This window comes from Netta rufina (assembly GCF_964035555.1).
Source record: "Netta rufina genome assembly, chromosome: 4".
In the NCBI taxonomy this organism is placed as follows: Eukaryota; Metazoa; Chordata; class Aves; order Anseriformes; family Anatidae; genus Netta; species Netta rufina.
The window spans coordinates 59,352,657-59,852,363 of NC_140127.1; the positions used below are offsets into that span (position 1 = coordinate 59,352,657).

The 499,707-nt window shown below is 36.2% G+C and overlaps 2 protein-coding genes across 9 annotated transcripts; one reads left to right on the plus strand and one right to left on the minus strand.

The window, feature by feature from the left end:
* Nucleotides 1–21,833: 21,833 nt before the first annotated feature.
* On the plus strand, nt 21,834–460,956 carry KCNIP4 (potassium voltage-gated channel interacting protein 4; the record flags this gene model as incomplete). 8 transcript variants are annotated; one of them, XM_084285598.1, is made up of 9 exons in its annotated part: nt 21,834–21,894; nt 407,559–407,664; nt 413,588–413,708; nt 441,665–441,734; nt 447,490–447,560; nt 454,329–454,436; nt 455,508–455,612; nt 455,956–456,018; nt 460,909–460,956. In XM_084285598.1, the coding sequence occupies 9 exons, from the start codon at nt 21,834–21,836 to the stop codon at nt 460,954–460,956; spliced, it is 753 nt and encodes a 250-aa protein (XP_084141724.1). The 8 variants fall into 8 exon arrangements, with proteins under 8 accessions (XP_084141724.1, XP_084141723.1, XP_084141728.1 ...); XM_084285597.1 differs by having other exon boundaries at nt 407,559–407,660; nt 413,584–413,708; XM_084285596.1 differs by lacking the exon at nt 21,834–21,894 and adding an exon at nt 248,166–248,265 and having other exon boundaries at nt 407,559–407,660; nt 413,584–413,708.
* Nucleotides 460,957–462,577: 1,621 nt separating this feature from the next.
* On the minus strand, nt 462,578–475,073 carry PACRGL (parkin coregulated like). Its single transcript, XM_084285535.1, has 8 exons — nt 474,861–475,073; nt 473,369–473,526; nt 472,402–472,469; nt 471,921–472,011; nt 468,394–468,528; nt 466,577–466,684; nt 465,489–465,569; nt 462,578–463,452 (listed from the first exon to the last, which is right to left on the minus strand). The coding sequence occupies exons 2-8, from the start codon at nt 473,507–473,509 to the stop codon at nt 463,396–463,398; spliced, it is 681 nt and encodes a 226-aa protein (XP_084141661.1). The 5' UTR covers nt 473,510–473,526; nt 474,861–475,073; the 3' UTR covers nt 462,578–463,395.
* Nucleotides 475,074–499,707: the final 24,634 nt, after the last annotated feature.

Sequence of the window (499,707 nt, forward strand, 5' to 3'; positions counted from 1 at the left end):
TCCTAAGCTATGTATGAAGAAAATAGTAACTTTTGACACTTCAGTAACTTTACATTGATTTCATTAGTGGTATCCAAATTCAGAAAAGGAATGAGTGATTCAGTCTATTCTCTCAGTTATATACAAACTCAAATAATTACAAGTTGAAACAAACATTACATATTTTCAGTCAACATTACATATCGTAATGGAGCTGTGTGAAGATGGGCTAGAAAGTTGGCAGATAATAACAATTTGCCCCCTTTTGCGTGAGAAGAGTACTGCATTTGCCAAGACAGAATCACTTTCTGTCTCTTGCATGGATAAAAATTAAGTCCTGCTGGCTTAGGAGATGCTCATCTTTGCAGGGTGATTGAAATACTTTGGTAGCAGCTGGTGCAAGCTGTGCTTTCATGCTGCTAAGCCCAGGGATTTTTTTTTTTTCTTGAAGATTTCTTTTGGTACCACCCTGAGGCTCTTAAGGTTTTATTCTTTTCCACTTAACATTTGTAAATGAATGAAAAATATTTTTATTCAGCATTATTTAGTTTCTATTGAATTGATGAATTTGTCTCTTCTCATTTCTTTCATTTAGTCAAATGATTTTTTTCTTATTAAATGAACTATCTTGGCTGCTCTGTACTTACATTTCCTGACAGCAATACTTTGTCAGCTACTCTAATTCAGTTATTTCTTACATTGGTTTTTGGGTTCTTTCCATGCTGTAGTTTTGCTTTTTGTTGTCTTTGATTCTCAGTATGTAGGTCATGCTCTTATCTCATCCCCTAACTTGAATTTAGAAAGGACTGAAACTTATAATCTTACTGTTCAGCACTTAGTTAACTGGTTCTCGATAAACATAATTTAATTCAAAGTAATTTGAATAATGGGATCACTTGAAGAAACAGTAAAAACTAACTTTGGTAGTCATGTTGAATACATTTAGCCAAAGATTTTATTTCTAAACAGAGACACAGGAAATTATTTTCCATAATTCCATCATGATCAGAATGAATGCTTAAGTCTCAAACTTTGTGGCAATGAGAGACCTTTTGAAAGCAGTATTAAAAATGAATTGTTTTTTCTCTATTCTGATATCAAAAAGTCATAAATGTCTGTTCAGCAAATATATATTATTTGTTGGCAGATGATTCCATCCATTTATAGACCAAAGTTAAATAGAAAGAGCTGAAGGACAATTATCCTTTTGATTAAATTATGGGGAGAGAGGGAAGCTCTAGTCAGACACCAGAGTGTAATACATAGGAAATATTTCCAGTATGATTTTCAGGTTCTGCTATGTGTTTTGGAATGCCTTTGAGGCTGTACTTCGAGTATTGTGTTCAGTTTTGGGCCCCTCGCTACAAGGAGGACATAGAGGTGCTCAAGAGAGTCCAGAGAAGGTTGATGAAGCTGGTGAGGGGTCTGGAGAACAAGTCCTATGAGGAGCGGCTGAGGGAGCTGGGTTTGTTCAGCCTGGAGAAAAGGAGGCTCAGGGGCGACCTTATCGCTCTTTATAAGTACATTAAAGGAGGCTGTAGTGAGGTGGGGGTTGGTCTATTCTCCCACATGCCTGGTGACAAGACGAGGGGGAACAGGCTAAAGTTGTGCCAGGGGTGTTTTAGATTGGATATTAGGAAGAACTTCTTTACTGAGAGGGTTGTGAGGCATTGGAATGGGCTGCCCAGGGAAGTGGTAGAGTCACCATCCCTGGAGGTCTTTAAAAGACGTTTAGATATAGAGCTTAGCGATATGGTTTAGTGGAGGACTTGTTAGTGTTAGGTTAGAGGTTGGACTCGATGATCTTGAGGTCTCTTCCAACCTAGACGATTCTGTGATTCTGTGGAACCAGTCTGAAGTAGCAGACATTGTAGGCTGTCTTAAAAATTAAGATGAAGCAGATGGTCTTTGCTATAATTTCTATAATTTTTCATTAACTATTTGATCCAGTCAATTTTTATGTTGCTTAACAAAAGACAGTAGCAAAACTGTACTTCTGCACTCAGCTGCTGATTGTTAGATCACTAACTAATTTTTATTTTATGATCAGTTTTCTTCTGTGCGTATTAAAACCATTATGTAGGATTACATAATAGCACAACAACTTAAGCATTTATTTGAGTTTATTTCCTTATTTATCCATTTTATCATATTAGATTTTTTGCAATTATCATTAACTTCATGGTTGCATTTTTCAGCATCAAGAGATCAAATTCTTTCCACTTGGTTACACTGCTAATATTTCTAAAATGTTTCTATCTGCAGATTGTCTTACTGATATTTCATTATTTTACTCCATATATTCTCCGTATATTTACTCCAGATATTATATGTTACCCAACAGAAGATGATAGGGATAGTGAGCTATCTTAAGAATTCTTTCTGTCAGTGATGTCTGAAATAATAGTATTTTCCCATAACATTATTATTTTACCTTCAAGGGAAAAAAGCTTTCATATTTAATACAGCAAAGATCATACTGTATGTGAAGCACACACATGAAGAAAAAATATCCAGACTCTAGGCTATGTGAGGAAGAGAGAAAAGATATTTTAAGCATATGGTGTTGCTACGTACTTATGATAAAGAGACAGAAGATTTTAGTAACACTTTCTAGAAAGACTGTTGGTACTTTAGTTCTATTAATAACAAATATTAGAGGTGAAGCATTGTCTCATAATTCTTCATCTAGGTTTCAAGAAAAAACACCAAAGCAACTTGTCTTTGACATCTGTCCTAAAATAGTACTGAAAGAGAATGTTGCTGAAGTGATTTTATACTATATGCCTTCATCTTTTGCATTTGTACCCTAGAAAGTCATGTTGGCTCTTAGAAGACATCATGATATGAAAGAAATTGTTAGTATTGGCCAAAAAGTCTTTCTCTCAACTCTGATCCACTGAAAATCTATGAACTGTAACTTAGTTGTAAGTTGTTACAGCAATGACAACTAGAACAATATGGAACTTAAAGTATGTTCTGAACTAAAAGTTCATAACTTTTTAAGGAAATAAATCAGAACAGAAGTGGTATTAAAATATATGCATGAAATAAACCCTTATCCAGTCTTCTTTTTTTTTTCTATTTTGAACCTCTTACAGTTGATGGAGACAGGCACTGACACCATTAAATTAACTGAAACTTAAAACACTGGGGATGAAAAAATATTTGCCACCTTCAATTGTGGGATCCTTGATTGTGTTCTGGTGTCACAATTCTCATTGTTAAAAAAAAAAAAAAAAACAACAACACAATAATATTTCTGATATTTATAGTCAAGGACTAGGTGTTTTGACTGTAAAGCCCTTGTTATTTAAATATAATAAACCCCAATACTTTTAAACTGCTTACAGTAAGGTTATAATACAATTCTTCTGGGGTCACCATTATCAAACTTATAAGCAAGATGGAATGGAACTTTAAACATAATATTATGCCTTGATTTTTCGCTGTGTTAGTGGCTTTTGTTTGTTTATTGCCACACTTTAACTATTTAGACAGCTGCTGATCCCTCTTCCACAATGGTTCCCCCTTCACTGTTGGAGAAGAGCTCTGCTGCTTTAGAATGTCCCTGCTGACAACATCCCATTAAAAACCTCAGCTTTTTCAGTTTTTCTCCTTGTGAAGCACACCTGTGGGCTCCATCCTTGCAGCTGCTGACGCAGTCATCCAAACATGTCTCCCCATCTCTTCCAGCCTGCCAGCTAAGGCAGTGTATTCATGCTGGGCTTTTCAGCTGAATGGCAGAGCAGCCTAACCCTTTTGTGACTCAGCCAAAGGTGAAGTACATGTACTTCATATCAGGTTTGTTTTTCTTTCTTAAATACATAGCACAGAAATGTTTCTCTTCTTTTGTCTGGCTTTCAGCAAGAACACAGAACATTGGCTGCTAGAAGACTGACAAGAAGATTATAACTTTGAGCTGTCGAACAGGTATCTCCATTACACTCCCATGCAGTTTTTGTTAATTCTGCTACATTGGCTATTAGATTTAAGCTGTATGTTCTGCAGACAGCACCAAGACAAGTGAGACAGAATGGGAATGAGGATTGAAGGGACTGAACACTTGGAACACCTTTTTTTCTGTTCTTAGGAGGTTCTAGACATAAAACCTGTTTTTCAAATGTGAATGACTGAAGTATGTAACCTAAAAATAGTTGACATCAAAAAAAAGGAAGCACTTTCATAACAAGTACATCAGTCCACGCATAGGAAAGTTTGCACTAGAATGAAACACTAAGTTGTCTTGCTGAAAATAAAAAAAAATGTATATAATTTCTTCCTATATTTTGTCCTTCTAGTTAATAAACAATCTTTCTTAACAAAATAACAGGCTTCTTGAGCCATGTAAACATACTGTAGTTACTGTAGAGCTTCCAAACAAAAACTGTTATTTTCAAAAATAATTCTGCTTTCACATTAAATAACTATTTCTCACATACAGAATATACTAGTATGGATTGTTTCCCACCTATGCAGTAAGTGGACTGCTGTATTTTTATTGGAGCAACATGTTAGAAATGGGTGAAAGTAATTTTACAACAGAAAGGTCAGTTTATTATTGTTTTCTTAAGTGTAGGATAGCTCTGAAACTAAGTCCTTAAGTAGTTCTTGGGAATATTTGAGGGATTCCAATGGAATTATACGTCTGCTTTCGAAGCCTATGTAGTATTTACATAAAAACCTAACTGACATTTTCAGAAGCTGAGAGGAATCTGATTTAGGAATATATGCTGAACACTTTTGATAGAATCCTGAGATACAGATTTTTGAAAAGGTATTTAGGTGCTTCATAGTGTTTTCAGAAGCAGCCAGACAACACAAGGGAGACTTTGTTTAGGAAACTGTCACTAGCTATTCATTGTGTCAAAATAGTTTCCCACACCTGGCACACTTTTTTTTTTTTTTTTTTTTTCTGATTCCTGGGAATCTCAACATCAGTGCACTTATTTGGAAACATCAGTTGCTGCACAGGTTGTTCCTTGAGACTGCAGTTGAGGATGAACTGAATTTAGATATTTCCAGATTCAAAGAGTGGATTAGAAAAGGAGAAAAGCAATTTTTCTATTCCTCTAAAAAAAAGGCATTAAACCTATTCCATGAGCAGAGCTGCAAATGAAACTGGTGTATCTGCTCTTTAACTGCCAAGATGTATGCAATTTTCAGACACAAGTTATACCTGAAGTAGAGAATCCTAGCTCATTCATGGAGAAGTCTCTTGGCTTTTGACACCTTGTGTGTGAAGAAGTCTTTGCTTTTATTCTATTTTTCATTGAACAGTACTCTGTGCCACGACAGTCATCAGTCTATGTTGTTTAACTATGATCTCACTTGAGACATGTGCCTGTATTGACATGCATAAATACAGTGAATCCTACCACAATAATTCAGAATTTCCACTCCTTGTCCTTGTTATAAAGTTCCTTGCAGGCAGAAGCAAATGATTTTTGTTTGTACCTTAGCATCTCTCTGGGAAATTATTTTTCTCCCCTTCTATGCAAAATAGAGCAAAGATACAGAGAAATAGCAGAGGTATAGCAAAAATTTAGTATCTTTCTTCAAACACAGAATAAATCAGTACATAGTTATGATTTTTTTATGTAATCTTCTGGTTTGCCTGAAACATATTTGAGTTCATAAAAAAGATCCTGAAACCTTTCTGTATGGTGATAAAGGAGCTGAATCGTGTTTTCCATTGAAGATGTGGTTTCAGTATGACAAGTTGCTTTCATTCATTTTTTTCCATTTGGCCTGAGCAAGAGTACAAAGAGTAAAAATGATGGCTTCATTTTGGTTTAATTTTTTCCCAATACTGAGTCAAAACTTATAGACTTTATGGAAGCCCATACATCTACTCAAATCAAGAGGACTTCTGCTTTCCTAAGAAATCAACAATTGGCTCTTTATTGCATGATCTGAATAACAAAACAGTGCCAAAAGACACTTTTTTTTTTTTTTTTTGGAATTGATATAGCTGGCTTTGTCTTCTGGTATTTTGTTACAGCATCCTCTGTGCTGTACTTAGAAGCCTAACAACTTTTTTGTCTTATTTACTCTTTACATATTCAAAAATATTCGATTGGTTTGTTTCCAGAAACAGTGTAGAGGTCTTTTCCTGCTTTCGCTCAAACTAGCTTCATTTTACAGATAAGGAAACAGAGGAGGTAAGATTTGTCAAGGTTCTCTAAGGGATTGGTAAATGAGTCCAGGTTCAAGCTATAGCCCTTTAAGATGATCCCCTGAGTAAGTCAGACTTAATAAGTAAGTATGGGAATAATCAGTAAGGTATCTATTTGCTTCTGATATATTAAAAAATCCTTTGATAGTGAGTAATCCAGGTGAAAAGTAATATTCAGAGGGAGAAAAGGCAGTAATTTTAGGGATTTGGATATTACTGTTCCAGAGATGTAATTTCCTAAGGCATTTAGATCTGAAAATTATTTGTCATTCCAATACCTATTACTGGTTCATCTGACATAAAGGGAGATTTTACTACATCCTCTGTTATGTTTTGCTTTATATGTGACTCTGTAGATTGTTAAACTTTTACACCTATTCTGGAATTCAATTTCTTCAAAAATGCATGATAATGCACAATTATAACGATGTTCTCACTTTGAATCAGCATGTTGCAGGCAGTTACGGCAACACATTGTCTGTCACTGAAGCTGAGTTGAGATTAATATTTCTGCTGCTTTTATTTATATGCCTAAAACAGCATTTGAGCACTGAAAACAGTGTGTATTTCTTAGCTCCCTTTCCAAAGACAGTTCTATGCTAGTTGAGATCAAAAAATCTGCATGTGTATCTTAAAAAACAAAACCACCACCACCGCCAACACCAACAACAAAAACACAAACAAAACAAACAAAAAAAGTTATAGTTACTCTTTGGACCTGTTAAATCAGTAAGTACAAAGATAACTTTCATCGAATGTCTTTTATGCTATAAAAAGAATAATGACATTATTTTTATTAGCTGTATTAACTGTTAATGAATTTATTCCCAGAGCAAGAAGCTGTTTCAAAGGAAATTAATTTTATATTGATTTTACAGCTTATTTTGCTTCTACCTGTTCATTTATTTATTTATAACTCACAGATGTGATGAGTTTTTTTTCTTGCTGGATGGTGAATTAATGTTCATGGAGTTAGCTTATGCTATATGTTTCTATGGCACAGAGGTGTACCTTAAAGAAACAAATGGTAAATCTTATTTTAGTATTAAATGGTTTTTCAAATAATTTATATTGTCTTCTCTGAACTGACTAGGAAGTGCAGTGTAGGCCTCTAGATTAGTAGTTGATGGATGCTATTAGGTCTTCCCTTCAGGAGGCTACATTGCTACTTCCCCCTGAAGCAGTATTCTGACACCTGTGCTTTTATGTCTGACAGTCTTGTTAAACAACAAATAACATATTTCATGCTATACCTTAAGATCTGTTGTCTGTCACTGCTAATTTTGATGGGTTTTTGAAATGTTGGCAGTCTTTTGGAGATGGAATTGCTTTGAGCTAGAGTTCCTTCTGATTTGTTTTTAACTATTTCTCAAGGTTATGAATCCAGCTACCTATGTTGGACAGGTTGCTCCAGAAGGTTATTTTTGTCTAGTTACTAAAGTATTATCAATTCTGTTCAAGAAATATGTTACCATTACATTTCTTAGTGAACAGTGAAATTTATCTGTCATCTGCTGCCTTTAGCCGTGTTTGGCTAAAGCTGGACATGGGAAGAAGACTAATGGGTAGGTAAATGTCATCAACTGGTAGGAAGCACCAGGATCAGGAAGTTTCCTGAGCAGGAAAATGTGGGTGTTATTTGCTACTCAGCAAATGATACTTTCCTGCTGTTTGATGTTCAAGGAATGACGTTAGCAAATACACTTCAACCATTTTATTTTTGGAATTGTGTAGTCTAGACTATTTTTCCTGTGATTTTCAGGATTTTGAAACTTTAATTCTGGTACTGGTACTGTGGCAGATGACGCTCTGTATTATGTATGTTCTTATTATCATGACATGAAAGTCTACTAATAGGTGTTCCTGAACATGATTAAAACCAAACAACCAAAGAAACAAACAAACAAACAAACAAACAAACAAAAACATAACCAAACAAAAACAAATTTCCAGCATGTTTTGTCATTCTTTTCTGTTACTAGCAGAGTTTCATAGCTATCAGTCAGCTATCATACCAGTAATACAGTCAGTTATTCATACCCCAGAAATACCAAAGGTGTTACTTCCAGGTGAAGGCTGCATGTAGTTAATTATAAGAACTTTAGAATCACAGAATGGTTTTGGTTGGAAGGGATCTTAAAGATCATCCAGTTCCAACCCTCTGCTATGGGCAGGGACACCACCCACTAGACCTGGTTGCTCAAAGCCCCATCCAGTCTGGCCTTCAAGGCCAGGGACAGAGCATCCACAGCTTCTCTGGGTAACCTGTTACAGTGTCTCACCACCCTTATAGGAAAGAATTTCTTCCATGTATCTAATTTAAATCTATGCTCTTTTTGTTTAAAGCCACTATCCATTGTTCTATCATTACACTCCCTGACAAAGAGTCCTTCTCCAGCTTTACTTTTGGTACTGGAAGGACTCCATAACATCTCTTTCCAGAGAAGAGAACCTTCTCTTCTCTTCTCCGGGCTGAACAACCCTAGCTCTCTCAGCCTGTCCTCACAGGAGAAGGGCTCCAGCTCTCTGATCATCTTCATGGCCCTCCTCTGGACTTGTTCAAAAAGGTCCATGTCCTTCTTGTACTGGGGGCCCCAGAGCTGAACACAGGGCTCCAGGTTGGGTCTCATGAGATCAGAGTAGAGGAGAAACAGCTCCCTCAACCTGCTGACCACGCTGCTTTTGATGCAGCCCAGGGTACAGTTGGCGTTCTGGGCTGCAAACACACATTGCCGGCTCATGTGGAGCATCTCTTCAACCAACACCCCCAGGTCCTTCTCCTCAGGGCTGCTTTCAGTCCAACACAGAATACTGTAATAAACAAGAAAGGTTATATGATAAAACTTCAAGAACTCATAGAAATACTGATTTATAAAATAGTGCTTATAAAATAGTCCATTGGATAGCATGTACAAAGTCCATATAGTCTCACAATTATTTCTAGTATAAAGTGGGTGTTTTGAATTATAAAAACCAGCAGAAGAATTAACAAATAAAATGGCTGTATTTCACTTGTTAGGTGTCTAATGTAGGCTTTTCCTCATATCCATGAGATTTCCTCATGTCCATATATTCTGATTTTCCTCTGAGCATTATAATACTTGCTTTCTAATGGTTTAGCAACTTGAACACAAGAAACAGTGGTCTGAGCTCTGTATGATAGGATACCGTGCAAAAAGGCTTGCAATAGCCATATCGCTAGCTGAGGTATCAGTGGCATGTAGACACCATAACAGAGTCTAACAGTTATTCTTTGAAGTATTTTAATTTGGAAGGGTGTGGTGCTAGATAGTCAACACAAGCTTTTTCTGATTTATCATCTTTGTCAATACACTGCTATCCACATGGCCAAGCAGTTTTGTTTATTTTGTTTTTGTTTTTAAGCTTTGCCAGCCAGTCACAACCTTTGCCACAGGAGAATGATGACTTGATAGCATTACCAGCTGCAGCTGGGTTTATGAGTCTGATTGCTGGTTTACCAAAACTTGACAGATTTTCAAGGCTATTGCACAAATTACTTTTGATTGTTAAACTTGTTTCCTAGATAAATTTATGTGCCACTTGCTCAATTCTGTTGTCTGGTGCTTGTCTTGATCTCCCCATCTAATCTTTGCTTTCCTAGTTCTTGATTTTGGCACAGTTCCTGGCAACGCTTGCTGCATAGACCTTTGACTTTGTGGAATCAATTTCTTCCCCATTTCCTGACCTTACTTGCCCTGGTCATGGTAGCAACTTTCTATCTCCATTTTTGATTCCATTTTGTCTGACACTTCGTGTCCTAATAGTATTAAATGTGCATATATGCCATTTAAAAAGTAATTTATTCTGTAAATCGTCCTTCTCTTTCTCCTATTAAAATAGGATTGGGAAGATGAAATGATCTAACAGATTTTAAAGTATACAAACCAATAATTCCATTACTGCTTCAACAATGCAGTCACAACCTCTCTCCATCTAGAAAAAAGTCATATGCAGGAGGTGATTTAGGTCAGGTCATCCCTAATGAGTGAGTGGCAATCTTTTCTTTACATAGTTGTCACTCATAAAACAGGCTTTGTCAGGTGGTATTCAGAAGGAGCCCCGAAGTGTACCTTATGGAGAAATAATTGCTTTTGCTAGAGACTGGTTGTTAGTTTTGTGACAGAACTAAAGCACCTGATGTGACAAGGCAATGTGGTGACTAATCGCGTGCCTTCAGGCTCATATGAAAAAGGAATAACATGGAAGTTAGCAATGTTATCTTTTATGACAGTAAGCCAGTTAATTTTTTCACTATACCCTGCAGTAGCTCTAGCTGTGTTGATCAAGTCCTGCTGAGGACCACTTGGTATAAGCTGGGATAAAGTTATGCATACTCCCTCTTGACCATTACTTTCGTGTTTATTTGCCAGATACCCTGAGGCCAAAGAATGTAAAATCCCTGAAATGTTCTCCAAAGTTTAACCTTAGTGGGAGAGAAGTACAACAGAAGCAGACAGTCCTTGTAGTCTGCTGCTGTTGCAGACATTTCTCAGAGCCAGACTGAAGCTGAAAGTAGGGATTCCCCTTCCACATTAGCTTCCCTTTAAAGTTGGAAAAAGTATGGTGTAGAAATGTTGGGAAATTGGCATTCACTATGGCTGTCTGCATTTGTGCCACCCATTCAAAATGGTAAAGAATTAATTCTTCTTTAATTGGTTAATTGTTCACATAACCTATCTGTTCTTTTAAACATGCTTTCAGGAATTGGAAATTCGCCATAGTTCCTTCCAAGCTCTGATTTCCCAAGTTTTCCTAGAGTTTTCTGACTTCCTGCTCCTTGCTCCTGCCAGAACCTGTGTCATATCTGGGCATTATTATCATGGATCCTTCACATTTCTTAAGTTAATATCTTGCTGGAGCTAGTTGAGGCTGATAGTACTTGGTCACTCAAATCACAGAATCAATGACTCAAAGAATCCTTTACTATACAACTCTGCCTCTATAATAATTAAACAAGAATTGTATTAAAGAAAGGAGAGGAAAACAGAAGACATAAGCAGATGGGCAAATAAAATGCACAAAAACAAACTTTGTTGTGCAAACTCTCCCTCAATCCCAATAGTCTCATGTAGAAAAATGAGGAAATAGTGACTTTGTAAGATTACTGTAAAGCCAGGCCTCATGTGAGATGGCATGAATCTCAGAAAGCTCAGGACCTGGTGTTTCCTAGAGCAAAGGAGACCTAAGAGTAAAAATTGTCAATTTACAATCAAGTTGGATTCTTATGAGAAAGGAATGGTGAATCTGGAGTGGCGAAAGCAGATCTAAATCATCTAATTGGTTGAGAAAGGTGTCAATGAATCTTCTGTCTAGTGACCCCAAAAATGAGAAGCACATAGGGAAGTCTGACTTTAATGGATCTTCTAGGCTAATTCTCAGTATAAATCCATTTTCTTCAGCACTGCCTTTATCTGTGCCTTGTACATGCGGTTCAGTAAGCTCAGCATTGTATGAGAGTAAACTAGGATGCCCTTGCATATTAATCTACTCTGTGACCTGGTAATTCCTTCTCTTTTCCATCTCTTGTGGAAATATAAACATTCATAGCTGCTAACAAACCACATCTCTCAAATCTCAAAAACAACAAGCAGTACCACATTTCATATTGACATTTCTCATAAGGTGTATCATACAAGTCATGGTACTCTTTCTTCTTACAGACACAGCTTTGAGATTCAGGTCAATTTAAGTTATTTTGAAAAGTTTTTAGCTGGTACACTGAGAATGTGCAACTAGAAACAAAAATGAGTTTCAGGCTTACAGTATTTCAAACAGTGTCATGCTTTGTTGATGGGAGGAAAGAATTAACCTCATGTTTTTGGATGGTCAGAGTAGCAATACTTATTATTAAGCTCTTAAGAGATAATACCGGTCATTTGACATTCCGCATTAGTGTATAGATAAGTACATTGGGGCAGGAATGACATGTTTTAGAATTTACCTTTTTATTCTTAAGATCACAGTACTCTTCTGGAAGATGTAAAAATAAAATGTGTATATAATCTTTCAAAGCTAGAAAGTCATTTGAATAAGAATTTGATGCGAAAGGGTAGGCAAACTGATAGTAATCTGCAATATATATATATATATATATATACAATGGAGAACTGAAGTGTTTAAAACTGGAAGACTAAGACAGACAGCTTTTAAGTATAAGAATTTATACTTATTCACTCCAGCATACTGTCACCACAATAATAAATTAGGGAACACAGAGACCCACAATTTTAAGTTACATTATATACTGTGTTTTTTGTTTTTATAATTATAGAAAAAAATAATTACCATTGAACTGACTTGATCTGCAGCACTTAGAATACTACTGTAAAGGAATGAAGTAATTAAGAGAGAGAATCCTGGCTTTTAGCCTAGTCTAGTGGATCAAACTGGAAGGATGGGAAAGCTGATGACAGCAGCTAAGAGACAGAAGCCTGCCTTATAGATTTAATAATAAATAAAAGTGTGATCAGTGACACTGCTTTATGCTCTACTTTAGTCATTAATTAATCAAGCTATATGCACATATGGGAGGCTGTTGAAAAAAAAAAAGTGAGTTCTGCTTCAGCATGCAGATGATACAGCTTTATATCTGCATTTCCAACTCCTGATGAAGGAAGATTACATTGGTCTCTTTCTGGGGGAACTGCAGCACAAATGCAATTTGGCTGAACATCAAGATGGCATTGGGTCAGCTAGCCAGTGAAACAACTGGAGAGTAAGGCAGATACATTCTGGCATTTTTCATTGAGGACGTATCTGGTCATTGGCTGGAAGGTTGGCCTTGGCAGCTTCTTGATCATTAAGTTGCAAGTGCACCTTTTGTCATATGCTCAGAGACTAAAATTATTTCATTCTGATGTAGAACTTTCATTGACCATAAAATGAGCTCTGCGTGGACCAAATTCTAAAATCCCTCCAGGTAGTTAGTGACCAAAGCTTGTTATTTTGGTGGACTGCTTCAAACTTTTTTTTTTTTTTTCCCAAAGCATATTATGCATATGTTTCTGCTGTGAAAGACGCTATTTGTTTCCAGATTTCTTGTAATAGCCAATGGTGTAATGCCATTTTTACTCATGAAAGCCTGACCTTACTAAATCCCTTCAGTATTTACATCTGTGATCACTGAAAAATCTGAACCTATCTGGGCTGCAATTGGTGAAAAGTAAGAGATGTACAGGTTGGCATTTATAGGGAAGAAAAGCTGATATGATTATTTATTTATTTATTTATTTGCGTTAATCAAGTATTTCAGCTTTCAGGACAGATTGTGAGACTACAGTCTTCAACCAATATAAGAAGATGGGCATAGGTAAGATATTTGTACTGTGGCTACTCAAACAATTCTACCTGAATTTTATTACAGCTATATCCCTTCTATCATTTCATAATTACTGTGACTTCTTGCTTGTTTGCTGAGCTGCCAAACCCTTATCAACATGGTTGCTCTTTTACTGAAAGAATTAAAAATATCAATTCATTTTAGTCAGCAAATGGCATTGTATTAGACTTAATACACTTGTCTAAAGTGAAACTTCTATTCTTATGGCCAAACAGTGTGAGGTTTTGGCCTGAGAGATGGTAAGACTGTCATTTAGGTGTAACAAGTTGATATACGGGAAACTTGGAAGTAAGAATAAAAATTAGTTGATGATGCAGAAAATTTGAAACAGAATTGAAGCAAGAGAACTGGTCTTCAAGGACTTCAGGGAAGAGATTTCCATGACAACAGAATACTTAGGTATGCAAATTAAGAAACAAAGCATCTTTAAAAAAAAAATCAGGAAATACACCTCTATTTTTATAGAATAAAATCCAAACAATCTAGGGGCACCTGGATTGTTTTCTCCTTTTCTATAGGAGAAATAGGGATGGTGAGCTGACAAGGTAGGGCCACTGCTGGCTAAATTCCCTTCTCAGTTCAATCAGGTACTATTCTTTTAACTGGAGAATCATAGAGGTATATATAGACAGAAATCCGTCAAGGTCTGTCATAATGCTAGGCTGTGACACAATCAAAAGCTCTAGATTTTCTTCAGCAGGTCATCTCCATGGCAGCTAAAACAAGCTCTTTAATGATGGAAATTCCACCAACCTCTTCAGAAAATTGATCTAATATTTGACTTAATCTTAGAAGTTAGAAAATTTCCCCTAAATTTTAACTACTTTTTTTGTTGCAAACTAAGTCCCTTTCTCCTATGACTCTCTGCCTCTGACCACAGAGAACAATTGATTGCTGTCTTCCTTGTCACAGCCATTTAAGTATGAAAGCCTGTTATGTTATCATGTCCTGCAAGTTTTCAGAATATTACATAACGGAATTAATGTTTATTGTAGAGGCTCCTGGTATTATAGATTGTTATGCAATCTCTGCAATAAGCATTGTAGCCTTTCTCCCATGCTGTATTATGAATTTGGCATTATGTTCAAGAGCTTTTCTTGTTAAGGAAAGGAAAACATGTATGATTTATGATCATACAGCTCTCTGTTTCATAGACATCATATCATATAATTCACAGACTTATCAAGCTCTGCCTTGAAACATTTATTTTGCTTTTCCTCCCATTCATTTTGGAAGGCTGTTCCAGTTTGTGAATGCTTTAATGCTTACCAACTTTTGTTTCATACACAACTTAAATGTATAAATACTAAATTGTACCATTTGTTCTGGTGTCAACAATGACCTTTAGCTGAAATAGTTTTGTGTTTTTTTTTTTTTTTTTTTTTTTCCTCACTGGTTTTTACCTGCCTGATGTATTTATACAACAACTATATCCCCTCTTGGACTTCCCAGAAGGAACTATTTTAAGAATCAAAATGCTTTAAAACAGTCTGAAATTTGCTAAGTTCATATTGTTAATGATTGTTTGATATTCCATAAAATGGCTTTTGAATTAGCTAGGACTCCGTATACTTTTGTTCTTAAAACCCTGTAGTCTGGCAACTCTGTGGATCTGGATTTAAAAATGGAAAATATGAAGCACTGCATTCAGTTACATTCTGTAGCTGGCTGTACAGAACACTACTGCTCTCTGATCTCCACTAGCTGAACATAAAAGCCATTATCCTTTCAGCTGTTACTCGTTTTTTTTTGGTAAGAAATGATGTGTGAGGTAAATAGGAAAGGGAAAGGAAATGGAGGGAAGGGACAGGGAGGAACAGAGTGGGAGAAGGGTTTACTGGAACAGAGTGCAGAATTACCTGCTGAGAATGAAGTACAAAGAGCAATGTGAAGCCAACATACAGCTGAATGTAAAACTGCCAGAAAAAGTGTTGAGAAATCATGCTGCCATAAACTGGCTCAGTCTGGGCACTGTCCTACGCCAGGTCAGCTCTGGGGTTTTTATTGCTGTTTTTTGTTTAGGCATTTCTTTTTTCTGTCTCTTCTGAGCACAGTGCAGATTACTGTGAGCAGGTATTTCACATGAGATCTTAAAGCCCATGGTCTATTTTATATATATATATATATATATATATATATATAAAAGTATAGAATTCCCTCCCCCCACCCCCAAGAACACAGGTTTGCTACAGTATAATTAGCCAATATTTTTCTTCAGCCTACACCTGTCTAATGCACTGTTTTTCAGCTGCCTGTCCTCTGAAGTTGGCTACATTTCAGCAGCAGGTGAAGCTGCTCCCGGTATGCTTTTATTTATAAAATGTTTTGTAATCTGCCAGGCTAAGAATGAGGTGCTTAAAAACCGCAGTGCTGTTATTTTACATGAACTTTATGTAAATATGAAACATTATATTGACTCAGGTTTACTAATGAAATAACTTCAGTGACAGTCTAATAATGACAACAAACAATTCAATAGCAATTTAGATTAAGTGATACAGATTATGCCAAGGAAGTCTATGAGCAGCACATCAAAGCTGTGTTGAATATTACATTAGTTCTTAAAAATATAACCTTGCATTAGTTTGTAATGACTCTCTTCTAAAATATCTGCAGTGTGGCCATCACAAACCATGAATCACAGTTAAAACATAGATATAAAAACAGAAGACTCTCACAAATCAAAGGTAAAGTACCTAAATGCCACCACTCAACAACCGAGCAGCTCCAGTCACCTGCAGCAAACTGCAGTGAAGCCAACACACAGATATAACAGCAGAAAAAAATGCCACAGCTTAGCATTCCAGAGTTCTTTTTTTTTTTTTTTTTTTTTTTCCCATTGACAATGACTGAAGGGTGGGCCTCAAGTTCCCTGAGTTTTGTTTTAAAAGCCCCAGCAAATAAGTCAAAGCACATCTTTGCAGACTCACACCTGGAGACAAAGTTTAAATTGGAGGGCTGTTAAATAATTGTTTTCTCTTCTCTTTTTGGTTACCACATACTAATTCTGACTTGTTTAATCATTTCTGGCAAATTGAATTGCTTCTGACCCCTAGAGAACTTATTACAAAATGCTAATACAAAAAAATAAGGTTTCAAGGAAAAATAAGAATTTAAAGGAAAGTAGGTTCTCACCCTTTCCTCTCACCTTTTCAGTAACCAGGTAGAATAATAACAGCTATTTTTTTGTCAAGTTCCAGGACAGGACTTCATTGTTCCTCAATGTTTCCTGTGCAAGGGTAGAGATACACACTGCACTTATGAAGTGTCATGGTTGAGGTTTAATAAGCACAAAAATCAAAATATGCAAGATTAAAGATTGCTTTTTCTGAAAGCACCGATGCTTCCTGAAAGAGTGGATGCTAACAAGAAATATAAATATAATTTTTTTAAATATATAAATATAAAATAAATATATAAATATAAATATATAAATATAAAATTTTTAAATATAAAAGCTTCCCTGTTTCAGGGACGTGTAACTTGTTTATAGTGATACCTTTTCTATTCCTACAATCTCATTTTGCACTTTGGACAAGTATATCCCCCCTGTGCTGGGTTGGCCCCAGCTGGCAGCTAAGCCCCCAAACACCTGCTTGCTCACCCCTCTTCCCTACCTCCACAGGGGAGAAAATGGCAAGAACAAGAGGATGAAAACTTGTGGGTTGAAGTAAAGACAGGAAAATCATTCAGCAGTTACTGTAATGGGCAAAACAGACTCAGGGAGATACCTTAATTTATTGACAATAAACAAAAATATTTAATTACTTGATTTGGGTATTCAGAAACAAACAAATAACAACAAAAACTCTGTTTAAATAGTAGAGGAAAGCACATTTTGTCTCCCCTTTCTAGGGTCAAATTCACCCCAGACACTTTTTTTCCCTTGATTTTACTACAGGTTACTTTCCACTGAATGGATAATGGGCAGGGCAATACTGGGGTCTGAGTATAGTGGTTTCTCTCTGCTGCTCTATGTTTCTCACATTTTTTCTATAATTTCTTCATTGTTATGGATTTCCTCTGCTGGAGGATTTTCTCCTTGGGCTGCATTTCCATTTCCATGGATTTTCTCCTTGGGCTGCAGTACTTCAGGGGGCTACTTGCTCTGGTGTGTGTCCTCCATGAGCCTCAGTCCCTTCAGCAGTGTAGTGAACTGGCAGCCCCTGAATTTCCCCTGAGACCAGCCCTGCAACTCCCTATCAAAACCTTGCCAGCAACACACAGCGCACATCCTAAGTCAGGGTGCCAGATGACTCTCAAAGGTGTAGGCAACATCTTAGATAGATTATTTATATCATAGACACTTGTAATTGAGTACGGCCAAATTACAGGTAGTGTTTTCTGATTTAGAACGCATGTGTGTGTGTGTATATATATATATATATATTTATTTTTTTTTTCCCCTAGGATGCATTCTTATGCAATATAAGCTAAAAATAAATAAAAACTTCTCAGAGCAAAAATATTCTTAGTACTCTATTGTAGCATAAAGAGCAGTCTTTCTCATGTCTGAATAAAAACTAGCAAAATGGAATTTTATTACTTTTTGGAGGAGGAAGAGTATTTATCCTAGAAGTAAGTGGCAAACTGATTTAGTTGTTTTTGTTTTTTATTTTTGTATTTTTAATCTTTTTGAGAAATATCATAAGTGACATGCACTATAAGCTGAACGACAAATTGACAACTGAGAGTCAAGAAAGGGCCCCACCTGGAGGGCCATTCTCCAGCAGAGGAAGCACTACAAAAATAAATGGCTTCTCAGGAGGCCATCAGCGCGTGGATGCACTGAATCATTTGGGGTTATATTGGTTCTATTCAACTGCTTAATTATAAATTATTCAGATCCTTAGTGCAAATACAATTTGGGTTGCTGAACTAACTGTGTTAGCCCTTTGCAGATGTCCCAAGACCAGTGGGGGAGTAGAAGAGGCTGAAAGGACTGAATCTTTGGATATTCCAATACACTTTCAGAGCCTAAGCCTTTTCTCATCTACACAAATAAGTAGGAAAAAATCAGGTCCTGTCTAATAGGAACGTATTACCACTGGAAATAACGATGAATAATCTTGATTCATCTAAGATTATTTGATTAATTTTCTCTTTTGGATGAAAATGACTCCTTGATCCTTAGTCTAGCTTCATGATTTAATGATTAATTCTACATATTATATATTTTAAACAGCTGTGGAAATCTGAGCTTGATTTGGACATTGGAATCATAGTCTTGTTAAGTCTTTCCAATTAGTTTACATTTGAGGCTAACAAAAAGATGCTGATTCAGCTTCTAATTAAAAAAATCAAGTGGAAATTGCATCAAAGATTTCAAAAAGAAGAAATTAAAATTTTATCATAGGTGACTGGAAGAAATCTTAATATATATGTGTACACTTAAATATATGAGCAAAGTATTACTGGCATTTAGCTCTGAAATAAGTATTTGAAATAAATTGGGAAGAAAGGAAGAAATTATACATTTTGAAAAGCAGAAACTAGAACTAGAATGAAACTCTATATTCATAGAAATGTAATTATATGTTGAAATGTAATTATATAGCAAGGATGAAATCACAGTTGATGTCAATTTTTACAGAATGTTATACAGAGCAGATATATGGTCTTGACATGCTAATTGGAGAAAACTGAATCAGGTTTGGTAAATGATAAAGAATTTGCCCCTTAAAGAAAATTTGGAAAAGACAAAAACAAACACATTGAGGTATATATATATATACATACATATAGTATCAAAATTACACATATTTAATCTTTATATTTTGGAATTGTTGCCAACCTTTGTCATAATTCAGATTTAGTTAAAATTAAACCAGATGCTCAGTGGTTGAAAATCTGCATGGTTCTATTATTGTTATAGCTTATGAAGTCAGAAAAATATATTCATTTATATTAACTGAGGTTTTGCCCTGTTATATTTAACTAGACTTTCATTTTTAGTACTGTACCCCTACTTTGTAAGTAAGTAGTAAATATGCTGCTGTTTGGATTTCAATGGCAGTAGTGGTGAAACAAGAAAACTGGTATTTAGAAGGTGAAAGAACAGCCAAGAACTGGAAAAGTTCAAAAGGAAGTTTGGGAAAATCTATGGCTTCTTCCAACAAAAGTCTTTATATCATGAGAGAACAAAAAGGAAAAAAATAGGCAAAGGAAAATGATCAAATTTTAAGCAAGGCTTATCAAGAAGAACAGAAGATGAAGAGCAGGTGGGTGGAAACAGAGAGCAAGTAAAAAAATAAAGGAGATGAGCTTGGGAGAAGCATGTAGATTGATGGAGACCATTGAGTTTATTTGGGTCACTTTCTTTTTTCTTTGCCTTCAGACACAATTGATCATAAAGGTTACACACACTGCCTTCTCTGTACAAACTCGGTAGATGCTGTAGTACTCACATTGTGTGCTGTGCTGCATACCTGTAATTCTTTCTAAGACACAAGACAAATATCTATCTTACCTGGCAACTGCAAGGGTGTTTTTGATGTATTACTTCCATTCTTTCCCTAGCTCACTCTGTTATGACCAGCTGCTCCTGTATATTTATATTGTTTTCATAACTCACAGAGTTTTGATACAATGTTGGGGTACAGCAACATGAGCAAAAGGAGGTGACAGCCATAAATCAGAATTGCTTCACTCTGCATGTATGTATGACACCAAGGGTTCTTGCAAAGTTGTGATGAATTAGAGTTATTGGTAGGTTACTTTCTCAATAGTGAGCCAGCTCAAATCTTGATAATGAAACCAAATCCTGGTCTCTCTTCTCACTCCTTTGAATTTCTCTCATGAAGGGGAGCCATATCCTGGCTACCTGAGGATTCTCCTTATAGAATGAAAATCTTTTGATGGTGTTTAGCAAATACAGTACTCTGAATCCTGACTCTTCACAGTCTTTCCTAAACCTGCAGCAATGTGTGTATTTTTATCAGAAAAGATCACTTGGCAGAAGCTACTCAACACTGAGTTGTTCTTGGCTAATGTTACATATAGCTCTCTGTCTGCCCAGTCATTCCACCATTTTGGAGTGAAAACAGACATAAGTTTGTCCTATGGAATAGAAGAAGGTAGGAGTCTTTTCATAAATCATTTCTTGGCAGCATGGTGTAGCAAATACATCTTTATCCTTCAGCTGATAAGAATCTGATTAGTAGAGTTCTGGTTCAAGAAACAATATGAAATCAGACAGCAAAATAATATTTAAGGTTTTAGGTAGCAAGTCTGTAAACTTTATTTGCCTTGAAAAAATCATTATGATGGTTGAGGAATGTACACACAAAACGAATAGCTGGGATTTCCAAAACAAAGCATTATTCATGTAAGAATAAAAGTAGTAGTAAAGAAGATTAAAATGTTAACCGTATAGAAATGAACTGGAAGAGCTGCCATAGTTGGAAGCATTTTCTAATGATCATGGAAGGTCGTTATAAATTAGAGGCACTATTAAATGCCATTTCCCTTTTACTTTAAGTGCAATGGCCAAATCTTTCCAGGGAAAGATTTGGGACCTTAATTTAGTGGAATTGCCTGAATTTCTCCTAGAGCTGTTCAAAGTGCCAAACGAGCCACTTCTGTCAGGTGTTACTTCTATGCTCCATACGCTGCCTCCTACATTTCATATACTATGGCACAACCGATCGTAATTTGGCCAAATACAGCATTTAGTAAACAAGGAAAGGATTTGACGCGCTACGGGTTTGTTCTTTCAGCTCTGAGCTAGTGGCCCCCAGGGAGCTTTTCCACCAAGCACCCGTGGGCAGCAGCAACGCTGTGAGCCCCCCAGACCCTGCTAACCCCTCAGAGGCAGGTGCTCATGGAGCGCAACTTGGATGAGCTCCATTATTTGAGGGCTCGGTGCCGCCAGTGCCCGCCGGGGCACCGAGGCGGGGCGGGACAGGTGCTGCAGGAACCACCTGTGTGAAGCCGCATGGCGGCGGGCACGGCCCTGCCCGGCCCTCGCGGGCTCTCCCTCGGGGCTTTCCCCGCTGCCAGGCCCGCCCTGCTCGGGCTGCGGGCGCCGCCTCCCACCCCGCGGAGCCCGGGCAGGGCAGGGAGACACGCTCCGGCTCCCCTGCCCGGCGGGCACCGCACCGGGACAGGTCCCCCCCGGGGCCGCTCCACAGCCCCACGCCGTGGCCCGCCCCGTGCCGCGCCGCCGCGGGTGGCGGGGGAGGCGCCGCTACCGCCGAGGCGGGGCCCCGCTCCCGATCCCGCTCCCTATCCTGATCCCGATCCCGCTCCGCTCCGCCGCCCCCTGGCCCCGCTCCGCCCCGCTCCGGCTCCCGCGGCCCCGCCGCGGCTCCCAGCATGAACGTGAGGAGGGTGGAGAGCATCTCGGCGCAGCTGGAGGAGGCCAGCTCCACAGGCGGTAGGGCGGGAGCAGCATGGGGGCGCGAGGATTTTTTTTTTTTTTAATTTTTATTTTTTATTTTTCCCCTCGTAGTTATTTTGGGGTTTCTTCCCCAGCCCTCACAGCTTTCAGCAGCAAGTCTCGCAACTTGGCGTGGGGCTGGGAGGGGGGAGCTGCCTGCTTGCATGGGGGTGTCTTGGAAAAATGTGTGTGTGCCTGCGGGGACGGTGAGCAAATGCTTCGTGCCTGGGATCTGGGGCTGGGAAACGGTCAGCGCTTCGCAAAGCCCGCCGTAAGGTGCCTGCTGTGACCCAACTGGTACTTTTGCCTTCGCTGAAATGATCTGGGGCTGGGTACGAACCTCTCCTCTCTGGTGCTAACTCCCAGGAGGTAATTTTGGTCAGTCCCACTCACACCTCCCTGCTTTGGTCTCCTTGCATAACTACCTGATGGAGACCAGCTCGTTCTAAGCCAAAGGATACCTGCTGCCTCTTCCTTCTCTGTACTGCAATTTGAGGTCTGCACTCACTTGAGGGCGGTTACAAAATAACTTGTGCCTTAGGAAGGAGAACAGCATGCTTTGTGGTCCATCACTGCCAGGGTGCTGGAGTTTTCTCCCAGCATGTGTAGGAAACAGGTTTATTTAGAAATGAAGCTGTGTGGGTGTGATGTGTGTAACATGCTGTTGCTGAGGAAGGTGTGCTGTTCAAGGTAAGGTGGTAAAGCAGAGGAAGGTTGGAGAGTTAGCTGAAAAACTTTGCAAAATAGCCAGTCAAAAATAGGGGAAAGTTGCTCTCTAAAAAGAAAAGATGGGAAAATGTTTCATATTTGCTTCTGTGTTGCTGGATTTCTCATAAACTGTGCAATGCCAGTGTAGATCAACAGTCTTGTCGTGAAGTTTTTTGAAAGGTGCAGTGGAGTCCCACTCTTTGCTGTTTTCTGATGTTTCAAAGTAGTCTTTCTGCTTGCCAGTGGAGGCTCAGAGCCACGTGCCCTCTGTTGGATTACACTCGGTTTTCTCTCTTCTTAGTGTCCCAGCTTTTCTCGTTTGTTAGGGATTGTAGCCTTTTATGCAGGATACTAGATCACTTTCTTTGGGGATAGGGAACTTCTGCAAGTGTGTATGCAGTTAATTTTAGGTTATTGGCTCAACTGTTAGAATGGCTTTGCATTTCTTTAAAGGTTCAGAAAAATACATTATGGTTATTCCAGCAAGGGGCTCAGCTATCGAAGTGATGTTGTGATACTTCTCCCTGCTTTTCAGATCTCAGCCCCAGAGTTACAATTCAGATGTTTTCCTCTACATACCACTGTCAGCCTTACAGCTATTTTCTGTTAGATAGCAGAAAGTCAGTCTGTTTTCCCTTAACACATACAACATCACTGTCAAACACCAGGCAGGCTCTTAGCTACACCTGTACAACCACCCAGCAGGACTGTTCAGGGAAAACACAGCTCAGGTGCATTCAGATGCAGTGGATTTGCACAGGCATAATTTGGTATATGGGCTGTTACTGTAGGTGTTAAAGAATAAAGAAAGTTTGCAACTTAATGTTTCATCTTACAGGTATGGTTAGCAGTAATGGGAAAGAAAACATAATGTAAATTAGGAAATTATTATCTGAAACCATGCTATACAAATGATGTGATATATCAAGGTGCTGTTTTTATAGAAAATGTTTTCTGTTGAGCTGTATAGTATGCACGTGTTTCATTTTGGTTCTCTTGATATGTATGTCTTGTCATTTTTAGAAATTAAGGAAGGATTTAATTCATATTAAGCTTGTAATGGTCAAAGCTAAGATACGCTTTTGCACTGTTTTAAAGTAAGAAAACAAAATCTAACTGAAACATGAGTTACTGTAGGAAAAGCATCTCTCAGAAATAAGTTATCTTTATTTTTTCCACTTCTGGCATAATAAAAATGACAGAGCTAAAAGCAAATACCCCCTTTTCTTAGAGTGACATACCTGAGGTCACCCCTCAACTTATATCTCATCACTAGCTTGATTTTTGTTAAAGTCAGTGTCCAGCTTCACTGCTCTGGGCTTCCTCTTTATATGACAGAGCACACACATGTTCATAGTCTCAAAATTTTGTTCCTTTTTGATCTGAACTTCTTTTTTCACCCTTTTCTTGTCTATTTTTTTCCCTTCCAGGGCCATCAGCATTTTGGAATGCATTTGTTGGTTATTTAATAAGGAGTATTCGGTAGATTTATTATCACTATTTCTCTTCAAATACAAGCAATATTTAAAATGTTACTTATTTTTTAAATGGTAATGTCTGCAGTAGAATTATTGTAGGGGTTTGATGGTAGGGCATGAGGCTTAGTAAATGAAACCACCAGAAAGAAGTGCAGTTGTTCTATCATTTCATTTTTTGAAATAAAGCCCAAGCAATATACAAGCAGCTGAAGTTATAAAAATTATTAGCAACAAAGGAACCACTTTGTACCTTTAAATGAGTAATGATGCCCTTTGGCCACTCTTCCCCTTACATTTACTGTATTGCAACTTGGAGGACATCTTTTACATTCAAGCTAGAGTCGGCTGCAGCACCACTGGGAGTTGTTGAGTAGCAAAATGCTTCCTCTCTGAAATACTCAGCCTTTGTAAAGATGAACTGTTTCATCCCTCTGCCCCATGAAACAGTCTTTATCAATGTCTTATCTGTGGGGAAGTTGTGTTTGTACTACGGATAGCCAAAACTTGTATGCTACTGGGTAAAGGCAATGAAGGGTCTTGGGAAAACCAGAAGAGCAAAGGGAGATTATTAGAAAAAGTTTACATGGCTACCTGCATGAGTAAGTTTAACCAAAAGGTGTCCTGCGGGTTGAATGTCTAGGTGTGGGGTAGACTAATATGAATGAGGCACTTTGTATGCACTGCTTGCTTTACAGTATCATAAATTCAAAATGGGAATTGTGCTGACCAGTATGCCCTTCCTCGTTCAAACAATAGAAATCTTGACAAAAGCTGTGAAGTAAATTTATGACAAGTTTTGAAGCTTTCTCTGTGGCTAGACAGGGCAATATCAAATTCTGTATGCCAGAAAAGAGGCTGTCATTTCTACACTATGTGCAGAAGACAGAACAACTAGTACTATTGAAAGGTGTTTATCCAACTTGAAGTTTTCTTAGTTTGGTATTCGCTGCCATACCTCTGAGAGATCCTTGCACGATAGCGTTCACTTTTGATTTTAATGAATGGTTTGCTCTCGTTGCTTGAGGCATTCTTAGAAGACAAAGGAAGCCGTAACAGAAGGACAAGAAACTACACAAGGGAAAAGTTAAATATAACAATTTAGGAGAAGCAATGGCAAGAAAAATGACGAAAGTGAGGAAAAAATGCACTGTAAGACAATGACAAGAAAAAAGGTGGGAGGGAGGGAATAAAAAGCAGTTTCTTATACCACTTCAGGTACAACCGATATTAAAGAAAAGTGTACCCTATTGAGTGGCATGGGAATAATGAGGTGTATACTGGACCAAGTCCTTCATAGCCAAGTTGGGATTCACCCAACATGATTAAAAGCAGATGGTGACTTTCCAGGCGACTTCCACTAATAAATGTATCAGAGCTTTGGGTTGTCTAGGAGTTCCATCCACAGGGAGTGCTGTCAGTCAGGAGTCAAGTGTCACTTTGGCCACTAATGATCAGCTGTCCCTTAACACTCTTTGTGTCATCTTCGATACAATAGATCTTCTGTCTGTTTTACCTGGTGCACTTGTATCCAGTGGATCTTGTCTGTGCCTGAGCCCTCTGTAACACAGATATGTTCTCTTTATAGGAGCTACAGTCAGAAATGCTGCTTCCAAGTTCCACGTGGTTCTGTGAAATTGGCAAATATGCAAGGGAAGGAATAAATTAAATGGACTCCTGATCTAATACAGGAGGTATCTTTACAAATATAGTATAAAAATGTGTATATAAAATATAAAAATGTATTCTGCTCCTTCAGGATGGAGGAAATAACTGAAATTTTGAGAGACCTAAATGCGGTGTAAGCCTCTGTACAAAATTTGGTCTTTGCCTCCATCTCCAGTTCCTGCATTCAGTGAGCACATGAAGCAGTGATTATATGCAAAATTCTCGTATTGAGAGCCATAACTGATATGAATGCCAAAAATGCTTTGGCCTTCCACCAGTACCAATTTTATAGGTTTTGCAGAAAATATACTTTCCATTATTCTGTGTGTTTCAAAGTTACTAACCACGATAGGAGAGTTGATACAAATAACCAAATGTCTGGACAAGTTTCAGGTATATAGAGTTTAGAGAACTGACTCCAGGTGTTTTTAGACTTTATGAAATATATAGAGGCAGATGCAGGGTCTAGCAGTTAATGTAGCCGTTAGAGAAGTAGATGGCTTGTGTCATGGAAAGCTTTCACTGTGTATCAGATATGCACTTAGGACTCATGCTTTGGGTTGGAGCTGAATATTTGATCTGCGCACTGTTCAGCTGTAATCTATCCCATCTCAGCCATCCTGTTTGCCATTGTGATTTATTCAGAATCTTTGGCACTTGAAAAAGAAAGTATCTAAAAATACCACAATGTCTGATTGCTTCACTGTTTCATAGATATCTGCATTCTTGCCAGCCAGCCCTACTATCCTTCTCCCCCAAATTCTGCTTGTCCTTTCTTGCAAGTGTACAGAGCACTGAAATAGTCTGTATGGGAAACCTTGCTTGCCAAATGAATCCTGGTCATTTATTGTCTGCTATTAGCAGAGGCCATTACTCCTATTTGAGATGAGAGAGAAAATATTGGCATGAGGTTGTGCACCGGGCCAGGAGCCAAATCCTTTTTTTTTTTTCCCCAGTAGTTGTAGTCAATACAGTCTGAATCAAGTGGTGTGTGCTAATAAATAAAATCCTTTAATTAATAGGTTTGGGCCTATTCTGGGAAGTAAGGGTCACAGGTATAAAGACCTTCTTTCTTGTGAGTGTGTCATGGCAGCACAGCTGGAGATAGTACTGATGAAGTTAATGGGCTTGTTTGGATATTGTATCTCTGGTTTGGCTTGGACTATAATGTGTTGTTGTCTCAAAACTGAAGGGACAAAAGGTTGACATAAGTGTTAAAATTTTGATAGTAGTTGTCTATTCAGAATCCTGTTTTCCATGATCTTTGCTTGCTATTGCTTGGCTGGCTAGGCAGCATTTGGCCCAGGTTTCTCACTGGTTACACCAGGCACAATGTGGAAGAGAAGTGAAAGCATACGTAATGTGTGTGTGTATATGTATATATTTGTCTGTTGAACTATGGAAGGCAGAGAGTCAAATTATTTTGTGATGTTCTTAATTATTATTTTGTAATTGTATTGCAGGAGACTTGTGTCATGGGCTCATATAGCTGATTTTTTTCCCCATTCTCACTCTCTCCGGGGCAGATGAGTTTGGTGTTACTGCCTTCATGCATGTGGCAGAGGAGGTAGGGCTCCAGCCTTGCTGCTATGATGCTGAAAGGTCCGTAAAAAAATAAATTGGCAGCAGTTTAAAATATGTGGTTGGATTGAAAAATATAGCAAATCCATTCACCTCTAAGAATAAACCCAAACACAGAATAAAAGCTGTATATCTGAACACATACTGTGTTTTATTTCTGGCAGACTAGCAGAGACTTAATATGGTATTAAAAGGAGCTAGCTTTCTGTCAGAAGTCTGAAATAAATATAGCGTTACTTTTCTTTTGTATTCTTTCTCACCTATAAAACAACTTAAAAACATACAACAGGGAATCACAGCTATAAACTGTACCTCTAAAGGAATTTATGCTGCAGTGACACAGACAGTGGAATGAAAGTCGTAGATGCTTGTGTGTCCACTGGAGAAATGAACTACAGGTGCAGGGCATGATAATAGGGAATTTTTAACTATAAATGTCTTGACCTGTTAAGAACAATGCTTCACAATTCAATGTTTGGATTTTATTACAGGAGAAAATATTTCTATTTGTAGGCCAGGTATTTTCACCAAAGAAAATGTAAACGCAGAAGCTTCCCTGAGCACCACGAAGGGTCTAGCACTCTCTAGCCCGCTACATCAGCATGCCACAAAATGACTAAGTGGTGACAGCATAGAAATGGTTAGACAAAATTAAAGGCTCTAAACGTCCTAAGACATAGACTGCAAGGTGGTTGCTTTATTTCATCCTGTCAGTAGGAAAGTGTTTGCTATTTTAATGATAGGAAAAAAGGGCCATTTTACTGATACATTGTCTTGTTCTTTCAATTTTCAGTTGTCTTTCCGGCAGAGATTTTTTATGAATGTTACTTTAGTCATGAGGTCTTAGTGCAACAAATCTTTTTCTTATTTTTGAATTAGTTTGCTTTTGCTTATAATCCAGAAGAAACATTTAGGATTTATTAGAATTTTAAGCAATAGCCATAAAACATTATGATGGCTCTGATTTGTCACAGTATGGTGTGCTGTTTTTGTTCTTTTAAAGTCATTTATTCTTGCCCGAAGTGAAAACAACCAGAAGAGCATGTCAGCACAGTAACTCATTTGCGTCTCCTTACTATACCTATATATCCTTTGATACCAGTGGGAATAATTGCAGTGAATAAGGATTTGGGCCCTAATGTTTGTGCAAATCAGGAGAACACTAAACCTGGAACTGAAACACAGATCAAGATTACATGATTGCACGTAAAGGAAGGAAACAGCTGTGCTGGAAATACTTAGTGGTAATTAAAAGCTTTATAGCTCTAGTATATCCTGAAATAAAGTCAAATGACCAAAACCTCTTACTGAATCACTTGTCTACGTGCTTAACAGTAAACTGAACAGCATGTCTAAGCACCCTTTCGTTAGCTCTCTAGTCTCTTAATGACACAATAGCTGGGGGGCTTCCCTAATTTGTACTACCTGGCTAATGCTGCCAAAAGGTGCATTCGCTGTCTGGGCATCACAGTAATATGTTGCATTCAGGCTACTTTTCCCTGCTGTATAAAAGGACTACAGTAGGAAACATTGAAGCTAATGATGCTCATGCTGTGCTAGTTGAGGACAGCTTGGGTCAGATCCCTAAATTGTTTCTTGCAATAAATTTGACTTTCTGTATGTTCTCACAGAAATGGTTCTGGTAATCTGTACCAATTGATTTCCAAATCCTTGAATGGTTTTATTAAATAGAGCAGAAGCAATATGATTCAGATGAAATCATTGAGTCACTGCAGACGTGGATGCTACAATATTGACAAATATCCCTGGGTATAGATTTTATTTTTTTATTTTGTTGTTTGTGCACCAAAACATAGTCTTTAATTACTTTCTTAGAATTTTTAACAATATTACAACATATGTTACAATAAAAACATATTGGAAGGTGACATTGTGCCAAACAAGAGCTAAACGTAATACAACAAAAAGAACTGCACTAAATGGAGAACATCCTAAATGCATGCAGGAAGTTAGAATGGAGGAAAGATGCAGGTGTTTTCTTTTTTTTTTTGAATGTGACATTTGCCTCATGCAATTAAAATTATGACCTTCTGAAAGTTGCACTGTCAAATACAAGTGTCGCTGCAACTGAACAAGAAGATTTTGAATATTATAGTATGTAGAAGAGTCTGTAAATAGGCTAAGTAGCATAATTTAACAAAGTATGATCACAGTTTCCAAATAACTGAACTAGTTCTTTTGTAATACTTTGGTGTGAGCACTACTGCTCATGGTCTCAAAGAGCATCCTAGAAAGGACTGACTTTTTTTTGAGGTGGTTTGTTTCAGAGCATGTCAAGGTATGTTATACCAACCCTTTTGGGCTGGAAGCATCAGGATGGGTCGGGTTGAGCCCCTGCATGTAGAGCCTGAGTACCACAGACGGATGCGCTGTGCATGTGCTGCACATGTGGGCACAAGGGATAGTGACAGGCTGGGCTGTGGGGCTCCAGTCCTGAGCAGGTAAAAGAAAGGAGAGAAAAAAGATCCAGAAATACCTTCTTACGTGTGTGGCTTTGGTGGTATCTGAGCAAGCTGATTGTGGAATCTGTTGTTTTGTTCTCTTTCACTGGAGATAAGCGATAAGAGTTTATCTAAAATAGATGGGGAAAAATCCTTAAAGAATACTCTTTTGAAACAATATAGGAGATGCATATCAAGTAGATCCCGTGATAGAATCATATTTTGCATTACTGAATGCTGGTAACAATACAGCATTAAGGTGTTTTCTCGGATCTCCATAGGTCTTGAGTTTTAACAGTATTCCTGTCAGATGATCCCCAGATGTCCTTTATAATTCTGACTAGTGATGTATATTCCACTGTTCAGTAAGGGAATGGTACCCTATATGTCTAATTCTTTATATTCTTTCTATATTTCCTTTTCCATGTTGATATGTGGGCATCTGAGGTTGCCAGATTTTGTTCTGAGATGCAGTGTTATAAAAAGTATCACATGTAGTAATGCTGTCTATTGCGGATAAATCTAGACTGTTTCTCCGGAGTATTGTGTGCTGGCAGCATCTACCTGCTGGGAAGCGAAACAAGTATATAATGAAGTTCATTGTTATTTTTGAAAAGATGCTGTAATTGAATACATGCATGCACTGGCTCTTAGGTGCACAGCCAGCATATGCTGTCTACCAGCATCTAAGATGCCTAAAGAAGGAAACGAGGAAAAAAAAAAATAAACTTTCTCTCACAACTTACAGGTGTGATTAAGATACAGAGGTCTTCATGCTACTGGATTGGTAACATACAGTATTTATTAGCTATGTTCTTTGATCTTTGTGTTGATGGTAATGATTGTGGGGGGGTTTTTTGTTTGTTTTTGTTTTTGACCTCTGTTGCTTTTTTGAATACGTCATATTGTGCAATTGTCTTCCCAGGCTATTGTCCAGAGTTGGGTAAATGAGTGAACTGTGGCTAGGACCTATGAACCCACTTGATTGTTTTTCTTCAAAGCCATTGCTTTCAGTCCATTTCTGTAGGACTGCACACTTCTTTCGCTACCCGGGCATTGGGGAAAGAGGAGGTCAAATATCTGTAGGGATTTTGTAAACAGTCATGGGTTTTGTCCTTTCATTATGTGGTGGTGAATATCCCCTTTGCAGGAGAAGACAGAACCTCCGAGTAGTTCAAGCAATGTCTCTCTGCTCTGCCTCTGTTTTGTTGCCACTTGGAAGGGGCACATGAACCCCTCAGCCAAAAGAGCTCTTGTGTAATCTTATACCTGTCTGATGATGTTTAGATGTTACATGGTTCTTTCAGATTTGTTTGATTGTCAGTCAAGGGAGAGGAGAATATGTGATGTCTTCAGTGAACTGGTAGGTTTCTACTCAAGTTTTATAAAGCCGAATTCCAGTAGTCAGGAGGAAAAATATGATGAGGTTAAGGGGAGGAAGGAACACATGCAACTGAGGGTATATGGTGACATGGCTCTTTACATGGCACACCTGCTATCAAACTTTCCACCTAGTACTTTAAACCTTTTTTAAACGCATAAGCTAGTGAGACTTAAAATCATACAGATGCATGTTAAAATACCTTGCTTAATTAGCTTGCAAGGTTGTAGAACATTTAGGCATTATGTAGACCTGTAACAATATTTGCCTCCGCTGCACTTCTTCTTTTTTTTTTTTTTTTTTTTTTGCATTCAGCTAATTTTCTGTTACTAAAATAGAATAAAACAGTTCTATATTTCAGACTTAGAAACAAGAAGCAATCTTTATAAAGTCTTTGAGTCATCACAGACTTCTTAAAAATCAGTGACTTTTTTCCTTCATGAAGATATGGGTGTTATTCAGATAAGAGCTCATGATGTTTAAAAAAAAAAAAGGAATTAAAAATAATTTAACTGTATGTTTTAATTTACCAGGTTTCAAAAGCTACTCCATATATTTATAAATACAAAAGCAAAAACATTTTGACCTGTTCAGAATGGAAAGTAAAGCTATCTGAAAGGTGTCAGTATATTTCTAACATCTTATTAAGAAGTGTTTTATCAACAGCACTTTAAATTACTACTAGAATGACAACCTGTTAAGACATTTTTAATTAAAGAATTCAGAAGAAGGGAAAACACACAAAAAAGCCTTTCAAGAACCCATAACACAAATGATGTGTTTTCCAACATGCTGCATCATGAAGAATATGTGCAGAAACAGCTGTCAGTTAAGAGGCTAATTCCTCATTGAAAACAACAGCAAAAAGTTGATGGCATTATCAAACTCTTATTTGGTGAGTGGCAACTTAACAATGCTGCTTGTATAGATGGTAGATTGTCCGTTTTGCAGATATAGTCTTAGAAGGAATGTGTATTCAATAGTAAACATACAGTTAATTACATAAACTAATGCCAACTTCTTGTTGGAACAACACTAAAACAACACATTGTGTTCCAAGAGTGGGCATATTGATTAAATGCACCTTGCACTGAGGCAATTAATATGGATCTTCTCAATCCCTCAGTGCCTGTTGCATTGTGATTAGAAGGGCTGATTTATGACAGCTGCAATACAGTGTAGTGGTTACAACTGAGAATTATCCTATTGTACTTAAGGAATATGCTTTGTCATAAGCCTTTGAACTTAATTGATAAATAAAACATTTTATTCATCAACATTTTATATAAATAAAATGTTTGAACTAGACTTCATTCCTTCAGGTTTTGAAACGTGTTACAGAGAAGGAAAGAAATAAAGCTTTTATTTCTTCCTGTGTGGTCTGTAAGTTATTAAACCAGAAAAAGATAGATGGTAGCTTTATGGGATACCCAGCTACACTGACAATGCACCTTATAATGCTAATGTAATGCAAAAGTATATGTGAAACAAAATGAGCTAGGTAGAGTCAGTTTCCCTGTTGAGGCCCCTAAAATTGTAACTTAGTCTTTTTAGGAGTCAGCTGCTTACTTACTATATAGGAAACAAAATTTCTTCAAGGAATGCTGGTATATTTGGGTAATTGCATTGTTTGAGAAACTTGTATTTTAAGGGGGGGGGGGGGAAATAAACACCACCACCACCAAGGACGTTGTTGATTTTCTGTCTCGTAATGAAATAAATAGACATAGTCAAGTTTCTAGGTTTATGTTCTCTGAATGCTGATTACATTCAGCTGTACAGCAGTCTACTATGAGCTGATGCAAAATGCAGCTCAATTTTTTTATTACAACAGATTTATTTGTAATTTTCAGATAAAAGCAATAGAATAAGAGAGTTACAGAAAAATAGTTTCAAAGAGAGAAGTTGAGAAGTCTCATTATCTATCCTGATGGCCAAAGGCAGAAACAAATGTTTATATGTTAGTACAGATAGCATTTTCTAATGCATACTTAAAATCCACCACTGTTTGCTTCATAACATTGTTATATAATCTATTCCAGAATTTATCTTTACTGGTACAAAGTTTTTCTTAGTTCTGAAGTAAATCTTCTTCCTTGTAAAGCTTGGTGCACATAATCGATGAAATACCTACCCTAGATTTTACAGTTCTGAATAGAACAAAACCATTATTTCATAAATATTGCAGAATGTTGTCTTGTTTATATCTTCAAGTAAGAATGGCTGCGTCTTTTGCAAAACACTCAATGCTTCATGTGTTCAGCAGTGTCAGACCTCCCAGATACATAAATGTTACAGAGTAAAGAAAAACTGTTTTGGTTTCTATAGGATAGATTATTTCCGTGGAACTCTACCTCATGTTTTCTAATTTACAAACAAATCTTATTTATTTATTTATTTATTTATTTATTTATTATCTTCTAACTTCAAAACCTGTTCACTAACCACAGTGTTTGAAATCAGAAAAATAAAAGTAGGGTGCAGTTTTCAACTTAGCTCTGGGAGCGGTTGCATTGTACGTAGCAGAGATTTCATCTTGCCCCTGTTGATGCCAATTCTTCTAATCCTATGAGTGCTCAGTAGGAGTTATGTCTTCAACAGAGGTGAAATCCTCATCTCCCAGCTCCTGTTATATGTGAGGAGCAGTCACTGTAAAGTAAGCATCTTTGCAGTGCAGCAAATCTTTTGCTTTTGTACAAAGCTTCTCTCAAAACTTTGGAATGGGGTAGGAGCCATTGTCTTACAAGAAATAACAACCATCAATTTTTCCTTTTTTTCTGTGGGAAGCTTGATGAAAGACTGTAGGGATCCTCATGGGCCTCCAGTTTTTGTATCTTTTGTGATCTGAATGGGTATTGGGGGAAGGGCAACTTGAACTTGCACAGCTTTCCAGGTGTTAGATTTGGACCTTCTCTTCAGAAAGGAGTTAGGTGAGAGGGAAACTTTGACAGCGACCTGTTTTATGAACTGCATGTTTTCTTAGGGTTTCTTTTAGCTCTTGAACATTTTATATGTAGCATGAACATCTTTGCTTTCTCTTTCACGAATCAAAACGGAAGACAGTTACTTTAAACAAATTTTTAACATGAAAAGTCAATGTCACAGGCAATAGTGAAGCTTTTGAAGTTTCAAACACTTGTTATTCAGATTATTTTTATCAGTGGTGTACCATCTCACACTTGAAAAGATGTGCCTCTGCTTTATACGAGTGTCTTACTGAATGTTATTATGATAAAATAGTGTGTGCTTATTCCTCTCGTTTTTCAAGACTTTAATCAAGAAAGATGTCATGTATTTTAACTTTTATGTCAGCTTAAGCTTTTCTAGTTGTAATTTTTGCTGTATATACTCCAAAAGTATTTCACTTTTTGCCCAGTGCCTGATTAAAATCACTGTTAGAATGGTACTTGCATGCAAATGACCACAGCGGATTTATTATCTATCCTTTCAAAATTCATTTTTATAGTTTGATAGTTTAGGGGTATGGTTCTTTAGGCTTGTGGTTCCAGGAGAGTTCCATGATAGCTCGTCTGTGGGTGTTAATAAATTAAACTGTGTGTTTGAATTCAGTTGTGAGGTGTGATAAAGCTGTGTTAACTAGCCCAGACAGAGCCTTTTATCAGGCAGTCCTCTAGAGACATCGAGCTGCCGCTCTAACTTTACACCGTTCAACATTTCTTGCCTTTTCCTTGCTAGGAAAATGTTACACTGTTGATTTTTATACTTATGTATATATATAACATCATTTCTTTTGTGTATACTTAGGCAGCTTCACTGGGTTATCGTTCATCACAACTAATGCATTTTATACATTGTGTAGCTTTGCCTTCAAGGTATTTATTCTCCCTTTGAATTTAATTTAAATGTTCAATAAATACATCAACCTTGCATTGCCTTTTTACTTCAGAAGAACTTTGTCAGACACTTGACCTTAGCTGGAAATAAAGCAGGCAATGTATTGTATTTGCTGTGCCTGCTCTTTTATAACTTTTTATCAGACTAGTCATTAGCCTTTTATTAAGCTATTAAGACAGCAATTATTTAACTTTTGATAGTGCTGTAAGGAGAACTGCATTGTTCATTGGATGATAGGTTCACAATGCTTTTAATTAAAATTCTTGCCATCTTAAAATAAGGTTGCTGGACAATTTCTGAAGTTTTGAAGAAAAATAATTGGTAAGAGACAAAGAAATTAAATGGAGATGGCTTAGTAGGAAGATCATGACTTTCTCAGTCTAGGCATTCGGGCTATGCCTAAATTTGGGAAATAGGATTTGCAGAATGAAATGGTATTCAGTAATGATGAATAAAAACTTTACAAGGTTTTACCTCAGACTGGCTCTGGGCTAGTTCAATGGACTGAATACCTGCTAATGGTTGGAGTGCATTAAGTGATCTTCTGGAGCACATCTTCCTACTTAGTTTCATCTAAAAGAATCCAATTTGTGCATTCCAAATCCGTTCTGTGACGTGAACCAAGATGTGGTATCTAAGGAATATTAGGTGACTTATTCTGAAAGCACACCCCCAATCTGAATGGAAATGCTAAATATGTCCACATCAGACAGCACTGTGGGAGCCTTCCATTTCTCTAGAGGCCCAGAAATTGGGTGTTTGTTGAATTACAGCTTCATCTGCTTTGCAGAATTCAAATCTGATTCTTTCTAGCTCAGGGAATTTATGGAGACACTCTTGGGGACCATGCTAATATTTTAAGGATGTTTGTTGAAGTTTGGGCCTATATATATTAAAGTTTGCTAAAATACAGTAAAATATTCGGAATAGATACTGATTTCGATGAAATTGCATCTTGTAAAATATTAAAGTCAAATTCTCTGTCAGAGATGTTCCTAGGATTTAATCACCATCACCAAGCATTAGTATAATTGAGAAGAAACTGTGAATAGCACTGCAAAGAGTATAAATCAGTATGGAGATTGGGTAACATTTTATATTACATTATAGAATCATAGGATGGTTTGAGTAGGAAGGGACCTTAAAGATCTAGTCCCAATGCCCCTGTTGTGGGCAGAGATGCCTTCCACTAGACCACTAAATCATGTTGCCCAGATCCCCATCCAGCCTGACCTTGGATGCTTACAGGATTTTCCTTGCACACCATGACGGGGGTCTAATATTATTCTCACTCACTATAGAAATGAACACAAAGCCAAAGGAATTTCATTTTGTCTTTGCCATACTTTTCAAGCTCAGAAACTACACCTTGCAATGCCTTTCTATCTTAAGGAATCAAGTGTATTGTTCAGAGTGATTATACTTCTTTTAAACATTGCTAAATTGCTTCCAAATCCAATTATCTCAGAGATGACGCAGCTACCAGATTTATTCTTAGCTCATGTAAGTACCATCTCAGCCTACTATGAAAAGTGCTTTAAAATCTTGAGTAGATAAAGACTTTGTTCCTTGTCTCCCATATTCACTTAACTTGAGAAACACCATACAGGTTTGTTTTTTGCAGAGTTGTGTGAGAGGAATGCTATTCTATGATGGAAGCTAAGAATGGAAATTATTAATGGTAAATTCGTGAAGGCTGAGAGTCACTGAAAGTTTCTACTCAGTGCTGATGAGGCCATACCTGGAATACTGTGCCCAGTTCTGGGCTCCTCAAGGAGAGATATGGACATAATGGAGAGAGTTGAGCAAACAGCCATGCAGATCATAAAGGGATTGGAGCACCTCTCCTATGGGGAGAGGCTGAGAGAGCTGGGAGTCTTCAGCCTGGGAAAGAGACTTGGTTTCTCATTAGCGTCTATAAGTACCTAAGGGGAGGGTGCAGAGAGAATGGAGCCAGGCTGTTTTCATTGGTGCCCAGTGACAGGAGAAGAGGCAGTGGGCAAAATCTGAAAGACAGGAGGTTCTGTCTGAGCATCAATACACACTTCTTTACTGTGTGGGTGACTGAGCACAGGTTGCCCATAGAGGTAGTGGATTCTTCCTCCTTGCCTGGACATCGTCCTGAGCAAACATCTCAATGTGGCCCTGCTCATGCAGGGGGATGAACCAAGTGATCTCCAGAGGTCCCTTCCAGCCTCAGCCATTCAGTGATTATGACTGAAACTGGTGACTTTTTTTTATGCCATTATACACTATAGTTACGTTAATTGCAATTAATTTTTTAGGGATACTTGTGATTTTGTGGCCCACAAAATGGCCATATATGGCATTTTCATCTTTATATAGATTTCTGTGCATAGTTTTGTATTTAAAAGTTACACCAGGGATGATCCTCACTGAGGGGAATAGAAAACTGGAATTAACATTTTTAAGCAAATGGCAGGGAAGGCTGTAGTTATATACGGAATCTTAAGAGTAGTTCTATAGTTAAGATACACTGTTTAACTAATAGTTTATGGATTGGAAAGGAGTGGTTTTAAGTGTTTGGTGCTAACTAATTCAGCTCTCAATTAGTGAAATGCTTAAACATCAAAAAAAAAAAGTGATTAGGTTTTAACAGTTTCCTTTAATATCTACTCAAAGATGTAAGTCCTGAAGAATTACCACATTTGAAAATATACTTCTCTCTAAAAAGCTAGAACTTTATTTCCATGATCTATCTGACAATAATTTGGGGAATAAAATCTTGTGTTAATTTCATTTCCTTACCTGTTAGGACTCTTAGTTCTGTACACATAACCCCTGTGGAATGGGATTTGTTCTTCTTGCAGTTTCTTTAGAGCTCTTCATTTGCCTTTTCAACCTTGTTGGTCTTCTATTTTTGTGAATAGCTATTGGCTGCCTATGTGAGCATCAACAGTTGAAGATTTGAGCCAAATTGTTGAAATGCTGCTTTTGTGTGCATATGCATATAGAGCATGTAAGATTTATTTTATTTTCTGTTTCATTGTCCATGTATGTTGACTTTGATGTACATCCATGGTGTTCATAAATGAAATTAATTGGTTAGTTGGATAAAATAGATGAATCTGTTCATACTGGTTTTTACAGAGGTTTTCATAACTTAACTCTGGGATGTGTAAAAAGCTATCCCAGTGAAAATTAATCCTGGTTAGGGGTCTGGAGTTTGTTCATGCTTTTCACTTTGATTAAATGGTGTTGAAAGTTTCTTCATGTGTTGTAGCCCATGGCAGTATCATCTAGATATTACATAATGGCCCATTTAAGTAATGCAGTCAGAACAGATACTATAAAGATCATATATTTACTTGCATAGAGAAGATGCCTCCAGTCAAGTGAAGAATTTTGTAGTTACTAGTTGAATGCAAGGAGCTGCACAGCTGAACTCATGTCTATTAGCCTATTTTTAAAGAAAAATATTTGGTGATTGTATCATAATACAACCTGGAGCTTTTGCTTTAGAACTGTAGTATTACATTTTTCTCTTCATCTTTATTTGAAACACAGGAGAGTTTTACCTGCCTGAAATTCTCTCTCTCTTAGAACCTTATTTTATACTAGGTTGGATACTGATATTACTATTGTGGTTTTGCTCTGTATTTTTATGATAGAAAAGTGAACCTTTAATTCATAAACTTTCTTACTAAAAACTATAGTGTTAATAAAAATCACTTTAAAATGTTTAAGGGAAGAACATGAGCTGAAATATTTGTGCTTGTCAGAAATCTCTCTTCTTGTAAATAAAAAGGTAATTGCAAAGACTTCTTCATTCTTACAATGAAGCATCAATGTAATTTTGTTTGCAAGCATTTGTTGCATGTCTAAAAGTTAGAAAAGAATAATAATGAAAACGCATCTGAAACCTTTCCAAAGAGTATAAGTCTTAAATTTTGATTGAGGTTATATCTTGTGTCAAAAGCATACGTAAGAAAAATGCCCATTCATGAGTTTTTATAAACTCATGAATTTTTAAAAACAGGTTGATGCTTTGAGGTGGTCCTAGTGGGTGTACTAGCTTTCTATGACTTTTGAAGGCAAGATGGATTTTAATCTGTATCTCAGACCTTTAGAGCATATGTTAAAGACTTAAGTGGGACAGTTGTTCAAAGTATCTTTCCATGCTGAAACAATGTTCTGTTAGAACTTGTCAAGACCATACTGGTTATTTTAGTAGAGAGGAGATATACCCATTCAGTTGCTTCAGTTTATTTATTAGTGGTTTGCTTATTTGGAAACTTCTAACCTATTTGGAAACTTCCTTAGAACAAGATGCTTAAATTTCAAAAATGACAACTAGGATTTCCATATATATAGAACATGGTTACAACTGTACTTCAAATGTACCACCATATATTGAAAGAATTAAAACCACTAAAAGATGATTCAGGATATACTGCAGCTACCTGTAGGCTGATTGTTTTAGTACATACCACTTACCTGTACTAGATTGGCTAACTGGATAATCTGCTCAGAAAGGTAAACTAAATTGACCATCATAAGTATCTCATAGTTGTGTTCAGAATGCTTTAATCTTTTCACTGTTTCCTTATTTTGATGGTGCAAGCTTTATAACTACGTTATGGATGTTGATACCTTTCCCCACTAGTAAAGGAAATGGGTGTTTACTGGGCCAATCTCTTATGGACAATTGACTATCAGAAGGAAAACAAACAAACAAACAAAAACAAAACAAACAAAACAAACAGCTTCTCCTCAAATTGGCATGCTCCAGCTTGCTAGACCATTCTGTATTTTGCAATAGAGGGGCCACTGGTGTGGTGAAATCCCAAGTGTATGGCCAGATATGGAGGAATTTCTATGGAGGAAATTCTATTGTGAGTTTTGGAGGAATAATACAAATGCCTGGAATGGGTATCATGTTCAAATTACAGTCATAACCACTCAGAAGAGTGTACATGCAGATACAGAGACCCAAGTTGAGCATAATTATTAATTTCTGGGGGTAAAAAAATAATAGGGTAAAAAATACCCTAATGACTGACACTTCTCAAAATAGAGATGTGCACCTGTGGAACTCCTTTTCTGTTAACGTCTTTATTTGAAGATGTAGAGTCATCCACAGAAGAGGTAAGTCACAAAATTTGGCTGAATTTGTGCTTGAAAATAGTCAGGGATTTAAAGTGTTTTGATGAAAAGAGAGCCTGCAGTCATGCTCTACTCCCTCAAGCTCTAAGATGTAGTCATCAGGACTGAAAATGGAAACCCTTTCTCCAGATTGCAAGAAACAGAATACTCTATAAAGTATGGTTATATTAGTTTGCTATACCTTTTGCCAAATTAATGTAGAGCCTGTTTAAGACTATGGTTTCTGCATTCATTAAATCAAATGACTTTGTTAATACTAGCTTGAGGCAATCTGGGGATACATTAAACCTTAATTAAAGCTAGTGTTAAGTGTTGTATGTGGGCATCACCTTTTGGAACTGAAACCACTTCAGTGCAGTTATAAAGCTGTTGAAGTAGTGAACTGACATTGATTTTCAGAAGAGAGCTCTTGAAGTCATTTATTCTGTTTATATGGCTCCTTCTATCTTGTAGTGAAGTTTAGCTTTTCAGATTGGGACATAATTTGTACAGAAACCTGATAGCCTACTTAAAAAAAAAAAAAAAAGTCTTATTAATATTGAATTTCTTTGCTAATCAGCCAGCAATTAATTTAATGTGGATGGTAGCAGGTTTAGAGGTACTGTTCTGTGATTAATTTGCAGTTCAGCTAGGAAAGGATTATGGTAACTAGTTATAGTAGAAGCACTTACATTTTAAACTGTTTTTACTGAAGGACCACTTCTTGTATTATGTGATTATTTCATAATAGCCCTTCTATCTTTTGATATAGATACCTAGAGAATGCTGAAATGAGTGCTATACACGCCTGTTTAAAGCACATTTGATATTAAAAGCTTTTGATACGAGTACTATTTTTCATGTCTTTGCTTTCCCTTTTGGTACATCTAAATAAATATGTTTGATATTAAGATTTTCTGCATCAGGCCTTAACAGAACTGTATGCGAAAGGGAAAATAGAGAGGAAAAAAAAAAGTTAGAGAATAGAGAAGAAAAAAGGCTATGAACCTGTCTAGCTTCTGGTCTTGCTACATTTTGGTCTTAAATACTTTCTTACATGGTGAAGATGACTAGATATCTGTATGACTTAATCTTTAAAATGTTCATCCAGTGGTTTATTTGTGCTACACACATAACTCCCTTTAACAGAAAAGGAGAAACTAAGCAGAAAGAAGATGGGTTTGATATCACATTGTCTATATGTAATGGGGTATTTAAATCAATCTGGCTCCCTTGGTTCATCATTCTGCTCAATTACCTTAAGATCTTTCTTTTTATAGATTACTTACACGGCACCCTAAACTTTGCTAAAGAACACTGCTGTGCAACATAATGTTAGAAGGAATAATCCAGACACATTGCTGTATAATTCAAATTCTCCAAAAAAAAAAAAAAAAAAAAAAAACACCAAAAAGAAACAAAACCAACAAAAAACCCACAATCAAATATTGATGGTATGTCCTCCCCTTGCAAATTCTCTATTCATAGAGCTCTTACTGATTCATATAACAGTTCTGCACCCTTGAGGGCTTGTAAAGTTAGACTCTTAAGCTGTATGCAATCCAGCAGCAATGGGATAACTTAGGTAAGGTTAACTGCCTTTCATTGGCATTATGGCACTTCTCTTGATGATTAATTTCGTTCCACTTCCAGAGAAGTTTTTCTTCCTATTCTTAACATCAACAATTTATCCAAACAGCAGAAAGAAAAAAAAAAAAAAATCTGTAGGCATTGGTAGGGAGAGTAGTATTTTGAATGCTTTGTTTCTCCCTGTGGAAATCTTCAAGTATAATGACTCTTTTTCGCTGACATCAGGTTTCAAGGGTTTTGCAGAGAGTAGCAGCGTGTTCTAAAATAAAATTTTACTTTTCAATGTGCACTACAGGGTCCTAAAGTCTCCAGTAAGTTTTCTCTCTGGAAAAAAAAAAAACTCTCAATTCTCTCAAGTCTATTTTATTTAATTCTGAGGTTTTTAATTATTTTGTAAGATGAATTTCAAAGAAAACATACATCATCGAGGCAAAAGCAACAGAAGAATTTGTGTGTTTTGTTTTAAAATGGAGACATTCAGCATTGCCTCATATAAATATATAGGATTTTGGCAAATGTGACAGAGAAATGTCTGTTCCTTGCCATGAATATTAAAGGTTTTCTGACTGAATGAATGCTTAATGCACAGAAGAAATCAATTACCAATTTTTTAGTGGTCAAATCATTACTTTTTGACAAGTTTACTTAAAAATAGCCAAACGGGACTGAGGGTAAGTGAATGAAAAATCTTTTCCTTTCTTGTTTTGCCTCGTAGGAAACTCCTCTGTCCATTTGAAACCCGTTCATTTACAGCATGTTGTACTTACCTGTATTGGGCCCAATATTATTTTTATGGACATAGCAAGTTCAGCCTTCTGTGTAAAGGAACTGGGGTTTGCTTTGACTTTTTTTAGAGGTAGACAATTGCAAGTAATGTCAGTCTCTGTCTCCTTAACAACTGTCACTGCATGGCCTGATTCTTCTGAAGACTCAGGATGAATATTAACTATATGTACTTTACAGTGAGAAAGGACTACACTGAAATTTCACAGAAGTAAGAAAATACCTTAATTTGCATCATTTTATATTTAAAATGCAATATGTAGGTTTGGTTCAAATACTGAAATACGATGCTTTTCCTCTGCATTGTATGTTTTATGGACACAAGATAAAAATACTGTGCTCACTTCATCCAGTTCAAGTGGAAAACACCAGAATTTAAGAGAACTGTAAATGTGTTATCTGAGCCCTGACAACTTTTTGGAAATGATGCTAAATATACTAAGAAGAAATTTCCCCTTTCACAGCAGAACTAGCCTGAACATTTTACTTTATATTTGGTCAAGCAATTTCTTTAAAGTTCACACAAAATCTGGGTCTGTGAGCCTGTGGGGAGAAGCTAAAAGTTGCAACCCAGGGGACTGACAGTATTAGTGGGTATCCAGCCATACCCACTGCTTTTTAATTCCAGCTGCTGTGAGCTCCAGAAGGGCCCTGGTGGTTTGCACCGAGATGCCCTTCCACACAACCATGCTGCTACCTGCAGCTGCCTGCTGCCTTTGCTCCTCTCCCATTCCCCAGGCTCACGACAAGGTTTGGGAGGGGATTATTGCAAAGCAGTGGTACCACAGCGTAGATCCTCCTCAGATGACCAGGAAAATTTTACAGTGTTCTGTTTCATATCATTGAGAACACTGGTAATGATCCTAATCTTCCAATTTTAAAAAAAGGTGATTACATTGTTATAATTAGTGCCTGCCTGTTCTGGCTTCCATCAGGTTGATGATTCAAGGAAGCAAAAATAGTGAATTCAGAAGTTTCTTCCACAGCATTTTTTCCAGCCCAGTGATAACTGGGTAGTACTGGAAACGTGAAATAACCCCTTTTTGAAAATTATTTTTAAGTAATTGATTTGGCTTTGGAAAGGATCTGGCAATTTCAGAGGTGTGTCTTTTATTTAGAGAGGTTTGATAATGCTGATGCTGTATTTTAGTACAAACTAATACACAGAATGATTTTGGAAGAGCATTGGCATTTACTGACTTCTTTTCAGTGGATCAGGAGGTCTTTTTGAATACCTTATCTGAAATCTATTAATGTAGATTTTATTGGATTATTGGGTCTTGAAGGTTTAGTTAATATTATTGAATATTTTTTCCTGTTTATTATTTAAAATATTTAGTGAGTTTATGAATGAAGTTCAGGATTGGTTAAAATTGATAATATATAGTATACACGCAAAAAAACTCTAGTGTTGAATGTTTTTTAGCTATTAGATTTGGCAGAACTGCTGACATGAGCAAATGTAATGATGCATTTGTGTCTTTGTTTCCAATTACGTATTTGTTTGCTTAACTAAAAAATTGGAACGGATGTACAAAAATTTTGGTAATTTTTCTATCAAAATATTAAAGAAAAAACTTCAAAATGTTCCAATATTCAGATGAATTAACAGGGTACAGAGAAAATATTTACTGCACAAACATTGCTTTTTCTTCTAAGAAGTGTTGATCAAAAAAAGGGTAACAAAGTAGGTTTTAAGCATTAATCTTTTCAAATATATCAAGTACTTGTAATCAGAATTGTATTGGGATTATTTTTATATAATAGCTAAAATAAGGTAATAAAAATAGACAAAGCAAATATAAAGTACCATTGGTAAAACTTCATTGAATTCAATATCTAAATCAGTACCAGGGATAAGGAAATGTTTTTTTTAACCTAAGTAAAATCAGACTCTGTGGAATTCACTACCACAGAAATGGTTGTTTCATTCTGCAACATATGTAGAATAAATTATTCCCATTCTTTTATATGCAAATATGGACAAAAATGAAAAAATGTGGTCTAGTTGAAGAATTAAAGGGATATATTTTTCTAGGAAAAGCAGAAAGATGTCTAGTGTTACACCATACAAACAAAATGAAAGAAAAAAATCTTTTAAACTGAAGGGAAATACGTTTAGTTTTTAGAGCTCTCTAAGATCCAAAGATTTGATTCTCAATATTATTTAAAGACAGTGGAAGAACTATTACAGATGGCTTCCAAGAAACCAGAAAAGCCACATCAGATTGTAAATGAAGAGACTTGTGTGACTAGGTTTGCTCGTTGGTTCTTAGCTTTCCAATTCCCATCGGGCCATATCAATGTACTGGATTGTTTTAAAGCAACAGATTGCTATCTATCTGCTGAATTCTTATTTTGAGGCTCACTGCTGTGGTAATTTGAGTGCAAATTAAGCAAGAGAATTCAGTAGCCATCTAGTGCACGGTGTATGAGTAGCTTTCAATAATGTACATGGCAGGAGCTTATACAATGATTTTTCTTTGAACTTTGCTTTCTTTTTTTTTTTTTTTTTTTTTTTTATATATATATATCTATTCTAATGCTGTGCAGTGTTAAACCCACCTCTCTCCATTTATCAGTCACTTAAAAGGAGAGATTTTTCCGTGCCAACATCAGGTGGCTGGCACAAAGTTAACTGAGTGCTAATTACATTTCAAAAATTTTCTGTGCTCAGAACTGATTAGTTACAAAGCCAGAAAGTGTTCTTGTGCTTGGTTCCCATATTTATAGATTTTCTAGGTCATAGGGTGCCTTAAGACCATGGTTCCTCAAGCCTTTAAGATATCCGTAAATTAACCTGTTTTCAAAATATTCTGTGTATTAATATGTGTTGAAGAGTTATGAGCTTGTTTTACTTCACCTAGGGTTGCAATTAGAAAAGTGCTTTTGTTAGATTGTCTTCCATGGACGTGAAGTAATTGTAGTATCTTGGAATCAAGGGTGCTTTCTACATACAGATATTTTATTGAATTAAAGCCGTTAACTTCAGAACGGTGAAGGTGTGGAAGATTTTCCGTAAAACTTTGAAAGAGAGGAATCTTTCAGTAAGATCCAGATGATGGAAAGGATTCATTTAGATCTGCTATCAGGATGATATTATACTTACCAGAAAGGGATTAAACGTCTTTACTTACAGTTGTAAAAAGTGCAGATTCTGTGACATCTCAAAAGTCATTGAGATTTAAGTAGCTGCTTCAAACTGATTTTCTTTTTTTCTTTTTTCTCCTGAATTGGTAAGTTAAATAAACATTAAAAATGAGATGTCTTAACAGCACCATAACACTTGAATTCTGAATAGTATGAATGGTACAAGAGAATTTGTACTAATAGTTATGTCTTTCTAATATAATTATTATGAACCTTAAGCATTGTCAGAATTGATAACAGGAAAAAATACAGATGTTTTTCCATTAATTGAAGTAATAATTCTTTATATTTTCTTCTTAGTCCAAAATGTGATTAGTTAGTTTCCTTAATGTAGTTTGATTTGTTTAGTAGCCAGTAGTTTAAATTTCCTTGTGACCTTACGCATGCAGCAGAATAAACAGTTATTTTTTCTCATGCGTTAAATAAGGTTGTGGTTGGCCAGATTACAAAACAGAATGTGTTTTCACAGAGATACTTTCAGAATATTAATGTGCTTTTCACGTTGTACCTAACGAAGATTTCAACTTCAGTACTAGTTGGTATAAATATATTTAAATGGCTCAGATGTTCAAACTACCTTGTAATATAATTAACTCAGACCCATGCAATTATTTCAGTATAATTACTTTAATCTAAAACTTTGCCATTATGTTCTCTATTTTCAAATTCCAGTAACCAACTCGATTCACTGCTGCAGATGATGAACTGTAATGCTTATCTTCAGATGTTTTGTTTAGAACTTTCTTGCATTGTGACTCTGTTAGGATGAAACTTGACAGGTCTTTATGAAGGGAAGAAACATTCAACCTTCCTCATGAAGCATGGTTAGGGAAAGAGTTTTTCTTATTAGTAAAAAGAAAACTTTGCAATGTGATAAGACAGAAACTTGAGACTTGTCTAGAAAAAAAAAAAGTCCCTAAGGTTTAGAATACTAGAGCTTCACAGTGAGAACAGGACTAGGTTTGGTTGAACTATGCTTTTTACGTATGTAAGAAAGGTTTGATTCTGTCTGGTATCCTTGATACCAATGTAGGCTCTCAGTGGATTTATGGAGCCCCATGCTTTTAGCTGAGAACCAGCTAGTGTTCTGCCTAAAACCTGCCAGTGATAAGCACAAGAACTATGAAGAATGAATCAAGAATTTTTGTTGGTGGTAGGCTGGGCAGATCAATTATTTCCCCCCCAGACTACTATTGTAGACTCCCATGCAAGCCTAAGCTGAACTGAAACAGGTTTGGTTGCCTAATTTTGAGTACTAAAGTACACCAGGGAAAAATAAAATCATCTTTGTAAGCAAGGCAAAAATATATTGTCATCTCCTAAATAACTATCTTTGCTGTTATACGTTGATTTCCAATCGTACTAGTGAATGATAGTTCCTTACCTCTTCCCTGGAAGGTTGTATGGTTCTTAATGCATTCATTATTAGGAGAAAAAAGCCCAAGCAACCAGTGAATACCATTCTGATGGCAATTATTTTCCTATTTTTGAGCTGCCTAAACAGTAGGTACTTTTATTCATGGACAATTATTCTCTGCACATTTTCCTAAAGTTTTAATAAATATCACTTGGAACTAGTTTGTGTCAGCATTTCTCTTCATGCAGTCTCTTTCCACTGCCGTATCCATATTCCGTTGCATAAACTAGCCACAAAATTAAGTTTTTCTAAGACATGTTTGAGTGACAGAGCTACAGCTTTGTTATTGACATTTTATTTTTATTTATTTGTTTGTTTATTTTTGCCACGAGGTTTCTTTTGGCTGCAATAAAATTAGAAGGTAGAATATTGTTCTCTTTCCTCATATTTTTGGGGATTCATTATCAATTTTTTCCTTTCACATTTCTTATTTCCAGTATAAATTTGCTCCTACTTTGTAGTATATGTGCAGAACCTACATTTATTATATTCTTTTCAAAGGGTCTTGATTCCTTTTTCAGTGGTAATGATTTGTCTTTCTGTATACTGAGTGGAGCAGATAATTAACTTGCAGTAAACAGGATCAAATTTTGAGGACTTGCTTATGGAAATCAATAGACACCTAGGCGATTGTGTAACCTCTCTATTTTTGTAGCCTCATTTGCCCTGTTTCTTTCATCATTACTTTTTTTTTCAGATGAGGATATCATTTTGCAGTTATCCCAGGAGTAAGACTTCAGAGTGTACTGCACATTTCCCATGGCTCAGAGAAACAATATTCTTCTTAAATCAAAAACCAGCTATTCCTATTGTTAATATCTCCTAACTTCTAGTCAACAATTGCTTGTAAATTTTTACATGGTGTTAAAGCACTGAAGTAGTCTATGTTTATTTAGGGAGTTTTCTTTCCCCTGCTCTCCCAATTATACTGATGTCTGTCAACTGAACATTTGGCTCACTGATTTTTATTTTTATTTTTTTAATCTCTGTCTACCAAACAAAACCCAGAGATATGTAATTCATTACATTGCATAGGTTAAGATTTAGGAAAGTAATGATTCCTTGAACTCTTTGAAATTCATCTGTTACTGTTTATGTATGGGACTTTTGCCTTGCAACAAATGGTAAAGAAATGTCTTGTACTGTCTGCAGCTATCTTATCTATCTGTACTTTTGTTTTATCCATATTTACAGTTGTTTTCATTTCTTACACTTCAGTATATAGATGTATGAAACATTAAACCTAATCACTCAGTGTTATGATACAAAACTGAATCTCTAGTCCATTTGCAGAGTTGCACAGATGTGCATATTTTGAACTACTTTCAGGAACATTTCTCATAGTTCACGTTTATTTTCTCTTCAAGTCTTTAATATTTGATTGATGAAAAATCACATTAGTGGTTTAACTGAAATACAGTTTCATGTGCTCTCAAAGGACTTCCTTCCAAAGCTTGAATCAAATTACAGGAGATGGTTTGAAGAACATAGTAGCTGAGAGAAGAAACTAAAATCAATACAGCTTAAAATTTATTGTCTGTTTTTTCAAAGTTACTGACTCCTGTATATCATTTTAAGACTGTGCTCCTAAACTTGGGACAAAGTAGTGTTCATTTACTTGCTAGATTATGGCAAAACATGCATAAGGAAGCAGATATTAATGAGAGAAGGCATTGGTCTGGAACTCAAGCTGTCTAGGTCAAATTCCTGGCTCTGCTACACACTGCCTTGGGCAAATCACTTCGTCTCTCTGGGCTCCCATTCCCCATCTGTCAATTGGAGACAATGGATGTATTCTGTGCAGCCTTTGCCTTGCCTAGTAGTACTGTGATGCAGAGGAAAAAATAAACATTTCTTACAATATGTTTGTATACTTCCTAATATACTGCAGCCATTAGGTATTTCCATAATACAGTAACGGATGACAGCCCCAAGGCAGGAGCATTTTTAATGTGTATTCTGTGAAATACGTTTGCAGTCCGCTTCAGACCAGTCCTGAAAGAGTGTAGAACTTTCTCACAGCCTTTTTGGCAGATTATAATTTTTTTTTTTTTTTTTTGGTTTTGGTTACCATATTGTGGTTGCCATAAAGATTTAACACTGACACCACATCCCACCCTGAGGATATTCTTTGAGTCCCCCCCATTCTGCCTACCCTCTCCACTCACAAATACCCTCATAATGGGTATTATTACCCTCATAATGGACATTATTAGTAACTAGCATACATCAACTGTTGATAAATGATGGGTTTTTAATGTCTTCCATGACACTGCTAGTAATATTAACTTTTACGTCTCTTTTGCATTTCTTGATCCCATAGTCCCTATGGGTACTAGGACTTGATAGAAATTGAAAGGATGTAGTATGCAGCCACAAGAGGGCAGGTCAGGGCAGAACATGGGGGAATTTAGCATCACCCTCTGCTGGTGCTTCTTTCTGAGAGGCTATAGGTTGAATTGAAGGAATTTACACACTCAATTTAACAGGGGAAGCTAGGCACCGAAAATCAGATGGCTTCTCTGTCTTTTACTCCCTTCTAACATAGCAGTTTGTGAATTTCCAGTCTTGTTCAGGTTATTTCCTACACAAAATCTTCAATCTCTACCACTGTGGAAAAAATGTGCAATTTATAAATGCCTTATGATGAGTTAGAGAATGTAGAGGTGTTTTCAATTTCATGGATTTTATGTGGAAACACCCTCTGAAAATCTAGTGACCTGATCCTTTAACACAGAGTTGGTTTATATATATTTTTTTGGTCTGAAATTAATATCTGGAAAAAGTTAACTTGTCATTGTGTAAAGATCTGTGCATGTTCATATTTTAATATCACTTAAAGTGAAAATCAGAACATGTAGTATTTTGACAGGCAACTTTGACAAGGGTGGAAATTATTCCATAGTGTGTTTCTTCTTTTTAGATAAATTTGGCCATTTTGAATTAGAGAGGAGTATGGTATTAGTATAATATGGTATAAATTAATATACTGTATCATGAAGACAAACTGAGTCACCTCATTCTTCATCATTGTACTGAAGGTTCATACATTGTGGAATTTTGCTTTCTGGCATTGTTATATAGATATTAAATAATCAGCTATCCCTGCAAATATGTGAGACTTATGTGAAGGGAACTTCTTACAGTGCTACATGTAGTTTCCATTAATTGACAAAGAAATGTAAGAAAGCAAGATACCGTTGCCTAAATTAGAACCGTGATGTTAACTCCACAACTTATCAGAACTCCACAAGTTCCTTAGCTACACTAACATGGTAGAGAATTAGGTCTGGAGAAGTATCTGGGTGCTAAATCACCTTCTCATCTTTCTGCAAAGTGTTAGTTTCTCAAAACATGAGCTGAACTCATGGTATTTGTCTTAGATGAACAGCAATAACAGGACAAGAGCTTGGGAAGCAGTAGGAGAAGTGTCATGTAAATTACATGGTGTTTCTTCTTATGAATATTGTAATATGAGGAAAATAAAACAAATCTGATAATGTCACACATGCTGAATTTTTATCTCTATGCCTTATTAGTGTTTATTTTGCATCACAAATTGAATTTTCCAACTCAAAGTGAAAGGTGTAATAAAGAGAGCCCTAGTTGCAGCAACATTTCTTCTCCTTTACCCCTCGTATCTCCCTTTTTAGCCTAGGGATATGGTTTAGTGGGGACTGCTAGCGTTAGGTCAGAGGTTGGACTCAATGATCTTGAGGTCTCTTCCAACCTAGAAATTCTGTGATTCTGTGATTTTTGTATACAATTGCAGTTGGAAGTTTTTGTCTGTTGAAGCTTTTTTTGTGTTACTACTTAATATATTCAGTTGTTGATATATCACTTCATTGTAGTGCAATATTTAGTCGTAACAACAGTTACTAGTATGAGTGGACTGGATCATCATGCTGCTGACACCTGTCATGGACATACATAATAAGCACTGCTGTGGTGCTCCATAGGAGGAGCACAGGTCCTATCTTATGGTACCTTCATATATCTTAAGTTTTATTTATTTATTTATTAGCAATGCACGTAATATTTTCTTTGTTGATGTCCCTCCAGTCTGTTAATATTTCTAAGCCTGTCACTTTATTTATTCTTTTTTGCAGTTTCCCCATCTGTAATATGGGATAATAATGGTGCTTAACCAAATATATTCATCTGGCTGAAATCTGCTATTAAAATTTGCTCAGTTATCACTACAGATGATATAAAATAATTGTTTTGCTTGGTCATTGTGCATTATGTGACAGAAACTGGCTATGCTGAAGTGTGAGAATCAGGATGTTTCAGTTGGTGGACTCAAGTTACCGAGAACTAGGAACGAGAATAGAACTAGGAAAGGAATGAAAAATGAATAGGAGTTACAATGAAGATGAAAAGGAAAAAAAAATAAGAATATCAAAAGCAAAGCATTAAAAGAGTCAAAGAAATATGAGTACTTATTTCTCATAAATTGGTCTTGACTTTTACCATTGAAAATGCCGGGTACTAGAGAATAAGCTTACTGATGTTGTAACCACTTCATTATAGATATAATATCTGTAATACCTATAATATATAATATAGTTATACATTATTTGTCAGCATTTGATATATAGTCTTATTTTATATAAAGTATTTAACTGATAAATTACAACTGTATATCTTTTACAAGAACTAGAAATATGTATATTTTTGAAAAAGAATGTTCATTGCTTCATACACTCTGGTCCCTGATTTTGCTCTTCTGTTTTAGTCTCCTTTAGAGTTAACACATCCAATTACAAGATGAGGACAATGACAAAGCTGAAAGCTTCTGAATTTAACAGCAAAATGTGTGCCCGTGTCAGGCACACATCAATTTACGTGACATGGGAAGGTCGAAAATGTCATTATTATTTGCAAAACTTATGGCTGCCTTCCTAACCAGTGGTTTGAAAAACTGTAGGTGCTGGAAAGCCATCTGATCCATGGGGTGGTTTAATAATTCCAACTCCTTGATATTGCCTAAACCTATGAAAACAGGGATACACTAAAGAACGTTATTGTAATTATTCTATTAGGAATCCCTTCAATTATTCACATGTTTTAATCACCAGAACATTTAACATAGTGCTAAATGAGGATCATATGACAAAATACAAATTTGTATGGAGCTTTGACACCCTCTTTGCTGAAGGACAATGTAGACAAATGGCCCAATTGAAATCAATTTCAATTGAATCAATTGAAAATTGATTAGAATTCATTTATTAGTATTTAGATTTTGTTAGAAGTTTTATTAAAATTTCTGGAATTTACCAGAAAATCTGACAAAACTGTTAAAGAAATGTTATATATTCATACTTTTAAAGCTACGTTTCCAGCATTTAATGACTGTGATGACCGTGTAAGCAACCTGTGAAACGAGGGGAGAACACAGTGTTCTTTTCTTCTATCTGCAAATGATAGTGATTCTTTTAGTCCAGACAGTGATCACAGTAGTCTTCTAAACTGACTGTTAGGCAGAGGTCTTTTTTTGACAGACCAGATGATAATTTGTGTTTCAAATATGTTTCGTTGTTTCTTACCAAACCAAGCAAGAAAGAGATCATCACACTAATATTTAACTACTCTGACTAGAATTTCATCTTATTTTTTCAGATTTGCCTAGCTTCAATTTTCAGCTGTTGTATCATACTTGGTCCATATCCATCAGTCTTGAAAATTTTATATAATCAGATTTTTTTTGTTTGTTTGTTTAGGAGTATCTTCAGAAAGAGATGTAGCCATCTCTTAATTTCCTTGTAGTCCCTAGGAATCATTACTCTGTTTTCTTATATCTTTATAAGTGTGGACTCTAAACAAGAATGATATTCTAATTTTTTTAACTAAGTTTTTGAACAAAGCTAGATCTATTCTTTGTTCCTAGAAGTGTTGTTTTGCATTCTGCTGATCTGAGAAACATTACTGAATTTATCCTGTAACAGTAACATGTCCTCTTGATTATTGTCTCCCTCTGTTTTTACATTCCTCCATATAAGGAATTTATAGCATCCTTTAAATAGCTGATAAAATTATTTACAAGTTGTACAAAGAGCTGGTCCCTTCTTCATTCATAGATGTGTGCTCATTCATGGGTGATCTCTTCCATTCATAATTAGTAGGTTGTTAACTACAAAACAATAAAACCTAATGAACAGAGACATAGCTGAGGACATTGACATGAAAGCTGATAACGTAGCATTTGGCTAAGCTGCAGTGTCAACCTCTTTATATTATGTGATAGAGAAGGGACATAGAAATATCCAGAATTAAGACAGGTAACACCATCTCAATCTGCTGATATGTTTTCAGGCTCCTTGGTTCATAATTATTTCTCTGTTCAGCTGTTAAAATGTGGTTTCTAAACATAAAGTTTTTTTATGATGCATCAGGTGAACAGTCTGCACCTATGCTGCCTCCCTAACCAATGTGGAAGTATATATAATTTTATCTCATTTTCCATCCTTTATTAGAACAGTCTAACTCCTGTCTCTTTTTTTTTTTTCTTTTTTTTGAAAGAAAAAAAATTAGTGTGTGTATGCCCAAAGAGGAAAATGAAAAATGGTTATTCATTAGCACTGAGAAATAACTGAACTGTCTCTCATTTAGTAAGGATGGATAAAGATAAGACTTGTGTTTGTCTCTCAAGTACATCTTCCAAATGATATAAAAATCTGCAACATTATGACAGGCTGGGTTTCAAAAGTGTGTGAGCTACTAAATTACAACTTTGCTGTTTCTTTCCAGGTTCTATAACACCTGCAATGCTATTGAGTAGGAACAGCACAACATGGAGGTTTTAAAGAGCATACTAGTTCACTGGAAAGTGACAACTTTGATTTTCTGGAAGGCAGCAGTGGAATTGCTATAAGCTTGCATTGTTTTCCATCATTGTAAAGTGAATAGGGCATGCTGTTGATGGAATTTCTTTTCCTAGTTTCCAGGTTTCCTGTATCACTGGTAAAGTACCCTACACCACTGGTTCATTTAGAATTTTACTGTAAATACCCTGGCATCACTGTACAAGGACAGGTATTTAACCTTTCGAAAGTACATAGTCAAATGTAAAAATACACCTTAAGATTGAACATTCACAAATTACAAAGCTGTTTTTGGAGTTTATTTTTAAGTAGTTCTAGCTTCCTAAACCATTGGTTTGTTTGTTTGTTTTGCAAGTAATACTATATCTGACTTTTCCCTGAAGTAGTCTCATGTAAATATATCAAAACATCCGGGTCCACGATGATAAAGCTGTTTCTGTAGTAAGAAATTCTGTTTTAATATATTAAAATTATTTTAGGAAAAGGTCCCCAGGTGTTCTAGTTATGGGAATTGTGGAATGTCTTGGAAATGGTAGTTAGTCTCCACTGTACGCACTGATTACACTGTGCTTGCTCTAGAGGGAATTTTAGGTGGACAGAAGCCTTATGCAAGACAGTGTTTTAATACTTCTGTAAGAATTATTCTTACATGGACGTGAATTTGAGATAGGGATAAATTGATGAGAAGCTGTTCACTTCTATAGCATTATTTTATCCACACTGTACTGCATGAGGGTCATAAGGCTATTATCGAAAATCAATAGATAGAACATGACTATTAAAGGGTTTTTCTTTAGTTGATTGTATTTTTTGTGCTAACTACTGAGGAAAACTGTCTTTTTAAATTGTAAACCTGTAGTTCGTAAATTGTCTGGTAACCATTTTGTGTGATTTTGGTTCATTTTTTGTGAAAACTGTGGCCACAAAAATCACCATTGTTATCAGTTTTGCTAACTAACTGACCTATTAGTCTGTCCAAATAGGCCAAGAATTTACTAGAAGGAAGGAAAACATTGTCATTGCTTGTAGCTGTTTCAACAGAAGATTAAAGGTGTTCCTCTCTCATAGTGCTGGAGCTTTCTCTGTTCTTTGACAAAACAGAAGAATCTTATTTCCGTTGCTGTCAGGCACATTCCCAATAAACAATAAATCTTTGTAAAATAAGTATTTCAAAACTGTACGCGTGGCCCAAGTGTTAAGTTTTTGGGACATTCAGCCTATCAGATGCTGACTCATCTTGAGCCTAAATTGCAAGTATTGATCATCTTGGCCTCTGGATATTTATAAACAATTTGAACTCATGTTTTAATAGCCATGGCACAACTAGATTTTGACTGCTGTGCATGTTACCTAATTTAGTAAAGACTAAACATTCCCTGACAGTCCTAGACATAGAGAAAGCTACCGTGTAAGAAATGGTAAATATTTCTAAATCTACTAAATCTACAATTTTAACTTGCTATCTGTTAATAGATCCAGTAGTACTGGTAAATTTATTTATATGAAGAGGCAAAGAATGCATCACTTATTAATGGAACTTACCAATTAGTAATGTGGTTAAAAACCACCTTTAAAGTGCACCTCCAAAGCTACACAAAAAAGGCTCCTCCTGTTACCTTATTAAATAATAAATGCCCTTTTTTTGTTTGCCAGCATTGTTTCTGCCTCCTTAGTTCCTCTCAGCTTACCATAATGTGAATTTCCACTTGCTATAGTTTTCAGTTTCACTTTAGGACCATCAAGGAAGAAATAATACATGGGGGGGGAGGGGGGGGGGAATGTTAATTTGTCAGTGTATAATAATCACCTGAGCCTGATCTGAGCACTACATCCTTCTGTTATCTCCAATGAGTGTTGTAAGCACTCAGCACATCACAGAATCAAGTCTTGATGCTTATGTGACTGCAGTCTAGTGCAGTTGATTATTTTCTACTTTTATATTCTCTGTTTAATCTTTGAGGCTGTTCATATACAGGGAAGAAAATAAATTATTTGAGATCAGTTTCACAAGAGTAAAATTTTATGACACCATGTGAAAGCCTGTATTAAAATTCAGAAATATCTGCTACTTTTTATTTAATTTACTTCAGAACATTGTTCACTTTGCATGTATATCCAAATAAACACAGAACATTAAAGTCTGTCTGAGAATATCTTTATTGTTTTTATCTCCTATTCTATTGTCCTTGAGACTGTTTATCATTATTTTGCAGAGCATTAGGCAACAGGCATGATATGTAATGATGGTAATTTTCAAGATGATTTTATTTGGTGCAACATCATGTGGCACCCAAAAAAATGTAAGTTTGCATGCAATATATATGGTTCTCTCCAAAATCTGGAAGATTGTTTAAGAGTTCTTCAGCTGATACTTCATCAAGCACTGACAAATGTGTTCATAGTGATTCATGTGTAATCTCTCCAGGCAATGTGTATATCCCTTGTAAATGAGACTTATGTGTCTTTTTGAGGAAATTCATGAGTTATGTTCTGCTGAAATATGAAATCATCAAACTTCTCATCTAATGGTTCACAGTCAATTTTGTTTGAAACTGAAATGAAATCTCCTTCTTCAGTGACCATAATGCAGATAAAATTTCTCATGGCTAAACCAAATTTTAAAAGCTTCTGATTTCAAGGTGTGTCCCCTTTTTCCTTTCCTTTTTTTTTTTCTTTTTTTTTTTTTTTAATATATGTATTTTTCTTTTTTTAACCATTTAAAGGACTGTATCAACACTTATGACATTATAGCATATGATATCTTTTGGATTTGTTCTTGCTCTTCAGTGAGTAAAAGACAGCAATAAGAATCTCTTTATGGGAGTTAGGAACTCATTTTGTAGAGGATCACAGAATCACAGGATTTGTTATAGCATTTTCTTATTCTAAGCTGTTTTACTTCTGACAATACTCTGGATGAAGAAGACCGTACCTTGACCATTTCGGATGCTTGGAATAAATCATTTATAAAAACGAGCAAGTAATAAAAAAAAAAAAAAAAAGGGGGGGGGGTAGGTTTGTTGTCATTCGATTAGCTTCATTTGTTAGTGTAGATCCATCTACAGCAGTTTGATAAGCAGTTTGTTTTGCATGTGAGCTGGAAGGTTCTGCCCTTTGTTGTTACCACCGCTATGCTACCACTCAGTGCTATTCAAACACTGCCAAGAGATGGCTGAAAGATATAACATCCAGTGGATAGGAAAGGAACTATCAATTGTGCCAAAAAGTTAATTTCTCTTCTATTTAATCTTTCTGTGAAAGCCTTGCAAACTAGTTTAATATGCATTAATTAAACGTTCATAAATAAATCATTGTCTCTATGAGTTTTACTGACTGCATTCTTAATTCAGTTTCATTCTAAAAAATTAGTTCTTAAATGGATCTGTGAACACCTTTTCCCTATTGCATATTGAGTGATCTACAAGGATGGAGGGAAAAAAACAAGTTTAAATGTCCTGGCCAAATTTAATTTTGTTGCATTTTGGAAATTCCAGGCCATGGAATAAGGACAAACAATTTGTTTCATAGTTCTGTAGATATAAATTACATGTAAATGATAAAGATCCACAAAGAACAAAAACCCTAGGGAACTTCTAGGGGTATTTTGACAAATATTAGGCTAATTGGGAGCCTGAGCAAAAGCAATAGAAGGATTTATCTCAAAATGTAGCACTTTCCAAAGTGGGATTGCCACGATTGCCACCTTTCATAGAGCTCTGATAGCTATGAGTTAAACAACAGAAAATTCTCAGTTATGTTGATGCTTTTGAGCACAACAGATGTAGGGCCCATTAGAGGTGTCAAAGTCAATGTCAGGGAGGGATTATTTCCTATTTCTACACGGAACTCAAATCCAGTTTAAAAATGAATACCTCTCACTGAAAGCAAAATACAAGCAAACACTAGTATTATACAGAACAATGTTTACAGTTTTCTGGTTACTGTAAAATACAGACTGTGATAAATACTCTTATAGATGAGTAAGATTACTTGTAAAAATAACTTGACTTAGACCAAGAGAAGGTAATTTTCAACAGCAAAGTGTAATTGGATTTTTCTCTTTAGAGGTTGTTGCTTAGTCCATATGCTTAAAGAATTTTAAAATAATGCACTTATGTTCATTTCCTCTACTTCTACTTCTCTACGTTTTATTCATCTTCCCCAATACCATACATTCATGGCACCACTTTTGATACAGATAGATAGCATGATTCCACACTGTTTAAGCCAGGTTGTATATTCTAATAGTTCTGAATTAGCAAGTTGATCTATCAATATTTCTAACTAATTACACTCAAAGCAGTACCACAATTAGTCTCATCAGTATTCATTCTTATCTGTTGTACTTCTTAAATAGGACCTTTTCTTGTAAAAGCATGGTGATAGACCAACGTACAAAACAGTATCTGTTTGTGATAGACATGTAAGACTTCTGTATATTCATCTTCTGACTATGATGTATACAATTTTGGTTTAGAAAGTTAATCCTTCACGAGCTCCATCCGTGTTGATGATACTTCCAGGTATGTTTCTACCCTTTTGTAGTATCTGAGGATACCGTTCTTACAAATAAAATGGCTGAGCTCAGTGCAGTCTTGGTGTATTTGCCTAATTCAACGCATTCCTCTGACATCCTTCTGCCAGTGTCCATCTCAGTGAGAGGATTGACCTCTTCACTTCTGAAAAAATACCCAGTTGAGGTAATCTTCTAAGCTATCTACTACTAATGAATAAGTTATTTTAAAATACATTTTCTATGCATTTTGTTTACTTGATGCCTTTCACAGCAGTGGCATGTGATTGTTCAATTTTACTAATGTAAAATTACCTGTAAAAAGAAACCTTCTGGAAACAACTAAAAAGTTCTTCGGGGTTGTGTATCTTTTGCATTTTTTTTTTTCTGTTTCCTCTAATTAGTTCAATTTTCTCCAGTGATTTTAGAAAATTAAAGGTTATTCTGCACCTGTAATAAATTCTGTAAGAATTAAGCACTTAAAATATTGACAAGAAAGCTTGGCAATCGCATTTTTTTTTTCACCTGCAGATAGACTATATATCTCTTTGCTGAGAAGTATTTATTACCACTAAACATCTAAAAATCACTGTCATTTTAACCAATTGGAGTAGAACATGTATATCCCAGACAAATGTTATGAGCAAGCAGGAAGGTTTTAATTAACATTAACATTTAATTAACATAAAAATCCATTCTGCCCATATCAGAGTTACAGTTATTTCTGTCATCACTATAAGCTGACAGGAGGTAAACCCTTTTTCTCGGAGCGGTTCAGCTACTGAATCATGCAGTGAGAGCTCATCCCAAAATATCTATAGCCCCAAGAGGGCTCATTATGATGTGAAATTCCTCTGGCACAGCGAAGCAGCTCTCTGAAATGCCCACCCACAAGTACTTGCTCTCGCTTATGTTGTTCATTGTTCTTGCTGCAGTCAAATAATTGTTGAAGGTGTCAAAATGTGTTCCTGTCACCTGCACTGCCCACAAGTACTGTGACATAATGTGCGTGGATTCAGATGTTCTCTTTCTAATCCAGGCAACCAGAATATAACTGAAACCAGTTATTACCCTATACTACCCCACCAAAGGGTCCAGAGCTGAATAAATCAGAAGAATCTCAGGGCAGTGCTGCCCCACAGCACATTCCTATTTTTTCCTTCCTCCTTTACCTTTAGAGATTCACCATGCATGAAAAGGCATAAGCTGCAGATATTTCATACATCAAGGAGGATGACCTTTCTGGAGAAGACAGCAGTTTTCCCTATATTTATAGGAAACGTTCAGATATATCCCACAGACCTTCCAGAATGGCCAGTACTGCTCAACTCTTACTGGATTTAAGCTAAATTAAGATTTGCCTGTTTATTTTCCCTACCTCTTGGCAGAAGCAGAATCCCAAATTTTAATTGATAAAAAGAACATAGGAAGCTTTTGATTCCAAATGCCATTTTTTTCCTTTAAATAAAAATGTTGAAAACATCTTCGTAAAAAGATGTTAATGGAGATCAAGTTAATGCAAAAGCAAATTCTTAGAGAGCAGTATATAGGGGGACAAATAAAGAGCTGATAAATATTCATGTGTGTGCCATCTTTCATATTACAGAAATAAGTTTTCCTTTCCATTAACAAAACCTTTATTTGATCATCCAAAATTTGATATAATAAAATATTATTATAAAATGCTTCTGCTGAGAAAAACAAAGCAGACCATCTGCTTTTTCTCTGAAGCATCTCATTGTAATATTCCTTAATACGCCAGCAGTCTCCTGCATACTCATCCAGGACTGCATTCTGCAACCTTCCCTTTTTTTCAGTGTTCATTTCTTAATGTACAGCTGTAATCTCTAGTGGCCTAAACATCAGTGGTTTAACCTAGCTTCAACATTGATGCTAAAAATTTCTTTCATCAAGACTCTTACAAGACCAGAGTTTTCACAGTCTGTGGTTATCAGGGATGATTCTTGAAGCAGTTGTAGTAGAGTAATCAACTAATTCAACTAACAGTTCTCTAAAGTTCCCCTATAAAAACATATAGATGCCAGGTCAGTTTTAACATTTTCTTCTAAAGTCTTAGCCATTTCTCACTCTATAATGATGCCTCTGGTCTTTCCAATTGCTTTTTTGTTGTTGTTGTTATTGAGCAAAGAATTATATAGTTTTCATAAGTCTACCCAAAATTCAGTTCCATATTCCCAAACTTCAATTCACATCAGGTAGTGGTAAGAGACAACTTGCATACGTGCTATTATAGCAGTCATGTTCATGTGCACCCAGGTAAAAGACATTCTCTCTGAGCTCAAATAAATATTCCTCAAAATGTCTGCAACTGCGTGGTATCACATAGCACTAACATGAATCATTGCCTTGTGACTCTGGAGTTTTTAACCAACATGACTGAGATCACTCGTAAAAGCAGTTATTTAACAATCAATAGGAAATTAATGACTTTTGTACAGAAACCTAGCTTTATTTTTGGAGGTGACTGATTACAGATGAAATTTGATAATAGAAAATAGTGAATAACCTACTTTCTTTCTGCGCTCCCCATTTCCGTGCTGCTGCATGTAAAAAAATTGCCTTTTCTGACTTGAGGCACAGGGTCAGGATGAGTGCAAGTTCCTAGTTACTTGTACAGTAACATCTAAACAAAGGCTCAAACCAGAGGTATTCCAGGGTTTTTGCAGATCATTTATCCACATTTGTCTTGGTTTCAATACTCTCACTAGTACATAGTTCTGTTTCTTTTCTTTCCTACATATTTTGCTATCTGCTGGGAGATCTCCTCATCCCCAGATGCTGAGATTGCTCAGTCTCAGTAAATTCTAGGTACCAGTTCCCAGTAGATGCTAGCCGAACCAGGTGCATTGATTTCAGAAACTGGCTGCTCATTTGAACTTGCTGAACAATTCAGCCTTCCACCTCAGTGTGCTCCTTGGTTCCCTTCGATTATTTTGCCTAAATTATGCAATGATTCCAGAAGGAAACATTCTGATATGAGTCTCTGAACATCTGAACTGTTTTTAGGAAAAATGCTTCCTTCTAGGAGTAAAATCTCAAGCGAGGCTCTTCACATTGTAGCAAATAGGATACATTTTGCAGCTGCACATAAGCAAACGCTGAAGATTTCAGCGAAGGTTCTACTTCTCCACATCCTTTTGAGTAGTCTCCAATTTGTGCTTTCATATATCCCATCTCTGGCAAAGCTGCTTTGTATTCTTGCTGCTCCTGAAGACCTTATTCAACTAATACAGGACTAATAGGAGGTCATATCATGCATCCCTCTCCCATTGTATTGGAACAGTTTCTCTGTGTCTAGGCAATATTCACTCCTGTTTACATCATGGTATAATTTTCCCAGATGCCCATCTCAGCTTCCATGGCTGCTTCCCTGCTCACCCTGCCTTTGGATTCATGAATCTCTGAGATGAGGCAGCTCTGAAGTGTCCTAAGGAGGACAGAATAGTTCATGAAAGGTAGTGTTTGAGTTTCTGGATTAAGAATTTTGCATGTACCTTTAGATGGGCAGGCAGTTTCTTTGCAGATTTATATAAGGAAAACTTTAAGTTATTTTAATAACAACGTCTAGTTTTAGCTGTTTGGAGCTATCCTATATGATGCTTTATACTATATGATACCACTTACATTTATATTTTCTTCTTCCAACTCTAAATTCTGTTTGAGGAGTCACCTGGAAATCCAGACTTTTTTTTTTTTTTTTTTTTTTTTTTATGAAAATGTATTTCTTTTATTAGCACCCTAAAATACCAATTTAGTATTCATTCTCAGAATTACACATTTCAAAGTTATTAGAGGGAAGTTGTGAAATATGCTTGAACTGGAAGAAGGTTCTCTATTGCATATGTAGAAGTTCCAGAAACTCTTATCAGATTGAAATTCAGCTCACCTTGATAGTGGCTGGGGATGGGAATACAGCCATGGCTGGAGTGCTGTGTCATGCAGTAGGACTCAGAGAACCTAATACCAAGTGCTGTTCAAACAATGCAAATTCAAGCCTTCTTTGGTTCTAGATAATGATGGGCCTGAAATACATCCCTAGATAAAAATCTGAATGGAAGTGATGCCCTATGCTCTAGCTGTCTAAAAATCTCTTGTTGAGGCTCTCACTGTTATGAACAGAATTGACTGCTGATAGACCGTTTCTAGAGGTGAAATTAGTACTTAAAAAAGTCCGTCCTAGCCTGTACTGATAAATTTGGGGTGCCTGCAATTGTTATAGGTAGGTGCGTGGTTCTGTGCATAACATTTTATATAAAACAAAATAGCTAAGTCATTGTTCAAAGGTATGCAGGAAATTTCACATTGTGTATTACATGGCCCAAAATTGCAAATTTATGTAATCAGCATGAAGATTAATTGAGATAGAAGGAAAGCTGAGTGATAAAAAAACAAACCAAAACAAACATGAAAAAAAACCTTGGAATTCTAGTATCTGTTAAAAAGTAAATTTCAGGAGATGGAAACATCTTCCTTGATTCTTTTGGATGACCAATAGAAGCTCCTGCTGCAAGTGCACAGAGTTAGGTCATGAGTTATATCATATGCTCTTTTTTTTAGGAAGAAATAAGTTTATAATTGAAAAGTCAGCTTGATTTCTGAAACTCATGTTTATACAGTGAACAATGCCAACTTGTTTTTTTCTTGTACTCTCTCTTGTTTTTTGTCTTTAGAACTTAAATTACATTTCCTGTCGTTAGATTCAGGTTGTGGGGGAGAATGCAGTGTGAGGGAACAGGAGGGGAGTGAATTGGTGGCTGCTTTGGCGTCCTGATTCTGGCTCAGTATAGTTATTGTGTATAGCTGAGTAGCTCCCGCGGTGCAGTGTGGAGCCAGCTGTCACCCGGCTGCAGCAGCGGGCACTTTGGTTCCCTCCTCAACAGCAGCGAACTCCTTGGCATCAAGCACTGGAGCAAGAAGGAATGCTGCTTAGGACTCTTGTGTGACCTTGGAGTAGAATGAAAGTGCAGGAGCCCTGGGCAGGCGCATTTTCTTGTGTTTTTTTTGGCCCCTTAGTAGGGCTTTGGTTAGGTCCTAGTCAGAGCTGGCTGCTGCTAACGGCCCCCGGCTCCTTCAAAGTGGCAGTCTATCAAGCAAAATACTGTCATATTGGAATTTATTGGTCTGTCTGTGTGAATCAGAAGGTAGTGTAGAGGAATGGTCCCCAAGCGTACAACTGGCTTTAAGTGGCTCAGCTGCTTTTCTGCATTTGAGTGACAGTGGCATTAAGGCAGCTCAGAAACCCAACTATTCATCTTTTCTGGGTAGAGCAGCTGTCTTTCAATAGCAGCTAGAGGAATGCAGCTCTCCTTTATGACACTGATGTAAGGCAAGCTAAGACAGGAAGGATAATAGGTTCATGCATAGAGGATTACATTATTTCCTTTACCTAGACAACTGACTAAGGTAAGAGGTAAATATTTATTCACCATCTATAGATGTTATATAATTTATAGATTTTAAGTAAAATCAAAGTTTTTTTTTAATAGCACATAAAATCTGGTTTGTTTTCTCAATATATATGTAAAATATATATTAATATTCCAGATAAATAATTCATAACAAACCAATATGAATACAATAATTCCATTTAAGTTAATTAATACTCTGATTGTATCAGCTGAGAATAATGGTCAATGAGATCCTAAAGCTTTTCCCTCTATCTCCCCTCCATCTCCTCCATTCTACCCCCACCCATCTCCCCTACCTCCAGTCTATGGATTTAAGTTGTGTATATATAACTTTCAGGAAAAGTAAAGGTTAAGTTTTTGTTTAGGATGGACGTGTTAGTACCAGAGAAGAAAACACATGAAGAGAAAGAAGATTTGCAACAGAATCATCAGAAACCTGCAAACTGCAAGAAATTGCTTAGGAATTGCTGCTTGGTAAAACGATTTTTTGCCTGGAAAAGTTTGAGCTCTAAAGGTACCTTTCCTATTGAAATTTTTAAGTGTAGGAGCAATTGCCGTCTTTCCAAGAATTCTGAATTTTTGATAGAGGTACTACTGAATTTAGCATCAGTCAAGTTACAGGTACAAAAAGTCTCTACTGTCTTGGGTCTATTGTGCAAAGAGATTAGAAATGGTACAGCTTTGATTGAAGGTGCTTTATCATAATGTGATATAAATAATTGCATAAGCATTCATTTTGTAGCACATCAAAATACATGGTCTGCAGAAAAGGTCTGCAGAAAAAAAAATCCTTCAATCACAAGCTAAATGAATACATGTAAAATCCCGGTAATTAAATCTATCAGTTTATCAGGGCTCAACCCCAAAATCTGTTTTGATGAGTATAAACTCCTTTGATCACTGTCAGAGTATATTTAGATGGAAATTACATGATCAATTCCTTTGTCTTAGAGAAAATGGAGAAAGGTAACATCCTGTAACTTTTTTACATAATGATGCTGTGTACTGTATTTATTAATAAATATTGAAAGAAATGCTTCTTTTTAAATTGGAACTTGGCTGTGAAATATCTCACCCATTGAAAGTCTAACTCTTTTATGAATAATAAATTAAACAGCAACCCCAGTGAGGTGATAGTTAATCTGTTTTATTTTCTGGAACCTACACACATTTAAAGATTTTATTCAGCACCGATTCATCTTTTTACCATCATATTTGTACTTTGCACCATTATGTAAAAATAAAACAAAAAAATTGTCCCAAACAACCCTTTTGTGATTTGGCAGCATTTTTCATCTCCTTGCACATTGTTTATGACAATAAAAAAAACAGGCCCTCTGTATATTGAATTTGTGTCAAACAGAATGAAAAAATGGATGACATTATTTAGTCATGACAAATTAAGTCACCATACCCTGAGTGATATACTTTTTTATTTATACATTCATTTTAAAATATATGCTCCAGTACCTTAGTTTCAACATCTAGGAAAAAATGAGCTGGTTAAATGCAACCTACCTCTGATCTTAAACTGCCCTTATCCCTCTGTTATCCAAGTAGACATGTGTTTGATGTGCCTTTTAACCTCAGCACAATCATTTATCTATTCTTGGCCACTCGGTTTTAAAGCTTTAGGATAATACAATGAATGGTTGCTTTAATCAGTATATATATTATGGTTTGCTAAATACATCCTTGATTGTGTATCAGTTTGTACCTATAATTCTCGTCACTTTCATTTATATTATATATTGTTACTGGAGCTAATGAAGCAAAAATGATTTTGCTGTAACCCTTTCAAAACTCATTCTTTTGTTCATAAAAAACTTTTTTTATTTATTTATTTATTTATTTATTTATTTCCCTAAATGGGTCATTTCATAGTATGGCATGAGTTAACATGAGTTATTTATCAACAGTCTGTGTGGGCCTAGGGAATCAGCTCATAGTGTGTGAATAACAAGCAACTTGCACTGAAGTTAATATGTTTGATTCTTAGTAACTTTAAACTGGCTAATCATTTTCACCTCTGGAAAGGGTCTACAAACTGTTGACAGGAAATGATAGAATTGAGGATTTATTTTGTCTTGGTAAAGTGAATCAGAAGATAGATGAATCAAGATGAAACAAGTTACTCTGCGTTACTCCAACAGAAACAAAATGGGAGTTTAACACATTGTTAACTCAAAAGTAAGCCATTAATTTTACTATATCAAACAAATGATAGAAAACACATTCTCACCAGAATACCTCTACAAGAACCTTTGTATATTTATCAAGATCACCAAAACTGACCTCCTGAGGTACTTTCTTCAACACTGTTTTTCCAAGGTGACAATTTTTCCATTGGCCAAATAGGTTTTCTTGGACTTGAGTACTATTGTCTTCTGACACCTGTAACATGTTATATATGGCATACCCCACTGAGTTCCTGATCCACAACTAGGTAAGATTTCATACACATAAACAAATGGGGCATTTCTGTAAACACCCAGGCTTGACCATGCAGATACATGCCCAGCCATTCTCTGGAATTAGTTAAGTCAGAGAGAAGTCTTCTGTAAATAACCTTTCTCCATTACACTGCTATGGCAGCTACAGAGCATGTGGCTACTGAAATACTCACTCAATACCTAATATTTTCTGTTGGCAGGATGAAGATGGGTTTGCAATTGATACTGTGGTGGCTCATTCCCACTTAGTCATTCCTTTACGCAAATCAGATTCCTCATTGGTTGTCTTAAAATACCTCACACTTGTGAAGTTGTATAACAGTTGTCATTAGGCATTTAAGATTAAATACTTAAAAAGCAATCAAAATGTGTTTGCTCATATTTTTAAAAAATAATGAAAACTGTAAATAATCAGTTATTTGGCTATTCACTGCTGTTATAACGGTTTGTAGCAGGAAATACTGTATGTGCAGTTGATCTTTTCTTTAAAGTAGAATTTATTTATTTTCAACAATTTGTTTTTCGTATTGTAGGTCATTTGCATGATCTTGAAACTGAGTTTGTCAACATGTTCTTTTAACTTTATAGGATTAATTATACTTTCAGAGACAATTTCCATTTATGAATTGGAAGCATGCAGATAAATTCTTGACTTACTCTTATGTTCAGATGATTTAACATAATTTTCAGAATGAATAATCTTAACTCCTATGGTAAAACCTTAGAATGTCACTGCACTGGGGTTGTCTTCCTATCTTCCTGCTTCAACATCTGTCATATGAGTAAGAGAAGAATGTTGTAATATAAATACTGCAAAGATGGTTACACTCAACCCTTTTCTGTGAAGTATTAACATAGCATGATTTTCATGCAGCAGTGATTGCTCCGAAGGAAGAGCAAGAGAATAAAAACTGGTGTATTGGATTTCAAAGAAAAGTAAATGACAGTTGTCAATGGGAAACAATTCAATACTAAAGTCAGTATTTTAGTCAATGTTCAAAGCTCAGTAATTGGAGTAATTCCTTGCACAGCCATATCAGAGAGTAAGTATCTTGTAACTAAGGCTCGAGAAACAGTTTCAGACTATTGCCAGGTATACATCAGTTAGAGCTTGATATTTCAGTGAGCTCTAGGCCCAAGTGTATTTGAAAAACTGAGCAGCCCTCAAGTATCTCCTTACTAAATTGGTAACCTACTCAGTTAACCTAGGCCAGTTAGGAGTCTTCCCTGATTATTCCATGCCATGAATAATCCTGCTACAGATTTTTTAAAATGCAAATGAGAGACACCAAGAGGACAACAGGTTGTCTTTCTCAAAGATAAATCTGGAGGAATTATATGGCTGACTGCATTAAATACTGCTAAAATGTTACAGATTATCAACTGTTTGTTATTTAGAATTTTTTATATTGTTTGTGTTTTCTCAAACCACTTATTTATGAGTTAAGATATGAATAATTTAGGAATAATTCCAAGCTGTCAACTACTGAGTGTATCTTTCTCTGTCAGCACATTTGACAGAATATTTAATGAAAAAAAAAAAAAAAAAAAAAAGTTTTTTTGAGAACCAGTTAAATGTTCTGCGCTCCCTAGAATACTTCATATACTCTCAGACCTTAGATATCTTAAAAAATTCCTTCTGGACTTTGTCAGTAATGCTTTCTTAAAAAAAGGACTTCCTGTGAATGGGATGATAGTCTGTCCCCTATTGTACGTTTGCCTTTTCTTCTACACAAATATGTTGAGCAGTACTTTTGAATCCAGTCACATCTTAGACCATGAAAAGAAAGTTCCCTGCCAGTTGTTCAAAATTAACAAGAATCTTTGTTAATGTTGAACACGGGTCCTTTGGACTGTAACTTTCTTCCAATGGGTCTCTCAGCTCTAATTCTTGTGTGTCTGTTTCAACTACAATTCTGCTGAGCTGTGAAGTAATGGTGCAAAGACAACCTGAAAGGTAGATGGCAGGATTACATACAGAGTTTAAAGTAGATGTCTTTTCCATTATCAAAGCTCACGAAGCTACTAAACAGGAGGCAAGAGTTGTTTCCTAAATTCATTACCAAAGCAAAAGCCTTTTCTTTTCCCTAAAGAGTTTGCTCATGCATAGAATGATAGTTACTGAATTCTGCCTTATTTCAGGTTTACTAAGTCATGCTTTTCTACACAAAGATAATAAACAAAGATAAATGAAGATAAAAATGACAGAAAACAACAACACTAAGTAATATATGTCCAGAGCCAAGGACAGCATATCCTCCTGAGTTCATTCCCTTTCCCCAGTAGCTGCTCTTCACAAACATCCCTCTCTCAAAGTATTGCTGATATACAGTTCAGATATTAACTTGTCCAGTAATTGAATTTGTATTCAGTTGTCAGATGCATCATTTTTCAATTCATGCCATGTCAGTTCAATCTTTTTCCCAGTTTTTTTCCCCCTAGCTTTCTCCCAGATGCTTTGAACAATATCATGTCATCATGAGAAGAATTCAGAAAACTCCGTATGACCACAAATATAAATTTGTCCTATGTGCCTGTAGAACTGAAGTTCATATGACTTTGATGAGTCTGAAAGCCTCTAAGAGAAGAAAAAAGGAGAGTTGGAGAGAGGACCATGTCTCTTATCCTTTCCATTTTAAATGGTTAGCATCTGTAAATAAGTAGACTGAAATCTTTTCCTGCTAAATCTGTCCAGAATGCTCAATAAGGAGTATGTATATTACTACGCATGTTAACCACTGAAGAGATTAATGCCCCTGAGATTTTATACTCTGTAAACAGACAGAAATGTATTTAAAAATTGAACCTTTTGTAGTTTTAGCCAGTACATAAGTCTTTGTCTATTTTGTAAAGACTCCAAGAAGAGAAACTTAACTGGGAATTCAAAATGAATGATGTTTAGCTCACTTGTCTATTTGAAATATTTATGAAAATGTTTTACGTTTTGATGATGATGCAATTGGTGTACACATTGGTCTTAAGTAAGCTAGCTAAGCCCAGGCAAAGTTACACAGTTAAAACTTTATTCACTTTGTGTCTTTTAATAACTACTTTCAAAGAGAATGAGCATACTTAGTGTTGTGTTAGTATTTCTTTTATCACAGTTTACTATGAATTAGCATTGTTTTCTTATTCAACTATAATAAAGCAAAAGTTTTTGTGGTGCCTTATATGTTCTGTCACACTGTGCAAACATTGCATGTTATGCTAAAAAAAAATCACCTTTGGAATAAATACAGCATGCGTTATATGTACTCGTATTTTCAAGTGACTGAAGTGGATGGAAAATGTGGATGTTTTCTGTTTATTTGTTAAAATTTTGCAAGTAATAAGCTTCTTTCAGATTTTTCCCCTGACACTAATTTAGGACTATTCTTAGCTAAAAAAGAATCAGTATTAAAATAGAGATGTACTTGTTCATATTTATGTGTAGGAAAAGGTCGTTCTACAAGTTTTGATAAAACATGGTGGAAAGAAAAAAGGTAAGAGAAAATAAACTATTTCTGTTGTTCTTGTTTTCCACCAGAGCTTGTTCTTCCCTTAGGATCTCAGACAAAGGAGTTTGTATGATGAGACTCGGCAAAAAGGGGTGCCTCGTAGTGTGTTCCCTTTTTGCCAAATGCTAACTCTGAAAGACAAATCATGGCAATAAAATTAGGAGCTCTCCCTGGTGAATGTCATTTTCTTTTAAATGCACAGCACCGAATGATCTAATCTCAATAAGACCTCTAATACTCTCTTCAGGGTAGCAGTAATAGTTAATGGCACAAATTAACAGGAAAGTATGTTATTTAGGAATGTTTGTTATCTTTCAGGTCATTAAGACGGAAATTGGAAAAACATTGATTCTCACAACTTAGAATCATTCCAAAGCGATTACTCCAGTGATTAATGATTTGAAAGGAGCTTTTTACTGTGTATTTGTGTACAGACTTGCTAAATAGAGCAATGCGTATAGCTAATGAAAGTATGAGGCTCTGGCAATTATATATAAAATTAAAGTAATATAACTTTTGGGTCAAGGAAGTTGAGAAATCATTTTCTGAAATTTGTTGTAGAAAAAAACATGAATGTTTACCTTCTGAAGGTTTTATTATCTCTTAAGGTTTTAAAAAATAACACTCAGAGGCCCCAGCCATGACAAAAGCTCTTGCTGCTTTACTTATTTTCATATAGATGAAAGTTTTGATAACATTTCCAAATTTAAAAATCAAATTGCACAAATTTTGCAATAACCACTGGTTTACAGGTTGGGGAGAATTTGTTCATGCCTCTTCAGAGTCCTTGAAACAGTTATTTGTGATGATAAACATAACTATTACCCATATGTATATATATATATATATATTTTAGATGCTTAATGCAAAGATAGCAATTTGCAAAGTGCAGATTATGAAGTCAGTTCTCCTGAGGGTGAATGTGCTTGTAAGAAGGATATTTCATGGGAATTAGATTTCGTCATCATTTGAGATTCAAAGGATTGAATGTGCTCCATAGTTAACCCTCCAGAAACATAGCTCTGAAAAACGTGAATACATCACTCTGTGGAACTTCTGCTTTATGTTTCCCTGGCTATTTAGGTGTTACAGAACATAGAATGCTTCTCCTTTTCTCTTGGAGGTTTGTTTCCTTTATGTTAGAATGGATTTTTATGGTCTTCTGAAATTGCTACCTTGTCTTCCCAGCATTTCTTTGAAGCAAGTTACAGTTACTGGGAGGTATGTGATACTAGACAGTGAAGTGTAAACTCATGGCAGATTTACACAAGGGCATGTTGAACTTCAAAGCTTTTTGTCCTTTGCTTCCCTTTCTTTTCCTACAAAGCAGTGTTGACACTAAGTAATACGTGTAAGCTTTCTAAGAAACAATGAACGGTTTTAAACTAGCTCTAATTAAGAACCTCAAAAGGACCTTTTTATTAATTTTTTTTTTTTTGGGGGGGGTGAAAAAATAAAGAAAGCGTGTTTTCCTTTCATATAAAAAGCATGAGGAACCACTGAGCTGAATGGAACCTTCTCAGAGATGTCATAATGAACTTTTATTTTTCCATTGAGATCCTTAATCCTACTTACTGATGATCACCTTATTATTCAATATGTTTAACCTATTAGAAAAAACTTTAACATCTTCTTGAGTTTGGCCTAAGAACAAAAAGAATATTTGATTAATTGCTCTTTAATGAGCTAGTTATATCAGAAATATATTTTTTTCTAATTGTAATTGTTTTTTTTTTTTTTTTCATAGAATTGGACTTGTTGCTTCAATGTCATGCAGATATTTAAAGATGATTCATTGCAATATTGATATAAAAATTATATATTCTGAACACCTAAGCAAACTGTGAAGTTCTTACCCCTCCATTTGTAAATCTGATGTCTAATTTTGTCTCCCTATATTTCCCTTCTTTGTTATTACAAAGGTCAGTATGCCATTTAAAAAAAAATAATAAAAAACCATAGTTGTTAAAGTTTTGAAAATCTTTTACTTAAAACTCAAGTTCTAAGGATTGAAGGTTTGGAATATAATAAATGTAGAGGATCACCCCATTTGGGAAACTAAATTGTTTCCTTTATGAAACCAATATATACTTCTAGTTAGTCTCGGTATTCACAGTATCTTTGATTTCTGCTGTGTCTGCCAACAGCTGCTTTTTTATTTCAAGACATTCTATCAATCAAAAACTAATAGGCTGAAAAAGTGTATTAGATTAAGTGGAAGGACTTTTATATTCATGGCATACTTAGAAAATGGAATCAATCTTTAAATATCTTGCCACTTTCCATCTGGGCATTATTCCAGCAATTTAAGTGGCTAAATATATTGAGAGTATTCCAGATTAAATGGTAGTTCTGAATGTCTTTGTATAAATGGTATGGCCCATAAAGAACTGGATTTGTTGTGTTGGTTAATGATATCTGAATTTTGTTTACCGAAGTGTACCAAATATTAGTGCAGTATAACACAATTGTGTTTGTGAGCGTCTGTCCCTGAAAAAAAATGCTGAGACTAGGAGGTGCAGTTCTGCTTCAGACCTAATAAGCTGCCAGAAGCAGCTTCTTTAAAGTATGCAATGCCAACTTTTTTTTTTTTTTTTTTTTTTTTTTTGTGGTGACGCATTATGACTGGATAACTTTTCACTAAAGGTCAAATTAAAAGGAAAAACAACATATCTTAGAAGTGGAAAGTTAGGGCAGAAGAAGGGAGGGAAAAATAGTAAGAAACAAATTGATTGGAATGACTAAAACAAGAAAATTACATGTTGCCTTGTTGCTTTCCCCATTCTCCCCTCCCCTATTTAGTTTATTGCTGCTGTTGCCTTTCTTGAATGCTTGTCTCCATTGGAGTCTGCAGCGTGGTCCTGACAGTCCTGCTGGGAGACAATGATGGGATAGATTTGCCCTGCTTTCAGCCCAAAAGGGGTAAGTGGGAGGACCTGATGCTCTTCATTGCTGCAATAATGCTATCCTGCTGAGACCTCCCTGCTGTTCCTTCCAGTAGCATTATCTTCTTGGCAAGGAGATGTGTTCTCAGTTGTTCTTTAATTTTCTTATTCATCCTTTCTTTTCAAAAAGACTGGAATTCTTCACTGAGCCATCCAAATGTTTTGTGGGCACAGGACTGTATTAGTCATATGTGGCAACATTGCAAGCGAATTTTGCAGATCACCTCAGCCAAATGCCAATAAACCTGTACTGTGCAGCAAAGCAGAAGGCATACTTGATTTCACATATGTCACAGAAAATGGTGCTGGAAATATTTAGCTACCTAAGCACTTTTTGTACTTTTCTTTTGCAAAAGCAAGATACTTGGGGGGTATCTCATTGTGATGATTATCATTCCCAACAGTAGATGAAACCTATATCTGACCATACAGGATCCAAAGGTCTAGGGCAACAGAAATGTGAAGCTGGCTTCATTACCTACTACTGGCTAAAGCAGAGGAATGGATTAAGTCTGTTGTGAATGTAATAGCAAGAGGTGTCTAATGGTAAGAATATGTTGTAGTTAGACCTCTGTCTATTCAACTCACCCAGTTCCTCAGAATTTAACTAGCATCAGTCTATGTGACTTTTGTGTTGTACCTCATGTATATGTGTATTTAAGGCCATGAAAATACAACAGCTTTGGAATGTGGTATCCATCAGCTGAGCTTATAAACATCTCTCTATTTATCTTTGCTGGTTAATGTTCAGAGGTAAATGTTTTAGCTTAGCTTTCAGTTGACAAGAGCTACCTTCCCAAGCTAAGTTTGGCTGCTTTTAACAATGACCCTTTTCTGACACTTGATTCATACCACTTCTGATGTGACTGAGATGAAAATGATTGGTGAGAAAGATCAAGCTTAGATGGAGGTGGGGAAAAATCACAATATATCCCTACAGCAAATTAAAATTGAACCTTTTTCCTTTTTTTTTTTTTTTTTTTTTTTCAATCTCAATAGTATCTGCTGTGAGTAAATGTCTCTAAGCCCAGAAATTATGTATTTCCCTCTAGTTTTGAACTATATGGGGGCACAATATGCTACTGCAGCTATCAGTTAAAAAAAAACTACTTTTAGCAACCAGTGAAATTCTCAGATGATGAACTGATTCACTGAAATGCTTGTAAAGAAGACTGCAATTTCTTAGCTGTTTATAAGGAAGTAGAGAAAAAAAATGCAGGAAAGAAAGGACACTCACATGGTTAATTTAGTCTGGAGAATGAAATTTCTTCTGACAGAGTGTTCGTATGTGATGTTAGAAGAGTCAGTTAAGACAAATTTTGGGATGGGCACTGTGTATTTCTTGTTTTCTGAGAAAATCCTTGCAGTTTGATTTGCAGACTACTGAGCACTTGCAGCATTACCACCTTGGCTTTGAACATATACGAAAGGCTGAGTGAACAATATGAGAATGAGCTTCCATGAATTTCCTACCAAGTGCCCAAATTAGTCAATACCTTTGATCTTAATCTCACTGTGCCTCTGTTCTGCATTAAGTAGGTATCATACCCTCTCATCTCATGGGGATGTTGTGAACGTAGCAAAATTTGTGGAGCACCCAGACACTGTCGTGATGAATATTGTAGAAAACTGTATTTTGAATTCAGATTCCCAGTAATTTGCAGGTAAATTACTGGGGAACAAGATGTGGAGAGTGAGGTTCTGAATTTGATGAATAAGTACTATGCATTAATTAAACTCCTTAATTAAGCTTAATTAATCTCCTTTTCAAAATATAGCCAATGGTCAAACCATTAAAAGATTGCACCATAACACATAAGTGGAAAGGGGCTGAAGTAATACTCTTAGTATTTATGAACACAGTGCAGTTCTTTTCCTGTATACTTCCTACGTAAGTAATACATACAAAAGAATTCCTTAGTTTGAAGGATTTATAGCATAAAACTTAGAACTTGTCTTATCAGACCTTGTCAGACTTGTCAGAACTTGTCAGACTACAAGTAGGAGTAAACCAAAGTGATTGATCAAAGGATCAGACCCTAAGATACGAAGTGTGAAAAGTGTGGTGAGTATGGAAGGATGTACATCTTCCAGTTACTTGTGTAACATTATATTTTGTCTTGCTAAAATCAATGAAAACCTTGCCATAAATTTCATCATAGTAGGAATCACCCAAATTGCTTTATAAAAATGCCTCTGTACTAAGATAAGTCTTCATATCGAATAACACTCTTCTACTGGCTTTATAACATTAAGTTTTAATGTAGTAGCTCCTTTGCTGATTTTTGCTAGAAATGCTTTTTGAATAAGGTCCCAATATGTGTCTTATTGGACCAATATTCTCACTTCACTCCTTATTTACTTCATTTTATTTGAAGTAAATTATGAAATCTCCAAATCTTAGAAAGTTTTTGAATTTTCAGTACCAAAATCAAATCACAGAAATTAAAAAAAAAAAATACAGATTTATTTTTATAATTCATTTAAGCTACAATTGATTCTATACTAAAAACTAATCAGTATACCATAATTGAAGAGATATTTTTGGACCAATGTACCAGCTGGTATCACAGATGGTACAGATGGCATAAGGCTCTTTAATGGGATAAAGATAATGTGTTGGCACAAAGAGAGCTGAGTATGTGAACGTGATTTTTCTTTCCCATTATGCACTATCTAATCAGCATAATTTTAATTGATACACAATTGATATATTTGTATTCCACACATCTGGATAAATGCTAAGATCAATATCTTGTAGTCAGTGACATTAGTATAACCATACTTTGTTCTGGAAAAAATCACACACCATATTAGGCAACAAGTCATTAAACCTTGTGGTTTAAAAGAGCGAATTGAAAGGTAAGTTTGATATTAAAATTTTAAAGGAAGTTGATATGAAATTTCTGGATGCAAATAAGTCCCTCAGAAAGACTTAATTCTGGTTAGCTTTGGTATTGGTGCTGGTATGGCAAAAAGTATGACAGTGGTATTGGTAATGAGCGATCTTGCTGATAAATGATGAGGAAATCATTCTAATTATTTCCTCTGAAGATCCAATGGGGCTGGATACTTCTTGACAGTAGTAGAGGGGTCTCACTGGGTAGTATGGGTTTTACCAGACTTAATTTCTTTTTTTTTTTTTTTACATATGATGTCCTATAAAGTAGTGTTGAGTTCAAAAGATTTTTTCTTGCACTCCATTCAGATTTTTTTTTTCCCTGCTTTGTGTATGTTGCACAAGACAGAATAAACATCTACAGTATATTCTGTAGATACACTGTGTATCTACTGTGGTGCTTTCAGTCATGAAGACAGCAAAACATTGCTAGATAAGTTTGTGGTGTTTCTTTTTCCTGACGTCTGACATAATCCTATCTGCCTCTGACAAAAGTTGCCAGTGGGGATTTTGCTGAATATGTAACCATTTGCATCCAGTTTCCATTTTCTTTGGTATGTAAAAGGGCTGTGTTCATCATAAATGGGTTGTTGTGTTTTTTCAGGTTAGATAAAGCCTTCTGCAAAATTATTTAAGCTTTTGTTTGATGCACCAAGATTGTTGAAGTATATTTCACAGAATATTATATCCAAAGACTCATTACTCCCATATTTACAGCCATTTCCAGATCATACAGAAATGTGGGTGAAGGTGTTAGTTGTTTATTTATGGACATTTTCATTTCAAGTTAATTTCACACAGATCCTGAGCCTGCTGATTGTTAGGACCTGTTGAAAGAAAACCAGTGAAAAATACTTAGGATAACAAGTTGATGCATTCAGCCACCAATCTGGAATTAGAATTATATAGCTTAATGTCCCAAATAAAAATTTCTGAAGGGAGAAAACCTCTCAGTAAAATGCAAACCCTGCTGAAGTTTCCTGATCAGCATTCTTCTGAATAACTGTGACTGGAGAGATATCCAAAAACTGCCCTTCTAACAAGTTCATAAAAATTGCAACAGAAAAAGAGAGTTTTCCCACATTTTTTCTTTTTTTTCCTTTCCTAAAGCAATGTATTTTATTCTCTTTGTGTGTCTCTCCTACCCCGATTTTGAAGTCTCTCTTCTGTAAGGCAACAATAGTCATATGGTCTTCATATACACCAAGGAGAGACACACTCTTTTTGCACTGTTTAGTGCCATTGTGCTTTTCTTATTAGACATAAATGTGCATAAAGACTATCTAAATTCTGTCCTGCATCCTGGCATCTTTGAGTTTATGCACTGAAGTATACTTTTGACCATTAGACAGACAGTTTTTTAGCTATAAATTGACAGAATCTAATAAATGAGCTAGTAAATCACAAAAAAATAAATGGCTTAGGAGAAATAAGTGAGTATGACCTACAGAAGGCAGTACAACTGACCTCCAGATTTCTCATGTGCTTAGGAAATGTAAGTAGGAGGTATGAAAATTTTGGATATCATGTCTCTCTTTTAAATACTGATCTAGTCATGTGTAGCTAACATGTCTGCTCCATTTCCCCTCATTTTGAGAAATACTTTTTTTTCTGTATTTGAACACATTATAAAATGAAATATATCAAAATCTTAAGCTACCAGAACAGTTCTTCTGCTGCAATTATTGTTCTGTGTATGGGGAGAGGGATGAAGCCCTACTTTTATTTGTATTTCAGAAATGTGTTTATACCTGTTGGAAATAACCTGTTAGCAAGTTATCTTTGAATATTGTATTGTGAAACAAATCCTGGTTTTGCTGCTGCATCTTCTTTTTCCATGATTGGTTGTGAGGACCTTGGCAATGGCAGGGTTTATTGGGAGTTACCCATTTCTGTAGTGGGTCCTATTGGATACATCCACACGCGACAAGTTTCTATAACATCAATATTTCTCATTTTTTTAAGAGCAGTATGACTTTTGCTTGTATAGAGACTGAGGAGCTTATATCCAACTGAGGGCTGCAACTATACTGGCACTTGTTTCAGAAAGAACTCTTTGTTATACTTTGAAATTCTTGCCTTTTTAGGAATTAAAATTGGATTCTCAAGGTTTTTGTATTATTAAAAATAGGCTTATGCTTAATATATTAGGAAATAAGCCAACACTTAATCATTTGCAAAAACAGGGAAGGAAGAATTTTGGGTACGAGTAAAGACAGCATTATTATTCTGCCATTTGTTTTTTCACTTTCACTAGGATGCTAAACATTGAAAGCTGATAAAATTTCTATATTTCATTCATAGAAAATGAAAGATTAGCCTGAATGTGTTACCTGTCTTCTTGTCTGTTTACTACTTCATTTTTTTTTAAGCCTATTTTCTTCCTCTGCTCAGAAACTAAAGGTTGTGATCTCATCTATGAAAAGAGTTCAGAAGAGCCTTCCTTCAGTACCATAAAGCCTGCTGAGCTTTCAAATGCCAGCTATTTTATATTCCTGTCCTATATGTTTTTATTAGAGCTGGTGTTATAAATAATTTCAACTTTTATGAGCATCCTTCACAAATATGAGAGATACTACAGTTTAGTGAGATGTTGATTTTTAAACAGCAATTAAATCCTTGGCTTTGGTTTTATCCCCCCCCAAACAAACAAACAAATAAACAAAAAAACAAACAAAAAAAACAATAACCAACCAAACAACAACAACAACAAAAAAACCACACCAACATGTCTCGCTTCTTCTCTGCACTATCTATACCAGAAGTATAGATGGTGTATTTAGATGGTCCTGCAGTTTTACTTATCCTGTCCACCAGATTTTGACTGCATTATATAAATTACGCTGGGTTTGGAGATTCTGAAGATTTCGAAGCTGCAGATAAAATTGAAGCAATGCTTTGTCCTCTGAGTCAGTGACCCACAGAAGAGACTCGCATCCAGTTGCAGAAAAGAGTCACCTGCATGAGATCTCTGCATGAGACAAATTCTAAGTTATCTCTTTGTTTATAGTAACTAATAGGTTACTGAAGTCCTGTTTCAAAGTGCAAGATATATATGGGGTTTTTTAGAACAATGTCCAGACTAAATTCCAAATTTCCTATTACATACTCTCTACACATAATATTCGTGATCTTCCTGAACTGGAACTGAACTAGAAATAAAATTGAAAACTTCCTGAATTTTAACTTAACAAGTCCATATAATAAATATATCAGTGTGTTTCAGTGACTGATAAAATAATTTGAAGTTAACTACAGAATGCAGCATCTGTGATCAGACCAAAAGATCTGATTGTTAGCTGCCTTTCACTTCATTGTGCTCTAGGAGAGGTGTACAGGAAATGATTTCTTCTTTTTGCTCAATGTCAGTAATAGAAACATCCTTAACCTTTGCTGGAGGAATGCAGAAACCTTTGTTCTTGCCTGTCATTGTTGCAGAGCAGAGCCTGAGCTCAGTTTTCTGTTGCCTTTCACTTTCTGTAGTAAAATGCACTTCTACAAATCGAGTAACAAATCTAATAAATAACAAGTAATACTTAAAACTCTATTTATGCCAGAAATAAATGACTTAATTAAGGATAAGACTGTGGAGAAATGGGCTGTCCCCAGTTCATAAGCACTGAATTCATTGGCTTCTTTAAACACCTAGCAATGTTCTTTGAGGTCCTCCGGGTGAATATTTTTTATGATATTTAATTTATCATAATTTTCTCCTCACTGTTCACAAGTTTCAGGTGAAAAGCCAGCTGTCTTTATATTATTTCATTAATTAATAAAAATGCTGTCATATTAGGCAAGTTTTAGTCCTATTTTCAAGTTAAAAAAAAAAAAGCTATATCAGAATACTCCACAAATTCCTTTATTAATAATCATTCTGTATAAAGTAGCCATTGCTAAAGACTATGAAAAAAGCCTACTTTTTATTATTATTTTATTTAAATATTACTAGGCAATGTTTTAGGATCGTTATCACTATTTTAGTAAATGAAGTGCCAAAAGCACATAAAAACACAGTCATATTTTAATTAATTTCCTAAATTAAAGGTATCAGATTATAATATATTTGAAAGGTTCAATAATTCCACTTCATTTTTTTCTATCATAAGTATTCTTTTTAATATTCTATATTCTTTCTACTGTGAGGAGTGGTTCGCAATACACTAGTTGGTTTTAAACTTTGAAAGTACGGTGAAAAGTAACAATTTAAGTTTCTGAAGACATAATATTTTGTAGTTGTTTTTATGTACAAGTATACATTCTGATTTATGTAAAATAAATTTTAACTGAACTTGTTACCCTGAGGTGTAACCTAAGGACAGATCTCTTATTTCCCTCTATCAACTTAGGAGAAGTGTGGGTCAAATCAAAGAGACGTATGTATATCTATTGCTTGTTTATCTGCCTGATCATCACCATACAGAGGTACCAGGAATCCAGCTGTTTTTCCAGACAATGATGTACTATGCAGAGATAGAACAGCTGAGCTAACTCTGCAGTGGGAAATAAGATGAAAGTGCTAGTGCAAGACCTTCACTAGGCTAATTAGCCGACTAAGCAGTGCTAACTATAGTAGGCATTATGCCATGCAAGCAGAGCTATGCTACTTCTGAGACACAGCTACTGTCTATACACAATGCTATTTTTGGTGTTGTGAACTCCTCACAACTTATTCAGAGCTAGCTGCATGCATCTAGCATCCCCCTGGAGCAGGGAGGGAGAAAGGATGCTTCAGGCAACAGAGAAAGAGGAAAAGAGGAAAATGGTGCTGAGTTTCACTTCTGGGCTGGGACTTCTGCAGGTGTACAGCTGCAGTCTCACCACTGCTTTCTTCTGAGCTACACACAGGGTCAATAAGCCATGTCCACACATCAGGCTGCATGCCTGACTTCGCCACTAGCTCACTGAGCGTGAGTGAGCCATTTTGTTTCCCATCAGCTCTCTTGCTCAGCTTGCAAAACCAGGAAAACATTTTAGCTCCCTGCAGCTTTGGAAGGGAGATGCTGCAATGACTGTCTCTGTTTCTTAATCTCCATTTCTTCAAGTAATTAGCATTACTGAGATATTAGTAGCAACTTTGCTAGTGCCTGTGAGTAGAGATCTGCAAACAGCCAGCTATTAGTTTTGATGGTTGCTCCGAAACTACTCGAAAAGTGGTGTTTGAGATTGAGAAAACTGCTTAATGCACCCCAGAGATAAATGGATTTTTTTTTCAGGTTGAACTTCTAGAAAAATTAACGTTTGGTACAAAATTTGAGTTAAAAAGAAAAGTTGTTAAGAGTATCTTCAGTTTGTTTCTTTATAATTTAAAAGCTTGACTGACCTCAGCATAGATCCCCCCCCCCCCCCTTTTTTTTTTCAACTGAACCAAATCATATTTTTTTGTGTGAAAAATGTTCTGGGTAAAAAATATTTTCCAGCTTCATGGATCAATTCCACTAACAGAGAGAAAAGTTCTTAGAAGTTGTTGTGGAGCATTTGTAATGGGTATGTGGTGAAAGTACCAAAACTGCTTCTATTTGTGGTAAGCCATGCTAAGAAGATATAGCTAAAAATATTTCTCCTTCTTTCGGAAGTCTATGATGATGTTAATGCCTCCCTTAATGATTTAGACACTCATTACTTTTTCCATATTTTTGCTAACCAAATTGTAGTTCATTTATCAACTTCAGAAAAGCCCTGCATGATTTTCAGCTGGTCGAAGACTTTGGGAGAAAATTAATGGTGTAAATTATGATTAATATCTTATTTACCCTGCCTTTTTTTACAGCAGCACCACCACAGCACATTCATTCAAAGTGCTGTGATATCAGCAAGTAGTGATATATATAGTATATAGACAAAGAAGGTCATTCACATGGGGAAAAATCATTCTGCAAACTAAAAAATGAAGCAAGAAACATTCTGCTAGTACCTTTTGGCCTACATCAGCTCTCAAGTCATGGCAGGAAGTCCTGCCATCTCCATGTCATTTGGGCCAGGTTCCCTGTCTGGCTGATGTCAGTAATTCTCCCTGGCTCCAGTGTCATCTCCTATGGAAAACCATCTGTTGTTCTCTTACCAACAGCTGTAGGATGATAAATGGAGATTTTTATGGAAAACTTTTGCATGCTACTTCTGAGCAAAGGAGAATCTTTTCAACTCTGAAAGCGTGATAAGAATCAGCCCCTCTGAAATATTCCCATCATGAATATCAACCTTTTCCCTATTTGAAACTGAGTCAGAAGCAATAAACTATAAATCCCATAACTCATGCATTTTCTGGATGAAGAATGAGTACATAGACTTTTTAGGAAACAGTCTTGTTTAACCATTCTTTGTTATGGGCAATAAATTCCAACTTGCAGTGGTCGTAAAGTGACTGTAAGAATGAATCAGATGTTCCACCAGGCCATGCCCTTTCAGGGCACTTCATGGACTAAATCTCACTCCGGGACATCAGATTCCTTTTTATGAACATCACATATATCTTGGCATTGTTTTAGTGAGAATCTTCTGCTAGATGATTTTCAAAAAGGATAAAGACAAAAGTATGCATAGACAATGAGTGAAAGGACCCACAATATTCTGTCATACAAAAGGAAACACCATTTATGCTATCAAAAGGAAAGGTAGTCTATATATCCCATATAATTCTAGTTTTATCACACAAAAGAGGAAAAGTAAAAGAAATTTTTTACTTCAAGGTTATAGCAGGGTTTTTACTTCCATTGGCGGATAAGGAAAGAACAACTGATGTCATCTACCTGGACTTGTGCAAAGCATTTGATACTGTCCCACATGATGTCCTTGTCTCTAAAATGAAGAGACATCCAATTGATGGATGGATGTTCCGGGTAGAAAAAGGAATGAGGAATGATATGCACTTCACTCGGAAGAAAGAAGCAGCAATATGATTTATTGATAACAAAGCATATACAGCTCAACGAAGATTCGATGATGGCAAGATACACCTGATTATAATTGGAAGATACACCAAATTGCACACTACATAAAAGGCGCTGTATACAACTCAAAGACACTAGATGAAAGACATTATATACTACATAGAGACTACATAATCTGGGTTAGGTGACATTACATCAAGGAAACTGCTTTACTGAGTCACAAGTTTCAGAGTGGACCCCCTTGCTTTCTAAACTCTTGAACCAAAGAGGTAAGGAGCCTACATGTGGCTGAACCCACTTCTAGTTCCAGACTTGGCAAATAGTTTATGTCTAAAGTATTATATGCATTACATGAATCCTTTATGCTACTTAGCTAAGATTATAAAGTGATCGCAAAGCACCATTATGGTGTGTTACCATGCTATTCCTTTCCCGGGACACTTACTATCTGTAGTGATAAGGATCCTCTCAATCTGCAGAAATAAATTTGGGAGGGGTCTGTGCTGAAATTTGCTGATGACACCAAGCTGTGTGGTTTTGTCAACATGCTGGAGGGAAGGGATGCCATCCAGAGGGACCTGGACAAGTTGGAGAGGTGAGCCTTTGTGAACCTCCTGACTTTCAACATGGCCAGTTGCAAGGTTTTGCATCAGGGCTGGGTGTGGTGGTTTTACCATGCTGGGCAGCTAAACACCACAACTGCTCTCTCACTCCCCCTTCTTAGATGAGAAGGGGAAGAAGTAAAGCAAAGTAAAGCAAGTAAAGCAAAGAACGACTCATGGGTTGAGATAAGCATAATTTAATTAAAGCAATAATAATAATTAAAGAAAGATTATTATGAATTTATGAACTAAACAATTTTGAGTTATTATGAAGTTATTATGAACTAAGTTATTATGAACTAAACAATTTAACTAAAGGGAAAAAAAGGGGGAAAGGGGAAAAGGGAGGGGGAAAGGAAAAAAAAAAGGAGGAAGACAAACAAATAAAACAAATGAAGGCTATGTGGAAGTGCAGAGGAAATAAATTACTCTCTACTTCCCACAAATGAGTGATGCTTGACCACATCCTTGAAGCAGGGCCTCAACGCACGTAGCCGGTGTTCGGGAGGAGGACCGACATTTTCCCACCCCTCCCCGCTTCTTCTTGTTTCCACCTTTTATTGCTGAGTGTGACATCATATGGTATGGAATATCCCTTTGGTTGGTTTAGGTCAGCTGCCCTGGTGATGTTTCTCTTCTCACTTTTTGCCCACCCCCTAGGAGGGTTAGAGAGAGTCCTGATGCTGTGCCAGCACTGCTCAGCAGTAGATACAACACTGGTGTGATAACACTGCTGTTCCAGCTACAAGTGCAGAGCACAGCACTATGGGCTGCTGCAGAGAAAGTTAGTATTCCAGCAAGACCCAGTACACTGGGGCATTTCCAAGCATAAATACAGGCTGGGCAGAGAATGGATTGAGAGCAGCCTTGAGGAGAAGGACCTGGGGATGTTGGTGGACAAAAACCTTGGCATGAGCTGGGAATGTGTGCTTGCTGCGCAGAAAGCCAACTGTATCCTGGGCTGCATCAAAAGCAGTGTGGCCAGCAGGATGAGGGAGATCATTCTCCTTAAATATTTAAATATATCTGTTATGTTATAGTCTTGGCTTTTTGCATGAATTACTGTGGAAATATGGTCTATGGAAAATGTATACTGAGGAACTTTTCTACTTCAAATCTAAATTACAAAAATGCTATCTTTAGGTTGATACAATGGGAAGGGTCAAGAAATGTTTGAAGGTTTGGTATTCTTCAGTTTATCAACAATACATACCAAACATTCTGTCCCTCAGAATCAGGAGCTTTATTTCAATTCCTTTTATCTAGCCAGAGAAAGGTTAAAGGAAAAGATTAAGCTATTAAGATTTGTAAGAATTATGAGATTCTCTAAAGCAATGCCAAAGAAGCTTTATTTTTGGCTCAGTTGCATGATAGCACAAAACAACTTTTGTTCTGCTTTCAGCTGAGCTATTTATACTTTGTAGTTCACTGAGGACAGTGCCCTAGGATATCATTATTTTCCCTTATTATTTTTTTTTAATGATAACAGCATTTGAGAATAGTATTCAAACATTTATTTTACTTTGTGCTCAGAATGTTTAAAAATGCCCTCATTATTTTCTCATTTACACTAAATGACAGTTCTGTGAGTTTAATTCCATGGAAGAAAATCCACGTCATACCAACCCAGAAAAGCAGGTGATATTTCATGCAGCCTGAAGGAGTGAGACTCAGCCCCTATTTCTCTTCTGGAAATGAAGGAGGGGAAGACGGAAGGTGGTAACAAAAATGATAGCAACACAACCTTCTGCACTGAAACCTGACCCTATAAAAATGCAGCAGAACCATGGTCAGTCAAAATGGTTAATTGTGTGGACATGTTGAGTGTTTATCTTTTATTTATTTATTTATTTATTTATTTATTTATTTATTTATTTATTTATTTATTTATTTATTTATTTTTATTAATGCAAACTATAATAAGTTCATGAAATTTCTTGCTCCTGGACAGAATTGTGGCTGAGGTCTTGGGCTGCTGCTAGGTTAGAGCCCACATTCATTCCACTTTTGAAGCCAGGTGGAAAGTCTTGAGTGTCTGTAGGTGTTGTGACACCCCAGTGTTGTATAATTCGTGCTCTGTATCTCGGGTCATGGAAGAAGCACCCAGCTTGGACTCTGGAAGAGACAGGGAAATGTTAAGGACTTTATGGTTTACTTGAGAAAGAGCAGACCAAGGAAACAGTAAGGAGATTAAGTTATTTAATCAAGGATTTGGGTTTGTTTTCTCTTTATTCATAAGTTTATCATTCTTATACGCTCTCTGTAGGGTGACAGTCTGATGCAGACTTCAGAACAGCATGGGATCTTTCACAGTCTAGTGAGAAAGCCTATCACTCTTGGAGAATGGTCCATGTATTTTACTGCTTTGTAGCTCTGTTTTCCTATTGATTTTGTTCTTGTTGGATTACTTGTGGTTTAAGTAGAAATTTCTCAGCTTCAGCTTAAAACCTATTTAAGCCATGCTGTTAGCTAATATACCTGATATATTCTTCTTTCCCATTTTCCTGACATAAATTACACTCAGTTTGTTTATTCCAAGCTGTGTTCATGCACACTGAGCTATAAACTACGGGACAGAAAATAGAGACAAGTTAAAGAGAGACATGTTTTATGGAAAACATGTTATGTTTATATGTAACTTAAATGCATACATGCAAGCAGAGCTTGGTGTAACATAACAGAAATACAAACTCCCTCAGTCCTTTTTCTTTGTTTTCCCTATAATGTTAATCTGACATCTTGTGGCCCTGTAGCCTAGTTATCTTCAGTAATCTGTTTTGTCTTCACCTTTGACATGCAGCTCCTCCAGCTAATAAATTTCTGTATGAAATCCTAGCAAACAGTCTTATTACTGCCCTTTCACAGTCATAAGGCTTTGAATGTCCTCACTGGTGCAGTAAAGTATGATTATGCTGGAGGTATTGATTTGTATTTTTTAAGGTTTTTTTATGGGCATTGCTCATTTTTCTTTAAAGTTTTATGGTATTATGTTTGTGAATGTAATTAAAACTAACTGATTTCAGCTATTTAAACTTGGAAAGAAACAAATGAATTTAACTTGTATACAGTCATTGGAAAAGCATAATTATATTTCAAAGGTGTCATATAATGGATGCTATTGTAAGCAATATGAGAATAGAAGAGACATGCATTTTTTCCATATTTTCAACTTTCTGTGGTTTCGATAGCTGGGATGCACCCAGATGGAGCTCTAAAATGCCTAGAGCTGAGCACATGTGGCTCTGACTTGTTCAGGTGCCAGTATTGAAGAAAACAATCCATGTTAGGGGCTATGTGCTGGAAGGTGGGGATGCAGCCTCACCACACAGAGTCTGTTGTAGAGATAGGTACAACCATCACTGGCAATGGAACAGACAGTAGCATTAATAGCAAAAACAGTGTTTTGCAAATGCAAAATCATTATTACAGAAAATACATAAAAGGTGGTTTTCTAAACTGGATAGAAAAGTTCTGGTGGTTGATTAGTCTCTGCAGTAAAAGTTAGATAGTATGTGCCACACACAGAGCAAGCAGTGCAATCTAACAGGATACAGGTGTGCCCAATGTACCTGCTGGAGGGCAAGCCTTTAAAGAGAATTGACTTCAGCTGAACTTTGTTCAGCTACTTGGGAGTGGTAGTGGGACAAGGGATTAATTAGGTTTTGTGGCTGATTTATCTGAGTGAGGAAAGCTGTGATGTACAGGTTTATTCTGATAATTCAGGCAGTGGTTGTGGGTATTCTTTAAATATGCTGTATTTGAAGCACTTGAGGGGGACTATTTAAAGGAATGTAGAGGAGGTTTTGGGGGGCAAAAATAGTGGTATTACTTTTTTGGAGTTTATAAAAGGACTTGTGGAAGTATCCTTGGAAATATGGTCTTGTGAGTAGTGCTATAGGAAGAGAATTTAAATGTGGAACTACTATGATATTTGGAAGCATTTGTTAAGACATTACTATGGAGCATTACAATGACTATACGCCTCAGCTAGACGCAAAGTAGAAGGCTTTTTTGGTGAATGATCCAGGAAAAAAAGGGATTTATTTTTTCAAGCTATCAGTGTTTTAATGAAGGATGGCGTTAGTGGGAGGATGCAACCACAGCTGGTAAGTCTATGCTACGGCAATTTATACAACAAAAATGGTGAATTGTTCCTTTTTTTTTTTTTTTTTTTTTTTTTTTCCCAGCTTGTAGAAAGCACCTTTGAATTTAATGTTAAACTATGCTGTCCAGTTGCAGTTTATGCTTATTTTAGCAGACTAGAAGCTGATCTGTGTTGAGCTATCACCATCTAGTGGTTAAATAAAAATTATAAAAATTACAAAAACCAAGAGACTTTTTCAAGTATTTCTTGTTAGCTGTCATGCTTTAGCAGCTTTGTGGAAAAGGTAGTAGCAATAGGACTATTTAACTTTTTGTTAGAAGTGAAAATTAATGTATGCTATAGTGTAGTAATACGTTACTAATTTCATCTTTTAATGGTTCTTCTTTCTGTGTTGTATGATACTTACTAAATTTCTCTCATTAGTGCTTGCAGAAGTAATTAGCTAGTGGACCAGTTTTCTGTTCTTGCCTGCATGTGATTTATTTTAAGCATAGCTTTAGTATTCAAGAGGATGAGGGATTTTTTTCTTTGTCATTTTTATTTTTCATTACATAATGCAAGTCTTAAATGCAGCTAACTGCATCTTATATTTATGATGTACTGATTTGCTTGAGTACTCTAGTTCTACTTTTATGTTAGATGTTGTATGAAAAAATGGATTCACCTGTTCTGATGACTTTCACTTTATTAGTACAAAAGTGACAATGTGACCTTCTCTAGACCAGAAGGCATTATTTTAAATATTGTAACATTAAATTGATAATGAAATTAAGTTAGCTAACTATATCTCAGTAACTAGCTTTTATGATATCTTTGCTTATTGGTAGCTATAGGATATGAAATGCTGACGTCAAATGTTTTAATAAGAACACTTTCACCGTTGGCATTGGTAGCAAGGGGAGTAGGCTTGCTGGTGGAGGTAGATTGATAGTGTAGTATTAGAATTTTACACCTCTTTGAATATGTGTGTTTTGTCTGTATACTTAAATTTTGACTGCTATACCTGCTTGAGCAATTGATTTACATTCATTCTACCTCTGTAGGTGGCTGGGATGGGAACAGTGGCTCACACCTCTATTAGTAAGCCAACTCTTGGGGTTCTTCTCAGTCCTTTAATGTGAATACTTATCCTCATCAATGCTATTGAAAACTGTCCTTTTCATTGCACCTTACTTGAGATAAGTGCAAGGGGGAAGAGAAGAAAAAGTACATACATGTTTAAAATAAATGGTCTTTTTTAGGCAAAAGATGCTGGGCTATGGGAAAGTGATGATGCATGCTGCCTTTAAATAGCTTATAATGGTGATGTGGAGACAGAAAAAAATGTCTGAGGAGTAAAGTTACACAAGAATAAGTAAGAAAAAATTAGCCATCAGTAAGTCCAGGCTTCTGTCTGTTAAAGAGACTTTAAAGTGTCTGAAGCAGGCACCTAACTAGTGACAGGATGGGTGACTACGTCAGAACTGAAGGTTGGTACATGTGAGGAAGAACTAAGATGTGATTTTATTTTTTTCTGCAGTAGTAAGTAGGTGCTAGACTTGGTGATCTTGGGAATGCTCCTCTGAACATATGTCCTGAAACATAGGCACAATATGGTTTTGAGAAACTTTTGAACATAGGCTCGTTATTTTCTGTATCCCTCCTCCACAGAGTTGTATATCACAGGTAGCTTTCCTGTCTTGTTTTCCTCTAACCTACATAGAGACAGGTTACATTTAACTGCTTCAGAGCTGCACTGTTGTGTCACTGAGCTCCAAGATGCTATATCTATGTGGTATTAAACTGCTCTGATACTGAGCTGTAGGGTAGGTCTCTGAAGGTACTGAGCTAAGCCAAACCAACATGCCTACAGCACTTTCACTTCACAGTCCAGCAGTGACCTTTTCTAGTGCCATCTTGAGGAACTGGTACAACCAAAAGTGTAACACTGAGTGCCAGTTTTTCTCCACTTCTATCTGTGCTGTTTGTCTTCTAGTGCAATGCACTGCATCTATTATCTTCACTGTATTGCTCATCTTCAACTTTTATAAGCCGTCACTCTTTCTGAAAAAAGAGTTCTCTTCTTTTACTGTCTTAATTGCTCATATAGTTGGTACAAGCAAAAAAGGAATGTGATCTCTGATCTTGTTTTATAGGTTCTTTTAGAACTGTAACAGTGCTAAAAATCATTGGTGGTTTAAATTTGTTTTTTTGTTCTTACACTATAAATATATATATTACATATATAATATGTAACTGCTTTACAGAACTTCATATCTTTTGGCTTTGTTTGGATTTGTTATGTAAATATAAAATTGCATATAAGAAAAGTGAGAAGAACAGATTCTCCCCTAATGCACAGATGGAAGACATGAAGATTGTGTTTTACCTCAGATTAAATGGCAACTTCATTTCCTGAGGTAAAAATAGTACATTACCTTTTTTGACAACTTGAACTTAATTTATTTTGTGTTCCACTCATAGAAGCAGTTTTTTTGACCACAAATGGCCATGTGTTAGGTGTCTTGCTGCCTTGTTAGACTGAACACTTTGTAGCCATGTTTTCCAGGAAGGTTCCCTCTGGTATTTGCCCATTTCTGATGGTTTTGTTCTGAACTTTGTTCTGAACTTCATAGTTTTCATGAGTCTAAATTAATCTGTATATGCTTCCTTGGACACCTGTTAAAACTTTAAGTATGAAATGCTTAAGATCTCTTAAGTCTATTTTTATAATGAGGAGGTCAAATATCAAAACAATTTTTTTAAATTGTAAAAAAAACCCACATTTTTTAGGTGATAACTTCATAAAATCTAGTAGTGTTTTGGAAGAGTGTATTTTTAACTACAAAAAGATAAAAGCTGTACTGTTAGAAATTCCTTCTGCTGAATATCTAATTGGATTTTTTTCTTCAACCAAGATCAAATTGTGTATGCACCAAGCTTAAGCAAAAATGTCTGGTCTAGCTTTATCTCTGCCCTTCTTATTCTTGTTCATTATTTTTTTCTTGTACTGATTACTAGTATTGTGTCTGGAGAGATCTTACTGTTCTAAATGATGCATTGTTCTTCAATGTGTTACTATATTTAATTATGATACTCTCCTTCTAAGAGTTTTATCTGCTGTCACATTACAAAGTGGGAAACTCAAGAACTAGCAAAACATTATTCAGTACTTTACCCCATGTATGGGCTTATGTGCCTTGTCCTGTTAGATGCCTCATGTGATATTAGTTCATTATGCTGCTGTCCCTCTTTGAACAAGATTGCATTGATGTACAGTGTCAGTGGGTGACAGAAAAAGCCAGGAGAAGCTGGTTTCTACTGGAAGCACCAGTAGACATAGCCTGGTGTGATACCAAAGGCAGAAACATAGGACTTGTGTTTTTTTTCCATGTCTGTGTTTCTGGAAGAGCTTTGGCTATCGCATGCGTCCAGGTAATAACTCTGCATTGCAGCTGAACTTCATGATGCTCCAGGTTGGTCTTCCAGCTGTCCTCCATCAGCACTGTTCTGTACCAACTATATGTGTGAGTTTGTCTGTCATCCTTTCATTCAGATACATCATTTTCCTATTTATATGTATAGTAAAACATCCTTTGATATTTTGTTGATATCTTTATTTTCCTTTTTCTGATTATTTCTTTAATCAAAGAAGAAAGCTAACAGCTGTCTGCCATCATGTTCACTGAAATCCTGTCCCTTCTCCTCTGGCCCCCCTTCACCCTATATTCTTGTGTGTTTGTAAATCTTCCCCAGTAAATTCCAACAGTGAGCAAAGCAGGGTAGCTTTATTAATATCTCCTGGGCCTCATTTGCTTGATGGCGCTGATGATGATGAGATGGTACCAGATGGAATGATAAAGGCCTCTCACCATCACATTAAGGTAATTAATTTGTCCTTCACAAATGGCAATCTGTAAGAATTTAAGGAGGCCACCTGTAATAATGTCCAGTAAGACTATAAATTATACTGACAGTTTCCCAAGTTCTTGGCTGAAGTTGTGCCTACTTGCATACTATCAAACAGATGAGTCAGAGGTCTGGCTGGTAGAAGTTATGGATCCTAGGGGAGAGAACGTTACTTGTGGTTTAGGAGAAATACAATTATTTTTGGTGAAGAGTGTGTTTTTTAAAGGATTAGAATGAGTAACTAAAATGGCATCCCATGACTTACTAATAAAAAAAAAAAAAAAAGTCGGAGATACTTCTACAGGCATGTTTCTTAAAACAGATGTGACCAACAAAACATTCTTTGCTCTGAAAGGAAAGCATAAATTTAGGTCAGTCTAGGATAAATGTAAGCCCTTCAGGTGGCAGCCCCTAACACTGTGCCATCTCATAAGTTCCACTTGTATTTGAAGTTGCCATAACTTCATATGATGTCTTGAGTGAAAACATGTCTGTAAGGGTAACTCTCTTTTTTATTGTGTATTTAATGACAGAAGGTATTTTTATAAACAATCAAAATTGTAAATGAAGAAGCATCTTGTTTTTGTTGTTGTTAGCCTATCTGAGTGCCTACCCAGGCCAAAATGTTCTGCATTGCTGATTATGCAGAAGGTTCATCTTGGAGCTCTTGATGCTGGATAAAAACTCCTATCTGGAGTTTTTTTTGCTCCTCAAGAGGTAATTGTTTTTACCAGTCTGTTTTTCAAGTGCCCCATTTTCTTGAAAAGAAAGCTGAGATTTCTTTAGTTTGTGATTTTAATAAAGGCATTAGTGGGGTGTCTTGGGCTTGTGTATGTTTAATGACACCTTTCTCTGAAAGACAAAGCCCTGTTGCGTAAAGGTCTGAACAGGAATGTAAACAGTCCACCCCTTCTTAGGCTATGACTAGGCTCCATCTGGACCTAGGTAACTTGAACACTGAAGATCTAGCAGTGTGTGCCCTTATATGTACAGAGTTCCACACCCTTCATATATTTAATGAACAAACAAAAGTCCTCTGATAACACCCACAAAATACAGTAGTATGCAGGAAGAGGCTACAAATATGGCATGTGTGAAAGTATTGAATTAACTGCATTGATTAAAAGCCTGTTTTTCACTTTCTGATTTGCAAAAAGCAGTAATAGTACTTTTGGCAATGCACAGTGAAAATGTACTGATCTGCTGAGACTTCTGGAGAACAATTTATAACAAAACGTCAAACTCCATCGTGGTCTTTCAGACCACACAGAATTTGACAGATTTGTAGTTTTCACTTTAGGTAATAGTGAAAAAGATAAAATCAAAGATTAAATACATTAGCCTAAGTTTTCAATCAAAATAACTTTTAATTTATAGAAAGGCATACCTTTTCCTTCTGGATCTTAGTATTATTAAATAAAGGGAGGTTGACAATTGACATTTCTTGTTCTGCAAAGCTTTGTTATGAAGTGCAAAAACTGAGGCTCTTTGCTGTTTCAGGATTATAGCAGCCAATCCTTTTAGGAGACCTAAATACAAAGAAAGTGGAAACAACAACTGATCTAACCCAGCATTTTTTTTCTTTTCATTTTATTGTGATCTAGGGATCTTTGTCTTCTGTTTTGTTTTTATTACTGTTTTGTCTAGGTGAGAGTTTCAGAGACAACTTAAGCAATTTTCTACTGAAAATATGAAAGTTTACTTGGATTTCTTTGGCTGTTCAAGGAAACTAATAGTTCAAAGACATTCTAGGAAACCTAACCATCAAAAGTATAACTGACTGGGAAAATAGGAACCGTGAAATAGGATTTAATTATAGTAAAAAAAAAAAAAAAAAATGCATCTAGATATTTATGTGAAACAGAGTTTTATGTCTATCATACACCACTGCAGCTGAAAATGTGCCAAAACTTTGCACTGAAAAAATGTTTGGGATTTCTTTCCCAGAAGAAAGCAATGAGTGAAATAAGTATGTTCTTTTACTTGAAACCAAAGGAAGACTGTGTAGTTTTGTAATTGTATTTTAATTTACTGCAAGATAATATTATAATTGCAAACTTTAGGGATACAATTTCTATCCCACTGTATTTGCTTCTGGATGGACATACATTATCTTAAGCATTGCCACAGCAAGATAATGAAAATATGTCCAGTGGGATAGTTTTCCCACCTAGTCTGTTGCATTTTCTTAAAGAAATAGCAATACATCCTCAGTAGGTATGGAAAAATTGGAGTAGATGAAAGATGCTACAAGGTATTTTAATTATTTGCAGCTTTTTGCATTCCACTGGCCACTGACATTTTTGCTCTCTGGATTTTTTATAAAGAAGATAACATTATTCTTTATACAGCACATGCAATGTGAAGACTGAATTTTTGTCATTCTTCCTGCCTTTGAATGGATTAAAAAAAAAAAAAAATCAAAATCTCTATTCAGAGCACAGATTGCTCTTAAAGTAATGATGACATAAGAGCATAAGATAAGTTCACAAATTAACCCCTAAGCAGTTATGAAGGGCTGCAATAAATTGCAATAGCTTCTTGAGTCCTGGATTATACTGAATTAATTTTTTATTAATTGCTTTTTGTCAGATTGTCCAATAAAGTTGGTTTCATTATCCAATACTGAATTTATTCTTTGCTAGCTGAGCTTTCAGGTGCTGTTTTCGTTGCTGGCCTTATGCTGCAAATCACTAACATGAGTGGATCAGTGTCAGACTCAGGTGCTTCATTTAAAAAAAAAAAAAAAGCTTTATTTTCATGGTATTTCTCACTCACTTGCTAGTGACAGTGAGGTACTAACCAAGTAAGACTGTCTTTTGCTATAAATTGCTTAAACTGATGTGTCTAAACTATGCACAGAAGTGGTTATTTCTGGCTAATAGCCTCAAGACTGGAGATTATGTGCTTCATCAGCTGTTTGGCTTTAAGTTATTTCTGTTGAACAGTTGTAGGATGATTTGACAGCTGTTATTCTGGGGTGTGTTCTTTTCTTATTTACATGTATTTTCTACTGTGGACGTTCCCTACCCTCTGGTAATGCTTCCATTGTTCCCATCCCCTTCCAAAAACAAAAGCTAATTTATAATACCTTTTATGACACCAAAGCTCAGTTCTTTGACATAGAGGTATTTTATGGCACAGAGCAATCCATACAATAGAGTAAGTAAGTGGTAGTTTCCAAAGAGGCATTCAAATATGAACTAAGCATTCTATGCCTTGAGAATTTTCATGTGTTTGATTAAGCAGCCGTCATTTTCCATAATGGACAAATCCATCACTTGGAAGTGATGGCAAAAACCTTCCTACTTCATATTTTTGTTATAATACTTCTGAGGGTTTGTCGTGGTTTAACCCGGCTGGCAGCTAAACACCACGCAGCCGTTCGCTCACCCTCCCCCCTCCCTCTCTGGGACGGGGGAGAGAAATGGAAAGTGAAGCCCGTGAGTTGAGATAAAGACAGTTTAATAAGACAGGAAAATAATAATAATAATAATAATAATACAATGATGATAATAGTACTACTAACAATAATATGTACAAACAAGTGATGCACAATGCAATTGCTCACCACCCGCTGACCGATGCCCAGCTTAACCCCGAGCAGTCCGGCCCCCTCCCCCCGGCTAGCCACCCCTATATATTGTTCAGCATGACGTCAGATGGTATGGAATACCCCTTTGGCTAGTTTGGGTCACCTGTCCTGGGTCTGTCCCCTCCCAGCTCTTACTGCACCCCCAGCCTGCCTGTTGGCAGGACAGAGCAAAAGTCTGAGGTGTCCTTGGCTTGGTATAAACACTGCTCTGCAACAATTAAAACATCGGGGTGTTATCAGCACTCTTCACATCCTAAGCCAAAACACAGCATTCCACCAGCTACTAGGAAGAAAATTAATTCTGTTCTAACTGAAACCAGGACAGTGTTCTTGATTCAATCTCACGCCTCTTTCTGCAGACTAAGTTGTCTTTATTGCCTGTTCTAAATCTTCAGTCAGTGAATAAAATGAAGCTAGCATACTCTTAATTTTGGAGCAATCTCGGGTACAAACACAGGCTGGATGGGGAATGGATTGAAAGTAGCCCTGAGGAGAAGGATTTGATGGTGCTGGCTGATAAGAAGCTCCACATGAGCAAACAATGTATGCTTGCAGCCCAGAAGGCCACCTGTATCCTGGGCTGCATCAAAAGCAGTGTGGCCAGTAGGTCAAAGGGAGTGATTGTTCACCCTCGGCTCTGGTCTCATGAGACCTCACCTGAAATGTTGCGTTCAGCTCTGGGCCCACCCCCTCACCAGCATAAGAAGGATGTGAACCTCTTAGAATGAGCCCAGAGGATCATCCACAAGGATGATCAAGGAGCACCTCCAATGAAAACAGGCTGAGGGAGTTGGGGTTCTTCAGCCTGGAGAAGAGAAGGCTCTGGGGAGACCTTAGTGGCCTTCCAGTACCTAAAGAGGGCTACAGGAAAGCTGGGGAGGGACTCTTTGTCAGGGGGTGTAGTGACAGGACAAGGGATACTCTCTTTAAGCTAAGAAAGGGTAGATTTCATTAGATATTCAGAATAAATTCTTTATTCAGAGGGTGGTGAGGCACTGGAATAGGCTGCCCAGAGAAGCTGTGGATCCCCCATCCCTGGAAGTATTCAAGACCAAGCTGGATGGGGCTTTGAGCAGCCTGGTCTAGCAGAAGGTGTTTCTACCCATGTCAGGGGGTTGGAACTGATGATCTTTAAGGTCCTTTCCAACCCAAACCATTCCATGATTCTAATTTACTGCATGTATGCTTTTGATTTAAAAAAAAAAAAAAAAAATAGTAACAAAAAATTACATAGTCTTGTGCTTTACAGTTGATCAAAGTAAGACCCAAAAGGCCTTATAGTTAGGGCACAGCCTGTTTGAACAGAAGGGTCTCTTCCCTTCTCTTTAACCTACCGCAAATTGTTTTTCCCCTCTGCAGCTGCACCCTGCTCCAGAATATCACTCATACAAAAAGCAGCGAGTCCCCAGATTTTCTTTCTCCTTGGCTCTCTCCTGTAGCACTGACTGACACTGGGCACTCACTTTCCCCAAAATCAGCTTATTTTCTTGCTTCTGGGGAGAGCTGCAAATGTTCTGGGCTGTTAGACACTAACAGGATGTGATTTGGGAATTACATAGCTGATTAGATGGAGGCATGTGAGAAATGGGTATGTGGTCATGAATGATAATAACTTGTGTGCTCACTCACTGTTTTTGAACCATGAGATTCGTAACATTGAGCCCCGACTTCTCTGGTCTCCATATTGCTATCTGTCATTTAGTCCCCACCAGAACAGGGCTCTTGAGCATTAATATGTACTGAGAGCATTTCCAGAATGTTTTGCTTGCTGCTACCTTCACTTTACAGCAGTGTAATAGTTTACTACTGGACTGGTACTTTGAGTTTTTTTTACTAAAATTACCTACTCGTGTAGTCAAGAATCTGAGTAATATGTCTGAAGATATCAGATAACCCTGTTAATGCATGCATCATTCCATGTTTCTTCAGTAGAAATCATGTTGGGAATAGTTTCAAAGGAGTCACAAATGTCTTAATGTGTTAATGATCCATGTATAATGTAGTCCCTCTACAGTCAATGACAGGCATCATAAAGGCCTTATGGAAAAATGGATGCATCTTCTCTGTGACTCCTATCCTGAAGTCACATCTCCTCCTTACGTACAATTGCCCGGTAAGATTAAAAATATAACATGAAACCTGAAGTCACAGGTATGCAATAATACATGTAGACATAGTGCATAGGTGTTTGGGTAGAAAACAAAAAAGCTTCTGAAATACTGTAATGTAATACTAACTGCAGTGTGTTTGTGGAAAACTTGAGGAGTTCAATTCATTTTATTCTTATTTTTGTTGTAGGGTTTGCTTTGAAAGGGTGCACATGAATCAAAGCAGGGTAATTCAGTTTCCTTTTTTTCCCTAAGAAAAATAGGACATATTGAACTTACATAATCAATTTTCTTATTTCTGTATTTAAAATATTTAAATGTATGAAACATTAAAAAAAAAAATCTGGATGTTCTTGAGCAGTATTTCTAAAGGAATTACCAGCAGCTTTCACTCTTTGTACACAGGATATTGGAGACCTGTTTATTATATTAGGGACCAATAATCCATTAACTCTGAGATCAATACTGATCTTTCTTGTGCTTGGTCCCAACCTAATATTTAACTGTGGAAAAATAGAATTGTTTGGCTGGGAAAGGATGAATGATTTTCCCAAACAGCCTAATAGGTTTATGTCTAGAGCCTTTGCTTGTAAGGAAGAAATGTAGAATGAAATAAACTGTTAAAACTAGGCAGAGGAGTGAACTTATTTTTTTTTTTAAGGCTACTTTCTCTATAGTGATTTGTATACTTACCTGTTACAGAAGAGCTTCTTGATGTTCCCACAAACCTTTAATTTTTCCAGTGCATTTCTGTACCAGAATTAAATATTGTTAGATTTAGAACAAGCTGGTAAAATGAACAGCAGCAAACTGCTGAAGTCATGCAATGACTTCTTAATTTCAAGTGTGAATTTGCCAAACTGCTCACTGTGGTGCATAACTTCTCACTTAAATCAAGTCCATTTCCAGAGGGATGGGAGACAGTAAAAATGCTCTTTAATAACATTTCAGAAAGTACAATCTAATAAATCTGATTTATAGAACAAAAAAAAAAGTTGAAGTGATTGAACTAGTAGAAATGCCTTGTAAAGAGGAAAAATAAATCTTACCTCTAAGAGGAAAAAATTGAATGCTGGCATCAATCAGGATAGAATTTTGGGTAGGCTTTTGCATAAAATTGTCATAATTGATTGAAGTATGATAAGAATTTGAAGGACTTTTTTTTTTTTTCCCCCCTAAGAGTTTTATCACCGAATAGCTTTAATAGGATAACAAGGAAAACTCTCTCCTAGCCTATTAAGACAGTAAACTTAAGAGCCAAAGGCGTAAGAATTAATGGAAAGATATTTAGTTTTTTTACACATTAGTCAGTTACCTGGGAAAGAAGGTGAATGGTAAAATGACAGATTTGGTGGATATTCCCCAAGTTAATCGGAGTATTTAAATATAAAATTTAGTAGCAGTAGTGGCAGAAGATTATTGGTCAGTTGGGGTGGTGTTCGTGTCAATAATAAATGAAATTATTCAGAAGGAGAATATGTGTAACCAGAATTAGAAATTCTTAGTTCTGGAAGCAGACGTGTCATTGGGAATGTGGAGGGAAAGGAAATGTCTAACAAAATATCACTATTGCTCCTCATACATTCTACGTGCACTCACTTCAGAAAGGACATGGTAAAATCAGAAAAGGTAAGAGAAAGGGCACATTGATTTTTCTTTGCTTTTGGAATGGGAGTGTGTCCATATGAGAAGTTATTTAATTTAGAATGCTTCTGCTTGGAAAACAAATATGAAGATAATGGGTACTAGAATATAAATGGACTGAGACAAGCAAATAGAGAAGGTTGTCCAGTCTGCCTCACAGTATGTGAGGCGGGGAGCAACTAATGAAAGTATTTGGCGGCAGATTTGGTTTAAATAAGTTTTACATACAATGACTAATTAAATCAGGGAGTTCACCTCTGCTAACTGCTAATAATTTTTTGAAGCCATTGGTCAAGTTCAAATAGAAATGCTAACTGATTTTCAGTACACTGGCTTATATAAAGTCTGTTTGGCAACTCCTAGGCTGCAGGTAACCAGTGATGCAAAGGCATACAAGGAGAAATAATGGTATGTGTCTGCCCCAGTTTCCTCTTTCAGTATCTCATATGGAAATCTTTGATCAAGTCCAAGTTTTATTATTCTTAATATACGTTGTCCATAGATGTGCTTGCTCTTTCTTGAGCATGAGCTTTTGGTTATTGGCTCATCCAAGTGTAGGGGATTGGGTCCCAGTTTCAAGGTCTTGAGAAACACTTGAATAACGTCCAGTTTCTTGGATGTGTGGTTCATCTACCTTCATGGGGAAGGGCTTATGGGAAGAGTTAAACCATAGAGGATGAGCCACTGTGATGTAAAGGGACTGTATCTTCTAGGTGGACCTGTTTCCCAAATATCCTGATGGTAGAAACTTGTCTGTGCAGCTGTCTGCTGAATTACATGGGAGTAAAGCCTATTTGCCCACACCTGGCCTGACAGTCTTGCACTAGGTATGCTTGGAAATGTGCTCTTGGCTAAACATCACACCTCTAGAACGTCGTTACAACATTTAGCTGCATTGTTTAATGTTCTGATCTTACAACCATCTCTGAAGATGGATGCCCATATTCATCAAGTCCTCAAAATTGTGTCATGTAGCTGGAAACAATGTGGCTTCAAATTGTATTTTTTAAATATCTGCTGACATTGGCCAAATCTGGTACATGCTGCTGTACTGGTGGCAATATATGGGAACGAGCATCTCTGAACTTAAACATCTTCCACTCCCTGTCTTGATCTCCTTCACAGCTTTGAGTTTTTTGCTTCCTTCAGTCCATGATCATTAACGGTGAAACAATTCCCTTTGTCTACTGTACGAAGGCTTCATTCTGATCATTTTCTAGAGCACTGAGCTAAAGATGGTACAATGTATCTTCCTAGAAAGGACCGGAGTTGCAATAGCTGGCTTTGCAGTAGTTCTGTGACCCAGGTTGGTGGCCAGCAGGTGGCAGCGCCACGAGGCACAGCTCAGCGCAGGGAGCTCCGAGTTTCTTCTCCGGTAACTTTTTTTTAGGGTCTTAAAAAGTTTAAAAAGTTAAAAGGTACTAGAAAAACTGGAATTTTTAAAGAAAGTTTTTAAACCAGTCAGCTATTCATCAAGTGACTGTACTGAGCCTCAAGCAATGGTGCTTTTTGAGTAACAAGGCATTAAAATGCCATGCTTGTTTAAAGAATGTATGGGAGCAGCTGGCAGATATTAAGATAAATTTGCTGCTTTCCAAAGGTTATGCTGTTTAAGTTCGATTTAGTCAGCTTGTGTATTTAGGTGACTCTGCATCACCCTGCAGAGGCCACAAGATGCTCCTTCTTAACTTTCTCAAGAGTACTTGCATCTGGCTTTGAAGGGAGCTACTCTCGTCTTATGTGGTTTTGTTCTTGTTTTTTTCCCTCCTCACATCTTCTGAAATGTATTCAGTTTAATCCCCAAATCTTGCCTGGCAGTACTGAGCAGAACCAGAGGGGTGAGAGATTCTGACATTGGCATGACAGTGTTGTCATGGCTGCTCCTGCTTTTCTTGCTTCCCTTCCTTCCAGTAAGGGGATAATTGAAGGCTGTCCTCCAATTTATAATCTTCATGGGAACATGTATTAGGTTGAAATTCTTTATGCTTCTCACAACAAATACATGAAAGTTTGCTGTCATTGCTTGCCAATTCAATGTAACATAGGTCAGTCACCTGTTTCCTAGTAGGGTGGGGAAACAGACAGGAACCACATCCATGGAAAAGATATTCATTGTTTGAGGTGCTTTGACACTTAAAAGGTATGAAAAAGAAGGAAAGTTCACTTCGGATTTGTGTGTATCACTGATGTAATTGGAATATGGCATTAAACATTCCGAATGCATTCATGACAAAACAGCTCTGAAAACAATGCAGTTCACGAATTGGAAAAATAAAACTAAATGCTACTTGAAGGTGACATAGTACAATCAGACTACCCAGGTTGTTCACTTTATATTAAATCAAATGGAGCTGGAAAAGGTATATCAGGGGAAAATTGGTATAAATCCCTCTCTCTACCCATTCCTTGAGAAACACAGTACACAAGAGAACCTGTCAGACTTTATTGATTTCCATGGGCTTTTGTATGGTTTAGTATTCAAACCACTTGGAACTCTAATTATCTGTTAAATGTTCTCTAACTGCTGCCTGTCATAATATTGAAAATAGGAAGTAAATGCTTGAAAGAAAACAGGAGGGGCACAAGACTTTTCCACATCACCTAAATTTGCTTTTAGCCCTTGTGTAGATTTTTAACTTAGACCTTTATAAACTTGAAGCTTGGTAAACTGGGCCTTGTCTCAAGTTCTGCTGATTGACCTGAATTAACTAAAACAAAAGATCCTAATAATGTAAATGCAGAATTCATTGGTTCATTTTAAAGCTGATAAATTCTGGGTTGTCTTTTTTCATTTGCATGCTTTTCTAGATTAAAAATAAGTTATGAATTCTTAAGGATTCAAGTATTCAGAGGCATATAGAAACGATTCACCTCTTAATTTTAGTATGTGGTGCCAGCAATGTTGGAATTTTACCCAGTAAGCAGACATTGAAAATTAGAACTGTTGTCTAGGGAGGTTGCTTTGTTCATCCTCTCATCTTCCATCTTAAATTTCATTATGGAAGCTTCCCTTTTACTTAATGTTCTTCCCACACTGTTTTAGTAAGGACAATGGAAGTAGAAAGAGACTAAATTCTACATAGGAACAATAGGAATGAGAGGAAGAGTCAAACTAGACCTCCGTGTATGTGCGAGATCTTGGAGAAAGGAATAACAGTTTCTTTTGCTTGTTTATACCTTATGTAATTTAACCAAAATCTCATTCTTTTATTAGTAGGTAGATTGACATAATTAAATTCAGGTTTTGCTTCCATACGCTGTACTTCTTATTTGGACTGTTTCCTCAGCTGTGCTAGTGTAGCTGTTTATAGATCTGTGCTATAATGAAAATTGTTGAAACTATTTTGCAGTATAGTGTACTTTATTCCTTCCTACTTATGCATTCAAGGGCTAACTTTAGTTTTTTAGATGTTGCATTACAGTGCAAATGTGCTCAACTGGGTATAAATGATGCACTTTAAGTTCTTGCATAGAAAATTACCCTAGTATAGGTCATGCAGAGCAGATTCATGTGTCATAATGGCATCATGACTTTGCTACTGTGCGTAGTGCCTCAATGTCAAATGCTAGAGTTGGGGGAAGGGAAAAAGTACAATTATTATTCAGGTGCTGGAATAACGCTCTCCTTCCTGGTCTGTCAGCTTCTGAAGTATAAACAACAGCTGTTGCTCAACACTGTGGGTAAGTGTCTGGGGCACAAGCAGGTTTTTACCCAGGCTTTTTTGTCCAGAGCCCTGGAGGTGTTGAGGAGAGTACAACTGGTGAGACCCTTTCTGCAGCGGGGCATAAGAGAAATGCTGGCACAGAGATATCTGTATCTGTTCTCCAGGGATGCATCACAGTGGCACCCCAAGCCCATAACCTACCTGGGCAGTGATACCAGCTTCTAAACAGTTTTTTTTCCTCTTCTCCAAAGGGAGAAGTGCCTGTGCACAGAGCTGAATTTCAGAAGCATTTACATTTGCATGTTCTCCAAGAGAAAGTGGCATTGCCCATTGCATTTTTTCAGTTAAATAAACATCATTCAATTAAGCAGTCTTTTGCTTGGTGTTCGGAATGCATTGCCAGCTTTTGCTGACCAGATCCAGAAGTTGATCTATCTCGTTGTAAAGGCGTTGGCTGTTTTCCCAGTCATCATTCAGAAATGCTGATAAAATCTAGTTAATTTTTAAGTGGCTGCAGTGGCAGACTGGCACAGTGTACTGGAAATTGCTTCACACATAGCCAATAATTAGGGCATGCTTTCAGTGGATCCTATAAATATATTTTTTTTAAAAGTTATGTCATTCCACATTAGTATTGTAATGGCTTATATCAGCCAACATTTAAATGCTTCCTTAAAAGCCACTCACACATCAAAAATGTACGAAAGTATTTTTGAAAGTTGCATACTATCTTTGTTAAAACCTTTCCTTTACTGTTTCTAAGGTGAAACAAAGCATAGTCTGGGGGTGATAAATCATACTTCATTTAGTTTGGAAATAATTAACACTTCAACTTAGTAATGAAGTGCCCAAGGCTTATAATAATAAATCGTAGAAACAATCATAGAACATGACTATCCTCTGAGACTCAGTTCCATTGTCTCAACAAGCTATGCATAAGTCTCAGATAGCATCTTATTACTCTAGTTTTTGTTTCTGAAGCTGTTAAATATTTGCTTGCAGCTTCAAGTAACAGTCTAAAAATCCTGGAAATTCATTCTAGTTTAACAAGAATGAATTAACAAGAAAGGCTCATTGCTATCTTATAAATGGGTTGTAAAGTTAATACCTAAAATGGTGATGGTAGTATTTAAAGCTCTACTAAAACTTACACAAAATTTGGTTTTGTTTATGTTTGGAATATCACTAAAATGCTTTTATACTTTGACATCTGCACTTTTCTTACCTAAGTGTCCTGAAATGTGTTCCTACTAATTAAGGATTTGAAATGCATATGACATAGAGACAAAAGTTAAAATAAAACATTCTGTAATATTAAGAATAGGAAAATATAATCGTATACACAAAATACATATACATCCTGTCAGATGTATCAATGGAGATGAATTAGAACAGTTTCTCCAACATTTTTCTAGTATGTTATATATAGTATTATACGTGTTTAATGTCTGTTTGTGAATTTAAATGTATATTCCTAATGACATACCTCATAAAGCTACAGTATCACAGTTACAAAGTCTGTGCCAAATGTTAAATACATTTATGGTGGTGCAGTTGTGAGACCTGTTTTATGGTTCCACACAGAGGAAGGGCTGTCCTTTCTCTGTACTCTGTGGAAGCCTTTTTACTGCATCTCTGATTAGCGGGATGTATCTGAGGAAAAACTGTTCATGTGGATTTGGAAACTGCAGCTCATTTGGATTCCTACCCATGTACATAGCAGCAAACTACAAGTCCCTTCAGTATATGATATGCCCTTTTCATACAGATATTTCATACACATACAAAGCTTGTGGTGGGCCACCTTTTCCAGATGCTGTAGTTACTTGGGGTAAAGTTGTCCAGAAAAATGTATTGGGAAGCAGATCTGTATAAGCTACAGTAGCTGCAGAATAGATTTCAAAGGGGAAGAATGCAGAAGGGTTGTATGCATCTGGGTTGTGTGTATAAGGGTTGAATAGATGGTTAAAACTTGCAGCATCCTGGTGAGGTGAGGAAACCACGTATCTATCTGCTGCAGGAAAATTATTCAGCAAAGTCCTTAAGTCTCATCCTCCATGAGCTGACTCCTGGAGTGTGATGCTGGTGTCCTGCCCTCACATTGGGTGGCTGTCAGTGAAATGTAATGGGCTGTTGACTTATTTCCCAAAGGAAGTGATAGAAGCCAGGTTATTTGCAAGGCTTAAAATTAGAAGTGACAACACTCTTGGCAAGGTATGGACAAATAATGGTGCATCTGAAGAGAGATGAAGGTATGCCAACTTGAGTTTCCCAGTGCTTTTCCCTCTGCAAACCCAGATTTACAGGAGACCAAAGCAGACGTGGTAACAGTGAATCCAGTTGTATTTTTAACTCTTTTAGAAGGCTGTATTAGACTACTGGCAGCATCCAGAACTGAAGTGAGAGCTGTGAGGTAATTCATACTTCTACTGCTTCATGTGTCTGCTTTGCTCACCAGTTTTGCACTTTGGCAGCTTTGGGTGGCTGGGGTCAGTGAGAACTGCATTGAATTCTGGCATCCCACCAGTCCTGGTGCTTAGCGGCTTATGGGAAGCCTCACTTGGAAACAGCCCTGAAAAGGCACAATTTTGTAGTGCCAGCTTGTCAAGAGCTGGTGGGACAGACAGGGTTTTCCCTGATCTAGTAGAACCTTACTTTAACTGAATCCTTTGGAACCTGAATAAGCCTGGAAGATAGTTTTTTTTTTTTTTTTTTTTTTTTTAAGAAGCATGTAAAAAAAGTTTCATTTTTAATGGATATCTTAGATAATCAGAAGGCTTTCACCTTGTATGAATTCTATCCAAGAAGTCTTGCATACCAAAGGATTTCTTTAACTAGGGGGTAAAGAAAACTAATGAGCATCAGTTGGAATATTAAACCTATTTGAAAGTGTTCAGTGTTACCAAAATAATCCATCGGATTCTGGACAGGCAACTGAGATAGGCTTCCAGAATCTGATTTGCAAGTGTGGTCTGTGGACTGAGATTTTGTAATACTTGGGTTTTGTATTTACTCTTTCTTTGTTGCTCTCCTTCATCTAAAAGAGATTATGGATAGGATAATGGCCAGTTTATTGGTCAGGCTGCTTGTTAGTTTTCAGTGTTTGCTTTCTGAAATGTGCTTGTCTATTTGCATATGAATTGAGCACAGAATTGTTCTATACATAGGTAACTTCAGAGAAAGTTGTCATTGGTAAAGAACAACCTCTGAAGTTCTAAAGGAAATAATGCCGTTAGTTACCTTACCAAATATATACTTTTACTTTTTGTTTTGTTAGCTTTTGATCAAAAGCTGCCAAAACTGCTTGTATTTCTCCATGTCCCAGTGGTATTGAAATAACATTAGATGAATCTAGCACAAATTCAGTGCAAAAATAATCTTCACTACTCTTGAGTAAAAATTAGATACACTCTGAATCAAGGCTGATGTTTGAAAATGCAACTTGGTTTTAGCTATTAAAGTAATAGGAAGAAAAACAAAACAGAAGGAACATCAGCTCTGTTCCAATAGTATATATAGCGGACTAATTTAACCTAACTGTCTAATTGAATATGCACTAGAATTAAAATTAAAAAAAAAAAAGTAAATCGATATCACTCTGAATATCTTTGAGATTGTTTCAATTCCTTTTCTCAGTCTTCTCCTTTTATCAATGAATGAACATGGCAAACATGGATATGTAAAGGACAATATTCTGATTCCATTCCCTTTAAATACATTAGGAAGTCATTGTTCTTAGGATGTTATTATCTCTTTGGTCTGGTTTGTATGGGCAATATACTGCTAACGTATCCTTGGTTTAGCAGCAAAATACATCCCACTCTTACAGAACTTGTGTCTTGGCAGACAGTTTCTTTGTGTGTAAGACACCTGCTGCCATCTATATTGGTTTGTTGTCCTGTTGGTTTTCAGTGTCATGGGCTCTTAAGCGGACTTTAATAGTCCTTGTTTGGTTATCTTTTACTTCTGATGTATTTAGTCCTTCCCAGATCTGTTAATTGGTTTTGCTTACTTCTCTGCCTGCTCCATGAGAAGCTGTCACTTAAGAGGAGAGGCCACATGCATTTGTCTGCCTTCTGTTGTCCAGTTTGATTATTTTTTTGTACTGTGCTCTGTGAATTTACCCATGCATTTCTCATCTGCCTCTCGGGCAGATGATACTATTGTCTGCAGGATGGGGAGGCTTGTTGCTGATACATGCTGAATTTCTCTGGAGCCATAGTAAAATCCATAAGGGATGCTTATGTGTTATCTGTGGGATTTGGGCTCAACTTGAAATGAGGTTTAAAAAGATGAAAAACAGGAGTAAGAAGGAACAGTAAGATTAAAGCATTAAATCACAGAATCACAGAATTTCTAGGTTGGAAGAGACCTCAAGATCATCAAGTCCAACCTCTGACCTAACGCTAGCAGTCCCCACTAAACCATATCCCTAAGCTCTACATCTAAACGTCTTTTGAAGACTTCCAGGGATGGTGACTCCACCACTTCCCTGGGCAGCCTGTTCCAATGCCTCACAACCCTCTCAGTAAAGAAGTTCTTCCTAACATCTAACCTAAAACTCCCCTGGCTCAACTTAAGCCCATTTCCCCTCGTCCTGTCACCAGGCACGTGGGAGAACAGACCAACCCCCACCTCGCTACAGCCTCCCTTGAGGTACCTATAGAGAGCGATAAGGTCGCCCCTGAGCCTCCTCTTCTCCAGGCTGAGCAAGCCCAGCTCCCTCAGCCGCTCCTCGTAGGACTTGTTCTCCAGGCCCCTCACCAGCTTTGTCGCCCTTCTCTGCACCCGCTCAAGCACCTCGATGTCCTTCTTGTAGCGAGGGGCCCAAAACTGAACACAGTACTTGAGGTGCGGCCTCACCAGAGCTGAGTACAGGGGGACGATCACCTCCCTAGCCCTGCTGGCCACACTGTTCCTGATACAAGCCAGGATGCCATTGGCCTTCTTGGCCACCTGAGCACACTGCTGGCTCATATTCAGCTGACTATCCACCATCACTCCCAGGTCCTTCTCTGCCTGGCAGCTCTCCAACCACTCATCTCCCAGCTTGGGGTTATTGTGCCCCAGGTGCAGGACCCAGCACTTGGCCTTGTTGAACTTCATGCAGTTGACCTCAGCCCATCGGTGCAGCCTATCCAGATCCTCCTGCAGAGCTTTCCTACCCTCAAGCAGATCGACACACACACCTAACTTGGTGTCATCTGCGAACTTACTGAGGGTGCACTCGATGCCCTCATCCAGATCATCGATGAAGATATTAAAGAGGACCGGCCCCAACACCGAGCCCTGGGGGACGCCACTAGTGACTGGCCTCCAACTGGACTTGGCTCCATTCACCACGACTCTTTGGGCCCGGCTATCCAGCCAGTTTCTAACCCAACGAAGCGTGTGCCAGTCCAAGCCTAGGGCAGCCAGTTTCTTGAGGAGAATGCTGTGGGAGACGGTGTCAAAAGCCTTGCTGAAGTCAAGGTAGACCATATCCACAGCCTTTCCCTCGTCCACCCAGCGCGTCACTTTGTCGTAGAAGGAGATCAGGTTCGTCAAGCAGGACCTGCCTTTCATAAACCCACGCTGACTGGGCCTGATCGCCTGCTTGCCCTGCAAGTGCTGCGTGATGACTCTCAGGAGGATCTGCTCCATGAGCTTTCCTGGCACTGAGGTCAAACTGACAGGCCTGTAGTTTCCCGGGTCAGTCCTCCGGCCCTTCTTGTAGATGGGCGTCACATTTGCTAGCCGCCAGTCAACTAGGACCTCCCCCGATAGCCAGGACTGCTGATAAATGATGGACAGTGGCTTGGCCAGCTCCTCTGCCAGTTCTCTCAGTACCCTTGGGTGGATCCCATCCGGCCCCATCGACTTGTGCACATCCAAGTGCCGTACCAGGTCACCAAACAGTTCTTCATGGATAGTGAGGGCCACATCCTGCTCCCCATCCCCTTCCACCAGCTCAGGGTACTGAGTATCCAGAGAACAACAGGTATTGCCGCTAAAGACTGAGGCAAAGAAGGCATTGAGCACCTCCGCCTTTTCCTCATCTCTTGTAACTAAGTTTCCCCCCGCATCCAGTAAAGGATGGAGATTCTCCTTAGTCCTCCTTTTTGTGTTGATGTATTTATAGAAATGTTTTTTGTTATCTTTAACAGCAGTAGCCAGATTGAGCTCCAGATGAGCTTTGGCCTTCATAATTTTGTCCCTGCACAGCCTCGCTACATCCTTAAAGTCCTCCCTAGTGGCCTGCCCACTTTTCCAAAGATTATAAACCCTCTTTTTTCTCCTAAGATCAAGCCACAATTCTCTGTTGAGCCAGGCTGGTCTTCTTCCCCGCCAGCTCGTCTTTGGGCACATGGGGACAGACCGTTCCTGCGCCATTAAGATTTCCCTCTTGAAGAGCGCCCAGCCTTCCTGGACCCCTCTGCCCTTCAGAACCGCCTCCCAAGGGACTCCACCAACTAGTGTCCTGAGCAGCTCAAAGTCAGCCCTCCGAAAGTCCAAAACAGCGGTTTTACTGGTCCCCTTCCTGGCCTCGCCAAGAATAGTGAACTCCACCATTGCGTGGTCACTCTGCCCAAGACATCTCCCGACAATCACATCCTCCACCAGTCCTTCTCTGTTTGTGAAGAGGTCTAGCGGGGCACCACCCCTGGTAGGTTCACTAACCAGCTGCGTCAGGAAGCTATCTTCCACGCTCAAATATAACAAATCAATGTGTAAGCCAATGTTATGTTGTCTTTAGAAAATAAGTATCAAGTGATGTAGCGTATTTAGAAAAGGAAAAAAAAAAAATCCTCCTGCCACATGCCACATTTATCTTTAGAATACTATGAAGTTCAACTACTAAAGATATTTTCTAGCAGAACAAATTCTCTGTGCATTTTGTTGCTAAAGCAGATATTGAAAGTTTAGACTTAGTAAAGTTCATACAAATTTTATGCATGGTGATCTTTTTCCAACTTAAAATTGGAAAATAAGTTCTTAAGTGAATAGTTTGTGATAATAAGAGGATTAATTCTTGGTACATTGAAATGGAGAATGATATTTTCTTCTAAAAAAAAGAATGATTTCCGTATTACAGATGGGGTGGTTTAAATAGACTTTGCTTACTGCTTTTCTTCATTTTACTGATGTATCAGATTACTAGTCTCCTGTAAATGTTAAAGCTAGAGGCTCTTTTGGAAGGACCCAAGACATAATGATTAATTTTTGTAATGTCCCAAGATGAGACTGAATTAATGCCTATGTCAGATAAATTTTAGCACTGGATCCCATCATAAGGAAGTGGCTGTGCAGATGCCATGCTTTTTCCCTCTCAACACTCACAGACAAAACATGAAAAACTAACTCTGAGACTTTTTAGGCCATTGTTTTTGCAAATGTCTATAATACACAACTCGTCATTTCTTCCTAATCTCCTGTGTTTTCATTGGCTGAACCAATTCACCCTTTCAACCCAAGTGTGCAGATAACTCCTCTAAACTGAAACCTGTGTCTCCTTCATCTTAGAAGATACATTGCAAGGAGTGTTTTCAGGTTCAAAAACCACTTACGGTGATAATTCAGATAAATTTTTGGGATAAATTGTGGCAATTCAGTGCAGGTACTTGGCAGTTTGTGGGGCTGGATTCAATTTTGCTAACGCTTGTCTTCCCTATTATTTGTGTTAAAGACTCAGTTCCTTGACCCAGTTTGGATTGCTGACTGCAAGAGCAGCAAAGAAATTATCTGGGGAGCTTGTAGGAGACTTAATTTTTTTTAAAAGCTGATGTGTTTTTTTTTTTTTTTTTTTTTTTAAATTAGACTAATTTCACTGTTCTAAAGATACCTATGCAGTTCTTCACACAGGTATGCCTTTTTGATAAAACTGAAAATAATTTTTGATCAAGAATTCCCAGATTTTCTTCTGATTTTAGCTGAAACCTATATCTTTAGGTATGAATATGACTAAAATATGCAAAAATACTCAGCACTGCAAACTTCTGAATAAATTCCTACTTCTGAAAGCATCCTTTTGTCTAATGCATTGCCAATACCTTTTTGACATTACCATATTTCACCTCACAGAAGCTATTTATTTCTAAATTAGAATCCTAACAGTGACATAGAAACAAATTCAGATACTTCATAACTCACTACATTCTCTCTTCAGAATTTACTATTAGATGTAGTTCTCTTTAAGACTGATTATGTTTGTGCTACGGTTTTTGTGATTCTTGGGGTCTACTGATAATTTCTTGTGTTCTAAGATGGAGACATACCAGAAAAACGTTACATGAATAAACATCCTACTTGTGAGTAAAGATTAGGCTTTGTTAAAATCACTTGGATTTTAGTTTTTCTTCTCTCCCGTATTTTCTTCTGAAAAGAAATGACATGCCAAAAGCACCTTGAGTTTACATAATTGAGTTAAAGCCTTTGCTTTAAATTTCTCTCTCTTTGCTTTAATATGTTCTTGCAAAAGAATAAAAGTATTTTATATTTTAACATGAAAATAGTTTTCAAGAATTAAAACACTTTCAAGGTATTCAGCGAATTTTATTTTCAGTAGTAAACTGTTAGCAAATCATGTCTTCCTTGTGAATATAGTCAGTTCTTCAGCTTTAGGTCAAGTTCCCCCCCTTAAGAATATGTATGACTGTCAACATAAAAGGTTTCTGCATGAAGATAAAGGTCACAGAAAACTGATTTTTTTGCTTTTTTTTTTTTTTTGAGAGTTTGACAAAACAAACTTGTAAAAATAAATAATCAGTGATATTCTGTGCAGTGCTTACCTTTTCCAGGTACTGCCTCAGCAATTAACTTATGATGTCTTCATCTTATGCATGTCTCCATCCAACCTGGTCTTAAACATCTCCAGGGATGGGGCATCCACAACCTCTTTGGGCAACCTGTTCCAGTGCCTCACCACCCTCTGAGTGAAGAATTTCCTCCTAACATCTAATCTAGGTCTATCTTTCAATTTAAAACCATTCTGCCTTGTCCTGTCATTATCCAATTGAACAAAGAGTTGCTCTCCATCTTTTTTATGAGTATGCTTTAAGTACTGAAAGGTCACAATGAGGTTTCCCTGGAGCTTTCTCTTCTGTAGGCTGAACACCCCCTGTTCTTTGTGTTTCTTCACAGCAGAGGTGCTCCAGCTGCTTGATTATCTTTGTGGTTCTATGGATCAGCCAGCACATGATTCAGACTGGAGAAGATGTTTGGTCATCTGCTCTAATTCCCTGCTGAAAGCTTCTGCTAGGTCTTCTCCATTCCCTTTCTGATATGGGATGGTGGTTGAGCTCAGCATGCACAACCACTGGGATGATCCCTGTGACAAAAGAGTTGAGGTGGATTTTTTTGTCCTCATAGCTTCCTTTTTGAAAAGGAGTCAGTAGCAAAGAGGAGAGGTTTGGAGGAAAGTAAGACTTCTGTGATGCCCTTGACTTATGATTATTTCCCAGCTGGGATTTCAGTCCTACATAGGTATCTGTATAACAAACATGCTTCATGTCTTATTTTGTTAATCTGTCACAAGAAATTAGGTGAAGGACAGAGGATCTTGAGAATTCAAAGATGAATTTAAACCACTTCTGTGTCTGTGCAGTATCCACATTTCCTGCGGGCAGATGCGCAATACCTCAGTAATGAAGCACAGTTATTAAGAAGTTATTTGTTATATGAGTAAATATGTATGCATATGTATAGATAGGTCTGTTGCTATATACTCAGTGAAAAAATTACTCCAAGTATGAGGGAACACACAATACATAGCATTAATGCAAAGTACAGTAGTCACTCTTAAGCGTGTGTGTCAGTATTTACAGCAGGGAACATTCTGGCAGGTAGCATAAGATCAGTTAAAGTGTCTCTGCTTTTTCACCAGCTACTGTGGTGGTTAGCGTGCATTTAATGGAATTACTTTTTTTCAAGGGCAATGAAAGCTTACCTTTAAAAGTAGAATCCAAGTGACAAATTGCAGACAACTTCAAGTATTAGATCATTAGGATCTCTTATCTAAATCATTTGCATGTCAGTTTTCCTTTGTAGCACTGAATAATTTGGATAAATGATTCTTCAATTGGTAATTGCATTTCCTTAACAACAGTTGGGTGATGGTACATAAAAAATAATAAAAGCCTTCATGCAGTGCCCTTTTCTGGAGCTTGTCACTGTCTCTACCTCTGATAGTGTTTGACACTTATTGCTCAAGTCATATTTCCTTAAAAGCTTTAGCTTTACTGAAGTTATCTAAAATTATACTGCTTTCTTTATTTTACCACTGTACAATTCACATAAAACTGAAATTTGCTTCTTTTCTTGTTAATACTAGAATACATTTTGTGGAAATGTGTTTTTTAACTTCAGTTTACGTTTTTAACTTAAGTGCCTGTAATTTTTTTTCAAAACCTAAGGTTGCCATTAGAAATTTAGTTTCCTAGTATTTATACTATGCTGAAAGATCAATCATGTCTGAGCTGTGTCCATGTTATGAATTATATAAGTGAATTTAATTCTGAATTATTTGTATCAGAATTACACAACTTCTTTAGCTGTGCATACGTTGCCTGAAGCTCACATGGGACTAAACTCACCTTTAGCCATACTGTTTGTTTTTTGCTGGCCGTCCAGTTCCAATTGCTCATGAGTTACCTACAGCAAGATTAAGTGAGGTCAAATGTCATCCACCAGTTTATTAATTTTGTATAAAAAGTATCAAAAGAGAAGCCAGAGAAAGGAGTGAGAGAAAAGGTGTCAAAATGTAAGCAAAGAGGTTTTATAGATTGCAACAGATAGTCACTACCATGGATCCAGTAGTGTCCTGTTGGTCCGTTGTCTTCAAAGATATGGTGGGGAGGGTCCCTTGTCTTGAAAAGTCACTGTCTTTCCATAGTGTCCCCTCATTGTCTTTTTACCTTGTTTCCAGTGTAACAGTATGTACTGGTTCATTGCTATGCATGTTCTTAAATTTCTGATTGGTTGGGACTGCTGTCCCTGGGCAGGAAGAGCCCCAACACCATATGCCTAGTATGTGTTGCACTGGCAGTTTTCTCCTGCCCATGTATTCTGGCCTGTCCAGGCACAATCCAGAAGAGATATCTAGCTGTGGGGAGATGTAGGTTGGCATTGGTAGGCAGAAAACCCTTCAGACGACGTTTGAGACAGCATAAATGTCATCTTCCACGCTGACCTTAAAAATTTGAGATTTAGCCTATAAAATACAAGTATTACATAATATAGAAACATACAGATAGACAGTAAGTGGTAATGATAAATAATCATGAGAGTTTTTTGTTCTTGTTTTAAATGAAGTTGTTTTCCCCAGTTATTTGGTATAGCTAGATGAATTATGAAAATTTCCCCCCAAAAAACAAAAAACATTTAAGGAATAGATTTGACCCAGGGAAGACAACTTCCAATATCTCACTCATATTGTTCAAACTTCTTTTGACTTCTACAATAGAAAAGATCACTACAATTTGAGTAAAATCTTTCATACATAAAATTTCATGCCTCTGAAAAATTTTAATTTGCTGAAACATTCCCCAAAATACTTTTCATATTAACTCCTACCTTCTTTTTGTAAGCTGAGACAGAAGTGATACCCTGAGATCTGCTTGTTACTTGTATTCCTCATCAGTCGTCCATGAATAACTTTTTAATTTGATTTTATCTGTAGAGTCCCTCTTCCTAGCATATAAGTAGATATTTGGTGTTACTGAATGTTTTGTACCCTGGCTTTCTATAAAAACATGTAGTGCTTGTTAAAAATGATTCATAAGTCAAATACCTAATTATTGGTACAGGTAATGGCATGATAGCTGTCTAGGAATATTGGCTATTTGATTGTCTGGAATAGAAGAGCTCTTATGCCTCTGCAATATCCATACATATAACTTTTTTATCACACACCAATGTAAATTCACTTGGTGGTTTTACTAAGAGAAAGCAAACAAGCATATAAACCCTCTGTATCTGTTCTGACTCTCCCATAATATAGACTCTTCAGACTTGTGAATTATCCTGTTTTTGTTTGAAAAATTGGTATTGTGATAGGATAACTCTAGAAACCCTAATCTAAAATGTAATAAGTGTTCAAAGCTGCCAAAAGTTTTTCAAGACTTTGCCTTATGTAATCTGAAATGCACAGTTTAATCTCCCCCAGTAATAAACCAGTTTTAAAACCTCATTTTAACTGGCACTATCTGGAGTTTGACTGTATTGGAAAATTGAGACATGAGTAAGCTGCTTCATCTTGAATGAAAATACAATCAATGTATTAGATATATTCATTTTCTCATTCATCTTTGTCTCCTGTGCCTGAGTTCTGTATCTTTTTCCATTTTGGTGAGACTTACTAGGCAATGACTTAGTAGTCTTCTGATTGCTACAAAGAATATAAATGTGTTAGAAAAGAGGAATCAAAGCCTTCCTGTTGTGTGAAAGTGTCCAAAAGACTTGCAAATTTGCTTGCAAAATTCTGAAAATCCTTAGCAAAATAAAAGCACAATGCATTTTTATAAAACTAATGACACACCAATTTTCCTAGTTAAGATCTTATTGAATCAAATATCTAAATAAAATAGAGTTGATATTCTTTCTTTGGAGGCTGTGTAATTTTGATATTTTTGCCAAATATTTTCCTTTAATTAGATGACTTCTGATATTTAATGTGCTATTTTAATTATATGATGTCAAAATCTAGGTTGAATCTGCCTTCTAAGCAGATGTGAATAATTATTCACTAGATGTTTTTTGACAAGGCTTTGATGTATACATTTTTCAATGTTGAGTTATTGTTAATAAAGGAATTATGTATTTAGGGAACAACTAGTTGTACCTGCCTATTAATGTGTGAAATTGTAACTGTCTCTAGAAATGTAATTCCTGGAAACAATAATTGTCATTACAATCTCAGAGCTCCAACTGTTCAGAAAGCTGGAGAGTTTCGAAATACAAATACTGCTATCTTCCAAGTCAACTAAATTTAAAAAAAAAAAAAAAAAAAAAAGCTTTTTGAGCTTTTTGTCCTCATTGGCTTTTAAACTTCACCAGGATAGATGAATATGACTCCCATTTTAGTAATTCATATACTCATTTTGTTGTCTTTAAAATCATAGAATTCCTTGGTTTGGAAGGGATCTTAAAGATCATCTAGTTCTAGCCCCACAAGGACTTTTGACACCCACTTGACCAGGTTGCCCAGGGCCTCATCCAACCTGGCCTAGAACCCTTTGAGGGATGGGGCATCCACAGCTTCTCAGTGCAACCTGTTCCAGTGCCATACCACCCTCTGAGGTGAAGAATTTCATCCTAACATCTAATCTACATCTCCCCTCTTTTGGTTTAAAACCATTCCTCTTGTCCTATCAACCTGACCGTGTAAAAAGTTACTCACCATCTTTTCTTCATAAGCCCCCTTTAGGTACTGAAAGACCACGATGAGGTCTCCCCAGAGCCTTCTCTAGGCTTTCAGCCTAGAGAAGCTCTCAGCCTTTCTTCATAGGAGAGGCACTTCAGCCCCTTGATCATCTTGGTGGCCCTCTGGACTTGCTCTAACAGCCCCTCTTGTGCTGGGAGTCCCAGACCTGTCTGCAGCACTCCAAGTGGGGCCCCTCAAGGGCAGAATAGAGGGGGACAATCACCTCCCTTGACCTGCTGGCCATGCCTCTGTCAGTTGATTGATGTTTTTTCTTGACTTCCCCTCCCTTTCAAAAAATAAATAACAAAAATGAGCATTTGAAAATAATATGAACTTTCAAAGGAATTATGTGCATATATGCAGATTGAATTTAGAAACCAAGCTCCTAATAACACTAACTTCTGAGTGCAGTCTTGCATGGAAACCTGCTTTGTGTTTCCGCAGTTCTTTTTTTTTGAACGAAGTGCAGTATAATACTGTTAATAATGGCAAAATTGTTTTAAAAATGTCACTTCTGCCTTTAAACATAATCTGTCCCCTTAGCACTTAATATTGACTTGCATAGGATAGAAATGTGTTGTGGACACCTCATAGCTATGCTGCCAGTCTACTAATAGTGCAAGAATATCACACTGTTGTAACGCCAATCAGAGTAAAGGAAGTAGGAGTTTTTGGACACTATTGTCAGATGATCCATTTGGTTTCTGAAGCTGAGGAGTCTTTATCCAACTGAACAATCCTCTCTAAATCAGTTTCATGTGCTGCTCTGGCTGCAAGAGTGTGAATGCTTTATTGAATTTACCATTTTAAAGGGCAGTTTTACTATGGAGGTATATGGCTAGTGATACATATGAATGGCACCATTTATAAAGCCTTTCAATCAGTTCTAAGGCTTTTGTGAAATTACATAATATCCCTGCTTCACAAAATTATTAGTCACAGACTTAAGAGAGCACTGAATTTAAGCAGAGCAAAACCAAGATTTTCATTCTTTTTAATGTTTAACTCCTTTTAGTTGCCTTCATTTTAATTGATTTGTGAACTAACTTGCACTTAAATTGTAGCAATATCTTAAGCTTTTTGTCTTCTCTAGGTGCACCCTGATATTAAACTCTGAAACAACTGAAGAGAGAAGAGAATATAATTCATGCATTGACACCTTTCTTAACCCAGCTTTAGAACGAATTTCAGATGTTGCTTTTTATATTGCTAGGAGTTAATCTATAAATAGTTGCAAATGCAAATCTCTCTGTTTTTGCTTGACTTCTCATTCCAGTGGTTTTCTTTGAAGCAGTACTCATAAATATTCTTTAATAGATGAAAATATCCTTGAAGAGCAAATGCATTCCTAAAGTGTTGCAAATGTCAAAGGAAGGATAGAGGTAAAAATTATCTCTGAATTTCGTGTTTCTACCAGAAATTACTAGAATAAAACTCCTGGGGTGGGGGGGAAGCTTGCAAAGAACACTGATAATGCAAAGATACCCATGCTGTTTCAAGGTATGATCTTTAAGATCAGAGGCATGTTCTGACTTGTGGAAAGCTATATCTGATTTAAGTTGCTTACTTTCTTCTTGTACTAATGAATTCCTCTGCGGCTACAAAGGAATTCAAATTCCATATCACACAACTTCCATTTCCAACCTTGGCTTGAGTCAAAGTTCAGTTTTCCACAAACATGTTTTTTGATTATTGTCTATCCCAATGAAGTTTATAGACATACCATTCTTCTTTCCTGTGCTTATCAGATCTACAAAGATGTTGTAGATAGGCATACACGAGGACAGTAATTGGTTAACTGCACCCATGATCTTAGATGGAGGGCATTACACAAGCTGCTCCAAAATTTGTTTTTTCTTACTTAGTGTTGTTTACAAACTTACTAAATTTCACATTCAAGCTGCCAATGTATTTTTGGTCACTACTGGAAAAAAATAAAATGAAATATGGAAACTGGAAATGCTTTTTGTATCAGAATGTCAAATGTTGGTTAGGTGTTTCTCAAGAACCTGTTGACACTGTTTTTACTTATGGTGACCACAAAAAGAAAATGTCGATAGCTTATCATTATAAAGTTTTTTTGCATCTTGTAGCAGCTCCAGGAAACAGTAAAACTAAGGGCAGGTGGAAATGTATCTGAGGCCTTACCAAACAGGGACATTCTTCAGCTGTTAAATGTTTCACTTCAGTTTGGAGTTAACTGTGTTTAATACTCAGAATCTCTTGAGACATAATTTTGTTTTCTGGATTCATATACTTCCCCTAAAACATGGGAATATTTGCACTATGAGACACAAACATAAAAGAACAAGGCTGAATATGGAAGGCATCTGTTGTTGTTGTTTTTCCTCAGTAGGAATAAGATCCTGAGGGAATAGGGTGATCTAATTGAACTAATATAAATTGTGAACTATGACAGATTCATTTAGAAGAGACCTGAAATGGGATTTCAGCTTAAATTGTTCTGGAAAAATGTCTTGGACCTGTAATATAAAACTGATTATTTCATGTATATTCATCTTTTTGTTGCTCTACATCATCTGTTTCTTGTAACATTGTGTTCGGAAACTTGGCTTAGGAGATTGTGGACAATGTGTAGTAACTTGTCATCTTCTATTTACTTGTTGGTTTGCTCCCATGTATTAGTCACAGGCTGGAATGAAGCTTTACAAATTCACGTGTCAATGTTGTTAGTTTTAAGACTGTTCAGTTTAGGAAATACATATAAGATTTGCTAAATTACAACACAAACTTACATTCATTGAAGTTCAGAAAAATGAAAGTTTTTTAAAAAAAAAAAAAAAGAATACTTTGAATAACATATACTGGTTGTTCCATATTCATAGGCTATACTGAATAATTAGAAATCAGAGTCATTCAGTTGGAAGAGACCTGCAAAGATCACCAAGCCCAATTGCCTGACTAAAAGTTAAAGGCTATTATTAAGGGCATTATCCAAATGAACACTGACAGCCATGGGGCATCAACCACCTCTAAGAAGTGTTTGACCATACTTCAGGAGATTTTTTTTTTTTTTTTTCCCCCTAATACCCAGACTGAAACTGCCATCCATGGTGTAGCTTTGGTCTATTCCTATGCATCCTGTCATCAGTTCCCATGGAGCTGAGACCAGCACTTCCCTCTCCTCTTTGTTGTATAGATAAGCTGTCAACAAGTGATGCTGTTGGTAGTGGCTGATGTAGTGGCAACAACCACTAGTAATTTCCAGCCACTGGTGCATCATGATGGCAATGAGAACCTTTACCAGAGAAAACAGACACTTCTGAAGCTCTATTGAAGGGTTGTTCTAGTGATGCTTTTCTGGCTGGTTGAAATAATCTTTTATGCAGTTCTGTTTTCAGTATCATCCTGAAGTTCTGCCACTTTGCACTCAAATTTTAGAAACTCATCATGTCGTGTTTCCTGGTAAGTAGAAAGTCAGTTCCAGCCTAATATTGCTGCATGTACTCCTACAGGCAAAGGACAAAAATTTGTTGAGAGCTTTTCGCTCTATCATTCACTTTTATATGCAGCTGTATAGGTCCAGAGTAAAACTACTTATTTGTTTATTTTGGATTATTCCCTTTGTGTACCATTCTAACTCTTTGCTTATGGAGTCTCTTTTCTTACTGAGTTACTGGGGGGGGGGGGGGGGAGGGAGGAAGAGAAAGATGGTTTCTTCTTTAAAGGGGTAGAGGAAGCCAGTTAATTGAAGCATCTATATTGGCAATGTTTATATTATATCTTTTTTGAGGTTGTTATTCTAAAAGAAGTGTAGCTGCTTCAAACCCCAGAATGGAAAGAAAATACAGAAGCATACATCTCAGTATCATGGACCCTTTCAAATAGCAGGAGTGACAGTAAAAGACTTATTTTGCAAAGGAGTCTGAGCCAAGGAATTTTTGTAGAGCACAAACTTTGTAGAGCAATTTTGGTGATTTTTGTTTTATCTCTGAGATTCAGCAAAAAGTTGTCTTTAGCAAAGAAGATCAGTTCTAGTTCTACTGAATTTTTAATGCATTATCCTGATATGCACTTTCTGATTAGCTTAGACCACTGTGCATCTATTTTTTAAGTAAAGTATTTCAATTTTTTTCAGAGAAGTATCCTTTACCAGTCACATGTGTATATATGTTACCTGCCACTTTGAAAATAACATTTCATTCCAGGTGGATTATTAATGTAATTCTGGGGTTCGTAGAGTGTTTTGTAATAGAATTGAAGCTCACAGACTCCACACATGTTTACAAAAACTAATAATAAAACTAATAATTATGGCTAGGGTTTGACAGTCCTCTCAGCTGTATGCAGATCAGAGCAATCTTTTTGTGTATATGACTACCTCAAAAACAAAAGCTTATAGGGAGGAAAAAAAATATAGAAAAACACTGAGGATTCAGCAAGCAGAATATCTTTATTGTGAAGTTGTTAACAAAAATCTTTCAGGGTATTTGATACTTGGCAGATCTGCAATAGCTAATTGTTTGTAAGTTGAATTTTTTTATAGGTCTCTGATAGGAAAAAAGTTATAGGCTTGAAAATGAAGCTTTTTTTTTTTCCATCTTCATTCTGAATTCAGATTTGTAAAGGGTTCTTTAACTTTGGAATAATGCCTTGGCCTTAAGTATTTGATTGCTTAAACTTTTGAGTACTGTAGCATTTTTGTTACAACTTTTGTCATCTCTTTAGAGCAGATGTGCATTTTAACCACCAAAAGCTTTGTGCCATTTAGAATGGATAAATTCGCTGATATCATTCAAACCCAGGGGAAGTGACGGGGGTAATTTTTGCAGTTGGTTTAAGATAACAAAAGAGTATCATTAAAATTTGATCACTTTCTGCTTAAAGCACTGCTGGGAAAGGGATAGCTGTTGCTCTGGGCAAACCAGATTTTTTAGTTTAAATGCCAGATGTTTATAGCCATGGAATAGATTATCTAGTAATGGACCAGATAAAGGGGAGTTATAAAAGAAAGCATCTTTATAGAAGTAAATAAAGTCTGGACAAGGAGTGGAAATGGTTTTGAAAATCCATTTCTAGAAGGGAAACCAGGATAGGAGCCTCTGGAGAGACAGTACAAGAAAGAACCCAGCCCCTGAGAAAAGTCTAATTTACTGTGAAAGATCTAAGTGATGTAGAAACTCTGTTATTACCCAATTCAGATACCTTAGCTACTTTTTCAGGTGCAGGAATGTCTTTAATGATATAAAGTAAAAATTGGTTTGCTTCTTGCTGTCTGTGTGCTATGGTGATCAGTCTGAACCCCACATTTAGAGTGGGCACAAGGTCAATGCGAGGAAATTATGTTCTTCTACTGCTAAGGAAGTTCAGAAATAGCACTGCCTTTAACGAATGAAAGTGGTTAGACCATGAGGATGTGTTGCTGTGAAAGTTGACTGGAAGGAATGCATGTTCTTATGGTAGGAGAAGGCGTTACGAAATCTTGCTGTGGGCAAAAGAAGGAGCACACCAGATACGACACATTGTCTGTATCTGGTCTATACATCTACAGAGTCAAGAGTTAATGTTTAGATAAGCAACTATAAAATAATTCATAATCGAAATATATATATATAGAAAGAAAAGTTATTAGTCCAATTGCAATCACATTAGCAGTTCATACTGATCTGAGATCTTGTAGTGCAATGAGATCCACGACCAGAGACCTTCAGGAATAATTTCACTTTGATATCATCCTTCTTCCTTCCCTAGATAGTATCATAATCTTCCCTCAGGCTGTAAAATGTTTTGAAATAAGACTTCCTCTTGTTGGTACTATTCTAATTTTTATTAGTTATTTTCCAAGACAGAGTCACAAAAAGCACACTTGTTGTGCCAGTCTCCCCCCACCCCCACCCCCCCACAGCCAAAGCAAAACGTTTTTATTTAGAAACAATATTAAAAAGTGAGAAAATTCTATACATGTTTTCAAATAAACATTTTACCTTCAGAGAAAATCAACTAGATAAAACATCTGTTCCCCAATTTTCTTTTTTTTTTCCCCCTCAGTCATCATGTGGAAAACAAAGTTAAGCTAGTAAAATGTGACCAACTTGAATTCTCTGAAATCAATCCCCCAGTCAATATGGGGGAGTCTGGCTAATGATGATATAAAACGTAGGATGAAATGTGATTACTAATTGAAAGCATCTTTAATTTAAGGAGTGTGAAATTATCCACTTTAACCAAGAGGTGAGAACTGAAGCTGTACATAATGCCATAAAAGGGCATCTTTGCAATTAAGATGCTTATACCTGACAAGTTACCTGTGTATTGGAAATTTCAGAGATTTTTTTTCTCAATCTAGTTCCTTGGACTTGAGATAACTCTAATAGAATTTATTTTTTGACTGAACAGCTTATCTCTTCCATTTTTAATATAGTTTCTGCAGTAGAAGTAGCTGTCCTATTCCGATGGGGGAAAGTTAGAAGTCATAATTTCTGTAACATAAAATGTGATTCTACTTGGTGACTGAAATTCTATATTCAGGCACACGGAGCAGCTATGAACTAAGAACTTTCTGCAGGGCTTAAGAATGCTCACTTGTCCCTGTACTGTACAAGACCTCAGAAGTTTACCATCATTTTTCTGGTAACTGGTGGTATTTTCCTGTATCCTTCATCAACACCAATGCTCAGAAGAGTGTGTGCGATAGAAGAATTATTGTGCTGCTGTATAGAAATGAGAGAAATGCTCTGTTGCCATTACCAGCCTTGCAGTTAACTTCCTGTTCTAGGCTTCTAAGTTGGAAATTTATTTACAGCCAACTAATGAAGTTTTCTTTTGCTTGCCTAGACCATATATAGATTATTGTGGTTATCACTGACTTGTAACCTCATAATAGCTGAGTTCATAATAAAAACTACTTCACTTCCTTAGGCTAGGGAGTTGGAAAATGACTTAAATTTATGCTGAAGGCCCTCATGTGATTAAATCTTTTTAGACTGTTATTGCTAAGAGACTGCAGTGATGTCATGCTGAATTTCTATGGTTTCCTGAGCTCTGAAGCACAACAGCCCAAATACCACCTGTGCTATGAGATGCTCTGAGCTAGGAATCAAAGATTTAGCCTTTCATTAATGCCTGTGGGTCACACACAAGATTAAATTCCTTCTTTGCTCCATTGTACAGCTTTTTTTAATCTCTAAGATTAACTTTTATTCTTCCTCCTCCTGTCTCTGGTCCTTGAGGACTGATTTAAAGAAGCATTACATGGACAGATGAGGGAAGCTTGCCTGAAGCTGCAGGTAGTCGTGGCCATACTTCTTGGAGAAGTGGCAGTATATACGGCCACAAAAGAATGTGTGTTAGGAGGCAGGGAGAAAAATGATACTGCATGGATGTTGTATAAGGTCATCAAAATCTGCAGCTGTGTGTAGTGTGTGACTTCAAGATCATAATGCAAACTCAGAGATTTTACTTTACAGGGCCAGCAAAGATAAATGAGAGCATCACATCCATTTAAATCCTTGATCATTGCATCCTATTTGCACTACGTAATGTGTAGCTTCTTCAGGCTTATCCATAATGTGAAGCCAAGATGGATTTCAAACTTACTGGAGTTGATAAATAAAATAAATAAAACTTTTGGAATGTGTTTTTCATTTCTCTGTGATGCAAATAATTGTGCAGTGTAGAAAAACTTAGTTTTGAGTGGTACAATTCTGAGCATATATGAACCTTTCTTATGGATGAACAGGGTTCAAGTCAGGTCTATCAGACTAACCAGATCAATTCTAAGTCAATTTGAACAAATAGGAAAATAATAATTTTAATTATTATATATATATTGGGAGAGCTAATCACCCGTATTATGTGGAAAAATCTATGGGCCAGTATTGCAATTGCAACAGTTCTGGTAAACTGGGGAGTAGATGAGTAACTGCTTATAACTAAAAGGTAGTGCAGCATTGCAGAAAGGCTGTCCTCGGTATCTGCAGGACCCTGCTAGCATGGGAAAGACAGACACTGCGGGCCTAGCATTGGGATAGTTTAACTTTGTACTTCATATATGCTTATATGTGAATACTTAACAGGATCAATTTTGGGGTTCAGGACAGCTGTTTCAAAATTACTATAACCAAGGGTGATATACAATGTAGGCTCTGAACAGCTGCTTGGGAGGTTGCTTCTGCCTTTTGTTTCTCCTCTCTGAGGTAGTAGCTGCAGTATATTGACCCAAATGCTTCACAATTCATGTGAGGATGTTGAAGACTTTAGGAGTTGCACCTCTAAATTTAAATTTTGCACATTTAGTTTGACTCACTGATTAAACTGCAAATTTACAGCATTCACAATTGTTTTGGGATAGCAAAAATGATGGAGAGGTGGTGGTGATCATGGGGGAATGATCCCTGAAAACTCTAGGTTAGCACTTGACTGAGAAGATGAGATGGAAGATTTTTCTCTCTTCCATTAAATAGAGATCTAAATGTGTGTAGAGTCTAGTAGAACTAAAATGAGTATAACTCCAGATATCTTTTTCCATGGGGAAGAGAAATTAGGAATTAATTCTTTCATCTTGGGGGCAAAACTTAAACTTCTTATGGACGGCATATGTGAATTTATGACACTTATGAACTCAGAGCCACAAAACAAAGAGAGAACCCATATACTTGTTGATAGTGTACATTTTTTTTTTCCATTTGAGAACACTCAGAATTGGTTTAAGTTGGAAGATAAGGCTGCACGTGCAAAATGGGGTCTGTATAATAAGGGTGAATAGATTTTAGTGTTCTGCAGAAAGATTATTCGTAACACTGCTCATGCAGGTTTTTATAGTTAGCTTTGCATACAGAGATTCAAGTTATATTGAACATTAAAGGCAGTACTCTACGTTCTGCAGTAAGAATTTTACAGCATATGCACAAAACTTAATGTGCAACATGAAAACTGCATTATGCTATTTTATGTTTCAGCAGGTAAGTCCCAGTCTTGTTTATTCTTCAGCACAAACCTCTGGCTGGCTGTGGAAGGTCAGGCTGGGAAGTTGCTCATGTTTGACACCACAGCATTCGGGAGTGATGAATATTTAATTAGGCAAGAGAGGACTGTGTGGGAGGTTGAGGCAGCTGTAGCTCCTCGTTGACCGTCTGCAGTATCATCTTAGAGTGTTGTGTGTAAATGAATCTCTGGGGTAAGCTTCAAGGACACAGAGTAGGTTTAAAAAAAAAAAAAAGGCATTCTGATTGAGTAGCTAGTTACAGGGAAGTCAGAAATAATAGAGACAAATGACAAGTGTTTTAAGAAGTGTTTTTGTTATGCTGGTCAAAGGTTTTATGCTCTTGCTGGCTAAGCCACCAGGTTTTACTGAGCTCCATAAATGTAAAAAAATTAAGTTTGAAACTATAGGGTCTAGAAATGTAACAGCAATGGAAGTAATTTCTTGTATACAAGTATTAGCTATTAGAATGGAGCATGTGTATGACTCGCTGATATGCGAACAGTATGAGATAGTCATTTTTCTGTAGTACTATTCTCAGCACAGCACTAGTTGTTTGATTTTTGAGGATATTATTCTTAGCAAGCTTTCAGGAGAAGCTAAAAACTAGGGACAGAAACAGGAAGATTGCATTAATTTTCTGTGGTATAGGCAGTGGTAAAGGTCTCTTGTTCTTTGTGTTGCACATTAAGAAACATCATGGACAGAATGTATAAGTGAAGTTGGGATGCTATGAAGTTTTTTTTTGTTGTTGTTGTTTTGTTTGTTTTTGCTATGAAGCCTTTGTTTGTTTTTGCTATATAAAAAGTAAGTTGTTGCCTTAACTAAGTACATTGGCAATCCCCCTGCTAACTGTCCTGGGCTCTGTGGCAATTACTATTCCCACCCACGACAGAACAAGGCTGTGTCCACATCTGATATGAACATCCATTTTAATATGGAGTAGATAAAGTAGAAAGATTTTTGTGTTGCCTGTTATTGCTGTAACATTCAGGACAGAAAGCAATGAGCAATAACAGTTCTAAACCAAGTAAATTTAGCCTCATCCCCTAGTTGGTATGGAACAGTGAGGAAGGGAATATCTATTTGCCTCTCTACTTTCCCAGCTCACATTCTAGCATGTAACAATTGCTGGTTTGTGTTATTATTTAAGACTTAAACTTGGGCAAAATAATCAATTTTGGGGAGAAATTTGTATTGCTGCTTACTGTTTGTGGCTAAAGCCATGGCTGGTATAGTTATAGAAATGATTAATATGGTGGAATTCTGCAGTTTCTGGTGCTTTATGTGAAAAAGGGCTCTAATCCTGCTACCATCTATTTTAGATGGTAATCAGCTTTGGACACCCTGCTACAAGATACTGTTGAGTCAAGAAAAAAAAAGCTATTAAAATAAATACACTGGGGACTTCGATTTAGAAAGACTCTCACATTTATGACAGGCAAGGAGCAACTGAGAGGAGATATGATGATGGTCATCTACGCATGGCAGCTGTTTATTGTGCTGATCATAAACATCTCACTGTTACCTTGTGTTCACCCATCTGCTTGTTTCTGCCCATCTGTTATTTCTTGCCATGTGCTTAGGTTGTAAATATCTGTTCTTTGAAATAAGGTGGCTAGAAACACTGTGATAAAATGTTCAGTTGTGGAATTCAGCATTTGCATTATGAACAAAGACTCTGGCAAGGCTCTTCAGTCAACAGTGAGGAAACTGTATACAGGTTCTCAGTGCTCCTGGTTGACCCTTTCTGAGGTTGAGGCTGCTTACTGAATTTGTCGTTTTTAGAAGATTCAAATTTGTTCTTCTTAAGGAATAGCACAGGCTACTTCAGGAGGAAATTGCACTCTTTGAAGTTGGAAGAATGCTTTAAATAATGTATGTGAATGAAACATACAATGCAAATAGTCTCCAAGAACCTGATCAGCTTGTGTACTCTGCATATGTCACTTCAACTCATGTTGTTTTGTGGTTTTGTTTTGTTTTTTGTATTTATTTTTTTTATTGCCAGTCTAGTGGACTTGCATTTAACAGGCAATGTCATCCTTATTGCAGGGATTTTTTATTATCTTTTTTTCTTAAAAAAAAAAAAATAATAAAAAAATAAAAAAATGCAGCGCTTTTTTTGCAAGTTGAGTCCTTGCCGTTGTTAGCTATGACATCCAAGTCATAGCTAACATCTAAGACATCTAAGTCATCCAAGTTTTTCTGATGGAGTATTTTTAACATGTGATTTTGCTTTATTTTGTTATTAAATGCAATCTGCATTTAGTTCTTTTTTTCTCAAAAAGAAACTATAGTGCTAGCTAATTCAACATTTCCCATTTTATGCTAAGTCATCACAATGGATTATTCTTTTTAAGGAAGATTTTTCCCGTAGCTGTGTTTAAAAATCTTCATAGAAAATCTTCATAGAAAATATTTGATTACTAAGAGCTGTAGAGTACACTTCGTACATTCATAGGAACTTTTCTATTTTGTATTTAAAGTACTGCTGTGGTTAGTCTCTTTTAAAACAAATAAAAACACATTTCCTGCCCTTTTATTTCATGCATTCCAAGAACTTCAAAATAAAATAAGTTGCTTTGTGTTGTTTTGGGGTGCCTGTCACTTGGGCTGGGTAAACTAATTTGAAAATCCAAGAGCTTACAAATAATAATTACATTCTCTTTGCATTTGCTTTTTTTTAAACTCTGGGAAAAGAATTGTTTTGCATACTTTATTCTAATATTATTCTATATTATTATAATATACATTGTACTTCAGTAGTGGTTTTTAAACCCTGATTTCTAAGTACCTGATTCCCAAGTCAGAATTTCCAGGAACTGATCATGTCCTTCTGATATTAATAGAAATCTTAATAAAAATAAAAATAATAAAAATATTTTAGTTCAGACCTATATATATTATGAATTAGTAGGGACAATCATTCTTATAATAAAAAGTATTTTTATATTCCAGTGCAGAGACTGTTTCTGGAGACTTTAATGTGTCCCATCTTAAAAAAAAAAAAAAAAAAAAAAAAAAAAAAAAAAGTATATATTGCCCATACATAGGAGTTGGAATTCTCCAACATTATTTCACTATAATGTATTTATTGACAAAACCATGGTGTTTTTTTTTTTTTTTTAACTATTCTTCATTATGATTTTCCTTTTCATTCTTCCCTGATCTGCATGTTGTTTTTTTTGTTTGTTTGATTGTTTTTTGATTTGGTGTATATGGCTTCTCTTCAAAGATTAGACAGCCATTTGTTTTGAGCAGGAAAACAATGGGAGCTAGATTTGAATCCAGTTTTATCAGAATATTACGCTCTTTGTTAAAAGCCTCTTATTCAAACTGGTCAGAAACATTACATGAACTTTTTCTTAGACAGTAATTACTGTTATTGCTGTATTGAAATGTAAAAGGTTTAGGAAAATGCGTCAGAACTGATGCTACATTGTTTTAGGGGAGGGGAAAAAATTATCACGGTGACAATGCTTATTTAAAGCTTTAGAAAAACAGTATTTCATTTCTTCATTTTGAAGTACTACTGCAAGTGAAATTTATATAAAGCAATTAAAAATGTTGAAGGATTAAGCAGGTCAAGGACTCTGGCTGAGAACCATTTGCATTGGCCTCTTCTGTCCTCAGCCAAAGACGAGATGCTCGTCTGTGTTTTCAGTATCCATCTTCACTTCTACCAGCTGTTTAGGGAATTTCCCTTTCAGAGGTAGAAGAAGGTGGCATTGGTGTTAAACTCTCTGTGGCAAGGTTTTGTTTTCTTGTTGGTGGTGGATTTAATTATTTTTTAATGCTGTTTCTAAATTGAAGAGTGGCTGTAGGAAGAAGCAGTGCAAATACAAAATGCTGAAACTTGCCTAGTTCCTTCCAGGGCTAAACCCTGCAATGGGCTAAAACGGGGATTTCTTGGGGGTATTTCATTTTTGCTCTTTCTGATAGCTTCATGGCCTCATAGCAAGCATAAGAGAGAAGGCTTGTGTTTTAGTTAGCATAGACAGAAAACATGTCATCAAACTGCAAGTTTGCTAATGCTTTGATGTGTTGCATCTATAATGTATTTATCTCTGCTCAGTGCACAGTACAAAAATAGTTTGAAGATGTGCATTTGTGTTTATTACAGTTTTTTAAAGGCATTCACCAAAATGTTTGTGTGGTCGATGCTGTCATTAAAATTAGATCAGACAGTGATTTTCTTCTGTTAAGCTTTTCCTTAATGGGTTCTTTGTCTTCTTTTAACTGTATTAGGCATTACATATTGCATCACCATCTAATGCAATACTCCGAGTTGTTCTGTGTTTCTGTAGTCCAGGGAAGTAGTCCGAGGGAAATGAAAACGTATTCTTCAGCTTCTCTGCTCATGGGGAAAGACTTCAGCAGATCACTTTTATTAATAGGAAACGCTTCTCTCACGCAAGGCAGCAAAGCATGAATTTATGCGGGAGCAGCAAAGACTGCGTGCAGCTTCCCCCCCCCCCCCCCCCCCCCCCCCCCCCCCAAAAAAAAAAAAAGCCTTTCTTGGAGCCACCCTAGCTGAGGTCTGTTGGCTGCTGCCTGCCCCAGCCTTGGGGACCCCGTGGGGCCCTGCATCTTTCGGGGGGCCAGCCAGGAGCCACCCAGTTCCCCTGCCTTCTGCAGGTGAGCTGGAGGGGAGGCAGACCTCTGCTCTGACCTTGAGCAGCACGCTGAGATATCCGCCGCTGGGATGTTTTCTGTTAAATCCACCTTTTGATGTTGTGCTGTGATTTATTTATTTTTTTTCCATCCTCCCAGCAAAACGGAGCGATGCCGTGCCCTCTTCTCCCTTGCTGATTCCCTGAGGGGCAAAGCGGAGCCTGTGTGATGCGTGTGGTGGTGTGTCGTGTCTGTGTGTGATGTCTGTGGGGTGTGTGTGATGTGAGGGGTGCGTGGCCCCGCCCCGGGGCTGCGGTGCCCGCCGAGCCGGCCGCGGGCTGTGCGCGGGCAGCGCCTGCGGCGGGAGCGGCTCCGGCCCCCCCGGCGCCCCCCGGTGCCCTCCGGTGCCCCGGGGCTGTGCTCGGCAGGCAGCGGAGGGAAGGAGCCGGGGGAGTTTGGGTTCGGCTGCTGGGAGAAGGCGAGTTGCGAGGCTGCCAACTGCCTCAGAAGTTTGCTGCCAGGAACGGTTCCCTCTATCGGCAAAAGTGCCCGGCTCTTCTCAGAGGAATACCTTGTTGCTTAAGATGAGTGGCTGTAGGAAGCGGTGTAAGCGTGAAATCATGAAATTTGCCCAGTACCTTCTCAGGCTAATCACAGGTTCTCTTCACACAGGTAACGACTGTTTTTCTTTGTGGTCTAACCGTGCGGCGTGGTAGCAGGACGATTGCCTGCGTTTAATGTAGTGATGGCATTGCTTTATGTTTATAATTCTCATCTTGTAAGTAATAAAAAGAAACCTACGGACTAATTTGTGGCTGGGGATAATAAAAACAGAGCATGTAGGCTTCTGAACGTTGCGGTGTTCAGACAGTGTGAGGGGTTCCCTTGAGCACTGGCATACCTGCACCCTGATGGGGCTGCGTGTGTACGTGCCTTCACCTGCTCACGTGTGTGCCCTAACAGGGAGCACAGCACCCACGGGATGCATGGCCATAGAGGGGGAAGGTCCAGCTTTTTATTTTCTCTCTTCCCTACAGATTTATCTCCACAGTAAGGCTACGTTCTTTTTCGCAGACACTTGTTTTTGCTTATTTCCACATGTAAACCAACTGTGATGAGGTGCTGTAGCAGCTCGCTGCAAACTTTAAATAATGCTTGCGCTTTTTGCCCCTAAAAAAAATTGGAACTTAAGTGGCTGTCAACTTAATCTATTTTGGGTAACCTTGGATCAATTGTAGAGTGCCAGAAGGGATTTGTAAGCTGGATTGATAAAACTGTATAGTTTTCTTCTTAGCACTTGGGAAAACACACTTTTCTTGCAAATCAGCATTTTCTTTGGTTATTCCCAGTGACTGTCACATACGACAGCTTATGCGATGTGTCATTCTGTACTGATAATACAACTTTGCTTCTTTCTAGACGTCAGATATATTTTTCCTTGCAAAAATCATCAAGCAGAGGTGCTAGTCCAGCCTTAGCAGATAACAACCAATTATACTAACAGGGTTATTGAGAATTAAATGCCGTTCACTTTGCCTTTTGAAAGTTTCTGCTGATATATTTATTTTTTTTTTTGATTTATTAACCACTGTTTGAAAGATTTGAAAGCAGAGTTGACTCTTCACTCATACTTTATTGATAAATTGCATTTATCACTATTTTGGGTTATACTGCTGTAGAAATCACTGGCAAACAGTACTTTATAAGGTACTTGTAACTTACGTAAATCTAGTATAAACTAGCGTAGCTTTTCAGTAACCCCGAGTGTTTCATAAAGTAGAATTTCCCTGTCTTTTTCTGTCTTATTCTTATTCTGTCATTGTTTCTTTTTTGTGTATTGTATCAATTCAGATTTCTTTGAAATGCTGACTTCTTGCTCCTGTGGGTTGCTATGGAAATTAAGTAATAGACGATGCAAGAAGAAAGCTGTATTAGAGATGAAGGCCAATACTCCTATTTCACAAAGTCATTCAAGCTTTTCCTTTCCTGTCTACCAAATGATGTGCTCTATTTTTCAGACTGATGTTTGCATTGCAAGCTTTCTAAGCTTACAATTCAAAACCATTTGCCATAGTTGTTGTGGATACTGGTTATAATGTTACCACTAAAAAAAGTTGTTTCACTTATAATTAAGAAGCACATTTTGGAGGCTAAATTACTGGAAAGCCACTGGAGTCTACAAAACACGTTACTTTAAAGGGAACAAGCCTTAATCAAGTCTTTTGCATTAGGGATTCAAGGCACTTTCACAGAACTCTTAGGAACTGAGAAAGTTCCCAGGATTTTCATTTACTTCTGTTACAGGTAACGGTAGTATCTTACTACTTTTACTATGATAATAGACCCTGCTGTGTTCAAATGATGTAACAAGTAAGATCAAAATGTAATGTGACAGTAATTGAATCGTGAAGAGGTAGAGCTACACTGTTCAGATCTTGCATAGGTGCATCTACCACATCTGGTAGTTTGCATCAACCACAACTGTTGCAATACTAGTTAACTCTTCCATCTTCAAAATCTAATGCATAATTCATTATGCTGATAATTAGATGATAATTAACAAAGATGAATGAGGAAGTATAGTTGAAAGTGTTAGAAAACTATAGTTAATTTGTTGTATTGAACCTATTGCTTTTTCTATAATGAGTGTTTGTTCTGAAATGTAGAATCACTGTCAGAAACTAAAATATGTGCTTATTGAGATTTTCGCATGCAGGCACTCTGCTCTGCTTACATGACTCAAGTCACCAATTTATTTTCACACTATAGGTATCTAGTAAGGAGTACAGACAGTGGGGAACCCAATTAAACTTCCCTGTTGATAAGATTTGGCCCATGTTTTATCTTTCAGGTGTTCCTTTAAATTTATACTTAACACTAAGTGGGAACTACACATTGTTGAAAGTTTGTGCGCTAAATCTAATCCATACCTTTTTTCTGTATGGATAAGCATAATGAATAGATAGGTAGCTCATCTTCATTAATATAAACCTGTGCAAGCACTGGTGGTGTGATCCTGTTATCTTCTAATACGCGTGAAGAGAGTTAGGACAAAGGCTCAGTTTGTCTATAGGCCCAACTAAGTAGTCACTGTTGTTGACTGTTTTTACTGCTCGCATTTTGTAATCTGCTAAATGGACCTGTTTTATGGTGAAACTTGATTTATATTTCTGTATTAAATATTATCTAATATGTCTGTCTGGGATGCTTTGTAAACATGGACTTGTGCTTAATATTCAACTATTCAACCAGTGCTAAGGAAACTACCCCCCTTACTTAAGGGCAAATGCTACATACATTTGTACAATGGGCTTTAAACGATAATCTCTGCCTAAGTCCAGATCTCTTCCTTTTTTTTTTTTTTATTATTTGACAGCTTGTTACCATGGTTGAAAGCAAAATGCAGTGAGAAGAAAGTCTTTTAAACAAAGTTTTTCACTTTCTGTAGTTTCTGCTATATATTAAGTTGATGTGATTCCACAACTGAAATAGACTCCCTCAAATACTTGAAGACAGCATTCCTCAAATGTCACACCAAGCCCTACTCTATTGCCTGCTGCCTCTTGAGGCATGTTGGAAGTGCCTGTTCTTTGAAACATTGTCATAAAGAATTTTGTGTTGCAGTTGAAAATGTTTCAGTTTTCAAATGCATCGTGAATTTGTGTAATACAAATACTGGGATTAACCACTGAGAGAGAAATGGACCATAAATTAGTCTGAAGTGGAAAAAACAATTTCAGAGCGATGGCCAGGAAGTTTTTCTCAACCATTTAAACTGATAAAATATGGGAATTAAAGATATATTAGAAGTGTCCTTGATTTCAGTGGTAGATTTCTAAGAATGTATCCTTTTTGGGTATGGTCATATTAAGTACCTGCCACAATGTAATCTAGGATTTTGAGGAAGGATTCATATTCTTGGCTACACGCTTTTACAAAGAAAGAAAGAACAATTCTGGCTGTGATGTGCTCTCTCTCACCAGCAACCTGAGATAATATTCTTCTAGAGTTATGCAGATAAAGCTATGGACTGATTGTTTTTTTTTTTTTTTTTTTTTTTTTTTTTTTTTTTTTAATCTATAGCCTGATGCCATTTGTGTAAAGTAATATTGATCATAGTCTTGAGATATTTTAGTTAAATCTGTTTGTGAATGTGATATATACTTTCTGATAACACTTTCCCCAAGTAACTGATGTTTTACCAAAAGATCATCTTTGGCCTTCTATGTGCGCAAACAAGTAAATTAATGTTTTCTAGCTTACTATAAGTAAGCTAGAAATGACAAGTCCTGCTGTGTCTGTTGCAACTTACCTGCCTATCAGTGCCTAAAGTCCACCTCAGTTTGAGATGGTATTTTTAATCCTTCCCAAGGCTGCTAACTTTGCATAGATTCATTAGATATCTCCCTCCTTCCTGCACTCAGGAAATAAGGGGTGTGTAGCTGACAGCCTTCCCTGAAGAGAAATGAGATGTTTCCCCATGTTCAAGGAGAATGCCCCTACTTCCAAAATCCAGTATTAGAGATAAGTCCTCTCCACTTCTTTATCCATCTTACAGCTGAGCATGTGAACATCACAAAACCAGAAACAGACAGTGACAAGGAACCGAAGTCTTTGCTGATGATTAGGGAATTAATCTGAGAGAGAGTAGAACTGGGCTGTAAACTGCACTTCATGAAGTCATTCAATTAAGAGATCTGTAACCATTCCAAGAGCAAGTACCATCACCACATCACTTTTTGACATTCATCTTTGACAAAGACCATGTAAGAATAGGTACCAGCCACATGGAGATCCTGAATGTTTACCAGCTCTGAGTTATGGATAGATTGAATTATGCTAATGGAGATGCCTTACTTCATGACCCATTTTAGAGAGAGGGAAATGCCAAGGCTGAATGCCCCACTGGGCAAACTTCCTGCCTTGTTCCCTTTCCTACCCTATTCTACCACAACAACAAATCCATGAGGCAGTCTTTGTTTCATCATCAGTGCTGGTGTGGTGTGGATTCCATGGTTGTTATAGTATCCAGTTTCAGCTCAGCCTTAATTTTTAGGTATGCATGTTGTGGCTGTGTTGATTGATTCATTCTGAAAAATCAGGGTAATGCTTTGGGATTTTTAGTCACAGGGTAAAATCTAGCAGACGATGGGACTTGATTTCAGGGGGTCTGAATGTAAAACTCACACAATATATATCAGCTTTTTAAATTAAGCTATGAAAAGTTCAAAATGAATGCTTATAAAAATCTGAAGATTAATTAAAATATTTTATAGGAATGTAATAGACTAGTTAGTGACAGTTGCTAAGTGTTCCAGAATACCTTTTTTTTCGTTTACAGTAAAAGGTTATGTAAAAAGAGAATGAGGTGACTGACTAGCTCTTTTATTTAATTATACTGTCTTTTTCCTCTTTTCAAGTTTTGTGCTTTGTGCTAAGGAAAAAACACTTTACATTTGGTCTATGAACAATTATCTTAAATATGGCAAGTGAGGATATTCCAACAATTAGTTAATTTTCTAAATCTCAGTAAAAGTTAGAGATGAAAAAGTATCGTACTTCTAATGCAAAAAGATAGTTTCTCCTTTAATAAAGAACTGATCCCCAAATGAATTTAGTGTACCTTTATCTGTGTAGTCAATTCTCCTGCATAGCTTTATGAATGGGTGATGCTGAAAATTCAGAAGACTCAGTTTAAATAGATGTAGGCATCTGATTGCCTCTGAGATGGTCTGTTTGGATCTTAAAGTAGAATAACATTGAAGAAAGTATTCCTAAATTATTCAATTTAGTTAATTTTGCTATAATTTTCTAGTAGTTCTTTTCATCCATGTTGTTTTAATTGTTTATTTTTTATTGTTTAAATTTTGGTTTTGTTAAGTTGCAAAAAAGTACTCAGTTTAGCCAAAAATCTGGAATTACTGTTTACTGATTAGTCAATATGAACACTCATAAGACATATTCTTTTAACAGGAAGATAGAATAATCTCACAAATTAGTAAAAAGAAATCTGTATAAGGTGGATTTTCTTTATACGTGTGTGTGTGTATATGTATATAGCTGGCAATGGCTATGTAACAGCATCCCAAACAGCAGAGCGTGTAGTCTCTATACATGCTGTCAGTTCTTATACATGCTGCTTAATTAGGTAAATTCAGAGGGACTTAAAGATTCAGACAGCAAAGGAGGATAAAAATCAGAGGGCTGAAGCAGTTGCAGTCCCTGGGCATCTGCCTGTCTCTGATGAAAGCTGCTGCTAAGGACTGAGCTGCTCATTTGTCAAATCCTGCCCAGCTTCAGGTTCCAGCCAGGCATATGCAGGTATGCAGCTGCTGCTTCTGCATTACTTTCTTATGCTGTGCTGAAGTTCAGGCCATGATTAATGAACTGATCAGACACCTTTTGGGCCAGCGATGTCTGGCAGTTAGGTTGGCTGAGGCTGGGGAAGTTTAAAAGAAAAAGAAAAAAAAAAAGGCAACTGAATTTCTGAGCATGAAAATGAGAAGATACTTCATGTCTTGAGCTGTGTTTTTGCTGCAATGCTTGGTGTGATACAATGTGGAAAAACAGACCCATGTGGCCCTGTAGAATTTATCCCCAAAACAATTTCCTTTAAGAGCTGCAGTTCTAAAGAGGATTTTTTTTCTATTGCTCACTGATACACTTTTACTGAAAGTGATATGGTGAACTGAAATGAATTATCAAATGAAACTAGCTTAATGTGCACCTCATCTCAGATAAGATTTCTAGCAAGAGAACATTTTTCATCATGGTGGCTTCAGGTAAACTGTGAAAGACTGAGAACTGAATAAAAATAACAGGGTAGGAAAGTAAAGAAGGGAATATGTGAAACATCTAGTGAATAGATTTTGTAATGAGGTAAAGAAAAAATGACAAGTTATTAAAATTCTGGTTTGGCTTTAATTTCATGCTTAACCATATTGATCATATAACCTTCTGAAAGACCTGCACTGACTTTTGCATTTGCTTAGATTTATTAGCTTAGTACACAGCAAAATAAATGAATGAGAAACTACACTCACTTGCTAAGGCCACCTCTGAGTCACAGGAATAATCCTCTGAAAGTGAAGATTAAAGGAAACTATGTAAGAAATGCAACTATTCATGAGAAAGCATAAAAGGGAACACAATTCCCAGTAGTCCTTACAAAAGCAACAGAAGCAGAAAAACTACATTGCTGTATTGTGTGGGATCATACGAAGTGAAGAAGTGGAAGTAAGCCATCATTTTTACACAAGCAAACAAGAAACGTGGTCTTTTTAAAGCAAGTTGTGCAGTTGGATCTCATTCAAAGTCAAGGAGTCTGTGCTGAAATAACTTGATTGAAGCAAGGCCTGCAGTGGTAGTAGATCTCTGGTCTATTAACCTACAGAGAGACAATACAATTAGGCAATAATAAAGAACAAGCTTTTCATCTCTTTAATAAAATCTATGCCTTTCTGATACATCTTTTGCCTTCTGAGGTACTAGCACTGAATTCTGTACTGGGTCTGGCTGGAATGTTAACTTTCCTGGCAGCAGCCCATGCAGTGCTGTACTCTGCACTTGTAGCTTGAACAGCAGTGTTATCACACCAGTGTTGTGTCTGCTGCTGAGCAGCCGTGGCACAGCATCGGGACTCTCTCTAACCCTCCTAGGTGGTGGGCAAAAAGTGAGGAGAGAAACATCACCAGGGCAGCTGACCTAAACCAACCAAAGGGATATTCCATACCATGTGGTGTCACACTCAGCAATAAAAGGTGGAAACAGGAAGAAGAGGGGAGGGGTGGGCTCTCGTTGGGAAAACATCAGTCCTCCTCCAGAAGTCCGGCTACGTGCATTGAGGCCCTCATCGCTCATTTGTGGGAAGTAGAGAGTAATTTCTTTCCTCTGGACTTCCATATAGCCTTCATTTGTTTTATTTGTTTGTTTTCCTCCCTTCTTTTTATTTTTTCCCTTTCCCCCTCTCTTTTCCTCTTTCCCTTTTTATTTCCCTTTAGTTAAATTGTTTATTTCATAATAATCTTTATTTAATTATTATTATTTCTCTTTAATTAAATTATCCTTATCTCAACCCGTGAGTTGTTCTTTGATTTACTTCTCCCCCTCCTCATCTAAAAGAGGGGGAGTGAGAGAGCGGTTGTGGGGTTTCGCTGCCCAGCATGGTAAAACCACCACAAATTCTTACAAACCAGAAGTGCCAGAAACTGTTGGTTAGATGGTGCCCATGCAAGTGAACTTCACCTTTCCCGGCACTGTTCCATGGATGTCCGTGCACCAACTCTGATATTCCTAAAGTTATCAAAGAGGTGCTTTTTTTTCAGGATTCTTAAATTTCTATCTCCCAAGCAAAGGAGATGGCAAATCAACAAATATTGAGAAACTAGAATAACGCAGTAGACAATGCAGCTATTCTCAGTTTGTGTCTGGATGTTAGTTCTGCCTCTAACATGTGGCTTAGATGCATTTAAGGGTTATCTGTTTCTTGGATATCTTTGGATAGTTTTATGTTTTTTTAAATTCAAAATCGTAATTATACAGTACAATACTAAATGTACCATAGTGACCTCACCCTGTGTGAAAACTGAGTAGAGGAACATCCCTCTAGGCATTGCACAGGAAGAGCCATGCACTTTTATACTTGGACCTCTGCATGCATCCCTTTCTTTTCCATACCTTGCAGTGAAGATGGATGCACAGGTGCAGTGACTAATGACTCTAGTGCAAGACTGGCCAGCAAAAGGCCATCCTGCTTTTTGGCAGAGCACTGAGAGCTGCAGGTGTGCTCTATCAGCCCTTCCCAAACTTCTTCCCATAGTGGCCTTTGCCATTTCTTCTGTCCTTTCCCAGGCAGGAGACAGACTATGCTCGTCCCTTTTCCATTCTCATATGATATCAGGAGGTGATTTTAGTGCTGTGACTGCAAAGGTGTCTCTGCTCTGGGCTGAATTTGATTAAGTAGGCAAATGAGGCCTATCACACCGGGGGTGTTAATTGAGCTCTTGTATTGCTCTTGCAGTGGAGTGGTCACCAGCCTGTTCCCTGCAGGGACACGTAGCTGTGAGTGTAGAGCACACAGTGGCACATCAGAAGTATTTTGTTGAAGAATGACTTTAGCACTCAGGAGTAGGCTACTGAATGAATAACCCTGAGACAACCTTATTCTCTCCCTGTATTTATAAAATCTTGCTAAAAAGCAGCAGTGCACAGAAAAGACAGCAGTAGAATTTTCTATGGATTATTTTTTCCATAGCACTTCAAACTGTTTTGAATCAAACCTTTCCTTTGTTCTATTTGAGAGGAATATATGTCACTCAAGGCTATATTATATGACCCCCCTAAAAAGTATTTCTGTATTTCTTTTCATTGCTTGTGTTCACAGAAAATGTAAGTGATTCTTTCATACTGAAAAGACTTTCAAATAGTGATGCACCGATGTATGTCCAGTGTAATAAATTTTCATTTCTCAGATATTTTATTGTAGCTCAATGAGAGGGTTGTTTTTTAATAAATAATACAAGGTAGACTCCAAAGTGAATTTACAGCATTGTTTACTATGCATAAATCCATTTTTAAAAAGTACTGCTTAATTATTTTACAGTATGTAGTAAAGAAGACAGTGAAGACACTTTAATGAGTTCTCAGCACCATTTCCCTACTGACATTTTAAAATTTTCTTCATCAGTTTCAATGTAACTACAGAATTTCTGCCGTCTTTTTTTTTTTTTTTTTTTTTTTTTTTTTCTCTTATTTCATGGGATGAAATTTTGGAAGTACAGTGCCAAACTATAATGAAAGGATTTTACTCAGCATTAAAATTCAGAATTGAGAAATGGATCAATGAACCCAGCCAGAGATGAAGTAGTGGGTACAGGCAACTGTTGGAAAAAATCTATAACAAGAGGACGAACAATGGTTTGCAAGCATTATTTGAGGCTGCTTTGTTGTTAGGGGGCTAATAGGGAACTTTAACAACCAGGTAAGGTGAATTACCATTTTGAATGCAGGTTAATAACATTTCTTTAACATCTGTTGAAAACATGCATAAAATAAAATGAGAGGTAGAATAAGTTAAAAGAAAGCGTTAATCCAAAATACCAAAATCATAAGCAGCATGAAAAAAGAGCAGAAAGATGAAAAAGATGTTCCATTTTTTATGTAAATGGGGTCTAAAATAAAGTTATTTTAAAATGAGATTGTAGCTTGTAGGTGTCACAAAAAAGCCAAACTATGAGCATTCATGGGGAAATAATAGGTTTCACTTGTTTCCAAATGCTTTTTTTTTTTGTTATTTTGTGTTGCTGAAAATTCCTGTTCTGATACAAATGTACTGTTCCTCAATCTGATAAGGATTTTTTTCCTGAAAAAATGATTCGAGTGCATCTCTGCCTTCTGCCTTTGATATAGTCTGAACCTCCGTACTCTATTTATATATATATATATATAATATAATGTGGAACACTATGTATATCACGCTATATGTAGTCACCTAGAAAGTTCCAGTTTGCAAGGGTGAAATCTTTGGCATCTCATACTCAAGGACAAATGCCTTTTCAAAGAAACCAATCAAAATTTCATCTGAAGTTTGCCACTGTAACTTTATACTTCCTCAATTTCCTGATTATCTTTGATAACTTTTGCCAGTGTAGGCTTGTCATTAGTCTTCCTCATAGAGAAATCACTTTTGTAGAAGGATGTGATAGATGCAGTAATGTTACAAGGTTGGCATTTAATTAGGTTTCATACTTTTCATTGACTGAGATGCCTAAATGTAAACTACAAGACTGCGAAAACATTAGGGGAAAAAAATAAAACAAAACAAAAACACACAACCTTTTTCTTAAAGTCCTTTTGATAAATATATTAGCCAAATTTTGCATGAGTCCTCATTATAATGTTGCTAGATTTTTGTTTTATAGTATGGTTGAGTACCTGAATTTTGTAAACATCTTTTTAATGTGATCCTAAAGAAATAAGGCCTCCTACAAGCTTTTTGTTTAGAAGTAGACTGTATTGTAAGAAGTGCTCTGAGACAAAAGACCAAGATGTATCAAACTTATCAGCAGTTAGCTTAAAAAAAGTCCTGCAAAATGCTAAGAAAGCCATAACTCATGATCTTGTGGTACATTGTGCTTTAGGCTGGAGCATATTATAAATATTTCTTTTATTCACCAAAAAAACAGTCTAGCTGTGTACTTCACATATGCTGCAGCAACAGATGAACTTCAAGCATTTCTGTAGGAGATCACTCATATTTGAAGTAATGCAATTAATTAGAAAATATTTAATAATAAACCACTGCTAATCGTTCCTTTTGATAATTGTAAACTTTCCTTATTCAGAAAAAATTCTATATTGACTGCCTCCGCTTCCCTCAACATGCATACCTCTATCTTCTTTTAAGCAGCATCTGCAAAACTCAGTGTTGTTCAAAGCATTTCAACTTCAAATTTTATAATACTGAATATGGCAGATGGATTGGACATCACAGAATAATGAAGCAGTACTGAAAAATTTGTGTGGGTAGGAGAATATCTTGAAGTACAGGATCTAAAGGCAACACCCTAATCTTTAAACATATTCCTCTGAAAGCGTTTTGCTCAAATGTCCCATATTTTTAGCACATTAACTCCATCATATAATAAATTTCAAAAAGCTTTTTCCCCACATATCCTACCAAAAAGTCTTGTTGGAAGTCTTAAGATTTTTTTGTAGTGTGTTAACAGGAAGAGGACAGACAAAATTGAAGTTACCATGCTGTATGTCATTTCTATTAAATAGGTGTTTCAGTTTATATTCTTTCATTCCAAATTTGAATCTTAATTATAATGAAGGATACAGTTCAGTTTCTCTGAAATGCTTTGGATGCTTTGAAAGCATCCAATAGCCATCCTTAGTGATCTCTCTTTGGAAGTCCTGTGTTCTCTAACATCCTTGGAAGAATCCAAATTACTGGTGCAATTTTTTTAAGATAACATTAAAACTTTGGCTATATGTAGGATGCACTTGACATTACAAGTACTCTTAGAAGAACTCTCAGCAAGTTTCCAAATTATGCACAAAAGATGTTAGGAAATGGACCATCAAGATTTCCTTAGATGTGTGCGATATGATGCGTTTCTTAATTGTGTGTGTACTTCAAACCATTGTAACTAAGAATACAGAAGCAATAAGGGGTAGAGTATACTAAGAGTAGGAAAAAAAAAATCAGGAACTTTTGATGCTTGCTGTAATAAATACTACCTTTGAGTACACTAGCTGTTTTTGTTTTGTTTTGGTTTTTTTTGAGTTTTTGTATATTTTCCAGGGACTCTCAGACTGTCTCTCCAATACAGTAAAATGGCAGATAAAATTCAATGTAGATTAACACGAATGGGTGCATTCTGGGCAGAGTGAGCTGTACATCTAAAAAGGTAGGGGGTGAGATGACCATTATGTGCCAGGAATGAAACCCTGGGGCTAATAAATCTGTGAAATTCTTTACTAAAGGGTGTTGTAAGTGCAAAAAAGTCTGCTTGAGTTCAAAGCGACAGGCTGGGAAAGCACTTAGCTATTCCCAAAGGATTTCTCTTCTAACTAGTAGCTGGGAAAGTACTGGGGGGAATACGCTATATACTTTTCCTGCATCTGTTCTCTGGGCAACTTAGTTCAGCAGTTATTGCTGAACACAAGATATTGTTCTAGATGGAGACTTAGTCTGAACGAGTGCAGCTATATTCTTATATCACTACGTCAAAACCATAAAAACAACCTTCTCTCCAATGAATAATGTCACTGCTTCAAAGGATGGTAGGGCAGTTTAACAGTCACAACCCATACTGCTTCCATGAAATGTGTTCTTGACCGACCATCTCTCTTGAGTCCCTTTTTCCAGTCCTCACAAGTTTCATACAGGTAATTTGCATGGAATTGAAAACCAAATATGAAGTCAGCTGAAACGTCCAGAAAGTGTTGTTATAAGTGCCATTGTATGTGCTTTTAAAATATCTTTGGTTTGTTAAGCTTTGCATGAGGAATAGCCTTAAAATAAGCCCTAGGATGCAATACCCTTCTCTTTCTGTATTACTTTTGATTACTTATGTGTTTGGGGAAGACTTTTTTATTTCTTTGCTTTTTCTTTTTTTTTTTAATCATGCTTTGAAACTGAAAGGATTTCAAGGGAAACTAGTGGCTTTTTCCAAAAGACAAACATTACTTCCCATTGTTAATTATGATTTTGAGACAACACATTGCTCTTTTGGGCTACACAAATAAGAAAATCTTTGGTAATGTAGCAATGACCTGTTAAGCTGTGTTATATGTGTAAGGTATTTAGAAAAGTAAACTGCACTGCCTGCAATTACTGTTAAATTTACACTTAAATACCACTTCTTTAACCAAAGTGCCACCTGGGTTTAACACACATTTTTCCCTGAAGTGAAAATAATGCTTTTGCTTTGTAGTCATAATGTTGTCTGCAAATGAAAATATGAATAGTTATGTTTGAAGCCCTAACAGAAAAACCCAGGACTAGCCTAAATATTTCCCAACTCCCTCAGGAAATTGTACTCTTTAGCATCCTGAAAATGAATTGGAAATTTATTAATGGAAGAAAAGATGAGTAGGTAACAGCTAAAGGTGTTGCATCGGCAATGTCAATAAATTATCATCCATATGAAGTTAATCAGTTGTAACAAAAAATAAAAGTCACTGTATTTTTGGATCTGACTCACAGTTTTATTTGTGGCTATTATATGAAAGATGCAAGTTAGGAAGAAAAATGAAAATCTCTGATAATCTCATTGACCCAAATATGATGATATGTTTTTAGATGACTGTAATAAGCATACTCAATTTAACTTTTAGTTGAATGAATGGCAGTATATTCAAAATGAGGATAACCACACATTCATACTTAAGAGTCTGCAAGGGCTATTTTGAATGTGAACCTGTGTTCACAAAACACGTTTTCCTCATTTAATAGTTAATTATAGTTTTTCCACTCTGTAAGAAGTTAAGTGATGGTCAGTTCAATATGTAAAATAGCAATCTGGAAAATAGCAGTAGTAGGTTGACTTGGATCTGTGTGGGCACTCAAGTCTTGAACTGGTTATTCTGTGTGATTGGCACAGATGCAGTCAAGTAGAAACAGCAGAACTGATGAAAATTAATGCTGCTTTGTGTCCATGGAGAAAGCCAGCCTTATGCTATATTACAGTGGCAGTCACCTGTTCATGTGCAGTAACATCACACAGCTCATCGTATACCACTGTTGTTTCTCTGTATGGTGTCTTGGTCTTTATGTGCTCTCAGGTATTTTCAGAGTGTATATATATATATTAACATTTATTGTTTCTGTGTGTAGCCCCATTCTACTGTCAGATTGTTATACACCTCTCAATTTGTTTAGATATTGATTAAATACAATGAGACACTTTGTGTGACGCTAAGCTCTAAATTTCTCTTGTCTCTTCATGATGACAGCCTGTTGGGAAAGACAACACAGTTCATTTTCTCTCTTTCAATTTCAAAATTAAAATGCTTATTTTGAAGTAATTTAAAAATAAAAGAATAAACAAACAGCAACAACAGAAAAAAAAAACTACCTGGAATTGTGTCCCTGAACTTTCCGCTGGAAAAAGTGTTTGAATTACATCATTTGATTCTCTAAGCAGTAAGATACTTTTTTTTTAGATTCTGGTTCTTGACTACCACTTTAGATTTTTTTATTTATTTATTTATTTTTATTGAATTCTGTAATGCTCTGCAGATGTGTACGCTTTTACCTTTATATAGGAACTCTTCCACCAAATACTGGTAAGAAACTAAAGATCTTATTTTCCAAAACATATTCTTAAAGCTACAGCCGCTATTCTTAGAGACGCTATTTTCCTGTTACTGCCCATCAGTATTTAACTCTGACATGTCAGTAATAATGTATTTGAAGTTCTATTCCAAATACTATTGATACCCTAATTATAGAAATTAAGTTTTGTCATTACTGTGTCTTCAGAATACATTATCTGAAAAAAAAAAAAAAGAAAAAAGATATACAGTATTACTGGGGGGGGGGGGGGGGGGGGGAGTAAGGTGTCAAATAGGCTCTATAGCTTTTAAAAGTAGAATAATATGATTTTTCCTCTTGAACTCTTCATAGAGTGCCCGTCTAGGATAGGGAAAAAAAGTCTGTTTTCATCAGCAACCATACTTCATTAATTTAGGAAATTGAATAAAGCTGAGATGAGGCAATAAATTTTGTCTCCATTAGTCTGCTTTTTATTGGCAGATTTGTTATTCTTTAAATCACTTTTATGAGGCATGTGATCAAAATGAAAATGCATTTAGCATTTGTGATGTGCAGACCCTTTTGCATACAACCATTGTAACCTTCAGTTAATTTCAGGAAAAATAAATGGCAGTGGATATTTGATTTTTGGTAATATTTGTAAAGGTCATCAGAACATAGATTCCTTAGTCAACTCTGAAAATTGGAACTGGGCTTTTAAGCTATTTACTCCTCAAAAGTTTGTCCGTATGTTCTTTAGTCTAGTGGCTACATTTTGCTATGTTAGTCGGAGACTTCCTTAAAACTTTCTTAAAAGTCCCAGGTCAGGTTTTCCCCTTACCTGAGTGCACTGGGATGAGGACTTAATGTGTGTCACATGGCACTGGTCTGTTCTTATAGGTGCGTCCAGCTTGGTTGAGCCTCCTGGCCCTTCCCTGGCCATGAATTGGCCCTACCAATGCAAATAAATTGGAGGTGAGTAAAAAATCGAGTGCTTTACTGATCAAGTACAGCAAGTACTAATGATGGTGTAGATTGTCTCGGCTTATGGAAAAGTTAGGACTTTTGCTTATATTAAAAACCTATATATTTATATTCAAAATATATAAATATATCATTTTTTTTAAACAAGCTTTCTTCATGCTCACTTACAATTTTTAAATCTGCTCATATTCAAGCATCATTTGTGATGTGCTTTAGCACGTTTGTGCTTTGTACAGTGTTCTAGCCAGCTAATTCACTAGCCAGGATGTATCTGGAAACCACAATGGTAGAAACTGGAACTTTCAGTTGAGAATACTTACGAAATTAGTCAATTACTATAAATTTGAGTCTAATTATTACATTCATTTAGTCAAATACCCCCAAATATCATGTGTTTGTGTCCAGACTAAAAAAAGGTCAACACCAGTGATAAACTGCTCTTGAACTGCTGTACTGCAACATAACACAACTTTTGTAAACTTCTTCCAGGATCTGTTCAGGAAAGGAACAGTAACATAAGATAAATCTAATCATGTGGAGACTTCATTCCAATTAAGTAAAGCTGCTACATTTCAGAAGAATCAGAACAGTAGTGACCTCGCTTTAATTTAGCATAATTCATTTTTCAATGAAATTAAACCAAACAAAGTCTATTTTAATTCTGAATGAGAAGGTCTCAACGGAGATTGAATTAATTTTAAATATTCCACCTTACTGATTAATTAATATTTAACTTTCCTGAACAGTCTGTGTGCAAAGCTCCTCAGGAACCCTGAAAAGTCAGTGCATCTTAGTGAGGACAAGAAATTTTTGATTTTGTAACAGTTAGTACCTTTTAAATGCAAATGCTTTTTAAAATGCAAGCAATACAAATACAAAATATAACCTTAAGACAAACCTATCTAAAGTAAAACGGTTGCACTCACCCCCAGTGGGTTGAGGAGAGGAGATGCAGGGGGAAGAAGTGGCAGTACAATTGACGCTAGTATGTAAAAGTGTACGTATGTGCACAGGCACTGATACAGCTACTTTATTGTGTACCAGGCTCATCATTGGCAAATCCATCCAGCAGCAAATCCATCCCAGTTTAGAGTTTAAAGCAAGAGTAGTTAGGACATAGCACGGCATCATGTCTGCAGTCTTAGAGCTTTGTGAGAGTTGAGACAAAATGATGAGCCTGATAATTTTCTAAAATATAGTGTAGAAATATTTATTGCTTCAAAAACAGGCAGGTTTTTGAGTTCATGGAGTGACAGCTGTAACAACAGTCTAGGTCAGGGAAGACTGAAATGCTGACAGTTGTGTTTGGCACATCTGTTATCCTGGCTTCTGGTTTTGGAAATCTCATCATAGACAGTTAAGGCCCTCTCCTTCTCACTGCACACAGTGAGTGCCATGTGAGTGCCATCACATACCCACTGTCCATGTTCACGGTGCTCTGAATCTTTAATGCTGAGTGACAGATGTGAATGGAAACAGCAGGGCATTCCTGCCCCTGTGAAGAACTACCAGATGAAGTGCTTCAAGCTCCTTGAATAACCACTGTAGTCTATTGTGAGAAACTAATTGAATTGTATGTATTGCTTACAGGAAGTTCTGGGCTGATCTATTAAATTACTTACCTGTTGTCTGTACAGGATCATACTGTGTCAGTAATTGAAATGTCATCTGTTTGAGACAATGTAGGAATAAGGCCAGTTCTTCCGTGACTAGTCTGCTGAAATGTTTTTATTACAGTAGTCATGCCATATTGCAACAGATGTTCATCTTCACAAAGTAGAAAACTGGCCTCCAAAACGGGATGGAATTCTCCTAAATATTCTTGACACTGTGGTTAGGCAGTTTGATATGTGACTTTTTTCTTCTTTTCGAAGAGTATGAATAATTTATTTCCTGTTGTTCCAAGTAGCATTCATCAGTGAGAAGGAAATTACCATGTAATAACAGAAAATAGAGTTTCTAGAATTTTCAGTGCTTGTATGTTACCTGTATACTTGAATGTGAGGAGGATACCTATTTAAAGCCTGACAGGGCAAAGGATAAGCAGCAGAAATGACATTACCACAGTGAATCAGCAGCATGAAATATAGACCATGGAGCACCTGTGGATCTGGGAGCTCTGAGATGTGCAATGCTGAGGCTTTTGCAAGGTCTAAAGCTAGGCCACAGAAAAGCTGGGTTTGAAGGGAAAAGCCTTCGGACATGTATAGTTGTATATAGAGGGCATGGAAAAGGTGGTGACTTCATCATTAATATATCCTGGAATATATCAATAATATATCATTATTATATATCATTAATATGTCATTAACATATCTGGCTTTGTGTTTCTCTCTGTGTTATGTGTTGAAGCAATGTGCAGGATGTGCTGCACTTGCAGCCCCTTGCAGATTGGGCATGGTATAGGAGGCACTGCTAAAGGCCTAAGTTCAGAAGCTAATTATTGTTCAGCTTAGACTTGGCAAATTAGATATTTTACCTGTATCGATTTAAACTTATTTTGGCACCTTCCAGTGGTATAGGTTTGAGCTGGAAAAACTGATATTGTATATTAAGATTTAAAATTATTTCTCTTGATGTTCACACTTTTTTCAGGTAGTACAGATGCTTGTTTGCATGCAGTTAAGTGCTTTGTCTTGTGCTGCTACTAAGTCCTTTTTACTCTAGAGACAACAGAATGTCTTGTACTTAAAATGTACATACTCTCTGTGTTTTAACAGTTTGGGATGCTTGTTCTTTAATTCTTTAACACTTTTGCAATCATTCTTAATGTTTTGCTGTGTGTTGTTTAAGTGCTGCTGAGCTAGTATTTTCCTAGAGGTATGTATTACAAGACTAAGTTTCCATTTTTCAGTGGTTATACTTCAGCTCAGCAGTGATCTCAGCACTCTGTGATGTAAGTTAAAGTTGTTTTTCTTACCTGCCTAATGCTAAATTTGTTTACATTGGTTCATCTGACTGCTGTCTTTCAGCTTTTCATCACCCAGTCACTCAACTGGATGTCATATGTCAGCAGTTCTTGCACTCAGTCTTCACTTCAGTGTAAGACTGAATATCATGTACACATTTAGCTAGCTTCATTGTTCATATTCTTTTTCTGAATGCTTATGAATGTGCTGAACATTGGGAGCTTCAGTACTGACCCTATAGAGACTCCTCTCGTAACTTTCCTTTGCTATGATATCTGACCAGTTACTCCTACTCCATTTTATTTGTCCTTTTTTTTTTTTTTTTTTTTTTTTTTTAACTTATTTGTGATTCTGCTTGATAAGCCATATTTTTGTTCAGCTGCTACCTTATCAAGAGCTCCAGCTATGAGAGAGCAGTGAACCTAATACATAAGAGCGTAGCTGTCTCTGCAAAATGGTGATCCCAAATCAAGGGGTTGTACACATCCTGAAGGGAACTGAAGCCGTGAGAGCTGCCTCAAGAAACCAGAATTCTTATCTGCAGTCTGAGTTGTGCCACTCGTTTGCTTAAATTACTTTATGGTTCTTCATAATGGTTATTGCCTTCTCTCTCTCTTTTTTTTTTTTCTTAAGAATTGCTCTCTCCTGGAATAACAGTGTTATAATTGTTATAGAAATATGTTATATTAAAAAAAAATAAACAGCAATTAAGACATTAGTAAGGCAGAAAATGTCTATGAAAGATACTGTGAATTTCTTCCAAACACAGTGTGATCGACAACTAAATCCTAAAAATGCAATAATGTATTGCAAAGATAATTCAGTAGATGCTACTGTCAATTATGAAGATTTGTCATTAGAAAATGAGGAATAGCTCAGAGCTACTAGTGAAATTTTTGTTTCTCCACCAGTTTCTGGACTAGGACAAGTTATTTCAGCTTATGGGTAAAGAAACTGGGGCTTTGGTGCCTATACTCTGGTGAAGTCCAAGAAAACATTGATAAAACTGCTGCCTGTCTGTGCTTCAGTATTCTGCAGTCCTGAAGCAGAATTCATTCTGGTAGAAGTAAGTAGCTTGGTATCTGTCTTATGATGTAGGATTAAAAATCTGCATCGGGCTCCCAAAAAGTCCGGTCAAGAAGATGTCAAAGGCATACAGATGCATTAGTGCAGTAGCACATGCCTCAATACAAAGCAAAGTTACCAGGACAACTCTTGCTCAGTAGGGAGTGATAAGCTACTTTTAATGTAATTCTGTAGCAGTTACAGCATTTGCTTATCCCAGCCAGGGGCTGGGATACCTCTTCTCTGAAGGTCACCTTCCACGGAGTCTTGTTTTTGCTTTCCAGTTTGTTAACCGTCTGTTCTCTTAGGCAGCCAGTTGCACAGTATCCTGTCTCCTAGTGACACAGAAAACATATTGAGGCTACTAAAAATTCATCATGTGTAATTTGTCGTAGTGTTTTGTTTTTTTTTTCTCTCTCCTTACTTCCTCCCTAGGCTGAGAGCAGTAGCTGTTGGAAATTGAGTGCTTAAATTACATGGCAAACTATGATAAATTTCCAGGCACAGAACTATACCAACTGCTGAAGTAAACTACTCATTTTCAGTCTGTTGTAAAAATGCAATCAAACATCCTGAATCACAGATGGATGTTTATTACGTTTAATTTGTTTCACTCTGTACTATGTATTATACAAACCAAAAACTGCTTAAAACACACACACACCTACACAGTTAGAAAGCACGTCCTAAAAGTGAATTTTCTTTTTAAAATTGTTTGTATAAGATGTTTTCAATGGGTTTCTTTTAAAATCCTATTTTAAACAATCCCACTTTATGGCATCATAATTTGAAAAATGAATTGCAAGAAAAGGAAGAAAGTGTGAAGAATTCTGCCCTTCCTGAAACTTTAACTGATCACCTATGAAACTGATGAAACTAATGGTTATTTCTTAATTTATTTCTATTTCTCTAATTTTATTTTAGAGATAAGGGTTATCTACCTCTCATACTAATGCCTGTGAATGCTCCTTTGGTTTTCACTCTGTCACAAATGTCCTTCATGTTGCAGTAAATTTTGTAATGCAGATTGGAGTTCCAGACATGAAAGATTATTTGGTGTGATGGGTACAGGGGAAAAGATTAGGTGGTATATGGGCCCTAGCTCAGGACCAGCATTTTGACATGTTCCTTCCTATAAATTATCAGTATAAAGCTCCTGTAGGGAAAAGCAATTCCATCTGGAAATTTTTACCAGCAAAAGCCTTATATTCCTTTTTTGTTGTTGTTTTTCTCTGCATCCTTGTGAACATATGATTATGACCTGGGTTTCTGTTGTTGTATTCTTTTTCCCCACATCAAGCCATGGAGTGGCATCAAGATGACAGGTTGCTTTTGCTCTCAAATATCTAATTAGTAAGCACCAAAAAAGAGAAATATTTCTAAAAAAAAAAAAAACAAATAGGCTCCCAAATGGATGTCAATTACTGATACACAAGACATGTAAGCTGTCAAAACTGGTGATCATTCTTCTGTGTGATTTCTCCTATGATGCACAAGGGTTTGCTCCTAGAAACTTGACTTCTTTATGGAATAGAAAAAAGTAGCTCAGTGGTAGAAAATGGTCAAACCTGTTTTTTTCTTTTTCTCCTCTTGGTCCCCTCCCCCTCCAGTTACAGCTAATTTTTCTATAATTTTTCTAATTTTTCTGTCACTGTTAGGTATATCTCTTTTAGGGAAAAAACAAACAAACAAAAAAAACACAACAACAACAACAAAAACAAACACTAGACTAGGAAAAAAATAGAAAAAATGTATTTTAAGACATACTTAGAATATTGCATTAGAAATTTTCTTCAGCACTTTTTAGGGCATGCAATTTGTATATTTACTGATGGGATACCTCAGGCCTGGGACTTCCTTAATTATCTTTATAATTTCTCAAACTCTTTATTAAGGTTGTATTCTAGTACATATTGGATTACCTTGTGTAGTAGTGCTCTGAGTCAACAGGAGGAGAAAAATTAGCTGCAAATTCCTCTCTCTTCAGATGTATTTGCTCTCAAATTCAAAGCACATTCCAAGGATTTTGGATAAGGCTCTTTGGATTTCTTTTTTATTTTTATTTATTTGAGATATATTTCTATTTCAGATATTTATTAAATATATGTCATTCCTGCAGGCCTTGTGCAGTGCCATCTGTAACTTCAAAAGCTGTTTTCCTCACTCTAGTCCTTCAGCCCCTGGTTACTAGTCAGTTAAGAAACAGAACTGAACTAAAAATTAAAACCAATAAAACTTAAAAGAAGTTTCTGAATATATCAAAGAAACCTGTTTTCTTAATGGACTAGATGGAGTCCACTGAGGTGTTGAGTATAGTAAAAAGATACAAATCTTTCACTCTCCAAATACCTTTTTGTATAGGTACCTGTGTTGGGTCTGTCTGAGCTGGAGTCACCTTTTCCCTGCTGCAGCCCGCACAGTGCTGTGCTCTGCAGTCATAGCTGGAACAGCACTGATATCACTCCAGTGTTGTGTCTATTGCTGCATAGTGCTGGCACAGCATCAGGACTCCTTCCAAGCCCCCAAGAGCCAGTAGGCTGGGGGTGGGCTAGTGATGGGGAGGGGACATTGCCAGGGCAGCTGACCTAAACCAACCAAAGGGATATTCCGTAACACCTGATGTCACACTCAGCAATAAAAAGCTACGAGTGCAGAGCACAGCACTGTGTGGGCTGCTGCAGGGAAAAGGTGACTCCAGCTCAGACAGACCCAACATAGTACCGCTCAGTTTCCACCTAGTTTCTTTGCTTTTGTTTTGAGGTTTAAGTAGAAATGAAGGATGCAGTCCTTGACCCTTCTGCCCGTTGCTTCTGGGTGGTTTAGCTTCAGCAATTCTCTGCCACGCTCACTTGGGAGCATTCTGTTACCTGAACTGCTCTTCATATTTCTTATGCTTTTGGTCCCTTTCCCCTGCACAGTGCAAGCAGTTACTTGATTGAATAGAAGGTTTGCTTTGATTCTTAACAGATTAACAGCAATTTTGTGTGGATGTCAATTTGTTGTCATACCCAGTTTATAAGTCATAGCTTAAGTTCAGCTATTCCATAGCTAGCCCCGGAAATCCACAAGTTTCATCTGACTCTTTTCTGCTTTTAACTTGCCTCATGCTCCTACGGGCTTGCAGAGCTCTGCCCACATCAGGTAATTATACTGGTTGCTTTCAAGTTGGGTGTTGTTTTATTGATTTCTGGAATTGATGGTAAGCTCGTGTTTCTGCTTCAGGACCCGTTTTCCTCATTTTCATATTCAGTACAGGGAACATTTCATTCTTAGAGCTTCATCTTGAACTAAGGGACTCTTTTTCCTTGATGAAAGTTTATTTAAGGTCTTCTACTAGTCTTTGTTTTGTTGTAAATCTCAGTGAAATCTGTCATCCAGAATTTAACTCCTCAAATATGTCAAATTAACTTTGTGGACTTAGAAGAGGCATAAAAACAAGTTAGCTGTTTTTAATTCTTATGCCTATATATCAGTGTGCTTTTCTGTAATAAAATCGTGTAGCCCTCTCATACTGAGCTAACTTAAAACTACAGGAGCTGTCTAGTTTTGGGACCTAATGATGTTGTTATGTTTCTTTGTTCTCACCTTGTGTTTTTCAGAAAATAAACGGGTTTTGAGCACTTTGCAGCTCTTTTCACTGTCTCTGGAGAAATTGCGCATTCATTTATGAGAAGTTTTTTTATTGTTTGCTGCATAGGTTTAATTCTTAAACCTATGTGGAAATTTGCTCGGATGCAAGCAGCCTGACAACAGTCTCCTGCATCCTGTGTTTGGAGTGATTGGTGCTGGGTAATTGGAAGCTCTGTAGAAGATGCTTCCAGCTGGTTATGTCAGGATTTCTCAAAGATCGGTTGTTCTGCTTTTTCTTATACCTTAATTTACAAGCCATCCTCGTTTACCTTTCTCAAAAACCTCATGTAAACAACTGGCCTTTTCGTGAATACTTGGAAAGTCAACAGATTTGGGCTTTTTGCCAGTTTTTAATTGGGGCCAATTACTCCTGTGGGTATTGGGTGAGGGAACTTTCTCCTCTGGTGATAAAAAGCAAGATAGGGAGAATGCATTAGTGCTTCTAGCAGCTTTCAAAGCAGAAAGGTCGATAAAAGTGCTTTGGCAGTGACTGTTTTGTCACGCAAAGTGTGGATGGAGATCTACATGAAAGGCGTGAAAGCAAAACAGAATAAAAAAGAATACTGGATGGGAAACAGCTTTGAAGAATTTAAGTACTTAGAAAATCGAATATAGAGTCTCACTCCTACTGCCACCCAAACCAAGAGTTTTTTTTAGTATTGTATTTCTGTTTGTTTGAAAATTTCATGGAATAAATGCCACCTCCCCTTTGTTCTAGGAAAGAAGTGCACTTCTGGCTACATAATACACTGGGTTTTTCGACAGACTCCTGGGAATAAAGAAACCCTACTAAATTTAGCAGCTTCTTAGGGAAGTTGTCAGATTGTCTTTTGAATGTGATAAAATATAAGAAGAGATTTAAGCCTGTCCATGTCAAGAAGTTGTCTGTTGCTCCATTCAGCACCAAAAACTTATCCAGTTCTGCTGCCTCTAAGACTGTTGGTGTCCTTTTGTTGAGATCCCCAATATTAATACAATGATTTTATCAGGAAAATAGATCTTTTTTTTTTTTTTTTTTTTTTCTTTTTCCCCCCAAAATGGCTAACCCAACGCAATCACATTGTGTCTAGGCAATGATTGTCATATAGAATTAAATATGAGACTCAGCAGTAGTAGCTTTACAATTATGTAAACTCTAATATTTAGGGGGAAAATAAAAATTGGAAAAAAATATATCCAAGTAAATTTCTAAAATAAAGCAGGGTAACGTACCACCACATAAGTTTCTGTAACCTGCTTATGGGTATTGTTGTCTAATGGTGCTATTGAATTAATTGCCATAGTATTTAACTCACATGTTATTACTCGGATTCTAATTTTTCAATGGACTTTAGCTGCTCTGAAATCCAAACGAATTAAAAGTCTGCTAGGTAAAATGAAAAGTCTGCTATAAAATACAAAATTACTACTGGCCTGGTGCTTAAATAGAGCTTCCTGGATGAGGGAAAACCCTGAGAAAATGACACATATTTCTCAGTTCTCAATTTATTTCACAGTATATGCTGCAAAGTTTCACAGTCTCTGCTAAACTAGAACTTTAGTGGTTCTTTTTTTTTTTTTTTTTTTTTTTTTTTTTTTTTTCTTTTCTGAAAACAGACACATTAATTTGTCAAAGTATTGTCTACTTTTTACATGATGTCCACAGAAAATGTTATGGTTAATGAGGGCACCATTTGAGGCATTCGATTAATTGAGGTAATGTCTGTGGTCATTTCTACATAGTGAGCTGTACAGCTGTTCCCCAAATGTTAGCAATCCATCATTATAAGAATAACCTAAATTAACATAACCTCCCTCTTGGAGGTTACTGTTGATTTTTTTAAAAAAACTTTTGGTTCACCTGCACACTTTTCCTCTTGTAAATCTTTAATTTCCCTTAGGACCTATGCCATTTGTCTTCTTAAACTTCCTAATATCTATATTAATCAACTGTGCTGCATGGCAACTTAATTGCATCTGGAAGTGATGTTATTTTTCTAGTTATACAATATAGTTTGCAAATAACTCAGACTTTAACCATCGCTCCTATAAGGCTTGCACTTGATACCACCATACAGCACACAGGATTCATTTGCTGTGTGTGAGCCATCAGAACACAATTGTGTAGAAACATGTGTAGGATAAAGACTCGAAGCACTTGATACTCAATTCACGTGTAAATTCATGCGATAGCCAATGTAGAAAAAATATAGTTCTCCTATGTTATTGTATTTCCTTGTGCTTTGACAGTCATTCTTCCTAATTGCTCGGGAATGTTAGACTATTTGGCAAGGGACATTATGATGTCTGTGTAAGGAGCTCAAAGAGTTAAGATTATTCTTGACAGTAACAGTAAGGATTTTTGACCTGTCTATTCCTGTAACTTTTTTTTTTCCTGACAAGATCCCTCCAGTGATACTACTTTACTCCTCACCTGAGACCTAGAGAAAGAGAGAGTAGGGGGTGTAAGAAAGTGTCTAGAATCATTTCATTGCTAATAAAAAATTACAATTTCTTGTATTTAACACACCTGCAAAAAGACTTTCTTGGAGAAGCAGACTTTTTGGAGTATTCTAAACAATCTTTTTCATTTTGAGCATATACATCTTAATGCATCAGAACGTACCTCAACTACCTGCAAATACAAGACTAATAAAAGGAAGTTATAATGTCATAATCCCGAATTTGTTTATGATAAAGACGATGCATGTAACATCATAAAAAAGTTTGAAAGAAAAAAAAAAAAAAAAGAGGGTCTTGGTGCTCAAGATTTGTAACTGAATAGTATCTCTTTTAAAGTGAAAGAATGGGAATCATATGCCAAGGAGAACAGATGGCCCTTCATGTTGACCTGAAAAATGTCAGGGAACCGTGAAAGAAGAATCTGTGTCTTCTTTTGGAGAGAGAGAAAAGGGCAACAGATTTCTGGAAGCATGGGAAACAATAAGGCTAATAAGGTTTGATAGAAAAAGGCAGACGGAAGTAGATGATTAAGTATAATCCTTGGGAGAATCTCGAAATATAATGTGCTTGTTGCTCTTCTTTTTAAGCAGAAAATTCAAAGGTAGAAATTGTCCTAGTTATGAATGAACAGAAGTCCTATGAATTTTCATTAAACTGTACTGAAGGAACATCCAAGTGGAGAAGGATTTATTAAAAATAAGGAAAACAGAAAACTGTGTACCGGTCCTGAAGTTATGTAAGTGGATCTTATCTGAAGAATGGTGCCATTCGAGAACGTAGTCAGAAAGTATGAGAGAAAGCTTGATGAGTCGAATGGGGAAGCAAGAACTAAATTCTTATAAATCTGTGAAGCCAAGTATAACCCTGTGACTGATTATTATTATTATTATTTTTTTTTTTTCAGGACAAAATAGAATATTGAGTAGGGTTTGAGACTAAAGGATGCCCAACTTATGCATTGCATTTTTTAAAATTTTATTTTTTAAATTGTCTTGTTCAGTCATAGCTGATGATTTTTAGTGATCCCTATCACTTCATGAACTGATCTCTGAGAATGTAAGAACCACATAGGAACAGACTCTTGGGCATGTTGGTTTGTTATTGCTATTTTTGCTTCTGTGTTTTCATATTTTTTGCCCAGATTTTGGCTGCTCTCTGGAAATTGTATATATTATTAATTAATTAAGTAAAATAAATTGCCTCCTGAGTTGAACTATTAACTTGCCTTTCCATGAATTTTCATAAGCAAAAAATTTCTCTCTGTATCTCCCATAATAAATCTTGTGTATTAATAATAGATAAACTTTCCTGATAAATTAAGCTTCCTAACACATTGTAGTTGAGTTTGATGCTATGACTGTGCAAACAGGAAAACTTCAGGAAAGATTAGGGGAAATTTCATAGCCAGATTTCCTGTGGTGGGTGTCAGGTCTGTAATTGGTAAAAGATTATTTTATCTTCATGTCATAATTGCAGACCAGTTGAAGAGTAAAGCTTTATTTCAAAGTCAAGAATTGCTTAAAATCCACTTCTTTTCTAGCGTTCATAATCTTTGAATACTCTAGGGCACTCTCCAAATAGTGTGGTTTTTGTTGTTTTTTTTTTTTGCTCTTCAGCAGAGAGGGTACAGTTGTGATGGATGTGTACCTATGCAATGACTTTCCAGAGAGGATTTTGTGCAACTGATGCTTGGCTTTGGCCAGCAGCATGGGTACTTCTGCTGGAGGCTGCAGATAGGAGCAGGTTCAGGGCGACCCAGTCTCCATGGAGGTGCTTACTGCTTTAAGCAGCTGATGTCTTGAGTGAAAAACCATGTTCTGTAAGTTCTTTTAGGGGAAGATCATTACTTTGCTTCCACAATTTTAATTCCCCAAATCACTACCCATGGCTTCTTTAATGAGGGACACAGAAGATGCTTCACTATTTCTAGCTGGAGCTATATAAATATAGTCTTTGATTTTCAGGTTCATCAATTTTTTTTTTTTCTTTTAATTAATCTTTAATGGAAAATTAAGTTTACTTCTTATGTGCCTGCACTCTTCTCTGCAGAGTCTTTATTTTAAAATATATACCATAAAGCACAGTGAACAAGTGGCTCAGTAATGCTGTTTTTGGTTATTTAAATTTTCTTCTATAGTCTCTTTTGTACTGTGCAAAATAGGGCAGGAAGACTATATATCATGAAGATAAACCTGTCAGAGCAATTGAAAGATATCCTTTTAGGAAAAAATACTGCTATTAAAGTAATGGATATGCAAAGCCCTGTAAAGTAGTTTTACAGAAACTGCTATAATTCAGTCAGGCTTCGTTAATCTGTATTTAGCCTATCTGTATATAGCTATAGCTTGTATGTAGGCTATTTTTTAAATTGTTTGACTTTTTTTTTCTTTTCCCCCTTTAAAGATTCCTGTTTTACTCTTTCAGTTGGTGAAATAAAATGATGTCAGAAAGTAGTAGCTGGTCTTTCCATTTTCTTAGACCTTGTATGAAATATGACATTGCATATGACACAGTACAGTCAAATAAATTTCTTAATTTGTTCATCCTTAAAGAAGTTAAATAATAGGGTGTAAATATCAGACTGTATGCATGTTTGTATTATCCCATGAGTTTGGGGGGCTTTAATTACTTTAAGTATTGTTTTGCTCTTGCACTCAACTAGCTGTTTCTAACTTCAGTGCATTTGATATAGCAGTGTAATACCATCTGTCCATTCTGGCCTTTTGGGTTTTCCTCTTCCTAGTATGTACAGCAGCCACTTGGTTTGAGAAAGCTAGAAACAGCTTTCCATTTTGATATGGAATTGTTCTGTGAGTGACTGTACTTTTCTGTGATTTAGAAGTCAGGAGACCAATTTGCAGCATGGCAAATTCATAGTCTGTGGCCAGTTCGTGTTTTTGTGGCAGGAATTACTGCTGTGTTTCACAACTGTTGTTCTAGCAAATTTGGCAGTTTTTTTGCTCTCATTGCGTATAAGACCAAAATACACATACATGTGAGTATGCACACTAACATAATTTTCAAAACAATATATTAGCATTTTGTATTTAAAAAAGGCAAACTACAATTTTTGCATATTCTTCCAGAAAAAGCCAAAAGATTTTCAGAATATTTTTCCTGAGATCTGATTGAAAAAGTATTGAAAAATGCTGCCATGTGCTTTAATTTGTCTTTTTTTTTTTTTTTCTTGCATTGTTTATGGCTTGAACTGCTAACTGCTGAAAGTATAATTTTTATGAATGCACGCTATTCCTTCTTTGTTCTGTTGAGATTGGAGGGAGAGTTCCAGAAGAGCACCCCTCATGACATCAAAAGTAATTTCCATCAGCGTAAGAAACATCTAGGTAGGTTTTTTGTTTTGTTTTTCAAGGCATTGTAGCACTTTGTCCTTTCTAGACTTTTACCAAGAAAACATGAGAAACTACCCTTCTCATTTTCTTCCTTAGAACATTTGGCTTAATTTATAAGGAAAAGGAAACCTGATGATCAGCTGAGGCAGTATTTTGGCCTTTCTGTTGATTAGCAGACGTGACCTACAGAATTCATCTCCTCCTCGGAGCTTTTCAGGAAAGATTACTGTGTTCCTTGCAGCAGAAAGTCTCACTTAGTAAATATTCTATGAGCTGCAAATGTTTTCAGTATCAGTGACTTTTAACATGACTTTTTCTGAGTCTTGTTTTGGCAGCCACTTTGTCTACAGTATTTCTATGGTAAATCTTCTCATGAAGATCAGGTCTTTTACTCTGCATACCATTTTCAAATGGCACATTATTCGTGTCTGACTTAACTAAAATCTTCTATCTTATTTATTCTTTAGTAGTAGTATTTCTGAATCTCAGTCACGCCGCACTAAGGAATGTCTGTGTGTGTCTCTGTAGCCATACAGACAGATTTAACATATCATACGTTGAACATTTTACATCTGTAAAAATTGCTGGTAAGATAATCAAGCACAGATGCATAGTAGAAAATATTCTGTGAAATGAGTTCTTGAATTCTTTTCTCACATTTAACAGCTGGTTTGGCAGCAATGATGGTTTCTCCTTGCTAAAACTCCCAGAAAAATGTGTTAAGAGGAACAGAAATAGTGTGCAATGCCCAAGTTAGGATAAGAATTGCTTCACAAGAGTTAAAATGACAGCATCTGCTAGATGAATGCCTGCAAAAGGAGAAAACTGTAGAACCCCCTTGAGCCAATTTTGATTGGGAAATGTAGATTAGCTTTGCATGAATGGGCTTATTTTTCAAAGTAGAAGGGTATTTTTTGTTTATGGAAGTTGCAAGTGTCACTGAGGATTATCCAAGTCTAGCAAGACTGAAATAATAGCATTAATGATTGCATTTTTAAATCCTCTGATAATTTCAGTCACTTCTCAGAACTTCTCAGAGCATTTAACATTTCATAGACCTTGCAATGCATGCCTATGAATAATACTGAAGGTTACATCTACAAGAATGTGGCAATTGCATTGTTTTCACTTTGACCAGGTTTTCAACGAAGATGAGAGACTTGATTTCCAGAAATAGGTCCCTTGGCATCTGTTTTTTCATTAGGTGAATAGGATTTCCTTCAAGATTTCAGAACTGTTTCATCTTTAATCACTCTACTCATCTCATAAGGACTTACACAATGGGCAGAATTTACACCTGCTACCTGAGAAGCTGAAGATACTTAAATTTGTGATAAATGTGTATGCCCTGTTACCACTTGAAAATATTCAGCAAAATAAGCTGGTTAATTGCTTTAGGCAGTTTCTTTCCAATTATTAATTTGGGTGCTCTTTGTATAGGACATTTTGATGCTATCTCAGATACAACCAAGTATTCAAGACCTAGAGATCTCTGTTGAGCCATTCAGAAGAAAGACTTCAGCCTTCTGGGAGGGAAACTAGCACTTGTTTGCAGTCCTGACACCTTTCTGCAATGAGAAGGATCCGATGATCTCCCATTGCTTCTCTGAGAAGAGTGTGTTGTTGCTGTCCTGTCCTGGGGTTAAAACTGTGGTGGATTCTGTCGTCTCTACACTTGACTTCAAGTGATGTGGTCTTCCTTTTTTCTTTACATAGCTGAAACAGCAGATGTGTGCCTTCTTAACGTGAAGAGATTTTTTCTTCCTTGTCCTTCCTAGTGATTAGCATGGTCTCAAATGTCAAGTGTCCTTTTTGATGCAGTGAGTCATTCCTGCATGGAATTCTTATGGCATTTACTGTGCCCTAGCAAGTTCTGCTAGGGATCAGGATGACCTCTGAGGAGTACTGAGAAAAGATACTGCAGTTCTTCAGCTTCCTTCTGTTGCTGACATATCCTAAGGTTCTTTAGAATACTGTCCCATCTTCACAGCTAGTCCATGCACACTTCCCAGTGTCAGAATTGTATGTTGTAGATGTTGTAGTTGTAACTAAGATGGTTTTCTGGTTATGGAGGAAGAGGTTGAGAGGGACAGACAGCAAGAGCAGAAATGAGTGGAGAGCCTTCAAAGAGTAAAGAAGCTAGGGGTGAAAAAAGAGAGAGCAAATAAGAGCAGCAAGAGAAAATGGCAGTAAATGCTGAAACGACTAATGACAAAATTATACAAGAAAGAAAAAAAATCTGAAAAGAAAAGTGGAAGAAACAAACAATGTAGAAAAGGGGATCCAGTCTGATTTTTTTAGGTAGCTGTAAAATCTCAAACTAGCACTTTTTAGCTGTTTATGTGCTGTGCTGAGAAATCTGTCCTTTTAGAGATTTGGCCCTTCATACTCAAGAACACCATTTTATATTTGAATTGTTGTGTCTATTTTAATAAGTAGTGCAGCTGAACAGTTTGTTTATTAGTTGATCATTCACCTGGGCTTGTGAATTGGAGTTTTCTCATTTTTTCTCTTATGTAAGGTCTTATCATAGCAAAAGTTCCTAGAGAGCTACAACAGCCAGTGGTTTCCTCTATCTGGTACTACAGGGTGTGCTTTCTGTGCCCTCACTAATAACTTTCTGCACATGCTGGAGTTAAGAGGCAAAAGAATATTTGAAGTAAAAAGCAATGCTGAAATCAGAAAAACTTGGAACAACTTTTATCTTCAAACCCCTGTTGCAATATGGCCCTTTACTTTTAGGAGGATAATAATGTGTCTCCTTGGGTTTTCAAGCTAATCATAAGACCAATGTGTGTTATATAAGCTGTCTTGAGAGACCTAATAATCCATGGGAGACAACTGCCTGTTGAGATTAATCTTTTTTTTTTTTTTTTTTTTTTCCTCCTTCCACATAAAAATAAGAGTCTTTTTCCTTTTAAGCCGTAGATTTAGATGTAAGACGCATTATAACAGCTCTTGCATTTTTCACTCCTGTGAAGGGAAAAGACATTTGCTATTACGGTAATGTGCTCTAGATGGGCTTTTTTTTTTTTTTTTTTTTTTTTTTTTCTTCAAGAGTTGAAATACTAGATTACATATACTGATTTTATACCTGCTTGATTAGAGATAAAAATAATTTCTCCTACTGATAAACTGTTTCATCACACCACGGTGTCTGCTGGTACACATTTTCAAGCTATTATAGATTCAGAAATCCCTGAAGCTCACTTCAGGACCATTTCTTTCCTGACATGTATCTTGTGAATTTTGATAAATTGAAAACAGTATGTCTAGATCCACTTGCATACAAATGCTTCTTGTTCATTTTTCTCTTCATGGAAAATATTTGGTCGCATTCAGAATGTTAGCAAAATCATCTGCAACCATGATTTAGAAACAATTCGTCTGACACTTTCCTATTAAATTTTTGTGTAATTGTTCCAGGCTTTCAGCTTGAATGCATTTAGTTCAGTCATTTTCATTGTGGTAGAACAAGCTTTTCTTATAGAAGAGATGTCAGTGTCTGTATCGCCCTACTTTCAAACTAGTGATGCTTTCTGCCTATAGGAATCATGTAGGAGGCATTGCATCTCTTATATGTGACGGAAAAAAATCCTTGTCAGTGTCTGAGGTGCATCTAAGACAGGATGGTGACAGCCCTTGAGGATATGTTTTCAAAATACTGGGCATAACTGCTTAGAAGTTGATACCTTCAGTGTGTCATCCCAAAATAAATCTACAGATTGTCAAAGTAATTTTAGTTTACATTTGGTCAGATAATATTTCTAATAAAATGATCAATTGGTTGATGGTTTTCTGTTACTAAAACACAAAGTATAGATCTTGATTTTGGATATTTCACAATTGTATCTTATGGAAAAGTGATGGAAACAGAACATTTTATTGTGTACTTCTGATTTTAATTTATTTTATTATTAATATTATTTTCATTCAGTTGGGATTTGTACTAGTAGAGAAATTTACATGTCTATGAAGTGTTGGAGTTCATCAAAATTCTTTCTTTGTAGAAACATTGGATTATTTTTCCTTGTGGGATTTAGCTCTTGGACAGCACAATACAATCAAATCTTAGTTATGCAGGGGAAAGTTAGGTGTTTATCTGGAACTTTCTAAGTATAATTGAACTCAGTGCACCATTGTTAACCTGAGACTGTGTATGTTAGCAGAACAGCTTAAATGATCTTCTGACTGTAGAAAATACTGAAACCACTGAGCTATGGCTTCACCATGACTCTTAACCTAGAGGATGGTTTTGAGGAAATGGTAAAATTTGGCATTTTAAAATGAGATTGATAGCTAGTTTTCAAGGCCAATGATACTAAATAGAAACTACCCTTGTGACATTAAATTGTTTATAATGAGGTCTAAGTGTGAAAGTGAATCTGACAGTGTTCTGGAATTAACCTATTGCTGTTATAACAAGGCAGATTTGGGTGCCTTAGTGGAATTCGCTGAATTTCCTCAAAGGGAAGGTAGGATTGAAATGAGGAGAGGTTCTAAATAGCTTTTTGAGAGGTTAGACTCATGGGTTGCTCATGAGAGGTTAGAGATTAAGAGGGCTCCAGTATTTAGTCCCAAAGTGATAGTGTTCTAGTTGCTCAAACACCACAATCTCAGTGATGTTATCTATATACTGTCTACCCTAGTGGTGTAACTTTGGTTCCCTTGGGGTGCGTTTCACAGGACCCAGCAGTTTTATTCATAATAGTGGTGGTATTTTACAGTCCTGGCTTAACACTATTAGTATGAGTGGGGAGTTAAGAGATTATATGCGTGTAAGTGTTGGATTTTAGCTGCCACTAGAGTAATTTCATGTTGTGTGTGTTTTTTTCCTCCCCAAGACTCCTTTCTGTGCAAACCTTCTCAATCCTTCTTCTCCCTCCCTCCCCCCCTTTTTTTGTTGTTTCTAAATCCAGACTAGTATCTTAACTGTTTTAAATTATCATGCAGAGAAAAAAAAATATTCCATGGAGTGGTCATAATTTTATTTAAGGCAAAGGAAAAAAGAGCTAAGCATATTGAAGTTATTCAACTTCTGCTGTGTGTTGTAAAAAAAAATATGAATTACAAAAAATGTGATATAATCTTGCAATCAGACCTGATTTTGGCTTCTTTTTGGAGGATACTATGTGTTTCAGAACATATTTCCTCATGCCACAGCAGTCTTTATCAGCTTTTCCAAGGTAGCTGCTATCATAATAGCAAACCACCTCAAACATAGATGCAAGTGAGTGTAGTGGTTCCCCCAGGGGCATGCTCATTCTGACAAAAGAGACAGCAGTAAACCAGAGGGTAGTGTCCTTCAGGGACATCAAACATCATGCATTCAGAGAAAGGCCATCCTCTGAAGAGCAAAATCCAGCATAATGAATATAATCCTACTTTGTTTGTATTTGCCCACAAGCCAGCTCCTCAGTTTTCAAATGTTTCAATTTTCATTATATTTATTTTCCAATGTGCCAAATGTTCTGTGATTCATACTGACATTTTCAGCTTACAAAATCAATTCAGACAAACTGATTACAGCATTTATTGGAGAGAAGGAATAAAATTTAATTAAAGTCTGAAATTCAAATCAATGGTAAAGACAGGAACCCACCTACAAAACCCGCCATGGGCTTAGATCTGACCTTGTATATACATTTCTACAGACAGAAAAATGTGTGGGTGTAAATATTGGGTAGCGGGGGAGGAAAGCAGTAGTTATCAAGATGCAATCGTCCCTCATTTCTTTCTCCTATGGGAGCTCCACCACTTTTATTGAAGTATATGTATAGAAAGGAAATAATAAAACCCCTATATGTAATTAATTTTCACTAATGCTGTACACTGTACCTCTTTCCCTGATGCATTTTCAGATCTGAAAGAACTTGGTGGTGTTTTATGTTTTTGTTTGTTTGTTTGTTTCCTTGCAGGTCTTTCAGATTGGTGTAGTAATTGTGTATAACACATATAATTGGTGTTGTATGTGCATAACATAACAGCTAGTGTCATGCCCTGCATGTTCAGAAGGCCACTGCGCAAATTCCCCTGTCAAACTTTATACTATCTTCTCAGTTTTGCTTAATGAAATCATTTAAAATTCTTGATCAATCTTTTTTCACCTCAGAAAGTGCTTTGGCTTATTTCTTAAGCAAACTCAGTTTCTCAAACATCCTTTAAGAAGTTTTAAGGGAAGCTTGCAAAGAAGCAGATGGAAATCACCGAATTGAGGCAAATTTTTTGCAAAAAAATTTATTGCAAAAAACTACTGTGCATTCCCCCCACTACACAGTGACCTCCAGCACTTTTCTCTTTTTAGAAAAAAACTGAGTGGTTTTAAGATAATGCTGTTTTATTTGCCCTTTGAAATATATTAGACTGAACCAGATTTGTTGCAAGACACAAGTTAATGTTGGATCTCATCTACAATGCAAAAAAGAAACAGGTGTTAGCAACTGCAGCATGACTGTGTGCTTGCACCATTTCCTGGCAAGTGGGTGTTTATAGTCTAGACGTGTCCTTGTTTTTTGCACGCAAGATAATATTTTATGCAGCTACACCGGATAGAGTGAAATTAGGTCAGGCCTAAAAACTTCGTATGAAAGTGTAGCCATTTGGTAGTGCTTGATAGCCTAGGATGACCAGAACAGCATTGCAGGCTGTGAAAGGGGTGAGAGAGGCAGAATAGTTTCATTTATGTGAATGCAATAAAATGTTTTAGAGCTTCTTGGCTATACCAACCTCAGAGTTGCTCTAAATTGCACCTGAAGGTCTTGTTTAACTGACACTTTACCCACTGTGGTGGTTTTAGCCAGCTGGATAGCTGAGCATCCCCACAACCACTGTTGGAGCCGGCTGAAGCTGGCCCTTATCTAACATGAAGCAGCTGCTGGGCTGTGCTCTCAGAGGCCACCCCTGCAGTGCCCAGCTACTAAAACTTTGCCACATAAACCCAATACACCCACTAGTACTGAAGGTGGGTAACAGAAATAACCATAATCCCCACAAAACTGGCATTTACATTTTGAAGCAGAGATGGGAAGTTCCCTGAAAAAAAAAAAAAGTCCATATACAAAAGGCAGGTACAAAGCCATGATCTGCCACAGCTTTGAGGTCATGCAGTTGAAAATGACAATGAACAATGGCATTATTTCAATCACATGTATACTAAGAGACTGGATTAATCATACCACATGTTTTTAATTCTTGGTTGACTGACGGGTACAGTACCAAAGGGAGGAGAATGGTGTTAATTTCTGTTCAGTGGGAATTGGACTGATACCACCAGACAGAATTAAGATAGTCTGTCAGCTATGTAAATTCACAACACTTCTATGTTACTATTAAATTGAGCTGGTTTTGAGCTAGTAATGATTACCGAAAATTATACTATATTCATTGGAGTTATTTTATACATAAGTAGAAGGGTTGTTCAAGGAAAATGTGTGAATTCAGTCAGAAGAGGTCATGTCTACCTAAGCTTCTCTAACACTTTGAAGGTATCGCTGATAGGACAGAGAAGATAAATTCAGTGGATGGCAATTGCTTAGATTTTCTAAAGATCTCTGAGAAACTTTTCTTTCAGATTAAAAGCTGAAATAAAGAGGTTTGACTACCAAAAAGGATGCTGTGAAGAATAACATCAAAACAGTGAAACATGTCCTTTTATGCTAAAGTGCTATGTAACTTGCCAGGCTTGTGAATGGGTTACCACAAAGATTGTTTGCATAACCTGTTGCTTAAACTAAACTAATCCCTTTGAATTTGGCATTAGTAGGATACCAGTAAAAATGTCACATTGCTTCTTTTTGTGCATCTTTCTGCAATGAATTGCAGCTGTTAAGTATCTATCCCCACTGGGCCTATTACTTTTAGTAGTGAGTCTCCTGTGTCTGTTTGAAATAAATTCACCCTTCTTTCACGTGTTCTTCTCACACTTTCCCTGGTCGGGATTTTTTTTTATTTTTTTTTTGGTTGATTTGTTGTTTCCTTTTTTTTTTTTTTTTTTCCCCCAATAGATTTATAAATATTAATGTACTCAGAAATAGAAGCATTCACTTGCTCCACCACTGTAGGCAATAAACAGTGGTATGTACGACCTCAGGCACTGTTTCCAGCAAACTTTAAGCATTAGTCAGTGGCAATAGCTTCTGATATTTGTGTGGCTTTTTTTGTTTCAAGGTGGTTATATTTTAAAAGGCTTTCATCACATCTTTCACAGCTTTGTAGTGTTGTCACTTAAAGGATTATCATGTGGCTCCCAGCATTTAGACATTTTGGTGAAGGACAGTCATTTCCCAGAGGCTGTGGTTTTGTGCACGGACATAGACCATGCAGTGTGCGTAGGCACAATGAGATTAAAAGACTGCCTTAAAAACCTCTATTACTACCCTGCTGCTGTATTAGTATGTTGAACGTTACCAGGAACGTCCCAAGCACTGGGATGTAATCATCTGTACAGGTATCATGGTCCATGGAAAGCTTCTGGAATGTGCTAACTCATTGTCTCCCCAGCAATTCCTGGACATCATTCAGGAGTTAAAACTTTTCAGAAGTTATTCCCGAAGAGAATAACTGTACATGCAGCTGTGCAATCTTGGAGGATAAGAGAGCTAATAGAGCCATGAACCATGCCATCATATCAGCACTCAGGGACATTTCCAGGCACACTAAATTTATTAACCTAAATGTACTTTTTATGACTCCTATGGCATGGTAGGGTGGGAAAATAAACTCGCAGGAAATACTTAATATATTTCATCAATGAGGTTGTCACTGTATATGATTATGAATATAGAGTGACCCCACACTATATTTCCAACTAAGTGAATGAACATCATGTTGTAATATACAGAGGGTGTTGTGCTCACGTGTGTGCTATCTATCTGGTGCATTGTGTGATGTGACTAACATCTGTCAACTGTTGTTGGTTATTCCATCCTCTCCAGATGAGAGGAGAAAGTGCAGTGAAGTGTAACGTATATTGAGAAAAACCTGCTGAAACAAGTCTATATGCATATACGCACCAGAAAAGGCCTACATTTTTGTTTAGGCTAGCAGAGTTCCAATTACTTTAAGGTTAATAGTACAAGACTAAACTTTGTACAATTAAAAATCTGCCACAACAGCTCTTCTGATTTGACATGTGACTTCCTGTTTAGCATATTTATATTTGCAAATGTTGAAATACGGATGAAATACCACAAAGAAAGGCCCTTTTCTCTCTCACTGGGGCTTTTTTGAAGGGCAGCAATGTTAAGTGTTTATATAGTATTTCAAAATGTGTAGCACTATGTGGAGAACTGTTATTAAGGAATAAAGAGGATCTCTTTTGAATAGTCTCAGTAATAAATGAGACAGGATAAATCAGTGAATGCATATAACATTTTATTAAACCCAATTCACTAACCACTAATATATTTCTTTAACTTTTGAATGGCAATTTTCACTTTATATTACAACCAAAGAAACTGCTATCACTGTGTTGTGCAAATGAGTCATGATTACTAATTATGCATTAGTTAAATGAGACAGCTTGAACTATACTTAGCCTGAATCTTCGTTTGCAATTCAGTATGTCAAGGAAAAATATCCTAACAGCTTAGAATAATGCAGAAGTAGCCAACCTGCAGTGTTTTAGCTATCTTTTACATTCAGATCATGTAAACGTTTACCTGGTATTGCATCTCAGTTGTTAAGCAGGTCCTTTATTAGTACTCACAGCATAATGCTTTGAGAGAAATTTTCATAATAACTAAATATCTTTTATTCTCAACAAGCAGTGCTGGCACTTTCTTCATGATTTGGTGTTCGTATGCATACCTGGAAATTCTGCAACACAACGGTACCCCCCAAAAGTATCTTGATGCTCCTACCTACTCTACCCCTACTGTACTGAGTTTCTGCCTGGCCTGCAGCTCACACCATATCCCTTGGATACCATCAGCCACCGCCAGCATGTACTGAGGGTTAAGTATTTGTACAGGTGCCACAGAATCCCACTTATGGGGTTTGTCACTGTAAGCTCTTTCAGCCCTATGGGCAGGTAACACAGTTACAAATGAGTTCATTAAAACAACTATGCTTGACCTACTAGCACCACAGTTGCAATAAATGAAGTAGTTGTTGCCCATGTTCATAACTTACTGTTTCTCTCAAGATATGGTATAATTCTATTTGTTCAACTATATCCACCTTGTATGAATTTTCATTCAGCTGCTATGGAAGTACTTTCCCCTTTGTAGCTGGTTGTTTTGACCGTTAAGTCTCGATAATTTTTTTTTACCCTAAAATCCCTCTACCTGCTCTATAATGGAAGACACTCTTCTTTGTTAGAAGATGTTCACTTTTAGAGGAATGTAAAAGTCACTTTGCTTCTCTAGGAGTCATTTCCTGTGCTTTCCTCTGCAGGGTTTATCCAGGGAAATGTGAGAGCCAAAAGTATTATTTCTGACAAGACACACAAAATTAGCTAATGCTGTGGATACTTTCTACTCTAAGCACTTGCTACTCATAAAACAGTAAACACATAGCATGATTCAGAGCAAGATTGCTTCTGAATATGAAGTAAGTTCTGAAATGGCAGAAATAGATTTTCCTGCTGGCTTGGTCAGTCCGGGCAAAGTTTTGAAATGGGTGTATGAAGGTTTGAGGAAAGTTCCCTGGGTAACTACGGAATTCTGGAGCCCAGCTGAGGACAAGAGAAAATGAATACCCCATTAGGGTACCCTATAAATACCACATTTCGTGCCATGCTTCTGCACCATGCTTTCCAGCAGGGTAGCTATTGAGGTCTCTCCACCCAAGCCTGGCAAACCTTCTTCATCATTCAGAGGATACTAATGAGCTTGGTTCAGGAACTCCTGGATGTTACACTCCCTGCTATTTGACAGGTGATGTCTCTGTTCCCTATGTGTGCAGAGAGGATTGTACTGGAAAATGTCAGTGCTTTTGTACCTCAAGGCACTAGACCGTTGCACAAGTGGTTCCACAGGAAGGAATTAGATATTCTGGGCAGATTGCTGCAGATTCCTGAAGGAGAGTGACTTAGGTTCTGTCAGCAGCTCATCAGTATTTCAGACAGTTTTGTTGCTAAAATCACTTCTGTTATTCAGTTCTGTAGCATTCTGACATTTACTTTGCCTCTAGTTAAAGGCACGTTTCACTAGTTACTGAATTTGCCAGGGAAAATAAGTAGCGGCAGGAGGAAGATAGCACAGGTATTTATCAGTCCTTAGGTTCAGTCATGATATTGCGAGGACAACAGCCATAGTTGTGTTCATTTCTTGTGAATCTTGAGAGTCTACAAGTCTGATAGAACAGTTGTTACTTCACTGCAAAGTAATATCCTGAGAACACGTGTAGTCATACAATCTGAAAATCTGAGGGACTAGGTTGGTTTAGGAAATAAATTCCAATGTAAGGTTTCTGCAAAAATAAACATTTCCAAGTTTTCACTTAAAATTCTGGCTTGGAAAAAGATATTTATAAAACTTGATTCTCTCCATAGGTTTATATGATATGTCTGCAAGTATGGTGACAGAGTGTAATGTATTAGATGAAAAATAAATTGAAAATGTATTGTAAACATAGTACATAAATTCAACAGGAGAAAATGTCAGTGTTAGCTGTTAAACTAATTACCTTGTTCAGTGAATTGAGTCATTCTCTAAGATGACTGGCACCCTTTTAAAAGGTGGTTTATCAGTTTCAGTTTTTATAAAATGTGAAAATTGAGACATGGATCTGTTGCAGTTCTCAACAGCAAAAAAGGACGAGTCTGGTGTGGAATGAATAAGTAAAGTTATGTTCACTGACACTTTTCTATTGAAGCAATGAGGGTCTGGTGTCAATATGTATCAAACAGCTGCTGAAGGATTTAAGGATAACTACAGGCACTCCAGAAATAGTGGTTATTTCCTAGTTGTCCGTCTACCTGGTTCTATTTCAACTGATCTTACACTATAAAGATGATCATATTCTTTTCTCTTTCCCTTTGAAGCAAGTAATGGTCCATTAAATACTGAGGAAAGGCAAAAGAGAATTATTTTCAGACTCCTTGAATTCTTTTCATTGTGAAAAAAAAAAATCAAACTAAAGAAAGACAAACTTTTTCACTCTACCTGTTTTCTGAAAGGTATTGATCAAGTGATTTTAAGAAAATCTCATCTGCATACACAGAGACATTCTTGCAATCACCTCATGGTACAGGAACTTAGTAGCTCAGAATCCAAATAGATGTTTAAACCCTAACATAAATGTAACTTTCTCAGCATCTTGTGACATAACGCTAGGATTTTTTTTCATTAGCTCTCATGATAGAGGTACTTTCAAAGAGAAAAGTAAAGGAGGTGTTGCTTCAAAAAGCCAAATAGTCTGTATCCATCAAGTGCTTGCTCTATACTTCAACAAGCTTGTGTTTAAATAGTCCTTTTAATGATTATTTTTGTGGTTTTGTTATAGGGTGCAATGAAACAAAATTGCCGATATAAAATATATCTGCCTATATTTTGACTATTTAACATCATTGTATGTGGATTTTTAGCCTCTTGGATCTGCAACTTGTTTTCATGGCTTTTGGACATGTTTTTTTTTTTTTTATTATTATTATTTTTTAATACATTCTGCTATTTTAAGGAGCTTTTTAATCAGGAAACTTGAAAAAACTTTTTCTAGTTTAAATTCTGTCTTCTATTGCTTTCTGAAAAGTTTATCTATAAAGACATGAATATGTTAATTTCTCTTTCTGAGACTCTTTTTTATCCTATTTTTGTTCCACAATAGTTAGATGTATAATTCTAAGTAGACACAATGTTAGTGTAAAATAGAGAAACGGCTTTATTATAAAAATAAGTTAGCAGTGAAATGGAAATCATTAAATGATAATATTACAATAATCATATTTCTAAAGTTTGCAGTGTTAATCCAAGCATCTCATTCTTGTGTGAAATGGTACTTCTTAAGAAAGAACAAATTTTAAACAGTTAACCTTTGAATGGAAGATAGCTGTCACTTAAATTTTGTGGATCAATGATTTTCAAGCAAAGATGAGTTTGTAAGAGAAAAGTTAAGTAGAATAGGGTTTCAGGAGCACTTGTATGTTTGTCAGAGATACTTACATTTTAAAGCAGTAAGAAAATCTGTTTAGTCAAGAAGAGAATATACTAAGGCCATCAGCCAAATTTACAAAATAAATAACATGATGTAAGAGTGAAGATGGTATAAAAACTAATTAAAGTTATAATGGTGACAAAATAATGAAATGAGAACATAGCAACAGTTGTAATGTGTCAGACTATTCCAAAAAAAATGCACAACTTTGATCAATCACGGAAAGTATAGGAGAAATTGAGTATAAATTTAACTTGATACTTTCTTGATAGTGCTTTTTATATTCTAGATAAACATAATGTTTTTAAAGTTCTTGTTACGTGGAAACCACTTTGTCTTTTGTCTTGTGTACACAGAAACCATCCTTTCTTTCCTTGCCTCTGAAAGATGCCCTTTGTATTCTTGTTCTTTCCTAACAATTCCGAATGCTGTATTTGCATTTTTTTTTTTTTTTTTACCACTGTCAGTCACTGTGATGGTATTTTCTGGTATCTGACCCCTGAATCTCTTCAGAATGTAAGTAAATCATTGCAAATGACCAGTTCTTTTTGGGCTTTGGGCTTTGTACTTGAGTGCTTTAATCTTGTTAATTTGTTGTTTTAGCCTGTATAGTCATGTGTGAACTGCTGGACAAAAAAGAAGTGATCCAAGAATTATGGGATTCTTGGCCTCAAATTTTGATTCCTCAAATATTTTCTTGCAATATTATTTCATCACTTTTCAATTTAGACTCTTAATTGTACAAGTGGCTTGGCGGTGGTGACTCTCCATATCTCACAGTAGATTTACAAGAGGCTTGGTCTGCTTCAATATAACTGTTGAAAGACTTGGTCTGCTTCTCACTGGGGAGGGAAAATTCACAAAATCTTATTCATTTAATTAATTGAAAGGTTCAACTATGATCAGGTAGAGGGTGCACATACTATAGGTGACAACATAAAAGGAAAAAATAATAGCTTATAACACACAATCTTGGCCTTTGCTAATGATTAGTTAAGATTGATACCATAATGTAATAATTTGAAAATTATTTCAGTGGGATTTCCTAAGCAATTTGTAATAATAACATTGGGAGATTATGATATAAATTGTCTTTTTATGTTTAGTGAGGTTGTCCTAAAACATCCAGAACACATTGGCAAATGCTTTTTTGAGAATAAGCTCTCTAAGCAGTGAGGAATAAAAAAAACAAAAAAAAAAAAACAAAAACAAAAACAACAAAAAAAAAAACCTACCTCGTGCTGTGTTGGCACAGTCAGAACTGTTAGACAAAAACATTCTTTACTAACAATAGATAAAGAAATAAGGCTGATAATCACACCACAGTTTTTATTTAATACTGAGTAACGCATAAACTGTGTTAACAAGCAAATGCAATCCAATAATAAATTATTCAAGACATTTTCATTATCTAATGAAGTGGGATTGTAATCCACAGTCTTTCAACCTCTAATCTTAATGCAAGATCTTCTATCTGTATTTTAGGTGTTTTTTTTTCTTTTTATTTACATTCTTTCTTTGAAAATGAGGTGACCTATTTATCTTGTAGGCTGTGTTAAATTTATTTATTTGTTGGGCCTCACAGTCTACACAGTGATTTACTAGTCAAACATTTTGTTTCAGCAGCTCTGAGAAGGTGAGAAGATTCTTTATTTCTCATGTCTGCTTGATAATAGAAAATGCCTCCAGATAAAGTAAAGTCCTCTCACCCATTCTTTTTTTTGTTTCATGTCAACATATTAACAGAGATATCAATATTGTGCATAACAATGTGAACTGTTTATAATGCACAATATATTATGTATTATATAGATAATGTAATTGTAAGTTTTAGCATATGTGTGTACAGTCTTCTGTGCTATTGACATGGTACAAATAACAAAATATAATAAATATACATAACATTACTCTAAAGTAGGTTGTAGTTCATTCTGAACTTTTCCTGTCAAGTATTATTAATTTTGTTAGCCTGTTTTATCTGCAATGAGAATTATTATACTCTTTTTGAAGAGTTCATGAGGGTTTATGGGCATATAAATAAAACTCCAGTTTGACATATAAATGACAATACAGAATATAAAAATCTCTTGTAGGTCAGACTGAAGTTCATTAGCTCTATGTCTTAGCTTGGTCAAGGGCCAAGATACTTAGAGAAGGTAAAAAGAAAAGCATATATCGAGATGCCCTAGGATTGCTTTGCTATTCACAGGAATTTACAGTTCAAGGACTTCCCAAAGAAATTATGTTGTATTTAATAGTTCTTGACATACTTTTCATCCATTAATTTTTTAAACTTTTTTCTTTTTTTGATGTTGTTGCATCTCTTTACTTAGCATCTGTAACGTTCTGAGAAACAGGACTTTGTATCTTAACTGAGTAGTGTGTGAAGGTATTTCTTTCTCCACCTGCTAGTTCCATTGATTGTCCACCTGTTTTTTCAGCTATAAAATCTACTGAGCAACTGTTCTTTGTCACTGTATTTTATTATGTTTCATACAAAAGTCCACTCCTCTCTTTTTTCCATTTCAGAATATTTGAATATTAAAACAAATTTTCAAAAATGACCTTGTAGCTACTTTTACATTTCTCCAACTCATTTCACTTGTAAAGAGCAATGATTAGTTGCTTAAACTTTGAAAATCTCTCTCTATAATTTTAAGATATTCCTATTTTCTAGGAATGTATCTTTTGTGTGAAAAAGTTGGGCTGAAGAGCAGGTATCTTCCTCTTTGTTCAGTCATTATTAATTGTAAAGAATAAATCCTTTTGTGACTTTATCTGTTTTACAATGAGTAGTTGACTCTTCAATTATGTTATTGAGTGCTTTATCCCTAGAGAGTGTTTAAACCATGATTTATTTATTAGTTTTGAATGAGTTTAGGCTATTTTACCTTTTCAGTTCAGAGGTATGTTGAGAGATGGCAGATGTATACATTTGCATTCCATGTGAGAGTTCTCTGACACAAACAAATTGAGATTTATGGGCTTTGTGGGCTAAAATTTGTGTAATGTTTTATTTAGCTTTTGTCTGCACTTGAGATTATTTACATTTTTCTCAGGGTATGACAACAGATATAACATGAAAATCTTTTAGATATATATTTTAATCACAGTTTTATTAAACTGAAATGGTATTTGTTGATTTTTACCTTCTTTATTCCTGTCCTTATCTAAAGTCTAAATACTTCTGAATGAAAACTATAATTATTGAGTATTTAGAATAATCTAGAATAAGGAAGGAAGTAGGAGAGGAATGGCAGAAAATCAGGTATGATCATCCTTCGAAAGAGTCCAGTGAGGACAAAATATGTGCTAAAAGCAATGCATGATTGGAAGAGCAGTCAAAGAAAATGCCATAATGTAGTTCAATATAGAAAAAAAATACGGGTGTGAACTTTACCTTTGTAAAATTACACATAACTGAAAGAAAGCTCAGAGAGGTAGCTGCTGGAAAAGGTGCTACAATCACTTGGAAGGAAGCCCTTTGCCCTTAATGGAAAGGAGTTTGGAGCGTGCTGTTTTCATAGGCTCATACCTTTAGATGTAGACACTTTCTGACATATTTCATCTTGATTTTTTTTTTTAATTTTTTTTTTAAGTGTTTTTAAAACTGCTGGATGAAGGGAAAAAAGTCTATAGGTAGAAATCCAGTTTTTGTGTGTTGTGCTATGAAATCTTACCCAGAATTCATAACTGTAATTTTGAACAACTTTGGTGTAACAAAGGGACTAAAGTCACCTGGAAGGCTCTGTGTTGGGTAAAACCTAGAATCATTGAATCATCCCAAGTTGGAAGGGACCCACAAGGATCATCAAGTCCAATTCCTGGCTCCACACAGGACCATCCAAAAACCAAGCCATATGTCTGAAAGTGTTGTACAAATACTTCTTGAACTCTGCCAGGCTCGGTGCCATGATCCACTGCCCTAGGGAGCCTGTCCCAGTGTCTGACCACCTTCTGGGTGCAGTACCTTTTCCTAACACTCAGCCTGACCCTCCCCTGTCCCAGCTCCATGCTGTTCCCTCGGGTCCTGTTACTGGTCACCAGGGAGAAGAACCACCTGGTACCTGGTTACAGAAAACGTGGACATTCTATTTGTGATCTTTTTTTTTTTTTTTTAAATCTGGTGCTGAATTGTTTGTGTAAACTTAGGGAGTTTGCTTAATTTCTAAAGAAGCTACAGTGTCTATAAGCCATGTATGTTCCCTGGCTATACAGTTACTGTATACAACTGCATCTATGGATTTTTGGAGTTTAACGAAGCTCTGTGCTATGTTCTTTTGAGGTGTCAGACGTAGACATACTAGATAGGCAGATTTACTAAGTTACTAAACATTAAATTCTTTCATTTAGATTAAGTAATTTTCAAGTAGTAATGTAATTTGTCAATCAAACTTACCCTTTCTGAGTGTATTAAAAGTGTCAAATAGGAATCAGGTTCTGGGATAATCTTTTTTACAGACACTTTCCTGATGCAGTGGCTCTCAATGTGTTGTAAATTCTATGAAAATAAACTCAGATAAAATTATGGCTGTAGCCCTAATGAAGAATAAAGAACTCAAAGAATTCTTCCATGTCCCTTGAAAAACTGTAGTTTTGTCCTGTAGGTGTCTTTTTTATAGTGAAGTATCAGACTCTCAAATAATGTTCTACGTAGACCACTACAGCACATCAGTTGAAGACTATGTCTTTCAAACCAGGTGTTTTTATAGAATTTCCCTTGTAAGTCATTATGACCACTCCTAGTGGTACTAGCTGTTTGTGGATGTAGGCTGCTTAGTGCTTTGGTCTTTCTATTATTTTTTTTCTTTAATCATGACTTAATGAATGGGAATATGAAAATCAAGCTTCAAGACTAGTACACAATTTGAAGTATAATGGCGGCTGAAAAAGGTAGGAACAGAATGAGATAAAGGAAGGAAAAATAGAAGGAGTAAAAACATAGAACTCTACCATGCAAGCTGTAAGAGATTTTTTTGAACTTAATGGAAGCAGTATTGCCACTCTTTCATTGTGCCTTTTTTTCCACTTCCACCTGCTTTTAAGGGATACATTTCACATTGCAGAACAATTTTAAATGTAATTCAGGGTCAATTTGTTATTCTTGGTATTCAGACATAGATGTGAGAATTTAGGATCTAAAGTTAAGAGAGGTATTTAGTGAAGTGTGCCATAGAACAATACCACTTAAAAAAAAAAAAGAAAGTATACTGGAAATAGTCCATTATCCCTTTGAAGATAGGTTAAATGTGATTCCAAATGTAAAATTTTAAAACCTGGAAGTGACTGTCCCATGTAATAGCTACTCAGGGAACCACAAGAAAAGAAGAAATGTTTATTTCAAATAGTATAGGACCCAGTTCAGAACCTTATTGTCAAAGAACTACTCTCCAACTCTTTAGGTCGTTATAATGCAATTAGATTCAATATCCTGACAGGAACAGCAGAATCCATTATACTGCTGCTTAACTTAAAAATAAGGTCGATGTAAAATTGAAGAGTTCATTGAAAGGAAATTGAAAGGACCATTCAAAAGGGTTAAGAGTGTTCAGATATAATGGGGATGTTTTTAAAATATCATATTAGAGGCTCAGTAGAAGTCCACACCAATAATCAAAATAGATTTTAGAGGGGGGAAAAAGTGTCATCAAATAGAAGAGTCAAAGAAATGAGTAAGTAGGGAATCAATATTCAGAAGGTCCAAGAAATGAAATAACAAAAATCTATACACTGTGCTTAAATATAAAAATATAAAGGCATAAAAAGTATTTTTAAAATTGTTCTCAATGCATAAGTAGCAGAAAGCCTTACAAAGGAAAGGCTAAATGATTCCATGTTTCCATGATCCACATGCAGTATGAAGGAAGAGTTTAAGGGTATTTCCCCATGTGAGGGAAACTCAGTACAGTCACACTGCATGTGAGAAGATTTATTTCAGATTACAGGGCAAGTAGAAGAACAAATCAATCGAATGAAGCACGATGGTTTCTCAAGTGTTAGACTGTTAGGTCTGTAGCTATATGGCTAATTGAAATTTACAAAGCTTTCCTAAGGGGAAATCATGCCTCAGAAATCTATTTGACTTTTCTGAAGTAAAAAAGGTGGATGCTGTTAGTGACAGACCTGAAACAATTGTTTGTGGCCTCAACACACTTCTAAAACAGTGAAATTATATAACTGGGGAATTAAGTAGTACAAAAGTTTGCATCAGTATTTCTTGGGTGAGTGGTCCCCTTAAACCTAAGCAGTATCCTCTAGCATGGGAACAAACATGTAGAAGGTGAAGAGGAGACCTGGAGGGTAGTCTTCTCCAGAGGAACAATCAAACCACTTTAATGCCTCCTGTGAACTGAAAATATGTTTGATTCTTTCCATTGCTTCAGTGTTCAAAGAACTGAAATGGCAACTCTTGGCAAAGGTGCTGGAGTTAACTAAATGGGGGAGGTTATGAAAGCAAATGGCAGGTCAAAACATGACTAGCAGGAGAGATTGGTGGAGGAGAGAGAAGTGCAAAGGCACGGCTCACAGGAGTAGCTGTCAGAGGGACAAGCTAGCACAAAGTTAAACTAATGGCTCAGTGATCTTTAAAGGGCTTTGCTACCCAGTATGACTTAATCTTAAATATTGATTAGAGCATTCTACAAGAGTAGAAAACAGATAGAAATTGACTCTCCAAAGGAATAGACTGTGAAACACTATTGCCAAAGTTTTACTTAAGGATTATCTCTGTTACCCCACTTCTCCACTTTTTCAGTTATTTCTTTTTGCCTTTATTAAAAAATACTGTTTTTAATCATTCAGTTCATAACTGCAAATGTTGAAAAACAGCTTATGTTATCAGAAAAGCTAAGGTAATTTTCATGCTTCATTGGTAAGGATGACTACTGTTTTTTTTTTTTGTTTGTTTTGTTTTGTTTTGTTTTGTTTTGTTTTTTACAGTGACCTCCTTAAATCTATGTCTTATCCTTATTGCTGCTATCACAATCCTGGAAAAAGGGGACAGCAGGGGAGGGAGAAGTTGCTCTTAGGGATTGGCAAAAGGTCAGCACTGAAGAATGGCAGAAGAATGTTGAATGAATGGGTGATAACCTGTCAGTACTCGTAAATGTAAAGTTATATACATGTTAAAAGCAGTCCTTCAGTGACATCCACAGTGGTGTGCCATGTTTGTGGTTTTATTGCTCAAGAATGACATCTTTGAATTATAATAGGTTGTGCTCTGAAAATGTCACCTCAGTGCTGAGTAGCTATCAAGAAAGCAAATATGACATTAAAAATTATTAGGAACGGGGTAGAGAACGAAAGCAAACGTCATTATACCACTGTATGAAATTCTTGCCTTCATCTTGAATCCTGTATGCTGTTCTGGTGTCTCAAAAAGGACAAAATAAAGCTAGAAATGATACAGAGAAAGGCAGCATGGATGATCAAAGGTATAGAAGGGTTTTAGAACAAGGACATGTCTAAGTACATCAGGGATCCTCAGCCTTAGAAAAAATGACTAATGAGGAGGAAAGTGGGAGAGGAGGTTTTAAAACTGAATGGTGTGAAAGAAGGTTCATTATTTCTCATGATTAAAGTATGAGGAGTGAGATTATCATACGGCAGATTCAGAATGTACTGGGAATGTACCTATTTCACTGCATAAAGTCAAATTATAGAGCTCTTTGCTAACAGATACCGATTTTGGCCAATGCTTAGAAGGATTTAAAAAAAAAAAAAAAAAAAAAAAAGTGGCAATTTTATAGATTCATGGAAAAGAAATCCAAAAAGGCAACATCAAGGATATCAGGAAGGAAGTATCACAAGTATCACTATGTTGTTGGTCTTCCTTTGTAGTCTTTCCCAGTCTTCTACCTCTGGTCACTACTGGAGACAGGACTTATATCGGAGGTGCATTTTCCCTGCCTCTGTACAAAAATTGAGTATGGAGTTGGCCTTTGCTGGCTCTGAAGCCATGCAAGTTTCTGGACATAATCCAGAATACGATTTGCGTAGTCTGTGCTAGGAGGTGAACGCAGAGAATTTAATTATTTTTCTCTTCCACAGTAAAATACCACTGCGATGAATGCTCTAGCTTGAAACTGTCTTAGAGAAAAGCGAAAGCTGACCGCTATCCTTGATCATGCCTTTGATTGTTTTTTTTTTGTTTTGTGTTTTTTTTGTTTGTTTGTTTGTTTGTTTGTTTGTTTGTTTGTTTTTTCAAACAAGGCAGGTTCAATATCTTTACAGTTTTTCTAGAACAATTCTTGGCTTTTACAAAGGGACTGCAAATAGCTTGTCTCTAACGTTTCTGTAGTATTGAGTGACATGGATAGTGACGTATGAACACATATGAATGGCTAACGTACGATTTTTTTCTGCCATGGCTTGTTTTCCTGCTAAATATCATGCATTTTAGAGCCAGAAGAATTTAAAATATAGTTGGAAGAATGTAGACCAAGCCTCTGAGACAGTCTAAAAATAGAGCTTAGGTGGTTTTCCTTTAATCGCACACTGTGGGCTTTAAAATTTCAATCATATATCTACAAAGGTTACTGTGAATTCAGTCCTTTAGCAACTGAAGGCTCATTGCCTCTGAGCAGACCTACTGGGGGAGAAGCTTAGCAACTGGAACTCATCTTACTTGACTTCTTTGTGCTGACCTGGGAATTTGCAAGATGTTTTCTGCGCTGTTTTGTCTGAGGGTTGTTTGAGGCAGTACAAAGAGATAAGCTATTTTTATTTTGTGTTTGCTGCTGTTTTGGTGTTTTTTTTTTGTTTGTTTGTTTGTTTGTTTTGTTTTGTTTTGTTTTGTTTTCTTTTGTAATTCTTTTTTTCTGAACCTGAAAAAGGAAAAAAATAGAATTAGCAATTTATCAGACATGGCTTCTTCTGTACTAGTCTGTACTTATGTATAGGAGAAACATAGGAAGAGAAAAGGTGATTAAAGTCATACTGATTTCCTTCACCGGGTAAAAACCCTTGGATAAATTGGAGAACATTTGTGATGTTGGTCCTTTAGCTATCATTTCCCTCAGCTAACTCGGGAAATTTTAGCAGGAGTGAAAGCACCATTTCCCACCTTGTAGCCTATCTGTGAATACTGGGTAGGAATCAAGAAAGTCCATCTCTAGAGCAGATGCAGGCAGATTTAATAAGATAGAAGAAAGATTTTTCTTTTTCTGATTTGTGTTCTTTGTCCTGTAGCAGTGCTCTGTCAGAGCAGAGGATGAGTGCCCTAGACAATTGTGTCCAACTTTGGGTTTTGCAGTACCAGAGAAAGTTTGTCAAACTGGACCAAATACAGCTGAAGCCATCAAGATGTTTAAGGGGATGGATTATAAGGCACTGAGCAGTGTCTGAGAGAGATGGCCTTTTTCAGCCTGAACAAGAGAAAGCTAAAGATGAACACGCATAACTTAAGGGCAGATTGTAGTTGGATGGAGCCACTCTTGGGCTTATGCACAAAGTGCAGCAAAGGAATCTCTGCACAGACATAAGAAAAATTTCTCAGCTCTGATGGTGATCATGCTCTGGTTGCCCAGAGAGAATGAAATCTCCATCCTGAGAAGTTTTTGGAGCTTGGCTGGCCAAGTCCTGAACAACCTGATTTTTAAATTAGGTCTCACTTTGAAGTTAGCCCTACTCTTAGCAGCAGGTTGGACCAGATCGTTTCAAAAGGTTTCTTTCCGACCTTTGTGTGAGCTTATGTAGTGTAGAGAATGTGTAACTACCATGTTTCTGTTGGACTTGGAATAAATTTGCAAATCTTTTTCTATTATTGGGAAGAAAAAAAAAAAGTCCATTATTCTCTAAATACTGCATCTCTTTGGCAGTTCATGTAATTCTTCTGGGTCAGTTTTAAAGTGACTTTGCCTAAATTTGTACTATATTCCTGAAGATGTATTATCTGTTGAAGAATATTGATAATCTTGGCACATGAATGCCAGGAATACCCATTTTACTTCTATATTTTGGGATCTGCAATATCTTCTGTCCTACCCTATAAAAAGTAATAATTTTTCACTGGTTTGACAAACAAAACTTTGTCAGGTTTTGTTTTGTGTGTCTTTTTTTTTTTTTTCCTAGTGTTTTTGTTTGTTTGTTTGTTTTTGTTTTTCAGTAAAAGAATTCTGTTCAGAAAATTATGTGGACACTGGCATAGCACTAATTTATTCTGGGATCTTTCCAGGAATAAAATTCCAAGCGATTGGTCTGTCATTCCCTCAGTCTTCAGTCTTTCCTTTTCTCTTCCCAAAGAGACAGGTGCTATATTTGTCCCTGTACAGTCCTCTGTTGTCCTCTGTCCTCCAGAAGCTTGTAGAGATAATTGTTAATGACTCAGAAATTGTTCTATTTTCTATAAGATGAATCCAATCAATCCCAGCCGATTTTAACACATCTGTCTTATCTAAGTATTCTTCAATGTGTAATTAACATATTGTTAACTTTGCGATCCTATTTTTTTGACCTTGAATGTCTTGTCAAGATTCACAATTTTGGGAGGGCTAGAGTAAAAGAAATATTACATAATTCAGTTTTACTTTTCCTTACATTTCTTTCTCTACTTTTATATCACCACTGACTTTTTTGTTTATTTTTTTTTTAATCAGGTATTTTAAAATTCCTCGCTTTGTTTATTTTGCCCTTTGCAATTTGAAACTCATTTTATTCTTTAGCTTTTTTTTTTTTTTCCTGTTGTATATGCTTTTCTTCTATATTATTCCACTTTATGTGACATTATTTTACTCTTTTGTTTGATTACTTTTTCACAGCCAGTTGTTGGGGATTTCCAAATGCAGGTATGCTACAATGCCTGTTTCCTGTCTTTGGGACAATTCATGTATTTAATTTAATCTTCAATAACTGCTAGCATACCTGCACACATTTATATTCAAGTCATCTTATAAAAAGATACCTAAAAAGTTTCTGGAATTTGCTGAGGTCTCTTGTTTTTGTTGGTGATAGTGCCATTGGTGAGTGTTTTATTTCTGCAACTGTTGTGTCTCATTTTTCCTACATCAGTTTGTGATTGCTTTCCCCTGAAGACCTCCTTCATATTGTTTAATCCATTCTTTGCTGTTAGACAGCACCAAACCTAAAATAACCGCTCCCATGGTAGCATCTTCACTCTGAAATGAAAATTTGTCTCCAGTGCAATGTGCTGACAAGCTAACTGTCTTAATTTTGTCACGTGGTACCTAAGTATGGAAAATCTCTGTCACATCTCCTTTAGATACTTTTAGAGTTTTTCATTAACAAAATCCTAAACCCCTCTCCCACCACACACACACACACACACACATGAAGAAAGTCTTCCTCACTTTCTGGCTGTAAGAGCTTCTATATAATCTGCTCTTTTACTTTCTTATCTTTGCCCCCGCTTCCCAATATTAAAAAAAAATAATAATAATTTTATGTCTGTTTCTCTGTATTATAGCATGTATGTGTGTTCTTGAAACAAAGCACTTTTTCACTTTTATTCCTTTGTGAGAGGTTGCTTAATAAGTGATTTGTTTCATGCCAATACTCCAGTCCTGTGATTTATCTCACAAAGCTCAGTGAAGCCAGTTATATCTTCACTTGTTAGTTAATGTCTCATTATTTTGCTTTCTTTCAGCTGTGGTCATAGCATGTATAGGTCCCTTTCATGTTCATCAAGTTGCACTGCCATTCTCTCTGTGTGCCCAAGGAAACTTAGTCATTGTGGTTTTGAACTATGACCTGTTCAAGTTAAATACTTTCAGAGTCTTTGATAAGCTTTGCAGCTATCAGGACATCTCTGTGTTGCTATCAGGTTATTGATGTAGGCATCTAATTAAGTTAAGTTAGGATCTTTGTTCTGCCTGTCCTGTTGGTGACAGTTCCAGCTTAGCTGTTACTTGGGAAATTAACTTTTTGCAGTGTAGCTTTTTCTGTTGCACACAGTATAATTTTTATGTGCCTTTAGCTCTAGCCTATGAACTATCTAAGAACTATGGCTTGCTCCTGATCACAGCCCCCAGTTGTGCTTTTCAACTTTTCTTTCCTGATCAAAAAGTCATATTTGTATATTTTTGTAACCTTTCATCGATCAAAAACTTGAAGTTTCCTGTAAATGTGAAAGTTTGAAGACTGCACAGAACTTAAATAGTAATCTGAACAAACCCTCTACCAAAGGGAATGTCAAATGTATACAGACTTGTTCTGGAAGCTGCCAGAACTCTCTGAATGGATCTACAGCTCTTTCGGCGTCTTGCCAACACGGTTTCCCTGTGTAGAGAAAGAAATTTATTTCTCACGTGCTTGCTCAAGTCTTTTGGGTCTGTGACCAAACAGTCAGCTGTCTGGTTGTTTTTTTCCTTTTTCTGTTCTTTCCTTTTACTTCTTGCACAAGTAAGACCTGTGCAAGAATTGCACAGAATTATTGACCGCAGAATTATTTTGGTGTTCTCTTAAGGTGGAAGCAGTGTTTCTAGGAGTAGTAATTTTGAAATTATTGGTGTCTTCACTTCCACTGTATAGTATTTATAGACTCCATCCAAAGCTTTAAGACATCTACAAATGTTTCCTCAGCTGTTTTGTCCTTTTGTATGCTTAACATGCTCCCTGCTGCTATGCCATAGTCATGCCTGCACAATCACTTTTGAATATGTTAGTGGAACTTTAGTGGAATTTAGCAAGGTTAGTGGAATTATCCACTGCAAAAACACATTCTACTCCAAAAACACAACTTTGTTTCTCACACTCAGTACATATCTTTTGATGAGAGCAAGAAGCTAGCATGGTACTAATCCCATGAACTTCTGTCACAAATAGGTAAAAATGTATCCAATACTCAATGTAGATAAAACCTGGACAGTAATCTCTGCATTTCAAACATGCTTTTTTCTTGCCAATGCTTTTGTTCAATGATGCTATCACTGATTTTTATAGTATACTGACTTGTGTTTTCATGCACAATTTAATTCACGCTAGTGTCCCTACGTTTCTGGGCTGCTGATCTGCTCATCATCCACCTTAACATTGTCTTTGCCTCTCTTGACGAATGCCTTTTGATAAATAAGACTGTTTGCTCTGTTAAGACTAGCTACATGCACAATATATATATTTCAGTTAAATAAAAAATTTCTACCTGGCAAGTGAAAAGTGAAGTGAAAAGGAGCAGTTGCAATCCAGCACAGGGGCAGGGAGTCAGAAGCTCATGGCAGAAAAGAAATCCTGAAGGGACCAGAATACTGAGGCTAGAGCCCTCTGCAAGAGAGCCTCTTCTGCTGTAGGTTGCAAGTTTAAATAGTAAGTGGGTCTTACTTATTATTATACTGCAAAATCAATGACAGACCTAAATGTTTGGAGATTGCTGTCAAGGACACACACATCGTGAAAGTTTCTGGAAACCATTAAACAGAATTTTATTTAAAAAAAAAAAAAAGTGTATTTGATGACAAGACTCAATTCAAAATTCCAGGTTTCATATCACAATGTTTTGAGCACTTCATGGCTATACTGGCAAATCTATCTACAATGTATAAAGTACATTTACAATACTTCAACTAAAATATATTACTGATATTTTTAGAAGAACAGTAATTTTCTCAATAAAATTGTCATAAAATTCCTCTATGAAATTAGATGTCAAAACATTTTTAAAGTTGTTGAAATTATTAAATTAAGGCTCTTTATTCACATGCTATTTCTTTATGTAATTTTTGAAATAATATATAGTAATTAATGTAGATTAGGCTTGAAATTCATAATCCAGAGAGAAAGGCAGTTTTGAGCTTAGATTTTAGAGGTTGATAGTTCTTGCAGAATAATTAAAAGTCCATGTGAAAAAAATGGGAACATTAACAAATATGATTAATTTTTGGTAGATTTTATCCTTCTGCTTGGTAGAAAGACCAATTCATTTTTTACGAAGCTGCCAAGGATCTTTGGTCTTTTAGTTAATGCAACATAGTCCTGAGATTCATCAGACTGTCAGATCCGTGAACCCTAGCCACATTCAAAGGGTGTTTAATAATTCAAAAAGGAAGTTTCCTTGTATCTTCACAGTAAAAGATGGAGTTACTGGTTAGTCTCTACTATTAAAGAAGTATTCAATGTGTGAAAGATTGATTTTGAGATATTTAATATTTAAAGAGTCATTGCAGGAAAAAAAATAATATTTTTGTTTTAATATATTCTACCACTTATTATATAGAATTATATTTCTAACTGTATCCTTTATTTGATAAATGTTTTACATTGGGAAACTCTTAGATCTTCTCTTTCTCTAAGCAGAGAATTAGAACCAATTTCTGAAACTTTGGAGGAAAGTCCAATGTATGTTATAGATCGTTTTTTTTGTTCCATATTAAAAAAAAAAAAAATCTATAAAATTTGTTCCAAATGATAGGATTTTAGACAATTTTATATATGTATCAGATAATCTTGCTGGTACATTAAGCAGCACATTTCAGCCTCAGCTGCTTTCTGACAACAGAAATTGATAGTTGTTAGCACCTTCCTGTCTTCTGCTATCAATTATGCAGACATGTTTTCCCATAACAAAGCCAGTCACTTTTATGGAACATAATTGTGAGATACAAATAATTTCAGTCAGACTCAGCAGTATGCTATAAATAAAGCACTTTAGTGACAGCACTGTGATCAGTGCTAGACAACAATGCTGTAAAACAGTTGAGTGATCTGCACTGCTTGCCTCAAAAGGATGCAGCATGACTGGTGCAGCACTTTCAGGAGTGCTTGTCAAATTGTCTTCTACTCTAAAGCGTAAGTAGAAGTTGAGAAGAAAGAAAGTAAATGTGGGTTAGCTATGAATTTCTGCAGCAAAACATGGTTTTCTGAGAGGGAAATTTTATTCCTCACTTGCTGAATCAGTTATTTTCACAAATATGCTCTAGAATTCATAAAGGCATATAAGTATCCAGGAAGTAACCCTCTTAAACTATAATAAAAATGGAATAAATGACTTTTTGTGAAACATTTCTACTATTAGAGCCACGAGTACTTTACAAAGGTACTTCTCCTTTAAAATTCTTTCTTATACAGAATAAAAGCTGCTTGCCTATTACATTTGGTAGAAGACAGATGGGTTGTCTTTGACAGATTTACTTAGCACTGGGAGAAGACGGCAACGAGGGACAGGGCTGGATGAATCACTCCAGTAACCTGTAAACCACTCACAACTGATGTTTTCTCTAAGTGGGTTCCTATACTGATTTCTTCACATGGCTGGCAGCACATCTGCAATGGAATCAAACAGGCACTTTCATCACAGAATCACAGAGCGGTTGAGGTTGGAAGGGACCTCTGGTTGTCATTTGATCCAAGCTCTACTTGAGTAAGTTGCCCAGGACCATGTCTAGACAGCTTTTGGATATCAGAAAGATATTCAAAAGATAGGATGGAGACTCCATGACCTTTCTGGGCAACCACAATGAAAAAAATAATTCCTAGTGTTTAGAGGGAACCTCCTGTGTTTCTGTTTGTTCCCATAGTCCCTTGTCCTGGCACTGGGCACTACTAAAAAAAGCCTGGCTCCATCTTCATTGCATCTTTCCTTCAGGTATTTATATAGGTGAATGGGATCCCCCTAGGCTTTATCTTCTCCAGGCTGAACAGTTCCAGCTCTCTCAGCCTCTCCTCATGTGAGCTGCTCCAGTCCCTTCATCACCTGCATGTCCCTATGTTGGACTCTTTCAGTATATCCAGGTCTATTTAGTACTGAGGAGCTAGGAACTCCATTACTCCAGGTGTCACCTCAGCAATGCTGAGTAAGGTGTAAGGATCACCGCCCTTGACCTGCTGGCGATACTTTGTCTAATGTAGCTACAAATGCTGTTAAGACTTCTTAGCAGCACATTGCTGACTCGTGTTCAACTTGATGTCCACCAGGATTCCCAGGTCCTTTCCTGCAGGGCTGCTTTCCAGCTTAGTGGCCCCCAGCATGTCCTGATGCCTGGAATTGTTCCCCCCCCAGGTGCAGGACTCTGCAATTCTCCTTGTCAAACTTTTTCAATTTCCCATCAACTCCAGCCTGTTGAGGTCCCTCTGGATGTCAGTATGGCCCTCTGGTGAATGAGGTGGGTGGGCTCCAGGGGAGATGGTGATGGCCTTCTGGGTGTTTGTGTGTCTCAGGCCACGTTGGGATGGATAATAAAAACCCTGTGTTGGGATTTTATAATAAAAACCTGGAAGTCTGAAATTGTCCTACAACATGATACAGAAAATTTGTAGTGTCTGCCCGGTGAGGTTCATCTTGGCCACATGGCTTCCCAGCCAAAGGATAGGCATTAATTCTTGACTTCAGAGAACCTATTATAGCCAATATTGTCTTCTGCCAAAATAGCATTTCCAAATATCATTGGTGCTGGGAATCCTTTAAAAGCTGTGGCATAGCTATAGCATGCTGCTTAATTTCTTGTACGCTTTCTTTGCCATTAAAGTGTAAAGGTACTAATGCTTGGCATACTTTTGTTTTCCAGTATACAATATATTTTACATTCCAAATCTGCAAAAAACATGCATACTCCTGGCTTCTATTAACTCTAATTATTTTGTTAAGGATGAACATATGCCTTTATCTTCTGAACTGTTTACTGTTCATTTGCTGTGAAAAAAGCAAGGCCAAGACTCATTAAGAATTACTAAAAGGTAGGATACTGTAAAATTAGTAAAAGTAGTAATTTCCTATTTGTGTGCTCTTATCCCCTTGATACATGTGTGAGTGAAGTACATGAGAAAGCAGAATGTTTTTTAACCATGCAGTCAAAAAAGCTACCATGAATAAACTGATGCATTCAAAGGTAATTTTCTAGTTTCCTACACAGTGGCATCTCTGTAACTACAGATGTATATGAATATTTGTTATTCCACAGTAATAGGATTAATTTTTCTGGATAAGTCAAAGTATGCTTTTGGCCCTATATTTCTAAAGTTACCCCCTAATTTTGAATAACTTCTTTCTGGATAATTACTTAGAGCTTTTTAATTTTTCCATGAATAAAATATGATAAAAATACAAGAAAATGGTATACTTTCATGTCTTGTAACACTCAGATTGGCCCTGTCAGACCTACTTTTCTAAAGTGGCAGGTAGCATAAGCACCCAGAGCAGTGAGCTGGAGCTAAAAATGTTGAATCTGACCAATGCCTCTGACAGCTCAGTCTTGACTACTTTTTTTTTTTTTTTTTTTTTTTTTTTTTTTTAATTTTTATTTCAGGACTGTATATTCCCTTTGAATTTAACGTGTGCTTCTTCAGAACAACTCTTTCATTATAACTATAGCTGGAAAAGGGGAAAGTAAGGCTCCAGAAATCTTTGTGCCTGTACATCCCTTTAGATGCTGAGAGTTTTTCATATTTTTGCTGCAGTCCATTTGAAATCATTGCATGTAAAATATATTAAAAGAGCACTGATTGAAGAGAACAACTCAACAGTGAACAAATGGAAGAGATCAGGAATAAATCTCAAGTAATGTTTTGCAAGATCTTGTAAAATGCCTGTTCCTTCCTTCAGTTATGGAGAAATGGAAAATAAAATCTTTATCTTTTTTTTTTTTTTTTGAAGTTCCACTACTCACTACCTTACTTTATTGCTAAAGTAAGTATTGGTTAAGTATTGCTAAACCTTTGATTCATACACAGTTAGTTCTTTGATATAACGTAGAGATCCTGATGCCTAATTTATTTACTGTTATTTTTATTTTTTATTTTTTTTTAAACCCTCATACATTATATTAACAGGGCAAGGCACCATTCCCTCCCTATAAATGTATAAAGCTGCACATTCAGCTGTGTCTGTGCTTGAGCATGGTGGTGCTCTTTAAAAAGACCACATGATGATGCATCCATTGTATACCTTGAGAGGGTATAGAAAATAAGGCAGGGACAAGTTGTTAAAGAGGGTTAAAATAGCAGTGTCATTCCTTCTGTGAGGATGATCTAACTATGCACTGAGAGACCATAAGTAGAGACAGTACCTAAGAGAACAAAACGTGGTGACACAGTATTTTCTAAACCCGTATAACAAAAATTATTGCAATGTTAAACTATACAGAGCACATGTATTTGTGCATAATAATGTAAATTCCTAGACTAATAATGCAATATTACTGAATGAATTCTACCTTTGTTTAGAAATGTTTGTAATACACTCTCTCAAAACCTTTTGACTTGCTTTTTATCTCTATGTCATTCTCTAGTTTCTTTTGGATGTTGTGAAACTAGTTAGGCAATTATAAGAACTCAATAAACCATAGCTCTGTAGTTTCATTGCATATTTGTTTGTGGAGGCAGCATCAGCCCATAAAAGCAAATTGCATTCTGTGTTTGTGTGCAAACAAACACACACACAAATATATATATAAAATTTAAAAAACTTTTTTTTTTTCCCACTTCATTAAATCATCACATCCCATTTGTGGAATATTTGTTCCTCTCTAGAGGAATCATGGTCTTTCCAAAGATTCTGAGAGAGACATTAATTCTTTCTCATCCAAGCTAAACCTATTTTTCGTGAAGAGACCTTAATTTATAACTTTCAAACTGAAATATTTTTTTTCCTCCAATGACCTTCCTAATCTTGAAACTATGCAATCGCTAAACTTTGAGAAGATAGGAAGGAAAATAGAAACTTAGGTCTTTGCTACAACTCAAAAGCTGATTCTTGTATTTGTGTATGTATTTTTATATCGATTGTTAGTGATTTTGAAGTGAAGATAATCTTTTAAGTACCAGGGAGAATTCTGTGGTGATATTCCCCAACATAAAAAGAAAGCACTCACCAGAGAATGTATTGGGTTGCGGTAGACTGGTTCACTGAAACTCATGTGAAGCACAGTAGGGACAACTTAATTGAAGACAGTGCAGGGATATTTTATGAATGTTTGTCCTGATGACTGCAGTATTGTTCAGAAAGAGCTAATTCAACTTTAAACAAACTAATTGCAGCGTGGAGTTCAATGAGGTAAATGAGCTGACTTTCTTGTTGTGCCTGCATTGCTTTGTGTACCTACAATTTTGGGTTTATTTGAATATGAGCTCAAGTTTCCCTTGCTGGAGGGTGGACATTAAAAGCAATGGCAAGAACTACCGTTACGTGGTTTTAAGACAGACTGACATCTAATTTTGACTTAAGTCTACTCTAAGTATGCTTATTTTAAGTGCTCAATAAATGCAAGGAAATCCAATCAGGTTTCCCCACAGAGGTTGCTAAGTTACTGGCCATCATATTTGAGAAGTCATGGCAGTCTGATGAAGAAGTCTTCATCAAGGGGGAAACATAAGACCCATTTTTAAAAATGGAAAACAGGAAGACCTGGGGAACTACAGGCCAGTAATTCTCACCTTGTGCCTGGCAAGATCATGGAGCAGATCCTCCTGGAAACTATACTAAGGCGCATGAAAAACACAGTGGTTGGTGACACCCCATATGGCTTCACTAATGGCAGATCATGCCTCACAAATCCGGTGGCCTTCTATGGCAGGGTTACAGCATTGGTGGATAGTGGAAGAACAACTGATGTCATCTACCTGGACTTGTGGAAAGCATTTGATGTTATGACCTGTGATATCCTTGTCTCTAAACTGGAAAGACATGGATTTGATGGATGTACTACTCAGTGGGTAATGAATTGGCTGGGTAATTGTACTCAAAGAGTTGTGGTCAATGCTTCAATGCCAGTAATGATCAGTAAGTAGTGGTGTTCCTCAGGGGTTGGTATTGGGACCAGCACTGTTTAACATTTTTGTCAGTGACATGGATAGTCAGATTGAGTGCATCCTCAGCAAGTTTGCTGATGACACCAAGCTGTGTGGTGCAGTTGACATGCTGGAGGGAAGGTATGCCTTCCAGAGGGACCTGAGATGTGAGCCTGTGCAAATCTCATGAAGTTCAACAAGGCGAAGGTCCTGCATCTGGGCCAGAGCAAGTACAGTCTGGGCAGAGAATGGATTGAGAGCCCTGAGGAGAAGGACCTGGGCATGTTGGTTGATGAGAAGCTCAATGTGAGACAGCAATGTGCGCCTGTAGCACAGAAAGCCAACCAAATCCTGGGCTGCATCAAAAGAAGCATGGTCAGCAGGTTGAGGGAGGTGATTCTCCACCTCTACTCCTACCCATGAGACCCCACCTGGAGTATTCAGCTCTGGGGTCCCCAGCACAAGAAAGACCCAGAGGGTGGTATAGCACCGGGAAAAGGTTGCCCAGAAATGTTGTAGATGCCCCATCCCTGGAGGTGTTAAAGGTCAGGTTGGATGGGGCTTTGAACAACCTGGTCTAGTGGGTGGCATCTCTGCCCATGTCAGGGGGGTTGGAATTAGATGGTGTTTAAGGTCCCTTCCAACCCAAACAATTCTATGATTCTAATTTACCTTCAGGAATTCATACATTACTGCAATACTCTTTAATTCAGCAAAATGCTTACCTGAAGCAGAATTTAGGAGACCAGGATATAGTCAGATGATCTTGAATCTGTTTTTAAAATACATGTAACTATCTAACAGGTAAGTTTGTGTTTGTGTGCATGGATGTTGGGCAGCCTACATGTGAGATTCCACAACTATGCTGTTACAATTCACTTCAATAAGCAGTAGGAACTATCACTGGTATCGTTTTAAAATGTCTATATATACTCTTCATCATTCCTTTTAAATTCTTCAATTTCTTAGAGTATTTAACATACAGTAATCCTAAATGTGTTAGCTAAAAATGCCCATTTTAAATTATGCCAAAATATTCTGAACTTCTGATATTTAATAATCGGTCTTTGAATATAGGAAATACCTTGGTCTAAGATCAATAGGTCATTATCATAGCTGTGGGCAACACATAAGCAGCACACATGCTCTGTTCCTTTAACTGCTTTCATTAAACTTTTCTGAAATTAATTTGAAATGTTTTATAATATATTGAAGTTAAGAACTGATTATGGATGACCTTGTAGTAGTAGTTTTGTAGTAAATGGACTTGAAGTCATCCATAACATGGATAAATCTGACTTATACCATTAAAATAGCCCTGTTCCATTATTGAAGATAAAGGAGGGTGACAAGACAGAAAGTCAGTATTGATTTACCACAATATGACAGTAACAATAGAATTATTTCTAGAAGATTTATATTGTGGGTCATGCAGTGTTGACATGCAATGCCAACACTGATATTGAAAGTTTAAGGAAATTGCTTTTTTTTTTTTTTTTAAATTTAAATCCTCACTATTTTTTCAAGACTGGATTGAGTGTAGACAAATATTTATTTCCTCCCACAGTTTTAAATATTAGAGTTTAATAGTTTCTTCTGTTTGATACACACCATTAGATGCTTTCCCAGAAGTAATTTATCACTGTGTGTTTAAATCATGAGTCAGCAAGTCCCAGATGAGAAATGAACTTCTTTGATATAACACATTGTATCCATTGTAGTTTGTCTGAATTTCTGTAAATCCAAATTTCACGTAATAAGGTTTAGATTTATATTTAGACCAAATGAAGTATCTTCAAGTAGATACATGTGTGTTCATATTGAGCACATGTATCTTATGAGAGATCTCTGAGTAGTTTCAAGATTAAGGCTCAGTGTTCAGTGTACTTCATCATCCATCCAGAAAGAAGAATTCATTATTCTTACACTGTAGATATAGGTCCAGCCAGATGCCTAAAATTCCATACTGTAGATGTCAAATAAGATGATCTACATCTAAAATACTGATTTAATTAACTGATTTTAATTCAGACACTGTGTTTTTTACTTATTTTCACATTAGACATTATTCCCTAAAATTTAATCTTTTTTTTTGTCTATTTCAGAAAACAAATCAACCATACTGTTTAGTTTCCTTATTTCATACATCCATAATTAAATATTTTATTATTTTCATGATTATACAAAGTATTTTATTATATGAATTGCTTTGAAACATACTGAATGAATAAGCAATTTTCCTGGAAAAAATGATTTTTACCTTTTCCAGACTAACAACAATTTTATCTTAAGCCTTCAAGAAAGTGAAAACCTCATATATAAGAAAGAATTTTGCCCTTTGGCTTCAAATGTGAAAGAATAAGTAGTGTTCTTGAGAAGGTCAAAAGTAAACTAATGATCAAAATAGACATGCTCAGATTCAGGCAGCTTCAACCTGTTCACTTAGTAAGTGTACTGTACCTAGAAGTTGTAACTAGTAAATGTGGGTGAAAATTAGAAGGAATGAAAAGCACTCTGTTTCTTCATTTATTTTAACTGAGATGGAAAACAGGAGTCAGACCACATGCTGGAACATTGCTGCAGTCAGGAAGGTTTTAGCCATTGATCACAGAAAAGCTATTATAATTTTTGCTTTTTATAAGTAGTGATCCTGAGTCTGGGGCTTTAAATGTTTTTGTCTAATGTAATTCTTCAGGAATTAGATTTCATTACTTTTGTCTTCTCTCTTGCAATTAGCAGAGGATTAGAATAAAATAAAACAAAATGTTGGGCATCGGGAATGAAAAATAGAACCTAGTTTGACCTGCAGTGCTCTGCATCATTCCTGTGTCTGATTCACAACACTTACAGAACTGCAGGACACTAACTACTTGCCTGAGTGTTCCAATGTTCTTCCTATGTAATGTTACAGAAGAAGGTTTCTTTGACGTTTTTGCCTGTGGGTAGCATAGTGGTATAGCACAGCAAAACATCATTATAAATGTTTGTGAACTATTTCAATATCGTTATTATGGAAAAAAGAACCATTAGAAAATAATTGTGGTAAAGCAAGAAGATGACCCTGCAGCAATTTACAATTCTATAGTAGAGAGTAAGTCTTCCAAACAGAATCCAGTTTGCTGGCATCGAGAAATCTATGGACTCTGACTTCAGCAATCGATACCTTTCAACTGACTTAGCAAAAAGTTCTTGATATGATACAGTTCTTTGTCTGAAAAGGCTTTGCTGCCACACTGTGGAAAAAATATTTATTTCATGTAGAACATTGTTAGAAATAACACACACCCTCAGTTTTCTAATCCCCAGCATACACCCCATGAATTTGACAGAGGACCAATAGAAATCAGTCAGAGGATTCATCCTAATCACAGATGGCAGGTAAAGAAAAAACATTTAATAGAAGACATTCAAAGCCAATGTAAATGCAGATATTAAAAGTAAACAGGGAATAAGTAAAACTGCAAACAAACAAACAAAAATACAAAGAAAACACCATCAAAAGAAGTTTTTTGGGTATGTCACCTTTGAATTCATATTTCCGTTTTCTTTCTAGCAGATTGATTTCTGATTTCAATAGCCAAGGCACTGATGTCTGTATAAGCAATATAAGTCATGTCCAAAAGGCAGGAATTTACTGTTTTGTTTTTTGGTTTTTGTTTGTTTGTTTTTTCTTTTGTTTTTGTCATTTTTATTTTGTTTCATTTCATGTTCTGCATTTTTGAAAACACTAGTTCAATGCCTAGAATGCTATCCTGTCTTTAAGGCACCAGCGCTACTGTTTGCTATGTATTTCAGCACATCACTCAGACTCCATAAAGTATTGATAAAAATATCATGTATTGGCAATTTTACCACTAGAAGTGGAGAAAGCACAATGTAGATAGTCTTACCTGCCTTCAGAAGCTGAGAACAACCAGCATCAGATGAACCAACATCATACTGCCCAGATCCCACCCTTGAGCACTTACAGGATTTTCCTAGAAGTGAGCAATTTTATTCATCATTTCTGTGGTCAAGCAGCTACTCAATGAGAACATGCTGCTTCACATCAAGATACCCCACCCATGAGATGCTACTGGGCATGCTGCATTCAGCTGTGCAGCCCCCGGGCGGGGACACAAGTATTTGAGACAGTCCAGAGGAGGTCCATGAAGATGATCTGATCAGAGGACTGAAGCACCTCTCTTATGAAGACAGGCTGAGGGAGTTGGGGTTGTTCATTCTGGAGAAGAGAAAGCTTTGGGAAGACCTTAGAGTGGCCTTCCAGTACCTTAAAGGGGGCTACAGGAAAGCTGGGGAGGGACTCTTTGTCAGGGAATTGAGTGATAGGACAGAGTCCTATCTTTTAGTTAAAAGTCCTAGGCTTTTAGTTAAAAGAGGATAGACTTACGTTAGGTATTAGAAAGAAATTGTTTACTCAGAGGTAGTGAGGCACTGGGAAAATAGTGCCCAGAAAAGCTGTGGATGCTCCATCACTGGAAGTGTTTAAGGACAGGTTGGATGTGGCTTTGAGCAACCTGGTCTGGTGGAAGGTGTCCGTGCCCATGTCAGGGGGTTGGAGTTAGATGATCTTTAAGGTGCTTTCCAACACAATCCATCCTATGATTCTGTGATTCTATAAAGACATGCAAATATTTTAAATGCATGGGAGCTGTCCAGGGTGTGGATATGGAGTTTGCCCTATTAGTGTCTTACTTGGGATGGTGATGAAGGAAAGTATATTACAGGGCTCAGGTGGTGCAGCACCTCCTTCCTGAAAAAGTACTTAATAATAAAGATCGCTGGCACTCGTTGCCCTTAATCATATCTTCCATTTCACACAATGTTATTTCTTTAGTTTCCACAAGTATTATTTTATTTTCTCTCCTCTTAGTTTATTTTATAGTGGTTGTTTAAATTGAACTTTCTGGCTAAGCAAAAGAGCAGAGCAAGAGGATGCTCCAGGCTATATGATGTTCATCAGTGTGTGGCATGAAAGTGGAAATTAATGAAGAGTAGCTTTCAAGCTTCAAGCAAGGATTGGCTCCATTAATCATAGGCTAACCCACAATAAACAGGTGAAAGTGAAGCTGAAGATGACAGCTGAATTGTATTAACTTGTAATACTTTCTGGACATTGGTATCTACACTATCTTAAGAATTCTTAGTAGTGGAATTGAACAAATGAAACGCAGAAGAAAACAAACAAAACAAAACAAAAATAATAATTTGTTTTTGGATTATAAAATATTAAATTAATATCTAGATTCCCCAATCTGGTAAGTCTAGGCACAATGTGAAACACCTCAGTATGCCAATAGCTAAGCATACGATTAAAACTGGTATTCCGTAGAATTAAATAATAATTTATTTCTAAAATTAGAAATATTAGAACCAACTTTAACCACTAAAAAACGATCTCAGAGCTAACGAAAATAGTGCCTGCAGCCAAAATATCCACCTTATCTTATTTCTCTGTCTTTTTTATTTTACCCTGAGCTTTCACAAAGTTACTAGGTGTCTATGTCTAAAAATAGAATCTGTTTAACTATACAGGAATAGAATATGTTTACAGGAACAAATATATATACATAAAACTTATACTGAAAAATTATTTACTGTGTCACTAAACATAAAATCTACTATCTAGTATATTCTAACGATAAAGAAAAACTTCATGAGAAAACCTTTAAAATGCAAATTTTTGAAGAGAAAACAGAGACAAAAACTAAGGGAAGCATTTGAAATGGTAATTTAGGTATCTCAGTATGTCAGCTCATTAAAAATCAAAAAAAGACCAAAATTAAAGTTTTATTAATTTACCTACCAGAGGGATTCAGCTCACTTCTCAGTAGTTAAAAATATAAAAATAGCAATCATTGAGGTTTATTGTGAGCATGTGTAAGACAATAGAATGCAAGTGCACTTTCCATGTACTTCCCTCAAGGTTATATTTTTTAGATAGAGGATTTGATAGTTGTCAGTTAATCATCTGGTGTTTTGATGAAATTTTTTGGTTCTTTATCTCATGGCTAGTTCCTAGGGTAATTATAGAAATGTAAGGTATAGAAGAATGGATTCTCCTGCCTGCAAATACATGGGTAATATTACTCCTGTAATGGAGACATATTTTACGTGGATAAAATACATCTGGTCAATTATTACCCACCATTATTGCAGTAAAATCATAAAACCCACAAGTGTATGGTTGGAGAAATGGCAACCTTGTTGTTAGAACATGATGTATTTATTTGTTGTCTTAATTCTTTAGAAACTTATTCCAGAAAGTTATATAAATGGCATAAGAGGTACAAGATGATTTACAAACCCTTATGAAACATTTAGGTAACTTCTCTGTAATTAATCTCCAAGTTGAGAACAATGACTGTGTTGTCCTTCACCAATGTTCTCCAGTGTATCCTTCCTGTAATGAAGAATGGTGAAATGTCTCAGAACTGTGGAAAGGAATGATAGCAGTACCGAGTCTACAATTTTTTCTCTTAGTCAAACAAATGAATAAACAGCTTGGTTAAGGCTGAATTTTTGAGTCTTTTCAAATTTTAGAAGTGGTCTCTCTCAATGGGAGCCCTGCACAGCAGCCTGTCTACTAGTCACCACCACTTGGTGAAAAATCTTGCTAAGGTCTTGGTGAATGACATCAACTAAGCCAGTCATTTCATCACAGAAGGCAATCTAGTTGGTCAATGATGGTTGGTAAATATTGGTACATCTGTGCTGGATTTTCCTAATGAATGTCTTTAATAATTGGCCAGGACTAAAAGAGCTTCCCCACTGAGGAAATAAAATGCTCTTAAGCATTTACACATATCTTCACACAACTTTCTGATGAGGTCTTGGTATAGGGTAAACAAATGTGCTCCCCAGCTCATGAAAAAGGGATGGTCTTCTGTAAATAAACTGTGCTGCTGGAGGAATGAACTTCCCAGGACTGAGATAATAGCGGTTTCCATGCTTGTGTGAGATCATGTTCTTCTACTTTTTTCTAGCAAGTTCTTTGTTCTAGCTTTGTTCTTTGTTCACTCAGTTCCTTTCCATTGGTTTCCTTGCTTATGGACTTGTTCAATTTGCTGCATGTAATTTATCTTTTTTTTTTTTTTTTTTTTTTTTTTTTTCCCTCTGGGGCTTAATCTTAGCTTCAGAGTTCAGGTGCTTTGGGATCTGGGATTGCATCCTTTTACTGAAGAGAACACCAAGAAAATGTGTAGAAACACCTCCTTGAACATTTTCTTTTGCTGTCCTTGAAACACTCCAGTTATTCATGTTCCACTCTTGTTTTGTTACCTCTTTTAAATTGTCAAGAATACATGTCTATGTCTAATTTGTATTCATTTTTTCATTTAGAATTGAATCATGTGCTTTATGTATAATATACAAATAGTGTCAGTGTCATTTAGAATCAACTATTTTAATGTTTGTCTAGTTTTAGAAGAAATAGAGAGATTACCTAGCCTCTTAAGAGCATTTCCACTGAAAAGCCTCATTAACAGATTATACAAAATGCAGAAACTCCCTGAAACCCTCTAATTAACGTTGAAAAAATAGGTAATAAAGGAAGCACAGGACAAACTTGTCCTTCAGTCCAAACACGTTGATAAAATTTGTCTGAAAATTATGTAGAAAGCAGCATTAGTTTTCCTTTCCTAAAGTCCTCAATGCCTAGAACAGCCAATGTAATGGCAATATTTAATGCAGACTTTCCAGGAGTGTTTGTATAGTTGCAGTGGTTTGCCCATTCTGCCTGTATGTTTTACTTATTTCAGCATTATTTTAAGCTCTTGACTGATTATTCCTCTTCCTCCCAGAATGAGTTGCCAAAATATCAGTTGTGTTCTAATCAGGGTTTGCTTGAATACCTGCAAACTCGCTTTCTAGGCATTTAGCAGGTAAGGAGTAGAATACTTGAGGGATCTGGGGGTTATCTTTCCCAAAGAGGCTTCCATTTATCTCTAATATGGAACAATTCTATTGGGCCATACTCTGTGCATTCATTCTTATCTGACATCACCGTATTGCCTGTTTTTGTCCTGAAAACTGTATTGCAACCTATTACTTTCTTTGGAAGGAGAATTAAAGCACAAGAGAAAATGTCTAGGGAGAATTTAAAAGTGATCAACAAGATGCATGGGCAGAAGAGCTTAAATTTGCATCAGAAGTACTTTTGGACTGATTTTGAGAGTGGCAAGAAAGGTATTAGTCACCATCTCTATTAACATAATCAAAGCTCTTCAGTTTCTCATTCCGCTTTCTTGAAAGTAAGCTGTGCTCAGAACATTAAACAAATTGACATTAAAAAAGTGATTTAAAAAATCATATGTATTCTATAGCAAAAATGCCATGGACAACTAACAAGTTTGCTGTACAGAAATGGAACATTGGTGCAGTTTCTGGGCAGTAACAGGGGGCTGTGAAAAGGACAGGAGGGTAATACCCAGACAACGGAGCTCGGTGCTGCCACAGTGACATGAAAAAATTGACAGTGTTACCATGACTTCAGTGGTGAATAATAATAATAATAATAATAATAACAAAATCAAGAAATTTTAAATAAACAATGTCATCCTAAAATTTTATCAGAAAAAAATATAAACCACAGTAGGTGGTTTAGTAATAGAAATTAACTTTCCCACTTAGGCAATATTGTGATGAATTTTATGACATGTATTTGCATGTTTTGAAGAATATATGTTCCCTCCTCCTGCTTTCCCCATCAGTATTACAGCTTCTTTTCTTTGGTTCATATGCATTTGTAGTACGTAGAGTGATAAGCAAATTTGTGAACCCCGAGATGAGGCTAATAGCAACTGGAAATGATGAAGATGAGCCTGCGAAAGAGCCTCTGTTGCTGTGAAAGAGAGTTACCATAATAGCAGCTCACATCCAGAACAGCCTGTTTGGTACCCCATGGCTCCATTTTCTTTGGGAAAGGCACAACAGAAATATGCCAGATAAGTTTTTTGTTTGTTTGTTTGTTTGTTTTTTTCCCCTAACCAATCACAACGGGAAAGCATAAGTATTATTATGAGAAAAATCTTGCAAAATTTACAGTCATCTGCTTTATTTAAACCTCCCAACGTGGACTTTAGTATATTGCTCTTTGTTCTTCTGGGAACTTTTGCGTTTGTTTAGGCAAATGATAAATTGTGGCAATATGTATTAACTTGCTGTTTTGCACAGCATTTTCCATGAATCTAGAGTGCTCATTTGGTTTAAATAAACTGTAAGGTGCGTGTGTTTTCCCAAGAATAACTTCTGGAGAGTAGATAAGTCCACTGCCACAGAGCTGGTTTGTCAGGTCTTGGTCAGATTTTTTGAAAGAGTAGGGAAACACCTGTTATTAAATGAGGTGTAAATTATTTCAGTCAAGAAAAGCACAAGCTATCAAGCAATAAAAGCATGATTCAACGTGAAATTCTTGAGTAATATGCTAGCGATCAGCAAAAGGGGACATTTTTGTTCCACTCCCCATCATAGTGTGTTATTTTTATCATTTTTCTTTGCACTAGTTGTAATGTTGTTTTTAGTCCTCCTTGCATGCAGATGTTCTTTTGCTTTGCAGTAATTATCAGTGTGTCAGTGGTTGTTGATGCATTTATTGCTTCCTCCAGCACAAATTTCCCTGAAGAATTTACTATATTGGGAAAACAGCTGTTTCTCCATGTCTCTGTTTGCATTTCATATGATTGCAATGCATGGCCAGCCTCACACTGAAGTTTCTTTAGCAGAAGGGACGGTGATATGAAGTCTAGTTGTACATCAGCTCTGTGCAGGAAGCATATTAAACACACTCTTTATCTTTAAATCAAGAGCTTTAACATCACTGTGAGCAAGGTAAAGGTGCAGCTTCAAAGTTGTGGGGTGTAATTTATTTTGTTTTAAAAATAGCTGTTGTGTAATGATGCTCCAAAGCAGTTAGAAGTCATCAGGTATTTAGTTCCTCTGCTCTGTCTTGAAGGTGGAAATATTTTTCTGCAGAACAGTTGTAACCATTATGTATATTGCAGAGCAGTACTATCAAAGGTTAAAGTCAGAAATGTTTATAAATTCCCCTTTACTACTGCATTTGAAAAACTTTCCTGAGGAGGAGAATGTTCTGGTATTTTTTTCTTAATTCTTCTGTTGTCAGTATCACACTTTTCTGAATAAAAACTTGCTCTATCAAAGATAGCTACAGCAAATCCAACCAGTTGGAGACAAAGTGTTTCTGATATAGTCATGTAGCCTGTGGACTTTATCTCTGCTGACACCTTTTATGAAACATTTGATCAAATTTTGCTATTTCTAATGGGTTTACTTCCTAAAAATGATTGAGCTTGGTTAGTTTTTGTGTGGAGTTGTGAGCACTTGGTCCCACGGAGGACCGAGGACTGAGTCAAAGGAATGTAGCAGTTACTGTATTTTCATTTTAAGAAGTATTAAAGGACAAAGTGTTTAATGCTGGGCTGGATGGGGCTTTGAGCAACCTGGTCTAGTGGGAGGTGTCCCTGCCCACGGCAAGGTGTTGGAAGTGGGTGATCTTTAATGTCCCTTCCAACCCAACCCATTCTAGTATTCTGTAATTCAAGATAGAAAAAGTATATATCTTGTTTACATATATATAAAGATATGTATTTCAAGACAGAAGATCTGGAGAGATTTAGTACTTAGATTATAAAGAGATACATGCTTAAGAGAAGGCAGGTGGTAACAACATAAATGCTTTCTGTGTTTTTGGAGTCACAGTCCCGGTTTGTTTTTCAGACATTGTGCAGTAGAGCATCCCTAATATAGCAAATCAATATCAAGACACTAAGATGTGGAACAGAAGGTGAAGTCATCATTACAATTACAAGTTTTTTCCTGTTTATGTAACAGGGAAGATGTAGTAGAGGAAAGGGTATTGATTTGTTTCCATTTCATAGAGGTAAGCATGTATGCATTGTATGCAATTTTGCAGATTCTTTTAGTATATATGCATATGTATGCATACGTGATTTCTATATTGAGTTAGACTTTGAAATTGTATGTGGCATAAACTGAAGTAAATTAAACATTTGTAATGAAAATACTGTTTTGAAGTAGACATATTTTATTATTTTTAGGATAGGACAAACTATCTACAGAGGAAATTGAAATGCCAGCTTTTTAGACTAAAGAGCAAAAAATACCAATGGCACATGTAAATTATTCGCATTATTTTTTCTCCAATCAGTCAAGTTCAGGCATAGTGACAGTTGACATTGTGATGCTGTTTTGTTTACAACTGTAGTTTTAAGAAGCTGTGACTATTGTCTAGGATTTCTTAATGGACAAAAAGATTTCTTCAGTTTTGACTTCACCATTTATAAAGTCATAGCTAATAGGAAAGAAAGGCAAAACTACCTTCAGCAAGGACGCTCTAGCAGGGGTCACAGGCATAGTCGTGGCTGCCAGAGCTTGGATTGCGGGCAATCAGATGCCCTTGTCACATTCTGCGCTTGATGACCAGCAGTTTGGGTTGGATTATTTATCACACCAACAGCACTAAATGTTGCTCTGTATTACAGAAAAATGGCACAAAGTAAAACAAAGAAGAAAGAAAAGCCTTAAAATGAAGTAATTCATGTGAGATTTTTACAGACAAAACACACTGATTATTTTCCAAGTGTAAATCATAGATATGTATATATTTGCAAATGTGTATGTATATTTGCATACATGTGTGCAGCCAAAGAGAGGACATTTTAAGAACAAGTGCTCGAGTGTGAGGAGAGCATGTAGGACATTTGTTATTTTCCTGTAGAACGTTGGCTATTTTTCACATAGCTCAGCAGCTTCCACAGAATTACTGGGTGTCACAGAAAAAGATTGTTTATCTTTAGGATTTCCCTGCCAAACACATGGCTTTCCCCAAAATATTTATTTTTTAAAGAGTAAATAATCTATAAAATATGAGTTTTCTAAAGCTGCACAACTATAACTGCATTAAGGACATATGTGGTGGTGTCCTCTCTATTGAAGAGGGTGATCAGATGCCTGTAGTGCCATCAGTGGTAGTTGAGAGCAGGTACTGTGTTTTCACAGCCCTCAGAGTCTTCTTAAAAATAGGAAGGCTATAAATATTTATGTCCTTTTAGCACTTCTATTACAGTATTATTTCTTGCCGCAGTTACTCACATTTTAAATTTTTGCTACTGTACAGCTGAATGGATCAGAAACTACAAAAACACTTGAAGAATTTCTTAAGAAATGAAAAGGATGTGATGTGATGAATTAGATTCTCACTATCTCTCACTACTGGAAAATACAGGTTAAATGAAAGTCAAACTCTCAGAATATTCTCTTTCCTGGTCTAAACAACATTGCTGCCATTTAGGCCTTGGTATTTCAGAAATAATCACTAATGCCTTGTTAGCAGAAAGCCATCACAATAACATAAGTCACATCAAAATGTGAATGTGAATCCAAATTAGGTTTCTTAATAATAATTATGTATAGACACCTTTGCTTGAATAATTGAAGTACAGGAAACCATTTTCATTATATAGTCTATGTGCACTGAAGGAATGAATCCTAAAATAGCTGACATTTAATTCTCTGTAAATTCCACACCCTGTAAATGCATGCCTGAAAGCAAAAGGAAAAAGGGAAAGGGTATGAAAGGAGCACTTGCCAGCTTTGTAATGTATAATAATATAAACTTTACATGAAAAGCTAAACTTTGCATGTGAACATTAAATACAACTTCCAAAGTATTTTGGATGTTATACTTTTAAGTCTCTGTCTTCTAAGCTCAGCTGCTGATAGGCATGGTTCTGTGTTTACAGCATAAGCCCTTGTGTTACTCAGCAGTACCAGGTTATCTTGAGCAGGCTTGGGTTCATTGTCACATTGTGTCACTTTAGCCAGAGGGACAGTCTGGGTTCAGCCTGGTACTGTTTTGTTGGTCATCGTTCTGCTACTTGTAGGAAGACGGGTACTCGCAGTTGTGGTAAAACTCTGGAGTGTTGAGGATCCAGCATCGCAAATGTTAATGTAAACTCTACCTGACAGCATTTTTTTCCCTCTCAAAAATGGATTGTCGAGAAAGACAGTCTTGACAATTGTCAACATTGTCAACGCTATCCCATGTTTTGCATCACCCTTGTTGTCATAAAATACTTAAGTCAACGGAAACTTATCGAAACAACTATGAGCAAAGAAAGTAGAATACTGAGGAAAATGTTTAGCATAAGGTTCTTTTTTTTCTCAGAAAAAAAAAAAGAAAATAACAAAGATTAAGGGGATAACACTGCTTCTGCTCAACACGTTATCTTCAAAGTAACTTACAGTGCTTCAGAACTATTCAAAAATATCCCTGACCTCTTCCAATTTAACAGATCTTGTACAGTGTTCACAATCTTGTAGTCAAAACTTTCTGCTTTTTTTCCAAACAAGCCCTTTCACCAGGTCTTCAGTCTCTTTCTTGCATGTGCCAATTCTTCCTCCTCTCACATGCAATTTAAAACTTTGATTCATGTGCAGGCGTTCCTTTCCAGCTAAGTGGTGTGGATCTGGCCTTCAGCAGGGACACTGATGCACTGCTCATTTGTCACTATTATTATTTCTAGCAACCAGATGGCTGAATCAAAATTTATACACCTGAACAGACCTACAGAAATGAATGGGGCTACATGTGTGGAAAGGCATTATTTTGTGACAGTCAGTAAAAGTTTTGCCATTTACTTTAATGAGGTTCTATTCTAGCCCTCACCAGCCAGAACGGTCTGAGCAGTGGAGGACCATTGTTGAACTCATTGTGGAGGACCTTTAAAACTCAGTGCCTGAATGAAGAGAGAAAATTTCTCATTTTTTAAACTGGAAACAGTAAACTTACCAACAATTCTTGTACTGAGAAGAAATCTAAGCCTTACGTATTGTTATACTACTGATGGCTGATTCACAGTAGATTTAAACATGCCTCTTAACTATCTTTATTATTAATTAAAAAAAATAAAAAGTTGCTTACTTTTATCCTGGATTTAACTGTTCAGTAAGGACAGTCTGAATAAAATGGTCTTCAATGATGACATGATGTGACTTTCATCAGAATCTCTGTATCTTGTAAGCTGTCTGTCAGCATAGAGTGCGCATTTCAAATCAGAATAGTTATTTTTAATGTCATCATACATTAACATAATCCATCTTTTCCTAGCAACTATTAAAAATCTATGGTCTTTGGTTAGATAACTGTCATCTAAATATTTAATCTATTGATACATTAAATAGATTTTTATTCCTATAACTTTGCCATGTTTTCATTTCAAGCCACTGAGTATCTCAGACTAGTCAAAGTATACCTAGGCCATTTTAGCTTCTATTTCTCATTCTAATTTTAACCCTACTGAAACTGTTTCCATCAGTGACCATGACTGCTGGAGTTTAAAAAAAAAAATAAAATAGTTGACATCATTCAGTAAGGATGTAGTAAATGCTCTACATATGTGTAGGTGTGAAGTAAGGCAAAATCTGAAAAATAGCAAGAGCCATTAATATCTCAGTCTGAGGTCTAAAAGTAATGGTTGGTTTTAGACTAGCCAAAAGAAAACTATGACAAAAAATAAAATGTCTTTAATTTAGAGTTTGGAAGCCTGAAATTGTAGCCAGTATTAAATTATTATAACAATATGATGGATTCATATAAATAGGAAAAGAGTTGGCAAAACAGCTAGGAGCTTCATCAGGATGAAAGGTAGCTAAGCTGTCTGTGAAGGACTCTACTCAATGAAGTTAGGGAGCAGTGACATTCAATAGCTTAAAATAGCCAGTGGGATTAGCTTTGAATTGATGAACTTTGAACTGGTGCAAGTAACAGAACACTGGCTAATGGGTACAGCACCTTTAATGAGAAAGTCTCTGCCATAAATCTGTGAGTGGGTGTCCAGGAGTAAATGAGATGTTCTTCATTCCACCAGTTCTATAGAGAGAAATGAGCCATACTGGGACAGTGCGGATAGGACACTGAGCTGACTGGGAAAATCCACCCAGATGTGTGGGGTCCTTTCTGCCTGCATATTCTTGAAGGAAATATTTAGGTAAATGTTTTCATGATAAGAACAGGAGACTCGCATAATAGCAGATTATCTTGTATTGGAAGGGGCTCATGGGGATCATAGAGTCCAACTCCTGATTCCACATAAGCCAACGAAAGAGTTAAACCATTTATCTAAGAGATTTGTCCAAATGCTTCTTGAACACCTTATCAATCCCGATGATAATGGACTGGAGTAAACATAAGCAGCCCATCAGAAGTTTATGGCTTTCAACTATATCTTGAATTATCCAGATTTTTGTATGTGCAGGCTACTGATAGCTCCAGGTGTACTGTATGGAGCAGGCAGTTCCTGGGGAAGAAGGAGCAAGCTCTGAGGTTTTGGTGGGGGCAGACGAGCCAAGGTGCTGGGGAGGTGCAAGGGCAGGCTGAGGCTCCTTCCAGCTTGTTTCACAACAGCTCTTAGCAGCAGAGTGGCTTTGGGCACAGAGCTGAGTTTCCAGGAGTAGTGAGAGGGCAAGAGTGCCCTGACATGTAAGAGAGGAGATGACCATTCAGGGTCAGAGGTAAGAAGGGTATTAGAAAACAAGCACTTTCACCCCATTTTTCCTTGTATTACCTGCATAGAGCATTAACATAAACTCTTGCTGAATATCAGAATCCACCTTACTCACCAGGGATCCATCTGGATGTGTCCAAAGCACAGGGACTGGAAACTGAAGTGACAAAGGGAGGTGCATGGTACATCTTCCATATTGGGTATATAATAGCTACTCTACCATCTATGAGAAACCTTACAGGAAGCCTATACAGTTCATTTCATTGTAAAGTAGAATGGGAGGCATTCATGAAAAAACATTCTCACACCAAAACATTATCCAAGATTTGTTATTTGATTCAGTACTTGAGAGGTGTGTATGGAGAGTAGGTGGGAAAGGCAGAAGTTGATGCAAACATCAAAAAAACTGGATTTTGAAGTCTTGAAAAGGGTATGAAGCATAAAAGTTACAACTTAAACTTAGACCTTAGGATAAGGTGTAGATGAGTCATGATCTTTGTATTTTATGTGTAGTAGTCCCTGAGCTTTTTTCAGACTGGAATCATGGAAATAGTAAATTCACAGCCTGACATAAGGTGGAGGTAAAGTGGGAAAGGAGGATTCACTTTCCTCTTAAATCATCCAGAGCATGGCATGCCTAAGTGGAGGTAATGAAAAAGCAAATAAATAAATATTTTCATTTACCTTTTCTTTTATTTATTTATTTATTTAATGAGAACTGCATTTTGTCTTTTAATAGTTGTTAAAATAGCTTCACACAGACTTCTGACAGCAGCTCAAACATCATAGCCACAGCAGTGAGTCAGATGAGATTAAAATTAAACAGTGAATGAGAATGAGAAACAGTAGTGCAGCAGTTTAACCTGACACAAGGGCAACATTTGAAGAAATAACAGGCTTGAGTGGTCCAGCAAATAAGGTTATCTGCTGGCAGTCAGCTGTACTGTTCGATGTAGTTTGTGCTTTTGGTAATGAGTTTCCTTGGTGATTCATTGGCAGGTAATCCATGGAGGGAAATGTGAAAGAATAGCATAGAGCATCCTGAAGCCAGGTGGCGTACTCCAGTGATAAACACTGCTTCAGGACTGTAATAATGTAGAAAACTGGCAGACATAAAAGCTCTTCTCAGCTCTAAAGGCATTGAAATATGCCAATTTTAGGAACAAAATTTCTTATGAGCCTTCAAGCCATATGGAGCATCAACATGTTTTCCATCATCTGCCTGTCAGTTTAAAGAGAAGTAGTAAATTTGTAAGACAAAGTAATTCAGCAAATTTTGCAGGAGCTGTGTGAGGGCAAAAAGAGACACCCTGTAATCCTTAGCATATTTACAAAGGGCAATTTTAACAGGCTTCATGCTTTAAACTGACAATAAAATAAGAGCTAAATAATTTTGAAATTTGCAATTGTCATGTTCTGAAGCCTGATTACACCTCATGTGATAACTCTTACTAGCTCTGGTCAAGTGTTTAAGTGGAATCCAATTAACTTTCTTTCCTATGGAAATGATATGGTATTATTACACTGTGTGTGTTTAATTGGATGCATGCTTGCATTGTGTGGAGCCTGTCTGTGACTTGATAAGGTTTGAAAAAATCTAATTTCTTTCAGGTTTAAATGAAGGTAGATTCCTGCTGTATTACATTCCCACCTGCATCATAAAGATATGTGACTGTGGGGAGGAAAGAAGCTTGTTAGTAGCCATGCAGAGGGAAAAGCCAGGATCAATAAATCTGAACCTGGGAGTGTTCAGACAGCTGTGAATTGCAACTTTTGCAAGCAGCGTCTATTTTTAATTTTTTTGCTAAGTGCAGCTGCATTTGCCTTGATTAGTGCATCTTTATTTACATTCCAGATGAATGTAAATCCCTTAACTGAGAATGAGTTGGGAGGTGACATTAGGACCACATCTGTGGAAGAGCAATCACATCACCCAACCTGTCCTCATGGATACAGAGAAAGGGACAGGTGTATTCATATCTAACTACCCTGCAAGGTGCCTGTTTAGAGAATAAAATAAAGGGAAAGGTAACTAGTGGCAAAGTGCCAGTCACTGTAAGCATCTCAGCACTTTCTCAGCTCAGGAGTGCAGTCTGAGCAGCATGAATGTGGCTTTTGGCACTGTGGTAGCTGTGGGTAGCAATGGGTGCTGATCAGTCTGAACATCTGCACAGAAATACGCATGTGTTTGGTTTGCAGCACTCTTATTCATTCATAACTGTAACTATCTTAGAATCTGCTGAAAGCAGGTGGATCCCAAGTCCATTGCTTTGTCCCCTTGGTGAGCTCTCACATTGCCAAGCAGTAGTTTTCTGCTTCTGTCATTAATTTATAAGTATAAATCAAATGGCAAATCAGCTGCATTGCATTATACCAGTTGCTAGATGACAGAACATAAGAAAGACTTTTGGTGAAAAATCATGCAAAGAGCAGTCAGTGTTCTAAGCTAAGGACTTAATAGCTCTCTGATGATGATGAAAGTTATTATTCAGAGAAGGAAGTGTTTCAAAGTGAAGTATGTGGAAATTAAAACACTAGGTGGTACTGCCATCTGATTTAATTTATAATCTCTTCATCGCAGTGAACGAGTGAATATTATATTTCCAATTCTGTAGGAGCAATCTAATGTGCTGTGAGATTGGCTAATGATTTCTCAGATATTCCATATTCTCCAAAGCTTTTGTCTTTACATCTGCTCTATATATGAATTTACATTTTAATTAAAGGGTATAAATGAGTGATATTAAAGACTAGAACAGCAAACATAATTTTCATATCCTCTCAAGTGTGATTTTAAACATTGGATTAAATCTACTGAATAGCTTTAAAGATAAAATCAATTTATTATTTTTCAGCTTATTCAGCAGTTGTTCTATATTAATTAAGAACTTAAAATTATTTGTTATAAGAGAATACAGTTTAAGCTACGTTATTGTAACATAGCTACTACACTAAAATGTATGCATGACTTTCTGAATCTGTAAGAATTTGTGATCTTACAGTGTCACCAAAGATATTAAAGCTAAAACTTTGATTATGTATAAGGGTCAAAAAGTACACTGAGTTTCACAAAAACTACTGCATGATAACTTTAATACATTTTTATTCTATCTCTTTCATAAATTTCTGACTGAACAGCAAAAGCATAAAATCATAACATTGATTAGATAGTAGAATAGCAGAGAAAGTCAACTATTGTTTAGAATTAATACACAACTAATATATGTTTTCAGGGTTTCTGAATGGACCCAGTGGAGTACTTTTAAGACCCCCACTTTAATTTTCTCTCATCCAAGGAAGCTCTGACCAGGATCTCCAGAAATTTTGGTAGAGGTCCCTCAAGTTGGCCGCATCATATTCACTCTTTTGTTCCCATCTTAAAAACTTTTATTCTACACAACTTCTCCTTAAAGGCCTTTTCTTTATTTTCCTGTCAGTTTAAAAGAGATCTCTTATGTTCCAGTGATGGATTCTGTCTACAAAAATAGGGGATAAAAATCCCCTATTAATCATTCAAATAATGAAGGAAACTAGTAGCATCTAAGGCAACTCACCTGTGACATTCTTTGTTTGTATTCCTTCTAAGAAATAGACTTTCCTCCACAGCTGATGCTTCTAGGATGCATGGTTTAGTTCCTCTTCCCAGAGCAGATCATTAGTGTTTCTTTACCTTGATCCAGATTAGAGTCTGTTTACCCCTATGATAATAGAATTTACTGACATGTGTCAATAAGGCCTCTCTTTTCCCATCTCTTTAATACAAATCTCTTTAATACAAACAGTTCCTTCCTCTGTTTCTCTAACCTTCTGGTATATCAATGTTTAATTTTTATCATGCAAAGTGGATCTTGACTGATGCACAATTTTTACTTCATTCAAAGTCATTCAAACAAAACAAGAGAACATCAAAATTATCCGACAGACTCATAGCATGTTTACCCATCATTTTATACTACCTGTGCCACCCATGTCTCTTGTTTAATTGATTAAATTTATTTTTTCATGAGTGTGCTGGCTACTCTTTACATGTGAAACCGGATTAAGAAAGCTGAATTCATTTTTCATTGGAATACATCTGCTTCAAGTTTTTGGGAAATATGGATCAGACCTTCACTGTATTGTGTGTCCCATGAATTGGCCAGAAAAAGTTCAAAAAGTTGTGGAATCCATGCTTTTGCATCAAATGCTGCTGTCTCAATCAAATCTTCAAAATGAGGTTTTATTAATATAGAAAGCAATGGATATGAATCAATTAGTGAAACTTTTCACTTTGAGGTTAAAAACAGCTTTTACAGTTAGTATTTACAGCGTTCTTTCGCTCTGTGTCATTAACAAGTATGGGTTTTCATGGGATTAAAAAAAGGCAAATCAGTGAATCAGTGATTTTTGCCTTTCCTGAGAAAGGTTAGAAATGTTATTTGAATCTGTTTTACTGCAGAAAGACATATTAAGAAATAAATGAATGAGGAAATAGAAACAGATTAAAAATGAACCGATATCGTGATTATATATGCATATATATTGCAAAAATAACTTACTTGCATTTGTTTCTTTTGTCTCTTTTTTTATCTTATGTAGTTCTTTTTCTAACTCTGCCTTCCTCTAACTTGTAGTAGGTAATTTTAGAAAGGTTACGCTTATCATATAGTTTGAAAAGCTAAGAAACTTCTGATTGGGAATTCATTTTATATAATCAGAAAAATATTTATGTGAAAAAGAAAATAATGTCAAACCATAAAATGTTTCAAACATCTTTTTGCTGAATATAATAAACTTATTTTTACTCAGCTCTGCTGTTCTAGCAAAGTGCATAAGAGGGCAGCAAAGAAGCTCCTAGAAGTAAAAATGCTTTTATTAAGGAAGAAATATAAACTAATATCCATTTTCACTGGAAAGATTTAAATTATAAAGTGACTGAGAAATAATGATTGTGAAGCTAGTAGAGGGAACATTCCTGGAAATTTGTTTTTCTACATCCAGAGTCATCTTCCTGCTACATATTTACATCAGTGCTAATAGGATTATTGGAATACAGTCAAATAATACTTTTTGCATTATAGTCATACCCAGTGAAAAATAATGCGGCTTGGATAGTCACTGAAGACTTGTTGAATAAAACACATAAATAATGCTGTGAAGAGAAATCCAACCCCCAAGTCCTCTCTCCCTGGGAAGTCTGCCAGGTTCTTTTTGACATTGTGCTCTCTGCTCTTTGACACAGTGGCTCTTGCTGTCCTAAATCAGGGTATGTGTCAACATCTGGCAGCTGGAAAGCATCTTCAGTTTCTTCCCTTCCTGAATCACTGCTTGATCCACTCTGTCATGACGCAAAACCAAGCTGCCTCCTTTTCTTATCCCTTCATCCTGCTTTTGGAACATCAAGTGAAAGTGGGGTGAAAGTCCTTTGATGGGTGCTGACGTGGGCTGCAAGTGGGTCAGGGCTTCCCTGCACATCTCTGCACCGTGGCTGCACCCACCTGGGTCCTGTGCAGTCCAAAATGAGAGATCCACTGGGTTAAAGTACCTCCTGGTTCAGGCAATCCAATTGATTTTTGGAAACATCTCATAAAATGCTGCACTACAAGAGAGTAACTTGTTAGCAGTGTGCACCCTCTGCTTCTGATCTCTTTCTGTGCTGACCTTACCAATACACCCTTGTTTCAGCTTCCTACTTGAGTAGCTCAAAATATCATGTTGTATCTTTCCTAAATCTTTGAATATATTCTTAAACTCACCAGGTAGATTGAATATACCATCATGGATTAGTCTAAAAGGCAGCTGTGGAGAATTAGCACTTTACAGATTGATTCATTTGTTTTATACATCCTGTGTTTGCAACTTTAGGCAACACTTTAATGTATGTGATTAAATTAATCTCTGCTTTCCCTTCTGATGCTGGTCTATACCACCAGTTTTGAACTATCTGATGCTATATATTTAGAAGGACTGTGCAGTAAAAATGACCTTGCTTTGCTTTTCACTGCAGCTACTGGAAACTTTTGTTCATATTAAATAACAGTGAGAAAGAAAAAGAAAAAAAAAAAAAAGGGAAGAAATTATAGAGGAAGAGATACTAACCAAAAGTAGTTGTTGGAAATCTTGTTTCATTAGTCTCTCTTTTACAACCATAATCTGGGAATTTCTTGCAAAAAGTAAAAACAAACAAACAAAAAACAAACAACAGAAATTTGAACTCACAGGTGGAGAACCAAAAATATTTGTTGAGAAGTATGAAAGAATCACTTTTCCTGGCCTATATTTTGTATCACTTCAAAAAGTATAAATACTATGAATGAAATCTTGAATATGAGAGGTATCACACATCTGTTACACAAGTGCACCCTGTGGTAAATAATTGCTTCTAGTCCTATTGGCTTTAAAAGTTCTCTTTGTTGGTTGTTGGTTTGGGTCTTTTTTTTTTTTTTTTTTTTTTTTTTTCCAGCTGTGAGTTGCTGCCTTTTTTTTTTTTTTCATGAAAAAAATCAAAAGAAAAGTTACCTTACATCAAAGTTAAGAGAAAAACGATAAATGAGCCCATATGGATTACATTAAAATTCAGGAATAAAATGATTATATGCTCTTTCAGTTAAATTCACCAAGCAAAAGAAATTGTATGACAATATAATTTGAGTCCTTTTCTGTGTATGTGTTCCTGTAGAACTGTTTTTCATTTGAAAATGTGCTGTAAGTAAGTAATACAACAGGGGAGCAGTGTTTGTGTTCAATAAATGATTAAATGTCATTCTATTCCCTGTATTTTTCCAGCTGCAGCATATCTGCTGACTAAGGAAGATAAGGTTGTTCCTTAATTTTGGGCTAGACTATGACAAGATGCTGAAGGAACACACAGGAGAGGTGATCAGGTTGAAACAGAGATAGGCAGCTCAAGGTGGAATATATGCTCTTGCCTAAACCTATGTGAGAATAGTATTTGTACTTGTAGTACCTAAATCTTCTTGAAGATGTTTACATACCCACCACCTACTTCACATGCCTGCAAGAAGGCAGCCTGGCAGCTTTACAGACAATTCCCCTTTTGTCCTACATGGAGGCAGGTTGCTGAAGGTATTGCTATGAAGGGGTGCTATTTTTCATCAGTGTTAGAATTAGAAACAAAATTAGTTTGATGAGCAGCATAAATCGCATCCCATAATATTTAGTTATCTAGATTACCTTTATTTAGGTAATACCTGTTGTTTAATACAGCAAAACTACTCTAGGTAGTATTTACTATCCATATATATATACATTTAATAATAATAGCCTTACAAAATCACTGGAGTCTAATATATATACTATAAAATATTGCTTATCTAGTACTGATTCTGTTATTATTGTTCTTCTACATGTTCAGCCAGTTGGATTAGGTTTTTCTCTAAGACTGAATATAATCAAAATTATTTTATTGTGACTGTGGTTAAACTTTTTTTTTCTATAAAAAATCAAAGCATAGTCTTGTCCACATAACCAATCTTGTTTGCTCACTATGGTTTGAAAGATATAGATATGCTACAGTTATGAACCTATAAAGGTATTTGTCAAATAAATAAAAATAAGCTATTTTTCAGATACCAGGTATGTTAATAAAAAGTAATTATGTTGACTGAAAATAAGTAAAAGCTCTATCCAGCAGACACATACATTTTTTTTTCCATCATTCTCAGTAACAAATGCCTTTTAATACAGTGGAAAATTACTAGACAGGTCTGAAATAACTAAGCAATTACTGCAGGCTTTGTTTAAAATTCCTCAAGAGAATGTCACAAAGAAAATGATTACCATTATTTCAACAATGGCTACAGTATGACAGTTTCACATGAAAAATAAGCTCACATTTAACTATCAATTAGCAGCTTTTGATACTCTGAAATTGTTTCAGCATTAAGGTGAGATTCATGTATCTGTCTAAATATACCTGCAGAAAAATGTGAAGAAACACAAGGTCTTAAATACTACATTTTAAATGAGAATATTGCTATAGAACTTGATTCTTGTTTAATAATCAATGTACCAGCCTCATTTTTTATATAGCCTAAAAATGTGGCTTATTAGCAGGTTCTTTTTCTCCCAGAAATATTGTCATTCAAAGCAATAATTTAGGAATTGAAAAAAATCAGTGATACACTAGGTGTCTCATTTTTTTGGTTGCAAGTCAGATTTTTGAGTTCAAAATTAGCATTTTAAAAGGGACAAGGAAGCTTTATTTTGGCCTTTTGTACCAAATATGCTTGGTACCAAATACATTGAGGCACCACTGAAAGTCTGTGCTCCATGCTGAAGGGGTCTTACAGTATGCATCACTGGAATGCCAAAACCAGAACATTTAAATTTAGGGAGTTAAACCTCAGATCCTTCCTTCATCTTCTGTAGCACGTGATTCAGTGTTGGGACATAACAGGAAGGATTAAAGGCTCCTGCACAGGATGCACATGCCCAGCTTACCAAAGAGTTTCAACCTTAGAGTATTTCAGTTGTTAAATAGAGGTAACTGGGAACAGGTGTGGGTTTCGTGCCACTTAGCGCATCTCTAAATATACGGAGCTAACATGCACTGGGGTGGTGGGCACTAGCATTGACAGCAATACCACTCCACTGTGCAGTATAAGGTTAAATGTTTCTCCTTTCTTCTGGGTGAATTTTCCTGGCGTATTTCCTCAGCAAGCATCCTACAATTTTAGTTTTCAGGAGAAAGACTGCCAAACTCCCAGCCTAAATAAAAAAACAACCTTTGCTTCTTTGATTAAATCATCCCCTCTGCTCACTAAGGTGGGAATTGTGCATTGTTGTGATAGTTCCTCTCAAAATAATGCACATTGCACCGAAACTTTAAAAGATATGATTCCCACTTTCATCTACCACTTGTATATCCAATTTCTTGAACACCCTGCTGTGCCCTGAATGCTCCCAGCTATTCAAAAGCTGCTGTAGTTGTTAAAAACAGTAACTATGAAAGCCAGTGGAGCAAGTGGGAGAATAACAAACTTATAAATTACAGAGTTTATATGTAGTGGTGACACACTGTCAACAGCAACTCACAACATGTTCCCATTGAAGATTTGACTTGCCCTGTGATTTTTATCTCAAGTGAACAATTCCTTAGGTCTGAAAATAAAAGTAATTCTGACTTGTCAACTGCTAACACCTAAAATCACCACAGTTTTTACTGTGACAGAGAAATGTTCTCCTGATGCTTGTGTCAGAAAGTTAACTAACATTAAGACCTAGATCCATAAAAGCACTGCCATGCAAGAAGTGTTTAAGACCAGGCTGGATGGGGCTTTGAGTAACCTGGTGTAGCGCAAGGTGAAATTAGATGATCTTTACAGTTCCTTCCAACCCAAGCTGTCCTATGATTCTAAGAAAATCTGTGTCTAAAAATGTACATGGGACAATTATCAGGAAAGCATTCTAAATATTTTTTGAAGCTTTTGTATATGATTTGGTAGGTAGAAACAAGTCAGAGAGTTAGGCCCCTATGGTCTACCATCAGTGCCACAAATCACACACTATATATAGTAAATTCTAATTTAGACTTTCTAACCAAACAAGTGAGGCTTTGGATCCCTTCACAAAACAGATGATCCAAACAGAAGAGCAACTGAAAGGATGTGATTACAGGTCTATTGTGCTTTTCAAATTTTTCCCATCATCACCTCAAATAAGCATTTCCATACTCAGCCTTCTCCTCTCTGAGAAAAGAGAAAATAGGTTTTCAATTAATCTAATCAGTTCTATAATACTAATACCATGAAGTAGCATGTATGTATACTGCCATACTTTCAAAGTATGCCTATATATTTTGAAGTTGTATTGTTTGTAAGGGTGCTCTAACTCTGACAGGATAGGTATGAACAAGAGGTTTCTGGCCAAATGTTTAGGTTTTATATCTGGAAACAGATGTACATTCCTTTATTTTTTCATATGCCATTTTCATCATTTGTCAAGTGTATTAATAAAAAACACTTTGCAATCTCCTAAAAACGTGTAATATATGGGAAGCAACTGTCTATCCCAAGGACTTCTGCCCATAGGTTGTCTCATATACATTTTACTGGGTATCTATCTGCCATCAAAGGGGTTGCTAACAAGGAGAAAAGAGATTTCTGTGCTTTGTATGTGGAAATTTTATTTAAACCATTATTTTGTTTATTCTCTGTTCTGTTGCTGTATGAAGGAACTGTGAACTCATATCAGTATTAAACAACTGTGCTTTAAAAAAAGAAAACACTCTGTAAGTCATGTACAACAAGCTGTTTTCATTCTCTTTATTGCTCTTTTGATATTGATGTGCTCTAGTTTGGCAAGGTCTTTTAGTACCTCTTTCTTTGGTTCTTCATTGAAAAACCATTCCAGAGATTTAGAAAAAAAAATCTTTTCTGAAAAATTTGTTTGCAAGTTATTATAGATTAAACAGGGTTAGTTTTCCTGATCCTATTCTTTCAATTTGCTTTTTTTTTTTTTTTTTTTTTTTTTTTTCAAACTCATACAGGTCTCTTTACTCCCTTTTCAAGGTTTAAATGATGGTTAACTATGAAGGAGACAAAAATAGACAAAGTAATTGCCACTGGTTCCTTTGTCTCATTGTGCCATGCTGTGCTATAAATGTATTTAATCTGGACAGAACCAAAGGGGTAAAACCTAATCTAATAGCTATCAATCAAAGGCAGGAAGCCTGCAAGACTGCAGCTCAGATTCAAATCTAGTGAAGAGGAAAAAAAAAAAAAAAAAAAAGGCGGTATGACTAAGATCATGAGTTTTTAGGAACACAAGACTAGAAGAAACTGTTAGGGTCATCAAGTCTCTTTGTAGGTGCCAAAGCACAGAGATCCTTTCGTAGATACACCTAGATTTTCCTTAAAAACAATTATGTCTTTTTGTTCTTACAACTCCAACTGAAATCTTATTATGACTTCCAGTCAAAATTTATTCATGGGCAGTTTAATCACTGACGCTTTCATCTTAAGCAGCTTGTATGTTCTCTTTGTATTTATACTTTTTCATTCAACGATATCCATGAATATTATCATTACCTATCATTTTGCTGTAACAAGTAATCAAACTTTTCCCTTTTCCTAACCTCTCACAAAGGTCTATAACATTCTTGGAAGACAGCAGGATTTTAAAGAATAGTGAAAATGATTTAATGCTTTTCTGACCTATTCTGACTCAGTTTAAGTGTTTTTCAGTTCAAGTGTCTTTTTTTGTTTGTTTGTTTGTTGTGTTGTTTTGTTTTGTTTTCCCTTCTTGGAGCTGGATAGAATGGACAGAAATGCGTGCTGTTTTTCATATGATAATTTGTTAACTTCTCATTCCATTATTACTTTCTTCTTGCCTGGGAGTCGTTGTTCTTGCATATTCTGCAACCATGTATTTCTAATGCTTATTCTTTCACTATTATTTATTTCAGAAGTGTTACTTTTACACATTTTCTCTGATAGGAAGTAAACTGTCATAGCTTCTGAACCTTTAATCCTCAGAAATATCAGTTTAGAATTTTCAGAGAAACTTTCTACAGTATTAATTAACTGATCATAGCTAAAAAGTTGAGAAGGCCGTGTAGCTCTGACAACTTTACTATCCTCAGCTAAGAACCTTGCAGATAAAATAAAATTAAAAAAATCATGCAATTCATACTTTTCTTACAGTGGAACATAACATCATTTTACTATGTATATTTTGATTATAGCAATTAATTTAAAATGCCAATTTTTTACTGTTTCTGAGTATATGCTTAACCTTGCATATGCTATAGATCACCTAGATTGGGAATATCTCCACTAGATTTAATCTTGTATGGGTGTGAACATTAAAATTCAACTCTGAAGCAAAAAATATCTGAAAGAATCTCACTGTCTTGCTTATTCATTAATAAACTTTCTGGACTTCAGTCAAAATTTAAATAAGGGATGCTAAAAGCTTATGAGATAATCAGAAATAATAAATCTACACAAAGTTTGTAAAATCTAAAGCAGCTTCTGACTTTAATTCATTTGAACAAGTCAGAACACAAAGTTGACAGGTCTGCAAAAGTGTGGCAGTGTCTGAACTGCCTCAAGTGTTACGTGGACACATTTCCTATACTCTATTTCTCTATAGTGTATAGAGAAAGTGTCTCTTGCAGAATGAGGGCCTAAGGGACTGTTCATAAATTTATGAAATACAGCAAACTTGGTAAGTTTACTTCTACTATTGCATGTAAATTGGGAAGAGTATTGTGTTAGAATTTTTACCATTCTAATTTTCCATAGGTCCTTGATGCACAATTGCAAGGCACAATGTTCTCAGTCTGAATCTCCTGGTTTAAAACAGCTCCTGCCATTGTAGAGGGAAAGTGAAATAGCTTTTGACTGAGAAGAGCACTTTAGAGAAAAGAAAATCATGGCTGAAATTCTGACAGATTCTGAAAGAAAAAGAATGACTATCAATGTTTTATGGATGAAGTTAGCTGAAAGACGTGGCAGAGAGAAGAGGTTGAAAGTAGTGTTATAACTCTTTGATTATCAATAGCATTTTTGCTCTTTGTTCTATTTAGTGTTGCTTAGTTTAACAGTAAAAAAATAAAAATTACCTCTCTAGCTAAGAGGAGTCCAAACTTAAGTACCAGATCAGTATTTATGGAATAAATAAAAAATAAAAATTATAAAATGCACTTATCCATCTTGTCACAACACAATTGCTTAGATCAGTGTTTGTCAATTAATGTTTATTAAACCAATAGACCTTTTAGCTTCCGAGAGCTTCCTTGACATTTGATGTGGCCTGGAGAGAGGGAAGCAAAGATTGCCATTAACTGAAGAAAGAATAAAGATGAAACAGAGGCAGTACCAACTGAGGACTGAAGAAAAGAACTAATTTGAAGAAGAAATTGATTCATTATCACCAGTTGTTTTCAAAGAGTTTTCCTTCCTACTCTCAGAACAGCTGGCACAGATATTTTTTTTCTTGTTTAAACTGATTCAGTGTTAGGGAAGAGAGCTAAGGCTCCACTCTTTTGGACTTAATGCATTCTGTGTGAAAAAGGGAGTTTTATAATTACATTTTTGAGAAGGTAGACCATATTTGGAGCAGGACACTTTGTCTCTACTGTGTTTGTTTCGATAGAACTTGATAAATAAATAATGGAAGAAAGCAGCGTATCAGTCTTTCTCTACCCAGCAGAGCACAAGTCACATAGATGTGAAGAAACAGGATTCTGAACTGTAGAGCTCACTCCTTCCTTCAATTCAGACAGTAATTGAGAGACAGCAGGAGATACAGCCTGACATAATTTTTTAAGTCAGAGCCAATGGTAACTACATCTGTGGAGAAAGTGGGGAGGAAACGGGGCATTCAGATTTCATCCAACAATTTGATCTAAGAGTGAGGAAGCTTTTCACTCAGATCCCCATATTTCTAAACGTGTGGTGCTAACAAACCTGCAAAGAGCCCCGAAATTGCCTGCAGCATGAATAATTGTATACTCTTGTGCTGAAGTGCTGAGAGGGAGCAGAAATACTCAAGGGAGAGATGATTTCTTTGACGTCGGGTTATGATAATCCTTTGTATGAATTCTGGTATTTCAGCTGATCCAGAGATGACTCAGTTTCCCAAGTCTATCAGCTAGTAAAAAAATCCTTTGATTTAAAGTCAGATTGGTTGTTGCTTTCAAGCATAGTCAGTAAAAGCTGGTATAACTTGGAACTGCTGCAATTGTGCCAGATGCCACTACTAGTCACTGTTGTCACATGGAGCTCTCATACCAGAATGAGTGTAAGGCAACAGTAATGATGTATTCACTTAAACTCCTGTTGCCAGTTCTTTGCTCAACAGTTTAACAACTGTGTGATATCCAGCTTTCAGAAGCAAGATAGTATTTCTGGGTCTTCTACATAGGAGTTTCCTATGCTTTATCTGTGTTCTGTTTGTTGTGTTTTGTTTTGTAGGCTTGTTTTTTGCATGCCTCTGGATAGGTAAAATAAGAAATGAAATGGTAGCAATTTTTATTTCTAGACTTTCCAGAGAGGAGTTGCAGTGTGGATCTCTGCTGCCATCAAGGCTGTAAGCCTACAGCATCATTCTGGGAGTGTTTGAGCATCATTCTGGGAGTGTTTGTCATTGAGCCCCCACAAAACACAGCTATTTCACTGGTCTCCAAGAAAAAAAAGAAAAAAAAAAAAAGATTAATTGTACCGTATTGTCCTCCAAGGGCTTCTCATTAAAAGCACAGATAATTGTACAGATAATTCAATAATTGTTTCCTCTGTTACTGTTATTTATATACCTTATTAAATACATGTATGTAGTGCAGGTCAAATTTGCTTAATAGAAAAAATTTTGAAGAGGTAGGAGTGGTGTTAAGTTTTCATATTGAGTTTGTCCATTATACACGAACAGTGTCCTTGAAGGCTCCTTCTCATTGTCACATTACCAGTGCATGTGTTTTGCCCTGGTTTATAAGTAGAATTTACTTTAAGAGCCTTTTTTTTTTTTCTTCACTTCCATATAAATTAAAAAGAAGAAACAGTGTGCAAATATTTCCATGTTGCTGCAAAAAATGCCATCATGTTCTCTCTGCAACAAGGAAAATTGGAGTACTGTCAGCAGACAGGTCAAGGAGTCTGGTCAAAGTGCAATCCAAAAAGCCTGAGAAAGTGATGTCACTTACTTCTGTCCTACAAAGGGAACATCAGCTATTAACATCTGCACATTTGTTTGTTTTTACTGGGTGAAGGCCAGAACCAAAGCCACAGTAATCTCCAGTGGCTAGCTGAATTTGTAGTACAAGGGGATGTCATGATACCTGTGTGGTAAGAGGAAGTGTACAGAGAAAATGCCAAGATACTTGGAAAGGTATGCTGAACTGGGCAGTGAAAAACTAAGAAATCCAGAAAAGACATTTCTGAATGCTAAGCCCACTAGTTTTTCATTGTTTTGTTTTAATTTGGTTGATTGGTTTCCTCTTTTTTCCCCATTTATGTATAGGAGATATAACGTGAAAACTTCTATCTTATTGGGAGATGAAATGAGTTAGTCTTTGAAATACTACAAGAACAGTGCTCAGGATTATATTACATAGATCATTATTAAAGAGCAGTAGCTATCATTACTCATTGATGGACTTAATTTGTGCATGGGAAATGTGGTAACAGTGCTGTTCAGTAACTTCACAGGTAAGCTATGAGGAAGTCCATCTCTTCACAGGTCTCATCTCCTGCAGAAAACCTGTTAATAATTTCTCAGTATACAAGGATGCAGAGTCTTATGTTTGAGAAGTCATTGGAAAGTGGGACCACTGCTTTTCAGAGGCTCATCCAAAGAAAAATTATCAGAATACTTACATACCACCTGTGCCTCTCTGCTAGTTTTCAGAAATTAACATGCTGCATGTCCCAAAGCATGTAACTCAAAATAGTTGCAACACTTTAATTAGCACTGAGCAGCACTAACTGGAGTTAAATGACATTTTATTACCTCTTTGTGACTAATTTTTCAGCCTTTGGCTAATTCGAAATAATCTTGCGAATATTCAAAGAAGATTTTTGGCAAAAATTCTAGAAAACAGACTTTCCTAATGATCTGCCATTCACTTCTAACAATATGCCTTAGACTGAAGTCTGCATAATGATTAGCTAGTTTTAGGAAGTGGCTACTAATAATTCAGTTGCAAGGAGATCCTTCAGTTAGCATATTTTATTATTACAACAAATTTTATTCATTTTCATACACACACATATTTCAGCAACAGACCTAATTTAAAAATCAGAGTTTATGTAAGAAATGAACAGCAAACAAAAGTACCTTGCTGTGACTGATTGCATTAGTTATAGTATTGCTTCAGATGTAATCAGGACTATTTGTCTTTCTGACATTACCACAATGATATGAGATACAGTATGCTAATATGCCTATCTTGGTTTACAAACTATTATTAGTCCTTTCTTTCTTTGAGTCTCTTAATTATTGACCATTGTTTAAAGTCATCCATCTTTGGTCACATTTATGCAAATATTCCAAATTATTAATGATAGCGTCAATAGGCTCATGTTTATCCATTTATATCAAGAAAATATTTTTCTAAAAGGCTCATATTACCACTCTTGTTCACATGAAAACTTTTTCTGTTAATAAATCTAGCTTTTTGGAGGAGCAAAGAACTACTTCCACATGTGAGTTGCAGGTAGATATGTTAGGGAATTTAAATTATACATATGTACTTTATCAATAATACATAAATGAACTCTTCCATCAATTGCACATCAGTATTTTCAGAGAATAATATGGAGTGACACACAAAATACACAGTGTTGGCAGAATAGCCAGCATGCAGCTGAATGGTTATATTTTATTTTTATTTTCTAATTACAAATGATGCAGAGAGGATGGAGCAAGGCTCTTTTGTATGGTCCCCAATGCCAGGGCAAGAGGCAGTGGGCACAAACTGGAACCCAGGAGGTGTCATCTAAACAGCAGGAAGCACTTCCTTACTGAACAGGTGACTGAGCACTGGCACAGCTTCCCCAGAGAGGCTGTGGAGTCTCCTCCTTGGAGATTTTCAAAGGCTGCCTGTATACGGTCCTGGGCAGCCTGCTTTGGATGGCCATGTGTGAGCAACGGTTGGACCAGATGGCCTTCGGAGGGCCCTGCCCACCTCAACTGTTCTGTGATTCTGTGAGGGACCTTACTGGAGAGCAGGAGGGATCAGAGAGGTGAACAGGTCAAGATGACTATTCTCTCTTCCGTTGTGAGTAGCAGAACAGTTCTCTGTTCTCCTCTTTCCTCCTTTCATTCACTTTCTTCTCTTTATAGCTTTGACAGTGACAGTGAGAACAGCTAACCAAAATTTTGAGATGTTGTGCAATCAAAACATCTGCTCAATGTAGTTTGACATACTCTAACAAAGGATTGCAGGGGTACTAATTTATATTTGATTTTCTCCTTCATGAAATGGTGTTTCCTAGGAAACAGCCCTGTACGCCTGCCTGGATTGGTGTGGAGGTGACTCTGATGTGTAAACTGGGTGCCTTATAACTATGGTGAAAGTGCTTCTGTCCTTGTTGATCGTGTTGATGAACAGGAAACTTATGCTGCTATGCCCTTATGTCACCTTAATAATCAGGGCCTGTGTGAGTTTGCAAGACTGAAAAAAATGTAAACTTTTTAATGTGCTTTAAAAATTAATGCATGCTGGTGCCAAAGCAATATGTGGAATGACTGAGAGAAGAGTAATGCGACATAGTTCTATTCATTTATATACTAAAGGAATGTTGTATTTGAAGGGGTGAATACACTTATGATTAACTTATAATTATCATTTAGCTAGATTCTTGTAGTGTATTCTATTATTTGTTTTGTGGAATTGTTTTGTTGTTGTTGTTTAATGCCTAACCAGAAGTTTATGGATTACTTTAATTAGTAAGTATATGCAACATCTCTCAGTTAAGTCAGCTGCAAATGAACCACTCTTGTGCAATGTCATTAGCATAATTCTAATACCAGTGCTCCACAGTAGCATGGAAGCAGAAATATTTTCTTAAATGCCCAAACGAACCTTGTGTGTAGCTGAGTAATACTTCTTTTGTAAAAGAATTGGTGAGTGACTTTGATGGCATTTTCCTTGGTACTTCAGACATAATCAGTTCTGCATTTTCATCTATCCTTAAAAAAAAAAAAAAAAAAGTAATATAAAAGCCAAATAATACCTCAATCATCAATATATATATATATATTAATTTCTTTCTGAGAAGTTATATAGGGAAAAGATAAAGAGACTATATATATTAAAAATTAGCTTTATTCTGCTGTAAGTCAAGAATAATACATTAAAAGAGTAATTTACTGGTTGGAAGAAAAAGCTCTCTGCTGTCAAATAAATGGGCAGATTAGCAAACGAAATAGAGGAATTATAATAATAATATAGCTTTGATTTTTCAGAATATGTTGTGCCAGCCAGGAAAACCATCTGAGAACTGCAGTTTCCTATCCTAGCTGTAATAAGTATATTGGTATATATGCACAAAAACATTAGAACACTAAAAGAAAATTGACTTCATTTAGAAAACAACAACAACAACGATAAATGCTTTCAAGTAAGAATAAGGTTCCAATAGTTTGGGGACTGATTACATCTTTAATTATCTACAGTCCCTTCTCCAAAGACCTTATTCTCCTTATTTTAAATCCTAAAAGTTAATAGGAATAAACAGTAGTTCAAAAGTAGTTGCTGATAAGTTTCATTAACCTTTAAAATATTAAATGATTTTCTGTGTTTAGAAATAATGAAACTACGTGTCTTCAGGAAATATGAAATAATTCAGCATGCCAGATTTGTATATAAAAGTAGGTGTGGAAGTCTATGAGATATTTTGGAACTATGTCTAGAAGTCTAGCAAGTGATGCTGGAGCCAGGCAAACTAAACGCAGACCATTCAGAATGTGGATTAAAAATGAACAGAAAAAGAAATAAAAATGAAAAGAACATCTAACGAAAAGAGAGAAGCAGAATTATGAAGATTGCTGACACTGAGGTATTCCTATACTTCTCTGAGGCGTTATCATCAGTAGGTACTGAAAGAATTTTAAGTTGCATTTTAAGTTGAATGTTTTATGTTAAGTTCCCCTGTCATAGTATGACATAGTATGATGCTCCATTTGTCTATATATATTTTGCCCTTTTTTTTTTTTTTTTTTTGGAACGCAGACACAGCAATGAATGTTACATTATAAGCAATTTCTGTTCATTGTCTGAGTATTGGGCATCCTGTATGAACAGAGCTGTCTCCCAGAAAAACGCATTATTAAAGATTATGTGTTTGCAGTGGTCTTGTTTAAATACCAGCATGTATTTCTATTTAAAGCACAAAAAAGAAAGTACTTCAGTGTAGATGAGGCACTATATAAATGCTTCTCACTTGAGAGTGAGTCTGCAGAGGTACTGGCCCTTTGGAACAATTCCTGTAATAGCTACAGATGTATTTGGTAATATTTGGCATAGATTTTGTTTGCTTTTGCTTAGGAACAGGTTGCTGCTAAGAAAAGCAAAGGGCAGTTTGACCGAAACCTCCAGTCTGTCTTTACTGAAGGTCAGTACCTTTGTCATGGTGATTTACTCCAAAGCTCCAGCTTACATTTCAGATGGAAACAGCCCTTTCTGTGACCAGCAATAGCCCTCTGTGAGTATGTATCATTTATCATTTTATTGGTAGCAGCTGAGGATGCTCTAAAAATAGATGTGTGAAATGATGGACAGTTCATGATTTGTTGGCATGGAATCAAGATGTGACAGAAGGCACGGAGTGAGCCAATTGCATCCTCACTGCCAAGGTTACCATGGAAGCTTTAACTCTTCATACTCCCTTCACCTCTCTTGGTCACGTAACTTGTGCAGTACACTTTAATTGTTATGGATGAAGTGTATTTCATAGTGTAAAATCTACCTGCCCATATTAACTGAAGCTGTCAGACATAATTTAGGTAGCTGTGTATATTCCATAAATTCTAATAGGAGAATGCAGGTACATTTGCCAAGGCAAAAAAGCAGTAGATATGCAAACTTGAAATGTAAATAAGTGCTCATTTGTCTAAATTTTAATATTGTACTTACAGTGAGAAATTAAGGGAAGGGTCCCCAGTGAGTAAAGAAAAAAAGAAAAAGGAAGGAAAAATTCAAGGCAGAGAAAATGAGGGGATGTGAAATCTCTTATTCAATTTCTTCAGCTGTTTTCTTTGTGGTCTATAAGCACTCCATTTCTCACACACCCTTCAGTTCAGCCAGTCCCTGTAGTATCCTTTTATCTCTAAACCTTTTCTCCTTTTCTGTCATTTCAGTATGATTTTCTCCCTCAGCTATATGCATAGAGAATTCAATTTAAATACCTTCTGGCTTAATGCAACCATCCCACAGCATCTTCCACAAACTGCTCCTCACTTTTTTCCACAACTGAACATTGCATTCTATTTTTTCCTCTTCACGGATAGCAAGGGAGAGGGACAGAGGGCTTTTAAGGCTCCCTTTCATTTTGTCACCTGTTGACACACAGAGTGGATGTAGTGCTAGGAATCTTTCTCCTTTTTATCTTCCCATTTTCATAACCAAGTAACAGTTTGACAAGGGCTATAGTCTCACTGCTCTCAGTGAGACTGTCTTCTTTCCAGTTCTTTTACTGCATAAGACTTAGATTAAGGACAAAAACACTATGTAAGTAAATAGCAATATTCAAAGTGTCTAATTTCTGGAGCAAATAATTTCTCTTCTTTTCTCAGTACTCAAGTCTCAATGGAGTGTTCCTTTTCTCTTCACTTTTGTTGACTGTAAACAAAATAGCAGAGGCGAAATTTTCAGTCAGATTCCCTTAGATCTCTCTGATCGTATGCAGAGAAATCCATCACATTCTGTCTCTCTGCCTTGGAATTTCTTCTGCCATATTTCAGTCTCTTGCTCTCTAACACAATCACTAAAGATTTTCAAATAAATGCCTGGGGAAAGGGTGGGGAAGCAAATCTACTTAATTTTTCAATAGTTTCAGTCTCAGAAATGTCTTTTCCTTTTTAATTTGGGCCTATGGAAAATTCACTTTCCATCTCAATGTTTTAATTTGGCATAGTTATTACTGCTCATCACTGTACCATAATTTTAACTGATGTATGACTACCAGATCCAGCTAGAATGGTCTTTTACTTCTCTAAATCAAATGGACTGTTGGAAGATGTGTTTCTTCCATGAATTAAGAAGTATGCCTTTGCCTGAAAACAGATTCATAAATTTGTAATTTGTTTGGAACTCTTACAGAATGACACAGGTAATCTGGAAGTTTTAGTGATGATGAAAAAAGAAGATACAGCTTTTTTTTTTTTAAAGCTTCTAAACACAGGGTAGCCCATTTAAAGATGTAGCTCCAGTCAAGATAGCATCTGGATAAATGGCCACCAAACATGCTCAGGTCAGTTTTTTGGCAGCAAGTCCTCACTGTGTGATTGTGCTGTGGGTAGTTCAGTGCAAAAGCCCAAAGGGTTCCTTGTCATGGAAATTACTGCACCTGTATAGATCAAGTGCAGCATAGGCATGTGGTGATAGGACAAGTCCCAGCTCAGTGGATTCACTGTATATGTAGCAATGGGTCTGTTTTAGAATACAGCAAAATCCTTTTTTTTTTTTTTTTTTTTTTAATTAGTTATAAAAATTGTAGGGGATTGTACTATGCATTTGCCAGAAGGTGTTTCAACAGCTTGTACATTTCAAATCAAAACTCATCATACCTGTAGATTGTGTGCATGAATTTAAAAGCTTATCAGCCTGTTATTTCTAAGTGCTCCCAAGCTTTCTCACAGTCAATATCATTAGAGAACTAAACACTTAAATTTGAGTTTATCCTTCCCAAAATGTAGCAATCTGAAGTTTGTCGATTCCAATGCTTTATCTAGCCCAATAAATGCAGTGCAAAATGAGGAAAAAGGTAAGTAATAACAAACAATAAGTGGAATCATGTCCTTCCAGTTGTTCCTCATAGTGCTTGGATAACATTGGGAAGAGGTTGGAACTAAGGCAGTGCTGACTTGAATTCTTGCATTCTTGATTACTTTTAACTGTCGAAGTCTCTCTTTCATGCCAAATCCCATGCCAGTTCAGCCAGAACATTTCCTTTAAGAGAGAAATGTTCTTCAATAAGAACTGGGAACTTAATAACCTGTTATTCTTTATCCTCTGTTTGACATGAAAGAGTTCAAGTGAAGGTGCAGATCTCATTTTCAGAGTAAAAAGAATTAATGGAAGATTTTTTTAAAAACAAAGTGTTAAATTATTTATATAATTAATGTTATGTCACAGAACTCAGCAGGTAGAAATAAATGCACAATCATCAGTCTATGTAGTCAGTTTTTTAACACATTCAATTTTAAGGAGTTTGTGAGCTTCAACAGTTGATTAAGCCATTACGATTTGGACTGCTTATGAATAAACTTTTAGCTTTGCAGTGACAAATTTCAAAAAGTTATGGAGTCTCTCTAATCCTAATTCCATAGTTATTATATAAAGTTAGAGTCTGCTTCTGCCTTTTCCAGATTACATTTTTTTCCACAGCAAGAGCTGTACTCTACCTTCTCTGTTTCAACCTTTCACAGTAGATTAACACACTCAAAACAATTACAGACATTGCAGCAACAAAATTAGAGTGTTGTTACAGATAATTTAAGTTGTAGTATAGCAGACAGGCTGGATACCAGAAAGACAAAAGGATATACAGGTCATACTTTTGGTTCTATAGCTGTGTTTTGAGAGGCAGCTCATTACCTTCTAGTTTGTTTGCCTTTCTAAAGGTGAACGAATATTCCTGCAAAACACTTATGAAAAATACTCTGAGATTTTGGGGTAGGTGTCAAGGCCTATCTATTATTGGTTACAATATGTGAAGTGTGTAGAGAAATGAACCAATTTTGAGAATACACCAAGAATGAGTTGGTGAAGTGAATTCATACCAGAAATTGATTTTTTTTTCTTTACATAGCTCATAGACAGAGATGTTTACCCAGAAAAGTGTTACTTGCCAATATTCCTCTCAAGATAAAATATCTGATCTCATTAGCTGATTCAAAAAATTAATTTGCAATGAGATCTATTACTTTTCACTGTGTAATTGTTGCTTTTATTCTGATCACATGAAGTGAGATTAACTATGTTCACAGAACTTTGATAAGGATAAAATAAAATGTACAAATATTGTCTTGTCCTAAATTAAACAGAAGGGAACAAAGAAAAGAAACATGATTGGAGAACTGTGACTCATCTCACTTAAAAAATGGAGGTGCATATCTATTCATCTATCTTCTATTTTAAAATATGTAAAGGCACTCTAAGGCACTCCATCAGCCTGTGCTAAAGCAAGCAGCAATATAGAATTGAATTCTGTTTGTGAGTATCCTTCATTTGGTATTATCTGTCCCATTAAAATAGCCCAGTGTAAGCAGAGCACTGGCTTTCAGTCAAAGTTGTTTTTTTCTTTTCTTTTTTTTTATTTCTTTCTCTCTCTCTCCTCTCTCTCTTTTTTTTTTTTTTTTTTTTGTTTGTTTGTTTATTTTAAGAATTGAATCATAATTGAAAAGAGTCTTTCTGACTACATTTATCCAAAATACTAGGTGCCTGTTTTCAGAGTGAATAATGGCCTACATGTAGGTTCCTTGCTTATCTGTTTATGTAGAAAAAGAATTTATGTCATGCAGATACTGACAGCTAGGAATGGTATTCTTTCCCCACTCATTACAAAAGCTGGGCCCAAGTCTACTAATGAGAGATGACATATGTGCCAATAGGAGCAGAGAGTTCTGTCAGACAGCAGCATTTTATTTGCATTTGATACAAGTGTGAAAGATTAAATTGGTTACAAGACAATGCAACTCCGGTAATTCTGGATAAGGGACTGGCATGACCCTCCACTATGTTAGTCAGCAGTACTGCTCACAGGAAGACGGGAATACCTCCATGCAGGACATAGTTCTGTCCCCTGTGTGAGTTACTAACTAGTTGCATGATGAGGAATGTGTAGTAATTGTAACACAACCAAACAGTCCACCTTAAAGCTCCAGCAATGCAAGAGTGCTTCACAGAGAAAACTCTTGTGACCACAGGCTCCCCAAAAGCAGAGCCAGCATGCCACAAGGCCAGAGTGCATCTGGAGAGAAAAAGCATGGAGTACCTTATTCTGTCCTTTCACTTTAATTTTTGGTTAAATCTGAGGTTAAAGCTGTTTCCACCACCTTCAAATAATTTACCATCTGTTTCAAAAAGAGAGAAGTCTTTCTCTTCAGCCTTCTGCTGACTCCGATCACCATCCTTCTCTTAGTGGCATGCTGGTATTTATTCTAGTGCTGAATAAATAATTTATCATTTCAAACTGCTAAAATTTTGCACCCATTTTGTACTTTTGGAAATGACTGTGTATTACAAACCAATACTAAATTAGGTCCAGCACCTTTTGGTCCAGCAGTTTATAATAACAGGTCTTGTTGCTTATGGATTTTGTTACAGATTATATAGGGTTTTAATTTGTTTTTGCTTGTTTGTTTTTAGCTGAGCTTCTTCCACTGGGAAAAGAAGGAGAGACATTATCTCACACATATTATTCCCCTGACCTCTATGAAATCTCAAGTTATGCTTTCTCAGCACTGAAAATGGGATTGGGTCTATGGTAAAGCAGAGGCAGAAGTGTTTCTTGATGGTTCTTAGCCCACTTAAAAGGGGCATCTCTTTACCTATCTAATATGACAAGGTCCAACCTCAGCGAAACTGTTTTATTTCCTGAAAACACACGCAGTGGAAATGCATCTGTCTTTTTGGATGCTGTAATAGATGCTATTTTGCTTTCCAGTACCTCTGTGAATTCTGCTCTTGGATGACCCATATTTCATTTGTTCTTGATTTTCATTTAATTTATCTTGAACCTTGTAATAAAATTCTCTAGTGTTCTCTAAATTATGTGAAATTGAAATTCAGCCACATAAACTGTTAATGTGCAATGAGATGTTTTTTTAGGGCTCGTTCTGCCCAGAAATAACACATTCAAGAGAGGAATGTTTTATATATATGTTGAGTATCTCGCAGCAGCTCCCTCAACACAGAGCAGTTTCTCTGTTGGGGTACTGAATTCCTACAGAAGAGTTCATGAGGTCAGAAATACATATTTCTGATCAAAATTCCCTGAATTTTGGTGTCCTGGTTTAGACATGTGTTACAGATTAAGGGGACTCTTTACCCAAAACTGCCATATCAATACTAAATTGACTTCATAAAACAGACATTACATTTTCCTGAATAAATAATGTATACAAGATATGTAATTGTTTTAGCAAGTCAGGAAATCTATGACTACCCCTAACATCATTTATCTTTCAACTAATACAGAGGTCAAAATGCAAAATCACTGTACATTCTCTGTATCTGCAGGATTTCTAGTAGGACTTTCTTTTCCAGTGCAATGGGCAAACACAATAAGAGTTTCCAAGTGCTAGTTTGTTTGTTCTTTGTTTTTTTTTTTTTTTGTTTGTTTGTTTGTTTGTTTTTCTAGTGAACTTGGCCACAGTACAGACTTTTAAGTGTCATGCTGACCTCTGCTAAACACTGCATACCTAAAATAAATTTGCTGTTTGCAGCTGATCTCAATTTTAGGTCACAGGTCCATATAAGCCTATATAAACAGTGGCTTTCAGTGACTTCCAAATGAAATAGAAAGCATGTCTCCATTAGACTTTCAGTTAGTCATGTTCCACTTAAAAAGAAAGCTCGGATTCCTTGTTTCATTTTATTGTCATGTATTATTTAGATTGAGATACATCTGGGATGATTTTCTGAATGTATACAACACAGTCAATGCCTAGGAAAACTTTCTATCTAAATGGGGAAAAATAGAGGAAAGATGACATGGTAAAAGTGAAGTAGCCAGTAATTCTGTTTTAATATTGGTTATGATTTCCACAGGCTATGAAATAATTTAGAATTTATTCTGAATGATTTAGAAATTTCTATACTTATAGGAAAAATGTGTTTTGCATTCTTATTTTCCCTTTTTTGAAAAACTTATTAAAAATAGCTTGAATATTTCAGATATTAAATTTTATGATTAAAAAATACACCAAAGGTTCATAAGTAATATGTATTTGTGAGAAGGAAATATGAAAATTATGTTACTGCTTCATAGAATTTCAGTTGCTTCAGTTCACTTTTGTAGACCAGACCTGCTTCTGTTGAGAGACAGATTTACAGAGCTGCATGACTAAGAAGAGAAGAAATGGGTTCCGATAGCAGCAAAAGAGACTGGGGAATTTTGGGTAAATATGGGGTGAGGAACTGGATTCATTTTTCCTATAGAGTGAAAAAAAACTTAAGTACTTTGGCAGGGGCTCTAATTGTTTTAATATTTCTTTTTAAATGTCTGTTAGGAGTGATATAAGCATAATGCAAGAGACTAGACTAGGTGGCTTCATGAATTCCCTTAAAATCACACTTTATCATTCTGAGTCTGCAGGATTATTTAAAAAAATAATAATATATTTATTAGGTGCTTCTCTCATAGCTGTTTTTTACAAGCTATATTTTAAGTCTTCTTGCATAGACTGGGGGTTCATTCAACTTCAGGGATCCCATTTGAAACTTGAAATGTAAGGTCTGTATACATTTAGCTATCAGCAGAGGTAGGTGCATCATTTCTGGTGATCACTAAAATATTGCTCTAGTTTCAGATAATTATTATATTAAATTTTTACCTTGACACTTTTACTACTTTTGTAACAATATGAAGTAGTGAATTGGGAATAGGACAGATTTCAAAGCTTCATGCACAGAACAAGTTTCACCAATGTAAGTCATCAGAATGAGGAATGACTCTCTGTAAATTGTGCAGTTTTTCAAAATGTCTTCTGAATTTATTCTGGATCACTGAAAATTGTCCCCATGTGAGAGGAAAAAAAAGAAAGAAAAAAAGAGAGAAAGCCACAGTCTGCTAACCTTCCCTGCTTCTAGCATTTTTTGATTACAGGAGTATCTCAGAAGCTTTCACAGTTACTTAAGTATCATGTAATATGCCATGTTTGTTTCTTTTACTAAACTCATTTATTAACATCTTATTGAGAAGATGGATCAGCTTTATTCTGACCTCACTAACTTAATACTGTTACAGCTGGCATGTTAATATTCAGTTTAGGAGCATACCATCATACTCCTCGGCTCCATAGGCTTTGGTACCTTCAATTCATAGGTTACCTGTTATAGGGACTATAACATGCTTGTAAAAAGCATTGTGGATACCCCATCAAATAGATTTTGTTCTTTTCCCTGCATTTATCAGAATAAGGCATTCCATTATTTTTAGAGAGACTAGTAATTTCTAGTAGTTTGGTTAAATCTGCTAGTAAGCATGTAAACTACATTTCAGGTTTTCTTTTCTGGCTTTTTATTCTGTGCTTGCTAGATTATTAGTTAACTAATGTGCTATTTAAGGATAATTAAGCAAGGATACAATGTAAATGGATATGTGAAAAAAACGTGATGGATGTGATGGAAGCACGTGCTGATCCCTGTAGTCTAAACTAGCATATTATATCCATATGTATGGTGTTTTTTGTTTGTTTGTTTGTTTGTTTTTATTTGTTTTTAATAGGAAGAAACTCCCTGTGTTGAAATGACAAAACTATCCAAAACATTATGGTGAAAAGGCACTGCACGGTGTTTCTTAGGGTATCATTGGCAATATACTGAAGATGGTATATGCAGCTTTAATTGAGTGCAGACAGTAGAATAGAATGCTAACATTGAATGGGTAAAGCATCACATGCAGTTCATCCTAATATGTTATTTACAGAGGGAGGATTGCATATATGGTTCTGTATTTTGATAAATACAAAGAGGATGCTTTGTTCTGAAGTACCAATGTCTGATGCATCTATTGCTTGGCACTTTGATGGTGAGACACTGGATAGAAAGAGATGGTTAATGTGTACATGGATAAAGAATTGGTCTGAGATCAGTATAATTTGGCACACAACTCAGTTTTCAAAATGTTGCTCAGCTGCAACAGGAACAGATTTGAACTCACAATTTTAAAACAATTCCTCGCCATTTTACAGGGCACTGTGGGTTTCCCTGGGCAGTTATGAAGCTATAGAAATTTGGCCACTGACTTTTTAACAGTGAGCTGTTCTAATTAAGAAAGTTAAATAATCCAGAACAGTGATTTTTGACCCAAGACCTGAACGTGGGAGTGACTAGACCATGTCTTTCACAAGAGGTAATGGAATTAAAGCATTAAATAAACTGTTCCAACAATTGAATTGTTCAACTGTTCAAAGCATTAGCCTCATTTGTATATGAAATGGGCCAGCTTTCATTTCTACATGTAAAATCTAAACTGTTATTATAGCTGTATAAAGTAGAAAAGTTTAAAAAAAATAAAATAAAGAAAAAAAGTCTAAGTTATGCAAAGCATCATCAAAGATGCAAAGAGAAGAATCTGGTTGCAGAAAGATTTATAGCTAATCTGAATAATTTAACAGAAAAATTATGATTCTGAATTATGAGATAATACTCAAAGGTAGTCTCTATTGCAATAACAGTTTAGAATAGAATCTGGAAAAACTTTGCAGGCAAACTTTCACCTTTTAATTTCATATTCATATTTCAAGTGATTAGTGCATAGGACAAATGATTAAAATAAGAATTTTGTCCAAAAGTGGAAGCTACAGGCTGACTCCTGCTGTTAGTGATCAAGTAAGCAGGACATTCTACAAAGACACAAAAGAGCCAGAAAACTAGAAGAAAAATGATACAGAAATGAAAAGTGCTGCAACCAATTAAATGAAAATATTACTTCAGAATTAAAGTTACAGAAAAGTCAGCAAGAATAGAAATAGCCAAGCCCACAGGCCATGCCAGGCAGAGAGCAAAACCACAGCCATCAAAAAGTCACTGCTTTATGGTTTGTAGGGTTTCTAGAAGTACAGTTATGGGAAATTTCCTGAGCCTGCTTCTGTTTCTAGGATGTGGAAGATAAGCAGTAGGACTGCACTGTGGAAGGTGCTGAGTCTGGATGGATGTGTACCACAGCTCAGTTCCTCAGGATTCTTTCACTGAAGAAGCAGTAGATCCAGTGTGGATCACTGGAAGAAGCAGTGTGGAGAAGGTGCATATTGGGAAGGAGAAGCTACTAGCAAACTCATGTTTCTGTCTTCCTATGGGATATCTTCCTCATATGCAAAGACCGACAGGAAGGTATAGAATTGCTCCAGCCATCAGTTAGTTCTTCTGTATTGCATTTCTGTGGGAAAGCTGGTGACCATCTCCACTCCCATGGGCTCCCTCTGCCACAGCCTGCCATTATCTTCAAATACAGAGTTTCCTCTTCTGATGCAAAACCCTGCAACTCCTTCAGAGGGATATTCCTCAGGGAAAAAGTAAATAAATAAATAAATAATGGCTGAAGTTATGAATGAAGAATTTTACATTTGAAGCATATTGATAATGCTGAAGAATAATGTAAGATGTGAATTGCTGTTACCACCAGCCACTCCCGTGTTGTGTACATAGGTATGTATTTAATTTCACAGTTCTCTTGTACTCTGACTAGGCTATATTCATGGCTGAGTCTAAATTACGTTCTAAAATTAATTTTGAGAATAGCATGTCTCAGGATGCCATTTGAACCCTCTGTTCCTAGCTTGGGGAAAAAAAAAGTCTTTCAAAATCTCTTTTCTTTCCTCAATACTGCTCTTTATTTAGCTCTGTTCAATTTTAGACTTTATTGTTTTCATGTGAGCTCTGAAAATACTGATCTGAAGGTCTTTAAATGACTTCTTTTTAACTTATCTAGCCCGATTTCAGTGTTAGTAATTCAAACAGGCACAGTCCACTTGCTTCAAATATATTTTGATGTCCTCCCATGTGCAGGAAGCATTCAATCTTTTTCATTTGTTCTTCTCTGCAGAATATTTCAACCACCTGACAGTGTAAATTCTTTCTCTGTCTTGTAAACTGATAGGCAGCCAGGTGAAAGGGTTTTACTAGGCCACCATGCACAGCATGCATCTTTTGATGCCTATCCTTACAGTGCTCAACTTTCCTACTTGAGTAGGATCTTTTTATATTTTCAATGAATGACAAAATATGGGCTCTGTTACTCACTGGTATCTGTAATGATAGCTGTGCTATTAATGGTAGCAAAAAGTTTCATGGAAAAATGCTTGATCTCTCTTTGTTTCACGCTAGTTCATACTTTAAATGTGGCAGAGCAGTGCTATTCAGAGCCCCATAGTGACCATACCATAAATATCCATGTCTGCTCTCTGCTTTTATATCTGTCTCCCTTTCAGTTACTGGATATTTTGTTGTCGCTATTGGTAGTTTTTTGTTTGTTTGTTGGTTGGTTTGTTGTTGTTTGGTTTGTTTGTTTGTTGTTTTTTAATTCCTGATGAACAGACAACTTCTCACAATCTTCTCACACCTTATCTCTTCTCTCATATGTACGTTGCACAAAATAGATCTATGGTTGCCTATTGGTCTAGCTTATCCACAATGAAATAAAGAATTTGCATGGATGGTGTCATTTTCATGATGGAAGAGAATATGGGGATTGAACATCAATCAAAAAAACTCATCAGATATTCAGAGAAAGCAATAGAAATCACAAAATAAAATAATAAAAAATAATACCTAACACCAGCAAAGCTTTTCAGGCATCACATTGTTTTTTGTTTATTTTGACAAGTGAGGAGCATTAAATGTCATATTTCTTATTGTTTCACATTTCTGAGTTCCCTGGAACATTCTGAGCTCTCTTCATCATCCTATATTGCCAGTGAATATAAAAACAAAGCAAATATTATCTGGCCTCTCTTCAAACTTCCTATAAGATATTAAAATGAAACAGCAACGCTCTTTTGACACTTTTAAAAGACTAATATGTAAATGAGTCTCAGTGTCCTTTGTGTTCTGTGGGTATACACTGGATCTCTCTTTGCTCCTGAAATTTCCACACCCTTTTGGAAGTTTACCAGCTCACACAGAAACATGTTTGTATTCCAGAAACAAATGGAGAAGATATAAATCAAGACACGGTCTTTCCAGTGCAGGAAATCTGAATTTAAATAAAAGCAGCCTTCAAAAAGCATAAAGTGATGAGGACTAAAGAACCATGTGGAACTAATAATGTGTTAGAAAATGGAGTCATATTTCTGGTGTGTAAATGATTTTTATGAAGAAAAATATATCCACTGATAACAAAGAATGTAAGAAGGAGGTGGTAATGTAGACCATTATATTGCACAGAGATGGGAGGGAGAGAGAAAATTTAGATAACAAGAAGAATTTTCTGCCTGTTAGTTTAAGAGTAGCTCTGCTGAATTTAGCACTATTGAAAGTCTCTAAGTCTCAGTGCTTTGTGCACAGAAGTCTCCTTTGCATTGAAGTAGTAAACGTTAGTATTTTGTCTCTCTGTACTGTTGCAAACACATTCTTCAAACCTATGCTATAAAGACCACGTATGCAATTTGACGAAGTAGGACTAGTTGTTCACATAGAATGGACAATTATCCTTGTCATCTGGTTTAAAACAACCTTGCTTCTTAGTGATGATTGGGTATCAATGAGATAAACCTTATTATTGAATATATTGTTGATGTAAGTTATGTGTAAGTTGTTTTTTTTTTCACTGTGAGAAAATTGGCACAATACTTGATTCTTTAGAAAACGTAACCCACCCTTCAGTGAATTTCTCTAATAAGATGACTTAGCATCACCCACCTACCAACACAAAACTCCTGAGAGCTTTGGGCTCTTCCATGGTAGAGGTGTGTAGGAACAAAAATAAATAAAAAAAGAAAGAAAAAAAAAAAAGAGAGAGACTGTCAAAATGTTCAGAAAGTCTTTGGGGATTCTTCATCTAAGTAGATTATTAATTGGGCGGACTTGAAAACAATGTCAGCTTTCGTACTTACTTAATGACATTATGTATGTTGGTTAGCTTTATATAACCAGCCTAGAAAAAAAAGAAAAAAGAAAACAAACAAACAACAACAACAACAACAAAAAAAAAACAACATTCAACTTGTCTCTGTTTTGTTCTGTCATTTGTCTTAATAATAACTTCTGGAAAAAGTAGAAGCTCACATTTGGACTAGAAGTACACTCTAGCAGCACAATAGTGCTTAAGTCAGACTGTAAGGATCAGCAGACATTGGCTTTCTGATTTCCCTGGCTTTTTGGTTCTGTTTTGTTTTATGCTTTTTATTTTTTATTTTATTTTATTTTAAGCATAACTTTGAAAAATGGTGCCTTGTTGCAGTCTCTCAAGCTGTTTTCTATAGGCATGCAAGCTAGGCTTCCCTGTGACTTTTTACTGTTGATTGGCATAAAAGTCCCTTGTCGTCTACAGTGAGCTACTAATGAACCAACAAGGGATTAGGAGGAAAAGCCTGGCAAACATCCACATGCTCCATCAGCTGAACTGAAGGAACCCTTCTGTCAGTCTTTTATTTTGAGACTGCAGATAAGTTTCCTAAACATATTTATGGTAAAGTTCACTTAACACAGCTAAAGCCCACAGGAAGCTTGACAGTTTTCCAATAATACACAGCAAAAGATATAGCAAAAAGGAGTGTTATCCTAATTATTAATGATACCTCTAATTATTAATGATGTATCTTCTACCTTTGTTATTTACATAAAAATGTTACCGTATTGTGTGATTCAATTCTCACCTTCTATCCGTAACTATACATTTAAAAATTTAGGTATCTACATGCTACATCCCACAAAACTGAATATCTGCCTGGTTTGCCAGAAAGAAAGCATGGAAAGTGATCAAACAGACTTACATAATACTTGTTTTTCATTGTAATCTCTTAATCTAGTTTCTTGATGGGATTACAATTGTGGACAAAGGTTTGAATAGCTGTGTTTGGCATAGTTGTGATTTTAGAAAGCCCTAACATAGTTTTATTAAGATTTGTTAGCAAAACCAAGATATCTAGTTAGTTTATTGTGCATGGTTTTGCAAACGTAGAGCTTAGGGATATGGTTTAGTGGAGGGCTGTTAGCGTTAGGTTGGAGGTTGGACTCGATGACCTTGAGGTCTCTTCCAACCTGGAAATAGAAATTCTGTGATTCTGTGAAATTCTGAAACGCAACAACTGAACATGCTGTATGAATGCTTTCCTATTACACAGTGATGCTCTTTATCTTGCAGCGCTACATAGTTCCAGAGAAAATATGGGTTGGTAATAGTTTCTAAGTTTGTGCGATTTCTCTGTTGATCATTGTGAAGGTCCTTTCCAGAATCATTGCACCTCTCAGAGGAACAAATGAAAACAAAAGTCCAGAGTTATGTGTAGAATGCTGTTCTGGAAGACAGAAAATAGTCATCTACAGCTCAGCTGGATCCAGATATGTTGAGGAAATGTTTTTGTGCATTTTGTGCAGTTTTCATTCAAGTCTGTTATTCCTAAATCTGCTGTTCCTAAAATGTCTTTGTCCTATGACAAAAGTAACTTTAATTTTTGAAACAAAAAACAACAACAACAAACAGAGAAAAGATCATATTTAAGAGTAATGAGACAATTCTAATTAGAAACAAAGAGGAATGTTGAAATTTCATCATACAAGTTTGGAAGATAGCTCTAAAATGTTCCACCTCCCATACTTCCTATATGCAACTATCAAAGATAAGTATTAGCTTGTTTATTTTTGGGGAGAGGGGGAAAATCAATAGTTACATTAGCAAAAAGCCCATGAGAGAAGACCTACGACTTTGAAAATTGCCAAGCTATTTGTCATTCTTTTGGGTTTTGAAACTACTTTTAGTTTACTAGAGCTTTATTTAACAAACATTTCCAGTTGTAAAAATATGTTCTGGACAGCTTTTACAAACTCTTTATTCTGTTTAAAAGGTATTTTTCTTCCATTAGCGTTGTTGTCATCAAGCTGTCATGACCATGTAAAAAGAGTGTATGCTAAAACTGCAGAGGTAATTGAGTTCTTGAGGAATTGAGTAACAGTGTTCTGACAATCATGAAAGCTACTGCCCACATCCTTGCACTTCTGTGTGTTTTCTCACTTGCCAGAGATCTTTTGATAAATGTTTCAAAATTATCTCACTCAACGATAGGCCTCTTCAATTTTATTTTTCTGCAGTGTTTACTAAACTTGCTCACCGTTGATCTGTTGATGTCTCAATAAGTTAATCCTGTTTTGAAGCACTGGTAGTCTTTCTAACATAGCAGTCTTTTGCAAGAGGTATGGCGTTCTAGGTCTGCTTAGACTGCTCTACCTTACACCCAGTACTGTCACAAATGCCCTGATACAAGGTGATTGACATGTTCAGAGAATTTGAACTTGGGAAAATTTAGGGAATCCCTCTAGCAAAATTTCAACAGAACTGTGGCCATTTAAAATACTTGCTAGCTAGTATTTTTAATTATTATTTATTTATTGTGAATTCATGTAAGTTTGTCTCAATTCTTAGATTTCCATGTTTTGTAACTTTTCAAGGTAACCCTGGCTACCCTTTTGAACCTATGTGCTCAAAATCGGAGCAGGTTTTCTGGAAGTCGAAGATATTCTCTTTTTAATGTCAGCTCTCAAAGTATTACACTGAATCACGTAAAATGCAGCTGATAAGTTTAGACTGTGTCTAGACTAGTTAATTAAACACTTCCAGGAAACATTCTTGCACATTGAGACACTGTCATCAACTCTATTAAAGTATTAGAAGAGTGCCTGTAATACTCTTGGCCTGTGCTAGCTAGCACTCTGCTAAATAACCCCTATACATGGTTTAGTAGCTATCATAGACCAGAAACTAATCCTAGCATTTTTATTTCAACTTTATTTTCTATAGCCATACTGTTTTAGAGGAAAAGAGATGTGTATAGTATGGATGCAGGCTGTTTTATGGTAGTCAATAAAAGTAGCAGAGAATTATATACTTAATTTAATAATTTAGACAGCTTTATTTTCTAGAGGTAGGTATTTTCAAAAAGACACAAGGGGGTCAGAAGCAGATATTCTACTGAGGTCTTTGGAGCTTTTATCATCTCTGCTTATGTTCACTTAGCCTTGTTCTGCAAAAGCAAATGTCTTTCAGACACATGTAACAAACAGTAAGTATGCAGATAGTTCCTTGCAGATGTTTCTCCTACATATGAGTTTCACAGAAAGTGGCTTACTAAAATGATTCTCCTAGTATGAGACAAAAAATTTACTGTGATAACTGACTTGGGAGCACAGTTAAGAATAGCAATGGATCAGTTTTTGTATTCCACATACAGGTTAAAATACCGTGTTTTTTTTTTTAACAAATCTCTGACCATATTCCTATACCATCTAGATGCTGTTGGACTTGTGTAAGCAAAGTACTATGGTGTTTTGTAAAGTTAACAAAAATTGCTCCAAGACATCTAATATTTAAGAATAAAATAAGAGCTCAGGTAGAGTGACAGGGATGGGAAAGCAAACAATTATGAATAGAAATTTTTATGGTGGAAACAACACTGTAACTTCTGAGGTTTTGTCAGGACATTGTGGACTTCCTATTACCCCAGTTTAAGGAGAAACTTGAGGGAGAACAGATGCATTAATATTTCAGAATGTATTAAAGGGCTGTATTAGAGCCAGCAACATTTCTTATGAATAAAGTTTAATTTATGAATGAGTAAGGCTATCATTATTGATTGAGGGAGTTGACAGCTCAATATTCTTTGAAAGTCAGAAGTGTCCAAGTATGGCAGTAATATGTTAAGACTGGCCTTGAAGGTGATAGCAAATATATTTGTGTATGTTGAAATGGATCCATTAGGGAAATGTAAAGGGCTGAGAAAGTTGGAGTGACAACCCAGAACGATGATATTAGCAGCAGTATCCTCAGTGGATAAAAAGAAAAGAAAGATAGCACTTGCTAAGGACAGCAAAGAGAAAATCATGATAGTTGAGAAGCAAAAACAGGAAAGTCTAAATTAAGAATTTAATTCTTTGACAGGAAAAACACTGAATCTTAGAGCAGTTGCACTGGTGGTATTACGTATACCCCTGATTCAAGAACACAAAGGGAGAAATAAATAAGAGATACCCAGGTTGAAGGGCTACAGGACTGACATGGCTAGAAAAATTTCAGCGAAATTACTTGTCTTACAAACATTAGCTCAGACACACAGAATCCTTTCTAATAAGTAAGTAGCACAAACAAATCATGAGGAGAGTTGAGCTTCATCTTTGGAATTGCAACAGCCAAGAATTTTTCAGCTTCAGTTTCTACAGAGCATTTGAAAATGTAGTTGTCTGACATTTTTGACATTGAACTTTTTTGATGATTTTTGCTTTTTAATGTGGTTTAAGAATTTCCAGTAAAGATGGAGTTATCTGAATGGCATTTTTCAACATGCTGAGAAAATGTCTATCTTCAAATAACATATAATTCATGGCCACCGTTAGTACAGTATCTGCATCAACTTCCAGAAAAATATACTAACAGATTCAGGGAGCCACATTTCCACAGTATGGATGGGGATAAACTTGAAATATAATTCAATTTTAAGGATGAGAGAATATCCAAAGACTGTTCAAATGACTACTTAGAATAACTGGCAAAATGACTGTATGCTGCTTCTGACTTTTTATAGCAGACTAGAACTCTCAAGAGCAGTGTTATGATATGAGAGCTTCAGGTATACTTTTCAACTGGGACTTCAAATCAGTTGGCTGGTGAGGATGTTTTACATCAAGAAGTCTTCAAAAAGCCTGTTTACCAATATTGTAGTATATAATATTTTCTATTTTAGTCACTTCTGTAAAAGCACAAGATGTAATGTATTGCTATTTAAATACAATGCTGAGTGTGAAGAGCCAGAACTTCAGCTTCATGACTACACCTTGCCCCTGTCCAAGACTGAAGATTCTTTGGGTGAGTTACACGTGCATGCTAGCCCATAAAATTATTGTTGCCTTCTGATATAGAGCTGGAATGCATGTTTAGGGCATCACCATGCATATCAGTAATCTGACTTTTTGGATGGGACTAGGAAATTGTCTTCTGACATCATGTAAGCATCATCATGTCCAAACTGTGGTAACTCCTTGAGTAGTGACAAGTGAAAAAAAGTTGGGCACAGTTTGGGATGTGAACATAGGTAAAAGTTGTAAAGAGGTAGAAATAATGTACTGTGATGTCATATTGTTGTAATTTTTATTTTTTTTTCCCCCAGTACTTAATCTGGGAAAGATCCTATGGAAGTCAAGCCATACTGACTTACTGCCTAGAGGAAAGTTGCAAGGTGTGGTCCATTATAAGACTTAATATAATGGCTGATAACATCATTGCATTTTGTATCTTTTGATTCATTAAATATTTACTGAGAAAGAGAATTACATTCAAAGGACTAAAGCTAAAAGAATAGTTTGTATCCCTTTGCTGCGTACGCTCAGAGATTTGATGAACTAGAAGATTTGCTGTGTGTATATATATATATATATAAATTCTTAGAATTCTAAAAATCCTGATTGGAGTCATGACAAAATCCTGAGAGAGGCTTAATGGCAGCCTGGTGAATGTGAGTGCATAAGAAGTGTAAGGAAGAATATAAGCATTCCTGGGATTCCATCTGTAGACCCACTTATCACTTCTCAGTCCAAATTGACTGGGTCTTTTTTTTAACATTAACATTTTGTGATATACAACATTAAGCAGTAGCAATATGATTCATAGTACCCAGGATCATAGTCATAATAATGTAAACTTATTCACTGTATTGTGGTTTAGACCTCCATCACAATATGAGAAGTGAACATTTAGATATGTCTTTAGCTTGAAATATGACCAGTGATGTCAATTTAATATATTTACTCGCGTGATAAAAAGTAAGAATGTACTAAATGCTTTTTTGAATAGGTTACAGAATCTATAACACTTTCTAGGCTGAAACTTTTTATCTGTAGTTACAAAATAAGAAAAAGACAGCTACATGCAGTTCTTTATAAAACATCTATATGTAATAATAGTTTATACATTAATGTCTTTTCCTCACATTCCTATTTCCTCCATTCCTAACTATCTTATAGACCTTTTTGAAGTTTAATTCCACAATATATTAAGTCTTGGGTGGTTAGATGAGAGAGGAAATAGGGTTTCAATATTTGCAGATGTGTTAGCTACATTCTTCCTCCTGTATTCTGACAAAACTGCATGGGTAAATGAGGATGACTTTTTTTTTTTCTCCCTTAAATGTAAGGAAAAGAAGAAATCAACAGTCTCTTCATTATTTTTGGAAAGCTATTTGGAGAGAGAAATAATTATTCCATGCAGTTTGTAACATTAGTTGTCAACAGAGTCAACTCCATTTCTAAGCAGGTAGAAAAGTAGAGACTTCTGGGGGTATTTTGCCTTCCTACAAGAGAAATATATTTTTTGTAAAGTTTTGCTAACAAGCAATGACCTAATGAGGAAAAGAATCTTTAACTGTGATGAATACAAGAACAAAATATAGAGGAGATTGTCATGGCTGATTCACAGAAAGAGAATCACAGAACTGTTGAGCTTGGAAGGAACCTCTAGAAGACATCTGATCTAATCCCCCTGCTCAAGCAGGGCCACCCACAGCAGGATGACCAGGACCATGTTCAGGTGGCTTTTGAAGATCTCTGAGGAGGGAGACTCCACAGCCTCTCTGGGCAGCCTGTGCCGTGCTCAGTCACCCACACAGTATGTGTGGCAAGGAAGCATCAGAAGTGCTTCTTGATGTGCTCAGTTGGAATCTCTTGTGTTCTAGATTGTCCCAATTTCTCGTCCTGTCACTGGACATTGCTGCAAAGAGCCTGGCTCCATTGTCTTTTGTATATAAATACCCTTCAGGTATTTATAGACATGGATGAGATCCCCACTGTGTCTCCTCCAGGATATGCTGAACAGACCCAGTTCTCACAGTGTTTCCTCACAGCAGAGATGCTCCAGTCCCTTCATCATCTTTGTGGCCTTTTGTTGGACTTTCTCCAGTGCATCCATGTCTTTCTTGTACTCAGGAGCCCAGACCTGGATCCAGCACTCCAGGTGTGGCTTCAGCAGCGATGAGTAGAGGTGAAGGATCTCCTCCCTTGAGTTAGTGGCAATACTTTGCTTAATGCAGCTGAGGACACCATCGACCTTCTTTTGGCAAGGGCACACAGCTGGCTCTTGTTTAGTTTAGTGTCCACCAAGACCCAACTCTTGCCAAGCTGCATTCCAGCTGGATGGTCCTCAGCATGTCCTGGTGCCTGGGGTTGTTCCTCCCCAAATGTAGAACTTTGCACTTCTCTTCTTGTTGAACTTCATGACGTTCCTGTCAGACTACTTTTTCAGCCTGTTGAGGTCCCTCCAGGGCACAACCCTCTGGAGCATCATCCATGTCTCCAATTTTTGCGCCATCTGCAAACTTGTTCCCATCATCCAGATCATTAATGAAGATGCTAAAAAGAACTGGACTCAATACTGATCCCTGAGGTATGCTGCTTCACTAGCCTCCAAATTGACTTTGTCACTGCTTATCACCTCTCTTCGGGAGTGACCACTCAGCCAATTTTACTGAGTTTGGTTACAGCTTTCTTGCCAAGTCCTAGCCTGGAGATTATTATTCTTACAGCATTTTGGCATCCATCTGTAAAACTGGAGCAATAGTGCTTCCTTCTTTTCTTCTGTACATTCTATGCTATGTCTTGGAAAAATACTCAGCATTAGACATAGGTGCAGTGGACCTACACCTCTGGAAAAAAACTCTTTACTTTGCCCTACTCATAGTTGGTAAGGCAGACCGCAGACAGCAGATCCCCCACTGTGTACTACTTATTTACTCACTGTCAGCAATGGGAATCCAGGTTTGGGGAGCAATCACAGCTGCCTTCTTTGCAGAACCTCGACCACAACCTCTGCTTGCCATTTTTCTGTTCTTGACTCTGGCTTGAGCTCGGCCACTGTCAGCCTCAGGAGCAGTCCTAAACCCATTCTCTCCTATGGAGGTAGATGCTGCTGCTAGGATAGACAGAGAAGAGCTTCCTAATTCCTCTATCTCCTAGAATTTTTCTCCAGATCTCCAGACTTCTTTGTGCTTTTACCTTCTATGTCCCAAGGCGGTTGTCTCACCACCTGCAGAAAGCTGCAGCTACATCCTTCCATTCCCTTCTCACACAGCACTTCACTGGATGAGGCTGGTGTGGCTTCCTTGACTGTAACAGCAACCGCTGTTGTCACAGAAGTAGTTAATATTGGGTCTTTTTAAAAAGCATTTACTTTTCTGTTCATGTCAACATTTGCAGCAGACAAGTATTAAGGAAAGCTATTAATGCAATGGAATATGTCAGTTCAGGTGGCAATGTTACATGTACTGAGACACAGCTTGTATCAATCATTTGGTTAACATGCACACAGGTTGCAGAGGTTATGTTGCTGATAATGGTAAATTATACCATTTTAGTCCCACGTTACAGAAAGCTGGACCCATTGTCCTTGAAGTTATTGATAAGTTAGCTTAGAGGGGAGGGTATTTGACCTTGTTTGAAACAGATTAAATAAGAGACAGAAGAATAGAAGAAGAAAGTTTGAAGTAAATAAAGGCATGGTTACCTAAGGAAAAATGGCCTACAGAAATGAAATGAAAACAAACTTTGAGATTTGCAGTATGTCCTGAGCACAGGCAGAGAAAGCCCATGTTTAAGATGGAGCATTAAACTTTAGGTTTTCTGACAGAAGAAGCTTAAGTAGTTTCAGAGATTTCAACCCTGAGCAAACAAAGCATAGAATAGTGACATGCAAAGCACTAAGCTGTATGGATTTGCCTATTCACAGTAGAAAAAAAATTTTTTTTTTCTTCTTTTCTATTTATTTTATCAGTCCTCATATTCCCACTTCTTTCAATTGTTTTCAGTAATGGTAACACCCATCATAATGTGAGTATACCTGGGGGATTTAGAAGTTGCTGCCAGTTCTTACATGACACAAAGACTGTTTTTTTTTGAATCTTATCCAAAGAAATAAATGGATGGTAATGGATTTCAACCATGTGGATGACAATACTCTACCAGAGAAGATTAAATTTCTTGCAATTGTTCCCGTGCCCATTTTTGCTGTAATAAAGGCGCTGTTTTTCTGCTGTAAATTCCTTCTTAGATGCTAAATTATTAAGGGATTTAAATAGTAATGCCTTAACTGTGAATAGCATTTTGTGCAGTGTGTGACAGAACTGCAAACCTCTGCAGGTAGGCCAGCAGCCCATACTGGTGGAAGACACCATTTCAGACCTATGGTTAGTACTTGTGTTATTTTGCTGCTAATGTTTCACTGGGAGAATACTTTGGTCAACACATCCTACTGAAGTGAGAGACCATCAAAAACAATGAGGTTGCTTTTCCTTTTCCTTCTCAACCCATTCTTTTAAAATTTTCTTTTCCAAATCAGCCTAAACACTAAATAAACCTCAGTGAGCGTGAGACAGTAGAATCGAAGAAGTTTGTGACAGTTGAAGATGAGAGATGATTCTTGACGCGCAAAACTCGGTGTTACTAGCTCTACAAAACAGTTTTGTAGGCTGTTTTTTGTAACCCGGGGTAATTAGGCAAGGAGCTGCCCGGACGCACCGGCCAAATCCCCGCGCGCTGCCCAGGCCGGCGGAGGGCCGATCCCTCCCGGCGCCGCGGTTCCCCCCCTCGGCTCCGTGCTTCGCCCTCAGGCCCTTCACGTCCCTCGGTGCCCGGGCGCCGGGCCCGCTCCCCGCGTTTCCATGGCAGCGCGCTGCCCGCAACGACGCCGCCGCCTCCAGCTTTCGCCGGCCGCAGGCGTTTCGGCGTCGTTTTTCCCGCGGACGTCTCCCGAGTGACCCGACCCGGGGTGGGGTGGGAGGACCCCTCAGCCCCCAGCTCCACGGCGGGCCGCCCGACAGAGGGAGTGCGCTCGGGGACCGGCTGCGGTGCCCGGCAGGCCGGAGTGGAGCCGCCCGCCGCTGCTGGCCCCAGCTCGAGTGGATGGGATGCCGCCCCCCCCGCTTCCTCCCTTCCCGCTCTCCCCCTTCCCTCGTAGGAGCCTTCTGCGCGTAGTTTAATGGCTTTGCAAAGAAAGCCGGGCAGGAGAGCACTTTCCTCAGTGGCTGTGGTCAGACCATGACCTAACTCATCATGAACTTGGAAGGGCTCGAAATGATAGCAGTTTTGATCGTGATTGTGCTTTTTGTTAAAGTGTTGGAACAGTTTGGGCTGATTGAAGCGGGTTTAGAAGGTAAGGGAGTGTTTTTTGGTGGCTCGTCCTTCTTTATGTTCCGGCTCTGCTCCTGCAGCGAGGCCAGGGGCACCTGTAGGGTGGGCGTGCGGCGCTGCCTGGGTCACCTCCAGCCCTGGGGGCTGCGAGCGGGCGGTCTTAGGGCTGCGGCGCTTTTCTTCCGCAAGAAAAATACACCGGTGTCCTGAATACCGCAAGTAGAAACTTAAGCGTTGAGCAGAGGTAACGTGAATAGAACGTGAATATCTTGTTCCTGTTATAAATCTGCAGTTCTAAAACAGTAGGTGTCACAGGAGCTTTTGGGATGCTAACGTGCAAATACTGCTATATTGCCTTAAAATTTTCATCTAACCTATTCATGCAAGTATCGTCTAGATGGGAATTGTTGTAAATTCAAGATATGTTTTTTTGTAGCATTAAAAAAACCTGTTGAATACTTAATGTACTGTTAAAACTTAAAATTGTCCTTGAGGAAGAACTGCAATGCTCAGATTCAAAATAAGCAACTTTAGCATTCACTTAGGGCAATTAAGTGCAAGTTTTTTTGCTTGATGCTTTATCTCAGATCACCTTCTCCCTTCTTATCAATATGGTTTGTGTATAAAGCAGTAAAAATGAGAAATAAGAAACTTATGTTATTTTCAATGTGCTTCTTATTTGCAAAAGCTAGTGGAATATTGATTTTTTTTTTCTTAAGGCACTGTTACTCTTACCATATGAGGAGTTAATCAAAAAAAAAAAAAAAAAGAAGAAAGAAAAAAAAAAACAATGCAGCATAGTTGATAACGTAGTGATACTCATTGCATCAGGTTTCAGACTTAAATGTTCTGTCTCAAATATTGAAAAAATGTGAAGAAATATGTATGTTCAAATCTTTCTGTAAGATAGCATTTGAGTACAGTGTATATACTTATGCCTGTGAAAAGGGGAACTTTGTTGACTGAGAGATTGTGGTTTCATGTGTTAACGAGTGAGAATATAAGCAAAATTTGCTCTTATGAAAAGGTCTGAAAATGCTGTTTGTGTAACCCTTTCATGAAATGCAGTCATTTCTTCAAGTGATTTGAAACAGGGAAGTTCACTCAAAGGTTTCTCTGTGTTGCTGTGTCAGATGGACTTGCTAGTGTTAATTACAGAATCTGAAAACCCGGCAGGCACTCACAAAAAATGTGTTATCAAGTGCATTTTTACAAAGAATGTATATACGCATTGGAGTGTGTTACGCTGAGTTGAAACGACAAGAGAAATTCCCTTTGAATGCATTAACTTCTGCTTTTCTTTTTGTTTTGTGTTCAGTTGTAAATAGAAGTGTCAATCAACTTGAGAAATGTAATAAGTTACCTGCAGCATTAGAGGTTGTGGAGATTCTGCCCCCCAAAAAAAGGTATTTACTTCCTAGGTTGGTTGGCAGGTCTCTGTGTTCTTTTGAGCTTCACATACAGTCCAGTTCCTTGGTAAAATTTAGCATTTGACTGTTGTCTGTGCTTGTTTTTATGGCTGGGGAAGGTGATAATGGGAAGGCAATTAGAAATATAGTGGAGCTGCCTGTAAGTGATTGTAAGAGTTCTGTAAGAAATAAGTTTATCATGCAGCTGCCTATTTTGTCTGCCTCAGTATAATAATAATAATAAACCACAAAAGTGTGGTTTCATATACATGTATATGAAACATATACATATGTATATGAAATCTTAAAGTTTCTTTCTTCCTAGTGCAGTACAGTTTTCCAGCATGTCAGCCAAAGGAAATCACAGGAAGGTGTATATTCTTCTGTGATATTCAAATGGTATAAATGAGATAAAAGACGTGTGAAAATCCAGTAATAGATATAAACGATAATGTATGAAAGTAGGCATTAGATACCTAGCACAAACTTATGGGTTCATTTGCTCATAGTTCAGGAACAGTGCAGGTTTATTCCCCAGGTATTTCTTAACCTTGTGAATTAAAGATCTGAACTATTCACAATAAAAATAAATAAATAAATAAAATAGATTTATGCATTTTTCCTGGGGAAAAAAAATTGTTTTAAGAATTCCATCCATAATGAAAAGTGCATGAATCATAAAATTGTTCAAATGTTATGCTTTTAAGTAAAATGTTAAGAAAAAAAATGAATTTTACAAGTGTGCTCAGAATATCTATATGCTTTTTTTTCTTCTCTCAAAGGTTAGTGTGTTCCAATTAAATGTTTTTGCATGTTTCATACAAATACATACTTGTTTTACATACTTGTGGCATATGAAACATATGCTACATCTATCTAAAAATCATCTGTAGATTCAGTAATGATCTATAATTCACTGCACCCAAAACAGTATGCTGAACTCTCTAAAGTATACTGAAGCATATGTAAAGATCTGAGTTTCAGAATTGTCCCTATCTAAATCCTTACCAAAAGCTTGAAGCTAGCCTTTTTTTCTTTCCACATTGGTTTGTTGTGATTCTGAATGTTGTGAACCACCTCCACATTTAATTTGAAAAACTCAAGTGCAATTTATGTAAATCAACAGCAAAACCACATTTTCCTCATTGTAGTCTTTTAATAACTACTATGTATAATATTCTGCTTTCTTCATAGTGTTTAATGTAAACTATATGTATAATAATAGTATGCAAAGACAATGATGAAAATAATATCTTCAGAATAAATATTATATACATTTGCTAATATTTATTTCCTAATGCACTGTGCTCACTTAGGTAACAGTATGTTTTCTGTGGTTTTGCCCAGTTGTCTTCAAGCACCAAGTGATTCTGTAATTGTAGTAAAAGTATTTTGAAATAGATGCTTTTAATATTGTATGACAGCTGCTAAAGCGATAAGTAGCAGAATAGATTTATACACTTCTGTAAGTTGTGGGTTGCAGGGACTTTATCTGTAGATTAAGTATTATTTTATGATGTATTGCAATCACTTAGGTAACTGTGCTTTCTGTGTTTTTTCTCAGTTGCCTTTAGCTGCTGAGTGGTTCTGCTGTTATTATAAAAGTGTTTTCAAATAGATGTTTTTAATATTGTATGACAGCTTTTAAAGTGATAAGTAGCAGAAAAGATTTATTCACTCTCTTTGGTTGTGGATTGTGCAGACTTTCTCTTTAACTCTTAGCAAATTGTTATGTCTTCCTTAATAAAGTTTGTATTGTTTTAAATGTAAACTTATTAAATGTAATGAGGAAACTTATCAATAAGAGTTTGTAGATGGAAATTTAAAATCAATTACATTTCTTCTTGTATGAAAAGTTTTTCCAAAAATCATTCAAAATTAAAATTAGATTTTTCTTGTGCTGGGGGTCCCAAACCTGGCTGCAGTACTCCAAGTGGAAGCTCACAAGGGCAGATCAAAGGGGGCCAATCCTCTCCCTTGACCTGCTGCTCACTCTTCTGTTGACGTGGCTGGCTTTCTGGGCTGCAAACATCCACTGTTCGCTCATGTCATCCACCAGAGACTCCAAGTTCTTCTCTGCAGTACTGTTCTCAATGAGATCTCCCAGTCTGTGCTCATGTCTAGGATTGCACTGAGCCAAGCCCCTTGCACTTGGCCTTGTTGAACCTCATTAGGTTCATATGGGCCTACTTTTCTAGCTTGTCCAGATCTTGTTGGATGGCATGCTTTCCTTCTGGAGTATTGACTGCACCACTCAGCTTGGAGTCATTTGCAAACTTGCTGAGGGTGCACTCAATCCTATTGTCTATGTCACTGATACAGATATTAAACAGCACTGTTCCCAAGACAGATCCCTGAGGGACAGCACTCATTACTGGCCACCACCTGGACATTGAGCTATTGTCTGCAACCCTCTGGGTGTGGCCACACAGCCAATTCTTTATTCACCGAATAGTCCGCATTTCAAATTGATCTTTTTGCGATCTGAAGATCATGTGGGACTGTGTGACCTTGCAAAAGGCCAAATAGACTGACTGATGTCATCTACCAAGCTACTCTTCCTCAGTGTAAGCATTGAAACCAGTACCACTGGGGATAAGGTTCAGAGAAGAAATGTAAAGAATATAAGTGATTCAGAATATTTATATAAAAATATTGTTTGTTAAGAAATACTTTCATAGCAAGTAGTACCTCTAACAGGAAAAAAAAAGTTATAGTAGTAGTCATACATGTTTCTGTGAAATGTGTGTTCTGAGTGTCTGTTTTTCATATCTAATATGATAATATCAAGATTAGTGTCTAAAAAAGCTTTCTTAGGAGCCCCAAGAGTGGCATTAGTAGAACTTTTCAGATAAAATTGCTATAATTTAGTTAAATTACTGAAAAACTTGATTCCTCCAAAATGTCAAAGCAGCTTCTAATTCCATTTTTATTGTGATGGCTACTGACAACTTCCAGTTTAGCATCTGGGAAGCAGACAAAAGCCACAGAGACACGAGGAGTTGCTTGTGATATTTACAACTGTTTTTGACAGACAGTGAGTGGAAATGACACTAAAGTTACTTGTGATTGTTCTGAAACTAGCACCCAGTTAAGTTGTTTTTGATCTAGTTTATGATCTGCTAGGAATTTCTGTGCTTCCACGGTGATGTCACCCTCCACAGTGATATCTGTGGATGGAAATGGAGGAATATTAATTTCAGAGCATTCATTATCACTAGCTTCATATCAGAAACAGTTTGTAGTAAGTGTATGGGGTCAGGCAAAGATCTATGTGTGACTCTTTCTTCTTGATGTCAAAGAAAGCTATGTACAGAATTATGAAATTTGAAACCGACCATGGACCAATATGTGAAAAGTTTAGACAGAGCTGACAGTGTGCAAAAGAACAAAGATGATAGAAACTTTAATATTAGGAATTTCATCCATTCCTTAGAAGTAATCTGTTCAATTAAGAGTCCATATATATAAAAAGATAAATTGAATCAAGACAGCTGTTAAAACAACTACTCAGATGTGGATGGGTGAACAGTAGATAGAAATCTTCAACATAGAACTCCAGTGAAGTTTTCCTTGATTAAATATTTCTGCTCAAACAGCACTACTATGTCATTTGTAGATGGTGGCAAGCTGTCTTCCATACTAGAAGCCTCAAGTTCTGGTTGCAGCATCAAAAAACAGAAATGTGCAAGCAAGCTTGCTAACCAAAGCAGTTTTAATAGGTGCCTTCTTTAAAGCAGTGTCTGCTTTAAAGCAGTCCAATATCTCTGAATCATCTTCTGAAGGCTGATCCATTCTTGCTGAAAAGTGTTCTAAGTGTTCCCAGGTCAGTATCTGCTGAAGAGATGCTTTTCTTGGGACTAATTTTCACTCATGGGCTTGTTTAGTGCTTTACATCCACGGAGGTCAACAGTAAGCAAATACTGTAACTGCAAGTGAAAGACAGATGTCAAAGGAATAAGTGAATAAAGAACGCTATGCTCCACGTTACAATACAACACCCTTTACAAACTTGTGAGTTTATAAATAACCTTTTTTAAAAATAATAATAATAAAAGATCAGAATACTAGACCCAAGCAAAGAGTTAGTCAGAGGACTCTCAGCTTTCCTGTGATGAGTAGTTGTGATGCATTTTATGAACACAAGGGTCTCACTTCTGTTTCAGTTTTGTTATTATTTATATCATATAGAATGGGATTTTGCAAAAGTGTAAGTTGCCTCATTTGCTATAGAATGGAAGACTACTAAAACCTTATTGCTCATTTTTACTCTTTTGCAATTTTAGAGAATAACCTCACAGAATTTATGGGATTAACGTGGGTATGAGAAAGTCCTGTGATTTTGGTCTGCTTTATCTCCCCCAGGGAGACAACTTCTGATATTTACTTTCCCTATTTCATACTGGCTACTCAATATAAAATTTGTATTATGAAAGTATCTGTTTTATTTATTTAATTTAAATAGGTAAATTTGACATTCCTACTGTCAAAGAGCCACCATAAGCAAAATAAAAGCATATACAGCACAGTGTTTGCCTATCAGTATAAATGCCTTGATTTTTACTTATTCTCTACAATGTTCAATTCCCTTTTCATTAAAATGTATAGATGCCCTCTAGAAACAGTTGTTGACTCTCTCTCTCTCCTTTTTTTTTTTTTTTTTTTTCTGGCCTGTATATTAGCTAAGAGTGGGTAGTACAAATTGAAAAGTGCACAATTTATACCATATACATTCATCTGGGTCAATGATATTCTCAAATTAAGAGAGTTACAAGGTTTTTCTAAGACTAGGTGGAGTGAATCCAGAACCTAGATGTGCTATGAGGATGACAAAAGACAACAGATCATTTTGTTTCACAACTTCCCTTTTTTGACATTGTTAAAAAAGTGTCCAATGCCAGTTTTCTCCCTATCTTCACCTACTGATTTATACATATATATTTTTCTCTGAATCACTCCCAGATTTACACTCCATTTTAAGTAAGTAAGTTTTCTAGCCATTAGCTCTGTGTCAGTCCAACTAAAAGACCTAAACTAAAACTAAAAACCAACTAAAAATCAACTTAAAAACTAAAGACCAACTAAACCTACTATGCCAACTAAACTTTTTCTTCATTAAGTTACAAGCAATTGTATATCTTCTTAAGAGTACAAGGAAGATTTTGTGGTCATAGTGTTGTTTTTAATAGGAGAGCTTTTTCCTCTAGTTATCTGACCTATTTCTCTGGTAGCTGTCAATGAATTTTTCAGCATCTGGTAGGAAATTCTGTCCAGCCAGACTAAATGCTGCCTGAATCTAATGAAGCAGATGATTTAATCAGATAAAACACCTCTGGTTTTTGCCTTAATCGTGTCTTAAAATCATTGGTGGTGATGACCAAATATAAGGATAAGCATTTCTGTGCATGCATATGGTGCGAGGGGAGATGAAATATTCTGGAGCAAGTCCTAAAGATCCAGAACCCAAATCTGTAGGATATTCTTTTAAAGAAGAAGAAAAAGAAGAGTTATTTGCAGTATGTAAGGAGTGTCACACCTCACAGTTAGTAGGACACTTGTAAAAAGAGATGCCTTTTGGACCACTAACAATATCCATACCACTGTCTCCCTGGTTTAGCACAAATGAATAATTGGTAATAAACTTATTCTTGTAGAAATTATTCCTTCAAGAGTGCATTTTTGTCTGCTTAAACTATCCAATTTACATATGTTCTTGTAAACAGTACCTACACTTCTGAATACTTCATCTCACAGGTTCAGGTTGTGCCTATATTACAGTATTGTCAAAACCTTGTCATTACTGAGATTAGCATTTTCTTGAAAAACAGTCTGATTCCACTAATGCATTATAAGAACACTTTATATTAAAACTTTCTTATTACCTAGTTTACAAATATTTCAAAGCTAATGTAATACATTTCAAGGTTAATTGCTACTATTATCTCCATTTAGAAAACCTTCTGCTCTCTCTTGTATAGCAGATTAATTATTATACAAGTATTTATTTAAATCTGCTTTATGTATTAGGAATGTTGCAACATTTTTTTCCAAAACTTTCTTTAGGATCTTGACTGGTAAGGGAGGACAGCATGTCACTGCGGTGTGGCCCAAAAGTGAACTCTTCTCTTCTCTCAACCTTCTTTTCAAAAAGTCTTTTCAGAAGATCAGTCATTCATCCTTCAGCTCATGTTGCTTACCAGGCCCATTTTCTTAGGGAATTTGTTAGGATTCCAAATGCAGAGAACAAGTCATCTACAGACTGGTATGTTCTTTTAGCATCAGAAGCTCCTACTCAATCAGCAGTATTTATGACTTTGCCCTTATCGATTGATGGAGTGCCTGTAGGTCATCAGGAAAGACAACTGCTGCTAGTAGAAGAAATCACCTACATGCAGGCACTTCTTGCCCGTGTCTCAGAAGCTGTCAGGACTAACAGAACCAAGAAACAGCCTGCCTAAATTTCTCTGGTGGTGGAACTTAACGGCTATGCTTAAAAAGCAGGAAGAGATCAATCCTGTACTATGTGTACAATGAGCCTGATATTTCTGGAAAGTCCAATTTGTGAAGATAAACCATAATGTCCATGTGTAATTCTATTCATTTGGAGGATAAGACCAAATTCTGCCACTTCAAGAGGGTGTGTAGTGTGCCCACCTAGAAAAAAAATCTATAATCTGAATTAGGTCCTTGAGTATTTTCTTGTTAAAAGGAACTTTTTTCTCACTCTGTGTCAAATTTTATTTAGCTGTAGGTTATGCATGTTAAATATTTAAAATGTATTAATGTGCCATCTGAGTTACCTCCTTTGAAGTCTGAGATTTAAACTTATGTTCACAAGACCATAAAAAAAAAAGTACATAGGCTCTCAGAAAAATGTCTGCCACTGACCACCTAGCAAGATCTTTTGCTAGGGATATAACAGCTGTATTGGAGGTCTGGCTTGCTTCATTTGTGACTTACAGCTGGTGGTAAAAGGCATTTTATACAGCTTGAATTTTCTATATTCTTAATATGTTTGAATGAACAAAAGTAATATGTTCATTATGTATATTTCATGCAATAGCAATCTAGATTGTCTAATTAATTTTGAGTTTAAGAATTCTAAACCTTCTTTTACAAATAAAAGTTCTACTGTTACCCAAATGTGGCAAAGAAAATGCCATGCCTATGATTTGGGATTTGAAGACAAGTTAGAACTCTTTCCCTCTTATTTATCATGACAAAGTTCAGAGTTCACATTCAGGTCAATTTTAAAGCCAGATAAGAGTTTTGAGTTGAATCAAGTTACCAGTATATTATAGTCTTCAACAGTAAAGAAATAAACAGTAAAGAAGGCAGAATGTTGTTTTGAAATTGTTGTTTAGCAAGTTGAGATATAATCAAATGTAGTAAATTTCCCTACAATCAAAATTGTTCTAATAGCTCAATAATAATAAAAATGTCATTAAAACAGGAAGGAATTCTTAATCTGCTCAGGTGTTGATATCATCTTTAAATTATCATTCCCCCCCAAAAATGCAATATTCTGCTTAAATTCATACATTAAATGCTACTTATTTTTCTCTTTGCATGCTTACTGAATTCTATCAGGACAAATTATGTGCTATTCCATTCATGAATGTTAGAATTCTTTTGATTGAGCTAATAATTAATAGACCTAAAACATTTGAAAAGTAATCTCTCTACAAAAACATCAGTTAGATTGTTGGTTTTTTTTTTGTTTTTTTTTTTTTTTTTTTGGTGGTGGTGTTTTTTTTTTTTTTTAATGCCATTAGGTCATTAAGACTTTTTTTTTTTTTTTTTTTTTTTTTTTTTTTTTTTTTGACAAGCTGGTCCAGTGTTTAATTACTTCAAATGCTGGAAATGATATATCTGCTTTTGGCTTCTGTTGCTGTTCAGCTCAAGGTCTAGGTATGTAATATCTTTGCCTACTCTTTGCTAGATAGTATGTAGCATCAGATATCTTAATCTGTTTCTTTTAGAGACTAAGTAAGTAACTCTTTTAGCTCTTTAACTCTTTGGTTTCCAGATTCAAAATATTTTCTGTGGTTCTTATCTGAATATATTTCAGTTCTTATACATTTCTTGGAGTTTATAAAAAACTGAAGAACATTGTTATAAAGAACAATCTTTGGATACAGGATTGACACATCTACTCTTGTCCTCCTTGCTCCTAAGCTCTCAAGAATCAAACTCTTATCAAATTTATTTATTTATTTATTTTCCCTGAAACTTCTGTGACATCTGGAAGCACCCTTAGTGACTCTGTATCCACTTAGAATTTTCATTTGAATTTCAGAACAAGAAAGGCATTTGCAGTTGTACTCAAGGGTCACGTCCTCTGAACTTCACTTCTGCTATCTCTGTACAGATACTGGTGTCAAGAGCTGTATACAAAAGGATGTGTAAATACTATACAGTAAACAAACTTAACTCTTCTTTCTTTGGGTCTTTCTCTTCTATTTTATTTTTTCCTGTTAAAGCTCAATGTCCTTTGGATATTGAAAGTATCCCCAAAATAGATCTGTCACAGTCAAAACAGTCTCAGCTTGTGGAAGATTAATTTAATTTATTGCCAGATGATAACAGAGTATGATACTGAGAATGGGGGAGGGGAACAAACAAACACAAAGTCCTCCAGGTCTTCTTGTGTGTAACAAGTGATACACTTTGGAAAATTTCCCTTTTTATGTTTTTACCTCCTTAGAACCCTTTAGCTAATTATACAGTTTCTTTTAACATACTCAAAGGCATGGCTTTGCATTAAGCAAATGAATACATGTAGAGCACATCTGGAGATCCTAGGAAGAATGTCTGTGGAGTAGGGTGGTCTTAGGAACTGTCGATATCCAGAAACCCTATAGTTTACTACCACCAGTAAAATATAATAATAATGATGATGATAATAATAACACCAGGACTTCCCTTAAAATTTCATACCTTCTAAGCGGACTTTCTGAGAAACAGATCTCCACTGATGATCTGTTGCTGACAGGTCTATTTCAGAAAGAAAGAATGTGTACTGAAAATGTGAAAAGACTACCAAAAAAAAAAAAAAAAATTAGCAATAACTAATTATACCAGTAATACTGGTATACCAGTATGCTAGTAACTGTGGAGTTACTAGTTTTACTCCAAAATCCAGCATTTTAACAAAATCTCAGGGCATGCAATTGTCTTATAAAGCTCATGCAATTTGCATAATATTTCATCATAAAGTTTGTTGTTTGTTTGTTTGTTTTTAATAAGAACTTCTAAGGGCTCCATTGTGTACAGCAGTAATTTATTTCCAGTATATCTATTTAGAAGTAATTGCCTAGTGTTTACAAGAAAAAAGATATTTTTTTTATTTTTAATTTTTTTTCCTGGTGTGCCTGGTGTGCAAGTGATGTATAATGCATGATAAAAGTACTGCTTTATAAAGGAGTGTCCTTCACATTAGAGCCTAACACATAATTATCCATTACAGTAATTGAAATGCAATTGCTGGACTTCATCTTACAGTCTTCCTCTGTTACATAACAATCACATTTGGTTTTTAATTGCAATTTTCTTCTGTCTTCTTTCAGCACAATCATTGTATCTCTTGTTCCCATCACCTCATTTTGGGCTGTTTTTTTACCCTAAAGCACATATGTTTTTTTTTTTTTTTTTTTTTTTTTTTTTTCTCCAGCTTACTCTAACTGATAATTAGCTTCCCCCCACCAAGATTCAGAAAGCTTGCAGAATAAACCAGGTTGTAATCTGTCTCTTATTTTCATAGTCATTATAATTGTGAAAATACATCTCTGTCTTTCTAGCAAGTTTCTTCAGCTGCATTTGTCATGCAGAAAGGATCCTCCCATGGAGGTTTTCTGAAATGCAGCACAATTTTGGTTCTAAACAATACATGAGTATCTTCAGGAAAATAAAATTTAAAAAAATGACTTAATTACATGTGGTTAAAACAAGTATAACATATTTTCTTCTTAAGCATTTCAGTTCTAGGCTGCAGAAAAAGTCACTCTGTTCTCTGTAGCAGTAATAGCAGCATTTTAAAACTGTAAATTATTTTAGTATTAGTTATTGTCAACCTGGAGTTTGTGTATTTGAAGATGACTGGATGGAGAGGGGAAAGTAACAACCAAAAAAACAGACATTTTAGCATCTTGAATTTTCAGTGGATAAATGCATATTTTCTGTAGTAAAAAGCAGTTTGGCTAAATCCTTTAGCAAATTTAGTCTGATATTCAGTACATCCTGTGATTATTTCCTTGCTGTGCTTTATTGATGACTCTAAGTTTGAAACAAAGAGCTTTATATTCATCTCAAGTTTTAATGTGAAAGGAAAAAAAAGATGGCATGAAATATTGGAGTGGTAAAATGCATACCAAAGTCATACTTTGATAAGCTCAAGTGTTTGTACCTGCGTTGTCAGAACAGAACTCTGGAAAGTAGAGACTCATTCATATAAAGATTTGTGTGTATATGTATACACACAGATATAAAGATATATATGCACACATATAAAGATGTGTGTATGCATATATACACACACAAAAAAATTCCCACATTTTGAATTCATTCATGTTAACTCTTTGTATAGTTTGTTACTTTTATGAGGATAGCAAAATTTCTAGATATTATAGATATTTTCTTCTGATTCTTGATCTTTTGCATTCAGTGGTGAACTATAGAATAACACATTTCTATGTGGGAGAGGGGGAGAATTCAATATGACCCTAAAGGATTTCTTCTGTTAAAGCTTTATAGATAAAGGTTTTCAATATTTGCATGAGGAAAAAAATGGTATTTCAAACATTACAGGCATTTAAGTTATTTGGTAGGAGGTACATAATGTTAAAAATGTTGAACAAAGTACTTGTCAAATTGAGATCTTCATACATCATTGTCTAATAATATGTTTAAAATGTATATTTACTATGCCAGTATTTGCTAAATGAAATATATTTATTTAAAAGACAGAGTAAAAAAATATTATAGTTCGTGTCAGTTTGACATTTTGTGATTTGTTAACATAGAAACTATGCAAGTTGCTATTTTGGAGCTATAGTCTGAGGCTGAAACTGCTGTACTGAGTCTAGAAAAAAATAAGTCTCAGGGGCTTCTGAGTCATATATCAAGAAAAATAAAAACCTTGTATCATTAATTGTTGTGATGCAGTTCTCCATGGGCTTTTTATGTGGGGTATTGAATGTAAAATGTATTCTGGAAATCAATCAGAAAGTGCAGCTTAAATCTTAACCCAGTGTATCTTTCATATGGGTTTAGGAAAAGGCTGTAGGAAATTGTTGCTACAGATTGGGAACATCCAAATAAATAAATAAAAGGGAAGGATCATCTTTCATTTAAAGAAATTTGTTGCTTTGGAAAGGAAGCATCAATACCCTCATAAGGAGGGAAAAGGAGGAAAGGGAAAGGTGATTACAGAAACATGATGCTCATAGTGCCCTTTCAGAATAGAATAGAATAGTTCACCTAGGAGGGACCTTCAAAGATCATCTAGATCATTCCCAGCTACCAAGCATATACAAAAGTTAAAGCATATTAATGAGGTCTTTATCCAAATGCCTCTTGAACACTGACAGACATCAGCCACCTCCCTAGGAAGTCTGAGGTTTGACCACCCTGATGTTAAAGAAATTTCTCCTAATGTCTAGTCTGAACCTCCCCTGGCACAGTTTTGTGCCATTCCCTGGCATTTTCAATTAAAAAGTTACAAATTTAGAAATAAGTGAATAAGAGTTAAAAATGTCTTGCTGACAGGCTATCTGCTTTGCTATTAAGAATAGGAGAGAGCAGGGTAGTTCAGCAGGAAGTTCTCAATGAATATGTACATAGATGGTCCCAACAAATGCAACCTTGTTACCGTTGAAGGTGGGATGCCTTATTGTGTTTTCATAATTGGTATCTAATTTAGGGTAGTTTTTGCGGAAAAGAGAGATAAGAGCCAGCAGACCAAAAATCAATAGATGGATCTTTTTTTATTATTACCATTTATTTGTTTATATTTTTATAAATAAAATCTGTGTCCAGTTAGCCAAGTATGGGATCTATAGTAAAGTGCAGCAGCAGAATGCATAATTATTTGTTAATAGCTTTTGGTCCTTTTCTTACAGAATTTCTGGTGGTGAGTAAATTTTATGTAATTTTGTGCAGTGGGGGGTAATATAAAAGAGAGAAAAAGCAGTGAAGTATTAAAAGAAGAACCTATAGAGTTTAGTTTCCTATATATGTTCACAGTGAAGTCTTTTAAATAGCATCCTAGCAATAAATGGCTTAGAATTCAGTTTATTCAAAAATATATTTTATCTTTGTTTTATCTTTTTTTTTTTTTTTCCCCCCGTCTTTATTGAAAAGCATGTGACATTGTGCCCGCATGAGGGTAGGAAACAAATTCTTGAAAGAACTGGGAAAGAATCAGTTTTTATTCTCCCTGTGAGGCTAGCCATAGAATGGGAACATACCAAATGAGTGAATTACATTTGTTTTGGTATGGTTTTCCTACAGTGTACCAATTTCTGAGGCACAGTTTTCCATTAAAGGTCTTTACACTAGTACCACTCATTTGAATGGTGAACTCACTTTACAGAAACAGCATCAGATGCATATGTATGCATTATTTATCAACTACAGAATTTGGTTTGTAACATCTAGAATCTAATGATATGAGTGAACATTCAGCTCTCCACATCCAGCTTTGGATGTGAGTTTTAATCAAGCATTTGTGCTGAAGGTTGATTATTTGTAAATCAGCGCCAATAAACCTGAGCCTGACACATGAAAATGGCTATTTTTAGAATCAGAGACTGTCAATGTTAAGGTAGAATTAGAATTCCCGAGCTCAACTGCTAGACAGTTGAACTGCAAAGACATTTCTACCTGTACAGGATTGATTTTGCTGTTTATACAGAGGATCATTTTGCAGTCAGGAACAGCAAGTTTTTAATTTTTAATTTCTTTTACCTTTACTCATTACAGAAATCATGAAGTGCCTAGTGAAAGATGGAGTACCCGAGAAAATATAGTCAAATATGCCATAGTATGATGGACTGAGATTATGTTATAAATCTGACACAAATTGAATGGGTGAATAGGATTTCCTTTTGCTCTTTTGTAAACTGAAGCTGGATCTCCCCCAGTTTCTCTCAAAACTGACAGGCTGTTATACTTTTTTCTCACTTTTGGGATAACTGTGAAAGTGATAATTATCACTGCACTGTACAATGGTTTTCATTTGAAATTCAAACTATATAACTAAAAGCCATATTTTATAGGTCTAAAAAAAAAAAAAAAAAAAAAAAAAGTGAGTCTAGTTCTTTACTCCTTATAAGAAAATTAGTATTTTGTAGGGGCAATGATACCTCTCCATTAGTGACATACAATAGTGAAAGCCTATAAAAACATAAAAGCTGCATATCTGAAATGTGGGCTAAACATTTATAGGATGAACAGGAAATTAAAAGCTATGCAAAAGAAAAATAAAGATTCTTTAGAAGATTAGACTGGAATAATGTTTCCTGCTGCTCTTTAACATCAACAACTAAATTAAAAAAGTCATCAAAAAAAAAAAAGAAAAATCTCTATTTTTAGAAATCAATGTCTTACCACACTGGTAGCCCCCTCCTCAAATCCACCTGCTTACCTTTGATAGTGAAACTTCCTCATAGTGTATTTTTTCTAAAGGAAAACTGAGATTACAACATTTCTTGTAAATCATGGAATAATAGCATGCTTTGGATTAGAAGGGACTTTAAAGACCATCTAATTCCAACCCCACTGCCCTGAGCAGAGACATCTTCCAGTAGACTAGGCTGCTCAAAGCTCCATCCAACCTGGTCTTGAACACCTCCAGTGATGGGCAACCTGTTCCAGTGCCTCACCACCCTCATAGGAAAGAATGTCATCTGAATATTTAGTATAAATCTACCCTTTTTTAGTTTAAAGCCCCCATCTCTTGTCTATCACTACCCTCTCTGACAAAGAGTCCCTCCCCAGCTTCCCTGTAGCCCCCTTTAAGTACTGGAAGGCCATTTTAAGGTCTCCCTTAAACCTTCTCTTCTCCAGGCTGAACAACCCCACAACCCCCAGCCTGTCTTCACAGGAGATGTGTTCCAGCCCCTTGATCATCCTTGTGGCCCTCCTCTGGACTCCTTCTAACAGGCCCACATCCTTCTTGTGCTGGGGGCCCCAGAACTGAATGCAGCACTCCAGATGGGATCTCATGAGAGCAGAGCAGAGGGGCAGAATCACCTCCCTTGTCCTGTTTGTCATGCATTTGATGGATGAGTACTTTTGACAATATAATGATTTTGCATTGGGTTATGCTGCTATTTTACTTGTGCTTTTGTTTGTTCTTCATCAAGAATTTTGTTTAGTTTCCAAGTGAAAAGTAATGACAAAGCAAACCAAAACAAATAAAAAATCCAGAGCCGTGAACAGTGTCGGCACTGGTCCAGGTAATATTGCCAAATTGGCAGTACTTAAGCAGTGTGTTATCTGTCAAGCTATTGCATTTGTTGACCAGCAATTCATTGCTAACCATCTGTTTAAAGGTTTTTCACATCCTGTGGTTATACTTGTTTCGTAGATAATTTTTAAATATGTTAGCAATATGTTACTGACCTGACATGCATTAGAATAAATGAATAGATGAAGCCATATGGTTCTAGCCTAGAAAGTCTTTACAACTATGTCCCTCACCCATAGCATTTTTGGTGGTAGCTAATTAGGCAGAACTATTAGCCAGAGTCTCTTTAAAGAAAATCAATGGAGCTGAAGTGATTGTAGTGTATTTTCAGTGTATTTGGGCAAAATTCTCAAGAAATGCATAGGCTATATCTTCCTCACTGTCAACAACTTATTTCCATGCACAATATCTTCTAAAGCATCATCTCAGTTAGCTTTCATCTGAACCAAACTTTCTCAAAACTCAAAAGAATTCGCTTCTGTTGGGACTGTCTACCTAGTTAGTGTAATGAGGATGTTCAGAGATTTGATCTGCTTTTGGAGATATGTTTATATTTCTAAGCTTCAATTTTAAACAAGCATATCTTCTTGTAGGCAAGTTTAATTATAAAACAAAATTAATTTTGGAGAATATATTAATAAGTAATATTGACTCCTCAGAGCTTCATCTGATCTGCACTATGACTAGTGGTCAGCTTTGCAGCATGTGTTTCCAGGGGCAACGGCTGAAGAAGCTCATATGAATAAAAGAAGACAACAAGCAAAATACAAAATCCTTTATGAAAATCAGACCGCTGCCTTAAAACATATATTTGAAGTGTGCTTATTGACTATCAGAAAGATGAGGAAAAATGCTCATATTCATGACTTGCATTTCACCTTTGATTTTAAAATAAAAGCTTTTGGGGTCTTGGTTTCAATACAGTATTATACCAATTTTATTATCTTGTTGTTTTTTATTTTTATATTTTATTTCAAAGATATACAAAATATTAATAAATTCATTTTATTAATTTTATTATTAATATAACATACTATACCTACACTTCTAGAATATGTCCCTTACAGTATACAGGAAATAAAACTGTGGAGTCAAATACCAAAATGTGTGATAAATTGATGTCACATTTAAAAGCTAATTACCTTAATTCCAAGTAATCTGGAGGTCCTATTACTAAAGCACATTCACAGTTTATGGATGTGAAACAAAAACATAAAAATTTACAGATAATCTTGAGGTCACAGCAGTTATCTCAAATTGAATAAACAACTAATTGCATTGATTTATTTACTACAAGAATAGATTACAAATTGAGTATTTCACCATCTGGGGGGGGATGACAGACATTATACAAGGATAAGACCCATAACTTTTAGTTCATGTTTAATATTTTGCTGCATATAGCCTATTTTAGCATTATTTATTCCTTAATTATTATTTTTTCTGTCTCATTTTTTTCTGTCTTATTTTTTTTCTATGTCTCAACTGCAAGCCAGACAGGGGTATATCGTGGCAACCTTAGTTTTGCATTTTGAAGACAGCTACTGCAGCCCAAAAACCCTCTAGGAATAGGGCACTGCTCTCCCATACTGCAGTCTCATATTTTTAACTGTAGTGTGTATGCTTCTTCCATTAATATAGTTTGTGAGAGGAAAATAATGCTATTAAAAGCCCATAGTATTATCTCAGTTTTTCTTTAAAGAAAATGTGCTTTTTTTTTTTTTTTTTTTTTTTTTTTTTTTTTTTAATCAGTGTTAGCATTAAACTGAATTGAAGATAAGGATTAATTGTAAATAGTAAATCTTCCCAAAGCATTTGACTTAAGAATATAATTTTGTTCCTTGACCCGTCCCTTGTCCTTACTTATTTGTTGAATACTCTGCATTTCATTGGTCTGGATAAGGAATGTAGGGCTGAGTAGTTTTGTCACCAGTGATTTTTCTTCTATAAGTAATTGCAGGCACACTAATCATTAAATTTGAGAAGCAGATACACCAGTGTGTATGGAATACATGTCTGCCTCCTCCAGAGCTGGTGGGAAGTCACACACCTGACATGTGACTCACCCTTCTGATGAGTCAGTCAGAAGAAAGAAAATCACACAGTGAGATAGCAGTTGATTATATTTATATAAATGAAGAAGACAGATACAGGTCTTGGCAGGTCTGATTAGCTGAGTGCAGCCAGGTTTTGTCCTATTGTTTAAATGCCACATCCTCTCATGTGTGTGCTCTGAAGCAAGAAATCACACATCGAAACTTTGAGTTTCTCCTGCTTCATCTGAGTTATTTCTGTTGGTTGCTTCCCCAAATGTACTGGTATGGGAATCCACCCTTTAATCTGTCTGTATTTTGGGACACAGCTGGAAACAGAATGTGTTTCATTTCAGTCTCAGTTCATTCTTGTAATTTTACACGGGACATCTCTATGGATAACTGCCTTTTTTTAAAGAAGTGTAATTGGTATACTTTTTATCAGGTATTTTCCTGTTCTGTAACATCTGCTCGTATTGCAGCTATCTGCTTTGCTCATCTCATGTCTTCCTATATTCATTCTATTCTGTATTGCTCTTACTCCTTACAATTTTTGTTTCATGCTCCAAACTTTAAAATTGTCCGTGTGTTTGCAACAGTGAGTGTTTTCACTCCAAGCATTCTCTTTAATTTAAAGAGAATGTTAAAACTTTTAAATCCTTCCTGTTATATATACCTATTATCACAAGGCTCATCTTTATTATATTTACTTTATGGTATATCCAGCAGAAGAATGACTGGTCTCAGTGGAGGGAGGTTTTTCATTCCATGCAGTTCCTCCACCCAGATCCTCCACCTTTATCACTTTGGCTTTCAACTGTCCAGATCGCCTTATAATTTACATACATAAACATTTGCTTAAAGCATGTTAGATGTTGTAGAGACTTTATCTCAGTGGCAAAAATAGTTTAAAAAAATTAGCTAGCTAGGTGGCTGACCTACATTAGTGGAAGAATTGTTGATCAATCGAAACAGGTTGTGACTGAGGGTCTTTTCAATAAAGAGTCTAAATCAAGTATATTACTACATTTGTTCAGACATTGACCTGTGTTTTGTCTTTTTTTTTTTCCTGGACTTTAATTACAGGTTAACATTCATTTCTCCTTCATATTGCTCAAGTATTCACTTTATTCTTGTGAAGTTTAGTTAAAATGCCCCCATTTACTTACAAGGAAAAAACACATATGATCTGTATGAAGTGCATGTAGGCGTCAGCAAATATCTGAGTACTTTGAGATCCCTCCACTCTTCTATATCTATACTGACTTCACAGTATTAAAATGTGGCACCATAGTAATATGGCAGTTTCACACTGATGGCTGGCTAGATTCCACCATGCTCTCTCATTCCACCTCCTCAAAAGAGCAGGGGGAGAAAACATGATGGGGAAAAAAAAGGCTCACAGGATGAGATAAGGACAGAGAGATCACTCACTAATTACTGTCATGGGCAGAATGGACTCAGAATAGGGAGATTAATGTACTTTATTACCAACTGCTAGTAACAGACTAGCACAGCTAAAGCATCCACCATCCGCTACCTCCTCCCCCCAAAGAGGTTCAGGGGAGTGGGGGTTGTGGTCAGTCCATAATTCATTGTCTCTGATACTCCTTAAATTTATATGGAATGTTATGGTATTCTGGCACTCCTATTTTTGGCAGTTCAAACCCTGGGAGGGTAGTTTTGAGCACTGATTAATTTACTTTTCACACATGATTGTTAGTGCTTTAAAAGCAAAAAGGGAAGCGCTCTTGTAGTAGTATGCCCATTTATATATTTGATTTGTGACATGTTTGTGCAACATCAATAGGCCTGACATTAGATTTTAATATTGTTACCAAAATTATTCATAATAACTGATGGCACAGAACTCCTGTTGTACTAAATTTTGGTGCAGTTTTTGCACCAAAAACGTATTTGACCAAAGAGATCTAGACTTAATTTTGTAAACATCTTCCTGGATTGATTCACCTTTCCCTTCAGACTCTTTGCAATCATTTTATTACTACTTACTAGTTCTTTAATTTCGATCATATTTTCCATGCTCTCCAGAGATGATGATATATTGATTGGTCAGTTCCAATTATGTTTTCACCCCTCTTGGCAGAGCTGATATAGTATCCCAAAAAGGAATGTGTAGAAAAACGTTAGTTAAGTGAAAGAACAAGGTCTACATTTCTTTCCAGAAATAACTTCACGTGCACGTTCTCTTTCATCCACATTATTATAAAAAACAAAAATAAAATATAAAGCACTGAACCGTTACAAGTTCTCTGCTGAGCTGACACAAGTCAATGCAGTGTGCAGGACTGTAATGTATCCAACAGACAAGTCAGGGACATTTTTTCTGCTCCAGCTAGCTTACTAGACTTTCGAAAACATAGGAAATATTGTACCTAGAATTTCTGGTGAGAACAAAACCATAATATCCCGAGAAAACCAGCCACGCAAATATCCACCGACCCTTTCTGCAGAAAGAATCTTGTCAGCAGAAATTCAGAGAATCACAGAATCACAGAATTTCTAGGTTGGAAGAGACCTCAAGATCATCGAGTCCAACCTCTGACCTAACGCTAGCAGTCCCCACTAAACCATATCCGTAAGCTCTACATCTAAACGTCTTTTGAAGACTTCCAGGGATGGTGACTCCACCACTTCCCTGGGCAGCCTGTTCCAATGCCTCACAACCCTTTCAGTAAAGAAGTTCTTCCTAACATCTAACCTAAAACTCCCCTGGCGCAACTTAAGCCCATTCCCCCTCGTCCTGTCACCAGGCACGTGGGAGAACAGACCAACACCCACCTCGCTACAGCCTCCCTTGAGGTACCTATAGAGAGCGATAAGGTCGCCCCTGAGCCTCCTCTTCTCCAGGCTGAACAAGCCCAGCTCCCTCAGCCGCTCCTCGTAGGACTTGTTCTCCAGGCCCCTCACCAGCTTCGTCGCCCTTCTCTGCACCCGCTCAAGCACCTCAATGTCCTTCTTGTAGCGAGGGGCCCAAAACTGAACACAGTACTCGAGATGCGGCCTCACCAGAGCTGAGTACAGGGGGACGATCACCTCCCTAGACCTGCTGGTCACACTGTTCCTGATACAAGCCAGGATGCCATTGGCCTTCTTGGCCACCTGAGCACACTGCTGGCTCATATTCAGCCGGCTATCCACCATCACTCCCAGGTCCTTCTCTGCCTGGCAGCTCTCCAACCATTCCTCTCCCAGTCTGTAGCTCTGCTTGGGGTTATTGCGCCCCAGGTGCAGGACCCGGCACTTGGCCTTGTTGAGCTTCATGCAGTTGACCTCAGCCCATCGGTGCAGCCTATCCAGATCCTCCTGCAGAGCTTTCCTACCCTCAAGCAGATTGACACATGCACCTAACTTGGTGTCATCTGAAAACTTACTGAGGGTGCACTTGATGCCCTCGTCCGGATCATCGATGAAGATATTAAAGAGGACCGGCCCCAACACCGAGCCCTGGGGGACGCCACTAGTGACTGGCCTCCAACTGGACTTGACTCCATTCACCATGACTCTTTGGGCCCGGCTATCCAGCCAGTTTCTAACCCAGCGAAGCGTGCGCCAGTCCAAGCCAAGAGCAGCCAGTTTCTTGAGGAGAATGCTGTGGGAGACGGTGTCAAAAGCCTTGCTGAAGTCAAGGTAGACCACATCCACAGCCTTTCCCTCATCCACCCAGCGCGTCACTTTGTCATAGAAGGAGATCAGGTTCGTCAAGCAGGATCTGCCTTTCATAAACCCATGCTGACTGGGCCTGATCGCCTGCTTGCCCTGCAAGTGCTGCGTGATGACTCTCAGGAGGATCTGCTCCATGAGCTTCCCTGGCACTGAGGTCAAACTGACAGGCCTGTAATTTCCCGGGTCTGCCCTCCGGCACTTCTTGTAGATGGGCGTCACATTTGCTAGCCGCCAGTCAACTGGGACCTCCCCCGATCGCCAGGACTGCTGATAAATGATGGACAGTGGCTTGGCCAGCTCCTCTGCCAGTTCTCTCAGTACCCTTGGGTGGATCCCATCCGGCCCCATCGACTTGTGCACATCCAAAAAAAAAAAAAAAAATCTTATCAAATAGAACAGGTTCAAGAGATTCTACATTCCAGGGGCATGTGAAAAACATTCCAAAACATCTTCCATCAGGAATCTGTAAAGGCAGCTTTTTGATCCTGGAGTGGTTACTGCTCACTAAAGGCTCTTATTTTTATCCTTCAGCTTGGCAAACTGTTTCTGACGTTGGGATATAGCCCAGGCCCATGTGCCTTTTTTTACAGCATTATCCATAGCCTTTTAGTCTGAATTAATACAGGTTTCAGATAAAATAGGTGCGGGACTGTCTTATACTGAAGAACCAAGATACTAAACTGCTGTGGTCACTTCAATAGAAGGTAAAAATGAGTAGCTGAGATCTTTTCTGTAGTATCAGATTACAACATTATTTCAACCCTCCAAGACGATGACATCCATCATCCATTTACACTGCTGCACATTCTCTTGGTCCTTAAGATGTCAGGGTCCACTTCATCTGGCAACTGAACTATCCAATGTCTTTAACTAGATATGCTATGCAGTTACCAGATGTTATTTTCCTCTTCCCATTATTCCCATGAGTGCATTGTGACAGCTGATTCTTTCAGATTTATTTTTTAAAAATTATTATTATTATTTATTAACTGCTTCTTGTTTTCATCTGGTCTTTTGCTTGCCCCTACCAGACTTTGGCTTCTTCTATTTATTTATATATGTACATTCTGTGTGAAGAAAGTGTGAATAATAAAAACAAGCTTTGAAAATGATCGCATTCTTTTGAATATCGAAATGGTTGACCACATGTGCAGTGCTTCAGGAGCAGAACTCTCTGACCTACAGTTTTAAAATAGAGGCTTTCTCCCAGATGAATTAAAAACTTCACAAACTGAACTTTTGCATATGAATTTTTACACAGAAGGCACAACTGTGATTCAACTGAAGACAATATATCATGAAAAAAAAAAAAAAAAAAAAAAGACTTTTTATATAACCTTTTGTCCTAGAAAAATGGGTCTGTAGCTAGGCTGGCATTTCATAAAATCAGAGAATCATAGGATAACTTTGATTGTAAGAAGCCTCTGGAGATCACCTAGTCCAACTAGTCCAATCCGCTACTCTAAAATGAGCCAACTTTCTAAGCAGTTCAGTCAAGGTCTGAGGGGTCTTCTGTCTCAGGGGTCTGACCAGCTGACATTTTTGACATTCTTTTCCTTAAATGTGAACATAATTTTCCCCTTCATTCTTTAGTGAGAAAAAGCTGAGCACTCTGGCTCAGCTTTAGAAATAATCCCACCCAGTTCCATGGACTGGAATGCAAGTGCACCTTGGCCATGGTGGCCAAGCTCATCCTCTGCCATGAGCTGTGCTTCCCTTTTGCACTGGCACTAGGGACCAGAGAGCCTACTGAGCAGACATGGCTGGGAAAGGACAGGACCAGGAAGGTGAGAGGACCTCAGACTTTCCAAGTTCTTTGACACTACGTTCTCCACCTCCTTTCATTCCCTCTGCTATAAAATAGCAGGTTTTCAATTTGAGAACTGTTGTTTTAGTGGTAGTATGCATGAAGATCAAGAATCTGGAGTAGGTGATGGGTATTACTGGTGATCCTGACCTCCTGTTGATTGGAAAGGAGGTGGTTTCACCTCTTACAACACTGAAAGAGAAGATTAAAAAGACAATTAGTGTTATTCTTTGGTCTCTCAAAGAAGCAAGGCACCATGATTTGCTGTTTTTTCTATGTGTGACAGACATTGCAGCCTTATGGAAGCTCAGAATGGATACAAGAACAAATACCCATGTATGTAAGGTCCTAAACAATGGAGTTTGGCCTAGAAAAAGGTTGTGGTTTTGTTTTGTTTTATAACAGCAAATTTCATGGGAGAATACTTACATATTTATATAAATCCCTTAAGAGTGAAGAAACACAGGGTAAGCTTCTGTTGCTATGAAAAACAAAAAAAATTAACAACAACAAAAAGCTGTAGAAAATTGAGAAACTGAAAAAAGGAGTCTGATTTGAAAAAGGAGAGGGACAGAACAGTAAGACAGACCGTTGTTGTGAAAAGTGAAAATGATAGGGAGTAAAAAAAATATATATATATAAATATATATAAAAAATATATATAGTCAGGTAACTAGTTGGGACTTTTGTTTGTTTTCTGAACACAAAAAGCTTAAAGGTCTAGGACTGCCCCCATGCTTGTATGTGTTTCAGGAGACTGATTGAGAGCATCTGAAGTCATTGCCTTCCAAGCTGCCAGTAACTTTGAGGTAGGTAATGCTACTCCCCTCTCCTTGCTGTATCTAAATTATCCATGAAAAAGAAAGGCTTACAGGTTTTCAGTCATGTGGATCATCTCAGAAGATTTCAGGATTACCATAAAGATCAATTTTATGCTTAAAATCAGTAATGATGTTGTCAATTTATTTTATGGACATTAATTATGTGTTACAACACTTGTGAAGTGTATGTACAAATATTAATTTAGATCAGTACATAGAAAACACAGTGAAGTAAAATAATACAAATCAAGTTGCCAAGAGAAGATAATATTTAGAAAGCCATCCTTCTTTCTAAACAGTCTTGTTCATTAATACATTCCCATGTAGTTTAATGGAGGAAGAATCAGCGCTTCAATCAATTTCTCATGTATAGATTTATGAATCCTGACACAAGTAAAAATTTTAATGTCATACAGTGGTTTCAGAAATTCATGAAAAATGACATAGAACATTTTGTGTGTATTCACACACAGTTGTTGGTCATTTAGGCCTGCACTGCCAAAAGAGGGAAGGTCACACAAATAAAAGAATGTTGCATTTTTTTTTAAATTTTTTTTAAAGCCAGTAATGATAGGATGAACCTGCACTGAGTAATCAGTTCCCAGTTACAACATTGGCCTGAAATTTCACATTTCCAACACACTTTTATTTGTGGCAACTCTTTATGTCAGAAGGTCCTGAATTAGTTGTTCCATCACAGCTTTTGTAAAGCACAGCTGCACTGATTTGTGCCATCTGAGTATTTGACTATCATAACACTTAAGAGGATTTTTTTTTTATTTCAAAAGGATTGCTTTAGCAACTAATGTTCTTTGACAAAATTATGTTAATCTCTTGCACTCAATTCTTTCTAGAGATATTATATATAATTCTACTGAATTATAACACTGAAGCTGCAGCAGGTATTGTCACTGTGGATGCTTGAATAGTTTTCTGGTACGAAATAATGATTAAATCCTCTAGCATTTGATCCCCACTCTGCCATTATATGACGTGTGTTGTCTTTGTGGTTTTGGGATGTTTTTCATGTATATCAACTACTGGCCTCAGGGATGCAGTTGCTGAGAACTGGCATTTTCAGCACTGGTGCTTTGCCTAAAGGCATCTGCTCACCGGGACAAACTGAAAGTAGTCACAAGTTGGTAGGATTCCAGAAAATTCAGTGTGCAGCATTATGGGCCTCTCTTAAATCTTCTAGATTCCTGTTATTTAAGAATATGTTGTTTAAACAAAATAATCAGAAAAATAAGAAACATTCTGAATAGAGGTGATTTTGACAGTTAAAAATACTTACAATTGTCTTTGTGCTTAATTAAATATACTTCCCAGAACACAGTTCATTTTCCAACCACTTTAAAATAATTTAATACTTGCATTATATAAAACTTCTAATTTGTCTGTATACTGTAGGAAAAAAAAGGTTGCCTGACAGATTTTCAGGAGTGATTTTACTGTGTGTTTATAAAGCTGTATCTGCTCTGTGAAATCACACAGCTTATTACAGCTTATTATTACAGCTTCTTAAGCTGTACAGCACACATTCAAATGTATATTCATCTTGAGCTACACAGGCATGAAACATCTACTTTAAGGGTAAATGCTAACACAAAATGGCACGAGAGAAAAGGATATTTCCAAAATCTGTTCATTCCTTGAAATACAATTGTATGTTGCTAGAGATTGTTCCAGGGGCACTTGTTAAAAACTGTGATATGGATGTTCTAAAGAATCCCCAGGACTTGTCCTGTTTCTTGACTATTTTCTTGGTTTGCCTTGCTGCTTTCAGACCAAACGGTAATTTTCAAACCTAACAACCACTGAAAAACTTTCTTGACAAATTCTATTTCAGTCCCACTCTCAGTGTCAAAATCTTCTAGTAATAAATTTGTAGTCTCACAGTTAACCTGTGAATCTGAAAGCATCTCTGTCCCCTGCCTTCCTCACTTTTACCTGTCCTTCTTACTGCCTCATTGCCATCTATTGCTGCCTGTGTTGCTACATTAATTATTACTAGAGTAAGCTATTCCTTACACTCCACTCTTTAAACAGTTTTCTGTTAATTAGTCCAGCTAGACGTTATTCAACAGCACACACTGAACTACAGTAATGTGCTTTGGACCAGTTAAATATTAGTTGATGTTAACAAAAACCTCTAGTAAATCCAAAGCTCAGGTTGAACTGCTCCTTAATGAGCTGCCTACTAAAATTTGTATGATTCTTTACACTGACTGAAGCTGTTATATATGCAATTATGTGGGTGAAATCATGCAAAAAAATGGACATCTTAGAAAGTTATCTTGTGTTACCAGCCAAATTATTAGCAGCTATTACATGTTAAACTGTTCTTCTCTTCTTGTCATATCCACTATGAAAACTAACCTGATGAAGTACTGTTTAGTATCATAAGTCTTTTCATGGTGTTGAACATACCCAGTGTAGTTTTGAACAAGCAGATATCTGCAATGCACAGGACAGTGTTGTACAGGGATATTTAGTTGTGGAAAAATGGTGCAGTGGTAATTGTCATAGCCCAAAAAGAAAGCAACCAACAGTGAATGGTTGCACCTGTCAAAATATAATCACCTACAAGAGTCATGATGGCTTCTCTTACTTCTTTAGTAGTCTTTGCCAAGCTGCACATTAAATACTACTTAGAGAAAATGCCATTCAAAGCCTACCACTGACAAAGTCATTAGATATTTAATGTAATGTTGTTTTGGAATTTCAGGACAACCTTTATTGGCTTTTGAATCCAGCTGTATTACACCCAAAAAGAGGGGGAGGGAGGGGGAAAGGTTATTAAAACTATCTAAATTATCTAACAGCAAGCAATTAACAAATGGATTTATAAAGCAATTGGATTGCACTAGTATCAATATAAAAATTGAAAACATTTTTTTGTTGATGAACAGGAAATAATAATTTCTTTTCCTCCTTATATACATATACATATACATATACATATACATATACATATACATATACATATACATATACATATACATATACATATACATATACACATACCTGAAATAGATCTGTATTACTTTCTGGTGACTGGATTTGTTTGGCACAGATGAAACTTCCGCGTGTTATGGTAGCAGACATTTTACTACTATTTTTATGCATATCTTCTATAGTACAAAATAGCATTTTATAAGGTTCTGGATTACAGCACACTGTGACAATAGAGTAACTAGTATATATAAAGAATTCAGTAAACAGCGTGAACCATGACCATCACTATGAAATGTGGCTCCTTATTTTGTTTTGTTGTCTATAGTGTCTACAATCCAATCATAAGGTTTTTGTTTTGTTTTGTTTTTTCTTCAGTAGTTATGCTGTAGCGTATACTAATGTTATCAACCTCATACAGTGAACAAGCTGCAATGCCTAGCTGAATTATGGTAAATTCTGTGTTATGTATGAATATACATAATGAGGGGGTTCTTCACAGAGAGGGTGGTTGCACACTGGAACAGGCTCCCCAGGGAAGTGGTCACTGCACCGAGCCTGTCTGAATTTAAGAAGAGATTGGACTGTGCACTTAGTCACATGGTCTGAACTTTTGGGTAGACCTGTGCGGTGTCAAGAGTTGGACTTGATGATCCTTAAGGGTCCCTTCCAACTCAGGATATTCTATGATTCTATGATTCTATGAATTCATGTATATTCTCACTCATTTTAGATAGGACCATATTTTAGTACTTTCATCCCTGCTGAGGTGGAGAAACATGCCTAGTCATGTAACATTCCAGGGGAAAAAAAAAAAATATATATATATATATATGATTATGCTTTTGTTAATTTGAACCTCCTTGATGGTGACAACCATATAAGTTGTTTGTTTTTTTTTCTTTTAATCAAATATGGGCATAAAAGTTTTACACCAGCACCCTTCTTTTGCAGACTTCTGTTGACAATTAGGTATCATTTTTGAAAATTTGACTGCATATATATTTATCTGCAAAATACCAGAATTTCCGTAGTATCTGGAAAGTAGCCCTACTTGTATTTGTACTAATATTTATTATTATGTAACAGAACAAGTTACGTTATCTATTGAAAATAACGGGAAAGGTGAGAATAAAGGGAATGGCAGGGAAGTATATGTAATATTTATTTTAGGTTTAGAGGCTGTTAGGAAAATTTGAAAGTGTTTGTGATTTAATAGAAAAGCAGACTGAAGAGAAACACAGTAAGAATTTCAAGCAAGTGAAATATTGCTGAAAAGTAGAAAAAGAGAAACTGTTCTAAGTGCCACCAGGGAAGGCTAGAGTAGAAAATGTGATAAAAAGAGATTTATTAGGTATTAGAAGAAAATTCCTAGCAAAAGTACAAAGTCTTAGAAAAACAGAACTGGAGGGAACTTCAAGAGTTTAGTCCATCTTGTTTTCCATAAAAGAGCCTGCTACTCCTTTTTTTTTTTTTTTTTCCTAAGAAATATTTGGGTAGAAATTTGACAGTTCTAGTGAGTCACTATATTTGACTTTAAAAAGATTTTCTTTGCATGAAAACTGAGTATGTACACTTCCAGCTTTAGTTCAAGTATTTCCTGTCCTAGGTGCTATGGATCTAAGAGTGCTTCTGGTTCATACAGCATATTTTTGTCATGAAAATTGTTATCGTACCCAGCTTTCAGTCTCTTCAGGCTTTATCTATTTTAAATAACCCCGGTTCTTTCAATCTTTTCTTTAGGTCAAGCTTTCTAGTCCTCAGATCAGTTTTATATCTTCTTGCTGTCTTCCAATCTTCCTCCAAGTTTTCTGCAACTGTCTTAGAATTAATACTTCAGTTAAAGACTTATTAATGCTTATTAGAAAGACTGCTTCATGCATCTTGCACGTAAACAATGTGTTCCATTGCTTAATGTGGACTTTAAACAAAAAACAAAATAGACAAATATTTGTCAGCAATTACCAAAGTGTAAGTTGATTTATTTTTTTCATTAAGGGGAAAAGCTCTCTGACCCATCAAATTATTTTACAGCTATATTTTCTATGATTCTGTGAACCTATTTTGTTCCTTCATTAGCCAGTATTATCACAGTATCACAATAACTGTAGCATTTATTTTCTCTAATTAGTAAATATATTAAAAATTCTTATTCAAGTTAGTGAATATACGTCCCTACACATATTGTGTAGAGACGTTAAATAAAAGATCAGTGGAGCTGAAATAAAGAAATAATTTGCTTTCTTGGTCTATTAAACTGTTTTCTTCTCTGAGAATTGTAGTAAAAATGAAGTGGTAGCTGAGTACTGTCTACGCCCTTCCATGTTCCCCAAGCACCAGACCCACATTGACTGTACCTATTTCCAGTCTTTTCTTTCTATTGAGTGTTTCTTGTGAAACACAAGAAGGCTGTGACAATTAGATGAAATCTTTTCAATATGAAGATCTGTCTTTCTGATGTTCTCTGCTTCTGTGCTTGAAATCAAATGCCAAATTTGCATCAGTGTGAAAATGCATCTGTGACCTTCATTGTATGAAATCTGGCAATAAAAATAGGATATTTAACATGGAAACAAACCCTCGTGGACCATGAATCCGACTTCACTGTTTTACACAGATGTAAAATGCTTCAGTTGTCCTAAGCACCTATGCTTATCCATGTCCATCTTCAATAGGAACCACTTTTCCTGTATCATATTTCTCTGTGATCCCTGCTGAAGTGGAGGAATGGAGGAGATTTAGTGAGGAGTGAATATAAAGTTTTCAGTTTGGAACATTTTAAATAAATTTCCAATTTTAAGCAATCAGTTGTTCTTTTGCCTTACAAAACCAGGCAGAGTTCAAGTCACAGTAACATAAACTAAAATTAAGGTCATCAACAAATAACTTGTCAATGTTCATACTCCCATATCAGTACACTATCATATATTTCTCTGTATATTATATCTTTCTGGTTGTTTTATAATGTTCCCTGTAGAGCAGTTTTGCATCTGAGTATACTAAATGACAAAGAGATGTGTGCAGGGATGACTTACACTGGCAATCTTTGAAGATTGAATGACTGCATATTTTGTTATATTCATAAACCATGATTCTCATTTATGACAATATCTAATCTTCTTTCTGTCTAGGGAAGGATTTCTGGTGACAAAACCCCAACACTGCTTGTCTGAATATTTATTTTTTTCACTCACAGATCTTATATAAAACATTTCAAACAAAGCTGAATTTAGTAGAAAAAAACACTGTATAATTACATTTTTAATTTGCATGGAATTAGTGTGGGTGGAAAAGAATATAAATAAGTGTCTCCCTTGCTAAAAGCCATTGAGCTTCTTATTTTCAAAAGCACATAGAAAAAAAAAATCTACTTCCTGTGTTTTATTTTTCAGATTCCACTGTGTGGACCTGTCTAATCTTAAAAAAAAAAAAAAAAAAAAGAGAGAGAGAGAGAGAAAATCTTTGAATAATAAAAAATTATCTTAGTTATACACCAAATTCATATTTAATAAAGCCCGACTACTGAGCAGCAGAATAATAAATGTATTAAGTATCTATACAGATCATGTGAATGAGGCATCATGTTTGTAACAGTTATAAGAAAGAGTTCATGGTAAGAAAACAATACGCAATATTCCTGATCACAAGAGAGTGATATGATTCGATTAAAGCTGAACTTAAAGTCAATAGCCTTAAATAAATGTGTATTTCTCATAGCAATTAAAAGTCTTTCAGAGTAATTTCTCTGGAACATGACTCTTCATATTCTTTTAAACCTTCTAGTGATTACGTAGCTTAGCTATTCTGTAGTGTATTTCTTTCCTGAGATAGACTTGAATTTAAAAACATTGAATGATAATAAACTTTTCACAAAACTTCACAAAACCTCAGTGTTTTGATGGAGAGTGAAATATTACTGAAATTTCTGGGTTTGTGGGTAAGATTGATTTTATGAGACTATGACTGACAGGGTATATTTTTGACTGTGACCTCAAGGTATATTTTTAAAATAATCTTGCTCATTTCTATGTAATTAGAGTAGTGTTTAGTTCTTTAGATTACAAATTAATCCATATCACTCTTCATTAGGGACAAGACTTTGTAACCATGGCAATTTTATCACATATCTTTAATACTTTTTCTTCAGGAAAAATAAAATAAAATCATTTTATCTAGTTAGTATCGGACCTATTATCTCCATATAGTCTTGTGTTCAGTCTGATGTTTTAGGATTTTCTGAGATTTTTCTTTCTATTAATTAGAAGGAAACCTTCATGGTCTGGCAGAATGTGATTTTAATATAGAATCATTAATTTATGGCACTGCAAGTGCTGTAATATAGAAAACATTTATAGATAGTATAGAAACAAGCATATAAACTGTAAGTATGCTTTTTATTGGTCTTGGCAGAGCTGTCCCTTGGAGCTTTACAAAATAAATGAGTTACTGTTTGCCATCTTGCAGAGAGGAAGCTGAAATAAAAGAAAATATTCCTAATGCCCTAAGCTAAACATATGGAGCAAAGGAGTGATATATCACATAGTATGTTGTTTGGTTGATGCTCTTTTAAAAAGATTGTATAGTTTGTTATGATAGCACACCTTTCCTACCGACTTTCACACTTAGTTTAGGAACAATTACAAGTGCCATTGAAATTTGAATGAACTTGAGCCCTTTACCTAGCTTGAAGGAAAAAAAAAAAACAACAATGCTCTCTGTATTCTTTATTTTATTTATTTATTTATATATATATATTTTATAGTGGAGTACATAGATCTGCAATATAGATCCTGCCCTTCTTCCCTCAGGTGAATGCAAAGCAAGGGATTTGCACCAGTTTTTCCATTCCATTTAAAGTGTTTAAATAAAAACACATGAAATGTCATATGAAAATAGTTGGCATTATCAGTCCAACCTTAAATGGGTATCTGTCCCTAAATGGAAATCTTGTCATCTTCAGCAGAGTACCCAATAACTGAATGGAAATGAAAATCAAATACTTTAATTGTTCCAACTGATGAAGTAGCTTAAGATTAGTCCATTCTGTGAAATATACTCAGGATTCTGTTTCTAACATACTAATTTTTAGAATTTCTCCTGAATCATATTTGTTTCATGTGTCCATTTTTACATCTGTTATGTTCAGGAAAACGCTTAAAGTCATTGCATTAAAAATTAGAATAAAAAGAGAGAAAATATAATTGGTGCTGAAAATATTAGTACCTTACATTCATAACTAACAGTTTAAAAATTCAATATAAATTACTTCAGAAGTCTCAGAAGACCAGACAAAGGGCCTGGTCTTTGAAGTCAGAAGTCTAAACAACTTCTGTTCATATTCATGAACCTAAAGACGACTGTAGAAGCCTAACCTAGAAAAAAGTCCTGAGATTCCAAGAAATTCTATGTAGAGTTCTTTTGACTCAAAGCAATGGAATGAGTTGTGGGATCAATGACATCTTCAGAACTGATTTTGAAGAAACATGGTGAGTTGTCAATGATTTTTTTAAGAAATATACATATTCAGTGATATGATTTCTATTTTAAAAATAATAATAATACCATATTCAAAAGTATTTTCATTGGAAATTTAATCTTCTCAAACTAAACACAAATCTCCCTATACAATCAGCTTATTTTTTGAGTCTGATGATGTATTAAAGTGTATTTTATACCACTGTGCTCCCAGGATCTTCATGGATCCCCATGATGGAGGTTGTCTTCTCAGCGGGTACAAATGACAAACTTTCTCAATTTGTAGGATTGTGCTGAATTGAAGGATTCAGATCTGGTTTATTTAGAGTCTTTCATGTGAACAATAATACCACAATGCGACACACCTTTAGACTTAGGAGGCAGTACAAAACTGCTCTTAACTCCCTATGCACAGTTGTAGCAGATTTAAAAGACAAGATATTAATACCTGGTAAGTTATGGCCTGTAGTGGAAAGCCTGATGGATCTCCAATTAAAGCATTTTTACTGTGACTCTAATGAAACTTGACAGTGGTAGTTGTAAACATTTCATTATAGGCCTAGTCATGATCTTTTGTTTCCTAATGAGTTTAGCATCTAGATTACAGGAGTGCTAGCTGATGGATAACGTCTTCCAGTTGGAACAATGTGTAAGAAAATAGGAAAACCTTTTCCACAGTGCAGGGACAGGACATCTCTTCTATTCATGCATAAGCATGGGTCAAGTGGCCCTTTGCACTTCCCTGAACATGCCCTTCAGTTAGGGTTGGTCCATTTCTCTTTTTTCAAGGGTACAGTCCCACTGCATCACTCTCCTGTACTGGCTGTGTGCTTGGCAGACCCCTATTTTCCTAAGCAGTAGGGGGTGTTGGGGATCCCACACCTTTTTAGTGCTTTTGCACTTCTTTTACTGGGAGGGGAGAAGGAAGGGGAAAGCTCTATATGACATAAGACTCTCAAGAGCATATCCTCAAACCAAAATAATAATCACACAAAGTTATGTAAAAACAGGCCTCTTTATAGATGGGCGTGACCTCAGATTTTCTTATAATTACAAATCATGTGGAACAATGGAGAATGGTGTGGAAATGATTATCCATGTTTTAATACACTTTTATTTTTTAAGGTGAATATTAAGAACCTGATGTATGGCAGAAGTTGGTACTCTTTAAAACACAGCTTGCTCAGTTTACAAGCACATGCTCTAACATGAATGCAAAGGAAGTAAATGACTGGAATAGATGTGTTTTAAGTTTTGTGTTGCTATACAATCAGATAAAAAGGGTTAAAAAAATGCTCTTGGGAAAGGCTTTCTCATTGTTTACGCCTTACAAAGTTGAAGACTTGGCAAACCTGCTGTGTAACTGTGCCTGTTGCCTGGAAAATAGCTTTTTCCTTTTTATTAGTCTAACTCAGGCACTGATTTATTGAGCAAGAGAAGGATAAGGCAGCTTTAGCTCTTCCATTAACACCAGCTGGGGCCTGCATCACATAATGTTGTGTGAACGCACAGCTTCATCCATTACTTCGAAGCTGCAACAACCCCCAACCTTTGCCAGTAGTACCGTAACTTTCTGGAAGTTATTTATGCCAGATGTCTCCTTAATCCTTTGTGTTATTGTTTGTTTCTCTACTCAGTGCCATTTTTGCTTTAATGTTACACCATAAAAGAGGTGAAATCAAGGAAACTGAAATTGTAGAAACAATACAAATAACCTCCTCATTATCTGTGATATGCTAAGAAGTTTCAAAGAAAAAAAATAATGGAAAAGTGCTTCATTTGCTTCACTGAATCTTACAAAACCCACTATGAAAAACATCAGTGACAAATAATTGAAAAAATAGTCTTATGGCAAATTTGGTTAATTATCCATTTGTATGTTGGAATGAATACATGTAATTCAAGACTACTCTAGATACTTAACTTATTATAATCTACATTGATTTTTACACTAACAATATTTGTTAGCTTTTCAGATGATTATACACACAGCTGTTTAAAATATTCTCATTGACCTCACCTTCTAAGTACTGGCTCCAACACTACTTTTGCTGGTGAAAGTGAGACCACCTCCCGTGAGGTTTTAACACACCAATGTAACCCACCATCTGTCATACACCAACAGCTCTTAAATTTTCTCAGTCATCTCTGGGGCATTTTCTGTTAAAAGGAAAACAGTTTTCTGTCCCCTTCTATGAAGCAGATACTCACTTTCCTCCTCTTTCATCTTCAGGGCTTCTTTGGTGGTTCATTCATCACCAGCAGAATAAAGAAGAGATGTTACAGTCTGCTGTCAAAGTCTTTTTTTCTTAATGAAAGAGATGATGTGTAATTTGCGTTCTTGGTCTATATAATGCAGTGGGACAAAAAAAAACACCATTTCCAAATTATTATTATTATTTTTTTACTTAACTGCAATGATAGAAGTCCATGTTTATCAGGATATTAAGCAAAGAAACCTGTCTTCAAAGAGAAACTAGAGAAAATCTCCCACTGTTAGCTCAAGGTGTTCCAAAGTTAAAATTTTTGAACATGTTGAGTTCAGCTAGCATTGAAAGATAGGAGATGTCTGAGAAAACTTAATGTCTGCACCGTAGTGAGGGCAGAAGTGGAGACCAAACTTGCAGCATGTAATTTCTTTGCTCTGGGTAAGACTCATTAAAGAAAATTTGATGTAAAGTTACAGGGTGTTAGAGTACTTCCAGGTTTTCAACCCAGGCCTGAAGGAGCTACATAGTTCTGTTTATTATGTTGCAAAGAAGCCAGAAACAAACGCAGACAAGAATAAAATGGCATTTTATTTGTGTTCATTTGATTGTTTATAGTGCCAGAGCATGAGGTAAAGCAACCACTTTGGGAACTTATCTTGAGCCATATGATGTTTTGTTTTCTGCCAGGTTTATATGGCTCACATTATGTACTGTGAGCTATTCCGCTTTCTGCACTTTGGTTTCTTTAAGCAGAACACTTGACATTTAATTTATTGAATTGTTTATAGTTGTTAAGTTAGGCAAGGTAGGAAGTCCTGCTAATAATAACAGGATATGATAAAACAGTTCAGCAGTTTCATGCTATCTTTAGAGAGTCTTAATGGGCTCAGCAGAGAGGTTAAGTGATATGGTATGGCTTGTGTTCATATTTTTACAGCTTGTAAGAGACTATTTGCATTCACGTCTTTTATAGTCACAGGATTACTATTTATAATAGCCATTTGATTATTTTTTTGCAATTTACCTGCTTTTCTTCAGGGAATCTGTCTTCCTGTCTAAGGATCATAAGGACTGGTGACATCAGTAGACTTGTAAGCATAGTGGACCTTGCTTCTTATGTTCATGCTTGGTCAGGAGGCAATCAAAACCCACACAGAGCCCTTGGTGGTTCCTGGCTGTGGGTTCTTTCATGACAGGTATTGAGTATAACAAGTTCACAGACTCACTGTGGTCTACTGAGGCCTTCAAAACTTGTGCTTCAAAACTTACCTCAGCAGTGGCGCTGGGAGATTCCAGCTGCCTTTACCCAGCATTACAGTGTGTGTTTTACCCTGGCCAATTCCTTGGCTCCTAGAAATGTCTGAGGGAAGACCATCCTCAGTCAGTGTCAATTAGTCTTAGGTGTGGAGGAACAGGCAGGATCTTGAAGGTGTCCAGGAACCCTTAGAACCCTTCCTCAAGTTTTAAGTTTTTTATGTTTGTAGGAATTGGATTTCCACTGTGAAGTCTGTGCTGTTATCACAAAGACATCATGAGCACATATGATAAATAACACTTAGCAGTATGACATTAAGTTTTCCCTCTTTTTTCATTTTCCTTTAGTTATATTTTTCTGGTTTGAGTGTACTCTCATTCTCTCCAGACAGAAGTTTGAAACAGTTACCATATCTCTTAATAAGATGGAGCTAATCAGTCATGACAGAAGTCATTATAGAAAATGATAATGGGAAAAGCACTCATTTGAGTTTTTTTCATTATGTTTCCTGGGGTATTCATTTAAAACCACTGAGTCTAACCCAGAGCACGGTGCAATTTGTGCCTCCTCCCCTTTCATGCTGAGCTCAGACATCAGTGACACAAAATGGTTTATCAAGATGAGGCAAAAGGCAGAATGTTAAATGTCACGAGGAGTAATGATTGGTAAGGTAATATTATCATGTTTAATAGTTGGATGTTAAGTTAAAATTATGTGTTGGTCGATGATGAGAGAGCGAGCTGAATTAACCTGTCCCAGCTCAGTTTCAGCAGTGAGGTTATAGAGATGGACACCGTCTCTCTGGATATAGGTCCCAGATTACTTATATCTTTAGAGACATCCTTAGAATGTCTTGTTTGTTTGTTTGTTTGTTTCAGTATCCTCCGGTGAAGAGTTAATAAGTATATTTAAAGATATGTACTATACCTTTTCAGTATACCATAATATACTAGTTCTGCCATGTCTACATGCTTGCTCTTTTGCTATTGCCATGAACAAACATATTGTGGTAAAGACATCAACAGTCAAAAAAAACCTGTGGAGTGGATATGAAATCTCTTTGATCATGGTGGTGAAGAGGTGGTGAAACAGAAAGAAGGCAGATTTTCTGCCTTCTTTGGAAAGGCATTTGGAAAGAATGCATTAGAAGAAAGAAAATCTCTGAATTTCATATAACAGCCTAAATTAGTTGCTAAGAATTTCTCCTAGGCTGAACCTGAGTTCTACATCTAAATGCATTCTTTAGTCAGAGAGTGGGAGAGAGGTGAAGTAAGTGAATGTGAGTCACAGTATCTCCATTAATTATCCATCACAAAACCATCCGCAGAAGGTGAATCAAGGTTTAAGTAACTGATGCCCTAATCATATGATCTAACAAAACTCTACTTCTAGTGAGACAGAAGTGTCCAGCTGAACCTCATTTTCCAAATTTGAGCCCCATTTTCTCAATTGTAGCTAGAAAATGGCCAGATTCAACACAATGCTGCTTGTCATGCTTAGAATTATGTCCAAATTATTTCAAAATATCACTAAACATTACTGAGCAGTTTTGAAAATTCTGACCACATTTTCTTCTTTCATTTCTTTATTTTGCATGTGGACATCAGGATATTGATTATTGGGAATTCTTTGAAAGTACAGATTTCTTTGTGTTATACATTTTGCTATTCTTACTTGTCATTTGTTTTCAGCAGACTAGAATACAGAAAATGCCTTATAAAAAGCTATGTTCAGAGAAGAAAGGTGAAAAGCTTGAGTGACAAATAAGCTTTACAAGTCAGCTTGGTTTAGAATTAGCTTCTTTTCACATAGCTGGCATAGAAACATTCCTTGGTTACACTACATGAGCCAAGAGAAAATTATCTGAAATTTTACAGAACCAGATGAAAAAGCATTCAATCCAGATGGATACCTGGCTATAAACCTTTGCATTTTTGATAAAGCTATGAATGATCTAAAGCTTTTTGTGTTTGAAAGAAAGAAATTAAATTGGCCGCAAAGTTTATACGAGTATGAGTCTTAGATTTTTAAACCACAGATTTGTCATTAAAGAATACTGGTATGTGGATATTTTATTAAATTTTACTATTAAAAATTTAAAAAGAAACAATTTCAAATAAATGTCTTAATAACTTGCAGTGACAATAGAAAAGTGAAAATGAAAGAAAAAATGAAGTAAAATATAATCTTTTATTTGTTCTAGTTATCTATGTTTTAATCCATTAGTAATGTTTGTAAAATAAATGTTTATTTATTATGCAGTGATATTTATATTAAAAAATCCCAGAACATTCTTTTGATAGCAATGTATTGGATTGTTGCTTCACTATGGTTTTTAAGCTACTTAATCCAAAGTAGAGGTTTAGAAAACGGTCACAGAAATCACAAAATATTTTTATGCATCTAATTTATGTTGCCATAAAAAGAAGTACATTGACCTCAAGTAAAGCTCTTAGAGCCATTTGGGAATACATTCTTCAACTGACAATTTCTTTTAATGTTCCATATTCAAAGTCAATTCATGTATCCAGACTAGGGCTAAATGTATCTACATGCAAGTGCTGAGATATTTCTTTGAGGAAAATATGAATTTGGAATAAAAATAAATTATTCATATTGCTGTACTTATCTAAATAAATTGTTTGACTAACCAAAAAAAAAAAAAAAAAAAAAGCCACACAAAAAATCTGAGTTGTGTTTTCTGCTACATGCCAATAATACATTATTTAAAATGATTTGTGGAGTTTTACATTCGATATACTGATTGGATGTAATTTCCATCTTACAGTATAGTGAATTTTAAAATTAGCTTAATCTGCCATGAAATACTTTTTGAAAAGAGAAAATGATTTTTACATGATGGTAATTTGATGTTTATTTTGGAGGTGATTTTACTGAGCAATACTTACCCAGTGGGGCCACTTAATTAAGGGCTACCCAGCTCGGAGCTCTAAAAATGAGACTTCTATTCATATCAGAATTCAAATAGAAATTAAGGAGTCCAGTAAGATCTTAAAGATTTGTGAAACTAGAAACTGTAGGAAACATGTTTATTCTATATGATAGAATGTAGCTAAGGCAATGGTTCAAAGCTGGTTTTGACAATATAAGGTTGATCAAACACCTGCTCGTTTGTTAGGTACATGATGGATAATATATTTTATTAAATGGGCATGAACTTCTAGAGTAATGAGTAAAGGCAGGTTGGGGAAAGTGGATATTCACACAGCAGCCATCCTGTTAGCTCAAAGGGTACTTCTTGCCAGGTAATTCATACTTACGAAAGTCTGAATGTTAACACTGGGAACATATAAATGAGATCTATTGAAATTTGTACTGCTCATGGTGGTACTAATATACAGCTTCAAGTATATCCTTTGAGGTGCTGTTAGAAAACCTTAATGGAACCAAAATCTGCATATTGGATATTATCTAAAACTACCTTCATCAACCCTCTTGCTTTGCCTTACATCAAGTCCAAATTTCTTATATCTCAGTTGTGCAGAAGCACTACGTACCTCATTTTTCTCACCTCATTCTAACTTTACTCTTTCTGTGCCGTATGGTTTATCTATCATGAATAAATTGGAATGTTTTTCACACTCCTGCAAAACTGTGACTTACAACTTTAAATTCCAAATTTCTGGACTTTTACATTTCTGAATTTAGAACTGGAACAAGGATTCTCAGTCCCAGCTTGTCCCTGTTTGGGAACTGACAGGCATGACCCAAGGCAAATCAAGAAATGCACTGCTGTGTGTTTCACTGTGCAGTTCCATACTGAACAGTTGGTTAGTTATTGGTTGGTTATTTCTTTTATTATTATTTTATAAATGCATGTTTGAAAATATAATAAATTTACATTGCAGAATGAAAAGAAAGTTTGACAGTGTGACTTGGCCACCTGGAAAAAAAAAATGACACTGTGAAATGCAAGTTAATCATACTATAACTACTGACAACAGAAAACACATCCACTGCAAAAATAATCATAGTAACTGTTGTTTTATATAATACAAAAAAAAAAAAGAAGTAAAAGCTTTTACCACGGTAATTTCTGACAGCAACCTTTGCTAATTTATTACAGCTAAAAAAAAAAAAAAAAAAAGGTCTGTATTATTTTAATACATACAAACATGTTATTTTCACACTTCTCACTTTGATGGATACTGTGAACTGCAGATGGAAGTTATTTTCTTTAATCTGTGAAATGATTTTAGTGATAGTATTGCACCATCCCATTATGCCTGACATAGTGTCACATTTTCATAGTTAATTAGTGAGAAACTTTAGGATCTTCCTTGTTCTTTCAAAATTTGAGTATTACAAACAAAAGTGACTTTAATTGTGTACACCTATAAATTGGAATGTCATGGCCTGTGAAGGTGAAATTTCACCTTTTGATTTCACCTCTAATATTTATTATTAATTTTGGTGCTCTGAGGAGTACAGAATTTCTACAGAAAATCTTTGTGGTGACTGAGATGGTGATTTAAAAGAACTATCTATTCAACTGATATTTAATATGCTTCTCACAATTTTTTCTGAGTATTTTCTGCAAGGTTTAAAATAAAGTAATAATCTCTTTGACCAGCAGAGAGCAGCAAAGAAATACTTTATAAAGACCTAACTGTGCAAATCACAGTGTAAAAACTATTGTAGTTTTACACTGGCATGAGAGTCGGGTAACACTGTGTATGATTATCTTCAACATGTATTTATGGGGAAAAAAATGTGTTAAAATTAAAACAAAAGCAGGCAAAATATGCTCCTTTTTAATTGTATTCATTTATAGGACCTTTAAAATACTTTCTGTTTGACTTCTTTTGTCTGTGTAAAATGTAGAAATTATTTATTTATATTTAGCCTGAAGAATTTCTAAGTTGTACTTATCCTTAGTTAATGGTTGTGTTCACATTAACATTAAAACTTGCTGTGGGGTGACTGTTTTTATTGGACAGCATCTGTATTTCAGTTGATACAGTAAAATTTCAGTCAATAATTTTTCTCCTGACTTACATAGAGCTGGGATTTCACCATTCTTATGTTGTTTATATTAAGAGTTCATTATAAGGAGACTGATAATTTGGGTGCCCTATATAGGACTCTGTTTTCAGGTAACTTCATCATTTTAACCATTTGAGCTTAAGTGTCACATGGTGAATGTCTGTCTTTGCATTTTGGTCAGGGCCAGGGGAGGGAGGAGGAAGACAATGTTGTTCTTTTGTTTTGAAGTTTAAACCCAAATGACCAAGTCATTTATGGTAGCCACAAAAACAAAACAAAACAAAACAAAAAAATCTTACACATTAAAAAAATAATAATTCTAGCAGTGCTTAATTTGTGTTTCTGCTCTTCAATCACAAGGATATTTGTGCAACGTTATAGGCTCTGCACAGGAAGGATAAATCACCTTGGTTTTGCCCCTTCTAGAGTATCCTAACTGATATGAATCTGTATTCCCTGTTCTTATCCTTTCTGACTCTGTGGCTTTTGCATGCTTGGTTGTGCAGTGGTCCTTTAGAATTGCTGAAAATCATTGTTTGTTCTCAGGCCTGTTGGTTAAACATGAAAACTTAAAAAAATTTACATCCCACTTCCTAGTGGGACTTGTTTGCACCATAGGAAACAAATGTTAACAATGTCACTGTGTTGCCACTTTTGGAAAGAGTGAGATTATGGTACATTGACCTATATTTTGTCATATGAGCATTATACGTTAAATCAGGACAGTGGTTCTGGGGTGAAACTTCTTTTCCTGATAGACCATTACAGCAGTCTCTGAATCTGCAAACTGAATTATTTTCAGATGATATATAACCAATGCCAGACACTAATGCATATTTGGCCTAGGACTTCACACAGTACAAAGTAAAAACCCTGAGAAATACATGAATATTTTTGTATGCATGAACAGCTTGTCCTTGAAACCACGTATTCTGCCATTGAGATCTGCCCTTATTGCACCACACTCAGGCCGCTCTGTGTAAAGGAGTCAGGCTGCCTCATTCAAATTTCAAAAAGCTTGGGTGGAAACTAGAATCTATCTCCTTACGCTGACACCCTTCTGTGTGAATGCCTGAACTGTGTAGGAAATGTCTGAGTGTGTAGGAAACTGAGGTCCAAACTAGAATTGTTGTTTGATTTTAGGTTACACTAGGCTTGAGCAATGCTGGAGTCTTATGAATTTCTTATATTCTAAATCCAACATGAATTGCACAAGCTCTCCTCTTTTTTTTTTTTTTTTTTTTTTTTTTTCAGTGTTGACATAACAACTTGCATTTAGTTTGCTTTGTTTCAGTGTTTCTACTGTAAAATAAGAGCAATAGGAGATTTTACAGAACTAAACTTGCACATGTTTGTGAAGCACTGACATCCTCATGATGACCTCTGTAAAAAAACTAATGAGGAAAATATTACTCTCTTCCTTCAGTGCAGGTCTTGAATAGCACACAACAAATTAGCCATGAGACCACAAACTGGATAAACAGGAGGAATATTTTTTTTAAATACCTCTTCATTAAATCAGTGCTATCCTTTTTGCAAGTGTAATGAAAAAAGGTCTTGAAGGAAAATAATGAGATCATGTAATTAAAGATTGTATCAGTATTCATATGTCCATAACCACCTGGCTTAGAGTTCTGTTAGACATTTTGTTCCTGCATTTCATCACATGAATGATTGATACTGCAGCCTCACTAATATTCTTTTAACAAATTGCTTTACTGCAGTGCACTCAAATTAGGAAAGGAACAGATTTAATTTTGATTAAATAATAATTCTCACCCTTTAATTATTTAATTTGCTTCAATTATTTGGATGGTTATTAAAAAAACTACAAGATCCATTTCATGAATCAGTCATTCATTGATCTTAACTTATCATTTTATTCAGTATAAAGGTATTCTTGACTGTCGCTTTCATTATTGTCACAGTAGTATTTGTACTGAAACAATATTAAATTCTTACTTTGCTAGGCATAATAGATTGATAGAATGAGATACAGTCGCTAACTGGTAGAGGTTTTTGCCTTTACAAGTAGCAAAGAAAAACAGCAGAAATTGAGACATTCAGTATGGAGTCTAAATGAAAACATGAGGTGCATGCAAATGTCATTTTAATTTTGACAGTGGTTTTCATCTTATTGAAGTATTTATATTTCTCATTGGAGCTTTGTGCAGATAGGCTTAGCTGTATAGAATTTAAAGAAGAAAAAAATTGTACAAAGATGTGAAAATTAAATGTCGGGTACAGGGAGAAGAGTATGGTGGAACACCAGACAGAGAATGAATGAGGGAATGGGAGCAGATCGCTCCAAACCCAAAGAGAATTAGCGTTACAGGGGAAAGGTTTTTCTTCAGCATTTTATATAAATTTTCTATATAATCTTTGCATTACTTTCTTGATCCTTCAAGCTTTGATTGATGTTTGATTTCAAATTCATTAATAAAGAGTGTAAAAACAAAGTCCACTTAAAAAGAAAGATGAAATTAATATGCACACATTTGTTACAGTCATCTTCTCATTCAAGATTCTGCCTGTAAATGTGCACACACAAGGAGATGAGGGAATGATTAAAAATGAAAGCCCATATTTTCACCTTATTTCTCAATTTTCCTGTTTCTTGGGCATTGTTTAAACACAGAGGGCTTTTGCCTGCTTCATTTCAGTTTCTGCTTTACTGGTCTGTCCAAGCAGTAATGCTGGGTGCTCCTACTGTGCCTTTGACTGGTTCCATAGACAGACACTCTGCTACCCTGTACACCCTGCAATGACAGTTGTCTCATGGAGACCTCCCTGGTGTTTTTTTCATACTAATTTTAAAATCCACCACCCCACACCTTTAAGTCAGAGAAATTTTGAGGGTTATTTGTTATTTGATTGTTATTTTGATAGAATGAGCATGGTGAGGAGATGAAAGGAAGAGTGGTGGGCACAAGCAGAGTGCAGCACTTCATGTGGTGGCTTGTGGGTTAATCAGGATGGTTGAAATAAGAAATTGTACATGACCTAAAATAAACCTTCTCCATTCCCCATGTCAAGGCCCTGACTGCACCCAACACTCCCATCTTTTACTTGTTTGTTTGCTTTTTCATCCAGATGGACACTTCTTGGTCCAGCCAGAGATGGAAATGTCAAGCTACCATGAGAGGGTGTGTGTAATCCCTGCTTGCAGATACTCTGAAGCAATTGAAACATATCACGGAGTTCTCTAACGAGATTTTCATACAATTTTTCTTTTTTCTTTCCTGACCTGAGATGTCTTTGTGGTCCAAATACATACATGATCTTGGTTTTAAAAAATATTCCTTGTCCAAATCTAGGTTCTGATAAATGAAGTTTGTGAATAAAGAGTCAGAAATCCTGTTATTTTTGGTCAAGAATCAATATGCAAATCTAGATTTGGATTTTTCATGTAAAGACTTTGTGTGTGTGTGTGTGTGTGTGTGTGTGTGTGTGTGTGTGTCTTTTATTTAACATGAAAAAGCACCAGTATCTCCATTATCCACACAGTGACACTGCATTACAGGAAAGGTCTCTGTAATGTTAATGAATAACTTTTTCAAAGACATTATGCACATATGGTACCTTTTATTATATTGAATATATTGTATATAATTTTTAGATATAATTATTGATAGATTATATGCTTCTTATTATATATTATTAAAAACAGATATAATATTGTAAGTAAACTGCTTGGAATTTGTGTGCTCTCCACAGGATAGCCCCAATAACACCATTCTTCTTAGATTACATTTCATATATAACTGATGAGCAGTATATAAAAATAAATTTAAAAAAAATAATAAAATACTGTAATTTTCTTTTTAAATAGCTTCTAACCTACTCTTTTTTTTTTTATGCTTATGCTTTTCCTTAATCTGACTTCTGTTTTAAGTTCATGTTTTATTTCCTCCCTTCAGCTCTTCCTAACAAAAAGAATGAGAAAACCACAGTGATTTACTTTAATCTTTAGCCTATTAAATTTCTGAGTTGAAGGTCAAATTTAAGCAGAGGCAAATCTATGCTTCTTTAATAAACATTAATTCTACAAATAAAATGTGATTGAAAATAAATTGTAACAGAATTTCATTTTAGAATTTCTTTCTTCTTCATCTGGTAAATATTGGTTGAAGGGAGGATAATGAGAATCTGAAGTTACTTGTTCCCCAGAGTACAGGCATCATTTTCATATGGCTTTGTTAGAATGTTACAAGAAGATACCTGGTAAAAATAGTAAAACTATGATCTTATAGCAGGAAAAGAAAAAGTCGGCAAACAGTAACAGAAAGTATTAGCAATATGGCAATACAAAAACAATAAGCTTTCAGTTTAAACGAGAGAAGGAACCCTTGTTTGCACTAATTAAATATCAAAAAAGGTAACAATGCCAGACTTAACTTTATAAATCAATATTTTATTCCTTTCTAGAAGAGTTAAATGGGAATTTTGAGTTTTATAAAAAATGGTTGGATGCAATTATGCAGCCTTGTTAAAACAGACCACACAATTCTAATCTATAGTTCTAAAAATAAAGATGTTAAAGCAATAATACTTTAAAACAAAACAAAACAAAACAAAAAACTCCAAACCTCCATCTTGCAGATAGCATAGAGGAAAAAGGACTACAGAAAAGTTCAGAGGATTTGAAAAGCTTTTACACATTGCCCATATGATTATGTAGGAATGCATTTCCCAAGAAAGAGAAAGGAAGCTGAAACAAAGTTTGTGAAGTTGCAACCTGTATGAACTAAGACGAAAAATGTTCTTGGCCTAACAATTCAATTCTTTAAGTTAAAGACACAAGTGAGAATCTATTAAACCAATGTTGAATACATATGGGAAAAGGTGCTGAAAACTAGAAATAACAATGCTACAAGAAATGGAACTAAAGAAGGAAAGATTTGTGCCTTTTTTTTTTTTTCCTCTATTCAGCTATTTTTTGCTCTTTTAATCTAATAATTCTTGTCTTATGAATGAATTTCTGGAAAAAAAAACAATACAGCTGTTGCTTAAAAAATATTTTCTCTAGACTTTCTGAAACAAAAAACCTAGAGAATCAACTGGTATATTAATGGGCAGATCATAGGCACCTGCTTCCTAATTACTTAAGATTTCTTCTCAGCTGCACCTGGGCTGTGTTGTAGCTTGCATGGTTTTGTTCTTATGTCTTCAGAGAGCCTGGATCTTTCTGTAGGGGAAATGTGGCATCAGTAGTGCAGTGTTGTGTCTTGAAGCAGAAAATTGGAAAATATTGTCAAAATGGAAGGGAAAGAATCCATTGTGGTTAGAGGTAAGTTTACCAGTCTGTAGCTGGTGAGTAGATTGGATAGAGGGGTTATTGATGGATACAGGTAGTGATGAGTTGACTGGAGGTGAAAGAAGCTTGAATTTTTACTACCTAAGGAAGGGACAAGACTAAGTTTCTCAAATCTAGTTGCTGAGTTAACGTGCATTAGGTGGGTGTGGGAAAGACTAGATTCCTGTGGGAAAGAAAATAAGTGTCACCTGCCAAAGAAAAGGTGTGTTGCATATGGTTCAGCCATTTAGGCTGCAGTACTTAGTATGGGATCCCTCTAGCGCCATGAGCTCTGAAGAAGGACAGGATTGGCAATATTTTTCTCTTCAGTGCTAGGTTTTGGACTCCTGAAGTAAATTCAGATTCAGCTTAGCATACCTAACATTTAAATGATTATTGTGATGCTTTTATTTTGTGTGAAGTTCAGAGGTGTCCTGGTGGATGCAATGACAACTGAGTTTGTCTCAGAAACCTTCCCTGGTGTCAAAGTAAAGTGGATGCTGAAGGGAAATGTAAGCCTCAGGACATCAGGCTTGGAAAGAAATATTCTCACAAATTTAATCCAGGGAAGTAAGTTAGGCATGTTGTGGCATAGAGAATGTTTGGGGAGAAGAAAGCAAAACTAGCAAATAAGAAGAAAGGCTGCACAGTGTATTGATGGTGGAGCTGCAAGAGGGGGAGGAGGAATAACTTAAGGTATTGCAGGAGGGAGGAGGGAGAGAAGCACTAGAAACATTCTGAGAATGTCTGTCTTGACCTGACTCTTACAGGGAAGCTTTTTTATTATTTACCAGCTCTGGAGGGGAAAATTTAGTCTATTTAATGATATTTACAAATCTATATATGATGTTTCATATGTGGTAAAATGTCAGATATTATGTATAATCTTAGGCTACTCTAAATTTAAATCTGCTTAAAAGTGATTTAACTGGAGTGAAGCAAGCCTTCTGCAATATTTGAATATCTGTTTAAAATAGCTGTGTTCTACATAATCTGTTTATAGTTTAAGTAGAAATTTGTGTTTTGAAGTTGCTATTTCAGTGGAGACATTATCTGGAATTCTGTATTCTCTTGTTGTAACTGGCAAGCAAAATCTAGATGAACTGAAGATGATGCTTCGGAAGTGTTTTAAATGCCTTTCCCGTCCTTGCAAACACCGTGGGTGTTACATGTGACTGGTCAGTTAGGAAAGTCGCTATATAGTGGACTTGAACAATTTCTTGTCTGTTAGTGTTCAAATACGTTATGGTAAAATTGCTTCAATCCTCTATACAAAACTGGATGTAGCCAAGGAACAAATTCTTAGAGATCTTATATCTTGTCTAATGAAGAAGTAAAACTCCTTAAACTCCTTTTGCCAGTACTATCAGATCAAAGGACTAATACTCCTCCTGCCTACCTTTCATTTCCTCAGCAAAAAAAATGTACAAAGTTGACTGTCAAGAGTATACCAAATTGTTGGCAGTGGATCTGAGATGGAGACCATCTGACTGAAAGAAACAGTCACACTATTCCCAACTTCGAATTTTTAACTATATATGAAAGTCTTTGCTAGTGGAAAAAGTATACTTTGTGAAGAACAAAAAGGCTTTTTTTTTATTATTATTTATATACGGAAGGGGAAAAGAAAAAAAAAAAAAAAAGAAGAAACATCCCCAACATTGTCATCAGTCTATTATGTCATATGCTATTTATTTTATACGGAGTCTTAAAACCCTTCAAAAAGGTCTTGCTATAGTGGTAAGGTGCATCTAGCTGTCTGAAAATCTGCAGAGATGTTGCATGTTCATGGCAAAAAGTAAAAATAATTGCAGCGTGTTATGGACTATGCTGAATTCTATAGCATTTAACAGCTCAGGCTTGATTGTTAATTCACAGTAGGTTGTTGATTTTGAGTAAGTTTCGCTCCTCTTTCACAAAATAACAAATTAAAAAAAAAAAAAAAAGAAGCATGTCTAATCTTAAAGTAATTTTCAAGTAAAATGGAAAATAAGCACTTTTTAGGCTTTTAAAGACTTCTTTGATATTCTAGATATGCAGAGAATAAAAGAAAAAAAAAAAAGTATTCCAAACTAATAATCTCTCAGAATTTCAAAATTCACATCGTGTGCTATCAATAAAGGGTGTTGTAGTTCTGTAATTCTGTGCTCAGGTGTGCAACTCTTCTCTCATTCTCCTTCACAGTTGATGATTTCTGTGTAATTATTTTGTGTAATTATTTTGTTTGACTAAAATCCCCAAATTATCAGTGAGGAAAATAATGTGCAGCATCAGAACTTAATGTTAGTTTTGGAGCTACATAGTGTCCTTAGGAAAAATTGAACAGTTACCCTGTTACATAATACTTGGAAAAATACAGATATTCTGTCAGAAATTGGAAGGATGAATATCCACTGGTAGACTTGTACATGAAGGTAATGACGCATGTAGATGGGGAGGAAAAATGGTGTGCTTTTTTCTGATCTCCCTCTCTTCCCATGGCTAAGCTGGTATCAGAGATACAGCTGTGTCTCGCTTCTGAATAAACCCATTTAATCTTCCTGGATGTCCACAGAGGGCTAAGAATAATCTTGCACTTTAGATATGACTTTTTTTTTTTTTTGTCAAATATTCACAGTCCATCAAATACGCACAAATCCATCAGTCATTAAAAATTAACATCTACAGAAGCAGTATTTTAAACTTTAAGAATGTAGAAATAATTGAAGGAATAGTTGAAATAAGTAGTTACAGTTGCAGAGATCTTAAAACTTACTGATATTTATTTTAGCATTTAATGCATAGTTATAGACCGGATTAGGGTGAACAAAAAAAAAAAAGTCCTACAAAGATTTTGAGGTCTATACAAATCATTCAGAATCTATAATGTGATGATGATTCTTTTTCTCTGAAAAAATGACTTTTTTTTTTTTTTTTTTTTTTTTAAGAATAATTATTACACAAAATTTCTTCTGGTGACATATATTGCCTTATGGCTGAGGCCCTCCTATTGAGTCACAAGATTCAGAAAAGACCTCTTTGTTTTCTAAACGCCTCCTCGAAAAGGAGCCTAGGTGTAGCTGGAACCAGTCCCAGTCCACAGTTTATTTCTAAAGGATTATGTCTATTGCCACTTACCAAATCTTGGCAGGGATCTCAAACATGCAAACAATGTTCACTGAGACAGTTTTGCAAAGATGTGTAATTTATTAAGGCAACAGATATAACAGATTTGGAATTGCCATTGGTAAATCTACTTATTGCAATGACTCACCTGGAGTTAACAGTTCAGTGTTTTAGTTGTGTTTTTTTTTTGGGTGACATCCGACAGATTCGAAGGCAAGAGTCTTACCAACAGATGTTCCTGCTTGAGAAGGAGAGAAGTCCAGACCCATTGACCCATCTGATAACTGGGGTTCTTGTTCTCAAAATAGAGGTTTCTGAACACCATTTTTATACTTCTGACAGGACTTGGTCATTTATTTTGCACTGATAGGCCGTGTTGAGAGCCAAACACATTGTTTGGTCAAAAAGAAAAGGGGAGTAGGGGATGACAGGGGAGACAGGTTGCTTTCCTGGCTTTACTTGAAACAACATAGGGCTGTGAGGCTTATGCCTCACCCCAGATATCCACCATTTTCTGTGGTGGACAGGCCTATTGTCCAACCCCCCTAACATCTGTTCCATACTTTGACCAGATGAGCAAGATGTGCATGTTAATCAATTCACATTGCTGCTCAAGCTCTTCTCAGCAGTTCTCTAATTCTCTAATGGTCACTCAGTATTTTGACACCAACAAGCCTGGCAATATTCCACAAGGTGTGGGTTGTTTTCCAAACTTTGATAATATATTCTGTGTAAAGAGTAACCTCTCTGTATACTTTCACAGTTTTACCTTTGTCTGTATTTGCTTACTCTTTGGCTCCTACAGCAACATAAATTTCCAGGCTTCCTTGAAAATTGGCATGCTTTAGTCATTTGGAAACAAAATGTAACTTAATGAAACCTTATATTTCCTCCAAGCTGTGATTAAAAAAGGAAGAGTGTGAGAAGAAAGTTTTCGTATGAAACTTTTTTTTTGAAGAATCTGCTGCAAACTTCAGTTACATAGAGTCCATAATACCTCCTTCATTTAATTTTGTCCTATGACTTTTGTCATATATATTTATCATTCCCAATTATAAAGCCTGATGGAAGAATTGACTTATTTTCTGACTCTTTATCTTCTCCCAGAGTGACAAGTTTTTGTAGTTCTGTAGACAATAAGAAGACAGCTATTTTCCATCACTACAACTCTTGCTCTGTTTAAAGAGTGGAGTTCTAGAGGTCGTTGCTGAACTTACTTACTCTTAGCATGACCATAGAATATATACTATTATTGTGGGCAAGTATATGTGAAGTTACAGAGATGTTTTTGTTTGTTCTTTCCGCAATCAAGGAAGTCTGCTTTGCTACTGAATTTGAAAAGGAGAGAATAGCAAACTGGTGAACAGCATGATAAAGAATAATAATAATAAAGAGGTTGTATTTTGTTGATTCTCTTTTTGAGAGAGCAAAGACATCATAGTTTTTGTACTATATTTTCAAAATATATTTCTCTCCATGCAGTATATAGACTACCTAGATTCTCACATAAGACCAGGAGAATCCATACTTTTTTTGTTACTACCTAAGAATGCAATTTCTTTAATGTAGAGAACAACATATATTTTTATTCTACTTTCCTCTTCATAATGTACATTTTTCTGTATGAAACAGGTGGGATTTTTTTTTTTTAATTTCTTCCAGCTTTCTTGCAACTCTAATTATTGCAGCTATAACTATACTTTGGTCTTCTTTAGAACATCAGAAATGTATGTTTGGAGACAGTGTCAAGAAAACCATATAGGACTCTTTTTTTTCATTTCAGTGCTGATGGACAGTGCTCATACAGATAACAATTGTTCTTCAGAACCTTCCATGCTCACAGTTGTTTATTATTATACACATCAGTATGTGTTTTCCCTATGCTAGATTAACCAAATAGTTTACACTATGGGTTCTTAGTGCCTAAGTCTCCATTATTAAAATATTAGCCAATTACTTCTTATACTGCCTTTGACATGGAAACCTCATAATTTTTTATTCTTTTATATTTCACATATTTTAATACAGTTCCCACATATCTTTCCCCTGTTATTCTCCTTAAGTACAGCCCTTTCTCACAGATCTTAGTTTCTAAGTTTATTAGTTTTCTAAGCAGTGCTGCTGGTTAGGTATTTATTTCTTTTTTTTTTCCTTTTTTTTTTTTTTTTTTTTTTTTCCCTGCCCTTAAATGCGTGATCTGCTTTTGCAGGATTTCTGTTGACACTGCATTCAAAGTGTTAAGTATAAGTTCTTTTATAAAAGATCTGTAGGTGAAACACTAAAGATTGGAAGTAACAGATTTTAATAACAACTTTTCCTTAAAAAAAAAAAAAAAGGCAATATTAAACATTTTATTCATATGTATAAAAATAAAAACATGTTAGACTAAGATTCAATATCCCATTATCAAAGCTAAAAAATCTGAGGAAAAAGTCATCCCAAATAATAGCAATATGCTCACCAAGTTAATAAGGAAATGGTTAGCTTTTAATTTATTTTAATAATTATTCTCTCATAGGTATTTGCAAAAAAAAAAAAAAAAAAGGTAAGAATATTGTTCAATATATCATAAAGGCATATACTTACAAGTTTCATTACATTTGTTTCCAGGAAAATATTTAGTTACTGATTATCCCAGTGACTGTACGCTTTTCTTACTGTATATACCTAAGCTCCTCTGTCACTCATATATAAGCCCTCCTTTCTGAACCCAAGCAAAGCTACAGAACCTACTCTCTCTGCAGAATGTAATGCTCAAAATTCTGTAAAATGTGATCTACAGTGGATTCATCTTCAAAATATAGTTTAAGAAAGTTTTATAATAACTTTAGCTGCTTTTTATGTATGTCATTTAAGATAATTTATATCCGAGGAGATCTTATATCTGTTGCCTATATTATGCTGTATGATCTAAAACGCGTAGAGTAAACATGTTCTGACTACCAGAATCAGTGACAAACTTGAGCTTCTCAGTAACTTTTTTTTTTTTTCTGTCAGCTGAAGAGCTAGGGAGAGACTGCTGTGGATAAGAGTCCTATCTGTCCTCTGTTTCTGTGTTTTTTATGTGCTAGTTTTATTCCTTCTCTGACCATATGCTAAACAAATTCTGTTCAGTAACCTGTAGAAAACTACCTTGGCATATAAAATGATTTTTTCCCCCTTTATGTTGGTAGTTAAATAAGTTTACCGTGCAATCAGGCAAGTAACAGGCCTAATAAAAGGGAACATGCAGGGTCACAAGGTGAGAAGAGGAGGAGGATTGGAATTACCCTTTCTGCAGCAGTGAACACTTAATCAGCTCTCTTTGCAATGTAAATATACTCCAATTAGAGTATTGAATTTGGATGTCAAATTTGTCATGACAACTAAACTAGGCAGGCTTATAGCTACATGTATATAATGTATTCAATCTTATTTTTGACATGGCATATCTATTGCTGTCTATAAGGACGTAAAGAAGGAGTCTTTTGTATTTCAAAAATTGCTTAAGCCCTATATATATATACACGTATATATATATATATGGAATTCAGAATATAGATAGATAGATAGATATACATATATATACATATATATATATATATATATATATATTCATAATTCCAAGGGAGAAGATCAGAGTAGAAAGATAAACCAAAGTGGGAACTGGCTATCTACTCACTTTTCTCTTTCATAAGGAGTTTGAAGCTGGTAGAGGAGACCACCAATATGTATATTTGGTGGCAACATAAAATTAAGAAGCACAAGTTAGCAATTAAAAACAAAGAGGGTAGACTGAGATTACACAGTCTGATGCTGATTACTGAGTCTGATATTACCAGACTGCAAGCGTTATCTGTCTTTTTCCGTAAGTGCATACTGGTTTTCACAGGAAACTAATTTGTCTTTTCTGCTTTTTCAAATTATTTTTGTAAGAATCTCAGAAATCACTTCTTGAACTTTTCTGTACTAGCAACATGACAGAAAAAAGCTAGTAGGGATTTCAAATAACTGTTTTTTTTACTGCTTTCTTATGTTTTTTTATATAAGAATAGAATTAATAAAATCATAAAATGTTGATTCCATTACATGATACATAATGGAATGTTATAAATATGCTCACATTATAAAGAGTTCCCACACAGTGGTAAATGAGATTTTTTGCTTCACTTCAATAGATTTAGCACAGGTAATAAATTTGCAGAGAGGGAAAATTGCAAAGAAAAGAATTTACAACAGATAAACCTAAAAATATAACCAAAGTTGCATGTCAGCAATTCAGGGCTTACCTAGGTTATGCAGGTTATTTCTTCTGCTTCCTTATATCAAGTTATGCCAAATGTAGACTGCTCAAGTATAGCTCTTTGCTTTGGATGTGCATTATTATTATATTTAACAGTAGGATGAGTGTATCAAATATGTGTCAATAGTTCTTAAATTTCCAGTTGACTACAACCTCTCAATTTTATGCTCATTTCTTTCTCAGGGTAATCAATTGCAAGATTAGTAAAGGAAATTTCAGTGTTTTTTTTATTTGTTTCTTTGTTTTCCTCCAAGTTTCTCACCCACCCTATTGTGCACACATAACTAATACAAATGGTTGTTGAATAGAAAGCAGTCCTGGTTTTGGTTTTAACTTTGCTTTGATTAAAGAGTATGGGGGGGGTATTGTAGGTATTAACATCAACAGTTCATCTCACTTCCAAACAAATCTCTGTGAGTGGCCTTTATAATGGTAAAAGCAGTTGTGAAAGAACATAAAGATTATGTTACTGATGCTTCCCCAGTGTTCTAGTTCCAAACGCTGTGTATCTTGGGGACCTCAACAGTCATTTCTCTGCTTTTTAACTTTTCTGGAGGGATTTTTTTCCTTTTGTTCTTTGTCTTGCAGATTTTTTTTTTTTAATCTGAAAAATTGTCATTTAGCAAGGATCTCCACATCATAACCATCTAATTAATGCACAAAGAAATAGAATTTTGTTTTAAATTTTTTACTACCGACTTAAGACAGAAATCTTCATAACCAGTTTCAAAGGCTTCATTAGTCAACAAACACACGGAATGCTTAATTTTAGAAGTGTGTGAAAACAAATTAAAATTTGAGATGTTTTACTTGACAAAGCTCCACATGAAACTGGTGGCTCTGTAGCTTTCCATGTTTTGTCACTTTTTCCATTTCTTAAAAAAATCAAAAAAAAAATAAATAAGCACAACTTATTGCTGATGATGTGTCTTTGATTCCCAAACAAACGTGTTTCCAATGGGAAGGATGTTCATTTGAAAAAAATATCTAGAAGAAGCAATTGCTCTATGAACTTGTTACAAAGTACTTATTTGCACAAAGCCCACCCTATATAACTGCCAGGAGTGTAAGTCCACCATCAATTTCTGACAAGTATTGTAATCACTATAATGAAATGTAAGTTTTAGGTATATACTATTCCTTAGAATGATGTATGTACGGTCTCTTACCAGTATTGGAAACTAAGCTTGTTCACTAGGGGGTTACAAACTGCCAAGATATTATTTCTTTAAAACTGTGCTTAGAAGTCTTTGTTCTGACAGTTCTTTATTTTTAATGAGCACAGAAGATTCTAGGGAAAAGCCAACAGTTTCAAACACTGCCTTTCGAGTCTCCAAGTGCTCTCCACAGTCTAGGTCATAAAGAAATAACGTATTTCATATTCAGAGAAAATGTCTAGAACGTTGGTTTTTTTGTTTGTTTGTTTGTTTTTTGTTTTGTTTTGTTTTTCCCTTAGAAGTCATAGGCATTGCAGACAGTGCAAACACACAATAGCTAACATGACTATTTATAATGCAACTTTTCTTGAAAAATGAAGTAATGTCTATGAAAATAATTTTGTATGTATTCCCCACTTTACTGGATATTTTAATTCCTGCTTTGAAGATGCCCTACACAATGTTTTCAAAGCTACCCTTTAGGAAGACACATCTTTTGCATAATGCTTGGGTAGCAAGTCTTATGTGACCTCTGCTATGGTCTGCTTTTGTAATCATTTCTGTTTTTGTCTGCTTTCTACAATGCTTTTTTTCTACATACATATCTCACCATGACTAAGCTTTACAGGTGTATGTCTGGTAAAGTTAGAAGTAGCTGACATTGACCTCCAGAGCTGTGCTGCTAAAATTTTTTACTGTGGACTCTGTTATGCTGGGGGCAGGAGGGAGGAAAGGGGAAAAAAAAGAAAAAGTGTTGTTTCACCTAGGAAGTAATCTGTGGCTGGGATTGCCTGCTCTGGCAAAACTGAAGCTTTGGAGCTGGCTGCTGCTAACCAAGCCACAGACACTTTGTCAGCACTGCTGCATGAGCAAAACTGATCAAGTCAAGCATCTAATTGTAAGTTCTGGACTGTAAATCATATCTATGTTGTTCATTCCCTCTGCTTGCCTAAACATAGATTCGTTATTATTATTTTCCCTCAGTTGTCCCTGTAAAATTTACCTCTCACTGCCATTAATGTTCCAGAGATCAAACACTGAGAATGTGAACTAGATGAAATGTCATCTTTTAATACACTCTCCTATTTAAACTACTACTTTTACTGGTGATGAATGGCAGAAGTCAAGACTCCAGTGAAAATGGGATCCTTCCGCAGAGTAAACATATTCAACATTTCCGCAAAGTTAAATTTTGATGATGTCCTGTGGCTAGTTGTTTTTTTTCTGACAGTACAAAAATGAGGCAGCCTTTGAGGAAACTATTGAGAAGTAAATGGTGCTTGCTATGTGGTTAACCTTAGGCTTATTCAGAACTACTGTAACTCGTGTGTGTCAGGGCAGGGGGCCACCAAGCCTGCCATGTGGATCATTTGGTGTTTTCTTATGGGTGAAAAGTCTCCCCTGATACAGCAAAATCTGGAAATACAGGAAAATAATTTATGTTGCACCTTGAATACCTCTCTGAAACCTCACTGGCAGACATCTGAAAGTCATTAATTGTCATGAAGGTTAAAGGAGGGTTATTGGATTCTGATGTATAGAACTGCAAGAGTAGTTCGTTTGTCGCTCCAGGCAAGGTCCTTGTACATATTTTGTGTTACTGTGTACAAGGGGAAGCAAGAAGAAAATAATCACTCCTGAGCAGAAATTTGACGAGGAAGTGCTGTAGTACTGAGCTGGAATAGTTATTTTTGGTGCTTTAAGACCAGCTAAATCAATTTGGCTGCTTGTCCTGGGAAAGTTCTTGAGCAACAGAAATAGAAGAGTATTTGGGTTCTTCACCACTAGGTTGGGATTGCTGTTCCGGCTGGAGTATCATTTGAAATTTTAGTTCAAAGGAAAAAATATCCTTCAGCTTTCACATTATGAATTAAGGTTATGTAATTTATTCTTCAGATGAGCCAAAGATTGATTTAATAATGTATTTTGTTAATTTGGGATGCAAAATAAATATTTTTAATGTATTGATCTATCAAGTAATGTGACATTTGTGACATGAAATACTCAATTTTGATTAGTTTGTAATGATTTTTATAGTAGCTTTTTTAATGTTGATGCTCATTTATTAATTCTCAGAAAATGCATTAAGACAAAACTGATTTATTACTGCTGCTTGCACGATAGTTCAGTAACTTTAAGAATTTAACACAGTAAATTGAGGTCAATTTGAACCTTTTGAAGAAAATTCTATTGGATTGTGTTTGGATTGGATTGTTTTAACAAGAAAATAACAGTGAAAGAACAACACTTCCCTTTAGCCTCTTCCCTCTTGTAAATAAGACATTTTAATTTAACTGATGTTAAGGATATAGTAAAATGAGATATACTCCTGAGCAAAATTTCTGTGGTGTTGTATGCAAAAATCTTGGACTTGAATCAAAGAGTTGAGAAAATTTCTCTATCATCATCTAAAATCTTAGCCTCCATACAGCTGTGATTTGAGTTCAATGACCTTTTTTATGTCTCTGTGCAACTGTTTTATCAACTCATTCAAAGTATTCAAGAGATTAGTGGGGTATAATTTTTTACGTCACAGAAATATCCTAGTTTAACCTTATTCACAGATGATTGTCTGACCTCCTCCTTACTACTTTACACAGTCCACAAAATTTCTCTTGTAATTCTTGCATGCTTTTTCTTTGGGCTTAATGACTCTACAACAGTAAGAACTCCTGAAGGCAAAGGATTTTACTTGTCTTAATTTTTAACCTCACAAATTCATTTTTTTTGCAGGTAAGTAACTAGTCTTTCTGAAAATGTTTGGATACTTAGCTATAACATTTTCTACTCTCCCTTTACTTTCCTATACTGTAGTTTCTATTATACTTTAATATTTTCTCCCTGGTGGTGAGCTCTGTTAGCTAACGGAAGCATATTTATGAGTGTGTTATGAGTCACTGTCAAGTTCATGCATAGTTGATGGCCTACGTTTTTTTTTGGAATGTTGCAAACAGAGTAATACCTTAGACATAACTCATTTTACAAATATTCAGCTGTCTGAATCATGGTTTATATTAATGATAACACAGAGTAAAATCAAGGTGTTTCACTTATCGTAATCCATTATTTTTTTTCCTGATGTTTGAGTTGTTTCAGATTGTTTGTTTACTGGAATTTGCTTCTGAATGGGATGCATTACCCTCCAATGTGTTTGGTTTTCTCCTTTCTCATCTGTTTTTTGTCATCCATTTTCATGTGCTATGTTATGGTGAGCATTAGTATTATGGGATGTCATAGTCTGTGTTTGTATGGTGACAAGACTTGTGCAGCATGACATATTAAAAATGTGGTGCCTGCAAATAATGTTTGACCTTAAAACTGGAAAATACAGTTAGAAAAAATAATGGGAGAGAGAGGGGCACAATTATGCTTTAATTTTAATAATGAAATATTTTTTCCTGATTTTTCTTTTTGTAAGAGTTAGATTAGGTTCTACCAGTTCATGCTTCCCAGTTTGCACGATGGTTTGGTTTCCAAACCTGTAAAATATATATATATATATATATATATATATATATATATTCTTATTATTCTGCAATTTAAAAGCATGTAGCCACATCTGATTTTGTTCATGCATTTGATCACCAAACACACACACACACACACACACACACACACACACACACATGTAAATAACTAGACTAGTTGAAATGCAAACATAAAATTTCTGTCAATACTATAGTGTTTAGAGAGGATTTAGTACTCTATACATTTTCTACCTATTCTTGCTATCTTGCCATTTTATTCTCTTCTGTGGATTTCTCCTGTCTTTGGATCTGTTTCTGTTTTTTGTTTGTTTTTTAAATGATTCCCCTAAAATGTCCTATTCTGTTTTCCATTCTCTTGATATAACACTTTCCATTTATGAGTGCTTAATTTACTAATAAAAGTACTCATTCCTTCTCTAATGTATGTATTATTAGCTGTGATCATGCATAAAATATTTTTTCTTGGTATTCCCATGAGTTTTTAGTGGCCACTTTCTTAGTCTCATATTTCATTTATCTGATTATTTGAAGTTCATTTACAGGACTGTTTTTTGTTGTTGTTTTTTTTTCTCTCAAGGGAAAAGGTTTAATTTATGTCTTCTACATACTGAAAATATGACTTCTTTTATTGCAATCAATCTAAAGAGTACCTACTGCATCCAAAACAGCTGTAGGAGCAGTAAATTTTGCAAAGTGATATTCCTTGGTTGCTTACTGTTAAATGGTCCTTTTAATATCAGTCTTTAAAAACTAATGATAATCTTTTTTTTTTTTTTTTTCTCTTATGTAATGAAAGTTTATTTTCTAATTATTGGGGGAAAAAAAACTTAAATACTCTAACATTACTCTCTAAAGGATGGCAGCTTTCCATTGGTATCTGTAGCTATAATACATATATTAGTATCAGTCTGAGGGAAGATTAGATGGGGAACTATGAATCTTGCACTGACTGATGCCTGCATGTTTTTCCTTAGCTTAATGGACGTTAAATGTCATTTGTGATATATATTTTTTTTTTCTTTCACCTGCTCAGAACTTGGAGGAAAATACCAAGAATATGCACAAATATCACCAGGCCTTAATGAGCTATTGTATATTTTAATGACTTGTAAAAAGGTAGGGAAAAAATAACAATTAATAGTTCTAGCAAAACCACCCAAGGGCTGCAATAAAATATATATCTAAAAATCAGAACCAACACAAGACTAAGATCGATACAGATATGGACTGATTAATAGCGCACACAAAACAAACAAAACAGGTACCCTTGAAGTGCTACCTCTCTTCTTTTTAAAATGTCTTAATTATTGATTCTAATAGATCTGCTTTTTTTTTTTTTGTTTCCTTTTATCATAAGGGGACACTGATATATACCTTCCATTTTTGGAATCTGAGAAGAGCATTCATGTCTTCCTCTTGTGTTACTTCACAAATAACTGCTGTTTAGTAATGTAAAAAAGTTTCTATTTGCCCTTCACAAGTCAATGAGCTGTAAACATTGAAGTAATTGAGCCACCCACATTCTGGTCTGCAGATGATATGAGTGATGTATTTTATTAGCATTTAATTAAGTTGCAAATGTTATGCTAAACTGAATTTCTGGCATAAATTGAATAACTGGATTAAACAACACACTTGTTTAAAAGCAGTAAATGTAAAGATTGTTGAGTAATCTGGAAAAATATGCTCTTCAGCTCTCTTGAAGCTATTAACCTATATTCTGGTGCTTCAAAAAATACTAATAAAAAATCTTTATCCCTCAACAAATGCCGAAATTTGTGGCTTACGCAATATTAATTTCACACCTTCCTAGTTTAGGTTAATGGCATTTGATTATAACAATGAAGATTAAATGTATCTCATTCACTCTGTAGTAGTAAAGAGATAATATTCACTTGGAACAACAGCAAATGACTAAAACTTAAATTTGAGACTATTGCAATGAGATTCAAGAAGGTGTAATACTTTCAGGTTATTAAATAGTTGATTCTATTTCAGTTTGGGGAACACTGAAGGATTTGCCTTATTCCTGTTTTCTTATTTGGATACATGCCTTGGGAAGTCTAGCAATACAAGAGCTATTTTATATAACTATTTTATATAACTTCGTTTAAGAATGCCATGGCCAACTTGAAAGAGTATTCTAAAGGGCAATGGGAGGTTGAAGGGCTCCAGCCTCACACTGTGTGGTTAGGCATGTAATGAAGAAATATGGAAAAATGCAAGTTTTCTGGCTGAAGAACAGGGAAGAGTCAAAAGACAAGTGTGTGCATGTGTTTCCATCTAGACTTTTTTCTTGTGTAAGAATAGGAACCAAAACAAAACCAAAGTGTTTGCTTTGGTGAAGCAAACAACTTCAACTGCCTTCTTGCAGCTTTGCTAAGCTGAAAATGTGTACTTGGTTTACCTTACTTTCTGTAAATATTATTTCCAAAATGTTAAATATTTGAGGACTTTTTTTTTTTTTTATCAGGATGAAGCCTTACTGAGTTTTTTTCTCTGTTCGGTTCTGTTCTATAGAAAGTGCATAGCTACAGAGTCAATACTCTATTTGAAATTGGCTCTGAAAATGAGGAAATTACAATTTCTCGTACTTAAGTGGTTCTAATTGTAGTGTTCAATTTCATAGTGAATTCTCTGGATAACTGGAGCAATTTTTTCATCAGAGTATTCATGAGTTGTACAGTCATATGACTGGTATTAATGAGGACTACTAGATAGCCTGTACATGTGCAAAGGTCTAGTATTTTAAAGTGCTTTCCCTTTACTTATTCTAAAATGAAATCCCATTTAAACCAGTCTGATTGTTCAGACCTGAATGCTTAGCACTTCTGAGAACTAGCTCCTTAATGCTGTTTGTATTTGGTGAAGAGAATTTTGAGTAACTCCAAATACTTTTTAGAAATGAAGTTTTAAATCACAGTAGTGTGCAAATCTATACTACATGGTAGAATACTAGGGGGATATGAAGTGTTTTGTTTGTTTTGTTCTTTTCTTTTCTCCGGTAAAGCTTTTGTAATTATTGTGTGCTTTCAGGCTCCAATCACAAGATTGCTGATTGTGCTTGGGAGTAGATCTAAAATTCCAGATTGTACTGTGGCAACCCAGCAGTCACTGGTTTTAAATAAATACCAATATGTGAAAAAAGCACAATAAATGCTGGCAGAAGCTAGGTTAATTTATTTGCAGCTTAGTTACATATTTGAGATTACCTCTTTCTAAGGAATCCAGGATCTAATTTAAATCTGTTCATTTTCTGAAAAGTTAAAATACTTGGGGTATTTTAGGGGGGTGGTGTGAGGAAAAACATGTGCTTTTTTTCTCAGAACTTTCTAGAGCAGGCCAGCTCTGATATTAAGGAGCAATCATAATCTGATTCAACATCTGTTGAGGACAAAGGAGAGATGCACGACAGTTTAATGGACCCAGGGTTGGGTTGGAACAAGATGACAATTACGGCTCCAGACTCCTGATTTGATTAGTGTGGTTTTGTTGTTTGTGTTTAAAACTGGATGGTTATCAATTAATATTACATTTATATCTGCTAGCTTCAAAAGGATTGTTGAAAAGCTATTAGAGAGTAATAGTTGTTAAGCTCTATTGTCATATAATTATGAAGGCCATTGCAAACTGAGAAACATTTTGCTTTCTGAACGAATTTCTATAAGATTATATTTGCTGTTCTTGTGTGAGCAGTTGTTACAACTAAGCTAACTGTAGCTAGTCATTAATATTTTGTTTAGTTCAGTAGCCTGAAAATATGGGAATTAAGGTAAATAATATTTTCATGAAATTCTATGTCCTATTATACATCCTCTTGACTGCTTACTGAAGTAAGAGGTTTTCTCACTGTACAAAAAGATTTTTTTCTAGAAATTGCCATAAAGCTGAATATCATGTGTAAACTCTCCTTCTTGGTGGTGCTAGATCATATTTTCAAGACAAATCAAGATAGAACATACCATGAAGCAACCAGTAAGCATTTAGAAACAGAATTGGCATCTGAACTTTAAAACCTAATATTTTCTTAGGTAGTTTGGTAACACTTTTTTCTATATACTCCGTCCTATTTTTTAAGTTGCTTTAAGGCTCAGAAGGAAAAGTACGTGTATGTTAGCACTCAATCTTTTAAAGGAATTGTTATTTATGTGTTGATAGCAAGCTTTTTAGCATACCCCACAGCTAGTGCTAAGAAGGTTTCAATATATTCAAACAGGCATGGAACTCTGAAAATTACAAAATCCATTTTAACTATTGTGTTATAAAATGGGAATTATTACCTGGGTTACAACCAGCAATTTCTGTGCTTATAATTCTTTTCAAAAACCTCAGCAAAACAGAAGAGAGGAGGAAGATTTGGGAAATGCAGTAGATGGAGGTCTTAAGTACCTGTTGTTATTGCTGCTAAACAAAAGGGACAGAGTTCCATAAAAGGGATACAACGCGGGGTACTAAAGTCTACTCATCTACACAGAAATGGTTCTGAGTCATCTGGAGTAGTTTGATAAAGTAAGAGATGTTACAAGCTTTAGATCTTTTAGTGTTGGAATAGGAATAAAGTAAGGGATGGGAGGAAAACATCAAAGCAACAGATGACATTCTGCAAGTATACACTTTTCCAGTACTTTCAGTAAAGGGCAAAAAGAGATGGGCAGCTGTCACAGTTGTTTCGGATCTCCATATTTTAAAGAGAATTCTGTATTCTCTGTTCCAAGAGAATACAGTCTTGGTGTATTCATGTGAAGTGACATCCAAGTTTTGTTATTGATGAAAACCTAATCATGAAATACTTTTGAGGGAAGTATCTTGAGATCCACTCCATTAGTTAAAGAAAATGTTTATTTTACTTATGATTCTCTCTAGCGCTATCTTCTTTTGTGGCTCTAGTGTATATTTTTTTGTCTTATAAAGATCTTTTTACTTCAGCAACCTGTTTTCCATACGCAAGCCAATCTGTCTTTTAATCTGCTGCACCAGGAAGTTACAGAACTGCCAGAAGTGACAGCAGTTCTTTTAACTGTGGTTCTCAAATTATGTACTGTTTACCCTATACAGCTTCACAAAATAGAAAACTCAATAAGGATAGGGGTTTGTTGAAATACTTCATCTAGTATGTGTTTACCTTCACACAACTATATAGGAAAATGATATCTAGGTTACCTTTACAGATTACCATAAATGCTATGTTGAAATTTGAGTGACCATAACTTACAAATTTCTCTATGTGGAAATGTATTCTTCTCCTAACGGTGTCATCATTCTTACGCTTTTTATTGACTGTAGCAAGGCTCTTAAGAACATGCAATCAGACACAGTCAATAAGCTCTGCTTGAAGGTTTGCTGCTACGCAGTGGCAGAAAGCTGATTTATTTAGCCAAACTGTAAGTGCCACATGTGGCTGGATGTTTTTCTTGCATGGAAAACATAGAATTTGCACTGGGCCAGATGGTAAGTTGTCAACCAGGTGCACCTGTATAGAGTACTTGAGGGAAGAAGCACTTTCTCCTTTGTATAGTTCATTAAATTGCTATTTTATGCAGGCGATGAAACTGCTGGGAGTAAACTGCTAAGTTTCTACCAAAAAATAAAAAATAAAAATGAAGGTGAATGTGTATAGTCATGCCTCACAGCAAACTTTAGTGTACCATGAACAAGAAAGGAATCAGAAAAGTTCAGATGAACCCTGTATTGCATGTCATTCCTTAAAATGCTCTTTGAATAGAATGACTGTGTTGTACCTTATGTCTAAGCTGCTTGAAAAAGTCTTTGGTGTTCTCATAAGTAAATGACAGAAATTGAAATGCAAATGTTAAACAAAAGTGATTATTCTCTGTTATGGTTAACCAGCAATTTTAAAATAGTACTACGCTTTAAATGCGGTTAGTTGTTTTGCCTGCTGCTTTATTGCTTTAACATAAAAACATCCAAGAAGCAAAACTTCCAAATCAAATATCTGTGTTCATTACAACAACAACAAATCTTCCAATAAATTTTTAAACCTCAATTGATATAATTCTACAGAAAAATAAGGAGCTCTTTTAATGCTGGGGTTTTTTGTGGCTTGTCCTTTTGGTTTTGCCAGTAAATTAGGTTGTTTTTGTTGTTGTTATTGTTGTTTTTTTCCCCTTCATCAATGAAATATCATGTGTTCCAATTATGATGTTGTTCCAAAACATGGTTCAATAAGATCTGCTGAGGATTACTGAGGCTCCATCTGTTCTCAAGATAAGTAGGAGATACTACAGAAGATAGTGAGCAGATGTATCCCAACTATTACAGTCATGCTCAAAACCAGTGAAATATTGTATTGAAAAAGCAAAAACATTTTAGTTTTACACAGCTTTCTCCTATGTTTGCCAGACTCTATATCTGATTATCAGGTATTTGAAAATGATTTTACATCTCTGAAATCTATTTTTTTCTTGAAATTAACATTGTGCACAGCCCAAGACAGAAGTCTAAATTTCACATCCGATCCAGTATGATATGTGATATCTTAGCCTATACCTATGAATTTATGCTCACACTTTCTTTTCTTCTGCCCTAATAAATTTTGACAGGTTTTCTGTATTTTGGATTGATTTTTATTTTTCAAGTGCAGGAAGAACCAACAGACCAACCAGACAACCTTAAACTTCTTATTTGTCACTGCATTGGATGCTCTGAAGTTCCTTGAGTGCAGGAGGGGGTTTGAATGCAGGTCTCTCTTAGGGGAATGTCTTCAGCTGTACCAGTACAGACTGAAAGGAGAGATAGGGTCCACTCTAGTTTCAAAAATGTAGCACCACAATCTTTATGAGAACAGATTATTTTGCAAAAATCAAAAAGTACCTTTAACATTTCAAATACACGTATGATATTTATGTGTCAGGATTTTGTTTTTTTACACGTATTGAACATCTCAAAATTGAGGTGAATTTGAAACACATGCTGGCATGGCTGCAGTGTGAATGATCCAGCAGTTGTGAGCACAGGCATGCAAATCTTGGTGAGTCCTCTCCCCATGGTCCCAAGATAGGGAAGCCACAGTGTCCAGCATGCACACAAGACTGGTTTGTTTCCTGCTGGTTTTGCTGTTGAGAGATGAATTTAAAGTGGTGCAGGTGTAATGAATGATCTAGGGCCACAGGGAAAACAAAGCCTCTCATACACTGAAAGAAGCTGATCCCTTTAGTATAGCAAAACAGAAAGCAGGACTGAGATATATTCGAGAGGAAGAAAAAATAATATGTAAAGTAAATGGTAAAGTTGGCATGAGTGACAGGTTAAGCTAAGAGTGAGACAGTTCTCCAGTAGGAGCAGGAAGAGGAAAAAATATCCCAATGTTTTAAGAAGATGTTTCATTAATTCATTAACAGGATTGTTGAAGATAGGGTGATGATACAGAACACAGTACTAAAAGCAAGTGTTTCTGTGGAAGTCAATCTCTTTGCAACTAGCTTTGAATCTTTTGATTCTGGGGGATTTAATGGCATAAGTGATATTGAGCTCCTTAAACAGACTTCTTTATGGAGAATGCAGGACTCCTGTTCTCCCAATGATCTCTTCGTTTCTTTTTGAATTTCACTTCTCTCTTAAAAAAAAAAAAAAAAAAAAAAAATGCTTTGCCAAATATTTTTGAAAATTTTCATTTAACTTTACCTTGGTCAAGCTCCTTTGTATTTTCCCTGGTTTTCCAAAGATATACGGAAATACTGAATGGTTTTATGTTAGATAAAGTTGATCTTTAGTGGTTGCTGGACAGTATAAGAATGTGGTAATTGAAAAAAAAAAAAAAAAAATGTCTTTAGGCTTCAACAATTCAATTATTTCTTCACAAGTATCATATTGCTAAGTTTGCAGAAAAAGTTAATCTAACAGGGATGAAAAAAAGGATTGGACCACAGGAAAATTTGGCAGCCATAATTCTAATGGTGCCACATGCTATTTCCTTGAGGCCATGGAAATTTACAGTGTGATGATAATGGTGGGATAAATATCTGTAGCTAGGTTGTATTCAGTACCTTCACTGCTACCCCAGTATTCCACATGCTGTAGTGTGGCACCACCCAGGCTGTTAATATGGCTGTATTACCTTGATTTCTCTTGTGAATGCTGATATAATAAAGTAATGATGCCTGATGAGTGGGATTTAATATAGTTTTTAATATTAATAAACTTCACATTAAGTATGATCGTGTAATTAATTTTGACTTGTTTTCTGAAGCTCTATTCTGAAGTTCAGGATATAAATGTTCACCAAAAAAAATAATAAATAGTAGCCTGATGCTTTACAAACCTTAACTTTTAGTTAGTATTTTATATAAAATTATAGCAGATTTCAGTCTGTAGCCTGTCGACTGTGGTCATTGTCTGAGTAAACATGCTTCTCTATTTCTTTTTAGTGTTATTTTAGCTCTAGAAATGAAGGAAACATGAGAAGTGGTATGTAGTTAACTCCTTTATAAAATAATAATGTCCTCCTTGATCATTATGAACACATCCTTAAAGTGAGCTGTTGTGGCCAATCCAGCACCAAGAAAGTCAAAGCTGTGGCATCCCTTCCAACCAAAGCTATTCAAAGATTCTATCTATGGAATATCTGGCACTTTTTTTTTTTCTAAGAACCTGGATCTTACAGGAGACAGTGGTGATTTGTTGTGCCACATTGTAAGATCCAATCATTTAAGTCATTAATTTCTTTATTTATGATATTATAACACTGGTAACTGCTTATTTCCTTCAGTGTAATTTAGATGGATAAATATGTCAGTAGTTGGTGTCGTCTTTCTTTTATCTGTTTTTAACTCATTGAGACTTTTGAAATCAACTTTGAAGATGTAATAATAATAATAATAATAATAAACTCCATTCCAAACTTAATAATTTAAATGCTTTTTATTTATTTATTTATTCTCAGTAGGTACTTTTTCTTTATTTTTATTTTTTTATACAAAGATCTTTCATTGTAATTTTTTATTTATTTATTTTAAAGTTTGATCATGACTTCCTTCCAGTTTTACATTTGAATAAAAACCTCACAACTTTAGGCACATGCATGGGCTTGTAAATGCCAAAATTTAATTGTCTAATTCAATGGACTTCTAAATAATCTATTCCTGTTCCAACTAAACACTTGAGTAGAACCGTAGCTTTATTTAAAATAAATCAATAAGGAAATTGGAGAGTCTTAGCATGTTGAAAAGTTAAGATTGTACTGAAATTCATTTTTTCAGTATGCTGTGGGGTTTAACTCAGTTGGAACCACCTTTTCTTGAATGATGTATTTTTTATTGTTTACTTAACAGTGTTTAAGGTGAATGATAAAACTGCAGTATCAATACATTTTTTCTAAACTTGTAGAAGAAATGTTTTTTGACGTTAAAGGAAAACTTTTTTTTTTCCTAATAATTATATTAGAGCTAGGAACAGTTACAAATTCTAAACAGATGCTGTAGGTAATATTATATGGATAGTAAAGAAAATGTACTGGAACGTATTTTGAAACAGTGATTGCAAAGCATTATTACGACCTTCAGATGATATTTTGAAGGAGAAACATTTTTTCTTAGTTGAGATAAAGAAGACAAGTAAATGCAATTATTTTATACTGCTATTTAAAAAGTATTTAGTCATTAGGAGTTTTTATATAAGTGTATTTATCTTACAACTCTGTTATTCCTTTCTCAAAATTTGGATCAATTGTATTAAGGTGCTTTAATGTTTGGGTGTGTATGTATATACACACATTATGTATGTATATAGAAAGATTTGTCTTAACTGCAGTGTTCTAGATGCAAGATCATTTATCTTGCAGTCTTAGGAGAAAAAAGCCACTTGAAGAGTGTGAGTGTCCCATCATATAAATAGTGCTCACAAGTAGATGGCATTTTGGGATCTCTAGATTTGATTCTTTTATGGTGTTATTTATAGTTTCAATGACCAGTTGAGCCACTTCTAAATGCAAATAATATTTTTGAATTTGTGACTGTATCCCATGCTTACACAAGCTGTACTATGTATTTATTAGTTAATAAATGAGGACAAGACCTGGAGCTCCAACCTTCTCTTGGGAAACACGGTGAAAATCAAAGAATTTATGTACATAAAAAAATAATAAATAAATAAAAAAAAATAATAAAAAAAAAATAATGATTTTGCTTATTGGATTTATCACTGTTTGGAGAGACTTAAACTAATTAGAGAAATAGGCCAGCAGGAATCTTGTGAAATACAACACGGGTAAATGGCAAATCCTGTATATGGGAAGGAATACAGACTAGGAAGCAGCCTTGCTGAAAAGGATCTGGGGATCCTGATAGGCACCACCTTCACCTTGTTGTCTGGCATATTGCTAGTTTGAATAAGGTTAACAGCGTCTTGGGGTTTATTAACAGGAGTGATCACAGACACTAGATTGAGGGAAGTGATTATTCACCTCATTAGCCTGCATCTAGGTATCCAGTTTTGGATGCTCTAATGTGAAGTATTGATAAAAGGAGGTGAGTTCACTGGAGGTCTGTACTGGATCTGGCTGGAATGTTAACTTTCCCTGCAGCAGCCCATACAGTGCTGTAAAACCGCCACAAGGTCCCCAAGCTGGCCAGGAGCTGGAGTACACACCCAGTGAGGAGGAGCTGGGAGGGAGGCTGAGGGAGCTGGGTTTGTTCATCCTGGAGAAGAGATGACCTCGGGTAGTGATGGAAGAAGTGCATAACAGCAGCCCCCCAGCTTCTATATGATCACCTGAAAAACAGAGCCAGGCTCTTCATAGTATTCCATATCAGAAAGACAAGAAATAAGTCTCAAAGTGAAATGAGAGCCTCAGGCTTTTTACAAAATCAAGTAGAGCTTGGCTTAAGTTGGATCTTCTTTAAAAGTTTTCAGAATGTGGGTGGGCCAATCCTTGAGTGTCCTGATCTTATCTCAAGGCTGGCCTGCCTTTGAGCAAGTGGTTGGACTAGGCACTTCTTGATAGTCCCTTTCTGTGATTTTTTAGCAGAAAAAAAAAAAAAAAAAAAAAGCACTCATGAAAGCCTGGTGTGAAATGAGACTGCAGAAACCATTTTAAATACCTCTTTCTTCTCTCAGGCAATGTAGTATGTACTTTGGAGCATGTGAATATGTATTCCTGCAACTTGAATGCATGCAGCTGTTAATGTGCTTTGATTTGATACTGAGTGTGAGTTAAGAACTGTGTGGGAGAAGAAGCAGAAGCAGCTTTGTCTTACTAGAAGAGCAGAAAGAATGGGATGTAGGGGGTGGAGAATATCAGTAAACTGAAGAGAAGAAAAGGTTGTGTTAACTGTCAGCCACCTATTTATAAATGGGACCGATTTTGTGTGCGTGTTCTAGTTTTTCTAGGTGTGCTAGTAGCCCTTGAAGGCAATTAATGACATTGACTGTGCAAACATTAATTTCTGAGGCATAAATTCACAGCATAAAGAGGTTTGATGTGCAATTAATGCTTCTTTGTCTCACCCCTGTATAATAATTATAGAATATCCCTGGTTGGAAAGGACCTACGAGGGTCATGGAATTCAACTCCTGGCTCCATAAAAATCAGACCATATACCTGAGAGCATTGTCCAAACACTTCTTGAACACCAGGAGCCATGAGGACCGCAAGGACCACTTCCCTGGGGAGCCTGTCCTAGTGCCATCCACCTTCTGGTTGAAGAACCTTTCCCTAACCCCCAGCTTGACTCTCCCCTGTCCCAGCTCCATGCCACCCCCTTGGGTCCTGTTGCTTCCCCAGAGAGCAGAGCTCAGTGCCTGCCCCTCCACTCCCCTTGTGAGGAAGCTGTAGGCTACCATGAGGCCTCCCTTTGGTCTGCTCTGGGCTGAACAAACCAAGGGACCTTAGCCACTCTTCATGCACATTGCCCTCCTTTGGACACTACAGTGTTTTATTACCTTCTTGCATTGCAGCACCCTGAAGCTGTACACAGTAGTTGAGTTAAGGCTGCAGCAGCACAGAATAGAGCATGACAATCACATAACAGTATATCTAAGAAACAGCGTGTGTGCTTTTAAGTCTCCTCTTTTTCAGCGCATTTTCAGAGATGTTTCAATGTGTCATATCCCTAACAGGAAACAAACAAAAAAGTTCTCTTGACTGCTGTGTGACTGCAGGAACTGTTGCCTTTTTACTAGTTATCAGTAGTGGACTTAAAAACAGATTTTTTCATTAGAGCACTTCCAATCAATCAGTAAATAAGAAAGGAAAATTAGTTGTGGGAGTATGGGGAGGAAATGACCAATCAAATGTAAACACTATGATTTAAACACTCATCAAGGATGAGAATGGCAGGCGGATTGCATCAATAGAAGTGATAAGCCAGGAGCTGATGCTGACCTCAGCATAGTCAGTGAGTGCCCTTGCTGACCAGGGTGTGGTCCCACTGGGTCTGAGTAGGGCAGGAATGCTGATGGTAAGAGTTGTCAACCATCCAGATGTCATCAGAGACAGATTCGTTCCTTTTTCTCTGTGTAGAAGATTTTTCCTTTTTCTCTGTGTAGATTATTTCAGCTTCAGTTCACAGCTTCACTGTTGTCTTTGCTGAGCATCTTGGTTCTTGTAATGTAGATCAGGTAGAATTTACAAATAAATAAATTGGTTGAGTTCTGCTACTCCAAAATCTCAGTAAGTTGCTTGGCTCCATAAAAATCAGACCAAGTTTTCATTGGTAACTCAGGCAGTGTTTTAAACTTTCCAGGAAGATTTGTAATTTATGATTTCAATTAAAAACTACTTATATATATAAATATGTCTCTCTCAACAAGGTACACATCAGAGGAAGAATTGCACTAGCTCTAGTTTCTACTTTCAGGCTTTAATAATGTGTCATAACCTCTTTGTTTCTCTCATACTTCTTTTAAGAAAAATCTCCCTCTTTTTCTCAAATGAAACATTTCACTTTGCATTTGAATTGTCAAAGGCCTTTCTTTTTCTCAGCATCTTTTCTGTGATGTGTGTGGAATTATTTGGTGGTGTTTTTTGTGTGTGTTTTTTCTTTTTTTTTTTTTTTTTTTGAGGCTCTATGATTCAGTTCCCCATTAGCATATTAGAAATGTGATTTTGTATCATGTAACCCTTCATTAACTGAGCTAGTAAACATAGAAATAGCTGTAGAAAGCACTGAAGCAGTCAGAGTAACCACAGAATAGAGAGATTAAAAAGCATATTTAAAGTCATGTTAGTAAGTGAAAAGCTTTTTGCAAAGTTATGATCTATTTTGTAACATCAGAGCAGACCAGCTGTGAAGGATTCTGTCACCTGCTAAAAACAACATACTGTGCTCCATTTTGACTTGATCGCAGACCATTAGCATTATTTTTCCACATACATTTAAAAGTATCAGTGGCTGTCATTTGCTTCCCAGAGGTGAATGAGACTACATTTCAGGCTCAGGAATGCAGGCTCTTGAATCCCAAATGAATAGGTTCAAAAGAGCCTCTGAAGTGTAATCTTTCATCATAGCTAGAGAACTGCCTGCTTGTCTAACAAGCAAAAATCTCAGGGATATTCTGAAGTTGCTAATCTGGGTGAACATGTTTTTTTTCTTTCTATATTAAAACTATGGGAGAACAGGAATTTTGTTGTAGTTTTGATCCAATGGGTGTGTGAAGAATGCATTGAATAACACTTTGTTACTGAATTAGAAGGAGCTTATTTAAAAAAAAAATTCATGTAATTAATTGCAATTAATATGGTAAATGATTAATTTTAATGATTAATTTTAATGAATTTTAATGATTAATGATTAATTGCAATTAATATGGTAAATTTTTAACTTCTGGAATCTGAAGTTAAAAATAATCAAATTTCTACATAAAATATTACTGTCATTGAGCTCTAGTTTTGTAATTGCCCTTTGCCAGTGAGATTTCAGCATTCTTTTTTCTGTTATAACACTTTTAAAATGGTGGATGTTCAAGGACACTTCAAATACTTTTTGTTTGTTTGTTTGTTTTTTGTTGGGACACTGGTGAAGCAAAGTCAAAGAAGCCTTTCAATGCCAAATCAGCAGTATGTTCTACTGAGATAGTATTCCTGTGGAAAATATTTATAGAATGCAATTTTTTTATTCTCCTAAGCTGCTTGAGATTTTTTTATTTTTTTTTTTGCTCAGTGTTGTATAATCTAGGAGAAATCACCATTAATTCTCTTCAGTTTGGGGCTGTAATAAATTTACTTTATTTTTTATTTTTTTTTAATTTAAAACAAAAGTGACAGTGCACGTTTGCTTCTTTTCCCACTTGTGACTATTTTGTAGGTGAGATTTTTGTGTTTGGTTGGTAGTGTTTTTGTTTTGGCACCTACTACTACAGCAAGCGTAACAGGTACTTTATTTTTTTTTCTGGCATGTTGTGTAGGTAGTTTATAATATCTGTAAATGAACCATATCAAAGTGCTGAATATCTATAATACTTTCAGGATTTAGTGAAAATATCTTTTTACTCTCAAATAAATTTGTGATAAGTGATGTGGTATAATATAACAGGAGTGATTATTTGTGGCAGCCAGTGAGACATTATTTGTGGCAGACACGAAAATACATTTGTCTCCTTGAAAATCTTTTTTTTTTTTTTTTTTTCCAAATATATCCTCAAAACTTCATTGAACACCTTCACATTTGTGATATTTAGTTAAAAGCACTTTCTTGCTTCTAGAAATCTTGTTTTCAGTGTAAGATGGAAATAATTTTTGGCATTTCTTGAGTTCATTTAAAAAGGTTTTGGTAAATATTATCTGACCATTTGTTTTTTTGAGGAAAAAGGCAACAGGAAATTGCACAACTTTTACTAGCATTTGTTAAAAACAAGTGGAAGTTCAGTTTAAATATAATAGACAAATTCAAAATACACTGTTTTGAGAAATTAACTAAAAAATCTCTCATCAGTTCCTAGTTGTTTACTTCCTGGCTAGTATTGGCTGTGTAAATAATACATCCATCCTGGTTTGCATGAAATGTATTAGTACAAGTTGTGTTGCATTGGGTGAAGAGGAACTTCGTATTCTGCTCAGTCTTACTCATGACATTATTTGATGATGACACTTAATGCTTTATCTGGCCCTTTGTAAGCAGCATATACTACTTATCCTGCACTTGTAAATTAATACAGATAATGCAGGGAGAAGATTTATGGCCCATTATATACTCTGTACTGAATGCTGACATGTAGGTATGTAATCTATTATCCAATGAAAAAGTGGGTCATTTTAGAGTATTTAGTATGTTGTTATATAGCTGTACATTAAACTGCTTGATAACTTGTGTGAGTCATCCTTGTCCTAGCTTGACGTATGTAAAGTTTAAAAAAAAAAAGTTCATGCGAACATTATACAATGCTGTATTTGTTCCTATGTTAAAGCAAGGAACAAATGAAATTGTAGCAAATTTTGGTTTTGCTCTTCAGGCTCTGATAACTGATTTAGAACACATCATAGAGGCTTGAACAAGAGAAGAAATTAAAAAACATATTCAGGTTGATTTCTGATAAGTTTCCTTCTTGCATAGTTCGTGTTGCCAAATTATATCCAATGACTTACCTAGGTTTAGCTGGACAAAATACTTTTCTATAAAGCATATTCTCCCATGTCAGTTCTTTCTTGCTTGTGTTGGGAAACATGGGTAGGGAAATACCTGCTTCTATCTACTTCAAAAGCTTGATTTTTAAGGAGAAAATAAAATAAAAAATCTCCTGGTGCGCTGTGATAGATGAATCCTTAGGAAGAACAAAAGTTATTAATTGTTCAAATCATTCCCCTTTTGAAAGTGACTTCATCTGAGAAATTTTACTGGAAAACAGGTTAGCAATGTGAATGTTTTCTTCTCATCAAAAATGAAGTCTTGAATAGTCAGTCAAATACTGCTTGCTTTCTTGTGATGAAGTCCGTCCTGCAAATCATTCCTTATTCTGGAAATTCTATAAATCACTAGGAATGGAAAAAATATATATTTTTATTTTTTTTTTTGCTTATTAATTAGTTAGTAGATGCTTTTCAAAAAGTCTAAGCAGCATATACAGTGTATTTTCATCATTTTAACTAGACTGACTGACTACTATAGTGCATAGTAAAAGGAAAATTCTATTGATTTACTTTGGAAAAAGATCTGTATCTGCAGAATGCTGGCTCACTTTGACCTCTGCATCTTTACTGTTCAAGAGATTTATTAAAAAAGCTAACATGAAGTAGTTCATTTAGCACTTTTCCAAAATTAGTTTTACCCTTGGCTGTCACAGCTATAGCCTACTGTGTTTGAAAAATTGTTTACAAACTTGGGAGAACAAAACCACGGTAACTTACTAAAACTAGGTATTTATTTCTAGGGATATCATTGGCAAGTAGCAATGTCTCTGCTAATTTCACTGTAACATTTTGGATGTGTATTTAATTGTGGGAAAACTTAAGGTGTGCTCTTTTTTGATATCCTAGTAATAAGGAAGTAAAAACATTGATATTTTGTTTTTGCTTTGCCTGTTAACACACGAGTAGTAGGAAGAAAGCATCATTGTAGCAGCTGCTGAGTAAGCATTAGAAAATAATGCTTCTGAGTTGTGATCAAAATGTACAATAATATATATATATTTTACTGTACCTTCCTTACAATGATCATTAATTTCATGTTGGAAGGCACTAAGTAGATGTTACTAATATTAAAATTTATTTCAGATTTGTCCATATTTGGAGATGTATATTTGAAGGTTAAGTTTACAAATTCATTGTATTTAAATGAACTAGACATCAAACTTCCACTGATATTCAAAAGCTGATTCACAACTCACAAGTATGCAATAAAACTTTTTCCTATTTCTTTTAAAGCTATGTTGCTTGGCAGGCAAAACATGAATTTAGTTGAAACAACAATGAAGTTATCATTGTTATCTCTGTGGCAAGGAAACCATCCACTTCAAAGATTTTCTTGAGATATTCAGAAAAGTGAAATAAGGAAACAAATGCTCTCAGAGATGGATAGTTCACACTTTCTGTGTTTTAAATTTAAATAACTTTTGGTCTTCATCTTGTGCCATTTAAATAAATTCTTATCTTAGTGCCCTCTTCAGTTTTGAGGAGTTGAGCAGATGAGTCGTGAAGTTGTAAATGAGATATTCACAATGAGAACACTGGAAAAGCCTTTGAGCAAAATGCCATGCTTGAAAACGTTGATTGTTCTAAAGATCAGCATGTCAAACATGCAATTCTTGCTTTCAAAACAGCTCTGCTAACAGTGGTCCTGCTTCTCTGCCTCTGTAGCCCAGCATGAAACAGTACAACAAGAATCATCCACACAGGCAGGGTGTGTCAGAGACAGGAACAGAAGATATTTATTCTTCATGAATACATGTATGTCAGCTTACAGTGAGACACCAATCAACTCTCTTGGATTAAAGGAATTTAATGGTACAATGGAGCTAAACAGCTGCAAAAAGTTTTCAAACAATTTATTAAACCCTTTGACTTTTCTGATGATAAAATTTATTGTCTAGTATCAGGGATGTTTTGTTCATTGGTAATTGATTTTGATATCAAAGATATAATGTGTATGTATAGAATACATTATGAAAATATTCTTGTATAAATACATTCATCTTAAGCTGCTTTTTTTTTCCATTGCATATGACAGTTAAGACTATTTAAGAGTCTTATTATTTGTAAGAAACATCTTTATTGTGTAGCAGCAGGAAAGCCTGCAATTGCATATGTAAAGAGATGCTGCTGCTAAAACAGCTGGAGTTACTGCACTCTAAATATATGTGATTTACTAATATTTGAATGTGCACTATAATTATAATAGTAATAAGAATCTTGAGAAATGGAAGCTTTGCACAGTTCCCAATCAGTTCAATATTTCTACAGTGGGTGGTCAGGGCAGGATTTTTCTCCACACCACTGTGATCAAGTTTCTGTTCTGCATTTGTTCAATTAAATGCCTTGTGAAATTTAAGGCAGATTGGCAATATGGTCACTGGAATGCATGAAAGGGGTAGAGGTAAAATAAATAAATAAATAAATAAATAAATGCAGCAAGTAATCTTTCCTACTATATTGATTGTGATGGTTTCTCTGCATAAATAACAGTACTAGAGAAAAGAAATAACAGCTTAATAAAACATGCCAGGATATTTTGTTTTTGTAAATGTGCTAGTAGATTGAATCATAATGACTCAAAATTCCAGCTGATTAGACAATTGTCTCCTGAATATGCTTTTGTACATCAGCAGCTGTTCCCAGACCTCAGCAAGAATGTTGCTCGTTGAAAGTCAAGAGTCTTTTTTAGTATTGAATCCAACTTTGTTTTAATGTAAAAGAGAGACTGTATCAATATTAGTAAGTAATGCAATCAAGAACAGCTTGGTAGATTTAAGTGTTCAGTGGTGCAGCCCTATCTTATATGTTGTTCAGGGATTTTGACTTCAAGGTAAATTTAGCCTGGGTACCTGGCCTAAACAGCCCCACTGCAAATGGTTTGAAGATCTCTAAGTACCAAAGGTTGTTCTGGAGTTTAAGGACCTCCTTAGGGTTTGGATGGCATTTGTTTTGTGCCTGGAGAGAGCTTCCAGGTTAAGTGGATTCCAGAAGGAATTTAGCGGACATAAGACAAAATTGTTGTACGTTTCTAGCCAACATGTAATATCTAGGGATAATCATGGGGTGCTGTGGTAGTTTAACCTGGTCGGCAGCTAAACACCACACAGCCATTCACTCACCCTCCCCCCTCCCTCTCTGGGATGGGGTAGAGAAATGAGAAAGTGAAGCCCATGAGTTGAGATAAAGACAGTTTATTAAGACAGGAAAATAATAATAACAATAATGATTATAACAATGATTATAATACTACTAATAATGTATACAAAACAAGTGATTCACAGTGCAATTGCTCACCACCCACTGACCAATGCCCAGCCTAACCCCAAGCAGTCTGGCCCTCCTTCCCTGGCTAGCCACTTCTCTATGTTGTTTAGCATGACGTCAGATGGTTATGGAATAATGCTTTGGCTAGTTTGGGTCAGCTGTCTTGGGTCTGTCCCCTCCCAGCTCTTGCTGCACCCCCAGCCTGCCCATTGGCAGGACAGAGCAAGAAGCTGAAATGTCCTTGGCTTGGTGTAAGCATTGCTCTGCCACAATTAAAACATTGGGGTGTTATCAGCACTCTTCTCATCCTAAGCCAAAACATAGCATTCTACCAGCTACTAGGAAGAAAATTAACTGTCCTAACTGAAACCAGGACAGGTGTCTTTTAAAATTGTTCTTCCAGTCCAAATCAAAATGCCAGCTTATCTGTAGCCAGAATTGCACCCTTGTGCTAGAACTCTGCAGTAACACTGCTGATAGCTGTAGAGGTCAGAAAACACTTCTACCTCCAAATGCAATGCATGTATATATGTATGTCTATGCATATTCATATACAGTTTCCCAAAGGAAAATATGCTCCAATGTGACCTCTTTCAGTATCTCTAAGATTTCTGCTGCATCTTCAATGCTGTGTGAGTTTTGTCCTCCCAGAGGAGCAGAACTGGTGAAAGTAAGAGAAGGGCAACAAGAACATCCAAGCGTGCTGTGTGTCTTCTTTTGAGTCTTGATCAAAAAGAATGTACTGCATACTCTGAAAAAGAGACAGCTAAGAGCTCTTGTTAGAGGTCTGTAGCAGTATGGTTGTTTTGAAGAAGGTAAATAAAGAATAATTTACTGGGGACATCAAATCCGATTAATGCATATAAACGAAAAGTAAAGACATGACTTTTAGAGCTAAGGTATCACATGTTACAATAACATACCATGCAATACTCAGGTATGCAGTCCATAACCAAAAATAGGTGAGGTTTTCTTTTCCTCCAACCAGTTTAAGCACACTTGTACAAATAGCATGTCTGCATTTGAATGTATGCATACACACGAGATAAAATTTGACACACAACATGAAAAGGTAGTATATATTTTTCTGCACTATTGTGTTTCTCTGGCACAATTGTATTAATATGTTTTGAATGCTTAATTGTACAGTGAAAATGGGTATGCTGCCACAGGGATCAATATTCTTCATCTAGTTTCTCCACTTGCTTTAATCACTAATTTGATGCTCTATTTAATATGATTAAACATACAGGGACAAATCTTTTAAATTAAATGCTAAGCTTTTATTTAATTTCTCTACACAGCAATGGGTTGAGCAGATTAAGATAGAAAAATATGAACTGAGATGAAAACAAGTAAAATTCTGTAGAAGTGGCATTAGATAATGGTGATGCAACTGTAAGCATTAGCAGGTAGTAATGCAGATGACAATACAGCAGTAAATTACTGTTTAGTGGCTCTAATAAAAGGCTCGGAAATCATTTTTTTTTTTTTTTTCAGATATTAACATAGTAAACCTTACAATTGAATGTTATTTCACACCTCAACATTATTTTGGCAGAGGTAGGTTTTGGTTTCCTGAACACGAGAGGGTTCCTGCTCTCTCTCCTGGGCCACACAGAATTTGAACAAGGGCTTAATGTGGATTTCTAATGTACATGAAATCTCTGTAAACAGAAAATATTATTTGAACTGCATTAAAGTTTTCATACTTATGTTATCCCTATTGTGCTGCTGATTAAGTGTGGCCAGTCCAAAAATCCAAAAGTAAGAACAGAAGATGTAGTATTTGAAACTCATTTTACAGCAGCATTTATCTTTCAGTACTTTACATTCTTTGTCTTGGAATGCTTATTGTATCATAAAATTCATAAAATAAAGGAATTATCCTGTATACAAGGAGGCTGCATCATTTTTGTCTGGTACCATACTCAGAGCTATTACAACCTGCTAAGACTATTCTTCAACTCTTCTCTTTTTGTTATTGGAATGAAATTACTGTTGTTAATACATTTGAATAAAATAAAGTAGAATTCCTGTCAACATGTGCAGCTTCTGTCTTTTCATTAGCAGTATCTTATAATGGATGTAGCTTAGTCCCAGATTCTGCTCCTGGGTGTATGTCATGTCACTTACACCAGTGAGTGTGGCTTTTTTGCACCTTAGGTTCCCATTCTATTAAAAAAAAAAAAAAAAAAAAAAGTACCTCTCAAACCTTCTGTGCTCTACGGTGGAATACAAAGTATTAATATTCATTAATTGTTTTAATTTCTAATGATGACAAAAATGAGCTCCATTTATTTTTTTCTTCTTTAAAACTTTCATTATGATTCTTAAAATATGCAGAAAATATCTATCCAGTTAATGTCACAGCTGGTGAGATTTGTTGTTGATTTTTCTTTCTGAATCAAGAAATCCTGCTCTTGAATGTCAAAAGAATGAAGCCCAGTTTTCCTCTTTTCCAAATCAATTAGCAGTGCCCTTTAATTCTACCTCACAGAATCACAGAATTTCTAGGTTGGAAGAGACCTCAAGATCATCAAGTCCAACCTCTGACCTAACACTAGCAGTCCCCACTAAACCATATCCCTAAGCTCTACATCTAAACGTCTTTTGAAGACTTCCAGGGATGGTGACTCCACCACTACCCAGGGCAGCCTGTTCCAATGCCTAACAACCCTTTCAGTGAAGAAGTTCTTCCTAACATCTAACCTAAAACTCCCCTGGCGCAACTTAAGCCCATTCCCCCTCGTCCTGTCACCAGGCACGTGGGAGAACAGGCCAACCCCCACCTCGCTACAGCCTCCCTTGAGGTACCTATAGAGAGCGATAAGGTCAATAAGGTCAGCGATAAGGTTATTGCGCCCCAGGTGCAGGACCCGGCACTTGGCCTTGTTGAACTTCATGCAGTTGACCTCAGCCCGTCGGTGCAGCCTATCCAGATCCTCCTGCAGAGCCTTCCTACCCTCAAGCAGATCGACACACGCACCTAACTTGGTGTCATCTGCGAACTTACTGAGGGTGCACTCGATGCCCTCGTCCAGATCATCGATGAAGATATTAAAGAGGACTGGCCCCAGCACCGAGCCCTGGGGGATGCCACTAGTGACTGGCCTCCACCTGGACTTGACTCCATTTACCACGACTCTTTGGGCCCGGCTATCCAGCCAGTTTCTAACCCAACGAAGCGTGTGCCAGTCCAAGCCAAGAGCAGCCAGTTTCTTGAGGAGAATGCTGTGGGAGACGGTGTCAAAAGCCTTGCTGAAGTCAAGGTAGACCACATCCACAGCCTTTCCCTCATCCACCCAGCGCGTCACTTTGTCATAGAAGGAGATCAGGTTCGTCAAGCAGGACCTGCCTTTCATAAACCCACGCTGACTGGGCCTGATCGCCTGCTTGCCCTGCAAGTGCTGGGTGATGACTCTCAGGAGGATCTGCTCCATGAGTTTCCCTGGCACTGAGGTCAAACTGACAGGCCTGTAGTTTTCTGGGTCTGCCCTCTGGCCCTTCTTGTAGATGGGCGTCACATTTGCTAGCCGCCAGTCAACTGGGACCTCCCCCGATCGCCAGGACTGCTGATAAATGATGGACAGTGGCTTGGCCAGCTCCTCTGCCAGTTCTCTCAGTACCCTTGGGTGGATCCCATCCGGCCCCATCGACTTGTGCACATCCAAGTGCCGTACCAGGTCACCAAACAGTTCTTCATGGATGGTGAGGGCCACATCCTGCTCCCCATCCCCTTCCACCAGCTCAGGGTACTGAGTATCCAGAGAACAACAGGTATTGCCGCTAAAGACTGAGGCAAAGAAGGCATTGAGCACCTCCGCCTTTTCCTCATCTCTTGTAACTAAGTTTCCCCCCGCATCCAGTAAAGGATGGAGATTCTCCTTAGTCCTCCTTTTTGTGTTGATGTATTTATAGAAATAATGTTTTTTGTTATCTTTAACGGCAGTAGCCAGATTGAGCTCCAGATGAGCTTTGGCCTTCCTAATTTTGTCCCTGCACAGCCTCGCTACTTCATTAAAGTCCTCCCTAGTGGCCTGCCCACTTTTCCAAAGATTATAAACCCTCTTTTTTCTCCTAAGATCAAGCCAGAATTCTCTGTTGAGCCAGGCTGGTCTTCTTCCCCGCCAGCTCGTCTTTGGGTACGTGGGGACAGACCGTTCCTGCGCCATTAAGATTTCCCTCTTGAAGAGCGCCCAGCCTTCCTGGACCCCTCTGCCCTTCAGAACCACCTCCCAAGGGACTCCACCAACTAGTGTCCTGAGCAGCTCAAAGTCAGCCCTTCGAAAGTCCAAAACAGTGGTTTTACTGGTCCCCTTCCTGGCCTCGCCAAGAATAGTGAACTCCACCATTTCGTGGTCACTCTGCCCAAGACAGCTCCCGACAATCACATCCTCCACCAATCCTTCTCTGTTTGTGAAGAGAAGGTCTAGCGGGGCACCACCCCTGGTAGGTTCACTAACCAGCTGCGTCAGGAAGCTATCTTCCATGCTCTCCAGAAACCTCCTAGACTGCTTTCTCAGGGCTGTGTTGTGCTTCCAGGATATGTCAGGGAAGTTGAAGTCCCCCACGAGTACAAGGGCTGAAGATTTCGCAACTTCTGTCAGCTGCCTGTAGAATTCCTCATTCGTCTCCTCATCCTGGTTCGGCGGTTTATAGCAGACCCCGACCAGGACACTAGCCTTGTTGTCCCTGCCGATCCTAACCCAAAGGGACTCGACCTTGTCATTCCCAGCCTCGAGTTCTACAACCTCGAAAGACTCTCTTATATAGAGAGCCACACCACCACCCCTTCTGTGCTAAACCTCCTTCTGTAATATCCACCCACTGCTTATGCAAGCAATGAATATGGAAATATAACTCCTGGTAACTTTACGTGTATGTCCAATTTTCATTGTTTTCAGTGCATCTTGAGGACATGATGCTTCAGTGCATGATGATGTCCTGAAGCAGTTACTATTATTCTCAGTAGAATGATAAATATTAAATACTCTAACCAAAAAAAAGTATGTGAACCTTTAGGTCTTGTAGTGTTAACACACTCAATAATTTCATTAATATAATAGTAAATCAGTGGGGATGAGGGATTTATAGGGTACATATTAATCACTCTTAGTATCACCTGTCTCTGCAGTTCTACTACTAAAACTACAGCAATATCACAAGGTTGAGTATCAGAAGCACTGAAGTCCATAATGTCTGAAAAAAAATCAAAGTCCTAAAACAAACAAAACACTCAAAGTAGAAGGACTTCCATCACCCAGCAATTTTTTAATTATTTACTTTTTTTTTTTTTTTTTTTTTTGAAGTAAGTGCAAATCTGCTTATTCTAGCTGTTACTGTTCAACATTTTGAATTGAGGAAATCACAGGAAAGGGATAGACATCAGTGCACTCTACCAACCTGATTTACAGTGCATGATGTAAACTTGCATTTAAGTGTTTACATCAAGACTAAGGTAATGTGAGTTTCTGTGCACCAGTCAGCCGTGTACCTGATAGTGTTCTTGACCTAGCATATCCGTCTGGTTTGTATTACTTTACCAATAAAATCTTAACATTAAAATCTTAACATTAAAGACATTTACATGGATGTCCCATCTGCCATCAGTAGAAATTTATTACTTTTGTATTTTAAATGTACAAAGATTTAAAAAGCATAATTAAAATCAAAAATACAATACGCGATGAAAAGAGATTTTTTTCCTTCACATTTCTTCATATTTTTCTTAACATATTTTGGGTTATATTTCATATTAATTTGGAGAACAGAAATAAAGTGAAAGAATAAGCTAAATAGGTTGAAAGCTAGAAACATCTGTTCAGAAACACCTGACATGGGTACTGTTTGTCTTGGTAATTTTTATGAATAGTACCTGGAAAGTGGGCATGATTTTCAGTTATTCCAGTATGAATAACTTTGACTTGACATGATGTGGTGCCAGTTGTTACATTCATGAGTGCCACAAACTTTTTTTCTCTGTGAATGGTATGCTCTTTGCTATCTCCCTCGACTGTGCATTGCTCTTGGCTCATTCATATAACATTATTTATTGCTGTATTGAGTGGTAACTGTTAGAGTGAGTATACTTGAACTTGAGTATACTCGTTATACTGATTAAGAGATAATTGACTTTAATATTCTATTTAAGCTACTTACAAGTTTGCAATGTCCAAATCATGCCAGAAGTCAGACAATTGCTCATACTGCTGCTGCATTTCTCTTTGTTCTTAGGACTTCATTTATTTATTTTTTCCTCTTTTCTTTTCGTATGCTCTATCTGCCTTCAACCATCTCTTACTGACTGCCTGATTCACCCCGCTTCTCCCCCATGTTAGAATTGCAAACCCAAAGGTAGGATTTCCTAATTTGTATTTAATTCTCAAAACAGCAGTGCCTCAAACAATCCATTGGCTGTAACTTCACGAAGATATTCTGCATGCAAGAATAAAAGAAAAAATAATAAATGTTCTTATTTTTCCTATCATTGATCTTGGTGATTATGAGCAGAAGTACTATTCTCAGCACTGGTGTTCAACACAACAGCTTGCTAGGTAAAAAAGTAGCTTTCCTTATTAGCAGGTGGCGGTGCTGATCAAAACTAATTTGCAATTGCAGTACTTATCTAGCAGAATATGTGGAATGGAAACAGCATAATATTATGACACAATTATCATAATTACCTTACCAGAAATTAAGATGTACAGAATAAGACGTAAAACCACACTTTGGTTTTACTTAGCTTGCCTTGTTAATATGAAATACATTAGACCAGGACAAATCTGCTTAGAATTCTTTAACTTTTTAAAAGACATTCCAGCTTCCAAGCAAAGAAAAAGCTTACTTTATTCTACTTCATATGGAGATATTTCTATATGAGGTATAAATTTCAGGCTCTGTACTAGTGGTTTATGTTCACAGAGCTATGAACACAAATCACAGTGGTTACAGACAAGATATGGCTGAAAAACTAACAGATTTTTTATTTCTTTTTAGGCAGATTAATCTTTTTCAACCATTCTTTGATGCAAAGACATCTTAAGAAAAAACCTGCTTAATGTTATGGGAGCATCAGGAGCATTGGCAAATGGCACATTCTGAAGTCAGAGTTTATTAAGACAAAAAATGGCAGCACGGTATTTGGAGTGAAAGGGAGGAAAATGGGGAGGGTGGAGATGACCCTCCTTATAAAGGTTCTTATAAAGACTAAAGGTTTCACCCTTATGTCTGCACTGCTAGAAACATCACTGACTTGTTGGCTCTATATATGGTCACATATATACCTCTGGAATTTAATTAGACTAATTAATTATTTGATTTAGGAGTGTTGTTGGGCTAGGTGCCTGGAGCAGGAACTGGTAACTTATAAGCAAGGTTTTCTTATCTCTGAATCTGGCTTTCTGCCTCACTTCTGTTGTTTTAATTCCTTTCCATCCAGTTTTGTAAAGGATCTTTGCTAAACAGCATAACTGAACAATTGAATTAAACAAAGCACAAGCAGAACTGTTGACGGTGTCAGCAATGGCATCTGGTCAGACCAATGTGTCCACAGACGTGAGAATTGGAAACCAGAGTGGGTTTATGTGTTAGCAGAAAAACAAAACAACTTCGAGTGGAACATGATCTGCTAACAGATGAAAATATAGTGGCCGTGGAGGCAGTTGGAGGGAAGAAATAGCTGATCAGCCATCCATAACAATGATCTCCCTTCCATTGACTTCAGAAGAAGATTCGTACTTTCTATTCATTATAAATTGGTTTGCCACTCGGGAGGGAATATAAAGAGAGTTAACAGATGTAGCAAGTCACTCTTTTGGAGTGCTGGAGGCACAGCTACAATGATTACATCTGTATGAAGGAGGCTACTATTAGTTTTAAAGGAGAATGTAAACAGCAGATAAAAGATGGCAGACGTGAAAGTGGCATAATATTTTATGGGCCTAAATTCCTGAGATATTTCATTGTAATAACACTATAAATCTTCTTTGTTATTTATTCTGCAATTTGATAGCATTCCAAAAAAGAAAAATATATTAACTCCTGTCTGTTATGGTGCATACAAATGAGTCACCAGTGAAGCACAAGTATTTTTTTGTTTCTCTTATGTGTGCATAATTGTTAGTGAGCATGGTTTAGATATCTCTTCTAACATTCACGGCATATTTTTTGTGTAGTAAAAAATAACGCTATTGTGAAATAGAAAATCTTTTCCTTGACTTTTATTAAATTTATCAATTTTATTAAATATGCTGAATTCCTGTGGTTCTCATACTGTTTTCTCTTCTTCTTGCCCTTAGTCTCATTGCACCTTTCACCGTCCTTGAACAACTCCCAGTCTTTCCTGCTCTCCTATTCCACACCTCTCTCCTCTTTGGATTTGCTGCTGTTTTTTCCTCCAAATCTCTTCTCAGAACCACTGTTGCCTTGCTATCTATCCAGCCTTGGATCACTGCTCTTTTGGATCACTGCATCTTCCCTCTTATTTGGCAGGTTCAAGTTGTTTCTTTGCTGTTGTCACTTTACTCTTCTTTCTAGGATTCAGTCTCCTCCTTGTTTTCTTACTACTTTATGTATTCTTGCTGCCATTGTAGTAAGATGATTTTTTCTGTGTTGATAAACACAGAAGATATTGCAAGTGCACTGTACTCTCAGGCAGCAGCAAGGATAAGTTTCTTTGTGAGGGAAGGATGGATGTCAAGCTGGGAAGTCTGCAAGCCAGGTTCAGAGTGTGGACCAATGGGGTGGGTATGAGCCCAGCACCTCTATAGTCATAGTCATAGAGGTGCTGGGCTCATACCCACCCCATTGGTCCACAATTGGTCCTGGGCAATATAGCCCAGGAAGGGAGCAAAAGCAAGAGCCTCAGAGTAAATGCAGCTCAAGAGAGAAATGGGGGAAATTTCTTCCTGATCTTTCTCAAACAGCTTCATGGGCAATTGCAGCTTCTGAAACACCTCTTGCTTCCCAGGGAGCTGGCCTTGATCACAGACAGCTACACTCCAGGGGCAGGGGAAACACTTCAGCCTTTGACACTGCATGCTTGAACTGAAAGTATTATGTTAAGGGCCGAATCCAGTGTCATCTTCCACAGATTTTTAAGTGTCCAACTCAAGGCAAGTTTTTCCTAGCTTCTGCAACAGCTAATTGGTTTGTCTGTTTGCTATGATATTGTTATTCAATATTAAATCTCTTTTTTTTTTTTTTTTTTTTTTTTTTTTTTTAACGAGCGTTTGTTTATTTATTTTTTAATGTACTGTAGCATAGGAGTACGAATTTTATAAATGTTCTTCCTGAACATCCAAAAGTGGGCTTTGGATACCAAGTGTATATTTACTGCTGTCAGGGTGCATCTTTAGTATGTGATTCCACTGGTATCTCCATTAAATAAATTATTGTTTATAAATATCCTGGATGGTTTCGGTTGAAGTATGGGATTACAGAAATGCATAAGAAATAAGAATTAAATAAGATAAAGAAATGCGAAGGGCCAACAAAGGTTATCTAGTCTAAAGGGTCAAAAATAAAGATGCATTAACAGTTTGGGATTTTTTCTAAGTCTTAAATATATTACATTTTGCAGTTTGTTTGTTTGCTTTTCTTTTTAAAGCTATAATAAAATTTGCATAGACTTTCCTTCCACTTCTCTAAAGATAATATTTTCAAGCTTTAACTTCTAAATTCTAATGCTATAGTACAGTATTATTAAGATAAAACTATTACAAATTTTGTCCAGGGGTGAGAGGCTGGTTTAGCTAAGTAGCCTTAAAAATAATAAAAAAAGAAGTAAAAGTAAATAAATATTCCTGTATCTTCTAACAAAATCACTGATTTTACCAACGAAATGCGTGCCATAACTAGTCATATATATGGATGATTGATATTTCCATTCTGACATTCTGGTAAGTTTTTGTGGAGAGTGTAATTGAGTAGACTAAAAAAACCTATGTTAAAAAAAAAAATTAAAAATCTATCTGATACTTTAAGTTATTGAAATCTTAATTGATTACTGGGGCTTATTAGAATCAGTATTTGAAAAAAAAATTATTTGTATGTTCTAAATTTGGTAAGGTTTTAAATGATGCTCTAACAGCATCTAATTTTCAATTATTTGTGAAACTACTTGTAGCCTTTTCCCCCAGTAATCTGCATCTTTTTAAAGGAAAATTGGTGTTCTGCTACACTGTTTGGAAGGAAATCCTGACGTTGCTGTAACAAAGCTATGGTTTTACTCCTCACGGTGCTTTTAATCCTTTGCATTTCAAAGAGAGTCCAGGTACCTTGCTGGTCCTGGTGTCTCCAGACAAAGGGAGGCAGCTTTCCTTTGCCCATATCCTGCAGAAAACAGAGCTGCTTTCCCTGGTGGCTGTCCCTGCAGGATGCCTGACCCCCTTCCCTCCTCTCTGCCGTTCCATTTCTCAGAGCACCACCCCAGAGGATGCTTCTCTTTCCCTCTAGATCATCAGATGCCATGCAGTGAAAATGAGCAGACAGATGTAGGCAAATCACCTTGATTTTTCAACATTTCTGAAATATCATTAGTTTTGTTTGGAGGACCACGTTTAATACAGACCATTAAAACTTTGTGTGCAAAAGATACCCAGCCTAGTTTCTCCTGTTTTATGGCATCTGTCTGCATCTGAGTAAGAAGGCAGGATTTCTTTATCTGTTTTGATGCCTTCAGTTTCCTTAGGCATGCTTTGGGCCAGAATTCTGGTAAAGAGAGCATTTTGCTTAGCCATCACAGAGGCTTTCTTTCCCTCTCCTTTGACTTTCTCGTCCTTGGCTCATGTTGCTGCTGACACAGGCTACCCTGCAGCAAAAGTGTGCTCAGCCACTGATCCTTTCCTCCCTATGTAAGTTTCCTGTGCATTTTGCCTGTCTCCCATTAGCACTTTTCAGTCACTGTCTTTCTGATATCTCATTGGAAATTCCCCTTCTTTCCCCCACTTCTTTATATTTACCACTATACTTTATACCATTGTGCAGTTCTGGAGCAACAGAGAAACGTGTTTGTTGAATGTGTGTCAAAACCATTTAGATGAGAAAACAGGAGAAAATCATTGACAAAAACTTTAAAAACACATCTGTTTTCACAGGAACAACTAATAAATGAATAGCATCAATCATAATTCATAACATGTACGGGATATTTCTCAGATCATCATACACTGACACTCCATGAAAATCTGTTTGGTGAAAAAATTGCTGCTAAACTCTTCACTAGACATTTTTCTTTGACCTTTGTATGTACAGTGTCTGAATTTCCTGAAGTATATTTAGTGATATATTTATGTATAGCCACAATGTCTGTTTTAAGATCAATGTTTCTATGTTAAAATTCCTACACTTGCACAGCAATGTTATTTGTTTTGCACAGGTGAGAAAAGGATAAACAAAAGAACTTCAAATGTGAACAAAGAAACTAAGACGGTCTCCTTTAAAAATAAATAAATACATAAAATCTTAGTGTTAATATTTCTTTTACTGTTGGTTTTTGTCTTTTTGTACATCAGGTCATGATTTCAGCTAAAAAAAAAAATGATTCTCAACATTTATTTTACTGCTGGGAGTTGATAGCTCAGGATACAAAATTAAAATAATGATAAGGTGAAAGTTTAACTCAAAATTGATATGAGTCACTTTTGAACTGAAAAAGATTGTACTGCACCAAATGATTAAAGTCGCTGGTCACCAACTGCTTCAAAGGGCAGTGTGCTGCTCTTTGAAGCTAGGACCTAGGACCATGCCTAGGACCACGCATTCAGCTTCAGTCTCTTTATTCTCTGCAAAATAGCTCTGGTGTATTTTAAAATGCTACAGCTACCCCCAGAACATTAAGCATTTATCATGTGTACTCAGTGCTCATACTTTCTTCTTTTTCTTCTGAAAAGCTGGATTGCCCAGAGCATTGAACCAATCATTAAGACTGTGGACAGGGGTGCAGTTGGGTCTGGCTGCTTGGTCCCATTCTCTGAGTGTCCAAAACCCTTTTCCCTTTCCAAAGGGGCTGAAATTCCCCATTCTGTCAAATAGTGTCTCAGAACTTCTCACCATTACTGCTTCTCAGCACAGGACATAACTTTGCCAAATGCTAATTTAACTACCAGAAAGCCTGAAAATGCTTTTCAGCTGAACACCACTCCTATGTGCCTAGTATATATTCATTTTGTTTCCATTGGAGTATGGCAGTTCCAAAGAGGCTAAGGTAGTTGGAACTATTCCTTAACTTTTGAATCTGGCTTTTTTGAAACTTGCCTGTTGCTGATACATATTCTTGAAGACCATAGAACCACCTTAATTTTGTGTCAGTGCATCTTTTTATTTCTAGCCTCCTTAAGAGACAACCTGTATAAGTAGAAACTAGGAAAAAAAAAAAAAAAAAAAAAGGAAAAGGGAAAAGAAAAAAAAAAAAAAGGAAAATATTTTGATTAATTTATTCTTTACAATATTAAATCTTTAAGAAAAATCTAGATAGGTATTTTTGTTTTTGTTTTTTAATTTTACGATACATAGAGAATGTATTTCTAAATATATCATGTTCAGAGGTTTGGGATGGGAGAAAAATTATTGTATTTGTTCAAACTGTTTATTTTTAATATTTTTCTGCATCTATACTAAAATGTTTTGTTACTCTTCACTTATTAATATTTCTGAGAAGCTTCTTTGGGGATCAGAAATTCCCTCAGTCTGAAAAATGGGAGCATGTGTTCAACAAATAATGCAGCAAGTATTTCTTAACCTTTACTGCAGTTGCATTCCCTTTCCCCCAAAACAATTAAAATCAAAACAAAACAGTCAGCAAAGGAGTGAGACAACCATTGCATTCTGTTAGGTTGTATCTCTGAGCAGGTATCATATATACTTTGGTATGCTAGACAGTGTAATTCATTAGGAAGAAAACATGTAGTAGACTTGAAATTACGAATTCACCAGTTGGCTGGTGAATTCACCTTACAATATAGATTTAACTTCTTTCTCTAGCCAGGATCCAAATGAGAAACTTTTAAGGAATACATTTTCCTTAAATTCTATAGGCATGTCCTCTATACATATGTTAAAGTGTAAATAAGAATTAATACACAAAGCTGGACAAAACTTTATCTGTTACCACATGCTTGCATATGGGCTGTGTTGAGTCCCACACAGTAAGGAACACTTGGCTACTGCTTTTCTTCACATAGATCTGGTAGTACAGAAAATCTTGACATTGTATTGCAAAATTCTCATGCAGGCAATGTTGGTCAAAACCTGTTGTTACGCTGTTAGAGTCTGGCTTGTCTTCTCCTGAGCTTGCAGGGGATTACTAGTCTTGGACTGCAACCATGAGACAAGTACAAAGGGAGATGAGTTACTGTCTCCAAAGTGTCTTGAGGACACATCCTCAAGGCTCCATGTCTTTTTTTTCTTTTTGTCAAATTATTTTCCTCCTGTTTTAACAATCTTCTGTTTTAACGTGCTTAGGCTGTCTTGGGAGAGCCTAATTATTCTCCAGTGTGTTTCAGAGCTGCTTCAGTAAGAGACAATATGTATTACTGTCATTGTTAGCAAGAAATATCTCTAAGAATAAGTTCAAAAAGAAACATTATGAAAACAAACATCAGTTGCAGTGAGGGAGCAGGCTGCTGAATTTCTGGCACACTCTTAAGATACCTCTATTGGAATACAAGTTCCTAAAAACTTAGGGTATACATAGGCGTGTGATGCTAGGAGGTAGATTGCTGAGTTTTATTTGCTTTTAAGTAATAAGACAAAATGTTATTAAATATTTAATATTATTTTGGTCAGAGGGGGACATTAATGAATTGTAAAGGCTATGGCTGGCAGTCGCATTGGACAATCTTGATCATGACTAATTTATTTACACCTAAAAACTAGTTAACTAATTTTTTTTTCTATATGACTGTTCCACCTAATTGGAGTGAGTTCAGAAAAGAGCAGCATGACTGGGAAGCTAGGGAAATTGCTTTTGAGGAGATTAGAGAAATTAAAATTCATAGCCTGGTCTGCTCATGAATATTGGAGGGAAATGAATCCCGGAGTATTAATGGCAGCAAAAATATTCTTGGCCTTAGAAATGGTTGAACATGGCTTAAGTATTCAGCAATCTCTGATCCATGTTTTAAATCTATTGGTGTAACAGAGAGGAAGGCATGCAAGTGTCTCCTTTATGAGACTGGGATACAGCCATTTGCATGTCAACAAGCACATGAAAATGAACTCATGACCCATAAGCCTGCTGTGCATAATAGAGTATCTGCTTATCCAAACTGTCAGCATGGAGTACAGAAGCTGTGATAAAACCTGAAAAACTACTGAAGAAGAAAAGAGCTAGTCCCTGCAGTGGCATAGCACAATCAAAAGTGCTATCAAAAGTCTAAGGTTTTGCTGGAAGTACAGAAAAGTGTGATTCTGTATTTTGCTGTTTCCCTTGTTTCAGTTTGTGCAAGAAGCTCATGATGAAGTCTGTTGGACATCATAATGCTTCCTCACGGAAGAGCTGAAATCCTTCTTTCCCTTAATTGATAACAAGACATTACAAAATTATTGTTTCCTTCAAGTTTTTATACTGTTGCTGCTTTCCAGAGTGCTAGAACAGCAAAACTGCTGAAGCAGATTGTTTTTCATTGTGCTGCACGGATCCTCAAATACCACTGTATGAACAAGTGGGAGCCGAGAAAAAACTGCATTAGGAACTTAAAAACACCAACACATAATGCTATTTCTTCCGACTCCTTCTTCATAATGATTTTTTTTCTTCTCTCTTTGTGAATGAACAGGAGTCTAGTCACAAAACCTTTACATTTTCTGCAAAAGTAAATTTCCTGAATCATTAGTACTATGCCAAAACACATACTTCTGATGGGGGAATTCAAAAGGCTCTGAGATTCCTAATAGAGAGAAAGTTCTGAATGAGAAAGAAAACAAACAAAACAAACAAAAATGCAATACCCCTGCTCTTTTCAGTGTAGGTTTTACATGCACTTTTATCCCTATATTCTTGTTCATTTCCCTTTGTTACCTATTTCACTGCAGTAAACACAATCACTTTTACATAGGGACCTGCACACAGAAAAAAGACCTTTACTGGCTAAAAGCAAGAAAAGAACTTGCCCTAACAAGTTTACTTTCAGGTTTATTTTTACAGAATGTCTGAGGCTGGAAGGGACCTCTGGAGGCCATCTTGTTCAAACCCCCCGCTCAAGCAGGGACACCCAGAGCAGGCTGCCCCGAACCATGTCCAGGCAGTTTCTGAAGATATCCAGTGATGAAGGCTCCACAATCTTTCTGACAACCTGTGCCATGCTCAGTCACCTGCACAGCACAGAAATGCTTCCTAATGTTCAGAGGGAACCTGATGTTTTCTAGTTTGTGCCTGTTTGGGCACCAGGACAAGAGGCACCACAGAAAGAACCTGGTTTCATCTTCCCTGCAAACTCCCTTCAGGTATTTATTGATATTTATTAGATTTCCCCTGAGCTTCCTCTTCTTCAGGCTGAACAGTCCCAGATCTCTCAGCCACTCCTCATAGGAGAGGTGCTTGGTGGCCCTACATTGGACTCTGTCCAGTATTCCCATGTCTCTCTTGTACTGGGGCTCCAGAACTGAACACAACACTCAAAGTATGGCCTTATGGGCTAATGCACCTAAATGATGTTTTGTCACTGACTGAAGAAAAAAAATAATAGACATGTTTCAGAAGCTGTTAATAAATCAGACAGACAATAATGGATAAGTAAGTACCACAGACTAATTCTGAATATTGCATCATTCTGAATGGTTATCGCATGTTACAGATCTGTAGTCAAATCTACACATACATAATCCAAGTCTTATACACACCTAGGGAACAAGATTGTGACTGTAGGCTTTTTGATTTTAATTTCTCGAAAGTGCTGCAGTTGTATAATATAGTGTTGTTTTGTTTTGTTTTGTTTTGTTTTCATCTCATCTTTACAGGACAGATTCACTTATCTTTTAACAAGTACATTGAATGTAGAAATATGTCAGCCTCTTCAGACTTTTATAATACCTTCCTGTTGCTATGAGAAAATATAGTACTTCACCTTTCTAAAAGCCAGTAAGAGAAATAGAACATTTACTTTACCTGTACTTTAAATCAGAGAAAGACAGGTTCATCACAAGATAAGAGCTTCACTGTAATGACATACATATGGTCATCTTTAATAAAATATTTTTTCTTAGTTTAGTTCCTAACTACACCTTGAACTATAAAGGGCCAGCCACACCAGTTTTGAAGTAAAGGTGTTGCATAAGATAGCTTCAGGATTTTAAAATTATAGACGGTTTTGAGGTTTGGATGATGAATATTTCTGTTGATTACAAGAATATTAAGTTTTGAAACTAAAATACATGGATCATTTGTTTTCTTAATCATTGCAGCAGAAAACGCCTGTAACTTTGTGTAGGAACTCATCTGAAGTCATCTAACAGCTCCACAGACCATAAAAATGTAGCTTTTTAGGTGTATGGACAAGCATAAGTAGATATATTCCTAATTTGCCTAACAGAAAATGACTGAATGTGGAGCTGTGAAAGCTGCTACTCTGTCCTATCATCTCTACCAGCTTGATCTGAGGCCTCCCAGTAGGTCCTGTTTGCAGAAGTAAAATGGTTGGTAAAGGTGTCATCTGACCCAGTGTGTAATTGCAAAAGTGTTACTGAAAGAAGAAAATCTGCAGGCGAGATACTGCTTTTACTATGTTCTTTCCAAATGTGCAAAGACTGAAGAGAAGGGTTGTGCAGGAAAGCAAACAAACAACAACAAAAAACCACACCATTTTATTATATGCTGGGAAAGGATGTAAGGTAACTTGTAAGGTTAGTAAGGAAATTAAGTTAAGAGAAAGTACGTTAGTAAGAGAAAGGAAGTTCAAAGAGGTATTCAGATAATATTGGGAACTGAAGATGAGACATGCCTCAGGCTTGAACTTTTTTATAAATGTTGTTTGCATTCCCATTCAGGGATTCCAATGACCGACAAAGCAACAATCATTTAATTTTAGAACCAATATATAGCAAGCTTTTTGTGGGGTAAGTTTTCCTTTACTGATTCTCTGTTGGGTGTGTTAACCCAGTCTGAGCCTTACAATAGCACTGCTGCATTACAGGTAATAAAGCGATTGGTTCCAATTGACCATAAGTAGCTACATTATACTGCAGTTCTCCAGTATGGACATACATTTATGCTTACAAACTTGGTAGTGGCAATTGCTGCTACTGCAACATCAAGTGAACATAAAAAGAAAAACAGGTCTGTAGGCTGAGGACATAGTCATGCAATTTAGAGATAATTTAGTTTACTAAGCAAGCCAGTGGGCTTTGCAGTAAAACAAACCAGAATTTGATTACCTACTATTACTAAATGTGATTTAACCTTGTTTAGGAAAGAGAGAGTCTCTCTCTAGTGCTTTGCTAACACTTTATAAATTAAAATGCTGCAGTTACTCCCATGGCCATTCTGTTTAATTTACAATCCACTTGCATACTAGCTATTTTAGGCATAATTGTATAACATACTATGTCAATTAATTTTATAGAAAAAATGAAACCACCTGTAGCTGTTATGTCATGGGAGGGAATTGGTAACAGTTGTCTTATGGGATTCTTTCTGGCTCTTGTTTTCAGGGCAGTAATGGCTGCAGTCCTTTGATTTAGATCAAAGTAAGAACAAAAGCTTCTAGGAGCATGTGAGAGTTGGAAGGTGAAAACAAAGAAAAAAAAATAAAAAATAGTAAAATCCCATTCCATAGCCTAGAACCAGACTACTAAAACGAGGAAAACAACTTTAGATGTCTACAGCCACAATATTGCTTCAGTGTAATTTACTTCTAAGGATGAGACCAAACATTCAAAAGCTTGGATGTCATATTTTCTCCCTTGATTACAAACCAATGAAATGTTATCTTGCCTGTACAGGTGTTGATTTTTTTATTATTATTTTTTTTATTATTATTTTTTTCCCTCAGCCTATATCCACTTACAGTCATTAAAGATCTAGGACACTTAGTATAAATATTAAAGATGATATATGAAGTCTGACAAATTTCATCTTGGGTAATTACACTCTGCATAGTTCTTCTACCTAGAGAAATTTTTTCTGCGGTTTTGGTAATGTAAGTATTCTGCTGGTGCGATATTGTGCTCTTTAGTAGCTGCAGCACTGGTGAGATGAACAAAGTGATTTCATATATTAGTCTCACTTTTCTAAGCATTTTATGAAAATTGCACAGTATTGTGTGTTTATCTGTAGCAGCCTGTGCAGGAGGTTTTACATTCATTCAATAAATGTGAATTATTTTACCCAATAAAAAATATTTTAATCGTTCTGAAATGGATCTGTGTAAATTAATTACTCCTGGTGGTTCCCCAAATGCTTTCTACTTACCACAGCTTGCTTCCTTAACTCTGAGATATAAACTTTTTTATCTAGAAAACTGAAGATTATTGCCTGTGAACAGATTTCTTACTGGCTAGATAGTAGGAGGATTAAATTCATAATCAGCCAGATAGTTTGCCTAATAAGCTCAGATCTGGCATCAACAAGAAATTGAAGATTACAAGTTCAGCTAACCTGCACGTAGGTGCCCTTTCTGTGTTTATTTGAGTTTCTTTCTCTTCTGGCTGACTGACATTTCCCTCTGGAAATAAGAGTACAGAAAGAAGGACAGCTAATTAATATCTCCAAATTTTGTTTCTATTTCTAGCTCAGCAGCAGTTTCCCTATTCAGCCACTTTTAGGGAAAATCTCAAATAGTTTCTGATGAACTATTATTGCTAGCCAATTAAAGCTTTTTTTTTTTTTTTTTTTTTTTTTTTTTTTATACATATATATATATAGCACTGGGCAGATGTAATCATTTAACAAAACAGTAAAATTCAAGTCAATTAGCAAATAATGATATATCCTCACCTTGAAAAGTGTGTTCCATTTTGGTCAGATCCATTCTACATTAGACAATAGCAGATAAAGAATGTCTGCATAGAAGAGAAATGGAAATCAAAGTATAAAGAGAGCCTTTATCTTTGAGAAAAGGCTGAGAACACTGATGTTTCCAAGAAGATGTTAAAACCAAAATATAGTGGAAAGATAAATTACTTCAATGTATTTGGGATCAGATAGGCATTCTTATTTCTTTGCTGTCATGTGCAAAACTCAGAAGAAGTTGAAAAGAGGAAGAGTTTATGAATGACAATGAAAACTTATTGTAAGAACTAAAACAAAAGCTGTTATTAATAAATTTGAAATTTAAAACTGTTAAAGGAAAAACATATACTTCCCATTTTTACTGTGTTAATTAGACTGACAGACTGTAGTTAAAAGATAAGATTTTACTGGAATTAAACTATGTTACCAATGTATGTAAGAGAAATATGATAATTCAAAATAATTTTGGAGACCTTTGAAACCACATAAAATTATATACCTTAAATTAATTAAAATTAATTAATTAAATTAAATTAAAAAATTATACCTTAATACATAAATCACATAATTATTATTTGACTATTTTTAGAATTTCAGAACAGTTTATTCCTTGTATGTTCTATTCATAGCATCCTGCATGTTATCCTGAAGCATTATGATGTGTTAAATTGGGTAGATTGTTTGTTTTGAAATGGCAGGTCTTATCTTCTTTTAGTCAACTTTGAAATTATTAAAGTTCAGTTCTGAGCTTTATAAATAATATCTTGGAGCATTTGTTTCTGCTTCCAAGAAGCAGGGGAAAATTTCAGGTACTCTATGAGTACACAGCAATCAAAATTTACTTCTATGTAATACACTGTGTTATTTCAGGCATCTATTTTATGTTCACTGCATTCCATATGTAAATCATTCTATTTAAAATGGTTAGAGTAGCCAATAATTAATTGGGATTGTTTGTGGAAAAATTATGTAAGGACTCCAAAATATGTTTCTTCTAGTAGATCCTGCTAATTTGGCATATCTGCACTCAGATATGTTCAGATATGTTCAGAACTCCCTGAGGATTTGTGCTTCCACAGAGAAGATACCTTCTACAGTGCTTCAGCACAGGTTTCTCTTCTATGCTTACTTAGAAGAGAAAAACTTACGCTTGCATAGATAATCACCAAGGGTTCAGAAGGGGAGGCAGTAAGTCCATGGACATGATCTTCTTCAACATATCCTCTGAGGAACACCATGCTTTGACATACCTGCTGCAGCGTCATGCTGCAAGATATACACCCCTTATTTTATGGAGTGGCAGATCAGCCTAACATTGTAGTTTTGTGTGTTTTGTTGTTAATTTGGGAGTGCTCTGTATTGGAGTTTAGCTACTGATATGCTAATGCTTTCCCATAATTAATAGTTCTTTAAACCCACAGGGCAGTAGTGCCTGAATTTCAGGCAAAAGTTAAAGATTCTGCTTCAAATATTTGTGGAGAAGAATATGCAGCCAGCAGAAGATGCAGTGTTTAGATGTGAAAGCTTTCAAACAATGTTGACATATACATATATATGTATATTTATATATTTTATACAAGTTATTGAAGAATCACAAGAATGTTTGTGCAAATGTATGTTTTGCTAAGTGAGTACCATGTTCCATTGCAATGCCCAAAATGAAAGAGGAAATTAAGACAAGACAATAAATCAGTGCAATGCTTGGATATTATAAGCCATCTACTGCTGTTTCATTGCTTCATGTAAAGGATAGTGTTTTCTTTTGTAACCTGGATGTGGCAATGATGAAAAATTCCTTTCCTTTGAACAGCTTTTAAAATTTGCTTGTAGTGTCAATATAGGCATTGACACTACACTTCCTGTAATACACTATGCAACGGAAATAAGGGCCTGTCACAGAACTTAGAGAACTATCATGGGAAATCATAGGAAAATTCTATCTCTCCCTTCTCTCCCCCCCCCCCTTTTTTAAGGAGGTAATCTAGGAAGTCAGTAATCAATAAATTAATATTAGTAAGCAAGTTTATATATTAGTAAACAAGCTGAAAAATTCTTCTGTCACTCACCTGCAGAACAGACAGAATTGACACCCAAAACTCAAAATGGTGATCTCTGGTCCTTTCATTTTTTTAGAAGGGATGCAGGCCTCTTTCCTTGTGTGAGGACAAAACAAAAGACTGGTTATGGCTGACACCATTTTTTTCTGGGTGCCTTTCTGCACATGGGTTGGCACATTCAGTGGTGGAATAAATGTCCTCTCCTCTAGAGCGGAGAACTCAAGAACATGAGGAAACCTAAACTACTGCAAAAATGTGGGCCAATAAATTTCTCCATTTTAGTAGTTTCCCTGATACTATTTATTAATAACTTCCACCGTTATATTGTGATTGTTTGCATTCTACTAGGATTATTTCTTTTGTGTCTGTGAAAGAATATGGTTGAAAGTCTTCATCCTGGGATCACACTGATCCCTGAAATACTGTGTTTTAGTTGGCCATGTTTTATCACTTGAGAAAAAAAGAAGAAATTTTTGGAAAAAAATATAAAAACAAATGTGAATAAATGAAAGGAGAATATAGAAATCAAAGGTGAGAATGAGGGAAGAGAAATACGTCAGAGCCTTAAAAGGGGAGGATTTAATGCAATAATGAAAAATTGCAAAGAGGAAACGAAATGTTACTTTTTTTTTTTTTTTTTTGAAAAGGAACAGAACTTTACAGGAAAATTTATTGAATAACTATTTTACAATATAAGAAATGTACAGGTTGGGGATAGTGAATTTTGTTTGATTTATTTTTATTGTGCTTTCCTCCTAGATCATTAGCTCTATGGCTTAATAGAGAAAGGAATTGACATTCAGCTTGAGAGGACATATAAATAACTCGTGATATTTTAGTATTGAATATCCAGAAGAATGAAATCAGAGAATATTGTTACTTATATATTACATAGATATAACCTAAAACTAACTGGAGTCTATGTGATTTCCCAATGAATAAAAATATACATCTCCTGGAGCCCTGTCTATAGGGAAAATTCTGTGATTTGTTATTGTAATTCAATACAGATAGCCTTCAAAGAAAAACAAAACCAAGATGATAGTCCCTATGAAATTATGTTTTTCTTTCTCTTCACCACAGTACGTAAGCAACAGATTGTTAATGTTACACTTTGTTATTATCCATATTTAAAATAGTAATAGCTTCCTGATCGAAAACAAGAGTTTCTAAGCTTTTCAAAAAGTTAGTAAAAACTGTTTCTAATGGAAAGAGTTAAGTGACCTAAGATTAGTGGTCACTACCAGTCCTCATTTAAGAGACTGTTTTTAGTGTTAGATCATATGTGTTTCTTGATAATTTTTTTTATTTTTATTTTTCTGAGAGTTCCTTTTACATTACTGCATTGGACACGTGGGCAGGATTTAGTTAAATTATTAGGATGGGCACAAGATTAGTGTTTAGGGTTAACCTTACACTTTTTATGCATGAGCTGCATAAATATCCTTCAGATCCTATTTTTCACACTGCATACCCTCTTGGAAATCACATTAATAAACACAGAGCAATTAATTTTATACAGACTGTCCCCTAAATCAACTGGGATCATAAGCTTCTTTTGTTTTTCCCCTGATGCACAGCCTAGGCAAGATCTTCCCAGTAGCTGTAGAAAATGCCTAATTGCCATTTATAAGATCAGGATTTGGGGCTCAACACTTCTAGGTTAATGTTCTGAGACCGAAAAGCGATGTTTTGTTTCTCAATCAATAAATAATACATTCTCTCTGGCTGCAGAATAGAGGTTTGGACACTGCACGTTTCCTTGACAGCACTATATTTCGCTAGCTGGAGGCACCAGTCGTGCTGATGTGCATTTCTTTAATTTTCAGTCTCATTTCCACTAAAGATTTTAATTAGATGCTGGTGATGCTTAAGAAGAGGAAGGAACAGTGCTTCCCTGCATTATTTCTTGTAATGCAGAGGGCAGGGGTTTTCTGATGTGCAGCATTCAGCATGTGTGGAAACAGATGTATGTCTTTAGCAAACTGTCATGTGTCACACTTAACAAAAATTGTACTAAAATAAGCTGCGGAAGGACTGTGAAGCTCAGGGAGAATCGCAAAGCCTGGGTCTGGAAGCACTGGAGTACAGAGTGCTGACAGCAGCGTGCTCCCTCGTGCAAGTTTGCAGGGAGCATTTCTTCTTGGCACCGACACAGCAAAGTCTCCACTCCTGTCACAGATGTTCCTCCAGCAGCTCTGAAGTAAGGCTGCTTGCCGGATACCATACCTGGGGGTTAGTGGTCCACCTCAGCCTTACAAGTTGACTCACTACTGATTATCCAGTGCTTAGAGAAGCATGAGATGCAGGGCTTTATCTAATAATTCTGTCTCAGCTAGGGTGGCTGGTGAATTGCCACAGCCCAGCGCAACGTCGCTTTGTACTACTGCAACTTTCTTCAAAGCAAACTATTGGTAAAATCCTCTCATTTCCCTCTGATCACGAGCTGGTGTGACGACTGGAATGATTTGCCTGTTGGAAGAATGTTGACTCTAGAGTGGGAGTCGGAGGGACTGCAAACAGTGGGTATTGTTGTGATTATATTTGCATCTCTGAAGCTGCTTCATTTGCTGGGACTGATTGATTTTTCTGAAGGTAAAGTGGTCACTTGCAGTTTGTGCTGTTTGTAGGTGTGGTATCTGATCTGCTAAAATAGACTTAGAAAGCATCAGGTATAAAAGCTGGGAAATGAAAATGCTTGGGAAATGAAAGTAGCATTCAGACTAAAAATCTGGGTTTGTTCCTGCTGGTTACTTTGTTATTGTAAAACAAAAGTATATGCTAGCATCAGGTTGTAATTTTACAAGGAATTAGAAAGGATGAAAACAGTGTACATAACATTTATCTGTCAGTTGCCTTTGAAAGCTGTTCACTGATAGAAAACTTGGTACATTTAGTGGATCTTAGTTCACGTTTATAACACTTTGCTTTTCTGATTTATGATGCAGTTAGAGTTTTGTTCTGCCTCAGTATCTGTGTTTTACAAATCAGTTTCATAGATAAATGCAAAACATTATTAGTATAGGATAAGTAATACAGGTGCAAGTTTAGAAACAAACCTGCTTTACGCCTTTCAGAAAAAAAAAAGAAACCAACATAGATACCAACATTAAATATGGGTATTTTAAATATATAACAAATCTATGTTTTAAAACTCGCTTGCTCAGATTCCTGTCTGCGCTCTACTATATGTTGTATCATTTAGTCTATGCTCAAAGAAGACATCACATTAATTTTAATAGGATTTTTACCTCTACACGAAGTGCTTGTTTAATATATACTTTATATAAACAGGCTATTTCAGTTCAGTTATTAATGAGATCTTTGTCTGTCAAAGAAATTTTCAACTAAATTTCTTAGTGTGGACTGGTGTAGTAAGCAGAAGCTATTCACTCACAAAAACCTTTTCTCAAAAAATACTTTTTATTTATTTATTTATTTATTTTTCTCTGTATTTGTACATGTGAGACCAAACCTCTTTTGCTTTGTAACTGTTTCAGTGAGAAACACATAGCCAAGGAGAACACTCCAGTTTTCTGAAACATTAACTTTTCATCATGGAATAGGATCTTTGATGGATGTAGATTCACATCATCACCTCATAAAATCATTCAGTGTGCTGATAAAATGTGAAATCTTTAACATAGCACTTCTACAGTTACTGAACTATTGAAATAAATCATCCTTAAAACCATATGTGAAGAAAATATATACCATTTCTTATTTTTCTTTATAATACATTTATTATGGAATTGTAAAATTACTACTTGAATTCTAAACAGATGTGGTTTTTTTTCTCATAACAACCTTTCTTTTTGTTTCTTTATCCTCTGGGTGTGTATAATTTTTAGCATTAAAAATCCTCTTACTAGATATGTGTTAATTTTTATTACACATGCAAATATTGTTTATAGAAGAATAATTATATGTACATACACTCTCTTTAGCAGATGTGCACAGTTACATGTCTTTCTTAACTTTTCACAGAATAATGTTGCTATTAAGTCTGGGAAAGTGTTTCATGTAATTCCAATTCCTTTCAGAAAAAAAAGAAAAGGGGGGAGGGGGGTAAAAATTATACCAGTTTTAATATAAATAGTAAATTCAAGACAGTATAACAGCAGAAATCTAACTTTTTGTGTTAATATACTTATTACTGCCATCCATGATAATACAATAATTTCACTCAGAAGTGACATAAAACCAGTCTCTAAATATAAAAATCTAAATATTATAAAGTAGAGTGTGTATATATAACATCTCCAGTGTGAATGGCTGCAATGACCTGGGGGATTTCTAGTTCCCTTAAGGCTGATGTAGCCTATTTTACTCATCCATGTTGGTGCACTGCCATTACCATTAAACAATAATTCTGCCCCAAATGATTAAGGAATATTTATAAGGTATTCAGAACTTATGGCTTGTCGTCCTCACACTGAATGCAAGGCTGGGTTTATTGATATGCAAGGAGGACCATGACATGCAGGTCAATGTTGATCCTGAAGCCAAAATGGGCAATAAGCCCTCCCCATCTACCCCACAGAGGCAGGGTGTGAAGCACATGTTGAAATAATTTTTTTTCTGTAGTTAGGCTTTTGAAGCATTAACATGTTTGTCTTAATATCCACAATATATTGACTTATTTTGAAAATGTCACTGTTGCATAGGGCATGCTTATCCCATTGTTTGCCAATAAAGGGCACAGAAGACAGCTAAATAACAAATCCTTAGTTGCTAACATGTTAAAACTCCACTGATTTTTGTTGAAGCTGTGATAATGCAAAGCGTCAGTTTCTACCAGCAGAGTGAGTTGTCTAAGCCCAAACCAAGAGTAAACAGCAGAACTAGGACCAGAAGTGATCCACAAAAGCATTATTGTTTAAGTAATTGGAGTATTTCCATGCTAACCATTCACTTTTCCTGTCTATCCACACCAGTGTAGAGGTAGCTTTAGCTTCCCTGCTTGTTAATCTGTTTGCAGGGTGAAAATGCAGCAGCTTGTTTATTATTTATTTTTATTATCATTTACATCGTGATACAAACTACCTTATATCTTGCATTCAAGCAGTTTATAATTTTTCTATTTTTTTTTTAAGCGGAACAAAGATAAAAAATAGTGTGCTCACAGAAACAAACAAACAAACAAAAACACCTCTTCTTTGACACAACTGAGTTTTTTTACCCAGTATGCTTTTTCCCCCTAGACCTCTCCCACAAAAGTATACTTTCAGCTGTCGCTTGCTGTGCTGTCTATGGTGGACAACCACCTTCCCTTGCTTTACATGGTGAAGAGGTTATGGTGAAGAAGAACTTGGCTGTCCACACTCCTCCATGGGAAAGTTAGAAGAATCCAGGCAATTTGTTAGTTTTCTGTTTTGTTTTTGTTTTCAGTGTTGAGTACTTGACAGCACAGGAAACCTGACTTGATCCTGTGTCCTAGTCTAGGAACTATGCTGTGCTGCTTCATCCTTCCTCCACTTTCCAGACAGCAGGAAAGAGAGACCAGAAGGGAACAAAAACTGGCTTCACCGGAGCTAGCAAAGACAGAATTAAATCAATACCACTTTTAATGTGAGAGAGTGAAAATCTCCTTTTCCTCACCTTCCATTATTTTGTGAGTGGTTCGACACTGATCAATATATTTCCTTCCGCTTACTTGATAGAAACTTTTGCTGCTGGGCAGCTTCCCTCAAAGCTTTTGTTTTGTTACACAGATGGAAGGGGAGCAGAAGAGGGAGTTCAGAACTGGAGCAAAGGATCAGAGAGCCAGACATAAAGGGAATTCATCCACTAGAAACAGGGAGGGAAGATACTGGCAAAATGAAGGATTCAATTTACTGTTGTTTGCACAGAATATCTCTCATGTGGTAGCTAAATGCGATACTATATAAATATGTGTAAACAACATTACACTTCAGGGGACTGCATAAACCGAAGTCTTTAGTAGGACAAACTTCCTCCTTCATCATGCATTGATTATGTTGTATAACACCTCATGTAGAAATGTTTTTATTTTGTGCGTATCAACCAATGATGCAATCTGTTCCATACCCTGCTATTCTCGCTCTTTTCCTTCCATTAAACTCTGTTTTCTGAGCTTGCTATTATTTTTCAAATGCTTATTAAGATTTATATTTCATATTTGATGTATGAATGGCCAATTAACTCAAAATCTTTTGAATAGTAGGACCCACTAGTCATGTCCTATAGGTCTTTCAACTGAATGGACCATCAAGACTATTTGATCCTCATTTTTTCTTACTGTGATGCAAAATAAACAGTAGTTTACTTACAGTTATCAATAAACATATATGTCTATAAAATCAGCTTAGAGAGTGAACAGAGTATTGCTGTTGTGCTAAGAATTTGGAAATTAGGAGAGGGGGCTATATTCTTTAAATAAGAGTATTTATCTGTCTTTGGACGGTAAAGTAGCAATTTTTCTTTCAAATCATCCAAATGTTGGATGGACGGAAGTCTAGAAGTCATGTTAGTGCATTTGAACTGATTTGTTCTGTCACACTAACATGCTGAAATGTGTATTTTTTTTTTTCCTAGCTATTCTGTACTCAAACACCTAAAAGCACATAGAGGATAAGCTTAGGTCTGTCTGCAACCATCTGTGTTAACATGTTGTAAGTTACCCTTTTAGCTTAGCAAAACCAGTAAGATTTAAAATATTGCCTCAAGTGCAGTATGACTCCTCCTTAGAAAATGAATGATATGGGGAAAGATACGCTGCTGACAAATTCTCCATTGCTTTGTACTCTTATAAGAAAAATGGCCCCCAAAAGCAAGGGAGTTTTCAGGAGAGATATTTTGTTTAGATGTAACTTATAAGAATTATCCAATTTTTAATGTCCTTATACCCGTGAACTGGTGTTCTAAAGAAAAAAAAAAAAAAGTTCAATTTCCATCGGATTCTCCTATCATGCTTCCTTCCATAAAATATCTCTCAGATAAACAGAATGCAATATAGCATCACTCCACAATAAACAGAAAGGCAAGGAATATACCACACAGAAGGAATATACCATACATCCTCAGCAGCTATGTGTAATACCTGATTGGGATCTCTTATCAGTAAGCTGTTCAGTTTACACATGATGAAATGTCCATTTTTTGCATGTATTTTTTTCTTCTCTAGAGACACTTGTGGGACTCAGGGAACTATTTCATTCTGAGTAAGCCAGTATGATCTGCCTCAAAAAAATTCTGTTCATGGGTGCTGCTATCCTATTGCCAGTTCATGGCATCAAGGCACATAATAATGTTGTTTCCCGTGATCATCAGTGATGCTCTCACACCAGAAACAAGAACTAATAATTCCTTCAGCATCAAATATATTACCACTTGTGCACTCATACATTTTTTTTTTCTCCTGAGTACAGGTAAATGGAAGATGTTAAGGTTCAAATATTAATGTAAGGTGTTAAGACTCAAATACTACCTTTCAAGAAGTATAACTCTCCACCTCAGGTGTGAACAAACTGCATACATAGTCTTTTCATTTTGGTGCTACCCCAACCTTATTTGTAAATCCTGACAAAGATTCTGGATTCAAGGTCACTATGGGAAATTCTGTAATTATAGATGCATCTATGGATTGCACAGTAGAAAACATTTCAGACAAAATGCAAAACTGTATTAAGTTGCTGCTTTAAATCCAGTCTTGAATTGGTTAAAATTTGAATGCAAATTTCAGCAAGTGTATGCTTATTCATAAAGACATATCTTCTTGCACATGCCTATGTTTGGTGCAAAAGAGGTTGAAACTTTTTGAACCTTGTAACACACTGTTACATCTAACTCAGGGTTGTTGAAGATGTTCTATTTTCTCTTCAGCTTGCATCAGAAACTGTTTTCCTAGGATTGCATTTGGGACATGACATCTTAAATAAGACCATCATCTTCTTATGTAAAAGGAGAATAATCTTAACGCAATTGTATCAAAACTGATGGTTTTTTGTTTTGCTTTTACTTTATTGGCTTTCCTACCTAGAACCAATGAAAAGATACCCAAACAGGGAAATCGTGCATCAGGCTAAATGTTTGTTTTTACCAAACTATGAACTAAATGGGACAAATTGCATAAAAGTTTTGAGGAGAGCCTTATTATCTTATGGACATCTTTTCATCAACAGTTTCCCATGGACTTCCTTAGTAAGGTTTGTGTGAGGATAGCAATGACAGCATCAGCTTCTCCAGAACACCCAGACACTGAGTCAGTGAGGTCATTCGACATCCATAGCACTCTGAATTCAAAGTTTGGGTACTGGCTGTGCGAAAAGTAGAAGGACTGTTTTAAGAAATGCTTGAACTACCTGGTATAAACCAGGAAGACTTTTGTAGGGACAACTTAGGTAGCTTTCACATGAGATTTTCCAGAAGGATCAGATATTATGAATTTTCTGGACTGACCAGATAAAATATATCTTTTGCACTCACTCACTGGGATAGAATTACTCTCTGGTTCAGGATCACACTTTTGCATCCTGTCTTGGGAAAAGTACCTTCTGGTCACACTGCTGTGGGAAAGCCCTTCCCCTCAATCACTGGATGCTCCTTCTGAATGAGCATTCCTAGTCTTGATTATTCTTCAGGAAAAGTTTCTTAGCGATAGTCATTTTAGTCTGAGGAATTGACTATTTTCAACCAATTAGGGCAGTTTCTCCATGTATTCATCTTTGCAAAGACTTTGAGCCTCTTCTGAATTTCTTTCAAGGAATGCTGAGTATTCATCTTAAGTAGATCATACAAAGACATCTGTTTTTGTTGTTTTTTGGTTGGTTGCTTGCTTTTTTGTTTGTTTTGCCACCTTTTCTGCCATACTAGATCAGACACCCCTTTTCAAAAGCACTGGGTTTTATTAGGTTGCACTGTACACATGAACTGTGACCTACCTTTAATCTCATTGTTACAGGTTACTAAAACAAATAGATTCTTTATGAACAAATTATATCAAAAGATGAAGAAAAGACCACACCGAAAACATCCAGTATTCAAACATAACAGCCCGAAGAACCACCGCTGGCTGAAATAATATGGAATTTGAAAAGGAAGGATGTGTTTTCTTTCAGAATATAGAGAAAAACATAAAATAGAGGCAAGTTACATGTATTTGATACATGTAGCAAAGTCTGTATCTAACAGAGCACGAATACCAGAATCTTCCTAAAGAATGACCTGCATACACATTTTCCCTCTGCATGCTGCCATTGCTTCAGGTTCAACCTGCTTTTAAAACGTAGCTCCACATAAACTAATTCATTTTAAGATGACAGAGATTTACTATGACAAAGTATGCTTCTGAAACATAACTGCACTCAGTCAGATGAGTTAAGGTGAGGAGAGAAAAGCATTGCTAATCATGAATATACTTCAGCACTGAGAATCTGGAAGGCTTTACTGTTAGAAAATGATACTTGCAAGCATAACTAATAATTACCTGAAGTGGCATTATAGAACAAGATCAAAAATATGCAATAATAGAATGAGTTAATCCTTAGTCATGCACTGATTAGTCACCTTTAGTCTCTTGGAATCTTAAATTATCTGTTCTATGTTTGATGCAGTTTTAAACAAGATTTATTTATTTTATTTTATTTTATTTTATTTTATTTTATTTTATTTTATTTTATTTTATTTTATTTTATTTTATTTTATTTTATTTTATTTTATTTTATTTTTACCTTTGATATTCACAGAATCACAGAATCACAGAATTTTCTAGGTTGGAAGAGACCTCAAGGTCATCGAGTCCAACCTCCAACCTAACGCTAACAGTCCCCACTAAACCATATCCCTAAGCTCTACATCTAAACGTCTTTTGAAGACTTCCAGGGATGGTGACTCCACCACTTCCCTGGGCAGCCTGTTCCAATGCCTCACAACCCTTTCAGTGAAGAAGTTCTTCCTAACATCTAACCTAAAACTCCCTTGGCTCAACTTAAGCCCATTCCCCCTCGTCCTGTCACCAGGCACGTGGGAGAACAGGCCAACCCCCACCTCGCTACAGCCTCCCTTGAGGTACCTATAGAGAGCGATAAGGTCGCCCCTGAGCCTCCTCTTCTCCAGGCTGAACAAGCCCAGCTCCCTCAGCCGCTCCTCGTAGGACTTGTTCTCCAGGCCCCTCACCAGCTTCGTCGCCCTTCTCTGCACCCGCTCAAGCACCTCGATGTCCTTCTTGTAGCGAGGGGCCCAAAACTGAACACAGTACTCGAGGTGCAGCCTCACCAGAGCTGAGTACAGGGGGACGATCACCTCCCTAGCCCTGCTGGTCACGCTGTTCCTGATACAAGCCAGGATGCCGTTGGCCTTCTTGGCCACCTGAGCACACTGCTGGCTCATATTCAGCTGACTATCCACCATCACTCCCAGGTCCTTCTCTGCCTGGCAGCTCTCCAACCATTCCTCTCCCAGCCTGTAGCTCTGCTTGGGGTTATCGCGCCCCAGGTGCAGGACCCGGCACTTGGCTTTGTTGAACTTCATGCAGTTGACCTCAGCCCATCAGTGCAGCCTATCCAGATCCTCCTGCAGAGCTTTCCTACCCTCAAGCAGATCGACACACGCACCTAACTTGGTGTCATCTGCAAACTTACTGAAGGTGCACTCGATGCCCTCGTCCAGATCATCGATGAAGATATTAAAGAGGACCGGCCCCAGCACCGAGCCCTGGGGGACGCCACTAGTGACTGGCCTCCAACTGGACTTGACTCCATTCACCACGACTCTTTGGGCCCGGCTATCCAGCCAGTTTCTAACCCAACGAAGCGTGCGCCAGTCCAAGCCAAGAGCAGCCAGTTTCTTGAGGAGAATGCTGTGGGAGACGGTGTCAAAAGCCTTGCTGAAGTCAAGGTAGACCACATCCACAGCCTTTCCCTCATCCACCCAGCGCATATTAATGAGAACATGGGAGATACTAGGTTTTTTTAGGGATCTATATCTCTGGATTATGTGTAGATCTATATGAAACATCAAAATTTACAGAGCAGTTGAATCTGTTCCATGTAATGAGAAAATGATAATATAATTTAAAGCGATTATACTATAATTTTATTGTCCATTATGCATTTTAGCTCATAATAAAAATCCTCATCTTTGAGAAAAATTGTAAAAGCAGACATAAAGCTGAGTTTGCAGTGTCATCTGGACACTTAATGTTCTATAACTGCTTCATGCTACTGTAGCAGCATAAAGAAGCACACATATCGGGCTCTTCAAGTTATAGAAATGTAATATGCCCTTCTAAAGGTCGCAGTCTCTGAACTTTCAGAACTACCATAACAGTAGATTGAGTGCATGGTTGTATGCATCTATGTACATTGGTTGAAGAGAAAAAAATAATCTAAAATTAAGATTTTGTGTACCATATTTTGGCACTAAGTAACTTTTAATGGCTATGGTGTCCAGAGAAAACAACTATGTAGCAGAAGGTCTGACAAATTCTTAGGTGGTATTGGTAGAAGTTCGTCACCTTTTATTTAAAAAAAAAAATAAAGGGAAGGGAAGGGAAGGGAAGGGAAGGGAAGGGAAGGGAAGGGAAGGGAAGGGAAGGGAAGGGAAGGGAAGGGAAGGGAAGGGAAGGGAAGGGAAGGGAAGGGAAGGGAAGGGAAGGGAAGGGAAGGGAAGGGAAGGGAAGGGAAGGGAAGGGAAGGGAAGAAAAAAATGTCGTTATTGATCAATTTATTATTTGTCTGTAAAATATATTAGTGATGAATAGTCTATAAATATTAAAGTAGCAGGCTGCTGGGTAGATTTAATATTTTATATTTGCTTTTAAATGGATGGCTGAATTCCATACTTTCATTTGTCTGATTTTCAAATGTTTATTTAGATGAACTGATCTTGAATATTTTTGATAGGTATCTGCCCATATTTTAGGTATATTTTATTTTCAGCCTTCCACTAATCACTTAAGAAAGAATGAGTGATGTAATGTAAAACAAACAATTGTTCAGACAACAGGGGTTTTGGAAGTTAGGAGGGATATTGATCACAGTTCACTGAAATGAGTTAAGCCAAGATGAAATGCAGCAGTTCAGTGCCTTTCATGATACTCCCAAAGGTAGTTTGTTCCTTGCAGATAAAACTGCTGGGTTTGGAGTGGGAAAGTGGATTTAGAGGAGAGAAGGGATGGTTGAGCATTACAAGAAAAGTAAGGTCTAGTTTGCTCTGTGATCTATCACCAAGCAGCAAATAGCAAGGCAAGGAGGAACTCAAAATTGAAAAAAAAAAAAAAAAAAGGAAAGTAAATAATACCATTACATTAAAGCATGTACACCTATGTAAGAAGAGGAAATGTAACATTCCATGCTTAAAAAAAAAATTAAAAAATAGAGAATTATATCCCCTGATTATCTAATGGGGACACCACACTAAGTTGTGACCCTTCAGATATCACAACATCAGAAGTGCTGGTTCATCCTGACTATATCATCCTGACTATAATGTTCAATTTGAGCTCAGGTGAACTGGGTAGGTTGGCATTTGTATTGCAAGGTTGTGTTTTTGAAGAAGTAATCTGAATCTCTACCTCAGATGGCAATAGAAGAATATTACACTTTATGTGAAATATCATTCTTGCTCCTGACAGTATCTTTCAACAAGTGGTAGGGCAGCGGTACTGCTTACACTGAAATAGTTACTGTTGTGTTTTTGACAAAACAGAGTATAAGTGATTATTATCCTTAGATAACCCACATTCAGTTTCTCCCTATATTTCTTCTATAGTTTGAGTTGCTTATAAGGTGCTTCATTATTTTTCTGTAAGACGGGTATCAATCATTAACAACTTTAGCTGCATAATTGTAAGAATCAAAATTAGATATTTAGAAAGCTGGGTTGGCATTTGGGAACCCTCATAATGATTCCCTTCCTTTTCACTAAAAAATAGTGAAAATTATAATTTTCATTAATTCAGTGACTGTAGTGAGGATAAAGAGATTGAAAGTTGTTTCAGAGGCTAGAGTAGTGAGGTCAGCCAAATGAGTATTGAGAGACACACATCAATAGAAGTATTGTTAATCACACTGTCAAAACCAGGAGTTCAGGTTTGAAACCTGATTGTTGTAAGTGATGGTTATGAGTACGTTCAACCCGTTGAGACTTTCTAAACCAAAAAGGCACTCTGAATCCAATCAGAAATGCACTGGCAATAACCAGTAGCCAAGACTTCATTTTTTATTATGAATTATATTTATTTTCTTGTTGAGAAAGTAGGATTCTAAAAAAATGTGGTTCCAATATAAATTACAATAAGATTTTTACTGTAACATAGTAAGCATCTTCTGTTTTACTTCTATATACTTTCTTCAGCTATAAATGTTTTGTGTTGCCTATTTTTAAGCATTTACAAACCATTATCTTTCTTCATTACAAGTAATATATGATTCTCATGATTATATATAGAGTAATACAATAATTTATGAGATTTATAACATATGTAAGACATGCTATAGCACATATAGCATGTATGTTATTAAATATATGGCAAATAATTTTAGATAATTTTCATTTTATGGTGTAATAAATGCAAGTAGGCAGATCGGTAGTATCTCACAGACTAAAAAAAAAAAAGTAATTTTGTATTTCCTTTGAAATATCTCAAAATACAGGCCCTATTTCTTCATGTCTTACTCATATGATATTCTTTCAATACAATATATTTGTAAGATACACACACTTTTAATTTCAGCAAAAAATAATACTCTGATATTAAAATGTGGAGAATTTCTTTGGTATTTTAATATAAATATAAGAGATATAATTCATTTTGATTTAAAACTTTAACATAAATTATAAATAATAACTTGAAGGAGTATTTTATCCTTTGACATTGCAGACAGATTCTTTCTTGTTTTATTTTAATAATGACACACTGCAAATACATACTTCTTTGTTATATTTCAATAATGAATAATATGATTTACATTGCTGAATACAAACAAACAAAAACCAGTTTCCAGTTATTTCTTCCTCCTCTGAGAAATTTTTATTCTCATTACTGGAGTCACTAAATGGAAGCTAATCAATTAATTTCCAATAATTGTTTAAGGATTGGATTCAGTTCCTGGTCCTCAGATCTATCAGAAAACTTTAATGCATTTTTTTTACTTGCTTTCTTTTCTCAGAACAAATCTAATGCATTGAACTATACAAAATTCCAGCTGATTTCTTCAGAGTTTTTACATGTCCACCACTTTATTCTCTTAGCAGAGTATTATGTACAATATAGCACATTCCAAATATAGCAATCAACATAAAAGTATGTGCTGCTTTTTGTTATAAGTAGAGAACCTCAAAGTACTACCAATAAATGGATGCTTCACCATCTACCCGTATATTACCATGAATTTGGGCTTCTGGCTTTTTTCCAAATGGAGATGAAATTGCTGAAAATAGTGTTATTAAAAGCTTTTATTCAGATCTCTCTACCTGTGCAAGGTTAAACAAATATCTCATGGATGAACACTTGAATAAAAGCACCTGAAAAGTCATAATTAAGTAAATTCCTTAATACTGAATCTTTTTTCTTTTATGAATTTTACTGAATTATGCAATTATGTGTCATTTGTATAACCCGAGACTATAGTCACATCCATTCTATCAGTTACTTTTAAAACATAAGAGTGTCTGCCCAAAGGCTTTACAGTTCAAGGACCATTTCTGTTTGTGAAGCTTTGGAAGCCAGGCTGTTGAGTCAGGGAGCAGCAATCTCATTTCTAGTTCTCTGCTGCTGAGGAATAAGTAGTGACAGGTCAATATTTATGGCAGCTCACATTTTCTTCACTCTGTATCCTAATCAGCAGCAACTGATGGGAGGGGGGACTCAATGCCATGCTCACATGGATATAGAGCAGTGCAGAGCTGGTCCTTGGAGGCATTCTTACCTGAATATAAGTGAATGCCACTGAATATAAGAGGCAAATAGCCTAATATTTGCATGCAAAGATAACATACAAAGGCAGGTGAAGATTTTCTGCCTGCTACGTGGGTCACAGCCAGTCCAAGAGGCTTTGAAATAGAGGCGTGTTTTGGGTGCAGTGTTGAACTAGATGTATTGTGATTTCAGATTTCAGACAAAACATTTCTGAAAATTAGGCCACATTTCTAGGTATTGATCTCTGCTACCTAGTTCAGATGCCTATATTTGAAAATTAAGCATTGGTGGTTCTTTGCATGATATTTATTCTCTGCAGAAAGTCTTTTTATTTTTTAATGCTTTTAGACCTTTTAAGCAGTGGTATATATGATTGGTCTCTTCAGTGAAATTAATCCAGGCAGGTCTAAAGCATGCCCTGGTACTTAATTTCTCCAGGTTTTGGTTGATTGATGTAGCAGACTCAGATGGCCAGAAAGCTGCCTGGAAACTGCATCAAACTGTATAACACCAAGAAAACAGTTCATAGAAAATGTATTTGAATACTCATGTTCATTTTTATTTCAAAAAACACAAGACTTACCCTGCAGAGAGTAAGAAGAATTATTTAACACCAAGGGATTCACAATGTATTATTACTGTACTACACAGTTGCATATTTCTGAACAACAGCAACAAAGTACCTTGTAATAGTTTCATTACTTTAATGCTAAGATAACTGAAGTCATAAATTAGAGCATTCCTTCTGCTTAAAATTTATTTCATAATGCCTAAGAGAGTCTAGTTATAAAAATGAATGAAAAATAAGCATTGTATTTATCTGGTTATTCTAAATAATATCATTCATATTTTCTATTGCTTTTTTTTTTTTTTGGTTGTGGTCTTCTTGTGAAATATTTCTCTCAGTTGCAACCTTAGTTCAAAAAACAATTATAGGATTACTGTAAGCCTTTCTGGATCATTATGAAAAGGAAGAAGGAAGAAAATATGTTAATGAGTTTGAATTATTTTATTATTATTATTATTTGTTTATTTTCCTTTAATTGTTATGGAGAAAAACACAAAATTCCAACCCTTCACGGAATTAAAACAGGAATTCAGAATGTGGCTTGGCAAAATATAGTCAGTTTTTACCTGATTTAGTGTTTTCTGATTATCTTATATAATATTTGTTTTTAATGTTTGATAAATATTTCACCTGTAAATCTTTCCATTCTCCAAACTTGAATAAATAGCAGGGAAAAAAATAATATATTAAAAAAAAAAAAAAGGAAGAAATGAAAAGCATGCATCTGAAATGTCTAGATTCCTGTCCTAAACATATTCCTTTAATGTACATTTATCCTCTACTATCATCACTACAGAGCAGTTTAAGACCTCAGAATAAGTCAAAAGTTGAATTTCTGTACAGCATTCAGTTCATGTCTTTCTACATAGACCTTAATTGCACTTTTATTTTTCTTGCAGTTGTATATCCTTTTGACTACTCTCATGTTTTGTTTTGTTTTGTTTTGTTGTTTTTTTCCAAGTAATAAACTTTCTATTTCTGAAACATTCTTTTATGATGACAACAGAGAGCAACCTGGGTAATTTATATGTATAGCAGTTTCATGACAATTAAAATGGGTTCCTGCTTTGAGTGTGCTTTGGGGAAATCATTTATCTTCCTTGAATTACCATATTTTTAAATTTAATGTCCAGAAAATACATGAAATGAATCATGTAAATTGATATTTTTAGCAAAGTAAGGGTGATATAGCCTGTGACTAATGAAGAATGGAAATGTACTGCATATTTTCTTTCTGTAGTACTATGGTTACACTCTTGCTATAGATACTGAGATTTTCTAGGAAACTATCTATTTATGGAGATAATTTTTAATTTAAATTGCAAATTCCTCTTACTCCCAAAAATATCAGTTTGTGGTCATAGTTTCTGATAGCAGTCATCTCCTGTAGCTTGTCTTGTGGAAGATCAACCAACATTAAATGCTCAAAAAATGAATTCGATTTAACATCTGTCATTTCTTCATGTATTTGGCACCAATCGTGTATTTCTTATTCGGCAACAGGATAGAAGATACAAAGTAATTCTGAAAGTGTTACTGTAAAATTAGAATTGAAAGCTTAAGTATTTTTTTCTTTGATTACTACAGCTGTCATCCTGCAGTTCTCAGAAAAGACATGTCAATTGTAAAGGAGAGGACAGGATCAACCTCTGAGCTGCTTTGTCCTTATTTCTTGTCTTTTAAGCAACATGCTGCTAATGGCCAGGTTGTTTTACTAGAGCTAAAATTAATTTACAACATTTCTTGATGTCACAATAGTAGTGTTTTAATTTAATCATTAAAACATAAAAGTAGCATTTTGTTCTGGTTTCAGCAAATGTGTAATTTGATTTGTTTCTTTACCTCTTAAAAGAAGTAGGATATTAAAAAATAAATAGCAAAAATGAATTCACAAATTGGTGATGTGGAAGGAACAGATTCATGACAGAAGTTGGATTGGGATTAACTATAGTGATTCTCCTTCAATATATGAAATATATAGCTAAAGTACTGTATTATGAAGGTGTGAAGGTATGGTACTAAGTGAAAGTGTACTAGGCTCAACGGAGGAAAGAAGGACACAGTAAGGCAAAGGCACTGCATGATACTCCTATAGTTTATGAGCATACATATGCACAATATCAATCCACTTAAAAAGTGGAAGGCTAGAAATAAATTGAGCTAAGTAAAAATTATCTAAATATTGCTTACAAAACCCTTTAATTGTGATTTATTCTGTTGTTGTACATAGTAACAAAGAACAAGAACTTCCTGGAGCATGTATGATCTGGGAATCATAAATGTTAACAAGAAAGAAGATTCATCACCAAGATTATATTTGCCCACAAATTCCTGAAACACCACTGGGGACTTTAATTAAAAAGTAACACATAAAAAAAGAGAGAAAAAAATGTGACTAATTATTAACCTCCATAACTGAACTAATTTAATTAATTGAATAATAAAGGTCACTGTCAAAGCTAACTGGAAAGGTACATTTTCTGTCAATATTTATTGAGTTAGGCTTTTCTGTTTTCTCTAAGCATTATGTACTTCAGAGGGCTGTCTTATGTTCCTGTATATATTCACTACCTGGATCTATAGGGCATCTTGGTATCCATTTAAAGCTATATCTTACCCCGCTGTAACATTCAGTCTAATGCTGGCTCCATAGGATAAGCAGACAACCAAGCCACTGACTAGTGAGCTGGGGTCAGCTCCTATGACAATATCCATCCATGACATATATAGTATTTGGTCATTTTGAGACATTTTTGAGACATCACTCTTGCATTATTTAAAATGTTGCATGTATTTAAAATATGTGCAACAGTATATATCGTTTCAACACCAGACCAAATATCAGATATCCCAGACTGTTAGGAATGATATTTACAGTGTAATTGAAATGAACTTCAGGTTAAAAAGCCTGTCTAATATTATTCCTTCTGCAACATTATTTTAAATTAGGTTAATACACACTGAGGCATTTTACCAGTCGTGTTCCAATTAATGCAGTGAACCAGATGCTGTTATTTTTGTTTGTTTGTTTGTTTTGCAGCTTTTTTGTTTGTTTTGTTTTATTTTGATCTATTTCATATTAAAGATATTTTTAAAAGAAACACAATTGTGATAGTTTAAAATATACATTCAAAACATGTAGCTACTAGGGACCTGTCTTGTACTTTCTCCCCATTCCCATTTCCCTGTGAAGAACCCTTGATGATAATTTTCGTTACTGAGTCTCCAGGAGTTCAGGATGCACAAGAAATGCAGAGTAAATCTTTCTTATTGTTATCATCAAAATAATAATCTTCAGATAATATGAATAAATTACTATTTTTCAAAGCTGCATAAAGGTTAGCTTCCACCTGTCTGTTTTTTAAAGAGAAAATTTCCACTTGCTGTTGTTAATTTAATAGCTTCTATTAATAATGAAGAACTTTTCTGAGAGAAAAAGAATTCAATGTCAAAGGACTTTCAGTCTCCTTTTCAGATGATGCACAAATTTATCTATTCACAAAATTGCATTCTGAAAATGAGACATTTGTTGTCATAAAGTATTAATTGCCTTTTAAAAAAAAAAAAAAGTTTGTTTACTAGCATATATATAGTAATTGAAAGACATCTTTGGTTTAAGCATATCTCTTAGGCAAACTGCTGTGTCACAGTGGATGACCATTTTAATAGCTGTGAAGAAATCTGCCTTTCTGAACAATTCATTTATAGGAAAATCACCTCTTGGCTTCCCCTGTAACCTTTAATCTTTTCTTGATCACAGGCTAGCAGAGAAAATAGCTTAGCAAATGTAATTGGTTTTGTAAGCTCCCACAGCTGGAATGTGGAGGCTGCCACCCAGGCATTCAGCCTATAGGCCACCAAGCACTGCCTCCCAAGAGCAAGATGGGTGAAACCACCTCTGTCAGCTGACCATTGCCCTTAATGACAAGAAACCAGATGACATCCTGACCCTAAATTACAGTAGTCAAAGAGAGCAGAGAGCAACACAAGCAAATAGGCTCTATCCCCTGCATGCTGGTTTCCTTTCTCATAAGCTGGGCCATGGGGATCCTCTCTGTGCTGCAATAAAGTATCATCTCCGCTCCCAGGGGAGGGATGGCCTGGGCAGCTGCCCTGTATGTCTCCTGAAAGCAGCCAGCCTGTCTGACAAATAATTGAATCTTACTCCCTGCGTCTCAGTGGAAAGCATTACTCATTTTTCCATCAGACCTGGTTGCAAATTCAAGCTGTTTCAAATAATTTGACTGCCATTGTCCCATTAAGCTCTTTTAATCATTTTCCATTCCACTCAGTTACATTCAGTTGTCTTCAATAAAGCAAATAGAACTTGGACCTTTACTTGGACTTCCAGCATCATCTTCCTAAAATGTATGTGAATTAACATTAATAATTCCACACACCATCATATTTTTAGAATCAGACCTAAGGATGGAATATTAGTGTCAAATGTGGCTGTACACCAGCAAGCACTTCTTTACTTTGGAAGTGACCAAGCAGTGACACGGGTTGCCCCTAGAGGCTGTGGAGTCTCCCTTGTTGGAGATTTTCAAAAAGCCACCTGGACATGTTCCTGAGCAGCCACCTCTGGGATGCCCTGCTGGAGCAAAGTGTTTGGACCAGATGGCCTGCAGAGATCCCTTCCCACCTCAGCCATTCTGTGATTCTTTGAAATCCCACAGAATGGAGTATAGACAGTATACAAGATAGTATAATGGCAGTTCCTATTTCAGAGTACTGGAAACCTTATCAGACACTGAAATATGGGGAGGTAAAAAAGTTGCTAGGAACATCTGGTAAAAACTTTTCAAGAATCAGGTTTTTGGATCCGTTACACTGTTACATACTTCGGAAGATTCTTGCTGATCTGTTTTCTCCACAGTAGTTCCCCAAAACTGGATAGTGATACTGATAAGTTCTATGAATTAATTTGTTACTTTGTGTAGTAGAAGTGCATTCCATGAAACTTAATGTGTAGGGAAAGTAAAGTGCAGTACTTCTGAGGTTCTTCATTGCAACAGCATCAATCATTTCGAAGGAATTGGCTTATAGTTTCTGCATGACAGTCCTGTTTCTATCAGGCTGTTCAGAAAAGGCTTCAGAAATTTCTGTATGTAATAGCTCTAACTATTGATTTGTGTCTTCTGGGCTAGGTTGTTATGACTCTTCATCTGTGCATTGTCTATAATAGTCCAAAAGCTAAGTAAAAATTACTCTGCTGTTACATTGCTGTTACACTGACAAATGCTCAGCTATAGTTATGGTTTTGTTCTACTGAAGCAAGCATCGTTTTTTTTAGTATACCAAAACCTCTGCAGAAAATGCAGCTCATGAGAAGAATTAATTCTTCCAGTCAAAAAAAAAAAAAAAAAAAATCACTTGAGTTGCCAAGCTTTCTCTTGACATTCTGAGTTTTATGGGTCACAACCTTTTAAAGGCCATGAAACTCAAGCTTTTCAAAAAAAAATATATAAATCTTTGTCTTCATAGCTGTTGTAGGCATCTTTCTACAATGTCTGCAAAATCTATTAAAGAAAGAACCAGACATGGAATCATTAAACAAAAATAATAAGAATAACAAGAATTTTTAAAAATTAGTTTCAGAGCATCACTCCCCATCCCCCCCCCCCCTTTTTTTTTTGCTTGTTTTTTAAGCTTAGATAAACTACTTATTTATAAAAGAACTTGTAATGGATAATCACTTGGGCAAGTTTTTTAAGACAGAAGTACTTTCAATTTTACCTTCCATGCACTTGTAACTTCCTTTATGTTAAATTTATTTCTCAGAACTTCTGAATATATTTTATTTTTATGGGTATGGCCTAATGAGTTTATTCTTTACATTCTTAAATTTGGATTGTGATTTTAAATGTTAAAGGTGTTCCTTTCACTGTAATTGAAAAAAATAAAATATTAAAAAGAAAAATTTGAACTTTTTTCTCTGAAGGTAAGTGTTCTATATGGAGTATAGATCTCATAGGGAAACAGTCTTTCTGTCAGCTGGTCTGTTACTCAGACTTGTCTCTGCTGGGGATTTTTAACGGTCTGCAAATAAAGATAAGAAAGGTGAAAAATAAGGCTTTGGCTTTCTGGCATATTTAAGCCACACCAAATATTCAGTATTTGAGTGAAATATGAAATATCAGATGGCTCTTACATCCTTTAATATTTCCTAACACAAGGAATTAGAAAGCAAACTGTGAAGTAAGATCTAATTTAAAACTTATTCTTTATTTAGTATTTATTTATTTTTGACTCTTTAGTTACACTGGTATGGAGACTGCAAAACATTTGAACAGTTTAGTTCACTTTTTATTCAGTCCATCTGGAATCAGGAAGTCAGTACAACCTCACAGTAAATTTTATTTGTGTTTAGGGACCACAAAAAAAAAAAAAAGAAAAAAAAAGAAAAAGAAAAAGAAAAAGATTTTCTTCACACTCAAAATATTTTCTCTCTCAACAGAGATACAAATAAACACATACATAAACACTGGCTTCACATATAATAACTCAGCTATCTGAATGATTGGTAGAATCATGGTAGAATGTCAATTTTTACAATATTTCTTTTCAGTACAGAGGCTAAAACTGTTCTGGAGCTGAAATCTTATATCCTACAGATATAAGCTGAAACTTATGTCCTACAGATATATTTCTAGGCTTTCCTGCAGGATTTTTATTTTACATTTTCTAGTTTCTTTTTGCTATTGATTATTAGTAGTATTTTCAATGTTTTTTCACTGCATTCTAACTTCAGATTTTCAAAGTACTACTCCAGCCAGTCCAGTTCTTGTCCCTGGAGCATTTAATCTGGGCAGACCTCTTCTTATTGGTGCCTAGGTTTCATTCCCCGTTCTCAGTTCAGATTACCTCTGTGCAGCTTGCTACTTTGAAAATCCTTTTCATCCTTGTGTTACTTACCTTCTGAACCTTTTGACAAAAGAAATTTAACTAATAAAATTGTCACAATTTCTGCTATTTTTCTCATTTTTTTTTGAACCACAATTTCAAAGATTTATAACAGTGGCCAAGTTTTAGTAGGTTCTCAAAAGGAGTTTAAAGGTTATTTTAAGTAATGGGCAACTACAAGCTACATTTAAAGTCCCTGTTACAATGTATTGCCATAGCTTGATAAAAGTCACAAGAAACAGTGTTAAGTCAGAAAAACAAAGTATATTTTCCTAGCAGGAGGAATGACAGCAGTTCTTCTCCACAAAGCAGGGGAAAGAATCTGAAATTTTAGTTCAAGCTACTTTAGATTTGTAAAATCATAGAAATAACTGAAGAAAGGACACCAAAATGAGAATAACAGCTGGTAGCTTTGTCATCCGTGAAAATGCAACTTAACTGGTCTGCTTTAACATATAAAACAATTGTACACTTAACTTGTGTACTTGAAAATTGACTTCTTTCTCAGCCATCTCCTATCATCTGTTTAACATACTGGAAGAGACATCACGTAGAATATAGACTGTTTTCTACTGTTTGTCATAACACCATTTCCAGATCTCTCAGTGCAATACAGCCCAAGGGAAATTAATATCTCAAAAAGACAGTTAAGTATAGTGCTTTGAAAGCACATAAAAGTATGATTTCCAATGTTGTCTAAGAGGTTCTTGAGGTGTAACATTTTTCATTTAAACGATACTTCTTTTTTGTTTGTTTGTTTGTAGTTGTTGCTTTTAAGAAACAGAAAAATGTTTTTAAGAAACAGCACAAACATAACCATAACTTAAAGTCACATTGGACCTTCTACTCATTTGAAAAATGTTGCCATCCAAAGCATAAACATCCAACCTTTAGAGTACTGATAGAGATACTGTTGATGGGACAGATGGAATATATTTTCTAATTTATTTGTAAGTATTCCAAGTATTCCTCATTAAAAACAAAACAAAACAAAAACACCCATTCAAGTAATTCCACAATATGGTTATATGCAGTACAAAATCATCCATCTCCATAAATAACAAAGATAATGAATATATTATACAAACTATTTCATCTCAACACTTGTAACACAGAGAGTGGAAAATTGGAAAGTAATATAATTTCTGCATTGAGAAAGGCCAAACAGAATAGACTGATTTATCAAGAGGCAAACTTTTCCCTTAGAATCAATTGCTAGTGTTTGGTTTGTTTGTTTGTTTGTTTGTTTGTTTTTAAGATAGATGGTGAAAATGATGCACAAAGAGGTGAGAGGAAAAGGGATATTATGTCTTCTCCTGAAGCAGTCTGCAACTGCATTTTTCACACTTAGAGGTTACTCTAGCTAAAACTGCCAAGGTAGAACTTATCTTGACTATCAGGCTTTCAGTTCTTTTCTAAAAAGAAGATATTATCAGTAATACTTGTCAGTGAGTCAGACAAAGCTCATCATTTTGAGAGAGTTGACCCTCACTCAGGGTCAACTAAACTTGGAAATATGCTTTCAGCCAAAGGTCCAAGCCTGATTTACTGATTTTTTATATTTTTTTTTATCAAACATTAGAGTATGAGATCACAATAATTTCTTGTATTTAGATCCCTTGTTGTAAACAAGTAGAAGATTGCTGCTGTGCAGCTTTTCCATGGCTATTCTATCTTTTTTGCTCATGATGTTCTTGCTTATAGTGAAAAGTGGGTACTTTAGTCATTTCTAAATATATTTGCATATATTACAGAAATCAGTCTAAATTAGAGCTATCACCTTGAAAAGGGTTTATGCCCACCTTGTGAACTTGGTCTGTTCTGCAAATGTCTGTTATGGCTGCAATGACTGGAGTTTAATATGGAAAATTTGTTAGTAAAAGAGTGATATAGAGAGATATATGGTCTTATTTTCTTGCCTACATCAAAAACATTGATCAAAGAGACAGATTGGATGTCTTAGACTGATATTTTCAGTTAAAACAAACAGTAAAACAAACAAAAAAAAATCATAGGATTTTCCAACCAATAATTATAAAAATGTTGTTCTTGAATTTTTACTGCCAAATAAGACTGTAGCATTGTCTGTCCTCAAAACCAATAATGTGTGCTTTCCCACAAAGTAAATATGAGTAATAACACACCCCAAATGTGTCTTAGAACCCTTTTGTGGGCCTGAAACTCTTATATTGTTCCTTAACTTTGTAAAGTGATTACTTACAAACGAATTGGGTGTTGTAGGGTGCTAACCTCATTTCTCCTCTCCAGTAAAAAAAAAAAATACATAAATTCCTAAATGAAAATGTAATTGTTTCCATTAAAGACACTTAAGTTGAATGTTAAGTTAAAGACACATCAGTTGAATGAACTGTGCTTTAACATTCTAAACTTAAAGTTAGAATATCATTAAAGTAATTAGAGCTTGGCAGGGTCAAATCTATGCTTAGCCCTTAGATCTAATTTATGATGTTGTCTTGTGTTTATCTTGACAATCATCAGTGATATGTTGATAGGTGTAAAGAGAACACCAGTGAAAATCAACAGCTCCTAAAGTCTTCTTGTCACTAACATGTGGGGAAAAACTTAGGGAAGTTTGCAAGACATATTGATAATAAAAACCTCTTGTTTAAACTAGGTCTGATGTTGCTTCCAATGTACCCAGAAACGTGCATTAGTTATCATTAGAAAATCAACAGTGTCCAACAATTACCACAGAGTGATACGTGGATAGTGCAGTTGTTTCATGGAAGCATGAAAGCCTTTGCTCTGCAAACTATACATTCTGTTGCTGAGTTGAAAAACATTACTAAATCCTGCAGACCTCTGAGCACTTTGGCTGTGTTAGGGATGAGGTAGTGGCTGGATTGCTGTGGAAATTTATGGCCCTCCAACAAACCATGTTGAAGTTGTGTTATATTAATATGCAGGGTTAGAGTCTCTCTGCTACAGTAAAAATCAAATTAGGCAATAGTATTATTGTGGGATGGCATTATACTGTTGCTGGTACAGAAATTGACTTGGACTCAGGGACAATTCCTCCCATTAGAGATAGTCATGAATTATTCAGAAGCTGCACATCTGTGTTCTGTGGGATTAGGGAGCAGAGGAATTGATACTTACAGAATGGCTGGTGTCTTGTGAGCTACTCTGTAGCCTCAGAAATGCTTAGAAATAAGTACTGTCACCTCTGGAAAAGACATGTGATATTAATAGGTATTTCTGAAGCAACAGAGCGATTATGTCATGAGCTCTGATGTTGTGTTTTCTGTTCTACTGTACCTCTTTCTACTTCTAAATTTTCTATTCTAGTGGAGAGTTGGTAGAAATCTCTCACCATAAAAATTATTTGCAGCATTTGTTTGCACTAAAAGGCTTAATGACAATGATCATGGCTAAATAAACACAGAGATAAATAAAAGAATGGTTACAAATGTAAATATTCCAGTTTAGTAGAAGTTCACTGAAAATTATAGACACTTTTCATTCTGATCTATGAAAATATACGTCTAGTATTTGTCACTAACACTTTTCAATACCTCAGAAGTTTATGCTAGTTATCATATCAATTTGTGACAATGGGATACGATGTCTAGATAAAGCTTTTCTCTTGGCAGACCAAAAATCAAGATAAAAAAAATATTTTTTTTAATCATGATTAAACACAATTCCATCTGGTGTGACTGCAAGAAGTCATGTGCACACCATTTCTTAGCTCTCAGCAGCTAAGGACAGTCATTGGAATGCTGATAAACTCATATTTGGCAGGCTCTTAAATATTTCTGGCATCCTCCACTACAGATTCTTCAACAAGTTTTATTTGCCTCATCATTTCTCTCTCTCTCTCTCTCTCTTTTTTATTTTTTATTTTTCTTTCATTTAATTGCATCAGAATTGCTTTAGAAAGCTTGAACATCTTATTTTCCAACAATTTTCTTTTAAACGTGCAGTTTGTAAATCAAATCATGTTTATGTTACCTGCTGTTTCCTAACAGGAATTTGAGTTTTGGTGGTGGTGGTGGTGTGTTTTGTTGTTGTTGTTTGTTTGTTTGTTTGTTTGTTTTGTTTTAATTTTTTTTTTATTTTTTTTTTTTCTTTTACTCATGCCATGAATGAGTAAACTTATAACCTTAATCTTAGAAGTCATTGAAAAAGACCTTCATTCTTTAAAAAAATGTGGTAATCTAAATTAACTTGGAATTTTATGTGGTGGAAGTATATTACTGAAAAAAAAAATATATAATTTTAGGCTGAGTTGTAGACAAAAGGCAAAAACTCCCAAAGAATATGTAAACTTGCTATATAGTCATACTCCTTGGCTTCCCTTTTCTGTGTCAGGACATTGGCTCTGATCTTGCTGGCTTTTACTTCTGTTAAAAAATAAATAAATAAATAAATAAATAAATAAGATTGAAAAGAAAATATGGAGATGGGAATGCCTATGAGATCCTTTCTCAGAACTATACATTCTGAATATTTCATTCAACCATCAGAAAAGTATTCTCTTTTCTATATAGGATCTTTCTGTTCTGATTAGAGAAATAGCCCTTCTGCAGAACCCCACAAAGCTCTCCAATATGTGCCAGACTTGCTGACTTTTTACTATGTTTGACTTTTTTAAAGGAAACCCTTTTGTTGCATCCTTTTCTGAACAAATGTCATTTCCTTAGATTCCATCCCAAACTTACCATAAACAATTTATACAAGTGTTAATTCCTGAGCATTTTCAGCATACCATGCTAAAATGGCATCCCATTACATTAGAAAATTGCTTACATATTCCAAAAGTTATTACTAAAAATGTGACAGACCCTATCATATGTTTCTTATCATTTAAACAGGTCTTCTTGCATATAGCAATATGAACTTTTAAGAAGATAAAAACTGTGCTTTGATATCAATATTGTTAGACTTTTTTTTTTTTTTGTAAAACTCTGTTCAGCTGTGTGTCAGAGATATCATACTGATATATTCTTAGAAAATTTGAGACTGTTCTCTGAAAAGATTTGCAGGTAATATCCACTTTTCAGACTTGTTAAATCTCTTTTACCGAGCATCAGTTATATCTCTTATTATATTTTGACAGTATAAAATATTTGCTGTATTTTGTCTGGTTCTCTGGACAATTTCTTTAAACTATCAGTTTGCTACAGAATTGTTTATTAATATTTTATTAGTTTCAGGTCTTCTTGATACTAGTACACAAAAAAAATGCAATAATATAGAATCTATCTCTTCTTGCATAGGTTGTGTCACTTTCACTGTTGGGGTGAATTTACTGTATTTCTTCACACATTAATGCACACATTTAAACACCCATTTGTACTAAAATATTGACGTGAAGCTTCCCTCTCATCTCCTTTGCCTCAACTGGAGCTGAACATTCTGCTACCCCAGTGAACCTCAATGAGTTAAAATCTGATGTAAAGTCTGGTAAAGCTTCATCTCTCCCTCCATTTCTGGCAGAGAAATTCCTTTCCCCTTCTACCAGAAACTTCAGGCTTCTGTTTCCAACTAAAAATATTTTCCTAAGACTCTCACTTCAGATCATCTTTTTTAAACTTGAAGATGTCCAGTGTCTTGACATCTCCTCATCCTGGAAACTGTGGTTCACATTATGGCTCTTTTATTTGATCCTGTGGAGAAGACTTTTGTAAATTCACAGCCTTCTCAGTATTGTCTTTCTTCCTGGCCACTGAGAAATCTTAAGAAGCTGCACTTTAATTTCTTCACAAATTTCTGAGCTCTTCCTTTAAATTATCTCAGTCATTTCTTTCTATGTCTATGTGCAATTTCATTGTTGTTCTATCTTGATTTAACATGAATAGTCATTTCCAATTTCCCTGCTTCATCTCTCATGCCAGCATTGTTGTTTACTCTCATATCAGCAATGTTCTATTTGTTTGATGGTTTTTGATTATGGCTTGGTTTGGCCAAACCAAAGTATTTTATGGTAGTACAGGAAGAAAAATAAATAGGACTCACATCAATGCTAATACACCACTGAGGATGTACACTGGGTTCTAGGGTATGGTAGGAACAAAACAAGAAGGGGCAGGTTTCCTTTGACAGTTCTCTTCTCAAGAAGAAAATTGCAAACACTGTCTCTCTTGACTTCTTTGTGAAGCTATGTGTGTCATTTGTGACTGTAATACATTTAGAAAGTTAGTTGCATTTCTTTGCTTGTATTTTGTCTTCTTCTTCTGTCTTTCATTTTTAGATCATCACTGCCTTTATTAATATTTCTATTGAGTGGCAGGTGCCTACTGACGTGATTTCCCAATGCACTTATTTCTGGAATCCCTGCTATTAATAGGTTGGCATAGCAGACAAATGGAATGTGGTTTGTAGTTCTTGTGCATATATATTATAAGACACGAGAAGTTATGATTCACCATTCACCAAGATCACTTTCAAAGTCCAGAGAAATACAGGGAAATTAACCTTTTTTTTTTTTTCTTTTTTTTTTCTTTTTTTTTTCTTTTTTTTTTTTTTCCCCAGTGTTTTGGATACTGATTCCTACTCATCCAAGAAGCAATCAGTAACATTCTTTATTAGTGTGATTTCTGTTACATTTCTGTTACATCTATCACAATTATCTCCATATAAGAGGAAGATTTTTATTTTTTTATGTCTGTTTCATAGATTTCCATGTCTTATGTGCAGACCCAGATTCCCTGTAGCTTGTATTGTGCTTTCCATTTGACTGATGAAGAGCAGAGTTACTCTGAGTACATGGTTTATTGGGAGAGTATTTTTGCAGTCAATGCCTGAAGCACACTGAATCTCTTAAACATCAAAGTAGGTGGTACAATAAAAACTGGGAGGAAACCAATGTCAGACTGGAATAGAAATCCATGACAGTAGGAAGTTGATCTGTAAAACTAGGCAGCATTTTATGCATGCAGTATGAAGATGAGATTATGCACACGAGTAATGTTTTACTGTGAATCACTGGTTCTTTGGTAAATTACCATGTTTTAGTATGTTCTAGGAAATATGAGATGTTTCTCTCTTTTTCATAGTGTAAAGATTTAAACAGAAAGCCTCCCTCATGGGAACACATCTGTCTTTGGTAGATATGTTTCTATTTGTCATGTTTCATCACTAATACGAAAATTAGGGTGGGATGTTGACTTGCAAAAAAAAAAAAAAACAAAAAACAAAACTTTTACTGTGGAGCTCACTTGTGTCTTAGAAAACTACTACGTTCTTATTAAATGCAGAAAACTAAACTCAATATTAGTTAAAGTTATATAAGTATAAAGGGCATAGTCTTTATTGTCTTTTCAATTGGTTTATGTTACCTGCTGTTTCCTAACAGGAACAGGAGTTTTTTTGTTATTGTTGTTTTGTTTTGTTTTCCCTACGTAAAAGGTAAAAGAGTTTAGATAAACAAATTGTCAATTGTAACAGGAAACCTACAGCTTCAAAGTCCAGTTTATGTCTAAAGTAATAGCCAAGGAGTTCCTCTTAAAACATTAGTTCAGGTAATAAGCAAACAAAAAGCAAAAGCTAGAGTATAATGTATGCATTATTGAATGGCAGACAACTCTCAAAACAGTCAGTAAACAGTCAGTTTAAAAGCGGTATGCAAAATTATTAAATCTAGATAAGAATAGTTACTAAAAAAAAAAAAAATCAAATACTTTGTTCTTTTTTTTTTTTTTTTTTTTTTTTTTCTGGTTTTTCCAAAGAGCTTTAAATACCCACAGAAAAGTTTAAGTGGTAGCATTTCATGTGAATATTTTGACTTATAAAATTGAATTACGACCTAACCAAAATCCAACCCTGTAATTTAGTGAAGTTCACTGAAAAGTTTTAAAGGATTTGTGGTGTGTTGCAAGGTGCTAGCTAATAAACCCCAGGGACCAAGACTGAAGAAGGACTTCAGTCCTGACACATTCTCACAAAGACTTCCCTCCAGAACTCTTCTGGAGCACCTACATTGCACCAAAAATATGGTAAAGCTCTGCCCCAGTTTCTCTCCCAAACCTCTGCAATAAACCAATGTCCATAATTAAAAATACTTTAAAATGTAGTTGTTCTAGGTCACAACAATTACTGTGTTAATTTAAGGAATTGCCTATGTCTAATTTCAGAATCCATTCTGAGAGTGTGAACCCTGTACTTAGAAATGTGTCAGGCTGAAAACTTCTTTTTCAGTCTGGGTCCTCTCAGAATCCTCTATTTCTACCTCCACTTTGGACAAAGAGATAACAAACGATGTCCAAGCTTAGATTATTTTCCTTTGTATGAAAGTATTTTTGACTGTTTTTGAGTAGTATTGCTGCAGGTGATATAGAAATAGGATAATTTTTTTTTTTTTTTTTTTTTTTGATAGGCTACCTAAAGTAAAGAGGAAGTGTATTAGAGGTTTTCTCAAGTTGCACATATTATATACTACAATTCTTACTTGATACTGAGGAGAGAAACCATAAACCATAGCATCAGTCAAACTTGTGCTTTGGTAAAGGATGCTTTTAAGTAGAATTTGGTAGAGCTTGGGGCCTCATGGGGCCTCAGAAGTTAGACTGTATGTGATCTTACCTTTCACAATGGGATGCTGACTGGAGAAACTTACAAGTCTCCAGACTGCATCTGGAGACTGAAAAGCAGTTTTATTTTTTAGCATGCTTAAACTTTGGAAACTCAAAAAATGTTGTCTTTGTAAGTAATCACAAAACTCCAGCCTGGGAGTATTCAACAAAGGAAGATTAACTGAATCTGTGATGATTGCTAGCTATAAAAATCAACAAACAAACAGACAAACAAATACACACACACACACATATATATGAATGTGAAACATTCTTTTAAATAAAAGGGTATTTCGAGATATATGTTTACAGTGTTAAGAGTTTATAAAGGAACTTTTTGTATGAAATAGAGTCTTCTGGGAGACTAGGAGAAAACAAGTGCCTTTAAGCTATTCTAACAAATTCTCAAGCAGTTACTGTAAGATTTGGTACTGGCTAGAAGCTTTTATCATCCATTAAGCATAGACCTGATAGAACTTGTACTAAAAGCCAGTGGAGGAATTTAGGAGGAATTCAGGAGAAATAATTGTCGTTTCCTTCCCAGGGGTCAAAGTTTAGGACTATGAAAGGGTTATTAAACTTTGACTGATAAATTATGGTACTCTTCTTTGCACATTTTTACATAGAAACAGATGGTTATCCTCTATAACTTCCAGATGGAATGTCCTGGATTCCTTCAGCAAATGTTTCCTCATACATTCTGCAAAAAGGAAAGAGTTTTTTAAAAACTCTGTTTTGCTGCAATGCTGCAGCATGTTTTCATGCCGAAGGTGTTTCATCTCACACCCTATTATTTAAAATCTAATGTACAAATTTGTGCTCTTCTCTTTCTTACAAGTAAAATGGACTTCAAATAACATCACTCTCAGCTTATTTGATTTTTAATCAATGTTTCCCATTCCTTAGTTTCTCTGATTTTCCAGACACCTTTGGACAACACTTGAGTTTTCAGCCTAAACTGTCGATTCATTGTTGCTGCATAATTACTGACATTTCAGACTTCAGCAGTAGTCTGTCAATGCAGCAATTAGTCAAAAAGAAGCAGTTGGTGAACAGCAGTTACTTTGTTACAGTAAACTAATGATGTGCCCTGGGAAATGATTAGCAATATCCAGAGTGATTTTGATACTTGTTAAAAAATTAAACAAACAAAAATCAAGTATCCCAATGATTTTTGGACAAAAACTCCTCTTTTCTATCTTTGATCTGGGTCACAAATACAGTATGTCCAGAGGTAAGTGAGAGAAGACATATAAAAGATTTTCAGAACCTATAGCTCAACCAAAAGGGGGAAATAGATAGAAATAGAAACAGTATAGATAGAAATAGAAACAGTAGTGTGATGGGTTGATATTGGCCAGCTGACAGAAGCCCACCCAACCACTCTCTCACTCCCCCTCCTCAACAGGACAGGGGAAGAAAATACAGTGGAAAATCACGTGTCAGGATACAGGTAGAAAAATTACTTACCAGTTACCACCATGGGCAAAAAGGACTTGACTTTGAGAAAATCTTTTGTTAGTAACCACTTTAACACACTTGCAGTCATATCCATTCAAGCCAATATTATTCTTTACTTTAAACAGTATGATTTCCAATTTTCAAGTTTGCATTTCTGGTAAATTTTCAATGAAGAGTCATATCCTTTCTTGGCACCTCATTCACTAAGCTAAACAAGCTCCAGGAGGACAAACATCTCAGGATTGTCTTCATGTTCCAGTTTCCACTGATCTTTCATAAACATGACTGACTAGAACTGTATATGGTATGGGACTGTGTGTCCCTAATGCCAAAGACAGTGTGTCCTAAGAGTAAGTGAAACACTTTCTTTGAAGGCCTTGAGATATCTTCTGTCTAGGCAACTTTGGATTAGTATTTGATGGTCATTTTATCATCAAATAATACACACAGGTCTTTATTATTCTCTGTCATTTCAAAATAAGGAGATCCTTTCTCAAGTTCACATTTCTGCTATTACTATATTTAGTCCACTGTTATTTATTGTAATGACATATTTTATGAAAGCTTTATTTTGTTATTAATATTTGGTGCAAGTTTAAAAGTGATCTGAATATCTGTGAAAGAGCAAAATTTGACAGTTACAAGAAATGGACAATTAATATAGCAAACATTTTTGATGGGGAGATAAGAAGAGAAATAAATCTGTGATAAGCATGTCTATCTATTAAACCAAAATAATCTCTGGGTAAGAAAATTGTGGCAACTCAAACAGTACAGTAATCTGGTTGGATGGGTACATTATGAGTACATTATTTGTTAGTATGCTACAGTACTTTTTTCTGGCTGTCTTAATACTGTAAACAAAAACAACAAAAACAAAGGGCCCACATTCCCCCTTCTTAAAATACAGATTTTGTATTTTCTTGAACAACCTTTGTGGACTCCAGTAAAACCGATATGTTCATCTTTCCCTCTTGAAAATAAGGAAGCCTTAAGAACAAAGAAAGAGAGGGTCTCTTCCTGCAGATCACAGAAATATTCTGGCCAATTATTATTATTCTAAACTTGACTGTAAACTCCCAAGAGTTGGCAGACTCCCACAGAGTGGCAGTCAGTACTCTGCTTTCATCTTTACCCCTCCGATTTTCTTCCGCTTTTCCAGGTCTCCATGGCAACAGCCATTAATGATGCTGCAGCAGGTGTTTTTATGCCAGAACTTCTTAGATCTGTTAGTTGACCAGATCCATGCACCTGTAGGTTTTTCATTAACACTTAAGTTATTCCTATTTTCTAGCCTGCTGGGAAAGCAACAGGCAATTGATTTGATATTTGAAACAAGTACATGTGCTGCCACCAAAATCTCAATGTACCTAACTGTGCTCGAACCTTTTTTAATTTGTGAGAATTCAGGGACTATTTATAATATGAAACTCATGAAAGACACTCTTTCACTCTTTCTTCCACTCAGTTAAGTTTTCCTATAAAATTTAGATTAATAATTTCTGATCTTCAGTTCTCTAAACTGTAAAATGAAGACAGCAATAATTTGTGAAACCTGTGTCAGAAAACAGCTCACATTTTGTGCATTTTGTTTCAATTGTAGATAAGTATAGTACATTTGCTTTGCAAGAAGAAAATCAGAGTCAATAGCTTCAGTACTATTCAATTCGGAATGTCTCATCTTGTTTAGATGTTCATGTTGTTTAAAACACCAGAAGAGATTTTCTATAGTAAAGTTTTAAAGCACACCCTACAACTTCCACAGAAACTGTTTTGCAATATTGCTGTTGTATGGGGTTCTGTTGTTGTTTTAGCATATTTGCTGTCCAAAATGATTTATGATTTCTTAGATCACAAGGGCCATATTATGGATTATTTTTTTTCTATATATATATTATTACTTGCAAAGGAACAGAGAGTTGTAACTGCCTCAGAGCTCCAAAAAGCCTGAATTTGTAGACAGGTTGATTCAAAAAATTTATCACTTTCAGGCATTGTCTGTACATACATAATGACTAGGAAGAGCTTTTTAACAGAAACAGTGATTATCCCACCAGGAAGTTTGTTTTGGTGTGTGAATTCTGGTAGTGTTAGATCAGATATCTTTGTTTCTTCTGTTATAATCCTTGGCTAGCTGTTGTAAACAGTCTTTCCCTCACAGTAAGGTGAAGGATCAGACTCATCTTGGTGTATAGTAGATATCACTAGCATATGAATAAAAGCAAGTCATTTACACCTAATACAGCCTACAACTTTGTCATTAGTACTAAACGGTTATTACTACATTTAAAAGAATTCTTGGGGTGGTGTTTCACAACATGTTTCATGTGATCTAACTGCAAATGAGATATACCAAAATGCATATCCTATTAGGTTTTCCAAATCTATCTCATTTGTCCTGTTTTTCTATTCTCTTCATGTTGAAAGCAGGGATTGTGTGAGCTCATGGTGAGTTCAGCTCACTGATCTAGTTAAACACTAACTCAGCAAAATAATCTGACTCAGTCATCATAATCAAATGAATACAAAAGTCAGAGCAAAAGAAGCAGTGGAGAGAGCAGAAGTGTTACTTCAGAGCAGCATGTTATCAGAAGCATTTTGAATTTGATTGGGCATGAGAAAATGCCTTTGAAAAGCTGTTCTTCTGGTTCTCAGGAAAAGCACAAGAATCCCCAATGGCCCAATGGGATTCAATCTAAGTGATTAGTGAATAGAGAAAAGTAGGTTTATCTTTATATATATATATATATATATATATATATAAGATAAAAGATAAATCTACTTATATATATATATCTATATCGATGGTAGTTCTCCATTTTGGTTGTTTTCTGTAATAGCTTTTCTCTCAGCTCTGTCAGGAGAATGAAGTTTTTCATTGTAGGGGGTCATTGATCAGTGGGTCATTGTAAAGGTCCATAGAGCAGTGAGGCACAGCAGTGTGAGAAGGAAAGAAGTGTGACAGGGTGCTCTGTTGAACTGTGCACGATTCTCCTGGGGGTGCCTTCAGCTATCAAGAAGCAACTCCCTTGTCTCAACACACCCAACACACTTATACCACCAGGCTTACCCTGGAAGCAAGAATGGAGCTTTACAGCCTCTATCACTGTGTCTAATAATATGCTCTGTCATGTATCTGGGAGGAATTGTCCCCTCTTCCTCCCCAGAAAATCAGAATTTATTAAGATTTCTCATTTATCTTCCCTTCTTACTCCATTACCATCTTATTCATGTCTTTCCCACTTCATAGAATCACTCTTCTCTCTTCTCTTCTCTCTTTGGTCATACACGATTTGAACATGATTGCATTGCAACACAAATCCCGCTGCCATTAATGAAACATACATGTACTTTTTAGGCTTGTGTTTTCCAGGGGTATTCTGGTTTCCTCATGTACTCTAATGCGAAACTGCGAAACTGCATTTTGTTACTTAAATAAAATGGGGAAACAAACAAACAAACAAACAAACAACAACAACAACAACAACAACTGCTAAAAGCTGAACTGAACAAAGATGTTCACATGTCCACATGAAAGAAACCCCCTAAAATACAATGATCTAATTTTAAAGAAATCTCTAGTTCTCACTGTGTTTGCTTTTGTTAGTTAATTAGATAAGCTATTTTTTTCCCAGAAAATGAAATACACACAACAGATACATTGCAAAAAAATTAGAAGAAATATTTTTTTTTTGTTTGGGAATTCATTAGAATTGTTTATATTTTAATAAAAAATTCTGAAAGTAAGATTTTTTCATATTATATTTCTGCTCATCTGTTTTAGTCTTAAAAACCACCTGCAACCCTGACAGTGATATGTTAGCTGGCTTATATATATAATTAATCAGGTATTTCAAGGTATTTTCAAATCTTACTGTTATATTATTAGGAACTACAAACTACTTATTTCTATAAGTAAGAAATTTCTTTTCTGAACTCTGTCCCTCCTAATCAACATGGGTTGATATAATACATCATTTCAATAGCCAACAGCTTCTACAGAATACTAATTAGGACTCCTGGAAAGTTGTCTTCAGAAAGAAATTATATAAACATTATGTTTTGTTTGTTTGTTTGTTTTTTCATGAGGGATTTTTGTGGGTATAAGAATATATCCAAAGATATAAAATCCTGGAAATGGGTCTAGCAAATAACAATAAAATAACAAGAACCTTCTTTAAAGTTTGCCTTCTGTTAAATCATTAATCTTGTTTAGTAATTCACAGCACCTTTTAGAGTGCCACTGGATTAGAACAAATGTCATTTTCTGTGATAGCCATCAGGGCAAGCCCATATATCACACAGGAAGGAGTTTTCTGGTTCTTCACAGAGTTTAAAAAAGAAGGATTGAATACAGCTGTATTCAGTGAAAGCACATCTAATGGTCACCCCCATCATATTGCATTTGTGCTATACAGTAACATATAGTCTGAGAAGAAAATTATTTTCTGTTTCCATGTCAACTTGAGATGGAAGAATACAATTGATACTTGTTTTTGACTTTGATGGGACAATTTTTTGGTATTACATTTGAAGGAGAGGAAAGATTCTGGTGTGGTAGTATGGTTTATCTGTCTATTTTGATTTCATTTATATATAAGTATCAAACAACAGCTTTAGATATATTCTTTGCTGTAAAAGTGTGTAAGGGAACAGATATGAAATCTCTATTTTTCTGTGACAGGATAAGTTTCACTACAATTTTCCTCCCTGGCACCATTCACATACTCAAATTCTTGAGTTTGACTGCACAAACAATAAATAAAATAAATTTTAAAACAACATTTCTTCTGTGAGTCTGACCTCTGTACCACTTCTCACCATCTCCCCATCTGAAGCCTTTTTCAGTTTCATTGAAAGAAAAGTCAGTAGTGCTTCAGACATTTGGGAAGGAACCACTGCCATTGACAGAGCTGATATAAATATTTACAAAGCTAGACTGTGTAGAGGAGACTATGAGGACACTTCATAAAAATAAATAAATAAATAAATAAAAATTAAGGGCTCAGCCATCCGGTCCAGAGCTTTGCTGAAATCACTGCAGATTTCAGCACAAGGTCCAGTCTCTAATCTGTTGATCTGTTGGTGGGAGTCTGACTCCCACCCAACAAAAAAATGCTGGAGAATAAGTAAGGAATGAATAAGAAAGTGACACAGTATGATAGCCTGCATCCTGGAGGTTTTTTTCTCCATTTCCTGTACTCATGAATCTTTTTTTTTTTTTTTAGTATCTCAGACATTTTCATATATCAATTGCTACTGATAATAAGCATGCATTTTCTAAGTACAAAACCCAAACAAAACAGTAGGCATATCATGCCAATGTTTTAATGTGAGGTAAAAAGCTTACGTTACACAGCAGTCAGAAATACCTACAGAAATATCCTGCCTCAAGCTTTCTCACTGGCCAGCTCCAAGAAGCTCTTTGCTTACAACACAGACCTGTAAGATCATTAATTTGAGAAATTTAAATCTGTTATCCAACAAGAAATTTATTCTAGGTTTCTGAAAAAAATTCTCTGGCTAACAACCTAGTAGTTGTCCAGCTTTCGTAGGCTCTTGCTGAAGTCTTCTAACAATAATTCTTTAAGAAAACAATGTACATTTCATTGTTTGTTACTACTCAGTCACCTTAAAAAGATGCAAAGTGGCATTGTTGCTACTCAGTCTTCTTAAAAAGCATTTTGTAAATTTTAGTGTAATAACATTTTCAAAAAGTCAAAAAACACAAATCAGAATAGTGTGTTATCTTCTGCTCTCTGAAAGCTGCATATTGTTCTGTCAACTTGTAAGCAAGCAACACTGGTACTAAAAATTTATTTGAATACCTTTTTGATGCAATTAACTTGCTATGTAACTTGGCTCAACTTCTAAAGTTAAACAGAACTCTCTGTATTTGTCTGCATTTTGCGCTTACAGTTTTCATATTTCTCAGTTTTACTTGTGAACTTTTAATTATTTGGGGCACAGATCTCAGTATCAAAACACCTGCTTTTGAGTTGCAAGAGATGCATAGTGAAATACTACTATCCTTGTCTACTTGACACATAAAGTACTGGAGCATGCCTTTCACTGTATGGCCTCCAAAATCAAATAACTGGGTAATTTTAGAATTCAATTGACAGCTGCTTTCATTCAGCTTTCAGTGTTGTTGAATTACTAATAATGCAGTTTGGTGTCAGCAGTAGGGCTATACTCCAGGAATACGACAAATTAGATAAAGCAGATCTTTCGTTAAAGTCAGAGAAGGAGAACCAAGAAGAGAAAGCTTGCTATTTGTTGCTGATGCTGCCCTAACAAATATTGTTTGACTAGTATCTGTTTTGATTTAAGTCCAAGCATCTGTTCTTAGATCAGACTACAGTCATCTTATAAGTCTGAGCTGTTATGAGCAGAATTAGTGAGGAGCCAGCACAAAAGGGATGTGATGGATGATAACACAAGCCCCATTCACAGGAAATTAGATTTTCTAAGTGCTGAAGAGAAACATTAGAAAACTCAAACACCGGTAAATAACTGCTATCTCCATTCTTTACCCTGGAAGAGGCCGCACTAATGTTCCTGTAAGCCACAAGGAATGTAATTTTAATAATTGAAACTGTGCACTTGATCTTGCACACACATCTCTCTCTCTCTCTTTTTTTTTTTTTTTTTTCCCCATTAGACTTAAAGGTAATTTTGATTCCTAAGTAGTTATTCTTCACAGAGTTACAGAAATACATATGGAAGAAAACAGTATACAGACTTTTAAAATGTCTCTACCAAAATGCTTTTTTTTTTTTTTTTGATCGTGATTAGATACTTTTTTAATGCTGATTAGGAATCATAGAATCATTAAAGTTGGGAAAGACCTCCAAGATCATCTGGCCCAACCATCACCCTACCACCAACATCACCCACTAACCCATGTTCCTAAGCACCAGGTCCAACCTTTCTTTAAACACCCCCAGGGATGGTGATTCTACCACCTCCTTGGGCAACCAGTTCCAATGCCTAACCACTCTTTCTGAGAAGAAACACCTTCTAATTTCCAATCTGAAACTCCCCTGGTGCAACTTGAGGCCATTCCCTCTAGTACTATCACTAGTTACCTGTGAGAAGAGGCCAACCCCCAGTGCCCCACATCTTCCTTTCAAGTAGTCGTAGAGAGCAATAACATATCTCCTGAGCCTCCTCTTCTCCAGACTAAACAATCCCAGAAGACAATGACAAAGACACCCCAGAAAGACAAATGAGAAATAAAACCAGAAAGATTTTGATTTCAAGGGAGGCTGTTAGTGACCAGATCTTTAAGCAAACTAGTCAGATTATGTTCAGGTAATATATTATTGATGAAGGTGAAGTCTGACTTGATTCATGAGTTCTCAGTGTATGTAAGATTAGAGATCTTGTTTCTCCTATAGACCTGTGTTATATCCCCCTGTATTCCTTTCCAAAATTGATAAAAAAAAAAACGTTGATAAATGTTTGCTAATGATTAATTTACCAGAGTACTAGATATTCAGAACCACCCATTACCCAAGTATCAGGAGAGGAGGAAGGTAGAAGGAACTAATTGCTGGGAACTTGTCTTTGTGTATTTTTCTGATTGGAGAGTTTGCTGACAACACTGTACTCTTCAGAAGCAGGGTTACCAGAATGATTTGTTAGTTTGTTTTTATTAACTACAGGCTCAAGGAGATGCACAATACCTACCTAAAAGAACTGACAATCTAAAGTCACATTTGATCTAACTGAAAATCCTTGATGGATTTTACTTAGAGAAACAGACTTATAGTTTATGATGGGTCATTTGCCCTTCTTAGGACATTTTCATTTTTCAGAGAAACATAAAAACAAAGTTGGTAAGGTTGCCAAGTGGTCATTTAGCCTGTTGCCTAGTCCAAAAACTTTTTCTAACATGTTTTGAAACAGCTAAAGCAATGATAAGCCCACAACATGCCTCAGAAATTTGCCTGATTATATTAGGATGATTTTCCAAAAACTGTACTATAATATAAACTTTTTTTTTTTCTGAAACCTAAGCTTATTACTTATTGTCATTGCCTCTTACCCAACAAACAGAATATTTTTTTTCTTTTTGTGACAACCTTGTGAATATCATCATATTTCCCTCTAGTCTTCTCCTCCCTAGATCAAAACAAACAAACAAACAAACAAACAAAAAAAAAAAACCCTGCTTTTTCACTTTTATTTTAGAGTCTTTTTCATTTCTTATATTCATCTATGCACTCTCTGAAACTGGTCTGTCCTTGAAAAATGGTACCCTAGTACAGACATAAACCCATACTTGAGGCTTTACTAATTTTGCCAAGTCATTCTTTCTTCAGGGAGCACTTTGCACTTCTTTTGACTGAATTGTATTATTGAGGGTTTAGGATTTTTTTCTGAGTTGCCAAAAGCTCTATGAATTTTAATCCTGCCTCCAGTTCTTCCCAAACAACTTCTAGATCAGGTATTTTAATTGCATTGCCTGTACAGTTATTTCTTGTAACCTAATTGATTATCTGGAGTAGATGTAATTTTGTACAGAAAAGCCTTCTTATCTTAGCAAAATAAACTGTTTATTTGTTTATTTCCTGCTTTCTAAAATTAGGCTCAGCACAAACTATTTACAATATTAGTGACTAGATGGGAATATTGGGCTTTTTTGTGTCTTTGTTTCATCAATGAAGCAATACAAGAAAATGCCCAAACTATTATTTACATAAAAATGCAAATATTTTATATAATATTAAATGAAGGTTTGTAAAAATATTTCTTATTAACATATATTAACAGCTAAGATAAAGTTTCTACTATGAAAACATTTTTTTAGGTGTCTTGGAAGGTGCTTTTTACCTCCTTGTTAAGAATGCTATCATACAAATCCAGTCCTGCATTTTAGCAAACAAAATCCAAACAACCATAGCCTTAGTGACTTCAGTATAACTACACTGTTTTGTATCTGTCCAGTGTCTGCCTCTGTCATTTTTGTGCAAGTCCTATTGCACGATAGTTCCTATCATTTGTGTTACACAATGACATGCAGTATTGATACCCAACTGATGTAAATCCATAATGCTAGTGAAGATACCTCATTCTCTACAAAAATATATGTGTAGTAGGATGTGATAGTCAATCATAATAAAGGTCACTTCCATGTGTTCTTCCATACAGTTTCTGTCTATATAATTGAATGTTAGGAATGACTTCAAATCCATCTGTTCTTGGGGGTATATTACTTGCTGGAAAATTATACAATTTCATCTGCCATCAGTATTATAAATTTATGATTACCAATGAATTATCATTGCTCAACACTATACATTTAATCAAATGTTCCTTGGGGCACATTTTCATTTCAAAACTTTAGCGTGATTCTTATTGGAGCACAGAAGCAGAGGTGATGGCAAATACCCAATAGTGATTTGAAAGACAAAAATTTTTATAGAGGTTTCAAAGACTGTTACAGTCTCATTTTGACATTTTTTAATGAAATAATTTAGGCTAATTTGATATTCTCTCTGTGAAAAGAAGCCCCATTTTAGGTAGTCAGAGAAGGTCTTCCAAGAGTACACGAGCTTTTAAAATTTAGACGGTCTAGTGTTTCAAATATATGTACTTACAGAAATGCCTAAATCCCTATCTGAGTCTCTTCCATATGTATTTATTAGCTGGCTTTTCACTTAGTAATGTGAAATATAAGTAGAAACTTTTCTAGCTGTGTTTCTTTTTACACAGTAGGTATTATGAACATAACACAGCTGCAAGCAGTTTTGAATACTACTGCAACCTTCATAAGGAAGAGGGTAGATTGGAAATTTCCCTTTCATCACAAAATAGTGTATATTCCAAACAGCCAGCACAGAGGAGGAGAGGGTAACATTTTAGATATCTTAACAAATCTGACCCAGTATTTGGAATCTGGCAAGAAATAATGGTCCTTAAAGCTACCCTAACATGCTACTTCTATTTATTTAATTAGAACTGGCAGAATTTCTTAGAACAGATATTTGTATCTGCTTGTTGTTATTGTTTTGTTTGCTTGTTTGTTTTGTTTGTTTGTTTGTTTGTTTGAAACACTTCAAATACAGTAAAGAACATTTGAATAAGGGCAGGATCTCTAGCAGTGGATTTTGGTATACACATTGAGATTAAAAAAAAAAAAAAGAAAGAATTGATTGAGGAACAGTTTAGAAAATACAATGTTTAACTGGCCTAGTTTTTTTGATTCAAGCCACTTCCATGAAGGGTTAAGACTGTGTACAGCTTGGTACTTTCTTTCTTGCCTAGGCAAAGTTCTGAAATTTTTCTGAAAATTCAGAATTTTTCAAATCTGAATTTTTCAAACACATTTACTCTGAATTTTTCTAGGCAATTCTCGCTGTTTTGATTGAGTAGAACCATGGCAACCTAGAGAAGAACACAGCACTATATTTGTGAGGAATGTGAACATACTCCACAGGGCCCTGGCACTAAAGAAAAACTAAAAACTAAAAACTATTTCTCTTCATAAAGTAGGAAGCAACCGCCAAACTCTTTTATTCAGTTTCCTACTGCTGCTGCTGCTGGTTTTATGCTCCTGGAACTACTGCTTTTGTGTGAGACATCATTAGGGATAGGATCTGTGTGTTACTTTCAGGCTTTGATTTACTAAGTAACTTCAGTAAGGTCAAAGTTTTGCTTTCTTTCAACCTTTATGCTGAGTGAAATTTCAACAAATTCTAAAAAAATTATTACAGAAGATTATCTTCAGGATTTTAGGCTTCTGATGTAACATGTCTCAAATAAGTTACCCAGGGGACATAATCCTGATCTCTAGGCTAAATTTGGACAGAATTAATAATCTCACATTAGTGTTTTGAAAGGATTTACTGACATTGCTTCTAATTACAATATTGTCAGTTTGAATCCTTTCTTAAAGAAGCCCTTTAAGAATCAAGTGGAGCCCTTTTAAATACACATTTCATATGTAACATATTCGTCAGTATATAAGGTACAAGGATAAAGCTTTTACAAATCTGAAAGAGCTCATTGTCCAGAAGATATTAACAAGTAATCCAAGGGGACAAAATAACATATTTAGTGCTTTTGTTTGTTTTGTTGGTTGGTTTTGGTTTTGGTTTTGTTAGGAATGCAATTAGCGTGATTATATGCTAAAGACAATTTAGGAGAGATTTTGACAAAAACTGGTGGAGCACCTTCTCTGAGAGGATGACATGAAAATATAATTTGCCAAAAGAGATATGTTAGTCAAAGTCAGTCATGATTAAATACCCAGGTGAATATTCTTAATAGAGTTTTGAAGAATATCTTATAAAAAATCACAGATAGAAAAGATAATGTTCCAATTTAGAAAGAAAAAAATAAAAATGGGGACAAAGGTTTCACTGAAAAATATGCTTCTTTTTCTTTGATATATCTTCCTTGCAACCATGATTAAAAGGCAAATTTGTCTTTGACATGGTGGTTTCAAACAGTGCTTGACTCAAAATTGAAGAGGAATGGATTTTCTGTATATAAATGTAAACACTTGCTTATTTCAGTGGGTGTGTTTTCTGTCTGCTAATGATAGGTATTTGTTTTAATTTTATCAGATAGTTATCCTGTCTGACAACAGAGACTATAACAACTCTGACATCAGTGGGACCCTAAAGGCTTAATCACTTCCAGCTACAGCTTTGCCAGCAAGAGAGATTATTATCCTCTGCTTTCTCTCAGCAACTTGTCACTCTGGGGAGATTATTGTCCTCTCAGATCTATTGGCTCAGTCTCAAAAAAAAAAAACACATTAGTGTAAACAGTTTCAACAGCATTTTGTTAACATGTCTAAGGATATATTAGTTGAATAATGATTTTTTTTTTTTTTTTTTTTTCCTGAATTAACTGCCTTAATGGTTGTGGCACTGGTTACTCAAGGAAAGAAAGAAAAATGGTGAATGTTAATTTAGGGTATATTATACCATGAAAAACAACCAGGTTTGATCTCAAGAACTCATTAAGCTATACAGTAATAAAGTGTTGTAGAAAATTGGTTATTGATTCTGAAACACTGACTGATGGGTGATCAGGATGCTGTCTTAATGTTCTTTATCCTGTTTCCCGTTTCCATTTTTTTTTTTTTTTTAATTAGCTAACAAATATGTAAAGCTAATCCAATAGTAGTGCTAGAGATGGTAAAAATATTAGTTTTCAATCACAAGGCCTAAAGTGTGTAAAGAGTTTCAAAAAATCAGTAATTATAAATAAGAGCAACACTGAAATAGAAAATAAATTAATACTTTAAATCTCTCAATCAAAAGTAACACCAAATACTTACAGGATATTTTAACATAAGAACAAACAGCTTAATTAGTTAATACTAATATAACTATTACTGATTATTTGCTCCAGGCAGTTTCAGAATAAATAGTTGCCAAAAGATGTTTTATTAGGTAAATTTGTATTGTGTTCTGCAGCCACTCAAAACAGTTTGACTGCTCAGAGTGCTGATTCCCTAGGATTTGTTTTCTGTAACCCTAAGTGATCTGGAAATAAAATGAAAGAGAGTACTTACTATTCTTCTTTTCTGAGCTGGCTAATAAGCTGCCTTGTGATACACCAGCAAAACAGGCATTTTTGTGGGGGAGATTTCTGTCCTACTCCCAGGATCAGAGTTTCATGTACACATTCCTGATGTAACACCCTACATTTAGAGTAACAACACAGATTTTAAAATCACACATATTTGAAAAGTACTGTACATTTTGTTGAAAATAATATTTTAAGTGTTTCAGTATGTTTAATCTGTGTTTTTTTATTATTATTATTACTAGTTTTATTGCTTTTTTCCTTTGCTTCTGAGAACAACAGAACAGATTTTATTTCTTAGTAAGAAAGCACATGTAAATCACAAAAGTTGTCATTGCAAACTATATCAGAAATAATGTCTGAAACAGTCACTGCTCTTACTTAAATCTAATTTTGCCAGTGTCTCCAGTGTCCTAGTTCTATAGGTCACCAGCAACAGTTTGTTCTCTGTCTCCTACTAGACCTTTAAAAACCTTTGAATTATGCATTTTTTAGAAAATATCAGCTGCTGTTTTTATGTTTGTTCTAATATGATTTTATTTCATTTCAAAAGAAGTACTTAGGAGAGTCCTTTTCGTTAAAAGTAAAGAAAGCCAGCCAGATAGAAGAGCTGTACTATTGCAGCCCATTAAAAAAATAATAATGATTAAATAAAGGTCTGAACTGGGAGCATTGTGATGAGGAATTCTGATGAATCCTGGAATTACCTTTTAAATTTCTATGGTATGTAAGTAAATTGGATATGCATAGACTTTTAAAAATGTATTAAAAGTGGACCGTTCCCTTACTATGGCTTCTTTCAGCACATACTGTGTCACTAGGCTGATATTTTTCCTCTTTTAATTCCTATTAGATAAAGTAATAATTACTTGTTCTCTTGTAAATATTTTTGGTTTCCTGTACCATAAATTCTGAAAAATATAATTTCGTCAATATATACCCAGGTTTGGAAATGCAAGATACTGTTTATGCAAATAATTTTCCAGTATATTCTCTCTTATTGCTTTAACTCTGCCTCCCAATCTTCAACAACTGAAGGAGTAACTCTAGAAGCTCTCTTTCAAAGAGAGCTCTCTGTACCTTTGTACAAGTTCTAACTTTGTACAAGCTCTACCCTTAGTACAGTTCCTTTCCTCTGTTTTGCAGAACCATTTCTTTCTCTTTTAATTAATTTCTAAAAAGCATATATCATCCATTTTATCCCATTTACATACATCAAGAGTATCTGCTATTGTAGAATTTTATCTATTGCATTACACAGTAGAAGAGTAGAAGAGCCTCTGTATTACAAAACTTTTACCCAAGAACTGGCATTCTTGTGCTCTGTGCTCTATAGTAACAGTAATTAACCATAGTTTGATTGATGACCATGTATCAGTACAGAACACCAAAGCAAATGGTTTATAATCATGTATCAATCTTGAATATGGATTTTTTCAACAGAATTAAGCATTTGTTCCACTGAGTTAAAATATCACTATATTTTGTGTAAAACAAGACATAATGAACTATTGATTATATTCAGATACTTCTTGGAGTTAAATTCCATGAGTGAAAAGGACTGCAAACTGAACAGCTTACTGTTACCCATATCTTGCTTCCATGGTTTTAAACAACAATCAAGAGGTTTTCTCTGCCTATAGCCATTTGACATCTTGTAACCTTCTAAAAGATAAATTGCTTTTTGTTTTGTACATGAATAGTGAAGGAACATAATAAGAAAAAAGTACTTCTCCTATTTGGATTTACTTGACCAGAAAAAAAAAAAAATAGTGTTTTATTCAAATAAAGTGTGAATTACATGCCAAGTGTCAGATTTTTTTTAAATTATTTTAACTTTTTAAGAAACTACTGTTTGTGTCTTAATTAGAAAGTGTGAAATTTAAAAATGTAAAAAACAAAAAGTATATGTAGTCATTCTAGATCTTTTAGTATGACATAAGTATTTTTATGAGAGTTTATAAGGCTAATATTTATCCATATATAGATATAGTTATATCTCTATCTGCTCACCTGGTTTTAAACTGATCAATAATAATAATAAATAAAATAATAATAATTTTTCAGATAACATTTTATAATGTTAGGCTCCTATCTCTAGCAGCTCACATTAGACAGCTGTGTTATTTGGCTTTGTGCAAGAACACATAAGATTCCATAATGAGTTTGTTTGTTTGTTTCTCCTTTATTGTGTCTTCCCTATTTCCATGGTCTGGGAGTTACTGACATCTATGTATTTCACACTTTCAAGTGTTAACTGTGGCTTCTATTCTGAAAATATGTATATATGTAAAGTATATTGTAAGGATTCTGAAGAAACATAGTAAAATTACATCTTTCTTTAAAATGTGTCTGTTTGTATTCCAATTTTAAATAAAAATTTTAAGGAGACTTGAGGAACTCAAAATGAATTTCATTTTATCCCTGGCAAAAGTTTCAAGCTCTGCCCAAAATGGCTGAGATGTCTATGTGAATGAGCCATCAGAAGATAAGACAGCAACATGAGGACAGTTGACAAACTACAACAATAAAAAAATTCAAGCTGTTTTACTTATTTGGAGTTAACAGTGAAAGTGGTATGGAAAAGAGATAAAAATAAATCAGAGCTTCCTCTGAAAGAAAATAAGTGGATTAGTATGCTTTTAGGCCTGCTAAGCAATTGAACCCACTAGGACAATTCATTGTGATAATGCAGGAGCATGGTTTGTCATGGAATCTCTGAAATTAATTGATTTGCCCTGGCAAGAACTCCCAAATCAAGGACCTTTGTTCTGATCTTGGTGCTTACTACATGCTCACATTACAAGATAGCAATACCCAGCAATCCTCCTACATACTCTGCCTGTCTCACATTTATTTACTCATAAAATGTTGTTCCTTTGGTTGTTCTTTTTCAATGCAATATATGCGTGGTGTGTATTAACACATATAGTTTCTGTACTGATTTAACTAAAATTTTTGAACACTAAATGGAAAAACATTTAGTAATACAGAACGAAAAAGGCATAAGAATTTTATGTATAGTAAATAAGTTACAACCAGCAGGATGTCTGAAGTATACTAGGATGTCTGAAGTTTAGAAGTCAGATGTATTTCTTCTGATTGACACTAAGTAAGCAGGATTTCACTGGACTACCACAGCTTCTCAAATATGATGGCCAGTGGCTTATCAACTTCATCTGCCAGTTCCCTCAGGACCTGCACATGGATGTGTCTCTTTAGGTCCAATGTACCTGAAGGCACCTTCTGGTTCCTTAGCTGGTGTCGAACTTGTTCTTCCCCTACACAGGGCATTTCTTCATTCTTCCATTTCCTGCCTTTGCCTTCTGCAACTTGAATGGTGTGGCTAGAGCACTTGCCAGTGAAGACTGAGGCAAAAAAGTCATTGAGTACTTCAGCCTTCTTCATATCCAGGGTAAACAGGCTTCCTGATTCCTTCTGGAGTGGGTCCACATTTACGGTTTGTTTGGAAACAGCCGACTGAAAGCATGAGGATATGGACTGTAAGATCCTCAGCGCATGTTCTTCCATCACAGTTAAAAGCTCCATCAGGCTGAATATAAGCTTGCTCCACTTAGCCCATAACAGAGCACTGCAAGGCTCTTTGAAGTTAAAATCAAACACTTCTTTCTGTTCAAAGCTGCACTATTCAGTTTTTGTACTTTCTGATAATTGTCTTGAGGAGATTTTTAATTTTTACCACTCTGTATTATCTCAGGATCAGGTCTAGCTTGGATTTATTGTAGTAGCTATCATGCGAAGCCACTGGTGAAAGTAGAAATAAAAGACAAACAAAATTAAAGGTAGCACATGTTTTAAATGTCTTTATTCATAATCACAGGTGTACATGTTTCTAAGTACAAATTCTATCCATTTACATGAATGGAAGAATTTTAAGGAATGGCTAAAAACCAATGTGCAGGCAGTTCTCATTTCCTTGCACATGCAGTTTTATGAGCAGAAAGAATGAAATTCTTAGCTCAAAATTCAAAGAAATGGGTGATGAAAAGCTGAGATCACCAAGAGAACAAAATAAGACATCAACCTTATATAATGGTAACAAGACTAATGAATTAGTCGATCAAGGCGATCGGCTCCGGGGCAGACACGTTCTGCAGCGGAGCGGGGGATCGGACAGGCAGGGCTAATTTTTCCAGCACCGAGCCCACTCGAGGGAGCTGCCAGGACCTGGCAGCCCTCGCGAGGGAGGTGAACGAGGTGAGAATGAGGCGTAGGCAGAACCAACAGCACCCTCCCCCAAACGCTGTTCATAAACTGCACCAGGAGTGTGGTGAACAGGATGGGCAAACAGGGCGTGGCGCGTCAGAACGGTGAGGCGCGGCAGGTCGCGCAGGCAGGGCGAGCAGGAAGGGCAGAGCGCTCCCCCCTGCCCATACGAACACCTCCTCTAACAACAGCCTCCCGTTAGCTAGGCTGCAATGGTCTCCACCAGGCACGGTGCTCTCCCCAGGAAGACGGTACACACCCAGACCAACTGCCCGTCCAAAAATGCAGCAGTTCAGGTCACTGGATGCGGGGAGTGTCTGAGCCTGTAGCTGCCATCGGCGGGAGGCAGAGAGACTGTGTGCGTGAGGTGCGAGCAGGTGGATGACATGGTCTGCCTCGTGGCAGAACTCAAGGAGGAGGTTGAGAGGTTGAGGGATATCAGGGAGTGTGAGCGGGAGGTAGACTTGTGGAGCCACTCCCTGCATGGCCTGAAGGACAGGTGCTGGGGTGAGACACCCCAAATGGGGGTGGACCCCCTGCCCTGCTGCTGTTGGGCAGAGGCAGGGGACCTAGGAGTTGAGGAGGAATGGAGACAGGTCCCTGCTTGACATCGCAGGTTATGCCCCCCCCTACTGGCCCCACCTTCCCAGGTGCCCTTACGCAACAGGTTTGAGGCCCTGGAGCTTGAGAGACCAGTAGCTGAGGAAGAGGTGGAAAGTCTGACCAGGAGGATGCCTAGGGTGAGGAAGTTGACTCCACGCTGGAGTCTGCCTCCACCAGGACAGAAAGAGGGGTGATTGTTGTGGGCGACTCCCTTCTCAGGGGAACAGAGGGACCTATTTCTTGTCCTGACCCTACCCATAGGGAAGTCTGCTGCCTTCCTGGGGCCATGGTTAGGGACATTGCCAGAAAGCTTCCCAACCTGGTTTGCCCCTCTGACTATTATCCTCTTTTAATAGTCCAGGCTGGCAGTGATGACATTGAAGAGAGAAGCCTGAAGACCATCAAACGGGACTTTAGGGGACTGGGATGGTTAGTGGATGGAGCGGGAGTACAGGTGGTGTTTTCGTCCATCCCTATGGTGGCAGGGAGGAGTACAGAGAGGACGCGGTAAGCCCACCTGATAAACGTGTGGCTCAGAGGCTGGTACCAACACAGAATTATTTTTTTTTGACCATGGGGCGCTTTATTCGGCACCCAGCCTGATGGCCACAGATGGGTCCCTATCTCTAAGGGGAAAATGGGGCCAGGAGCTGGCGGGGCTTATTGAGAGGGCTTTAAACTAGGTAAGAAGTGGGACGGGACTGAAACAAGACTTGTTAGAGCTGTGCCAGGGGTAACAATGGCAAGGCTGGGAGAGAAGGCAATGGCCCAACTGAAGTGCATCTACACTAATGCACACAGCATGGGTAGCAAACAGGAGGAGCTAGAAGCCATAATGCGGCAGGCAGGCTACGACTTGGTTGCCATCACGGAAACATGGTGGGACCACTCTCATGACAGGAGTGCTGCAATGTCTGGCTATAGGCTCTTCAGAAGGGACAGGCAGCACAGAAGGGGTAGTAGTGTGTCTCTCTATATCAGAGAGTTTTGATGTTGTGGAACCTGAGGCTGGGAATGATAAGGTTGAGTCCCTATGGGTTAGGATCAGCAGGAAGACCAACAAGGGAAGCATCCTGGTGGGGGTCTGTTATAGACGGATGAACCAGGATGAGGAGACGGATGAGTAGTTCTACAGGCAGCTGACAAAAGCTGCGAAATCGTCATCGCTTGTTTTCGTGGGGGACTTCAACTTCCCAGATATATTCTGGAAGCACAACACAGCCCAGAGAAAGCAGTCTAGGAGGTTTCTGGAGAGCGTGGAAGATAGCTTCCTGACGCAACTGGTTAGTGAGCCTACCAGGGGAGGTGCCCCACTAGACCTTCTCTTCACAAACAGAGAAGGACTGGTGGGAGATGTGGTGGCTGGAAGCTGTCTTGGGAAGAGTGACCATGAAATGGTAGAGTTCCCCATTCTCGGAGAAGCCAGGAAGGGGACCAGTAAAATCACTGTATAGGACTTATGGAAGGCCGACTTTGAACTGCTCAGGACACTGGTTGGTGGAGTCCCTTGGGAGGCGGTTCTGAAGGGCAGAGGAATCCAGGAAGGCTGGGTGCTCTTCAAGAAGGAAATCTTAATGGCGCAGGAGTGGTCTGATCCCACGTACCCAAAGATGAGCCAGAGGGGAAGAAGACCGGCCTGGCTGAGCAGAGAATTGTGGCTTGAGCTTAGGAGAAAAAAGAGGGTTTACAATCTTTTGAAAAGAGGGCGGGCCACTCAGGAGGACTATAAGGATGTTGCGAGGCCGTGCAGGAACAAAATTAGAAAGACCAAAGCTCATCTGGAGCTCAATCTGGCTGCTGCCGTCAAAGACAATAAAAAATGTTTTTACAAATACATCAGTGCTAAACAGAGGACTAAGGAGAATCTCCAGCCTTTACTGGATGCAGGGGGGAACTTAGTTACAAAAGATGAGGAAAAGGTGGAGGTGCTCAATGCCTTCTTTGCCTCAGTCTTTAGCGGCAAAACCAGTTGCTCTCTGGATACCCAGTACCCTGAGCTGGTGGAAGGGAATGGGGAGCAGAATGTGGCCTTCACTATCCATGAGGAAATGGTTGGCGACCTGCTACGGCACTTGGATGTACGCAACTCAATGGGGCCAGATGGGATCCACCCAGGGGTACTGAGAGAACTGGTGGAGGAGGTGGCCAAGTTGCTTATCAGCAGTCCTGGCTATTGGGGGAGGTCCCAGTTGACTGGTGGCTTGCAAACGTGACGCCCATCTACAAGAAGGGCCGGAGGGTAGACCTGGGAAACTATAGGCCTGTCAGTTTGACCTCAGTGCCAGGGAAACTGGCCAGTACTAAGAAGCCCTGCAACCAGGGGGAGAAAAAAATAATAATTATATAGTTACAAAATCAGGACAATGAAATCAAAAGCCCCACCTTTTGCAGTAGTTTATACCTCTTATCTTGCAGTCTGAATTGCAACCACAACCACAGGAAGTACTTGTAATCAAAATCAGAATGCTGTGGTTTGTAGAGTTTGTATGCGCCTATGTATGCAAGTGTTCATACTGGAAAGCGTCTTTAAAAAGCAGCCCAAAAATAAAGGTTTACACTTATTCACTAAGTGACCTTTCATATTTCAGTGTTACTACTCCCTTAAGTCCTTTGCAAAGGTTAGCAAAACATCAGGACGGAAAGACAGTGATCGGTTGAATTTTTTTCTAATGTTTTATGTTATCTGGTGTCAAATTTATTACTCAGCTTTCATATGCGTTTTTTCAAAGCAACTAATTTTATTTGGGGTTTTGTCCATGGAAAGGGAAAGGAATTTGCTCTAATTCTCCTGATAATGCTCTGTAAATTAACCAGACTTTATATTTGTAATTCATAGAAAAAAATAGCAGAAATAGATTACTGGAATTTTTAATCATAGCTTTGCATGATTTAGATAAATCTCATTGTAATGACAGCATATAATCATCTAAAATTTTTTGGTCCATTGTTACATAATAATTTTGATGTTTTTGTTATACATTATATCCCCTAGCTGAAATTAGATGCCTTTCCAAACACTCATGAACAAAGCTTGCAATAAAAGCAATTTGTAATCTCAGAAAGTATCTTGGAATACCTCTTTTTCTCTCTTTTGCTTAGATCAACAGGAAAATGCTAATAGCTAAGCAAGGTTTGGACTGATGTTCTTCTATTTCTACTTTATATCCTGATTTTTGTTTGTTTGTTTGTTTGTTTTTTGTTTTTAATGAAGTACATAATGAATGACACTGGATTTGGTTTCTTGAAATCTGTTTGCAAAAGACAAAAGTGTATTCTTCATTACTTCATTGTGCCTCTTTTCTGCCTTGTTCAAAAATGTTATTTTTACAGAAGCAGGATACAGATCATCAATGGAATGTAGAGCACTTTACCTCAAGACTGTCAAGGCTTGGTGACCCCTGTAAAAAGTGGTACAATGTCACTACCATTTTAAATCAAAAATGAGCTTTACCCAAACCACTAAAATTTGCAGTCCTAAAATAAATATAAGACTTAAACTCTAGACACATCCTACTGATCTCTGTGGAACTACTGCTCTGCTGTTGACTTTGACAGTGGATTTGGAAGTGAACTTCATCAGAATGATCTAGGTCACAGCTGACTCACTTGGGGGTAGTTAAACAGAATTGAGAAGTGTGTGCTGTTTTCATTTCACTGTTTTGTGAAAGTTCTCTGAGCTCTCGGTGAGATGGCTTTCATGAGAACTAAATTCATATAAAGCATTAAAAAAATGCAATGATAGCCTAGAGCACTACAGGTTAATTATTTCCTCTCAGAATAATTGAATAATATTGTGAACACTATGAAGACATGCTCCAGAAATTATTCATTAAAAGTATCTTTTTCTGGTTTTATCTAACTTTCCTAATGAGTGTAAAAACACTCTTCTCTGTAAAGTACAGTGCTGCTGTTAAGGGATGTTATAAGCGGCTGTTGCCTCCATCAGCTCAGGGAGCAGGGATTCTTCCTGATGTCCACTGGAGCCCAGCCTAGCCCTGCTCTAGCCACCAGTGCAACCTGTCACCCACGCTGTTCTCCCCAGCTGGTTTTGGGGACACACACTGTTCTCAATCTCATGGTTGGGGCTGAGACACCCCACATCTCCAATAGCTGACACCACTGGCCAAGGATGCCTACACCCCTGGTCTGACTGCATTTGCTGGACACAAATCACACGGTGGATACATGGTGGTCCCCCAGTAGCTGGCACCTCATCCTTGCAGCACTCATGCACATGAGAAAGTGAGATTGCACAGAGAGACAGTTAAGAAAGTTAAGAAGAATAAGACAGGACAGAGACTGCCGTGATCAGGCACAGATAAGTGTGCTGATCAACAATGGTTTACACGCAGCGGGTCTGTTTTATACCTCTTTCTGTCTATTCTTCCTTTTGTTCCTTCTCCAATCCCTTCTCCTAAAAACTCCTTCATAAATTTTGCATAGTCCCACAGGAATACCCCAAGTATCCCAAATCTTCATGTTCTGATTGCTTCCCCTTACTTGTCAGTTACAAAATCCATGTTGACTCTCTCCAAATCTATCCTTGGAGTTTCTTGATGGCACTTCAATGAGTAGCTGCAGAATTTTAGTCTTTGGTCAACCTTCACAAAACAGTTTTGTGTCTCTACATATTCTTATTTATCTCTTTTTCCTTTATGTATTATCCCCTTTTGCATTGAAAAGGTCCTTGATCAGATAACCCTCATGAAGCAGACAATCCCACCTTATACATACCATTACAATCACGTCGTGGATTAGCTTGCCAGATCACATTACATACAATTATAATCTTCTGAAGTTATGGCCCAGAATAATGTCTCAAGACTATTAGCTGTAGAGTCACTTTAATTGAAATTATCAATATCTGTGAACACCATACAACTGTCAAGGAAATTTTGATTTATATTTCCATAATCATTTCATGTTGTGTTCACCTAAGATCACTTGTATACTGTAATCCATAGGGAAAAATCATTGGGTTAAATTGTCTTCCATACAGTAACTTTTGCTTCCTTTTTACAGTGTCTCTAGTAAACAATTAGCAGAACTCTTAAATCATAAAGTAGATCAGTAGCACTTGTTCTACCAATTTTCAGGGGCTCTCAAGAAATGAATACTCCTTGGAAAACACAAGCATATCTGCATTGAGCATTGAACATGTTCACATACACCATACACACAGTTAAGATAAGATAGATATATGGAGGGAATAAATATTTGAAAGCTTTCTCACAAATTTTTATATCTCCATGTTTAGTTTTTCATTCTAATTCTTAACTCCTCTTCAACTTCTTTTTTTTTAATTTTTCTGTCTCTTTATTTTCTGAACCCTTCTTTTTTTCATTACAGCTCACTTAATATCATGCTTTTGATTCCTTTCCATCATCTGTCACTCACTTTGATAGATTCATCCTTTTTTCTACAGATGTTCTTTCTAGTCTTTTCCCAACAGTATTTCCCTCTCTTTGCTTTCTTATTCTTGAATATCACTTTTTTTTTGTAGTCCTTCATTTGTAACCAATCCTTCTTTTTGATTGAAGCATTGGTTGGTTTTTCTCTATCACAAAAGTCAGTGAATTTTCACTAATCCAGATAAACTTATTTTGTTATCACTGTTTAATCACAGTTACTTATTCAAACTCTTTAGAAAGTTTTCTTTACAAGTTCTTGCTGTCATGCTTGCCATGCATCCCATAAGCAAATGAGTGCTTGGAAGGGTTCTCACTAACAATCACTGATACCAGGCCTGAGGTTCCTCACTGACCAGAGAGACTGCCATTGAGATATCCAGAGAGCATAGTGGTAGAGCCTACTTTACTCCTACTGTAATGTCCACCTTGCTTAGACTATGATAAAATATATATACATATATATTTATTAAGACTCTCAAAAAGACTTAAAATCCCCAAAGTGAACAAAACACAGATTTCAGCACTACTGGGAGCTTAGCTGTACTGCTGAAGCATGGGATGTGGCCAGTTTTTGCAAATACTGCTGAGTAAAAAGTGGAGAAAGTCTTAAACAGTGGAAGTTTATCAGCTGGCTTTGCCAAATAAAGTAGAGAAACTTTGTGAAATATAGAAAGTAAAGAGAAGTAAAAATCCACGAATGAAAGAATGTGAACAAAGAATTAGTTTTACAGGTGACTTTTCTCTTTCAGTGACACTGAGGAAGAATTTTGTTGTGATAATTGTTCCTAGTTTTTGAACTTCCTGTTAAATAGGATGATTATCAATCCCAAAAGCTCTTTTAAGTACTCTGATGCGTGTGCCTTCTAGGTTGAAATTTATCACTCAGAAATCATTATAGAAAGTCAGCAATGAGTCAGGAGGCAAGGCAGGAGAGAGCTGCTTTGAACAGAGGGATTTTGTTGTGGGCAAGAAAGGGTGTGCAGGACTTTGAAGGAAGGGCAGCCACAGCAGTCACAGTCCACCTTGAGCACATACTGTGGGTGCAAGACAGACAGAAGTCCCTTCTGCTGAGTAGAAATCTCTACCAACAAAAAGTGGCTACCTGCACTTGTTTTCATGCTGATGAAGTATTTGAAATGAAAACAATTGCATTTAGAAAAATATATATTTTGCCTCTGAAAACTCCTGAAAAGATCCCTTGGCTTGATATTCTTTCCTGGGGTAGTCTGACCTGTCTGTAACAGCAGGGTAGTATGCAGTATGTAGTGCCTTTCTAAAGGAGAGATCATATGTATGAAGAAAATAAACATGGAAAGACTTAACATAGGTCTAGTCTAGGTATAGATATATTGTGATTACAAATATATGGCAATTTATAAATCAGTCATAACTTATGATTCATCATTTTTATACCCTAGCACAACTTTTTTCCTTATCTTTTACACTCTTTTCTGACTACACCAATATTTTATTTCAAGAGTAAACATTTCTCTGCTGCTTTGTGTATATATTTTTGTAACCAGCAGTGTCATATCTACATCTGCCTGTTAATGTTGTGATATTGGAGTTATGACAGCACACAAAACAATGATTTGGACGCTTTTGGCCAAGTATGATTTTTAAAAGTAGTGATTAATAAAGCAATTGTATTGGTTATGTGTATGCATGGTACTATCTGTATTATACTTTTCCTCATATAGTAGAACAGTTCTCTGGTTTACATCTCTGTAAATCAGAGTTTTGAAAAATTGCTTTGTTATCTCTTGCAACTACAGATATAAATCATGCTAAATAGCAGTCACACTTAAAATATGTGTAGAATACCTAAAATCTATGTATATGCAGCACGTATGTCAATACAGCAGTGCCTAAATATGACAGCATGTAAGCCATGCTCTAGTTGCAGAAGTTTATATGAAGTCTGAGCACCTCTTGGGACCACAAAAATAAATAAATAAATAAGTAAGTAAGTAAGTAAGTAAGTAGGTAATCCAGGTGGTGTGATATGGAGATGAGTTTTAGGACACTCCCACAGTGAATTCTAGGGAAAAATGTGTCTTGGGATTTAACTTTCATTACAGAGGAACAAATTATTAAACCAAAGAGCAAGGAGCCCTAGTTAACTAACCTGAATAGAAGTGTCACAGAGCACAGAGGAGTTTGTGGCTGACTGGGCTAGGGATAACAGCTATGAAATTTCTAATCAACACATTATTAAACAAATGAAATCAAGAAAAATTTTGGAAAATTTAGTTTCTGAATATCTCTTCACAGGCTAAGAATTACTATTATTCTGTTATGTATTAGTTAAAATGAAATAACATCAGCCTGTCATTATAAGTTCATTGGTGCTTAATGGCTCTCCACATCCTCATGAATATCCATTTTGAAGACTAATGATAAGATACGAATCTCTTACTACATAAACAGTAGATTTTAGTCTATCTTAGAGTCTTAGTCATCACAGTTTTTCCACAGCCTATTTTAAGCTGAACAAACTGATACAAAATTTACTGAAATTATTACAGTATGTCATCTTAATTAGCATTTTCTAGTGTCTCAGCATGTATTGTACACCAACTCAGTACACGTCCAGAGCCCGACATACTTTCTCTGTGGCATGAGTCCTTCATTCATGAAAAATCATAGTAAGAGTTGTAGTACTGTTTGGGAGGTCATGAAAGTGGACTGCAGTAGTTGCAGATTCAACTCACTGCATTCACTGGAAGCAAAAAGCTATCACAGTGCTCCATTGTACCATGAGAAGATACACCACTTAGCCTCTGCTCTGTTCTTAATGTTAAGGTTTTAAAAGAGTTGCTAAAAATGAGTATAGAAGTTATATTGTTCTCCTTTGTTACTTCTCAGATATTACCTTCTTCCACGTTGTTTTATTTTTGACCTTGCTCATACCCCTGCAAAGCCCATATTCTTTCCATTAAGTTCTGTGATCTCTTGAGTGAGCATGAAAGTAGTAAAAAAATTTGCTTAATTAAGGCCCTGAGCTTCAAAACGTTTGGAAATAACACATCCCTTTAGGTTTTGCAAAATGCTGAATACATCTTCAGTAATTACATAGGTTGTGGAGCTTTGTAATTAAATAACTAATACAAGGACAATAAAACTTTGCAAACCTGAACTCAAAAAGACAGAAGTAAACATTTCTGGACTATGTATATGCTTGGAGAATTCCCAAAGAAGAAAATAATCTTTAAGATAAACAAAGTGCCTTCTGGAGAGCAGCTCTGCAGAGAGGGACCTGGCAGTCCTGGTGGACAGGAGGCTGACCGTGGGTCAGCAATGTGCCCTGGTGGCCAGGAATGCCAGTGGTATCCTGGGGTGCATTTGGAAGAGTGCTGCCAGCAGCTCAAGGGAAGTGATCCTTTCATCTATTCAGCCCTGGTGAGGCCACACCTGGAGTATTGTGTCCAGTTCTGGGCTCCCCAGTACAAGAGGGACATGGAGATCCTGGAGCAAGTCCAGAGGAGGACTACAAAGATGATTAGAGGACTGGAGCACCTGTCATATGAGGACAGGCTGAGAGAACTGGGCCTGCTTAGCCCGGAAAAGAGAAGAGTGAGAGAAGACCTCATGAATAAATGTCTGAGGGGAGGGTGTCAAGAGGATGGAGCAACTCTCATTTCAGTTGTGCCTAGCGGCAGGATGAGAGGCAACAGGCACAAACTGAAGCACAGGAGGTTCTGACTCAATATGAGGGGCACTTCACTGTGAGGGTGACAGAGCACTGGAACATGTTGCCCAGAGAGGTTGTGGAGTCTCCTTCCTTGGAGATATTCAAAACCTGCCTGAATGCCTTTCTGCACAGTGTGCTCTAGGTGATCCTGCTTGTTAGACCGCATGATCTTCAGAGGTCCTTTCCAACCTTGACCATTCTGTGATTCTTTGCATTCAAATCTGTACATTACAGACATAGTGTGATACTCCAGACACTGCCAGCTGAGATCAGGAAAAAAAAAAAAAAAAAGAAAAAAAAAGAAAAAAAAAGTGAAATTTAAGATACCCATCAGATCACAGAGTCTTTTATTTTATACTTTTACCTGCAGCATGATTCTCAGTTGAACTGACAGTTCACTGCTACAAATAATAAGTGTATTCATTCTTATTTTTTTTGTAATAAATAGCTTTTACGTTTCCAGAGAAATTCATGAATTCATGTAGGTTCATTTGACCTTGTTCTAAAACCGGATTTTTCTTCCATTTGCCAGAGCTGGAGTTTTCTTGGAGGCAGAATTTGTGTACTAACAATAGTGTGCTTGCAGTGCAGAAGGCCAACTGCATCCTGGGCTGCATCAACAGAGGTTGGAGTTAGATGATCTTTAACATCCCTTCCAACCCGAGCCAGTCTATGATACTATGAATTTGTTGATTTCTTAGGGCTTTGGTTGAGTCTTTCCTGTTTTTTTTCTCTCTCTCTCTCTCTTTTTTTTTTTTTTCTTTCTTTTAATTTAATTTTCTCTAATATTTTACTTGTATACAAACTGACAAATATTTTTATTTCATTTACAATTTTAAAAATTTTAAAGCCTTCTCACTCCCTCCTTCTGTTCCCAAATAAAGTACACACTTTTTCAAGATTGCCTGCAAGCTGAAGTTGGTGTTAAGTGTGGGAGGTTCCTGCTTGGTCTAGTTTGGTAACAGAGAGGAAACTATTCCATGTAATGCCATGAATACCAGTATTCAGCACAAGTGCAGCAACTGGAATAACCCGGGTTAGTCCTGGTGACTGCACCACTAGCACAGGAACTCAGTCTTGTCTTCCGCTTCTTGCACCATCCGATTTGCATTCCATTCTAGCTGTTGTAGCAAGAGTCATTGCAGAACAGTGTTCATGTTTGACCACTTGCAGTTCAGATGAAAAGTACAGGAGCTGCCTAGTGTTCAAACTAAGCTTTACTTTTCCCAGGAACACAAATCATTTAGTCAGCTGTTCTGCAGATGTTAAGTCTGTCATTTACAGCAAATATCCAGGCAGAAGACATTTGCTTGTATTAACCATTCTGTATGAAATGGTTAGTTAGATGTCACAGACATTTACTCTGACAATTTCCTTTGTAGTAAATAAGAATAATACTGTTTACCTACTTTATGGCACATGAACATTAACTATTCAGCCATGAATATTTGAAGATGAAAACTTAAATAATATTTGTAACTATATATATGTAGAATGACAAATATTAAAGAAAAGGAAGACTGGCTGTACATCATGGTTGATACTTATATTCAATAAATATAAGATATTATAAATATAATTATTCAGAAAAGGCAAAAGTACCAGGCTGGTTATCACAATTGCTGAATGGATGATACAGGAAAATTCAGGTTTGGAAGTAGAAGACTGACAGAAAGGACAACAAAAGATATCTTTGAAGTTTTATTTATGTGTTTTGTTAGTTGTGTGTGTGTTTTTTTTGTTTTGTTTTGTTTTGTTTTGTTTTGTGTTGTTTTTCACTTTTTGGCTAAAAATTAAGTAAGTAATTAAATAGACTTAAAAGTCTTTAAACTATTTTAACATTAAAACTTTTGCAAAGACTCTCCTTGTGTTGTTTCAAATATATAATCTGATACCATAGTTAGATGTTTTAAAGTGGCTTATAACTTAAGGGGTTTATAAGAAGTTTTCCAGAGATGTACGTGTACAAAACATCCCCTATGCTGGAAAGATGCAAGCACAAAATGATTTTGTTGTCCTGTTCAAAAATTTTGGTTGCCTTTTGCAATTCAGGATGGCTGCTGTCTGTTTGGCCTTTTCCTATCAGGATACTGCTATAATGATAAACTCTTCAGCATGTACAGAAATTGTTCTCAAGACTATGTTAACGGTCCTGATAATATATTTTTTAGGTTTCCTCTACGCTCAGAACAGTACCAAACGCAGCATTAAAGAGCGACTTATGAAGCTCTTGCCCTGCTCGGCTGCCAAAACGACATCTCCTGTTACTCAAAGCAAGTTTTATTTTTCATTTGATTTTTTTTATTTTTTTTTAGGTTTGCATGCATCAAAATTTATACTTTCATTAGCTGCTCATTTGAAAGTCATCTGCTGAAGTAACTGTATGCTCTATTGAGGTTTAAAAAGGATTGATGAACAGATTTGTGGGCTGGTAATAGATTTGTCTGTGCGGAGTATGCTGGCAAGATACCAGTGCCAGGGTCTGCTGTGCACAAACTGCTGGGTTGGGACTTATGCTCGACAACCTAGCTGAAAACTGGTTTACAGAAGTTAAAAGCCTGATCTCAATGCACTTACAAAGTGGTAGCTTTTTGTATATGTGTGCGTATATTTATGTATGTACAGTCCGGTACATAGGATAATAACGGCATTACTGATCTGGGAGGAAGGGCTTGGTTCTGCAAGTTGACTGTGTAACATCAAACTGTAAAGGGAGTGACACCTAAAGTATATGTCTGGGGAAAAGAAAAAAATATATCGAAAATAAAGTATGTCAACGTACTTAAAGGACAAGCACACTGACATTTCCTTTACTGTCCTGATCCTATGCTGTAAGAAAATAAGATCCTTCCTGGGTGGCTAACAGAGAGATAAAAGGGAAGAGACAGACAAACAGACGGACAGATCCATCTGTCCATCCATCCATCCATAGACAGAGATAAATTACAGCAATAATACTAACGTCTCCCTATATCATTTGTCCTCTGTAACTGATACTAAAATATCCCTTTTTACCCAATTCAGTAAAGATTAATTTGTCTTAATTCTATGCACTAATTTGAGCACCTACAAATAGAAGCTGAATGGTCCCTATGCTTCCCATATCCTATTCTTGATAAAGCATATCAATCAATCTAAAGCAAGAAAAGCCTCCAAGAGCAGTTCCCTCTCTCCAGTGATCATGGGACAACCTGAGGCCACTAAGTTATAAACATAGGCCCTTTATTAAGTGCTAAGACTTCAGTGATGTGGATATAGGATTTCTTTCTGCTATTCCATTTCACTGCTTTTCACATGCGCTTCCTTCTTCTATGGAACAGCACGTGAAAAGCAGTGAAATGGAATAGCAGAGTGAATAGAAGAGCATAGACTGTGGTGTTTTCTTTCCTTTCTAACTATTTGAGATCTTAAAGATGAAAAACACTAAAGATTTGTATGCACAGTAACTTTTTCATGGTTGGTTCAGCTGATGTGTTTTTACTGGGAACTCAGGTAGCTTAAAAAGGGCAGTCACTGTAGTGACAGCTGATACTAATTCATTAAGTAGAAGCTGCTTTCACCTACATGACATGACATAGTCCTAGACTAAAAAGTAATGGATGGTTTGATCCCTTTGTTTGAAGGTATTCAAAGAGCAACACATCCTTATTCATTGCACATCTCTATGCAACATTTTAGTCTGCACAGGTAACGTGAAAATATTTAGAATCAGTCTTAATAGCCTTGACCATGCAAAATATGCATAATCAAGCTGTGAGTGTTTTGTAAGCCAGAAAAGAAGTCAAAGTAAAACTTGCATCAAATGTTTCATGTTTGATAACCATATAGTAGAAAGATAAGATACAGTCAGCATTTTCCTCAGTGCTCTTGTAAATAATGAAATGCTGTTTTAAATGAGACTATTATATTACATGAAAATATTATATTAAATTGTAGATGAACATTGTTATTGTCCCATTTTGACATAATGTGCTATTTGATTTCTGCTCATTTGGAAGAAACAAAATTCGAATATACTAGGAATGAAGTCAGCACTACCTACAATGACAACCTCACAATATAAATTCTTTATAAATTTTAGAGGGAATATTTTTAAAACAAGTATTTTGTTGAAAGAATGCAAACCCTGAATTTACAATTCTGTGCTTACTTTCTATGAATATATGCAGAAAAATATGATTTGAATAATAAAGAAAAACTTATTTCAGGATTCCCATTCAACAAAGCATCTCAAAGAGTGCTATTCCTTATTTGTGTGTTTTACTTTGGTAAACCTAAAATTAAATCTATACTTCTTTAGCTAAATATTTAAATGTATATGCTAGAGAAAGGACCATTCTCAAGAATGGCTTTGAATGGTTTTGAAGTGCATGTGCATGTAATTATTATATAAGTAGCGGACATATCATTTGGGGTTTGTGCAGGGAAATGCATGTAGACAAATTTTACAGACATGAACTGAACCCTAAGATTGGACTTGCTTCTCCAGCAGTCATTATTTGAAGAGTATGTCTGGGTTTTGCATTGATTTTACCATTTTGTAATTTAATGAATTATGAAAGGTTCAAAGCATAGTTCCTGTGGCAAATACATTAAAAACTGTCTCTACTGGAAGAAAGACATTCATTAATGACATAAATAAGAATGTGTATTTAATATACAAAGAATTGAATATGAACTTGCTTCTCTTTCTCAATTGACATATATGGATAAATATGCCTTTTATGGATGGATGGATAAATAAATAAATAAATAAATAAGCCCTTAACTTTCTTAGGCTGAAGTAACTAGAGAACTGAAATAACTATTTTATTATTATTATTAATGCCATATAAATTATGAAAGTCCTATGTAGAAACGCATATATTTTCACACACTTTCAGTGTGTATACATAACTATAAATATTTTTTCTTGCCTGGATAACTAGCCTAAAGTATGAATAAATAAATAAATAAAGTGCAATTGACTCATGAATGCTATAGTATTTTAATCATCATAGTTGGCATGTTATAGGGAAATTCACTGTGATATTATGTATAGATTATTTCTATCTACAAGGTGTTTACAGAAGTAGGGCATGATTAGACTGTTGAATATTTTCATTAACAGAAAACTAACATTAGCACCTTACTGCAGTCTTCTATATTTTTATCAAATCATTAAAACAAAGTATAAACATTCATCATTAAGGATATACCAGACTGTGCTCAGCCTGGTTCTGTGGCCTATGTATCTAGCCTAGTTATTACATCTACTGATCTAACTTCATGAAGAGCTTATAGATGTCTGTCTAGGTAGTCAGATGATTCACAAATTGTGAACCATCTTGTTTCCAGTTAAGTCACTTTCTTTCTAAACAGTAGCCCATTTAAATATTTTGTCATATAAAAAATAATTAAATTTGAACAATATTTATTCTTGGGTTGACTCATTTGTCAGTTTAGCATAAGCACCTAGTGTTGACTGATAGCTGACAAGAAATCTCAGCTGCATATCTAAAGCATGACATTGTTATAGGGACTTTATAGTGAATATAAAAGATAGTTCCCTTTAAAACATGATGGAAAAGCTTTAATAACCTTACAAAATAAACCTTGATGTTCTCTGCCAGAATTAAAATGTAGCTCAAGAACTTTGCTAGACAATCTCCATATTGGGATGACAGCTTGTTAACCCTGGACCTACTTTATTAAAATTTTATCTATAAGGGTAGTGTTTTCAAAACTTTTGCACTGCAGCATGATGGAAACTTCCTTTTTAAAGGTGAGAGCTGAAATGTTCTTATAATCTTGATCAAGACCATCATCAAGCATCATAAATTCAATGTAAAATTGTGAGAGTTGTTTGTTGTTGTTGTTTTTTATTATTGTTGTTGTTGATAGCATTTACTGTGGAATTATTCATAAAGATTGTGGTGGTTTCTGAGTCCTCTGAGACAACCTACAAATAAAAACAAAAGAGAACTATGATATAGCTTGCTCATAGGCCAATGCACAATGGACATTTTCAGATAAAATTATGGGTTACACTGATTTGGGAAATACTTTCTGTCAGATTAAATGAAAGATACCATGTTTCATTTCTCCTACAGATATTCTTCTCTAATGCTTACACTGATAATTAATGACTTGGGAAAAGCTAAAGTACAGTCAGACAAAACTATCGTGTCTCTCAGAAGAGTTATGAAATGCAGAGGGTTCTGTGAATTTGCAGTCTGGTTCGGTGAATGAATGAATTTAACATTATATTATGGCATTTGCAAACATGTCATTTAAATAGATTAGCACTGTACTTCTTATTCTAATAAATCTTTCTGCATTGAGTGTAAGCTGAAAAGTGTTAACAGAGACAGCTTTAATGAATAAAATAAATGTACTCAAGGCACACTGTCAGGAGAAAATGATGTTCAAAGAATCAAGTTTGAGAAGCCATGAAGTATTAATGAGGCTCATTTTTCTATCTTACACTATGCCTTTCATCTTGCACTTGTAATTGAAACTATTAAATGATTCTTGCTAATTTGGTAAAGGCAGAAGCTATAGTTATCACTCATTTGTTGGTCATCTTGTCTGAAATATTTCACAGTTGATGAGCTTGAGGTGGACATCTAGTCTTGGGATTTAGGGTAGGAAGACAATCACTGGAAGGCTCTCAGGCAGTGGGACATGCTTTTTTTTCATGTCTGTTTTCTTCCTTATACCATACCTGGAATAATTCTTTAATCCTTACATTTCTGAGATGACTGCCAACAGCAACGTCTCTTTGACAGGAAAAAAAGACATGGTCCTACAATATAATTATTATTATTAATAATAATAATCCAAATAGTTTATATATTATGAATACAAGTTTTAAGTAACTTACTCTAATGGAAGGTGTCCCTGTTCATGGCAGGGTTATTGGAACTAGATCTTTAAAGGTCCCTTCAAACCTCAACCATTCCATGATTCTCTGATTCTATTCCAAGGTTGCTCCGTTTTTGGTTTTGTTTGAACTATATCTCCAGATTTCTCCCAAGCAGATGAAAGTTATTATTACTGCATTGAAGCAGAACAAAAATATGTGAAGATATAATCATAACACTGTTTTAATGGTATATTTTCTTTGTAATCTTATGGAAATTGAACACAATAAAAGATTAAGAATGCAGCGTTCCACACTGATTAAATAAAATATATATTTTCATTGTTGTAGAAGTGAAAAATTATACATACTTGGTTTTGCTCAAGTTACATTTCTGTAGTTTGTATGACTCTTCAAACAGAAGGCAAAAGTGATTTGATTAAATTTGTCTGAAGTTTTGCATAACGTATGCTTAATACCTGCTTAATGCTCAAATTTTTGATCAAGTGTATGCCTGGTACCCCCATATTAAAATAAATAAATAAATAAATAAAAATAAAAATCTCTACCGTAAATTCCTGTATGATCTTAACTTTCCAATGACTAACTTTCACAGTTGATCTCCACTTGGAAAAAATGTATTGTTTTCTCTCATCCTTATAGGGCCACATTTATTTAAGCCTTAAAGATGTATATTTTCATTCATATTTGCTTGATGATGAGGTCACTAAAATCCTCAAGTTCCCTGATAAGACTGCTCCCCATGAATAATCATGTTTGTCCAAAAGGGTTTGTTATATGGTACTCAAAGCAAGGTCTACTGCTGAATGTGCAATATCCTTCTCACACACTTTAGAAAGTACAACTTTACGATAAAAGGAGAGCACTGGGAATCCCAGTCTAATACAGTGAATTCACTTCCAGTAATAAAACAAGGGAAAATTGTCAGTATTGCTGTGACACTGTTTTATAAGATTGTTTTCTTTGCTCAGAGAGTTGTAGAAACAGCAAATTCATATTGAATGTGTCATGCATGTCCTTGCAGAATGTCCACTTTCCAGTTTATTATTATTTATACATATGTTGTGATAATATCCAGACCAACGGATTATCACCACTGTTCCATATTCTGTGCAGCCACTGAAGCAGATAGATACCCTTTCCCCATGAGTTCAAAATTCATGAGTTCATATCTTAAAATGAGTTCAAAATGAGTTCATATCTTAAAGGCTGCAAAAGCCATTCTTTAAATTAATGTCATTTAAGGATTTTTCTTTTCCTACAATGGATAGTCATTTCTACATTCTCTATTTCTTGTTGAGTCTTCCTTCTCTGTCTCTTGTATTCTGCAGACACTGTAGAAGATGAAATGGAAATGGCCACAGTACGACATAGACCTGAAGCCCTTGAGCTGCTGGAAGCACAGAGTAAATTCACAAAGAAGGAACTTCAGATCTTATATAGAGGTTTCAAGAATGTAAGCGCTTAATTTTTCAATTTACATGATAGGCCAATGCAGTATCAGCAGTTTTAGAACCACTGGCAACAGAGATTGTGGGATTCAGTATTTAAACGCTGCATGCCTGATTAAGTGTGGAAACAATCTGAAACAATTGGGCTGTTTAATGGCTGAAAGATACAGACAGAAATCATCCAGAAGATAATAATTATAAGTTAGTAAAGTAGGACTATACAAGGAGGGATTGTGTTGGGGCTGTTTGGCAAAAGCTGAAATAATGGGAGAGAAAATTAGTCATGAAAAGTTTGGTCACTTAGAGGAAAGATTTTGATTTTTTTTGTACAGAATAGTTATCACAGGATGCAATTGGCTAAAACTACACTAGAGGAATTTTTTGTTAGGTGGACAGCAGTGGATGACTTGTATTTTTCCTAGCTCAACAAGTCTATGAATTTGTCAGATCCCTTTATTGGGAGTCATTATTGGTGATTTATTGCTGATATATGTGTCTTATCAACATTCCCTATATTTTCAACTGTGTAGGAACCCCACTGAGGGCTCTAGTCTGGATACAATCTGCCTCCTTTGCCAATGTGTATTTGCTGTCCTGTGCCTCTGGGCTTGGTGCTGGCATGTGAGGTTTCCATAGCTAGAACTGCAAAGAAATATGGCATAAAAAGATTTATTAATAACTAAGTTTTATTAATTTCTATACTAAATATGGCTTTTTACCAAAAGTGAGACATGCCCTGATGTCATATATATATAGTGATGAACACTGTACACAAGAAAAACTGCTTTATCAAAAAAAAAAAAAAGAAAAAAAATCTTCTGTTTTATTCTATTTTTCATCTGATTAACACTTTCATAAAATATTACATGCAATTAACATTACAAAGAAAATATTTAATATTAAAAATTTTGAATAACAACAAATTTCCAAATCATCAGATTGTAATATTAGCCTATGAAGTCAGTTTTGAGTATTGCAACTGTGCAGTTACTAAGTCTCCTGCTGAGCTGAAGGTAAATTGCATGATAATTGCCTTTATCACCTTTGGATTTAGTTTTTGTTTTGCCCTTGCATAAGGGCCTTCATCTTGCCCTTGGCATTTACTACTTAAATGAATTTGTGTAACAAGGTATTATAAAGCTAAAACACAGTGAAGCTTAACTATGGAATCAGAGAGAAGATTTTTAATAGCTTATAGAAGAAGTGTAAATTTTACAGAATTACAGATGATCTATTCTTAAATATCATGCATTTTGTAGTGAAAGCAAGCTGTGCAAAGGGATATTTTAAAACAACATTTTTATTGAAATCCCACAACGCAAGTAAAATATATAGTCACTTAATGTGTCCTGGCTATACATCATCCCCATTTCCAGAAGGTATATAATGTTGGCATGTTAGTGATTAACAGTGATTGCTCTTAAAAGCTTTTCATTTCCTCAGGGTACCAGAGAACATTCCCCTGTTAATGACAGCATTCTCAAGGTATTTCAAATCATGAGTTAATGTCCCTAATTATCTAAGGCAAAAAGGTAAAAGTATAGTGGATAAAATACACATTCTGTCTATTTCTCTGGAATCATTATTTTTGAGTGTCTCAGAAATAAAGGACCTTGATGTTTCTCTGCATAAAATGAGGCATGGAAAAAGAGAATATGTTATAAAGAAGTATTTTAATTGATTACTGTTATACAGTTATATATTCCAGGAAGAATGGCAGCTCTTCATATACTTCTGTGTTCTAGGATGTATTACTTACATAAAAAGGTTTTGATAGTAATATATTTTATACAAGTGTTTCATTTTTTTTATCAGCACATGGTAATTCAAGACATGCAAATATAAACATCTATTTAGAGCTAATGAACACAAAATTCAGAATTTTTTTTTAATGTAATTGCAAATTTATCAATTATTTTCAAAAAATGTTGTAAAACATGTCCAGGGTTGGTGACTGCTATAAATCAGTTTAAAGCAGAAGTCTTACTTAACCTTCAGCTTACTTAAGCTTCAAACTTCAGAAATGAAGGGTTACAAATCTTTCAGATGAGTTGGGGTTTATTTTGTTTCTCATATTTGTCTGTTTCTACTGCAAAATTTGCAGTTTCCTATTTTTGCAGTTCCCTAATCTCTTCAGAGAGTGGTTAGGTCTGGTGTCCTCAGCTCTGTGAGCAGCTTGTCTATGTAAGTTCATTTTCCTGTCACCTATCTAGGTTTTACCAAAAACAGTTTGGGCAGTTTTGGTAGATATTGATATAGGATGGAATTACAGTGCCTCTCATGGCTGTGCTTAAATGCTGTCCCTCCACAAAGATCATTGTCTTCTGTCTGTCATATGCTACCTCTCTTTTCACTCTCCTTCTTTTAATATCTAGCTGAATGCTATCCTGCCAATATTTTCACCACATGTGCTTTATCTTTGTGCTTCATGCATTGATATATGCTGACAGTCATCCACCTGGAAAATAGCTTGGCAGGCCTGGAGGTGTTGGTGATTGAGAAAGGTGATTTTCTCCCTATATTCAGCACTGGTGAGACCACACCTGGATTGCTCTTTCCAGTTCAGGGCTGTTTCTCAGTTCAGCATGAGACAGAAACATACTGGAGAAAGTCCAGCGGAGGCCCACAAAGATGATCACAGGACTGGAGAATCTATCATGTGAGGAAAAGCTGAGAGATTTGGGACTGTTCTGAGAAGAGAAAGCTTGGAGAGGATTTAACAGTGTCTATAAGTACCTGAAGGGAAGTTGCAAAGAAGATGGAGACAGGCTCTTTTCACTGGTGCCCAGTGCTAGGATGAGAGGCAGTGGTCAGAAACTGGAACATAAGGGACTGTGTCTGAACATTGGGAAGCACTTCTCTACTGTGTGGGTGACTGAGCACTGGCACAGGTTGCCCAGAGTTTGAAGAGTCTCCATCACTGGAGATCTTCAAAAGCTGCTTGGACATGGACCAGGGCAACCTTCTCTGGATGGCCCTGCTTGAGCGGGGGGGGAGGGCGGGGGGGAGGGGGGAGTTTAATCAGATGACCTCCAGAGGGGTCCCTGTCAACCTCAGTCACTCTGTGCTTTTTGATAATCTGCTTAACCATTCTTCTAGGGTAGAAAATCCATTGAAAGATTTAATGAAACATACAGGCATACATATTTAACATGATACTGTCAAAATGTGCAAATCCGACCTCTCCACTTTATGCTTTTCATTTGATGTTTGCCTGCCTTACCATCTCTTCAACAATATAACTATATAAAACAAAACAAAACAAAACAAAAAAGATATGAATTTAAGTTTAAATTAAGGCATGGATTTAAATAGTTGTTGCTCTACTGGTATTATGCTCTAAATAAATTAGACTAAATTTATATCCCATAGAACAGTAGCATCAGCATTTCACGGGCAGGGGCTCAAGAGAGCTGTCATGCAGAGCTGGGGTCCTAAAGGCAGCATAGATAACATCACCTAGCATAGGTATTATATGTACTTTGATTAATTCAACAGAATTTTGCACTGGGTAATCCAATGCACACATTTTTTCTGGTCCATACTTGTATACCTCTAATAAATTATAAAATAATTATTGCTATTTCATCACTTAATACATGTATGTGGAATCATTGTGTAAGAGTAAAGATAGTTCTACTATTTCAGTTAAAGTAGTTACTACTTGTTATTTTACCAGTAAACGTTACTATTTTCAGGCACTGATTTCCTCTCTATAAATTCTCAGATTACTTACCTCTTTACAGAATGAAAAGACAGCAACAATCTCCTTAGAGAGAGCCTAAAAACCACAAGACTTTAAATACCTAAGCTGTAATACTACCAGGAGATAGAGTATCTCAAATATTAATGATCAAAATGAAAATAAAAAATTAAGATACAGAAAGGATGAGACTCCCTAATACATACTATAGTGAGAGTAGATATAATTTCATAATGGACATTTCCTTCTGAAGAACTTCAATATCTCTATATTATAATGTTTAGTGCTGTAGATGTGTCAGCAAGTAAAGAATAAGAAAATTCACATCACTTTCTGTGTATTTTCCACAGCCTTTCTAGTATGCACATTTTTCCTCTGTCTTTATGCAAGCATGGCAGGAAGAAACAGGTCCCACTCATGATAAAATAAAACTGATGAAATACAAGAAAAGCAGCTCTGCATCCCTCTGCCTCAGTATACTGTTTTCAACAGTGACAAATAAAGGAAAGTGGAAGGATAAGGGAAGTTTAGAGCTATAAATCCCCTAAAATACTGTTCTGTCACCTGGCATTCTGCTACTAAAATATTTCCTGTGATGAAGGTTATAGCTACATCTTTTTATTTTACATTCTTTAACCAAAATTAGTTCTATACCCTAATTATGTCTTCTCTGAAAAATAATACACGCATATTTCAAGCCTTTTGCTTTTATTTTAATAAGATATCTATAGTATTTCTGCTATGAAAACCATTGCTTTTAGATATTCATTATTTCACACATCTCAATCACATGTATTACTTAGTTGCTTCTTTTCCTAGCTGAAACTTTTAGTCCATATAAACTCTCATTGTACATAACCCATTCCAACCTGCTGACTTCCCTAAATCCTTCCCAATTCTAGGATGTCTGTTCTGAAACAGGGATGACCAGAATTTCACCCAACTTATGTCCAGTAACTTATTATTTATGATTTCAAGTTACTTGAACTTCAGCTGAGAAAGCAGCAAGTATTATTGTATTTCTGTAGTGTCAGTGATATTTCCAAAGTTTGATTTATTATATATATATGTATTTTTATTTTATCAAAAATAAAACCAAAATCTTTAAATCATCAATTAAAAGGCAAATTGCGCTCCAAACCCAGAAAAATAATAGTTCATACAGCAGGAGCGCAAGGTCTCAGATTGCATTTCTTTGCATATGTATGTACATGAAAGCTTTAGAGAGTCTCAAATTGTACTGTAGAACAGCTGATGTTTCAGAAAGCAAGTAGAGAACTGCAGAAAAGGACCAAAAAACATTGAAATGCTTATCTTGACAATGGATGTTTTGGTAGTAATCAAGGACAAAATTTAAAATACAAGAGGGGATACACTAAAAAAAAAAAAAAAATGTATGGAGGTGGGATAAGCACTTTTAGGTGACATAGAATCTACTATAAGGAAAAGTATGAAAGGAGAACTTATGCCTGTATTCAGAAATTTAGCCATTTTAAGGATTCTATACTATCCTCCAAAATGATCTTAACGGAAGTCCTAAGCCCTCCCCAAGCTCAAAAGGTTGTCCCTCACACTCTGGTTTTACAATGTTCTTGCACTTTTGTTGAATTGTTTCTCAGCTGCCATCACAGTGGGACCTCTCCATTTTGTATTTGGCTTCCTGTCATCCCATTTCATGTAAATTGAAATTGTGATTGCTGCAGTCATTAACCTTTCAAACCAGTGTCTCTGTGGCAGACCTAGTACAAGTGGTACTTCACAACAAATTGCACAGACTATCAAGAATGCACTCAACATGTGGTCCTTCTTTCTGTTGTCCATTGATAGGTCTCTCACAGTTTTAAAAATGTCCCTGAGCTATGGCACATTTCCATTTTAAAAATACTTAGGAAATGCTTTTGTTGCACAAAAGATGCTCCTGTTCTAAACCTAAATGTTAATGATCTTTTAATTTTAGTTGATTATTCTCATCAAAAGGTCTATAGAACATTGCGTTGGGAAACTATCAGGCTTTTCTGGATGTGAAAAGATATTTCAATGAACATTTATCTTACCCATCTGTATATTAGAGAAAGTATAAATCGTAATTTTGAATGTATAAAAATGTCCCTGAATACATACTGTAGCTTTAAACAGGCAGCTTTATATTTTTGGCATTCATTGGGAAAACAATATTTCTAAGATACTCTTCTTTCTTATTACTGTTAGTAAATGAGGCAAACAAGAATAAGAAAATAGCTCTGATAATATTACACTCAAAGATGGGTTCTTCCCATCATGCTATGCATCCATGTAGACACTTAAATGCATAACTCAAAATATGCTAATTTATTCAAAGATTTTCAGTTTCAATTAGCATTGTAATACTGTGTATTGCATTTGTGACTCCCAGGCAGCTTAATGACAGCTCATTTTTTAAGGTTGTAACACTCATTTATTGATTGTGTAGAGCATTCAAGAGTTTGTGTGATAAGGTACAACTATTCTCATTGACCTTTTCAGAAAAATTCCTTCTCTTTTTTTTGTTCATCTGCTAGCATCTTAGAAAAAATAAGTGAGAAAAAGCACTTTTTTTTTTTTTTTTTTTTTTTTTAATGTAAGAGAGTATATTTCCAATCTATTGAGGAGGAAATAAAAGCATAAGGTTCATGTCCGCTGAGGTTAACCATCTAAGGTTAACCATCTAATGTATATGTAAATACCCAACTGTAAAAATATTTATAGGATATTTTTTATAAGTTTGACTAGGTGACCTTTAGAGGCCTCTTCAAGTGAACAATTCTATCAGTTTTTGATCTGAACTGCCCACACTCATGTTGGATGAGTAATTTAATACATAAGATTAGCTAATAATTTGAAACTAATTTCCATTTCTGCATTCTATATGTCAACCTAATTCCCTCAAAACCTCAAAGCACGTACAGTGTGAATTTTCGCATTCTTAGCAGGAAAAAGTCTCCCCAGTAAATAAAATCTGAATAAATACTTACTGTGGTGCTCATGTTTGATATTACTTTTTGTATCTATGTAGTGTTCTTATTCTGACATTAAAAATCAGTTTTAACATTGTTGAGATAGCATTTTTTATCATCATATTAGTAAAACGTAAAATTCAAAGTTTTGATGCTGATCTTAAATCCCAAGCTCTAGACCTCATATGATTAGTGTTCATATTATGTATTTAAAGCCCTCTAAAAGGCACAGGGCCCAGTGGTATGGTCTAGAAAGGTTAAGTTTAGCATCAGCTCCCACTACAGTCAGTTTTCTCAAAGGTAGAGCCCATGAACTGTATTTAAGAAAGCCTGTAGGCTGCCAAGGAAGTCATTTAGGTTGGCTGCTAAAAGATGTCAGATACAAACATTTATCTGAATTTATATCCTTCTCCAAAGCTTGTAAATCAGATTAAGCACCTTCATGAGCTAAAGTGATCTGCTGAGACCAGGTGCCCAAAATAACAACGTAGTTTCATCTGCATCTCATATAACAACCTGACAATTAGAGCATCTTTCCATGTAGGAAGAGTTAAAAAGTGAATGAAAAATTATAATTTTGTTAAAAGTAACTGAGATTTAGGAGAGAAAAATTAGTAATAACACTGAATACAAATAATTTTAATCGAAAAATTATTCCTCTACTTTTTTTTTTTTTTTTTTTAATATTTGAGGATGAAGGTTATATAGATATATGTTGTGTATTTTGCAGTATAAGTGTTATCTTGTGCAAAAACTGAAATACCTCAATGTAGTTTTGAGGGTACTGAAGTTAACATTTTCAGACTGGCTTAATCTTTCATATATACTTGATGTTCTGAGAACACTAAATGTATTTGTTTTGCTTGTCATAACTGGAACTCACTTGGTAAGAAAAGAAGTATGACAAAAGTGTCCAATGCAGAGATGACTTTTGTCTTTATAGCTATTCTGTTTGCACATAGAGCGTTGCTCTATGACTAATGGAGAAGTACACTTCTGTCTTCTACTTTTATCTTGCAGATTCCAAGATAATCAATGTCTTGATTAGAATTTATTTTGTGCAAATGAAAAAAGTGTCCTGTATTTGCCAGGCACTAAAAGCTGATAGGTGTTCTACTGTAAGAGAAAAGGGGGGAGGTGGGGGCGGGAAGGGAAGAGTTGTGTAAAGTTTGAATACCTGGATGATGAATCAAACAGATTTGGGATGTCTATTCTATTTTCCTTGCTTCTTTAATTAGCATTAAATTAATTAGCACCTGTTCAAAGGCATAAGAAGGGGAAAAGGCAACATAATCTTCTTATCATAGAATCACAAAATATTTTGGGTTCAAAGGGACCTTAAAGGTCATCTAATTCCAACCCTGCTTCCACAGGCAGGCATACCTTCCACAAGATCAAGCTGCCTAAAGCCCCATTCAACCTGGCCTTGAACACTGACAAGAAGGTTTCACACAAGGTGTAACAGTTTAGCTTGGATCAGTTGTCTCTGAGTCATGAATTTCCCATCTCACAGAGGCAATAGGATGTCTTCATTTCATTTTGATCCCTTTCAGTTGTACGCTGAATTCATGTGCTTGTACTGTAATGAATTAATGTGTATTCAAGACCAAAGCAGCCAAAGAGAGAGAGTGTGGAAAAAAAAAAATGAGCATGAGGGATGAGGACACTAGTATAAAAGAATATTGCCCCTCACATTGGTTCTCCAGAGGTTGTTGCCCTTGAAGATGAGGTGGCTTAGAGCTTAAACAGACTTTTCAGCCTCCCCTCACTGACTCCTAGGAAAGGAATGATTTCATCTGACCACCAGCAGCCAGTGTACTTTCAGACGCAGGCGTCTTGTACAGTAGAAGGTAACTGCTGCAAACTTGTGCATTGTGCTGAAACTTTTTGTAGAGGTGCTGATGCCTTCACAAACAACAGCACTGTGGACATGAAGACGGTGTATATACAAAGGAACACCAACAACTCCTCTTTTCAAGTAGACTCAGTGATGACATCTGGAAGGTAGGTTTGTGTCTCATGCTTTTAACAAATTTAATAGCATTGTTAAATTTGTTATATAGGAACACCAATAAAACATAATAAAATAAAGGAAGTTCTGAATCTTACTATAAAATCAGATAGTAATAATTCAAACTGAAAATTAATATCTACCCCTGCTAGAAAACTACCTTGTCTTGCTCAGCTGGAAGAATCTAAATAGTAGAAAAGAGCATTACGGAACTCCAAGGAAATAAACCTACAAGCTGGATAGCATATCTGCTGTCACGAAACAGTTCTGTAAATTATCTTTTGCTATCCAGGGATAGTTACTGAAGATGTGTATAATGCTCATAGCCCTTTTTATTTATTTATTTATTTATTTATCTTTACTAACATTTTTATTTACCAGTTGTGGCTTCAGATCATTTGTTTTCTCAGTTTTAGATGACTGAAGAAAGGCTTAAAAAAATAAATAAATAATAACTTGCCAGGGTAGAAGTTTGCAACTATGTTTTGAAAGCACTCGTATTCATACTAGTGCTTTAGAGGGAACTTTTCTATATTTCAAACAAGGTTCTGTGAAAATCTTTTAACAAACTCAGCAATAAGTAATGCCTACATTCATTTTATATTTCCTTCAAGAGTTAGGAGAAACTTGAAACTCTTCAAATATGAGTAAAAATAATTTGGAGGTAGAGAGTTTGACAGACCAAGTGTATAGATGTCAGTCATCACAGATTTACAGACCTTAATGCGTTCAGTGGATATACTCATTTCAATTAGTCTCACAGTTGCTGGCAGAGAGTGAAATCTTCTTTTTGAAAGTTAATAATGAACTCAGTCCCTACACTTCTATTCATTTCATGACTTACTGCTGTTCATGGAGATACTTCATGTTGTGTTCACTAGGGAAAAGCTGTCATCTAGCACACCAAAGACTGTCTTCATAATTGTGATTGCTTACTTCTGAGTTATCTCTGAAAAATGTAGGTCCTAAGTCGGTAATAAACCATATAAAAAGAGCATGATTTTAAACACCCTGTATCAATAGCAGTGCAGAATATGTGGAATGTGTGGAAAGTGCAGAATGTGTGGAATACCCCTAAAGTTCTTTATTCCAAACAAGAGTCTTTTTTAATATATTTTTGTGGGATGGCATTGTTCTTTGTGTTTCACACACACACACACACACACCTCTTATTTGAAACTGGCAATACCCTTTCCTGTGGCTGAGTGCTCTGGTGTGACCTCAATGGAGCTCACCATAAGGCATAACATCAGTCATGCCAGGCTGACACTTCGTGTGCAGTATATACCTTCTGCTCTGCTAGCCAGCTGCTTAACAAAAACCAGCTACCAGCAAAGCTTTTTTCTGCCATAGAGCTTTCATGTGGATCCAAAGAATATAAATGTTTATGTACTGGAATATGACTGGCAAAATATCTTTTGGCTACAGCTCACTGCAGCTATTTTTTGCTGCATCTGGACTGTGATACAAAGCTTGTTACTTGAGTTACACAAAGTTATTGGATTAATGTTTCTGCATTGTCACTGACATTAGAGATGTAAAATTTGGTGCAATGCACCAGTGAGAATGTTGTTATTTAAAAATGTAGCAAGGAGACACCTCTTATTCTTTTTTCTTCTACCTGCCCCCTTTTCTTCATGAATGGGGATGAGTCGTAACTGTAACATCTACAAACAAAGTTTTAGTGAACGAATTTTTCAGCTGAGAAAACAGTGTTCAAAAGCCTCTATTCAAATTTCTTGCTACTGGCTTTCTTCTTTGCAAAAAGTTTTTTTATATAATACAAGATAATTCAGTATTAAATCCTGCACCAAGTTATCTCTCTGTTAAAATGCAATTCAGGGACTCTGATTGGACACAAATGTTTTTAAATGAGCACGCTAAGCCTGCAAAATAAGAGAACGGGGAAAAAATACATGTTCTGGATGGTGCAGTTCAACCATTTGGACCCTGATTACTTCAAAACTTTGCAGATAATTTATTTATTTATTTGTTTGTTTGCTTGTTGTGCTGAACTCATGGATCTGTTCTGTGTGCCAGAAATTTCCAAATAATTTTGAATCTTTATCATTTCTGTCTGTTTAAATTCCTGGTCAATTTTTACCAAACCAACAATGTCTAGTCTTTGCCAGAAAGCAATGAAACCTTCACAAGTCTTTTTTTTTTTTTTAACAGAAGTAATTTTTTATAAGAAATTAAAAAGTATATATATTTGATCTACATCTGTCCTAAAAATAGACAGCGATAAATCTTCAAATAAAACAGTAAATCACAAATGCCAAAGCATCAGGGTCAAGTTTTGTAGTGCCATGGAAGAATATCACATGTCATGGACCAATCTGCCTCTGGATTTGAGGAAAGTCTGAAATTCAGTTTCTAGCAGATCCAACATTCTTTAGATCAGCTGGACATTTGTGTGGATTATATTATCAGATTATGTGAATGATTCTCATGTTAACTTTCAAGAAAGGGAATTTATTCAACCCAATCAATTCCATTGTGAAATATAGTTTAAAAACTTTGGGTACAGTGAAAGTAACAGAAGAAATAGAAACCAATAATGCAGAAGACAGAGTGATTCAGTAAACACAGCATGAAACTACAAATCTAAAAACACTAGCATTTTGGCTCTCCAGCTGGCTTATTAACTGCCATGCACCTTTAAAACCCTAACTACCACACTAAAAAGCCTTCTGGGTTGCAAGAGCACATTATATTAGTACTTCACTGCCTGCATGGGCTCCACATTGACAACTGGCTAATTTAATGTCTCTGCTCTGACAGCCAAAACCTTTTAGTGTCCCTGGCTATCTGAGAGATTGCTTCTCAGCCTTTGATCAAAGCTTCCTCAAACACACCCTGGGAACAAAGTGGGGAGCAGCAGTAGGGAGGCTGTTGACTGTGGGAAACTGAACTTTCCCAGGAGCTGGAGACAGCAAAGTTCATCCTTAGAGGAGAGAAAAATGAAGGCTGAATTCCTCTGCATTAAGAGTGAAATGTGTGTTCTGTGGGCAGTATATTTGAGCAATGAACACGCTCCATGACCAAGCTCCATATCTATCAACTGGAAACAACAGTAGCCTTATGTCTGAAAAACAAAACAAAACAAAACAAACAAACAAAAAAACCCCACAACTGATCTAGAAAACACTCCACGTGGTATTTCTAATGGTGATTTACTTGCTCCATTTACCATTTCCAACATGCACCAGCATTACTGTGGCCTCACAAAAAACATGTGTCAAGAATAATTTTTATAAGTGAACCTGCAGTAGTTGGATATAACACTATTTGTCTTTGGTCAGCTATTTACCAGCAGTTGTAGATATCAACAGGCACATGATTGTGCTCGAGATCATATTTATCAGGAGCAACCAACGGACCAAAGGTGAAGAGGAAATGTACTGTCCAGGCTACTGAGCTTTGGATCAATATTCAGCTTTTGCATATTTGGATCAATATGCAACTTTGGACCTTATTGCAGCTTTTCAATACTTAAAGGGGGCTTATAAAATAGAAGGAAAGTGAATTTTTGGTCAGGCAAACAATGGGGTAATGGACAAGGGGTAATGAAGACAAGGGGTAATGATTTTAAACTAAAAGAAAGGAGATTTAGATTAGATAATAGGAGGAAATTCTTCACTCAGAAGGTTCTGAGGCACTGGCACAGGTTGCCCAGAGAAGCTGTGGATGCCCCCTCCCTGGAGGTTTTCAAAACCAGATTGGATGGGGCAACCTGGTCTAGTGGTTGGCATCCTTGCCCATGGCAGGTGGGTTGGGTCCCTTCCTTAGGGTCACTTCCAACCCAAGCCATTCTATGCTTCCATGATTCTATGAAATCCAGGCTCAATAACTAACTTCCATATTATCCCATTGAACAATCCAGTTCACCTCACATTCTTCTTTTTTTTTTTTCTTTTTTTTTTTTTTTTTTTTTCCCACCTCTTTCCAAAGTTTTTAGGACAAAAGCTCTTAGTGTTTCTCCAGATCCAGAATAATGAATCATCAGTAAAATCATAGCAAAGTGGGTGATTCATTACTATTAATGAATTTTTAAACCAGCAATGCTTGTTACTTTCCTCCTGAACAAGACAGAAAGGAGTGGCACAGCATAAAACAACAGAGATATTCAAGCAAATGCAAAATTAAATTCATCTTGACACCAGAGAGTAATAAAAGATTTGATTAGCTGTGTTTAACAACCCCTACAGATAGTTCTGGATACTTGTAACATTTAGCTCCTGAATTTATAATTTTATTCTTCTAGAATAAAAAAAAACTGCCTCTTTTAAAGTCAATGGCAAATCTTCCTTGACTTTAGTGGAGTATACCTAAGTGTGATGAAGATTATTTTTTTTTAATTTCTTCATGTGTTTTTCACTATAAGAATGTCTTCTCAGGGGATTCCAGAGCTGTAGATAGAAAAGTGGCTGTTACTCTTTTGTTGGGATGATTTGTCCTTCACTGCTTTATCTGTCTGTGATGAAAAGAACCCCACATTCTTTCAGTCTGTCAGACATCCATAATTTAGTGGTAATTGGCTCTAAAATCTTCCATTCTAGTTCCAGGGGAAGATATGCCCATGAGGCAACACCCACATGTAGTCTAATTCTATTTTTATTTTTTGTAACCAGTAGATAAACAAGTACCTGTTCCTGTTGCCCCTTACTGGAAAAAGTATGATTCTTGTACTGGTTTCTTCAGAATATTTTTTTTCTTTCATGACAGACTACACATCAAGATATTGCCTCAGTTCAAGTGGGAGCAAGCTGGGCTTCTTCAGAGTTCTCAGTTATTAAACAGAGGACCTGCAAACAAGATGCCTTCTGCATTCAGATTGCCTTGGAGCAGCAGCTTTTGGGAAACCTCAGGGCCTTCTAGAAAGTTTTCCTCCATCTCCCAGCAAAGATGTAATTAGGATCCTAACACTGAAACCCATCTCTTTTGAATTAACATTACTGTTTCACCACTAAACACACCAGGGTATAAGCTTATGCTCAGGGATTAATTATTTTTTCTTTCTTATCTTTAAGAAGCATAGTTCTTCAGATTTGACTCTCATAATCATCCCTCAGACTTGATAAAATAACACTGAATTTGATTTCCAAAAAATCCATTGCATTTCCAGTACTGTTGAAAAAATGAAATCAAGTCATACAGCATCTGCTCCACTGCACCAAAGATGTAGTACTATCCCTTGTAATGGAGTCCAAGCTGTAAAAGTATTTATTTATTTATTTATTTATTTTGTTCTGCAGAACAACTGTAGAAGCTGCAGCTATGGAACAGAGAAAAGTTTTATGGTTTTATGTGCCTTAAACTTGGCAGGTTTTGCAAGAAGTTTTTATGCCAAACAATTTCATCCTCAATGAATCTCCTAAAAGACTGATAACAGTATGAGAAATGAAATCTCTCTTAGGCCTACCCCGTACAACACATAACTCTATTTCAGATATATCTGATTCTCTAGTTATCTTTTTCCTTTTTCTGTTCTAACTGGGACATCTCCAGCTTTTTTTATATTTTTCTAAGTTGTTTGTTTTCGCAAAAATATCCCAGCAAATATCCATCACCTTTTATTTAGGTTTATCTCAGCTTTCAATTCCAGTGATGTGACGTGACAAATTTTAGAAAGGCTACCAAAAAAAAAAATGTATCGAGTATCTAACTATGAGACAGTGGAGTCTTCAGAACAATCTAGGGGAGACTGATTTATGTAGCTTACTAAGATTTTTTGCTGTGCTAAAAATGTTATTAGCTTATATTTCTGACTAAACTTTAAATTGCATTCTGATGTTTTTCTCATGTCATTTACTGAATTATAGAAACAATATCTTGTCTGTAAGTAGCAATGCTACATCTTTCCCTGTCTTATGGAGCTGTTCATTCCCCTTTCTCAAAAGCATTTAGATTCATGTCCCAGAGCCTTGCCATGAAGCCTACTCTGGTCCTTCTATGATTACCATGAACAGCACTGCTCTACTAATCAGGTGTCTTAGTACCATGGACCTATGCTCTAGGGATGACCTCTTTGGGTAACAGAATAAAAAGGAAATGTAGGTGTGGTGTGTGGCAGGTTGGACAAGTGCGCGTGATTATTGTGTGACATGGAACACATGGCAGACATTGAAAGCCAAAGCCTCCAGGACAAGGTACAATGCCCTCACATTGTGAATTGGGAAGAAGCATTTCTTCCTGTGGACCACATGCATCTCAAACACAGAAGCTTCACATATTTCACTGCCCTTTGATAGTGCCTGGTTTTCACCACTCTACTTGGTGAAACAGGTCTTATTTATGCCAACTTCAAGACCAGTTTTGTAAACATTTATGTAGGTAAGCAATTCTGTTCTTATGTTTGTAATGCTGGGGCTCTTCTGCAAGAGACTGTTGGTAGCAGAGAAAGCAAAAACCTTTGTTAAAGGATAAATGTATTACTATATGTAATATGAATAATGAATACAATGTTTGATTTCCAGTTCCTAACTCCCCCTTGACTTTCATGTGCTTTGCCATTTCTGCAAGCTGACAGGATTCTGTAGGAACTGAAAATCCTCAGTGTTTTTCATCATAGCTAGCACTAAACAAATATTGATCTGTCTGCCTTTATCACTGCATGTCCTTAAAAGAAAAAAAGAACTACCACTCTGAAAAATACTGAAACAATGAATTAGGAGCCAAATGTCTTGCATGCAGATGCGTCACAGGAATGCAAAACCCCGTGTTCTCATTTCATGATTAAAATAGTGTCAGCACTTAGTATCAATCACTGACTCTAACAAAGAAACAACAACAGAAACAGAGTTTTAAACAAAATATAGTTCTAACCCCAGCATACTGAGGTTACTTCATAAATATTTTGTGCTAAAATCAGGCTCATTTTCAGTAATGATTATAAAATATTAGTAATCATGATGGATTGTGCCAGTCTGCCAACATGAGAGCTTCAGACCCTTTAGCAGAAAGTTGTTTGTACAGATTCATCCTCCATATTTTTTCCAATCTCTAAGACTACAAGGAGCACCAACAAAAGCATCAACTGAGATCCTAAATTCTATCTAAATTCTATTCTTTCTCTCTCTCATGTAAGACACATAAAATAATGGCCTCCATGGTTTCAAAGTAGGAAATTGGTCTATACTTTGACAAAGGGACTGGTGACATCCTTCATCCCATTCAAGTACATTACTTGATGAGGTTTAAGGGAGTGCAACCTGGGTGACTAGCATTGGCTGGTGAGGTACTATTTCTCTTGCTCTCACCTGAGAACTCAGCTGATTTGAAGGGACTTGATAAAACTGCTTACACAAGAATGAATGAAACGCAGCACCAGGCTAAATACAGCTTGTCCCAAGAGTGTAAATACTTTGTCTTTGCCAGGTATTTACAACAAATTGCACCACTAAGTATATGAAGCATGGGTTCTGCTACATTTAATTTAATTATAGCTCCTGCCTATGTGTGAAGTCAGGATTGTAAAATGCCCTCCTGTAGTGACAAGCAAGGCCAGAAACAGTAAGCACCTTTCAGATGCCAGGGACTCATCTATAAAGTTTTTGTGTGTCAGGCTTTGGGGTGAGCTTTTAAGTTCAAAGCTTTAGTCATGTTGTTTACTGTTGTTTTACTGCCAATGCTAATAATAGGAAACTAAAAATTACAGTGGTTAGCAGGCACCACTAAATAAAGAGCAGCACTGATTAAAAGCTCTGCTGGCATCTAGCCCACTGCATGGGAGAAGCAGCCAAAGCGTTGATTGTTATTTACAGTGTGAAGTCACACATGCTGGATGTGAGCCAGTTCTTCCATTTCTGCTTGTTTTCCTCTGGAACTGCCATGGTAAGCAGGGGGTGGGGAGAGGCCTGTGTTTGTTAAAGACACCTTCAGAGGGTGCTTCAAACCCTCGTACATCTTTACTGTGCCATTGGGAAGCATTATCATACTTCTTATGCAGATGGCTAAATTCAAACAAGAGGCATTGAGTTTTACCTGATGAGAACAGGTAAACAGAGTTCTTGAACAGAGTTCTTATATGTATTTCATTAATGGATGTCATTGGAACTGATCTGATCAGTCAGATCATATTGGGTGCTCTCAAGTCCACTGGTTTCCATGAGTTGTAGGTTGTTGCTACTGAGCAACAAAAAGTTTGCAGCATACATGAAAGAAAAGGTAATTCAACAACCCGTGATGATATCCCCATGAGCCATTAGCTAAATTCTACTGCACTTTAGATCAGGGAGGAAAAATTGAAAGGAAGGATATCCCTTTAGACCCAATAATCAGGGCACTCCATTTGGGAATGACTCCTGGATTCTAGCTCCTCCTGCAAAAATGGCTTATGCTTTATACCTGTAACCGTAAATAGGCAAATCCACAGGAAGGATTTAGAGCAGGGATCATGACAAAAGACTGAGATAATCATCCTTTACCATTTCACACACACAAAAAAACACCCTTTTCAATTTCATCAACACATTTCAGCATTCATCGCTGTTTATCCATGATGTAGCATTTTTCTATATGGTTGCACTGAAGTTATTTTCAAAAATGTAAAACAAGAATTGTTTCAATAAAGAAAAGGATCTGTGAAGGCACTTTTTTTTCTTCTTCTTTTTTATAGCCTACGTCTGAGAAAAATAAGATGAGAACTCTAATCAGAAAACAAAACAAAACAAAACAAAACAACCAAGAGCTAATTCAGTTTCAATAGGCAGGAGGTTAAATTAATAGCTGTCCTTTTCCTGATAACACAAAAAGTAGAAGTGATAATTGAAATTAAAAACACCAGTGGTTTTCAATGTAATTGAATTGAGCACAAGTTATTCATTAGAGAAAATGAGTGAAAATCCATCACACTAGAGATAGGTCATTACAAACATACTCATTCATATATATAACATATTGTTGTACATACTGAGGATAATATTCCTTAGGGATATGGTTTAGTGGGGACTGCTAGCGTTAGGTCAGAGGTTGGACTCGATGATCTTGAGGTCTCTTCCAACCTAGAAATTCTGTAATTCTGTGATTCTGTGATTCCACAGATGAAAAGAATAATAATTCTGGCCTTAGAAATATTTTTTTTCATAAGAGTAATTTCAGGAAGTGTAATAAAGAATGACTTGAAAAACAAAAACAAAAACAACAACAACAACAAAAAAACGTGTTTTAGACTTGTAAAATTCCTATTTTTTTGAGAATATTCATTTGTGTTGCACATATTAACATATCGGGTCTTTCAGCACTCCTACAAAGCAGGAAAGGCTTCAATTAATCTTCATTTTACTCCAGGAAGCATTTTGAGAACAAAAACTATATGAAATTATGAAATTCCTTCAGCTATAACAGTGTTTTAACTACACTTTGTCCTATGCTTTGTTTTATTTTAAATAGACATAGGCAATTAGGGAATATGAATTACGTTCAGCCAGGAAAAAGTCCTTGGATGAGTCTGGTGTTTCTGGCATACCCAGATACACACTATCTTGACAGGTTTTTATTTATCAGTAATAATAACGTTAATAATTCATTCATTAACATAAATATAATTTTAAAATGTTAGAACACCTAGCAAAATATTTTCATTATTCAATGAAATATGAAAATTGATTAGAGTAAATATTCTGAGTTGTTTAAAGAATCATTTTCTCTGAGAAAATTAACTGATGCTCTCTTTATGGGTATGAATAAGAAGACATCTATCTGTTGGCTTGAATAGCAGGTAGCCCAGCTGTTAAACCAGTGTAAGAGGATTTAAAACTACAGAGGGGACTCCTTTGTCTGGCAGAAGGAAGGAAATGACATTTTCTTATTTACACTGAGGGTCTTTTTTGTCTTTAGTATGAGATACGACTATTTATACAACTTGCCAGTCTCAGCTGTATGGTTTCACCTGCACAGATCAGCCCCAGGAAACAAAACAAAACAAACAAACAAAAACACAATTTCTTTGCACCTCTGTGGTTGCCACAACCAATGAGGAAGCCTCCAACACATGTTCATTCTCTGCTATGACCCCTTTTGCTGCAGCCTACCTCTGCTCATCTCTCCATGGCAATGACTTGGAAAGCAAACAGCCTTTTCTACCTTAGTATAGAAAAGCTTTTTCTGCAATAATAGATAGTACTTAAACAGTTCTGTGTGTAGGTTAGCAGCAAGTGCTGGAGTTCTGTGTTCCCTGGCGTATAAGTGTTGCCGGATGTCAGAAAAACACTTTTTTTTTTTTTTCTTTCCCCTTGGTAGTTAACAGTATTTCCCTAAAAAACTTTTCAGAAGACATCTGAGGTCTGGACTTGTTCCATCATATCATAAACCTGACCAGACCCTAAAATCATAGCTGTAAAAATAGAATAAAAACAATTCTCATCCTTTGTGAGGAATTTGAGATGTCATCCTGCCTATCACCCCCAGTCCTTTGACCATCTAGGTTTTATAGTAGGGAAATAGCAAAGCCCAAGAGGAACACAGAGGATGGGGGAAAAATATAATTGCCTGATCAAAAGAACCAAAGTAGGTATCTCTTCTACAGTCAGTGCAATTATCTCATACACATGTTGATTTCCTAAAATCTTCCTCAAAGCTCCCACTTGATGTGGAAGTGGTGAATGATAAATCAATACAAAGGAAATTAGATGTCATTCATCTAATTTCAAAAAGAGGAGCCAAAATACTGACAATACTGCACTTCAGAAGATTCTAGTTCAAAGAAGCTGTTTCAGAGAAATGATGCTCTATAATAGATAGGGTTTCTTTTAATCCATAGGAGAAGTAACCCCTCGAAATGTTACTAACCCTTAATGGACAATACTTTGCTTATAGTTTAATCTCCATGAATTCGTTTCTCTCTCTTAGAGGTATCTGACTGTGGCACGAAAACCGCTGCTCCCTTCACCCCACTTTATCTTTATTTTTTTCTGTTACTGCTTCTTCTAGAAGTAATTAGAAGAAAAAAAAAAAAAGACATAAATATGATTGTCTGAGATATTTTAAATCTGTATTGATCAAAAAAAGAAAAAGGTCTTCTGAACTATCTAACTATTCCCAGGTTAATTTTCACAGCTTTAATTTCTACTGGTTTATTCAGCCACATTTCAAATATTTCAAGAGAAGTTTTCTCTGAAATTACTCTTTTTTTTTTTTTTTTTTTTTTTTTTTTTTTTTTTTAGGCTGCTTCACAGGCTAGTGCATAACAACACTTTAAAGCATATCTTTTGAGATATTTTTCAGACTTCATTTTCTTTTCCTTTAATAAAATCAAACCCTTCTTTCCCCCCAAACCTCATTTTGTTTGTACCATCTGCTTTGAAGTCCTTCTAAAATCATTTCATTTATGTTAGATGCTGATGTTTTTCTTCCTGCTCTTGGTGTTTCTCCTATGTTGCCCAATAATGTGGTGTGAACTCCAGTAATGCCTCCCAGCCCATTTGTCACAAAGATCACTTCTATGTTTGGCCTGTTTACTGAAAAAAAAAAAAAGTATCAAATTTGAACCCTGTATTCTAAGAATACTTTCAGGACATAAAGTTAATCACACATGTACTCATTTAAAAATAAATAGACGATTACATTTATTCCTTGTAAATATGTAAATGATGCAATAGGTTTATATTTATTATAGAAAAATTAGTTACAAAATTGCTTTTTTTTTGTTTGTTTGTTTAAATGACAACAAGTTAGAAATTTATTTTTTCACACCACAGAATTTTAGGGGTAGTTAAAACTTTAACTTAGACCAATTGGCATTAGGTAAACAGATCTTAAAAGCTAAAAGTATTCCCCAAAGTAAAATCAGTACCAATGTATGGAATATGAATAACACATATTGAATTATATAAGCATATTAAATAAAACACATGGAAGAATCATATTTGTTAAATGAAAAATATCAGGCCATATTCAACAGCCTGAGAGAGAAGAGGCTGTTACCTCTCCACATCTCCAGATCCAACCAACAGCAAGGCCCATACAGCACATGTACATGCCCATGGAGCACATGTAGACACCACATGTGTATGTACATACATGGATGGCCATATACATCATGGGCAGATACCCAGAGCAGCCACACAAACACAGGCAGTACCAACAGCTTCTTCCTGCTCTCCACTCTGGCTGAGCAGGGAGCTCAGCTCATATATATAGGCACATATTTATGTACACTGCAGCAGCTGGGCTCAGACACTGCTTTTGTGCTCCTTGTGCTCCTTTGTGGGTGTGCTTTTGCAAACATAAGGTAACAAATTCAGCATACAGCCAGGAGCAAAATGCTTATAAAATATAAACAATTTTGTTAAGTATAAATATAAACAAGTTTAGACTAGTTTGTATTTGTGTTTTCTACTCTGCTTGACATGCACTAAATTCCTGCAGACATGACTAAATCATTTTATGTCATATCAGCTGTTCAAATATGCAAGGAATGGTAAAACTGTAAAAAATCCAGTTCCTGCAGTGGCCCTAGAGAAATAAGCTGCAGTGGACATTGAATTCTCTTCTTCCTGTGTCAGCAGGCTATGGGTTTGCTTAGATTAACTTAATATACATAAGCTTCTCCTAACTAACATCTACATGTATGTGCAACTTCACTGCCATTAATTATTTGCAATTAAACACCTAACATAAAAGCTAGTCAAAATAAAAACTATCTTAGTTGGTAGCTTGCATTCTTATTTAGACATTAAAGAAAACTATTCCAAGATGATAAGAGTAACTATTTTTTCTATATTGCATTTGCTTGCCAAATTAATATCAACCCTCTTTCATCGCCTACAACCATTGCAGTTACTGAGAGAGCCCTGGGTTCTCCTGTTTGCCACAGGAATTGGCCATACCAATGTAACATTCTGCTCTTGCTTGCATTCCCTCAGGCTGGCAATCCTGAATGCACCTGTTCTGCAGGTTTTCTTGGTTTGTTTTGTTGTTATTTGGGTTTTGGTTTTACTTGTTTTGTTTTTCAGAAGAGGGTTATCTCTCTGCATACTTTTCCTAAGTTATATTACAGAAACAGCACAAGGCAAGTCTTGACACAAATTGGGAGTACAGAATATTGCACAAGATATTCTTTAATGCTTTCAAAGAATGTGTTTGTTCTTAAGAGTGAGATGGGATTTTTGGTAGTTTGACCAAAAACTTGCATTTGATGCCTTCTCATTTTGATTTTGCATTGTTACATCTGATAAATAGGGTTATATTTGGTGAAAACATGCTTAAAGTCTATGAAGGACCTGGTGAAAGGGAAGAGAACATAAGCTGGAGATTTTGAGATGTGGGGATTCAGAGATGACTTGATAGACCTCTCTTTCCAGGAACCAGAGAATATGTGAAAGAGGGCTTGGAATCCTATTGCAAGGGTAAAGAGAAAAGAGGAACTGAGAGACAGCAAGCCAGGAAAAACTCTCCCTGCAGATTGGAGGGCGATGAATGCAGAAATTAACAAGGACAGGTTCCATCATTCGACAGGGCTGAGTTGAATAGGCCTGTGCATCTGGGGAAAAAAAAAAAAAAAAAATCAAAACAACTCTGGTCACCTTGTGCACCCTGTTTTGGAGGTATACTGTGATATTATAGTAATCAGCAGGCACTCAAAGGAGTCTTTTGAAATAAGCTGTAGTGTTTTGCAGCTGTAGGAAGGAAAATTAAACACCTCAGAAACTTTGACATTGAAATTACCATCTTGATGCCAATGCTGCTCTTTGGCTTTTATGTTGTTTCCAGTTTTTGTTTTTATTCTGCAACTTTAACTTTGTGCAGTAAAAGTTTACCACCCCTGCTCAGCCAATTATCCCATCTAAACATGAGATATATGCATTTTTAATGATCCAGCAGCTTAATCATTACAGCACTTAGAATCTCATTAGTCATTTCAACAAACTCAAAAAACTTTCACCAAAGTCCCTATCATTTTGATCCTTGGAGGCACTGTTTGTAACCTTAGTTCCTCATGTGTGCTACTTTTGGCACACATTTTATTTCAGAGGAGGAACGTGGCAGGAGTAATTTGTGCATTGAGTGTCAGTGGGCTTGTTCCAGATAATTTATATAGTACTAAATTCTCTAGTCAATGAATTTGCAGATCATTTGAGTTCTTTTGTGGTTAAATTTTCCATAAGCCTAGAAAAAACACTGCAAATTTCAGGTATAAATTTGCTGATATAACATATGAGCATAGCAACATTAAGACAAAATGTTTCTATTAGATATGACACTAATGGTTTGCAGATAATTTTACCACATAGCTGTTGATGTCTTCCCATGGGAAGTGAAGTATACAACAACGGGTATTGGATAAACACCAAACAGATACATTTATTTTTTTTTCTGAATAAATATAGCTGTTTAATCCAAAAGCAAAATTGTATGTCTAAGTGGGAGAAATTAATTTAGTATTGCAACTCATGTGAATTGTACAGTTATCATATGGCTCAATTTTCTGAAAATATGAAAGACGTAAGAAGGCCTATGCTTCAATCACAACAAACATAAAAATACAGCAAATTTAAATGAACATCAGGGATGCAGCTTTGGAAGCAGAGAGTGCACAGAAAAGCTCTGCCAAGGCTGTTCAACAGCACAAATTCTCACTGAAAATAGGGGCTATCTCAAACATCACTACACTTCAGTGTACAAGAAGCATGAAAAAGTTTGTCCTAATGTCCAGTTAGGACAACAAAACTCATAAAACTCAGACTGTCACCACTGTTAAATTGTCCACCCCTACCAGCTGTTTGGTTGTTTATCTGTTACTGCCCTTCAGGTAAGCTGCTACTAGCTCATCCTTTAGTGTTGACCTAGACTAAGCAAGCACAGCACTCTCAACTTCTTTTGGCCACGTGCACTCCATCCTGATAGCCTTTGTGACCTTCTGCTAAGCCCTCTTCAGTTTCTGCACATCCGTGGGAGGGTCTGTGCTCCTTACTGTGCCAAGGTGCCAAGCAGAGACCCTAGCACCCTCAGCCTGCTAGCCATGGCCCATTTTTTTGTTAATTGTTTGTCTTATTTGCAGTAAGAATATTTTCCTTGGCTTATACGCAACTTGACATCCACTGTCACGCCACATCCTTTCGGCAGGGTTGACATTCAGCCAGTCACTTCACAGCTTGCACCAGTACAAGGGACTATTTCTTCCCATATGTAGAGCACTGTGATTCAGGTTGAACTTCATGAAGTGAATGTTTGCCTGGATTTCATTATTAATTTGGTCTACATTATGTTTTTACATTTTCACAATGATTTGATCAATGTACTTGAATGCAAAATTCAGAACTGGTCTGAACTATGAAAAGCCGCTGTGGGTTTGGGTTGTGGGGCTTTTACTAGAATTAGCAATTAGCTTTAAAGCACATGCAGTATTTTATTTCAAAATTATATATATATGATTTTCTGTTATATTATGTGCTCATGGTAAATTTAAATTTTCAGTCAGAATAGATGAACATGCAAAAAAAATAAAATATTGTTAGTCAGAGATAATTAAATCAATAGACATGAACATTTATCTGAAATGAAACAGAACACAGACAGCAGATAAAGCATGGAATGCAGTAGTTGACATGCAATAACCTATAAATAAAATATATGTAAAATTGCCAAAGGTCCTAATACAGCTTCATCCATTATACATTGTTTATTTTACAGACAAAACTCTGAGCCTTTTCTTTTTTTTCCCCTTCATTCTTGTTCCTACACTTTTCTGTTTCTCCTTTTTTTTTTTTTTTTTTTTTTTTTTTTGTCATTTTGGGTTTGCCTCTTGTCAAAAAAGGGTGTTGATTAGGTGGCAAAAATGAATCCACCCATTGCAGTACTCTTAGAAATGTTTTTTTGAAAGACAGCTTAGACAGTATGAAGCCTGTAAATAATTTACAGGTTTTGGAGTAGTTCATAAGACCATGTACTGGAGGTGTAATTTCCCAGCAGTAAAATTGCAAGCAAGAGAGATCATCAAAAGGCAGAATCATATTTATTATTCTCTGTCTCTTCTTTCTGTCAGTTTATCTTATTTTCTCTTTAAAGGAGAGAGTACTGGACTCAGGAAAAAAGCAGTTCAAGATGAACTTATGCTCTTTTTTTTTTTTTCCTTTCTCCAGAAGGAATATAATGCATTTTTAATGCAATTTTAAAAGACTGTCAAACAGTTATTTTTCTGTAACAGAATAAATTACATACAACTGGAGGAAAATAAGAGTATAGGAAATGGTTTAAATGCCTCACATTTTTCTTTCAAACTATTTTTGAATTATTTTCCTTTCTTTTATAAGGGTTTAATGAAATCTTAGAAACATTTTTTAATTACAGTTGGAAGAAGTCAGCAATAACTTGACATAAAGACATGGCGCATATTTAACAATCACAATATTAAATATTCACAGAACAAGAGAAATACAGAGAACTAGAGAAATACTCTGTCTTGATAAATACAATAAAGCCAGATTTATGAGTCAGGAAAAGAACATTCTTGGACTCAAATTATGTTGGCTACATACATATTTAGATTAAAATTACTTAAGAAGAGATCTGTTCACAGTGTTGTAGAATCTCAAAGTAAAGACTCAGGATAAAGAAAGAAACGTTTGAACTAGGTATTTCTGATAAGAGTAATTGGCCAACGTTGCAGATTTTTAATGAAAGCCCTTAACATACCATTACAACAAATCTCCAGAGATTGAAAAGTTAAGCTGTTACTGCTAATGCTGTGGTAAAGACAGGAGGTAAATACAGAGGGTCAGCCTAGATAAATTCAAGAGGTTGTATTTATCTACTCTACTGCCTCTACTAATATACAATTCTGTGAATGTATGTTGCCTTTTCAAGCAGTGTTCCTTTCAAACAGTGTGGTGAAACTGCAGTTAAGTTAAGACAGAAAGAAGCACTGCCTTTAAATAAGGTCTGTAAGTCATTTACTTCTATAAAGACAGTCTGCTAACTTATTTTAAACTGGCCAAGAATAAATCAGACATTTCTTTCCACAATACCTCTAATTCTCCTCTAGCGTGTCATCATTTAAATGCAATGAGGAAATGGGAGTCTCTTTGAAGCTTTAGACTAAGCACTGGCACCGTTGGCAGTGTTGGTATTTCCTGTGACCGTACAACTTACTGCAAAAAAAAGAGGAGAGCTCTGTTTGCAGGATGAGCACATTTTGAATATGAGTATTTCCTTTCTCATCTAAAGAAAAGGTAGAAAAATAGCTTTGTGTGTTAATAATCCATGGAGTGGGATAAATACATGTTTTGTCATTCATTAAGTTTCTCAGAAAAAAAATATATTTATATTGCAGAATCTGAGTTGTACAAATTCAAATGTTCAGGGTTGTGTTTTTTCAGTTCATTCAAAATGTTCCTAGCTTTTTGTCTGAAAAGAAAATACATGCAGAACAGAAAGAAGGTATGACTTCTTTTCCTGAATTTTAAAATATGGCAATGTCCTTTCACATTCCCATTTGTCTCAAAGAGAAGGTTGTGTTACTCTTGCTTGAGAGGGTCTGGTAATGATGTAAAATAAATATCAATGTATACTTAGAAGAGGAACTTGTGAAATGCCTTTGTTACATTTCCTACATCGAATAAATATATTGTTATATCAATGAATATCTGAATGCTTCACTGATGTTTTCAAGTAAATATACCAGTCTTTTGCATCTTTCATTTCATCTTTTTGTTTTTGGATCTTTCATTTATACAACTCAAAAAGGCTTCACATCAGGAGACAAGCAGAATGTTAATCCTTGAGAGGGACTATAGATATTCTAGAGCACCAGAATATAGAAAGCAGAAACATTTTAGAAAACTGTCACACCCAAATACCTAATAGACAGGGATTACCACCTCAATCAATGGATTGACAAAGGTACCCCTTACCTGACCATGGTAGATATGCTAGATTCATTTTACTGTTCCCCAAAGGCTTTGGTTTAAAAGGCAGTGTGGCCCAGCAGACAGTATATATCTAGTCTTACCGATGCTCTGATTCTGCCTCCATCAGTGACAGCCTCTGTGCCCAGGAATAAATAGTTTTGTACTTCTGTCTCCATGACTGCTCTCTGTTTGCCTGTTCTGATCAAACAGAATTGCTTCTTACCATGTGTTTGCACATTCTTAGTTATGGTGAAGGTCTGATTTTGGCTGAGAGTAAGTGATATAAATCAAAATAATCCTAGACCTACAGATCTGACATGCATTTTTTAGGCAGTGCATCTCAATTAGCAAGATTATGCTATTTGTTTCTTCACATAAGCTGTCAAAGCTATGAGTATCTCAGTGTTCCTTACTTGATCTAATAGAAATATCATTTGCTGTCACAGGAAAAGCTGTTATTATACTGGCAAATGATGTTACAGTGTTCTTTATCTTCACATGAAGCTATTTCCTTTCCCCATTGCTCGAGACTAGGAGCACATCAGTCTGAATAGCATAGCAATGGACAAAGAAACTGAACTACGACCCTTCACTATTTCACTCTCCTTACTTTCCTTTTTTTTGTTTCTAGAAATACTTTTGTCTTATAGAGTTTGTCAGTTTTTTTTTTTTTTTTTTTTTTTTTTTTTTTCACCCGCTGTATTAAGGAAGGAATTAAGTGCATTGCCTAAAGTCATCTGCTCAGCCTTGCAAACTTAGGACTAGACTCAGCAGTCTTGCCTTTGCTTTTTACTGCATGACTTAGTAACTGAAATGGTATTCCTTCTGCTTTTCCTAACTCTTTACATACTTTCCATAAATATTTTCTCTTCTGTTTCAATATCTCTGAAATCGCCCTACTATGACACATTCTGCTCATTCTTGTTTACATACTTCAGTTTACGAACAAGATGTAAAAAGGCAGAAGTATCTGCAAGGCTTGAGTAAGACCTTCTGTGACGGGTCTAACTGCAAACGCAGTTTGCATTCCTGCTTGGTTTCTGTGCCACACAAGTGCTGTTTTCAGCTACAGGAGCCACTGCCCATGGCCTGCAGAGACCACCGACAGCACCATGCACTGCAGCACAGCAGTTGCTGCTCACACACCCATCACTCAGTTCTCAGTACTGAAACTGAGAAGAAATGGCACTGAAGTAACTTTTGTCCATTTTTGTTGTCCCTTCTCTTTAATAAGATACTTCAAAGTGATGTACATTTGATGCTCTAATATTTGGTTTAAAGTGCAAAATCAGGCTCTTGCAGCATGTTAATCTCTCATGATCTCTATGTTCTCTATGATCTCACATGTTCTCTATGGTCTCTTGCACACAGGATTTGCCTGAACCAGATTCAACACTATTTATTTATTGTGTCTAACTTTTTCCAGGAATGTCCCAGTGGTGTTGTCAATGAAGAAACGTTCAAAGAGATTTACTCTCAGTTCTTTCCACAGGGAGGTGAGTACTTGGCAAATGTAATTGGTATGACAATGTACAGAGAGTTATATTTGTTCCCTCCTGAATCTAACAAAAGACCCTGTTCAAATTAACAAGATTGTTGATAGCTGGACACATTTAAAAGTATATGTTTCTGAATGAAATGCAATGGTATCTACAAGAGGTCAGTATCCTGTTCTGGTTACCCACCTGTATTTGAATATCTTTGAAAACGAAGTATCTCTGAGTAGGTTATTTCCTTTCAAACTTTCTATGCAGTCAGCCCCATTATCTGTTATTCTACAGAACCTTTCACAGTAGGAGTGAAAACTGTAGGAGGTGCTAGAGTTGTGGGTCAAATTAAAATCTAATAGCAATGGGAGAACTCCCTTGACTTCTAAGGGCTTTCTCTACATAAACAAGGTCTTTTTTGCTACTCTTAATTTCAGTGAAGTAATTTTTAGGGCCTTCAATGACTTCTTTTTCTTGTCTTTTAGTACAATAAAGGTAACACACACACACATGTATATATATTATATTTTGTTTCAAACTTCAGATTTTCTTTTAGTTTGAAGTTTTCCTCTTTCCTTCTGCTTACTTTTACCATTCAGTCCTGCCCCTGCATATTCTCCTACAGCTCTTCAATCCTGGCTCTTCATCTTCTCCCACAACTCTTGAGCTTTACATTCTTCCTTGTTACCGTTGATAGCTCTTTCTTTTCACTTGTGTGTAAAAAACAAAAGATCCCCAAGCAAACAAAAAACTTAATTGGTAGGAACAAAACCTCTCCCCTTTCCCAATTAGTTTTATTTTAAATAAAAACCTACAAGGTAAAGAGCAGTATTCAGTGTGGATTACCATCACTGAAATCCTCAGCAACTAGGCATAATCAATAAGGAAGAAAAAAAGGCTAGATGTGTCGGCCTGCCTACTATTATTTCTTTTAAACCAGGCTAACAATCAGAGTTTCAGATACTGTAATTTGTAGCTACCCTGCCTGGTGAAAATAAGTTCTCTGCATGTGATTTACTATACCTTTACTACTTTTAAAATTATAATAATAAAAAATATGTATTTCCTATTGTTACTCTGAAAACTGCTTACAGGCAAAGAGAAAGCATGCCTTTTATACAAGTAGAGTTAAAATTTATTGTCGGAATAACTGAAACCTCAAAAGCCTAGTCTTTACTAATCCAGACCTAGTTGTTACAGAATAGAAATAACAATGCAATTAAAATTGTTCTATAAACATTTATTAGTTTCCATTCCTCTTCCTGGTCCTGTACACACCTGTCCACTGCTATTCTGGGCCTTTAGGGCAGTGGCATTATTCGGGAGAAGGGGGTTGTCAGCATCTGGAGTCCATCTCCAGCAGGAATACAATCTTTGTGTCAGTGCTTTCTTCTTCCTTGCTCTAGGATTTGCTTTTCTATGTATTTGCTACCACATTTTTGTGCTTTCTGTTTCTCAGTTGGTTTGCAGCTGTACATTACACCCAAATGTATTATATATGGCACCTTATACATGTGTTATATACTATTTCTTTCTTTTCTTTGCTACCCTTGAAACCACTTTGCCCAGTTCCATGTCTGCATTTCCTCACCCAGCTGTGGGGACAGTGACAACCTGTGCCCCGTCCCTGCTCATCTCACCCACACCTGCATCCATTGCCTAGGATAACTGGTTGTTGCTGCTACCTACATAAAACTAGAGTTGCACCTCAAAAGAAAAACCAAACAGCCCTAGAAACCTGGCCAAGAAATGGCTGTCACAGCTAGACTGGAGAAAAAGCTGCAGGCAAGTCACAAAGAGTCCATGAAGTGTGAGCCTGACAAGCCTCCACTCTGCAGCAAGCTCTCTACAAAACCTGTGGCTTGTTAGCAGCAGCTGCTATGTTGTCTTCAGGGCTGACATGCGAGATAAAATTCATGGAAAAATTTGCTTTTTCTTCTCTCTTCATTTAACTTTGGTAAAATTAACAAAAAATGATAATAATAATAGTTCTTCAGAAAATCAGGATCCCACGGACTTCTCTCTTTCAGTTTGGAGCCCATGCAGTGACCACCTTCCCCCTTAAATGAAAGTCAAAACTGTTAATTTCAGAGGTGTTAACACTATAGTATTTCCTGTCACCTTTACAGCAACTTGGGCTTTAACGATGTGGGAATTCTTTTTTGAGAAAATAATTTTTTCTTGAAAAAAAAACTTTTATTTTTTCTTAAAAAGAAGCCCCATGTGTTATACTTTAAGCATGCTAGGAAAGTATCAAACCAGATAATTAATTAATCAGCGGGAGACGCTGTGTACTACTAACAGCATTTTAGCTTCTTCAGTAAAGCTATTTCAGGGATCTCAGTGAGGCCCACTGAGAAGTGGGCCATCAGAAGCTAACTCCATCCATGAGCCCCACAGCCCGCACACAAAGGCCTACTGTCAAACGGTGCATAAAGGCAGCATAAACAAATGTGAAAGCGTTGTGTAGTTTTCCTCAAAATGTCAGGAAGAATGTTCAGAGGAAACAGTGGAAGAGCTGATTCTCCTCACAGGAGTAACAGCACACAGCAGTAATCATAAAGCTTCTGTGGGCCTGTGATGACCTTTGCCATTTTTTTGAGAGGTCTGGGGACCAAAGTCTATTCTTAGTTCCTCAGATTAGCTAAGCATCATTAATTGTCGGTATTTGCATGTTAAGTACTGGGTGAGATCTCTGTATTTGAATATTTAGTTAGGCAGCTAGTCTGAATAGTTGCATCTGTGCATGTATTGCCAACATGCTGTGTATAACCAAGACCTTCGAATTTCAGTTGCAGTTAATATATTGCTTTTAGGTATGTGTGAATATTAAAAAGAAAAGTTTGAAAACACAACAAAGACAACATATTAACATGTCCTCAAGTTAAAATGTCATACATGTAGATCTGTGCCCCAAATGTCCATATAATACAAAACCAGATAAAACACAGTGTATCATTATAACTTCATATAATTTAAGCAAACAGCATAATGTTGAGTAACATTTTAAGCTTTAGGGTGACCAAGCAATCATCAAAAAGTCATTTACCAATGGGAAAAACACAGTTACACCAGTGAATGAATAGGTCCCAGTAGCTCCCCTGCACTCATGCAACAAGTTGCCTGACATAAAACTTGGGATATCTTTTTCAGCCATGCAGATCACAGGCAAGAATCCACATAAGGAGCAATTATTGAGCTCTTCCTCCCTCAGTTATGAAGAGAATAGGTTATGTTCACAGTTTGATAAGGCTTACTCTTGAATATATAATGACTATCCTTTTCTTCCTTTTTGGGGGGTCTGATATTTAAAATGTTTAAACAATGTATTCCAAGGGAATTCTGATTTAATATCTGTTCCTGCTTCAGCCTGTCAAAACATCAATTTAACCAACTAGTTATGATATCAGATCCCTGAAACGAAGATATATCTTATTTAAGAATTAAAGCTCTGGTCTAACGTGGTTAATGTTCGAGATTTAGGGAATGGCAGAGGCATCATACTAAGAAGTAGCTGTCATGTAAACACCAGTCTACCTCACTCTGCAGTGGATGTTTTGAAGGCAAAATTTCAGACCAGAATTGCCTGCACAAACAACCCTGAAAGAGACCTCTGAATTTTTTAGACTTTTTCAGAAGAGGTTAGTACAGTTTATTATTACTACTATCCATATACTATCATACAAGAAGAGTATTAAGTTGTATCACATATGGAAAAGAGTAAAATACTTTGTGTTAATATTGTGGTGTTTAATGTAAATCTACAGAAAAATGATTAGGGATGTTTCAAAAGATTTTGTTTGTTTTTTAAGAAGTAAGTACCAAGAGAATTGGAAGGTATTTAAAATTCAATTTACAGTCATTATGCCTCTATAATGTGCTTTTTATTACAAGATGGCTTGCACACTGTTGTTGTACACTAGATGCTTCAGTAGAGGATAGAAAGTATGAACTGAAGTCAACAAGTCTACGTTTTTCAGTTAAAATAAAATCTCCCTTTTAAAGTTAAAGGGGATTTGTCTACTAGATTATACTTAAGCAATTACACTAATCTGTGGCTACATGGATGGGTGAATGAATGTCTCAGTATTTGGGGGAAATTCTCTGAAAATGTGTTAACAGACACAGGCTTGATGGCTGCAGAGATTGTTCTTGTCACAATCACTTTACATCACTTTTAATAAACATATTGAAATAAGACCAGAGACTTCATTTACCAATGTCAGGTATGAACCTGTGAAGTGCAAAGTTTTGAGGTTTGGTATATCTGGTTTCTTAGGGTCAAGGCGATATTTCAGATGACCCAAAATCATCACACCTTTTAATTAAAAAAAAATAAAATCTATATATAAATAAATAAAAAAGTTTGAGCTGTGGTGGATGCAGTTTTTCAGGTTTGACATGAAAGGTAAAAAAAGGTTTAGTGCCAAGAAATCAGAAACAGGCATCTCAGCACTGATTGATGAGATTTTCCCACAATAAGGGCAGTTTTCTTCTAAGGAAGGAGAAAGAACAGGAAAAAAATCTACAAATTACTACTGTTCAGGACATGATGGTTTGCTATTATGAAAAGCATTTACTGCATATAATTGCTAAAAATACAGTGGAGCAGAAACAACCTCCCTTGTAACTGTTGTGGCCTAAGATGGTTCTACAGTCTTGGGAAGAATCACCTTAATATTTAGGGCAGCACTCAGGCTGTGTGTGCCTCCAAGGATTTGCAGTCATGGCTGTGGAGAAATTGTTCTTTACCCCAGTTTTTCACCTATAAAACGGGGCTTGTCACTTTACTAAAAGTTTATGAGGTTAATGTTAATTAACCTAATATTAATGTAAATATGTAAAATGGAAAGAGCAAAACAATGAATATCAAAAGAAAACTGAGTTTATATGCTGTTGAATAGGCTTGAACAGTAAACAATTAGTGAAGGCATCACTTTCCTAAAGTCATCTTCCAGAATCTTTTTGACCACTTCAGTTACTTTTCAGCCACTTTTTTTCAAGGTTTTTAAGCACCTAGCTCTCATAAGACACTCACGAGAATCAAGCAGCGATCCCATTTTAAGAATATGCTTCTCTGGACAGGATTTTATCTCACCTATAGCTGTCTACAGCTATTCAGCAGCCTGGCTGGTGATGTATGCTGTTGAAGTGACATAGCGTAAGTCTTGGCACTGGTGCCTGTCCCTGTGCCAGTTTGTTGTGTGGTGCATTGAGCCCGAAAAGCAGCAGCAGTTTTCTGACCAGCTCATCTTCAGCTGGGGCAACACGCCTGTCTCCAGAGTAAAAGTGATACGCCAGATGCACAGATGGTAGTGCCCGCTTTCCTCATTTACAGTGATGAATGCATTTCTCTTCTGTAACACAAGAGAGATCCACTATCACAGTCATTTAATTGGTAAAGTAGCATTCCCATTGACACAGATTGCTTCAGAGTACATTGACTTCTTCACCATTTGTTAAGACATCAGTGATTAGTAGTTTGCATGCAGCAGTGGTAATGAAAATGAATAAAAATACTTGAGTCCAGATTTTCACAATTTTCTTCCCAGTTTAATTACTCACATACTTGTACTTGTAATTTGTCTCTCCTGCCCTGCCAAAAAAATAAGTTTAAGCTGACTGGAAAATTTAGCATTAGTTGTTATCAAAATATATCTTCCTGTAAAAATATGTCATGGTATAAAATTAAATGAAATAAAATGTGCTTACTATGAAAGAAGACATGCTTACTATGAAATATTCTTACTGTTTTAAATTATAGATTCCACAACTTATGCACATTTTCTGTTTAATGCATTTGACACTGATCACAATGGATCTGTAAGTTTTGAGGTAAGTGATGCTGTTACTTCCTTTATGTTTGCTTCAATGTTTTGACATTCTTTGTGACAAAGTGAAATTTGGTCAGTTTTATTATACGGATCACATAAAATTTAGTTTATGTGGCTAAAGTTTCAAGTTTTTCCAATGTGTTAACAGAAGTCATTATTATTACACAGTTATGTGTCACAGAATTTTAACTCATATTGTGCTGCTATATTAACTTTTTTATAAATCTGCTAATTTAAAAGGTAACCTAACTTACTCACAAGTTACATAACAGAATCATTATCCTCCTGCCAATCTTCAAGATGAGGACTCTGATCCAAATAACATTACAACTCAGCCAAAATAGGGTTGCTCATACACACTATTGTTTTCCAGGAGAAGGTTCTACCAAAAAGCAAAACAAAAACAAACAAACAAGCAAAAAACACCTTTATAGCAAAGATATTTAAAAACACAAGAGTTTAAAATTCATTCTTCCTCAATTTATATGCCAAATCTTCAAACTTCTGTCTTTCCCTGCTGAGGCTGACGTCATTACCTGCAAAGGCTGACATCACCAATACAAAAATCATGACAGAAAAGGCAACTCCCTGCAATAGCTAGATGAAAACAGGGCATACTGTAAAGGAGCCATTACTTTAACATATAGAATTAAGAAATCTCCCAGTTCTTCTGCAAAACAATATTTACTTTGTCATATTGTGCTTTGTTTTGTTTTTCAATTGACTGATGGTATCCTTACAACTTGAGATTGGTTTAGGATTAAATATATCCACTGTAAATTTGTTTATATGCCCTATATGTGTTTTTATGATTTACTTGATTGAATGATGTTGTGAGATCTGAGGGAAAATCTTTTAAAAGTATTTTCATTCTTTTATTATTGATGTAATATGGAAGGAGAAGTATTGCCAAGCAGATGCACTGTGATCATAAACCTAAACCTCACCTGGGAATATAACCAGAGCATTTTGTGGGACATTACTTGCATTTATTTAAAAAACATGAACCCCATCTGCCTTTTTCCAGGCAGCTGAAATCAATGGGCCTGGTGGAAGCAAAAAATGGAGCTTTTATTCACATCTTCTGTATGTAGGCTAATTCTGCAAGGAATCCTTCTGGTCATATCAGCAACAGCAGAGACAATGCTAGAAGACATTTTCAGCATCAATATTTGAGAAGTATTTCTGCTGTTATCATTAGGAATAATGAGAACAAAAGAAGCTTTTGTAGCTTTCCTGAACAATTTGTTCACATTTGTATCTCAAAAAGAAAGAATTATGAAACGCAATAGATGTAAAGCGTTTTTTGAGGTATATGAATATGTCAAAGTGCAGGTCTACGTTCAGAAGAGGCTTTGGAACAAATGAAAATAAAGCATTTTTTTTTTATCGAGAGAACAGACATTTTCCAACTTGCTTTTATCCACTATCGACTCAGAGTGACCCAGACCTTGATTTCATTTGCACTAGCTGTAAATCCAGCACAACTCTAGTGCTGTCAAAAGACTCCCTATTTCTGTGTCCTCGTACCATGAAGCAGCTTCATATTTATAAACTATACAATAACCACTCTAAAAGCATCTTGCTAACATTAAAAATGTTTAGATTTTTTCTAATTGTGTGAAAGTAGTTCTGAATCATGGAAGTAGTAATTTTTTTCCTGATCATTTTTTATCTCAGATGCAACTGCCATACCTTGTCTAAACCAATCCACACTCCAGCTTTCTAATGCTTGTTAGGAAAAAAAAACAAACACAAAAGAAAAATGCTCTTTGGCTCTCTTCTGTGTGAAAAGGAAATTTTGAAATTAACTGGCAGAACTAGAAATATAACTTGTAGGGGGTAAGAGTTTTTGTTGTTGTTCGTTGCAATCTCCTTTTCCTAATGAAGCTGTGGTAGCTGGAATTGCAAAAAAAAAAAAAAAAAAATTTGTTCTTTTTTTTCCCTCAAATTTTCAACCATTAGCAATGAAGTGTTAGGCTTTAGCACAATGTTGTACTTGTAAAACCCATGCCTTCATTAGATGAGATTGCTTAGTGAGATTGCTACATATGTGAAATTTTGCACATCCCTAAATCTGTATACTCTCTCGTAAGAGTCAGACGAAGCATTTTACATAGCATAAGAACAGAATCACAGAATCATCTAGGTTGGAAGAGACCTCCAAGATCACCTAGTCCGACCTCTGACCCAGCATTAGTCCTCCACTAAACCAGATCACTAAGCTCTACAAAAACACAAAGCTCTACAAAAACACAAATGCCATTCACAGTTTGTTTATAAAGAACAAGAATCTGTAGGTAACTGAGTAGGTGTTTTGAAGATTTCTGGTCATATGGTTTTAGGCCCTGTGTATCCAAAGGTGAAAATGACACAGGTATTTAGAAGCCTCTCTTCTAATGATTTTAATGGTGAAGTGGTATCCAAACTAGATTTATTTGATGGGTCTGGTACTTCTAGGCATAAGTCAGTAACAAGTTTGGGGATGTTAAGGTGTTTAAAAGGTGTGTCAACACACTGAAATTTGGGGATGATAAATGGAAAAAAAAAAGTTAGAAAATGAAAGCTATTTAACTTCAGACATGTAGTCAAAGATAAAGCACATTGCATCCACAAGCAAATATTCAAATCAGTGCTCTTAGTCTGCTGTAGGTGCAGATTAATGCTACTCAAAATGTGATCTTGATGAAAAGAATTTCACTCAGTAATCCAAATGCTCAGTGCCTTAAAGTACAAAAGCTGTGCCAAATGCAACAGAGATATTCAAAGATTTTGGTCATTTTGAATCAAAAACAAACTTGCATTTGTTTCTCCGAAAATGATTAATTATCTCTAGCAAAATTGTTGGTGAGTTTCTGATAACTTTATTTCTCAGCTGTACCCTCAGAATTTTGCATTAATTAATGAATTAACAAGCTTGCTAATTCGTTTCTATCAGAGAATCCAGAATTAACCTACCTAGTTATGTCTTCTTTTATGTCCTGAGATCAAACACATCTTTGGTATTTAATTAATAACAACAGTAATGAACAGTCATTGTCTCCAAGACAGTAACAAGGTGTTTACTGCTTTTAATGAATATCTTCAAGTGTGATCCTCTGTGTTAAACATAGAAAAGCCTTGTTTATGTCATATATGAAATAAGCTAATGTTTCTCGGGGCAGCTGTGATTTCAAAAGCATTTTGATACCAGCTGGTGTAAAGTAGCTACAGAGAAATATAGTTCCTCTTAACAGCAGCTCCTCCATGTCATTGCTAACCTTCATTGTCCTAAGAGCATCAGTGTCCCACCACTCCTGTGACTAACATTCACTGTGTGATTGCCTCCCAAAATCCTAAGGGCTAAACCCCAAAATGGATTTCAGTGCCTACCTACTTCTTCTGGCCTTGAACAAGACATAAAGGAACATGTGATCAGGTGGAATAATTTCAAGCTTTCCTATGAATCACACTATTCCCAGAGTACACACTAGTAAGCTTGATAATTAATTTATTAATAACTGGTTCTCCCCGAAGGTTTACTGAGGGATGAAGCGATCAGAAAGTCATTGATAACTGTGCTAAGAGATAATTTATCACCGCTGGGAAAAACAACAAATATAAGTTAATCACAGATCACAACCAGAGGCTCTGCACAGCTCTAGCTTGTCACTGGCAGCTGAGCAGGTGGTAGCAGTGAGCATACAGAGGCTCTAACATGGGTGCATTGATGCTCTGCTTTACAGCCCTTCAGTAAGCCATCCCCCTTTCGTGGAGAATAACTTATACACACAAGAGAGTTTGGCATTCGATCGAGGTCTTCACAAATACTTGCAGGCTCAGCAGGAAACTAAAAAGTTGGAAATAAGGAGCTATGGAAAAGAATATGGGCAAGTACCAAAGAGCATAGCTTCTGTGCTTCTGCCACAGACTGAAGAGAGACCCGACAAAGAGATGTAGAGATGTGCCTGAGTCTGGCCCTTCTCCGGAGTTTCAGACTCTCTGCCCCTAGATCTGATGCACCTCTCCTGTGACTAGGTGTTCAGCTGGGCAGGCCTTCTGTCCCTCTCAGTGGACAGTGTTGGCATCCTTATGGGATGTAAGTGTCCAAGCAGTACCTTGCTTCAAAAATAAATAGGCTCTGAAAGTAGAAAACCTCTCTCTCTAGGAGCCAGATGCCTAAACCAGAAAAGAAAACGCATCTGGGTACAGTAAATATTGTAATGGGGACTTGGGTTCATGCTAAATGGAGTGCCTGAGTCATGTGTCATTGAGGTGCTGGTAACAAGAGTGTAGACAGAGTCTCTCCAAGCTTATCTGGTACACTAAGTACTGTTGCTCCACCATAGCATTCGGCACTGGATCACAAGCTTAACAGCTCACAGAGCTTCACCACTCCTCTCGTGTACAATTCCTTCCACCAGGCAGGGCTTTGTTCTGTTCGAGGATCTAACATGAAATGCCCTGTGGATTCAGTCTGTCCATTGAATAAGATTTTCCATTTCTACATTGTTTTATTGTTATTTTCTTAAATCATATGAAATTAAATATGTAGAAATATATCCTGTCCTAGCTAGTCCTTATTCAGCTCATCACAACTTCCTCTTGTGATAAATCCTTTTTATTACTCCTGAACTTGACTGCTGTACTGGGTGACCCCAGGGAGCATTCAGACAAAGGTGGTGCACCTGAACCAAATTCTGTATGATTCCCAAACACCCTCATGCAATATGGAAGGAGATGATCTCTTCTTGCAAAGTTTAGAGCACACACCTGGATGGTTTTGAGCTGTTTCAGCTTTTACAAGGACATTCATTCCTACAAAGTCATATTTTCTGATGAATGTTTTTTAACGCTGATGATAGAAGGGCTACCTTGACTATGGGGATATAAATAATGCCAGTAAGCCACCTAACATATGGGTGGCACCTCAAAGAAAGGAATAAGGAGAAATAATCAGGAAAAGGCAAGTAGATATGACTTAACCATCAGAATAAATGCAAAGATGTTGCTGGCACCAAATTAAATTCAGAGCTCTGAAACATAATACTTTAAGAAAATAACATTATTGGAGACCCTTGCAGAGGAGTTCAGCAAATGCTACATCAAGAATGCAGTAAAACAGTGCAGAAGAATGTGAAGAAATAGTACTGAATTAAAAAGGTTAATTGCTAATGCTGTAATGTGATCAAATCTGTTCTGAATTTCTTGGACATTTTAATACTTAATATTATATTGTTAAAGAACCGTTTGGAGATTTAACCTGGTGACCCTCAATTAGTCACTGAGATGTAGACAAGAGAAGTTGAGCAAAACTCTTTTCAAGATTCATGTATTAATTTACCCCAAAGGACACATGTACCAATAATAGAGAAATTTATGAGAGAAAACCCAGAACATAAGAAATTAAAACTAAGATTCAAACTAAGAAAACCCAGAACATACCACCTGAATTGGTAAAAAGACCAAAGCTGTCAAAAGAGCTATGCTTACTAGACCACCTGGCACTGTGGTATCTGTGTATTCTCATCTGCATTGAGTATACGTATTTGACTATGTGGTACATTGGGCCTTTTTATGTCTAATCTCCATGCATTCTTTTCCATTGTTCCTGTTTTAAGAAAATGTACAAACATTGCCAGTGGTGATTCGAAACCATTCAGCTTTTGTAATGTCTGCTTTAAGTGTTACCCTAAGATTCCTTTGCCAATAATGTAAAAATGCACATTTAAATATAAACTTTTGCAGGACAGTTTCACAGATTTATGGGTTTACAAACGTATCAAATAGAATTGGGTAGAGGAGAAGGGTAGAAACAAAAAAGCTATTATTTTAAAAAATACAGTTAATGTGCTAAGAAATGCAAAAGACAGATGACAGCACATCCTGATTTATATTTTCTCCGATCTGGAAGATGTTTGTGCAATGTAAATAAGGTTTGTACTATTAAAAGAATATTAATTATGAAGCCAAACTCTAGTTCTAGCTCTAGTGTAATGTAAGTATGTCTACTTTTAAAATTGTTTGTCGGCTGATCAAGAACACAGTATGACAAATCCCATTAGTTATAGCTAACCTTATGCTAATTTGTCAGTGATCTGTATCAAACACTTCATGTATATAATCTCAGTAGTCTTCTGATTTACTTCTGTCGAGTAGCTCTACAGCATTAGAGCATTGGTGGGTGACAAGACCATTAAGGCATCATGTGGACATAAAATTGTATATTCCCTATCAGACTTCCAATAAAAGTTTTAAGTACTGAGGTGTATTGTAGCACACATGAGGTTTTAATGTTGACTGCACAAGATTGATCCAAGAGGTCTGGGAACCACGTATTCCACTTCCAACAAGGTATATATATAACAAGAATGGAACATTCCTCAGCAGATAATTCTTCCAAAATTGGTCTCCTGTGCTAAGATTAATCTAACTCCCACTTAAGCTTTGTTCTGGACCATTAAACCATGGGGGTTGCTTTTCCTTGGTAGCAAGTTCAACAAGGACTTCTTATGCGAGGCATTTCAGAGGATGAATACACTAATAGAAAATGATGGCTTATTTTATAGAAAATTACTCAATTTACTTATTATTAGTATAGCATACAGTGCCTAGATTTGTAATTATTTAAATAACCAGCAATCTGTAAAATTTGCTGTCAAGTGAAAGAAATAGAAACAACACACCTTTCAAGACTTCTGTGATTCTGATGAATGCATTAGTCTGCATTTCTGAGTGTTTGTGAAAAACTGTTTAATTCCAAACTGACCCAGAGCTTTTGTCTATTTAGGATTTTGTTATGGGTCTCTCAATTTTACTCCGAGGGACGGTACAGGAGAAACTGAACTGGGCTTTCAATTTGTATGATATAAATAAGGATGGATATATAACTAAAGAGGTAAGGTCTACTTTTTATGTTAATCACTGAAACTAACCGTTGTATACACAAGGCCTGCTTCGAAAGAAGAATGGCTTCAGAGGCAGCCTTGTCAAATTAGATATGTCAACCAATAAACCTACAACATATTATGAAACTAAACAAGCTAAAAATAATTTTCTCATTTTAAAGGCATATATAGAAATTGAAAAGGAAAAATTACCACAGAAATAATGGATGGCCAAAATTCTTCAGGTACTGAGACATTTGGCTTCCACTTAAGCAAGTTTTTTTTTTTCACTAGAATAAAGTAGTTTGGTAGGATATTTGGACCCAAGAAAATTAAATGGGCTTCAACCATAATTAATTTTTTCCAATCTATTTCTAAAATTTTTACTTGAAACAGAATACATATAAAAAGATTCTTAAATCCTTTATACTGCAAAGATCCAACCACACCTGATGGTGGGACCAAACCTGTGGCTTCATAATTTTTTTTTTCAACAGTAGGTCTTTATATAGATATATTACACTTTTGGTTTTGCACTTTGAGAGATAACTTAATGATTACTACAGAAGGTCAATCTACAAAACAATCTCTTCATCATACTAGCAGATGATGTATTTATGATTATCCTTACAGTTTTCATAACCCACGCTATTAAAAATATATATTTTTTTAAATAAAAAAGGAAAATTTGCATGTGTGCAAGTGTATGTACAGGTGTTTCTTCTTTCTTTTGAAAACTCAGTTGTATGAAGATTTGTGCTTTAACTTGCTTTTACAGAACTTCTTTTCCTGGTTATTTTTATTCTCTAGGCCTCAGGAGACTCTTCCCACAATCAGTGAATTTGCACATACTCCAAATAATTTTAAAATTATTTAAAATCAGAAGCATTCTTCTGAATCTATGAAAGCTGAACTTATATGCTAGAATTCCTAGGAACATACAGTTCATTCTTGAAGCTATTCTATCACAAAATAGGCAAATCTCAAATTTTTGTTCTAAAATGTAAATCTTAGAAAGCTGTTCTGAGCCAAAACAGTATCTACAATGCAGCTTACATTACACACATATTTTTTCTCTTCAGGAAATGCTTGATATCATGAAAGCAATATATGATATGATGGGAAAATGCACTTATCCTGTTCTCAAGGAGGACGCACCTAGACAACATGTGGAAACATTTTTCCAGGTGGGTGAGGTAACATAAGGAGCTAAAAAGACTGCTCTGTTAGCGGGTACGAATAGATTTTCTTTGTTGTAATAGTTTTGCACATCCTATCAATTTTGTTATCTTTTTTCATTCTTTGTGGTTTCATCCCAAGTCACTTGTTTCTCAGATCTATTCACTACACCTTGCCTTTTCAACAAGCAGGTCTTTAAACTTATTCTAGTGTATCACTTCTTACATCTTTCCAGCATTTTGGCCTGCTTGGTCCCTAGGCTTACATATAACCCAAATGAATAATAAAAAGGACTTATTTTATGTACAATTATCAGGGTGATAATCATACATTGTTATTGTTTTTGAACAGAAAATGGACAAAAACAAAGATGGAGTAGTGACCATAGATGAATTCATTGAGAGCTGCCAGAAGGTAAGTGTCAAAACCCCACTGAAGCGTCAAACCCCTATCAGTTGGCTAGTGCTATCATAGTGCTACACAGTTTTTTGGTGTGACAGTGAGCAGAACAGCATTTTTTTTTTCTCTAGTTCATAGCAAAAAAAGTTTCTTCACATACAGCTAAATGTTTATTTCTACTTTTTCCCCATGCTGGGGAATGTTCTTGTCACGATTGGCATATAGTCACAACAATAATAATAATATTGCTTGAAAATTTATCATATATAGGACTGTTCCTCCAAGAGTGAGTTTTAGGGCTGAACGTCTTAAGAAGGCCGAGTAGAAGGAGCTTGCAAAGTGTTAGATGGCAAGAGTTAACAGCAGGCAATTTTTTTTTCCATTGCAAAGGAGTAAGAACTGACTGTGATTACCAGTTGCAAGTGTTTACACTGCTCAGGTGGCTGTTAATTTTCCTCAGCTGCTGAAAGCAGCTCATTGCCTTTTGAGCCACAAATGAGAATAAATTTATGTAGCAGGGATTACAGGCTCTTTTTGCTCCTCTGCCCTTTGGGAACTGGCTAGTTTTTAGACTAGGAGCTGATATTAGAAAAGGTAAGTTGTGTTTTCAGAAATTTAAGGAACTACCATCAATTTGTTGGTTTAAAAAGTCAAGAAAAATAAACATGACATAGTACAAAATAACTGTAAAGTGTTGCATCAGACCTAGTGATGAGATAAATAAAACCAGTGGTATTTATCACAATGAAAAATATACGGAATTGTAGCAGTGTTCAGCTGGTAAGTCCACCTTGTCCAAACTGACTGATTAGTATGAAGCTGCCAGAGAGTAGCACTATAGACTGTGTGTATTGCTTTTTACCTCCTACACCAAGAAGCATACAGTAGGCAAGAGACACGATAGAACAAGACCAGCAAGAACAATGCAGTTAGTGTGTGATAGATTTATAATCATTTGGAATATAGGAAGCTGACATAGCAAAGATGTTCTGCTATTTGTCTCGTTTTATGTGTCTGCAGTTATTCCTTGGAATTGCTTTCTTGATTTAAAAGCAGTAATATATAGAGGGGTCACAACCACTTATTAAGTGAGTCTTTGATCAGTTGTAATCCACTGACTTTGGTGTATAATGGAAAGAAAACAGCTCTTCTAACTGGTTGTTCTGTGTACCCTTAGTAATGGGTACTGGATAGTGTCCTGTCAGCAGAGCTACATTGATTATGGTTCTAGCTCATCAGTCTTGTTCAATATGAATGGAAGGTATTTGCTCTAATAAAGCTGAGGGATCATCTGAAACAGAGATGAGATTCATCTGAGGTCTGCTGAGTTCTGGAACTTAAATCAAGTCCAACCTGAATGTGATAGTGATTATGGTGGTGGACTGCATGATTCGGTTTCAAAGAAAATTAGTCTGTTCAGTAAGGAATCATGTGTTCTCCTTTTCCAGTGCGATTCACACTTTCTCACTTCTGTTGGAAGATTTCGTATTTATCTCTTCTGATTATTCAGAATCTACATGATAGAGAGAGATCCTCTAAATCATTACATGATAGAGACACCATTCACTCTTCTTAATGGACAGATCATCTTGACACTTCACTTTATTTTAACTTCAAAGGTGGCGTACAAAAAGTACCTTGCTGTCTAATTTTTTGTCTCTCTGCCTATGAAGACCTGTTCTCTTATTAAGAGCTCTGAGCTGCAGTGTTTAATTCATGTTTACATCAGGATTTTGTTTCAGAAACGAGATCTGCGTTTTAGATTCAACCTGAATCTTTCAAGAAACTTTGTTCAGAAAATGTGCTCTATTCATGTGGTTTCAGCATTTTCCAGATTATGTTTCTTCCAAAGGACAGTAGTGGCCTCCTTCTTTTAAAACACAGCTGTAGGAAAACCTTTTGCTAATATCTTAGTACGTACAAGACTGATCTAGAAAGACAACATTTAACTTCTTTTATTTGCTCAGCATGCAGTGATTTGCATCACTCCGGGACTAAGAATTCTCCTTGTTCATGAGTACATATCTAAGTTTGCTCTAGGCATTGTTAATTCTGTGATCTCTCCTATAGTAAACTTGTCTGTGTTTTAGACATGATGAAACATTTTTATAGCCTTTCTGTATGTTCTATGGAAAAAACAGGGTTATCAGTATTGCTTTTTGTTCAGCATCTCTTTCCCAAGATGCAAAATACTCATCTAATTCAATTTTTCCACCTAGGGAAAAAGTCCACACCTGACCACTGTCTAGATTGTTGCTGTTTCTGCTATAAACGTTTGCTTATCTGAATCTTTTGCTACTGAATCTGTAAACTCAGGATGGGGCACAGCACACTTCCAGTTCCCTAGACTTTTACATCTGTTGGTTTCCTCATCTGTGAACCCTCCTATGGCTTTAAGGCGGACATCTGAGCAAGTCTACTCAAAACCTTCCCTGCCAGTTTGCATAACAAATGACTCTACCTCAAACCCTGGAATGGGAATGCCCGTTGATGAATGGTCTTCTCTCCTCACTGGGTATAAGGACCTATCTCTGACCATGACAAAGAGAGGACTGCAGAAGTACTTCTTTATCATCATAACTAATTTCCACACTTCTGTCCTCTCACTGCTTGGTGCTGGTAGGAAGTGGCCTGACTCAGGCATTATTGTTTCCTATCTACAGCAACACCATGAGGAACAAAGGTGAAGTAAGGCATGCATGGTGCGTAAGTGAATAACTTAAAGGACCTTCTGATAAAGAAAAAAGGGGCTTCTGGGACAGTTATTTTCTGCAAGAGTAATCCATTCTGTAAGGAGTCTTGATAGGTCTGGGCTAGTCAGAAGAGAGCAAAGGAGCTGTATCAGAGTTCAGGAAGAAAAACCTCAAAGTGAGCTTGCAGTTATGTCAGGCCTGGCAAAGCCCAGTCATCTATATTTTGTAGTTTATATGGACTATGCAATCACCACCCTTAACGTCAGGAATCTAAACAAAGCTATTATGAAACACTGCTTAGAAAAATGTACTGGGAGAAAAACAAGAGGCAAATAAGAAAGATTAAAGTATTTTAGAACTCTTTGCTAAGTGTAAATCAAACATCTGCATTTTTCTGAAGATAGAAAAAACACACTGAAAGCCACAATGTTCCAAATATCATGACAAATCTGTGATGTCTTCTGATGACCCTTCCCATCTGACTGAATAAAGGAGGGGCATTTAGAAGGTTTCTGTATTGAAGCAGCAAACTTCAGAAATATGGAGCTGATTTTAGAAAACAGCTAGTTTCATTAGTAATGATACGTGTATTAGGAAATGTCAAAACACTTTCTAAATGAAGAACATATTGCTTAGCTAAACTTCATTGCTGATGTATACACAAAACATTTGTAAATGATTAAACGACAAACGATTCTAGTCAAAGCAAACATTTTAACCTTACAGCAATGAACTTCAAAGGTGTATATTGATATTACAAAACAATGCAGAGAAAAGAACTTAAATTACTGTAAATTAAAATTAACTTAGCAAATTTCATATGCAAACTTTAAAAGCATTAATCTACATAGCATTAAAATTTTCAGTTAGGTATCATTGCTTTGATAAATTAGTTTGCTAGTGAAAAATAGTGTGTGGATCACTTCTTACAGCAACACCACTTGAGATGCCATATAGAATCAAAGATGAAAACCCTACTGTGCATGTGTCATAACAACATGAGAAAATTACCCAGTTGTCATTTTCTATGAAACAAATCAACCCTAGACTGAACAGAGAATAATTTAACTGTGATTTCATGCTTAATCATGTGTTATTATTGGAATATTAATGTACCTACAGACCTATCAGTTGTGGAGAACACTGATAATCCAAGAGGTGTTTTTGTCTGCACTCCTTTTATGAAATGTTCTAAAATAGTCAGTCTTATTTACACATTTGAATTAAAGGTGGTTAGTTTATCTCTTGAGAAAGTACTAATTGGTATTCATTCAGGTTAAAAAATAAAAATCATTAGTGGCATCAACAATTGCTCAATGAATGTGTAACCTATTCTTGCAACTGTACTGGTGATGCAGAAGTGCCACCACCAAATACAGGCTATTAGAAATAAACTCTTTCTTCTATACAATGAAATGTATAAGGTATATAAACAATTTATTTTCTTCTGACTGCTGTGCTGAGAGTTATTTACTAATAGAAACTGAAGTGCAGAGTGATGCATCAGTAAACATGGGGCATTACTTAGAATTTGAAGGTTTTGTTGCCTATCTAATGCAAAGCAGAAAGTAGAATTAGGAAGCTGTCTGCATCTTTCAGTGTGAACACACAAAAAGGATAAGCTGAGGAGTAAAAGTGTTTGATGGTTCTCTGGGGAATTGACTGATTCTTCCAATCAAACAAAGATCCACATTTAAATCTATTTTATTTTAGTAATCCATAGCTATACAATAGGATGGGTCAGAATTGGAAAAAAAAAAAAAGCTTCTGTGTATGGTATGCAATGCATGTACTAGTAACTTCATGTACTATACGTTATGTAGTAATTCCTGATTCACACTACGGATATAGAAATTATTCTTTGAGTATTTATTGTCTATTTATACTTATATTGTCTATTTATACTTATATTGTCTATTTATACTTATATTAAACTTATAACCTCCAAAATACTGCAGACCATATTTTCTTAACATGCTTATGCATTCTTGACAGACTAGTTTTGGTTTAATTAATGGACACAAATTAGGAGTAGATCCATTAATAGCCATTTTCTGCTAACGCTTTCTCCAAGCAAGATGAAAAATAGACACATGTACAGTTAGTTCCACCCAATTTCACTATAGATATTTGCCAACTACATTTGTAATGGTGTATGACTTGTGTTTGGTTTATGTGTTTTTTTGTTTTTTTGTTTTTTTTTTTGTTACAGGATGAGAATATAATGCGATCCATGCAGCTCTTTGAAAATGTGATATAAAGAAGGCATTAGGTCAACATTTAATGGACAAACATGAGCTATTCTGCAATACTATCCAAAAGATGGATTTCCCACTTTACCATACATAAAATTACTCAGCTTTATATTGAGATATGTATTATGCAAATAAGTCTTTTTTTTTTTATTAGAAAGTTCCCCCCCAAATCTTTTCAAACTTTTTTTTTTTTTATTTAGCACCTCAAAAGTGGGTACTTAACAATATTGTTCTGAAAAGTCTGGTTTTTATTTCAAAACCCCCAAGATAGGACCTGACTTTATGCAGCTTTATTATCATTCCAACCCCTAGATAAAATAGATTTAATCTCATAAGGAGATTAAATAAATACTCTTAGTTTTGCTACTCATTTGTACTGGATTCAGCTCCAGGTGTTTGAGTGTATTTATTAAATCTCAGCTTCTAATTTATACAGAGGCATTACCATGTATTTCCTTTCCACGTTTGTATGGTGTAGTCCTCAGTTTTTTTAATAATAATTTAACTTAATGTGCTATGTGCAATGCACAGCTTGCTGCAATTGCCTTCCACCTTTGACTTGCTTCTCTCCTCTTTGAAAAAGAAGACCAAAACCCCAAACTTAACAAAATAAATAACTTGAGAGGAAGAGATGTTATGTAACACAACTTTAAGTGATAATTGCTTAGGTAGATTTATTCCCTAACAAATACTAGTAAACTTCTATTAATCATACTTATCTATTAAATCTGCGTTTATTTTTTCATGCCATTAATATCAAAAGTCCTTATATTACTAATAATTCTTGGACATATATACGAAGATCTTTGCTTAAAATTAAAGAATCTTCTGACCTTGAATTTTTCATGAAGAAAACTTAACTGGATCCTAACACTGTGTTCATGGGTATGTGTCTTGTTGCCTTTAATGAAGAAGAAAACCACAACGTTCCTTTGAAACTTCTGTTCCTCTTCAGTGCACAGACTGAATATCACTACATAGCGACATCTACTAATAACGAATTCTAGACAGGATAACATCTGTATCAGCTTTTTTGTAATATCTTTAATTATGAGAAAGGATTAGAAAAAAAAATGAAGCTTCAGCTATACAATATCATCTATGTGTGATAAGTGCATTACATTTTTTAGGATAATTTCTTAATTAAGACTGGAGCAAGCTTAATTCTGAATCTAGATTAAAAATGTATGCCCCCTCCAATACATGTAATTTTTAAGATATGTTGTCCAGAGATTTATGCCAATACTTCAAAATAGGTGAAATGCTATCAGAGATAAGCCAATCTTCATTGTGACATTGCTGCAGAAAATGTGAAATGGGATTAATGAAGTAGAAAGAATGTGGCAAACATTCTTTCACAAAAATAAATAAATAAATCAGGTATCTATTCTGGTGTAGAGATGGGATGTTAGACGCATGTTGAAGGCTGCTCTGCTATCACCAGTGTAGGATAAGAGTAGTACAATACATGTACACCTGAAATTTGCTGTAGTGTGTTTGTGTAAACTAAATGTGCACATTTTGTAAAAAAATAAAATAAGAAATAAAGTAAACAAAGAAAAACCAGCATGAACAATTTTTTGTGTTGTTAAATAACTGTATTTCTTCAGATTTAACATTTCTGCCAACAAAATTAAGTTATTTTAAAATGCTTAAATATATATACATGTATGTCTTGACTTTGCACAGAACTTAACCACAGTTCTGAATTAAATTAACTACCACTTTAGTCAGTTCTCCCCCATAGGGTAACTCAAACACATAGAACAACAAACCTGAACAGTATTTATTTCAAGATCTGTCCGTCAATAGTTTGCAATCAAGCTCAAGTACACTCATGGACAAATGCTGTTCCAGCTTCTGAAAACAACATGCCGAGTACGCAATGAGCAAATACAGCTTGCTACCTGTATGGTAAGCTTCATACCTTCAAAAGCTCAAAAAGTCTAGGTGAGTTCTTTTAGTTCTATGTCTAATCCACTAAGTCCTGATGAACCCAAACTGCATCCATTGGGACACAATAAGTTAAATGTTTCAAAAGTGCATTGTAATTTAGCACTATGTGAATTCCCATTTAAGTAAGTATAAATTGTTTTGCATCATACAAATCTACAAAACATACTAAGCAAATCTATTAAAGGAAAATGCAATTTACAACAAAATATGAATCTATATTTACTCAGCCTTTGAAATAATAGCCAATTTGTCAGTGTCCTTGTAAGCACAATGCATACATAAATAGCAGCCAATAGAGAATTATTTTAAACAGTCTCATAATTATATATTCATAAACTGATGGGATGTTTCCCACTTTCCATTACACTGAAGAACTGTGATTAGTTTAAGAGAACATAGCATACCACAAAGAAGTGTTGGTGACGCTCACAGGCACTTAATCTTCAAACTTGACCTCACAGTACAACTCACTACAGATTTTTTTTTGTTCAAGAGGATATAGAACAATAGGTTGGAATTTTAGATTTGATGATAGCCACAGTCGCCTGTTAATGAAAATACAATAAGTTTAAACACAACAATTAGCCCTAGCACTACATAGGAGAAGATTCACTTAATAATTATAAATTGTATAATTTAAAACTTTTGCTTAGTTACCTTCTTCTAACGAAACAGTACAAAACTAAAATTTAATACTTATAAGAAATTTACTTTCAAAAGAGCCGAAAATAATGGACAAAAAAAAGGAAACATTCTCAAAGGGATTTCCAATAGAAGTACTAATCATATTCATTGTAACATTTAAAAATAAGTGTATTAATTCGTTAGTTGAACTATATAATGTTGCTGGCTATAATCACGTTTTAGGAGCTTGTTTCCACTTTTCTGCCTTATCTTCTGACAGAATTTTAAAGGACATACAGAAAGACCACTCACAAACCCAACATACTACAAGAAATTAGCGGACAGACATAAGATTATTCACTGGATTAGCTCCATTAGACATAAATTCTCAGGACACCAAAATGAAATGTAATTTTCTTCTTCTCATCCCACTACACACAAACAACAATTTTCATGCTGCTTTGTCAGGATGTTTTGAAGTCTGCAAGATAAGCATTCCTATTGCCATTAAATGAATATGAGCACCCAAAAAAAAATAAAGAAGTGGTGCCTGCAGGTAATTTGGGTGCTTACTGACTATGGAAAACAAGTTCAGAAGCAGTAAGATATACACTGGTCCCTGCTTTTCAGGTGATTCCAATTCTTTGTCAGTGACCATATAATACCTTACATTCAAGTGCCCATGGGGTCATTAGAGCAAGTACTTTCCATTCTAGATGGATGTCCAAGCCAACACTCAGTTTTTCTGCTCTTGTCCTTGCAGCACAATGTACAGCAAGACAGAAGATGTCAACAGAATACTAGAGCACTATACCGTATTAGAATTATAACATAGAAGAATAGCCTATCATCTACTACTTAATGCATTTTTTTTTTTTGATGTATAACAACTGCAGATCTAACCTCTGCGTTAACCACGGTGGGCTAGAATGTTAGTATCTGATTTCCTCAGTAAGTGACCTCACTAAGCTATTAAGGAACGGGCAAGCATTATCAATAACAGCAAAAAGTATCCTTTAGCAAGAGTAAAAGCTGCTGAGGAAAGCACTTAAGCTCAGAAAAATGAACACAAAGCCTTCATCCCAAGTGTATTGAAGCAAGGCAAATATTCAGCCTGTGGTGTCAGGTGTCAATACTCCAGAAGGGACCAAAATCTATTTACAGGTTAACATTTGGTGAATTCCTCAGTCACTCGCTCTTCATGGGTATCTACCCTACCCTACAGCCTGTACAAGTAGCCTAAACGCTTTACTCAGCACGAAAATCTACATTTTAAGTGCTGCAGTGCCTAACTTGGAATAAAGACTCATAAGACATCCTGAATCTTACCGTACATAATCCACTCCACACACACTCTAAACCCTGGAAAAACTTCAAACTTTATGGAGAAATAGAAAATAATAAAAAACAATATTTTTTTTAAAGTATCTTATTTAGCCACTAAGTCTGCATGAGCTTCCCCTCAAGGACAATAAAATGTTCCAAGCAAATATCATGAGTAGGGATCCACATGGATGAACACTTGTTCCCAAAAAGAGCTCTCTTGAATTGATGTGCTATAGAAGTAGAGCCAAGCAGTTTCTGATATAGGTATTGATCCCTTAGAATATTTTACTGAAATGTACTCCTGCATTCCTGCTCTGAGATTGAAACAATGAATAACATATGAAAGTGGAAGTTAAAAAATGGGGGACAACAAAAGCTAGCTGGCAGAATACGGATCACACAGTGATTTAATGTCATTTCTATCATTCAATACCTCAGACTAAAACAACTATTTTACCATGGACTGGAATTGCCACAGTGCAAAATCCAGTGTTTTATGCAATATGAATAGTTGTGACATGCAAAGCATTACTCGGAACAGGGTTATTAATCTGAAAGGCAGAGATGAAAGCTGTCTTGGCAATGCTGCATTCATGCATGCAGATTACAGATTATTATCTGTTTAACTCACCTTTCCACCATATTGCTCCAACTTCTGTAAAGCAACTGTAATTTTTTCTTTAAATTTCTTGTCCATTAATCTTCTTGAAAGCTATTGGAAGAGTAAAATAAAAAGGTCTATTGCCCAATATAGTACTATATGTGCAAAAAATCCAATATAATTCTATTTTACTACTTTATTTTATCTGTCTTTGGTAAGTGAGGGCTGCAAGAAACATCACTTTATAGCTCGTAGCTGATGTCAAAGTATAAAAATTAGTCAAGGCAAAAGGTATGAAGTATTAACTGATGAGAGAGTTAAAGCTCAACTGTTAGCCAAACAATTTTAAATTGTTGGTTTTTAGCAAGCAAGTTTTAAAGAGGTATCAACATTAAAGCAAAGTCATTATTGAAGTATTGTCCACATGAAAAGTTGACACACTTTTCCTGTGCACTGAAAGAGATTTATTATAGTGGAAATAATCTAAACACGCAACCAAACAAACAAAAAAGCTGCTTTAGATTCTCTCTTCTGCACTGGGTATCTAATAAGTCATTTTATTTTGCTGTAAAAATTCACTTTGGAGGCAGGTTAAATTAAACCATGAAAAGCCTATTCAATAGAGGAAGAAAATCTACAGAAGGACGTCAATAGGAGGACTCAGTATAAAAATTACTTTCCACAGTTCAACTCAAGTTTATTGAATGAAAACTTCCTTGTGCAGAATTCCCATCTGAGAGAAGCAGAAATATTTCCCTATGTTACTTTATCAAGGCTTTCACAGATTTTTGAAAACATTCACACTCATTTACCAGTAAATATAAAAATTCCTTCAAAACATAGCATGTTTCACCTCAGGCTCAAAGCTGGATCTTTTTTAAGTAGTACAGAAAGCAATTCCATTTTTCTCCAATTTACCTTAACGTCAGTTTTTGGAGCCTGCTAGAACTTTATATGTCACCACATTATTAAAGAATAACAGATTTACACAGAGGAATATACAAAGCAATGCTTTTCATGAAACTGCTGAGTCTTCCAATATATCTGTGCAGATACTATAACAAACATCTTAACCATAAAAATACAGATGATCTGTTACTACAGCACTAAAAACTTACATTTGTGAGCAGATGCTTAAGATGATCATTAAGAGACGGGCCAACAACAGCACTCAGTTGAACTAAAGCATCCAATCCCCTTTCAAATACTTCATCATCTGAATGGGCCTTCAAAGGAAGGGGAAAATCCTGTCAGACTAATATTCAAACAAACACAGTTTCTTCAAAACTGCAATCTCTATATTATGATTGTATATAGTATTTTGATAAATTTAAAGTGCTGTGGAACTGCTAATTTTTGTAACATTACAAGCAGTTTAGAAATACAACATGACTGAATATAACTATCCAGATGTAATACTTTAATGCAGAAGTATTTTTTAAAGCAGAAAACAAAAGCATCCATGTCAGTGAAACTATTGCACTTCCTCAAAAAAAAAAAAAAAAAAAAAGGAAACTAATATTTGATTGATGAACAAATCAATAAATGTATTCATCAGGCAAAAAAGGCACTATACTGATAGTTTTGGAACATACCCTATGTGCACTGCTTCACAGCATGCTAAAAAGAAACTTTAAAATGTGCATATATCAAAATTGAGGGAAATTTTAGTTATAAATGTATTGAATACAGGGTAATTCCTAAGTAATTCATAACAATTGTCTTTGTTGGAGAAATCCACAAACAAATGACATTCTGGCTCAATGAATTTACTCCCCTGCCAACTACAGCTTTTTCATCTGCCAGCAATTATCACGCTGTTATCTACTTCTAAGGTGGCTTTGTCATTTCTATTGCTCCCATGGGAAAGTTCTTCTATATGAGTTCTCTACTGCTTTAGTTATCTCACTCTTCCCTGAGCAGAGAAATTGTTTCATGACCATTTTCCTTGTACTAATAGTGACCTTTATTTAAAGGGTCATTCTTCTATTCTGACATTTGGGCCCTGAATGTTTTGGTGTGTTGTTTTTTTTTTTGTTGTTGTTTAAGCAGAAGAAAGAAGAAGTCATTGCTCAGTAGGTTTTGATATAAAGTCTTGTCTCGTTAAATAGTGCAACAATAAAAATTATCAGATAAATAAGTTATTGGAAGAACACACAATAATATTTTTTCTAATTATGTCTTCCAAAATAAACCAAAGATGTTAATAATAAACAACACTGATCCTCTATTACACCTCTGAGTTTGTATCTCAAAGAATTTTCAGTGTTTATCCATCTCTATGAAAATATAACTGAAGCACAGCTAGAATAAACGACAGAAAATGGCCAAACTAAAAAAGTGTTCTGAAAGATATTAAAAAGATCCAAAAGAGTATTCCAGGCCAGTACTTTTAAAACACATTATTTTCTGAAGGAGTTGAAAAAATTACAAACATTTTAAAAATGAAGATTATGTCTTCAAACATTATAATAATATTCTTCCTTTTTCCTCATGGATGTATTCTATTTTATCTTTGTAGCATTTTTTTTTTTACATTTTTAAATGTAACGTGATTATTTATTCTGGCATCTCCACTTTATTTCATATCAAACATGTTTTGCATGTGGACATAAAAACCACCATGATTACTTATATTTTTTTCTGCTTATATTCATATCTTTAACAGAACATTTCTACAGAATTTGCCCATAGCTGCTATCACTCAGCTATACAAGGAGTTGCTCATCTGATTTTACTCTTAAAGACTCATTTATCTAAGTGAACCAAGGCAGGGATAACATGAGAAAAAGACACTATACCCCTACACCTGTGAACCCCAAAATAAAAGCCTGTCCAACAGATTTATCACGTTAATGTTTTCCTTGTAGTCCTCACCAGCTTAAAAAGAAAAAAAAATATCTATGAAAATCTCTGTAGGAAGAGTAAGACATACCAATGCAGCCTTTAACACTGGAACTAGACGAGGCAACAAGGGAATTGTTTTTTCAGCAGCACCTTCAACCATAAGTAATTCTTTAAAACCCTCCTTTGAAACAAATGTATAGGGATGCTTTGTCTCTCTCAGACCCTGTTGTAAATATAAAACGTTTTCTTAATAGTCTTTAAACAAAATCACTTTTAAAAAGTTCCATCTAGCACAAAGATAATGTTTAGATAACAGATCAATTCAAAACATAAGATACACTAACTCCACCGTGTGGATCCATTGAGTACAACTCTGCTCACAGAATATTCCTATTCATTTTTCTTTTGGAACACTGAATATTAAGACTCACATTGTGAACATTGCTATTTCAATCAGTACTTGTACTTCTTTAGGTAGAGTGATTAAAGATAATGATTTTTTTCAACAATACATATATATATATATAATATATATACACACACTTGTAACTAATTTCTGTACCCTGAGGGGAAAAAAAAAAAAGAAAAAAGAAAAAAAGAAAGTAAAATACCCCCCCTACAAACGCAAAAACTTTAAAATGGTACAAATAAGCATGTCTAGTCAAGACCTGAGCAGCAGAATTCAAAGATTTAAAGCCATATGGTAATACAAGCAATAGGAGCTGTAAGCTACTTTAGATATTGACATTTGATATTTCAAAAGGAAAAAAAAAGCTCACTCTATAGTATACACTTTATTCTACCTCCCAGACCGGATTCAACATTTATTTAGACTCCTGAAACATATCTGGTTGGCAGCGAGTTGAACAGCAGCCAGCTGTGTGCCCTGGCTGCCAGGAAGGCCAACTGGGGAACATCAGGCACAACACTCCTAGCTGCTGTGGCCTCAATTAGAGCACTGTGTGCATTTTGGGGCACCACAAAACAAGGACATAAAACTAGCAGAGCGTGTCCAAAGGAGGGCTACAAAGATAGTGAAGGGTCTAAAGAGGAAGACACATTAGGAGTGGCTGAAGTTGCTTGGCTTATTCAGCCCAGAGTAGAGAAGCCTGAGGGGAGGCCTCATGGCAGCCTGTTGTCTAGACTGACTCATTAAGCTCTAGGTCATCAAAGTACCTTGTACTTTTTGTACCCCGGTACCTCAGTTAGAAGAAATCCCTGAAGACTTCTGGTCACTATTAAGATTATTTAAAAATAACATTCAGATGGCTGAAGTTGATGGACAACCTTTGGAAGAAATCTTCATGTTTACCTCTATGTGAGCGAGACATACTGTTTACAACAGCATTTTAGAACTACATTTCCCTTCCTTGTCCTAAGTACCAATTTGTAGTTTAACCAGGAGCACATAATGAGTACTAAATATACCTCTGTGTAATTGTCAGTAAGCCATTAGACCCCTAATAATTCCTTTGCTGAACTTTCCACCTCTAATGAAGTCTGATTGACTCAGTCACTGGCAAAGTGTATGTCTACAAGTGCAAACACACACAGTTCAATATAAAAGTGTAACTCATCTGTTACACAAGTTCACATCTAGTTACAAAATCTAGCTTCTCAACCAGCTCAGGGCTCCAAAAAGGCCAGTGATTTAAATTGCTAAATATGAAGGAATGTACATAGCACACACATACAAAGTAATGTAGCAGCAACAAGAGGCAATGGGCACACAATGGAACACAGGAGGTTGTCTGAACATCAGAAAGCACTTCTGTGATGTGTAGGTAACAGAGTACAGGCACAGGTTGCCCTGAGAGTTTGCAGTCTCTCTCTCCTTGGAGAATTTCAAAAGCCACCTGGACATGGCCCTGGGCAAGCTGCTCTAGAATGACCTGCTTGAGAAGAAGGGGGGACAAAATGACTTCTAGAGGTCCCTTCCAACCTGAGGCATTCTGTGATTCTGTGTGGTATAACTGTGTGATATAACTGTGTGGTAAAGCAACGTGGAAGAGACAACCTCATTGTTTGGTCCAGAAAAGCATCTACAACAAGCTGTTAGAATGTAAAGAGGAAAATATTTTACGTAAGATTAAAGCAAAAGCAGATGAACAGTAGTGATTTCCATTTCTTCTCTGGTTTCTCATGAAAAGTCACAACTGTCTCATCTGTTTTTCACATCGAAAAAGTCGCTTATATTTGTATTTGTCTTTAATCTGTCAGGGTTTTGGATGATTGTGTTGAAAGAGGCTAACACCAAAGCCTTCCTCCTCTTCAGGTGTAACAATTTGTAAAACAGCATAACTGAAATGCATAACACTTTACTCAGATGCCTCCAAAGAAAAAGGATATACCTCTAGCTAAACCACATCTATTACAGAAATGGCACTATGAGGTCAAAAGAAGAAATAGCATTCTCCAGTGACCTAGAATAATAAGAAAAACTACGGAACATAGCAAAGTAGAGACAAATATATACAGATCGCAGCAGTCAGAAAGGAACAACTACTTTTTATCCCTCATAAAAGAAAAGTTTTATAAACACATTTCTTTATATAGTATCTCATTTGGACAAAGCTTTTTTACCCTTTGCATTTAGTATCAGATAAACAGTAAATTATTCATTTGCAGTGAAAAAAAAACTAACACAAAGAAATCCACCAGGTGGCTGTTACCAGAAAACAGGTAAGTGAAAAATCTAATACAGTTGGTTTTAAATTACTCTTTATATTATCCACAGTAGGTATCAGTTGACACTAGCTTGGAGGTGGGCATTTCTTTTCACCGTACGGGCACAGTCAGGACCTCCAAAGAAGTAGAAAAAGTCCATGACAGTTCACACATTTCAATGCATAAAGATCATTGCAGAGGCACACAAAGGCTAACAACAGTTTTTGACTGAAATTGAGCTGTGGAATTCAACTACACTGACTACTGAATGGTAGACTCCAATGCTTCCAAAAGGTATGAGTTAAAGAATCAATACTTCTTTGTGAACTCTGAAAATGCTTAGACCTTTTCAGTCCCAGGCAAATCCAGTCAGTGAACACATCCCTATGCATTTTTGGTGACTATATGATCAGTCTTTTACCTGTAAAAGGTTTATGTTTTCACAATCCCTAGAGGACTTTTTTGGACCCCGGACTGTAATTAATACACGTGAAAGGTTTGTGCTGTGGAAAGAAAAAAAAAAAAAAAAAAAAGAACAAAAACTCTTTGTAGGTGTTTGGAAGAACTGAAATCCTACTTTTTTCCACAGGGTTCCCACATCCCAGCTAAATGCTCAGGTCAGAAAGGGATGAGTTTGCTTCTCGTTTGTTATTTAACTTCATATTTGAAAGTGGGTCTGGAGACCGGCTGCACCTTAGCTCCTCCTACAACAATTTTAATTGAATCCTGAAAAAGCAGACTGGCATTACTTAGCTTTTAGGAGCATATAGCTCAGAGACACTTATTTATCTCCTGTTTCAAAGAATAAACTACAAACCACAGCAGTCCAGCTATAGTAGCAAATAAATAACACAGTAGCTGACATAAAAACGTAGCTACTGTACATCTGCATAACTTTTCAGCACTATGTGAAAGAAATACTGTATGCTTAACTATGCAAGAGTTTACCTCTGCCAGTGTTACAAGAAGAGGATCAAAAGGAACAGTTTCAGGAAGGCATTCCCATTTCAGTCTGTGTTTTACTGAGCCATGCACTAACCTGTATAAAGAAGTAAAGTTTGAACAAATTAACACACAACAAAACACAATTTATTTCATAGTACTTACTACAGACAAAAAAAGACTGCAAGATGTCTGCTTACTAAAATGGCACTGATTTTATTATTGTTGTTATTAGGGAGGAGAAAACATATGAAGAAATCTCATTTGTTTGTAAAAAAGTTTTAATACTTTACAAAAAAGCCATGTCAAACATGTAAAATTGCTTCTTTCTTTGAAAAGAGCTAAGTAGTAGAAATCTCTTCTGAAATGAATGGAATCAAACTGCTTAACTAAAAGAGCAAGGAGTTTTGAACAGATGTTTTTCAACTTGCATAATTCTACCTAACCATAATACATATAAGAAAGAAAAGAAACAAAACTAACATACCTGCATGGAATGCCACCTTTAGCATATATAGCGGCAAATGCAGAAGGTGTTCTAGAAGGAGTACCAAACTGTGAGGACACCAACAACCAAAAATTATTTGGTTATAACAGTAATGTTTGAATATGTTAAAACTGCTGTTTATCAAGAAAGGAACTTAATCACATGATTCTAAAAATAATCAAAAAAAGAAAGATCTTAGGATGGAAAACACATATGATTTATCAAAAAAGTCCTTTTCAGAATTGTCAGGCTAGGAGGTTGCAAAAATGAATACATTCCTGGTGGAACGCTCTCATTTTTCTACTTTGTCATGCAAATCTTAACACTGAAGTCTTACGGGTTCTCTCTTTAACAGACTAAGTACCTCTCACTCTCCTAATGATCCTTATTGCCATATGCAATATTGCCATATGCAATAAGGATGTGAAAAATTATATGCAGGTAACATGTATATGTAACATGCTTTGCTCCAATTCCAGCCTGATCTGAGTACAGACAAAAGTACAAGATGGCAAGATGATAGAGACACACCAAATGTTGGGCAAGATGGTATGAGGGCACTGGAAATCAGTGGGGAGCTTCATGGCAGGAAAACTTGCACAAAGTTATTTTATATGCATGCTTCTTATCCATGTGAGCTATGGTATCATTTACTGACATGATCATTCAATACTACTTTCAAGATTAAGCATCATATCACTAAGCATATAGCAGGAAATACCATGAAATCTTTATTTCTATCTTTCTAGTGTTTGCGCCTACATTAAGATTGTTAAAATTGTGTGCATGATTTGACTTCTTAGCTTAATTGATTGTATTAATTACAAAAGGTTTAAAGAAAAAAAAAATCACACATAGAAATTCCCGTATGAAAGTATCATCTTCTGCATGTATTTCCTGAAGCATGGAAATTTCTTCCATCAAGAGAACTATTTTAAACAAATAGAAATCCCATACCTATACATACCGGATCAATAGTTTTGGGATTCAGCTTGTCACTAGGCTTTTGCTGTGGTTTAGTTGCAGGTTCTGGAGAACATGGCAAAGGAGAGGATGCCTTACTTTTCTGTATTGCAGTCTTTGGTTTTATTTGGACGCCTGATGACATTCTTAGAACATTACTACCTATAACCAAAAAAGATTAAAAATATGAGTTCCCATTCCTGTAAGACAGAATACCAAAGGTTAGGATCCTGAGGTCTGAAGACTGACATTAACAAACAGAGGAGAAAATCTAAATAAGTGTACGACAAAAGAAACGCTTATTCTTCCACAACCTATGCAGTATAAGGGATCATTTAGACAGAGAAGTCTGTCACTTCATCTTTCAAGTGCATACACCTCATAATCTTGCACTGTTCTCCTTTACCTTACTCCTCTCCTTTATCTTCAAGATATAGCCTGCCTTCAGTGACAATCTATTTAAATGATAAGCTAATGTACCACAATTAAACAACTGAAAGTTTCTTTAGAACACACAAAAACATATATGACACAGAAACTATTATATTTGTAAAATGAAAATCGTTAACGCCATTAATCCTGAAGCCCTAGAAGACTGACAATAACTTAGAAAGAAAATTTACTAATTTTTAAGTGTAACCTTATTACCACAAAACTCTAATCATTTCAGAAAACACATAGTAAGAACTGTCAGCAAAATTGGAATCAACATATTTTAATGCCACAAAAACACTAAATAAAAAGTTCTTAGCATTAGTATTATGTATCACAAAACAGTGCTATCAGTGTCAACTTTTGAAATGTACACTTGCTCATAATGCAATTGTCTTAATAATAATACAAACGTATTTCTGTATTTCTCAGAAAAGTATTTAGAATTAACTTGGAAGTATTCTTTTTTTTTTTTTTTTCTCTTCCAGTAAGTAATTAAGATACACATCAAGGACTTTAACAGCGTTTTAACTAACATCAAAATCTAGATGCACTTCAAAAGCCACTGTTCACACCATCGCAGAAAGTTAAATAAATGAATAAATAATACATGGCAACAGGCAGATCAGTCCTTTGGGACAAAAGTTAAGATGGAAGATACAGACGGTGATAAAGGTTTTGTAAAAGCACAACTGCTACAGGGGGAGGCAGAAGGGAGTGGAAAAAGGACTTCTCATAGGGAGGCCTCGGCCTCCGAACAAGATGAAAGCCCTTGTGTAGGCAAGAGCTGGAAGAGGCACAGGCACGTACAGAGCTGAGGCCGCACGGGCACAGCTGGGAATCAAACAAGCGACACACCCACGCTTGATGTGGATGCGAACCGTCCCGCCGGCAGGTGACAGACTTCAAGCAAAGGACAGAAACATACAGACAACAAGAAAGAGCACACCTGAGAGGTGCCTTTCACTGCAGAAAGGAAGAAGCCTGGGCTTGGCTCCTGGAAGCCTCTTATCAGAGGCAGACCGACAGCGAGCAGGACTTTAAAGGCCACGCTGCTCACTTACCCTGCCCAGCGACAACCCTCCCGGAGCGCTGCTGGGACAGAGAACGAGAGAGACGAGGGGGACCCGAGCCCCGTAACCGCTGAGGGACTCAAACAGCCACCCTCTGCCGGCGGGCAACGACGATCCCCCGCCTCCTTCTTCCCTCCCTCCTCCTTCCCGAGAGGGCTCGGCGGGGCCCGACCCAGCGCTGCCGGCCCCGGCGTGCCAGGAGGAGAGCCCCGCTCCCCCCGCTCCGCTCCGCGCTTCCTGCCGGTTGCCGGGGAAGCTACGGGCCGCCGGGAGCCCAATCTTCCTCGGGAGCATGCGCGGGGTGCGGAGGGGAGGGGGCGTCAGCGCCTCAGGGTGGTCGCATGGAGGCCGGGCTGCGAGGGCTGACTGAGGCCGGTGCTGCCTCAGGGAGTGGCGGCCGTGTGCTCGTCCTTAGTCACCCCCTCACGGGGTACCGGCTACCAGCCCGCCTTTCCACCATGCTTTATGAGTGCTTCCAAGATCTCCTATGGAGATCTTATGCAGAACCCCAAGAGAAAGACCACAACCTGTGGGACAGTGGCAGCCCAAACACATGAAGCCCAAGCCGAATCACTGCCTCCCATCAGTGATTTCACTGGATCCTGTGGACTATTAACACACAAAAAAAAATGTAATAATAAAGCTTACCTCCAGCAGCCTTTGTGTGGGTTTGTCCAGATGCCAGGGGATCACTCCACATATCATCCTGGTGCGCTGGTGGCTTTGGTTGTGTGGTGTGCTGTGCTGGCTTGGAAAGCACGGTGAAAAGTCAAGGAGCTGAGGCTGTGTCTTGAGCGAATCACTGCTTAAACACTTGATTTCAGGCTAACAGGAACAAGGAGGAAGACAGAGTAAAGTTTAGAAGTCAGATTTTTTTCAACCTTCCTCATCTATTTCTGATTAGAATGGAGATAGTAAATTTTAATATGAAATTGCCACTCCTTGATACCCGATTTCTTAGTATCTTCACAAGGAAAACAAGATTCATAAAATATTCATCTTGCCTTTTTACTTTCATGTGACAAAAGTTTAGCTTACAACCATGGGGTCATACTCCATTTGAAATTTATTTTTGTTTCAATTATAAAGACAGAAAATATGTTTCTTTTATCAGATAACCCGCTCTCAAACTATACTGAAATTTGCGTCATAAATACAGTATTTATTCTTATAAAACACATCTGAATGTAGTTAATGACCTTTTGAGTAAAAGGATACATGTTTTTCTTCTGTGAACCCTATTAATCATCAGAATGCTTTTTTGCTTTCTTCAATAAGTGTGTTTATTTTTTTCACGCACTCAGCAGTAAATCTCCAAGCAAGACATTTTTTTGGTTTGCTGAAATTGTGTGGGATACAAACTTTCCACCGTCACACATTCTTTTTCACTTTTGTAATTTATACTGAGGAGCTGAATGTGTATGAGGCTATTCTTGTATTTCCCACAAAAAGAAAAAAAAAATGCACTCACAATGTTGAAAAGTCGTTGTTGGCTATTTGAAAACTACCATATTTTCCTTAGATTTTGTCCAATGATAGCATGTCATAATTAGTTTTATCCAACATAAATTGTTTGTGTCTGGAAGTTGTAAGTGAGGGCACTTACAAAGTTAAAATAGGGCTGCATAACTTAATGCTTTTATATGAGTGCAAGAGACCTGTTGAAAACACAGAGGAAAAAATGTTAAATATAATGCTGGAGAAACAGAAGGGAAGAGAAGCTTTTTACTTCATATCTAAATCTTTCAGCTTAAACCAACAGAAAATACAGTACTTCCACTTTTTTTGTGTGTGTTTTGTTATGTTTTGTTTTGTTTTGTTTCACAGTACCAAGGGTAATAGAAGTATTGATGTCCTATTCATGTTATAAACTGGCGAGGATCTCAGAACAATCCAGTGTTTTTAAAGCATACCATGGAAGTCTTTAAAAAACGCTAAAAAATGCAAACCAGTATGCTCATCTCCATAATGGCAAAAAAATAACTGCTTTTCTGCATGAAGTTTAATTTTAGTTTAGTGTTTTAGTATCACGTTAGTCATATATCTGCTATAGTTGCTCTGTGAGTACAGAGCAAACTACAGCTACATTCAAGCATGAAAAAAAGTAGTAGCATAATTCCAAACTCAGTAGGAGGTATGAACTGCTGCGTTGTGTGAAGCAAAATACCACTGATCAGCTCTGTGGAGTCAGCAACTCCCACTGAGTTCCTGGAGGCACAGAAACTACTGGGTTGTAGCAGGGCAAGTCAGACTAGGTTTCTCTGCAAGAGCAGGTTTTAACTCAGTGTTAAAGCAATTTCCTGAAAAAAGCAAAATAAAGGAGTGTTACCATACAGTGATGTGTATGGTATGATAGGGAATCCTGACATACTTTGAACATTGAATATACAGACTTCACTGCTCACTTTCAGGGAAACAATATGTCACATCAAGGACTGAGAGAGAGCCACTGAACTGTGGATGTCTAGGGGGGTCATATGGCGGACAGTTCCTCTCTGGACCTGGGACAAATCATTACATCTGGCTCTCAGGAAACTGCCTTCATGTAAAGCTCTTTCAGGTATGAGGTAACAGAATCACAGCATGGCTAAGGTTGGCAGGGACCTCTGGAGTTTATGTGATCCAACCCTCGTGTTCAAGCAGGGGCACCTAGAGCAGGTTATGCAAGGCCACGCACAGGCTACTTTTGAAGATCTCCAAGGAGGAAGACTCCACAACCTGTGCCAGCAGTCACCCTCACAGTAAAGAAGTTATTCCTGATGTTCAAAGCAAACCTCCTGTGTTCAAGTTTGTGCCCTTTGCCTATTGACTCATCACTGGGTACCACTGAGAAGAGACTGGCTCTGTCCTCTTTGCATGCTCTTACCCAAGTTCTACAGAGGGATGCTGGCCTGGTGGTGGTGCAGCACCAATACACGCTTCCTGTGCCAGGGCTCCCAGTGCAAAGTATCACTGCATATGTGCAAAGGGAGATACAGCTTGGCCCTGCGCTGCACATTTGCAAGGCTCAGGTTCTTGAGTGCTGGAGACCTGCCCATCTTTGGTGGGCCCAGCCCCCTTCTGAAGGAGCCTCACTCTCTCTGCCATGGGAGGAGTATAGGCTAAAATGATCCTAAATTCCTAGAATTCAGTAAGATGAAACCACACCCTCATGGATATCTTTTTCTGACTTGCATATTTTAAGAGTTAGGAAAAGAGAAGTCCTAAGGTTGAATAAACATTCAATCCCTTCTGATTCCTACAGTACAATCTTAAATGTTTTCTGTTACACTTAGCCTAAGAACTTGCAGATCCCCATCTCCTTCAGTAGCTTCTTCATTATTATACCTGGCCTTGGGTATTGCTAGATATTGACATGGGGAATATGCATCAAAATACTTGTAATAAAATATCTTTGTTTAAAAGAAAATACTTTTCATACTGTCTCATTATTAATAGCTGTAATAGAAACTAGTCTGTGAAATCTTAAACATGTTTGGTGGATGGACAATTTAAAAGGAAAAATAATGAAATATATTGTAAAAAAAAAAATAAAATAAGATACTGTAATCAACAAAATGTTACAAATTTTTGCATTTTTCTCCATCAAAATGATATCACTTAATAGTCTTAAATATGGTGTTGGGAGCTACTATTACTGTTGTATACTTACATAGCATTAACACCAGTTGTTACGAACTTCACTGTCACATATTTCTTAATTTTATTTAATTTAACTGTCATAAACTTTTTCAAATATTCAAAATAAATAAAAGACAAAAATCTGAATAATTAGTGAGGAGCTTTTATCACTGAAAGAAATGGAGTCACATATGTATGTTACTGCATTGACGAAAGCATGTAAAATTCTGAAAATGAAAGCTTGATCTGGATTAGTTGCTTTTTCATAATGATAACAATACATAACCAATTTAAATATAACTGATGATTAATTAATTAATTTTGTATCAATGCTGATAAAACCAATATGCACTTTGACTTTTTTTTTCATTAGTCACAGTTAGATAGTTAATTACTGAGGGGGAGGAGAATTCACCAAAGTGAAATGGATTCTGAGGCTTATGAAATTAAAACTGAAGTTTGTAACTAAAGTAATTAAAAGAACATAACATAAATCAGTCACGTAATAGATCTTTTTGTCTGATCATACATGTACTTATACCTTTGCTAAACTAACTCAGTTTGTACAGTTTGGGTTTGGAATTCAACCAATGCCATAAAGTTTCTTCACAGGTACAAACTTTAAATGTGAAAAGTAGGGAGTTGGTGTTTGAATTTGTGTCCTCATTACTGACAATTCACATCATTAACATTTCCTTCTCTATTCATGGATATTTTTTTTGTTATACAGTAGGTGTTCTATAATGTTTTGTTTGCTAATTTTTGCCAGATACAAGAAAGGGATAACCTTTACAAATTTAAAGATTGCTTCATCTTTCTATGTTCTTTAATATTCATCTAATAATGTATCAGGTGATGTATTTTCGTTTGAAAATACTTTTAAAATAATTTTTCTTTCTAAGTCATGTGCAATTTTAACCTCAGTTGGGGCTAACAAATTTTACAACCTAGTAATATAAGAACAAAACATGTTTCCTCAACTAAACATATTAGCTAATTATTTTTATTTCTCCTGTAATACTTAAAAGGTAGAAAATCTCACTGGCCTCTTGAAAAGCACACATTTCAGAGTGAAGTTGCTAGAAGTGTTTTCTGTAGATGGTGTTCAAATATCAGTCCCCAGAGCTTTTGTCCTGACTTAACCACTCTATTTGCTTTATAAAGAGTACTCTATAAAAAAGGGAGTTATTTTACAGGGTTTCGCAATAAATGTGAGCTACAGAACAGACTGTAGATACCTAACTGTAGTTTTTGGGTTCCTCTACAAAGGTTTAGATACTCCAGGCACTTTCCATCAACAAGTTCTGTATTGGTTGATTAGTTCAGTGCCTGTCAAAAGTTGATGGACCTGTGAATATTCCCTTGTATCCTCAGTGAAAATTGGTGTGAAACAGTGCCATTTCAGTTGAACAATACCAGATAACAAACAGTCCATAGATGCTACTGGATTGCTTGCATTCTTCTGTAATACACCAGAAATGACTTGATTGCCTATTATTAAGTGCTAAATTGCTGGGAGGATTTTGGATTAGGAGATCAAAGTCCTGTGTAAAATTTGGAGGCAAGCTCCCAAGAAGCAGCCTGATACACAGGAACAATTGTGCTTTTTGATGTTATAAGGTAAAAAAAAAATACATACAGGTGTAACAGGCAAATTTAGGAACTGAAAGACTCTTAAAGTGTGTCATGGACTACACACGTCTCTAGCATTAGCCTGCAAGTATAGTGCTGTGGATGTTATTCTTGAACTAAGGTAGAAAGCTGAGCAAAGTCAAATGTTTGCATGGGAAACTACAGTTTAATTGTGTTAAGATTCCATACCAGGCTTTTTGATTGCTCTCAAAGATACTGATCTGAAATAATTAGGGAATTCAGGTTTTTCATCAGTACTTGAGTGAAACAGGAAAAGCTTTGCCTGAATACGTACAGACATACTAACTTGTAATTGCTCCACTTTTCATTAATTATTTAGGTGTTTAAAGCAGTTCTGAAATAGTGTGATTACGCTTGTATTCATCCTGCACACATGGCCATGGCCATCACCCACCCATGGAACCAGTGTTCCTGTCTAACAGAGTTACTACTATCAGGAGCTGAAACAGACCAGTTATACCCATCAATCAATGAGCTATACTTCTTGAGAAATGAAATTAGAATTCAAAAGAGATATATCAGGAGATATATATATGTGTATATATATATATATATTATTCTTCAAAACACTCATATTGTGACTTTGTGGCCATTGATTATTTATTCAGGCGATGCCAATTGCTCTGGAAGGACAATTCATACCATTGCCATCTTTCAGATCACAACTATCACTGTCTCTTGCAACCACAGCTACTTACATAAAAGTACTTTGCTTATTTATGTGGAGAAATCAGTTTCCAAGAGCACAGTCAAAAAGTAAGACTTAGGAACCTGTATTTCCTTAAGTTACTGGACTAAATATTTTTATGATGCTTGCTTTCCTGCCTCTGTGCTGTTCACCAGAATCTCCGTCCCTAATTTAAGTTTCAGGAGTTCTTACCACAATGTGCGAACAGTTAAACAGCTAAGAATTAAAATCACAGAAGGTACCAAAGTTGAGCAAGCAGTGAACAACACCAAGTCACAGAAAATGTTAAGGAGAAAGTTGTGGTTGTAGAGAAAGGTAGGAGCCAAACACTTGGGGAAGAAAAGGAGTTGGATTTGTATCTCTGATTTCCTTTGTGGAATTTGCAGCAGTTAGAGTATTCAAAGCTATCAGTTTTGGAGGCAGGAGCCCCCAGGAGTTAGAGGACTCACTGTGCTGTGGAAAACAACAACAACAACAATAACAAACACTGGGATAAGGAAAACTGAGATTCAAAGTGTTCTTTTGCCTGATTTGAAGAATAGGCTCAAACCCAAGCTGTCCCACCTCTCGTACCTGATGAATACATGGTGATATATTGAGTTGTTATTCTTAACTGCTTTAGGACATTCTAATGCTTTTCTGAACTGAGCCAACTTTAACTAATTGTGATTTGCAGTGAATTGGGTCAGAGACCTGTAAACTGAAATGAACTGAGAGAATATATCAGTAAGCACAGTAAGCCTGAAAGTTGAAGGCACCCAGCGTCACAGAAACTAGTGACAGAACTAGCAACAGTATGTTCTCTGCATAAAACAAAACCAACCTCTAGCAAATGGAGAGCATGTTCAAAGATTACTAATCGGTCACAATTTCAATTTGGGGTTCATTCATAAATGTTCCCCACTATTCTATGTTGCGGGTAGTTTTATATAATATCACGGGTGCCACATGAAGCAAATGAAAATAAATAAATAAATAAATAAAGTGGCATGGTTCCTTCTCCTTTCCCTGCAGAGAATTCAATTCCTGCTGATTTCTGTGGAACTGGAATTTGGTTTTAAAAAAAAAATTTGCTTGGGGTGTTGTTCTTTAAAAGCAACAAAGACATGCACAAGCTTTAGCTATGCTCACCAAATGATTAACTATTATAACTATTTGAAAATCAAAACTAAGCACTAAATTTCCGAGGCAGGATAAATGTGATTTAAATTCTGCTATGGAAACAATTAAGAAAAAGTTGAAAAGTTGCAGCTGATTGTTAGGGTGATCCTATGAGAGCTCTTTGACATGTTTTCCCTATCGGGTTTGCGTAGGGAAAGAGAAGATTCAGAGGCATGCCATGCAGTTTTTTATTTTCCCACTTGGTGGCAATCATCCCCTGTCTTTGCCACTTCTGCCCCTTCTTTGAGGAAGCTGCTGCTCTGCATTGGTCCGCAGCCTCTCTCAGTTTGGAGAAAGAATCAAGGGACAAGTCAAAATATAAAAGGCTGCAAAATAGCAGAGTTTGTTAGGTGGCAAGAAAAGTATTTCATAGTTGAATTGTCAGAGAAATTGTGTTCTTTGTTAGCAAACCTTTTACTGGTTTTATTCCACTGTTGGGCACAGATTGGTAGTGGTATATAAAGTATTGGTTAAGAGCAACTTATTTAGCCCTTCATAATAGGCAAATAATAATAAACATGGAAAATATCCTCCACAAATTCACAAGGCATCATGAGAGTATCTCTACTTTTCCTTGTGTGTGTGTGTGTATGTGTGTGTGTGTGTGTGTGCATGTATGTGTGTACCAAAAGCAGCAGTAAATGCATGCAGTTAGGACTTCTTGGTTTAAAGAAGACATGCTGGGGCAGAGTTGTTGCTCTGGCTAGAGACAAGTATGTCTGCAGAAGCTGTATAGCTGGATACAGCTTTGTCTTTCATAACAATAGCAGATGTTTCAGCTTTTTTTCTCTCTCTGAGTCCAGGAGGTTCCCTTTACTCTGTCAGAAACAGGGGAGAGCTGCACTGAGAGCATCAGGCTGTGCTCTGAGGCACACACAGCTTGGATATGCTGCTTCACAAAAGCATTTAATGTCTCCCACATACCAGGCACAGCTGGCACTTGAGATAACAAGTAGGAACACTTCCTTTTTTTTATGATACAGAGAAGGTTTGAAAGACAGACTTATGGTCCACAGGACTCAATTCAAGTTGGTGGCTGAGAACTAGTGACAGCCTAGAAGTGTTGACTGTAGTGATGGCGATGAGGATGGGAGCTGTGGTAACAGTCATGACTAAAGGATGCAGTGATATAGATAGAACCAAAGATAGTGGTGGTAGTAGTAGTTTTTTCTTTCTCTCTCTCTCTTTTTTTTTTTTCTTTTTTTTCCAGAAAGTGGTGGAAGTGGGGAGCAGCAGCAATCCACAGACCCTCTGTCCCTGCCCACACAGGAATAGCAAATGGGGGAGCAAGGCTGCCCTGTTGTCACTTGCTCTGCTGGATTTTGGAGGGAGAAGCATTAAAGCCCTTTTAGGGAAGGAGAGGGGGGTCAGTGCCCTGTCATTCCAAGTAAAAGTAATGAGAAGGAATGCAAGAGGGTGTACCAGAGGGAAACTGCCAGCAGAGCACAGCTAAGGCTTCAAACCCATGATATTTAGACATTTAGACTTCTCTTCATGGATCATAGTTCCCATAATTCAGACATCACATTGGTTCTCTACAGTTCTAACTTCTATTATGAGAGGAGACCTGAGAAGAGAAACTTGAAGATGGGAAAGAACTGAAGGAAAAAAACTACATAATGAACCAGAAAGGTGAGGATTAGAGAAGCTTTTGCTATAGTCTGCATCATACTGCACTTCTTTATTACTTATTAGAAATAGTAGAATACCAGCATGTGTATTTTTGAAGAGGAAAATGGAAAAGATGGGGAGGGCAAGGCTGGAGAATGAGTATGTAGTTCTGCTGCCCACTGTAGACTGCACTGCAACACAGGCAGTCCCACGTGTGGGTGGCTGGCAAATCCCTAGGCTGTGGAAGTTCTGTAGAGCATGGGAGCAAGTTCTGGCAACAGGCAGCTAAAAGGCATAGGGAAACAAGCAGGTCTCTCAAGAGCAGGTTGAAAAGAGCTGCAGTGTTATCAAAAAAGCTGACAGTGAAGGAGTGTGGAAAGTTGGTAGTCCCTTGCAGGATAAACACTGATAGTTGAGCAGTATGGGATGCAAAAGAGGAAACATACTGACAGCCTGACAGGTCCAGGTATTAACCATGAGGTAAGGTACAAACAAGAGGCTATCATGACATTTACGATCAGTTTTGAGTTACAAAAAGTAATTCAGTTCAGAAGAGGGTTGTGCATTTTAAAAATAGTGTGAACTTTCCATCTTACCAAAAATCATTTTAACAGTATTACAAATTCTGGCTAACAGAAAGAGTTTTGTCGAATTGAATGCTGGATCAGATCAAAGATTAATGTATCACAATGTCCTGTGGTTGAGTGTCCTATCTCAGGCAGCCAGAGAGGGTGCCTAGGGACGACTATGTGAACCCGGGCAACTCTAGTTAATATTTCCCACAAGTATCCTCCCAGCCTTCAGCCATTTGCCATTCAGAGACATCCTGAGCCGGGGATGATTGCTGCATATTCAGTAATCTTCAAAGGATTTCTCTTATGTGACTTCTAGTCTCCTGTTAAACCCCAGGGGACTTTTAGCATTCACAGTAGCCTGTGACAAAGAGTCTTGCGGCTCATCCTCACTTTTTTTTTGTTTTTTTTTTTTTTTAGTTGTGAATTTGCTACTTGCAAGATTTATTTCATACCAAATAGTTCTTTTCAGTCTCCTTCAAGGTTGCAGAAAGAGAAGGACAAGTTTATGTCATCTCACAGTTATTTTTTGGACTAGATAATGAAAAATGTCGTGTCACTTCTCAGAATCCTAATACCATCTCATTGTTCCTAAAATCCCCAAATTCTTTAGATTTTAACTTGCCTAGATGTTCTGTAAAATTATGATTTGTTTAAATTATGACAGCTTTCCTAATCAGTAATGTGAAGCAGTTCAGTCTATGTAGTGGACCACCATGTGCTTTAAAACCTTCACAAATCTCACATATATAGAGATTTCACTACACACAAAAGACCCCAAGGTCTTTTCTACTCTTGTCTTCTTTCCTTTTCTGCTTATTCTGTTTATTTACTTATTTACTTATTTAGTCCACAAAACTGAAAATGACAACATTTTCATTACAAGCACAATCTGTTAAGTGTAGTGTCCCACTGAAAATACTGGGAAAATATATTCTTGAGAGGAGTGAGGACTCAGTCCTGCAGTGTTATTCTATTCTGTAAGCCTATCCATTTTATTTATCATATACACCCTGAATGCATTTCTAAAATGATCGCACAAGTTGTAGTATAGAATTCAGTCTTGCACACTGGTACAGTGTTATAAAGATGACTTCCACAAATAATGAATACATGTAGTATTATTATTCATGTGGAAAGTGAAGCAATCAATAGGGGCTGAATAGTAGTAAATACACTGGTGTCCTTGCACGAAAGGACTATCCCATCTCTCTGATGGGATAGATCATGTGTACATTCCCTAAGAAGTGAAGAAAAGTTTGAGGGGGTAGGTTAGGTTGCCAGTTTTTCTTTTTCCTTTTTTTTTTTTTTCCTGTTTAATTTTGTTTTGTTTTGTTTATTCTGACTAGCTACATTCTTGTTCGAATAATTATTTTAATACTCCGTGGTTTTTACTGAATACTAATTATTTATCAAGGATGAGGAGCGCTGTATGGGTGTTTTTTCATCACTTACATTATTTCTTCAACTCTAAATAAATAATAGCATTATAATTTACATCATCCTTTTCCTCCAAAGTGCGATTTTTTACTCAGTTTTATGATACGGTTTAGAAGTAGTGGCAGTAACATCACAGTAGCAACTGGGAATTTATTTAATAGTTTTCTTTTTTAAATAGATGAAGCAATGACCATTTAAACCTAGTCTTTATTTTCTGTTGTTTAGCCATTCTTTTACTTACAGCATTTCACATCTCCACCATGAATATTCTGTGTTTTTTTTAGTACTTTGGGACACAGGCACTTGTCAAGAGGAAAAAACAAAAAGATAAGTCCACTGCTTTGACAAGTTCAGTGTATGGGGCAGGTACTCTTGCAGCTCTGCTCCCAGAGCCCATGGTGGTCCAGCAGCACTGTGTGTCTAACCCATGCGGAGCAGGGGCTGTGGTGCCAATGAGGCCTGTGGAGTTGTGTCAGCCTGCTGCTCAACTCTGTACTCCTGGACCTGGAATAATGGGGAAAATGATGGCAAGAAATCTGCATAGCTCCATGAAGGCAGGAAGAAGCCATAAGAGTTCCATTAGCTCGCCTCAAGGTCTGTCTAGGCTTGTTAACTCCATCTCAGCAGCACATTTCTCCAAGTCTTGGTGTGGTGGCTGCAGGCAGGAGAAATGCTCTCTGCAATCTGAAAGATCAACAGTTTTTATAGTAGGAGGTTGGTTTTTTTAATTATTATTTATTTATTTATTTATTGTAAGACCCTGGGATATTTCAGACTTAAAATCACATTATGTGGTGATGAGGGATTCCCAAATTAGTTCCAGCTGAGCTGATGTATCTATACAACATAACCTAGCTCTTTTCAGCGAGCTTGGGGCTTGTCCCCAAAGCAGTCTATTTGCATTAATACAGCTCTACCTCAGCACAATTCAGACCACTTCTCAGCTGGGCTTAGTTTATGAAGTTTCTGAGTCTCTGCACAATGTCCTGCCTATTTTCCTAGGTGCTTGGTAGATGCAGAAAGAAAAAATGTGATGTATGAAGATACCATAATCACTCAACAAAGTGTGAAAGGTTCACCAGGCTGAAAAAGCCTAAGATACAAAAAGCATATGCCTGTGCTTTTTTACTATGTAGATGGCCACAGATTTATTATGAGAAATAGACCAGGTTAGATGAAGCCCTGAGCAACCTGATCTAGTGGGTGGCATCCCTGCCTATAGCAGGAGGTTGGAACTAGGTGATCCCTGAGGTCCCTTCCGACCTAAGCCATTCTATGATTCATGATTGATTCTATGATTCTATGATCAAATCCTGTATGGCAACCTATTGATAATAGCACATTGGAAACACAGTAGATCCACTAAAGATTTAGGAGAACAAAATAGGAAGTACGAGTTCCAGTGTTTTTTTTCTGTGCTGAAGCAGACCAATTTGGAGCATACAAATTTGGAGAATGGAACTTGAGAATAGAATAGGATTGTGAAAAGTGCTCAGACTGGAAGTCTGATTATAAAAGTTTGCATGAGAACAAAAAAGTTCATGGCTAGAGGAAACCTTTGGATCTACCTCTCAACTACAAAATAGTTTACAATATTAAGACTGAACTTGATCAGCCTGAAAAATGGCATATGACAATTTTTACTGAAGTAATTGTTTCTGCACAGTAGAACACAATAAAACTGATTCTGCCAGACCCAGTTCAGTGCTTTTATGTGCCCTCAAGGCACCATTTATACTCCAATAAAGGGAATTTGTGCATTGAAAATTATTATATCCTTAAATCACAACAATTCTCTGGCGCTTGTATTTACAAAATTATAAAATAACTAATTCAAGGTTCTTCCCCTAAAAGTCTAATAGTATTTTAACCCATCCCAAAGATATGCTGCTGGGTTGGGATTGTGTTTTTTTTTTAGGACCTTTTTGAAGGAAAGGGCTTTGCAGTAATGAAATATCTTTTATGGAAACAAAAGGCAATTCTATGAAGAGTTATTCTTTAGCTCCTTTGTAAATGTAGTGGTCCGTTCCAGATCATTCAACTTCTCCATCAGCTTACAAAGAAACTTCCAAGAGGGCAATCCCAAATTCTGCCAAAACTCCATTTGTTTGTTTATTTTTTTTTCTTAATTTGATTGCCAAGAGTTTGTGTTTGACTTGTTGCCATGAATAAAACTATTCCTTTTCAACAATGGGCTCTCCGGGAATGGTGTGGGAAAGCTAATCCCATTACACAGCTCAGAAATTCCCACTCTGTGGTGACCCAGGAAAGGCAGCTTATCAGGCACTTAGCAGAGCTGTCAGCTGGTCAGCTCAAGATGGGTATTCTTCTTCCTGGAGCAAAGCAGGCCAGCAGGAGCAGTAGTAGGGTTTTGTTTGTTTGTTTTAAGTAAATAGAACAACAGGGAACTTTTACATCCTTGACCTGAATGTCATGTTCATGTAAATAGAGGACATTAATGGTAAAGCATACTACAGTGCCATCAACACCAGCTGCGTTAATTGATTTATAATCAACAGATGAGAGGGGTCTTCCCAAGCGGCTATGTCTTGTGACATTTTCTGTGACCGTCTATTTCTGTTTGCATTAGCTCATTTTGCTAGATACCTCTAAAAGAATAGCTTTCCCTTGAGGAAAGTTTCATTGAGACTTGATGCCTTTGTATTTTTGATCTAGGTGATGGGCCTCTTGTCATATGGCCAGGATCTCCTAATGAGAGAGATAACATAACCTAGACAAAGGAATTCCTTGCTAAGGCAGAAACTATGGCTTAGAGGAGGGGGGAAGAAGCCAGACTTCACAGTAATGAGCTGAGAATTGGCTGGTGAGGGGCAAGAGCATCCATTACAACATTAAAAAACACATGGAAAATGTGTAACAGCACTTTGGTTTTGATGAGAACTGGATTAATGCAAAGCAGGAAAAATATGTGATTTTTTTTTCTTTAATTTAATTTTGAATTTGGCTTGTGAAGTCATTGCAGCAGAAAAGGGGGATGGAGGTGCTGTAAGCACCTGGAATATTGTATTCCATAAGCCAAAGCACTGCAGTTATTAGTAGATTTGAGTGTCAGACTCAATCTTGCACCAGTCTTAGTCCTGGTGCCCTAGCTGATTGTCTTAATTGTTCAAATAAAGCAAAATAACTGGTTGTGGGTACAAAATGCCACGCTAAATCGGGACTCAGAAAATTTTTGTTTCAGGACCTGGTGCTGCTCCAAAAGTGTCACTGTATGAAGTTCTTTCCTTTCATTGCATAATATTCCCAGTACTTCTCTTTTGTCTCTGTATATGTATAACGCTCGTTTTCAGAAGACATAAACTAAACTGTACTCGTGAGAGTCTTGAATGACTATAGTGATGACAGCCTAACCAGAAAGCATTGGTGTTTTAAAGTGCCATTTAGAGAATAGCCTTATTGAATTCTTTAAGACTCAATGTATTAACGCATTTTTCCTTTCCTTTCCTTTTTTTTTTTTTTTTTTTTTTTTTTAATATTATTCATTTATTGCAAACTTTAGAGCAGCTCCTGTTTCTTACTACAATTCTCAGAATGAGCCTTTAAAGTAAGGGGCGTCATCAGTTCCCAATGTCAGTGAAGATGGTTAAGGGAACTTGATTCCACAAACCAAGGAGTCTACAAAGAACTACCCTTCAGCTGCTGTTTATTGTTTGTTTGCTTTCATGTGCTTTTAGCCAACTACATGGCATGCTGTGCCTTTTTTTTTTTTTTCTCTTCAGGGCAGGGATAGGCAACAGTCAATTTTCTGTACTCAGTATTTTGACTGTATAGTGTAAAAGAATAACAAAATGCTACTTGTCTCGGTGCACTGGGCTATGCCATCTATAACCTGCTAAAGGAAATAAGGATGCTGAACTAGATAAATATGATCTGTGTTTTAGTTTTGCATTTTTTTTTAATTGCCTGTTACTTCATTGCCCAAGGTCAGTCTTGTCAGGCAAGGGGACCGACAGTTCTCTAGAGTAACATAAAACCATTAAGTTGCTCTTTGATCTTGCACCTTCTTTAGAACCTTTTAATCAATTAACCATGAAGCTACTCAACTTGTCTTATTTCCTGCACATAAAACTACTTTGGTTGAGCTGACACATTACTACATTATAGATCAAAGATCGAAGGAAACTTCACATCCAGCCAGGATAATTATGTAGAATTTTTCTGAATCTGTTAGATAAATTTTCATCCCTCAGATAGAGGAAAACAACATTTTGATCTAGATTGAATTAAAGAATTCCTGTGTATTTTAAAGGGTGGCTAAATGGATTTTAGTGTGATTGACCTTACACAAGGTGTGGATAGATTTCATGGTTGGTTTGCTGAGCCTTAACTGTCCATATATCCTTTGAAAGTACCCACTTCTGATAATAATAGCAAGCGTGACCTCCTGGAACATGAACACTGATCTCTTGTTTAGGATGCCTTTAAAAAAGAAAGAAAATTTAAATACTGAGTGTACTATTATGTGAAGAAGATCAAAATCTTTTTAGCCCAGGAATTGAAGTTTGACAATGAACAAGCTGTAGTTTCAGGCTTGTAGGGCCACACTTCTGCAGTCTTATTGATACAGGCAAAACTTTTTATCAGAGATAAAGAAAAATCTCTATACCTTCAGGTTTATGTTCTTTTAGATCTGAGATTGTTGAAATTACTATTTCCTAATTATATGGAAAATTAAAGTGTCTCAAGACTCCATTCCTGCTGGCCAAATACTGGACTACACAAACAGCTTACTTTGATCAGCTCCTTGTTTGAGCTTCTCCCTGAAGTGGGACGGACTGTCACCCACACTGGTCCAATGGAACGAAAATCTGCTTACTCAGATTTAGCTCCAGGCATATTTTGCATGACTGTTTCTTGGGGGATTGGCTTGTTCTCTTTCTACATGCTGATGCTAAAAGCTAATCTGACCTGGCCCAGCCTTAAGACTGTCACCTGGTGTGTGCACTGGTAGCACCTAGAAATATCAAGAACCATCATGATTTCACAAGGAAAACCCATGCCCTATTGATTTATTTGAACAAGTAAATAAGCATTTTTGAAAAAACATCCACTTTATTGAATGATAGTGGAAGATATTCTTCATAGACATACTCTTATTCCCTGAAGGCATATCTTGCATCTTGACTCTCTACACTTAAAAGTAAACAGGAAATGGGAACCCTTGTTGCTGCTATAAATCACATTATTTTCATGCTAAGTTTAAGCCACACTCTCTTTGCAAATCTGTATTGATTTTTCTGAATGTTACACTTCCTTTAACTAAACAGCTCCCTGCTGATGTTTATCTTCCTTTAAAGCTGAATTAAAAGAGAATGAAGAAGTTTGTGGATGGCATGAATAAAGTGCTCTTTGATAGATACACTCTTTTGAACAAAGAAGAGCACATTCAGCTCCTGGTACTAAGGAAGAACCTGTTTTCCCTAATCTCCCTCTGTACAAATTCTTCATTTAAGTCTAAATCGAAATTTCCCAGAAAAAAAAAAAAAAAAAAAAAAAAAAAAGGATATTCATGGAATTTATTTTAACATTTGCCTCTGCAGTACCTCTTTAGTGCTGGATTTAAGATTCAGTGGGGTTCCTTCCTTTCAGGATTTGAAAAGATACAAAAATCCAAAAGGAGTCAGGGGGAGGTTACGCTTATTTTGAGCCTAAAGCAGACCAAACTTTAGATTCTAGTGTTTGTTTTCTTTCTACCTCAAGCTATAAATCATCCAAGATTCATCAAACTGTTTGCAAATCTAATCCAAGCTGGACCAAGTTACAGACTGGTCCAAGATGTAGGTTTATAGTAATGCCTGAAAACAGGAAAGACTTTAGATCAGAAAGGAAAAACTATCTGGTTTCATTACAAGTGGCTTCAAGTTTCATTACAAAAGGGTTTACATGGCTTTGATCCCCTAATTTGGCTAAAAACAAAAACAACAAAGAAGAAAGATTGATCTCCATGTGCACACAGCTATTTCGGTGCATGCATGTGACTAAAATAGATATGCTGTACCCTTGTGAACCACAGCATGTTCCACACAGAAATGCTGCATTTAAAATGCATAGATTGCAAAGTCAAGATAGATTAGTTTAAAATGTCCTCGCTGCCAGCTACCTTGAATTCTTAATCATACCTGCTGTTGTTCAGAACTGCTCAGGAGAACTAAGAGCATAAGTTCACAGCCGGAAAAAGAAAGAGAGAAACAAAGAAAAAACTATGTGCTTTCTACCCTTATTTATGCATATATACACACACACTAAAGAAAAGACTTTACAAGAAGAATCTGTTTTCCATAATCCTTTATTATGGAGCCACAATTAAGTGAGTCTTAAAAAGTGAGTACTAAAGAAATGACTTCACTAGAAGCAGTTTTACTACAATAGTACTCACTTTATTTTTTTATTTGTATTTATTTATTTATTTATTTATTTTTGGTTAAAGACCTCCTGTCTTTCATTTTTGACTGCCGCTGCTGAAGAGGAATTGCCAAATCTCTTCACTCCTCTGGAGCCTGAAAAGCAGTGATGAAAAGCGAGCCCCTTTCCCACAAACCCCAAGCAGTGTTTACATGGGGAAGAAGGGCAGAGCATCCACATGCACAAAATAGCACAAAGGTTTTTTTTTCTGAAGTAATGCATGCTATGGCTTCTTTAGGCAACACAGTGGAGGACTTGGACAACTGTCCCCAAACCAGGTTTTGTGCACTGAAACCATTGATTCATTTTTCTAGCAGATAGAAGTTTTGGTGGCTTCAGGCCAGCTAAGTTGGGTTTACAGCTGCTTTGCATCACTGAAACAGCATGAAACAGCTTGAGCCTACAGTGAATCTGGCCCTAGATTTCTTAAAACTCCAGTATTTTCTTCTCTATAGTCATACCCTTATTTTTCTGCATTTAACAAGCGTATTCAGGACCATGTGAAACACAAATGGGCTGAGGCCACTGCTGCTAGAACTTATTCCTAAACAGAAGGACTTCTGACTGGTCACTACTGTTGGGGCTGTAATTGTCCTTTCTTCAAAATTTTGAGAGCATATGGCTGTATTTGTTTCCCAAAGAACAATTGCAGCAGTTAATTCCCTTGTGTGTTCAGTACCTAGCAATTTCATATTGAACCAGAGCTGGTTCCTTTTTATTATCCTTATGACATATCTTTCCCAGGCACTCATACTTTACCTATTTGATTGTTCTCTTGGTCAAAATAACTGGGTCCTTTTTTTTTTTTTTTTTTTTTTTTTTTTTTTAAGTTTCTAGCTTTTGAGTACAATTGCTATGTAGGTTTTCAGTTAGGTCTAGGTCTCTTTCTCCTTGCTATCAATTAACCTGAAGTTATGCCCTCTTCCCAGGCTGAAAACAAGGTCTCATTCTTTGTGTCACATAACAAGCAAGAGTTTTACTACTTAAACTTGTCAGCCACCATTGCTGCTGATTGCTACTAGCACATTGCTGTAACAGTTAATAATACCTGTTTTTTAAATGCTCAAATATCCGTGTTCTTCCCATCACTAGGATGCCATTTTGCCTCTACCAGATGCTTCCAGTTTTCAGTGAGCATAGGTGCAGATCTTGATGCAGAGGGCAGGAAGAAGTGACTCCCTGTGGGCCATGGGAATGGGAGGCACAGTCCTGTCCAGGGATCCTGTACAGGGATGGGAGAGCCTGGGCTAGGTGGAAAGGGGAGGGAAACAGAGAGCCCAGAGAAGGAGAGAACACCAAGGGTTGGTCTGTGGTTTGTGGCTGCAGATGATGAGCAGCATTTTGACCAACCGTGAGTTTACAAGCCTTGTTTTTCAAGGTGCTTTGCAGTTTCTCATTACTTTATATTTGTATCTGAAATAACATTGAATCTTTTATTTTGCATGAGATATACTAGAACTGAGTAACTCTTGGTTCTTTCTCTAGCCCTGGGCACACAGAGTCTTCTTGAGGAAATTATCGGTTCTTCCATCTTCAGCTTTCCTCCAAGTCTCAGCAGCAATTCTTGGTCATAATCATTTGAACCCATCTTTACAAACCCATATACTATCAAGTCTGTCGTTTCATAATCTCTGCTTTTTAGAAATAAATTTACCACTCAGTGAATGATCAGTTGGTTCAGTTTTTTCATTATGGGTATACTGGCTAAAATTAATTCCTGCCTTCTTCTTACTGGAAAATCAAATTTTTACTTTTTTTTTTTTTTTTCTTTTTTCTTTTTTCCCCCTCAGTGTCCAAGGAGGGAAAATGGTCATTGACTGACAGGCTTGTAATGCTTGTATTTATCTTTTTACAGGATCGTATTCTTTATTTGCTTTCTCATGTCTGCATTCATGGCAGCTGAAGTACTTCATCTCAGCTTCCTCTCCTGTGCTCCACTGCTAATGATAGCAGTGCCACTTTTGCATTTCTACTTTTACCTTTAGAAAGAAAAAAATACAAAACAATAATTCCCCAAAGTACTTCTTTGCTGCATTAACTTATTTCAATGGGTGTACCTGTGAGGCTGCTTCTAAGCATTGTTCAATAATCGTGTAACAGTTTGTGCAGCAAAAAAGAAGGCAACAACAAATGAATAACTACCTCCAATTCTTCTGTGAGGTTACAAATTTTTGTTGCTCTTTCGTTTTGTTTGATCAATGTGATTTCTGCAGGCAACTTTATTTACTGTTGACACTTACTCTTGTCCTTATCTTTCTTCTAGAAAATAACTGTAAAACTTCACAAAAATGGGTGAAGTGATAGGGAAGGAGATTCAGTCAAAAGTGAGAGAACAAGAGAGAACAGAAAACTTCAAACTCTAAACTTGCTGTTTCAAAACAGTAAGCAACTTCTACAGCACAGGTCAGATGGTATTGCTCTTATTGCTGTTACCATAGCAGAAACACAGAAATGTGATTAAATAAATAAAGTTAATCAGAAGGAAAGAAAAAAAAAAAAAAACAAATTTGCAGTTCAACAAAACAGTTCAAGTTAACCTATTCTCAGAGGACTTTGAAAGAAAACATACTTCTAAAGATGTGCTGTGAGATATTTTAGGCACAGCTGCAGGAAAAAAAAAAAAAAAAAAAAAAAAAAAAAAAAAAAAAAAAAAAAAAAAGAGGTATCCTTTCCCTGTCTTCAGAAGGATTAAATCTGCTCTGGAAATTCACCAAAGTGGATAAATAGGCCATCATACAGAAACAACAGACTGAAGTCCAGAATGTGAAAAACTATGAGAAAGAAGAAAAAATGTGCAGGAATAAGGCTACTGGACCTTTTTATAGAATTTTAATGACAGAGTAAGAAACCCAGGCACATTAATTGTATCTCTACTTGTCTCTTGTGATATGGAAAGTATCCTAAAAGGAATTAAAAAAAAAAAAACAAGTTCTAACAGACAAAAACAGATAACAATTCCCCTGTTCTGGTTCTATAAATCCATAAAACATGTAAGCTTATATCATTTATGCATGTCAGACTGTTCCATGGGAGGCAATGTAATGTTTTCCAAATAAAAGACATGAATATGTCTGATCTCTGTGGCTAGATGTGTAACCTGTCTCCCTCCTTTAAGGCAAGTCTTCTGATCCCTCTACAAATGTTAACAAATACCTAAAAAAGGAACAAAACGTAACTCTTAATCTCCAGTATGTATGTAGTGTGGTATAGGGCAGCTATTGAGGGTACTGAGGCTTGATGTTTAGAGCCAAAGTGGTTTACCTCTGAATGGGAGTGAAATAAAAGCAAGGGGTTGTAAAGACCAGAAAGCATTAGTAAGATCAACATTTTGAAATTAAGCTGTGGATATGGGAGGCAGTTTGAAAGTCTGTTCCCATGGCTGAGCAGAATTCCTGCAGCATGGGTGTCATGCTGCAGAGCTGGAGCATATTTGCTGGGACTGTGGATAGCCAGAAGTCTTGCTGTTCAGTGAGATGACTGTTTTTTCTCAGCTTGACAAATGACACGCAGCACTGACAGAGCACTTCTCCTTTGCTGGCCATCACCCCTACGGACACTGGCCAGAACAGCAGCAGCAGGAACATACCCTCCAACTCTGATTTAATCTCATGAAGCCCAGGAGACTAGTGAATAGAGCTGTTAACTCTCTGTTTGGTTTGCTTTTCCCATCTGTGTTTTATTAAGCTGAGAGCAAGATTTATTCACTTTTTTTTTCTTTTTTTTCTTTTTTCTAAACATCAGGAGCTGTTGGTGTCCAAGATGATGGTTGATGTTAAGGTATACATACATAGTTTAACCTGGCTGAGAGCCAAAGAGGCCTGTAATTTCCAGCCTAGACCATTTATTTGCAAAAGGACACAAAATCCCTCTACTCTCAGACATTTCTGAAAGGATGAGCATGAGTACTTTCCGCTCTCCCAGGAACACAATACATAAAGAGCACAGTAAAACAGTAGGCTCTCCAGGATGAGCCAGGCTCTCCAGGCATGCAGGCAAACACTTCACTTTTACTTTACTCCTGACAGCCCCTACATAGTCACAACTACCAGCAATTTTCTGATTTCCACTCCAGGAATCTTAAATAGATTGGAGATACCAGCTCAGTGCATAAATATTTCTTCTAAAAGCCAAGAATCCTGAATGGCTCAGCTGGGGAATTTCACTTTATGGGAACTGAAATTATGTGCCAGGCTCTCCACTGTAAGGTGGGGTAGCTGAAGCACAAGACATTTGCATGCCTGATGAGCTACTGAGAGGATAGTGCTGGCTTCTAAAGGAGAAAGAACCAAAAGATGTGATTTTGAATTGCTTCAAAAAGACGGTTTTCCTCAAACATGGTTAACTCAAGATAGAAAGAACACGTATGAGCTTTTCACAACTGTAAAGAGGTTTCTTTTAAGTACATATGTTTCAAGCAGTGACAGATAAAGCCCCCCAAATCTAGAGCTTCAAAGCAAACAGCCTCTAACATCATTGATGCTTTTCCAAAACTTCTGCGCTTACTCTTCTCAACAAGAAGCTCCTTTCCAAAATGTGCCACTCTCCCCCTCATCTCTTAATCATCACTCATCTCATCAAAACTAACATGATGGATCATCAGGTCTGTCAGATTTGTTGTCTTCTACAAAACCTCTGTATTCTGGTCTTTCCAGGCAAATATCATAACATCATATGAACGTCATACTGACGGTAGCACCTACATAGAGCCCCATCGCTTTACAACGATTCTTGTAATACTAAGCTTTATGGTCCCTCCATATAGCAATAAAAAGTACTTCTCAATACATGGCAAACTTGTTTCAGTACAGGCTAGAAAATAAATTCTCTCTCTTAAAAAGTTTATTCAGAGCTCACCACTGGTTTTCCTAAAACAGCATTGCTATCACTCATTTCTGTCTTCCCCAGCAACTTAAGTACAGGCTGCAGGATCTGCTTCTATGTATGACAGTTCCTGTTCAGAACTGACTTCAACATCATTAACAAAATAGCAATGTCTTTTGTTACTTTTTCATTCAAGGAGAATGGTCATTTTTCCATGTCCATTTTTATCATTTGAAATGACAGTGGGAGCAGTGCATGAACCAGTAATAATTAAGTAGTACCCATGTGCTTTTGCTTTTATAGCTTTTAAGAACATTGGCAGGAAAGGGTGGAATCTGTAAGTTTCGTTTCGTTTCGTTTCATTTCATTTCATTTCATTTTATTTTATTTTATTTTATTTTTTGGTTTCTAATGCAAAAAAGAATTTGTATTAACTGACAGTGAGGAACTTGGTCACTGTACTGAGTCCTAGCCTTCAGATCCAATCCCATTTATTCAATACATTAAAAGCAGGATTTATGTGAGTAATTCCTATGCCAGGCCACAGACTTTAGGAGGGAAACTTCACCCCTGAACACTGTGTTAAAAGCCCCGTATCTCCTCCCTTAGTTATGTGCTTACAGCTAAACTAAAATTGATTATCTATCTATTGAACTAAATTAATTTTCTACTGTGTTAGCTATGCCTAAAGCTACAGTTCCCTCACACTCCCAGTTCCCTTTCAAGGAATATTAGTACAAGGCAACCCAGTTTTACAGCAATGTTACACAAAATCTGATTTAGGTATCAGGGGTCAGGATGACCCCTGAGACCCATGAGAAATTATGAAGCTGTATTGTGTCGTACACAGCAGAACACCTTGTAGATTCTTAAGGACTTTCAGTGGTGTGAAAATGCAGGGATGCTCAGGTTTCTAAGGTGAACAGACCCACAGCTGGATGTGCCTTATATCCTCCAGAGGGGTACTGTTAGTTGCCAAAAGCTTTTGTTTGTTTTGAAATTAAATTTTAGGTTCTTGTTTGGTTCTGCTTAGGGTCTTGATGGACTTAGGATCAGCATCTGCTAGTATTGCTTGAAAATGAAAGTTCATTTCTCTGTATGAGGACAGAAAGCAGTTGGGCTCCATATACTTGGAATGTTGGCATATATACATGGTATATACTTGGTATATAAGGCATTTTAATTGTACCCAGAAAATATAATCCTGTTTATTCAAGAATGCTACGTAAGTAGTAGTTTGCAAAAATGTCTACTTTTTCCTCAAAGCTTTTAAAAGTTACAGAAGACTATTTCGAATCTAAGGATCAAGAAAGAAGGCCTCATGCCAAAAGCTGTTTCATTAGAGATTGAGACAATTTCTAAGGTAGAATGAGTAAAATAAATACAGAAGTATATGCAAAAATTATATTACAGGAGTGAAATCTGTTTAGGCATCATCCCATCCAATTGCTGAAATTTAAAATATTTTGCCCAAGATTAGTGAACGTGAAGCTCTCTGAAGAAGCAAGCTACTTGCTAAAACAACTCTCAAATTGCCATATGTATAACCATTAAAATGTTAGGATAGACTTAATTTGTCTTTTCATGCAGTGCACTTTATTTATATGTCTTTTATTAATTTTGCTATGAGTTCAGCTGTGTTCATAAGGAACTGACATTCGCAGACATTCCTGCTTGTAGGTGTAATAATCCCAAAGTAATTCCTTCTTCAGATTTGAAGCAATGAGTACACTAGAAGTAGGGTTGGGTTTTATTCTTTTTTTTTTTTTTTTTTCCTTTACCAAAGATTCTTTGCAACTACATGTGTTCAATTAAGGGCTGTTAGACAACTTAAACTTCTTAGAAGAATACAAATAAAAGCTGTTAGTGAAGTAAATATCTGTTTAATTTACAAACATCAGTAGCATTACTGATATCAGTCCAAATAAGACAAAGCACACTGCATTACACATGTACATCTAACTTTTTTCTTTTTTTTTGTAAAAAAAGAAATAATAAAATAAAATAAAATTGAAAAAACATCTGCATTTTTACAGGGTACCCTGGGTTTTACTGAGAGAAGAACACAACCCACTATTAATGATTACCAAATCTACATTATAATTTAGCAGCAACATGTTAACATGGGGAACATTAGGGCAGTAAAGTAGTTTTTATTATTTGGGGAAAGTCACAGTTCTTGATCACACAGCCTTCTTTCTTTCTTTGTTTCTTTCTTTCTTTCTTTCTTTCTTTCTTTCTTTCTTTCTTTCTTTCTTATAAAAAAAGGTAAAGAGCTTCATGGGAATATTAATTTATAAAGGTCTACTTTCTAATGCCATTTTCTACACTCCATCTTATTTTCTGTAAGTACTGTATATAGGGAAAATTAACTTCTCTACAATTGCCATCTAGTGTAAAGACATTTTCTGTCGTACATTACAGGTTCTTGGAAGGTGTCCTGATTATCTGCGGTACATGAAAACTGCAGATTGTCATCACTTTCAGATTCAGTGACACCAAGTGGTCAGATTCTAAGGGAGAAAGAAAAAGGAAAGGGGAAAGGGAGGAAAAAGCAGACTGAAAACATTTACCCCAAGACGACATGCTACGTTAGTTCTATTGCAAAAAATCCTGATTTTTAAGTCATTTTCTTTAAAAAAAAATACAAAAATACTGGGACAAATATAAATTAATATATATTAAAGCATTGAAAAACAGTAAAAGGGATGGCCTAAAAGGGTTAAGTACAATGTACTTTGATACAATAAATATTTCTCAATGAAACTGAATACTGTATAGAGTTGTTTTAGAACTCATAGAAACAGGAATCCATATTATTACTAATTTATCCATCAATAATCTATTT

Coding starts and splice junctions, on each gene's coding strand:
- PACRGL (XM_084285535.1), bottom strand. CDS start 473,509: ATGTCATCAGGCGTCCAAATAAAACCAAAGACTGCAATACAGAAAAGT. Junction 468,529..471,920: donor TTCTTGTAACACTGGCAGAG/GTAAACTCTTGC, acceptor TATTTACAACAG/GGTCTGAGAGAGACAAAGCA. Junction 466,685..468,393: donor CAGTGTTAAAGGCTGCATTG/GTATGTCTTACT, acceptor CTTCCTTTGAAG/GCCCATTCAGATGATGAAGT.